This window comes from Cavia porcellus, unplaced genomic scaffold (assembly GCF_034190915.1).
Source record: "Cavia porcellus strain 051 isolate PalLab524CR breed Dunkin Hartley unplaced genomic scaffold, mCavPor4.1 scaffold_11, whole genome shotgun sequence".
In the NCBI taxonomy this organism is placed as follows: domain Eukaryota; kingdom Metazoa; phylum Chordata; class Mammalia; order Rodentia; family Caviidae; genus Cavia; species Cavia porcellus.
The window spans coordinates 74867100-75443815 of NW_026947494.1; the positions used below are offsets into that span (position 1 = coordinate 74867100).

General features: G+C 37.6%; 2 protein-coding genes and 1 long non-coding RNA gene across 5 annotated transcripts; all 3 read right to left on the reverse strand.

Annotated features, from left to right (window-relative positions):
• Nucleotides 1-41041: 41041 nt before the first annotated feature.
• On the reverse strand, nucleotides 41042-429561 carry Rp1 (RP1 axonemal microtubule associated). Of its 2 annotated transcripts, XM_063258495.1 has the most exons (30): nucleotides 429374-429561; nucleotides 423261-423881; nucleotides 422706-422877; nucleotides 395108-395271; nucleotides 378365-378451; nucleotides 377161-377293; nucleotides 359387-359538; nucleotides 355053-355131; nucleotides 322058-322133; nucleotides 321223-321299; nucleotides 321086-321117; nucleotides 320803-320932; nucleotides 307972-308075; nucleotides 305480-305656; nucleotides 296046-296258; nucleotides 250675-250852; nucleotides 228841-228972; nucleotides 196893-197092; nucleotides 189364-189450; nucleotides 171118-171250; nucleotides 170260-170411; nucleotides 158919-159073; nucleotides 144194-144252; nucleotides 143827-143871; nucleotides 126034-126197; nucleotides 75866-76085; nucleotides 65987-66141; nucleotides 62374-62452; nucleotides 48592-48673; nucleotides 41042-43969 (listed from the first exon to the last, which is right to left on the reverse strand). In XM_063258495.1, the coding sequence occupies exons 1-30, from the start codon at nucleotides 429467-429469 to the stop codon at nucleotides 43870-43872; spliced, it is 4254 nt and encodes a 1417-aa protein (XP_063114565.1). In that variant the 5' UTR covers nucleotides 429470-429561; the 3' UTR covers nucleotides 41042-43869. The 2 variants fall into 2 exon arrangements, with proteins under 2 accessions (XP_063114565.1, XP_023419212.2); XM_023563444.2 differs by lacking the exons at nucleotides 41042-43969; nucleotides 48592-48673; nucleotides 62374-62452; ... (22 more) ...; nucleotides 378365-378451; nucleotides 395108-395271 and adding an exon at nucleotides 412694-420268 and having other exon boundaries at nucleotides 429374-429523.
• Nucleotides 429562-525538: 95977 nt separating this feature from the next.
• LOC134478149 (uncharacterized) lies at nucleotides 525539-535995 on the reverse strand. 2 transcript variants are annotated; one of them, XR_010050613.1, is made up of 3 exons: nucleotides 535430-535995; nucleotides 530109-531170; nucleotides 525539-528661 (listed from the first exon to the last, which is right to left on the reverse strand). It is a non-coding gene; the product is annotated as an uncharacterized LOC134478149 (long non-coding RNA). The 2 variants fall into 2 exon arrangements; XR_010050612.1 differs by lacking the exon at nucleotides 535430-535995 and having other exon boundaries at nucleotides 530109-533153.
• Nucleotides 535996-552946: 16951 nt separating this feature from the next.
• Nucleotides 552947-555362, reverse strand: Sox17 (SRY-box transcription factor 17). Its single transcript, XM_005002007.4, has 2 exons — nucleotides 554868-555362; nucleotides 552947-554258 (listed from the first exon to the last, which is right to left on the reverse strand). The coding sequence occupies exons 1-2, from the start codon at nucleotides 555172-555174 to the stop codon at nucleotides 553324-553326; spliced, it is 1242 nt and encodes a 413-aa protein (XP_005002064.2). The 5' UTR covers nucleotides 555175-555362; the 3' UTR covers nucleotides 552947-553323.
• Between the last annotated feature and the right edge of the window lie 21354 nt (nucleotides 555363-576716).

The following is a 576716-nucleotide window of genomic DNA, read 5'->3' on the forward strand; positions in this document are numbered from 1 at the left end:
ACTTCTGGTTGATCCTTTAAATTAAGGAGCACAAACTGGACTCAAACTTGCAGTCCTTGTGCCTGCATATCCCAGATTACAGGGATTACAGGCATGTGCCTCCGCACCATTCTGATTTTATTAAATTTAATAGAATTAGTTTAATAGCCAAAAATAGTTGTCTTAAAATGAATGTTTTAAATTTCACCAAGAAAATGCAATGCCATCAAACCCTAAAACAATTTCCCCTTTCACAAAATGCATGGTTACTGATAGAACCCAGTTCTTTCTCATGACATCTTTTCTTCCTAGACACAATTCAAGAGGTAAACGAACTCTCTTTCGATTGTAAGATCCAATGTAATAGCTGTTGGTTTGGCAACTCAAGTTTTAACTACCTGCTAAGTAAGAGAGTTTTGTTGTTATGCCCTCTTTTATCTCAATTTCCTTTTTAAAAATTATTTACTTTTTTATTTCTATCTTTTTAATTAAGGGAAAAATAAAAATAGCAGGATACATTATAGTAACCCACTTTGATTTCCTATTAACTTGATTTGAAACCCTGTATAGCCTTACCATCTTGTTTTGACTGATTTTCCTCTATTCTGCTTTGCTTGATAGTACCAAGTTCGAAAGTACAGGCAAAACTGTGAAGACAATAAGATTCATTATGACGCCCATTCCGGTTGACTATTATCTTCTTTTAAAATCCTGTAATGTCTTCAATGTTTTGGTTTTATTCTTTACTGTATTGTTTGATTTTATTATGCCTGACAATATAGGCAATTCTTTTTAAGATAGCAAGAGGCAGTATGGTAACCATTGTTGATCAACTAGTATTTTGTTTTTACATTATCTATTATGTCCATCCTTTTGATTTGACTGACTCTGTTCTGTGATGGCACATTTGGTTTTAGTCTCTTCAAAAAAAAAAGTAATAAGAACTGTTGGAGTAGTAAAACCCGAAATGTGCAATTGTCACAAAAGAAAGTGCTCTAAAGAATATAACTGCATATATATTTAAGTGTATAAGATAGATAACCATATTACTGAGTTTTGTTGAATCATTGAACATAACTGTTTGCAGTCTCACTGTTTGAAAGTCCACTTTATATGCTTTAATTTTGTAACTTGAATAACTATTTCTAAGATAACAATATGTAATCTATTAACTAGTGATTTCCTACTGTTTATGTTTTCTGAAATTCTGTATAACTTGTACCCTTTTTCTATTTTTTCTCCCTAAATAAAAAAAAAAAGAAAATAAATTTTACTATGTAGTCCTGACAACTCTGAATGGGTTCAATTTCCCAAACACAGGGAGATGATTATTCTAAGGCGCTCTATAAGTTATGGAGAGGGGCTGTGATGGAACACAAGAGAAGTGAACGGGAGGCAGGAGCCCCAAAGTGGGTCCAGTCCCTCAGCGGGGACCAGGGAACTATAGTTGTTTCTTCAATAAAATAATATTAAGCCAGTAAGAAAGAGAAAGACAGACACAGAAATAAAGGGAGGTAGTAAAAGGAGGGAGGAAAGGAGGGGAAGGGAGGGAAAGAAGGGAAGAAAGAGAGAAAATTTCTCATCTTGAAGCAGTGTTATACTTCCCCGTAGGATGGTTATGAACACTAATTATGAAATAAATGTAACAAAGTTTTGCCTCACTTTTTAATTCAACTCAAATTCTGTTTCCTTGGTGGAGCTTTAAATTCTTTCACTCCAACCTACCTGTTTGTCACTTGTCTCCCTGAAGTGGATGTGTGTGCCAGGAGAGGAGGGAACACATTGGTGGCATCAATCTAACTCTCAGGTACAACACAGGACCAAGAAGGATGTGCTCTACTGAATGATTACCACTTTACACACACCGCTGCACACTAGTTCATTACTTTATTTAAGCCTCTCCTGAACACTGCAAGGTAGGATTATCATCTCTGTCTCACAGAGGAGGAAATTAAGAGAAGTGTATCCCTCACACAGCCAGTAAAAGGTGGAGTTGGGCTCCCAATTATCCATCCATCCATCCATCCACCCATGCATCCATCCATCCATCTATCCATCCATCCACATGAGGACGCTGATGAGTCTCCAGGCCACTGTGGAGAAGAAAGTATTTCCAGGACACTGGGAGCACTTTCCCAGGAGTTCCACATGGTGCCATTGAAGGTGTACAGTTCCTGAGGAGAGAAGGGGGAAAGGATGCTGGTCCCAAGAAAAACAGGAGGCAAGATGGCCTTTCATGCATACTGTAAACCCTGCCTGCAAAGATTAAGTATAGACACATGAGAAAAATTATTGTTCTAGGAGTCCCTATTCATTTTACTTGAGAGATTCATTTTCTTCTGTCTAAATTTCTCCTGGGACAGATTGTTAGGGCTTAGTTCTTGGGCAGCTTCTGTTCTAATGATTTAGATAGAGTCCCATGTGCCTAGAAGATGCTGGGTCTTGAGTATGCTATCCTTTTCGGTGGACTTATCCAATGAAGAGTTCAGTGACTGTGCTTTGAGAAGGAGCTGGTCAGAAGAGGTAAGTCACCAAGGGTGTGCACTGGAAGGGTACATCCCCCACCCCAGCTCCTTCCTTCATGACCACAGTGACATGAGCAACCTTCCTTGCAGTGGGCTATTCTACCAAACCCATCCTGCCTTGAAGCCAGCTGACTGTAGATGAAATCCTCTAAAAACTGAGAGTTACAATAAATCTGTCCTCCAGTAAATTGTGGGTGTCCAATATTGTGTCTCAATGACAAGAAAGTAAGATAAGGAGGTGTCCGCCCATGGAAAACTGGGGGCAGGATTGTTTGCTACGCATGGTGTAAACATTGTCTGCAAAGATTAAATGTAGAAACATGGGGAAGGGGAAAGGATCATTCTAGTTGTTCCTCCTCATTCTCTGATAGATCCTCGTAGCTCTGCCCAGCTGTTGGTGCTACAGATTTTCAGGGCTTAGACTCTTGGGCAGCTTCTGTTCTCCACTGCACTCAATTATTTAGTGGCTGTGATAGTTCATTTATTATGCCAAATTGGCTCAGCAAAATTCTGAGTGGAGAAGACCTCACGTAGGAAGGGATTGTTTCCAGAACTGTAGAAAAGGGAAACAAGAAAAGTTTGCTTCCATTTCCTGGAGGGACTCCAGGTTTTCCACCACCTTGGAAGTCATCTCCTCACGTCCAGAAAACTCTTCAGCCTTCTGGCACAGACCTTTTGGCCTCCTGATATGGGGACACTGCAGTGAGCTCCAGGCTTTGACCAGATCCTTCTTCACCATGCAAATAGACCTTCTGCACTCTTCCATATCCACCTCTGTGGGCAGCCATTGTAAGTCAATCTTGTAAATTCTTTCATATCTGTATTTTTGGATTAAATCTGTTTCTCTAGTAAGCATTGATTGATACAGTGTTCATACTGAACCTCTTGCCTTCTATAATGTCTATATGATAACTTGCAAATTTTCCTTTTAAGCCTGGACATCTCTCCTGAATTACTGATTTTTCTATTATCCACTCAATATTTGCACTTATATGCCTAGATCAAAATTATCTCAACTTTCACATTTCAGGTTGAAAGCAATCCTGTATATCTAGTTGTGCAAATAAATCTTGTCACCATTATTGATCTCTATCTCTTTGCTCCCACATATAATTAATAATTAATAAGTTTTATTGACTATTTTCAAAATATACTATACATTTAATCATTTGCTTCCAACTTCCTGCTATTTCTTGGTCTAAGTTACAAGTGCTTTTTGCTTAAAAAAACTACCAGTATCATTTTTTAATGTAAATAAAATTTTCCCATTTATCATGTGTAACGTTTGTTGCCTATTCCTTCTTTTTGGACAAAATGAAGGAGATCATGGAACTTACTTTGTTGTATTTGGGCAAGTGTCTTAATTCCTAGAACAATAACTGCAGATCCTTAATAAATATGCATTTGGTGCTCGAGATTAAATTTTAAAAGTATGAAGTCATCTGTAAGTCCCAAATCTGCTGAATTTACCATCTGAACAGTTTTAGGAAAAGAAGATAAAATGGATTCCAAAATTTTATGCTAAACAAGAAGGAAGCCATGAAAACAGACGGAATGAGAAAACTGAAAGTGGAAAGAGTAAATGAAAATCAGAGGCAGAAGGCAAAAGGAAAATTTAGAATCTGGAAGGAAAGATAGGAGAGTATGAATAAGAAGCTAGGAAAATATAAAAAGAAATCTTAAACGTAAAATAGGAAATAAAACCAGAAAATTAATGCCATTGACTTCATATTAAAAGTAGAGTTAAATAAAACTGTCCCAAGATATTCAGTGCTCAGCTGTTCAGTTCTCACTTTGGTGTTCAAATTCCTTTATATTACGAAAGAACCAATCTTTCTTTTTCACTACTCATAGTCATAAGAAAATAGTTCTTGAATTTATTCAACAGGAAGTTGTACACAGCGTTGAAACATGAGTAATTTTATGTTACCTTTTAAAAGCTGTTTGAGACCAAATATCACTATGTTTACTTACATATTTAGCAATTCTCACCCTTGCCATTTCTCTACATACATCTATTCCTATGTGTGAAGAATTTCCTTTAATCTTTCTTGTACTGGAAGTCTGCTGGTAGGGAATTATTTCAGCTTTTGTACATATGGAGAAGAACTTCACTTTCATCTTTAACATTCCTTTTATCAAAAGCAATTCTAGGTTGACTCCTATTTGCTTTCCTTTTATTCTTTCTTTCTTGTCTTCCTTTCTCCCTTCAGTTCATTCTCTTTCCTTTCTTTTTCTTTGTTTTTTTCTTATCTTTTCAATCAAGTTATAATTTATGTAGTGCTTTCTAAACTTGAAACGAATGTTCTAAAGTAATTAATTTATCATTTAAAAAATTGAAAGCTCAAGAACACAGACTCCTTGACAATCTTTAGTCAAAATAAATACAAAGACAACACTTCAGGTATAAAAAAAAATGCATCTTGAGGATAAAAGATATAAACTGAAAAGCCTTGAGTGGATTATCTCACTCAAAATATAGGAATAATTTTCTCCTGTTGAAGTAGTTTGTCACCATAATGACTGAAACACTATGTCTACTTGCGAAGTGTAGAAGTTTAATTAAATGACTCAGCAGGGAAACAGGGTCCTCACTTCGTAAACATCCTCATGCTGTGCAAGAGAAGAGAATGGGAGATGGCATGAGTGTCATACCCACCCTAGGAGCGGTAACCTTCTTACAGTAGAAGGGAGGAAAGGAGGCTTGCTCTCCCCTCTTTTGTTCTTACTGCTTTTGCTGTTTTCTGTTTCCTCGCAGTGTTGCTCCTGTGCCAGGGCACCCTGCCTTGAAGCCAGCTGATTATGGACTGTAATCTCCACAAATTATGAGCTAAATAAACATTTCCTTGCTTAAGTTTGGGTGTTGGCTATTTTGTCTCAAAGAGAGAAAAGTAACAAGACCGAATTTGGTACCAGAGAAGTAGGACTGTTGCTGTGATTACACCTGACTATGTGGTTCAACAGACTTTGGGTCTGGCTTGTGGGAAGAGTTTGGAAAAGTTTGGAGATGTCACCTAAAAAAGTAGCACTGGAACACCTTAGGCTGTTCTGTATGACTTGGCAGAAAGTTTGTCTGCATTTTGCTCCTGTCCAGAGACTTGGCCTGAGACTGAGATTAAGAGGGGTGGAGTAATTAATCTTGCAGAAGAAACTTCTAGGCAATTGAATTTGGAGGCTATGGAATGGCTACTGTTGGGGGTTTTAGCCAGATCTATGTTGAAAATCAAGAGCAAAGAGCTCAGCAGGATGGTTAAAACTGAGTTTGGCCAAAGTGGAAGCACCAGAAACCTGTGGACTAAAAGACAGAGCTGAGGAGCTCTTGATTGTTGAGAAGGAACAGAAGAATAGAAAAGATGGCCTACAGGCATCACAAAAAGCAGCAGGTCTCCACCCTTTGCAGCCTCAAAACTGCACAAGTAGAAGACTTTGCTTTGAGGAGAAAGTTGCAGAGAATCGTGTTCCAGAATGGTGGTAGCATAGAAAATTTGCTTGTCAGAATTGGACTTGGAGTGCTCAGTGATTCAGACACTCAACTCTTACAGCCAAGAAAGAGGAAAGCTGGCTTCGGCTCCAGCTGGCAGCAGACCTTGGCATTATCCCTGTGGTGTTGGTTTTGGATGCATGCAGAATGCAAGAGTTGTGGGGTTAAGAAGAATTCCATCCTGATTTCAGAAGCCCTGGGAGGCCAGGTAGTGTGCCCTGAGAGGGCAGTGTGTGAAGTTGTGAATGTGAAGTCTAAAGTGTAGGGCAGACATCAGAAGCCTGGCAAAATCCAAGAACATTGGAAAGCTACAAGGAAAGAGCACCGTGGGCCTAAGAGAGAAGCCATAGGAACTATAGCCACCACACGCACCATAGAGGTAGAGTCACTCAAGCCCTTTGGAACTCACAATTTGTCACAGAGTGCCTCAAATGGTACACATGAAACTACAAGATTTATTGTTTGCCCTGATGGATTCCAGACTTGCTTTGATCCCAATCTTTTATATTCCCCTGTTTGTAACTTTTGGAATGGTAATGTTTATCCTTCACCATTGTATTTTGGAAGTGTTTAACTTTGTTTTCATTTGTACAGGGTTTGATGCTAAGAGTTTGCCGGACATCCTGGAGGCGATCTGGGACTTGGACTTTTCAGAAATGCTGAAACTGTTAGGACTTTAGCAACTCTTGGAGATGGGCTAAATGCCTTTTGCATAAAGGGATGTACATGAGTCTTTGGGGAGCCAGGGGAAGAATGTTGATTCTAACATAATAGAATGTTGATAGACTTAATACTGGGCTCTTAAGGATTGCTAAACCTGTGTTATAATGTTCAAGTGGTGAAATGATAAGAATAAGCATATCTCTGCATCTGGAAACCTGTTTAAAGAAATATGTCTGGTTCTGAAGTTGACAAGGGGTAGATTGTAATAGTTGATATTCATGTCAACTTGAGAAGTTTAGAAGCTTAATGAAGTGACTCAGCAGGGGCCAGGGTCCTCACTTTGTAAACATCCTCAGCCTGTGCAAGAGGAGAGAATGGGAGATGGTGTGAGGGCTACACCTACCTTAGGGGGTGGTAACCTGTTTACCATATAGGGGAGGAAATGAGGCTTCTCTTCCCCTCTTCTGCTCTTGTTACTTTTGCTGTTTACTGCCCCTTGATGTATTGCCCCTGTGCCATGACACCTTGCCTTGAAGACAGGCAATTATGGACTGAAACTTCCACAAACTGTGAGCAAAATAAACCTTTTGTTGCTTAATTTTGGGTATTTTGTCTCAGCAATGAGTGAAAAGTAACTGAGACAGTCATACATGTCAATTCATATGCAGCTAAATTCAAAGGAGGCAGGAGGAGGCAAAAATATAGCAGCCCTAGAACATCCTAATATTTAACATTTTTAAATATAAGGACTAGTTTCAAAACGGTTTAAGATTCACAGAAAATTACAAAGAAAATACAATGTACTTTGCTCCTCCACACATATACAGCCTCCCCTTTCATCAACATCTCCACCAGAAAGTGCATTTATTACAACTAACGTATTATTGTCATGAGAATTTTATAGTTTACATTAGGGGTCAGTAATGTGTGGTTTAGACAGACATATAATCATATGTATTTACAATATCATAAAGAGAAGTGACACTATCATAATGTCACTCTGTGCTTATCTTTTCTTTATACATTAGCAATTATCCACACAGTATGAGACTGAAAGACCAGCATTACCACCTTCTTAAAACTATATTCTATAATTTTTCTTAGATTTCATAGGTATCAAAACTAAGCACTTTTAATGTATTTTATAAACAAAAATATGTAAAAGATTATATATACACACATTTGATATTAAAACAAGTCATAACTGGATTATACTAAATAATTGCCATACATCTCAACTCAAAGCATATAGTATTACACATGAAATTTTAGCAGTGGTTCATACTCTTGAGTAACAAATACTATCTTTTAAAATTATTTTACAGTGCTCACTTCAACAGCATATATGCTAAAATTATTTTGCGTCTTTTGCTTATTTTTAGGTCACAATGACAGCTGAAGGCTAAAATTGACCTTTTAAAAACTAAAAGATTCCTCTCCTATGGTTATTTTTAGTAATATTAATAGTAATTATCATAGTGTCGTAGTACCCGTAGCAATAAACTATTCTTTTACTTCTCATTCAGTAATTCTATGAATTCTATTATTTCTTAATTCATAAATAATAATTCTAAATATATATAATGTGCTATGATAACACAGTTGCACAGTGTGTAATGATCTATTCAGAGTAATTAGCTTTATCACTTCTTAAACATTTATCATTTCTTCCTATTTGGAAAGCTTTTAACTCTTTAGTTCTTTATTAAATACATCACAAAATTTTATGTTATAGTCATTCTACTGTGTTATAGGACATTAAAATTCCTCTCATCTATGTATTTTTGTTTTTACTGCATATTAGTGGTTAAAATATTGATATTTATTTAGAAATATTGGTATATGCATGTAAGATATTTTGATTATTTTCCACTTACTACTCTGCTTTCTTCCTCCCTACCCCAATCCCCTTTCATATCTCTAAATGTCCACCTTCTAGTTTTCTATTATCCCTGCATTCACTCATTCATTCATACATTCATTTTTTTAGATTTCTTATTTAAGTGGAAATGTGTTACTTAACTTTCTGGGTTTCAATTATTTTAGCTAACATGCTGCTTTATTGTCCATTTTCCTGCAAATGACGTGACTGCTTTCTTCTTTAGAGCTGAACAGTATTCATTGTGTATACATATACATACCATTTCTCTTAATCCATTTATCTGTTGATGGGCATCTCTGCTGTTTCCACAGCTTGGCTATTGTGCATTGTGCCTCTGTAAGTAAGGTGTGCAAGTATCATTGCTTTTCAGCTCTTTTGGAAATATTTGGAGTGGTATAGCTGACATTTCTTTTCAGGTTTTTAAAATCCATGATGGCTGTACTATTTTGCATTCCCACCAGCAGTATAAAGGTATTTTCCCCCACCACCTTGGCCAGCAGTCACTGTTTTTTATATTCTTGATAATAACCATCTGAATGTGATGAGATGGAATCTCAAGGCAGTTTTAATTTGCACTGCCCTGATGGCTAAACACATTATACAGGTTTTTTTGTGTACTTATTAGCCAGCTGTTCTTTTAGGGAGATACCTATTATCCACTCTCTTTTAGTCTCGTCTTTCCCCATCCTTTCTACCCTCTGGTGATAACTATTCTATTCTATTTCTATGAAATTAACATTTTAACCTCCCACATATGAGTGATAATATGCTGTATTTATTCTTTTGTATTTGACCTATTTTACTTAATATAGTATCTTTTAATAGATTATATGTGGGATTTTATACTCTTGGAATTATGGTAAATTGAACTTTGACCCATTATTTGAAAGCACCATATTTGTGTTGATAATGAAAACTTGTAACTATAAACAAATGTCAAGAAGGGGATAATAAAATGTAATGTTCCATTAACATCTCAAAACCAAATAGACTCCTGTCTTGGTTACTTTTCTCTCATTGTTAAGACATAATACTTGACATCCAAAATTACAGAAGAAAAGATTTATTTAGCTTACAGTTTTTGGAGGTTTCAGTCCATACTCAGCTGGCTCCAAGGCAGAGTGGTGTGGCTAAAGGGCAGACATTCTTGGCAGCTGCAGGTGACAAGACAGAAGAGGGCAAAAGGAGGAAGCATGCCTCCTCCCCTGCCTTATATTGAAAGCCGGACACCTGCCCCTGGGTGGGTACAGCACTCACACCAACAGTCCCAGCACTAGACAATGAAGCAATCACAAATGCTAGACTCTGTCACCCTAGGAAGGCCCATCCCCCATGACTGCATGAGGCTTTGGGGGACATTTATACAAACCACAACTCCTTTTCTGTCTTTGCTACTATTTTTGCCTGATAAAATGTTTTGATCTTTTCTGCAAAAACTGCTGTGACCGAGCTCCTGTTAAGAGAGAAATAGCAGCAATAGTCAAAGGTCACCTCATGTTTTGTATGTTCCTTTTTTTTACTTGAAAATCTTCAAATCCCAGACCTCAATGACCACTCAACCCTCACAGCTGATTTGAACCTTGTACACGTCTCCTACATCCAGGATGTAGTCTAGAATGGAATCAGAAAGTCATTACACCTAATTAGTAAAAAATATACTAATTGGGCTATATTAACAGCTATTAGTGGTTTTCTATAACTGGGGAGCACCACAGTATGTAACAGACACTGTTATAAGTAATGCTCATTAGGTCCTTAAAATAGTGCTGGGTCCTAGACCCTATTACGTCCATCTTATGCATAAACAAATTGGGGGTCAATCCTAAGTGGAATTAATATTTACACGCTGGTAATTCTAATTCCCATGCCAATCAGCCATCCAGTGAGCATGTAAGTCTATAACACCGTGTGTAAAGTTACGCTTCATTTTAGCAGTTGACTGCACACAAATGGAATTATTAAGAAAACATCATTAGTTTCTTTATTGATTTAATGATTGGTTGTATTAAAAACCTTTGTGAGACTAGCAGGTTCTGATAGCAAAGAAGGCTTAGTGTAGCATGTACTGTTGTCAGACTGCTCTGAAGGCGTGCTGCCTTGAAGTTGAGGGTGTCATAAAATATTTGTGAGGGAAATTCATTAATTAGCACCCTACTATTACCTATGATGAGATAACTGAAACTAATTGTCCTTGTAGGGAATTTAAGTTGAGTAATATTTGTGAAGCTAACTAAATGATGTTATTTTTGAAGAGCTGCTAAAATTCTACTAATTTTTTCATAAAATTAGAGCATTATAAAAGATGTCTCATGAAAAGTGTTTTATGTGCCCCAGAGCACAAGCAACTTAAAAAATAAAGTCATGAATCATTCAAGTCAAAGAGAATATTATTGCATTCAGTTTTCATGGAGTCATCTATCAAATTTGGTGTGAAGATGTTGCATTCCCACCCAGTGCAGACAGAGAAAAGAATTCAGTTAGTTCTTTCTTCTGTGCTTTTGCCCTTAACCACTACTAGTTTATGTGACATTAAAAGAAGTTGAGCAGAATACGGTTGTCATGTGCGATGCTGGTAGTTGTTTATACACAAATATTAGGAAATTTTTGAGAAATGTATGTATTTTATCAAACTAAGGATTTTTAAATTAAAGAATCTAAGGGAGCTAATTTGTTAGACATTAAGCAGTTCACAAGATTGAAGTTTCTCACGTCAAAAACCATCTGGACATTGCTTCTTACATTACTGGGGAGAAATTAAAGCAAGCTGAAGTGATAAGGAAGGCTCAGGTGTTCAGTCTCAGCCTGGACGCTGCGCTGAGGAGAAACTGCCTCAGTCATTGTCTCTCTTACAGGAATGCACGATGCATCACGCAACTGGAAAAACTGCAAAGCTGATGTGCGTAGATGACATCACAGTTTCCAGGAAGGCTCCGGATCTTGTAAGTGGTCCCATTATTCTGCAGCCACAGATGTCTCTGACCTATCATTATTCACCTGGCCTGTGGTTCAGCGTCAACATGTCTGCCGAGAAGACAAAGGACTCCTCGGGTAGCGATGGACCCATTAATTCCAGATGTCTCCTAAAAGATTTGGCAATGTGGCCAAAGACTTGGTAATTTTCAGTAGGAGTTAGCTCCACTACAGTGTTCTCTCTTTAATAAAACATTGCTAATATAAATGCAGAATCACAAATAAAACATACTCTAACACTCTCCTTCTAAACTCAGCAATGTCAAGATCAGAAATTTCAGTGGTGTTAAAGTTTCAATGACATTGCTTTTAGGGTCTCACTGCTCATTTTTGTCCAAAAAAATTTTTTTTAATACTGTGGAGTTATTTTGCATAATTTTATTGACTCATAACTTGAATAATTAACAAGCTATGCTTAATCATACCATTATGGTAACTTAAACATTTATGTGTACCACATACAATTAGATTTCTCATTTTTAGGCCATTATTAAAACAAGGAAATAAATAAAGGAAATGCTTGAACAACTCTAGGATGCATAGAGAGTATCACCACACCAACACCCTGCCCACAGTGTCCCTACAGAAGTCTTGGACCATTAGTCTGTAAAATTCTTTTTCAAAAATTACACCCTCCAATAAACAAACTAAATTTAGAGTATTCAGAGTGACACCCCTGTTCTGTGGTATTACAAAAGATTTTGCAATCTCGAGTGATGCTGAAAGCAAAGCGAATGCTGACAGACTGCACACAGAGGGGGACAGTTACTGAGGTTTTGGTGTCATCCAACACTGCAGTTAGCTTGCCCGAAAGGAGAAAAGCTGCTCTCAAAATAAGATTGCAAAGTTTAAAATTTGCAAGTGCTGTCGTTACCATTCTTATTAGTACGTTCTTACTCAGAAGCAGTTCTACACACATTATCTCAAGCCCAGAGACGTGGACATTGTTATTCACAACAGGGGAAATGTCATCTTTAGGGAGATGAAATGAACCATGTAAGGCCACCCGTCACAGCTCCCTACGATCTCTCTCTAAACCCTCTGCTCAGGCTGTGAAGAAGGTTGCAACTACCCCAGACTGAGAGAGGACTTGTGCAACACAAAAAGGGGAAAGACAATTTTAACTGGAGAGCAATTGCTTTTCTCTTCTTGCAGGTCATATGCTTTGTTAATAGAAATTCTGTCACTCAAAAACCTTGAAAGTGTGTTAGAAATTTAAGTGGGCGTTTCAAAAGCAATAAAATAGCTTTTATAGAACAAACTGCAAGTAGAAAAAAATGATTTGCAACCCCATATCTACACGCAGAGGGAATAGGACAGACTGGGGACATTTTCAAAGTGGTGCTCTACATTTCCTCCCCTGAATGTGACACTTCTTAGAAGCCAGTGTATAAAACATACTTACTCCCCCTGAGTTAATGAGATGGCTTCACCAGAACCCATGAAGCCCACATATTCTACTGTACTTAAATCCGGTCTCAACTTACAACACAAGGATCACACTGGATATTTAAAGAAAAAGTTATATTTGAAATCTCTTGGTTTAGGAAGACAGTAAATCTTGCAAGTTGACCCATTTACAATGGGATATAACCCACAACCTAAGAATCATGCACTGGGCTTCTGGTTCTTACTAACACAAGGGATTTTGAACATCAGTGTCTTCTAGGATATGTTTCTTTTCTTTCACAAAAGAACCCTGTCACCCATATATCATACAAACACTGAAAAGTACCTGAGAGCCATTTAGAAAGATGTTTTGTTATACTCAGTGGTTGAATCGTTGTCAAAATGGCTTTTTGTTTCTTTAACGTGGCTTTCTAAAGTTATGGTTTTCATTTGGTGTTTTTTCACTGCATGCCTTGCATGGCTGACATATATTTGCAAGCAAACATCCCTTTTTACTAATTTTAAAGTGTTCTTAGATCAACAGATACTTTAATGATTTTCTATTTTAATCGAATCCATCAGGAAGTTGACCTCAGCAATTTAACTACTTCAGTTCTGTGCCATAGTTTCCCTTCTTGCCGCTTCTGTGAATTCTGTAAACTTTCAGTATGTCAGTGAGCTTTGAAAACTGTATCTAAGTTACTTCTCATCTTTACTTTCTTAGGAATGCATTCAGTTTCACCATTCTAATGCTTTATTCTATGTGAGCTCACTCACTCTGTTTATCAAGATATGGTTATCACTCCAGTGTTTACAAACCATGCCGTGCTGTTTCCTTCAGATCTTAAAATCTTCTTTCCTTAATCTCGTAAAATTTTTACAAATGAAGGCATCAAAAACGCTAACAACATGTAGCATGCATTTTCATTTCTTAACCAGAATGCTTTCTGTGAAACATTCACGTCTTAATTCTATTATCCTGATTATTATATAGTACTTAAAATTGATACAACACCATGATTCATTAGGGAGAAGGACTTCAAATTTTAAAAAATTATCACTTCGATGATACTAATGTCCTAACAAGATGATATATAAACAAAGATGAATTGTATCTCTTTTCCTCGTAAATCTTGACCAATAGAAAGCATGGCAATATATTTCTGAGTACCAGCGAGATATTTGTCAAAGCACAAATGTAGAATAAGCACACCACCACAGAGCTAAGAGTGAACTGTCTCCCTGCAGTATGATTCAGTGATGCGGAACTGCAGTAATCATTTTTGATCAGAAAGCCAGTAGGGAAAATCTAATCATGTTTTCTAACCATTCTGTTTTATGCAATTCTTAGGCTGCATATTTTTTATATAGCAACAAGACAATGAAATAAGCTAGAGCCATTTGGTACAGCTTCAGCACCCTGGGGGTGGGAAGGGAGGGTAGACATCCTACTCCCAGTGGAGTTTGTGGGAGTGTGAGAACTGGACACGATTGGAAAAAGGGCATTTTGCAGTAACATCTGAATAAGAGAAGGTTCTGTGTGGCACATGGGTCTGGATCAAGGCCAGTTTAATGGAGAGGCCTTTCACTGTCATCCAGAGGAGGAAGGCACTTTATGGCCACAACCAAAGAGATCACTTCCGACACACAGGGCAGGCTCTGTGGTTTAGACTTGGTTTTGCTGTTTCAGCTAAGATTCATGATCAGCAGTGCTAAGTCTTCATACTAGGATTCCACACTGAACAGGACAGAATCACCATGTCTGTGGGGTCCACTCCATACTGAAGAGGAGAAACAGCAAACAAATATGCCAGTCTTAGAGGGCATGTTCTACAAAGAACGTAAAGGGCAGGGAAATGTGATAAGAAGTAACTGTCAGAAGGATTGGGGTAAGGAGGCAATTAAAAGTGGCCAGAGACACACATCATCTGCACAGGCATCTCTAGAGCTGATGAATGATAGTGCCATGGAAAGATCTACAGATGCATGGATGATTTGATGGATGATTCAATGATCCTAATGCAGAACCAAGTAAGTGCTTTGTAAAATTGCCCACTGATTGGGCTGAAAGTTAAAACATGTGCTTGAAATCTCAGGAAGCTTTCATTTTAAGATCTATAGAAGATGTGCAGATTTTCTGACTTTAATATCCCTTCTTGGGAACACTTTCTGTTGGCTATCTACAATAAAATACACAAAGTACATGTCTTAATAACTTACTAAGTGTTGATTCGTATAGCTTCAAGACAAACAGCTTGTTCTAGATTGGCAAGATTATGATGATGATGATGAAGATGATGATATGATTCCCTTGAACTATGAGTTCCCTGTTCTTCTCCATTCCTGTCCTCCTGTAGATTCTTCAATGGTCTTAACTTGCCTGATCTACCCACTTCTTGACAGGTACAAGACTAACATTTGTCATTACCAAGAGCTTTTGGGAATGACAAAGCTCTATCATTCTTCTGACCTAAGATTGCTTACAAAGTTAAAAAAAAAATAGAAGGAGTAAAACATCATGTCAGGATTTTAAATGGGTTGGGCTTCAGGTTAATTTTTAAATAAATGATGCAATTAGAAAACATCTAAAAATATTTTAAATTCTAATTATGAAAGACTGTTTAGAACTTGATTGATTGAAAAGCAGACGTAACTGTATTGTCAATGCTAGGCTATGCATTGCATACTAAGTAGAAAAGTTTAGTTTCTAAAGACCTTACAATCTAGTGGTGAGAATGTTTGTAAAAATAAACCTGCAAAATATCCTGGATAAAATTATCCCTACATTCAATATTTTTGGTTGCTTTTTGTGAAGGATACATTTTGGGAAGTAGCATAGACTAAGAATTGAAGAGAGAAAGGCTGAATGAAATAAGCTATTTTTACTCAAAGGCAGAATAAAGGAAACAGATATGATACAGATAAAAATTCTCTGAGGAAAATTTATCATATAGACATTTCCTCCCTTCTTCCTATATGAGCATATTTTAATCTTCCAGGGTCAAGCATGTAAGTTTCTGAAGCTCGAGTGTATCTGTACCCGGCAAGTGGTGAGCACTTGGTAAATATTTACAGAATGAACGGGAGTGAAGATGGGGCTCCATCAATAGCCTGCATTCGGGTATTTGATGCTGCCAGGAGCCTGTGACAGCCTACTCACCATGGGCTCCAAGACAAGAAAAAGGTGCAAGCAATAAGTGATGATCAATATATGAGCTGAGTGCTTGATGAAACTGAATGGAAAATACTTCCTATGCCTGAGTGGAATATAAATCACAAACTTGCCTGGGGAGAAACTGGGTCCCCAGTACAGACTCTCCTGAGCCAGCTGGGTGAATGGTCTCTCACTGTTGTCTCTCTTGCTGATCATGAGAATGGGAACCGTCAGAAGTGAACTAGGAAGGGAGATGACTGCCCACCTGGAAGCCCAAACTGTGTACCTGGAGCACAGCAGGTCACCTCTCCCCATGTTAACTGCCCCCTACCATAGATGACAGCAACTCTTCTCAGTGCAAGGATCTTGAAAGAGACCCTCAAGAAAGGAATATACACAAATGGCCTCAAGAACAAGCTAGGTCTGAGACTATGAAACCTCATATCTCCAACCACATTCCCAAAGATTCGTTTGTCTTGTATCCTCATTGAAAAACAAGAATGAGGCTGGGTGTGTGTGTGGGGGGGGGAGACTGTAATTTTAATGTCACCATGTTCCTGAAAGTAGACAGATAATAATCCTCTTCTTGACTAACATTTGAAAAATGAGAGTTATTTTAAAATGAATCTTAACTTAGTGAAAAAATGGGGATAATATTTTCACAGGCACACTATCAAAGAAGAGATAAATATGAAAAATAAACACCTAAAAAATGCTATGTTATCATTAGTCATCAGCGTAAAACAAATTAAATCTTAACAAAACCCTACTACATACACTAGACAGGCTAAAATTGAAAACTGACAATATTAAATGTCAGCAAAAAGGGGGAGGTAACTTGAATTCTCATATCAAGCTAGTTGCAAGGCAGAACGGGGCATTTGAAATCATTTATAGCCTCTTGCAAAGGTAAACATACACTTACAGTATCACCGAGAAACCCCACCCTTAGCAAAATACCTGAGAGGAAGGATGCATGTCCACACAAAGACTTGTGCACAAATGTTGATATCATTATTTCTAATTGGCTGATAAACAAATTGGGGTACAAGTATACAACAGACAGCAGTAATAAAAAATTGAGGTACAGCTATACAACAGACAACAGTAATAAAAAAAGGTCACTGATATGTGCACCAATGTAAATAAATCTCAAATGTCTTGTGTTAAGACATAAAGGCTTAATACCATGATTCCACTTGTAAGTCATCACAGAAAGGAAACTACAGAGATGGGTATAGACCAGTGGTGGTCAGGAGCTGTGAGTATTGGGAAAGACCCGCTCTAAATGGGCACAAAGGAAATTTGGAGGTGATGGGAATAGTCTGTGGTTGTAGTTAAATGACAAGTTAGAATTGTCAAAATTCAAATTATAAATCTAAAAGGGTGTATTTTGTATGTAAATTATACCTTAATAAATTTTTATGCTTTATTTTTAAAACAGAGGGTATTAAGTATCTCAGACAATACAGTTCAAACTAAATAAGCCATCCTCTAAAATAGAATAGAATTAGTTTACTACAAATAATACCTAATCCGTATCATGCATGAGAATAATTTATTCATTACAAGGACATAGAGCTGTTAATGCTGTCAAGTGGGAAGGCAAGTTTATCAAACAAGCAGACATTGCCAACCTGTATTTTGACTGTGAGATAAAACCAAAGGACTTTCTGTAATAAATTTATGGGCAGTATTCTGTATTTTACAAGTAATAATATAAGATAGAGTTGATAGATCTCTCAGTAGACTTTTCATGTGACATTTATTTCTTTTCTATTCTAAATCTCTATTTTTATTTTAAAATCAAATGTGACATTTAAAAATTATATTGAATTCTAAAATAATCTTTTGTTCTTAGTTTAATCTTGTGTGTTATTTTTTAATCACAGCCTTAGTGCCAACATATATGTACACATTTTGGATAGGCTATTGATATTTATACACTGTATTTGTTTGGAGCCATGCAGGATTACCTACCACACACACCTCCTACGCAGCCTAGTCTGCCAGGTCGGGGCTATTTCCAAGACTCCTCCATCTTCTGCTGCATTGTGGTGACTCCTTCCTACTTTATAGATGATGATCTTTTAGTGCTTAACTTTACTTACTCTTGTTCTTACTATCGATATACTACACATTATTACAGATTTTGTGTATAGATTTTGTCCATTACTTCACATTTTAATTCCTTATTATTTTCTGCGCAGATTTTCTGTATATAGTTCAAAATTTCTTGATCCTGCAAATACCCAGCAATCACTCAGCAGTAGGGCCGCAGTCTAAGTTTTGATAGCTGTGTTCTCTGGTGTTACAAAATGTAAGCTCTTGTTGTTAGAATTTACTCATAGAGCAAATTATAGGAATGTGGTTTGAATGAAAGGGCAAATGCTGAAAACAAGTATATTTGAGAATGTGAACAGGAAAGATGTTTCCTTATTCCAACATTCTTGTCTTTCAGTTAATTTCATGCCATTGTAATTAAAAAGGGGTGTACTTGGGAACACTGTGTAATTTGAAACATTTAAAGAAAAGACTATAATTTGATTACAGGTCTATTCTATAGAAGATCCATCCACAAATCATCTGTTTAGTCTCAGAAGTCACAGCGGTTCCTCTTTATTGAAATAGGATTCACTAACGGACCAGAATCAGCACTGTTGATGGGCTGTTTTCGTGATTCTGCTTTTCAGATGAATGTGGCACTGAGTTGTTGGGAATGAAAAGTAAAGAGCAGAGGTAGTTGAAAGTATTTCACAGAATTTAGGAAGAATACACACTTCTTAATTTGAAAACAGATTTTCTTCTACATGTTATAAAGCAGAGGAAATGATTAGAATAACATATTTTGGTTGCATCCTAGATTTGTGACATGCCTGGTCCAGGAGCCTGAGCAAGCTCATCCCAGTGTGGAATACACATTTGCTTTGGTCTCCTATCTTTCTGCTTGCAGTAAAGGTTCAGTATCAGCTAGAAACTAGATACTAAGCAGGCTGACTACAGTCAGGACTCCATGGTGAGAGCAGCAAACACCGTAGGCAGGAAAGGGTTTCCATGTCAGACCCACAGGGGTGCTCAGTTTGGCCAGGAGCTTCCTATTTGGGGGACAGGACAACTCTGTCTAAGGTGGTTTTGAGCCAGGGGTTTCAATCCATCATATATCATCTTTCTTTTCCTTGGGGATCTTGATGTACCCATCTGGATATTTTTATCGCCACTCTGGACTCTGAGCTATTCTGAGGGTTTTTCATGAGCCAATCTGGAATTCAAGGTTTTTAAATGGCCTGACAGGAAAGTTTAGGTTAAGAAACTAAAAACACTGGGGTATGCTGAGGGATCACTTGTGATTTACTAAGGAATAAAAGTGCTTCTGCTATTTCATAGCTCACTAGAGAAGTCTTTGTCACCTGTGTCTTAGACGGGGTGAATTTATTGTGACACAATATGACCCATATTATAAAAACACAGTCTGATTTCATGCAACTGTCCTTAAAAAGATTCTCTGGAGAATCTTTAGCAAGAACAAATTCATTGCTTGTTTCAGTGTCCTTTCGTGGATTAGTGGCAGAGTCCAAGCAAGAGCTTTCTGTCCCCAGTGACCATGCAGCTACCTGGATAATGGTGACGAGTTTCTCACTGGGGTTTAAATTTCTCCTCATCTTGGCTAACAATCTTTGGTTCATTTTAATGTTTTTTTTTTTCTTTTTTCAGAACAAACCAGAAGTTCTGTTTGCAGGAAACTGATTTCTGTCCCCTGCCACTTCCATTCCTCAACTAGAAAAATGGAGAAATTTGCCTACAAATGGTTGGCCTTGTGTTTTTCTCAGGGAAAATATTGTTTTTACACTTGTGGAGAGACCTTGCACAACAGTGCCAGGACAAGCTGTGTAAATTTCTGACCAGATGTGTCTAAATCTGAGCACGATAGGAAATGTCTTAAAACCTGGGCCAAGAGCTTTTGAAACTGACTACAATCTATCTAAAGCAAGGAGGAAAAAGATTCAGGAAATTCAAACTCGCATTAATTTGGCACCAGCCTTCTTTGAGATGTATATTTCTCACTTTGCTACAACCTAGAATTCTACCTTCAAACATGGCAATTCAGTATTAAGTATTGCTTATGACTGTAAAAAGGAAAATCATGCCACATGTTGTAACTTTTTAAAGCTTGTAAATGGTAACAATGTCTCTGTGCGTGTACTTGTGTCTGCATATCATTAAGACGGTACCAGGTTAATGTAAGAAGAGCACGGCAATTAAGAAAGCATAAACCCAAATGCCTTTAGTCCACATACTTATGCAAATGTTTAAAAGACAAAATAAAGGTGTTTTCAGAACTGTTAATGTGATTTTTGTCTGTGTTAGCCAGTGAGAATTATATTTGAGGTGTTTAACTTTCAAAAACACATTTTCAGCTGTGCAAAGCTTACAAGAAGGACTAAACAACATAAATGAAAATTAATTAAAATGTTTGAGCTTATTAGGACTTTAAAGACTTAAAAATCAGTAGGTCGAACTGATTAAAAATCAGTAGGTCGAGAAAATGTGGCACACATTAATACAGTGCTGGCTGGGCATTCTCTTATTTTAAAGTTTAAGTTTAGTCTCTCAAAAATGTTATGCACCAGTAGTTGGTGTGGAGACAGAGAGGTTCATCAGCCAGAGAGGTTCTAGGAGGCAGTATTTTGCTAGAAATTGGTTAAGAGTTGTGATTGATAGTAAAAATGGCTTTAAATGTCTGACTGTGAGGAAGGGAAGGATGCAAATCACACTTTTAATGAGTAGCAAATAAGGGCATGGATTTGCTTTGCTTTTTCCCTTCTTGTGGTCTCTGCCACATCAGTTTCAGATCGGCTTGTTCTGGAATGATCTCAAGACTGCTTTCTTGAGCAAGAGGGTTGAGAGACTAACAGCTTCCATTTGGCTATTCCATTCAGTAGAAGTTGAGCGGAGTAACAGACATCCCCCATGGCTCATTAATGTGAGAAGTGGGAGCAACTGAAAATTTTTGTTTATTAGATATTCCCTGATAGAAGGCCATCTGAGAGCTTCCTCTCTACGTCTGTGAGAATGAACAGACGGCTGTGTCTTGGGTATGGATTTACATCTGAGTAAACATGGCTCAGACTTGTTTCTTCCCAAATTCCTGCCAGAGTGATGAAGCCAGCAGGGGCTGACATGGAACAAGTACATCCCTCTGTGATACGCGCATCTTTCTAGAACTTCCGAGCTTTGCCATTTGGAATAACCAAGCCTAAGAAAGCCTCTTTTAAGTCTTGTAAGTGGAGTCACTTATCCAGGACAGTTTTCTTTTGTTGACATGAGAATTTGGTTAGAGAACAATTTATTGAAGTCAATATAAATATTCAAGTTCAAAAACCCTTAAAAGATTTTAAAATACATTTATTTGTAGCATATGTAGATGTAATTTCCAGATTTGTACAACACTTTTTCTCCATTTTAATCATAACATTACTTAATTTAATTTTATTTTTATTAAGTTTATTGGTAATATTTAGATATACATAATGATTACATGCATCATAGGAAATTTGTACCCATACGTAATACACTCTGATTCCTCCTTTTTTCCTGTTCCCCTCCCCTCCCTTCAACCCCTCTTCCCCTCCTTATTTACAAAAGCTTTGTTTCCATTTTATCATTCTTTCCTTACTTTTTGTCTTTTCTCTTCCTTCGTTTCTCCCTCCCCCCTCACTAGGTTCTCTTTGCCTTGAACAATTTTTTCCTACTTTACAGTATATATTATACATTTTGCTTCTCATTTACAATTCTGTTTCTGACACTAGAAAGACAAGATAATATTTATACGTGTCCAATTTATTTCACTTGAGGATGGTGTCAGTGTGCCTTCATTTAACTAGAAATGTCTCAAGTGTATCCTTCTTTATGGCTGAGTTGTTCTCCATTGTATTAAAAACCTACATCTTCTTTATCCATTCATCAGTTGATGGGCATTTGGATTGTTTCCATGATTTAGCTAGGTCTATCTGTGCTGCTATAAATATGGGAGTGCATATATCACTGTGATATGATGATTTTAATTCTTTTGAGAAGATACAAAGAAGTGACATAGATGGGTCAAATGGTAGTCTTGGTTTTGTTTTATTTTGTTTTTGTTTTTTCAGTACCAGAAATCGAATTCAGGACCTTGCACTTGCCAGGCAGGTAGTTGTCCCACTGAACTTTATTCCCACCCCAAGTCCTAGGTTTTTGAGGAATCTACTCACTGATTTCCACAGTGATTGCACCAGTCTACTCCCACAGTGGAAGAGAGTTCCTTTTCCCCCACATCCCCACTATCATTGGTTATTTGTTGTTTTCATTATAATAACCATTCTTTCTGGAGTGAGATGGAATCTCAGTGTTGTTTCAATGTTCATCTTTCAAATGACCAGTGGTTTGAATACTTTTTCATATATTTACTTACCATTTCTATTTCTTCACCTGATAAGTATATATTCATTTCAGATACCCATTTTTGGACTGGGTCTTTAAACTGATGTGTCCTGATTTTTTTCAGATCTTTGTAGTCAAATACATTCAATTGAAAGAAATATAACCTCTTTAATAAATGGTGCTGGAAAAACTGGCTTTCAACATGTTGAAGACTAAAACTAGACCCATGTCTATCACCATGCACCAAACTAAAATCAAGTGGATCAGAGATCTAAACATTGAAACAGAAAAACAAAGTCTTCTGGGAGATAAATTAGGTAGAATTCTCAAAGACATAAGAGTAGACAGAAACTTCTTAAACAAAACCCCAACTCCACAGGAAGTAGTACAAAGAATCAATAACCAGATGTCATATTACTAAAAAGCTTTTGCACAGCAAAATAAATCACTAATAGAGTGAAAATACAATCCACAAACTGGGAAAAAAATTTAGCTAATTGTTCCCTTGGTTACAACTTTTGAGGAAAACATTGGTTTGGGACATTAATTTACAAACAATAGCATATTTAGGTCATTAAATGCATTTCATACATTGTTGATATGCATGTATATGTTTAACACTGTCAGAAGTTATTTGATTACTTAACAAGTCTGAAGGTATTCTGGATGGACAGCAAGTATCTCAAAATGAAGACTTGCCAAACTTTGTAAATAAGTTTAAAATGAGCTTTAAATAATAATTTTAAAGTAATTGAAGTTTGCATTTGTCCATCATTTTAAGATCCCCTAAAGTTAAAATTTGTATAAATACAACTCATATAATTTCTTAAAACCAAGTGGTTTTAAGAAAAAAAGCATATTTTATAGTGAAGAGTTAATAGCTATGATTGCCAGTTCTGTTAATGTATTTTAATATGGCCTAATGCTTATTTAAGAAGGCTAACAGGACTTGTTGGCTTCTGAATAATAGATGAACTGCTGTTATTTTACAGACTAACTTTACTTAAATTAAGCACTTAAAAATGTGGTTCTTAAAAACCAGTTCGTCATTATAGAAAAGCCTTGCAGTTTTCAGAAACAAAGACATGGAGATTTTCCCATCCGAAATATGTTGTGTGCTCTATTCTAGATACATGGTGCTTACAGAAGCCATTCTTATATGTGATTTGCCTTTTCTTAAAGTAACTGTCCTGGTATAATGTAGTTGGCAATGGTTGTTGTCTTAACATCTGGTAAAAGTAATTAAATTATTTTCCTAAATTCCTCCCTTGTGTATTGCTTATAGTAATATGACTGGCAAAATCCTTGTTATTCTTGGTCAATCAGAAAGTCTTGCTCAAAAATTTGTTTTCTTGGTTGGTAAAATAAACATCAATTATTATACCCTGCATTATAAATTTTGCAATTCTGTTGTGTTTACCTAAAAAATTCTAAAGTTTTATGTTTCAGACCTCAAATGACCCTCCAATCCTTCCCTATCTGGTGACTGGATAATGAAGGCATCATAGCTGAACTACCGTGAGAGGTGGGATCTGTAGAAAGTGGCAGGGCCTTGAGGATATGACCCAGGAGGGTAAACCTCTCCTCCCAAGTCTTCCCTGGACTGTCTCAGCCTCCTGGCTGCCAGGATGCGGGCAACTCTTCTTCCACCAAGCCCCTCTGCAATGCTGTTCCTTCACAGAGGCTGGCCAACCCTGCATTGAACAGTAAGCCCAAATAAGTCTCTCCTCATAAAGCTTTGGGAGTTAGAGACTCTCAGTTACAAAGAAAGTAACTAAGACAGTTACTAAACTGTAATTCTTAGCCTTGGCATTAATAAATGATGTCCTTTTTCTTAAATAGCACAAGGAAAGAGGACTTTGAGTGTATCTTTAAGTATAACGTCTCTGCCAGAATTAACTTTGTTTCACACAAATACTGGCTTTCTTTAATTAACTCAGTCCCCAAATTTCTTCTATAGACAGTATTTATTTTGCTCTCATTGGCTTGTTCTACATCTGCTTGCAAGCTTTGTAACTAGTATTTGTCACAGTCCTAATGTTTAGGGTGCTGACTGTAGAACAGACAGGATTAGACCTGACAATGGACCCGAAAAACTCAGCCTAAGAGCCATTCTTTCAAAATCTCTAGTGTTACTCAAACTTTGCGAGAAGTGTTTTATGACAGATTCCAACCGTCTGTCTTATCCCCTCCAACATCGCACATGCTCTGACTGACCATCACCGCAGATAGCTAACTGGACACTGAGGAACAAGGTCATGGATGGTTAATGGCAGTGCCCTCAGGAAAGAAGAAAATGCATTCAGACAGCGGGGAGAGTTACCAGCATCAAAGAGTCACCTGTGTTTTTAACCCTCCTGAAAGAGCAAAGCGCACAGCCCTAAGGGGCGTCAATGCCTGAAAGCGAAAAACCCTTCCAGAGGATGTAACTGTTACACCTCACCTGATTTCTCCTTTCTTTTTCACTTCAGCTCGCGATCTTCAGTGATACCTTTCAGGCTCAAGCAGCAACTTGCTTTTTCTTATGCTGCAGCTACCTTTGATGGAATCTACCTGACAATCCAGCACAAGCTGAGTCAGACATCTGGCACCTCCAGGTCTCGGGACTGAGGCTCAACCAAAGGAAGGGGGAAATCGTCAGCAGCACAAAAATGGCACTTTAAAAGTTAGATTTTTTTTTTCCCTTTAGAGGCCAATGGCTTCAAGCTTCTTCCGGTTTACAACATAAAGAGCTACTCCTGTTTCTTTCAGTCCAGATGAATGGAAAAAAATATTCAGATGCTGACACCAATATGTTAAGTCCAATTTCATTTCCTTAGTAAGGGGAGGGATGGGTTCAGCTCAAACATCTATTGCTCCACTGTCCATTGCTATAGAAGACCCCAGACACCTTTACACAATGAGATGGCATTTTGAGACCAATGCCCCCTCCAGCTCCTTGGCACTAGATTTCAATAGATTCTTTTCTCTTTTTACCAAAATAAATTGTCTTCTTTGATAAGGTCAGTGACAAGCAACAAACTAGGGCATATGAACCTAAGTAGCTGACAATAATCTCACTTAGCTTGTTACAACAACAAAAATTTGAGAAATATATCACTTTAGAAAATATAGCCATCTGGTTTTACTCTTATGCTCTTACTAATGAAGTTAACTTTTGTAGGATAAAACTTTATAAATTCTTAAGACAAGTATTTAAAAATTCAGATAATTTCATTCTGTTGATTGTCCAATTTATTATAGTAAAAAAAAACCTGCCAAAAATCCCATGCATAATGTATTATCATGATAGTTACTTTTTATTATATGCTTAGGACATAGATGTGTTTATCCAGAACAATCAGGGTGATTATTATTTCCACTGTGCTGGTGAGGATATTGAGGGAGAGAGATAACAATTCACGATAACTTGAAAAAGAATTAAATACTTAGGAGTGGCTCTAACCAAGAAAGTGAAAGATACTATAGTGAAAACTGCCTTATTCTGAATAAAGAAAATCAGAGGACATTACAAAAAGGAAAGATATCCCTTGTTCTGGATAGCAGTACTGCTAAAATAGCCATGTTTTCACTACATTTAATACAACCTCAATAAAAATACTAAAAGCATTTCTCATAGAACTAGAAAAAAGCAATTCTAAAATTCATCCAGGACCAGAAGAAACTCAGAGTAGCAAAAGTTTTCCTGGATAGCAAGAGCAAAGCAGGAGGCATCACAACTCCAAACTTTCAGTTATATCACAAAACTATCATGATTTAAAACAGCATGGTATTGACACAAAACAGTCATCTGTATTGACAAAGCAAAATAGAAAATACAGAAACCCCAGACATATTTACCCTCCTGATCTTTGGCAAAGAGGCCAAAGCACACACTAGAGAAAGATCCTCTTTCTAACCAATAGTGTTATTGGCTCTTTACTCATAGAAGATTGACACTAGACTGATATCTCTCACCATGTACTAAACTAAAATCAAAATGGATAAAAAAATCTAAGCACAAACACTTAAGTTTCTAGAAAATAAAATAGGTAAGATGCTAGAAATCATAGATACAAAGAGGACTTTCTGAACAGAAAGCCAATTGCACAAAAAAATAACATCAAGAACCAACAAATGAGATTATATCAAATTAAACACCTCCTGGAAAGTAAAGGAAGCAACCAACAGAGTGAATAAATAACCTATAGAATGAGAAAATAGTTTTGCTAGCTATGCCTGAGGATTTGTATCTAGACTATAGAAAAATTAGAATCCTTCCCAAATTAGAACCAATTTAAAAAATGGGCCACATCTTGTCCTTAGGGAATTCAAATTAAAACACCACTGAGATTTGATCTTACTCAAGAAAAAATGGCAGTCATCAAGAAATTCCATAATATCTGATGCTGGTGGGGTTATGGGGAAAACTGAGCCACTCTGCATAGCCAGTAGAAATGTAAAGTAGTATAAACACTATGGCAAGAAGTACGGAGATTCCTCAAAAAGCTTAGAAATTCTCTTTGGTCCAGCATGGTAGCACATGCCTTCCAGCACTCAGGAGGAATTCTGTGAGTTCAAGACCAGCCTTGGCTACATAGTGAGTTCAAGGCCAGCCAGAACTTCATGGTGAAACCCTGTCTTAAAAAAAAAAAAAAAAGGAAAAGACAAGCATCCCAAAAGAGTTTAAGGTATCATATTATAGTGTACATACCTCCCAATGTTTATGATACCACAGTTCATACTGGATAAATCTCGCAGCAGCTTACATTTCTATCAACAGATGAATAAAGAAAATGTGATACTGATGCATGGTAGAGTACTGTTCTACTGTAAAGAAGAACAAATGAGTTATTTGTAGGGAAATAGATGCACTTTGACGCCATAATTTTAAGTGAAATAAATCAGACTCATCACCTTAAATACCATATACTGTTATATGAGAAACCCAAACTATTATTAGGTTAGAGGTCAAAATAAAAGATAGATAAAAGGAAATGGGAAAATAGATCTTTTTGCAAATAGGAAGGGGACTGAAACAAGGATAAAGAGAGGAGGAGGTAGAGGGGGAAATGGACCATAAAAGATGTGTCACATACATATACCAAATACAGTGAAAGTCAGCATTATGCATTGTAAACATTTATTAATAAAAAACAATAAAGTCTACTTACTAGCCACATAAATAAAATGTAGGAAAAACAAAAAAATTAGAAGTGAGAACAGAAATGAACTATGACTAAAGATGGTAATTTAAAAACTCAGAGAATCTTGACAAAATGTTTCATAAGTGAATTTTGAAATTTTTGGTACACAGGATTTGTTCATAAGTAAACTATCCAGTAATCAAAGAAAGAAGAGGAAACCTTTAATAACTTTGGAAAAATCTGAATAAGTCATCACTGGTCTTAAAAGGTTTCAGGACTCTATGCTTTTAAAGGCAAATTACTTTAAATTCTCAAGGAATGGATATGATGCTATTTAAAAATGGCAAATGGCAAATGGTTAGACTAACTTTATATCTGCATAATGAACTCTGTACAGTAATCAGATAAAAATGCAGAAGTTCTATATGTGACTATGGCATGATATTAAAAATACATTATTATTATTATTAATTTTTTTTAGTACCAGGAATCAAACTCACAACCTCACGTTTACCAGGCAGGCTCTGTGCCACTGAGCTATATTTCCTTCCAAAACATACTAATTTTTAAAAAGACAAAAGTACATGGCTTCTAAAGTAATTAATCAAAAGGAATCAGATTTTGTCAGATTAATAAACAAAATATAAGCCATAGAAGTAGGAATAGTTTCTTTACTCCATCAGTACATTAAAAATGCTGAGATAATTCAAATTGTAGAACCCAGCTAAGCTAAAGAGGGCTGGGGATACAACTCAACAACCTAAGTGCCTGCCTGGCAAGTGCAAGGTCTTGAGTTCAAGCCCCAGTATTTAATAATAATAATAATATTTTTAAAATGTAAAATCCTATGAGAAAAATACAACTTCAAAAACGTGCAAAGATTTTAGCAGATATGTTAAAAAGGAAATTCCCAAAATATCCTTTTTACTTGTAGAAGTACTTCATGTTATGCCTTTGGCAGCTTTAATAACTAGAAATAACATTTCTAGTTATTAAAATTAAATTTGTCAGGGCTGGGGAGTTAGCTCAGTGGCATATGTGCCTGCCTGAAAAGCATGAGGTCATGAGTCGATCCTGGTACCAAAATAAAAACAAATAAATAAAAAAAGAAATTCAGAATACCATATGATCCAGCTAACACATATGTAAGAAGCAAGGAGAGAAAGCATACAAAGTGATGGCTTGTGGGCCCCTGCTTATTGTGGCACCAGTTACAATATCCAAGGCATAGAATCAGTCTGGGTGCTCATCAAAGAGGAATAGATAAAAAATATGATGTACACAAACAATGAAGTATTAGTCATCATACAGAAGAATGGAATATTGTCCTTTGCAGGAAAATGGAATGAATTAGAAGACACCATGCTGTGTAAAATAAACCAGACTCAGAAAGAGAAGTGTAGCATTTTCCCCTCGCACCTCAAAATTTAGAAAGTAACTGAACAGTAGAAGAGGGTCTACAAGGGATGGAAGGCAGGTCAAGGGAAGAGGAGGCAGGAGAAGAGACTGAGCGTGATCAAGGATCTGCATACATGCATGTGGAAATGCCACAAGAAACCTATTCATTTGTGAAATTAATATCAACACATAATTATAATAATCAACAGAGCAAAAAGGAAGAATAAATCCCACCTTCAGATGGAAAGAAGACTGCCTAGCACAAAAAGAGGGATATAATACATTCAAAAAGGGCTACGAATTCAGTTTTCCCTCAGATAAAGTGAGTAGCAAATGAGCTGGAGATTGCCCAAGTGGGAGGTGGGACAAGAGCGCAGAGTGTGCGAAGAGAAGACTGAGCAGCCAGTCTGCACCTCACCAGAAGCTACTCCCTGCGGTGAAGTCACCCAGGCTCGGGCACTGGGAGCAAACAGCATGACTTCAAATCCTAGGTGTACAACAGTCCATTGCATGGAAAGTAATAAGCAAGTTACTTAAACTCAGTGTCCCTCAGTGTCCCTCTTTACTCTAAGCATGAGTTTGTGAATTGTGTGTTAAGTGAGCCATTTCTTCTAAATCTTTTAGATCAGAGCCTGGCATATAATAATCTAAATGCCAATAAGTGAGCGAATCTGCTCTCATTTATAATGAACATGTAACTATTTTCACACACTTTTCTGAATCAATGATTATTAACAAAGTCTTTGCAGCACACATCGGAGCTGAGGTTGATGGAGCACATGTCACACCGCGATTGAGAACCCTGTGCCATTACAGAAAGGACTCTTCAATCCTGACTGCCTTCTGCCATCCTAGGTGCAGGTTCATTAATGCAGAGTTTCCCAGAGGCATGGTGTGGCCTCCTCTCTGAGCCAGCATTGTGGTACCACGATGTGTGTCCCTACTACAACGCCCACACCCACACAACTGCTACTCTCTGAGCTCCCTGCAGCAGGACCATGTACACATGCCTGGTGTCCCAGGGTCCAGCCCAAGAGCAAGTTCACTGGGTACACTCTGTACTGTACATGGAACCAAATGAACACAGTCTGCCCCAGTCCATGTCTGTGTGTTCAGTAAACCACAGATTAAAAATGGAAGAAATTTAAAATGTGAAAAAATTTCTTCTGTACTGAATATATAGATTTTTGTCATTATTCCTTAAATAATATAACAACTATCTACATAGAATTTGATCTTATTAGGTATTATATATAACTAATCTAGAGATTATTTAACAATACTTTTTAAAGTTTGATTTCAGGTGATGGTTCATAATGTGAACTTTATAGAAAATATGTCTGTTTCTTCATTATAATCTACTTTGGGGTTTCTTTTTCATGACTCTGGAGATGGAACCTAGGGGCTCATTCAAGCTAAGCAAGCAATCCATCAGTAAGCCATGTCCCCAACAACTGTACTTTATGTGATTGAATCAAACAGTAACAGAACAAACCTGCAGCCTTATAAAGACTGAAGTGAGGAGGTACACAGGTTATATGTTATGAGCATGGCCTTTTTATGTAATGGATTTGAGTATTCATAAATTTTTCCATCTACAGGGATCCCGTAACAGTACTGAGTTGTACATGAAGTACAGTTGTACATGAAGCACCTCTAAGGGACAGTGGGTTGGCTGACCACCGAGGAGAGACTTTTGCTGACACCTCCCTTGGGAAGCACTGTGTTTGTAGCTGTCATGGGGCTGTGAGGTCCTCACAAAGGAGTCTACTGAATCCTCACACTGATTTCTGAAACCCTATCCAGGGAGAGGTTGCTGGCGAGTTCACACACTTGGTAGATGCATTTCTTTGTTGATGACAGTCCTCTGAAAGATGTGTACAGTCCAAGAGTGGCAGGCTTTGAGCTCCTCTGGGAGACCAACCCTGTACCAGGACAGAGTCCCAGCTGCTGAGATTGCTCACTGTGTGTGTGTGTGTGTGTGTGTGTGTGTGTGTGTGTGTGTGTGTGTGTTTGTGTGTGTGTGCTCATGTATTGTGTCAGGGCATCTGAAGGAAGTTCTAATTAACATTCAGATAGGAACAGCTCTGGGAGCAGTATGAGTTATTATCTGCAGCTTTTTCTGCCTGTCTTTTACACTATCCATCTTCAAAAGAACCTGGAGCAAACACTATTTAAGGCACTAGGGTTAAACCGTTAGAGAAACTACTTTCATTAAATAACTTTGAGATATTACCTGCATTTGTGCTTAGACACTCTGCAATTCTACTCTTTAAGAAATTCGGTAACATCGCTATGCTATGTTCTTTAGACTTCTTGGTTTAAGAAATTTGAAAAGATATTTAAGGACAAAAGTGACAGTAACATTCTTAACCTATGTGTTTTGCTTTAAACTGGTTCCCCTGTCAAATATAGTGAAAAAAACCATTTATATACAAAATAGACACATGAAACATAAACATGCTATATCTCACACACATTATACATCAGAAATTCCCCAGCACACACAGTTTCCAAACCCCCAAAATAACAAATATAAATTTGCATGTGCACACACTGCAGATGTGAACGGTGTCAGCCTCCTAATTCAGTGGTTACCAAATACCAGTTCAAGGCTCAGCACCTGCTAAACTGCATCAGAATCACTCAGGATGCCTCTTACACACACAGTGCTTTCCAAAAAGCATAGTATATCTGCCATGGGGCCTGTTTTAAATATCCTCGGATTGCTGTGATACATATGTACATTTGAGAAGAATATCTGTATCAGAATCCCACAAGAGGAAAACCTTGGCTACTTTTTCAGGCTCATTTTTAAATGTCTTCAGAAGCAGAAGACATGGATTCAAAATGTATTTAAAAATATTTTCTGGTGTATGCCTGGCATTTAGACATTACAAAGAATAATAAAAGATAAGCATCATTTATGAAAATGAAAAAGTACCATGCGATTAGAACTAGAAAAGCTGCTTTAAACCCATGATTGAGCAAAACTTTTATTTCTTAGCATTTTGTTTCCTTTGAATTAGAAATGGAATGAAAACTTCAGAAAATAAAAGCAAAGAAAATGGATCGTATATGTAATAAAACCTAACTCACATAACTCAAGTGCTAATTGAGACTGAAGAGACAAAAGGCAGACTGAATTCTCACCCAAAGCTACCAGTTCAGGAATCTCACACACAATCTGTGACAATGTCCCAAAAAGTCCAGAGGTGGACCGATAACCTCTAGTTTCCCTACATTTTGTCCCCACTCATAATTAAGATTATTGCATCCAGACCAGTCCCATAGCATGTCCCACATCGAGTGATTTTTTCTGGAATTTTCCCTGACCCAGAGCCTTCCTCTGTCTCCTCTACAAAGTTTACCTACTCCCCTGCCTGCCCTTCCGTGCATGCTGGGGCGTAGGCGAGCGGGGCCAACTACCTAGCTACAGCAAGCTCAGAGTAAACCGCGCTTTCTTTTCTTATTTGAGTAGTCTTTACTTCCATGTAGTCTTCAAAATAATAAAAAGAATAGCATGCAAAACCTATTATTCCTATTGTCCAACGATTTCAAAAGCTGGAGTTAAAGGAAGTAGTGGAGAAGGGAGAAGGGCAGGTCGGTAGTTAGAGTTGCCACCAGCAGAAAAGCTCACAGAGACGAAGACAAAGGAAGGAGCATTACAGTTGGCTCAGTAAAGTGCTTGGATGAATCAAAATTGCAGCAAAGAGTAACTGAACATCAGATATTCTAAGGAGTGCCAAGAAGACGTTGAAAGCAACAGCTCATAGGTGAGAAGCTGCCCTAGGTCACTGGGGAGCCCAGTTAGTTCACTTGAGCTCAGTGAACACATGGACTAAAGATGTGAGGAGACGTGAGGCTGTGTATTAGCCCATTTTGTAGCAACAAAATACTTAGTGCTGCGTACTTCGTGAAGAGATTTATTTATGTCACAGATTTGAAAGTTGAAATCTAAGACTGAGTGCCCATATCTGTTTGGCTTCTGATGAAGTCACATAATAGCTGGTATCAGAGTAATAGAGAGACATAAAAAGAAATCATGAGGCAAGACTGTCAGCCAGTGAGATTCGGGGGCCAGGCTGTCTCTGTGCAACCCTCTTTGGGAAGTCAGCATTAATTCCCTCTGAGGTCCGTTCCCCCATCACCTAACTGCTTTGTATGGGATGCCACCTCTCAAAGGTCCTACCACACTAACACCACTATGCTGGCACCAAGCCTCCAGCAGAGTTATATGGCTATACTCCAAACATGTCAAAACTTTAACATTCCAGAAAACCAACTTTTTTCTTGTTTTCTTTATCATTCAAGATTCAAAGTGAAAAACAAGATTCAAAGTGCAAGTATTAACTTTGGTTGGGCTCTAAGCTTTTTGGGGGGTGGTTTTTTGGGGGAGTACAAGGGATTGAATTCACAACCTCGCACTTGCCAGGCAGGTGCTTATGCTGCTGAGCTAAATCCCTGGCATATTAGTGTTTCTACTTTTTTTTTTTTTTTTTTTTTTTTTTTTTGGTACTGCGGACGGAACTCATGACTGCGTGCTTGCAAGGCAGGCGCTTATTCCACTGAGCTAAATGCCCGGCCCCTGGGCCCTAAGCTTTGAACCCCAGCTAAGAAAGGGCAGAGGCAAGGATTCAGTCCATTATGGAGAGCTTATCTCTTAAAAGGGACATGGAAAAAATTGGGTGCAACTGAAACACAGCACCAATAATAAACTCCTGAGTGTGCTGTATCACCCTTACCTAGGGGAAGGGTTTTTAAGTGCTTGAGAATCTTCTGAAATTTAAAATGCATATAAAATCTTCAACTGATTGTGTCATGCTTAAATTTGGCTTCCTTCCAACTATTATCAACTTTATTGTTGAAATTAAAATAAGAGAGTAAGTATCAGTTCCTACCAGGAGTCTAGCCCGGAGATTACTCCTGAAATAACACTGCAGAAAATCACATAAGTTATTACAGAGGAAAGACATTTGGAAAAAACACTTAAAGTGATTGGAAAGTTTTCAGAAAACCACCTGTGTTTTCTGTTTTTCTCTAGGGTCATCAATAGTAGTATCACTAATAAGTGCATAAATTGGAAGGAGTCTTGGAGCACTGTCATGGCTCTTGTGCTAGCCAGTTGTCTCGGATCAGATTCTCCACTGAGCTCCACTAACACCTTTTTATAGTTTCAGAGTAGTGTCAGTGCACTCCGACCCTCTGCTGCCAGGATTCTCACTTCATAATATATTTCCAACCTCCTAAGTCTTTCTGCAGATTGAGTTCCTTTTTATTAACTGAAGCAATACGCGGCTAAACAAAAGATTTCTCAAGTCTCTCTCCTAAGAATTTATCATGGGGTTAACAAAGAATCAGAAGAACTACTGGCATGGAAAGAAAGCAATGCCAATGTTTTCTGTAATTCTCTACAATAAATTTTCTAAAATGTTTCCATTTTCTCAACCTTTCTATGAATCCCTATGACTCACAAACGTGTTCCATTTCTATTAGCAAAACATGACGATACTGTGTGTCTGTCCTGACGACCCAGGTGCTCAGTTTGAGAACAGAGATGAAGGAGATGAACGTTAATGCTTCCAAGGAACTCACCGTCAACAGCAGCACTGTTGAGCTGTGAATACTGACCCAGTCGTCATTTGCTGTTTCTCTCTTCTGGTTTTTCAGGCAGGAAATCAGGAAAGACACAGCTCTGTCCCTATGGTCTTGTTAATGAGGAAGGTGGACACTTGCTGAAAACTTGTCCATTTCAAATATTGCTGATTACAGTACTTCCCATTCATTTCATTCTTTCATTCATATATTCATTAATTCCTTGCTTTTTAAGGAGGTGGTAAATTCAGTGTTTCAAAGCCATCAAACAGCATGGAAGGACGTGTTCCTACCCTTCTCTATCACTGTTCCTATTCTCGTCTTTTTGCTGCCACACATAAACGTTTTTTGTCTGTATTTTGACTGGTTTCTTGTATATCTTTCTGTAACTTTTCTGTTTTAGTACAACATTAAGAGTATGTAAAAAGTACATGGTAATAAAGTAAATGGAATCTAGCCATATAATGGCACACTGGCCTGAAATGAAATGAAATGCTGATACACGCTATAACACGAATGAAATTAAAAACTCTATGCTAATGAAAGAAGCCAGACACAAAAGACAAATACTGCATGATCCTCCCTAAACGCAGTGTCCAGAACACAGATTAATCAGATGAAAGTCGGTCAGAAGTTAGCAAGGGCAGGACGAAGGGAGCAGAAACTCTGTTGGGGACGGTGGAAAGTGCTGGGGTGGGTGGCGTGATGGCTCACGAGTGGAAATGTGCTGAACGCCACTGAATCGCACACCTAGAACTGTTAAGTTGGAAATTTCATGCTACGCATATTTCACCATAAAAACACACATGTAAATGTACATATGTAAAAGTTTATAAAATTAACACTCATGCAACTATTAAAAAAGGAAGCAAAAGTATTGTCAGGTGCCCGGCAGGTCCTCTGTGACAGTACCCAGGCCATAGCGTCTCTCTCAGGGAACACTATTTTCCTAATATTTGCACTAAAATTTTCCTGGCTTTTAAAAAACTGTTCAACCCATAAATACAATGAAATGCAAAAGAAAAATTTAACTAATTTCATATGACTATGTACATGCCATTACACACACACACACACACATATATATATATAGTTGTGTTTCTAGATTATTTTGCTTAACATTGTGTTTCTAAAATTTATTCATGTTATTAGTGTATCTGCATATTCAATGTTATTACTATTTTATGATTTAACACATACAATTTTTATGATAGTTTACGTAAATCTAAAAAGGTGTGCATTTGGCATTTGTTGAATACAGTGTTTTATATACGTGTAGATCTAATTACATATCTGTATACTGTATCTATTAGATCTTTGTTTTTTTTATTTAAGAGAAAAAAAGACACAGAGAAGAACTTTAATTTCATCCCTTAAATCTTTTGTATGCTGATTTTTCCCTACTTTTTCTCCCAACTACCAAGTCTTATTTTGTTGTTTTTTAATATGCTAGTTTAATTTTTATAGCTTTTTACTTTAGCAGATTCTTTTCTTTGTTTTGTTGTATATGTTCTTTTTTGATAGTAACTTTGCCATACTCAGTACTTACACCCCTTGTTTGGAGTTGGGACATATACATAACACATCCTAATTCTTCTTTACACCCCATTTCCCTTTGTTCTTCCCCCTCCTCCATCTCTTAATCCCCTTCCTACTCAAGAAAGATCTATATTCCCACTTCCTATTATCTTTTATTTTGCTCTTAGCAGATATTTTTAAATCTGTTGCTTTATCTTAGAGCAGTACTATTGATGTTTTTATAATCCGTCTTGACAACTCCAATATCCTAAGGCATTTGTTGTTCTGATCTGCTATTATTTTTGTAGATGTTTTTTAATCTCCCCATATTTTTATTTAGGGCTCTGTTTTGTTTTTTACTATTTACTATTCATTTTCATTGGTACATTTTTTTAAGAGCAGAAATATTTATTAAGAGAAAGAAAGCTTCTGTCTGACAGAGAGACAGAAGGGATCCCAAGTGGGTGGCCAAAGATTCCATCTTTCAAGGGATTTTTATAGAGTAAAATCATGAGGTAAGGCAAGGCAAGTTTAAGGTGGGAAAAACTGGGAACTCGAAAGGCAGATGGGCGTGAGATGGGACAGAGCTACGGTTGACCAGTAAGTTTAATTATTCAGGTAAAATTGACCACGTCAGGGACAAATGGCGAAGCAAGTTAAGTAGCAAGCAAGCATTCTTTAAGTATCAGTGACTTTTCCTGTAGGAGATGGAGATGGTGACTCCTGGCTTCCCAAAGTGATCTGCACCTAATCCCTAATGTTTATACTTAGAGTGTGGTTGCATTTGTTTGGCCTTCTGTTTTGAGATCTGGTCACAAGAAGAGGTGTGTGTCTCCTCCAAGGTCACCAGATATCTGGTCCTCTGTGCCGGCTTCCCTGAGGGCCCAGCCCTGTCTGACTGCCTATTTCTAACTAGCTCAGGTGCCTGTAACATTGCCCCCTCTGGAGAAGTATCCTGAACTGTCATGAGGGAGAAATGGGCGATGACAGATGTCTGGCTCCTTCCAGCTGAAAGGGGTTGTAGTTGTTGACTGGCAGTCAGATACTCTACAGAGCTTCTACCTAGTGGCCCTCAGTAGATACCAAGCACATTTGTCTTGGATGGACATACAGTTTTAAGTCTGAAGCAGACAAAGCCAAAGAAACAATTAAGTAGGCATGGGACAAATAATAGAATCAACAAGATTAATATGACTACAGTGAACAAAGAGTTCCACCAAGAGGAGCTAGTAATGGCTTCCCAGAAGGAAGATAAGGACAAGGTACACGAAAGTTTAGAAGCTGACATGTCATTGATTTGTCATCTAATATTCTGAACAGCTCTTGAGATATTAGCGGAAGGGTCAGGAATATAAATTATTTTTGAGGACTCTTTGAAGCATAATAAAAGGACATTCCCACCTCACCTCCCCTGTACAGGATCCTCCCTCATCCCAGCTCTGCTGTGCTTTCATCCGGCTCCATGCTGGTTCCTGCTCTAGTTGTATAAATAAAAAGCAGAGCTGTCCATCCCTGAGTCCCACGCACTTTGGAAGTGGCTCTCGGTGAGTACTTTCCTAACCCAGCACTGCTAGGTGCCCGCAAGCTTCTGTCTGTCACAGCACTGTCAGTAGCTGTGCCACACACTGAAGACTTCAGAAGTTCATCTTCATGATTTCCCTGAAATTGGAAACTAGGTCTTTTAATTTTCTTTATTAATTTGAGTAAAAAACAGAAGGGGAAAACCTCTTTTCTCTGCCATCATCATGTTCATATTGGAAACACATTCCAGTCTTCTAGAAAAGTTCAAATACATAAAAAAATGTGTGCTGGTTTCCTGGGAAGTAGGAGAAGAGAGGGTTTTGGAGAGCAACTGAATGAGGAAAAAGACTTTCACTTGCCAGAAAAGAGGGGCTCTCCATGGGGTACCACATCTGCTCCCCAGGTAAGGAGAGGCCCAGAGGGAATGCAGGCCTCCTAAGAGAGCAGCATGGCAGCCTAGATGGGAGGCCCTGAGCGCACACATGTCTGGCCCAGTCACAACTCTAGTACTTTGTAAGTGCCTGGGAGCACAGAGCACAGTGAGAATACACTTCAACAAGCACAGTGACAGACTGATGGTGGCATTTTTTCCCCTTCCCAACCAGAAGGTAAGCTTTTAGAATTTTGTTCCCCTTGGAAAGGGCAATATGCACACTACAACTGATAAGGCAGTTGCTACCAGCTTGTATGATGGATATTCGAACACCTGAATCAGACACCAAGTTGGTATAGAAAATGAACGAAGTAATTTTTCTGAGTTGTGAAGGAAGGTACACGTTCACTATGAAAATGGCCGTAACTGTAAGAGACAGAGGACAAATGACACAAAACCTAGAGAGCCTTAATTCTCACTAAGCTTGGTCTTGGGAAATGAATTTTCCCTGCAAGAAAGGAAGGACTTCCAAGCCAACAAAAGCATGGGGAAAGGCCTAGGGAATGGTGAACGTGCAAAGTTTCAATAGACCAACCAGGCTGAGTTTGAAAATAATAATATTGCCCTTAAATTATGTTATTGCCATTTTGATAAGCTCAGTTTTCAATTTAATTGCTTCTTCTTAGTCATCATCACAGAGGCATGCAGAGGTCCAAGGACGTTCACGTTGCATGTGTGTGAACTTGGATTCACTCTGGTAGAGAATCCAAATTAATTTCTGAATTTTGGTTTTTCCCTTTGGATGGTCTATGCTGCTGCCTGTAAGAATTAAAATCATCCTCCCATTTTTAAAACTGCAGCCTACCGTGCTGTGTGGCAAAGGGCTACTTTACAGAGCTTCTTTGCCATTAATGGTAACTGAAATTTGTCTATTCAAAAGTAATCATCGGTTTTGATTATTTAAAATAAGCCTAACTCTAACAGAGTCCCTAAAAAACCTCTCTCTGGGTTAAAGAACAATTAGTTTAGCCCTCCATGTCATTGTGTCACCTGGGACTATAAAGAAATTGCATCAGTCTTTGGTACAATAAGTCCCTTAAATCTGCTTGTGAAATTTGTAAGAAAACAATAGAATTTAAAGTCAGCCACATCATTACCGAGCATTACATATAACTTACTGGTTAACAGAGGATTTAGCCCATCAGATAAAATGCCCCTCACTTTGTCCGGCTCTTGCTCAGATATTAGCAAATCCCGAAGATAACCAGAAGGTGCTGGATGATTATAGGGTTCCCTAAAATGAGCCACTTTTCCTGCCTTTGTTAGTACACTTGTCTCTCAGTCCTCAGCCTCTTCCCACAAGAAAGGAAAAAACAAAAACAAACCCCTTCTTTCTACCCAACGTTTACTTTAAGCATATATTTACCATGTTTGGGCTATTTACTCTGTTCATAATATTTTACCATCTCTGAAGGCCTAGAAATGTATATTATAGCTTTTCTCTCCTTTTCTTGGTTTTTCTCAGGGAATGACCATTATATAAAGGATTAGACTGAGACAGTCTCAGAATCTAGACAAAGCCTGAAACAATGAGTGTTAACAAAATAATGCAAGCAAAAGTCAGCTGAAACTGGATCAAACCAGGGATTATACCTTCTCTCCCCTCAATAAAACAGATTGGAAATACATCACTGAATAGAACTGGAAAACATCCAACCTTTATCTTCATGGCAGGGGGGCAGGTTATGTTTCAAGTTACAATACATGGTTGTAGAACTGTTTGTTAGAGGCAGGGCTGGGGATATAACTCAGCAGCACAGTGCCTGCCTAGCAAGCTCAAGGTCATGAGTTTGATTCCTGGTACCTAAAAAATACAAAATAAAGGTATGGAGTGCAGTTATTTATGAGTACTTATTCTACATAAGCAAGAGCTGTACCTGATGTAATATAATGTGTATTCCCAATAAAAAGATGTATCTCGTAAGGCAGAGAAGATTCATATATTTAATAGACACAGAGCACTTCCTGTAAGATAGGCATTATGCCAAGAGCTAAATATTCAAAGTACAAGCATAACATAAAATAATCTGTCTCCACAGGCTTTGCCCTCTAGCAGAAAGCACTGCTCCTCCCTGTTGACCCATACGTTCTCCAAGCTGTCTCCACCTGGACATCAGCCCCATTAAGGGCAAGAAAATGCTGTTTGCCACTTTACCCTCAGTGCATGACTTTGTGCGTGTCATATGGAGAGCCTAAACAACTTCTGCTGGAAAAGTGAGTGTGTTTATTGTTGAGTGTCTGCTTTGTGCCAGGAATCATGAAATAAATGTTATCAATGTCTAGCGTTGATTTTCTGAGCCTTCCCACAGCTGGATGCAACAGTTACTATTTCCACCTTCAAAGTGATCTGCTTTGTGTTAGATTTCTGTTAGTCTGAGATAATCAGCTTAAAGTGAGATTTACTGTGGTTCACAGTTTCAGAGGACTCAGTTCATGATGGATTTGCCTATTGCTTTGTGTCTTTGGAGGGATATGATGGCCACAGCATGTAGTAAAGCAAAATCTGTAAGTGCAGGAGACAGAAAGAGAAAGGGGCCATGTCCCATGGTCCTGCTCAAGGACACAGCCCGAGACCTAAAGACCTCTCACTGGGCCTCACCCCTTACTGTTCCCACCATAGCCCCACAGCTCCACGATGGGGACCAAGCCTTTAACACACACATATTAGTACACTCTCGATCCAACTGCCACAGGCAGCGCCAAAGCTGTTTTTCATGTGGCTTCCCTGTTAGATGTCATACACACCATTTTTAAGGACTAGAGTAATACTTAGAATCATGTTAGTAAAAGGTAATGTTAGCTACCAAGACAATGGTGGCTTCTTCCATTAAACTGTCACTTACTGATCATTACAGCCTCAGAATGTATGTATATGTATATTCTCATTTTATATGCACCAGTTTTCCTGGTCACAAAATGTAAGACAACTAAATATTTGTAATTTTAGGTAGCATATAGGTTAATCTAGAATTTTGTTGAGTATAGATTCTTTTCTTTTTACTTTTTTTTATTTAAAAAAAGGAAAAAAACAGAAAAGGGTAGAAATAATACATAATTTCAAAAAAATGTTAAGAAATCACGAGTTGATAATTACATATTTCCTCTTACAAATAGTTGTTCAGGTTACAAAAGCGAAGCATACAAAGTGGACATTGAAACAGTGAGACTGCAAACAGTTCTGTTCAATTATCCAACGAAAACTTAGCAATATGGTTAACAATCTATACACTTAAACATACATGCAGTTATTCATATCTGCATGTATATTAAGATTAAACAAACCAAAGCAGACTAAAATCACTCTGAACAGAGAATAATAGTATTGCTGGATTTCACATCATGACATTACGAGATCAGCACTGGGTACTGTAGTGCCTTTTTCTTCAGAGTATTTGTTCATTTCACCATGCAGTATGTGATCAGTTCTCATAAACTGTTTATAGGTTCTATGCATGTGTGAGTCTCTACATGTATACCTATCCTTTCTGTATTAGAGGGAAAAACAAAACAAAGCAAAACAAAACGAAACATATTCCTGTGAAAACATGAAACATTAAAGTCATATAAAACTGCATTACAAGGTGTTCTACAATGGTTACTGTGTTGTCTCTTGTTCTCTTCAATAGAATTGTCTATATAATCAGGCATAGTATAATTGAACATAGCAGTACATAACATTGTAGACAATATAAAAATTCAAAAACAGGTAATAATCAAACCAGAATGGGTATCCTAGTAAATCTTGTCATCTTCTATGTAGTTGCCTATACTCTCAGACTTGATACTATCAATCATAACAGATTTGAATAAAATCTGTCAAAACCAAACAGCAATCTAACAAACCAGATTCAACTAAGATCAGTCATGGTAAAACACTATAAGTTATACAGGGCTTCAGATTAAGTTAATAGGAAATTAAGGATGGTTACTGTACTATATCCTGCTATTTTTGGGATAGCTGTCTGTGCCCTCAGATCTAGTGCAAATAGACAAACTGGGACAGAATAAAATCTATCTAAACAGAGCAGTGTGAGTAATGTGGGTTTTAAGTCCTGATACACTATTAACAATATCTTCTGCCATCTTTTTTTAGACTATTCCTCCTCTTTCACTCCCACAGGATGTATTGTACATTTTTGGGTCCCACCAACTCTCTCAGTTTTTAGATTGGCGGGGGGGAGGCAACCTGCTATTTATCTAAGTGGTTCCGAATCTTCTCACTCCTGGATTTGATCTCAAGTTGCATTCCTTTATCTACAAAACCTGGTCAAGTTGCCCCTATTATTCTCTGGTTCCCTATCACATAGAGCATTATTTTTTCATATTTTATTTGCAGTCTGTAAACCATTTTTTCAGGTTAATTATATTTCCTATATAGAGCATCTCAGTGGACCCTACCTCCTGATTTACTCAGCTTGTGTTTTTTTTTTTTTTTTTTTTTTTTTAGTGTACCAAGGCCATCTACATTAGATTATAGCCAACCTTCTCTGCTTCATTTCTGCTGTGATATTTCTCTTCCATTAGTTGTCTGCTTTTCTCCTTCATTCCACTTTCTGCTCCATTCATTGAGGGCTCTCCGCCACTGTTCCTGAAATCCTGGTACTTTTCTCTCTCTTTAGAATGTCCTGTAGTATTCTCTGTAGGATTGGATTGGTGGTCATGAATTCCCCCAGTTCCTCTTTGTCTTGGAAACATCTTGTTTCTCCATTAATTTCTAGAGACAGTTTTCAAGGGTACATCAGTCTGGGCTGGAGGTTATTTTCTTTCAGAGCTTGTAATACTTGGCTCCACGCTCTTCTTGATTTGATGGTAGATTCATTTTAATGTGTTTTAGAGAAAAATGTAATGCCACATTAAATCAGTGATTTCATGAATAATGCTACCGTGGTTTAGGATGAAGTTAGGCCGTCCTCCACTCCTAAATAATGATTTAAATACAGTTTAAAGAGTCAATGTTGTAAAAATACAAGTAGTACCCACATATGACAAAGTCATGACAGTGTTCTTTTCTTTGTGGAAATCACACAACTATCAGTTTATTGAACTACTAAAGTAGTTCAAAGAGGAGAAAAATAAGACGGAAACATTGAGCCATTCCCCATGAGTTCATAGGATACTGACAGTCAGTGGAGGAGGGGCAGAAGAGAACTGTGTATCTGTCCACAGACTGAAGCCACACCCCTAGGCTCAGATCCTCCCTCTCCTTTCATTTTCCTGCCTGAGTTTAGCCAATTGGTCTCCAAAGTCCAGGTTTTCTCATCTGCCAAATGTAGACAATGGTCACACCTACTTCTTGGTAACAGAGTTGAGAGTAAAATACAGAAATTTGTTTCCCTGTACATTTTCTTATTCATATTACTACACTAATAAAAGAAATCTACCATCATAAAGGCTCATTAAGGCTCCACTTTGAAAATAACATGTTGCATAAAAGTATTTTGCGTTAAGCAAATAAGTAGTACTCTTCAGTAACTTATTTATCAAGGAAAGCAATCTAAATATTTTGATAGTAGTTCAATAAACTGACAGTTGTGTGATTTCCACAAAGAAAAAAAGAAAGAATGAGGTAAAATAGGGGCAAGGAAAGAAGGGGAAGAGGAGAACAACAAGACATGAACCCCAGCACTGTAGGCTGAGCTTGACAAGTTGTTGGTTGATGGTTCTGAGGCATTTTCCCAACTTTGTCCCTTCTCAAAAGCAGAAAATATGTCCACCTACACTGACTGTGCTCTAGTTCAAACAAGGAGACAACAGATGGTCACAGTCAGGTTGATAGCCTCACGAAGCAGGGCAGAGCAACAGCTCCAAGTGGATCCTTTCAGGAGATGGCAGAGCCCGCTCCTGCACCAGCACCACTGTCACTCTCTGCCAGCAGTTCCCGCTCCGTCTTGCCATCATCCTGGTACTCATCTAGCCATCTGCAGTGGGAAGAGAGAAAACAATTAAGGCAGAGTATTAATAGAAAGCACATTACTTAGTGGGGGAAGTAAACCATGGAAAGGATTAAAAGGGACTTTAGGGAGAAGTTCAAACCTTTTCAAAACCATGTAAGACCTCAAACCACACCAAACTGTCTTTTCTGCAAACCTTTGAACTACATGTAAGTTGCCAAGTCATCCTGGTTGACTTCAAGACACTGATTTTTATTAAAACCCTCTGGTAACATTACAAATACTTACACTATCTGAAACTCTGTAAATATTTCTCATTTAGAGTACTCTTTGCGATAGTTTTTATTTCTCTACTGTCCTATGAGTAACTGGCAAGTACACAAAGTGGCCAAACTCTCATGTTCTATTACAGTACTAGAGAAATAAAACACTAACCGTATTTGTTAAAAACAAAAGAACAGAAAAAAGGTGGGATTAATTTTAATATTTTTTATTTTTGTAAGTTCAAAGATTATTTCAACAATCATAAAATGTGCTACATGATTTTCCATACTACATTTTTGGGATGAAGTGTGTGTCTTCCACAGCACGTCCACTTCAAATGAGCCACAGTTGGCAGTTCAGTGTATGCACATTGTTTCTGCCTCCCATGTGGGGCTGGGTGGCTCTGGAGTGGGACGGCCTTTTACCTGAATCCTGCCAGCATTAATTAGATTCGGGTAAGCAACTTCCCCTCTTTATGCCTCTGTTTCCTCGTCTGTGAAACAGGATATCTCAGAGCCCACCTACAGATTTGCTGGGAGGATGAGTTCTAGTGTGGAGTTCAGGGTATTCTACGAAGCCTTCTCCTAAGTGAGAGTTCCAAAACGCTGCTATGGACGTTGATTTTCCCTCCAGCAGCAGCAAAGACAGCTGTGTGAGCCTCACAACCCCCATGACAGAGGACCCCTCTGTTATTGTTTATCTCTACAATAAAGTTACACACAATTTCTTTCTCAGAGACCTTTCCTCTGCAGCGGTCATGAATTTTAAATAGCTCATAAACAATGTTGGAAAGACAGATTCTGAACTATCTAAAATCTGAGTAGAATATTCTGACAAAACAATTTTAAATCAAATACACCATTTTGTTCCAGCGTCTCTTCCTTGGAGGATAATTCACAAAAGCATAGCAATGTTATGGGAACAACAAATTAAAATTCTTCAGATCATGAATTAAAATTCTTCAGAAGGCCAAGGGACACAGAGACTCCTGCACTCTGGCTGACTTCTCTGAGTTTTGCATGTCATTCACATCTTAGGTTTCAGTGGTTTTTAGTTTAGTTTTTTTCTGTCAAATGAGGCACAAGACTAAATGTAATTTCCATTTTTACCCACCTTGCATGAAATACCAAGAAAACTTTCTCTTTCCATACTTATCTAACTGTGGGGCCTCAGAGAGAGGAGCAAGGAGCACTTAAATTGCTATCACTGCGTTAGTGATGGTAGCACAATGATATGCTGATGTGCAGGATTCAACATGACACTACTAACACAAAACACACTTTACACATCTTCATCTGCATCACTTATTTCCTTTAAGTTCGATTTTGTAAGGTTTTAATTGCTCTGAAATATAGGAATAAGTGAGCCCCATCTTGATTTTGTGTTTTGTCTTGCCAGCAAAATTAATTTTGGCTATGAAAAGAATATTACAATCATTCCCTGATTTGAATGATTCTTAATTTTGATAATGTGATGCATTTAGAAACAGAATCGCATTTCATTTCTTCCTTACATTGTTTCATAGTCTTCTTCATTTTGAAAATAAGAAAACTATATTGTATAACATTAAGCATAGTTTTATATGATACCAGGGAGCTGGATGGGACATAGAACCAAATGCCATGAGCACACTGGCCAATGGAGCCAGTAGACCATCTGTGTCTACTGAACACTCAAAATAGAGCTGGTACAACCAAGTAACTGCTTTACAGTCTGATTTTCCTTTAATTAATTTAAGTTTCATTAGCCATATGTGGCTAATGGCTACCATGTTGGATCTGTAGATACTAGATTTATTAAAAAACGTAAGTCAATTGGTTGGAGAATTCTAAATACTTAACATAAGATTTAGAAATAAAGGTGACTTTTCCCTTGTCATGTCCATGCACGGGCTTGTGCTTCAATATTTTTTTACTTCAAAATTGTTTCTATGACAATGACATTTACCACCCCAGAGCCCCTATCAGTTGCAAGGCATTTTTACCAGTAGTATATGGATGTCATTTGAAATCTTCAAACAGCCCTGCAAAACAGGTGTTACTACTACCATTTTACATAATAATAAATTGAAGTTTTGAGAGCTCCTCAGTAGTGAGTTGCAATTCAAACCTATTTCTGAAATGTGTCTTTGCTCTTGTCAACCCTCATTTATTAGTTAAAAAAAAGATGGTTCACTCTCAAACCTTAAAATTCATAAAATGGAAATATCTACATGGTACATCTGCATTTTATTTATTTTATATTTTAAAATGTTTATTAAGTTTCTTGGTATAATTTAGATGTACATATTCATCACAGAGAACTTGTACCTGTTCATAATATATCTGAATTGCTCTTTTTCCCCAATTCCCTCCCTTCTCTTCAATTCCTCTACCTCTCCTTATTTACAAAGCTTTATTTCTATTTTATCCTTCTTTTTCTTAAATGAATGAGCTTTGATGAATAAAAAACAAAGAGATCAGACTATGCTCATAAATTTTGTTTGCAGTGAATAGAATTTTGGTTGTCATTCATTAAATTTTACGAGAATGGATATTTCCTATAAACAAAAATTACGAAGTAAGATCCAGTAGATCAATCAGTGTGTCCCTCTGCAGGACTGCAAGAGTGTACATTACTGTCGGAAACAGCGATAGCAGCCACCTGAGAACCTCAGTGCACATCTGGCTTTCCAGTTTCACTGAGCAGCATCCCTCCTCCCTTGCATATCACCACATGGAAGCTCCTTGAAACCGGGAATCTTTTTTATGTCTATATATCTAGCAACTGGTAGAGTGCCTGACACCAAACAGACATGCAGTAGTTTTGCATGAATAAATAGACAAATTCATTAATATGCACAATGCAACACAAGTGCTTTCCGGTCTCAAAGAATATGCAGTCACATGGATGTAACAGCTTAACACATGGGACCTCACTACATATGGAAGTCTCTATCCTGGCCCTTAGGATGTTAACAGAGTGCTCATGAGGGAAACTGTGGGTAAGCTCAGAGAGTCACGGAAGGGCTTTATTGCTGAATTTCCATTGTGTATTGCATTTCTTTTCCACCAAGACTGAATGAGTTAGGTAGCATACTCTCCAGACTAATTTATAATGGATGAAAACTCATTTTATATTTTCTATTATTAGTGATTTTTTCATTTTATGGAAATAAAATTTCAAAACAAAATAATAGGAGAATAAAATCAGTTAATACATTGCATATTGTTATCTTCAAAGTACTTACTCAGAGTACAAGATACAGGCAGGAAAAATTGTCCACATGCTATTAGCACACACCTTTCTTTTCAATGAACTAGAGAAACTTGTAGTATAACTTTCTTAACTAGCTTGTATGCTTTTCACTTTCCCTTCTCTCCTTTCCCCTTCCTTCCTTTCTCCTTTTCCCCACCCCACTTCCTCTTTCCTTTTGAGGGGTTTCTTTCTATTTCACAGTATCTATTGTACATTTTGGACCTTATTTACTCTCTCAGTTTCCTATACCAGGAAGGTATACAATTCTGTACACACATGTGAGTCTGATTCATTTCACTTGTGAGTATAGCCTCAAGTTGCATTCATTTACTATGCAAGTTTCAAGTTTATCTTGCTTTATGGCTGAGTAGTACTCTATTACATAAAAATACCACATCTTTTTATCTGTTCCTTGGCTGATGGGAATTTGGGTTGTTCCCAAGATTTAGCTATTATAAATTGTGCTGCTATAAACATGGGTGCACATATATTGCTGTGGTTTAATATTATTAATGCTTCCAGGAATATAACTAAAAGAGGAACAGTTGATTGAACTGAACTTCTAATTCTAGTACTTGAGGACTCTTTATACTGATTTCCACAGTGGTTACAACAGTCTACACTCTCACCAATGGTGGAGAAGATTCCTTTTAGCCCAACTCCAGAATTTGTTATTGGTAGATTTTTTGATGATAGGCATTCTCTCTGGAGTGAGATGAACTTTAGAATTGTTTTAATTTTCATCTCTCAAATGACCAATGATGCTGCATATTTTTCATGTATTTATTTACTATTTGTATATCTTCATCTGAGAAGTGTGTATTCATGTGCCCATTTTCATAAGAAGCAGCTCAGGAAGTATTTGAAAAACTAGAAACCAGAGCTTGTTTTCTGTAAACCAGGTTAATTTCCATCTCAGCATGAATTTACAGAAGAGAAATTGTTGAATATTACTAATAGAGAACTACTAATGTTAGAAAAATAAAACAGCTTCCTAAGGAGACCAGGTCTTCAGCTCTGATTTTTAAGGCAAGGAATGATATAAGTGATTTAAAATCTTGGAGGAGGCAGCTAGGAGGACACAGTTGGGCTAAACTGGATCGAGGGTACACAACCCCATTTAGTTTTGCCCACTGATCACAGCTTACCTGTTGCAGGGAAACAGCACTCTTTGACTGCTATCTTCCTCCTCAGACTTAACAACAATATTCTCAATAAACCATCCATTACCTGTAAAAATCAACAAACACTAACTAACTAACTCTTTAGTTTAAAATATACTATTATTATGATTGGTTTACAGTCTCCAAATATGCAAAAAGCAAAGTACACTTGTCAAGTAATTTGAGTACAAAAATACACATCTAAGTTATACTAGTTGTCTTAGTTACTTTTCTCCTTGCTGAGACAAAATACATAATACTCAAAGTTAAAGGAAGAAATTTTTATTTCAGCCCACAGTTTGTAGAGGTTTCGGTACCTAATTGGCTGGCTCTGAGGCAGAGTGGCTTGGTAGACAGATATCACAGAAGACAAACAGTTCATACCAGGCAGAAAGCAGCAAAAGCCGTGCTCAGAAGCCGCAGCAAGGGCAGCCGGACTCTTCCTGTCTGTATATTCCATCCATGTTACAGGCCTTAAGGCAGGTAGCACTCACACCAGGGTGGGCCTCCCCATCACCCACATCAGAACTATGCCAAACCAATAGGTGGATTAATTCACCAATCACACACCCTGGATCCCAGCATCACACACTCTAGAATCAGCCACCTCTGCAAACTCCCACCTGTGGTACAAGAGGTGTGGGGATGACAGTTAGACCCAAGCCATAACATCAGTAGAGAAATGATAGTAAGGGTGAGTGGCCTAATCGCTTGGAGAAATAAAAGCAGAGCAAAAGAGGTTTCTTACTGGAGACAAAAATTCTCTATAAAGTTCTTTAAAACTTTAAAATCACACAAACAAAATTTAAAAAGTAAATTTATGCAAATTTATTTCAATTATATTAAGGTATAGAAGACTGATGTGTTTAAACAGTAACAGAAGACACAATCAATCATTCTTTTTAAAATATATTACACATTATTATCTTAGAAGTAGTTGCTGCAGTTACAAGATTTAGACATAAAAAATGATCAAGTAATGAAAGCACAAACTGTTCTATTTGGTGAACTAACAGATCAGTAGTATATATATATATTCCTATATGCATATAATCTTTTCCCTTCTTCTTTTTTTTCTTTCCTCTATCCCAGTTGTTCTTTCCTTTTGAGCACTTTCTTTCCCTTTCATTATTATAATATCTATTGTACATTTTGGATCTTATTACTCTTTTGGGCTTTTTTACCTTTTTGTTTGTTTATACTAGGGAGACAATACAAAATTTACAAATTGTGAGTTTGATTTATTCACCTTCCAGGTATTTTCCCAGAAAAACTGAAAACATCATGGCACAGCACTATATGTGTACCCATATTCATAGCAGCAGAGTTTCTAATAGCTAAATCTTGGAAACAAGCCAAATGTCCATCAAACGCAAAATAGATAAAAAAAGATGTGGTCTTTTTATACAATCGAGTATTACCCATCTACGAAGAAAGATAAACTTGAGGCTTTTATAGGTAAATGGAGGCAAGCTGGAGCAGTAAGTCACTCTTAATGGTGAAAATTTAGATTTTATCATTGATTACTGCAGTTGTCAGTGAAATTAAAGAACAATGAATTAAGAGAAAAAGAAGTGAAAGAGAAGAGGAAAGAAGAAGAAAAAAGGAATGAAGGAAAAAAGGGAAAGAAAAGTAATATATTGGAAAAGAGAACTTTCATCATTAGCACATGGTATCACTTAATAAATTAAAAACTCAAAGAAAATTACAGAAATTCGTATAGAGAAATGAGAAAATGGTTAGATAAATAATAAATATAAAAAGTACAGTGCTTTCCTATTGTCTAGAAAAGAGCAGTTAAAAAGTGTAATTGAAAGGCAATCACAATGTCTAAAGGCTTTGAAATTTAAGAATCAACGAGTAAACATAAAAATATGTAGTATAATTTGCAGAAAACGTATCTAAATGGCAGTGAGAAAGGCCTATGCAAACTGATCTCCAGCCCGTACCCAGGAATAGGAAGACACTGTAGAAACGTCAGGGTTCTCATCAGCTAACGTAAAACTTCACAGTGATTAAACTAAAAGCAGGGTGGGACCCTCTCTACCAGTTATTAAAATTTATTGTAAATCTACACACATAAAGGCAATGCAGAATTGGTTCTGCCATCCATAAGCTGACTCTGGACTCGGAGCTGGCCCCCAGGCCGACCCCAGCCACACGAACTGCACACGCGTAGGCTCTGCTGTGTGCGCGAGCAAGGAATGGGAAAGGATGGCAAGCACAGCCGTGCCAAGACGTCCTGGTAGTCAGTAGGCAAAACACACACATCCGATGACCTCCAAACATTCTTATCAAAACAGAAAACGTTTTTACTGTCAGTTAAAAATATGTACGAAAATGAAAAAATAGCAGTAATATTTACTACAGAATAACTAAATCACTAGATCTTAGGAACACCTCAGCAATCATTTGAACAGCCTCAGCCAGCTTTTCCTCTCACTCTTTCCTTCTCTATCTCTCTTTCTTGCTCACTTGCATGCTTCTCTTTCTTTCATTCGTACGTGTGCACATGTGTGTGCACGTGTGTATACTGTGCTGGGGACATTGGAAGGGGCTGAGGTCTAGCTCTCTCCTGGTGGCAACGCCTGCACATGGCACTGATTCACAGGAGGGCTTGCTTCTTGTTGGCTCCTTGTTTTCTTCTCCCACAGTCCTCTAATGGCACTGACTCAAGGGAACAGGCTAGGGTCTGGCTGCCCCCTGGAGGCAGTAGCCCATGCATGGCACTGGTTCACAGAGTGGGATTGCTTCTTGTCTTGTTCTGAGGTCCTGTATCATTTTCATTGTTTTGTTGGGCTGGGTTTTATTCTGTTTAGTTTTGTTTGATTTTGTTATATCTGATGGCTATTTCAAAGATACCAAGATATACGATGGTAGCCATTTTGGATTTACTGTTGTTTTGTTTTGAAGTCCTTTATTGCATTCATTGTTTTGTTTTTATTGGTTCTACTCTGCTCTGTTTTGTTTGATTTCTACTATATCTGAAGCTATCTACAATTGTTTTGAAGACAACAAGAGGCATTATGGTAGCCATTGTTGATTTCATATTGTTTTGAAATCCTGTGTCATTTACACTGGTTTGTTATGATTGGCTTTGTACTGTTTTATTTTGCTTGTTTTTATTCTCTTTAAAATAAAATTTTAAAAAATTTACAATATAGAGTAATCATTTGTTTTGTGCCTTAGCAAATCACCAAACTTTTCTGTTTTCATCAGTGCCCAGTACTTTATCCTTTATGTTTTCAATGTCATAAAATTCTGTAAAGGTACGTTTATTATAAAGGTTCAACCAACACTTTCATTCATTGGTCATAACCACTTTCTTCATTCACTTATTCACGGTGTTCAGCTCATTCTTTAGCTACTTCTGGCTGCCTAACTGTGGCACTGTCAACATTCTCCAGGTTGGAATTTCTCATACAACTTTATTTATTTTGAACTTCACTTCTTTTATTATCACTTTTTACTTTTTTGATGAACTTTCATCTTACAATTAAATATTAGTATAAACCATCCTATAGATTCATCACAAGTGATTAAAGAATTTGTGCTTTGCTGTCTGTACAGAACTTAATAGCTGCACAATGACCTATCACTAACAGCCAACCTTTGAAAGAAATATAATTTTTCACTGATCAGGAGTCATGCAATGACTTGTGAAATGAGAAGTTAGCAGCAAATCATCATAACTAAAATTTGTGCAAGCAGAAATCACGAAGAGCAAGGTCTATCAGCCTACAATTAAGATGTCTGAAGAACACTCCAGTAAAGAATAGTTGATTTAACAGTTTTTCCATATGGTACAACTGGTTATGGATATGAAAAGAAGAGGACAGTGGATTTCATCTTCATTTCATGTGTAAAAAATCAATTGCAGATGGAATAAATATTTAAATCTCAAAGATAAGATTTAAAATACATGTATGTGTATTGATAACTATATGCACCTATATGTGAATATCTATCTAGAATGTTCTAGAATAAAGAATATTTTCTTAAATAAGACGGAAAACATGTAGATAATTCATAAAAATCATACTATTAAATTCAACAACATTAAGAATAAGAATTTCAACCATCAGCATACCACAAGAGGAAAAGGTGCTGGGGAGGTTCTGACTGTGTACTTTCCCCCATCTGACATCTTTTCAGTACAACCACACCCATTTCCTGGAGGCATATCTGGAGCTGCCTGTGACCTGTGGAAGTTAATTCTTGGTAATGAAATGTGGCAGCAGTGTAGTTGCCATCTCACTTATTTAAAAGACATCATTTCCGGGGACTTTCCTCCTTTTCTGTGTGCTGCAGCCAGCTCTGACCACACAGAGGAGTTGAACGATCCTGAGTCTTCAATGACTGCTTAAACAGAGTTATCACAGCCATACACCTTGTGAGCCATCACAACTGCACACCTTTCATTAGAGGACTGCTAATTTTACCTTTTAAATAATAGTAAAGAACATGCTTTCCCAAAGAAAAATAAATTGAAAGATCAGTAAAAAGAGGGAAACATGTGCACTCTTCCTAGAAATCAGAGTAATACAATTTAATGCTACTATAAGATTCCATTTTACACCCATAAAAAAGGAAAAAATGAAATGTACAAGGTGCTGATGAGACTCAGACACAATATAAATTCCTGCGCATAGTATGTAAGAGGGAAGCTTAGTACAACCACTTTTGAAATAAGTGGATTTATCTTATAAAATTGAATATGTCCATGTTCCTCGATCTAATGTCTGACTTGGATGAACTAAGCCGAGGGCAGGTCTCTCAACCTCAGCACTATTGCTACGATAGCCTGGTAATTCTTTGTTAAGAGATTAGCCTGTGCATTGTAAGCAGGTCTCTACTCACTACTTGCTGGCGCACTTCCTACAAGTTGTGATGACCAAAAAGTATTCAAACATTGCCAGATGTCTCACGGTTTGCTAAAAGACTCACAAGTAGGAACCACCATCCTAAAAGAACTTATATTTCTAATAAACATGACAAGTTCATTTCAGTTTGTTTGTGACGGCAGATCTAGGAACAACACAACTACCCATTAACAAGAGAAGGGTAGATTCCGGCTGCACTTGGAGAACTGTGGAGTTTCCAGCAAGCAGGCGGGCACACACTATCCCCGGAGCCCAGCCTATTTGGGACTCCTGCACTGCACCATCTGGGTGCAGAGGAAGGGCTGGGCAGATCTGGGGCGCCTATCTCCGCCTCCCCGTATGTCTGAATGACTGTGGATATCTCAGCAAGCAGGCGAGCATCGCAGGTTCCAGATGCCCCGTGGCCTGCGGTAAGTGCTCAGTGCACTCTGCCCCAAGCCCAAACTGTGCCGGACCCTCCAGGCTTCCCGCCACAGTGAAGTAGATAAGTGGGTTTGAGGCATCTACATCCGCCTCCCCATTCCAGCTGCGCTTGGAGAACTGTGGAGTTTCCAGCAAGCAGGCGGGCACACACTATCCACGGAGCTCAGCCTATTTGGGACTCCTGCACCGTCTGGGTGCAGAGGAAGGGCTGGGTGGATCAGGGGTACCTGCATCCGCCTCCCCGTGTGTCTGGAGGATATCTCAGCAAGCAAGCAATCATCACCGGTCCCAGAGGCCCCGCGCCCTGCGGTAAGTGCTCAGTGCACTCTGCTCCAAGCCCAGACTGTTCATGACCCTCTAGGCTTCCTAGTGCAGTGAACTGCATAAGTGGGTTTGAGGCATCTATATCCACCTCCCCATTGTGGCTGCGCTTGGAGAACTGTGGAGCTTCCAGCAAGTAGATGGGCACACAGTGTCCCTGGAGCCCAGCTTATCTGGAACTACGGAGTTCTAAAAGGCAGAAGAGGGCCATTGGTTCTACAGGCCCAGTGGCTTGGGGGAACTGGGTGCCAGAGTCCCAGGAGCTGCAAACATAGAAGTAGATTTCCAACAGACCCTGAGGAAGCTTTCAAGTAACACTTGAAACACAGAAATATAGGAAAATGGCAAAACGAAAGACCAAATTACAGCCTCAAACCTCCAGCCCATCTCAAGAAACCCTAGGAGCGATGTATATAGAATAAAATACATGCCATTCACCTCAAATATCCGATATAATAGCTACTGAAATTAACAAGCAACTCCAGGAAGCTTTAAAGGATTTCAAACTTGAAATAATCTCCCAGGTAAAAGAAGAAATGATAAAAGAAATGAAAGAGATTCTGAATATATCTAAAGAAAGCACAGTTAAAAAATTGGAGGAACTAAACAAAAAGATAGAATCCCTAGATGAACAATGTAAGAAACAAACAGAATACATAATGCAGATGCACAGAGATATACAGGAAATAAAAACTCCACTGAAAGTTGTAAAAACTGCCTCAATGAAAGTGAAAATAGAATTTCAGACCTTAAGACAGGATTGCAGCTGGTGAACAGGAAAGGAAAGATCTTTTAAAAATAACAAGGAATCAGGAAATAACAATTCAACAACTGCAAGATGATGCAAAGAAAAATAACATAAGATTGATAGGGATTAATGAAAAAGAAGGGGACAACATAAAGGATGTCAAGAGGATATTTAGAGAAGTAATAGCTGAAAATTTCCCAAGCATGAGCTCAGAAACCAACATCAGATCAGTGAAGCATATAGAGCTCCAAATAGTCATAACCAAAATAAAACTACACCCAGACATATAATAATCACCATCCCAGAAATCCAGCACAAGAATAGATTATTAAAAGCTGTCAGAGAGAAAAGACAGATCACTTATAAAGGAAAACCTATCAGAATCACAGCAGACTTCTCAGCACAAACAATAAAGTCAAGAAGAGCATGGAGTGAAGTATTCCAGATCCTAAAGCGAAATGATTTCCAACCAAGACTGATGTATCCTGCAAAACTATCATTCAAAATTGATGGGGAAATATGATACTTCCATGACAAAGAACAGCTGAAGAACTTCATGAACAGCAAGCCAACCATGCAAAAATTATTGAAAGACAGTTTAGATACACAAAGGAAAAAACCACTAAGCAAAGCAGATAATTAAACAGAACAGAAAGATAAAGATGCAACATCAGAGAGATAACATGTCAACAATAAACCAGCATTTAACAGTTATAACCATTAATGTAAATGGTCGCAATGCACCAATCAAAAGAAACAGGCTACCAGAATGGATCAAGAAACAAAATCCAAACATATGCTATTTACAGGAAACCCATCTAACCCAGAAGGATACTGAAAGTTAAAGGATGGAAAACAATACTTCATGCGGCAGGAATCCAAAAACAAGCAGGAGTAGACATTCTGTTTGCAGACAATGTGAACTTTAAAACAAAAATGACCAAAAAGGACAAAGAAGGTCACTAAATACTCGTTAGGGGAAAACTCCAAGAGGTAGACATAATCATCTTAAATATATATGCACCAAACTCCAGAGCGCCCAGTTATATAAAACAACTATTAACAGAAATGAAAACTCAAATTATCAGTAACACAATTGTAACAGGAGACCTTAATAGTCCATTGACACCAAGGGACAGATCAACCAGACAGAAAATCAGCCAAGAAATAATAGAACTGAATCACACCTGTGAACAAATGAATTTGATAGACATATACAGAATGTTCCACCCAACAACATCAGAATACACATTCTTCTCAGCAGTACATGGATCATTCTCTAAAATAGACCATATATTAGCTCACAGAACATATTTAAACAAATGCAAAAGAGTTGAAATCATCCCTTGCATGTTATCGGATCATAGCGCTCTGAAATTAGAAATTAATGACAAAAAAAATACTGCAAAAATCCCACAAACACATGGAAACTGAATAACACACTCTTAAGTAATCAGTGGATCACAGAAGAAATTAAACAATACCTACAAGAAAATGAAAATGCAGATACAACTTACGGGAATCTGTGGGATGCAATGAAAGCCGTCCTCACAGGAAAATTTATTGCACTGAGTTCCCACATCAGGAAAATAGAACGAATATAAATAAATAACCTGATGCTACACCTCAAACAGCTAGAAAAAGAAGAGCAAGTCAAAGCCAAAAGAAGAGAGGAAATTATAAAAATCAGAGCAGAAATCAATGCAATAGACTAAGAAAACAATCCAACGAATCAAAGAGTTGGCTCTTCGAAAGAATAAATAAAATCGATAAGCCCCTAGCCAACTTTATTTTAAAAAGGGAAAAAAAAGCTCAAATTCATGCAATAAGACATGAAAAATGTGAAATCACTACAGAGTCTACATAAATACAGAAGATCATCTACACCTATTTCGAAAACCTCTACTCTCAAAGGTTTGATAACACAGAAGAAATACACAGATTCTTAGAAACATATGAAATACCAAAGCTAGATCAAGAGGATGTAAAACTGTTGAATAACCCAATCTCTGTTAATGAAATTGAAATTTTAATTAAGTCCTTACCTACAAAGAAGAGCCCAGGCCCAGGTGGATTCACTGCAGAATTCTACAAGAAATACAAAGAAGACCTAATGTCAACACTCCTCAAACTCTTCAATGAAATTGAAAGGGAAGCAATCCTTCCTAAGTCATTCCTGGAAGCAAATATTACTCTAGTACCAAAACCTGAGAAAAACCCAACTAAAAAAGAGAACTATAGACCAATCTCCCTAATGAACACAGATGCAAAAATCCTCAATAAAATATTGGCAAATAGGATGCAGCAAATCATCAATAAGATTATACACCATGAACAAGTGGGATTCATCCCAGGAATGCAGGTATGGTTCAACATATGTAAATCAATAAATGTAATCCACCATATCAATAAAGCCAAAAGTAAGAATCACATGATCATTTCTATAGATGCAGAAAAAGCCTTTGATAAGGTCCAACATTCATTCATGATAAGAACTTTACAGAAAATTGGAATAGATGGACTTTACCTCAATATAATAAAGGCCATTTATGACAAACCAACAGCCAGCATAATATTAAATGGCCAAAACTTGAAAGCCTTTACTTTAAAATCAGGCACAAGACAAGGATGTCCTTTATCACCACTGCTATTTAATATAGTACTTGAAGTACTAGCCAGAGCAATTAGACAAGAGAGAGAAATAAAAGGGGTAAAGATAGGAAAAGAAATTAAATTATCATTGTTTGCAGATGACATGATACTCCACATACAAGACCCCCTAAACTCCATTGAAAGACCCTTAGATATAATAAATAAATTCAGTAATGTAGCTGGATACAAAATCAATACTCAGAAATCAATAGCATTCCTATACACTAACAACAAAATCATAGAGAGGGAAATAAGAGAAACCACACTCTTCCCACTAGCAAGAAAATAATGAAATATTTAGGAATTACTCTTATGAAAGAAGTGAAAGACCTATACAGGGAAAATTATAATACACTGAAAAAAGAAATTGAAGACGACCTCAGAAAATGGAAAGACATCCCTTGCTCATGGATAGGAAGAACAAACATTGTGAAAATGGCCATTCCCCCAAAACTATTATACAGATTCAAGGCAATCCCAATAAAAATACCATTAACATACCTTAAGTCTAGAGAAATCACTCCTAAAATTCATCTGGAACCAGAAGAGACCTAGAATACCAAAGGCAATTCTAAGCAGCAAAGGCAAGGCAGGAGGCATCACAATCCCTGACTTGAAGTTATACTACAAAGCAACAGTAGTAAAATCAACATGGTATTGGAATCAAAACAGACCAGAGGATCAATGGAATAGATTAAAAGATACAACCACAACTACAAACACACTCAACCACTTTGACAAAGGAGCCAAGCAGGTTCACTGGAACAACGACAGTCTCTGTAATAAATGGTGCTGGAAAAACTGGCTCTCCATTCGCCAAAAACTAAAGTTAGACCCATGTCTATCACCATGTACTAAATTAAAATCTAAATGGGTCAAAGATCTGAATATTAAAACAGAAACACTAAATCTATTGGAAGACAAATTGGGTAGAAACCTTGAAGACATAGGAGTAGGTACAGAATTCATGAACAGGACTCAAACCGCACGGGAAATACTTCCCAGAATCAATAACTGGGACCACTTCTTATTAAAACGTTTCTGCATGTCAAAAGAAATCTGCAGCATAGTGAAAAGAAAACCCACAAACTGGGAATAGATTTTAGTGAACTCTCTCTCAGACAAGGGACTCTTCTCTAAAACATATAAAGAATTACAAAAACTCAAAAACCCCAAAATTCAAAGATCCAATCTAAAAATGGGCATCTGAGATGAATATGCACTTCTCAGACGAAGAAATACAAATGGCAAATAAATACATGAAAAAATGTTCATCATCATTGGGCACTAGAGAAATGCAAATTAAAACCACACTGAAATTCCATCTTACTCCTGAAAGAATGGCCAGGATCAAGAAAATCAACAACAAATACTGGAGAGGCTGTGGGGAAAAAGGAACTCTCCTACACTGTTGGTGGGAGTGTAGACTGATACAATCTTTGTGGAGGTCAGTCTGGAGATCTCTCAAAAAGCTGGGATTGGAAGTCCCATTTGTTCCAGCTATTCCACTTCTAGGCATATTCCCAGAAGAACTGAAAGCATCATACCACAGTGAGATATGTGCACCTATGTTTATAGCAGCACAATTTGTAATAGCCAGATCTTGGACTGAGGAATGGATAAAACTGAGGAATGGATAAAAAAGAGTGGTACTTCTATACAATGGAGTATTATTCAGATATAAAAAAGGATCACATTGAGATATTTATCAATAAATGGGCGCAGCTTGAGACCATACTCATAAGTGAAATAAATCAATCTCGCATGTGTGAATACCGAAAGGTTTCCCTAATGTAAGTAATGATTCAAATATATAAAAGTATGTGGTAATCATGATTCCCCATTATGTGGCCTGAAGCCTTATAAAGTTTTCACTTATTAATTGGAAAGGCTTCATTCTGGGCTTCTTGATATGGAAATATTTGAAGCTATAGTATATGAAGTTGTATTCAAATATGTCAAGGAAAAAGACAGACACTATGGTAACTACTATTAAGTCGGGTTATTTGGTAGTGAAGCACTAGGTTGCTGAAACAGTCATGCTTTGACCTGTATTGTTATGTTGTTATGTCTTCTTTTATCTCAATCTCTCCCTTATTCATTAAAAAATATTTAATTATTTTTAATGGTTTTTTTAATTAAGGGGATAAATTTTAAAAATTATCAGGATATATTATAGTAACTTTTTTTGAATTCCTATTAACTTGTTTTGAAGTCCTGTAATACTCCCACGATCTTGTTTTGACTGATTAGACTCTGTTCCATTCTGTATGATAGTATCAAGTTTGAGGGTATAGGCAACTACTCTGAAGGCAATAAGATTCACTAAGATGCCCATTCTGGTTTGACTATTGTCTCCTTTGGAAGTCCTGTAATGTTTACAATGCTTAAGTTTTATTGGTCTTGTTCTCTTTTATTTTGTTCAACTTTATAATATCTAATGAGATAGACATTCAAAGATGCCTACATTAGTAGTAAATCCTTTTTTAAAGCAAAGATTCTTAAAATTCAGAATGACTTGTAAAATTTCAGGATGAATTCCTTGAGGGAGAGGATAAGCAAAGAAAGAAAAACAGGAACAAATCACTGGTAGCAATAACTTTCTGGAGTTGAGTTGGGTGTTGGGCTACCAGACATTATACAGTACACAATTTGGAAAAAAAGTGGGAGAAATATAGGTTCAATAATCTATTATGCCAGTGTTTTCCTTGTAGTCAAATGTGTGAAAATACAGGGAGGGCAGTCTACCTAAAGAATTTTTAAATCATGTTACAGTATTTACTTTCAACTTTCTCTGTACTTTAAACAGCCTAATTCCATCACTGAGAGAAATTCATCAAAATTCCCAAGTAATCAGCCAATTCCTAGGTACTAACCCAGCCTGCCTATCAGGTTTCCCAGGCTTCTTTTCCTGAGGAAATTTTCATGTTCTTCTGAACTCAACAGATTCCATTATCAAATGGCATAATAGAACTCTGAGGATCATATTCAAAATATTTCTTATATGTTATCATAAAATTAAAAAGTTTCATACATTTCTGCCACCACTAGATCCTGCTGCAAGAACAGAGACCATCTGCATCTTTCTCTTTTGCAAGTCCAGCACCTGGCAAAGTTCCTGGCACAGTGGAGCTTTTGACCAAGAACTCATAAACTGAGAATTTGTCCAGAGACTTCCTAGATCAGAAACTCCAAAGGTACTTACATTAAAAATGCAGAAAAGTTTACATATTTCTGGTTATTCAATACCTCAGTCAGAATCTCTGGGGTTGAGTCCAGGAATCTATTTTCAGAACCTCAGATAATTGCTACTCTTAAATTTTGCACTTTGATGCAAATTTGAGGATTACTATTTTGCTTTTCACTAGATCCCATAGGCAAACTGTATTCATGTTAGAAGAACAATGGTTTATGTGACTTCTTTTTTTAAAATGAATAGAAAAAAAAAAAGCCTTGAGAATTTCATAGAATTCTTTTCCATATTTGCAACAGGTTTGTGTTAATAAGTGTTTCACTGAAAATAATATTTTAGAAGCTTATTGCCCTCTCCATCAAAGGCCTTTTCTGGATGAGTAATTTAGTTATATAAACATGTTTAAAATCACCATGCTCCTTTCGTTTCTCCTTCTGTCATTTTTATTTTTTATAGCACACCTCAAAATACATCCCTACCGTAACTTTTCCCTTAAACCAGAGGTAGTTGCCGGCCTGCTGTGGTTAGATTGTCTCAGCAGCCCTCAACCTTGCTCCATTAGGGTCTGGGGTAGACTTTCTACCCATCATCAAGAGGAAACTCTTAATAATTTTTACGAACTGGAGCACAGTTTCTACAAACTGCTCTGTTCTGATCCGTGCTGAAGTCACAGTCCTGACTCTGATAAGCAATTCTGCAAACTCATGCCCTGGGTGTGGGAAACAGCTTGTCAAAGAGCAGGAAATCATGATACAAATTTTCAGGACATCAGGAAAAGCATCTGAAACGCACAGCTCTCCACAGTGCCGTAGCTCTGCAGCAGACACACTCTACAGTGACAGCACTCTAACGTGACACACAATGACACAGTCACACCCCTCTGAGGTTAAGCACTGTACTAATTATACCCTGTCCAGGAGAAAACAGTTAAGTGATATACAACTCCAGGTTACAAAAATAAAAAATCTATCAAAAGAAATACGGAGTAGATAAGTACCCAACAAATGGTTTTGTTACCATAATATGCTTAAATATATAGTTACATTAAAGCTGCAAACGTTGTAGGGTCTGGAGTCAAACATTCCAAAGTTTGAATTTAATGCTACTAAAGAGATAGTGAGAAAAGACGTTAATGAAGCTGAATGACAGGGTTTAGTTAGCAGATAGGAGGCAAAGTTAAAGAGGATCCCTAAGGTGCTGGTGTGCTGAGAAGAGATGCAGAAATGTATTTGTGAGTCCAGTATATCCCAGAAGATTTGGAAATCTGTGTCTGTGAGTGTGTGTGTGTGTGTGAGTGCGAGCGCCCGTGTGTGTGTGACATGCAGCCACAGCTTCTGTGTTCATAATAAATTTCTTTCATAATAATATAAGTTTACCTTTGTAAGTCATGTAATAACCCTTATCTGACATCAGTTCACATAAGTACAATTTCTTCAAAGAAAATTTTTTTTTTAGCTTTATATGGTTATGTGTCTTTCTTTCACCTACCTTCACATTATTTTAACTAATTTTCAAAGTCAATGTCTAACAAAGAAATAAAATCTTACCTGGACCCTTCCCATCATGACTAATCAGAACTTTCTCCAATTTTCCAAGAGATACAGCCTTAATGGAAAAAATATCAATCTGTAAAATAAAGGGAAAAAAAAGTTACAAACCCATATTCAAGGAACACAACTATGTAATCTCTGGGGTCAGAGCACAGTACCTGAAAGAAGCACTGTGTCGTGCTGAATGCTTCGAACCAGAAAAGCAAGAGAGGACTCAGAGGACTTAGAGGCGAATTTTCTTGACCTTCTATTGCCCTCCAGTCTCCTGCTTCTCCTGCCCACTAAAGTAGCCATAGAAACCGGAATTCCTTCTCCACAAGATGCATCATGGAAACCTCCCAGTTTCCCCCAGTGCAACCCCCCCAGACCCCCCAGTGCAAACCATAAAATTTAGAAAATTACTTTCCCCTCCCTTTCTGTGTAGGCACTAACCATTAAGAAATATTCTGACCTATCTTATCTGATGTGGGTTAGAACCCCATTCCAGCAGTGGCCTGTCCCAAACTAGAGAGAAAGGAGGGCCACACACAGAGTTCAAGCAGCGCTGAAACACACAGGCTGTGCCGGCTTCTCTCTCCAGCACTGACCACAAGGCCAAACCCTTTTGACCGGTGATCTGTCTGTGCTGTGGACCATTTTTCATTGAATCTAAGAGTAAAACGTGATTTGCCTCAGCTCTTTGGGTCTTCAATTCCAAAAATTCCCATGTCACTTAAAACCTTAGTTAAATAAATGTTGTATTTTTCTCTTGTTAACCTATCTTTTGTTAAAGGGAGTGACGGCTGTGTTCCTTATGTTGGGGAAGGAAAGGGCTCACAACTCTCCATCCACAGAAGTAACAGAGTGTTATAATCTGCATCTCAGGCCTCCTCACACCCCTCCCATGCACCACTCCCAACATGGGATCCACGGTCCCATCTTTCAACAATTTCAATTACTTTTGCCTGGTTTGAACCATATGGAAACAGAATTGTACTGTATTTTCTTTTTCTGCCTGGCCTGTGTGACATTCATTCATGTTGTTTTACCTGATGGCATTTGTTCCTTTTCATTATTAAGTATTATTTCAAATTATCCATTCAACTTCTTATTGACAATACTAGTTTTAAGCTAAAGACCTCAAAATATTCTTGATCATGTCTTCTCATGATGTTTGTATTCATTTCTCTTGTAGAACAGTTGAGTTACATGGTCTTTAAACCGTATGTTTAGTTTTTCTGGATAATCTATTTGTAAAGTTCTTGTGCCAACAATATTCCATACGCACAATATAGAAAGTTTAAAGTACTCTAACGGCTAATCAATACTTCTTCTAGTTACAATTTTAAATTCAGATGTCTGATTATATAAAGCAAGACTGTACAGCAAGTTTTTATGGTATTTTCTTGATTAGTAGGGAGCAAGATATATTTTTTCATCATGATTGACAATTTGTATATCTTGTTCTACAAAGCACAGATAAGGCTCATTCTCATATTTTAACTAGTTTATCTGTCTCTCTTTTGTTAATATGTGGGTGCTCTGTTTATAATCTGGAAACCAGTCATTTGTCAATCATATTTTATATTCTTTTATCTTCCACTGCGTCTAGCCTTTTTTTCTCTTAATAATGTCTTGAGAAACAGAAGTACTTAACATTAAAATAGTGTTTATCTTTTTTCCTTATGCTTAGTATTTTCTCTTTTTCTCTTTAAAATATTAACCTTGGGGCTGGGGATTTAGCTCAGCGGCATAAGCGCCTGCCTTGCAAGCAGGCAGTCGTGAGTTTGATCCCTGGTACTGATAAAAAAAATGAAAAAGACCAAAAAATAAAACATATTAATCTATATTTGTCCACCACAACAATCAAATCTATGTTTGTTATCCACAACAACCAAAAAGGAGACGCAATCCAAGTGTCCACTGATAGACAAATGGATAATAAAACATATATACATACAATGGAGTATTATTCAAGCTTGAAACTGACAGAAATTCAGTCTCATGCTGCAACATAGGTGAAACTTGGGGAGATAATTCTAACTGAAATTAGTCATTTGTAAAAAAAAAGTACAAATATGCAATTTATATTATGTACATGATCAAATTTATGGAGACAGAAAGTAGAACAGATGACATAACTTATGTCATGTGCATTTTTCACAATTTAAAAACATTTAAGTACTAGTCTACCTTAAGATCATAAAGATTTTCTATTATTGCCTAAATATTTTGTTTCTGCTTTTTGGTGTTTGGTTATTTTTGCCTTTTACATTAAGACATAAATTTGTACTAAACTGGCTTTGAAGTTTGGTGTAAAATAAGGGTCTTTATTTCATTTTTACTGAAATGATACCCAGGATACATTAAACATTTAGTGGAAAGATGGTCTTCTCTAGGCTTCGCATCAGAATATATGTGCATCTATTTCTCGACTCAACTGTTTTTTGCTCTGTTTGCTTGGCATAAGCTGATAATCTCTTAATTACTTTGTAACTTTTTAATACCTGATATTGTAAGTACTCCAAACTTTTTCTAAGAGTATTTCAGTGCTTTTATCTCTTAACATTTCAACATACGTTTTAGAATTAGATTGCAATTTCTAAAATATCTTCCTATAATTTTGATAATCATTGCATTAAAACTATAGCTCAATTAGATAGAAATGAGGGACTTTACAATATCTAGTCTTTCAATACAGGGATATAGCATATCTTTCTTAATCTATACTTTTCAGATGTCTTAGTAGCATTGTTAAAATACTTTATAATTTTCCATGGAGAGGGCTTGCCTTCTCTGCCCCATGCCTGCTGTGCAGCAGAGTAGCCATGGCAGCAGACAGGGAGGCTGTCTGTGCTTGTACCCGGCCCTCAGCTCTCCCTGCTGCAGCCCCAGCCACCCAACTCTGGCGCCATGTGTGTGGACCGAGGTTCAGGGACCTAGACCCTGATCTAACAGCAGCAGCCTCTAGAATGCACATTTTATTATCCCTTCTTGCTCTTTCATTCTTTCAAGCCATCAAAGTGCTTTCTGTTACCCTCTCTTCCTCTGACAACCTACAGGACTTCCTCCAGCTCTGCTGTCCCTAGTTTTCAAGTGCAGGTTACTGCTGGGGAAGAATCCCAGCCCCTTGAGGTGGCCTAAACCCTGCACAGTATATCAGACGTCTCATTGATTGTCTGTGATTGGCTACTTGATTCTAAACTGCTCACAAGGTGCAGAAAGCTCAGCCAATAACAAGTCACCCTTTGCAATTCCTGTCTTCCTGATTGGGTCTCTGATACCATTAAAGCCACTTCCAAGGATGTTTAATCAAATGTTTCTAATCAGCTAGGCATATCTATAAGTAGAATCTTAGGGATTTGGGCGGTTTTGGTGTGTTTTTTGTTTTTGTTTGGTTTTTAGTGTTTTTAATAGACAAAATAAGAACTTGCTCATTGTTGCATTGTGACTAAATCGACATCTACTCAACTCTATAACAACCCATCATGTACAAAACCTGACCAAAATTCCCTTATTTATTATGACTGTCAAATGAATGTCATGGGAATTTTCTGCTTGTGTATCTTTTTAGCGAAAGCAATTAGAGGGAGGATGATAGGTAAACCCTTGATGAAGATCATTCCGTTACCTGTCCACGCTGAAAGCTGGTTTTGTTACTTTTGGATTGATGAAGCTTTCGTTTGCCCGAATCTCCTCTGGTGCCGATGAGGTTGATAAATACGTTAGACTCTGTTTCTGCCCCGGGCTTTGTGCCAGTGTGTATGTGAATTTCATAAACCACCACTGAAATGTCAGAAATATGATATTATCTTTCTCATTTTTATTTCATCCCTGCGAATGCCACTAGATACTCTGCGAGGGAATCAGAATGGTTTTTCATCGGTTAGTTTCTCTGTCCGTGGCTCCAGCCCTTTGTCTACGCATCCTCGTTCCAACATACTCTTGGCTACTTACCTCATTCATACAGACTCTCAGCTATTCCTGAACTACTGTTCTTAAATAATTAGTGTTAGCAATTATGTGCTTTCATTAACTACTACATTTTCCTAGTTATTAGGAGAAGTTGTATTTGGGGAAAAAAATCCTCTCTCTTAATTAGATAAAAGTGGCAATCTTTCCCCCTGAAGATTGGCTACTCTAATCACAGCTGGTCACTCATGCTCATATTTCTTGGAAACTACTATTCCAATAATGGAGATTTCTAATAGCTCTCTTGAGAGAGAAAAAAATACAAAGATCCTAGAGAGATACAAATTTAAATATAATTTTTAAAAAGATCTCAGTAAGCTCCTAGCAAATTATAATCTACTACATTGAACCTTAGAATTAAGACAATTTCTGAAACACTGCTAGAAGTTATTAATTAGGAAAAAAGATTTCTCTTGCTGATACTGCTATTATGAACATCTTGGATACAATGAGCACTTTGTATTTCAAGATCCTAGGACTTATAAGTCATATTCTGTGCAATTAAGCAGTTGCATTTATCGAAATTCACATGAACATTTTCCCAAAAATGCAGACATGAAAATCCAACAAGAAAACAAGGTAAGTGACAAACACTGCCTGTTTCTATGATATCTGACCTTTAAAAAGACAAATGTGGTATACTGGGAAAGGGTACAAGTGAAGAAGATAAATCAGTTTCTTTGTGCAGTCTTACATATTCTAAAATACCCCAGAGTGAAGCCCAGCAGAGTTTAAGACGAAAATTAGAACACTTCTCATGAATTTAGGACAACCAAAGAAATCGTTCCAACTATCCACAAAGAAGATGCAGTCAGTCTGACAACCTGTGCCTGCACAGAATTAAGTCAAAACTTCTTGCTGGAATTCCTCACAGAAACAAGTGTAAGGAGGGGCAGACATTGGTATCTTTACAGAGAAGACAGACTTCTGTTTCCTGAGATTTTTTTCTATTGCAGATAAAGAACATACTTGGCTACAACTCTTTAAAAGGAGAACATAAAAACAAAGTAAAATGATTAAAGAAATAGCTCAAAAAGTACATTTCAAAAAGTTACAGTTTTTAGGACACACACAGAACATTTACATCACCATGAACACACTCAGCCCTCTCTCCACCATTAAACACACCCTCTCAGGAAACTTCGCAGCGGGCTGCCAGCCTCTGTGCGGCCTCAGACGCTTCTCAACACAGCTCCCAGAAGCTGCTATAAATTCATTAGGGTGTGCAACTACACAAACCAAAAACTTAGCAAGTTATTTATCATCACTGAGCCCTAGATCTTATTCTCAGACCACACCACGAAACAGTGATTTAGTTAACCAGAAGAAGAGAGAAAACACAATCTCACTGAGAGATAGAGATATTTTGCTGGCATTTGTAATACTGACTCCTTTAATTCCACTCAGTAACATAATTTACTAAGTATCTTCTGTAGTTCTGCAATGAAAAACTGTAGATTCTTTTTAAATCCACTAAATACATACTAATAAATTCTAACTCCAGACTTTTTCATGACTTTAAAGCAATGTAAAATTCTTCTTCATTTAACTTAATTCAAAAAGAGAATGCTCTGTTAACATGTCACTAGAGAGTCCTAAAATATTACATGCTTTAAATGAGTCTTAGCAAGTAAAGATTGCTAAGAATTCTGTCTTCAATCCTTCTCCACAAGTTGTTGATTTAAAGGAAAAGCAAGATGTCCTAGCTAGCAGATATTCCTTCTGCTGTAAAAATATATAAGGGTTAATGAATTAGCTTTACTCCACAAGGAGGATATCCCACATAGAAGGAAATAAAATGTCAGAGGAGACCTTTTAGTTAATTCAAATATTTGAAAATTATAAGGGTGGGTTTTGAGGTGATGTTTTTCCAAATGGAACAAATATTTTTACCTGAACATATTTAAGAGCAAGTATTACTAATGCATCTTTCTGACTACAAATGAACACTCTTACAGCATAAATTCAAAAAAGTATTTATTAGCATAACTATTACCATCACTCAGCAGTCAGCGGAGGTGATCCTTGCAGAATTTTCAATAGCATGGGCTGCGGCACATGTGCTATGATTTCACCACCAACTGACTGAGGACCAACCAGTAAGCGTTACCTGGCTGGTTTAGATTTGCTCCCAAATGTCTAGTGCTCTTTCCTAGTGTTCTTTGCTCCCAAATTTCTAGTGTCATTGGTGATCTTAACTTTTTCCTTTGGATAAGCACTTGCTTTAGTTGCTTGGGAACCCATTTCTCACTCTCACAAAGTCCCCCAGAAGCACAGAGTCACATGGTCCTCCTGCTCCCAACAGCTGTCACCAGCCCAATAGCTACTATACGTGTTTGCATCAGTTTCCCCTCCCCTGTTTACAATGTCATTTCCAGCACTCTTATCTTTATATTTATCTATTATTTATTATCATTTTAACAATGCCCCTATGTCTTGAGGAATGTAGGTCACTGTCAAAATCAGCATTTTCCAAAAATACCTGCTTTCTTGAACTTATTTACTCTTTGGGCTTATAAATGTGTTACTATATTCTTGGTTCTTGTATTATTCTGTCTCTGCTAGCCATAGAAAACAGAGAGTTTGGAAAATAATTTATGCTGTACTTGTTCTTCACATAAAAGTAATTCCTTAGTCACACAAGAATCCATTCAAAATGCCACATGATTATCAGGGAGTGGGCTGCCTGATATCCCTAATATGACTTTTTCCTGGCATTTTAGAAGAAGATGCATGAAATGTTTGCCCAACAACAAGTTTAACTTTTCTTCCAATTCTGTTTGATTGCAATAAACAGATAAAGCTGCATAGGCCCCTTATTGGTTGCTGAACTAGATTTTAAAAACAAAACAAACAAACAAAGAACACTTTTCAGGGATCACATAGTGAAACTGGGGAAAAATGGGTGCACTTTGTGGAGAGTCACATGCTGGGTTTCCTGATTTACGCCTGCCTTCCTGGTCCTCTTGCCAACACCCATGAATGCTAATCTGACTGAGCCTCCTTCCAGTCTGTCCACTTGCTGTTCATTATTAAGCATCTCTAGAAATACAGTACTAGGAAATAAATGTTTTCTGTTTTTCACATCTCTTTTTTCTCTTTTGGAATGTTCACTGTAAGTCATCAACATTTTGTGTTCTTTGCTACAGTGTCACTTTACCCATGATCTAAGGTTTTTTCTATTTTCTTTTGAAACAGTTGTGTTATGTAAAATTCAGGTATTTTAGCTGTGAGTTGTATGCTATCCTAAAAAATACAGAAATCTCTGTCCAGAATGGAGAGAGAGAAGCCTTAACTAGACAACATGCTTGTCATCTGCAGCTGTGTTCCAGGGTATTTACACACCAGATGGGGACAGAAGAATGAGCAGGCTACACACAAAACAGGACCACAGTCCATTTCTCCTTCCTGCTCCTGCAAGCATCCCATCAGGAGCTGTCAGGTCCTGAAGAAGTGGATCAGAATGGGGTACTCTAGAATCCAGAGAGTCCATCGGCTTCAGGGGCTGTAGGGGGAAAGTGCAGAAGGGGGTGGAAAATGCCAAGACACGTGTATTCTACCTGCTTACTCCGAACTTCACCACACATAACATCCCCATTTTACTGCTAAGAGTATCTGCACCACTGAACATCTGAGCCCTCACTTATATGAATTGGAGGAAACAAAGGCCAAACTGAAACAGCAGGAAGAAAAGAAGGGAGAGGAAGGAGACATAGAAATCTTATGTGCTTTCATATTGTTGAAATTTTGTTTAAAACTAAGTGTAGATTCCATCAACAGAAAATGTATCTATTTTACCCAAGCTAGCAGTCACAGGCACAGTAGTAGAAGCAAGAGTAGATCAGCAGGGAAAAGAAGCGCCTACAGCTGCTGACCAAGAGCCAAACATGGTGCCAGATGAAAGGGCACAGCCTCAAACACTGCAGGTCATGCTCTGCCCCTAGAAGATGATCACACTCACACAAGTAGGTATGGTCAGGGCCCCGGGAAACAGGGGCAGCAGTGTCAAGCATGCAGAGGAGGGCCACAGCTGACAAGTGGCAGCAGCTAGAGAGGGCCACGGGCATGTGGGAGCCATTAGAAGGCAAATAAGGAGCAGAGGATCTCCAAAGAGTCTGGAATGGTCCATCACAATGCTCCACCGATTCTGTCAGCCATGACCTTTGCAGCCTTCTCTTGAAGGGCCAGGGGAAGAGACAAATCACCCAAAGGAAGGCAGTCAGAATAAAGGCCTGCTTTCTTCCTTCCAGGACTGGAATTCAATCTGCCCTACGAGTTTATTATCCACCGTAATTCTAACAACCATATCAGGACACTGTTGTGAGACTGTAACTAGACTTCTTTTATCTGCCCCTTCTAAAGACACTGGGGCCTCAGTGAAGTGATGTCATTGCTTGGGAGAAAGTAGTTATGGGCAAATCCTAGGACAAAAAGTCCATTGTTTTCTGAAATCGATTGAGTGGATTTTAGTAAAGACATTTCTTGTGAAAGATATGACTCTGAGCTTGAAGAATTTTTTAAAATGACTTGTAAGTGTTCAAAAAATAAGCTTCTTTTCTTTCCCTTTTAACTTCCTGCATCTCCTTGCCCTTCTTTCTTTCCACCATCTGCAATTTAGGCTGAAGGATGGGCTAGGTCTTTGACCCATCATCATCATCATACAACAAAAACAACACATACACACACACACACACACACACACACACACGCACACACACGCACACGCACACACGCACACACACACACGTACTCCACGCCTAAATGGTCTATGCCAGGAACAAACACCAGTACAGATCAGTGGAAACCAGGCACTTTACATGTTATATAGGTCACTAACTGGGAGTTTCTCCACTAAGATGCTTCCAAATACTTAGCTCTCGAATTTAGTTAGTGATATGGAAGCTTCTCTGGGCTAGCCAGCTTTCAAACGCTATTCAGTTGACAAATTACTATAGGCCATGACCCCTCAGGACTCTTTTCCCCATCTTTGAAGATAAGCTCAGGATAAATTTAAGGACCTACCAACCTTGGGTGACCTAACTAATAGTGGAAAAATCTAAGAAGACAAGATGGCCATCAATCTTTCATTTATGCCTCCATCTTTGCTGCATACAATATTTTAGGGAGGTTGTAAGGTATGTGTGTATATGTGCATTTTTTCTTTGTTTTCTTTTGTTTCTGAACACTTTCCTAATCAAAAAAAATAAAGAAATATAACTGTATTTGGAGGACTTTGGTATTCCCTTGTTTTTACTCGTAGTATTTAAAATGCACCTAGATGATACTGATGATTTTGCCCTATGAGTTCTTCATGTAAACCCACACCTCCCTGACGGGAGCCAGCCTCCTCCCTACATGAACTTGCTGAGCTGCTTTGCACATAGTAGATCATGAGCTACCACAGACACCTGAGTGGCAGGGCAGATGGGCACCAACCACTAGACAGCTCCACAGGCAACACCACTATACTTCCTGGAGACAAACCCTTGAGAAGAATCCTCCATTTGATTTAATTAATGGGCCGTTTTACTGCTTTCTCTTGGGTCTCTAAGAATTAAGCTTTTTCAGCACTCACTGTGGTGCAATCCTGTTGATATAAACAGCCCAAAGAAATCAGAGCTCTGAAACAGATGGCAAATGAGACTCAGCGTCAAACATGTAGACAGTTCAGTCCTAGTCTGAATTGAAGGTTTGTGGTCCAGGGCCATACCTGGTAGCAATTTTGGTCTGAATCCACATGTGCCTCTTTATTTAAGTATTAATCTTACTGATGAAAAAGAAGTTATCTCTGAGCTATAGAGAGAAAAAGAGGATCAAGGTGGGTAAAGGAGTAGATTTGCTGTTTTTTACAAGGTTGCCCACATGGCATAACTGGAAAATTCCCTTAGATTAGGGACCAGCCAAACATGAAAGGACTGGCCATGCAGACACTTGCAGGAGGACAGGTGGGACAGAAGTGTCAGAGTCTCCAGGGGACAGCATGCAGAGACAGTAGGGAGCTCTGAGGTTGGGAGAGGAGACCAGGTGGAGACAGAATAAAGCTTTGTGGAACTTCGTGAAGAATGTCACTGTCACTCTCAGTAGGTTAGGAAACCTTCGGAGGCTTGGTAAGCAAAGCAATGGCATAATCTGGTAGACTTCCTAAACTGGGCACTCTAGCTATCAATCTGAGAACATCCTGGATTAATTCAAAAGTGTTCTTTCTAATGCCAGAGTTCCCGTGATAGCAGTTAAATGCATGGAGGAAGGCAGAGGAGAAAGGTTAAGTGTAAAGAACAGGGGAGTTCCTCGGTATGCACCACCTGCTACGCCTCCTATGACACATGCACCTTATTCACAGCCTCTGTGCTCCGTGAGAACCTCACAGAATGACTGTGACTCAGGCCGAGATGGTCCCACTGCACATGTGTGGTCCTGGAATAATTACTCACCAAGCCCTTCCTTCTCATAAAAAATTCATGAGAAATTAAACAGTGATCACTTTAGTAATACGTACGACACACCCCATTTGCCTGTCTCATTTGCCCTAAGTCACAAACAGGATAGAGCCAGGATTTGAAGCCAAATTGTGCTTATCTGGACCGCAGGTTCTTGTGGATGAAAGGGCCTGTCTCACTTGGAAGGGCTATCTGCCACCCGGTCAAGGACGGGAACTGTGATAAAGGAAATGTCAGCGTGGAATCGGCTTTCTTTCTTCCTTTTTTTTTTTTTTTTTTTAATTTAGCTCAGTTGTTGATAACTTGCTGTAGGATGCCAGTAAGTGTCTCGCAAAGACGCCTTTTGTGTTTGAACACAAATATTTTGAAGTAGATACATATAATTTATGGACGCTCTTTCACATATTCTAGGGAAGTATTTCTTAAATCGAAATAACTCAGTACACCTCTTGCCCACAGATGTGGCCTCAGGCCTCACCCACTGCTAACACCATCTCTCTTGCAGAGTCTGGAGCCAGGATTTGCAAAGAGGCCTCTATGAGCTGAGTCAGCGTCGTTATCAGCCTGGCCACCCCTGTGAGGTCACTAACTAAAGATTCTTAAGGACAACAAAGCAAAGCATCAGTGGCTCCGTGGTGCCTTTCTCTGCCACCTTGGCAAACAGTGGGTAAATCAGAATAAGGTATGGGCTGAGCTCTACTGACAGAACCTGCCTCCGGAGGAGATTGCTCTGATCTCACCAGCAATCTAGCTCAGCTTCCAAAGGAATCCTCCATTTTTTGGTCAAATGATGTCCAAGACCCTTTTCTTTTGAAACCATTCCAGCAATTTTTTAAATAAAGGAGGTCAAGTCACAAAATTAATGAGCTCAAAGTACCAACTCACTGGAAAATCACTCTTTTGTGTAGCCCTCAAATGAGTTCCTGGGACTTTATCCACCTTGTCAATGCCAGGATAAGTATCAGTAACTTAATTGTTTTGTTTTAAATTTCTCATCATCATTCTTAGTGTCCTTCCCTGGGCCAGCTTCAAAAGGCTTTGACAGATGGACAGTCATAAAATATTGAAGACCAAGCCATATAACTCCTGCTCTCAAACTGAAACAAAAACAGTTCCAGTTTAAATGTGCTGTGGACTTGCTTTACTCAGAGGATGGTAAAGAAGCCCTGGGTAGCACAAGAATGATTTCCCGAAGGGTGGTGTTTAATACACTAAGATTAGCAGATTCATTTCGCTCCTTGCTCACTGGTATGTTTTGGCCTCTAATTAATTCCTGAATACCGAGCTGTCAACTTTTTTTCATTTTCTTATTCTAGTGGTTTATCCCTAAATGAGAAAATACTCAGTCTGGAAAAGAGGGTGCTGGATTGATTTGTCAGAGACTGAGAAAAATGAGAAGAGTGGATCAAATTGGTTCTATGCATCGTTATTTTATATTATTCTGTTAAAAAATATGCGTAGGCAGGTGTCCATCAAGAAATTACCCCTTGAAATGGCAAATGCTAATGGGTGAAGTTTCATTAGCGAGTTTGGGGAAAGCACAAGCAGATAGACACAGGGAGACACACTGAGCCTTCATTGCTTCTCAGGTTAAATGAGCCAAAATCAATAGTTCACTTAAAGTGCAAGGCAGTTTACTTTGTATTTTGGAACTCTGAAAAACTAATGCGACTGCCTTCTTCAGTTCTTTTGCATGCAACAAGTTATTCATATGCTGAATAAGAGGAAATTGGAAGGAATATAAAGTGTTGTCTTGTAGAGTTTAAATAAAGCTCATTTTAAAGTAATGAAATTTGTAAAACACTACAAATTGAGAAGTAAGAACATAGCAGGCCAATAAGAGCTCCTCTGTATCTTATCGGTATTGTGGACTTAAAAATTCTTCTACACGGTTTTTAAAACAGAGTGAATTCCTTCACAGGTGATAACAACTGGGTGAGCAGAACAGATCAGCCCCAGAATGTGCAGAGTAAGCACCAGGATTCTAAATTTCCTAGGAACCTCTCATACCTGCATCTCAGCATCTTCTGGATATTACAGGATGCATTTGTAACTGTAGGGCAGCTAGAATCAGCGGGATCTGGAGCCTTGCATATTAAATAAAGTTTGTGCAAGAAAATGGTTTTGTAAAATATCAAAGTATATGTAAATCTAAAGAACTAGTATTCTTTACAGACTTCTTCTATCACTAAGCTAGTCCTACCCCAGATCGTTCTGGCATATCTAAACTAAGCAGCATGTATTTTTCTGATGTCTGTGCTCTGTGCCATCCATCATTCTAACAAGAACTGAATCCCTGGGGCTAATCAGGATAAGGATGATGAAGAAAACCCAAACTCTCCTTGTAAACTTGGAGAACTCCAATATGAATGGAGGACCTATGAAGGTGTCTGTAGTTTAGGATATGGTGGACTCAAAGCACCTGTGAGCTGCTGAGCAAAGTCTGGAAAGATAAAAATGGAAATGAAAAGAGAAAAAATAAAGGCAATACGTGAACTTGCTCCTAAGCAACAACAACAAAAAGTACTCAATGAGGGAATTTAGGTTCTCCTAAACCCTTGACGGCTGACATGTACTAACAGAACAGCTAAGGAAAAAAAGTCACAGCTACATGGTGGTAAAGCCACTTACATAAAGATAAGTTGACCACACACATATATCCTTACATATACTTTTTCATGTTGGACAGAAATAAAGCGTTGGATTTGAAGCAGAAGTGGGCAAATGACAGCACTTCAGAGCCAAATCTGTCAGACACCTGTATTTGCACAGTCCAGGAGCTAAGAAGGCCCTTTATGTTTCTTATTGGTTTAAAGAAATCAAACACAAAGCATTGTTTGTTGACAAATGAAAATCACATGGAATTCTGATTTCAGTGTCCACAGACTAAGTTTCATTGGCACCCTGTCACACCTTGGGCTTGTATACTGCTGTAGCTGCTGCCTGGCTACCTGGCAAGTTGAACACTTTAGATTAGAGAACTCATGGCCATAAGATTCTTAGTGTCTGATCCTATATGAGAAAAGGAACCATCTCCTGTTTCAGGTCAGCTCATTTATTTAATTTTGAATACACGTCACAAAGAAAATGAAATTATATACCTGGCAATGGTGCCTTATTAGCAGCCACTATGGGCATTTCCTTCCATGTATCTCCATCATTTTCATCCTCAGCTATCCAGGAATCAACAGTTAAGCAAAACAGCTCAAATGTGGACATATTTTCAAGTCTAACTTCTTCCAGATACCACTTGGGGTCCTTCCCGCTGTTATCATGTCCAATGCGTATCTTATAGATTTCACCAATACCTTTAAGATTAATCTGAAACATAAAGGGAAAAGGAAAAATAGAAAGCTCTGCATTTCTGACTTGATTTTTAGGATTCCAAAACTGCCCTCAATTTTGAACTCTATATCTACTTTCTTATCACAAATATTTCTTACTGATTTTCTTTAGAACTAAGGGAACTTGTGGTATGATGAGATGGTATATATTCTATATAATAAAGCATCCACTGACCCCAGACTTACCAATATATTAAATATAGCAACCTTTTATTACATCTTATTCTAGCAGTTCACCATTACTATGTTGCAAAATAAATATTTTTTGCAATTATTGATACATGCTTTTGATTCAGTGGTGAGACATGAAAAATGAAACAATCTAATTATTTTGAGTTTTTAGTAGATTGGATTGTGAGTTCCTGAGGAACAGTCTCTGTTTTCCCAAATTTAAACCTATGCTAACCAGACACCCCTAAAATCGACTGAATTTGTGATGGAAAAACTTATTTTTGCAACACAGTTGACAATGAAATTATACCCTTTTGCATTTACCCATGCCCAAACCACTAATCAATTGCAAAAACAAATATTCTAGTATATTATTTACTACCTAGAATAAATAATAATTTTTCTCCTGGAAATTTTCACATGTAAAAGAAAAGAACTGATCAGTTATATACTTTACCAGGTTTTCATTTCTGCCGTTGCAAAGTAACCACAGACTTCACGACTTAAAAATCAGACCCAATATTGTTGGTCAATTCCAGGCAATGTGTCACTCACCTAAACCATTGCTTAGGGCCTCACAAGTCACAATCAAGGTGCTAGCTGAGCTGATCCCCTGTCCAGGGCTCCTGGAAAGATTCTGCTTCAAAGCTGGTTCAGATTGTGAACAGAATCTTGTTTTTTGTGCCTCAGGTTTGAAGTCCCGGTTTCCTTAACATGAGGTCCTCTCCAGGTCAACAAAGCTATATAAAACCTTCATGCTTAAAATCTCTGACCACTCTAAGTGCCCACCCACCAGGAGAACCATGTTTACTTCTGGAGTCTCATATAACACAGATTAGAACCTATGCATTAAGTAGGCTAATTTCCTTGTTTTAAGACCATCTGGTTTGCAATCTGCCTTTTTCCATGAAGCGTAGCATACCTATAGGAGTAATATCACGGCCAGAAATCATAAGGTCAAAATTCTTTTTTTTTTTTAACTTTTTATCGGTACCAGGGATCGAACTCATGAGCGCCTGCTTGCAAGCAGGTGCTTATGCCGTTGAGCTAAATCCCCAGCCAGCCCCCAAGGTCAAAATTCTTAATGCCACATACTATAACTAAAAACAGTTTGATTTACCTCCTGGTATTTTGTCCCACCATCACTACCACCACCTTAATTCACATTTTTCTCTCCTTTTGATGTTACCAAGACTTTATGTAGGTTTGCCACTTTTTTCTACTAAAATATTCATATTGGTAATTGCTATGGTTTGTGTGGACTTGCTTTACTCAAGCCTCAAGCAGTCATAGAGGCAGTTGGATCTAATATTTGTGATTGGATTGCTGTCTAGCACTGGGATTGGCAGTGTGAATGCTGCAACAGCCTAGGAAGGGAAAGGGGAGGAAGCACACTTTCCTCTTTACTCTGTTCACTGGTGCTGTTTGTGGCTGCTGTGAATAGTTTCCCCTCACCCAAGACACCCTGCCTTGGAGCCAACTAAGTATGGACTGAAACCTCCAAAAACTGTAAGCTAAATAAACCTTTCCTTGCTTCACTTTGGGCATCAGGTATTTTGTTTCAGCAATGAGAGAAAAGTAACCAACGCAGCAATATAATCTTGGGTTACTGTACTGGTGATAAATTTGCTGAATAATATCTGTCCAGTAGCAAAAGTGTCCTTGGTCAAAGTGCATAGAAATAGAATTCAACAGTCAAGCTACTGTTCTTATTTTTAGAACAATGTGGTTACAGAAATACTGTCATGCAGAGATATCTTAGTATGGGTGCTTTGTACAGGTAAGAAGACTCTTAAAATCCTTTCAAAAGTTACAGATGATAGGAAACATGACATTAAGCTGAACCATGCTCCAGAACACAACTAAAAGCAAAATAGTATGGGGGATAGAACTCATCTTTAATGCTTTTGCTTATACAAATTGCAACATGGTTCTTAACCTTTCTCAGCTTCAATGACCTCATCTGGACACAATAATGCAGACTGAGAATCTCTAATGCAAAAATCCAAAATCTGAGATCTTAAAAAATCCAAAACTTTTGAAATGCTGACATGACACTACAAATAAAAAATTTCTCACCATAGAACAGTTCATGTACAGAATTATTAAAGTATTGTATCAAACTACCTTCAGGCTCTAAGTTATTTTGTGTTTAGATTTGGATTTCATTCCCAAATATCTCATGTTTATGGAAAAATTGCAAATTCTGAAAAAAAATCCAAAATCTGAAACATTTCTGATCACAGGCCTTTCAGACAAAGGATACTGCCTTATAGTACCAGTCTTACAAAGTACCTCTTAATAAGCCTTAGAAGCTACTGTTGGTCAACCAGAATTTTGTGCTCATGGGAAGAAATAGGTCTAAATCTATGTAAAGACAGAACAAAAGATCAATGCAGTACCCACAGAAGGAAATAAAAATTGATCATTATCATAAGTAAAACTAAAGTAATAAATTGCCTAACATTGCTGTTAAATTTAAATATTTGTAAATGTAGTAACTGAATGATAAGAACTAAAACAACCATCCAGTGGCCTTGCTAATGCCACTGATTGTTGTCAAATTATTTAGCATATTGGAACTTTTAGTTCTGGTTTAATACAGTCAACCTGGGTCATTTAAGCTTCAATAAAATAAAAATATGTCAAAATGTATTATTCTTACACATAACTGTTTTTAGTTTCCACCTCTAATTTCCTACAGTTGAAAATAAGGACAATGATTCCAAAATGTAGGATACCTTTCATCATAAAGATGGACCACATTATGGCTCAGTTACTCTCCACAAAAAGAATTATGCTGAAGTAGGACACAGGCACAGGTTAAAATAAAACTGTTTTCAACGTAAGGACCAAAGGATCATATGGATTGAAAGACACAAGGTCACAAAGGAAGGGGCAGAGCAACCTGAAAATAGAGTTTATGCCCATTCTATTGCATATGGAAAACCTGAAACAGTCTGAATAAAGTCCCACTACATAACCAAAACATGAAGACCCCCCCAAAAAACATCATCACTGGAAAGTGATCCGAGTAGCTGAAATTCTAAAAAAATAAAAATAAAAAAAATAAAATAAAATAAATAGCTTGAATTTACACTAAATTTAAGAGAAGAAAACAAAACAATGTGTTTCTCTATCATATTTGGGATGGCTGTGCTTATTACATACACTACTCCAGGAACATTTGCAACATGGGGTAAGTAGCCCAAACCATTTAAACATATGACAAATTCTTATTACAAATAAGTACCTACCTAAGCAAGCATATAAAAAGGAAAAGTAGAGATGTCAGGATAGAGTTAGGGGCAACTAAAGAGATATATAAGCAAACCAAGTACAAGAAAATATGATGAGATAACTCATTACAAGAAACAAAGGGAGCAAGACATCTGAGCTCTGAGGAATAGCATTCCCCGGCAGCAGAGGAGCAGACAGGAAATGGCGCCGGCAGAACAAATGGGAATGAAAGTGGTCCTTGAATCTGACTTAACCGTTCCTGAAATTGTAAAGTTCTGAATTCAAAGCACTTTTTTCTGTTGAGTCTAGTACACTTCCATATATGAACAGGTGCTTAACAGGTGTAGGTGCCGCTGCCAGGAAACAAACATGTCACAGGTGTTGCTGCAGCTGGGAAGCATGCAGGTGTCTAGTGTATGTTGGACACAGGTTTGGGAGCAGTGGGGCCCCTGAGCAGGTTCAGGTGCTGGAACTTTGGGACACTGGGCTCTTGGGCAAGTTATTTTGTAGTTTTACATTTAGCTTCTTTGTGTGTGTAATGGGATAATTAAAAACCATGTTGTTGGGAGGCTGTGAGGATAAGGATACATTATATTAATTAGGGAAATTTTTTAAATGTACTTCCTCAACAGAGTAATAATCAGAGCTATGATTATTATTATTACCATTATTATTGTCACCATCACTAAAGGAGATCAGAAGGAAGTAGGCAACGAATACAGTGGGGAAAAATAAATCAAAGATTTCCTTTAATTCTATAGATGCTTTGTGGTTTTGATGCATTTGACCTCCCAGCTCTGCTCCAGGTGTTCAGGAGGGAGGGAGAGGCTGAGTAGACCAGGGCCTCTCCCCACACCTGTGCTGGCTTCCTGTGGCACACCAGGGTTCAGAAGAAGGTGTCCTACAGCATGGGAACCTAGGATGGGGCAGCCTAAGTGACTCGGAGCACAAGGCAACAGAGGAAAATTTGTCACTAGAAAATGTCGACAGAGGTGTGAGTCTCCACACCCCTCTTAGTTTCCCTGGACTTCAAGTTCCTGTTTGTGAAAAAAAAAAAAAAAAAAAGAGCTTTTTAAATGACCACATTAGATAATCTCGTGAAAAGTACTGTGTATTACACCTATGACTGTCTCCTGCAAGTATGAGAACAGAGCAGGATGGAGAGAAGAGAAAAGCCATGGGATGCACTCTGGCAGCTTGCATTCAGACCACCACAATCCTCCCGGAACTGATTTCCTTGAAATAGATGGGAAAATGAAATAGTAACCTGACGTCTACTCTAGAGAAAATTTGATTATCACAAGAAAAGACATTTACATTTGTTAACGAAAATGGAAGCTTTAAGGCAAAAAAATACTGGAAAAGATTCTCAAAATTTAAAAATTCCCTTGTCAAATTCCACAGAACAATGTACAGTCCGCATTTTCCAACATGGAGGCTGTTCTGCACAAAAATCTCCTAGCCTGTGAGAAGACGATCAGATACAGAAGGATGAAGGAACAACTGTGTTTCCAAAGCAAAGACTTAATTTGAATGCTGCCTATTCACTGTTCAGAGTGAGGGACTTCCTTTGACATCTACTCTTAGGTATAACTCTTAAGTCCAATATTTTCTATATGCATCAACTGCCCAGTTGGGATTTTCTAAGTCTCATACACTACATTTCTTCATGCAAATCTTCAACATTTTCTTGTAAGTGGTAATTTTTTTAAAAATTAAATTTGCTCGAAGGGGTGACACACAACTGTAACCCCGGCACTCTGAGATATTGAGGAAGGAGGACTGAGAATTTGAGCAAAGCCTGGGCAACTTAGTGATTTAGAAAACTATCTCAAAATAAAATGTAGGAAGGGTTGGAGGCATAATTCAGCACGAAGGCCCTGAATCTAATCCCCAATACTACAAGTAATTGATTAAATAAGTTTTAGAAAAAAATTTTGTGTTACAAAAAGCATGTATTTTACTATTTTGAAAAACCACAGTGAAACACAAACTAGCTTTGTGATCACTGGAATCCCATTTGAGGAGCTGTAATTGAATTCAATTAATCAATTCCCACAGGAGAGCACATTTTGCATGTTTATTGTCCTTACAGAAAATATGACTGCTTCTATGACAGCTTCTAACTCAGGACAGAAATGTGGACATACAGACAAGAAACTCAAGCTCAGTAAGTCAGAACCACTGAAAACGTAAATTTTACAAGGAAATGTGTGATGCCATGAAAAACAAACAACAAATCTTGTAGACAATGGGCAATTAATTGCATTATAAAACATGAAAATCTAAGATATGTTTCTATGCCCCGTTCTGAGTAAAAACGCTTGGTGTGCATCAGTCCTCTCACAGAGACAGGAAACGAGGACACTCTCTTTCCTTATAGGCTTTTCTTTTCCAGAGGTTCTGCCCCAGATTCTTTCTTGTTACCAACAATGGCATTCCTGGTGAGAGAACAGGAAAATATTCCTGTTCTCGCTTAGTGAGCAAATGACATTTTGGTTTCTTACAAAGGACACAAGGGCATTAACTCATAGAATATTTAAGCTCATCTCTAAATAGAGATCCTGTAAGGCCTGATTTTAATACACAAATGTAACTATATGCTATGAAACCCTGGGGAAAGCTCAGTGGAGGGTACATAAGGTATCTCTATGTTATTCTTACATACACACAGGAAAATAAAGATGAACTAGAGATCATCGTGTTAAATGAGATAACCTAGGTACAGTGCCACATGCCACCCATGTGGAATCTTAAAAAGTTGGTCTCATAGAAGTTAAGGCAGGGGAGAGTAGAGAGGAGGGATACAGACAAGATGACTGTGGTCACCTTATAGAAAGATCAGAGTAAGAAGTTCAAGTCTGCTGTCACACCACGAAGTATGATAGATGACAATAATGACGTGTACGTTTCAACCAAGATCCAGAAGAAGTGACTTTTAAAGCTTTCACCATAGAGTAACAATAAATAAGAAGATAAAATTAGCCTGTTTTAAACATTACGTACTATATTCACATATAGAAACACCACATAGTATGTGTGATTTTTTTTTATATAACAGCCAAAACAAATCCAAGCAAAAAGATTCTGAAAATAATAGAAAATAAATTAAAAGTAAAGTTTAAAAGGTGCTGATTAGCATTCTGTTAGCTTTAGCAGAGCCACCTGGAGGGCTCACCCTGGATGATGAGCAGCCACATCTGTAGCTGACTTCCCTCTGGTCACATGCTCATCACCATGCTGAATCCTCTCCTTAGCTGGCTACAGCGGTGCTCATGGTTTGAAGTTGGGGGTCCTCTGCCACCTCGGTATAATTCCTCCCTTTTTCTGGACTATTTGCGTTACTCACAATTCTCTGTATTTTCCCCTTCTTTCTCACACAAATAGAAACAAGCACATTTTTGTACTTATAAACAAACACATCACTAAAATAAGCAAAAGAATCATATTCAACATGCTCATAAAATAAATGTGCAGTTTGAATTTTAATACATTTGCATCTATAAGAGATATAAAAATTTGCAAAATGTAAGAGAGATGGAATTTACTCATCTTTTTTATAAATTTCTTTTTATACTCTAGGTTATAAAAGCTGTGCTATGCTGAATGACATCATTATTCAAAATCATGGTGGATACATTGAAAGATTCCTGCAATCAAACATGCTACTGTCTGGGTAAATTTTCTCTGTAACGCTTCGCAGATTCTTTACATCTTTTATAGGAGTGAATTTATTAAAATTTCAAGTAGCACAGGGCTTTAAAGGAATTCCACTTATTCGTGTTCCCTCATTAAAATCAATAAATAATTCAATATATATTATACAGACCCTTCTTTATACCGCAACTACATTTTGTACATTTTATATTCATTTTTTTTCTTTTGAGTATAATTACTAATCGATAACAGTTCACAGTCTCAATTTATTTCAGTTAACTATTGAGATTATTATCACCTTTACTACCCTAGTACTTTCTATTTAGCCAAGTTGGCTCATCTGTCCTTTGCCACTGTGCTCTCTGAAGTTATCACTGGCTCCAGAAACAAAAGGGTATTGCAGGCAAAACTTTTTTCTCTTGCACTTGAAAATATGGAAACAATTTCCCTTCAAAATGCCCTGGTTTTTTAAGGAATGTGTATTATTAAGGACAAAATGCAGGCACTTTATAATGCATGAAAGTTAGTGGTAAGTGAAAGATCTGTTGTCTTTGGGACAATTAATGACAACAGATTAGCAAATATTCATCTTTTCAAGGGTGTAAGTTTATATTAATTTTATCCTTTAACATATTAGGTTGCTTTCCTAGCATATGAGGAGTCATCAGCCATAGAAGCTGCGTGCACTGACAGTTGACGCTCATGGCCGACTTAGAGAGCGAATGTTGGTGCTCCTTTCCATAGAAGCGGCGTGCGGACCTTGGGAGGTTCATAGATGGCCTCTGGGTACAACAGAATGGAACATGTGGTCGAGTCTGTCATCCCGAGAGTCTTAGACTCGTAAGCTTACTGAAATGGGCATAGATGTGCTCATGTTAGTTCTTTGCATGGCATGGCAGGTCTATACTTTTGGATGGATACTTGTGGAATTATCCTTAGCATCCCAAAAATCTACCAAGGTCTCTTCTCCCTTGTATGAATTTCTAATTTATACCTGTGGTCCTTCTGTAACTATGGAAATTGAGTTTCATTGTCTTCTCATTTTTGTTACTGTGTATTTCCTTTGTCCTTCTTCCAAAATACTTGGTTGCTTTTTATTCTTGATGCTCTCCACTTGCCATCGGTCACTATTTTTCTCTCTCTTTTCACATCGGTAGATCATTTCTGGCATCTCCGTCTCACAGATCCCACAGCATCGGTCTGACTGAAATACCAATTTTCATTCTGCTTTGTGTTTTTCTTAGCCATCTGCAGCTACATCGCTCATCTTGCTGCTTCACCTCAAGATAGTCTCCCCTGACAGACCCACCTGTGGGCTTCTGGAGGCCAGACCATCTTTATCCTTTCTGAAAACACTAAGTGACCTCCTGAATGTGTCTAGGCCTAATAGGGTACCTTGCCTCCCTTCTCCTCTCCAGCAGGATCCTGGTGTGGCAAGCAGATAAAGCCATGTTCTTTTTTTTTTCAGTGTCTATTTTATATTAGTACATGTTTGAAGTGTACAATGATTACATCCTTCATGGCACGTTTGCACACATACATTATGCATCTTAATTCTTTTTCATTCCCTTCCCCCTCTCCTTCATCTCTTGGTCCGCTCCCCTTTTGAAGATCAATCTCCATTTCTTATCATCTAACTTTTATTTTGCTCTTTATTTATTCATTAATATTTATTTATTAAATAAAGATTTCTACTTTGTGTTTCTCATATAAAAACGTATGTGATATTTAAGCTGTGTGTCTGTCTTAGTTCATTTATCTTGAAACCTCAGATGTAAAGAGTCTCCAGCTACAAGGAAAAACAGAATAGAAAGTCATTTTTTCTAGCATAATTTGATAAAGATAAAGATAAGAAGCTGCCTTTTGCCCGTGGGCACAGACCCTCAAATTCTGAGGGCCACTGCACAGATACTCTGATAGCTTTCTCCTGCTTTTCCTTTGACAACTCTCTTAGTAGCTAGAGCCACGTCTAAAGCCCTAATTGAGTTCCATTCACTGGTCCTTTTGCATTAAGTGGTCTGTAATGAGTTTTTTATATTGGGATTTTGCACTATTTCTGAATCTTTATATGTTGGATGTGAGAATAGGGGATATTTTGGACAAAAATTCCCAACCTAAATAATTCTGATGAGTGTGTAAAATAGCATCTCTTGGGGCTCATGGAAGTGAGAAGACACAAAACTTCATCAAAACAGACCATTGTTAGCATAAGACTTGTTTCAGCTACAGTTTGCGGTTTCGCAGAGTCTTTATTGAATCCATTTCATAGTCGAGGAAATTGAGCTAACATAGCTCATTCCGGGTTGCATAGGAAACTTGAAAATGAAGAACGCAGTGAACAGCTAGTTCAGAACTGCCAGTCATTCAAGGAGCTGAAGATGACTTTAGCATTAAAATAAATGACCTACACAATTGTTATCAACAGATGACATCTTTGCAACATTACAAATGAGTGAAGATTTTCAGGGTTTTTTTTTTAGTTTTGTTCCTTTTTTTATTTTGTAGAGAAAGTCTAGTTATGAGTATTTAGTTTACATCAGGTATCATATGGGCAATACAAGCTCTGTAATGGAGATGACACTTACCAATCATGGCTGCTGTGATTCCATTGGAAAATAAAATAAATAAAATGAAAATAGATGCATATTAATTGTGGCCTTCTCTGTGGATTTTTATAATGCTGAAAACTAATTAAAATCAACTAAAATGAAGAGTGCACATCATACATATATAAACATCAATAGAATTTGCAATTGGAAAAATTAGGTGTTCTAGAGTTATCTAACAAAAACATTTCTTGTATTAGTAAGAAAACTGTTTGGAAAATTAATTGTGACTTGTGAGGAAGTGTGACATAATTCACTTTGCATTAAAGACATAGTTTTTGTTTGCACATAAAAATGTATACTCTATTTTTCACAAAAGTACCAAACAATTCTATCCAGTTTTCAAATGCTTTCCACCAATTCTTGATGCTACTGCTTCAGTCTCATTCCCCACGGTTATGGTTTGTATATCGAAGTCCCCCTAAAGCTTCATGTAGTCATGTAGGAAAGCTTCTAGAATTTGTGACTGACTCATGGTCCAATGCTGGGATTCTGTGTGTGAGTGCTACGCCCAGCCTTCAGTGGGTGGCCTACATACACTATAAGGGACAGAGGAAGTCTCTGCATGCTCCTCTCTTTTTGCTCTTGTTATTTTTTCTGTCTTCTGCAACATGAACTGTTGTCCTCTGCCATGAACCTGCCCTGGACCCAGCAGAAAACCTCCATGAACTGTGAGCTAAATAAACCTCTCCTTCCTTAATTTTGGGCATTGGATATTTTGTCTTAGCAGCAAGAGAAAAGTAAGCAACACATTGACCAATTTTGGCCTTTTATACTGGTTTATTCAACATCAGCTCCAAAGGCTGTGGACTTTCCCCATCAATATCTTCCCTAAAGTGATTAATTATGATCTTACAAAAATTATTGGCTATTAATCATTTGGTCAGTCAGTCATTCAACCAGGTGTAGTGCTATATACAAGTTCAAGTCAATCCTGAGAAAATTAAAAACCAATGACACAGTGTCTTAAAATTTAAAAAATAAAAAAGGACTAGGAATGTAACAGCACAACAAGCCTAGGTTCAATCACAAGTATTGCCAATAAATAAATAAATAAATAGTCCCGTATCATGAAAGCTTTTTGGGGGGAGTTTATCAGGGATTGAACTCATGAACTCATGCTTTCCAGGAAAGTGCTTGTGCCCCTGAGCTAAATCCCCAGCCCCTCATGAGAGATTATTATATACCAATCTGCCTGACAATAGTCTGGGCACTTGGAAAAGACAGCAGTGAATAACATAGGGTACCTGCCTTTGTGGAACATCCCTGTTAGTGGAGAGAGGAAGAGACAGACAGAGACAGAGAAAGAGAGAGGGAGAGAGAGAGTGAGAGACAGAGGATGGATATAAACAAGAAATATGACGTTGATACACTCCTTCCTCTACAGAAATTAGTGGGTGACCCTTCTAAATAGGACAAGAAGGCTATTCAGACTGAGATATGAATGACAAACAAGATACCCTGCTAGAAGATAACAGAGAAGAAAGCACTGCAAGCAGAGAGGGCCACTCGGAGTCATCCTAAAGCTCCTACAGGCAAGATGAGTTTGACACATTCAAGTTGAGATGAAAGGACAATTCCCTGGGCTATTCTGATCCACAAGGAGCAAAGAATAAACAGCAAGGTAAAAAGGTGCCATCCGGCAAGGATGGGCTCCTAGGGATTTTAAGCAAGAGATAATATAATTTGGTTTGTGATTTTAAAAATGTGTCCCATATGTTCTGTGAAAGAATTGCAAGAAAATAGAAGTAAAAGCAAGAGGACTATTGAAGAGACTTAGGCTTTTATCTGGGTGAGACAAGATGATGATCGCAATTGGAAGGTTAGAAGGGAAATGGAGACAGGGGAACGTCTCCCTATGCTAGAAGGTCACGCTGCATCATCTGTTTTACCCAGCACATCCTCCCTTTCCTGGACTGAACATTATCTATGTGCTTTTATTTTTCCCAGCGAGGGATTTTCACTGAATGTCTAGCCAGGGTTCTGAAATCTTACCTTTCTCCTGGCTTTGTTGACATTACTGTACCTCTTTGACCCAAACAGAGAACCATTCCTTTACCCGCTCTCTCTTTCTTTGCAGTGGCTCCTACAATTTCCCATATCTGTCACTGCAGAAGGCTATCACCTTGTGGAGACTTTCTTGAAAGATACTCCTATTCATTTTCATATGTTCTTAATTTTGAATTTTCATGCATTTTAGAACATAACTTTCAGAATTTTAGTGCACTGAAGAAATCTCTACATGGTCACAGTCACTTCATTAAATATTTTCCCCCATTCTCTCACCAGGATTATTTATAATTGAAGAGTCAGGGTTCTATTTTTAAGAATCTACCTACCTTCCTAGTCCCTTGAAGTTCCACATTTTAACATGTGAAAGAACCAAGTTAGGACTCAGCAGTCATCACAAAGCCAGCAGACAACAAGTCTGTAGCACTCTGGCGAAGTTATGATTGAGTTGGGAAAATCAAGATGCTACAGGTTCCCATTCAGGTTGTATTAAAATTTCTGAAGCAATAATGCCAGAAAAGCAAAGACAAAATGTCTGTGTCGAGATGTAAGTTAATCCCCTTTATAATAATGAGCAACAATTGAGCCCAATATGAGCTCTCCTTCTGAAAAATATTAACATTTGCCAACAGAACTTTAAGGAAGATATCTAATTTTTTTTTTGTCTTTTTCCTTTTTAGCAGTACCAGGGATCGATCTCACGACTGCTTGCTTAGAAGATATCTATTTTTAAAATCTAAAATATTAGACCAGTATTCACTTTGATTTTTCTCTGTTTCTGTCTAATGAGCACACACACACACACACACACACACACACACACACACACAATTTTTATTTTTATAAAAATACTCCAAAAATTAAAGAGCTGGAAAAAACTTCTGTCTGCTATTAAGTTTAAAACTGGGCCATCCCAGATCATACAGAAAATTCCAGACTTCCTCTGTAGTCTTCCTCAGTATTCACATATTTTTCAGACATGCAGTTATCAAGCTACATTGTCTGGAGTAAAATAAACCAACAGTGCTCCTATTCATAGGCGAGAACAGAAAACATGAACTCTTCCTGGAGTTTGTTGCAAATATAAAGTAATGGTAATAGGTTATCTCTGCATTCCACTTAAGAAACAAAAAAGGGTTTTTCTTTTCAACTTTAACACTTTTATTGAAGTATTATTAATGTACAAAATCTTTATATATTTAATATATACAATTTAGTGTGCTCAGACATCACATGCCCATCAAGGCATTACCACGTCAAAATGATAGACATATCATCTGCAAAAGAAGAAAGATTTAAGGCTTAATTTTAACTTGAAATTTTGAATAGTTTTTTCTGAGACTGAGTCATTCAACAAGAATGTCACTGAAATACTTTGAAAACAGTTCTGTCACAACCCACCCAACCTATGAAAGAACAACTAAATCACAAAGAATAGAATTCTATGCCAAGGGCCACAGTGGTGGAGTTGGGCTGGGGAAAGCCGTGGGTAAGTGTTGAGTCACTTAAACTACAAAAGAAATGCTAGACTGGCTGCCAAAATTCTTTTTAGGCATATTTGCCCCATTTTTGAATGGCCCATGCATGCTGTCATTTTGTGATCAGCAGCACAAAATAAAATAGGCAAAGCAATTTGGGCAGCATCAAATGTGAGCTTTACAAAGTTACTTGTCTGAAAGTGAAAGAGTTGGGGTACCAGCACACCTGAGAGTGGAAAATACAACAGTAAAGGCCATTAAGTGGAGGAAAAATTGAGAGACTATATTACAAATTCAGCACCTCCTCCAACATACAGCCCAGTCATATAACCTATTCACTACAGTTTCCTTGGTGAGTTCTAAATATTCTACCTTCTAATGATTTTCCGTCATGGAGTCTTGATGGACACAGAGACCACATCCACTCCAAGCTATATGGTACTTCTGTTAGTCAGCTTTCTAGCACTATAACAAAAGACCAGAAGTAATAACCTTATATACAGGAAAGGTTTCTTTTCTGTCCACATAGAGTTGAAGACATTTTGGTTCACATACAGTAGGCTCCAAGTGAGGCACATATAGGGCAGCACATATAGGAAAACATGGTGTATTGAAATTCCTCACTTCGTGGACAGAAAACAAATCCAAGAAAAAGAGAAAGGCTGAGGTCACCTACCCCTTTGAAACATACCACCAATGACCTAAGGCCTATTTCAGGGCTGCCATTTAAAGACTTTTATCACTCAGTGATGCCAACCTGGGACTGATCTTTTAACATTTGAGCCTTTGAACCATTCTAGACCCAAATTATAAAAAATTACAGCCTGAAACCCAGAGATGACATAGGTCTTGGGAGTTATTTTTAATTTTTCCCTTTTACTTACTGTTAAATTACTGGAGTGTTTCTTCATTCCTGGCTACTGTTATTATAAGGCTCATTCTTCACATTCCTTGAATATATTGGACACTTTCACAGGTCCACTCATTTTCAGAATTACAATGAGAAAATGCCTTAGATGTGTATCCAACACATCTACGAATTTTAGCTTTTCACTTAAAACTAACCCAGTCTCAAACCAAAACCAGATCGAGACACACGGTGTTTGTGTCCAGTTCCCTGGAAGCTCATCTGGAAGGATTCGGTGCTGCATAAGGTTGGCATGGTATCAGTGACAAGGGTAAATACAAGATACCACTTGTTGAGAAACACTTCATATAGGCCATTTTCAATTCTTACAAGAACCTATGTGATTTGTATAATTTCCTCTATTGTAAAATAGAGGAAACTCTGCTTCAGAGAGGTTATATCATTTTGCCAAAGCCCCACAGCCTGTAAGGTTCAGAGCGGGAACTTTAAATCAAGGTGGGATGTTCTACTGCAAACCATTTCCAACCCACAGCACATGAAAACATGCAGACAACTCTATCCCAGCTCTATCCTGCACCTGGTTCACCTAGGAAATAAAACCAAACAATAAGTGAACTTCACTTGTGTGTCATACGTGTGAATCAAATGGTTTGCTCCTCAATACACTCATCTGTCCCCTACACCTCCTACATGATCACTCTCAACTGTAACATAGCCTATGATCATCAAATGAATGTGTGGAAATTTGTGTGCAGGATATACATGTATGACCATACCTCAGAAGGCCAGCAAATATTCTAGGGTTTTCCAAGGAAATAGGTCATATTTTGTTTACAAGAGCAGATGATGCAAATGTTAAAGTTAATGAAATTTAAATGTTCTCTTTACTTATAGAGTAGGAAAGACTTTCACATTTTGTTTTGAGCTTCAGTAGGCTGATCATATGCATTCAATAGCTTCCCTGCTCCCAAGAAACAGCCGAGGTTAGCATTAGCCTGTATTCCAGTTTGCCTTCTGGGTGCCTTCCGGGTGAATATACATGCTGACGTTATATTATGGCACACTTTAAAGCACAGCCATGGTGGCACAAAATTAAACTGTGTATATGGAATAGAAACATTCTGAGTCAGAACCCCAGCTTGTCAAGGAGGTGAAGGCAGCAGAGGTCTACACAGCCGAGGGTACAGCAAAGCACTCATTAGGTACATGCTAGATGTCTGGGCATGCTGTCTATGCAATGCAGTTCCATAGCAGTGTGACAAACCCGAAGGCCAGGATTCTTTTTTTAGCATGCTTGTTGCTGTTGCTTAACAAGCGTCTGACTGCAGTTAAAGGAGGGTGAAAAGTATTCCACTGGAACCATGGAGATATTGCTTTGGTGGTCTACTGTTATCAGACCTAGGAAACTGTAGTTAGAGCCCAATGTCTGAGGTTTCCCTTTCATGCTGGAATGGTAACTCATCTGCCTTTTCTGTAAGCCACAAAAGTTGGACTGGATTTCCCCTGAACACCTCCTCACCATTCCTCACAATAAGCTTTCACAGAAAATGAGAGCAAAAGCTAAATTTTGACTTGTGACACATAAGTGTTAATACCAATAAAATCTGTTGACCAGATGGATTAGTGAGAATGAGTTACCACAGGCACTTAAGAAACCAAAATAACTACCACAGGAGCTGCTTAAGTCTTTGAAGGACTATTGAGAATATCACTCCTATTTCTTTGTATTCCAATTTGATAGACAGATAGATAGATAGATGTAGAATCATATAAAGGAGAAGTCTGCTCTTAACCTTAAGTCCTAGCAGAAGCTCAGAAAGATACAATTAACATGTGCTTATGAAGTAAAGGAAAACAGGATTGAAAGTAGACACTTAAATAACACTTTAGATCTTTCTAAGGTTGATTACTGAGAATCTTTCTGCATGTGGATGACATACTTGAATATGAATCTGTGTATTACCATAAGACTGAAACAAATACAGCTGACACACTATATGCACTTTAAAGCAACAACAGTCTGGGAAATGTACACATTTTTCACTGTATTGATGCCATCTGTAAGTTTTTCCGCATAGTGTTGAGATAAAGTTCACTCTGAATTGACTAGTTTTAGAGATGAGGATACAAACTGCTCTGGAAACCGAATTGACAAACGTTGTCCATTTATAAATTATTCTTATTTAATTATAGTTCAGTGGCCTCCAGAAGACTAGACAAGTTTTTGATGAGGAACGACCAGAAGCTGACATTTGCTGAATAGTATAAAGAAAAGGAGTAAGTTATGTGAGTTTTTAAATTTGAATTTAGCTATGTAACCCTGAGTTCAATGTTTGTAGTCAAAATGTCAAGCTATGAATTTGAATTTATTAAAACTTCAAAACCTTAAAGAATGTTTCCCACTCACAGTTTGTTTTTTAAATTTCTGGATTCCACAGAAAATGATTAGATATATCTAAATTTCAAAATATATCAGCAGGGTAGTATTCAACATGGATGAACAGAGAAAAAGCCATGTTAGAGTTACTCAGAGAAAACCATCTAAAAACACAGGTAACTGGAAGAAAAGGAGGGGCATACATGCCTGCTGAAATAAGACACTTGTAGGTCAGTCAAAATGCAAGTATAGGATTTTATAAAACACTGAGCAGCCCAAAGGACTGACTGTGGGAGCTCTGCCTGCATGTGAAGCAAGAACTTCCATTCTAGGAAGCTCCCAAAACACTGATGAACTCTAACAGCGTGACAAACTCAAGCCACACAGGTTAGATCTGGGACATCTTTTTTATATTTTAAAGAGAATAAAACAAACCAAAATAGAACAAAACAGATCAGAACAAAACAATGCAAGCAACACAGGATTTCAAAACAAGACAACAGGAAATCAACAGTGGTTACCACAATGTCTCTTATTTTCTTTGAAATAGTTGTCCATATTTTCACACACATTGAATTCAAATGAAACAAAATAGTATAAAACTGATCAAAACAAAATAATGAAAGCATTTTAGGCCTTCAAAACCAGACAACAGGAAAATCAACAATGATTACCACAGTGTCTCTTATTCTCTTCAAAATAGCTGTCTATAACTTCATCCATATTGAAATCAAATAATAGAAAAAAACTAAAATCAATCAAAGCAAAGAATAAAAGCATTATTATACTTCAAAACAAGATTATAGGAAATCACCAATGGCTACCATAATGTCTCATTTTCTTCTAAGTAGCTGTTGATACCATCACATGTAATAAAATCAATTCTTGTAAACTCTGTAGGAGAAGATCTAGGCATGTATCCCCCTCAAAACAGAGAATGTTGCAGCTTCACCAGCACACACAGGGGTGAGTAAACAGGAAGACAGTCCCTTCCTGATGGGCTGCCAGTGCTTTTTGGATGGTTGGTTTGGTAGTTTTTTTGTTTGCTTGTTTTGCTTTGGTTTTTGTCATATGCCATAGCAGCTAAGTGGAACCTCTAATGACAACAAAATTAGGGACCACAGTGGAGGCTGGGAAGATAGTGAGTAGAAGAGCACCACTCTCCTGTCTTATTCCTGGGGGTCTGAGAGTGAAGAGAAGTGCAAGTGGAGTGAAACAGCAGAGCTATGCAAGGACCAGGAGGGGCCAACTGTACTGGGAGCAGCCCAGAGCTGCTTCTGTCTGAGTGTGCCACAGCAACGGAGAGAGTGACAAAGGGACAAAAGGGGTAAGGAGACATGGGTGAGCCACCCAAAGACATTCAGAAAGTTGAAGACTCTGGCCTCAATCCCCACATCTGGAGGCCAAGATCAGTTCCACACACAACACTAATCCTACGTAAGACTTGTCAAGGTTACTTAGCACAGATTTGGGCTCTGATCTACAAAAAGAATTTAGGGCACTAGATGAATTTTATTGTTGGGTTGTTGTTTGATTGGTTTTGCTTTTTTTCTCCTTTTTTTCCTTTGGGTTGTTCAGTTTTTTACTCTTATTGTTTGATTTGTTCATCTTTTCCTCTTGTTCCTCAATTGTTTTTCAATATTTTTTGATATTTTCATCATGATTTTTTTTTTGTACTGGGGATTGAACTCACAGCCTCGCAAGGGCTAGTAAGGGCTTCAACTGCCAAAATAAATTGCCAGCCCTCATGTTGTGATATTTTTATGTGAGTGAACACTGTCTCTTTCGATTCACTTCAATATTCTTTTGCTTTCTCCTCCATTATTTCAATACTGTCCTCCTCTCCAGTTTCCTAAAACTTAGATGATAATCCTTTGTCCTTTGTCCTTTGTCCTTTGTCCTTCATCCTTAAGCCTTTCTTCTTCTGTATTTCTTTTCATTTATCTTGATATTCTTTCCTTTATCCCACTTAAGTCTTCTTGCTCAGAATAAAATTACTCTACTAATGGGAAATTCACAGCATACAAGTTCCTGGCTTATGTTGGAATTTGTTATATAACTACAGGTCTTGTCCCTATGATTAGAAGTACCAAATTAATAGTTATGAGAGTTTGCCAGCTTCCAGGTTGTACTTGATGCTGTTGTTATTGTTAATTGTACTATTTCAGCCAGGGTGCCATAGCTGTGGTATGTTCTCTCTTGTATGACAAAACTGATTGTGTGGGGTTATAATCATCACCATAGTATATTATCAAATGACTGGCTACTGAGCTAAATACAGAAAAATTTCTCATCCCTAATCAATTGTGAAGGTAAGATATTGGTCATTAACAAAATCCAAGAGCCTGATAAACCTAAAAGAAACCTCTGAAAAATGAATATTTTCTTGGCCTTCACACTAATAATAAAGCTACCTACCTTATAAGCAATTTATAAGCATCAATACAGAAAACAAATTAAAATTTAAAAGTAGAAAAGGACAAGATGTAGAAGCAAAACAAAATCGCATATCTTCAACCCATACAGCACAAGTCCAGGAAACAATGAGATATGAGAAATCAGAAATCACTCACCTGAATTTTCTAAAATGGTAGCAACAGAAGTGAAAAAACAGATGAATGAGGCCACAGAGAAAATCAGAAATAATCTCTCAGGTGAAAAAATAGATGATAATCAAAATGAATGACTTGCTAAGTGAATCTAGAGTACACACAAATAAAAAAAAATAGAGGCACTTAGGAAATGTGATGGAAACCATGAACGCCCAACATAGGAAAGAAATGGAACCCATGAAGCAGATTTGAACAGATATCTAGGAGATTAAAAATTCTGTTGAAAATATATTCACATAATGAACCAAGGTGAAGAGAGAATGTGGGTTAGCCATCACAAAAAAATTCTTAAAAATAGCAAGGAACCATGAAAAATCAATCCAGCATGTGTAAGATGATTAAAAGAACAACAACATAAGATTCATTGGAGTAAATTAAAAGTCAAAAGACAGTGAAAACCATATTTTTAAAAAACCTGTTCAGAGAAGTTATGACAGAAAAATTCCCAAGAATGGAAAAATAATTTGGCATACTGGTACATGAGGCATATAGAACTCTAAATAGCCATGACCTAAATAAATCCACACCAAAGCATATAATAATCAAGATTCCAGAAATTAATCAAAAAGCAGAATATTGAATCTGTTAGAGAAAAGAAATAAACCACGGGTAAAGGACAATTCCAGTAGACTTCTCAACACAAAACTATAAATCAAAGATAACTTGGAGTAAAATATTGAAAGTCCTAAAATAAAACAACCTTCAACCTATGCTGATATACTCTGTAAAACTATCTTTGAAAATCAATAGAGAAATAAGAACTTTCATGATAAAGAACAACTGAAATTCATAATCATCAAATTAGCTCTCCAAAATGTTCTGAAGGAAAGTTTAGAAAAAATAAACAAGAGTACAATACCAAGAACAAAAATGGAAAAAATATAACAAGCAAGGAAGAAATTAAACAAAAGTGAAAGAGAATCAACAACAAGGAAATAATATGGCAAGGATAAGTCAACACATACCAGTTATAACTATCAATGTAAAAAGTCTCAATTCACCAGTCAAAAGACACAGACTAAAAATTGATCAAGAAGCAAGATCCAACGATGTGCTGCATACAAGAAACACATTTAGCTCTGAAAGAAATTCATAAGCTACAAATCAAAGTATGCATAACCATGCTTCATGAAACAGGAACCCAGAAAAAAAATAAGAGTACCTATTCTATTTATAGAGAAAATGAACTTCAAGCCAAGACTGATGAAAAAAGACAAAGAAGATCACTACATACTTCTTAAGGGAAAACTCCTAGAGGAAGAGGTAATAATCATGAATCTATATGCATCGTATATCTGTATACCAACTGTGTAAAATAAATATTAATAGACATGGAAAATAAAATAAACACTAACACATTGTAATGGGAGACCTCAGTACCCCATGGTCACAAGTAGACAGATCAACAAGATGAAAAATCAACAAAGATACAGCAGTACTAAATCAAACATGTGAACAAATGGGCTAGGTAAATGTCTACAGACTGTTGCACCCCACAGCATCAGAATATACACTCTTTTCAGCAGCACACAGAACATTCTCCAAAATAGAACACATCCTAGCTCATAGAACATGTTTAAGTAGATGCAAAGGAACTGAGATTATCCCATAAATACTATCAGATTGTAGTGCAATGAAATTGGAAAACAATGGCAAAGAAACCACAAAAACTACACGAGCACATGGAAATTAAATAACACCCTCCTTAACAACCAGTGGGTAATTGATGAAATTAAAGAAAATTTAGATAATTTCTACAACTAAATGATAATACTGCTACAGTATACTGGCATTTATCAGACACAATGAAAGCACTCCTACAAGGGAAATTTATAGCAGTGAACAGTCACATCAGAAAAACACAGTGAGCTCAAATAAACAATCTAATGTTGAACTTCAAACTTCTAGAAAGATAAAAACAAGACAAGCCCAAATTTTGTATGAGGGAGGAAAATTATAAAGATTAGAACAGAAATAAATGCAATGGAGACTCAAAAATCAATACAAAGAATCAATGAATTGAAGAGTTGATTCTTCAAAACATTAAATAAAATGGATAGATCCTTAGCAAGGCTAATCATAAAAGGAAAGAAAAATTTAAATCTATGCAATTAAGAATGAAAAGGGTGATATCACATAGGGTCCTACAGAAATCTAGAAGATCATTAATACTTTAAGAAACTTTATTCTGATAAGATGAAAAATACAGAAGAAATGGACAGATTTATAGATATAGGCAAATTACCAAAGATGAATTTGAAAGATATAAAAATTCTAAATAACCCAGTATCCATCAGTGAAGTTGAACATATAATTAAGAACCTACTGAACAAGAAAAGCCCATGTGCTGATGGATTGATTGCTGAATTCTACAAGAAATTTAGACACTTAATGCCACTACTCTTCAAACTCCTTTAATGAAAATGAAAGAAAAGCAATACGCCAAACTCATTCCTGGGACCAAGTATTTTCTTTTTTTAAACTTTTGTTTTTAAATTTTATTTTAAATAAAACAAAGTAAAACAGAATAAAGCCAATCAAAACTGTGAAAGTGATACAAGACTTCAAAAAAAATGTAATAGGAAATAACCAGTGGCTACACTATAGCCTAAATTGTTTTCTTTTTCTTTTTTAAAAAATTTTATTTAAGGAGAAAAAGCAAATAAAACAGAAAAAGGTACAAGTTATGCAGAATTTCAAAAAATAAACAGTAGGAAATCACTAGTTAATAGATTACATGTTGTCATCTTAGAAATAGTTGTTCAAGTTACAAAATTAAAACATATAAAGTCAACATTCAAACAGTGAGACTGCAAACAGTTATGTTCAATGGTCCAAAAAAACTCAGTAATATGGTTATATGTCTTATATGCTTAAATATACATGCAGTTATATCCTTTAGAGCACTTTCTTTTCCTCTATTTTTTACAATGACAATTACACATTTTGGGTTTTATTACTCCCACAGTTCTTAATACTTATTTTTTGAAGAGAATAAAACCATATGTGACATAACAAAACAGAGTCAGTCAAATCAAAAGGATGGACATAGTACATAATGTAAAAACAGAATACAAAGTGATCAACAATGGTTACCATAATGCCTCTTGTTATCTTAAAAAGAATTGCCTATACCATCAGTTATAATAAAATTGAACAAAACAGTAAAGAACAAAACCAATAAAACCAAAACATTGGAGACATTACAGGACTTCGAAAGAAGATAATAGTCAAACCAGAATGGGAATCATAGTCAATCTTATTGTCTTCACAGATGTTGCTTATACTCTCAAACGTGGTACTATCAAGCAAAGCAGAATAGAATAAAATCAGTCAAAGCAAAATGGTGAGAGCAATACAGGGTTTCAAATCAAGTTAATAGGAAATCAAAGTGGGTTACTATAATATATCTTGCTATTTTTATTTATTTTTTCCCTTAATTAAAAAGATAAAAATAAAAAAGCAAATAATAAAAAAGGAGATTGAGATAAAAGAGGACATAACAACAAAACAGCACAGATCAGAACACAACCATTTAAGCAAAATAGTGTTTCACCACAAGATATCCCGACATAAAAGTAGTTACCATAGTGTCTCTTTCCTTGAAATCTTTGAGTATAACTTCGTATACTGTAGCATCAAACATATCAAGACAATGTAAAACCATTCAAGAGAATGAAAGAGCATTAAAGAGTATTTAGAGCCAACTAACATAAAATGAACAATGGTTTCTGTATTATCTCCTTGTCTATAAAAGTTTTTGTTTATATTATCACATATAATAAAATCCAATAAGATACAACATGTTAAGACCAATGGAGACAGAAGAACAAAAGCTTGATGGGACTTCAAAACAAGAGGATACTAAATCAGCACTACCTATTATGATGTCTTGTTTTCTCCAAAATAGCTGTTCATACCATCAAACCTGCTCTGCTTCATTTCTGTTGAGCTCTTTTTCTGTCAGTTTTCTGTCATTAGCTGTCAGTTTGTCTTCTTCATTTCACTTTCTGCTCCATTCATTGTGGGCTCTCTGCCACTGTTTCTGGAATCTTGGTATTTTTCTCTTTTAGAATGTCCTGCAGTATTCTCTGTAGAGTTGAATTGGTGGCTGCAAATTCCCCTAGTTCCTCTTTATCCTGGAAGCACTTTGTTTTTCCATCAATTTTTGGGACAGTTGTGCAGGATATATCAATCTTAGCTGGAGCTTATTGTCTTTCAAAGCTTCAATTATCTCATCCCATGCTTTTCATGATTTGATAGTTTGTGCCGAGAAGTCTGCTGTAATTCTGATGGGTGTTTCCTTGTAAGTGATATGTTTCTTGTCTCTGACAGCTTGTAATATTCTGTTCTTGTATTGGATTTCTGGAATTTTAATTATTATATGCCTGGGTGTTGTTCTGTTTCGGTTGTAGGTGGCTGGGGTCCTGTGTGCCTCATAGATCTGAGTATCTTTACCTTTTCCCATATTTGGGAAGTTCTCCTTGATTATTTGTGTGAATAGCCTTTGCAGTTCATTTGTTTGTATCCTTGCTTCTTCCTTTACATTTTTAATTCTTAAGGTCCTCTTATCATCTTCTAGCCTTTGTATTGTTACTGATGATAAGATCCTCTTATCATCTTCTAGCCTTTGTATTGTTACTGCTTGTTTCCTTGTTGTTTTTAAGAAGTTTTTCCTTTCATGCTCCCACATTACAAATATATCCTCCAGTTCAGATAATCTATCCTTAGTTTCTTTCAAGCTGTTATGCCAGCTTTCAATAGAGTTTTTAGTTTCCTAGTAATCTCTTTGAACCTGCTTCATGTATTCTACGTTTTCTCTATTTTCTCCATCAAACAATTCTCCCCCTTTTTCTGTTCTTCCATTCCACCATCTGCTTTTTCTTGGGAGTTGCTTAGCATTTCCTTAACTATTTTACTTATATTTTGCTTTACTTGGTTAAATACTTCACTTTTGAACTCTTCCATGAGATCCTGGAGATATCGCTTTATGTCTATTGGTGCTGTGCCTGATATTGCATGTTTTCTGTCCTCATTCTCCTTTGCATTTATCTTTCCTGGATCAGTGTTCTCAAGCTCGGGGACTGAGGACCCTTTCTTGTTGCTCCTTCTTCCCATACTTTTTGTTCCTCTCATACAAGCATATATAGGAGGCCCAGTTTCTTTCTTTATCGGTTACAGTTTGTTTGAATCATGCCGGCTAGGTGTTCTCACCCACTGCAGTGCACTAGGGAGACACACACTTGGGCAGTCTATGCTGGGCCCACCCCTCCAGGTCAGTCAACCTGCTCAAGGTTTCACTGCATTAGGGTGCACTGCCAGGTGCAGAGACCTGGTTTGGGCTAGCCTACTGAGTCTTAGTCTGTGGCATCACCCAAGTCAAGCGCTCCACACCAATCCTGCTTGAGAGGGGAACATGTGACTGAAGTCAGTGCAGTGTCCTGTTCTGGCTAATTTCCCTGGTCCCAGAAAGTCCTCTGTTGGAGCCTCCTAGTCTATGGAAGGATCCTCGTTCCTCTCACTCAACCGCAGGTCGATGCAGGGCTTCCCGCCAGCTCTGCTCTCAATTTGGTTTGCTGATTCCAGCTCTCAGAGCTTTCACATCTCTGTTCCTGCTGTGGGGATTCAGATGCAGCAGCAGCAGCAGGAAATTCAAGCCATGGTTTCCAGAGGCGCAGGTTCCAGCTTCAGCACTGAGACTTAACTGCTCCAGTCGTAGCACCAGGATTGCATTTCCACTTGGTTTCTCTCAGCTTAGTTCATTCCTGAGTCCCCACACCACACCATTCCTGGAATCTAAGCTGGCTATCTCAGAGAGCCTCCATAGCTGCTATTATCTATCTGTCATATTTTCCCGGAATCAAGTATTTTCCTGGTATCAAAATCAAAGATGAATCCAACCAAAAAGAGTGCTACAGCCAATCTTTCTAGTGAACATAGACTGAGCAATCATCAATAAGATGTTGGCAAACAGAATGCAGCAAACATAAAGAAGATTACATAACATAACAAACTAGGATTTGTCCCATGGCTGCAGGATGGTTCAATATATGCAAGTCAATAAATGTAATACACTGTATTGACAGAGCCAAGGGCAAAAACTACATGATCATCTCAATAGATGCAAAAAATGCATTTCACAAAGTCCAACACCCATTTATGTTTATCATGAATCCTGCAGAAAACTGGAATAAATGTCCTTTTCTGAATCTGATGAAAACCACTTGTGACAAATTCAACAGCCAACGTCATACATAATTGTCAAAAAATAAAAGCTTTCACTCTAAAATCAGGGAAAAGACAAGGACATTCACTATCATCTTTCCTATTCAGGATAGCTCTGGAAATATTAGACAAAACAATTACATAAGAGATTAAGGAATAAAAATAGCAAGAGGTTAAATTATCTTTATTTGCAGAAGAGATGATATTCTATTATAGAAAACTCCAGAAGCTGTACCAAAAGACTATATTTAATAAGCAAATTAAGTTGCATAGTTGGATACAAAGTCGACACCAATCACTAGCATTCTTGCTCACCAATAACAAACTCAGTGAGAGAAAAATTATAGGGACATTACATTTCACAACATCATTGAAAAAATGAATACCTTGGAATTATTCTAACAAAGCAAGTAAAAGATCTTTACAATGAAAACTATAGTACTCTGGAAAAGGAGATCAAAGAGGATATCAGAAAATGGAAGATATGACTTTCCAGTGAAAAAGTCCATACTTCCAAAATTGTTAGACAGATTTAATGTAAACCCAATTAAAATACAAATATCATACCTCACAGAAGTAGAGAAAACATTCCTAAAATTCATCTGGAACCAGAAGAGACCTACAATCGCAAAAAGAATTCTGGGCAACAAAGGCAAGGTGGAAGCACTACAAGCCCAGTTTTGAAATTATGCTACAGAACTGCTGTGATGAAAGCAGCACCTAGTATGGGGGAAAAATCACAAACCTGAGGGCCAGGGTGATAGATCAAAAGAGCCACAAACAACTCCAAACACTCAATCACCTTTTCCTTGGCAAAGGGGCCAAACATTTTCACCAGAAGCAAGATAGTTTGTTTTTAAATAGTGTTGAAAAGACTAGTTTTCCATATGCTGAAGACCAAAACTAGACCCATGTCTATCACCATGCACTAAAGTCAAAATGGATAAAAGATCTAAATATTAAAACAGAAACATTAAATCTGCTGGAAGATAATATAGGTTGCTTGAAGACATAGGTGTAGCCAAAAATTTTATGAAGAAAGCCCCAGTCACACAGGAACTATTACAAAGAATCTGCAACTGGGACCTCATCTTACAAAATAGCTACTGGTCAGCAAAAGAAATCACCAACATAGGGAAGAGACAACTCAGAGTGGGAAAAAATTTTGGCTGCTATTCCTCAGACAAAGGACTAATATCTAGAATATAAAAAGAACTCAAAAAACCAGACACCTCTCCCCCAAATTTAAAGACCCAATCCAAAAATAGACATGAGATGAATACATTCTTCTCAGATTAATAAGTAGAAACAGCAAAAAAACATGAAAGAGTGTTCAACATCAATAAATACAACTTCAAACAATACTGAGATTCTATCTCCAGAAAAAATGGCTATTATCAAGAAATCATCTGATAACAAATGCTGGCAATGGTGTGAGGAAAAGTGAATCCTTCTCTACTGTTGGTGAGAGAGTAGACTGTTGCATTCACTGTAGAAATCAGTATGTAATTTCCTCAGAAAACTAGAACTAGAGGTCCCTTTTGATCCAGCTATTGTCCTTCTTTTTAAGTGTCCCAAAACACTTAAAACCATCATGCTACAATGATGTATAAACTGCCCAGCTTATAGCAGCATAACCTGTAATAGTTAAATCTGGGAAAAAGTCCAAATATTTATCAATATAAATGGATAATTTTTATACAATGATTATTACTCAACCATAAAGAAAGATAAACTTGAGACATTTCTAAGTAAATAGATGAAATCTGAAATCATACTCAAGTGAAAGAGCCTATACAAAGATGTAAATATTGCATTGTCTCTCTGGTGTGAGAAAGTGAAAGTGTAAATGCATAACAGAAACCTTGCAATAGGAAGAAAATGTTCAAATGGGAAGGGCTACTATGGAGGAGGGAGGGGGAAAGGAAGGAAGGGAAACAATGAGAAAAGAAGAATAAAGTGGAAACAAAGCTTTTATAAACAAGGAGGAGAAGAGGAGTTGAAAGGAGGGGAAGAGAACAGGAGAAAAAGAAGAATCAAGATATATCATGCACAGGTATATTCCCTTTGATGAATGTGATGACCATATGTGTCTAAATTGTAGGTGTAGATAAATATTAATTTTAAAACTTAATTTTAAAAATGGTCTGACTCATATGGAAGTTCTATATTGAACACTTAAAATACTCCAAAGGTATTATTTGCATTCTATTTTTGGTGTGAGAATGTATTATACATTGATTTAGCACACTGTGAAATACACAAAATATAACCGAATGAGAAGCATCTTTCTTTCCTAGAGCAATTCTGAAGACCAAATCATTAAATACTACACAGTAGTAAGTGAAATTTTCCTTCTCTATGATAGACTTTTTTTATTCTCTTAAAATGAGGAGGAGAGGCACATTTCAAGAGTAACAGGAGACCTAACTCCATTCATCAAGGGTTTCTTATGCTCTTAATTCTTTGTGCAAAACTAGACTTCACAGCACACAAATATTACTGCCTTGGGTTTGGCCCACTGTGTGTATATCTCATCTTTTTTCATGTTTCTGCACAGATCTGGATCTCTTACGTTTGCAGTACCAACAGGAACCAAGATTTGGTCTGCGAACCTGTCCTGCCAGCGTATAGGTTGACACAGTTCGTTATGCCCTTTCCTAGAATCAACTGTGTCTCCTAGAATTAATTGTTCAGTGAGGAGCCTTCTTCATCACGATGACCAGATGAATTCCTTCTTTTCCAGAGCAGCACTCAACAGCACGTAGGCACAGTACTTGAGCAGGGATGTTCCACAGAACCAGTGGAGTATTGTCTCTTTCATTTTTTGACATTAGGTGCAGTTTATCTTTTGAGAATGGAGCACATAGATGTTTGAACCTACTTGAGAACAGTAGTTAGTCACTGATTTTCTACCAATAGTAGAAAAAATAATTTAGTATATGGTGAGTTTTTGAAAGCTGCATGCCCATGCAAAGGATTTGAATAATCTCTAAGGACAACACTTTAGCAATCAGAATCTGGGGACCTGGGGCTGCTGGAGGTGAGTTCGAGCAACCCAGCATGGGTTTAAACCCGGGAGAGTTTAAGTTCATCGCTCCCAGCAGTTAAGTGCCTGCCTAGATTCCAGCCTCACTAGACTAGGCTTGGGATGTTTTGCGGCCCCACTAGAACATACCTGGTGACCTTTTTCAATCGGGAGAGTTGAGGGCATGTGAAGTGAGCTCCAGAACATTGGTACTTGCCCAGGGAGAGCTTTGGACCATCATCCACAGTGGTTAGGAGCCCTCTCAACTCCCTGGAACACCAGAGGTAGCACGAGAGTTCCTGTGGGCCTGACTGTACCACACTCAGCAACCTCCTTTCAGTCCCAGGAGCCTAGGGAATAGGAGACGATTTCCAACACGCCCAGGGGAAGCTTTGGAACATCACTTGAAACACCAAAATACAGGAAAATGACAACCAGAAGACCAAAATGCAGTCTCAAACCTCCATCCAATCCCAAGAAAGCCCAGGAGCCATCTATATAGAAGAGAATATATGCCATACACCTGAAATACCTGAAATAATAGCAACTGAAATAAAGAAGCAACTCCAGAAGCTTTAAAGGAATTCAAATTAGAAATAATCTCCCAGGTGAAAGAAGAAATGATAAAAGTAATGAAAGAAATGCTGAACACATCTAAAGAAGATGCAGTTAAAAAATTAGAGGAAGAGTGCAAAAATATAGAATCCCTGGATGAACAATATAAGAAAAAACAGAATACAAGAAGCAGATTCAAAGAGATATATAGAAAATCAAAAATTCCATAGAAAGTTGTCAAAACCGCCTCAACGAAAGTGAAGACAGAATTTCAGACCTTGAAGACAAGATTGCAACTAGTGAACAGGAAAGGAAAGATCTTTTAAAAATAACGAGGAATGAGGAAATAAAAATCCAACAGCTGCAAGATGATGCAAAGAAAAACAACATAACATTGATAGGGATAAATGAAAAAGAAGGGACAACACAAATGATAACACTTTAACAATCAAATTAATGATTATAATAATAATTACAAAATGCAAAAGAAGACTGTGAGCTTTTCAAAATCGGTTGAAAAACTGATCACCTCTTTATATCCTATTGTCCAAACAATAGAATTAACTATTATTAATGTTCAGAAAAACTTTTATTAAAAGTCTTTATGCTGAGCTCAACACTATCACCTGAGTGCCCCCACCTGCTCTTGCAGACTGCCTTATGAAAGAAGGGTTCTCCCCTACACATATCATTTTAGAAGAACTGTCTAGTTCTTTTTTATTCCAAAATGATTACAGGTCCATGCTGATGTCAAATGTATATTGTATTTATTTTCCTCTGAAAATCATGGAGGGATGTTAACAGCATTCACTAGAACATGTTCAGGTGTATGCATGATTCTGAAAGGTTACTTAGATACGTGTCCCAAAGACCTGTGAACACTCCGTTCAGAGTGATGAGAGTGTTAATTGGCCCGAGATTTCATCAATCTATTTTACTTTCAGATGAGCTTGTACATTGAACTGTCAGCAATATTGACTTATTAAAATGCGACCACTTGCCAACTGGAATACTGTCAAATATTTTTCAGCTTTCTTTTTTGCATAGTAATTTGGAAGAAGATGCTCTCACTATCACACTCCATCACAAGTGACTTTCTTATCCCCGCCTTAAGTAATATAACTGAAGTTCCCACTTAATTTCAGCTCTGAGCTCACCACTGCAAATGCTCACACACAGAATCCTGTGTCAGGGTGTGCTGCATGCAGAGCTGTAGAAGAGAGTACTATTTTTTGCCTGGTAGAGCCACCAAATAGATTTTTATTTCTTTTGCAGTCCAATGGCTGTGAAAGAAACAGTCATCTTTATGTATATTGTCTTTCTGACATAAAACTGAAATAAACGCAGAGAATATGTTTGAATTGAAGGCTTCTATGAACACAATCCCCTACTTCTCACATTCTGCATAATTCTGACTCTTACAAAATTCAGACGCCTGCAGTAGACTCCAACTCTATCGCTAAATCCCTGTTGCTAATACTGTCTCACCAGGCTATTTTGTATCCTGTGATAATTAGGCCTCTTTTGGAAGTATATGCATAACTCCTACTGATACTCATCCAAGTCGTGCATGGAAGAACTAAGAAAGGAAATGCATAAGCAAGACCATAGCCTGTTTGTTTATTACAGAATAAGGAGTTCAAGGGCTGTATGCACACCTAAAGTTTAGAAACATCTGAAAGTTAAAAAAGCAAATTCAATCTTGGGCCAACTTTCTTTTCTAAGTAAAGGCATTGAAGGAAACAAATGTTATTGTCAAGATTGTAGAAATAAAGACAGAAAAATGGAGGTAAACTGTGATGGACAGAATGTTGAAGAGCTAAGTGAAATCATTTCCAGAAATACTAAAATTATTCAAATGTTTACTAAACTAGAGCTTCTAACGTCATGGCTAGCTAGTATTTCTCACTAAAATTACAAAGTTGTATTTTTATACTATATGGTTATAGCAGTTTTGGCAGCTATAAAGAGCACACAACTTTTAGTGGGCTCTCTGGAACTCACCTAGGAAGAATGAATGTGTCCATCTAGAGCTATGTAGTGTACATAGCCTGCTCCTCAGAGTCTATGAGGATATACTTAGGCTGAAGTACTATTTTTAAGATAAAAATGATAAAACAATGATCAAGTAAAAACAAAAGCTAGGAAAAAGTGCTATGTGCACATATTCTTGATTTATTGGAATTTTTTATTTTAAAGACATTAAAAGAAAACAGTAAATAAAAAATAATAAAATATAACATCATAGGACAAATACAGGTAATTTATTGGAATTTTAATGACAGAATTATTATATGCACCAAGTAGTTATTCCACTCTATAACACATAACTAAATGTTTATAGAATATTAGGGTGTCCTTTTGCATACTATATCTTAGCAGATGGGGAAAACACAATTACATGACACATGCAGAATACCTCAGAGAAACCTGGACATTTTCAGATGACTGTTAAATATTATTTTTCATATTCTGTGATGCAAACAAGAATTAAACATCACTGCCATCAAGAACTTACCTATTTTATCTAATTTCTGTTAAAAACTCTATTCTGTGAAAAATCAGACTTCAAACACAATTGCAACTTAAATTGATGCACTCTCTGCTTATTTTATGTTCAACATGGCTAGCATCTGGTGACCTTAACAACAGCATTGTCTCAGAGTAAAGAAAATTGCACATCTCCTCTCGAGGTACTAAATGTTCCTTCACAGCCATTACTGGTACAATTTGTTAAAAAGAAAGAATACTTTTCATAAAAATACAGAAAGAAATGGAAAATAACATACATTTCTATGATGGCCAATACTGTATCTTTGAAACAATCAGCAAATAAATTGTAAGCCTGATTATGTGTAAGGCATGTCTAGCCTGTGGCTGGCAGTTTAGACCTGTTTGAATTACCTAAAGACTATTTAAAAAATAGAGCAAGATTTGTTACTTATACACAGTAAAAAATGTTTCTTTCTGCAGTACTGGAGATTGGACCCAGGGAAAGCTAAACTACATCACAATGCTTTCTATATTTTTATTTTGAAAAAGAGTCTCACTCACTTGTCCAGGCTGGGATCAAATTTTGATCCTTCTATCTCAGCTTCCTGAGCAGCCAGGAGTACAGGTTTATATTATACATTTATCAGTGTTTCAGTACCATTTCTCTTCAGTATATACAGCCCATGCGAACCAGGCCTGTCCTGCTTGTTGGGCTGCAGTTTAGACACACCTGAAAGTCTTGTTCTGTTAGAATGTAGACCTCCAGTGTTCCCCAAACACCCTTGTGATAAAAGGCTGTTCCCCAGGATAGTGCTGTTGTGAGGTGGCAGAAACTGTGAGAGGTCTTTGATCACTTGGGATGGGCCCAAAAAAGAAACTCCAGGATCCTATCCCCTTCTTCTTTCTTTCTACTTCTTAGTCATGAGTTGAGTAGGTTTGTGCCATGACAGATTCCTGCCATGATATGCATTTTTGCCACAGGCCTAAAGCAAGGAAGCAAACTAGTCATGGAATAAAACATACAAAATTGAAATCCAAAACAAATTTTTCCTCCTTTTATCTTAGGTAATTCATTATAGTGATGGAAAGATGACTTACACAAGCTCTTAAGATATTTTCATATATTGCAAGCTTCGGGGAGGAGAACAAGAAGCCAGGCACTTCCTGTGACTCAGCGTCACACACGGACCATGGGGAGGAGAATAAGAAGCGAGCCACTTCCTGTAAATCTGTGTCATGCATGGGCCAAGGGGAGAACAGAATCCAGTCCCTTCCTGTGAGCCAGCACCATTCACAGGCCACAGTGGGGAGAACAAGAAACCAGTCACTTCTTGTGAGTCAATATCATTTACAGGCCATCAGTAGGAGAACCAGATGCCAGTGATTTCCAGCACGTGGACTGGGAGACAAGAAGTGTCAAGGTCCTCCCCTTTGCACATAAGCGACTGGCTCATCTGGAAAGAAGCAGGCTGAGAATACAGCTGTTACAACTTGATGCTTGTAGTGTTTAGTGTTTCATTGACTGCAGGCCTAAAGCCAAGAGTCTGATCATCTATTCAGAGGATAACAATGCACAATGAGCATCTATGGGGGATCTCCTTCAGAAGGTGGTAGACATTGTTAAGGCCTTATTATCTTGTTTTAAAGTCCTGTATCATTTTCATTGTTTTGTTTAGTTTGGCTTTATTCTATTTTGTTTTGTTAGATTTTATTATATTTGATAGTATGGGCAGCTATTTCAAAGACAACAAGATATATTAAGGTAGCCGTTTTAGATTTACTGTTTCTTGTTTTGTTATCTTGTATTACATTCATTGTTTTGTTTTTATTGGTTCTATTCTGTTCTGTTTTGTTTGAGTTTACTGTATCTGATGGCATGGGTAGCTATGTTGATGACAAGAAGAGGCATTATGGTAGCCATTGTTGATTTCCTAATATCTTGTTTTGAAATCCTGTATTTGCTTTGATTGCCTTTATTCTGTTTTACTTTGCTTGGTTTTATTATTTTTAAAAAAGGATGCTAATAGGAGCAGGAGTGATTAAGGGCCCTATTTATATTAGTCTGTTTTGTGCTGCTATTGCAAAATACCTGATGCTGAGTACTTTATCAGTAAATAAGTTTATGTAGCACACATTTCTAGTGGTTAAAACACCCAAACAGCATGATACTAGTGCCTTGTCAAGGATCCCCTGGCTGCACCACAACATCACAAAAAAGCTAAAAGGGAGCAAGACCATGTGCAAACAGGGTCAATCACATAGGGCAGCTCACTTTATAGCAACTTTCTGTAGTCAGAACTAATCCTCTCCTATCATACATGACTACATTAAAATCCCTTCCAAGGGCAGTGTCCCCAGTGACATAATTACCTTGCACGATGCCCCGCCTCTTAAAGCTTCTACCACTCAATACTACTACACTAGGGACCAAGCTTCCAGCACATGAACCTTTGGAAAATAAACTACGTCCAAACAATAGCATCACCCCACAGCTTGTACTGATTGCCCTGCTACTCAAGCCATTGAACCGTATTCAGACTTTTGAGTTACATGTCGGTATTAAACTAGTACCTGTGGCTAAAGATGTAGTTATTAGACTGTGGCATCCCTGGAGCTGGTGGCATGGTACATATGTAAAAATATGACTAAAGTTGATACCATTATGGCTTAAATAGTTAAGCCACTGTGAAGATGTAACTCAGGAGGAATTGTTATCTTTTCATGTTTTCTACTTTAAATCACTGCTCTCCATTTCATAAATGGTAAACAACCTCACCTTTAAGAGTATTAGAGACCATATTATTGTTCTTTCTCTCTAAACATGCTTGCTAGCCTTCTCTGATTCTTTCAGGGGTCCTTATCCTATAAGAAGAGGTGATAATAATGTCTGCATTCTTCAAACAGAGGAGATATTGTAAAAGACAGAAAACAAAATCATCCTAAATCAACCATAAAAAGAAGATATTTTCACATATACCAAAGCATATAAAATTATGTTCATAAAAAATGTCAGAATGAAGAAAAATGACTACTCTATGAGATTTCACATGTGAAAGCAGGGCCACACTGCTTACCACAAAGTAGTTTTGCTTCTTTGCTAAGATGTAGCTGGGGAAGCCTTGTAGGTTCTTTTAATCAGCTATGCCTAAGATAAATGCCCGAGTACACAGTGAAAGAATATCCATTTTTTAAGTGCTCCGATTCATTCTATGTTGAGGTCAAAAAACCAAAACAGTGTATTCATGACCTTCCTGTCTTGTGTTAGACACAAACATTCTAACAAATAATAAAGCGAACTCTGGTGAGAGAATCAGCACTTAATTCTCAGCACCTAACATATCCTGGATAATGCTGGGGAACACCCACTTGGTGCCGACCATCAGGAGCTGTCATCCACAAAGCTCAGGGATTTTTGAACCGGGTGACTTCTCTAATAACCGGAAAGTCACGGCAACATTTATTTGCCTTCTATGGCAATGGTGCACAATGAGAAAACAGAGACATGAAAAATCTTTCCTCTACGTGAGCATCAGCTGGTACCACGCCAAGATGCACTGACAAAACCCTCCAGGGTTCAGGCAGGCTGCTTAAATTTTCCAGCTGTATCACCTCAGCAACTTTTAAAACAAAGTCCGTTAACTTGACACAGCCTCAAAGAGTATAGCACATAACAGGTAATGGTGTTTAGGAGAACAGGATTCAGATAACAGGTAGAAAAGATGTCAAGTTTTATGTAATTACCTCTACTTTTGTGTAAAAATTGAGAGCACAAATTTTATTTATTGTGATGCTAACAAAGTTAGTAAAGGATGTCAATAATTGTGCCATAAGATAGATATTTCATCTGAAATATAGCTTAGAGTTAGAAATAAATCACCAGTCAGGCATAACTCATACATCACACACGGACACATTTATTGAAACAATATTCAAAAGACTGTTAAATGATCTTGGCAAAGCAAAGCAAATAACTCTAGGGTGATCTAAAACAATCTCAACATCAAACGTGTTCATTTCATCTTAAAAACTCAAGGGAGTAGCAATGTACTGTGTTGATTCTGTCTTGTTGACAGAATGTCAAATGTTGATGAAGATCAGAATAACTCGAGCAGCTTTTCAGAGCTTGGAATCATATGTTCCTAAGGTAAAACTGAAATATCTGTATCCAAATAGCTCTATAAATGTTCCTGCCACCAAGCACATTTTTTAATAATTTTTCATGAATTGAAAAGAGGAAACACTGTCCATTATCAAGATGTAGTTTTTAATAAAGAAAAGATCTACTGTACTTATTACAAAATTAGATGTTTTTAGTATAATCATGTACTTTGGCTCCACTTTACCTTCCTTGAAGTAAGAATCATGTACCAAATTATCTCATTATTACAATTTTTATCCAGATCCCTGTAGATTTTATCATAGTTTGTGATTGGTGGGTTTTCTGATGCATCGATACTACATTAAATATACTTTTTTCACACCACATATCTGTTTGGCTTCGATAGCTTTTGTAGTCAGGATTCTAACTCTTACTTTTTTGTCATGTCTTTTTGCCTGGTAAACTTTTATTCTCATCCTTTTGTTGTCAGCTTTTTGAAATCATTGAAAAATTATAAGTGGATCTCAATGACACAGAACAATTTGTGTGCTTTATCCCATATCACACACATAGCAGTCAGATTAAATGGATCAACATTATCAACCAAATGATTACTGCCTATTCTAATCAGATTATACAGTCAAATTCCCGAGTCTTAAACTTTAAAGTGCTTTGGAATAGGTCCTTGCTTTGTAGTAACATCATACGTATATGCAGTTCTTTTGTTTTATTTTTCTTTTACTTTCAAAGGTTACTTTCTAAAACTTAATTTTAAAATTATATTAGATATTTATGTTTCCAAATCAAAGGTATAAAAAAGTCTACTTTCTTTTCCTGACTCCTCTAATGTAGTCCATTTCCCACATATGAATGTACTTGTATGTTCTTCTAGTGTTTTTTTAATTAATAAAATATGTATGTGTGTACACATGTGTACATGTATATGTATACATATTCATGAAATACTCTGCATTAGTCAACTCTGTCACTGACAAAATCCCTGAGAAAATTAACTTTCAGGAGGAAGATTTATTTTAACTCACAATCTCGGAGGTTTCAGCCCGTAGTCCTTGATTCCATTATTTCTGAGTCTGAGGGGGGTTAGAACATCCTGGCAGGGAGTGTGGCAGGGAGTGAGGATGCTTAGCTGTGGTTGACAGGAAGTACAGAGAGCTGGAGAGGTGAAAAGGGCGGGTACAAGATGTAACCCACGCAGACCCACCCAAGGACACACTTGCTTCAATTAAGCCACGTGTCCTCAGTCTCCGCCATCCCACAATAGTCCATTACGAACCCATCAATGGGTCAGTGAGACCCTCTAAGATCCAGTCACTTCCAAAAGCCCCATCTCTGAACATTGCTGCCAACACTGATACTAAGCCTTCACCATATGAGGCGCGGTACCATACATACTCTCTCTACTTTTTTCACTAAATAATATGTCCTGTAAGTAATTCCTATTGTGTATGAATCCTGTTTGTTTATACCATAATCAATTTTTAAGGAAATTATTCAACAACCCTTTTCCCTGATAGCATTTAGAGGACAAAACTGCACTGCCATTATCTGTTACACACTTTTCTGGATCATTTCTTAGGTGAACATCATATGATACCAATTCTTTTAAGTGCTACAAGAATCAGGATGGTTTTCACAGTCTTAGACAACCTTTCATAACACAGAGTGTTAACCTTTATGATTTATTTCTCTGTGCTCAATTATGATCCTAATTGTCCTTAAGACAGCTCCAGAATTCTATCATGTCTCTCTCTACTCATCTCAATGAGATAAGGATATACATATTCTTATAGAATCTGTAACACACAAAGCCCGCCAAAACAGCTATGAAACCTAGTTTGAAAAATTAATTCTGATAGAACTGAAAAATGACACAAAATAAAAAGCGTTTTTTCCTAATAATGTTTTGTCATCTTGGTTGCCTGGCAAGTTTAAGAGGATGAAGGAAATAGCAAAAGGATAATTGTTGTGACATTTGGGGATTGAGCATTTTATGTGGGAAGCATAGAGAAAAACTGAACTATGATTCTAAAGAAAGCAGAAACTCTTTTCTCTTTTGCACTTACTAAGCTACCTTGCTTCAGTGGGATATACTTTCAGCACACCCTACCTCACTAGTCAACTACTACGGAAAGTTCTGCTAACCAACCTCAAGAGAGAAATGTACATTCTTTCTGATTCCCAGCTTTAGTTGTCACTGGGGCACTAACTCATAACATTTCTGGATCTCGCTAGTTTCATCTTGTATATCCTTTCTCATCAATGCAGCTGTTTCTTATTTTGTGACTCTGGACATTTCTCAGCAGTGTTGAATGTGTTGTGGGTATTATGTTTCCCTAGTAAGACTTGCTGAACTACGCTTAACTAAAGCTACTTTAGCTTTAAAAAAAAAAAAAAAATGTAACAAGGGGCTGGTGGCACAGCCTAGTGGCAGAGAGCATTCTTAATTCACAGCATCCTTCCTCACCAAAAAAGTACCAATTTAATCTTCCTAAAATGTTTTTTGGAAAGCTGTGTGAAACACTGTAGTTAGCATTTTGTATTATTTTAATTAAAGATTTTGAAAGAATCCTTCTGACCTACAAACTCAAAATTAACATTTAAATGTTTTCCTTCTTTTGTCTCATTTCTTTCCTTATTAAAAAGTCTATATGGTCAATGTTAAATATTGTATTTTGAACACGATGGTTACATAGTTTTTTACAGATTCATTATGTTAGTTAGAGGTTGGTTTCATTTAAATTAGCACATGCCCCAGTTGTTTAATTGTCCGAGAAAAAGAAACTATAACAAGTATTATTCTAAAAATATTCTGCTTTTATTATTTAGAAGATCTTCTTGAAAAATAATTTTAGTTACTCCTGTTAAGGGAGTATCGTTTTTTCCTCTTCTTGGAGAAAACGGAAATGGGTGGGTTTATGTTTTTGAATATCTTCTTCACTCAAGTGATTATAGAGTCTGTGTCCACTTAAGATTTTTTATGCATGTCTATAGCTCTTGGCTAGATACATTTTTATAAATATCTAATAAAAGAGAAAGATCTAAACCTACCTATACCTTTAAATGTTTATAGTTTGAGTTCAAAATGCAAAGTTGGAAAGAATGTCACTGTCAACTTCACAACAAAGAAAAGCTTGTACATGTGTGAAATTAATGACTTTTCATGAGAACTAGAGTAAAAATCTAATCCAAACTCCAGAGGAAAGCAGAAAGGAAGAAACCAGACCCACTAAACAGTCAAATTCTGATCCTGTGACTCGATTGTTAAGTGCATTGACCGCTAAATGAGGAAATGTACAGAGTAAGTACATCGCAATATTTAAAACAATGAAATGGTCAAAAGAAATTCCATCTTGATGACTTTGCTTTTATTTGCATAATTTACATGCAGTATTGTCGTGTACAGCAGAACATAAAACTACAGTACTGCCCTGTATAGTACAATAAGTAAAAAAAATAGTACTGTATAAACAAGATGTACTGTACCAAAAAAGACATCTGAAATTCCGTAGATGAGACATACAGAACTGAACAACAACAAAAAGCACAGGAGGGAAGTCTGAATAGTGAGCCTCGATAGTAAGTATGAAGAGCCAATAAGCAGGGAATATCTGTATTTGCTCACTGATAACAGATAACCACAAACATCATGTGAGCCAGTAATAGAATTTGCCTAGGAATTGTTAACAAATCGCCAAAGGCTGGATGTGAACCAGAACAAGGGGTACACTCTTACAGTTATTTCCTCCAGGACCCATCAGACACTGAGAGGGAAAAACGGGGTGAACATGGAGGAGGAGTCCTTCCTGCTGTACAATACAGTCACTTCTTCAATTCTTGAAATGTATGACCTCTATTCTCCCTTTGAAACAAAAGGTTTGATCTGTAGAGGCTATTGGGGGAAAATATGGTCACCTTACAGCGCTGGAAAGCCATTGCAACCTGGGCAGGACGAGGCTGCAGGGAGTGGCACCACTCATATGAGGCCCACCGCTTCTGCAGGAAGAGCAGCAACACTTGTAAAGCACATCCTCCAGACCCAGGTTCACAGAGCCTGGCAAAGACCACGGCTTGGTCAGGACCTGAAAGAAGACACCCTTTGTCACACCACAGGAAGAGTGTTGGATAAAAGCAGCAGTGGACTCAAGTGAGGGGAGCTGCCACACAGGGACTAAATCAACTGGGAAGCAAATATTGAGAAAAATTCTCATAAATAGGCTATACCATAAAAATAGTGTACCACTAAAGCAATGTGGAAACCATGGTACAATGAGGCAAGCCATAGCCCTGAATGAAAGAAACCATAGACCAATGAAAGAAGAGAGACGAGAACACAATGAAAGTGTATCCAAGCACAGTTTTACACATGTTAATGATTACTTAGTGTATAAACTCTACAATGAACATGGCCCGACACCCTGGAAAGATGCGGTGTTTGCTTGGGAAGGAGTGTGGCAGGAATTGTAGGTTGTGAGGTAATGTTAATGGAGGAAGGTTTACCTGGAGTTGGGAGGAAAATGTTAACAGCAGCTGTGCCTCAGTGCAGCCATGACACTTCCGGGAGCTAACCGATAACGAAGCATGTGCGCTGTGTAGTTTCTATTCTCCAGGTTGGGCTGCATGGAGTATTCACTATTCACTGAGTGTTTCTCATGGCTAAATTTGCAGATGCAAATGTGTGTGGAATTTCCATAGTGCTCAAACTGTACTTCAACATATCAATCCTTTTGGAACAAATTCACATTTTAAAAGCAAGTATTAGCCAAACTAATTCTATTCTGTTTCTACTTCAGTATCTGTTTTTACATTTATTTCTTACCCTAGTCTCAAAGATGATGAAGAAGCCAGATGTGGTGGTGCATGTGTGTAATCTCAGAACTTGGAGGCTGAGGCAGGAAGATTGCTGTGAGTGCAAGGTCAGCCAGGAATACGAAGTAGTCAAGACCAGCCTGGACTGCATAGTGAAACACCATCTCAAAAAGATTTAAAAAAAAAAAAGGACAAAGAGGTTCCTTCCTACTTTATAAAAATTATTCTTCTAACTACATTCTTGGCAAAGGTTAAGTCCATAGATCTCTGACTTTTGATAGATATGATGCTAACATTTATCTAAAAATCTTCCATACAAAAATGTCTCTCTGTGGCCACTGTTTCTTCCCATCACACATAGAGTTTTCCTTCTGTTTACCCCATGTGCTCTCACTTTACCACCTGTCATTCTACTTAGTAAACTGAAGGGTCAACTGATTCCATAAGTGGTCATCTTTTCTCTAGATATCACAGTAGATTCCTTAATCCTTTCTGCGCTCTCTCAGAAAGATCAGTACATAGGCACTTCCGAAAGGCACTAATAACCTCTTTATTGACAGATTCACCATGTTTTTTTCTATCTTTTTCCCCTATTAGTTAAGCATCTGACTCTTAATAATTGTATTAGTCTCCAGAGACCTAGCTAACAAAGTGCCATTAACCAGGGTCCTAAACAACAAAATTTATTTCTCCACCATTCTGAAAGCTGGAGTATGAAACCCAGAGGTCAGTGCACCCCTGCTCCCTCTGAGACTCCGGGTGGAACCCTCCCTCACCTCTTTCCCTCTGGTGATGACATTCTATGCATGGTGGTCCATGCTTGCCTCAGAATCACTCTAATGCCTGCATCTGTCACCTCTATGTGTCCCTTACCTTTCTAATAGGGTAGCAGCCTCATTGAGTCTAAGGCCTGTTTACTCCAGTATAACATCATGTTGGCTCACTCGCAATTAGATCTTTACAAGGAAGTTCTGAATCACAGGGAACAAGAGTTAGGATTTCAGCATATTTGGCGTGGAACAATTTAGTCTGTTGACGCTCATTTACACTTTCTTGAAATTCCTTTATCCTTTTGACTCCTAAACACAAAGTACTTTAAAATTTTGCCTCTTTACAAAGAATACAAAATACTAAAATTTTTCATTGATTTCATAGATCCATAATGATGACTATAGTTAATAATACATACTGTGTGCTATTCCATAAGTGGTCATCTTTTCTCTAGATATCACAGTAGATTCCTTAATCCTTTCTGTGCTCTCTCACATAGCACACAGTATGTATTATTAACTATAGTCATCATGGTGTACATTAGACCTCCAGAACTTACTCGTTGTAACTAAAAATTTATGACCTTTGGCCAACAAGTTCCCATTTCGCCCAGCTCCCAGGCCACTGGCAAATACCACTATACTCACTGTTCTATGCATTTGACTTTTTTAGCCTCCACATATAAATGTCCTCTGACTGACCTATTTCACAAAGCATAATGCCTTCAAGTGGTATCTGTATTGCTCCAAATGGCTCTATTTTCTTTGTTTTATAGTTGAAAATATGCCACCATGTATAGGAACCACAGTTCATTTATCCATTCATTGATAAACACTTAGATTGGTTCCGCATCTTAACTATTGTGCATTATGTTGCAATGAATAAGAGAGTGCACTACTGATTTCATTTCTTCACATACGTACCTAACAGTGGGATTGCTGGATCATACAGTTTTATTTTTAAATTGTTGGGGTCCTTTCATAATCTTTCCCATAATACCAATTTGTGCCAAGAGTATACAAAAATACAATCTTTTCCACATCCTCACCAGCACAGACCATCTTTTTTCTTTGATTTTTTTTAGTTATATTTTGTCCTGTTTTGGTTTTTTGAGACAAGGTCTCACTATACACTTTGGGCCAGCCTAGAATGCTGTATGCAGCCCAAGTTGGTCTCAGTTTCATGGCAGTCCTCTTGCCTTGGCCTCTCAAGTGATGGTATTACATGCATGTGCCATCAAGACCAACTCTGATCTTTTCTATAATATCATGCTCATAGGTATGGGGTAGTATTTCATTGTAGTTCATAATTGTATTTCTCTATAATTAGTGATGTTTTATACCTTTTCATGAATATTCTGTCAATTTTTACATGTTTGGAAAATTATCTATTGAAGTCCTTTGCTCATATTTAATTGGATTATTTGGACTTCTTGCCATGAAGCTGCATGAGTTCCTGGTATATTTATTTGGGGTATGAAACCCTTATCAGATATTAGCAAATATTTCCCTCATTCTGTAGGAAAATTAGAAGGTGTGATATAGCCAGCTTCATCTTTTTTCAAGATTGGCTTATCTATTCAGGGTCTTTGGTGATTGCAAAACTTTAGAATTTCATTATGTGAAAAATGTGATTGGAACCTTGATAAAGATTTCATTGAACTCATGGATTGCTTGGGTGATGTGGCCATTTTAACAAAATTAATTTTTCTGACCCATGAATATGAAATATCTTTCCATTTGTTGGTGTTTAATTTCTTTTATCAATAGCTCATCATTTTCCGTTAAAAAATCTTCTACTTCATTAGTTAAATGTATTTCTAAGTTTATTATTTTTGGTATTATCATAAATTGGAATTCAAAATTTTTTTCAGATAGTTGATTTTAGTGTGCACAAGTATTACTAATTTTACGTTGATTTTATATTCTGCAAATTCACTGATTTTAAATTAGTTCTAATGTTTTTGTGGTGGCCTCTTTAAGATTTTCTACATAGAAGATCATGTCATCTTCAAACAGAGTCAACTTTATTTCTTAATTTCCAATTCAGATGCATGGGGGCATGGAAAATTGTCCTATTTAGAACTCCCAGTACTATGCTGAATATCACTGGCAAAAGTAGTGGACACCGCTGTCTGTTTTAGATTTATCTTGTTTTCTCCTGCTGGAACAAAATACACAACACCCACAAGTTGAAAGATGAAAGGCTTGTTTTAGCTCACAATTTGTAGATGCTTTATTCCATGGTCAGCTGACTCCAAAGAAAGACAATATGGCAGAAGAGCATGGCAAAGGAAAAACATCCAAGGCATAGTTATCAAGAAGCAGCCAGCAGCAAGTCTTCCCTTTCCTTCTATTCCACTCAGACAACAAGCCTATTGATGAGGGACAGCCCCACAACATTGGACCTTATCCACTCCCACAACCAGGCTAACCCAAACAGTGAACCATGAACTAGTTACCATGTACATATAATATAGTATCACATACTCATAATCCAGCCACTCCCCAAAATCCCACCTGTGTGTGCACGAGGCTTTGGGGGGTGGTCATCTAGATACAAGCCATAACAGAATCTTAAAGAAAAGGTTTCTAGCTTTTTTTCCATTGAGTATATCATTAGTGTGGGCTTTTCCTATTTGATCTTTATTAGACTGAGATATATTTCTTTCATATGCAATGTATTGAGAGCTTTTATCATGAAAGAATATTGAATTTTGTAAAATGCTTTTTATGTATCTATTCAAATATTAATTCCATTTTTATCCTTCACTCGTTCAACGACATATAACATGTTTACTGACTTGTGAATATTGAACTATAGTGGTATCCCTGGAATGAATTCTACTGATCATATGTATTATCCTTTCCAACTTTCCTGGTTGAGTTTGGTTTCTAGTATTTCATTCAGGACTGTTACATCTAGTAAATGTTCATTAAGGATACTGAACTATAATTTTCTTTTCTTATAGTGTCTTTGACTGATACTGGGGTAATGCTGGTCTCATACAGCGAATGAGTTTGGAAGTGTTCCTTTAACTTCTATTTTCTCTATTTCAAGGTTTTGAAAAAGTCTGAGAAGAACTTGCATTAATCTTTTAAAAGTTTCACACAATACAGCACTGAAGACTTAAAGTTCTGGGTTTTCTTTGGTTCAGAATTTTTTAATTACTAATTCAATTTTACTCATTATTGGTCTGCTCACCTTTTAAAGTTTTCTGATTCAGTCTTGGTAAGTTGCATGTGTCTAAAAATTTATTCATTTCCTCTAACTTACCCAATTTGTTGATGTATAATTATTCAAAATGGTATTTTATGCTCTTTTCTGTGCTATCAATTGTAACGTCTCTTCTTTCTCTTATAACTTTATTTATTTGACTCTTCTTATTTTTTCCATTGGCTAGTCACTTGTGTCAACAGGGCACTGCTTAGAACTGCAGTTTCTAAACTGCTGAATGAAGTCCAAGTGAAATATGACCAAACTCCAAGTTTTAGCTTTAATAAAAGAATGAAAAGAGAAAAAGACAAGGAATAAGGAGGAAAGATATAAAGAGAAGAAATCAGAGAGCTATGCCAAAATCACAATGATATACTGACACCCGTTTAGCTAACGGCTAATAATTTATAGTTCCTCATGGACAGTTAACCTCTAAGCACTGAAAGGCCCAAGATAAATGTTCCGGGTATTACTTATACACTTGGTACTCACTGGATTGCTAGCCCCGCCAACCTAGTCTTGGCTCCCTCTGTTCCTTCCTCCTACCTCAGCCTCCCTTCATTTCTACACAGACCCCCATACCAGCAATAGCCACCTACTAACCATCTGCCAGCGCTGACTTGCTGCCTTCATTCATCTGAAAAATCATCTCATATCTCACCCCATCAGGAAGCCTACTCCAATTTGTGGGCAGGATCATAACAGTCTCAACGTTATAATGATAAGGGTGTTTTGTACTTTATATGAACTATTTTAGCATTTAACCCTCAATATTCACAATAATATAAAATATTAGTGTACCCATTTTACAAATGAAGAAATTAAAGCTTTGAAATGTTAAATGATGTATCCTTATTTCCTCAGATAGTAAAAGATAGAATGGGAGCTCAAATATAGGTCTTCTAATTGCTATTGATACAAATTGTTTTTAGAATGCTAGACTGTATTATTTAATCTACTCTAAGGAGTGTAGGAGATACTCAAATGATTATGCAACTGCCCTATGAGCTCATAATAAAAATTAAATCTATTTATCTACAAAGTTAATTAACTTCATATAATAATAAACTGGATGCAGGAAACTACCACTTGGAGTGAATGACATAGGATCTAACTTTCTCCCAAGAAACAGAGAGCACTAATTAGTTTTTCAGTCTGCAAAAATGCAAGGAAAAACACAGCTAAATTTCTAGGTAGGTTTATTAGTAAATGATAATCATGTAAGATATACAGGATATTTTTACGAGTCCCTCAAAGTAAGAATAATCATAAGGGGAACTCAACAAAGAATGTCCCCTAAAAAGCAGCAAATTTAAACAAATTTCAGCCAAATCACTGTCATTAAATTTTCAAGCTTTACCATATATTACTGAGTCCATGTCAGTCAATGGATAAAATTCAAAAGTTACCAAAAGTTAACAGAAAAGTTACCAAAAGTTACCAATCTCTTATCTCCAGATAGTCCTCTGTGCTTGCTTTGTCTAAACTTTCTGCCACAGGGGACCTTTTGGTCTTATGTTGTCTTGATTGTTTTTCTGACAGTGTGTCATTTCCTTCAGTCTGGGTGTCAGAGACATTCTGATTGAACCAGTGGGGCTGACTCTAAAGCCTTTACAAGATAGATACCAAAATTACTAGGTAATCATTAACACCAATTTTCAAATCCCTTTTGATGTTCAAAACGTCTTCTACTCTCTACCCAATCCTACAATCAAGTCCTTTTTCAAAAATTATGATTGGGTCAGGTTATAATTGCTCCACTTTGTAACATTCTACATGATGCAGATATATAGAAGGGTTTTTCACCACGTTAACAGTAAAGAGATTGTCATCATCTCAGCAACCACTGGGATGGTGCCTTTATGATTCAAGGATTTGGTCACAGGACATAATGTAGGACCAAAGTCAAGTTTACATGGGATCAATTCTTGTGAATCTTCTGCAAGTTAGAAAAATCATAGATGCAAATAGAAGCTTTAATATAAGAATCAAAATGTGAATTTAAAAGGAGCAAAATATGGTACAGATAAGAATAGGTAGAGCAGGCTTTCTGAAATAAAAAAAACTGAGGCTTATTGTAAGTGTGAATCTTCAAAAAAGCAATAATGAATATAACTGAAATAAAATTTCCCAGCACTCTGATAACAAACAAAAGTTTTGCAACAATTTTAGGAGCATTTGCTCAATGAAACTACAAACCTCGGTGGGAACAATAGTTCTTGCACTGTAACTTGATCTACTCTCTACACCTCTCCACAAATCCATAACATGCTTGAAAACCAGCAATCACACAATCGCAGTAGTGGTGAAAACCAACAGCAAGGTGATCCATACCTAGACATAACAACATAATGCAAGCCAAAAGCAAGGAGAATATCTTGTAAGCAATAAAAGATAAACAAACAAAGTATCTTCAATAGGTGGCACCTCATCAAAAACCATGAAATCTGAAAAGCAGTAACATGACATCCACAAAGGGCTGGAAGACTGCCATCTAACAACTCTATATGCAAATTAAGACATTCTCAGATAAAAACAGAATTCATTACTAGCAGATAAACCCTCTAAGAAATACTAAAGTAAATCCTTCAGGTTGATATGAAAGGACTTTACAAAGTAATTCAAATCCATAGCATCAATAAAATTAAGAGTGCACAAAATGAGAAAAAAATTGTAATTCATACATATAACATCATTATATCCTATATATGTAATATAGAAAACATTGTGATTCATTACTACAAAGATAAATAATGCAATTAAATGAGCAAAGGATGTCAACAGATATTCCTCCAACAAATATATGCAAATGCTCAATAAATACATGAAAAGACGCTCAAATCCATTAGTCATCAAAATTATTATGAGCCAGTATACTGGTGCATGTCTGTAATCTTAGCACTTGGAGGCCGAGGCAAGAGGATCTCAAGTTCAACCCAGCCTGGGCACATATAAACAGTGTGTCTCAAAATAAGAATTTTAAAAGCAGGTTAGAGAAGTAGCTCAGAATTGTCTGCGCTCAACCCTCAGTACTGCAAAATAAAACAACTAAAAACAATAACAAAATATACACACAGACATATCAAACAAAAAACACAATTAAGTACTACTTCACACTTCCTAGGGTAGCTTTATTAACAAAGATAAATAATAAATAATGGTGAGAATGTGGAAAAATATCAAACCTTGCACAGTACTGATAAAAAATGTAAAACCAAGGCAGCCAATTTGAAAATTTTTAGTTTCCAAATTCTTAACATACAGTTTCAATATGATCTAACAACTATAATTCTAGGTATATAATTAAATGAACTGGTAATTGTCTTAGTTATTTTCCTCATCACTGGGACAAAATTCCCAAGATATTCAATTTAGGGGAGAGCTTTACTTTGGCTATGATTTTTAGAAATTGTAGCACATAGTCTAATGAGTCAAACAAGACGCAGAGGGAGATTGCAGAAGAAAAGCAGCTCGACTCATGGTGTCCAGGAAGCAGAGAAAGACAAGAGGAATTAGGAAGGCAGATAAAGCTTAAGTGACCCACCTCTTCCAAGCAGGCCTTCCTCCTAATAGCAAGCCTGACATAAGCCCGTATAATCGAATCACCTTTCAAATCTAATCACATTTGCTTGCATGAGAATCTTGGGGGACATCCAGCTATAAGCTACAACAGTAACATGTCTGCACAAAAACTTGGGCACAGATATTCATAGAAGCATTTTTCATGATAGCTGAAGAGTAAAAATGACCTCAATGTCTATCCACTAGTGAATGGCTAACTGATGATGTATTATTATTTAGTGATAAAATAATGAAGTTCTGTTACATGCTACAAATGAATTAACCTTAAAAACATTATAATAATTAAAGTTAAATACAAAAGATCCTTTATTGCACTAAACTACGTATATAAAATGTCCAGAGCAGACACATTTATGAAGACAGAAAGTAGATTACTAGTTTCATAAAACTGGAAAATAAGTGGTTAGAAAATTAATGGTAATGGGTATGAACTATTTTGGAAGTAAAAATTTTCTAAAATTAGAAGGTAGCGATTGTTATACAAAAGTGTGATGGTACTAAACCCCACAAACTATATGCTTTAAATGTGTGAACATTATGGCATATGAACTATATCTCAATAAAAATCTTTTAACTACAACAAAAAATAAGAGCTCAAATAACTTCCATAGACTCAAACTCATGCACCATAACTTGCAGGAGATTTGAGAAACTTTAACCAGAAAGGATTAACTAACATGCGCAGCAGAAACCGATCATGATTTGCTGAGTATTGAAGACTAATAACTGCTCACTTTGCCAGTTGCTTACTGTGGCAAAAGTAGTACTGACAGGCAGTGTGATGTATAAAGCAAGAGGGATACTTTAAAGAATTCTCCAAATGGACAAAAAGTAAGCTTATTTCTTGGAATACATCAAAAGAAAACAAGATAACTTTGGTTTAAAAAGAAGAAAGTTAAAATTAAAAGTATGTTCATTGCAGTATTATTTATAATTATAAAAACCAAAAGCTATTCAACAATGCCCAAGTAGTCCATTTATCTATGGCATTTAATCAATGAAAGATATAATTACGACGTCTTAGTAGCAACTCTTTGAATCCTCACAGTAGCCCTTGGAAAGAAAGGCTCCTGAAGAAACCGAGGCACAGATGGGTTAAGGAACATGTCCAGATCTCCAAGCCTACAAATTCAGCATTTAAATACTGGTTATTTGATTACTTAGATCCCAGCTTTACCACAGACTGCATCTCCCGTCTACCTTAGCTTCACATTCATCACTTACGTGGTGATCTATAAACAAAATGTAATGGTGAACATTTAAAATTTAAAATTATTTACTGCCACAAAAGGCACATTACCATTAACCCCTCCTGAAGTACTCTCCCTAATTTCCAACAAACTTAGTCATTGTTTTCATTACTTGGTGAAGCAGTTCTAAAAGTCTTCTTTCATTAATGTGTTTAGCTATTCTGTGATGGCTGCTTCAATATCTTGACCCATTCTAAATGTTTACAACAATTTTTAATAAATAAAAGCACTCCAGTGTGTCTGTGTCTACCTTATCCCCTGCATTTGGGCACTGTGCAGTTCTTTTCTCTTCCCTAAAGTCAAAATGATCATAAAAGGTAAATATTTTAAATGGATTCGGGATATCGAGGCAGCTATAACAGTGCAACTAATTTACAAAAGGCGACTTCCAGAGCTGCTTCAGAAAGTGGCAAGAATGATTGGATAAACGTATTCAAAATAAGGAGGCGTATTCTGTGGAGAGTTAATGGTAATGTGTCTTTGACCATAATAATTTTTTTTTAAATGTTAACACTCACGTACACCTGGTGTTTCAGTAAAACATGTTTATGGGTTAAATTTGGGACTAGGAGACAGATTCAAATACAATACTCAAGACTTTCTTGTAAGAGTAGTAATACATTTTTGTGTGGTAATTTTTAACTTTTCTAAAATCTATATACATTTTTATCTTTATACAAATAAAATGGAGAAACCACATTCTTACATTCCTATCATTACCATTCTTTTCTATTTCCCTTAGGATAAAATATTTCATATATATCAAGAAAATTCAATGCAAATGCAATATTGAGGCAAAAGTCATCTTGAGTATATCTTGGGGAATGCATACTGTGATACACCATAGCAACCAATTTTACCTTGAATATATCTGCACTGTTGGGGCTAAACAGCTGGTGTTTCCCAGACCCCAAAATAATAGGACCTGAATATTGTACTTCTCCATAGACATACAGGAAAACTGTTGCCGTGGTGCCAGCATTTTCAAGATCCCCAGTGGCAACAGTCACCTTCCAGTCCCCATCTGCAAAGGAAAAAGACATGAATAGGGAGCAATGGAGGGAAGCCCTATTAACATTAGGAAAATGCAGAATTCTGCTTCGTCTACTTAGTTACAAATTGAATAGTTGGCACAATCAAAAAGTACTGAAGATAATTGCTCATTATAGACCTCCTTTTTGGTAATAACCATACAAAAAGTCTTGGAAACATTGTAGGATTTTAATTATAGAAAATAGCAGTAGGCTCTTCAGAACAATAGATATAATGAGCAAAACAGCTGAGCTGAAGGCATTTTGTGCTGTACATTTGGTTAAAAGGTTTAGGAGTTTGCTTAAGGTATCTCTTTCCAGTCTTTGATTAGGATGAATGGCAAATCTGTACTGACAGAAATTGTAATGTAAGGGTGTTACTGTATCGGTATGTAGGAATGTCCCTGCCATGCTGGGGTTAGTGATCCTAACCACATAGTGGGAGGATGTAAAAGGACTAAAAACAAAGAAAACAAACAAAAAAAAGCTATGATTTTTTTTTTCATGAAAAATTGCTGAGTCCCCAACAGTAGGAATGAACCAACAGTACAGGGGGAAATGCTGTACCAGAAAAATAGGACTTAGTGAAAGGAATTTGATTTGGAGGGGGACAGATAAAAACTGGACTGGAAACAGAGAAAGACAACACATCATGTAAGCTGAATAGATAATTGAGCTTCCTGCCAGTGAACCTGGAAGCACAGAAAGGCTGAGGCAAGCAACTTTAAAAATATCTTTGCATTGTTCTATGATTGGATTAGGTGGAAAGACAAATGGAAATAGTATTCATTTGAGCATTTCATGCACTGTGGGAAACTTCACCATGAGCCCCTTTGCAGGAGACATCCGGTTCCTCACCACATGGTCAAGCAAAAAAGGCACCGTGCCACCGGCCACAGTGCAGTACAGGGCATGCAACTCTGCTCACCATGCACTACTCATGGATTGAGGAGCAACTCAAAGACATCTTTGTTATTTTTATTTCTTTATTTTAAAGAGAGTGAAACTAAACATAACAAAACAGAACAAAGCAGATCAGAAGAAAACAATTAAGTAACACAGATTACAGAGCAAGACTACAGGAGACCATCACTGGCTATCATATTGTCTCTTGTTTTATTCTACATAGTTATCCATATCTTCACACACAGTGAATTCATACAAAACAAAACAGTATTAAACTGCTCAGAACAGAATGATGAAGGCATTGTAGGCCTTCTAAACCAGACAATAGGGAAATCAACAATGGCTGCCATAATGTCTCTCATTCTCTTCAAACTAGCTGTCCATTCTTCATGTATGTTGAAATTAAACAATACAAAACAGACTAAAATTATTCTGAACAAAGTATAGTAGTATTGCTGGATTTCACTGAATGATGGTATCCAGAATCAGCATTGGATACCATTGTGTCTCTTTTTCTTCAAAGTAGCTGTTCATGTCATCATGCATTATATAATCGATTCTCCTAAACTGTTTAGGAGAAGTTCCACACATGTATGAGTCTCTACATGTATACCTATCCTTTATGTATTAGAGGGAAAAACAAAAGAAAACAAAAAATTCCTAGAAAAACACGAAATAAAAAAGACAAATAAGTAACAATAGCAACGAGCCCCAAACACTGACAATATGGGCCTTCCAAACAGGTCGTAGGAACATCAGTGGGATTGTTATTTTACAGAATGATCTTCAAGAATTCCTCAGATCACCATACAATAATATGCACAATTGTTCCAATACTATGAATGCTAACTTTTTGTTCCAGGAATGTATGGAGTTTGTAGCACAATCATCTTAGCTATCCTAAGTGTTTTTATATAATTTTAGATATTTTTCTTTCCCTTCCTCTTTCCTTTTCTTCATTTTCCCTGAGATATTATTCTTACTCATTTCTTACACTAGGGAGACTATACAATATTTACACATGTGAGTCTGATTTATTTCATTTATGAGTATGATCTCCAGTTGTGTCCATTTACTTATAAAAATTTCAGTGTGATCATCTTTTATACCTGAGTGGTACTCCATTGTATAAAAATACCACAACTTTTTTATCCATTCCTCAATTGCTGGGCATTTAGGTTGTTCCCAAGATCTGGCTATTACAAATCGTGCTGCTATAAACATGGGTGCACATATATTACTGTGGTATGACGTTTTTGGTCCTTCTGGGAATATGCCTAAAAGTGGGATACCTGGGTCAAATGGTGCTTCCAATCCCAGCTTTTTGAGGAACCTCCAGACTGACCTCCACAATGGTTGTACCAGTCTACACTCCCACCAACAGTGCAGGAAAGTTCCTTTCTCCCCATTGCCTCTCCAGCATTTGTTTTGGTAGTTTTCTTGACCTGGCCATTCTTTCTGGAGTGAGTTGGAATCTCAGTGTGGTTTTAATTTGCATTTCTCCAGTGACCAATGATGCTGAATATTTTTATTTCATGTACTTATTTTCTATTCATATTTCTTCATCTGAGAACTTCTATTCATCTCAGGTGCCCATTTTTGGATTGAGTTTTTGAATTTCAAGGATCTGATCTTTTTAATTCTTTATATGTTCTAGACAGAAGTCCTTTGTCTGAAGGAGCGTTAAGATTTTTTCCAAATATGTGGGTTTTCTTTTGACTATGCTGGAAATTTATTTCAACATGCAAAAACTCTTGAATAAGACGTGATCTCAGTTATTGATTCTGTGAAGTATTTCTCACATAGTTTGATTCTTGTTCATGAATTCTCTACCTACCCTTATGTGTTCAAGCTTTCTACCTATTTGTCTTCCAACAGATTTATCCTGTTTTAATATTTACATCTTTGATCCATTTAGACTTTAGTTTAGTACATGGTGATAGGCATGGGTCTAGTTTTAGTTTTTGGCATACAGAGAGCCAATTTTTCCAGCACCACTTATTAAAGAGACTCTCTACCTCCCAGTGGATGTGTTTGGTCCCTTTATCAAAGATAAGGTGGCTTAGTGTATTTGTAATTGTTGTTGTACCTTCTAATCTATTCCATTGATCTTCAGGTCTTTTTTTATTCTAGTACCATGTTGATTTTATTACAGTAACTTTGTAGTATAACTTCAAGTCAGGGATTGTGATGACTCTGCCTTTGTTGTTTAGAATTGCTTTTGCTATTCTAGATTGCTTCTGGTTCCAGATGAATTTTTAGGAGCGATTTCCCTAGATCTGTGAGGTATGCTAGTGGTATTTTGATTAGGATTGCATTAAATATGTATAACAATTTTGGGAGAATGGCTATTTTCACAATGTTTATTCTTCCTATTCATGAACAAAGGATGTCTTTCCATTTTCTCAGATCTTCAATTTCTTTTTCAGGACATTATAATTTTCCCTGAATAGATCTTTTACTTCTTCTGATAGAGTGATTCCTAAATATTTCATATTTTTTGATACTATTGTGAAGGGTGTGGCTTCTCTTATTTCTCTTCCAGTGATTTTGTTGTTAGTGTATAGGAATACTATTGATTTTTGAGTGTTGTCTTTGTATCCAGCTACATTACTGAATTTATTTGTTATGCCTAGGAGTCTTTCAATTGAGTTTTGAGGGTATTCTATGGAGAGTATCATGTCATCTGCAAATAATGATAGTTTAACTTCTTCTCTTCCTATCTTTAGTCCTTTTATTTTTCTCTTTTCTAATTGCTCTGTCTAGTATTTTCAGCATTAAATTGAATAGGAGTGGTGACAATGGATATCCTTGTCTTGTTCCTGATTTTAGGGTAAAGGCTTACAGGTTTTGGCCATTTAATGTGATGCTGGCTGTTGGTTCATCATAGATGGCTTTTATCATATTGAGCTAAAGACCATCTATTCCAATTTTATGTAAGGTTATTATCATGAATAAGTGTTGGACATTATCAAAGCCTTTTTCTGCATCTATAGAAATAGATCGTGTGGTTCTTATTCTTAGCTCTCTTGATATGGTGGATTACATTTATTGATTTACATATGTTGAACCATCCCTGCACTCCTGGGATGAATTCCACTTGGTCATGGTGTATAATCTTCTTAATGACTTGCTGCATTCTATTTGCCAATATTTTATTGAGAATTTTTGCATCTATCTTCATTAGGAAGATTGGCCTGTAGTCCTCTGTTTTGGTTGGGTCTTTCTCAGGTTTTGGTATTAAGAGTACTACTTGCATCAGGAATGAGTTAGGAATAATTGCTTCCCTTTCAATTTCATTAAAGACTTTGAGGAGTGTCAGCATTAAATCTTGAATTTCTTATAGAATTCCACAGTGAATCCATCTGGACCTTGGCTTTTCTTTGTTGGTAAGGATATAATTACATTTTCAATTACATTAATAGAAATTGGGTTATTCAGCAGTTTTACATCTTCTTGATCCAGCTTTGGTAATTCATATGTTTCTAAGAATCTGTCCATTTCTTCTGTGTTATCAAACCTATGAGAGTAGGGGTTTTTTAAATAGGTATTGATGATCTTCTGTATTTCCACAGGATCTGTAGTGACTTCACCCTTTTCATTCCTTGTTACATGGATTTGAATTTTTCTTTCTTTTTTTTTAATAAGGCTGGCTAGAGCTTATCAATTTTATTTATTCTCTCAAAGAACCAACTCTTTGATTCATTGATTCTTTGGATTATTTTCTTAGTCTTTATTGCATTGATTTCTGCTCTAACCTTTATAATTTCCTCTCTTCTTTTGGCTTTGGGCTTGACTTGCTCTTCTTTTCCTAGATAGTTGATGTGTAGCATCAGGTTATTCACTTGTGCTCATTCTGCTTTCCTGATGTGGGAATTCACGCAATAAATTTTCCTCTGAGGACAGCTTTCATTGCATCCTACAGTTTCCTGTACCAGGTATTTGAATTTTCATTTGTTTGTAGATATTGTTTAATTTCTTTTTTAATTTTCTCTGTGAACCACTGATTACTCAAGTTTGTTATTCAATTTCCATGTGCTTGTGGGGTTTTTATAGTTTCTTTTGTCATTAATTTCTAGTTTCATGATGCTATGATCTGATAACCTGCATGGGATAATTTCAATTCTTTTCATTTACTTAAGCATGTTTTGTGGGCTAGTATATGGTTTAATTTAGCGAATGTCCCATGTGCTGCTGAGAAGAATTTATATTCTGATTTTGTTGGAGGGAACCCTCTGTATACATCCACCAAGTCCATTTGTTCACAAGTGTGATTCAGTTCTGTTATTTCTTTGCTGATTTTCTGTCTGGTAGATCTGTCCCTTGGTGTCAATGGTGTGTTAAGGTATCCTGTTATAATTGTGTTATTGCTTATTTGATTTTTAACTTCTGCTAATATTTGTTTTGTATAGCTGTGTGCTCCCAAATTTGGTGCATATATATTGGAGATTGTTATCTCTTCCTCTTAAAGTTTTCCCTTAACTAGTACATAGTGACTTTCTTTATCTCTTTGGATTGTTCTTGGTTTTGAAGTTCACATTGTCTGCAAACAGAATAGTTACCTCTGCTTTTTGGGCAGGGATCCTGTTGCATGGAGTATTGTTTTCCATCCTTTGACTTTGAGTCTATGAATTTCCTTTTAGGTTAGATGGGTTTCTGGTATACAGCATATTGTTGGACATTGTTTCTTAATTTGTTCTGCCAGTGTGTTTCTTTTTAATCAGTGATTTGAGGTCATTTACATAATGATTATAACCGATATATATTGGTTACTTTTGACATGTTACCTTTGTGCTATTGATTCTTTATCTTTCTCCTCTGTTTATTTGTTTGCCTTGCTTAGTGGCTTTTTCCTATATGCATCTAGAATGTCTTTCAGTTATCTTTGCAGGGTTGGTTTGGTGGTCATGAAGGTTTTAAGCTGTTCTTTGTCATGAAAATATCTTATTTCTCCATCCATTTTGAAGGAAAGTTTTGCAGGATACATCAGTCTTGGTTGGAAATTGTTTTCCTTTGGCATCTGAAATTCTTCACTCCATGCTCTTTTTTACTTCATTGTTTTGAGAAGTCTGCTGTGATTCTGATAGGCTTTGCTTTACAGGTCATCTGTCTCTTCTCTCTAGCAGCTTTTAATATTTTTGTCTTATGTTGGATTTCTGGGATGTTGATTATTACATGTTGGAGTGTAGTTTTATTTTGGTTATGGTTATCTGGAGTTTTGTATGCTTCAGTGATCTGTATGTCACTTTTCATTCTCATGTTTGGGAAATTTTCAGCTATTACTTCTGTAAACAGCCTCTTGATATCATTTGTGTTGTCCCCTTCTTTTTCATTTATCCCTATCAATCTTATGTTGTTTTTCTTTGCATCATCTTTCAGCTGTTGAATTGTTATTTCCTCATTCCTTGTTATTTTTAAAACATCTTTCCTTTCCTGTTCACTAGCTGCAATCTTGTCTTCAAGGTATGAAATTCTATCTTCATTTTTATTGTAATGGTTTTGCCAACTTTTGATGGAGTTTTTGATTTCCTGTATATCTCTTTGAATCTGCTTCAAGGTTTCCATATTTTTGCACTGTTCCTCTAATTTTTTAACTATGTCTTCTTTAGATGTGTTCAGCATTTCTTTCATTGCATTTATCATTTCTTCTTTTGCCTGAGAGATTATTTCTGATCTGTGTTCTTTTATAGCTTCCCAGTGATGTTTCTTTACTTCAGTTGTTATCACTTCAGTAATTTCCAGTGTAGAGCTTACTTTTTCTTTTGTGTCTATGTCCTAGGCTTGCTTAGGTTGGGCTGGAAGTTTGAGATTGCATTTTATTCTTTCATTTTGTCATTTTCTTGTATCTCTGGGTTTTGAGTGATGATCCAAAGCTTTCCCTATGCTCTGTGAATCACCTAGGCCACTTTTGGCTCCCAGGGCAGACTGCAGGCATCTGCTAGCCACTTGGAGGCCAAGTTTGGCCCGTGGGGACCTCCTGTGCTTCTTCAGATGATTTGTGATGCTGGGCATGGTCTTACCAGGTAGGAGGGATGCTCAAAAAGTTACCCATGTACTGAGGTTCAACTTGCACACATTTGGCTCCTAGGACTCTCTTTGTTGTTTTTAACAGCTCCATAAACATGTACTGCCTTATTGGTTAAAATTTAAATTTCCAAACAATGTTTAAAATCCATCACCATTCTGGATACTTCAGTTTTCAGTGACTTTTTCTCTAAGATGTTATCTTTCCTTTTGGATCATTAGTTCTACTCCCTCTCCAACCCATACATCCACAAACATCATTGAAGATCTCTAATCATTGTGATAAATCTTACATAAATAAATTGTATAATATTACATTTGATAACAAAGATAGAAATTTAGGCTCATTCCAGAATGCCAAAAGAGCAGTAGATTCCAAAGGGTTGAGCTTTACTGCTTCTATCCTATACCCAGTTATCATGGAAATTAACAAACTCATTGTGAAAAGCAGGAAACATGCAAATTTCAAACTATGATCTCATTGAGAATACTATAATGATACCAAATCTCACAGCAGCAAACTTCACACCTGCAATTTTAAAGACTCTCTTTCCCATTTTGGGTCTTCTTTTCTACTTTCTCCTTAGCTCCTTCTCTTCCCTAACTGGGCTTTACTGTAGAATTTTCATCTCATGGTTTCAGGGGGAGAGGAATAGGCATGAACTTATAATAGGCTTGGATACCTTGTTCACTAAAATACAGACACATGGGAAAGATCCCTGATTCATATAATATTTCCATGTTCCTTCATTTGGGATTAGCATATCACCAGGACATAAACCTTAGCAGTAGAATAAGGAATGAAACATTTCCTACAAGTTTTTGTTGTAGTTACTTAATATTCTTCTTGAAACCTGAAAAAAAATCTTTTTCATAATTTCTAAAGCAGACTTTAAAAATCTGATCCCTTAACCTCTCTAAGAATGTCTCACTATCCAAAATACAAAATAAGAATATTTGTACCAAAAAAATCCTTTTTTTAAACCAGGAATTGAACTTAGGACCTTGTGCCTGTCAGGAAGCTGCCGTGCCACTAGCTATACCCCCAGCCCAACATACAGAGACATTCTCACCATTATTTAAATTAAAGGTCCCACTATCCTGTAAAATAGTTTATTTATAACAGAGCTAAAAATAGGTTTATGGTTTTTCTATTTAAAAAACTATAGAAGAACTGTTACTTATGTGTCAAAATTACAAGGATTTTTTTTTGTGATTTTCCTAATACAAAATTTCTTCACCAAAAAAAAACCAAATTCAGATATTTTTTCCATACAAGCTTTTCTTTTTTCTTTTTTAATGCTGCTATCTGCTTAAGTCCAAGGATTTATACAAAGAATACTGTCATCCATTAATCTCTTTAGAAAATTACTTCTAACACTCTCAAAGGAAGAAAGAAAAGTCAGTGTAAATGAAATTTAAATGTTTATCTTACATTTATTGATGTTCTGGAAAGATTTTTAAAAGGTTGATTGCTTATGCAATGAACAACTGCTGACAATCTAACTGCCCTGTTTCATTCTTTTTCACTGTCTCTCGGGCTTAACTTGATACTAAACAGTAACTCCATTTGAAGAAATCCTGCTGTAGAGAAAAGAAAATTTTTTGGACATTACATTCTAAGAGGCTTATTTTTCTTTTGTGTCACAAATATTTTAAAGGTAGTTTAGATATATTCTATGATCTCAAAATATTCCATAATAAATATGAATTTCTCTTCAGTAATGAAGTAAAGTTTAATATTTCCACTTTTACAATAAAGTGTGTGCTCTGCCATGTCCTTTGTCATGTAGCTAAGCATAATCAATGCAGCTATAACTGAACTATAAAATCCTAAAATACACTGGACGTCAACAGGTAGAATTCCCCTAATAATTGTGCAAGTCCCCAATATTGCATATAAGTATTCTGCTGTACATTCAGGACATATTCTAAGGTATCATGTGAATCCCATGGTAAAGTGAGACTTGATGCACTTCATAGATCTCTAATATCAAGTTTACTATTTATTCAATAGCAGAGCCCAGGAAAAAGTTCTTTGATGATATCAAGGAAAACATGGCCCCTGGGTCAATTCTGTCATCTGTTTTGGTGAAGTTTCTATGAAACAAAGTTGTTTATATATTGTCTTGTGTCCTTTCACACTACAACAGCAAAGCTGAGAAGTTGCAACAATAGACTACATGGCTTACAAAGCCCAAAATTACATAATCTGGCCCTTTATCATAAAAAGGGATCGCTTCTACCCTTGGTCATCAATACATTCAAAAAAGGCTTCTTTAGCCTGCATTAAGATATGTGCTGATTCATACTTGATATGAAAGATTTAACCAATGGAAGCAGAGATACTAAATCTCCTTGGTTTTCCAGTGCATGCCCTAGTCTCCAGGCATACCCCATCAACTTGTAAATATTTGGTTTACTTTACAAGAGACGATCCAGGCAGACCAGGCATATGCTGAAGTGATATATCTCATTGTTCAAATGAGTGCTCACTGACACCTCCTAACCTACTTCCTCTCTTGAAAGGTGGATATTTTATCAGTCTAGCAAGAGGTGCAGTGTATTTTTCTTGGTTGAGTCCAGGCTACTTTGGGTCAATACAATGCAGAAGTGATATTCTTGACAGTTAAACTGAGTTGAGTCTGTCAGAATACTTTCTTGTGAGGCACAACCACTTGATCTTGGTAGCCAAGCTGTGGAAATTCAAGTTGCACAGAAAGTGCCCATGTAAACAGGCAACTGCCGTGGTGCTCCAGGACTTATGCCTATTCAGGCAGCATAGGCAAACCATCTCAGAAACACAGCTGTATCTTTCAAGATCTGCAAATATAGCACTACTGAACTGAAATCACATGAGAGGCTCCAAGCAAAAATCAGCTTGATGAGCCATGTCAGCCCACTGAAATGTGAACAGTAAGAATAGATATTGTTTTAAGCCACTCAATTGTGGGATGATTCCTTACACAGCAATAGGTAAATAGAACTGCTGCTGAAAGCATTTTACAGATAAAGGCTCCCCATTCTCTTTTAATAAGAGGTTTCTGTCAGGAGGCTGATTATTAGAACTGTATCCAAGGGGATCTGAATGAGGTACCCCTTCCATGTAGCCCAAGTAAAGAAAAAAAATAGATGGAAAGGCTGCCATTGACTGTTTCCTGCCTAATGTTATCAGTGGGCGGTTGATTTTCAGTATGTTCCTAGTGAGTTACTATACTTTGGTGAAAAGTCCCTATGCCTACTGAAGTCTGTAGCCCTTTCTTAGTTGTTAAAGTTCAATGTTTGCCTTGTTTTGTGGATTCTGCATCAGCGATACATGTATTTGACTTTACAGCTCAGAAAATTAACCCTGTTGTTGAATATAGAAACATCTGCGTCTAGACACATTTTCAGTTACTTGGCAACTACCCACTGAACACTCAGAGAAGTGCAGCAGGGATGCATGTAAATTAAGTTCTTACCATGTAATTGTTAGTTTGGCATACTGAGGGAAAAACCGACAACAGCTGTCTGTGTTAAGTCATCGCCACACTGAACAAACTATGGTACAGCCACGCTTCGCCGGACAGCACATCAGACAGAAAACATGGCTCTATGATCCTAAATGGAGCAGAGCCCAGAAAGCTGCCATGCAAGTGTGAAAGCCCCACAGGCCTCTACAGATTGCAACCTTCTACTCCTTGATTGCAATTAAGAGTGGGTTGAAACAGCCTAAAAACACCAGGATCGCTTTGTATGACATATTTGTTCATGTTTACCTGGGGGAGAAATTGAGTGTTGTGCTAGGGGAAGACGGAAAAATACAGGAAATTTAAGGGGTCAAAATCCTTTAATTAACCAACTACTTCCACAAGTCCCAGGAGTGTCCCACAGAAGTAAGATCAACTGACTATATGTTCTTTGCTCTGTAAATAGGGGTCAGGATAAATAAAACTTTCTCCATTGTTTTGTCCATGGCAGTGTTTTAGTATTACTTACAGATAAACATGCCTGTTAAATGTTTATTTTAGTTTTTCAAAAATAATACCAGTGTTCACTTCTCAAATATTTACAGCCTCTGGGCCCTTTACCACCTACTTCTCATACTGTGACCTCCCTGTGACAAGCTTCAGCTTTCTGAAAGGCTCCTTTCTACCTCCAGGACTTTGCCAAAATCCTTTTGCCAAAATGCATGCCTTCTCTTTCACCTCTCTTGCCCCTTTCATCTGATAAATACTTCATACATGCAGGCTCGGCTCAAGGTCACATACTCTGTCAGAGACATTTGCAGACATCTCTCCCTGTAACCGGAAAGAACCACTGTCCTCCCCTTCTGGCACCTACTGCCCCCCTGCATCCTTATCCTTCATCCATCCGATATGTGCCTCTACAGACCAGGACCCTCTCACCTTCTAACTCTGTCCACAAGTCTGCGGGCCCCTCAGATGAAGGTGATTTCCAGATGCAAGCATCTCTCATCTCCAGTGCCTAGAACAACAGGCACAGAACACCCATCCAAAAAATGAGTGAGCAATTTATAAGACGTTAAGGGACTTGTTAAATATTTTTGAAAAGCGAAGTCTACGTGTGTGAGAAAGAATATTCAAGGTATTATTAGGACTATTTTAGCACAACATATAACTTTCTCAACAAAGAGCAAATCCTTCAGCTAATGTGTCATTAGTGTCATTTTTTATACAAAGGACTAGGGCATCTAGGGCATCACTCTTTGCCTCATAATTGTTCTTATTAATAGCACGAGATAATGGAAACAATGTTGGCCTTGTATCACCCACACTTTGAAGGGCATGTAAATATATTGCAATGAGATTTATCACAGATATTGTAAACAAGACAGATTATTACTTTAATTTTTGATTATTTTATCTCTAAATAATTCTATGTATCTAAACTAAAAGTCCTTCAAAACACAGCCTTATAAGAGGATCATGCAATTTATTTTAATTTTTAAGTGCTTTACAAATATTTTATTCTTTCAAAAAACAAACATCATTAATCCTATTATACATGTAAAGCAACAGAGAAATTGTGTGCTGACTACCGTAGGAATTGGGATAAATTTGACATAGAAATAGATTACTATAAAATGGTTTCATACAATGCTTAATTTTCTCCACTTTAAACCCAGGAAAAATTATCAGAAAACAATCTGTTACACATTTTATTTTGACCTTGGGTTAGGGTGACTCTATTGTCATTGCTGGGATTAGGTTTATCATTTACAATCGTGTGATACCGTAAAGAACGCCTCACTTTATAGGGCTGGAGGAAGCCCAAGAAGAGTGCAAAGACAACCGAGAGGTGAGGCACTCCACATGCGCGTGCAGTGAGAGTACAGACCCTCTACAGGGGGAGATACACCTGACACGGTGAAAAATAAAGGCTCCTGGGGAAAAAACTGAGGCAAGAGGTGTAATCATTTCCTCAGATTATGTAGCAGCTAAGTGGTGTGGTTAACATTCAGAATTTGCACCGTTAACCAGAGCATTCAGGGGCTCCCCACACGTTAGAGTCTGCCACATATCGCTGCTAAGGCAGGACTACTCACTCCACTTCCGTGCAGTTCATGTCATCGCACTTGCCTGTCTGTCTGGCACACTCAACTCTTCACAGATCTTCACCTTTCCCAGGAAACTGAACGTGCCCATTTAGTACCACATTCTTGCCCAGTGAGCTACCTTGTCAGCAACTGTCCTCAATCTGGATTGTAGTTTCTCAGCAGTCGTACTTCTACCTTGCCATTATCCTAAACTTCCTTCACGTTTATCCTTGACACTTGAACCTCTCCCATGTCACATTGCTTCTTTGACAACCCAATTTTCTTGGCTTCATGGAACACAGGACTTGCCTTTCTTTTACTAACAACTTCACGTACTTTGTGCCTTAACCTCCTAAACAAGTGGCATTTGGAACTACGTTACAGTGTACTTGTCATTAGGATGGCAACTCATGGTCCTCACTATATTCAGGATCTATATCTTGACCTACGTATTCAGACCTATGAAATTACCCGATTCTGCTAAGATTATCTATTCCTGCATGACAAAACATCCTGTACCAAACACAACAATTTATTTTGCCAATGAATCTATAGTTTGGGTCAGGCTTAGTAAAGAAGGAGCACCTGCTTCAGCATCTCCTGGGGCACCTTAACTGAGGACAGGATCATCTGGTTCCATTACAGCTCTGTCATGTAACCAGGAAGTCGGAGTTGGCATCTAGCTGAAGTTTCAGTCAGGGCACTGTGCAATGGCCTTTGTGTGTCTTCACAGAAACCTCTTCATGGAGTACACTAGAAGACTGATAAGATTATATCCAAAAGATGAGAAGTATAAAACAAAAAAGGCCTTTATTCTGAGAACAGGGAGAAAGAAAACCAAAACCCCCAACCGCTGGAGTCTGGCTTTCTCTCAGGTGGACACTTGGCATGGGGGGTATGTAAGTAGCCTCGCTTTGGGGTGGAACCTAAAGGGGCATCAGGGATGCACAGGTAGCCCATTGGTCTTGGTTTGGCACCATAGGTAAATTCCTAAAGGGCAGGGAAGATGGAGTCACAGGTAAATTCCTAGGGGTGGGGGAGATAGGAGTTCCTTGGTTCCGCCTCTAAGGCTTCACTGACTACAGTGTCCTGACTGGGCCAAAACCCTTTCAGAGACAAGCTAAGCTCAAAAGCCTGCCATGAATGATTGCATCCTCTGATAGGGGACTAGCAAGGTTTTACAAAAGCACAGGGAACAGAAAGGGTAGTTTTAGTTGTAGACATTTTTAGCAAACACAATCTGCCCTATGTACCTTCTCAGATATGCCCATCTCAACATTTCTTAGCACCCTCTTCCAACAGAACTCTCTATGCTAGTAGTTACCATTTGAGAGCAAGTTTTCCCTTTAGGGGCATTCAATGATATTTGGAGACATTATTTTGAGATCACAACTGAGTGTATGTAATGGGTAGAAGCCAGGAGATGTTGTGTCTATAAGGGTTCCCCACAACACAGAATTATCCAGACAAAATGTCAAATCCCAAGGTTGAGAAACCTCTGATTCAGCCCAATTTAAGTAATTCTACTTCACCCAGACCATAGGATACTATCGGTGAATTATCTGGTGGACATGCCCTTTGTGGCAATGTTTTTGTAAATTGTATATTCTAAGGAAGCTGAAAGGTTTGTATTAGTGTTTCCATGTTAAAGCCGTTCATTCCATTGCATTGTTGAACACGTTTTCAGTGTGAGACAAGAAAAGGTGTTGACCAATGTTTTAGAATTGATGTGGCATAAACTAATACTCAAATGCAGCTATTTGACATCCAGAGAAAAGGAAGCTAAAGCCAAAAGAGAATCACATTGTCTTCTTGACTGCTCATTTAACTCTTCCTGGCATTCCTATTTCACAGGACCTAGGCACCAAAGACTAAGGCACAATAAACATTGGTCTCTGTCAGAAGAATTCCCCTGAGCACTCCATTTCCCCTTTAATTACAAACAAGTTCACACATTGGCCACTCTTTTCCCATTTAGCCCCACTGGAATTTGTTTCAGGCTCTGCGTGTTCATGTTGGAAAAGATCCTGGAATTCCAGAGGCGGTTCCTTGACATCTGACCTTGACATACTATAAACATTTACTTATCTGAATTGCAGACCCTTAGGTCTTCCTACCCTTGCCAGCACCCTCAAGGTTCCTTCATATGCAGGAAACAAAACTGAGTCAAGAGGCAGAAGGTCCCAGCAAAGGAGGCTGGCCATCATTGTCTACATCATCACAGATAATTGTGTTCCAAATTATTCAGAGTACTGGGCAATTCAAGCCATCTACATTTGATTTGAAATGCATGATAGTGGTTTAGGATACTGTAGGTTCTTAAGTATGTTTAGCTGAAACTAATCATTAAATTTAACAAGCTGTCTTTGGGCAGACACTGGCTGGTGAAGCCAACTAAGTACAGATGGACAAGTAGAATCAACAATATCTTTCACTTCTGGGCCACAGTTTTCTGGGATGGTATTTTTCACTATAAAACAACTAGAGTCTGGATAAAATGCAGAAAGAAATTCAAGTTTCTATCTCCAAGTTAAAAAAAAAAAATTCTCCAGCTGAGTCATGAGCATTCAGCAAACAAGAAGGATAGAGATTACACATGAAATAAATGCAAGGCTCCAGGCCGGGAGCATGGGAGGCTAAGGCACATACAAGAGTGGAACTGGCCCTGAGGGTTCTGGGTACAAGACAGAAGATTATAACCCTAGTCAAAAGTCAAGCTTCAAATAAATGTCAGCAAAGGAAGCTCAGCAAAAACCCCATCTACTTCCACAAAGGTTGTGAGTTTAAAAAAAAAAAAAAAAAAAAAAAGATTAATATGGAAAACAACAGTAAGAACAACAACTTCTGCTGACCTTTAAAAAACCATCTTTTCACGTGGGTCTATAATAAGCCTGAATGCTAAAAATCTATAAATCTGGCCTAACGAATTACAAAAATAACAAAATAAATCCAAAGACGTGGAAGATATATACACATTCGCACACCATTAGTGATTCCGTTAGTTAGAAACAGTTCCTTTATAAAGCAAAAATAGTTCAGACTCTGCAAACGATCTACTAACATTCAAATTTTAAATAAGCTATTTGCCACCTTTAGACAGGTTAAAAACCTGTGCCCTCTAGTTGTACCACCTATAAAGTGAAGTACTGATTCAGGTGCCTCATATGGTCACTGTGAAAATTAAATCATTCAATTTAGCTGATGAAATACTTAGACTGTACAGTAAGTACTCTATGTGTTCATCACTGATGTTGCCATTACTGCTTCAATTTCATACTGTACCAGGGACCTAGGAAGCACTTTAGGACAAGAAAAGATGTCATTTAATATATGATATGGCTGGCTTCACTGATCATTCAAAAATATCTCGAGAAAACATTAGAATAAACATTTAAATTTACTCTGAAATATAAATTTATTAGCATAAATTTATTATTACAGTTGTTTACCTTAAGGGCAAGATGTAAAGACAATATGCAAAAGACACGGTCAACAAGAATTCAATCTAGTGATGTATATCAAAAATATTGTCTCATAGTAAAGTTCAGTCCAACAGTAATGCAGCAGTACTTCTACGAAGAATGGTTTTTACCTCTGAGTTATAAATATTTAGAATTATAGGGTATCAGGATTAAGAACTATGTCTTAGATAATTGTAGGAATTAACTAAACAGAGCTAAGAGTAATGATATAAATTTGTATTCAATATTACTCATCTCAATATGAAATTAAAATGAATTCAATTCATTCACCCTTTTGTCTTTCCTTCCTTAAACTCAAATAGTAATTTGGTCTACTTTCTCCCCAATTACACAGAAAAACATGAATTCCCTCAACATGCTTCATACACAATCAGAATCTGCAATCCATGCTTGCTTTTCAGCACTCTTAGCCACAATGCAACCCAACCTCAACATTGCACCACTTAACCCCCTAAGTCCTTTCCACACTAGAGAATGTTTCACTGGCAAAAATATAAGAGTGCTAATGTATGTGCAGGATCATAGCTCAAGAAATATTAAAGATTACATTCTAAAGAATTTAAAACTTAAATGAAACAATCACTCATAAATTATGATAAAACTTTATGAATAAGACAACAAGAATAAGTAATTATAAGTAAACAAGTAATCATAGTTTATTTTAACCACAATTACACATGATAAAGCACAACTAAGCAGCCTTTTTATAAACAAGTACCTCTTCTATATAAGGCAATTTCATTATGTTCTATACATGGATGTTGATTATGTGACTTAGATTATTAACAAATAACTTTGGGCATTTTTGGTTTTAATTATAATATCGAGTTTAAAATTATCACATATGTCTCATCAAGTTCTGAAAGTAATGGATAATCTTTCTAATTAAGATGTCATTTTAAGCTTTATTAGTTAAAAGTTTAAGAACCAGACTGTTTGAGGCCTTTTAAAATTATTAAGAGATTCTGAAACATTAGTAAATTTATGCCCATACATACACAAACTTTTGCCTGTAAAATCAATAACAAAAATTTAAAATCAGCAGACATACAATCTCTAATATAAATAAATGCAGATGTGACTTTAAGTTAGTTGCCACAGAGGACATGAACTATTTGTATCTCTGTAGCCACTGTAATAAATGTAAGCACTTAAGAGTATAACAATATTAACATTAACCTTTGCCTACTTTCAAATTACTCAAAAAATACACATTTTTAAAACATGGTTGATCTGCATATATATAAATATATATATGTATTTGTCCATCTCATTCAGATAAGCATTAAAATGCATACATATTAATAACATAATTTTTGGATGAAGATGATTTAATAGAAAAAGCTAACTACAAAAGATTTTAAAAGAAAACTTAGAAACTAACATGCAAACCAACAAAAAGTACAACTAATAGAAGTTAATCACGTGGAAAATGGTTACTTCCGCCACATATTTAAATTAATTGAGGGAGGCATAAAGAGAAAAGCATTTGGGGCTAGATTTTATAAATCAAACTGCACTTTCATGCTTATTCTACTTCCATGTAAGGTTTTTTCATCAATAGTTTAAGTGCAATAAAAATGCGCTACAAAAGTGTGTGAGACAGGTGTTCAGGAAAAAGGAATACATCATTTAGAATATTAAAAGACGAAAAGTAGCAGTAACATTTACCGTTCGCTTCCTCTTGTATTTTAAGTTGATGATTTATTTGCATTTCTGCAAAAATAAAAGTGAAGTGTAGTTAATAATAGATCTGTCTGGTGACATTGGAAGTGGGGAAAGAAAGAAGTGTGAGCTTAACTCTTTAATAGTGACAAATCCTTAGGTTGATTTTTAACAAAGTAGAACATAAAACATTACCCAGACAACTCTTCACATACATTTGTATGCTCACTATGAGGAATAACTATAAATGTGATACAAAAAGGTAAAGTAGCAAAAAGTACTGATCTGAGGGTAACTGAGGAATCATCTTCCACGATGTCCAGATGTGACAAAATCATCTTGTACTTTCTTCTACTGACTCATTAATCCTCACCTTGAACATAAAGTTCAATTTCTGAAAAAATTATTCCTTGAGACATAAAGGGAATCCACCTGAAGAATAGGGAAAAATGAAAATAATTAATTTACTTTCTTTATTTTTTCCAATAAGCTTGATTCTGCATTAATTTTTCATATTGCTGGGTAACTATAAAAAAAGCTCTTGTACAGCCAAACACAACCCAGCTATTGAATACTCAATACTGTGCTAAAAATAATATCAGAGCTATGGCTAGAATTCTCAAATATGCTCTGCCCAGGTTCACCAGTCCTCAATCACTAGCACTTGTAAACACCGGTGGGCTGAACAAGGGCGAGAACATGTTTAAGATCTTGAGGCAGCCTGCAGGGTGTAACCTGCCCACTGACTTGTTACAGAAAATAATTCCATCATTGTAATCCTTCCTCTCTGAAAGTCTATCTTGCATTTACATGGCTTCCTCTAAAATTTTCCTCAGTACCTTCAAAAAGAATTGTATTACCTTAAAGTGTGGTGAGAATGCTACCACTGTGGAAACTATGTTCCAGGAAATAGCTCACAGCTACCTTCCCCTAAATCAGACAAACGTCTGAGTTAGAAGCTCCCTGTTGCAGGAAAAGTCAAGAGTGGATTCAACAAACCAGCTTTCCCATGCACTGTTTCTGTGACCCTACCTTCATAAAGCTTAGTTTTGCTGACTAAATTACCTGCTTCATAGAATTGCCAAGAAGCGTAAATAAATAAAAAGCCATGCAAAAGTCCTTTATAAGCTACTAAGAGCTTTATTGTACCACAAACCCCACAGCTATTGCGATCCTATATTGGACCATTTATTCTTCCATTTACTCACTCATCTGCCCTCTCAGGAAGCACAGGGAAAGTGCTTCTTGTGTGCCAGGTCCTTCGCTAGCGGCCGAAGGTGCTTCCAGAGTAAAGGAAGGGAACTGATGTGTAAAGATATAAATGCAACAAAATATTGTGAATGATGTAAGAAATACAGACAGAATAGGGGCAGGAAAGACAACGACTCTCACTAGCATAATGGGAAGGACAACGGAAGGAAGAAGAAGAAATTTCACTGACAAGGTAATATTTGAGGTGAAGTCTGCAACAAGTAGTTACTGACAGGCAAATGAGATCAGAAAGGGCACTGCAAGGTGAGAGCCAGAGAAGCACTGGAAAAGATAGAGGCAGGATGAGTGTCATCTCGCTAAGCACAGAAAGCTGCGGGACAAGACAGCTCTGCAGAGCAGGTGGCCAGGAGGATGCTGAGACCGGGTGGGGCTCACTTAAAGGGGAAGGGGCCACAGCATCTAAAGTGCCAAGAAGTACAGAGGCAGAAGTATAGAGCTAGCTCTACTGGCCTTGAAATCACCAGATGTAGACCAGATGTGGGGTGTGGAGGTGAACCAGGGCTCCCGCAGGCTTAGCCTGCATCGGGACATGCATCTGTCCACTTTTCAGAAGCTACAATAGATTCCGTCTCCTTCTGACCACTGCAGTTCACAGTGTGCCCTCTCTGCCTCCTTGGGAGTCCAGCATCCCACACTACAATGTATTTTCACACTGAGCCAGCCTATAGTCACACAAGCTTGTTTTGTGAGTTGAGCTTGGTTAATGCACCCAGCTTTCAGTCAGTCTGTCTCCAGGACGATTTTATCAACCAAGATGAAGGCAGTTGGTTTTATATTTAAGAGGCAGGTTCTGGCCTTGCATGGAAATGCAGACTTGTGATCCCAGCTGCTTGGAGGCTGAGACGGCAGCAGTCAAGTTTGAGCCCAGCCTGGGGAGCTCACTGAAACCCTGTGTCAAATAATACAGTAAAAATAGCTAGGATGCAACACAGAGTGTTTGCCTAGCATGCATGAGGCCCCAGTACCGCAAAACTCAAGAAGGGGAAGGGAGTGAGGAAGAGAAGGAGAGAGCAATGGAGGAGATGAACATGGTTCTGGGTGAGCAGCGAACTCATCCCAAACTTACTAATTGTATGGTCTTAGCCAATATCCTTCCTTGATCTTTCTAAACCTCAGTTTTCTCATTTTTTAAACTCTGGATAACAATATTAATACACAATAGGATTTAAATGTATATACTTATCATAGTATCTGACATATGACAAATGATTAATAAATATCAGTCAATACTGTACTTTTCTATTATATTTGGGGTGACTGGCAGTCAGTCAACAAACATCCTTTTTTTTTTTTAAGCTGTGCTGAAAAGAGGTGGGCCTTGGACACTAATTTTTTGCTCCAGAGGACATGCTGGCTGGAGAAGGAATTGATGCCTAACCTGTTTTCAGTCAAGATGTTCTCTCTTACTCTCTTGGCCTAAGGATACAGAACTGTGACCACAGGAGGCTCCACAATATCATTGAGGACAGTTGGTACCACTGAACCCAATGCTAGTCATAAACCAAAGACACCAGAGAAAGAATAGAGACTTCGGATGAAATCCTTAAAAGTCTCTCCTATGATTTTTTTCACTAGATAGTAGGTGCTATTAAAAACTATTCCTCAGCCAGGTGTGGTGGTGCATGCCCATAATCCTCCACTCAGGAGACTGAGAGGCAGGAGGATTGCTCCAAGTTTGAGGCCAGTCTAGGCTGCACATTGAGTTCAGGGTCAGCCTGAACTATACAGCAAGACCCTGTGTAAAAGGAAAAAAAAAAAAAAACATGAAAAAATTATTCCTTCTAGATTACTGTAGGCTTAGATTTCTTAAAAACTTACAGTCATCAAGACTGTTCACACACTCTCCTCCATGGGCCAGCACTTCTATGACATATGTTAAAAATAGTTTTATACCCCCATCAGATCTTTATTCTTAAAAAATTCTTTTAACTATTTTGAATGAAAACGGGAAAGTTTTCAGTTGCCCTAGATAAGACTTAGTTGCAGTGTGTTCCTATTATCTTCCACATATATTTCTACACCAAATGTGCTGCAATAAACCCTCAGAAATAAAAGCAAGCCAAAGAGAACTAGCAGAGTCTAGGAGTTAAAGACTGCAAATCGCATTTTGCATTAGAACAAGAAAGTCCCCCCCACACACACAGCAAACAGATGGGAGGCTGGCATGGAGCAGTATGGCTTGAGAGGAGCAGTGCCAGTATTAAAAGAGTGGAACAAAAGGCAGGCAAGGACATTTCCTGGTCCCCAAACACCATACTATTAGGGAGGCACCAGTGGAAAAAAAAAGCCTTGGTTCACAAAAGCCTCGTTTCACTTGTATGGTAAAAAAAAGAAAAAAATAAGTTCGTTGTCTTTTAAGATTAGAATAGACATGCCAAGGGATGTGTCTGGGAGCTTCTTCACTTAAACATGCTAGGAAAGAAGCATACAAAGGTACAATGCGGATTAGATTTTGTTCCTGACACATTCGAGACTGGGCTACTGCGATTCTCACTGGAAATGGGAGGAGACAAACTTGGAGGTTCCATCTGCACTGCACCCTGAAACATGAGCAGGGCTCCAGCCTGGGCTTCATCCTGCCAGCTTCCCACCCTCCCTGCTTGTCACCTCCGCAACAAGAAATGGCTCAGACTGACAAAGAAGAGCGCAGAAATCTGCAGCAGCACAAATATGGCCCAGAATAGCAAGAAACGATGAATAGTGGCCTCCTTGGGAAAAAAATGAGTAAAGTTACATGATTGCTCACTGTCTCATGGTAATTTTTATTATTCTCTCTCTATAAAAATAATATTTTATATTTCTGTACTTAGTCAAAATCTCTACATCATTTTTTACCTACATTATTAATCATTTTTCCCTACTATCTAGATAGGGAAAATACAACCATCTGTACATAGCCTAATTATTTTGACAGTAAATAAATTCATATTTTTTTAAAGAGACATCTGAGGATGTCAACTCAAAAATTAGGTGACATCAAGCTTTCTTCCAACATGGGATTTGATTATGTTTTTGATCACTTTCTTCTTTCCTTCCTTTTATCCTTCTCCCGTTTTTCTGTAAATGCTGGTGGAATCCTCTTTGGTATAAGAAACCCTGCCTGACAACAAAAAGAAATGTATAAAACTTTCCTTTAAGAAATGTATCACCTGGTACCTGAGACAAATACATTCACTCTGACAGTAACCAACACTATGTGGTAATCATTGCACAGAGATTTAAGTCAAGCCCTGAAGGAGTTTTTGAAAAGATAAAGAGGAACTCCTCCTTGGTTGAGCAAGTAGAGAAAGCTACATGGAATGAACAACAGTTTGTTTTGAAAGGTAAAGATTTCAATAAGAAAAGAAAAACAGATTTCAATAAGCAGAGAAAGCAAAAAATGAGCTAAGATGGGTGACGTGTGATTAGCCATGTGCCTGGAGAATGCCTAGGCGAGGAAACCAAACGCACTGTAGGAAGGAGAACTGGAAGAGACAAGGGGAAGGTCAGACTGAGAGGTGGGGAATCAGAACTCATTTTAAACCTCTCTGCACAAACTGACACCTTTACATGGCACGGCCCCCGTGTAAAGTGCCCTTTCTAACTGTCTCTATGCCAAAGAAGGGCGCTGTTTCCCTGGTTCAACAGGCTTCCCAGGCTCGCTTTCTGTTCCTCTCCACAAATGGTATGACCCAGTCCTCCTCTGCATAGGACTTGCTTTATAATTTACTCAAACTTGACCAACGTTCCATGTACCTCCTGAGCATCCGCTGTGCTCGGTTCTTCTTGTGGACAGTAAAGGTCTTTGCTTACAACCTCCTAAAGGCCTACAGGCATGATTTTCTTGGAATAACCACCAGAGATGACAAAGGCAATTGAGAGAGGAAAATACTGGCAAAAGGCAATTAAGTGAGCAGTAAGAATGGAACCATGGAAGGGTGACAGAGAGCCTTGAGAAGCTCAGGAACCTCTCACATTGAGATGTGCCCTGCCTGGACCCTGAGACCTCAGTAACAGAGAATGGAGAAAGTGCCCCTTCCTGTCAAGTAGCCAGGGCAGGGCTGTCATTGTATTAGGAGTCACCTCGCAACTTTATTTGTTCAAGAGTGAGGTACATCCTGAGACAAATAAACCATATTTCTTCTTAAAATTACATGCCTATGCTAATTCTAAGACTTACAATTAGGTTCTTTGTTATCATTAACCATTGAATTTGAGAATTTATTAATCATCTTGTTTATATGTGTCTTGGTAGATTGAGACAAAGTTAGACCTTTTAGACTTCAAGTTCTAATTCCAAACATACCATTGTACTATGACTTCCCTTTAGAGCTTATGTTGTCTTGATTAATACATGGCCTTTGGTTCAATTTATTACACATATAAATTTAACCTATTCAATTCCAAGAACCACAATAGTGAATGAAAGTCAAAGATATTGATCAGTCCAGCCTTGAATGAAAGTCCACTGAAGTAGGATAGATAGATAAGAGAGATAAACACAAACACATCTAAATCACTACAGGGAGCACTGAATAAACATCAGATATCTTGTGAAAGGTATATAGTAAAGTGACATTTACACAATCTGAGGCTTCAGAAAATACTTCCCAGTAACCACAGTACAGTTTATGTCAGTTCACTAGTAAATTCAGTGGCAAAAGTTTTCGGGGCTATTGGTACCACAGCAAGGCCAAGAGTTAGGTGAACTGGGTCAGGACAGCATCAGCACAGGACACACCGATGGCTGAGGAGAGCAGAGAAGATCTGTATCTGTAAGCTCTGGCATGGCTGTGGACCAGCTGTGTATCTAAGTCATTTCAGCTCAGATGATCCCCAAGAATACAGTACAACTCCAAGAATACAGTAAGGGGCTTCTTAGCTTCCCCTTCCCAGAGACTTGCCTCGTCTACCCACGAGGGGCCCAGTGTTTTAGTAGAAGAACAGACCCTTTTTCCAACAATTAGTAGGAAGACCTTGAGGATTGGGAAACTGTATGTGGACCTGGAATGCAGGCAGTATTCCATGTTCCCAAAGTACCCAGGACTTGCTGATGGCCAATTCTATCCATAGTGGAAATCTCCATAAGTCTTTATGTCTTCTACTTTGCCCAAAGGAAATCATCTTAACTGTTTTATAAAAAAACAACAAATACTGAAGAGAAATGAGGCAAGAACACTTTAAAGGTATTACAGCATCAACTCTCAGGAGCACCGTAGCAACTGCTCGTTAGTCTTTAGACTAATAGGCCTCAGAGTCACTTCACCTAAATCTAGTACTGAGAACACAAGGTTGGTCATGCCTCTGCCTTTACAAATTAAGTTTGGATTTTTTAAACAGTTATTTGCATTTAATTTTTTAATTCCTGCATCCATAAATTGTTCTATTTAGAATTGCCTTAGGCATGGTCTTTATTTCAAAATACTTGTTTCTGGGAGCTCCTATCAGTATCATGTTCCAAATCAGTTAAGACGAACGAGGTCAACACTGATGTCCCTGAAATTCCTCATGTACAGGAGAGAGTTGGCTGTAACTGCTTTAAAGTCTAGACCTTCCAAGGCCAAGAGGGTTGACAAATATATGTTGTAAATCACATTTGTTTCTGCATACATATACTGACATGCACAACATCCATATATAAAGCTATAAGTTTGATAATACAGAAAAGCAGCGGTCCCTAAGATAATCTATTCAAATAGTGTTCCTCTCTACTTAAAAGTTCAGAATGTGACTTTTTATGGAAACAATGACTTGTACCTATAATTAGGTAAGCTGAGGTCACACTGGACTACAGTGGTCATAGTCCAATGACTAGTATCTTAAAGGAGAGACACAATCAGAGGAAAGATAGCCACGTAACAGCAGAGGCAGATAATGGTCTGCCGCATCTATAAGTCATGGAGTAACCATGCAGGAGCTGGGCAAGGGAAGGAGGGATTGTTTCTAAGGCTCTGTAAAGGAAGAATGGTTTTGCCAACGACGGATTTCTGCCTACTTGCCTCTGAACTGGGAGAGAATAAATTTCTGTTGTTTAAAAACACCAAGTTTTGGCACACTATTCCCGGAGCCCAGCATATTTGGGACTCCTGCACTGCACCATCTGGGTGCAGAGGAAGGGCTGGGCAGATCTGGGGCGCCTGCATCCGCCTCCCTGTGTGTCTGAAGGACTGTGGATATCTCAGCAAGCAGGTGAGCATCGCAGGTTCCAGATGCCCCGTGGCCTGTGGTAAGTGCTCAATGCACTCTGCCCCAAGCCCAGACTGTTCGGGACCCTCCAGGCTTCTGGGTGAAGTGAAGTGCATAACTGAGTTTGAGGCATCTACATCCGCCCCCCATTCTGACTTCGCTCAGAGATCTGTGGAGCTTCCAGCAAGCAGGTGGGCGCACAGTGTCCCTGGAGCCCAGCTTATCTGGAACTCCAGAGTTCTAAACAGGCAGAAGAGGGCCATTGGTTCTACAGGCCCAGTGGCTGGGGGGAACTGGGTGACAGAGTCCCAGGAGCTGTGAACATAAAAGTGGATTTCCAACAGACTCTGAGGAAGCTTTCAAATAACACTTGAAACACAGAAATATAGGAAAATGGCAAAACGAAAGACCGAATTACAACCTCAAACCTCCAGCCCATCTCAAGAAACCCTAGGAGCGATGTATATAGAAGAAAATATATGCCATTCACCTCAGATATCAGACATAATAGCTACTGAAATTAACAAGCAACTCCAGGAAGCTTTAAAGGAATTCCAACTGGAAATAATCTCCCAGGTAAAAGATGAAATGATAAAAGAAATGAAAGAGATTCTGAATATATCTAAAGAAAACACAGTTAAAAAATTGGAGGAACTTAACAAAAAGATAGAAACCCTAGATGATCAATATAAAAAACAAACAGAATACATAATGCAGATGCACAGAGATATACAGGAAATAAAAAACTCCACTGAAAGTTGTAAAAACCGACTCAGTGAAGGTGAAGATAGAATTTCAGACATTGAAGACAATATTGCAGCCAGTGAACAGGAAAGGAAAGATCTTTTAAAAATAACAAGGAATCAGGAAATAACAATTCAACAACTGCAAGATGATGCAAAGAAAAATAAAATAAGATTAATAGGGATTAATGAGAAAGAAGGAGACAACATAAAGGATGTCAAGAGGATATTTAGAGAAGTAATAGCTGAAAATTTCCCAAGCATGAGATCAGAAACCAACATGAGGATCAGTGAAGCATATAGAACTCCAAATAGTCATAACCAAAATAAAACCACACCCAGACATACAATAATCACCATCCCAGAAATCCAACACAAGAATAGATTATTAAAAGCTGTCAGAGAGAAAAGACAGATCACTTATAAAGGAAAACCTTTATATAAAAGGAATCACAGGAGACTTCTCAGGACAAACAATAAAGTCAAGAAGAGCATGCAGTGAAGTATTCCAGATCCTAAAGCAAAATGATTTCCAACCTAGACTGCAGTACCCTGCAAAACTATCATTCAAAATTGATGGTGAAATACGATATTTCTATGACAAAGAACAGCTGAAGAACTTCATGAACACCAAGCCAACCCTGCAAAAAATATTGAAAGACAGTTTAGATACACAAAGGAAAAAACCACTAGGCAAAGCAGATAATTAAACAGAACAGAAAGATAAAGATGCAACAGCAGAGAGATAACATATCAACAATAAACCAGCATTTAACTCTTATAACCATTAATGTAAATGGTCTCAATGCACCAATCAAAAGAAACAGACTAGCACAATGGATCAAGAAACAAAATCCAACCTTATGCTATTTACAGGAAACCCATCTAACCCAGAAGGATACTCACGGACTGAAAGTCAAAGGACGGAAAACAATACTTCACACAACAGGAATCCAAAAAAAGCAGGAGTAGCCATTCTGTTTGCAGACAACATGAACTTTAAACCAACAATGACCATAAAGGGCAAAGAAGGTCACTACATACTCGTTAGGGGAAAACTCCAAGAGGAAAAGATAACTATCTTAAATATATATGCACCAAACTCCAGAGCACCAAGTTATATAAAACAACTATTGACAGAAATGAAAACTCAAATTATCAGTAACACAATTGTAATAGGAGACCTTAATATGCCATTGACACCAAGGGACAGATCAACCAGACAGAAAATCAGCAAAGAAATAACAGAACTGAATCACACCTGCAAACAAATGGATTTGATAGACATATACAGAACGTTCCACCCAACAACATCAGAATACACATTCTTCTCAGCAGTACATGGATCATTCTCTAAAATAGACCATATATTAGCTCACAGAACATATTTAAACAAATGCAAAAGACTTGAAATCATCCCTTGCATGTTATCAGATCATAGCGTTCTGAAATTAGAAATTAATGATAAAAGATACTGCAAAAATCCCGCAAACACATGGAAACTGAATAACACACTCTTGAGTAATCAGTGGGTCACAGAGGAAAATAAAGAAGAAATTAAAAAATACCTACAAGAAAATGAAAATGCAGATACAACTTACCAGAATTTGTGGGATGCAATGAAAGCCATCCTCACAGGAAAATTTATTGCACTGAGTTCCCACATCAGGAAAACACAGCTACACCTCAAACAGCTAGAAAAAGAAGAGCAAGTCAAGTCCAAAGCCAAAAGAAGAGAGGAAATTATAAAAATCAGAGCAGAAATCAATGCAATAGAGACTAAGAAAACAATCCAAAGAATCAACGAATCAAAGAGTTGGTTCTTCGAAAGAATAAATAAAATCGATAAGCCCCTAGCCAACCTTATTTTAAAAAGGGAAGAAAAAGCTCTAATTCATGCAATAAGAAATGAAAAAGGTGAAATCACTACAGACTCTACAGAAATACAGAAGATCATCAACACCTATTTTGAAAACCTCTACTTTCAAAGGTTTGATAACACAGAAGAAATAGACAGATTCTTAGAAACGTATGAAGTACCAAAGCTAGATCAGGAGGATGTAAAACTGCTGAATAACCCAATCTCTGTTAATGAAATTGAAAATGTAATTAAGCCCTTACCTACAAAGAAGTGACCAGGCCCAGATGAATTCACTGCAGAATTCTACAAGAAATACAAAGAAGACCTAAAGCCGACACTCCTCAAACTATTCAATGAAATTGAAAGGGAACCAATCCTTCCGAAGTCATTCCTGGAAGCAAGTATTACTCTAGTACCAAAACCTGAGAAAGACCCAACTAAAAAAGAGAACTATAGACCAATCTCCCTAATGAACACAGATGCAAAAATCCTCAATAAAATTATTGGCAAATAGGATGCAGCAAATCATCAAGAAGATTATACACCATGACCAAGTGGAATTCATCCCAGGGATGCGGGGATGGTTCAACACACGTAAAACAATAAATGTAATCCACCATATCAATAAAGTCAAAAGTAAGAATCACATGATCATTTCTATAGATGCAGAACAAGCCTTCAATAAGGCCCAACATTCATTCATGATAAGAACTTTACAGAAAATTGGAATAGATGGTCTTTACCTCAATGTAATAAAGACCATTTATGACAAACCAACAGCTAGCATCATACTAAATGGCCAAAAATTGAAAGCCTTTACTTTAAAATCAGGCACAAGACAAGGATGCCCTTTATCACCATTCCTATTTAATATAGTACTGGAAGTACTAGCTAGAGCAATTAGACAAGAGAGAGAAATAAAAGGGGTAAAGATAGGAAAAGAAGAAGTTAAATAATCATTGTTTGCAGATGACATGATACTCCACATACAAGACCCCCTAAACTCCATTGAAAGACTCTTAGATATGATAAATAAATTCAGTAATGTAGCTGGATACAAAATCAATACTCAGAAATCAATAGCATTCCTATACACGAACAACAAAATCACAGAGAGGGAAATAAAAGAAACTGCACTCTTCCCACTAGCAAGGAAAAAAAATGAAATATTTAGGAATTACTCTTACAAAAGAAGTAAAAGACCTATACAGGGAAAATTATAATACACTGAAAAAACAAATTGAAGATGACCTCAGAAAATGGAAAAACATCCCTTGCTCATTGATAGGAAGAACAAACATTGTGAAAATGGCCATTCTCCCAAATCTCTTACACAGATTCAATGCAATCCCAATAAAAATACCATCAACATACCTTATAAATCTAGAGAAATCACTCCTAAAATTCATCTCGAGTGAGAAGAGGCCTAGAATACCAAAGGCAATTCTAAGCAGCAAAGGCAAGGCAGGAGGCATCACAATCCCTGACTTGAAGTTATACTACAAAGCAACAGTAGTAAAATCAACATGGTACTGGAATCAAAACAGAGTCGAAGATCAATGGAACAGATTAGAAGATACAACCACAACTACAAACACACTCAACCACCTTATCTTTGATAAAGGAGCCAAGCAGGTTCACTGGAAGAACGACAGTCTCTTTAATAAATGGTGCTGGAAAAATTGGCTCTCCATTTGCCGAAAACTAAAGCTAGACCCATGCCTATCACCATGTACTAAATTAAAATCCAAATGGGTCAAAGATCTGAATATTAAAACAGAAACACTAAATCTATTGGAAGACAAATTGGGTAGAAACCTTGAAGACATAGGGGTAGGTAGAGAATTCATGAACAGGACTCAAACCGCATGGGAAATACTTCCCAGAATCAGTAACTGGGCCACTTCTTATTATAAAGTTTCTGCATGTCAAAAGAAATCTCCAGCATAGTGAAAAGAAAACCCACAAAGTGGGAAAAGATTTTAGTGAACTCCCTCTCAGACAAGGGACTCTTGTCTAAAACATATAAAGAATTAAAAAAACTGGGACCACCAAAATTCAAAGATCCAATCCAAAAATGGGCATCTGAGATGAATACCCACTTCTCAGATGAAGAAATACAAATGGCAAATAAATACATGAAAAAATGCTCATCATCGTTGGGCATTAGAGAAATGCAAATTAAAACCACACTGAGATTTCATCCCATTCCTGAAAGAATGGCCTGGATCAAGAAAACCAACAACAACAAATGCTGGAGAGGCTGTGAGGAAAAAGGAACTCTCCTACACTGTTGGTGGGAGTGTAGACTGGTGCAGCCTTTGTGGAGGTCAGTCTGGAGATTTCTCAAAAAGCTGGGATTGGAATACTTCTGCCTAGGCATTTATTCCCCCTGCATCCCAAATAAATTAGTCACATTTCTGGCTGCCCAGCCCCGTGGCCCCAGACTGCAAGGAGACTGCCTGGAGCAGCTCTGCATGCAGCTGCAAGCTCTTTTTTTACCACCTGGAGGCAGCCTTCCAGACTCCATCTGCCCTAGAGGGTGCTAAGGCTCTGGGTGCAAATAAGCCACTGTACATAGCTTCAGAGTAGCTCTTTGTGCTGTAAAAAGGCTGCTGCTATACTCTTATTCCACTCCTAGGGTTACATTCTTCTGTTTCTTTACAGATTAAGAAAGATCTATATACTCTATTTATCTCTACAGAATAGGAAGGAATGAGATTTTGTGACTATTTTCTTCATCAGAATATTAGACGAATGAGTACTGGTTACTATTTCTTCGGGACTCATCTCATGCAGGGCATCAAATATTAGCATTGTTCTAAATGGCCTATTATTCTTGGCCATTTAACATATTTTGTACACTTTATCAGATATAATTCATTGGCATTAATAAGGCTATCACTATGTCTCTTCCTTCCAGACAGGTCCATAATAAGAAATGAGATAGCAAAGTTAGGGGAGTGAAGGCTGTGGGATAATGGTGGTGGAGGATGTACTGATTGCATGGAATATATGTGCAGACATTAACAAGGGAACTGCAAAAGTCTAGACAGCCCTTCAACAGATTTCATATTTAAAAGAAACAAACTAAGTTTATGTGACAAAGGGCAGCAGAATGGAGAAGGCTCTGCCTGAAGCACTCTTTAGTGAACCCCGGATGTGGGGAGTAAAATACAGCTACCACTGAGCAGTTAGGCACCTGGGCACTGCGGGGGTGAGCAAGCTGGAAAAGGAGTCCAGGTCTTCGTCAGTGCTGTGCCCCTCCTTAGACAGGGAGGCTTGTGACCGTTTGTGGGCCTCAGGGAGGAGAACAAGAACCAGACACTTCCTGTAAGTCAGTGCCTTGCACAGTTCGCTGGAAGAACAAACAACCACCAGCCATTTGCAGGCCTCAGGGAGGAGAACAAGAAGACAGCCACTTCTTATGAGCTGGCACCATGCAGAGTCTGCAGGGAAGACAAGCAGACACCAGCACCTTCTGGTGATGGGCTGGGAGACAAGAAAAGCCAAGCCCCCACACCACACTGTGAGTGATCAGCTGATCTGGAGAAATACTGAGTAGCTGAGATGATAGCTACTGAAGGAATAAAACAACCTAGTGCTTGTAGTGTTCAGTGTTTCATTGACTTTGCAGGCCTGAAGTTTGATCATCTATTTGGAGGATGACAAGATGCAGTAGGGCATATATAGAGGATCTCTTTCTGAAGATAGTGGCCATTGTTAATTCTCAATTACCTTGTTTTAAAGTGTTGTATCATTTTCATGTTTGGTTTGGTTCAGTTTGGTTTGGTTTGGTTCTGTTTTGTTTGATTTTCCTATGTCTGATGGTATGGATAGCCATTTTGAAGACAAGAGGCATTGTGGTAGCCATTGTTGATTTCCTATGATCTTGTTTTGAAACCCTGTATCACTTGCAACATTTTGTTTTGATTGTGTTTATTCTGTTTTATTTTGCTTGGTTTTATTCTCTTTAAAATAAAATTAAAATTTAAGAAAATAGAGTTTGTGATAGTGGTCACTGTGGGAAAGAGAAATCATTTTTGGTTGGATTTCCTAATCCAGACCCTTTTATCTTCCAGTGCTTCTGTCTTGCCTGAGTTATTTTTTGCTTCATTTCCTATTGATAATTCATTTGGAAAAAATGCTGCAGGGCATCTCCCAACACTGGCAAATAGAGCCCAAGTTTTTCACCCCCATGTCCACAATAGATAAGGTTTCAGCAACTATTCATACCCAAACCATTCATGAGTCTAGGACCTGTCTTCTTCTCTGTACTTGGGACATTAAGCAAAAATAACAGTAAATACCAATACAGCCGAAGATGGTAGTTTTCTTGAGATAATAGAGCTCAGCAAAGAAACTAAAGAGCAAAGCCTCTGTTATGCAAATAAGTGCCACTGATCCAAGCAAGAAAGTATTGACTATCTGATGATGAAATTTCAGGAGAGGACAATCTGTGAGACCTGTGACCAGGTCTGTCAAGAATGGACAGTTTCTTCTGGAACTTACCTTTTAGGGCTCAGAGGAAAGCACAACTTGTCTAGATTGAAAGCTGCCTTCCAAAATTCTGTACTAAAGTTCTCTCTAAAATTCTTCACTCTAATCCCCTTATGAAATTGTTGTAACGCTGCAATTTTAGCAACTTAAAGAAGCCAAAATTTAAACAAATATTCTTTTTTTTTGTCTTTTTCTTTTTTATCAGTACTAGGGATTGAACTCACGACCACCTGCTTGCAAGGCAGGTGCTTACGCTGCTGAGCTAAATCCCCAGCCCCTTGAACAAACATTCTTATTAAAATTTGAAATATTAAACTTCTGATCTTTTATTACACTTAATAGGTTGGTAATAAGATATTACAAGATAAGACTTTCCTAAAATGCCTAGTAAATGATTATTTATTTAAACAACCAGTGACACATGACACTGTATAATGTACAATCCTATGTAAATGACACAAATCCATAACCTGCAATATACACCAAACACACACACATACACAGTGTTATTCACAATATGACACAACTTCTCTGACACACCACAGAGATCACCTTACCTTTCACATGTGAAGATGGACTCAGATGCTGCACTGGGTTCTCTGACTACAACCTTTTCACAGTACCAGTACTGTGATTCATCATTGGCCTCACAGCGCAACAGCACCTTCTGCAGTTTTCCAAGTGACACTGCTTCCACTTGAAATTTATCAATCTGGTGCAGGAGACAGAGAAACCTCATAGCAGTAGTTAAAGTCCAGCCAATAACAAATATTGGCAATAATAATAGCCCAAGCCTGCCAGAGCAGCACAATTTTTTAAAAGAGATAATGTAACTATAGTTAGCATCAAAGGGGCAATAAAGGAAGAAAAATAAGTAAATTATTTTTATTTATTAAAATAAGTTTTGGCTGTTTTTTCTCTCTTGCAATTTTGTTTTATTTTATTCTAGTATCTCCAGTGTGAAAAAAAAACAACACAGCTTAACACTAAAGCTTTCTGTCTGTTGCTTTCTTGTTACGGTTTGTGTCTAGAAGTCCCCCCAAAGCCTCATGCGGTCACAGGGGTCGGGCCTTTCCACCATTTGTAATTAGTTCAGTGTCTTGTGCTGGGATTGGTGGAGTGAGTGCTGCACCTGTGGTCAACATGAAATATAAAGAAGTGAAGGAGGCATGATTTTCCTCTTTTGCCCTTTTCACTCTTGCTGCTTTTGGAATCTGCTGCAGCCGCAATGAATAGCTGCCTCTCAGCCATGCCAGCCTGCCTTGGAACCAGCTGATTATGGGCTGTAAGCTAAAAATGATAAACTAAATAAACCTCTCCTTCCTTCTTTTTGGGTTTCAGGTATCTTGTCTCAGCAATGAGAGAAAAATAACCGAGACAGAATTTGCTACTAAAGGAGTGGAGTTGTGGCTGTGACTATACCTGATCATGTGGTTCAAGAGCTTTTGGGAACAGCTTGTGGGAAGAGTTTGGAAAGGTTCGGAAGTGTGACCTGGAAGCACAGAGTTGGAACAGCTTAGGTTGTTCTGGATGAGAGATTTTAGTCAGAGTTCAGAAGACCACAAAACAAGTAAAGACCAGGCTTGGGAGGTTTCTGCTGGGAAGGACTGCACTGAGTATTGGACTCCAGATGATGTGCATTATGGCTTGGCAGAAATGTCTGCATTTTGCTCATGTCCAGATATTTTGCCTGACAGTAAGATTAAATGTATCAGACTAATTAATCTGGCAAAAGAAATTTCAAAGCAGTCAAATGTTGAGGCCAGTGGCATGGTTATTGTTGGGACTTTTAACCAGATTTACACAGCAAATAAAGAGTAAAGAGCCCAGCAGGATGATGTAAAACATTGTGAGGAAAGAAGTTTCAGTAAAGCTGCGGACTGCAAAGATAGAACTGAGTTCTCTTATTATTCGAAGGAAGAAGAGAATATAAAAGATGGCCTTAGGGCATCACAAGCAGCTTCAAGTTTCCATGCTTTACAGCCTCAAAACTGCAAAAGTGATAGACTATGCTTTGAGGAGAAAGTCACTGAGTAGCATGCTCCATAGCGGTAGCAGTGGCTGTACCAGTTTCCAAAATGGCAGCAGCCACAACAGGTTCCGGAATGGCAGTGGCATAGAGAATCTGTTGCTCAGATCAGATTCAAAGTGCCAGCAATCCAGGTACTCAACCCTTACAACCAAGAGAAAACAAAGCTTGAATATTGCTCCAGCTGGCAGCTGACCTTGGCATCATCCTGTAGTGCTGGGTTTGGGTGCATAAAAAATGCAAGAGTTCTGAGATTAAATAGTTTTTCATCCCAGTTTAGAAGCCCTGGGAGGCCAAGCAGTGTGCCCCTAGAGGGCAATATGCAAAGCTGTGAGTGTAAAGTCAAAAATGCAAAGAAGAACCTGGATGCTTGGAAAAGCCAGGAGCATGGATTGTCTAATGAAACCTGCAAGGAGGAAGCAAAGCCAGCCTAAAAGAGAAGCTGAGGGAGCCATAACTGACAGAAATGCCATGGGGGTGGAGTCACTCAAGCCTTTTGGCACTTATAACCAGATTGCTTCAAATGCTGAACTTGGAACTCAAGGACTTATGTTTGCCCTGCTGGATTTTGTATTATTTTGGTCTCATTCCTTTGTATACTGATTTGTATCTTTTGGAACAGTAATATTTATCTTGTGCCATTGAATGTTGGAAGTGTTGAACTTTTTTTTCATTTGTACAGAAGTTACAGCTAAGAGTTTACCCAAGATCTCAGAAGAGACTTGGGACTTGAGATTTTCAATGATGCTGAAACTGTTAGTACTCTGCCAACTCTTTGAGATATACCGAATGTCTTTTGCATGAAAGATGAACATGAGTCTTTGCGGGGGCAGATGTGGAATGCTACGGTTTGTCTTTAAAAGTCCCCTTAAAGCCTCATGGGGTCATGGGTTTGGGCCTTTGAAAAGTAGCTGAGTCTGGCATTTGAGATTGGTTCATTGTCTAGCACTGGGACTGGCATTGTGAGTGCTGCGACTGCCCAGGGTGGATAGCTGGCATACAATAAAAAGGAGGGAAGGAGGCATGCTTTGCCCCTTTTGTCCCTTTTGTCCTTTTAGCTCTTGCCTCTTTTGAAATCTTCCACAGCTGCCATGAACGGCTACCCCTCAGCCATGCCACCCTGCCCTAGAACCAACTGATCATGGACTGAAACCTCCAAAAACTGTAAGCTAAAAACACCTTTCCTTCCTTCATTTTGGACATTGGGCATTTTGTCTCAGCAGTGAGAACTAACTGAGACATTTCCTCTAACTTCAACTCTTGGCCCTGAGAAGTAGTTCATTAAGATTTGAGGTTCACAACCACAAGACATAACGTAGAATATGTCCTTTCCACAAATACTGACATAGTCTGAATCATAAAAGACATTTTTTCTCATTTTACCTCCTCCCTTTCTTCCAGAAATCCTTTTCCTGAATTTTTCTCTAAGTATGAAAATAGAGCATGTTCTTCAATTGGCTGTGAAAAAGCATCCTCTAATTCTTATTCCAGTGCAATACAATAAAGGATATAAAAGCAATATCCTGTACCCTCAGCCATCGATTTTTTTGGTATAGGAGCTAAAAAATATAGCCTGGAGAAAAGACAGATTCTTGTCTTGGTTACTTTTCTCTCCTTGCTGAGACAAAATACCTGACAGCCAAAATTAGGGAAGAAAAGTTTTATTTGGCTTGCAGTTTTTGGAAGTTTCAGTCCATAATCAGCTGGTTCCAAGGCAGCATGGCAAGGCGCTTCAAGGCAGCAGCAAGAGCAAAAGGGGGAAAATAAGCCTCTTCCCCTCCCTTAGTGTACACAGGCCACCACCACTACCCACCCCCCAGGGTGGGTGTAGCACACCCAAAATCTTCTTACTCTGCTTTGCACAGGATGAGCATATTTACAAATAATTCTGGATCCCTGCTGAGTCTTTCAGTTAAACTTCTAAACTTCTCAAGTTGACACAATGTATCAACCGTAACAATCCCCATCCCTTGTCAACTTGGTAACCAGACATTTTTCTTTAAATCAGCCTCCAGATATTTTGGAACTTAACAATCCTTAGGAACCTGTATTAAGTCTACCAACATTATATTACATTAGAACCATAATATTTTGTCCTTGGATTCCCAAAGACTCATCACATCCCTTTATGCAAAAGGCATTTAGTCCATCTGCAAGAGTTGCCAAAGTCCTAACAATTTCAGCATTGCTGAAAAGTTCAAGTCCCAAGTCTGCTGAGATGGGAGGCAAACTGTTAACTGCATATCTCTGTACAAATGAAAATAAAGTTAAATATTTCCAACATGCAAAGGCACAAGATAGACATTCCCATTCCGATTCCAAAAGTTATAAACAGGAGGCTACAAAGGATTGGGACAAAAGGAAATAGAAAATCCAGCAGGGCAAACATTAAGTCCTGCAGTTCCATGTGCTCCATTTGAGACAATCCGTGGCAAACTGCCAGTTCCAAAGGGCTTTTGGTTTCACCTGCATGGCCAATAATAGTGGTTTTAGCCCCCAGGGCTTCTCTCTTGGGCTGTTTTGCTTCCTCATTGCAGGTTTCCTTAGCTGATCTACTTTCCTGGCTTTTCCAAACTTCTGAGTCTCCACTGCACCTTTGGCTTCACACTCACAGCTTCACACACTGTCCTCTCAGGGGGACACTGCTTGGCCTCCTAGATATTCTGAAGTTGGGGTAGAAGGCTTTTTAACCGCAGAACCTTTGCCTTCTGTATGCACCTAAAACCAGCACCACATGGACAATATCGAGGTCTGTGGCTAGGTGCAGCAGTAGCTAGACTTTCCTCTCTCTTGGCTGTAGGAGTTGAGTGCCTAGATCACTGGGCACTCTGAACCTGATTCTGAGGAACAGATTTTCTGTGCTGTCTCCATTCTGGAACCTGGTGCAGCCACTGTCATTCTGGAACATGGTGCTCTGAGGCTTTCTCTTCCAAGTAAAATCTTTCACTTTCACATTTTGGAGGCTGAAAAGCCATAACATACATTGACTGGAATCCAACAACCAATGCAGTTCTTCTTCCCAGCAGAAACCTCCTGAGCCTGGTCTTTACCTGAAGGCTTTCTATCAGTGAGAGCTCTCCTGAGCTCTGACCAGAATCTCCATAGAGAACAGACTAAAGTGTTTTAGTTCTATACATTCAGGGCACATCTCCAAACTTTTCCAAACTTCTCCCGCAAGCTATTCCCAAAGGCTCTTGAATCACATGGTCAGGTACAGTCACAGCAACAACCCCATTCCTCTGATACCAATTCTGTCTTAGTTACTTTTCTCTCCTTGCTGAGAACAAAATACCCAACACCCAAAATTAAGGAAGAAAAGATTTATTTGGATTACAGTTTTTGGAGGTCTTAGTCCATAATCATGGCTCCAAGTCAGGGCAGCATGGCACCGGGGCAACACTTCAAGGCAGCAGCCAGAGCAAAAGTGGGAAAACAAGCTTCTTCTTTATATTGCACACAGGCCACCCACTACCCCTTTCGGGGTAGGTGTAGCACTCACAAAATTTCCTTGTCCTGCTCTGCATAGGATGAGGATATTTACAAAGTAAGAAACCTGACCCCCTATTGAGTCTCTCAGTTAAACTCCTAAACTTCTCAAGTCTAAACTACACAATCTATCAATCATAACACCTCTTTAATAATTAGTGCCATAAAAACTGTCTATAAATATGAACAATACAACTAAACCCATATTTCTCATCTTGAATTGAAAAATCAAATCAAAATGAGCCAAAGACCCAGATATAGGACCAAAAACAAGATCTGCTTGAAGATAACAAAGGGAAAATACCTGAAGCCACAGGCATAGGCAAGGATTTCCTGAACAGAATGCCAATAGCATGACAAATAATACCAAGAACCAACAAGTGGGATTAAATTTAGTAGTAATAGCCAGAGTGAAGAAACAGCCTAAATGGTTAAAAAAAAAAAAAAACCTGTCAGCTACTCTTCTGACACAGAACTAGTATCTACTGTATACAAAGATATCAAATACTAAACTCCCTCAAAATAACCCAAACAAAAAATGGGCATATAAACTGAAAAAACACATCTTTAAAGAATTAAAAAGAGCTAAAGTACATGAAAAATGTTACCATCTTTAGCCTTTAGAAAAATACACATATCAAAACAACTCTGAGGTTCCATCTTATTCAGAATGGCTATAATCAAGAACACATTAAACCTACAAATGTCAGGAAGGATTAAACGGGAAAAAGAACCCTTCTACCTTGTTGATAAGAATGCTAATTAGTACAATTATGGAAATCAGCATCACTATTCCTCAAAATCTAAAAGTAGAAATTCCATTCAATCCATCTGTATCTCTGCTGTATTCCCAAAAAGAATTAAAGACTGTCGTAATGTAGTGAGACAAGCATACCCAAGTTTATAGCAGTACAATTCATATTAGCTAAGCTCTGAAAACAGATCTTTCATAAATTACTATTAATGGACAAATGGATAAAGAAAATGTTGTAAATCTAAGCCATGAAATTTTATTCATCCATTAAGAAGAATGAATTCATGTCTTTTGCAGGAAAATGAATGGATCTTGAGATTATAATATTAAATGTCAGACACATGAAGTTAAATTTTTCCATGATTTCTCTTACTTGAGAAACCCAAAATGTAAATTAATGAGTAAAATATAGACTTAAGAGATGAAGAAGGGGATGAAGAGAAGAGGATACCATGGGATGAGGAAGAGGCTTGAAAATGATAAAATTTTAGATAGATAGATAGATAGATAGATAGATAGATAGATAGAAATTGGCATAGACAGATAGCTCATCCTCAAAATGAAATTAAATATTATGTATGCAAACATATACAAACTTTTAGAATAAAATAAGCATAGAATTGGTTTTTCATGTCAAAAATGCACTAACATTGCCAGAGAGAGGTAGGGCCTAAAGGAAATGCTATGCTGATGGGAATAAAAAGAATTCCTTTATATACTATTTCTTCATGGATTGTTGTTATTTTGAATAACTATCTTAAAAGGAAAGGGTCATAAATCCAATTAAATCTGAAAATTTTCTAGATGTGGCAGTCGGCTATTAGTCACAGTTACTCTATTTCATGGTAAGTATTTACGAACTCAGTATTATTTGTATTACTCAAATGGAATGGGTTGTCTTAACTACTGCCTGCATTTTTACCATGCTAAATTTCCATTCAAGAGTTGCATACATAATAGATGAGTGTCAACTTTTGGTTCTTTGTTACCGATGGGAATCATCTCTTATTTAGGGCAGATGAAAACCAATGTTAGTCCAGAAACAATGCTTCTGTAACCAGAGAAGTACTGTTTGTGCACTTTACTGGATGTCTCTGGATAATCTCTTTTTCACTCTCCTGAGTTACCAGGCTGCCCTCAGAAGGGGACATTCCATGGGGCACATCACCAACTGTGGCACATATAAAGATGCTCTCTCCCACGTCGTCTTGACTGTTGGGTTCCTTTGCTACTGAGGTAGACAGGTTAAGCTACTTCCTACCTCAACGCCCTGTGCCTCATGCTTCTTTGCCTGAAGGCTTCACTTGTGGGACAATGCTGAGGGATTTTACAAAAATGTCTGTGAAGATCCTAAGCAAGAAGGTTTCCCAGCAATGAGCAGCTCACTATTAATCTTTACAGATATTTCTTATGTAACAGTCTACCTGCTTAACAACTGAGGCTCACTGTTCAGACTTTTAACTTGTCTTGTTTCTTGGTACACCTCTGTACATCTTGTTTACAGAGCTCCAATATCTTTTTTTTTTTGACAGTACACCTTGCTAACATAATATTGTGATTTTTACTGACTGTACTGCTTGGCAAAGTACTGTAGCTCCATGGTATGTTACACATTCCAGTACTGCCATAAGAGGCGAGTAAAAGTAAAGTCATCAAGTTGGAGTTTGCTTCAATAATTTTTTTTCTACATGTTGTAATATACATACTATATACAATTCCTCATTTAGCAACCAATTCACTTAACAACCTAGTTATAGGAACAGAACTCCTTCCTCATTCATTAAATGGGGAATGTGTATATTGGTTTCTCTCCCTTTCTCGCCTCAATGTCCCCATTCTTCACTTCTCAGGGGTTTAAGTAGATAATTTCCAGATAAACTACTTATACTCAAGTTTTTGTCTCATGCTTATCTTTGGGGCAAACCAAACTACTGTACAATACCTTTTTTGTATCTTAAATTAACTTTAAGTTTTAAGATAGAATTTAAATGGGGTCTGTTAGTAGCTGCTTTTAATTATACCACTAGACACTATGTAAAGAAAATAACACCAGCCCAATCAGTGATTCATGAGATAAATAGTAGCTGGTATGTAGTGCTTCTGATAATAAAATTCCACGGTTGTTGCCAGTTTTTCTACTATATACTTTTTCAGATTATATGACAATTCCATTAAATTCTACACACTCAGGAAAACAACAATGAAAACTTTAAATGAAATCATGCACTTTTATATTTCTAATTCTAAACTTTTAGATTGATACCACTAAATTCCTAATTCTAGCCTGTTTTATATACTCACTGCAACCATAGCTCCTACCCAATATTAATTTCAGTCTGCAGTATAGTATCTGATAAATGACATACGTAATGATGAACTGAAGGAAATCATCATCCCAGTAACTTCATATGATGCAACACTGCCACAAAATGCTGCACGATGACAAAACAAGTAGCAGCTAGAAGGGATTAAGCCTTCAGGATTTATCACAAAGTAGCAAGGGTGGAATCTGGCATTGATACAAAGTTAGTATTGTTCTTCAGAGAACAATGTTATTGATCTGTTACAATAGCATCAACGTGGTATCTAAGGTTTTGTTTCTGTTCTAGTAGGTTCTCTTGTTGTATCCCTCATTTTGTTGACATTAATACAAGATACCTGACACTCACAACTTAGAAGAGGAAAAGTTTATTTCAGGTCATGGTTCACAGAGGATTCAGTCTATGGTTAGTTGGATCCAAGGAGGAAATGCATGACATAAGGGCATGGCAGAGGAAAGGTACTGGATCCATGGAAGCCAAGAAGCAGAGACAGCAGGGAGAGTAGGGACAAGAATACACTCTTCTCGGTCACACCCCGGTAGCACAGCTCCTCACCTCCTAACAAGACATTCATGACTGACTTCACTGATGACTGTAGTGCCCTATGATCCAATCGCCACTGCAAACACATGAGATTTATGGGGAACATTCAAGGTATAAACCATAACATTCTTCCTCTGGCCCTAAAAAGGCTCACATCCAACACATGTAAAGTGTAGTTATTCTGTCTCTAAGAGCTGCCTGTTTTAACAGCTTCAGCAATTCTTTGGAAAAATTCACAATCTCTCTGAAACTCAAGACAAAGTTTTAGCTTGTAAGCCTCTATAAAGAAGTTAAATATTTCTAACATACAGTGGCATATAATAAACATTTCCATTCCAAAAAGGAGGAATAGGGCGATAAAAAGGAATCAGACTAAAACAAGACCAAAACCCAGCAGAGTAAACATTAAATTCATGTTTGACATCCAGGACACATAACCCTGACATGTGAGTTCCAGAAGCTAAGAGCAGCCCTGGTCCTTTAACCTTGCTGGTCGCAGCCCACATGACCTCTCTCTTGAACTGGTTATACTCATAGCCTATAGCTTTCTCTAGAAGAGAGAATCCACGTGCCTTGCAGCTTTGATTGCCTGGCATTTCCACTACACCTTATAGCTTTAGGCATCACCCTCTAACATGGCTTGGCTTCCGAGGCATTATTTTTAAATTGGAATAGAAGCCTTCACGACCCTACTACTTCTGCATTCTGCATGTCTGAAAAGTCAGCTTCACGTGCCAAAGTCGGCTCAATCAATAGCCTCGCCTTCTTGTTCCACAGCAGCAGTGGGTACTGAGTGCCTGCAAGGCTGAACTCAGGGGAACATTCCCCTAGGTGCCCTCAATAAGCAGGGCAACTGGAGTTCTATTCTAAAGCAATCTTTGAAGGATTTTATTCTTTTACACTCTGGCACCTGTGATGGGTGAGATCCTCCTTAATACTTAGACACTCTCAAGGCATCTTTATTCTTGTGTTTGTGCAAAGTAATGGCTCCTTTCTAATAAATAGTATGAGCCTTTTCAGCAGCCACATCTCTTCTGGCCCCACCTTTACATATAGTTATTCATGAGCCCAACTTGAAGTTTTTCAATTATTTCTTTCTTTTGCTCTTGATTCTCACTATAAATCTGGTTAAAAGTAACCAGCAGTACCCAGACCACAGCCTGAATGACTTGACCATTTTGCAATTTTCTCCACCTGATTAATTAATCCACTACTTTTATTCTCAATTGTGGCAAAGTTTCAGAACACAGGTAAAATGAGGACACATTCTCTGGCAGAGTACAACACGTGATGTCTGATACAGTTGCCGATGGAATTTTTGTCCCAAACTGAAGTCTCAGGAGCTTGACATTTACCACCCACATTTCTATCAGCATTTGGGCTTTCTGAATCCCAAACAGAATCACCCAACAATCTCCATGTATAGTCTTTTAGAGATCTACCTGGCATCTGCAAAACTTTCCAAATTCCTCCTCCAAACTGGTTACAAAGGCTTCTAAACCAGACAGTCAGCTATGGTCACAGAAATGGTCACACTTCTGTGATCCTAATCTGCGTTAGTCCCATAAGTGGGACAAAATATCTGATACCCATAACTTCCAGGAGGATAGGTTTATTTTGGCTCATGGGTTTTAGAGGATTCATTCCATGGTTGGTTGGCTCCAAGCATAGCGGCAAGGCAGTGCTGAGAATGGCAGCCCGGACAAGAAGAAGGGAAGAAAGAACCATGGGCAAAACACATCCTTCAAGGTCACATCATCAGTGATTCACCTTCAACCAGGCTCCACCTACTGACATCATGTTTAGCTATGAAACTCATCAGTGAATAAACCTACTGTTGAATACAGTGACCCTCTAATCCAGTCACCTTTCAGAAGTCCCACATCTGAACACATGGGACTTTGGGGAGACACTGACAATCTCAACCATAACACTTGTAAAAGCAAGCCCTAGGCATAATTTATTTTGTCTCATACAAAGCATAACTCTCTTTTTTATTCAAAGAATAGTCTTATCAAAACTTCTGTATAATCTATAGTGGTGAATAAAATGCCTATGTGATTTGTAGGGTATTTTGTTTCATAATATTTCACAAACTGTCCTAAAATATCTGAGACACAAATATTCTCAAACTAAAGAGTCTTCTTCCTTAAAACTTTATCTTTAAGCACCAACTCCCCAAGCCTTAATTTTAGATCTTCAAGTACTGTCTTCCTTCCATGTACACCAAAGTAACATTTAAAATTAACCTTGTAATGGGATATTGATCCCAAATAGCTAGTAAGAATCATATTTATATGAAAAAGATAAAAGAGAATAATAAGGAATTTTAAATGTAAATACAATGTAATTGGCTTTGAGATGTTTAAAAAAAATGGCCAAGATACTGTTATGAGAACTATAGTGCTCTTGTATGTTCTGACATTTTAGAATAATGCTTTGTAGTTTTCAGTCCTGACACAGCATGTTCATATATATTTTTACTGATGTCTTTTCAACACAGCTTGTTCTTTTCCTTACACTATCACTAATTTTTAATGTCTTTTTTGTTCTATTATTCATTATAGGTTTTAGCATATAATATTTTTCTTTTAAGAACAACTTCTAAAACAAAAAATATCATGCAGTCAAGTCAAGAACCTTAGGTTAAAGACATTTCAAAACTAGACTTGAAGAATGTCAAGCATCTTTTAGATATGAAATCACATGTGACCGTGATCAAATAGGTTGGCAAGAGCTTTAAAGAGTCCCTTGCCCAGACTCACTTGTCCTCTTCGGAATCTCACTGGCATGTTCGATTTGTGCAGCAGTCTAAGGCCGGAATCTCCCCTCTCCCCGAAGAGACAGAGAGAAACCGCTGCCTCCGTTTCGGCTTGCTTCAACTGTCCAGTGTAGACATCAACGTGATATCTTACAACTGGCGAAACAATGGGGAGACAAAGCAAGAAGAAATCTGTCACTTCACAGTTCACACAAGTAGAATGCAGATCCACGTGCTCTCAAACTACATTAAAAAACATGACGCTATATATTTCCTCAAATCTAGACTTTTTGCATATACTGAGACTTTTGACCCTTGAATTTTAACTATAACTGAGCACTTTTATGCTGCTAACAAATACACAATAGATAATAGCTTTACTTTTACAATAGTTAATAGCTTTACTCAAATAGCTTTACTCAATAAGATGCTTTGAAAGGCTCTTTTTGTACATATGACACAGGACATTTTATACTTAGTATTATAAAGAGGAGGGTGAAAATGTGATAATGCTTAAAGTTCAAAATGATGCAAGGTTTGATAAGGAAATAAACTCAAAGTGAGTAATGGTAGGAAGTGCCCAGCTAATCCCCAACAAAGCCAGATGAGACAAGATCTTGACATTTCTTATCTCTCACAGCCTCAGCCTCTACGTCAGTAGCTGGACTGTAAGAACCATTTTGAGAAATATTTAATCCCCAATCTGCCAATGATTCATGATGTGACAATAAAAAAGTCACTTGCAAATGGGTAAAATAAATCCTTTATTAGTAGGAAAAATGATTCCATAAGTGAGTATTTCAGAAATAAATTCAAGCAGCTATAAGAACAAATATGGTATTTATGTATATTAATAATATACCTGGAAAAACAGGTTGCCCTTCTTTGATTACAGGAAGCTCACAAACAAGGTCTCCATCTGCTTGTATCTGAGACATTCCTGCATTTGCTACAAAATCTAAAATCTTCTTGCTCTTTCTATGCTGCATAGTTACCTAGGATTAGAAGAAATAATTGTCAAGTTGTATGATTTCCAACTTCTCACAGAAGTCAGAATTCAAAATGCACCCCAGACTTGGTAAAATATAATCTGTGTACTCCTGTGTTGCTGGTGGTGGTGATTGTTAGCAGTAATAGCATTCTAGTGACTACTGTTTACTAGGCTGTTATTATTTGCCAACTATTATTCTATGTGATCTGTTTTAATCATCTTTTAATTATCACTGAATGCACTGATAAAATTCTTACATTATAGATAAGAAAATATTTTAAACATTTTCAAATTTCAAAATTTTAAATGCCCTCTGATCTGACTATTTCAGTTTTTCCTAAGAGAGTGACCAAAAAGGTGAACTACAGGAAAACTCCACATAAGAGTTCATGCCCATATTAGTCACCAAAGCAAGCTACACAGCAGAACCCTTTAAGATTTTAATGCTTTTTCAATTTATGTTTAATACCTGCAGGCCGCACACCACTGCCAGAGCCAAAGTGCCCACGAGCTCCCACGCACAGTGTCTTTTCCTGCCTGTCCAGAGGCTGTTCAGTGCACACCTCCCCACGGATTGCTCCTGGATAGCTATTTCACCCAAAAGCTGCCCTCTGTTATGTTCCCCTTCCTGTCTCAGGGGACCAGCAGAGGACTTTCCTTCCCTCCTATCAGAATGGACAACAGGCCTTTCTCCTTTTAACACATTAGTTAATCCTCTAACTAAGGTGTTGATCCCCTCTCCTTACTTTCCTCTGCCTTTTCTAGGGACAGGTGCTACCATATTTCAGGGGATTATTCTCAAACTTCATGACCATAACCCTCTGCCTGCCTTTCTTGCTGTTTCTCAACCCTGCTTTTAGGCAGTTCAAGTTAAAAATCTGACCATTTTATGCACTGCTCATGACTTTCTCAATAATCCTATGTACCATATATAAAATCCACAATCCTCAACACAACAAAGAGTTTATGACTGGGTCTAATCTTGCTGGATGTTTCTTTTTCATATCTAATATTCTAGTTCTGCTTATCTGTTCTTGGTTGCATGAGCTAGAAATGTCTTCTCTTAACAAGCCTCATACATACTCTCATCTGTTTATCTCTAATCTGTACATACTCTTAGCTTTTGTATTGATCGTGCCTGGCTTTCATTCTAAAAAGTCTTTTGTGAGCCCCTAGTCTGGTTAGACACCTTACTTTGTAAACTATGGAAAGCTACCCCTTTCATGACTTAACCCCTTCAACTGACTTTGAGAAAAAGGACTTAGTTTGACTGATGTTGGTATTTCCTCAAGACTTCACAAGGTAGTTTTAGGTTGTTTGCTGAACAAATGATTACATGAATAAGGAAGCAGGTATTTGTCAATATAAGTGATGAGATTACATGACAGATCTGACCATAAATGCTTGATTTCATCTGTATTTTATCCAGGTAAGAGACCATGAAAACACTTTTTTTATTAAATAATGACTATTTCACCAGATTACACAGAACAGATGCCATTATATATAAGAAATATGCAAAAGTTACATAAATCGTATAAATTCTTCTTGTTAACACTAGCCAAGTTTATATATAAATATAAAGGATGTTCACAAAATATATTCTCCTAAACTTGGAAATGCCCCCCTCCCCACACATGCCACAACATATGACACTTTACTTTTATGGGGATTACATAGAAAATTCAATACACAGAGAGAAAGAAACCAATCATAGGGTGCATATTCTTTTAAGTCCAAATCAGATGCAATATTGAAATACAATTTTCTGTGGCCCTGTGCCTACTCATGAGAAACATTAGTTGTTCTGATGTTCCAGAGACTAGTGAGATGGGAGGAGTGAGTGAATGAAAAGAGAGTGATCAGCACTCCACAGCTGAGGCTCTATTTATGGCTGTCTTTTTGCTAAAGTTTCAGCAGTGAGAGAGGGTGCTTAATCTTTTCATTTCTCTTCCTGGAGCCAATGAAATCTTTTACTTTGCTTTGTTTGGAACAGAAAGAGATGCTACTCCCTAAGCTAGGAATATACTGCTCAAGTGATTGAAAATTAAACAAGCAAATATATATATATATATATATATATATATATATATATATATATCCGAGAGTGAAGATAATTTCCCAGCCCTATTGCCTGGTGTGTGCATATACCTCTGTGAGTATAGCTTACCTTCATTACAGGCAAATTCCTTACAGGGATGTGTACAACACTACATTAGCGTGGAGGGGAACGAAGAAAAACTGTCCCTATCATCAAGATTTCATAGGTTATTCATAGAAACAAATTATTTAAATAATATGAGTCTATAATAATATTAACAAACATTAAATTCTATATAGGTTCTACTTAGGTTTCTAAATAGTGAGATAGTGAGAATTTCAGTTAGACTAAGATGTTTCATCATACAAGGTCAACGTAACTTTTAGATTCTAGACTTGAAGTCTTCCCAATGAAATAGAAAATATTTATGTTTATTCTATGTAAAATTCCACCAGTTTCTTCCTCTATGGTATACTCTCTGTAAAACTTGGCAATAAGTCTGGTTTCAGACGCACCATGTCTTCAACCTTTGAGGTACTCTTTTGAGAGTCTCACTGATTTTTCATAAGTACAATCCCATTATCTCCCTCCTGGAAAGCCTCTGAGGTATGGGCTCAAAGTGAACTCCAGTTACCTTCAAAGCCTCGATGTCTCAAAACAGAAAAAGAATCTAAATTAATGTAGTCTTTTTAAAGCAAAAAAGGAAAAATGCAGTCATTTTCAATCAGATGAGATTTTTGCCCCAGAAGACATACGATAATATCCGTAATCATTTTTGGTGTCACAATTTGATTATGAGGGGCAGGAGAAGGTACTGGGATGGGTCTGGGTACAGAGATCAGAGATGACGATAAACATTCTCCAATGCATGAGACAGCCTCCTGCAACAAAGCATTATCTAACTCTACCTGTCAGTAGTGCCAAAACTGAAAGATCTTTGGATATAAAAATAATTATTTAGTAAATAGTTCCATAATTAAAGAGTGATACAAGTAAATAGAGAGAGAGATACATAGATCTTATCTCAAGTTGTGTTTATGTTTTCATGCACAAAAAAAGTTTTTCAGTTGCTCAAGTCATAAAGGAGGGTAGAATTCCTGGAAGAACATAATAGATAAGCCTGATCAATAAAAAGCATGTGACAAGTGGAACAAAACATGGATTTGGATTAAGACCTGGTTTTACATCGCGACACTATTACTTACTAGGTGTATGGTCTTAGGTACAAGTTTCACAGGTAACCTGTGATCTTTAGGTCCTTGTTTGAAATGTTAGCATTGTAACTTGTTTCAAAAGACTGAAGATTGCTTTATGTTAAAAAAAAAAGCCAGAGAAAGAAAGAAACACCTTATGGAAAATAGTTTATAAAATACAGATGACTAGACATACGGCATTACTTCCCAAAGCAGAGGTTTCTCATGAGATGGTCAGTAACAGCCAGGAATCACATAAGAGAATGTTATCTCACAGCATCTCTGTCTGTTTCACTCATCCTACCCCAACAATAAAGTTGTTCACCTTTTTATTCTCCCAGATCCCAGGTTGTAGAATTCTTATGTGCTTTCCTTAAAATGGCTCCCAGTTTGGTCATTTGTAACTCAGTCAAGAACACAGAAGAAAAGAGGATCTGTTTTTGTCTAAACTGTAGGTGCTGGCACTAACTGAAGTATTCTTCCTGGTTTTACCCCTCCTGCTAATATTCTCCCCTTAGCTGATCTGCTAATTGTCCTTTGTGCCTAACCATAACAAGCACTGAAGTAAGTATAGAACTGGGCATATTCTAAGGATCAGATGGGAAAGAGCTGTCCAGGAAGCCAGAAAACCAGAGTCATGAGCACAGAGAGAATCGGCCACATGGGACTGGTTCCTCATCTTTCCTGCCCATTACATTTGAGAATAAATATAATTATCAACAACCAACAACAATCATATCTATATTTGTATTCTACTTTGCCGTATAAGACATCTTTCACATATTTTATTTAAGACTAAATTTTGTCTTGTCTTCAGTTAGAGGAGAAATGACAATCAAAATTTAAAAAAAAAAACACTTTCTGAGATCTACACAGCTTCAGTTTTATGCTCAACACTGACTGTACTATAAAAGAATGTATTAGGGTGAGAAATGTAGAGAAAAATCAGTTTTGTAAGTCTATCCCGAAGTGGCAGAAGTATCTTTTTTCCATGAAACAAAAAGTACATGTTATACTTTCACTCTCATTATACACTCAATGTATACAAAGCTTTCTTTAAAAAATAAAGATAAACACTCACCCACAGATTTGTTGGACATTGAAAATGTTTACGGTTCTTTACGAGATTTTGCTCCAGGGAGTGGACCATGAGTACCAAGGACAGTCATTAAAACTTTCTCTCTGGAGTCAGAAGTATGAAAATACAAAATTTCAATGTGTTCTCAGAGAACAAGTGTCCTTGCAAATCAGATGCAAAACCAACACTTGACTTTCAGCCTCCTTAGTTCTCCTCCGCGCCTCGTGCTAATGCCCTGTGTGTTACAAGGACTATGTGAAGGATCAACCATGATATTTACAACTGACAGAGTGGCTATCAGATGCAAGAATTTATCCTTGGTTCAGATAAGCTGGTACAGCTTTGAGGGTGTTTCTGTAAACTGCTGGACTCTTCTGAGATTAAACATTTGACTGGAGATTTTGTGAGAAGAAGCTTTTGCTTCCTGCTGCTCACTGAACTAGAAAATCCTCAAAAACAAACCATTTTTCTTACTGCATTTCAGAAATTGCTCTTCCCCTTTAATGCTTCTTTCCAGAACCCTGAAGTCAGAAACGCCCGAAAACTTCAAGCTAACCAAAGTCATCTCTTACCTACTTTAGCTAATCTTGAGACTGCCTGCAGCTCATACTAGGTAGGTTATCATACTCCAACAAGTAATAATAGTTTTTAAAATATTAACAAATTCATCAAAACCTATGACCTACTTCAAGGTGAAGACTCAGAAGAATTCAAATTTTACTTGAGTAAACTTCATGCAGGTAACATGCAGCAATCAACATGTGATGACAGCCCTGGGCCCAGTGTCAAAAGTGGCTCTGAACTTGTATTGTAACTCACCATGTAAATGTGTCAATGCTCTAGAACTCTCCAGACTGCATCTTCACCTAACCATGACACACACCAAGGCTAATCATGTAAGATTAGCCCAAATTCCCTAAACAAGCAGGTCTGTATGATTTTCCTTCGATTAATATTAATACTTTACAAAGTGTTTCACACGTATGTTAAATGTTTAAGTAGAAAAATATGTTTCATCAATTTATTTATTCTAAAAATATTTATTCAGTACCTACTACCTGATAGGCACTATTCTAAAACTTGGAATTATAACAAAGTTTCTGTTTTCCTGTTGCTTTCTAGCAGAGGTTAAACAATAAACAAAAACTTACAGATAAGAGGTATGTTATAAAGATTGTAAATGAAACTGAGAGGATCAAGAGCCCTCAGCTACTCTCTCAGGGTTTTAAGGCAAAGGCTACTCTGATTCAGGAGACCAGTGTGAACCATGGCAGAGGGGTGGGCAAGGGACAAATTAGAGCGGATACATGATCAGCCTGAAGTTCACAAAAGCTCACTCTGCCTGTTCCCTGAAGCCAGAAACTATAGAGTAAGAGAAAAGTTGAAGTGCTGTTAAACTTTTTCAGCAAGAGAAAAAAATGGTAAGTTGGACTAAAATGAAGTATTAAGATGGAGAAAAACAGATTAAATTGAGATGTTTTAGTAACAGCCTACAAGATTCCTGAGGGTTTAAATTTGAGAGCCAAAGAAATAGACAATCCGGGAAGACCCATAAGATTCTGGATTAAGTAGCTAAATAAACAGAAGATGGTGAGTAATGCTGAGGGAGAAGCAGTCTCAGGAGAGGAATCTAGAATCCTGATTGAGTTTAACTTTTTCAGTTAATATGCACAAATTGTGGGATACAGCAAGTATAGTTGAGTCCCATTTTACAATAGGAAAAATGAAGAAAAGTGATCAGCTGACTTTTGAGAAGCCATATACCTTTCAAGTCTTGATTTCAACCCTAAAGTTTATTAACTCAATTTGAAATAGTCAAGTAACCTGCATAAAAGAAAAAAATATGAAACCCATGATTCAAAAGCATATTAATCTGATCCTATAGTACCCACTAAAACACCTATTGAAAATAAATTGTTGTCTTACTATGTTCAATTGTAGCCATCTTATTCTGGGCTCAAGTTATCCAAAAGCTGAATTCAAATCAGTTCAGTGACTTAGATAATTCTTTATAAAGTATTTTGGGCACTAGATAGCACTATTGGCTAATGAATGTTAATATAGCTCAGAGAGTGAGTCAGATCTCCAAAATAGCCTCTAATGTATAATTAAGGAAAAAGAAAATTTTGAAACTGACTGATATCACAGATCTCCTACTAGATCACATCTCTAAACCACCAACCAGAGTGTATCAAAAACTGAGGCATCTGACCCTACTCAAACAAGCTATAGTCAAACAGGTGGAATGAATTCTCTGTAGACAGGAATTGTACCTTAGTCATGTTGGTATGTTCAAGCATCTAGAAGACCTTTTCTAAACAGTGGGTGCATTAGCGGTGCTTAATGAAATACAGTAATACCTGGGTATTACTGTAATATGATTGAGCCTTCTCAATTCTTCTAGAAAATACTTTCACTGTTCTCATTATTAACCTACTGCTATTCGCACTTGAACATTCCCTTGGGTCTCCCCTCTAATTTCAGTATCTGTGCTTTTCAATCTTGTTTCTGTACCCAAATTTTAAACAATAAAAGATCAATATTCATTCTAATTTTGTATCACTGTGATGGCTAAGGCCATATCTATGGTGAATTCATCACTTTATTTTATGTGTACCATCGTAATCTAATAATTCACCCACCTAGAAATTTCTGCAATAAATGATTCCTTGGAATCAATGTTGCTCTCACTTCTCCCAGAACTTTCAACAGTCTTGGGGAGTTCAAAAGAATACGAAGGTATATTAGCTAGTCATTTTCTAAATCATGTAGATTACAAATCCTTATGTAGTATTGACAATTATTAGTTTCATGCAAACATAAATTGTTTTTGCCAGTGAATAACTGTTACACAAATAACTCAAAGACTAAAGATGATCTCTATTATTGGCCACTATATTGTGTATTTCGTCATGAAGGCTAAAATCTGTTAGTAAAAAGCCCATGGCTACCAATCTCAAAGTTTTACAAATACAACAACTTAAAAACAGCTCAAATTTTTATCATAATAAAAATATATTCCCAAAACGCAAATCTTTGACCACTAAGAGACTGCTCTGCATGCCATGCAGAACCACTCAACCACTGTTCTATATCTGGAAGACAGGGTCTTGTCATACAAGGCCCTCACTGCTGCAGCAGGCCTTCAGAGCTTTCTGACACACAACTGCTCTCTGCCGCTGTGTGCACAGAGATGCCAAGTTCTCTTGCCTTCCTCCTCTCCTGAACGTCCTCTGCACTGAAGCCTCCGGACAGGCACCTGCCGGGAGGAACATACCCACATACAAACTTGCGCAAGTATCACCCATTAAAACTTCCATGTAGCACTGCCTCTGTCCCATGCTTGCATCTCTTAGCTAGCTTAGCCCCAAACACCTCAAGTGCTTATAAAAATGTGTGATATTCATTTCACAGGATGTTAGCAGATTGTACCTGAAAAATGTCTAGTGATATGTTTAGTGTTGGAAATGTTTTAAAGAGACATGTTTACTATGGGGCATCTGAGAGTCTTTACTATATTCCCAGAGAAGAATAAAAAGCTTGGTGTTTTAGACTCACTCCACCATGGAAACATTCATTGGGTGTATCTTGTGAAAGCAGATGGCATGGCCAAGTTATCACATCATACAACAAAGTGGTCTCTGGGCTGAGATGAGCAGAAAATAACACAGAGGGAAAAATAACTTCTCTGTATGTCTCAGGTAAACACTGGTTTCTTCTAATCACCAGTCTCCACTAAGAGAAATCACACTTTCTTGAAAAGTAGCTGATTCCAGGGTTGGGGAAAAGAAAGTATTGAAATATCTTTTCTCCTACATAACAAAGTAATAAATCCCTCATAGAATGAATAGTGACATGTACAGCATCTTAAACAAAGATGATTTAAGGATCGTAAGTCATAATACCATAGTAAACTTAACAAATAAAATAAGAATCTGTAAGTACATGCTTATATAGCTATCCACAAGGGACTGGTTCCAGATGCCCTTGGACAGCAGCATTCATGACACTAAACTTCCTTATATAAAATGGCAAAGTACGTACATCCTCCAAAAGAGTTTAAACTGTCTCCAGGAAACTTGTAATAACTGGAATAATGTAATGCTATCTAAGCAAGTTTTAATATATATTGCTTAGGGAATTCTGCACCTCTTGAGTATAGACACATTTTTTCTTGTTGTGAGCCATGATCTTGTTATGCAATTGAGGTTTGCTTTGCACTCACTATGTAGCCCAAGCTGGCCTCAAACTCATAGTGATTGTCCCGCCTCAGCATTCTCATTGCTAGGATTGCAGGCATATACAACATGCCTAGCTGAGAAACAATGTTTAAAAATATTTTCCATTTATTAGATCCACAGTGTGGAATCCAAATATACAGAAAATAAATGGTATTAACAACTAAATAAAATTTTTAAGCAAGAAGTAGAGAAAATTTCTACTTTCTAGTGGATTGACAAGATTGACAAGAAACAACAAGTAACAACAGAATCCAAAAATCATGATTCGGTAACCATGAGTACTAAGTAACTTAAGCATGAAATATCAATGGATACTAAATTTAATGCACAAAAATTTTATGATGAACAAGATATTACATGGCTAAAATATTATTGGGCTCCATGTCGGTAAATTTCTCAAATGACCAACACACACACACATACACACACATATACTTTAACAGAGAATAATGAGGCAAACGAGGTACAGGGTTAACAACAGGAGAATCCAGGTGAAATCAAAGTTCTTCAATTTTGTGGGTTTCTTAAATGAAAACATTTCAAAATAAAAACAAACTGAACTGTAGAAAATGTCCCTTTAACATTACTTAGTGCCCAGTTAACATTACTTAATCTAGTTGATCAATTCGTTTGTTAATTAATGTCCTATCCACTTTATTCTTCACACAAGCCTTTTATCACTAAGCAAAGGAATGGATAACATCTCCTTGCATTTACACCAGCAGAACCATGAACTAAAGAGATTTCTTTCCTTTAAACATTACTCCAGAGACAAGGAGATTTTGATTTGGTTTGGTTTTGGTTTTTTGTTTGTTTTTTTATTTTAGTGCCAGGGATCCAATTCAGGACCTTGTGCTTACGAGGCAGGCTCTTATGCCACTGAGCTAAATCTCTGGCCAGAGACAATTATTTTGTTATAGCAACAGAAACACTTCCCACTCAAAGGCCCTGAAGAAAAAATGTATTAGTAACTATTGACTATAGGCAGACTTAATTCCTCGATAAGTTTTTAAAAATGTTTATCTTTCCTAGCAACTCACAAGTAGAGAGACTGTAACTTTACTAACACTTTGGAGGTTCCATAATTTTTACACTTCTTAAAATGTCATTCTTTGTCTCACTTCTGAAATGTTTCAATGGTGCATGACTTTTTACCATTCTCTACAGCATTTAGCACAAACACAAGGCAAATATTAGGTGCTAAGAAACATCTCATGACTGACTACAGTGTGCTCATTGGTAGGAACAAGGATACAAGTCATTATATTGCATATGTGCACAAATGTTGCATATGTGTTAAAAGTGATTTTATTTGCTTTATTATACAACCAAAGATTCAATAATTAAATCATAGATATAATTGTAAAATACTTTATGAATCTATCATTTTAATATAAAATTTTAACCATCAATCATTTCAAAATAACATGTACTATAAAGAAATCAGCGAAAGAGACATAGATCTTGGAGCTAGAAAACAAAGATGCTTACTAATGCGAACTATGTCACCTTATTCCATTATAATCTACTGTTTCTACTGGGAAATCTTAAGACACCAAAGAGTTTAATTATCATCTATTTTTTAAATTTTATTTAAAAGGAAAAAGAGAAAAAACAAAACAAAACAAAGCAGTGTAAGGGTACAAGTAATACAGAACTACAAAAAAAAAAAAAAAACAGTACGAAATCACCGGTTAACACATTACATATCATCTTAGAGATAGTTGCTCAAATCACAGTATCAAAGCATACAAAGTGGACACTAAAAAAAGTGAGACTGCAAACAGTTGTGTTCAATGATCCTACCAAAAACATTAATGTAGTCAGCTATTTAACACCCCTAAAGACTCTTGCTGTTGTATCATTTAGAACTCTTTTTTTCTCCCTCTCTTTTTTACAACAAAATTTACACATTTTGGGTTTTATTATTCCTTAGTTCTTATTACTTTTTGGGGGGGGGAGAAAATAAAGTCAAATATGGCAAAACAAAGCTGTCAGTCAAACCAAGCATAGACATACCACATGATGTAAAACAGAGTACAAGGTTATCAACAATGGTTATCAACAATGTCTCTTGTTTCCTTAAAAAGAATTGTCTATCTCATTAGATATTATAAAGTTGAACAAAACAGTAGAGAACAAGACCAATAAAACTTAAGCATTGTAAACATTACAGGACTTCCAAAGGAGACAATACTCAAACCATAATGGGCATCTTAGTGAATCTTATTGCCTTCAAAGTAGTTGCCTAGCACATGGTGTAGAACAGAGTACAAGTTTATCAACAATGGTTATCAACGTTGTCCCTTGTTTCCTTAAAAAGAATTGTCTATCTTATTAGATATTATAAAGTTGGACAAAACAGTAGAGAACAAGACCAATAAAACTTAGGCATTGTAAACATTACAGGACTTCCAAAGAAGACAATAGTCAAACCAGAATGAGTATCTTAGTGAATCTTATTGTCTTCAAAGTAGTTGCCTATGTCTTCAAACTTGATACTATCATATAGAATGGAACAGAGTCTAATCAGTCAAAACAAGATCGTGGGAGTACTACAGGACTTCAAAACAAGTTAATAGGAAATCGAAAAGAGTTACTATTTATATATCCTAATTTTTTTGAATTTTTTCTTTAATTAAGACAAACATAAGAAGTGACTAAATAATTTTTTTGAAACAATAAGGGGGAGATTGAGATAAAACAGGACATAACAATATAACAATAGAGGTCACAGCATGACTGTTTCAACAACCTAGTACTTCACCTCCTTATAACCTGACTTAATAGTAGTTACCATAGTGTCTTTTTCCTTGAAATATTTGGATAAAACTTCATATACTCTAGCTTCAAATATTTTCATATCAAGAAGCCCAGAATAAAGCCTTTCTAATTAATAAGTGAAAATTTTATAAGGCTTTAAGGCCACATAATGGGGAATCATGATTATCATATACTTTTATATATTTGAATCATTACTTACATTAGGGAAACCTTTCGGTATTCACACATGCGAGATTGATTTATTTCACTTATGAGTATGGTCTCAAGCTGTGCCCATTTATTGATAAATATCTCAATGTGATCCTTCTTTATAGCTGAATAATACTCCATTGTATAGAAATACCACTCTTTTTTATCCATTCCTCAGTTTTATCCATTCCTCAGTCCAAGATCTGGCTATTACAAATTGTGCTGCTATAAACATAGGTGCACATATATCACTGTGGTATGATGCATTCAGTTCTTCTGGGAATATGCCTAGAAGTGGAATAGCTGGAACAAATGGGACTTCCAATCCCAGCTTTTTGAGAGATCTCCAGACTGACCTCCACAAAGGTTGTATCAGTCTACACTCCCACCAACAGTGTAGGAGAGTTCCTTTTTTCCCACAGCCTCTCCAGCATTTGTTGTTGATTTTCTTGATCCTGGCCATTCTTTCAGGAGTAAGATGGAATCTCAGTGTGGTTTTAATTTGCATTTCTCTAATGACCAATGATGATGAACATTTTTTCATGTATTTATTTGCCATTTGTATTTTTTCATCTGAGAAGTGCATAGTCATCTCAGATGCCCATTTTTAGATTGGATCTTTGAATTTTGGGGTTTTTGAGTTTTTGTAATTCTTTATATGTTTTAGAGAAGAGTCCCTTGTCTGAGAGAGAGTTCACTAAAATCTATTCCCAGTTTGTGGGTTTTCTTCTCACTATGCTGCAGATTTCTTTTGACATGCAGAAACTTTTTAATAAGAAGTGGTCCCAGTTATTGATTCTGGGAAGTATTTCCCATGCGGTTTGAGTCCTGTTCATGAATTCTGTACCTACTCCTATGTCTTCAAGGTTTCTACCCAATTTGTCTTCCAATAGATTTAGTGTTTCTGTTTTAATATTCAGATCTTTGACCCATTTAGATTTTAATTTAGTACATGGTGATAGGCACGGGTCTAGCTTTAGTTTTCAGCAAATGGAGAGCCAGTTTTTCCAGCACCATTTATTAAAGAGACTGTCGTTCTTCCAGTGAACCTGCTTGGCTCCTTTATCAAAGATAAGGTGGTTGAGTGTGTTTGTAGTTGTGGTTGTATCTTCTAATCTATTCCATTGATCTTCGGCTCTGTTTTGATTCCAGTACCATGTTGATTTTACTACTGTTGCTTTGTAGTATAACTTCAAGTCAGGGGTTGTGATGTTTCCTCCTTTGTCTTTGCTGCTTAGAATTGCCTTTGGTATTCTAGGTCTCTTCTGGTTCCAGATGAAATTTAGGAGTGATTTCCCTAGATCTATAAGGTATGTTGATGGTATTTTATTGGGATTGCATTGAGTCTGTATAAGAGTTTTGGGAGAATGGCCATTTTGACAATATTTGTTCTTCCTATCCATGAGCAAGGGACGTCTTTCCATTTTCTGAGATCATCTTCAATTTCTTTTTTCAGTGTATTATAATTTTCACTGTATAAATCTTTCACTTCTTTTGTAAGAGTACTTCCTAAATATTTCATTTTTTTGCTTCCTAATGTAAAGAGTATAGTTTCTCTTATTTCCCTCTCTGTGATTTTGTTGTTCGTGTATAGGAATGCTATTGATTTCTGAGTATTGATTTTGTATCCAGCCACATTACTGAATTCATTTATTGTATCTAAGAGTCTTTCAATGGAGTTTAGGGGGTCTTCTATGTAGAGTATCATGTCATCTGCAAACAATGATAATTTAACTTCTTCTTTTCCTATCTTTACCTCTTTTATTTCTCTCTCTTGTCTAATTGCTCTGGCTACTACTTCCAGTACTATATTAAATAGGAGTGGTGATAAAGGACATCCTTGTCTTGTGCCTGATTTTAAAGTAAAGGCTTTCAATTTTTGGCCATTTAGTATGATGCTGGCTGTTGGTTTGTCATAAATGGCCTTTATTATATTGAGGTAAAGACCATCTATTCCAATATTCTGTAACGTTCTTATCATGAATGAATGTTGGACCTTATCGAAGGCTTTTTCTGCATCTATAGAAATGATCATGTGATTCTTACTTTTGGCTTTATTGATATGGTGGATTACATTTATTGTTTTACGTGTGTTGAACCATCCCCGCATCCCTGGGATGAATTCCACTTGGTCATGGTGTATAATCTTCTTGATGATTTGCTGCATCCTATTTGCCAATATTTTATTGAGAATTTTTGCATCTGTGTTCATTAGGGAGATCAGTCTATAGTTCTCTTTTTTAGTTGGGTCTTTCCCAGGTTTTGGTACTAGAGTAATATTTGCTTCCAGGAATGACTTAGTAAGGATTGCTTCCCTGTCAATTTCATTGAATAGTTTGAGGAGTGTCAGCATTAGGTCTTCTTTGTATTTCTTGTAGAATTCTGCAGTGAATCCGTCTGGGCCTGGGCTCTTCTTTGTAGGTAAGGACTTAATTACATTTTCAATTTCATTAACAGAGATTGGGTTATTCAACAGTTTTACATCCTCCTGATCTAGCTTTGGTACTTCGTATGTTTCTAAGAATCTGTCTATTTCTTCTGTGTTATCAAACTTTTGAGAGTAGAGGTTTTCAAAATAGGTGTTAAAGATTTTCTGTATTTCTATTGGGTCTGTAGTGATTTCACCGTTTTCATTTCTTATTGCATGAATTTGAGCTTTTTCTTCCCTTTTTTTAATAAGGTTGTCTAGGGGTTTATCGATTTATTTATTCTTTCAAAGAACCAACTCTTTGATTCGTTGATTCTTTGGATTGCTTTCTTAGTCTTTATTGCATTGATTTCTGCTCTGATTTTTATAATTTCCTCTCTTCTTTTGGCTTTGGGCTTGACTTGCTCTTCTTTTTCTAGCTGTTTGAGGTGTAGCATCAAGTTATTTATTTGTATTCGTTCTGTTTTCCTGATGTGGGAACTCAGTGCAATAAATTTCCCTCTGAGGACGGCTTTCATTGCATCCCACAAATTCCGGTAAGTTGTATCTGCATTTTCATTTTCTTTTAGGTATTGTTTAATTTCTTCTTTAATTTCTTCTGTGACCCACTGATTACTCAAGAGTGTGTTATTCAGTTTCCATGTGTTTGCGAGATATTTGCAGTATCTTTTATCATTAATTTCTAATTTCAGAGCGCTATGATCTGATAACATGCAAGGGATGATTTCAACTCTTTTGCATTTGTTTAAATATTTTCTGTGAGCTAATATAAGGTCTATTTTAGAAAATGATCCATGTACTGCTGAGAAGAATGTGTATTCTGATGTTGTTGGGTGGAACATTCTGTATATGTCTATCAAATCCATTTGTTCACAGGTGTGATTCAGTTCTGTTATTTCTTTGCTCATTTTCTGTCTGATTGATCTGTCCTTGGTGTCAATGGCGTATTGAGGTCCCCTGTTACAATTGCGTTACTGATAATTTGAGTTTTCATTTCTGTTAATAGTTGTTTTATATAACTGGGTGCTCTGGAGTTTGGTACATATATATTTAAGATAGTTATCTCTTCCTCTTGGAGTTTCCCCCTTACGAGTATGTAGTGACCTTCTTTGTCCTTTATGGTCATTGTTGGTTTAAAGTTCACGTTGTCTGCAAACAAAATGGCTACTCCTGCCTTGTTTTGGATTCCTGCTGCATGAAGTATTGTTTTTCATCCTTTGATTTTCAGTCTGTGAGTATCCTTCTGGGTTAGATGGGTTTCCTGTAAACAGCATATGGTTGGATTTTGTTTCTTGATCCATTCTGCTAGTCTGTTTCTTTTGATTGGTGCATTGAGACCATTTACGTTAATGGTTATTACTGTTAAATGCTGGTTTATTGTTGACATGTTATCTCTCTGCTGTTGCATCTTTATCTTTCTGTTCTGTTTAATTATCTGCTTTGCTTAGTGGTTTTTTCCTTTGTGTATCTAAACTGTCTTTCAATATTTTTTACAGGGTTGGCTTGGTGTTCATGAAGGTCTTCAGCTGTTCTTTGTCATGGAAATATTGTATTTCCCCATCAATTTTGAATGATAGTTTTGCAGGATACATCAGTCTAGGTTGGAAATCATTTTGCTTTAGGATCTGGAATACTTCACTCCATGCTCTTCTTGACTTTATTGTTTGTGCTGAGAAGTCTGCTGTTATTCTGATAGGTTTTCCTTTATAAGTGATCTGTCTTTTCTCTCTGACAGCTTTTAATAATCTATTCTTGTGTTGGATTTCTGGGATGGTGATTATTATATGTCTGGGTGTAGTTTTATTTTGGTTATGAATATTTGGAGTTCTATGTGCTTCACTGATCCTGATGTCAGTTTCTGATCTCATGCTTGGGAAATTTTCAGCTATTACTTCTCTAAATATCCTCTTGACATCCTTTATGTTGTCTCCTTCTTTTTCATTAATCCCTATCATTCTTATGTTATTTTTCTTTGTATCATCTTGCAGATGTTGAATTGTTGTTTCCTGATTCCTTGTTATTTTTAAAAGATCTTTCCTTTCCTGTTCACTAGCTGCAATCCTGTCTTTAATGTCTGAAATTCTATCTTCACTTTCATTAAGGTGGTTTTTACAACTTTCAGTGGAGTTTTTTATTTCCTGTATATCTCTGTGCATCTGCATTATGTATTCTGTTTGTTTCTTATATTGCTCCTCTAGGGATTCTATCTTTTTGTTTAGTTCCTCCAATTTTTTATCTGTGTTTTCTTTAGATATATTCAGAATCTCTTTCATTACTTTTATCATTTCATCTTTTACCTGGGAGATTATTTCAAGTTTGAATTTCTTTAAAGCTTCCTGGAGTTGCTTGTTAATTTCAGTAGCTATTGTGTCCGATAGTTGAGGTGAATGGCATATATTTTCTTCTATATACATCGTTCCTAGGGTTTCTTGAGATGGGCTGGAGGTTTGAGGTTGTAATTTGGTCTTTCGTTTTGTCATTTTCCTATATTTCTGTGTTTCAAGTGTTATTTGAAAGCTTCCTCAGGCTCTGTTGGAAATCCCCTTCTATGTTTGCAGCTCCTGAGACTCTGGCACCCCGTTACCCCAAGCCTCTGGGCCTGCAGAACCAATGGCCCTCCTTAGTCTGTTCAGAACTCTGCAGTTCCAGATAAGCTGGGCCTCAGGGACACTGTGTGCCCACCTGCCTTTGGAAGCTCCACAGCTCTCCAAGCGCAGCTGGGATGTGGAGGCGGATGTAGCCTCCTCAAACCTGCCCCTCCACCTCACTGCACCCAGAAGCCTGGAGGGTCCCAAACAGTCTGGAATTTGGGCAGAGTGTGCTGAGCGCTCACCACTGGCCATGGTGCCTCTGGAACCTGCGATCCTCCCCTGCTTGCTGAGATATCCCCAGTCCTCCAGACACACGGGGAGGCTGATGCAGGCGCCCCAGATCTGTCCAGCCCCTCCTCTGCACACGGATGGTGAGGTGCGGGAGTCCCAAACAGGCTGGGCTCATGGGATAGCGTGCGCCAGCCTACTTGTTGGAAGCTCCACAGTTCTCCAAGTGCAGCCGGGATTGGGAGGCGGATGCAGAGGCCTCAAACCCACTTCTCCACCCCACTGCACCCGGAAGCCCGGAGGGTCCCAAACAGTCTGGAATTTGGGCAGAGTGCGCCGAGCACTCACCACTGGCCGCAGTGCCTCTGGAACCTATGATCCTCCCCTGCCTGCTGAGACATCCACAGTCCTCCAGACACATGGGGAGGCTGACGCAGGCGCCCCAGATCTGCCCAGCCCCCCCTCCGCACACTGATGGTGAGGTGCAGGAGTCCCAAACAGGCTGGGCTCAGGGGATAGCATGCGCCCGCCTACTTGTTGGAAGCTCCAGAGTTCTCCAAGTGCAGCCGGGATCAATTATCATCTATTTTTAAAACAAAATTTAGGGTCCCAGGGCAAGGCTTAAGATTTCAGTTTCTGGAGTACAACATATACAGTAAGACAATTTACTAAGTGCACTTAATAAAATTATATAACTTTGTTGAGCCTTAATAATCTTGGCCCTAAAACAAAGATATTAATATTACCTCAATCAAAGAGTTGCTATTAGATAAAATTACAGCTTTATTTGTGAGGCAACTGGCATATTGTAGGTACTCAACAAACACGTTATTGCCATGGCTAAACTAAAAAATTCAAAAAATAGAATCCAAAAGTGTATACATGGCAAGATTGAATTTCATGAAAAGGGCAAAATACACATATTTATATACAATGTATTTATGATAAATGCATTTTACATATCTTTAATTTTATTATACATATATACAAATGTAATTACAGAGAGAAAGTACACATGGCAGAGATTCATGAATAAAGATCTGAAGAAAAGGAACCATCAGAGTTACAATCTAAGCTCAGTAACAGCATATTTGTATTTTTACACTTCGCTTTATTCTTCAGGTTTTTTCCATGAAAAATAGCTACTTTTGCAAATATCACTGTAAAATGCTAGTTTAAAATACTTACAAGAATGAGCCATTTTTATGGTGTTTTGTCTATAAAAATCAGATTCACATTACTTACAGAATTTGCAATATATGCTGGAATTCCCATTGCTTTACATGGCTCGCTTGCTTCTTTTCATCACAGAATAACTATGAAGTGTAAAATAAACATGATTACCCTCTGCAAGCTCCACTCAGGTTGTCCACTAGTTCCATCATGTCCTATTCTTATCTTATATATCTCTCCAATGTTTCTTATTTCAACCTGAATAAGATGCAGAGGAGAAAAGTTATCAGATTTTAAATGTAATACATTAAATATTTTTCATTTTAAACACATTTTTTTGTTGTTATTGTTCATAATAGCTGAAAAGCTTTCTAGGGTGCTTTGAGAATCCAAAAACAAAGACCTCTCAAGAAGTTATTGGTAGCTAGATGTTGTGGAGCATGCCTGTAATCCCAGCACTTGGGAGGCTAAAGCAGGGGGGATCATTGTGAGTTTGAGACCAGCCTGGGCTACAAAGTGAGCTCAAAGTCAGCCTGAACTACATAATGAGACCTTGACTCAAAAAAAAAAAAAAACCTATCAGTGAATTTCACAAATGCAGAGTATGAAACAGAAATATCAAGCAATGACCAAAAATATACAGAAGGAATCAGATGAAATGATTGGATAAAGAACATTCTTATATTCAGTTGTCTATCATATTTTTCTCACTGGAAGCCAAAACTTTCCAAATTCCCATGTCAAAGAGATCGGTTCTTATATTAATATAAGGAAGGAAAAAATCAATATTAAACAAACAAAAGCTAAATATGTAGCAATTTCTACAAGTAAATGGAAAATACCTATGAGTCTAAAACTTTTTCTACTCTGAAAATTCTCTATCCTTTGAATTTTAGGCTAAAACATGAATGTCCTAAGTTTAAAGAAAAGAAACAAATTGGTCCACAGTGTATGCATACGTGGTAACTGTTTGTTAGGGTCCAAGAGTATTCATTAACCTAGGTAATACTGTAAAAAAGCAGCTTTACAATTATTTTGAACTAAACTGATTAAATGCCACCCATTGTTAACTGAGTAAAGTATGATGTTTTACATCTCTGAGCATCACTGTTTTATCTGAATGGATGTACTGCTACTGCATAAAATTTTTGGTTCAACTAGTAAATATTAATGTAGACACTATGCAAAGCCACAGATATTCAAAGATAAAAATGGTGATGCAGTTCCTGATTTGGAGAAATAGCCTATAGAGGGAGACAGAATAATAAGCAGGTATTTCCAGTGTAATATATTTAGAATACTCAATCAGAAGGATTTGTTTATTTTTTAAAAATTTATTTTAAAGAGAATAAAATCAAACAAAATGAAACAGAATAAAGCCAATCAAAACAAAACAATGAGAGCAATACAAGAGTTCAAAATAAGATAACAGGAAATCAACAATGGCTACCATAATACCTCAAGTGATCTACAAAATAGCTGCCCATACCATAAGACATAATAAAATCAAACCAAACACAACAGAATAAAACCAATCAAAACAAAAAAAATGAAAATGATATGGGACTTCAAAGCAAGATAATAAGAAATCAACAATGGTTTCAATAGTATATGTTGTTATTTTTAAAATAGCTGCCTGTACCATAAGACATGATAGCTTCTAACAAAACAAAACAGAGAAAAGCCAAACCAAATCAAACAATGAAAATGGTACAGACCTTCAAAACAAGATAATAGGAAATTAACAATGGCTATCACATTCCCTTTTTAGACATTTTAACTACTTTCACCTTCACAATATCTACAGTACATTTTGGATCTCACTAAATCCTTCAGTTTTTTATACTAGGGAGACAACACAATGTTCACCCATGTGAGTTCAAACCATTTCACTCATGAGCATGATCTCAATTTGCATTCATTTACCTACAAGAGCCTCAGAGTTATCCCTCTCTATAGCTGAGTAGCTTTCCATTGTATAAAAATACCATATTTGTTCCTATGCATTCCACAGTTGATGAGAAAGCTATCTCTGCTTTTTTCTGGATACCCATCACATATAGCATTGTCTTGTCTCCTCCAACCTTCAATCCATGAATTTTCTTTTGAGTTAAATGTGTTTCTTGTATGTATCATATTAATGGATCTTGTCTCCCAATCAACTCATCCCAAGTTTCTTTTTATTGGTGAGTTAAGGCCATCTTCATTACTGGTTATGATCAATATGACTGACTTATCTTCTCCAATGCTATCCTCCTGCTATTGATCCCTCACTATTCCCCACTGTTCAATTGCCTACCATGCTCAGCAATCCCTCTCTGCTACTGTTTCTGAAATAGGATCATCTTTATCTCTCTCTAGAATATCCTTCAGCATTCTCTATAGTGTTGGGTTGGTGGTCATGAATTCCTTCAGTTGTTCTTTATCCATGAAAGTATCTTATTTCTTCACTAATTATGAAAGACAGTTTTTCAGGGTACATCAATCTGGGTTGAAAATTTTTTCTTTCAGGACTTGAAACACTTCAAGCTCTTCTTGACTTAATGGCTTGTGGTGAGAAGTCTGTCGTGATTCTGGTGGGTATTCCTTTATAGGTGATCTGTTTCTTTTCTCTAACAGTCTTTCAGTCTTTCTTGTATTGAATTTCTGGGATCTTGATTATTACATGCCTGGGTGTAGATTTAGTTTGATGATGGCTTGTTGGAGTTCTATATGCCTCACTTATCTGTATGTCAGGTTCTTTACCCATGCTTGGGAAGTTTTCTGTGATTATATCTGTAAATATTGTTTTTATTTCATTTGTGTTTACCACAAGGTTTTTTTTTTTTTTTTTGCAGACAACTATCACCAAAGTTATTTTTCTTTATGCTGTCTTGCAGTCCTTGAATTGTTATTTCTAGGTTCCTTGTTACTTTATGAAATCTTTCCATTTACAACTTCTAGAAGCAATTCTGTTGGGTTTTTTTTTTTGAAGAAAATAAAACAAAAAGAAATAAAATGGAATAGAATCGATCAAAACAATGAACACTATACATGATTTTAAAGCAAACTACAAGGAAATCAATAATGGCTACCATAATGCCTCTTGTTATCTTCAGAAGAATTGCCCATATCAGTCATAAGAAAATCAAACAAAATAGTACAGAATAAAACCAATAAAATTAAAACAATGGAAATAGTACAGGACTTAAAACCAGATAACAGTAAAACCACAGTGGGTACCATAATGCATCTTGCTATCTTCAAAGTAGTTGCCACAGGCCAGTGCAGTCATGTATCCACCACTTCCCTCCACCACTGCAACTCGTTGCAGAGGTCTCTGGGTTCACAAGCCACCACTATCACCGTGACCATGTGTCCCCAGGTTCCAACGGCTTCTCTCGCACCGTGGGTCCGGCTCTGGGTGAAGGGACTGCCAGCTACTGCCGTCTTCTTTATTTAAGTTTTTCTATTTTGCTCTCTCTGTGAACTTCAGTTCTCACTTCAGAGTCTTCCTGGGATCAGGGAAACCACTGCCTTCCTTCCTGTCTTCCCTGTGACGCTATATTCCAGCACCTGGCTGGTTTCTCTCAGAGAGGCTGTTTACTCTGCTGCTTATGGTCCCGCCATCACCATGGAAGTCTCTGCAATTATGTCTTCAATGCCTGAAAGTCTGTCTTCTGTTTCTTTCAAGAAGCTTTTCCATCTTTCAGGGGATTTTTAATTTCCTAGACAACCTTTGAATCTGTTTCATGTATTGCAGTTCTTTCCTGTATTGTTCATTCAAGGTTTCCAGCAATATCCAGTGCTTCTCTATTTTATGTTTGTCTTCTTCAGATGTGCTCATTGTGCTTCATTATTTTTGCCATTTGTTCTTTTACCTGAGATATTATTTCTGATCTGATTCCTTGAAGTTGTTTCTTTACTTCAGTTGCTATCCTTTCTGAAATTTAAGGTGTGTGCCTTCCACTTTCTTCACTTTCTATGTCTGCTAGACTCATTCTGTGTGGGCTGAAGATCTGAGATTGCCTTTTGTCTTGATGTTTTCCTAGTTCCTTTGGACAAGCCAGTTGTGGGGCCCCATTCACTTCCTATGTTGCTGCCCATCTTCAGGGTAGGGGTTGGGTCAGGCCCCTGGGTTTCTCCCATTCTAGATTTCAGGGAGATGGTTGGGTGCAGGGCTGGCTTCTCCTGGCATGTGTAGCTACACTCAGGTTCCCTTGACAGCAGCAAGTACATAAAAGCTTGGCTGTCTGGTTCTTCCCACTGGTGCTGGCTATCAGTCCCTGATGACAGCTGGCAGGCTCATGGGGGCATGTATGTTCAGTTTCTTCTTCTGGTGTTTACAGTTTTGTGATAATGTCCGTGTTCCATTCTAGAGATGTGCTGAGGATGGATCTGATCTTGGCCTCTGGATGTAGGGACTGAGACTGGTCTTCTGTCAGTGTAGCTCTCCAGTATCTAACTGCTGCCTTCTTGCTGCTGCTTCAGATGCTTAAACGTTACTGACCTCATGGACCTCATGGACCTCATTTCACCCTACAGACTGTGTGTGAGTCTGTGCACCAGACTGTTGTCCTGGGTCATGAAGTTCACATCAGTCTTACACTCGTGCAGCTGGCCCACTCTCTAGGATGCAGTGGATGGGCCATATCACAAACTCACTGTCTTTCAGCTGGCCCACCCTCTGGGATGTAATGAGCACAGAGCACAGACTCACTCACTTCCAACCGGACCACCCTTTGGAATATAATGTGAACTATGCACATTTAAAATTGTACTGTATCACATTATTTAATGCCTTTACTAATAGCACCTATTATTATTATTATTTCTATTACAGGTAACAATCTATTGCTACAGTCCAAAGATATGAACAGGTAGGTACTTGTAGGTTATTAAGCTTGACTTATACCATTGCCTGCATATGGTCTAGATTGTGAAAGAGCTGAAACAGTCAAGCAGCCCACAGGCCACCTCAATTCCCTTTTCATACACATATTCCATGCACTTATTTTAAGTACCCATCACTTTTCCCCCATATTCTGTAACAGGTAGAACAGTTCTAGGCCTGTTACAGCACCAGGTCAACTAGAATTATGATGCCACCAAATAGAAGGAAGCAAAAGGATGTTAATACTTCACAACCAGTTTTCTCTCCTTGTTCACAGAGCTGGCTTCATAGGTAAAAAGTGAAGGCTAGTACTTCTCCACAGAGCAAGTAGGAAAGCTCCCACATTTTGGGCTGGTTTGACTCTGAAAGGTAAACCAACCTTTAACTATCCTTTTGTTGTCCCCAAAATCTATCAGCACTTCATGTAAACTTCTCCTTTTCCACATTCTAAATGAAAACAATAAGAGATATCCGAGCAGGCAAGTTACCAATCTTGGGTGACTTCATGCCTGTCTGGTCTTCTAGTCCAGGAGAATGAAACTACCACATACTGTCACAGGTCCTGTGCCATGCAGGACAAAGTGCATGACTGGCACTAGGGTACCAACCCTGGAAGACTAAGGCTTTTTAAAAAAGGTTTTTTTTGTTTGCTTGGCTTAGTTTGGTTGCTTGTTTTTTTGGACTGGGGATCGAACTCACCACCTTGCGCTTGTCAGGCAGGTGCTTATGCTGCTGAGATAAAGATTCTATTTGAAATGATAAAAAAATAAAAAAGATTAAGTACTCTGTCTAATGATACATAGCAGGATGTACAGTAAGCTCCAAGAGTAAAATGCGAACTCAACTTTGTTAGCACATTTACTGCACTCTCTTAAAACAGAAAGAGTACATATTTGCTTCAAAATGGAAAGGAAGCAAGAGACTAGCAGGCCCAGAAGTGGCAAATGATGCCGATGAAAATGAGCAAGTGAGAGGGTGGCCACAGGTGAGTGAGAGCAGCAACGAACCATCTAATCAGAATTTAGGGTCCTCAGACTATCACGTGGCCACAGTCTCCAACCTCATAACTCCTCAAACTGTGGTGCATGCACAATTACTAGGGAGCTTGTGCAGATGCAGTCTGTCCCAGTGGGTCTCAGGTGGGGCCTAAGATCCTGGCATCATCCCAGGTGACACTCATGTGGTTAGCCTGGAGTCCAAAAGACTCCACAAACCTCTCAGCAAGCCCTTACAATAAATATCACCATTTGACCTAAGAAGGAAACAGGATTTGTGAGGACAAAGAAAGGGGACCAGCGGCCGCTGATTTCAGTTTGGTGCACGCCTGTGACTCCAAAGCCTCTTCTCTGTGTTTCCTATTTGTCGGCAACCTTGTTTTTAAAGGTTTGTACATTTTCTCTTTTTGTCATCAGGTTATGCTAGACACCATTGCCTCCATTGTACATGTAAAGACAATGCTGACCTGTAGAAATTAAGTTACATATTCCAGGTCACAGCTAATATATAGGAAGGCAGAACTCCTATCCGGTTCACCTAATTTGCAGTCTGATGTTATAACTTGGATTCTCAATCTTAACTGCACTGCAGAATCATTTGCAGAACTTTTAAAAATATCAATGTCCAGGCTATTCCAGACAAAATAAACCAGTCTTCAAGGTAGAACCAGTCACAATGCTTCTTAAATCTCCCCAGATAGTTCCAAAGTACAAGCATGACAACCTATACTGTTCATTCTAAGAGTAAATCTTTAGTAAATTTTTCTATGAAAACACTGATTGGATTTACTAACATATATAATAACATAATATACCTTATGGTATATTATAAGAAATAATAGCCTTTTTTGAGACGGCTTAGGGATCTCACCATAATATATGCATTCTAAGTTCTAAACAATTGCCTTTAAATAACCTTTGAAATATACACATTATATGTACAAGATTTGATTGCTCGTCTACTGAGAAAAAGTATACCTTCACAACTTCACACAACTGCTTTTCTGCACTAAAAAAACAAAATGACAATCTCAGATACAAAGATTTAGACACCACTTCAGTTTTAATGAATCCCAGATACTGCAGTCCCAAAAAGCCTTGGCTTGCTGGTGACTTGGATTGGATTCAATCATTCTGCATCCTCTAGCCGGCCTTAGGATGCAAAAAAAAAAAAAAAAAAACACTCTCCAGGGAGAAGGACTGCTGGTTAGCAGTGCACCAAAAAACTACACAGCTTTCACGCTGCAGGGGGAGTGTGAATTCGTGAAGTAGAAAGTAATTGTCCTAATTGAAATTTAGCCAAGCTCTGAGGAACTAGACAAGGCAGCCAGCTGTATTTCAAACAAAGCAGCGGAGTTTTTTCTGACACTAAGAAATTGAGAGAGAGAAATTAGAATGGGCATGAGCAGAGCTTTAGAATGTGGCCTATAAAGACGCCAAGAAAATGATTTTGCATCCATACACCTCAGCTAAGAAACATCTAAAAGTACATGTAAGTGTACGAAAGAGGAGTTTTAATTATCAGAAAAGCCCTTATGGCTTATAATATGGGTATAATTTGAGTTGAAGTTGATGGCTTACAAGGTCACTTTCAAACCAATGGACTAAAACAAGTTATCTTTCAAAAAGCAACTTTTTTCTACAATTTTTATTGCTTTACAAGATTATGTGAGCAAAAAAAACTGGATTATAACTAGCCGGATTATAAAGCACTACAGATTTATTTTATACAGGATACACATAGATTCACCCACTCAAAAAAATCACACTCCTATTTTACAGAAATGTCTTTGTAGTGTTCAAAGGACAATGTTATGGTAGATTTTGTTTACCTGAAATTCGTCCTCCTGTCTTGGAAGGAAGAGCTTCTCGGGGCTGTACTTGCTGAGACTTACTGGTCCAGTGACTCCTTTATCCCCATACACCCAGAGTGTGACATTGGCCTGAGTGCCTGTATCCCCTGTCAGCACTCTCACCTTCCATTCATCTTCTGACAGAAGAGTTTCACTGCTTTGAGGATTTCTGATTTTCTCTATGGAAGAAAAAAAGCAAGTGGAAGACCAGATATAACATCAGGCCGACAGAACTCTTAGTCAGACCAGAACCCAAGGCTATCAAAACTGGGCAGAATGGGATGAGCTAAGGCAGGTAGGAACAGAGTTGCCAGGACTCCGGGGAGCTGATTTGTTCTTGTCTCCTCACAGCAAGGTTCTGGTCAACCAAAACTCAGCTACTGAAGTGAACTGAATTAAAACAATAAACACCTGAAGTGTCTAGCAATGTTTACTTGTCCTCAGTGCCACAGCATCGGAGGACTTGCTAGGGTTTGCAGTTCTACGCTTAAAGATTTTTCATAAAGATGCCTAACTGCCTTATGGATTTTATATATAAATACTAAGAAAGTATAGTTAAACATGGGTTCAAGTAAGACATAAAAATAGCAGATCCAAAAAAATTTCTGAAATATTTTTGAAAAAAATACCTATGTGGAGAGGGCAATGAAAGGACCTAAAAAGGAAATCAAACAGAATTTTCACATATGCAATTGGTCCTTGAGATGCTGAGTGCCTTTTCCCATGTGAGGAGGCACTGCATGGTATGACAGTGCACAGGGAAACCTCCCCTAAGTCCGAGGCATCCTTGATTTATAAGGAGTAGGAAGAAGTCCCTCGCTGGAATCGGTGTCTTCCTCCCACTCTCCTGGGCTGTTGCCTTGTCCAAGGAGATACTGAGGCCTTCACTGCTGAGAGAAAGTCCCAAGGTGTTCTGTACTGGTTGTCTGGAATTGCCCATATCAGTATTTTAATTCTTAACTGATGCTTTCACATAGAACTATTATATAATCAAGGTAAGGAAGTAAATTTCTTCATGTCAGATGTTACAAGGCAGTCAGAACTCTTCTCCTCTAACTCTGTGACCTGAAACGCTAGACAGCCCATATGCAGCACCCAGGGTTTTAGGCGTACAACACTAACAATGACAAACCCAACAAATGACTAGTTATTTTGCACTAACCCACAGAAAACTAATTTTAATACAATAAACACTATGCAAGAAAGTATAAATTGAAACAAATACTATGAAAGAACTAACACTGCCTTTTTAAAGATCCTTTGTTAATCTTTATCATTGTAACACTATGCATTTTTCCCTTCATTTATACTGTTATTTTGTGAATCACCATTTGTTAACCTCCTACAGTCTGCTGCTGGGCTCTGGGGTGAATGTGTCATTGCATATCTCTCACTCAATTTTCACTATACCCTGTAAGGTAAGTCAAACTATGAGGTTCACTTTAAGACACAAAAAATTTTTTAAAAGTAAGGAGTTAAGTAATAGTTTCAAGTCGGATAAATAAACCACAGAAGGTTTAATTCCAAACTTCTGCACTTAAACAAAACTTGGTAGGTATTCTGTGCTCACCTAAACACAGTTCACCAGGACACCACAGCAGCAGCGGCACGGCTTACCATTTCAGATTGTATGTTATGCTAAGCATTCTGAGTACTTTAATGTTCATTATCACATCAGTCTTACTCCATCTTCACACTCATTCTACAAGGCAGAGTCCCCTATTAAGCAGGTGATCAAATCGGGACTCAGGATAAGCAATTTGCCCAGGATTATATAGGCAGAAGCAATGGACTAAGCTTAAAAAGCAGGCAGAGAAAATGTCCATTCCAAGCCACTGTGGGTATAACACGAAGGTTGCTGACCTGCAAAAGTTGATCCAACAAAATCCTATTAAACGAGCTGAGTGTTGACTGCACGGTAAAGGGAGCTGCTGCTGCAGAACCTCCCCTTGGGGCGCTGCACTCAGCCCGCGTGCTCTCCTGAGACACCTGCTGCCGGGCACGTGCACCCCACGAATGGCCGGCCGCACAGACCTCGGGTGGAGAGGCGCTGCCTGCGGTAGGCACTGACCTGTGACGTCTGAGGCATGCACCCCTCGCTACCCCACCACTGGCTGGCGGGTTCCCCAAGCCGCCGCCATGTCCTCCTCTTCCTCCTCCCCCAGGGAGACATACTAGGAGGACCAGGAGTACGAGAGCCAGGCCAAGCACCTCTAAACCGAGGAGGGAGAGATCGACTGCTCTGCCAAAGAAATCGAGAACCGCAGGGAAGTAACGCCTCGGGATGTGGGCACAACGGCTGTGGCCTGAGCTTCACACAGCAGTGAAGCTTCAGAAGTTTGACTGATCCGGAGGGGAGGGGCCAGCACATGCTGTCCCTGTCTGCAACTCACTAGCACACAGCAGTGTGAAGGGTCATCTAGCCAGCACGTTTCAGAAGAATTGTAACCAACAAAGAAAAAAACCGGGGCCTCCTGGAAGAAGCAAAAAAGATGGGAAGAGAAAGCAACAACAAAAAGTCCCAGGTCCCAACCCTGAGACATTGACCCAGGACAGGTAAATACAAAGGAGATTAAGAACAGCAAACATGCAATATCAGACACAGTGCCAGTGGACATAGAGAGATAAATTCGGGACCTCATATATGAGTTCAAAAGTGAAATAGTCAAATAAAGCAAGATATAAGAAGATTAATAAAAGAGATACTAAGTACCCCTCAAGCAGAAACAGACAGAAGAAGGGAGGAACTCAAACAAAGGAGAGAACCATTTGGTGAAGAATATTTAAAAAAAATATAGAATACATGAAGCAGATTCAGAGAGATCACCAGGAAATTAAAATCTCTATGGCAAGATGGCAAATCAGCTTGAAAGAAACTAAGGATACATTATCCAAACTGGAGGACAATTTTGCAATGTGGTAATATGAAAGGGAAAACTTTAAAAATAATAAAGAAACAAGCAGTAACAATACCAAGGTTAGAAGATGACAAAAGAATCTATAACAAGAATAAAGAATGTGAATGAAGAAGCTGGGATACAAACAATGGAACTACAAAGGTTATTCACAGAAATAAGGAAAATTCTCAAACATAGGAAAGAAAATGACATTCTGATATATGAGGTATACAGAACTCCAGCCACCTACAACCAAAACAGAGCTATACCTAGGCATAAAATAATCAAGCTCCCAGAAATTCAATATAAAAAGAGAATAAGAAACAGATAACCTATAGAGGAGGGCTCATCAGAATAATGGCAGACTTCTCAACACAAACCATCAACTCAAGAAAAGCCTGGAGCGAAATATTCCAAGCCCTGAAAGAAAATAACCTCCAGCCCAGATTGATATACCCTACTAAACTGTCTCTAGAAATTATTGGAGAAACAAGATGCTTCCAAGACAAAGAGGAACTTGGGAAATTCACAACCACCAATCCAATTCTACAGAGAATTCTGTAGGGCATTCTATAGGGAGAGAAAAGTACTAGGATTCCAGGAACAGTGGCAGAGAGGCCTCAATGAATGGAGAACAAAACAGAATGAAGATGATAAGCAGAAAAAAGAGCATAACAGAAATGAGGTAGAGAAGATTTTATTCCAAACTGATATGATTGATAGTATCAAGTCTGAGAGTACATGCAACTATACTGAAGATGACACGACTCTACAAATCACATTCTGGTTTGATAACTGCTGGTGTTTGAAGTTCTATACTATAGACAAAGTTGGGTTTTTATTAATAATCTTATGTACTGATATATTCAACAATACTATCACTCTGATGATATAGCCAATTCTATTGGAGATAACAAGAGACAACACAGGAACCATGGTAGAACTCTTTGTACAACAGTCTTATATGTTTATTCCGTTTCCTGTGTTTATAGGAATATGTTTTGTTTTGCCTTGCTTTGTTTTGTTTCTCCTTCTAATATAGAAAGGATAAAAATACATGTTAAGACTCATGCATGTATAGAATCTATAAACAGTTTATGAGAACTGATCTTATGACACATGATGAAATGAACAAATACTTTGAAGAAAAAGAGACACTAATATACTCAGTGCCGACCCTGGAGTGTCATAATGTGAAATCCAGCAATAGTATTATTCTTTGTTCAGAGTGATATTAGCCTGCTTGGATTTATTCAATCTCAATGTAATTGAAGATATGGATAACTGCATGTATGTTTAAGTGTACAGGATTGATAACCATATTTCTAAGTTTTTGTTGGATAGTTGAACAGAACTGGTTGCTGTCTCACTGTTTGAATCCCCACTTTATATGCTCCACTTTAATATCTTGAATAACTATTTGTAAGAAATCTGTAATCATCAACTAGTGATTTCTTACTGTTTATTTTTTCTTTGAAATTATGTATTATTTCTACCCATTTTCTTTTTGTTTAATCTTTCTTTAAATCAAATAGATTAAAAAAGACACCACAGTACCCAGTGCTGATCATGGAGTGTCATGATGTGAAATCCAGCAAAACTATTATTCTTTGTTCAGAATGATTTTAACCTGCTTTAGTTTGTTCAACCTAAACATAAATGAAGATATGGATAACTGCTTGTATGTTTAAGTGTATAGGATTGACAACCATATTACTAAGTTTTTGTTGGACAGTTGAACAGAACTGTTTGCAGTATTGCTGTTTGAATTCCCACTTTATATGTTCCATTTTTGTATCTTGAACATCTATTTGTAAAATGACAATATGTAAACATCAACCAGTGATTTCTATTTTTTATTTTTTCTCTGAATTAATGTATTATTTCTACCTATTTTCTGTTTTTAGTCTTTCTTTAAATAAAATATTTTTTTAAAAATCATATTAAACAACCTAATTTTCAAAAGTAAAATGTTATGCATGAACTCCTTATTGCTATACCTGCCATTTGTACATTTCCTTAGGCCCCATGCAACAATTTAAACAGATCTATTCCAGACAAAATTCACATTAATGAATCAAACGAGTAATTAGTGACCCTTAGGGCAATACTGCACTCTTTAGGATGTTAATAATTTGTTTAGTAACTTACGAGAATCTTAGTGATGTGAAAGAATTGGATTTACTCAGCTCAAGAAAATTTTAATCATTATTTTCTGCTCATTGTGTTAGGTTTTTTGTGTATCTCATAATGGCACTCATGAAAAGTTTGAAAGACAAATAAGTCTCACTCTGGAGATACCTGCTTGTGGAGAAGACAGCTGCATAAATATTTATATTTAAAACATGCAAAAACATAGCAAACAAACATGCATTCTGAAGTTCAAATGTGACAGAGAACAAGGAATGATAACTATGGAGGACAAGCAGGAAGGGATTCTTAGGCAGAACTTCAATGGGGGCATAGAAATACAAAACTTAATTTTGTAAAACTATGGTCATGGGTGGGTAGCTTAGTGGTAGACCATCTGCCTAGCATGTACAAAGTTCTGTGTTCAGTCTACAGAACTCAAAAAGTCTACAAGAATTTACAAAATGGTTTCTAAACAAAGATAATAGCGTGCTCAGCATGGCTTGGGCATTGAGATGCTGAAAGAAGTTCGGGTGGCAGTGTAAAGCTGACATCACTTAAGATATAGTGTGTGAAGACAAACGTGAGATTGTTACAGGTTTGGGAAAGCTGGAAGAGAGCTGGCACAACACTGTACAGACAACAAGGAGTGATACTGAAGTACAGTGGTAATAAGATTTCACTATTAGAAAGAACAGTCTAAAACAAGGTGAACTGGGGCAGAAAGGAACTGAGGAAGAAAGTCAACTGAGCACTGAATGCTAAACAATAGACACACAAACCCTTACATGAGGTCAAGATAATCTGCTAATGTTAGACAGTTTTGGGGGATGTCTGTGCGTGTTTGGGGGGAGGTGTTTAGCTTGTTTCATATGATCCACAAATGAGCTAGTCTCCACAGTTACTTCTTCCTGTGTTAACATTTTATTACATCATTCATACAAGCACCACACATAAGGTGCACACATATTATACAAATGTATGATTGGATCATGGAACAGAACTCTTTGCAGTCTCACTGCTTGAACGTTCTCTTTGTATGCTTAAATTTTGTAACTTGAACAGCTATTTCTAAGATGACAGTATGCAATTTATCAAATAGTGATTTTTTAGTGTTTATTTTGGGAGGGAATTTTGTATTGTTGCTACCCTTTTTTCTGTTTTGCTTTTTTTCTCTTTAAATAAAATTTTTTTAAAATGTATGACTTAACATAGTATAAACTACTATATAGAATATTGTATTAAAGTTTGTGTTGCTATCCATTAAATATGAATAACATCTAATACCACCATAGTTTGGAAATGAACAAAGTGCATTAGCCTCAGGTTATAAATTTCTCTATCTTAGAACCATAAAAACATTGCTTTTGTTGACCCAAAGTTTAAAATGCTCCAAGCTCAGAGAATACATATCCCTTGGGGCATTAGCCTAATTTTGTCATGAAGGCTCAGAAAAATGAGTCTGTCAGACCCTCATTTATTCTTTAGAATAATTCTATTGATGAATTATTAATTTCAATTGTGTGAGTTTTATTACATTAAACAATAAGTGCTTAACAGTAAAAAAAATTACAAAAATAACATATTGAGTTTTTAATATTCATTGAGTGTTTATAAAAAGGCATCAAAATTTTCAACGTTCATACACAAAGTCCAAAAAAGGCTATCACAAATAAATTGTTATATGAATCACAAAGAAAATACCAATAGCACTCTACAAAAAACTTTACTTCAATTATCACACCTAAAGCAGTCAACACATGATAAGAGCACGTTCCATACACACGCATCACTTACACCAACAGCATGTGTCTTTTGTTTTCCTTGCCTTTTTGTAGGTCACACTTGACGTTTCAGTGGTCTTACTGCTTTTTAAGGAAGTTTTTATTATATTAAATAATCAGTAGTTAACAGGAATATAAAATAACAATAAAAAATTAATTTCTTAATATGTATTGTGCACTTAGAATAGATACCAACGTTTTCACATCAACTGTTTACAAAACCTGAAAGATAACATCAGAAATAAATTCCTATATGGATTACAATGAAAATGCCAATTGAACTCCACAGAATAAGTCAACTTTCATTACCAAGGCTGTCTTCACACATGACAACTGCACGTTCCATGCTCTTGTCTCACACTGAAACCACACATGCTTAGCTTTCCTTTCCTATGTGGCAGTCTTTCACCTCTCTTTTCTTCTTGTTTTGTCAGGATCTTCCTGCCATATTGTACAATATGCACTTAGCAGGGAAATTAATGTCAACAGGATAAAATATCAAATACGTAATGAGTGCTTAGAGTAGAAATCAACATTTTCACATCAGCTGTTTACTTGCTTACAAAACCTAAAAGAAATTGGAAGGCTTGTTTCCTACAAGCAGCCAGATCAGGCAGGAAGATACAACCACATGCACGTCTGAATGATGCTGCTGGCATTAGAAGACTTGCTTCCTGCAGACAGCCAATGTGGATAGAAGACACAGCCAGGTAAGCCCTATGTGCCTGCAAGCCACCACTGGAGACACTTGCTTCCTTTGGGCAGCCTGCACCCATCAGGAAAATCAGATAAACACACTCCTGAGTGGCTGCCACCAGTGGAGGAGCTCAGTGTAGACACACAGGCTGAGATGAGCAGCCCCACCACCACATATCCCTGGCCATCAGGGAAGCCTCAGTGTAACTGCATGGGTCTGGAGAAACCCATCCCAACCTGCTACCTCCCTGGGAACCAGGGTTTAGAATCCAGGTGTCTGTTCCATTTCCCTACACTGCAGAGGTGCAGCCAAAGTGGGAAGTACCTGGGACCCCACAACCAACTTATTGGGAGGAACTCAGGAAAATGTCAAGATGAAGGAACAAAAGGCAACCTCAGACTTTCAGCCCACACAGAACAAGTCTGGGAGATATGGAAGAAAATGAAATCCACACACCTGAAATCTCTAAAAGAATGATAACTGTAGAAAAAAAAAAAAACAACTTCATGAGAATGTGGAAATAATCAGATCAGAAATAATGGCTCAGGTAAGAAGAAACCACAAACATAATGAAAGAATTACAGAGCATGTCTAAAGAAGACACAGATAAAAAAGAGAACTTTAGGAAATGATGGGAACATTGAACAAACAACATAAGGAGGAATTACTGTGCATGAAAAAGACTCAAAGAGAGATCCAGGAAATTAAAAAGTCAATTGGAAGCTGGAAAAACTGCTTGAAAGAAACTGTAGATAGACTTTCAGACCTTGAAGACAAGACTGCAGCTAGCAATCATGAAAGGAATGATTTCTTGAAAATAATAAGGAACCAGGAAATAACAATTCAAAAGCTGCAAGACACTACAAATAAAAAATAATGTAAGAGTGATAAGTGTCTGCAAAAAAAAATCAGTGGTCAACACAAGTGAAATAAAAACAATATTTAGAGAAGTAATAGCAGAAAACTTCCCAAATATGGGAAAAAGGTCTGGCATACAGATAAGCAAGGTATACAGAACTCCAACCAGCCATCACCAAAATAAATGTACACCCAGACATGTATAATCAAGACCCTAGAAATTCAGCACAAAAGCAGAATATTGTGTTAGAGAAAAAAAATCGATCACCTATAAAGGTAACCCATCAGAATCATGGCAGGCTCTCAAGACAAACCATCAAGTCAAGAAGAGTTTGGAATGAAGTATTTCAAATCCTGAAATAAAACAACTTCCAACCCAGATTGAAGTATCCTGCAAAGCTACCTTTAAAAATTAATGGAAAAATAAGATACTTCTATGATAAATAACAACTGAAGGAATTCATAACTACCAACCTTATCCTACAAAGAGTGCTGAAAGATATTCTAGAGAGATAAACATGACCATGGTTCCAGGAACAGCAGTAGAGGAGGATCGCCAAACAGGAGAGGCAATTGCATGAAGGGGAAAAATAGACGGCCAACAGCAGGAGGATAACTTGGCAGAGACAAACCAATGATTGCGAGTTGTAAACATTAATGTAGATGGTCTCAATTCGCCAATACAAAGAAACACAGTGAGAGTGGATCAAGAAGCAAGATCCATCAACATACTATATACAAGAAACACATTTAACTTAAAAGGAAATTTATAGACTGAAAATCAAAGAAGAGAAAATAATTGTGCCATGTGACAGGAGACAAGCAAAACCCAAGGGTAACTTGCCCATCAACCACAGAATGTATAAGGAAGATATGATATTTTCATACAATGGAAAGCTACTCATCTATACAGCAGGATAATCTTGAGGCCCCTGTAAGTAAATGGATACAACTGTAGATCATGGTCATGAGTGAAATGATTTGGATTCATATGGATGAACACTTGAGTTATCTCCCTATTATAAAAAACAAGAGTTAGGGGAATATAAAATCACATCAGATATTATGAAAGTGATAGGGGAAAAAATGCCTAAAAAGGGAAAGTGGTATGCACTGTTAATTTCCTATTATCTTGTTTTGAATTCTTGCATCATTTCCATAATTAGGTTTGTTTTGATTCTATCTTGTTTTGTTAGAATTGTGTCTGATGTTATGGGCAGGCATTTTAAAGACAATAGGTTATATTATGGCAACCATTGTTGATTTCCTATTATCTTGTTTTGAAGTCCTATAATGCTTTCATTCTTTTGTTTTGATTGGATTTACTCTTTTGTATTATTTGATTTTATTATGTGTGATGGTATGAACAGCTGCTTTGAAAAAAACAAGACAGTATGGTAGCCATTGTTGATTTTCTATCATCTTGTTTTGAAGTCCAATAATGTTTTCATTTTTTGTTTTGACTGGTTTTATTCTGTTTTGCTTTATTTGATTTTATTATGTGTGGTCATATAGACAGCTATTTTGAAGTAAATAATAGACCCTAGAGTGGCCACTATTCATTTCCTATTATCTTGTTTTGAAGTCCAGTAATGTTTTCATTTTTTGTTTTGATTGGTTTTGATCTGTTTTGAATTGCTTGATTTTATTATGTGTGAAGATACAGATAATTACTTTGAAGAAAACAAGAGATATTTATGGTAGCCATTGTTGATTTCCTGTTGTCTTGTTTTGAAGTACTACATTGCGTTCATTGTTATGTCCTGATTTGCTTTATTCCATCTTGCTTTGTTTTCTTTTGTTTCATTCTCTTTAAATAAAATTTTAAAATCCAAAACCTAAAAGATAACATCAAAAAACCTATGTAAACTACAATGTAAACACAAACAGAAGTCTACCACAGAAAAAAGGTTGGCTTCAACTCACGCCAAAGACAGTCTTCACACATGACAACTGTTATGTTCTGAACAAAAGTATTGCCTACATTGATAGCGCATATGTTTTGTTTTCCTGTGCTTTCTTGTAAGGTACAGTTGTTGTCTGTTTGTTTTCCTGTTGTCACATTAGGTTTTTATGATCCTGTGCCTGCCTGTTCATCTGTCAGCTCACCACTGCGCCCTACAATTTTCTTGCATAGTTCATAGCAGAGAAACATTTTGTTTTTCTTCTGCTGTAAATGATCTCTTGTGTACCCAGTCCCAGTTGTCAAAGAAAATTTCTGTCATATTTTGTACTTATTATTTGATTTTTAAACTACCAATTTATTTATGTCACACACCTTTAGGACACAACTATTAACCAATGCTTTGCATTTCAAACAACACCATAGCTGCTATATAATTCATCAAAACTCTCTACTCCACTTTTGGTTCTGTTGCTAAAAGTTTCATCTTAGACTTCTGTTTTGTTGAGGTTTTCCTATCAATATTCCATCATGGTGAACTGTTGACATCAGCAGTACCAGTCTGCTTTTCTTTGTCATATAGAAGGCCAACGTTATAACTTTCTGAAATCCAGAGATTATACTATCCAATTCTCTGTTTTGAAACTTCAATATTTCATTTGGAATTTCTGCTTTGTTCTTGTTTCTGTTTGATCAACTGTTTCTGTGCTGGTCAACTTGTGCTCTGTAAGTAAATGTAACATCAGTTGGAAACCAGTGACCCAACTGTTCAAGGTCACATTCCAATTAGTCTGGGAGATGGGAGCAACAAGTCTGTTCAAAACATCATTCAGAGCACAATGACACAGGCCCGGGGAGAGTTCAAGATCATCATTCTCAGTGGTTAAGTGCCTGCCCAGCTTCCAACCGCACTAGACTATGCTCTGCAGTTTCACAGGGATAACTGGACCATCCCCAGTGCCCTTCCTTCAACCTTGGAACTGAGATCACATGAATTGAGTTCCAGCACATTGGTGGTAGCCCAGGGAGAACTTTGGACCATCATTCAGTGGTTAGGAGCCTGCCCAGCTCCCTGGAACACTGGAGGTGGCACAGGAAGTCCTGCGGGTCTGTGGACCACATTCAGCAACCTTTATTCAGACCCAGGAGCTGAGGGAATAATAGGCGATTTCAAATATGCCCAGGGGAAGCTTTGGAACATCACTTGAAACACAGAAATACAGGAAAATGACAAGATAAAAGACCAAAATGCAATCTCAAACTTCTAGCCCATCACAAGTAAGCCTAGGAGGCATGTACATAGAAGAAAATATATGCTGAATATATGACATACATAAGGAATACCTGAAATAATAGCAACTGAAATAAACAAGCAACTCTGGGAAGCTTTAAAGGAATTCAAATTAGAAATAATCTCCCAGGTAAAAGAAGAAATCATAAAAGTAACGAAAGAAATGCTGAACAAATCTAAATAAGACACAGTTTAAAAATTAGAGGAACAATGCAAAAACATAGGATCCCTTGATGAACAATACAAGAAACAAACAGAATACAAGAAGCAGATTCAAAGAGATATACAGGAAATCGAAAATTCCATTAAAAGTTGTCAAAACTGCCTCAACGAAAGTGAATATAGCATTTCAGACCTCAAAGACAAATTTGCAGCTAGTGAACAGGAAAGGAAAGATTTACAGAAGTAATAGCTGAAAATTTCCCAAACATGAGAATGAAAACTGACATACAGATTAGTGAAGTACATAAAACTCCAAATAGCCATAAACAAAATAAAACTACACCTGGACACATAATAATCACCATTCCAGAAATCCAACATAAGAATAGAATATTAAAAGCTGTTAGAGAGAAAAAAACAGATCACCTATAAAGGAAAACCTATTAAAATCACAGCAGACTTCTCAACACAGTGAACTCAAGAAGAGCATGGAGGGAAGTATTTCAGATCCTAAAGGAAAATGGCTTCCAAACTAGAATGAGGTACCCTACAAAACTATCCTTTCAAAATGGATGAACAAATAAGATACTTCCACGACAAAGAACACCTGAAGAACTTCATGATCAGCAAACTAATGTGCAAAGAATATTCAGAGACATTCTAGATACATATAGGAAAAAACCACTATGCAAGGCAGACAATTAAACAGAATGAAAAGATAAAGACACAGCAGCAGAAAGATAACATGTCAAAAATAAACCAGTATATAACAGTTATAACCATTAATGCAAATGGCTTCAATTCACCAATTAAAAGAAACAGATTGGCATGATGGATCAAGAAACAACATCCAACCATATGCTGTCTAAAAGAAACCAATCTAACCCAAAAGGAAACATAGACTGAAAATCAAAGGATGGAAAACAATACTTCATGCAACAAGAACTGAAAAAAAAGTGGAGATAGCTATTCTGTTTGCAGATAATGTGAACTTCAAACCAAGAATGATCCAAAGAGCTAAAGATGACAAATACAAAGCAAGTATTAACAGAAATGAAAAATCAAGTAAGCAATAACACAACTATAACACCATTAACACAAAGGGACACCACTGACACCATTGACACAAAGGGACAGTTAAACCTGACAAAAAATCAGCAAAGAAATAAAAGAACTGAATCACACCTGTTAACAAACGGACTTGATAGATGTATACAGTGTTCCATCCAACAACATCAGAATATACATTCTTCTCAGCAGTACATGGGACATTCTCTAAAATGTCCATATACTAACCCACAGAACATATTTAAGTAAATGCAAAAGAATTGAAATTATCCCATGCATGTTTTCGGATCATAACACCATGAAACTAGAAATTAATGATAAAAGAAACTGAAAAACACCACAAACACATGTAAATTGAATAATCACTCTTGAGCAATCAGTGGGTCACAGAGCAAATTCAATAAGAAATTAAACAATACCTATAAGAAAATGAAAATGCAAATACAACTTATCAGAATCTCTGGGATGCAATGAAATCAGTCCTCAGAGGAAAATTTATTGCACTGAGTTCCCATATCAGGAAAACAGAACAAAAACAAATAAACAACTTGATGCTGCATCTCAAACATCTAGAAAAAGAAGTGTCATGGTTTATGTCTGTGTCCCCCAGGCCTCATGAGTTTGCATTGTGCATTTGTGATTGGTTCATTGTCTTGTGCTTAAGTTGATGGTGTCAGTGTTACACACACATAGGGGTGGAGCCAGGATGTGATGCAATGGCAGGAAGAAGCTATGTCTTGCTCTTTGCTGGTTCCTGCTGCTTTTTGCAGCCACCATGAACTGTGGCCCAGCCATGCCCGCCTGCCTTGGAGCCAACTAAGTGTGGACTGAAACCTCCAAAAACTGTAAGAAATAAACCTTTCCTTCCCCAACTTTGGGCTTCAGGTATTTTGTCTCAGCAATGAGCAAAAAGTAACTAACACAAAAAGCAAGTCAAGCCCAAAGCCAAAAGAAGGGAGAAAATTATAAAAATCAGAGCAAAAATTAATGCAATAGAGACTAGGAAAACAATCCGAAGACTCAGTGAATCAAAGAGTTGGTTCTTTGAAAGAATAAATAAAATTGATAAGACCCTAGCCAACCTTATTAAAAAAGGAAAGAAAAAGCTCAAATTCATGCAATAAGAAATGAAAAAGGTAAAATCACTACAGACTTTGTGGATACAGAAGATCATCAACACCTATTTCACAAATCTATACTGGCATAGGTTCAATAACACAAAAGAAATGGACAGATAACTAGAAACATATGAAGTACCAAAACTGGATCAAGATGATGTAAAACTGCTGAATAACCCAATTTCTATTAATGAAATTGAAAATGTAATTAAGTCCTTACCTACAAAGAAGAGCTCAGGCCCAGATGGATTCACGGCAGAATTCTACAAGAAGTACAAAGAAGACTTAATGCTGACACTCCTCAAACTGTTCGATGAAATTGAAAGGGAAGCAATCCTTCCTAAATCATTCCTGGAAGCAAATATTACTCTAGAACCAAAACCTGAGAAAATAAAAAAGAGAATTACAGGCCAATCTCCTTAATGAACACAGAGATGCAAAAGTCCTCAATAAAATATTGGCAAATAGGATGCAGCAAATCATCAAGAAGATTATACACCATGACCAAGTGGAATTCATCCCAGGCATGCAGGGATGCTTCAACATACATGAATCAATAAATGTAATCCACCATATCAATAGAGCCAAAAGTAAGAATCACAAGATCATTTCTATAGATGCAGAAAAAGCTTTTGATAAGTTTCAACACTCATTTATGATAAGAACCTTACAGATAATTGGAATAGGTGGTATTTACCTCAATATGATAAAGGCCATCTATGAAAACCAACAGCCAGCATCATATTAAATGGCCAAAAGCTGAAAGCCTTTACCTTAAAATCAGGCACAAGACAAGGATGTCCCTTATCACTGCTCCTATTTAATATTGTATTGTAAATACTAGCCATAGCAATTAGACAAGAGAGAAATAAAAGGGATATAGATAGGAAAAGAAGAAATTATCATTATTTGCAGATGGCATGATACTCTACATAGAAGACCCCAAAACTCCATTGAAATACTCCTAGATATAACACATAAATTCAGCAATGTAGCTGGATACAAAGTCAATACTCAAAAATCAACAGCATTCCTATGCACTAACAACAAAATCACTGACAAAGGAATAAAAGAAACCACACCCTTCATACTAGCATCTAAAAAAAATGAAATACTTAGGAATTAATCTCATGAAAGAAGTAAAATATTTATACAGGGAAAATTCTAATACCCTGAAAAAGAAATCAAAGAAGATTTCAGAATATGGAAAGACATCCCTTGTTCATGGATAGGAAGAATAAATATTGTGAAAATGGCCATTCTCCCAAAGCTGTTATACAGATTTAATGCAATCCCAATGAAAATTCCATCAACATACCTCCTAGACCTAGAAAAATCACTCCTAAAATTCTTCTGGAACCAGAAGAAACCTAGAATAGCAAAGGCAATTCTAAGCAGCAAAGGCAAGGCAGGAGGCATCACAATGCCTGACTTAAAGTTATACTACAAAGAATCTGTAATAAAATCAACATGGTACTGGAATAAAAACAGAGCCAAAGATCAATGGAATAGATTAGAAGATACAACCACAACTACAAACACACTCAACCACCTTATCTTTGATAAAGGAGCCAAATATGTTTACTGGAAGAATGACAGTCTCTTTAATAAATGGTGCTGGAAAAACTGGCTCTCCATATGCCGAAAACTAAAACTAGACCCATGCCTCTCACCATGTACTAAACTAAAATCTAAATGGATCAAAGATCTGAATATTAAACCAGAAACACTAAATCTGTTGGAAGACAAAATAGGTAAAAATCTTGAAGACATAGGGGTATGGAGAGAATTCATGACAAGGAATCAAACCTCATAGGAAATACTTCCCAGAATCAATAACTGGGATCACATCTTATTAAAAAGTTTCTGCATGTCAAAAGAAATCTCCAGCACAATGAAAAGAAAACCCACAAACTGGGAAAAAATCTTAGTGAACTGTCCCTCAGACAAAGGATTTCTGTCTAAAGCGTATAAAGAATTTTAAAAAATCATACCCCTCAAATTCAAAGACTCAGTCCAAAAATGGGCATCTTAGATGAATACACAGTTCTCAGGTGAAGAAATACAAATGGCAAATAAACACATGAAAAAATGTTCAGCATCATAAGTCATTAGAGAAATGCAATTAAAACAACACTAGGATTCCATCTCACTCTTAAAAGAATGGCCAGGATCAAGAAAACCAAAAACAACAAATGCTGGCAAGGCTGTGGGGAAAAAGGAACTTTTCTGCATTGTTGGTAGGAGTGTAGATTGTTGCAACCATTGTGGAGGTCAGTCTGGAGGTTCCTCAAAAAGCTGTGATTGGAAGTCCCATTTGATCCAGCTATTCCACTTCTAGTCATATTTCCAGAAGAGCTGAAAACATCATACCAAAGTGATATATGTGCACCTATGTTTATAGCAGCACAATTTGTAATAGCCAGATCTTGGAAACAACCTAAGTGTCCATCAACTGAGGAATGGATAAAAAAGTTGTGGTACTTTTATACAATGGAGTACTACTCAGCTATAAATAATGATCACATTGAGATATTTATAAATACATGGACGCAACTTGTGACCATACTCACAAGCAAAATATGGAACTCACATGGATAATTACCATATAGTCTTCCTACTGTAAGAAATGGGAAGAGTACATAAGAGTTTATGGTAATCAGGATTCCCCTTACATTATTTTGAAGCCTTATAACATTTTCATTCATTAGTTGGATTGGTTTTATTCTGTTTTGTTTGATTTTATTATGTGTGGTGGTATGAATAGCTACTTTGAAGAAAAGAAGACATTGTGGCAGCCATTGCTGATTTAATATCATCTTGCTTTGAAGTCCTATCATGCTTTTGTTCTTCTGTTTCCGTTGGTTCTATCATGTTGTGTCTCATTGGATTTTAATATGTGTGATAGTATAAACAATTTTTTATAGAAAATGAGATAATATAGTAGGCATTGTTCATTTTCTGTTATTTGGTTCTGAATGTCCTTTAATACTTTCATTCTCTTGAATGGTGTTATACTATTTTGTTATGTTTGATACTATTGTATATGAAGGTATGCTCAACTATTTCAAAAAAAGAGACATTATGGTAGCTACTGTTAATATCCAGTTATCTTATTGGAAGTGCTGTGTTGCTTACATTGTTCTGTTCTGATCTGCTTTGTTCTGTCCTCTTTTGTCTTAATGTCTTTAAAATAAAATTCAAAATTTTTAGAAAACATCATTCAGTTTATTACTTTATAAAAACATACTTGATGCCTGATTTCCAGCATAAATGTCTACACTGAAAGCATAGTAAGTCTTCACATCTACAAGGGCATAAATTTATATGTCATATTTTGACCTATCACTTTCCTATGTCTTTTACATTCCTGTAAACACCATAAGGAATCTGTACTAAGTACAGCACACTTATGAATCCTTTCAGTGTAACTAGTGAATTGTCATAATAAATACATTTTAATATGGCTATTGATGCATAAAAGAAGGTTTTACTTGCATCTTAGCCTGTATGAAGTAACAATTGAAAACAATTGTACTTTACCACTTGATGACACAATATCAGAAAAGGAATCACATTTAAATCAATTTCAAAAACAAGTAAAATCATGTAAAAATGTAAGAAGCTAATGAAATCTTCCCATAGATATCTTGCAGTGGAAAAATATCTACTTCTAAAAAATTAAAGGAAAAAGTCATTAAGAGAGAATTCATCAGTTTCTCAATTTAAGGAATAGAAGTCACATATACAAAACACAAGATGTACAAAGCTGGTAGGAAAAACTAATAAACAGAAAACAAATTCAAATAATCAAAGATAACCCTACAGGTGTGAATGCTGACATCAATATTGATCCCTCACTCACACCTCAAATCAGTATCAAGATAAACATCTACCTCTTAATAAAAAAAACACATCATTTATATATTTTGCATTGATATGGTATTACACATAAAACATCTTCATGATTACAGTATCTACCAAGAATGCAATAAAGACAAGTCAAGGCTCATTAGCTGATGTATCAGGACCAAATTAAAGAAATGTCACTATTCCGAACTGCTCAGAGAGATAGATTTGCAGATTAAGACTTCAAAAGAAACAGCCATAAAAGTAAAGCCTATAAACTGTATTTTCTGAAAAAGTTTTAAAACAGAAAGAAGCTATAGTGGTGACTTGTTTTGTGAACTTGATCCTTTCCATAATTTTGGTCACAAACCAAGTTGAATGAACCAAATCAAAATCAGTGGTTAGGTTCATGAGTAAATGTTTTGGTCCACAGTTCAGTTCATGACCAGAATCATGGAAAGCATTGTGCTTGTGAACTAAGGCACCACTAAAATGAAACACTAAGAATCCACTTTTGTGTGTATGAAAAATCCAGTAAGAAAAAATCAGATTGTACTAAGAAAAAACAAGAGTTGTTCTATACTGTACTTATATTTATATTGAATTTTTATAGAATTCATAAAGAATTTATGAGTAGGCTTTCTATTCAAAACAGAGACGTACATTCCAGTGATTAAAATTGGCTGAAATATATGGTTTATTCCTGAACTTTTCATGTAAACTTGTTCATTTACTTGATCAAATGAAAGATTCCTTCAAATTTTCAATGAACAAATGAAAAGTGATATAAAAATAAGTGAAAGCTGACACTACTTTCACATTTTAATTTAACACAAAAGAACCAGTATTAAAAAAACCCATACTTCATTCTTAATTGTTTTTTATATTAAAAAGGGCATACTAATAAGAATTAGTGTAATCTAAAAAATAGTAACCCAGTTCTAGAAATTATTCTTAAGAATAATATAGCCAGGTGAGGTCCATGATCCCAGCACTTGAAAGGCTGAGGCAAAGGATCAGAAATTTAAGGTGCTCAAGGGCTACATAGCAAGTTCAAGGTTGGTCTAGACTATATAGAGGCACCCTGTGTCAAATAATTAAGTAAACAAATGACTACAAATAATATAAAATACAGGTAAGTGTCCATTGTGGGTTATTGCAGACAGGTAGGTAAATATGTTATGTTTGCAAATAGATTATGTATTTATCAAATTATTTTATAAAAGAATATTACAAAAATGATATTAACTGATTACAAAATTGAATACCCAACATAATATGTATATATATATATATATGTGTGTGTGTGTGTGTGTGTGTGTGTGTGTGTGTGTGTATCTATATACAAACATAAATAATTTAAAGTGTTCTTTGAGGGCAATATAACGATATTTTAATATTTGTATACATTTTACATTTTTTCAAAATAATCACTGACAGCTACTTCTAAAAAAAACTGGATAATAGATTTCTCTCTTTTTTGGCCCATATATTATTGCATTTTACAGTTCTGGCACCTAATTGGTTTAAGAAAAGAATATGCAATGGATGAGACTTCAGCACAGATTAAGTCTGGTTCAGCAACACTTCTGGATACCATCACAAACAGACAAAGAACAGGATGACTGCCGTACTGCCCTAGTCAAATGCCTGCACACAGACACAAGTAGCTAGATGTGGGACTCAAATCATGGTCACTTACTGGACTTTAATTTTCTCATATGTAAAACTAAGAGGAAATATTGAAGATTTCTACTATGGTTTTAGTTCAGAACATCAAATCATGTCTTCTCTTTCGGTATCTGGTTTAACATGTTTAGATACAATGTTTCTAAACTAAAATGTATGCAGCAATAATATATACTCTCACTTAAATAATTTTCAAAATATGAGCCTCCAAAGTATTTACTAAGGAAATGATACTGTCTCAGATTTATTTTAAAATAATCTAAAATAAATTGTGTTATATAGTATAACTATAAGAGAAATAAAACAAAGCTGGGTATATGTTGATAATTGTTGAAGGTGGGCCATAGATTAAGGGGATTCCTTATTTCATTTTCTCTACATTTGTGGAAGCTTGATGTTCAACATAAAAAAGGTTTTCTTTAAAAAAAAAAAAAAAAAACTTCTTCCTCACTTCCTCCATTATAACAAGGCTAGTATTAGAATTCAATTTTAACCTAAAGGAAAACACTACAAACATAATGGTAATGCTCTCCTGTTTAGTACTATAACATAACTATTACTACTTATGCTCCCCTGATATAAATGAGAAAACATTTCAACTTCCTTTTTCATAAATAAGCATTTTTTTTTTTTTTATTTAAGAGGAAAAAGAGAAAAACACAAAACAAACCAAAGCGGTGTAAGGGTACACGTAATACAGAACTACAAAACAAAACAAAACAAAACAAAACAAAAACAAAGCAAACAAACAAACAAACAAAAAAAAACATAACAGTAAGAAATCACCTGTTAGTATATTACATATTATCATCTTGAAAATAGTTCCTCAAATCACAGCATCAAAGAATACAAGGTGGACATTCAAACAGGTAGACTGCAAACAGCTGTGTTCAATGATCCACAAACATTGATACAGTCAGCTATTTATCACCCCTAAACACACTTGCTGTTATATCCGTTAGAGCTCTTTTTTTTTTCTTCCCCTCTCTTTTTTACAACAAAATTCACACACTTTGGATTTCATTACTCCTTAGTGCTTATTACTTTTGGGGAGGGGGGGGGAGAATACAGTCAAATATGGCAAAACAAAGCTGTCAGTCAATACCAAGGATAGACATGGCACATGGTGTAGAACACAGTACAAGTTTATCAACTATGGTTATCAACGTTGTCCCTTGTTTCCTTAAAAAGAATTGTCTATCTCATTAGATATTATAAAGTTGGACAAAACAGTAGAGAACAAGACCAATACAACTTAGGCATTGTAAACATTACAGGACTTCCAAAGAAGACAATAGTCAAACCAGAATGGGTATCTTAGTGAATCTTATTGTCTTCAAAGTAGTTGCCTATGTCTTCAAACTTGATACTACCATATAGAATGGAACAGAGTCTAATCAGTCAAAACAAGATCGTGGGAGTACTACAGGACTTCAAAACAAGTTAATAGGAAATCAAAAAGAGTTATTATTTATATATCCTAATTATTTGAATTTTTTCTTTAATTAAGACAAACATAAGAAATGACTAATTTTTTTAAAACAATAAGGGGGAGATTGAGATAAAACAGGACATAACAATATAACAATAGAGGTCACAGCATGACTGTTTCAACAACCTAGTACTTCACCACCATATAACCTGACTTAATAGTAGTTACCATAGTGTCTTTTTCCTTGAAATATTTGGATAAAACTTCATATACTCTAGCTTCAAATATTTTTCAAATCAAGAAGCCCAGAATAAAGCCTTTCTAATTAATGAGTGAAAACTTTATAAGGCTCCAAGGCCACCTAATGGGGAATCATGATTACCACATATTTTTATATATTTGAATCATTACTTACATTAGGGAAACTATTCGGTATTCACACATGCGAGATTGATTTATTTCACTTATGAGTATGGTCTCAAGCTGCGCCCATTTATTGATAAATATCTCAATGTGATCCTTCTTTATAGCTGAATAATACTCCATTGTATAGAAATACCACAACTTTTTTATCCATTCCTCAGTTGATGGACACTTGGGTTGTTTCCATGATCTGGCGATTACAAATTGTGCTGCTATAAACATAGGTGCACATATATCACTGTGGTGTGATGCTTTCAGTTCTTCTGGGAATATGCCTAGAAGTGGAATAGCTGGAATAAATGGGACTTCCAGTCCCAACTTTTTGAGAAATCTCCAGACAGATCTCCACAAAGGCTGTACCAGTCTACACTCCCACCAGCAGTGCAGGAGAGTTCCCTTTTCCCCACAGCCTCTCCAGCATTTGTTGCCGGTTTTCTTGATCCTGGCCATTCTTTCAGGAGTGAGATGGTATCTCAGTGTGGTTTTAATTTGCATTTCTCTAATGACCAATGATGATGAGCATTTTTTCATGTATTTATTTGCCATTTGCATTTCTTCATCTGAGAATTGGGTATTCATCTCAGATGCCCATTTTTGGATTGGATCTTTGAATTTTGGAGGTCTGAGTTTCTTTAATTCTTTATATGTTTTAGACAAGAGGCCCTTGTCTGAGAGAGAGTTCACTAAAATCTTTTCCCAGTTTGTGGGTTTTCTTTTCACTATGCTGCAGATTTCTTTTGACATGCAGAAACTTTTTAATAAGAAGTGGTCCCAGTTATTGATTCTGGGAAGTATTTCCCGTGCAGTTTGAGTCCTGTTCATGAATTCTTTACCTACTCCTATGTCTCCAAGGTTTCTACCTAATTTGTCTTCCAATAGATTTAGTGTTTCTGTTTTAATATTCAGATCTTTGACCCATTTAGATTTTAATTTAGTACATGGTGATAGACATGGGTCTAGCTTTAGTTTTCGGCAAATGGAGAGCCAGTTTTTCCAGCACCATTTATTAAAGAGACTGTCGTTCTTCCAGTGAACCTGCTTGGCTCCTTTATCAAAGATAAGGTGGTTGAGTGTGTTCGTAGTTGTGGTTGTATCTTCTAATCTATTCCACTGATCTTCGGCTCTGTTTTGATTCCAATACCATGTTGATTTTACTACTGTTGCTTTGTAGTATAACTTCAAGTCAGGGATTGTGATGCCTCCTGCTTTGTCTTTGCTGCTTAGAATTGCCTTTGCGATTCTGGGTCTCTTCTGGTTCCAGATGAAATTTAGGAGTGATTTCTCTAGATCTATAAGGTATGTTGATGGAATTTCTATTGGGATTGCATTGAATCTGTATAACAGTTTTGGGAGAATGGCCATTTTCACAATGTTTGTTCTTCCTATCCATGAGCAAGGGATGTCTTTCCATTTTCTGAGATCATCTTCAATTTCCTTTTTCAGTGTATTATAATTTTCACTGTATAAGTCTTTCACTTCTTTCGTAAGAGTAATTCCTAAATATTTCATTTTTTTGCTTGCTAATGTGAATAGTCCAGTTTCTCTTATTTCCCTCTCTGTAATTTTGTTGTTTGTGTATAGGAATGCTATTGATTTCTGAGTATTGATTTTGTATCCAGCCACATTACTGAATTTATTTATTGTATCTAAGAGTATTTCAATGGAGTTTAGGGGGTCTTCTATGTAGAGTATCATGTCATCTGCAAACAATGATAATTTAACTTCTTCTTTTCCTATCTTTACCCCTTTTATTTCTCTTTCTTGCCTAATTGCTCTGGCTAGTACTTCCAGTACTATATTAAATAGGAGTGGTGATAAAGGACATCCTTGTCTTGTGCCCGATTTTAAAGTAAAGGCTTTCAATTTTTGGCCATTTAGTATGATGCTGGCTGTTGGTTTGTCATATATGGCCTTTATTATATTGAGGTAAAGACCATTTATTCCAATTTTCTGTAAAGTTCTTATCATGAATAAGTGTTGGACCTTATCGAAGGCTTTTTCTGCATCTATAGAAATGATCATGTGATTCTTATTTTTGGCTTTATTGATATGGTGGATTACATTTATTGATTTGCGTATGTTGAACCATCCTTGCATTCCTGGGATGAATCCCACTTGGTCATGGTGTATAATCTTCTTGATGATTTGCTGGATCCTATTTGCCAATATTTTATTGAGGATTTTTGCATCTGTGTTCATTAGGGAGATCGGTCTATAGTTCTCTTTTATAGTTGGGTCTTTCTCAGGTTTTGGTACTAGAGTAATGTTTGCTTCCAGGAATGACTTAGGAAGGATTGCTTCCCTTTCAATTTCATTGAATAGTTTGAGGAGTGTCGGCATTAGGTCTTCTTTATATTTCTTGTAGAATTCTGCAGTGAATCCATCTGGGCCTGGGCTTTTCTTGGTGGGTAAGGCCTTAATTACATTTTCAAGTTCATTAGCAGAGATTGGGTTATTCAACAGTTTTATATCCTCTTGATCTAGCTTTGGTACTTCATATGCTTCTAAGAATCTGTCTATTTCTTCTGTGTTATCAAACTTTTGAGAGTAGAGGTTTTCGAAATAGGTGTTGATGATCCTCTGTATTTCTATTGGGTCTGTAGTGATTTCTCCTTTTTCATTTCTTATTGCATGAATTTGAGCTTTTTCTTCCCTTTTTTAAATAAGGTTGGCTAGGGGCTTATCAATTTTATTTATTCTTTCAAAGAACCAACTCTTTGATTCGTTGATTCTTTGGATTGTTTTCTTAGTCTCTATTGCATTGATTTCTGCTCTGATTTTTATAATTTCCTCTCTTCTTTTGGCTTTGGGCTTGACTTGCTCTTCTTTTTCTAGCTGTTTGAGGTGTAGCATCAAGTTATTTATTTGTATTCGTTCTGTTTTCCTGATGTGGGAACTCAGTGCAATAAATTTTCCTCTCAGAACGGCTTTCATTGCATCCCACAGATTCCGGTAAGTTGTATCTGCATTTTCATTTTCTTTTAGGTATTGTTTAATTTCTTCTTTAATTTCTTCTGTGACCCACTGATTACTCAAGAGTGTGTTACTTAGTTTCCATGTGTTTGTGGAATTTTTGCAGTATCTTTTGTCATTAATTTCTAATTTCAGAGCGCTATGATCTGATAATATGCAAGGGATGATTTCAACTTTTTTGCATTTGCTTAAATATGTTCTGTGAGCTAATATATGGTCTATTTTAGAAAATGATCCATGTACTGCTGAGAAGAATGTGTATTCTGATGTTGTTGGGTGGAACATTCTGTATATGTCTATCAAACCCATTTGTTCACAGGTGTGATTCAGTTCTGTTATTTCTTTGCTCATTTTCTGTCTGGTTGATCTGTCCCTTGGTGTCAGTGGTGTATTAAGGTCTCCTGTTACAATTGTGTTACTGATAATTTGAGTTTTCATTTCTGTTAATAATTGTTTTATATAACTGGGTGCTCTGGAGTTTGGTGCATATATATTTAAGATAGTTATCTCTTCCTCTTGGAGTTTTCCCCTTACGAGTATGTAGTGACCTTCTTTGTCCTTTATGGTCATTGTTGGTTTAAAGTTCACGTTGTCTGCAAACAGAATGGCTACTCCTGCCTTTTTTTGGATTCCTGCTGCATGGAGAATTGTTTTCCATCCTTTGACTTTCAGTCTGTGAGTATCCTTCTGGGTTAGATGGGTTTCCTGTAAACAGCATATGGTTGGATTTTGTTTCTTGATCCATTCTGCTAGTCTGTTTCTTTTAATTGGTGCATTGAGACCATTTACATTAATGGTTATTACTGTTAAATGCTGGTTAATTGTAGGAATGTTATCTCTCTGCTGTTGCATCTTTATCTTTCTGTTCTGTTTAATTATTTGCTTTGCTTAGTGGTTTTTTCCTTTGTATATCTAAACTGTCTTTCAATATTTTTTGCAGGATTGGTTTGGTGTTCATGAAGTTCTTCAGCTGTTCTTTGTCATGGAAGTATCGTATTGCACCATCTATTTTGAATGATAGTTTTGCAGGATATATCAGTCTCGGTTGGAAATCGTTTTGCTTTAGGATCTGGAATACTTCACTCCATGCTCTTCTTGACTTTATTGTTTGTGCTGAGAAGTCTGCTGTGATTCTGATAGGTTTTCCTTTATAAGTGATCTGTCTTTTCTCTCTGACAGCTTTTAATAATCTATTCTTGTGTTGGATTTCTGGGATGGTGATTATTATATGTCTGGGTGTAGTTTTATTTTGGTTATGACTGTTTGGAGTTCTATATGCTTCACTGATTCTGATGTCAGTTTCTGATCTCATGCTTGGGAAATTTTCAGCTATTACTTCTCTAAATATCCTCCTGACATCTTTCATGTTGTCTCCCTCTCTTTCATTAATCCCTATCATTCTTATGTTATTCTTCTTTGCATCGTCCTGCAGTTGTTGAATTGTTGTTTCCTGATTCCTTGTTATTTTCAAAAGATCTTTCCTTTCCTGTTCACTAGCTGCAATCCTGTCTTCAAGGTCTGAAATTCTATCTTCACTTTCATTAAGGCGGTTTTTACAACTTTCAGTGGAGTTTTTTATTTCCTGTATATCTCTGTGCATCTGCATTATGTATTCTGTTTGTTTCTTATATTGCTCGTCTAGGGATTCTATCTTTTTGTTTAGTTCCTCCAATTTTTTATCTGTGTTTTCTTTAGATATATTTAGAATCTCTTTCATTTCTTTTATCATTTCTTCTTTTATCTGGGAGATTATTTCGAGTTTGAATTTCTTTAAAGCTTCCTGGAGTTGCTTGTCAATTTCAGTGGCTATTGTGTCCGATATATGAGGTGGATGGGATATATTTTCTTCTATATACATCGCTCCTAGGGTTTCTTGAGATGGGCTGGAGGTTTGAGGTTGTAATTTAGTCTTTCGTTTTGTCATTTTCCTATATTTCTGTGTTTCAAGTGTTATTTGAAAGCTTCCTCAGGATCTGTTGAAAATCCCCTTCTATGTTTGGAGCTACTGAGACTCTGGCACCACGCTACCCCAAGCCTTTGGGCCTACAGAACTAGTGGCTCTCCTCTGCCTGCTCAGAACTCCGCAGTTCCAGACAAGCTGGGCCTCAGGGACACTGTGCGCCCACCTGCCCCTTGGAAGCTCCACAGTTCTTCAATCGCAGCCGGGTTAGGGTACTCACCACAGGCCGTAGTGCTTCAGGAACCTGTGGACCCTCCCTGGTTGCAGAGATATCCAGAGTCCTCCAGACACGCAGAGAGGCCGGTGAGGGCACCCCAGATCTGCCCAGCTCCTCCTCTGCAGACCTATGTCCAGGCGCGGCAGCTAAACAGGCTGGGCTAGGCTGATAGTGTGGGCCCGCCCATCCGTCGGCAGCTCAGCAGGTCTCCAAGTGGAGCCGGAATGGGGAGGCTGATGTGATAGCCTCAAACCCACCTCGCCCCTTTACTGCACCTGGAAGCCTGGGGGAACTCCAGCAGTCTGGGCGGAGATATCCAGAGTCCTCCAGACACGCAGAGAGGCCGGTGAGGGCACCCCAGATCTGCCCAGCTCCTCCTCTGCAGACCTATGTCCAGGCGCGGCAGCTAAACAGGCTGGGCTAGGCTGATATTGTGGGCCCGCCCATCCGTTGGCAGCTCAGCAGGTCTCCAAGTGGAGCCGGAATGGGGAGGCTGATGTGATAGCCTCAAACCCGCCTCGCCCCTTTACTGCACCTGGAAGCCTGGGGGAACTCCAGCAGTCTGGGCGGAGATATCCAGAGTCCTCCAGACACGCAGAGAGGCCGGTGAGGGCACCCCAGATCTGCCCAGCTCCTCCTCTGCAGACCTATGTCCAGGCGCGGCAGCTAAACAGGCTGGGCTAGGCTGATAGTGTGGGCCCGCCCATCCGTTGGCAGCTCAGCAGGTCTCCAAGTGGAGCCGGAATGGGGAGGCTGATGTGATAGCCTCAAACCCACCTCGCCCCTTTACTGCACCTGGAAGCCTGGGGGAACTCCAGCAGTCTGGGCGGAGATATCCAGAGTCCTCCAGACACGCAGAGAGGCCGGTGAGGGCACCCCAGATCTGCCCAGCTCCTCCTCTGCAGACCTATGTCCAGGCGCGGCAGCTAAACAGGCTGGGCTAGGCTGATATTGTGGGCCCGCCCATCCGTTGGCAGCTCAGCAGGTCTCCAAGTGGAGCCGGAATGGGGAGGCTGATGTGATAGCCTCAAACCCGCCTCGCCCCTTTACTGCACCTGGAAGCCTGGGGGAACTCCAGCAGTCTGGGCGGAGATATCCAGAGTCCTCCAGACACGCAGAGAGGCCGGTGAGGGCACCCCAGATCTGCCCAGCTCCTCCTCTGCAGACCTATGTCCAGGCGCGGCAGCTAAACAGGCTGGGCTAGGCTGATAGTGTGGGCCCGCCCATCCGTTGGCAGCTCAGCAGGTCTCCAAGTGGAGCCGGAATGGGGAGGCTGATGTGATAGCCTCAAACCCACCTCGCCCCTTTACTGCACCTGGAAGCCTGGGGGAACTCCAGCAGTCTGGGCGGAGATATCCAGAGTCCTCCAGACACGCAGAGAGGCCGGTGAGGGCACCCCAGATCTGCCCAGCTCCTCCTCTGCAGACCTATGTCCAGGCGCGGCAGCTAAACAGGCTGGGCTAGGCTGATATTGTGGGCCCGCCCATCCGTTGGCAGCTCAGCAGGTCTCCAAGTGGAGCCGGAATGGGGAGGCTGATGTGATAGCCTCAAACCCGCCTCGCCCCTTTACTGCACCTGGAAGCCTGGGGGAACTCCAGCAGTCTGGGCGGAGATATCCAGAGTCCTCCAGACACGCAGAGAGGCCGGTGAGGGCACCCCAGATCTGCCCAGCTCCTCCTCTGCAGACCTATGTCCAGGCGCGGCAGCTAAACAGGCTGGGCTAGGCTGATAGTGTGGGCCCGCCCATCCGTTGGCAGCTCAGCAGGTCTCCAAGTGGAGCCGGAATGGGGAGGCTGATGTGATAGCCTCAAACCCACCTCGCCCCTTTACTGCACCTGGAAGCCTGGGGGAACTCCAGCAGTCTGGGCGGAGATATCCAGAGTCCTCCAGACACGCAGAGAGGCCGGTGAGGGCACCCCAGATCTGCCCAGCTCCTCCTCTCCATAAATAAGCATTTTGAATAAAAAGAGGATGTTTACTTTGTCTACAGTTCCTAATCTCTAAAGAGATATGATAGATATCTGAAAGTGTTCGAAAAGTGGAGATAATAGTTGCTTTTGCATGCCTTTACAAAGATATTTTCTTAAATATTTTTAACACATTTTCATATGAATAGCTAATATAACCCAAATTTATCTAGCATAATAGCTAAACTATAAAACCAAAAACATATTTTTTGCATAAAACACCTTTTAGCTACTGAAATTGTTTAGCAGGAGTTTAAAAAGACAAAGGGATTCACTATCTAACTAGTCAGTAATAAATGAAAGCCTTCTAGGTAACTGTTATCACTTACGTTGTTTCTAGATGTCCCCCAAAGCCCCGTGGTCATAGATGGAGAGTTTCATAGATAGCAGGAATAGGGTGTATGATACTGGGATTAAGGGTGCCATACTTTTTGTATGGCTGGCACCACCCAAAAGTCAGGTGGCCTGGATGGAAATAAGTGATAGAAAGAAGCTCCTGCTACTTTGCTACCTTCTGTTTGTCCTCCTTTCCCTTGAACTATTTCTCCTCTGTGATGCCTTCTGCCATCCCACCCTGCCTTGCAGTTAGCTGACTATGGAGTGAAACCTCTACAAACTGTGAGCTAAGTAAACCTTCCCTCCTTTAACTTTGGGTGTTGGCTATTTTGTCTCAGCAATGAAAAAAAAAAAAGAGACAGTGTAATTACATAAGAAGGTATTTTGTTTCCCAATGAAACCCCTGGATGTTTATAGCATCATTTCCACTGCAAACAAAAAAAGGTAAAATTTAAACAAATTATGAACTTTTTGTAGATGGCATTTGAGGAGGTGTTAGAGGAGCTTTGTCATCTAGAGTCCTAAGATTTCACATTCAAGCCTAAAGTTTTTGATATGTCAGTGTTTTAAATAGCTCATGAATAAAGTTTAAGTTTACAGTCCCTTTTCTCAGTCTTTGACTCATCCTACTTTCAATTGTATTTCCATTAACTACAAAAATCTTTTATGTTAAATTAATGGCTCAAATTTTATGTTGTACCTAGAACACTCTAGATTTTTTTCTTCATCTCAAATATCCACTTTTACCCTATATTTTGTGTGGTTTAATGTTTATCTGACCTAATGACTTATAAACTTCAAGAGAGCTGACCAAGTTCATTTTGCTCATCAATTTCTTTGCGCCTGACATTTACTGAGGCACACAATGCATATTTAGTGATTGGTTAAATAAAAGAATGATCTTATAAGTTCTATATTTATCACTAGGCCTAAGTTTATCATTTTTGGAAGTATTTAGTGCTATGCTTTGAATGAGGGTTGTGCCTGATAAAGATCTTCATGTTAATGGTGTGGTGTCCCCATGGTGACACATTGGTAAGTGATGGAAACTTTGGGAGGGAGGACCCTTTAGGAGATCACAGGGTCATAAACTTACAGGGGCTGTGTGACTCGAGTCTCTCTCTTTCCTCCTCCTCTTTCTTTTCCTTCTTTTGCTTTTCCCTCTCTCCTTCCCTACTCCCTTGCTCCATTCCTCCTTACCCATTTCTATTTATGGTTGGTGTCAGATGTCACCCCAAAGGTCATGCATTCATAGGCACTGCTTACGCAGATAGCTGGATCTAAGGTGTATGAGGATGGGATCGAGGATGTGAGGCTGGAATTGATTCGGGTGTGATGCTAGGTTAAGGGTGCAGTGCCGTCCTCCTCAGGGCAGGCAGCCTGTTAAAACATAGGGGACTGAAAGAGAGCTAGTGTCATCCTTTGTCACCTGATCCTTGCTGCCTTCTGCCTGCCCTGCTTAGCCAGGGACTGTCCTCCTCTCCAATGCCCCTCTGTCATGCTGCTTTGCCTTGAAGTCAGCCAGCTACAAATGGAAATTCTACAATCTGTGAGCTAAATAACCCTTTCCTCTTTTTACTCTGTGTCAAGCACTTGGTTTCAGAAATGAGAAGTAACTAAGATGCCCTAACATGTAACCACTTAGTTGAGATATACTTAAATCTGGGAAGCAATCACTTGCCCTAATGTATGCTGCCTCTTTTACCACCCGCAGTACCCACACGTGATGATAAAACCAAGGGCCATCATCAACAAGCTTGCACTTGTTTGGACTTCTAACCCTAAGATTATGAGCTAAATTATTTTCTGTGAGTTAGCTGCCTTAGATGTTTTGTTGTAATAAAGTGAAATTGTCTAATACTGTTAGCCATCTTTAATTTAAAAAATTTATGTTTTCCATGCCTTAAAATGTTAAAATGATAACATTTTAAAAAGATTTCAAAAGGAAAAATATTCCAAAACCATGCAGAGGGTTTTCTCTCAAGCATTTGTCACTCACTGAAATAAAAGGTACCTAGTCCTAGGAATTTTAGCTAGCATGCTGCTCTCATCTAAGGCAAATCTTGTTTGAGGTGGCCATGTGTAATGTAGGTGCCACTGTTTTCTGAGAAAAAAATGGATTCTTCTGTGAAAAATTTAAGCACGTGCTTCTCATGCAGTGTAATTCTTCACACTGTTCCATCGATTCATGATTTAACACTGAAACAGGTCCAAAGAAGCAACAGTTAAAATATTAATATCCCCATGGTTGATGTGATAATACTATAGGCTAGTCAATGAGACATCAGCATTCTCCTATTATCGAAAAAAACCAAAAACTGATTTCCAAAACATGCTTTTTAAATGGAAACATTTTAATTTTTCTATTTCCCAAAATATGTTTCAAAGACAGCATGGTCTACTATTTCATTGATTAGATTCTGATGCACAGAACCCGTCAGATAATTACATATTATACTGCCCAGTCAGACTAATGCAATAATTTATACTACATTTAGAAACAAGAAAAAATATCAGACTAGGCATTTAAATCTTTTAACCTAAAGCAGTTTTGTTTTCCTCTTCTTTCTCTCTGTCTCTCTGTCTCTGTCTCTGTCTCTGTCTCTGTCTCTCTCTCTCTCTCTCTCTCTCTCTCTCTCTCTCTCTCTCTCTGTGTGTGTGTGTGTGTGTGTGTGATTCTGGGGTTGAATTCAGAACCTCATGTACATAGAAAAGTGCTTTGCCACTGAGCTACACTGCCACCCCCCCCCCCAGAGTAATTTAACCACACCTCAGTTTCTATGGCAAAAAGATGAAGGTTCTTTTTGTTGCTCCTTACTGTTTGGTGAGAATTTGTATTTTGTTCATAAAATATATTCATAAAATATCTTATGGGTGACAATAAAATATACTAATATCTTCTTTTGAAGCTATTGTTTTGGAGTGAATATTAAATTTAAAACAAAGAAATAAACACATTTTTACATAAACATAATTTTTATAATACAAAACTAAAATGTAAAAAATAAAAGATGACAGTTTAAAAAGCAATTCATATGGTATAACAACACATTGTAAAAATAATATAACATTCCTCCTCAGGTAGCCACAGGAAAAAGCAATGCAGACAAGCCAAAGAAATGAAAGTAAGATAAGAAAAAAGTAAAATAAAATAGAAAAGCCCTGTTGCTCACGTGTGGCTGCAGAGCATATGAGATTGTCGGCCTCATATTCTGCTGGTGATTCTTTAGGGTCTTTTGACTCCTGGATCTTCTTCTCCCCTTGGTTTGGTGTTGCAGACATTCCCATTGGGTTTTCTCTGCCAACTGAAATTAAGATTTTAAAAGACATCATCCTTCCACAATCACTTATTTCTTCTCAAAGTACCCACTATCTGTTCAATTACGCAACATTAAGGTTTCCCACTGTTTCCATTTCAATACCTAGTCAAATTATTTTACTCTGCATTGCACAGTTACCAGGAAATGATTTTTATTCTTTTTTTTATTATTTAACTTTTTAATGGTACCGGGGATCGAACTCACGACCGCCTGCTTGCAAGGCAGGCGCTTATGCCGCTGAGCTAAAACCCCAGCCCCATGATTTTTATTCTTATAAGAAAGCTTTACATGGGTGGTCTTCCAGCAAAACCTTTTCACTGCTTTGTAAATCCAAGCAAGTTTCACATCACAATATAAATCAAATAACTTATTACAGTGTTCTCATAAATTCTAAATGAAAACTCCTTTGATAATTTAATACTCTACTTTGATCAAAAAAAAGAAACTGACTAAAGTATCATTCAAATGAAACACACGATTTTAACTAGAATATGAAAAGAAAAGAAATATATGTGTATTCATAAATGAAGAAAAATATTAACTATTTTTGTGGTCTTTTACAGAGAAGCAAGTTTTATTTTGGGTCTTGTCCAAAAATAGCTATCTCAAACTTAGTTGACTGAAGACTTCATTTTATAGTTTATATTCAAGTACTATTTATATTTAGGACTGCAAAGTTTAAGTTGTCAGTGTTTATTCTCTAGGATCAGGGATAGGATAGGCATTTACTTTTTAAATGACATTAATTCACACTACAAGTGTTAAGTTTTAAAGATCTTGACAGTAACCAAAATTATAAATATAAATAGTAGATATAATTCTGTATGAGTAATAACAACTACTTCCTAATACCACAATTGCATAATAGATGCTCAGAAATAAAACTCACGAAGACCTTGGGAACATGGCTGAGGGTTACTTATTCTCACGGACTGATGCCACAGAGTATACAGTCTTGGTATATGAAAAACTTCCCGTGACCACCCTGCTGCTTACAGCCCTCGAGTGTTATGAAAATAAGTTCAGATAATAATAAGCTTTTAAATACTAAATGCTATAAAACACTGGATTATTCCATATGGCTTATTTACAATACAATGCAGAAATACTAGAGATGTATGATAATAAAAAAATTTTAAATCAGTGAAGGAAAAATCAGAAATAATTAGAAATATGTTCTCTGAGAGCACATGAACACTTGAAGAGAAAAAACAAAGATTCCTAAATATAATTTAGGCTCCATTTGCCTAGAAAGAAATAATATAGAAATCCAGGATTTATAAGGGAATATAAATTTTCAACTTACTGCCATTGCTTTAGGAATACATCAGTGCATAAGCTATGGATTTGGGCATCGACGAGGTGACACCCAAGAGGGGACACATAAACAAAGACCTGTGATATATGAGTGAGTGCTGGAACAGACTCATGCACAAAGTGCAAGGCAGCATCGAAGAGAAAATATGTGCAAGTCCAGAAGTGAAAAACAAACTCAGGAAACTACACAATAGGGTCAGTGTAGCAAAACTGAAGTGAGAGTGAGTATCTCCTACCACTCTGCCTTTCCTACACTGGCCTTCTGAGATTCTGCCTTGAGTTCTTCAAAACCAATACTCCTTATACAACACAGTAATAGAAATTTAGGTCATGGAAGGTGTTTTCTGGAATGTTAGCCAGGATGTTCTATCCCTCTGTACAAAGAGCTGCACATTTCTTCAGTCAGGCAGGTCATACAAGGTGATCCCAAATGCAAGTACTCAAGTGGCCCGCCTGGCCAAAAATACTGTAACTGAATCAGCTGCTACCACTGTATTCTCTTTGTCTAACTTTCACTGTTTAAAAGGAAAAATGTATCAATAGAAATGGAATACAACATTGGAGAAGAAAGTGAATGAACTAGAATTGCTTAGTTGGAAATATTAACAGAAAAAATATAAATTACACATTTACTAGATTGAGATGATTATTTTCTTCAAACAACATTTCATTATCCACTATTTAAATCTTATCGTATCTATCAGACTGATAACAGAAGTCTGAGTGAACCAGGTGAGACAGGAGAAGACCCCTTACCAGCCTTCCACCATGCGAGAGCATTGGTGGGAGGAGGAACCCGATTACTTGACTTGTTTCTTTAAACCCGGGAGCAGGCCGGGGTTTACCTCAACAGGCATAAGCAACTGCCTGGCAAGTGTGAGCTCGTGAGTTTGATCCCCAGTACCAAAAAATTAAATTAAAATAAAATAAAATATTAATTTGGGAGCTGGCAGCCAGTATGGGAAGTGCCAGGCACTCAGCAACTGGCTTCCCCAGAGGAACTCAGGAAAATGACCAGACAGAGGAGCGAACTGCAATCTCAGACTACCAGCCCCAGCAAAACAAGTCCAAGAGACAAAGACATAAAAGAATTTGGAAATCACACATCTAAAATTTTTGAAATGATAACAACTGTGGTAAACTAACACTTCCAAGAGGTTGTAAAGGAAATCAAATTAGAAATACTCTCTCACATAAAAAAAAATAATACAGCCACAATAAAAGAATTGGTAAGCATATCTGCAGGAGACACAGATTTAAAAAAAAAATAGAGGAATAGAGGAAAATGATGGAAACCTTGAATGAACAATATAGGAAAGCATTAGAATGTATGAAACAGATTCAGAGAAATATTCCAGAAAAACCACATGAATGAAACTGAAGACAGAATTTCAGAACTTGAAGACAGGAATGCAGTTAGCAATCATGAGAAGAAAGATCTCAAAAATAACAAGGAGCCAGGAAATAATAATTCAGCCTAATGTAATATAAACAAAAATAATATATATTGATAGGTGTTAGCAAAAAAGCAGGAGGCACCTTTGTAACATAAAAACAATATTTGAAAAGTAACGGCAGAAAATTTCCCCAAGCATGAGAAAGACATATAGAACCCCATTTACCCATAACCAAAATAAATCTACACTAACACATAGTAATCAAGATTCCAGAAATTCAGCACAAAAACAAAATATTAAAGCTGTTAGATTTTAATTGGTTTTATACTATTTTGTTTTGTCTGAATTCATTGTGTGTGAAGATATGGACAACTACTTGAAAGAAAACAAGAGGCATTATTGTAGCCACTGTTGATTTCCTGTTGTCTTGCTTTGAACTCCTGTGCTGCTTACGTTTTGCTCTGATCTTCTTTGGTCTGTTTTGTTTTATTCTCTTTAAAATAAAAAAAAAATTTAAAAACTATTAGAGCAAACAAATAGATCACCTATAAAGGAAAGCCCATTAGAATCATGGATCAACACAAACTATCAAGTCAAGAAGAGCTTGAGGTATTTCAAGTCCTGAAAGAAAGCAACTTCCTACCCAGATTGCTGTATCCTGAAAAACTACCTTACAAAATTAATGGAGAAACAAGACAGTTCCATGACAAAGAACAATTGAAGAAATTCATTACCACCAAACCAACTCTACAAAACGTGCTGAAGATATTCTAGAAAGAGAGAAAAATGACCAACATTCCATGAGTAACACTGAAAAGAAAGCATCAAACATGGCAAGCAATTAAACAGAGAGGAAAAGTATAAAACCAACAGAGGAAAATAACATGACAAAGATAACCAATACATATCAGTCATAACCAATGTTAATAGCCTCAATACACCATGAAAAGAAACAGATTGGCAGAGTGGATCAAGAAACAATATGCTGTATGCAAGAAACACATTTAACTCAAAAGGCAATGGTACAGAATAGAAGATGCAGACACAACTACAAGCACATTCAACCTCTGACAAAGGGGCATGTTCACTGGAAGAAGGACACCCTCTTTGATAAAAGGTGCTGGAAAATCTGGCTTTCCACATGCTGAAGGCTTAAAGTAGACTTATCTATTACATGCACTAAGTTAAAATCAAAATGGATCAAAATTCTATATATCAAAATAGGAATACTAACTCTTTTGGGAGACAAAGTACGTAGGAATCTTGAAGACAAAAGGATAGGCAGAAAATTTACGAACAGACTTCTGGGAAGATGGTGGAGCAAAAAGCAACAGAGAAAACAGCCTCTCTGCGAGTCACTATCCAGACCCTGGAATGTAGCATTCTGAGGAAGACAAGAAGGAAGTAGTTCCCCTGGATCCAGGAAGAATCTGCAGTGTGAACTGAAGCCCACAGAGAGTAAAAGAAAAACTTCAGTGAAGAAAAAAGCAGTAGTGGCTGTGCCTTCATCTGGAGCTTGTCTCACTGTGTGAGAGGAGCTGTTGGAACCTGGGGACACGTGGTCATGGAGACAGTGGTGGCTGGTGACCCCCAAGGCCTCTTCAAAGAGACGTGGCAGTTCAAGGGAATGGTGGATGTGGAGGACTGCACTGGCTGGCCTTGAGGTGCAGAGAACTCGGTCCTTCCATGGGAGAGAGTGACCGGCCAGGAGCAATTTTGGAGTCAAAACCTCTGCCAGCTTCCCCCAGCAGCTCCTAGCTGGGTACAGACCCATGGAACTGCTTGGAGTGCGGCGATCCCAATGAGCCTGGTCTCAGGGCAGGCCTGCTGAGCTTCTCTACTACTCCACCATAATACCATGGCATGATTCAAGACTGTCTCCACAGACTGTCCACTGGTGAATCCAGAGAGAATCTTATAAGTGGACTATGTGGGTTGTTTTTCTTGTTTGTTTGTTTTGTTCAGCTTATTTTTTATTTCTCTTTCTGATTCATTTTTTTTTTTTATGTGACAGTGGTTCCTAACCTCTTTGTGGATGTGGTTCTGTTCTGTTCTACCTTTTATCTCTTCTACCTCTCTTTTTCTTTAGTCTTCTACAGCATTTCCCCTAAATTGGTGGGATCCATCTTTGTCCTCCAACTTTACTTGTAATCTCTTTCTCTTTTCCCATTTCTCTATTTTCTCTTTAATCCATTTTGAATTTTAATCCTTTGAGGGCAAAATTGGCACTTTACAATCTTACATGTTGCATATAATTATCTGGTTTGTTTTACATTTTGTTATATAATCACAAAGCTAGTTTATATGGTTAAGAGTTGAAAATTAATGGTTAACTCAGATTGTTGTTTTATAAGCTACATTTGATGCTATTGGTACCACTACAGCAACAATTGACATAAATGTTCTAAACAGCTGTGGGCCCTGATAATCCATGACTGAGATTAACTAAGGATCACAGAAAACACAGTGACACAGTGCCAAAGAACTAGGGACTAGGCCAAATGAGCAACAACTTCTCATTTCCAACAAACTAAAGAGGTAAGATCCTCCAACAAACTCAAAATCCAAAAATCAGCTATAACCGGAAGACACTTCAGAGAAGTAGTCACCACCTAAGTGTTCTAAATACCACAGATAAAGCAACCCACCATCCCCTCAAGCATCACCTCAGGAATTAAATTAAAAAAGAAAAGAAATAAGAAGACACATAAACAAGATGCAACCCCAGGTGTCCAGTTAACCAAAAGCAAACCCAGGGGGCAATGAGGTGTGACAATCCCAAAAACCTCCACCAGGTCTCTCCAAAGTGGTAACAACAAAGCAACTGAATGAGGTTCTGGAAAAAATGAAATCAGAAATAATCTCTCAAATAACTACAGAGATTACCAAAATACACACCATGCTTAGTGACATTAGAGTAGACACAGACAAAAAAAAAAGATGAGCTTGAGCAAATTATGGAAGCACAGTATAGGAAACAAAAGGAAATTAAAAGCAGATTCAAGCAGATATCCAAGAGAATAAAAACTCCACTGAAAGTATTCAAAGCAGATTAGGCCTATGTGAGCCCAGGATCTCAGCTATTGAAGACAGGCTTGCAATCAGCAATCAAGAAAATAAAGATTTCTCAAAACTAGCAAGGGACCATGAGAAATCAATCCAGCAGCTGCTAGATAAGAAGAATAATTTAAGATTAATTGGAGTCAATGAACAAGTAGAAGAAGATACCACAAATGACATTAAAAACATGCTCAGAGACATCATGACAGAAAACTTTCCTGGTAGAGTAAAAGAATTTCACATACAAATAAATGAGGCATATAGAACTCCAATTAGGGGCTGGGGATTTAGGTCACTGGCATAAGCGCCTGCCTTGCAAGCAGGCAGTCCTGACTTCGATCCCCGGTACCGATTAAAAAAAAAGGAAAAAAGACAAAAAAAAAAAAAAATAGAACTCCAATTAGCAATGATCAAACAAAATCTATATCCAGGCATATCATAGTCAAAATTCCAGAAAATCAACACAAGAATAGAATCTTAAAAGCTATTAGAGAAAAGAAACAAACCACTTATAAAGGAAATCCCGTAAGAATCACAGCTAACTTCTCAGTACAAACTCTCAAGTCAAGAAGAGCTTGGAGTGAAGTGTTCCAAGTTCTAAAGGAAAACAACCTTCAACCCAGATTTATGTATCCTGAAAAACTATTTTTTAAAATTGCTGGAGAAATAAGATACTTTCATGACAAAGAACATCTGAGGAAATTTATGACAACAAGCCAGCACTCCACAATGTTCTACAGGACATTCTAGAAAGAAATAGGAATTCCTATCATTAAAAAAAAAAAAAAAACAACATTCTTCACAGAATTACAAAACACAATGCCAAAATTTATGTGAAAGCAGAAGTAATTCAAAATATTCAAAACAATCCTGAGCAAAATGAGCAAAGCAGGAGATTACAATCCAGGATTTCAAATTATACTACAAATCCATAGTAACAAAAACAGCCACAGTACTGGCACAAAGTGAACAGGTATATTAAAGCATATAGAATAGAAGATATCAAAATAACTCCAAGTATCTCTACCAATCTAGTCTTTGGCAAAGGGGTTAAAAACACATCCTGGAGAAAAGAAAGGCCCTCTTTAGCAAATGATTTTGGGAAAACAGGCTATACGTGTGCAAGAGAATAACACTAGACGCATATCTCTCATGCTGCACTAAAATTAAAGCAAAAACAGATCAAAGACCCACAAGTTAAAAATAGAGTTGAAAATATTGGAAGGTAAAAAAAAAAAAAAAAAAATCTGATGCCATAGGAATAGGCAAGGACTTCCTGAACAGAATTCTAATAGCACAAGAAATAATACCGAGAGTTAATAAGTAGGATTCTATTAAATTGAGGCACACAGCAAAATAAATAATCAACAAAATAAAGAGACACTGGATGGCAGTGATGGTGAACCTTTTAGAGATTCATGCCCAGACTGCAACCCAAAACCCACTGATTTATCACAAAGTGCCAGCACAGCAATTAAATCTGAATATGGAAGTTTTCTTAGAAAAAACATCTCATACATTAACTTCTTTCATCTTAAAAGAAAACAGCATGCATATCATAGGTTTGTCATCACTGTATTATACAATAAGGAAAAAATTACCAGCTACTTTTGTGATAGAGAAGATATATCTAGAATGTGTAAAGAATTCAAAAAATGTAAATCTCAAAAAACAATGCAATCAAAAATTAGGGAAATGAAATAATACTTCTCAAAAGAAGTACAAATGACCCATAAGTTCACGAAAAAAAAAATGTTCATTATCTTTAACCATTAGGAAAACACAAATCAAAACAACTCTTTGAGATTTTGTCATACTCCAATCAGGTGATTATCACCAAGAACATGGAAAACAACAGTAGCTAACAAGGTTGTGGGAGAAAAGTAACCCTTCTACATCACTGATAGAACAGCCATTACGAAAATCAGTATGAATGTTCCCTCAAAATTTAAAGGAAATTTCATTTGACTCAGCCATGCATCTCTGAGATATTTTCCTCAAAGTGTTAGAAATTATACTATAGTGATATGTGCATTTTTTGTTTACAGTAGTGTAATTCAAAACAGGTAAATTATGGAAACAGCCTAGATACCCATCAACAGACAAATGGAAAAAGAAAATATGGTACACAGACATAGTGGAGTATTATTCTGCCACAAAGGAAGATAAACTCAAATCCTTTGAAGAAAAATGCATGAGACCATGAGACTGTAAGATTAACTGAAGTCAGTCAGATACAGCTTACATCTTTCAATGGTTTCTCATGCAAGAAAATCAAAATATAAATAAGAATAAAAGACTGATCCCTGGCAAATATCTATAGTCAAGTTGCGAACAAAAAAGAAAAATCAACAATAAATAATAAAAACTTTCCAGAAACTTAAAAATATCTAAAATGAATTCATGAATTCAAACCTAAAGGAGAGATGATAGGAAATAGAGAATCAGGTTTTTTTTCAGATGGAAAAAAAGATCAAAATAATTAAGAATATATATTCTTAATAATTAAGAATATTATGTGGAATATATACATAGTCCCCCAAAATGATTGCAATTATTATGTATCACAAATATATGCCAATTAAAAACATAATATATGACCCATAGCTTTAGTTCTGTATCTTTTCAGGTTACAAATAGTTCAAATCCCATGATTATAGACAGAAAGCGGCTCATATCATAAAACTGTGCTGAAATCAGAACTACAAGAGGAAAACTTTTGTGCATAAGTAACTTCATGTCCAAATACCTATAAAAATTTGAAAATGTTTATTCTTACTGCAGTATTCTAGAAAAGTGACAGTAAAATTCACGAACATTTACAAGTCATACTGATTCAAAGTTCTTTTAACAATACCCTGCAATGAGGTCTTATCATATGAAATTATAAATGTTGGCTTATTATATATAGAGACAGGAATGAATAATTCTATATATTCCACATATCCAGGTAATCAGGGAGAATCTTCTCGATAGGCTCAGCATAACAGCTTCAAGAGATTAGCTCTTTTTATACTTTCTCCTGCATAAGGTTCCTAGTAATGAAAACATAAATTCATGAAAGAGAATATGAAGAGGCTTTGCTGTACTGCTAAATGAAAGTGGGATGAGTGACTTTTATTATAAATTCTTAATAATTAGAGCAAATCTAAATGAAGTTATACAAGCAGCAGCCATGCAGACTCTGTAACGAGAAGCAAGAAGCCAATTTGCCCTTCCCATGAGCCAGTGACAGCCATAAAGGACAGAGGAGGAGAAACAAAAAGCCAGTTTTCCCTTCTCATGGGTGAGCCTGTACATGGGAGATAAAAACCACCACCACCCCCAAGCAAACAACTGATTTGGAGGAATACAGGCTGAATTAATAGCAGTTGAGGTACAAAAACAGCTTAATGCTTGTATTGTTTGATTGAGTTTGCAGGCTTAAAACCAGAAGTCTGAGCATCTATTTAGAGCACAACAATATGCAATAGAGCAACTTTGGGGAATTCCTTTCCTCTTGTTTCTGAAATCCAACATTGTTTCCACTGTTTTCTTTTGTTCCACTTTATTGTTTAGTTTTATTCAATGTTCTGTTTTGATTGGTTTTATTCTGTTCTGTTTTACTTGATTATATTATGTCTGATGGTCTGGGCTACAATTTTGAAGATAACAAGACACATTATGTTAGCTATTGTTGATTTTCTATTATCCTGTTTTGAAATCCTGTATCACTTTCATTGTTTTGTTGTGTCCTTATTCTGTTTTATTTTGCTTGGTTTTATTCTCTTTAAAATAAATTTTTAAATAATAAATAAATAAAATTATGCACAAAGAAATAAAAAGAATTCAGAGAGAAGTGATGCACCCATAGTGATTAAGAGAGGTGATGAGACAGCATTCTTGCCTTCTAGGAATCTATCAGCTCCATTCCCATTGTAAAAGACACACCAGGAGAGATGCTCTTCCTTTCTTTAATAATTGTAACAGCCAATATTTGCACAGCACTTACTGAGTACCAGACACTCTTCTGAACATCTTGTATACGTTAACTTATGTAATTCTCTTACCACCAGTCTTGGTCCTCTATTTACAAGACCTAGGGCTTCTTCTGTGATCCTTGGGCTTTAAGAGGTTACAACTGGCAAGAGGCCAAACCAGGGACTGGTCACTGACAATTTGTTCCTTGGAATCTGTATACTACACCCTTGTCCCTTTAGCTAGCCATATTTCTTGGCTTCTCATTCACTGTTTGGTGAGTGACCTATTCTACTAGTCTGCCCTGTTATAGGCAAGACACTACAGTGATCCTTCTGTTGATCATGAGCAAGTCCAGACAGTGTACAGTGCTTTGATGAGATACTTCTAAAAAATCCAAGGCTACTCATTAGGATGTGAGCTTGGGGACAACATATACCCTCTGCACAGGAAGGCCTCCAATAGTCTCCTGAAGTCCACAATTACTGTTTTTCCTACCACTGTCTCTTCCTTTATCCAAGTGCCCTTGTTGCTCAATGCACCTCACAACTTCTACTCCATTTCTCAAAAACTATGAGGAAAAGTTTATGATTTAAAAAAGCCACAGAGTTGAACCTCTCCTCCATTGATCCTATATTCAAATACAAATAATTCAAACCTTACAATAATTTTAAGGAAAATTTTTATCAAGCAAATTCAGTCTATTATAATAGTCTTATTAAAAAAGACTCTAAAATGATAAAATGACTTGAACAATGACATTCATTCTTAAACAATCATGTTTCACAAAACTCTATACAACAGAGTTTCAGTCACTGATTCTTTTGAAATATTGAAAGCTGGTCATGCACTTTCTCCCATGTCAAACGAAAACTGTATACTATTTACTCAAAACATGTTTACTTACAATTTCAAAAGATTCAAGATTTCTGGCAAGGACAGAACAACAAGACTTTAGAATGCTTCAATAAAAATTGTAAAGCAATGTCTTCTGTATTGTAGCCCTTGCTAAAACAATATTTTTTCTAATAAATAGGGAAGAAAATACAAACTATTCACATTCTTAGTAATAGAAGTAAATAGAAGTAAATTTAGAGTTTGTGAAGAATGACTTTATTTCTACTGGTTGTAGGCTGACAAATGAGGCCTCTTATTATCTCTTGTGCCTTTTCTTCTCATTATCACATTTTAAAATTACTGCTGTCTCATTATCTTTTCTTCTCTGCTCCCTCTTTATAATTGATCCCTTCTTCCTGTGCTTTTCCAGCACTCCCCTGTCTTCTGCTACCTATTTCTCACCACTCTTCTTTTACTTCACCCTGCATACTTCTGGGAGCATTCAAGCCATCTGCCTCCCTTCAAAGTTCCAAAGGCAGATGGCATACCCATTTTGTTGAGTGGGATGCCACTGTGAGCCAGCCTGTGGGAAAACAGAGCAAGGAGACTGGTGGTATAGGTGGCAATAAAAATACTGCCCTGCTAAGTAAAGCTTATTATGTTCTAGATTTAACTGCATGTATATTATATACACATATAAATTCATGTAGACTCTGATAAGAAAGCAGAAAGAGTCAAAGAAAATTTTGTTAAAGCCAAAACTCATGAAATAGCATAAATCAAAAATAAGACAATAAACTAAACTCTGAGATCATTTAATAACACAACAGTGCTACCTCATTAACATTCTGTTCAAGCAAGAATATTTTAAGCTTACATTGTTTAAATAAATTCTTCATACTTCAATTTGTTAGATAACTTGAAGTTATATATGAGAGAAATGAGTTTCAAAATATGAATATTTCTTTCTATCTTTTGACTTATTTTTTAGTTTTCAATTTCTTAGTGCCTAAAAGCAAAGAAAATTGACTGGAGGACACAGAGATAATTTACTTTAGTTGGCTGTTTTTATCCTTTTCAGTTTCCCCGTATCTCTTTCCATTTAATTCATTCAAGCCCAAAGATCTAATTTCACTGATCAGTAACATCATTTCAGAAATACATTGCCCTACTTTGTAGGATATTTACAGGTAAATGAAGAATGGGCTGTTGAAAAGCACAAAATTTATGTTATTTAAGTCAACAACGAAGTACAGTCACCCTGTGCCCCAACTCTGAGAATTTTCATTATTGTATAAAACTATTGTGCTTGAAGCTTGAAATAAAAGTTGTGATTCTGTGTTCTGCCACATGTACAGGAATTTCTTTACAGAATAATTTGCATCTGAAGGACATACATCTGAGCACCAAGTGGAGAAAGTACCCAAATCCCAATAAGAATCAATATAAGGGAAAGTTTTCGTTTATTATCTCACATTATTATAGTAATTCACAAGCAGGCAGACTAATGAGTAACATAAACAAGTTTTCTGTTCTAAGCAATGATATATCAACATGGAATATCCAGATCCAAAATTCTGTCCTAGTAAAAGTTAACTTCAATGGCATAACAATTTTATTGGACTTGAAGAATATTTCTCTAACCAATGCTTTCTAAAGTTGTAAGATTACTTGAAGAAAAGTGTTTTATGAAAGATTAAGAAAACTTTGTTTAAGCCAAAGTTCATGAAACCATCAGCAACTTATCTTTCTATTCTGTTTAATTATCTGCTTTGCTTAGTGGTTTTTTTCCTTTGTGTATCTAATCTGTCTTTCAATATTTTTTGCAGGGTTGGCTTGGTGATCTTGAAGTTCTTCAGCTGTTCTTTGTAATGTAAGTATCTCATTTCACCATCAATATTGAATGATAGTTTTGCAGGGTACATCAGTCTAGGTTGGAAATCATTTTCCTTTAGGATCTGGAATACTTCACTGCATGCTCTTCTGACTTTATTGTTTGTGCTGAGAAGTCCACTGTGATTCTGATAGGTTTTCCTTTGTAAGTGATCTGTCTTTTCTCTCTGACAGCTTTTAATAATCTGTTCTTGTGCTGAATTTCTGGGATGGTGATTATTATATGTCTGGGTGTAGTTTTATTTTGGTTATGAGTATTTGGAGTTCTACATGCTTCACTGAACCTGATGTCAGTTTCTGATCTCATGTTTGGGAAATTTTCAGCTATTATTTCTTTAAATATCCTCTTGATGTCCTTTATGTTGTCCCCTTCTTTTTCATTAATCCTTATCAATCTTATGTTGTTTTTCTTTGTGTCATCTTGCAGTTGTTGAATTGTTATTTCCTGATTCCTTGTCATTTTTAAAAGAGCCTTCCTTTCCTGTTCACTAGCTGAAATCTTGTTTTCAAGGTCTGAAATTCTATTTTCACTTTCATTGAGGTGGTTATTACAGCTTTCAGTGGAATTTTTGATTTCCTGTATATCTCTGTCCATCTGCTTTATGTATTCTGTTTGTTTCTTATATTGCTCATCTAGGGATTCTATCTTTTTGTTTAGTTCCTCCAGTTTTTTAACTGTGTTTTCTTTAGATATGTTCAGCATCTCTTTCATTTCTTTTATCATTTCTTCTTTTACCTGGGATATTATTTCAAGTTTGAATTCCTTTAAAGCTTCCCAGAGTTGTTTGTTTATTTCATAGCTATTAAGTCCGATATTTGAGGTGTATGGCATATATTCTCTTCTATACACATCGCTCCTAGGATTTCTTGTGATGGGCTGTAGGTTTGAGGTTGTAATTTGGTCTTTCGTTTTGTCATTTTCCTATATTTCTGTGTTTCAAGTGTTATTCTAAGGCTTCCTCAGGGTCTGTTGGAAATCCACTTCTATGTTCACAGCTCCTGGGACTCTGGCACCCAGTTCCCGCAGGCCGCTGGGCCTCTGGAACCAATGGCACTCGCCTCTTTGCCTAGACTCCGAAGTCCCAAACAAGCTGGGCTCCAGGATAGGGGGCACCCACCTGCTTGCTTAGAACTCCACAGTTCTCCAAGCGCAGCCAGAACATGGAGGCAAACACAGGCGCCCCAGGCCCACCCAGCCATTCCACTGCACCCAGATGGTGCAAGGGTCCCACACAGGCTGGGCTCTGGGGACAGTGTGAGCCTGCCTGCTTGCTTGGAACTCCATAGTTCTCTGAGCACAGCAGGAGCAGGGAGGTGGATGTAGGCACTTCTGACCCGCCTACTTGTTTCACTGCACCCAGAAGGCTCCAGGGTCCCGAACAAGCTGGGCTAGGGAAGAGTGTGGGGCACTTACCCCAGGATGCAGGGCCTCTGGAACTGGTGATGCTCGCCTGCTTGCTTAGAAATCCACAGTCCTCCAGACACATGGGAAGCAGATGCAGGTGCCCCGAACCTGCCCAGCCGTTCCACTGTAACCAGACGGTGCGAGGGTCCCAAACAGGCTGGGCTCCAGGGACAGTGTGTGCCCCTTTCACATAACTCTTTACAGATCTTTTCAAAAAATCTCTTTCACTGGCATCATCTACTAGAACAGTTTCTTCTACCAAGTGTCTTGGAGAGCGATAAATGACACTATCAACAGTTCGAAGAAATGTGCTCCAACCTCATTATGGAAAACAGTCACCAACATTTCTTTCATTCTCTTGATCCTCTTTAAAAATGATGGCTGGTCTCCCTATTTCTCCAGGACCTGCATGAGGATTTGGACTGGCTCTAGACCATCCCCAGCAGGAAGTCTTCACTTCTGTTCTCTTAACATCTGTTGCATTCACTGAAGTAAAGCAGCAGGAACACACCCAAGAGTACCCAAATCAAGGAGGTGGCTAGGACCACCTTGCAGTATGCAAATTTTCTCATGGCACTTTAAGTCAAATGAAAAAATACACACACACACACACACACACACACACACACACACACACACACACACAAAGATCATGAAAATTATCCCAATCCAACTTCATCAGAAATCACATTAATAACCTCACTGCGCACGGCTCCCCAGGCAGGCGGGCAGGCTTACCTTGTTGCGCAGACCCAGTTTCTGTGCCAGCTGGGTGCACCAGTCTGGGCTTCCCTGTTTGCTGTGCCTCTTTGAAGTGCTCGTGGTGGGCCTGGGCCAGGGCCAGGGCCACCCACACACTGGAGAGGGGTATTATTTGAGACACACTTCAAGGTTCCTGGGGTCACTCTGTTACTGTGGCTGGGTCAAATATGGTCAAAAACACTGTTGTGGAAGAGAAGGTCTAGTTTATGAGAACTTTATGAGAGTTTGAGAACTTTAAGGAATATTGAGTTCAAGCTGTGGAAAGCTCAGGCCCTAAAGAACAGTAGTCCTGCCCTCTGTTAGACAGGCATACGGTTTTGAAGAAATTAGATATAAACATGCCAGGATCAAGCCCAGTGAGTTACTGGTTCCCTTTGCTCTTCTTCCAGGTCAGAACTCAGTGGTGTGGTTGGTTTCTCCACCTGCGTTTGCAAGCATCAATCTGACACTCAGGATCAGGAGGCAGATTTATTCTATGTCTACAGGCACTGACCAGGCTGATTCCCAAAGTATCAGGCCCAGATTCTTGGTGGTCCAGGGTTCAAATGGAATAAGCAAGCAGGAAGCACAGAGGCAGAAGGGCTAATCAACTGGAAATTGGTTCTTACAACATGCATCACTGTGAGCAGCCATTTCTGGGACACAGAAGCAACCAGAACAACAACAAGAACTGCTACCTGGGCAACTAAGAAACTTAAGTGTCCTGGCTGGGGATCATTTGCTGTTACACACTCACTTACATGATGAGGGAGGTGCTCCTGCTTAGATATCTGCCTATCCCTCAGTGTACAGACTGAGGGGCCTCTGGAGCAAGCAGGGCATTCCACCAGCTTCAATCCCCAGGCTGCAAAGCTACTTGAGCATACCAGTGGCTCAGAGCACACAAAAGGAAAACAAACACTCAAAGCCTCTAGCAAGAATACAGGTCCATGCTGGACAACACACTAACTACACCCTTCCAGCAGAAAGGTGAAGCAGGATTCAAGGTTCACACAAAGGTAACAAAGAGTGTAGAACCATAATAGGCCCCAATAGTTGTAACTCATTATCTGTTACGATTTGTGCCTAGATGTCCCCTAAACCTCATTCAGTTTTAGTCTGACCTTCTTTGGATGTGGCTGAACCTAGCATGTGTGATTGATAGGTGCTACAGTGCTGGGATTAAGAGTGGTGATTGATGGATCAATCCACTGATTAGACTGGCACCAACCCAATCCACCAGCCTGGATGGAGTATAAAAAGGGGAAGAAAGACACTATTAAGGTTCAGTTGTTGATTTTTCTGCCTTCTGTTGCCAAGAACTGTTGCCCTTATGCCATGGGCTACCCTGCCTTGGACCCAGTCAATTATGGACTGAAATGTCCACAAGTTTTGAGCTAAATAAGTTTTCCCCTCTAACTTTGAGTGTCTGGTATTTTGTCTCAGCAATAAGAAAAGTAAGCAAGACACTATTCCTCCTCCACTCTAGTGATTCTGTTGTCACAGGCTCTGGAAAGAAACTATACACACAAACACCTCAGGTAGAGGAAATTTTTGGATTCATATCCTTTTGTTTGTTTTGCAGGTTTATTTTGGTTTTTTCTGTTTCCTTTTCTTTTAGTTTTGTTATTATTTTTGTGTACCTAGTGATTTACCTAGTTCTGTTTATTTTACCTGTTATACGGATTTTTATCTTCTTTTACCCTTCTTATCTTCCCTATACTTTTCTCATTTTTCTTTTTCTTCAACCCATCAAATTTTTATTATCCTTCTTATTCTTTATTAAATTTTATCCCTTTCTCTTCAGTATTATTACCAATTTCTATTTTTCATAATAGTACAATTGTTTTTAATTGGTTTTTACTACGTGTCACTGTCTAGCTTGTCTCTATGTCACTGTCATTAGTGTAAATCACTTTATAGTCCCTCACTGGGTACTGAGAAGCCCTCAAAAGAAAATTGGACACAAAGAAGATCCTCAAATTAAAGGGAAAGAGATCCATTCCAACAGATGCATCAATTGCAATATAGAAATACAAGTGTGAAAAAACTAACATTATCCAACAACCCACAACAGATCAGTAATGAAATATAAACAATTTAAATGATCAATTTTTAAAATTATTAATGATTTCAAGTAGGATACACATAAATAGTTGAATTAATTTTAAAAGACAATGCAGGACATAAAGGAGCATTTCTACAAAAAAGTTAGAAATTTTGAAAGAGAACAAAGGAAAAATCTTGGCAATTAAAAGCAAAACAAGTCCAATCAAAAACTCAGTACAAACCCTCACCAGTAGATATGATCTAATGGATTATAGAATTTCAGCCTGGAAGATAAGACTGAGGAATTATTACACACATGTGGTCTTAGTTACTTTTCTCTCATTGCTTAGGCAAAATACCCAACACCCAAAATCAAGGAAGCAAAGGTTTATTCAGCTCACAGTTTATGGAGGTTTCAGTCCTTAATCAATGGCTCCAAGGAAAAGTGGCATGCTGAAGGGCAGTGGAAGACAGCAAAAGCCACAAGAGACAAAAAAAAGTGTGGGTTTCAGAGAATGAGCTTCTTTTCCTCCCTTTTATTACTCAAGCAGGGTAGCCCTCACACCATCTCCACACCTTTCTCTTACACAGGTTTAGATGTTTGCAAAGGAAGGATCCTAACCCCCTGATGAGTGGCTGAATTAAACTTCTAAACTTTTCAAGTCGATATAGTGTGTCAACCATTACACTCACTAATAAAGAAAATATCCAAAATTATGAGCAAACATTCAAGAAATCTGAGACACAATAAAACACCACATTTATGAAACTTTAGGGTAGAAAAGGTGCCAAGGTTCAGGATAAAGGCACAGAAAATCTATTTAATGAAAAACTCACAGATAATTTCCACAGTCTTAAAAAAATTGTAGACATTCAGATACAGAAAACATTTAGAACCTCACACAGGCACAACCAGGAAAGAACTCCCTCATGTCACACTGTACTTAAAATGTCAACAGCACAGAACAAGGGTAGAATATGGAAAGCAAAAAAGAAATACTAAGTCATTTATAGAGACAAATCTATCAGAAAACTTTCAGACTTTTCTGCAGAAACCATTAAAGCCAGAAGAGCATGAAATGATGTACTTGAAACCTTGAAAAAAATCTGCTAATCTAAATTATTATAACAAGTAAAATTATCATTCAAGATTGATAGAGAAATAAAGACTTAAAAGATGAGCATAAACTAAAGAGACTCATGACCACTAAGGAAGCATTGTAGAAAATACATATTGAAGAGGAAGAGTAGATAATCCATTGAGAATTTGGGGTAAGGGGGTTAAAAATTGAAAATGCAACTAAATAATAAGAATTAGTATGTACCTTTCTATAGTAACTGAGAGTACATTGGTCTTAATTCTCCAATTACAAGACACAGGTTGGCTGACTGAATTTTTAAAAAGGTCTCACTCAGAGGAGCAAAGATGGTGGATAGATAACAACTGGCTACAGAAGCTCCCTGAGATAGTTAACCTAGAATTCAACATAATACAGAGTGGGGAGCCCCAAACAGAGGGAGATGAATTCCCTTGCCCCAAGAAGAAATTAAGGTGACTTGCTGACCATCTGAGGTCCCACCACAACTTCCTGATGTCCCGCCACAACTTGCTGAGTGGGCCAAGGTCCAGTGGCTTCTACTCACTGGAGGCGCAATTACATTGAGTTCAGGGGTCAGTAAACTGAATGGACAGCTGAGTTGGCAGGGTGCCTACATCGACCTGTGGTGAATGATGGGAGTGGAGCCATTCCATAAATAGGGGGGCTCCAGTGGATGACATTCTGGGACCGGGAAGGACTGGCAAGTACAAGGGGCAGCAGTGACTTCAGTCAATTTTTCCCTTCCCAAATGGGATTGATGGAGTGAGCTAGACCTGGGTCATGTGACCTGGCTGAGACCCAATAGGTATCCGAGGTCAAGTCCCTGCAGCAGTGGCCCACACTAACCACACTAACCCAGTGAAGCCTCAGAAGTTTGACTGACATTTCAGGCCAAGGCAGCTGATTGATTCGGAGGGGAGAGGCCATCGTACGCTGCCCTTGTTTGCAACTCACTAGTACACAGAAGTGGGAAGGGTCATCTAACCAGCACGCTTCAGAAGAATTGTAATCAACAAAGAAAGAAACTGGGGCCTCCTGGAAGAAGCAAAAAGGATGGGAAGAGGAAGCAACAACAAAAAGTCCCCAGGTTCCAACCCTGAGAAAATTGACCCAGGACAAGTAAATATAAAGGAGAATGAGAACAGCAAACATGCAATATCATACACAGCACCAGTGGACATAAAGAGATAAATTCGGGACCTCATATATGAGTTCAAAAGTGAAATAGTCAAATAAAGCAAGATATAAGAAGATTAATAAAAGAGATACAAAGCACCCCTCAAGCAGACACAGACAGAAGGGAGGAACTCAAAGGAAAGAACCATTTGATGAAGAATATGAAAAAATATAGAATACATGAAGCAGATTCAAAGAGATCACCAGAAAATTTAAAACTCTATGGAAAGATGGCAAATCAGCTTGAAAGAAACTAAAGATAGATTATCCAAACTGGAGGACAATTTTGCAATGTGGGAGTATGAAAAGGAAAACTTTTTAAAAATAACAAGGAAACAAGCAGTAACAATACAAAGGCTAGAAAACAACAAAAGGATCTATAACTTGAGAACAAAGAATGTGAATGAAGAAACTGGGATACAAACAAAGAAACTACAAACATTATTCACAGAAATAATTAAGGAAAGCTTCCCAAACATAGGAAAGGGAAACGATATTCGGATATATGAGGCATACAAAACTCCAGTCATCTACAACCAAACCAGAGCTACACTCAGGAATACAATAATCAAGATCCCAGAAATTCAATATAAGAACAGAATATTAAAAGCTGTCAGAGACAAGAAATGGATCACCTATAGAGGAAGGCCAGTCAGAATAATGGCAGACTTCTTGACACAAACCATCAAGTCAAGAAAAGCCTGGAGTGAAACATTCCAAGCCCTGAAAGAAAATAACCTTCATCCCAGATTAATATACCCTGGTAAACTGTCTCTAGAAATTAATGGAGAAACAAGATGCTTCCATGACAAAGAGCAACTTGGGAAATTCACAACCACCAATCCAACTCTGCAGAAAATACTGCAGGGCATTTGAGAGAGAGAGAAAAGTACTAAGATTCCAGGAACAGTGGCAGAGAGGCCTCAATGAATGGAGCAGAAACAGAATAAAGAAGATAAGCAGACACCTGATTGCAAAAAAGGTCATAACAGAAGTGATACAGAGATAATTTAATTCAAAACTGATATGATTGATAATATCAAGTCTGAGAGTATAGGAAACTACACTGAAGATGACAAGACTCTATGATATACATTCTGGTTTGATAACTGCCAGTTTTTGAAGTTCTATACTATATAAAATGTTGTGTTTTTGTTAATACGGTTATGTACTTATATATTCAATTATACTATGTCTGATTATATAGCCAATTCTATTGGAGATAACAAGAGACAACACAGGAACCATGGTAGAACTCTTTGTATAACGGTCTTATATGTTTATTCCGTTTCCTGTGTTTGTAGGAATATGTTTTATTTTGCCTTGCTTTGCTTTGTTTCTCCTAATATAGAAAGGATAGAAATACATGTTAAGACTCATGCATGTATAGAATCTATAAACAGTTTATGAGAACTGGTCTTATGACACATAATGAAATGAACAGATACTTTGAAGAAAAAGAGACACTAAAATACCCAGTGCTGACCTTGGAGTGTCATAATGTGAAACCCAGAAATAGTGTTATTCTTTGTTCAGAGTGATATTAGCCTGCTTGGATTTATTCAATCTCAACATAATTGAAAAGATGGGTAGCTGCATGTATGTTTAAGTGTATAGGATTGATAACCATATTTCTAAGTTTTTGTTGGACAGTTGAACAGAACTGGTTACTATCTCACTGTTTGAATCCACACTTTATATGATCTACTTTAGTATCTTGAATAACTATTTGCAAGAAGACAATCTGTAATCATCAACTAGTGATTTCTTCCTGTTTATTTTTTCTTTGAAATTATGTATTATTTCTACCTGTTTTCTGTTTTGTTTAGTCTTTCTTCAAATTAAATTTTTAAAAAACATTACAGTACCCAGTGCTGATCCCAGAGTGTCATGATGTAAAATTCAGCAACACTATTATTCTTTGTTCAGAATGATTTTAACCTGCTTAATTTGTTTAATCTAAACATAAGTGAAGATATGGATAACTGCATGTATGTTTAAGTGTATAAGATTGACAACCATGTTACTAAGTTTTTGTCGGACAGTTGAACAGAACTGTTTGTAGTCTCGCTGTTTGCATTCCCACTTTATATGCTCCATTTTTGTATCTTGAACAACTATTTGTAAAATAACAATATGTAAACATCAGCTAGTGATTTCTTACTGTTTATTTTCTCTCTGAATGTATGTATTATTTCTATTTTCTGTTTTGCTTAGTCTTTCTTTAAATAAAATTTTAAAAAAGATCCAACTCCTTGCTGCCTGTGAGAAACACACATGGCAAAGACATACACAGGCTGACATACTCCATACACTCCATATAAATAGAACACAAAAGTATTCAAGGTAAGTACATATGCTCATAACTGAGAAAGCCGACTTGTAGACAAAATTAGTTAGATGAGACAAAGAAAGGTACTACATATTGGTAAAGGGAACAATCCACCAGGAAGGTACCACATATTTGTAAAGAGAAAAATCCACCAAGAAGGCATAACAATTTATATATATGAAAATATCCTTAAAGAACAAGATTCATATAGACACACATGCAAATGCTCTGTTTTAAAAATTATAAAGGAAGTCAAGCCAAGTGGTCTTCATCAAGCTTTTCTTCTACTACTTCTAAAATTATTGCAAACAAAAAGGCTAACAGAGATTTTTCTTAGTAAAAAAAAAAAGTGACAAAATTATCCATCAGTACACAAACCATCAGAAAGCAGGAAAAATTCAAATAATTTCGGAATAAACATACACTTAATGACTTGTGGGTAGAAGCAAACATTCTCATCCTTGGTGAAAATGACTGGCTTTGCCTGTCCATCTGGTTGAAGTCCAACAAACAACCCAGGGCTCTTCACTGATTCCAGGCTTACAGATGCATTTTCCAAGTTCTTCCTAATTTTAAAATGACAGTCAGCATCTCCGGTTCCCTAAAATCAATTAAACATTATTTCATAAATGAGAGCAAACACTGAAGGACAAAATTAAAACCCCTAGGTTCACTAGAAAATAAATTTTACTTCATTTTCAAACCATGTTGGTATACCCAAAATACTTTTGCAAAAACTGCATCCTATTCCATAATGTGAAAGCCAGAGATCATGGCATGAGCTGAGTCTAGGGCATTGTCTTTGAACAAAGTGTTCTGAATCACAGAGGAGCTTCGATTAAAAACTATGAGCATGCTTTATTTTCTTTCAGTGTTTCTCAGCTCAATAAGTGAACTTGTGGCATTAAAGTGAGAAATGTTCCTTTGAGAAATACAGTCATACATTGCATGATGATGGGAATATGCATTTGAATAATGACTATTCTGTCATTATTCAAACATCACAGAATGGATTTTCACAAACCTAAATGTAGCACACAGAGTATAACTGTTTTCAAAATTAGATGAATCCCTTTCACAAAGACTGCTTCATTCTGGATATGGTTTCTGTGCTTGGTTCAGTGAAATAATATTCGTGTGTAACATTTCATGTAATGTTAGAAATAAACATTATTAGATTTCTAACCCAAAAAACCCCATATGTATAGTATACTGCACACCCAGGATGTGTATGTGGGGAGGGGGTTGGGCTTGGGGGTGTGTGGCCTATCCCTACTGCTCCTAGGACCATGATGAACAAAACAACATAAAATTAAATCAAGTACAAGAAAAAAGGGATGCAATCAAAAGACATAGTAAATGTGAGATTGTATAATACCTCATTCTGATTCATAGTAAGTATTTGAAAGTCAGAGTACCTCTAAAACAACAATAAAAAGTATAGTAAGTACAAAAACACAGTCTTACAGTATCATCCTAACATATGCAGTCTGACATTGACCAAAATGCCACTGTGTGACACATAACTCTACTCAAAAATTATAGGAAAAGGAGCAGTTTTATTACAAGCCTATTTATACTTAAATGTAAATATAAAATTTTTTCTATATTTTTCTTCACTTTACTGATTGAATTTTCATAAAGAAAAATATAGGTAAATTAGTCAATGAATGTGTAGCAAAACATTCAGGAATAGAGGCCTAAAGGAATCTCTACAACCTCCAGATCATTATAACCATGTTTCCCTTTCTTAAAGCATTTGCTGTTTAACATTAGGAAACATTTCACTATTTATTGCTTTGAAAATTGTCTCATAGTATTTCAAAGATTTACAAAATGAATTTTCTAAGAATTAAAATTTTCTTTAGCAAGCATTATTTGTAATAGAAAACTGTACTTGATCCTCAGGTCCAACATGAGTTTGTTATAAGAATTATGTGCCTGTCTTCTCTCGCTTCTCTTTCATTTTATAAATATGAATACCCCTGTCTTCTGTTCTTGTTACAGGTACAGTTAAGATTCTGGCCTTGAATTTGCTCATGGTTAACAGAATAACACAAATACACATACACATATATATATACATGTAATAAACATACAAGTGAAATAAGATCTCAGAATTTGGAGAGCATAAAAACAAAGGCACCAAATTTAAGAAAATGAGAAAGGGTTTCCAGACGAAGTGTTTAACAATAAACTGAATGGAGGAAGACAGACTGAGAGTGCAGGAAAGAAATTTCAAGCAGCAGAACGTATGAATAAAAAAGAGAGACACCAGGCAGCCTGGTTGTCTTGGTCTATATTTTAATGTCATCCCAGACCCTCGTGCACTCATAGGCAAGGATCTGGAAGGTGACAGAATTCTGTGGGTTTATAGCTGAGGGGCCGGTAGGCGGTGGGATCTGGTGGGAAGACCTAGGTTCCTGGGGGCATGGCCTGGAAGGGTTTGGCCCCTTCTTACTCCTCCCCTGATGCACTCTGCTTCTCCTCAGTCACCAAGGCCCTCCACTGTGTCCTCCATCCCTGAAGCCGTAAGACTGTAGACTGAAACCTATAGTGACTGTGGGACAAAGTTAACTTTGATCTTCAAGTTATGAGTGTCAAGATACTTTGTCTCACTGAGAAAGAAGGTAACTAAGATGCTGATGCGCAATAAACAAGTTTCCTGAAGTCGCTGAAGACCAAGAGAGGGAAGAGAGCACGAACAGCAGGCTTAGTTTGTGCGCAACACCGGGAGTGGCTGATTCACAGGCCATGGGAGACGACAGAAGGACTTCGTGGACACAGCGCAAATATCCTCATGAATACTACTTAAATCCTCCTCCGCTACCTCTCCAAAAAACTTACCATTTGTCCAGTTTTCTAACAACTACAAAGGGGAGCATCACCTCAACTCTCCCATTTCTCAAGCATATAGTCTCAGAGCTCCCGTTCTGATTTGAGTTTTTAAAAGTTTTGGACTTTTAGAGGAAACTGAGAAGATGGTACAGAGGGTTTATATAACCACACCCACCTTCTTCATCTATTAATATCTCACATTACTGTAATATACTTGCTACAATCAATAAACCAGTTAATACACTATTATTAACTAATATTCGATTCACACATCCTTATTTTTTTAACCTGGTGTTCTTTTTCTTTTTTAACTAGTGTTCCCATCCCTGATGCCACATTATGGTACCGATCCTGTCTCTCTGGCTGCTCTCACCTATGAAGGTTTCTCAGACGCTCCCTTTTTATTCTTTTTCTCTTATGACCATAGCAGTTTTCAAAAGTAAGAGCAAACAACAACCTTGAGTATCCCAATCCACGAACATGGTGCACTTACTTAAATTTTCTTTCATTTCTTTAGCTAGTTTTATAGTTTTCTGTATATTTATTCTATTTCGTTTTAGATTTTTATCTTTTTGTACTAATGTAACCGGCTTTTTTTTCCACTTCAAGGCAGTTATTTTATTAACAAAGGCTTTCAGTACACAAAATTTATATTACATGCACATAACTCATCTTAATTCATTTTATCATCCTCTTCTCATCTCCTTCCTCCCCAATCTCTCGACCCCTTCCCATTTGAGAAAGATCTCATGTCTCCACTTCCTATTATCTATCTTTTATTTTGTTCTTTTGTTATATCTGGGGATTCTAATATAAGAGAAACCATACAGTATTTAAGCTTGTATGTTTTTTTTTATTTTGCCTGTGTTTTCAACTAGAAATGCCAATTACTCATTGTTCTACAGAAATATTTTTGTTTGTTTGTTTTGTACTGGGGATTGCTCACAACCTTGCGCTTGCCAGGCAGGTGCTTTATGCGACTGAGCTAAATCCCTGGCCCTGTTCTATAGAAAAAGCAACTGGGGGCTGGGGATTTAGCTCAGTGGCATAAGCGCCTGCCCTGCAAGCAGGCAGTCGTGAGTTCGATCCCTGGTACCGATGAAAAGCAAAAAGACCAAAAAAAAAAAAAAAATTAAAAAGAAAAAGCAACTGAATTTGTACATTAATCTGTGCATTGTAGCCAGCCTTGCTAGAGTCACTGATTAGTTCTACATTTTTCTGTTGACTCAGATTTTCTACATACTCAGACTTGTCATATGTCAACACAAACCTGCCAGGCACAGTAGTCCATCTAATCCCCTCAGAGGCTGAGGCAGGATGATCACCAAGAATTTCAGGTTAGTTTGGGTTTCATAGTGAGTTTAAGGCCAGTCTGTACCATACTGTGAGACCTTGTCTTTAAAAAAATCTACATTTCTCTTCCAATCTGTATATAATTTATTTCTTTTGCCTATCTTGCTGTATTGTCTGGGCCTTCTACTACAATGTTGAATAGTAGTTAATGGAACATCCTCGCTTTTTTCATGACCTTAGGTGAAAAGCACTAATTTTCCACAACTGAGCACGCCATTAGCTGTAAGACTTTTGTAGATATTATTTGTCAAGTCGAGAAAACCTTCCCTTATTTGGATAAAAGTTTGTCTCTTCACTATCAATATTCAACCGCCCATTAAAACACAACAAGATCCATCAAATCTGACTAAACCTCTTCAGTTTCATTATTACTTCCCAGACACCAGGTCTAATCACCTCATGCCTGGATCCCTATACTCATTGGTGAAGGAAAGATAGTATTTTTGACTGTTATATTAATGTATTTTCATGGTTTAGTTCTCCAAGGCTTTCTTACCTACCAGATCACTAATATTCACTAGGATATAATTAAATATGATCCAATCTTGAACAAAGAAATCCTTGTTGAGTTTTGAGATTTCAAGTACTGGCTTTTAAATTTTTCTTTAGCAAAAAAAGAATCAAAAGGAAACTGTTTTTCATTTTCAGAAATGAAATGCTTTACTGAGAAAGAAATTGCCTCCCAAAATGAATTACAAAATTGGGTTTAAAATACCTAGAACCAAACCTGGAAGATGGGAAATCATCGAGTTAAAATGCTGAAGCCACTGAAAAAGAAGATAACATATTATGACATAGATGAGATTTTGATACCACAAGAAGAGAAGCCTGTGTGGGAGTGACCAGGAATAAATGGGCTAAAAGGCAGATATAAATGTCCCTTTTCAGCTGCACCTGGAACTGATCTGTCATGTACAAAAGACATAAATGACAGGAGAAACATTCACATATTTGAGGGGAGAATCTCCAGAGCTGAGGGATTCCTCCAGAAAATTCACAAATTTCCCTGAGAACACACTAGTGCTTAGCAAGTACCAGAGCAACAAGAGTCACCCAGAGATGGATTAGAAATGTCTGAAGAGTGAAGTTGAGATGGTGACACCGATATAGAGTCCCTATAACTCAGGTGAATACATTAGGGGGTCCAAAGTCATGCTGTGTTTCACTGTCAGATTCAAATCCTGAGAGACCTAGTGACGTGGACTTACTATAAGTTGGCCAGAGAGCTGAAAATCTTGAGGACAGAGACAATCCTGGCATCTCAAAATTCCCTTGTGGCCCAAAATGTTAAAACTACAATATCGGGGCTGGGGATTTAGCTCAGCGGCATAAGCGCCTGCCTTGCAAGCAGGCAGTCGTGAGTTCGATCCCCGGTACCAATAAAAAGGAAAAAGACAAAAAAAAAAAAAAAAAACTACAATATCAATATCATTTGAAATGACACACTACTACGAGTTGATACTGCTGGGTGTAAACTCCAATGTTTCACGTGTTAGAAGCTTGATCTCCAGTGTGACTGCAAAGTTTTAAAAGTCAGGGACCAGTGAGAGAGTCTTAGATCAATTTGTGAGTGTACCCTCAAAAGAGACCTTGAGACCCCTGAATGCCCTGAGGAGTGAGCAGTTAGCAGAGTGAACCTGACCACTCCGTCTCTTGCTAGCTTCCTATTGATCTCTCTTCTTAACACGTGCTCTCATTCACCATAGGGCTTTGGCAAGGGCCCCAAGGTGTATCTCACTGCAATATTTCATTGTTGTATTCATGTAGCGTTTGGTTGTAGCAAGAAAAACAGACTGACACACACAGAATTGCCATGTCTACAGATAGATAAATCAGAGACACTGTGGAAGACTGTTGTGGTCTGAAGAGTGGTGTATGTCCAGTGGTCTTTTCCATGACATTTTTAAAAAGTCTTTATAGCCAGATAACTTTTTTTCCAGAAAAAAAGCAAAAGAGAAATAAATAAATAGATCCCATTCCTGACTTAATTGTTGACCTATAAATAACTAATCTTTAAACTAGATAGAAACCAACATACTGTATACAATCAAGTTAAGCATACTACAGCTTGATGGAAACACAGTATTAGTGTACTTTATGCATACTGAGCTTTGACTCAAATTGGTTTTTGTTATAGAAATTTCATTGTTATTCTTACAAACTTTAGGTTCTCCATAAATTAGCCTACCTTCTGCAGAGACCAGATTTATAGACCTATTACAATATCATTCTCAGTCCATCATCTTCTCAAACTTAGAATTAAGTATCTTATTGAAAATTGGTGTCACTTTGCCTTAAAAATTTTAAGCAACTGTCCATGACTCACACAGCTAAAACCCTTTTCCTAGCACATCTCATCCCTTACTGTCACCGAGCTAGATACTTTTGTGTCATTATATTTTCACAGTGTAGTGTAATTGTTTATATTCTTATTTCCCCCTTTAGATAGCAAGTTTCCTAAGGGGTCATATCTTACTACTATAGTGCTAATAACACAGTTTCTGCCTTTCAGTAAAAACTCAATAAATGGTTAGCTCTAAAAATAAGAGCATCACTGCTTTGATATTGCCTAAGCTCATAATCTGTACATGGAATGTTGTTCCCTGTGTTTTTCTAAATGTAATATGGGATTATGCCTGTAAAATTTTCTTTTTTTTTTTTTATTTTTTATTTTTTTTATTTAAGAGGAAAAAGAGAAAAACACAAAACAAACCAAAGTGGCGTAAGGGTACACGCAATACAGAACTACAAAACAAAACAAAACAAAACAAAAAACCATAACAGTAAGAAATTACCTGCTAGTAGATTACACACTATTTTCTTGAAAATAGTTCCTCAAATCACAGTATCAAAGAACACAAGGTGGACATTCAAACAGGGAGACTGCAAACAGCTGTGTTCAATGTTCCAAAAACATTGATAAAGTCAGCTATTTAACACCCCCAAACACACTTGCTGTTATATCCGTTAGAGCTCCTTTTCTTTTTTTTTTTTTCCCTCTCTTTTTTACAACAAAATTTACACATCTTGGATTTTATTACTCCTTAGTGCTTATTACTTTCTTTGGGGGGGGGGGAGAATACAGTCAAATATGGCAAAACAAAGCTGTCAGTCAATACCAAGGATAGACGTAGCACATGGTGTAGAACAGAGTACAAGTTTATCAACAATGGTTATCAACGTTGTCCCTTGTTTCCTTAAAAAGAATTGTCTATCTTATTAGATATTATAAAGTTGGACAAAACAGTAGAGAACAAGACCAATAAAACTTAGGCATTGTAAACATTACAGGACTTCCAAAGAAGACAATAGTCAAACCAGAATGAGTATCTTAGTGAATCTTATTGTCTTCAAAGTAGTTGCCTATGTCTTCAAACTTGCTACTATCATATAGAATGGAACAGAGTCTAATCAGTCAAAACAAGATCGTGGGAGTACTACAGGACTTCAAAACAAGTTAATAGGAAATCGAAAAGAGTTACTATTTATATATCCTAATTTTTTTGAATTTTTTCTTTAATTAAGACAAACATAAGATACCGAATAGTTTCCCTAATGTAAGTAATGATTCAAATATATAAAAATATGTGGTAATCATGATTCCCCATTAGGTGGCCTTGAAGCCTTATAAAGTTTTCACTCATTAATTAGAAAGGCTTTATTCTGGGCTTCTTGATATGAAAATATTTGAAGCTAGAGTATATGAAGTTTTACCCAAATATTTCAAGGAAAAAGACACTATGGTAACTACTATTAAGTCAGGTTATAAGGTGGTGAAGTACTAGGTTATTGAAACAGTCATGCTGTGACCTCTATTGTTATATTGTTATGTCCTGTTTTATCTCAATCTCCCCCTTATTGTTTCAAAAAAAAAATTTTTTCTATTCGAGGAAACTTCTCTTAACTTGTTCACTCTGCTCAAATCAATCTACCTCTCCTGAACTTTCCCACAAGAAGTTGAACCATAACTTGAGTGCAATTTCTGATAGCTCTAATGTGTACATATTTAATACTTTCAATAGTACTTCAAGAAAATGGTATTTTTAACTTTCATTAAGTGTAATTAGTGAAAATAATGAAAATAAAATTTTATACAACTTTTAAAACACTAAACATTTAGGGTTTCCTTCTTTCCTTAATCTTTCATTTAAAATCTCTGTTTTACCCTCACCCAGATAAAACCAATAAAGAAAATATTGATGGGAAGTTTAAAAAAGCAAATTGCTTGTGAACATAAAATTATCTGTGCCCTCTTACACTTTAGTAACAAATACCAATTGGACAGTCACTTTAGTATGTTTGATGCCTGCTCACACCATGGCAAGCTAACGCAGTGTGTAGTGCCATTTCCCGGTGTTCAAGTCCTTTACAGAAGGACAGGTCCTATTTACCATCACTCAAGTGGTATTTTAACTTTTCTTTCATTTACTATTTGTAGAACACCTAACCAATGTCAGGTCATACTGTAAAGTTTGTGATATTTTAATAAAGCAAACAAGAGTCTTTCATCCCAGTAATATGTATTCCATATCATATTTGAGTATTATTTATGCTACCATCAACCTTCTCTTACCCAAAATGTATCACTTAATGATTTATCCTTTTAAAAGCATATTTGTTCCTGAAAGGCAGCAATTTTTGTTGCTATCTTCACCGCCAGATACATATTCTCACAATTTTGTCATGCTTTAAATATCAAAACTAATGCACAGACTTTAGTCAACAATAACAATGAAATGTGGGATCATTTTATAGGAAACTAAACAAAATTATCTTACATGTAGACATGTATACAGATATAGTTTATTAAAATCAATTTCTCTAAAAATGTTTCAGACCTGTAGCCAACCTTTATTTGGTCTCATTTTTAAATATTGTAAACAAATATTTTTCAAAAAAAATAAAATTTACTACTTTTATATATATTATATATATAATTTATATGGAGCCCATGACTGTTTACTTTTAAAAATTGGAAAAAGTAACCCCCAAAAAACTCAAAAAGCCCAGAAGGCTGCTGTTTAGACACACCTGGAAATAAAACCTGATTTACATAAAGCTAAATAAAGTCTGCACTGAATTTTATACTTTTCAGCCCACTAGTCTAGTATTGTGTATTCCTAACCCACTAATAAGAGGAAACAGAATTGTGAGATGTCCTACATTTAATTACAAGTGTAGAAAGTAGAGAGTTGGAAAAGGTGAATCAATTAACATCTAATGGTCAAATGATCAAAAGGTCATTTTGCATTTCTGAATATATGTAAAAATTTTAAATTATCCCACCACAAGATTTTACTACACCCTCCCTGCAACACCAACCAATCTAGAAGCAAAAATTCTCTACCCTTGCAACAGGGACATGGAAGGAAAAGCATGATGAAGCTTGGCATCTCAGCCTCTATGTTTTTTCTCCTTTATCTTGTTACTGTGGGTCATTGCTCAGCTCTATACACAGGCATGTTAATCACTTAATGTTAATATGTAATACAAACTTTATCAGCTTTAAATTTATTTTGTCTGCCCTATCCTCTTTCAAGACTAAGGACACAAAGATAAGAGAAATTTTCAGGGTTTCCAGGTATATCCAAATACCAGTTTAAACAATGTCCAGTTCTAAATCCCCTCAGACTATGCCTACAAGTCTCCAGATACTGTTCTAAGCCTGTTCTAAGTCACCTTGAATTTCAGAAAAAGTAGAGCCTCCCAGATCACCCCATATGAGGTCGCACCCCATTACAGGAGCAATCACACCACATCCACTGTTCCAGCATGAACAACCATCTCTTGGGAAATCAATTATGCCTTATCCCTAAAAAAAAAAAAAAAAATGAAGATGGAGATGACTGACCAGATCCCAGTCTCCCCCAGCACCCCATAAAACTGGTCCCCTTTCTTTATTAATGGGCCGGTCTGATCTTTAACACATCTGTTCTCCCTCCAGTTCTTCACACTGAAGTCTTTCCTTACTTTTCTTACTTTACTTTGTTAAGGGGCCAGCCTAATTTTTGTCAGAACTATGTCCCTGCTGTCTTTCACTTCTTCAAGCTAAAATCCTTTACCACCCTCTCTCACTTTTCATTTAAAACTTTTGTCTGTAAAATTCATGGCAACTGCTACACTTTTGAGTTCCATTCTTACTGAAGCAAGGGCCTTCACTAACTGGTGACACCTTAATGAACTGTTCTGTCCCAAAACTTTTCCTGGTTCATCTTATGCTGTCCCTTTTAGCTAAAACCGCTGTAGGTTTGAGGCAGACAGGGCTCCCTTTTCATGGGGGCAAAAAAACAGAAGGATTCTTAAGACTGAATTACCCAAGGAAGATGGAAGATGAAGATACGTCTCTTCTCTATCCTCTCCTGCCAATATCACACTGCTTCCCTACTCTCTTTGCAAGCATCAGGTGCACTGTACCAAGCAGGGTAGTACCACAACGTCTCCAAGCACAAGACAGCCTCTGATCAATATCTTACACATGGAAGGAACCCCTTAAAACATCAAGAAGAGGTTTCTAAAAACATCCATACTTATGATCCAATGAAAAGTTGCCACACACTAGCCTACCCCCAAAACCCCATAAAAGCTGGCCCCTTCTGTTGTTAACAGGCCCAGTGTGATCATTTTCTGCCGGTGGTGCCACCTATCTACTCTCTTCTTCCTAAGATTCCATCAAAACTTCTGCCTGATTTTGTACTCTTGACTTGTTTTAATTTGTTACCAATGAGACAAAAGTTTCCCTGTATCTGATGTCAGATTCAGTGTAAACAACTTATGCTTTCCTTCCACAAATTTTTGTAATAAAATACACTTAGTTGTAATTCCACCAGATATTTTTCTAACTGCTATAGAGCTTTGTTGCCGGAACTAGTGCCAGGTCTGTCTTTTCTGGTCGGCATCCGTAAGTTCGATAATTCCTTTTACTGCAGAGATCCCTGGTCTCAAAAGTTTAATATGCATATATGCTCTTGAGTTTCAATTTCTTTCACATATGAGCTACCTTTAATTTTTAACTAGTTGCATGCATATTTGAAAGAAGAGGAAAAATTAGATAAATCTGCAATGAGAGAAACTATTCTGATTTCTTCAAACTAAACTATCGTTCATGAACAAGTACCTTAATAGTGTAAAATGATTCTGTGTGTTTATCTCTGGTGTGCTGATCCCTTGGGTTGCTGAGCTTGTTTTTCCTAAAACTCCAACATCTTTCATTACTTTGTACTCATGTTTAGCAAGCTCCACCCATGCTGTTCTGAGCCTTGTTTTTCTTCTTAAATTAACAACCTTACAATTGTCCTTAGTGAACTGCATGCTGTTCGCTGCTAACTTGGATCTCTACTACATCAAAATCTATTAAAGTGATTTACTCCAACAGGATAAAAATTTTATGGCAACAGAAATAGAAACGTTTGTTATAGGATCACTATTACTCAACATAAAATGTTTCACTATTAAAAATGTTTTCAAATGTACAATGGCAATCAGGTCAGAACTAGTAATGCTTTTATTCAATTCTATTATGTTTTTAGACAACTTGATTATTTTTTACTGACACTATGTAAAATGATAAATTCAAATTTTCTGGAGATCTTAAAATGGATGATTTCAAAAACAACTTGTAAGATTAGCCTTTAACAAATAATATTATTATGGCCCATTTTTCTGGGAATTGCTACACTTTTTAGTAAAAAATTTTCTATCTTCATTGTAGTATTTTCACCTGCATGGTAGTTCATGGTTTTTATTACTCTTAGTAACCAAGGCCAAGGCACTGTTAAGTTTTTAAGTTACAGTGACACAGCTGCATAGCCATTTTACTTTGAATACATCTTAAATCCCTTTGGAGACTCTAACTATATGTAAATTAGAGAAACATTACCATTCTGTTTTCAAGAGCAATATCATTCCCAAACCTAGTGAGTCCTAGTCAGATACATTGAAAGTGGAAAATGATGTTCTTCAATGTTATGCATCCAATTGTACCTTAACAGCAATAAAGCATGTATTTTGAGTAAAAATATTTGTCACTACTAAAATTTTAAATAGGGAATTTTGAAGTCAGACAACTAAATTGATGAATCATTAAACATATTACAACACAAAGAAAACACTATAATAGAAGTAGCAGAATTAAAATATAAATGACAAGTTTCCAGTGAAGGTTCTTTTATAAAAGTACTAAAAAAAAATTTTTTTTTAAATCAGTGTGATCTGGCCATGTTGGGATCTATTTTGGAGAAAGTTCTACGTGCTGCATAGAAGAATGTATCCTGTGTTGTTACAGCGAAGAACACTTTGCAGGTACCTGTTAAATCCATATGTTCAAGGGTATAGTTCAATTCAGATATTTCTTTATGAATATTTGATACAGTTGATTTATCTGTTTCCATAAGTGGGGCATTGAGATACACTAGTATGACTGTGTTAGTATTTATTTGATTGTTTATGTCCAGCATTATGAAAATAGGTGCCCCAGTATTTGGTGCAAATTATATGTTACCACTTTGTGTTGAATTAATCGCTTTAACTAGTAGTTAGTATCCTTTTTGTCTCTTATGATCAGTTTTAGCATGAAGTTTAGTTTGTTAGATATTAAAATAGCTATTCATTCTTGTTTTTAGGATCTCAGTCCATGAAATAGTTTTCCATCCATTCAGGTTTCGTCTACACTGATTTTTTTTTTTTTATTCCATGAATTTCTGGAGTGCAACAACCTGTTAGATTCTGGTTTTTGATCCAGTCTGACAACTTCTGTATTTAATTGGGGAGTTGAGCCCATTAACATTAACATACATTACTTGGCCACTAATTCCTAACATTGTGCCCTTACGTGTTATTCTTTGTCTTTTGCACATTCTTTCAATGACCACATACGTGAATTTTCTTTTCAAAGTTTTTTATTAGGAACTCACAAGCCAGACAGGCATGAGGTGGCACAGAGTTATGGTCAACCAGTAAGTTTAATTGTTAAGGTAAAATTGATCAAATCAAGGACAAATGGAGAAGCAAGTCAAGGAGCAAGCAAGCATTCTTTAAGGATCTGTGACTCCTCCTGTAGTGGGCTGGAATGGTGACTCCTGGCTTCTCAACATTTTCCCCACTTTACACCTGCCTCATCTCATGGTTTTTCTCTATAAAACTCCCAAGAAAAAACAAAGTCTTTGGGAACCCACTTGGGACCTCTTCTGTCTCTGTCTCTGTCAGAAGCTTTCTTTCTCTCAATATTTCTGCTGTTAACCTCTGCTATTCCTAAAATTCATTCTTCAGTTTTAGAGAACACGAACTCATTTCAGCCATACAGTAGTTCGGGAGTTTTGTTCTCCTGTATCAATCACATTGGTGTTAGTCTATATTTCTTATTATTTGTGCAAATGAAATAAACATACTTTCTTGTTATTATACAAAAACTAGATAATTCATAAAATATTATTTTCTAAGGCCAAATTTAAATCTAAATGAAAAGACAATTTCACTTGAATTCATATAAATGCATAAGGGAGCTCCAAAAACTCAACTTTTTAATTTTTAGCTCAACTTTTAATTTTTTCTCCATGAACATTCTGCTCCTCATGGTGAGCACCTAAAAGCCCTACTTTAACATCACTGTCATCATAAAATAGTAGCCGGCATGCGTTTGGCAACATATTCGGTCAGTTCAGTTACTTGTATTCCTAAGTAAAGCGTGGTTTATCTTCAGGCTTCACATCTTTCTCTGGTCAGCAAGCTGACGGGTTCTGGCTGGGCGGGTCTGTGACATCACTTGGCTCCACCGTTCCGCCGGGCTCAGTTCCCATGGTGCTGCTGTTCTGTGAGCCTCACTAGCGAAGCATCGCTGTGCAGGGAGAAAGGCAGCTCTCAGTCCTGGCATGAACCCGCTGGGACACAGCCTGAAGACGCCTGGCAAGGACTGCGGAAAGAGGAGGGAGCCTCCTGGAAGGGCAGACCTCTGCGGGGCGCACCTTTTGAAGGCTGGCTGCCTTCCCCAGGTGAACACTCTGAAAGCTGGCAATCTTCTCCGACAGAGTTCACAAGTGAGTGGCAAGGGCCACACGCCCAAGGGGAACCCTTTGCGATTTGGAGACCCCAGGAACATGCGGAGGGCCGTCATGATCAACTGGGTGGAAGAGAGGAGGAACAAGCTTTATGTGGAAAAACTGCAGAAGGATTTAAATAGGCGGCTGAGGGAGATCGAAAGTCAAAAGGCAGCCACAGATAGGTTTTTGGCAAAGCTTTATCACACAACCGGTTACTTTCCTGATACAAAGTTCTAGTGGGACTGATGCCACTGCGCGGTCTTGCTATCAAGCTCAAGGGCATTGAAGTGGACTCGAGCCATCCTCCTGCCTCGGCTTCCCAGCATCCTGAAAGGACAGACGCACACCACCAAGTCTCTTGCAGGACTTTTTATGTTGTTTCCACGCATTGGTCAGAAAGCCTGGAAGTGGACTTCCAAGCCCTGCTCCTGCTATTAGTCTTAACTTGCATTCTATTCTTCATTGCTGTTTATTTTAGAGGCGTGTTGCTTATTTTTCAGATATAAAGGAATTTATGTTATGTTCTTACTGGTTGGTAGCTTAATTACATTAAATACAAATTTATGTTCTTACTCGTTTGTAGCTAGATCACATTATGTTATGTTTTTGCTGGTTTGTAGCTTTATTACAATAAAAATGTACTCCATAAAAATTATTTTGAAAAAGTTTTTTATTGGTACGTATTGCTCATTTATACACAGTGCTCATTCATCGCGGAGAATTTGCACCCGCCTATATATAATATATCATGATTCTTTTTCCCTATTTCCCTTCCCTCCTTTCAACCACTGTGCCTCTCCCCATTTACAGAAGCCGTTTCCATTCTTTTCTTTCCAGTCTTTGCTTCTTTAATCTCCTTTCCCTTCCTTCATTCACTTTCCCTCTACCCTTGGTCCCCTTCTCATGTGAACGTGTTCTTCCTGCTTCCCAAGATCCTCCATTTTGCTCCTTGTTTGCCCTTAGGGTTTCTATACAAGAGAAACAATGAAATCTTTAAATGTGTGTCTTTCTTATTTTACTTAAAATTAGTTCTCTAGGCACATTCACTTACCCACAAGTGATTCAAGATTATTCTTTATGGCACTGTAGTACTCCATTGTATACAAATACCACATTTTCTCTATCCATTTTTCTGTTGATGGGCATTTACACGGTCTCTAGCATTTCACTATCATAAATTGTGCTGTTACAAAAACACAGGTATGCATACATATATCACTGTAATATGGTGTTGTTATCTTGTTCAGAAAGAGGCCAAGAAGGGGAGTATATGGGTCAAATGGAAGACTTACTTCTACTTTTTGAGGAAACTTCACACAGATTTCCATAGTGATTAACCCAGTCTAAACTCCCACCAAGTGGAAAAGGGTTCCTTTTTCTTCAAATCTTACCAGTATTTATTTTTTTTTATTTTAAAGAGGGTAAAATTAAACATAACAAAACAGAACAAAGCAGATCAGAAGAAAACAATCTAAGTGACACAGATTTCAAAGCAAGATAGCAAGATATCTACTATGGCTACCATGTCTTTTGATTTCTTCCAAGTAGTTTTCCATATCTTCACACACAATGAATTCATACAAAACAGAATAGTATTAAAATGATCAGAACAGAATGATAAAGACATTATTGGCCCTCAGAACCAGACAATAAGAAAAATGGCTGCTATAGTGTCTCTTGTTCTCATTCAAACTAGCTCTCCATACCTTGATGTATGTTGAAATTAAACAATATAAAACAGACTAAAACCACTCTGAACAAGGAATAATAGCATTTCTGGGTTTCACAGCATGACAATACAATATCAGCAATTGATAGCATAATGTCTTTTTTTCTTCAAAGCAGTTATTCATTTCATTAAGCATAATATAATCAATTCTCATAAACTGTTTAGGGGAAGTTCTATGCATGTACAAGCCTCTACATGTATGCTTATCTTTTCTGTATTACAGGAAAAAACAAAACAAATTCCTAGAAAAAACAGGAAATGAAAAAGACAAGTAACAATAGCAAAGAGCCGAAAACAATGACAATATAGGTCTTCAAAACAAGGTATTAGGAACATAACTAGGGTTGTTATTTTACATAATGATCTTCAAGAGTTCCTCAGATCACTAGGCACTAACATGCAAAATTGGTCCAATCTGATGAATGTCAACTGTTTTGTCCCAAAAACTTGTGGAATTTGTAGCATAATCATCTTAGCTATATAAGTATATTTTTACAATTTTAGATATTCTTTTCCCTTCCTCTTTCTTTTTACTCATTTTCCCTGAGATATTATTTTTCCCACTCAAGCATATTCTTGTCCTTTCACTGTGTTTATTGAGTTTTTTGTATCTTATGTACTCTTACCATTTTTTACACTAGGAAGACTACACGGTATTTATATATGTGAGTTTGATGTATTTCACTTAGGAGTATGGTCTCAAGTTGCCTCCATTTATTTATAAATATCTCAATGTGATCATTTTTTTTTATTTAAGAGGAAAAAGAGAAAAACACAAAACAAACCAAAGCGGTGTAAGGGTACACATAATACAGAACTACAAAAAAACAAAACAAAAAAAACAAACAAACAAAAAAAAAATAACAGTAAGAAATCACCTGTTATTAGATTACATATTATCATCTTGAAAATAGTTCCTCAAATCACAGTATCAAAGAATACAAGGTGGACATTCAAACAGGTAGACTGCAAACAGCTGTGTTCAATGATCCAAAAACATTGATATAGTCAGCTATTTAACACCCCTAAACACACTTGCTGTTATATCCGTTAGAGCTCTTTTTCTTTTTTTTTTCCCCTCTCTTTTTTACAACAAAATTTACACATTTTGGATTTTATTACTCCTTAGTGCTTATTACTTTTTTGGGGGGGGGGGGAGAATACAGTCAAATATGGCAAAACAAAGCTGTCAGTCAATACCAAGGATAGACATAGCACATGGTGTAGAACAGAGTACAAGTTTATCAACAATGGTTATCAACGTTGTCCCTTGTTTCCTTAAAAAGAATTGTCTATCTCATTAGATATTATAAAGTTGGACAAAACAGTAGAGAACAAGACCAATAAAACTTAGGCATTGTAAACATTACAGGACTTCCAAAGAAGACAATAGTCAAACCAGAATGGGTATCTTAGTGAATCTTATTGTCTTCAAAGTAGTTGCCTATGTCTTCAAACTTGATACTACCATATAGAATGGAACAGAGTCTAATCAGTCAAAACAAGATCGTGGGAGTACTACAGGACTTCAAAACAAGTTAATAGGAAATCAAAAAGAGTTACTATTTATATATCCTAATTTTTTGAATTTTTTCTTTAAGACAAACATAAGAAATGACTAAATAATTTTTTTTAAAACAATAAGGGGGAGATTGAGATAAAACAGGACATAACAATATAACAATAGAGGTCACAGCATGACTGTTTCAACAACCTAGTACTTCACCACCATATAACCTGACTTAATAGTAGTTACCATAGTGTCTTTTTCCTTGAAATATTTGGATAAAACTTCATATACTCTAGCTTCAAATATTTTCAAATCAAGAAGCCCAGAATAAAGCCTTTCTAATTAATGAGTGAAAACTTTATAAGGCTCCAAGGCCACCTAATGGGGAATCATGATTACCAATGTGATCATTCTTTATAGCTGATTACTACTCCATTATCTTATTGGATTTTATTATGTACGATAGTATAAGCAAAAACCTTTTAAAGACAAGGAGATTATACAGAAACCATTGTTCATTTTCTGTTAGTCGATTCTAAATACTCTGTAATGCTGTCATTCTCTTAAATGGTTTTACATTGTTTTGATATACTTAATGCTACAGTATACGAAGTTGTACTCAAGGACTTCAAGGAAAGAGTCAATATGGTAACTACTTTTGGGTCGGAATTATCTGGTGGTGAAACACTATTCTGCTTAAATGGTTATGCTTTGATCTGCGCTGTTTTGCTGTTATGCCCTCTTTTTTCTCAATCTCCACTCCATTATTTACTTTTTTATTTTTATCCGTTTAATTAAAGGGAAAAAAATAGCAGGATATAATATAGTAACCCACTTTGACTTTCTATTATCTCGATTTGAAGCCCTGTATTACTCTCACCATCTTGTTTTTGACTGATGTTCCCCTATTCTGTTTTGCTGGATAGTATCGGGTTCGAAAGTTTAGGCATCAGCTGTGAAGATAATGAGATTCATTATAACGCCCATTCTCGTTGACTTTTATCTACTTTTGAAGACCTACAATGTCTCCAATGTTTTGGTTTTGTCCATTTTGTTCTTTACTGTTTTGTTCAATTGTATTATAACTAATGATATAGGCAATTCTATTAGAGATAGCGGGAGGCATTATGGTAACCATTGTTGATCACCTTGTATTATGTTTTTATATTATCTATTATGTCCACCCTTTTGACTTGACCGATTCTGTTCTGTTATGTCTCATTTGGTTTTACTCTCTTCCAAAAAAGCAATAAGAACCGTGGGAGCAATGAAACCCAAAATGTGTAATAGTCATTGTACAAAAGAGAGGAAAAGAAAGTGCTCTAAACTATATAACTGCATGTACATTTAAGTGTATAAGATAGAAAATGATATCACAGAGTTTTATTGGATCATTGAACAGAACTGTTTGCAGTGTCATTGTTGGAATGTCCACTCTACAAGCTTTAATTTTGTGACTTAAACAATTATTTCTAAGATGGCAATATGTAATCCATTAACTAATGATTTCCTACTGTTCATTTTTTTCTTCTGTAAATCTGTATAACTTGTACCCTTTCACTGTTTTTTTTTTCTTTTCTCCTTAAATTAAAAAAAAAAAAAACACATCTTTTTTAGCCATTCCTCAGTTGATAGGCATTTAGGCTATTACCAAAATCTGTCTATTACAAATTGTGCTGCTATAAACATGGGTGCAAATATATCACTGTGATCTGAGGTTTTCAGTTCTTCTGGGGCCTAGAAGTAGAATAGCTGGGTCAAATGGGACATCCAATCCTGGTTTTTTGAGGAAACTCCAGACTGACCGCCACAGTGGTTGTACCAGTCTCCACTCCCACCAACATGGCAAAAGAGTTCCTTTTTCCCCACAGCCTCTCCAGCATTTGTTGTTGGTATCTTTCTTTATCCTGGCCAATCTTTCAGAAGTGAGATAGAATCTCAGTGTTGTTTTAATTTGCATTTCTCTAATGACCAATGATGTTGAACATTTTTTGTGTATTCATTTGCCTTTTGTATTTCTCCATCTGAGAACTCTGTATTCATCCGAGATGCCCATTTTTGGATGGGGTCTTTGAATTTGAGGGGTCTGATTTTTTTAAAATTCTTTTATGCTCTAGACAGAAACTCTTTGTCTGAAGGACAGCTAAGATTTTTTTTCCCAATTTGTGAGTTTTCTTTTCTCTGTGCTGGAGATTTCTTTCAATACACAAAAACTCTGTAATAAGATATGTTCCTAGTTGTTGATTCTGGGAAGTATTTCCTGTGCAGTTTGATTCTTGTTCATGAATTCTCTACCTACTCCTATGTCTTCAAGATTTCTACCTACTTTGTCTTCCAACAGATGTAGTGTTTCTGTTTTAACATTTACATCATTGATCCATTTAGACTTTAGTTTGGTACATAGTAATAGGCATGTGTCTAGTTTTTGTTTTGGTCATATGGAGAGCCAATTTTTCCAGCACCATTTATTAAAGAAACTTTTTTCCAGTGGACATGTTTGGCCCCTTATCAAAGGTGGCTGAGGTTGTTTGTAGTTGTGCTTGTATCTTCTAATCTAGTCCACTGATCTTTAGGTCTGTTTTTATTCCAGTACCATGTTGATTTTATTACAGTAGCTTTGTAGTATAACTTCAAATCAGGGATTGTGATGCCTCTTGCCTTGCCTTTGTTACTTAGAATTGCCTTTGCTCTTCTAGGTCTCTTCTGGTTTCATATGAATTTTAGGAATGATTTCTCTAGTAGCATTTATTATTGATTGATTTCTTGATGACAGCCATACTTTCTGGAGTGAGATAGACTTTCAGTATTGTTTTAACTTGCATCTCTAACAACTATTGGTGTTGAACATTTTTCATATATTTATTAGTCTTTGTACTTCTTCATCTGAGAAGTGTCTGTTCACTTCAGATGCACATTTTTGGACTGCATCTTTCAATTTAGGTGGAGTCTGGTTTTCTTGAGTTCTTTGTATATTTTAGATATTAGTCCTTGGAGGAATAACTCAAAAAATGTTTTTCTCATTCTGTGGGTTGTCTCTACACTCTCCTAGTAGCTTCTTTTGCTATGCAAAAGCTTTCTAATTTGATGTGATCCCAAATTTTGATGCTTTGTTGTATTTCTTATGCAATTTGGGTTTTGTTCATAAAATCCTTATCTACACTTACGAATTTTACCTATATGTCTTCCAGCAGATTTTTTTGGCTTGCATATTTATATCTTTGACCCATTTCTGTTTTAGTTTAGTATGTAGTAAGAGATATATATTTAGGTTCAATCTTCAGTATGTGAAAAGTCAGTTCTCCCAACACCATTTACTAACGAGGGCATTTTTCTTCCAGTGAAGGTATTTGGCCCTTTGTCAAAGATAATGTAGCTGATGGTGCTTGGAGTTATATCTTCATCTTGTGATCTAATGATATTGAGTCTGGTTTATTGTTTATTTTGGGTTTTTTTGTTTTTTCTTTCTTTTTTGTTTTTTGTTTTTGTTTTTGTTGTTGTTGTTGCCAGTATCATGCTGTTTTTCTCATAGCAGCTTTGTAGTATAACTTCAAATTGCGGATTGTTATGTTCTCTGCTTTGCCCTTGTTGTTTAGAATTGCTTTTGTTACTCTGGGTCTCTCCTCCTTCCATGTTAATTTCAGGATTGATTTCTGTAGTTCTATGAATTATGCTATGGCATTCTGATTCAGATTGCATTGTCTTCATAATGGCTTGGGAAAATACCATTTTCACTATAATGATTTTGCTATCCAGAAATGTGGGAGATTTTTCCATTTTCTGATACCCTCTTCGATCTGCTTTTTCACAATACAGTAGTTTCCCTTGTAAAGGGTTTTTACTTCCTTGGTTAGGTTCATTCCTAATTATTTCATTTTTTTTGCTGCTACCTAAAAGGTGCTTCCCTAATTTCTCGCTCAATGAATCTTTATTTCTGTATAGATAGGAATGACATTAATATTTCAGTGTTGACTTTGTGTTTTGTTTTTTTGGGTTTTGTTTTGTTTTGTCTTTTTGAGACAGGGTCTTGCAGTTTTTTCTGGCCTTCAACACACTTTGTAGCTCAGGCTGGTCTCAAACTGCGGTTACAGGCATGCTACACATCCAGCTATAATTTTTGGAGGGGGGCCAATACCGGGGATTGAACTCATGACCTCGCACTTGTCAAGCAGGTGCTTGTGCCACTGAGCTAAATCCCTGGCCCCAAGTGTTGACTTTGTACCCTGCTATGCTACTGAATTTGGTTATTAATTCTAGAACTCAAGCTGGAGATATGGCTCAGTGATATAATTGCCTGCCTGGCAAGCACAAGGCCCTGAGTTTGATTGCCAGTACATCATCATCATCATCATCATCATCATCATCGGACTCTTTTGGTGGCACTTTGGTGGTTTTCTATGTAGAGTTTCATGTTAACAGCAAATAATAATTTAACTTCTTCTTTTTCCTGTCCTTATTCCTTTTATTTCTTTCTCTTCTCCAATTACTCTGGCTAATGTTTCCAAAACTATATTAAAAAGGAATAATAATATTGAGCACCTTTTTATTGTTCCTGATTTTAGAGCTGAAAACTTAAAAGCTTTTGACTATTTAGCATGATGGTGGATATTGGTTTGTCATAAGTGGATTTTATCAGATTGAGAAAATTTTCTGTAGAGTTTTTAATCATGACTGTATTTTGACATTATCAATGAATTTCCTGCATCTATAGGGATGACGATGTAATTTTTGTCCCAGATTCTGTCAGTGTGGTGTATTACATTTATTGACTTACATATGTTGAACCATTCTTGCATCCCAGTGATGAATCCCACTTGGTCATGGTCTATAATCCTCTTGTATAATTTGCTGCATTTTGTTTGCCAGTATCTTACTGGTGATTTTTGCACATACAGTTCTCTTTTTTGGTTGGATCCTCCTTTGGCTTTGGTATCTAAAATGCTTGCTTCCAGGAATGATTTAGGGAGTAATGTTTCCTTTTCAATTTCATTAAACAGTTTGAGAAGTAGTGGCATTAGATTTCACTAAAATTTTTGTATAATTCAGCAGTGAATCCATCAGGAATATGGGTTTTCTTTGTTGGTAGTTTTTGTTTTGTTTGTAGTTTTGTTTTGTTTTAATCAATTTCATAAACTGGCTGGGGACATAGCTCAGCCGCACAGTGTCTGCCTGTCAAGTGTGAGGTTGTAAATTCAATTCCCAGTTTAAAACAAAATCTCAGCAACTGATACTGCATTATTTAGGATTTTTATATATTCTTGATCCTGCTTCAATATGTCCACACTGTGACTTCATTCATTCCTGGTAACATGGATTTTGGTCTTTTCTTCTTTTGATAAGATTGGGTAAGGGTTTCTTGATTTTATTTCATCTCTTGAAGGACTAACTCTTCAATTCACTGATTCTTTGTATTGTTTTCTTGGCCTTGGTTGCATTAATTTCTGATCTAATCTTTATAATTTCCTTTCTCATATGAGATTTAGATTTAATTTACTCTTTTTTCTAAAACCTTGAGATTCAACATTATTTATTTGAACTTACTCCATTTTTCTGATATAAGAATCACTATAAATTTCCTTCACAGGACTGCTTTCATTGTATCTTATAAGTTCCAGTATGTCATAGTGGCATAATCATTTAATTGTAAAAACTGTCCATCTTATTTCATTTCTTCTGTAACCCATTGGTTTTTCAAGAGGATAATATTTAACTTCCACGTGTTTATGTAGTTTTAGTGATTTCTTTTTTTTCAAAGGTTGAGTTCAGCTCTGATATTTCTTTGTTAATTTTTTTGCCCAGTTGATTTGTCTATTTGTGAAAATGGAGTATTGAGATCCCACATTACAACTGTGCTAGTGTTTAACTGATTTTTCATATCCATTAGTGTTTATTTTATATATTTATATGTACCAGTATTTGTTGCATATATGTTTAGGATTGTTATCTCGTCCTCTTGGATTGTTCCTTAACAAGTAAGTCATGACCTTCTTTGTCTCTTGTAATCAGTCTTGGCTTGAAATCTAGTTTATCTCCAAATAGAATAGCTACCCCCTGTTTTTTTTCAGTTTCCTGCTACATGAAGCATTGTTTTCCTCCTTTCACTTTCATTCTATTCATTTCTTTTTAGTAAAATGTGTTTCTTTTATGCAGCATATGGTTTGATCTTATTTCCTTATCTTTGCATAGTCTAGCAGATATAGGATTAATTTTATTGTGATCCCCTGCCTTTTTAAGGAATTCTTTCATTATATGATTGCAAACTCCAACCCTGTCTTTCTAGACCTGATATTCTATCTTCACATTGACTCTACTGCATATACTTTCAATAGAATTTTTAATCTCCTAAAAATCTGTTTAAATCTGTTTTTTATGGAATCATGTTCTTTCCTATGTTAGGTAGTCATCGTTTCCATCACTTTCTTAATCTCCTGTATTTTTTTTTTTAAGTTTTACTCTAGACTTCCGGGAGAACATGTCAGACAAATAACAGCAGCCACGGAGGCTCTCTGAGATTACCAGTTTAGAATCCAGGAGCGGTGCCGTGTGAGGAGTCCTACGCAAGGGGAGATGTACCCTGTCGACCCAGGAATGAAGTAAGCTGAGAGAAACCAACTGGAAATGCAATTCTGATGCTATAACAGGAACAGATAAAATTTCAGGGTGGAAGCTGGATCCCCCACCATTGGAAGCCGCGATTTGAATTTCCTGCTGCTGATACTGCATTCCAATCCACACAGCAGGGAGAGAGATGCACGAAAGCTCTGAGAGCTGGAATTGGCGAACCAAACGGCATTGAGAGCGGGACTGGCAGGGAGCCCTGCATCAACCTGTGGTGAGTGAGAGAAATGGGGACCCTTTCATAGACTAGGAGGCTAAAACAGAGGACATTCTGGAATGAGCAGACTAGCCGGAACAGGACCCTGCAGTGACTTTAGTCACATATTCCCCTCTCAAGGGGGAGTGGGGGGGAGCACTTGGCCTGATGACGCAGTGGACTAAGATCCTGTAGGCTAGCCCAAATCAGGTCCCTGCACCTGGCAGTGTACTCTAGCAGTGAAACACTCAGTAGGTTGACCTGGAGGGGCGGGCCCAGCAGAGGCTGCCCAGGTCTGTGTCTCCCTAGTACACTGCAGTGAGCGGGAACACCTAGCCAGCGGATTCAAACAAACTGCAACAGACAAAGAGAAAAAAACAAAAACAAAAACAAACAAACAAAAAAAAAAAAAAAACAGGGCCTCCTACATACGCTTGTATACAAGGAACAAAAAGTATGGGAAAAGGGAGCAACAAGAAAGGGTCCTCAGTCCCCAGTCCTGAGAACACTGATCCAGGAAAGGTAAATGCCAAAGAGAATGAAGACAGAAAACATGCAATATCAGACACGGCACCGATAGATATAAAGCGGTATCTCCGGAGCCTCAAAGACAAGTTCAAAAATGAAGTATTTAATGAAATAAAGCAAGAAATTAGTAGAATAGTTAGAGAAATGCTAAGCACCACCCAAGAAAAAAAAGATGGTGGAATGGAAGAACAGAAAAAAAGGGGAGAATTGTTTGATGGAGAAAATAGAGAAAACATAGAATACGTGAAGCAGGTTCACAGAGATTACCAGGAAACTAAAAACTCTATTGAAAGCTGGCATAACAGCTTGAAAGAAACTAAGGATGGATTATCAGAACTGGAGGACAGATTTGTAAGGTGGGAGCATGAAGTGAAAAACTTCTTAAAAATAACAAGAAAACAAACAGCAATAATACAAAGACTAGAAGATGATAAGAGATCTATAACTTAAGAATTAAGAACATAAAAGAAGAAGTAGGGACTCAAAAAATGAACTACAAAAGCTATTCACAGAAATAATCAAGGAGAATTTCCCTAATTTAGCAAAGGATAAAGATACTCAGATGTATGAGGCATACAGGACCCCAGCCACTTACAACCCAAACAGAGCTACACCCAGACATATAATAATCAAAATTCCAGAAATCCAATATAAGAACAGAATATTAAAAGCCATCAAAGACAAGAAACAGATCACTTACAAGGGAACACCCATCAGAATTATAGCAGACTTCTCAGCACAAACCATCAAATCACGAAGAGCGTGGGGGGAAATAATTCAAGCTTTGAAAGATAATAATCTCCAGCCAAGATTGATATATCCTGCACAACTGTCCCTAGAAATTGATGGAAAAACAAGGTGCTTCCAGGATAAAGAGGAACTAGGTGAATTTGCAACCACCAGTTCAACTCTACAGAGATTACTGCAGGATATTGTAGAAATGAAAAATACAAAGATTCCAGAAACAGTGGCAGAGCAGCCACAATGAATGGAGCAGAAAGTGAAATGAAGAGGACAAACTGACAACTAATGACAGAAAAAGAGCTCAACAGAAACGAGGTCGAGAAGGTTGGATGGTGGGAACAGCCATTTTGGAGAAAACAAGACATCATAATAGGTAGTGCTGATTTAATATCCTCTTGTTTTGAAGTCCCATCAAGCTTTTGTTCGTGTCTCCATCGGTTTTAACGTGTTGTATCTTATTGGATTTTATTACATGTGATAATATAAACAAAAACTTTTATAGACAAGGAGATTATACAGAAACCATTGTTCATTTTCTGTTAGTTGATTATAAATACCCTGTAATACTGTCATTCTCTTGAATGGTTTTACATTGTCTTGATACGTTTGATGCTACAGTACACCAAGTTATACCCAAAGATTTTAAGGGAAGAAACACTATGGTAACTACTATTATGTCGAGATTATCTTGTGGTGAAACACTATTTTGCTTAAATGGCTATGTTTGGACCTGCACTGTTTTGTTGTTATGCCCTCTTTTTTTTTATCTCAATCTCCTTTTTATTATCTACTTTTTCATTTTTATCCTTTTAATTAAGGGAAAAATAAATAAAAAATAGCAGGATATATTATAGTAACCCACTTTGATTTCCTATTAACTTGATTTGAGACTGTATTGCTCTCACCATCTTGTTTTGACTGATTTTCCTCTATTCTGTTATGCTAGATAGTACCAAGCTTGAAAGTATAGGCAACAACTATGAAGACAATAAGATTCATTGTGACACCCAATCTGGTTGACTATTATCTTCTTTTGAAGTCCTCTAATATCTCCAATGTTTTGGTTTTATTGGTCTTATTCTTTACTGTTTTGTTCTATTTTATTATAACTGATGATATAGGCACTTTTTAAGATAACAAGAGGCATTATGGTAACCATTGTTGATCACCTTGTATTTTGTTTTTACATTATGTATTATGTCCATACTTTTCTTTTGATTTGACTGACTCTGTCCTGGTATGTCACATTTGGTTTTACTTTCTTCAAAAAAAAGTAATAAGAGATTCATTATAACGCCCATTCTCGTTGACTTTTATCTACTTTTGAAGACCTACAATGTCTCCAATGTTTTGGTTTTGTCCGTTTTGTTCTTTACTGTTTTGTTCAATTGTATGATAACTAATGATATAGGCAATTCTATTAGAGATAGCGGGAGGCATTATGGTAACCATTGTTGATCACCTTGTATTATGTTTTTATATTATCTATTATGTCCACCCTTTTGACTTGACCAATTCTGTTCTGTTATGTCTCATTTGGTTTTACTCTCTTCCAAAAAAGCAATAAGAACCATGTGAGCAATGAAACCCAAAATGTGTAATAGTCATTGTACAAAAGAGAGGAAAAGAAAGTGCTCTAAACTATATAACTGCATGTACATTTGAGTGTATAAAATAGTAAATGATATCACAGAGTTTTATTGGATCATTGAACAGAACTGTTTGCATTATCATTGTTGGAATGTCCACTTTACAAGCTTTAATTTTGTGACTTGAACAATTATTTCTAATATGACAATATGTAATCCATTAACTAGTGATTTCCTACTGTTCATTTTTTTTTCTGTAAATCTGTATAACTGAACCCTTTCTCTTTTTTTTTCTTTTCTCCTTAAATAAAATTTTAAAAAAAGTAATAAGAACTGTGGGAGTAATAAAACCCAAAATGTGTAATTGTCATTGTACAAAAGAAAGGAAAAGTGCTCTAAAGGATATAACTGCATATATATTTAAGTGTATAAAATAGATAACCATATTACTGAGTTTGTTGGATCATTGAACAAAACTGTTTGCAGTCTCACTGTTTAAAAGTCCCCTCTATATGCTTTAATTTTGTAACTTCAACAACTATTTCTAAGATGACAATATGTAATTAACTAGTGATTTCCTGTTTATTTTTTCTGAAATTCTGTATAACTTGTACCCCTTTTCTGTTTTTTTTCTCCGTAAATAAAATTTTAAAAAAAAGTTTTACTCTTGATTCACTAATCATGTCCTTTATAATCATCATCTCTTTAATTATATGTGTAATTATTTGTTTTATTTTGTTTTGAAGAGACTCATTAATCTGTTTTCTTACTTCTGCTGGTATTTCAGATAGTTCAGCTGAGTGGCGTTTTTTTCTTCCATTCCAATATCCCCTGGATCTGCCTTGCAGAAGCTGGTTGTCTGGAGCTGCATCCAGCTTCCATGTTTTCTCATTTTCTTTTTTGTTTGTTTGTTTGTTTGTTTGTTTGTTTTCTGCATTGATGCTTGTAATTGCTTTTGATAGGTAGCTTTATTATAATATTGACATCTCTTTAGGAAATAACTGCTCTTCAGAGATGTCTTCTAAGAACAGCTGGCTTTTCCCTTTGAGTCTGTCCAAACATCCTACCTCTTCTGCTTATTAAGAATGAGAGTTTCAGGGCTGGGGATTTAGCTCAGCGGCATAAGTGCCTGCCTTGTAAGCAGGCAGTCGTGAGTTCAATCCCTGGTACCGATAAAAACAAAAAAGACAAAAAAAAAAAAAAAAAAAAAAAAAAAAAAAAAAAAAAGAATGAGAGTTTCCAGCCTGTTTTACAGAGCACTCAGTTCTTTTGTACAGGACTGTAGTATTGTTTATGTCCCTCAAACATATCCTTAAGTATTGGCATACAAAAAAGATCAATTAATCACAACAACTATGTCACTTGGCTAAAGTAGTACAATTATCAATAAAAATAGCATCAAACACAGTCTGGAAAATGACAATGTGATAACTAATAATTTGCCACTTTTAATCATATGTGCAAGATTTACAGTTGTATAACAAATCTAGAACAAGTGAAAATTATATATAGTAAACACCCACAGAGTAGAGTAATTTTACCTTAAGAAGAGAATTAAAATATAAAAGAGAGAGGCTTCTCCGCTGACCCAGAATGCATATCCATTTTAAATACTAAAATGCTCCCACACTGAATGGTGAATATCTGTAAACTGACTGCCCTCTCGTCTCCCTGAAGTTTTTGCTGCCCAGTATGGGAAAGCTTCTGGAAGCAACTTGCCAGAGTAGAAAGCAGGGGCCAGATCCCAGCAGGGAAAATGGGACAGCCAACCAATGCTTCACCCTTATCCTAGACCCCCAAAGTTCCTTGCTCTTGCCCAAAGTTGTAGTCTAGCAGTTGCAATGTAGTGAACTAGTTATTAAATGTAGTATTTTGAATATCACCTGGAGATATATTCTGGATTGCACTTTTACATAGTCCCCCTACCAAACTCTTTTCTATTCAGAACCAGTTTCAGATATGTGTTGCCTTTGCATATTTTAGAGTAATGATATAACTCCTGTCAAAGCACATGAAGCAAACGTGATGTTTTCATCCAAAAATCTAGACACTCTCTGTCTTATACCTGCAATCCTTATTTAAAAACATATATGCCCTATCCCAGGGAAGCAAAATATTTGTTCTTTGACCTTTATCAATAGATCTTATGGGGTTCTCCACTTTGGCTATCTTCACCCAACAGCAGAGAAAGCTTCTGCTATTTTTAATTGTAAAATAACTTTTTATAAAGTTTTATTTAAAGAAAAAAAACACAAAACAGAAATAATACATAATTTCAAAAAATAACCAATAAGAAATCACTGGTTGATAAATTACATATTGTCCTCTTAGAAATAGCTGTTCAAGTTATAAACTTAAAGCATATAAACTGGAAATTCAAAGACTGACACTGCAAACAGTTCAGTTCAATGATCCAACAAAAACTTAGTAATACTTAGTAATCAATCTTACACACTTAAACATACACACAGTTATATCCTTTAGAGCATTTTCTTTTCCTCTCTTTTACAATAGCAATTACACATTTTGGGTTTTATTGCTCCTACAGTTCTTATTTCTTTTCACACTAGAGACACAAGGTGATATTTGTAAATATGATTCTTATTTATTTTACTTATGAAGATAGTTTCAAGCTGTCTCCATTTACCTATGAAGGCCTCAAGATCATACTTTTTATAGCTTAGTAATATTCCATTGTATAAAAATACCACATCTTTTTCATCCACTCTGCAGGTGATGGGCATCTTTTTTGTTTCCAAGATTTAGCTATTACAAATTGTGCTGCTGTGAACACTGGTGCACATATATAACTGTGATATGACATTTTCAGTTTTGGGGGGAAAATACCCAGGAGGGGAATAGCTACATTGAATGGAACTTCCAATCTTAGTCTTCTGAGAATTCTCCATACTGATTTCCACAGTGGTTGCACCAGTCTACACTCCCACCAACAGTTGAGAAGTGTTCCTTTTTCCCTGCAGCCTCGTTCAACATTTGTTATCAGCTGATTTCTTGATGGCAGCCATTCTTTCCAGAGTGAGATAAAATTTTAATGCTGTTTTAATTTCATTTCTTGAATGACCAGTGATGGTGAACATTTCTTCATATATTTATTTGCCATTTGTATATTTTTATCTGAGAACTGTGAGTTCATCTCAGATGCCCATTTTTAGAGAGGATCTTTGAATTTGGGAGGCTTTATGCATTTCAATTCTTTATATGTTCTGGATATAAGTCCTTTCTCTGAGAGGTTACTGGCTAAAATTCTTCCCCATTCTGTGAGTTTTCTTTTCACTTTGTTGGGGATTTCTTTTGAATTGCAGAAACTTCAGTAATATGAGATCCCAGGTGTTGATTCTTTGAAGTGTTTCCAGTGCAATTTGCATATTGTTCATGAATTCTCTGCCTACCCGTGTCTCCAAGGCCACTACCTAGGTTGTCTTGCAGTAGATTTAGTCTTTCTGTTTTAATATTTAGGTATTTGATCCATTTAGACTTTAGTTTTGTACATGGTGATAGGCATGGATCTAGTTTCAGTCTTCAGCATGTGGAGAGCCAATTTTTCCAATACAATTTATTAAAGAGGCTATCCTTCTTCCAGTGAACATGTTTAGTCTACTTTGTCAAATATCAAGTGGGTGAGTTTCTTAGTACTTGTGCTTGCATCTTTTAATCTATTCCATTGATCCTGAGGTCTGTTGTTTTGTTTTGTTTTGTTTTGTTTTGTTTTGGGCCAGTACCACTCTGATTTTTATCACTGTGGCTTTGTAATATAGTTTCAAGTCACGAATTGAGATGCCTCCTGCGTTGCCTTTGTTGCCCAGAATCACCTTTGCTATTGTAGGTTTCTTCTGTTTCCAAATGAATTTTAGGAGTGTTTTCTCTAGATCTGTTAGGTATGTTAATGGTAGTTTGATTGGGATTGCATTAAATCTGTATAACAGTTTTGTAAGTATGGCCATTTTCACAATGTTGGGTCTTCCTACCCAAGAGCAAGGAATATCCTTCCATTTTCTAATATCCTCTTCAATCTCCTTTTTTAGTGTAGCATAATTTTCAGCATATAGGTCTTTTACATTCTTAGGCTGATTCTATTGGGTAGGTGATATTTCCATAATTTCTCTCTCAGTGAGTTTTTTGTTTGTGTACAGGAATGCTATTGATTTTTGAGCACTAATTTTGTATCCAGCTATACTGCTGAAGTTGTTTATTACCTCTAGTAGTCTTTTAATGGAGTTTTTTGGGTCTTCTATATAGAGTATCGTGTCATTTGCAAATAATGCAATTTAACTTCTTCCTTTCCTATCTTTATTCTTTTTATTTCTCCCTCTTGTCTGATTGCTCTGGTTAGTGTTTCCAGAACTATATTGGATAGGAGTTATGATAGTGGACAACCTTGTCTTGCTCCTGATTTTAAAGTAAAAGCTTTCAGTTTTTGTCCATTTAGTATAATGTTGGCTGTTGGTGTGTCATAGATGGCCTTCATAAGATTGAGGTAGACACTGTGTATTCTGAGTTTCGGAAGGGTTTTTATCATGTGTTGGACCTTATTGAAAATTTTTTCTGCATCTATTGAGATGACCATGTGGACTCTGGATTTCTGCGCCCAGACTGCTGGAGTTCCCTCAGGCTTCCAGGTGCAGTGAAGGAGAGAGGTGGGTTTGAGGCTTCCACATCAGCCTCCCCATTCCCGGCTTCATTTGGAGACCTGCTGAGCTCCCGATAGGTGGGCTGGCCCACACTACCAGCCTAGCCCAGCCTGTTTAGCTGCCGCGCCTGGCCATAGGTCTGCAGAGGAGGAGCTGGGCAGATCTGGGGTGCCCTCACCGGCCTCTCTGCGTGTCTGGAGGACTGTGGATATCTCTGCAACCAGGGAGGGTCCACAGGTTCCTGAAGCACTGCGGCCTGTGGTGAGTACCCTAACCCGGCTGCGATTGAAGAACTGTGGAGCTTCCAAGGGGCAGGTGGGCGCACAGTGTCCCTGAGGCCCAGCTTGTCTGGAACTGCGGAGTTCTGAGCAGGCAGAGGAGGGCCACTGGTTCTGTAGGCCTAATGGCTTGGAGTAGCGCGGCGCCAGAGTCCCAGTAGCTCCAAACATAGAAGGGGATTTTCAACAGATCCTGAGGAAGCTTTCAAATAACACTTGAAACACAGAAATATAGGAAAATGACAAAACGAAAGACCAAATTACAACCTCAAACCTCCAGCCCATCTCAAGAAACCCTAGGAGCGATGTATATAGAAGAAAATATATCCCATCCACCTCATATATCGGACACAATAGCCACTGAAATTGACAAGCAACTCCAGGAAGCTTTAAAGAAATTCAAACTCGAAATAATCTCCCAGATAAAAGAAGAAATGATAAAAGAAATGAAAGAGATTCTAAATATATCTAAAGAAAACACAGATAAAAAATTGGAGGAACTAAACAAAAAGATAGAATCCCTAGAGGAGCAATATAAGAAACAAACAGAATACATAATGCAGATGCACAGAGATATACAGGAAATAAAAAACTCCACTGAAAGTTGTAAAAACCGCCTTAATGAAAGTGAAGATAGAATTTCAGACCTTGAAGACAGGATTGCAGCTAGTGAACAGGAAAGGAAAGATCTTTTGAAAATAACAAGGAACCAGGAAACAACAATTCAACAACTGCAAGACGATGCAAAGAAGAATAACATAAGAATGATAGGGATTAATGAAAGAGAGGGAGACAACATGAAGGATGTCAGGAGGATATTTAGAGAAGTAATAGCTGAAAATTTCCCAAGCATGAGATCAGAAACTGACATCAGGATCAGTGAAGCATATAGAACTCCAAACAGTCATAACCAAAATAAAACTACACCCAGACATATAATAGTCACCATCCCAGAAATCCAACACAAGAATAGATTATTAAAAGCTGTCAGAGAGAAAAGACAAATCACTTATAAAGGAAAACCTATCAGAATCACAGCAGACTTCTCAGCACAAACGATAAAGTCAAGAAGAGCATGGAGTGAAGTATTCCAGATCCTAAAGCAAAATGATTTCCAACCAAGACTGATATATCCTGCAAAACTATCATTCAAAATAGATGGTGCAATACGATACTTCCATGACAAAGAACAGCTGAAGAACTTCATGAACACCAAACCAACCCTGCAAAAAATATTGAAAGACAGTTTAGATACACAAAGGAAAAAACCACTAAGCAAAGCAAATAATTAAACAGAACCGAAAGATAAAGATGCAACAGCAGAGAGATAACATTCCTACAATTAACCAGCACTTAACAGTAATAACCATTAATGTAAATGGTCTCAATGCACCAATCAAAAGAAACAGACTAGCAGAATGGATCAAGAAACAAAATCCAACCATATGCTGTTTACAGGAAACCCATCTAACCCAGAAAGATACTCACAGACTGAAAGTCAAAGGATGGAAAACAATCCTTCATGCAGCAGGAATCCAAAAAAAGGCAGGAGTAGCCATTCTGTTTGCAGACAACGTGAACTTTAAACCAACAATGACCATAAAGGACAAAGAAGGTCACTACATACTCGTAAGGGGAAAACTCCAAGAGGAAGAGATAACTATCTTAAATATATACGCACCAAACTCCAGAGCACCCAGTTATATAAAACAATTATTAACAGAAATGAAAACTCAAATTATCAGTAACACAATTGTAACAGGAGACCTTAATACACCACTGACACCAAGGGACAGATCAACCAGACAGAAAATGAGCAAAGAAATAACAGAACTGAATCACACCTGTGAACAAATGGGTTTGATAGACATATACAGAATGTTCCACCCAACAACATCAGAATACACATTCTTCTCAGCAGTACATGGATCATTTTCTAAAATAGACCATATATTAGCTCACAGAACATATTTAAGCAAATGCAAAAGAGTTGAAATCATCCCTTGCATATTATCGGATCATAGCGCTCTGAAATTAGAAATTAATGACAAAGAATACTGCAAAAATTCCGCAAACACATGGAAACTAAATAACACACTCTTGAGTAATCAGTGGGTCACAGAAGAAATTAAAGAAGAAATTAAACAATACCTAAAAGAAAATGAAAATGCAGATACAACTTACCGGAATCTGTGGGATGCAATGAAAGCCGTTCTGAGAGGAAAATTTATTGCACTGAGTTCCCACATCAGGAAAACAGAACGAATACAAATAAATAACTTGATGCTACACCTCAAACAGCTAGAAAAAGAAGAGCAAGTCAAGCCCAAAGCCAAAAGAAGAGAGGAAATTATAAAAATCAGAGCAGAAATCAATGCAATAGAGACTAAGAAAACAATCCAAAGAATCAACGAATCAAAGAGTTTGTTCTTTGAAAGAATAAATAAAATCGATAAGCCCCTAGCCAACCTTATTAAAAAAAGGAAAGAAAAAGCTCAAATTCATGCAATAAGAAATGAAAAAGGAGAAATCACTACAGACCCAATAGAAATAGAGAGGATCATCAACACCTATTTCGAAAACCTCTACTCTCAAAAGTTTGATAACACAGAAGAAATAGACAGATTCTTAGAAGCATATGAAGTACCAAAGCTAGATCAAGAGGATATAAAACTGTTGAATAACCCAATCTCTGCTAATGAAATTGAGAATGTAATTGGGTCCTTGCCCACCAAGAAGAGCCCAGGCCCAGATGGATTCACTGCAGAATTCTACAAGAAATATAAAGAAGACCTAATGCCGACACTCCTCAAACTATTCAATGAAATTGAAAGGGAAGCAATCCTTCCTAAGTCATTCCTGGAAGCAAATATTACTCTAGTACCAAAACCTGAGAAAGACCCAACTATAAAAGAGAACTATAGACCGATCTCCCTAATGAACACAGATGCAAAAATCCTCAATAAAATATTGGCAAATAGGATCCAGAAAATCATCAAGAAGATTATACACCATGACCAAGTGGGATTCATCCCAGGAATGCAAGGATGGTTCAACATACGCAAATCAATAAATGTAATCCACCATATCAATAAAGCCAAAAATAAGAATCACATGATCATCTCTATAGATGCAGAAAAAGCCTTCGATAAGGTCCAACACTTATTCATGATAAGAACTTTACAGAAAATTGGAATAAATGGTCTTTACCTCAATATAATAAAGGCCATTTATGACAAACCAACAGCCAGCATCATACTAAATGGCCAAAAATTGAAAGCCTTTACTTTAAAATCGGGTACAAGACAAGGATGTCCTTTATCACCACTCCTATTTAATATAGTACTGGAAGTACTAGCCAGAGCAATTAGGCAAGAAAGAGAAATAAAAGGGGTAAAGATAGGAAAAGAAGAAGTTAAATTATCATTGTTTGCAGATGACATGATACTCTACATAGAAGACCCCCTAAAATCCATTGAAATACTCTTAGATACAATAAATAAATTCAGTAATGTGGCTAGATACAAAATCAATACTCAGAAATCAATAGCATTCCTATACACGAACAACAAAATTACAGAGAGGGAAATAAGAGAAACTGGACTATTCACATTAGCAAGCAAAAAAATGAAATATTTAGGAATTACTCTTACGAAAGAAGTGAAAGACAGGGGCTGGGGATTTAGCTCAGCGGCATAAGCGCCTGCCTTGAAAGCAGGCAGTCGTGAGTTCGATCCCCGGTACCGATAAAAAGGAAAAAGACAAAAAAAAAAAAAAAAAAGAAAGAAGTGAAAGACTTATACAGTGAAAATTATAATACACTGAAAAAGGAAATTGAAGATGATCTCAGAAAATGGAAAGATATCCCTTGCTCATGGATAGGAAGAACAAACATTGTGAAAATGGCCATTCTCCCAAAACTGTTATACAGATTCAATGCAATCCCAATAGAAATACCATCAACATACCTTATAGATCTAGAGCAATCACTCCTAAATTTCATCTGGAACCAGAAGAGACCTAGAATCGCAAAGGCAATTCTAAGCAGCAAAGACAAAGCAGGAGGCATCACAATCCCTGACTTGAAGTTATACTACAAAGCAACAGTAGTAAAATCAACATGGTATTGGAATCAAAACAGAGCTGAAGATCAGTGGAATAGATTAGAAGATACAACCACAACTACGAACACACTCAATCACCTTATTTTTGATAAAGGAGCCAAGCAGGTTCACTGGAAGAACGACAGTCTCTTTAATAAATGGTGCTGGAAAAACTGGCTCTCCATTTGCCGAAAACTAAAGCTAGACCCATGTCTATCACCATGTACTAAATTAAAATCTAAATGGGTCAAAGATCTGAATATTAAAACAGAAACACTAAATCTATTGGAAGACAAAATAGGTAGAAACCTTGGAGACATAGGAGTAGGTAAAGAATTCATGAACAGGACTCAAACCGCACGAGAAATACTTCCCAGAATCAATAACTGGGACCACTTCTTATTAAAAAGTTTCTGCATGTCAAAAGAAATCTCCAGCATAGTGAAAAGAAAACCCACAAACTGGGAAAAGGTTTCAGTGAACTCTCTCTCAGACAAGGGCCTCTTGTCTAAAACATACAAAGAATTAAAGAAACTCAGACCTCCGAAATTCAAAGATCCAATCCAAAAATGGGCATCTGAGATGAATATGCAATTCTCAGATGAAGAAATGCAAATGGCAAATAAATACATGAAAAAATGCTCATCATCATTGGTCATTAGAGAAATGCAAATTAAAACCACACTGAGATACCATCTCACTCCTGAAAGAATGGCCAGGATCAAGAAAACCGACAACAAATGCTGGAGAGGCTGTGGGGAAAAAGGAACTCTCCTGCACTGCTGGTGGGAGTGTAGACTGGTACAGCCTTTGTGGAGATCTGTCTGGAGATTTCTCAAAAAGTTGGGACTGGAAATCCCATTTATTCCAGCTATTCCACTTCTAGGCATATTCCCAGAAGAACTGAAAGCATCATACCACAGTGATATATGTGCACCTATGTTTATAGCAGCACAATTTGTAATCGCCAGATCTTGGAAACAACCCAAGTGCCCATCAACTGAGGAATGGATAAAAAAGTTGTGGTATTTCTATACAATGGAGTATTATTCAGCTATAAAGAAGGATCACATTGAGATATTTATCAATAAATGGGCGCAGCTTGAGACCATACTCATAAGTGAAATAAATCAATCTCGCATGTGTGAATACCGAATAGTTTCCCTAATGTAAGTAATGATTCAAATATATAAAAATATGTGGTAATCATGATTCCCCATTAGGTGGCCTTGAAGCCTTATAAAGTTTTCACTCATTAATTAGAAAGGCTTTATTCTGGGCTTCTTGATATGAAAATATTTGAAGCTAGAGTATATGAAGTTTTACCCAAATATTTCAAGGAAAAAGACACTATGGTAACTACTATTAAGTCAGGTTATAAGGTGGTGAAGTACTAGGTTATTGAAACAGTCATGCTGTGACCTCTATTGTTATATTGTTATGTCCTGTTTTATCTCAATCTCCCCCTTATTGTTTCAAAAAAAATTATTTAGTCATTTCTTATGTTTGTCTTAATTAAAGAAAAAATTCAAAAAAATTAGGATATATAAATAGTAACTCTTTTCGATTACCTATTAACTTGTTTTGAAGTCCTGTAGTACTCCCACGATCTTGTTTTGACTGATTAGACTCTGTTCCATTCTATATGATAGTATCAAGTTTGAAGACATAGGCAACTACTTTGAAGACAATAAGATTCACTAAGATACCCATTCAGGTTTGACTATTGTCTTCTTTGGAAGTCCTGTAATGTTTACAATGCCTAAGTTTTATTGGTCTTGTTCTCTACTGTTTTGTCCAACTTTATAATATCTAATAAGATAGACAATTCTTTTTAAGGAAACAAGGGACAACGTTGATAACCATTGTTGATAAACTTGTACTCTGTTCTACACCATGTGCTATGTCTATCCTTGGTATTGACTGACAGCTTTGTTTTGCCATATTTGACTGTATTCTTCCCTCGCCCCCCGCCAAAGAAAGTAATAAGCACTAAGGAGTAATAAAATCCAAGATGTGTAAATTTTGTTGTAAAAAAGAGAGGGAAAAAAAAAAGAAAAAGAGCTCTAATGGATATAACAGCAAGTGTGTTTGGGGGTGTTAAATAGCTGACTTTATCAATGTTTTTGGAACATTGAACACAGCTGTTTGCAGTCTCCCTGTTTGAATGTCCACCTTGTGTTCTTTGATACTGTGATTTGAGGAACTATTTTCAAGAAAATAGTGTGTAATCTACTAGCAGGTAATTTCTTACTGTTATGGTTTTTTGCTTTGTTTTGTTTTGTTTTGTTTTGTAGTTCTGTATTGCGTGTACCCTTACGCCGCTTTGGTTTGTTTTGTGTTTTTCTCTTTTTCCTCTTAAATAAAAAAAAAAAAAAGAGATGACCATGTGGTTTTTGTTCTTGGCTCTGTTGATGTGGTGTATTACATTTATTGATTTGCATATGTTAAAACATCCCTGTAATCCTGGAATAAATCCCATTTGGTCATGATGTATATTCTTGATGATTTGCTGCATTCTATTAGCCAGTATTTTATTGAGAATCTTTGCTTCAATGTTCATTAGTGAGATTGGTCTATAGTTCTCCTTTTGGTTGGGTCTTTCTCTGGTTTTGGTATCAGAATAATACTTGCCTCCAGGAAAGATCTAGGGATGATAGCTTCCTTTTGAATTTCATTGAAGAATTTAAGGGGTATTGACATAAAATGTTCTCTAAATTTCTTGTAAAATTCAGCCTGAATCCATCAGGACCTGGGCTTTTCTTTGTTGGTAAGTTTTTAAGTACATTTTCAATTTTAATAGCTGATATTAGGTTATTCAAAATTGCTATATCTTCTTGATTGAGCTTTGGTTGTTCATATTTCTAGAAATCTGTCCATCTCCTCTGTGTTTTCTCTACTCACTATGTGAGTAGAGATTTTCAAAGTAGGCACTCATCTACTACTCATGTACTACTCAAGCACTCATGTACTCCTCATCTCTACTCACTATGTGAGTAGAGATTTTCAAAGTAGGCACTCATGATCTTTTGAATTTCCATAGATCTGTAGTAATTTCCCTCTTTTCAGTCCTTATTGCATGGATTTGGGTGTTTTCTTTCTGTTGAGAAGGTTAGCTACAGGTTTGTCAATTTTGTTTATTCTCTCAAAAAACCAGCTTTCTGATGCATTAATTCTTTGTATTGTTTCTTTAGTTTCAATTGCATTGATTTCTGCTCTAATCTCTACAATTTCCTTTCTTCTATGAGCTTTGAGTTTAACTTGCTCTTCTTTTTCTAGAAGCTTGAGCTAAAGCACTAGGTTGTTTATTTGTACTCTGTTTTCTTGATATAATAATTTGTTGCTATATATTTCTTGCTTAAGAACACTTCCATTGAGTTCCACAGATTACAGTATATTGTTTATGCATTTTCATTGAATTGTAGGTATTGCTTTATTACTTCTTTAATTTCATCTGTAGCCCACTGGTTGTTCAGAAGGTTGTTATTTAATGTCCATGTATTTGTGCAGATTTTGTGATTTCTTTTGCCATTAATTTCCAATCTCAGTGTGTTATGGTCAGATATTACACATGGGATAATTTCAATACTTTTGCAGTTACTTAAGAATGTTATATGGGATAATATATGGTCTATTTTGGAAAATGTCCCACACACAGCTGAGAAGAATGTGTATTCTGATGTGGTTGGGTAGAACATTCTGTAAATATCCAGTAAGTCAAATTGCTTGCAGATATTATTCAGTTCTATTATTTCTTTGCTGACTTTTTGTCTAGTTGATCTATTTCTTTGTGACAATGGAGTGTTAAGGTCCCCTATTACAACTGTGTTCTTGTGCATTTGGTTTTTCATGTCCATTAGTATTTGTCTTATATAGTTGGTGCTCCTGTATTTGGTGCATATATAATTGTTAGTTCTTCCTCTTGAATTTTGCCACTAACGAGTAGGTAGTGACCTTCTTTATCTCTTTTAATCATTTTAGGTTTGAAGTTCACATTGTCTACAAGTAGAATAGTTGCCCCTGCTTTTTTCTGGATTCCTATTGCACAGAGTACTGTTTTCCATCCTTTGACTTTTAATCTATGAGATTCCTTTTGAGCCATATATGTTTCTTGTATACAGCATATTGTGGGATCATGTTTCTTGATCAATTCTGTCAAACTATTTCTTTTGATAGGAGAATTGAAGCCATTTACATTTATGAATATCACTGATATGTACTGGCTCAACTTTGCCATTTTATGTTCCAGTTGTTTGCTTTCTGCTTTTCCCCTTGTTTAAATTGCTGGTCCTACCTAGTGGTTTCTTTCTATTGCCGTTATGGAGATTATGGTCATTTTTATCTCTATCTAGTATGTCTTTCAATACTCTTTCTAGGGTTGCTTTGGTGGACATGAATTCCTTCAGTTGTTCTTTGTCGTAGAAGTATTTCTCCATTAAGTTTAAATGAAAGTTTTTCTGGGTACATCAGTCTGGGTTGAAAGTTGTTTTCTCTCAGGGTTTGAAATACCTCACTCCAAGCTCATCTTGACTTAAGGGTTTGTGCTGAAAAGTCTGCTATGATTCCTTGATAGGTGAGTTTTCCTATAGGTGAGTTATGTCTTTTCTCTAACAGTTTTAACATTCTGTTTTTATGCTGTATGTCTGAGATCTAAATTATTATATGTCTGGGTGTAGATTTATGTTGGTTGTGACTGTTTGGCATTCTATATGCCTCACTTATTTGCATATCACATTTTCCTCATGTTTGGGAAATTTTCTGCTATTACTTCTGTGAATATTTTAGTTATGTCATTTACATTGGTTCCTGCATCTTCACTGATGCCTATTAATCTTATATTGTTTCTCTTGGCATCATCTTGAAGCTGCTGGATTGTCACTTCATGCTACTTTGTTATTTTTTAAAGTTCTATGCTTTCATCATAACTAATTGTGATCCTGTCCTCAAGGTCTGAAATCCTATCCTCAGCTTCATTGCTGAGGTATTGGTTTTGTCAGCTTTCAATAAAATTTTTTGTTTCTTGGATGTCTCTTTGAGTTTCTTTCATGAATTCTGCTTGTTTTCTATATTGTTAATTCAAGGTTTCAATCAGTTTCCCATGCTTTTGTACTTTTTTCTCTATTTCTTCTTTAGCTGTGCTCAGCAACTCCTTTGCAAAGGTTGTTATTTCGGTCTTTACATGGGAGAGTACTTCTAATCTGATTTCCTCTATAGCCTCATGGAGTTGTTTTTTTTTTTTTTTTTTATTTCACTCACTATCTTTTCAGAGATTTCCAGTATGTTAATTTTGAAGTCCTCTATTTCAATGTCTCCTGTACTTGCCCCTGGTGGACTAGATGTTTGAGATCGCATTTTGCTTTTTAATTTTGCTATTTTCTCCTTTCAAGTTAATATTTGGTCCTTCAGTCCCACTACTGTCAACTGTTGGTAGAGTGTGTCTTGAGGTCCTACTGTAAGGTTGATGTTTGTCCAATTTCTGGGTCCCACAATGAAGAGTTGGGCCAGTCCCACCTGACTTCCCCCTGCAGGGCCTATTGGGTAAGTCCTACATTCTTCCTGAGCTGACAAGCCTAGTAGTATTGAGGTAGGTCAACTATTAGTTCCTGCCATTACTTTATCTTCAGGTTATTCCAGGTCGCCAAATATCCCTATCTATAGTGTTTGTGTCAGGTCAGGCCCTACTGTGTCCCTATTGTGTGCCTGTGTGTCTCATAAGACCTTTTGACTTTCTCCAAGTTTGAGGAGTCCTTATTGGCACACTCCTGTCTGATGTTCTCTGTGTACAGGAAGGAGTCACCCACACTCTTGCCAGACTCATCAAGGTCTTACAGTTAGTTGGAGGAAGCTTTATAACTGGCCTATTTACACACTGTATACCTCTATTTAGGGACATACTCACCACACTGACTGGAGCCTGCTGATCTTCTGTTTGGGTGAGGCAGTTACTGAACCTCCCTTCAAGCCAGTACAGTTAATCCATTGTAGCCCAAGGTTCTGGGAGAAAGGTTGCAAGCTGAAGATCAAGAGCAGTATTAGGTCCAGGAGGTAGGGAGTGTCCTCGAGGGGCCAACAGGTATCTTGGGTCTGTGCATCCGCTCAGCATGTGGGAAGTGCAGTGCAGCAGTGTAGGTGATCCTGGGCCATGGGGTGGGCCAGTGGCATCAGTCAGGTGTCTGCAGGGCACTGTGGCATACACGGTCCTAGGCTAAGGAGTGGGCCAGTGGCATCAGCCCAAGCATCCATGGGGCACATGGGAAACACAATGCAGTGGTGTATGTGGTTCTGGGCTGAAGGGCAGGCCAGTGACATCAGTCCACGTGTCCTCAGAATGCTATCTTGTTTTGAAGTCCTGTATCACTTTCATGGTTTTGTTCTGAGTGGGTTCATTCTATTTCGTCCTGTTTGGCTCTATTCTACTTAGTGAAGTTGTAACTTCACCAAGTTGTTGAAGTTGTAGAACAAATACCAGGAGCAGCACAAGAGCCTAGTGATTGTAGCATGCTGAAGTCTTCTGTTTGGGTGAGATGTCACTGAGTCTCCCTTTAACTCAACACAGTTAATCCACTGCAGTTTAAGGTTCTGGGAGGAGGAATGGGAGCTAAAGATCAAGTACTTGGTCTAGGAGATGGGGAAGGTCACCGAGGCCAGCAGCCATTGGCACGGCGTTCCTCCAGGCCAGCAGGAGTCGCGCAGAAAGCGTGCAGCAGCTCGGGCCAAGTTCTAAGGGCCATGCGCATACCTCAGGGCCAGTGGGAGTCACGTAGGAAGCACGTGGCAGCACAGGCCAACATCCAAGGGCAGAGTGGCATTCCTCAGTGCCAGCAAGAGTTGTACAAGAAGCACATGAAGTCACAGGCCTAGGTCAAGGGCAGCATGTGTTTCTCAGGGACAGTAGGAGTCACTGTATAATAACTTTTAAGAGAAAGGTGATACTTAGTTTGAAACTCCAAGGCACAATTGCCTGTCTCCAGCTCCAAAAAGTCCAGTAAATCCTGAACCAGCATTTCATCATGAGACCATCAGGGAAAGGAAAGACAAAAGGGTTCTCAGCACTGAAAAACTACAACATAGACTGGAATGGACAGAGCATTCTCCCACTTACTTATTTCAGAACCAGTTTTTTACCTAATATGCTGCCAAGGCTGATTCTTAGTATACTGCTAAAGGAAAAAACTGTATTTTTATTTGGAATTACTCTCATATATTTTCATCCTGATCTTCTCATAGAAATCAACTCAGTTTCTCCATCCTATTATCCTCAGTCCTCCAAAACAAAAGCTTATGGAGTAAGCCAGCATAGAAAAAATCTCAGCTCTGACACCAGTTGGGAAATCTTGGCAAGTTATTTAATAAACCTCACACTCAGCTACTACATGTGAAGAATGACTGTGTCAATGGTTCTTCTGTAACATAAAAAAATTCTTCACTTTCCATCCACCTTCCCATGCTCACCAACTTCTTTCAATTGAACACAAAGGAATTTTTCCATTTTCTTACTCTAATTAGATAATGCTGACTCATGGCTAAAAAGTGGAGGAAGAACAGATAGCAACAATATGAGTTTTCAGTATAGAATAAAGGTTTCTGCTATAAACTTACAGAGGAAGTTTAAGAAACAAGACGGAGGGAAAAAAAGACAGGAGGGGCAGAGAGATTTACAAGGGAGGAGTCAGAGAACAAAGAAAGTCATCATCTGTGATAGTTAGTTTTTATTGTCAACTTGACTGTCTTAAGAGTTGCCAAGAAATTTTGTAAAGCATATTTCTGGGTATGTCTATGAGAGTTTTCTTCAGGGAAGACCGACTGTGATCAGCAAACAGAGTGGGTAAGACTCACTGTGAATGCTGAAGGCACCATCTGATAAACTGAGGGACTGGATGTACCAAAAAAGCTGGAGCATGGTGAGGTTTATAATCATGCGCAACACCTTTCTCAAGTGTGTATGGTTTCTCTTCTGGCATTATCTGTTGACGTAAGACTTGGAATACTTCAGCATTTGAACATGGAATGGAAAGCCAGCAGCTCTCCACATGGCTTCCAGAACTCTCTGGAGGCTTCTGGCTACTGGTTCCCCTGACTCACTGGCCTGTAGGCAGTTCAGGCTCTGAGTGTGTAAACCAATCCAGTAAGTCTCCTTTTATAACTGTATTTGTATTCTACTGGTTCTGTTTCCCTGAAAAACCCCAATGTATCATGAAACTTGAGAATGAAGTAGCTAATGGAAAATGAATAATCATGATCTGTCCCTTTGGTTGCCATCCAGAAAAACTACAAATTTCCAATTACCCATACCCCACTTGGAAGCTATACTCACTTATATCACCAGAAATACTCAAAAAAGTATGTGTCATACAGCAGTGCACTATTTCAAGGAAAAAAAAAAGGTTTGCACTGAAAGGATGATAATATGAAGGGAAAGCTACTGCCTGAAGCTCCTTCAGTGGGATGTCTGAGCATCAGAGGAAATCATATTGTTACCTGCTTTTAATTCCAATTATTATACTTACCAGTTTAAAGACTGTTAAAGACACTTTGTCTCTGAAGCTAGGATTCTTCTGTGAAATGATGATGCAACATTATTATGCACTTGTAAGTCAGTAAGGGATGATATCTAAGCATGTATGTGCCTGTTGTAGTTCATGACTAGATGCCCCCCTCATACCGTTCACAAAGCCTCATGCAGTCATGGAAGGGTTGAGCTTTTCAAAAGTGGCTGAATCTAGAGTTTGTTACTGACTCATGATCCAGTGCTGGGATTAAAGGTTCAAGGGATACACCTGCCCTCGGGTAGGTAGCCAGAATACCATACAAGGGATAGAAAAAGACTTGTCTGCTCTCTCCCTCTTGCTACTTTTGCTATCATGAACTGTTGCCCTCTGCCATGTGCTACCTTGCCTTGGACCCAGCCAATTATGGACTGAAACCTCTACAAACTGTGAGCTAAATAAACCTTTCCTTCCTTAACCTTGGGTGTTGGGTATTCTCTCTCAGAAACAAGTACAGTAACTGAGACAGGGCTCATGCACTTTTTCTACTTTCCGTTATTAACATTAGTGTTCACTAAACGGACACCTCAATCCACAACAAGATCAAGAACTCAGAGGTCCAAGAAAGATTTAAGCTTTTCCTCTCCCTACTACCACAAACCTGTACATTGTTGAGAGAAAAGGGAAAATCTCTGCTATTATTTAAAAAATACATTTTACACTGTTTTAAACAAGAATACATAGAAAATCACTAATATAAAGGTAAAATTTTATATATAAGCATTTAAACATTAGCCTACAGAATTATAAGTATGTAAAAGATGTTACCTTAGTTGACTTTCACATATCCTAACTATGCTCAGGATTTTAAAGGACTCCTAATGTATAGAATTTTAAATTATTTCCATAGTCAGGGTATACTGTTCAGAAGTCCCCTTTTAGAGGGTCAGGGTATCTTGCTTCTCATAACAGCTATGTGGTGCATTCCCCACTTACAAAAAAACCACCAATTATGGGAAATTACCACATGTAACATCAAGTTCCAAAATGTTTGTAGGTAAAACTGAAAACTGAAACACTGATAAAAGTATCTTTTCCATGTCTGTTACTAACAAATACCTTAAGAAATAAAATCATATGCTTACTGCTCCATCACACCGGCCATCCTGAATCCTTAGAAACATTCGTACATTTTTCACACTTTCAAACATGCAAATCCCAGAGCTGATCTTGTGCACTTTCCAGTAAGATCTTTCAGACTGGCTTCCGGCTCCAGTGCAGTTTCCATCAGGCTGGAGACACAGGGCCTGACACAGGCTCGTGGCAAGCAGAACCACAGCACTGTTGCAGAACACTCCCTTCAAAGTAAGGAATAACAAAAAGGTGATAAGTGACTAAGCACACATTCTGTTAGGGAGAGACAGCTGGAGAATCAGTCCTCCTACAGGCTCACAGTTAGCTGAATCTTATTAGGAGATTGGTAACTGAAAATGAGCAAAACAAATAATATATACATAGCTAAATAAAATTAATAGGTTTACGCCAGTAACTATTGAGAGTGTAGGGTCAGCATCTGATGCTATGTAGGTTTTTTTTTTTTTTTAAGATACATTTGCCAGTTAATCCTGATTATCAGTTTGACTGGATTCAGAGACTTCTGAGAAGTGCCTCGACTGTGAGAGCACTAGCCTCACAATGAGTGAGTTCACAGCTGAACGGGTGATTAGGAAGAGGATTTAACTGAAGGAATATAAACAAACCTTTGCCCCTTTAAACTGCAAATGGCAGGTATGTTGTACCAGTAATGGGAAAGCTGACTGGTACCACATACAACACAAAACATTTCTCCTAAGGAACTAATAATCACTAAAAGCAAATAATATTTATATTAATAAAAGGCAAAGTAAAAACTTTTTTATACAAGTACTCAAATTATGGAATGCAATCAGTGGACATGAATTAAATGTATGCACACAAGAATTAATGAAAAAAGCAAACAAGATACATTGCAGTAAATCCATGCAATCATTAAGAGAACAATATAAAAAGTTCTTGAAAATCAACTAAAAATATATATTCACACTGTAAAGTAGTGGATAAAAGGCTAACATACCATCATGAAAGGTATAAATTCAATTAATGTGTAAGCATAAGAAAAGGTAATTCATACCAGCAGTGAATAAAAGCTTAACTTAGGTGTTTATTCTTCTAAGTAGTTATCTAAAAGCTCCTGTTTCAGACCACATTCAACACTGAGGTTAGTGAGATGCTCCAAGGTGTGGGGAATAAAGAACTTAACCTTACCCAGAGAAGTCTGGTCTTTGCTTCACCTTCAGAGAGATAATCTTTAAGGCCCTGGAGTCGACACGTCTGATGGGAGTGTGTTTGTGCTCCTAGTGCCCCGGCCGGAGAGTAATAATATGACTTAGAGTAGGACACTTTGGGTCGTAACATATCAACTAAGCCCCTAAGAGGCTGGAGACTGAAATCACCCACAAAAACAATGTGTTGGAACTGCAGTATAGACTCCTGATACCAAGCTTGGGGGAACTTCCCTACTTGACATAACCTCCTCTGTATCACGCCACATTAGTGATGAGAAAGGAACATTAGTATCTGGACTGCACAGGGAGAAGACGACTAGATGTTCCACATCTGCTGCTTTTCCTAGGCTCTGCCCTATGTGTCTGTCAAGTAGCACATTCTGATCTGTATTCTTTCTGTGTAATAAGCCTATGAGCATAATGCCTTTCAACGACTTTTTGAGTCCTTCTACTGAAATGCCAAGCCTAGACAGTGTTTTAGGAACCCCTAACTCTACAGTTGATGCCAGACATGAAATGGTAGAACAGACTTTTGCCTCTAACTTCATGATTGTCAAAGAAATACAAATTGATACATTCTGGAAAAAATTCGATATTGTTTCTAGAGTATTAAAAGTTTCATATTGCAAACCTTAAACTCAATTTGTAATATTTTAAGCTAAAAAAATACAGCCAAAGGTTAATGTTAAAGTATATATTACAGTACCATGTGCACAAGATCTAAAATTAAAACAGAAAAATGTTTCATACTTTTTCTTATTTTAAAGAGAAAAAATACAAAACTTCAAAATAAGATAATAAGGGTAACATTGGTTAATATATTACACATTATTATCTTTAAATTAGTTATTCATAGGACAACATAATGGCATTTAGTTGTCCAGACAATACTAGCATGAATCTTTCTCTTCAGTGAACTAACAGAAAATAGTAGTATAACTATCTTATCTGATTGTATATATATATATATATATATATATATATATATATATATATATAATTTACTTTTACCCTTCTTCTTTTCTGAATCCCTTGTTGCAGTTTTTATTTCCTTTTGAAGCTTCTTGCTTATGTACAATGTGTTGTACATTTTGGATCTTAATTACTTCTCATGCTAGAGAGACAAGACAATGTTTAACACATATGCATCTGGTTTATTTCACTTATGAGTATGTTCTTGAGTTGCATTCATTTATCTATAAAATTTTCCAGTTTATTCTTCTTTATAGCTGAGTATTACTCCATTGTATAAAAAGATTATCCTTTTTTATCCATTCCATGGGTGATGGGAATTTGGGTTGTTTCCAAGATCCAGCTATTACAAATTGTGCAACTATAAACATGGGTGCATATGTAACACTGTGGTATGAGGTTTTAATTATCCTGGGAAGATACTCAGAAGGGGAATAGTTGGATGAAATGGGACCTATAGTCCTAATTTTTGAAGAATCTCCACAATGATTCCCGTATCAGTTGTACCAGTCTACACTCCCACCAACAGGGGAGAAGGGACTCTTTCCCCACAGCTCCTCCAGAATTCATTATTGCTTAATTTTTTGACCTAGGCCATTCTTTCTTGGGTGAGATGGAATCTCAGTTCTTTTAATTTGCATCCCTTGAGTGACCAGGGATCTTGAACTTTTTTTCATATATTTATTTGCTGTTTGTATTCTTCATCTGAGAAGTGTCTATTCATTTGATGCCCATTTTTGGACTGGGTCTTTAAATTTAGGAGGTCAACAAAGATCCTAAAGGGCTGGAGATATTTTATTTTTTGGAGTTCTTTATATGTTTTCAATAGTAATCTTTTGTTGAACAACAACTGGAAAATATATTTTCCCACATTGTGGATTGTATCTTCACTCTGTTGAGGGTTTTTTCTAACTGTGCAATAGCTTTTTAATCAGACGAGATCCTACTTGTTGATTCTTCATGATAGTTCCTGTCTTATCAGTTTTATTCATGAAGTCTTTGCCCACACTAGTGTCTTCAAAAGTTTTACTTACTCTACCTTCCAGCAGATTTAATTTTTCTGTTCTAATATTTATATCTTCAATCCATTTCAAATTTAATTTAGTACACAGTGAAAACTATGGGTCCAATTTTAATCTTTGGCATACATATCCAGTTTATCCAGCACATTTATTAAAGAGGTTATGTTTCGTCTAGTGAATGTGTTTAGCACCTTTGTCAAACATAAGGTGGTTTAGTGTGTCTGGAGTTGTTTATGCATCTTCGAATCTGTTTCACTGATCTTCAAGTCTGTGTTTTTCTAATATCATGCTGTTTTTATCACAATAGCTTTATAGTATCGTATTGTGATGCGCCCTGCCTTGCCTTTGCTGCCCAAAATTGTCTTTGTATTCTAAGTCCCTTCTGGTTCCAAATAAATTTTAGGATTGGTTTCCCTAATTCCATGAGACACACTACTGGAAACTCTGATCAGAATTGAATTAAGTCTGTATAAGTTTTAGAAGCGTGGCCATTTTCAGTATATTGATTCTTCCTATCCAAGACCAAGTAATTCAAGAAGTCTTTGCCCACACCCGTGTCTTCAAAAGTTTTACTTATTCTACCTTCCGGCAGATTTAATTTTTCTGTTTTAATATTTAGATATCCTCTTCAATCTCCTTTTTCAATGCAGTTTTCAACATAGAAGTCTTTTACATCTTTCCTTAGATTGATTGCTAGGTGTTTCATCTTTGGGGGATACTTCTATTAAAGGTGTTATTTCCCTAATATCTTAGCAAGTTTATTATACACGTACAGGAAGAATACTGATTTTTGAGTGTTGATTTTGTATCTAGTTATGCTACTGAATTTGCTTATTAAATCTACCAGTTTTTAATGCAGTTTTTGGGGTCTTCTATGTAGAGTATCATGTCATCTCAAATAATGGTAATTTAACTTCTTACTTTCCTATTGCTATTCCTTTTATTTATTTCTCTTGTATAATTGCTCTGACTAAAGTTTCCAGGACTCGAATAAGAGTGGAGACAGTGGACATGCTTGTGTTGCTCCTGATTTTAGAAAGAAAGTTTTCATTTAGTATGGTGTTGGCTGTTGGCTTGTCATAAATGGTTTTTATCAGATTGAGACAAAGACCATCTATTCCAGTTTTCTGTAGTGTTTTAATCCTGAATGGGTACTGGACTTTGTCAAAAGGTTTTTCTACATCTATTGAGATGATTATATGATTTTTGTCCTTGGCTCTGCTAATATGCTGTATTACATTTATTGATTTATGTATGTTGAACTATACCCACATCTCTGGGATGAATCCCACTTGGTCATGGTGTACAATCTTCTTGACAACTTGCTGCATTTTGTTTGTCAGTACTTTATTGAGGATTTTTGCATTAATGTTCATCAGGGAGATTGGCCCATAATTCTCTTTCTTACTTGGGTCCTTCTGTGGTTTTCATATCATGGTAATGCTTGTTTCCAGGAATTAATCTGGAAGTACCACTTCCCTTTCAATTTCATTAAAGAGATTGAGAAGTAGTGGTGTTAGGCCTTCTCTAAATTTCTTATAGAATTCAGCAATGAATCCACCATGGGCTTGGCTTTTCTTTGTTTGTGGGTTTTAATTACATCTTTGATTTCACTGATTGATATTGACTTATTTAGGATATTTCCATACTCTTGATTCAGCTTTGGTAATTCATTTGTATCTAGGAATATGTCCATTATTTTCTGTATTTTCCATCTTATTACAATACAAGTTATCAAAATAGGTGTACGTGATCTTCTGAATTTCTGCAGGGTTCTTTGTGATTTCCCTCATTTATCCCTAATTGCATGGATTTGAGTCTTTTCTCTCCTTTTTAAAATAAGGTTGGATAAGGGTTTGTCGATTTCATTTAATCTTTCAAAGAACCCACTCGATTCATTGATTCTTTGTACTGATTTTAGCTTCCAGTATGTTAATTTCTGCTCTGATCTTTATAATTTCTTCCACTATATGAATTTTTGGCTTAGCCTGATCTTCTTTTTCTAGAAATTTGAGGTTCACTATTAAGCTGTTTATTGTATCTGCTCTGTTTTTCTGATATGGGTATTTACTGTTATAAATTTCCCTCTTAGGATTGTTTTATTATGTCCCATAAGTTCCAGTAAGTTGTGCAGTCATTAGCATTCAATTGTTAAAGCTGTCTAATTTCTTAATTTTGATTGTTATTCATTGGTTGTTCAGGTTGTTCTTTAATTTCCACATGTTTATGAAGTTCCTGTGGTTTTTTTTTCCACAGTGAATATCCAATTTCACTGCATTATGGTCTGATCATATGCATGGGATAATTTCAGTTCCCTTGCATTTACTTACGCATGTTCTATGAGCTAGTATGAGGTCTATTTTGGAGAGCATCCTGTGTATAGCTGAAAAGAATATGTATTCTGATGTTGTGGAGTGGAACACTCATAGACATCTATTAAGTTGATTTGTTCAAAAGTCTGGTTCAGCTCTAATATTTCATTGTTGATTTCTGTCTAGTTTATCTGTCTTTTTGTGACAGTGGGGGATAGAGATCCCCAGTATGATTGTATTAGTGCTTATTTGATTTTTCATGCCTGTTCACATTTGTTTTATACTGTCAGGTGCACTGGTACTTGCTGCATATTTTTACAATTGTTATCTCTTCCTCTTGCAGACTTCCCTTTACAAGGATTCAGTGACCTTCTTTATCTTTTTTAATCAGTCTTGGCTTGAAATTCACTTTGCTAATAGGATAGCTACTCCTGCTTTTTTCTGGGTTCCTGTCACATAGAATATTGTTTTCCATTCTTTCACTTTCAATCTGTGGATTTCTTTTTGGATTTAGTGTTTCTTTATGCAACATATTGTTTGATCTTGCTTCTTGATCCATTCTGCCAGTCCGTGTCTTTTGATTGGTGAACTGATACCATTAACATTGTTGGTTATAACCGATGGTATTAACATCCTCATCATATTATTTTTCTTGTTGCTGGCTGCCCTTCTTTTTCCCCCTCCCTTTGTTTAATTATTTGCCTTGCCTGGTATATTTCTTCTGTTGGGGTTCATGGAGTTGTAGATCTTGCTATCTCTTTTTAGACTGTCCTTCAAAACATGTTGAAATGCTGGTTTGTTGTCATAAATTTCCTCAGATGTCTGTCATGAAAGTATCTTATATCTCCACCAATTTTGAAAGATAGTTTTGTAAGGCACATAAATCTGGATTGAAGGTTTTTTCCTTTAGAACTTAAAATATTCCAAGGTCTTCTTGACTTGAGGGTTTGTGCTGAGAAGTCAGCTGTAATTCTGGTGGGCTTTTCTTTATAGGTGATTTGTTTCTTTTCCCTAACAGCTTATAGGATTCTATCTTTCAGTTGAATTTCTGGAATCTTGACTATGATATGCCTGACTATAGATTTTTTTTAACTTTGGCTAATTGGAGTTCTATATGCCTCACTTATTTGTATGTCAAATAAATTTCTCGACAAGGGAAATTTTCTGCCACAATGTCTGTAAATAGGTTTTCCATGTCATTTGTCCTATTTCCTGCTTTCTCATTGACTCCAATAAATTTTAAGTTATTCCTATTTGCCTCACCTAGAAGTTAGTGGATTTATGTCTCATAGTCCCTAGCTATTTTTAACAAATCTTTTTTTTTTTCATGATGGCTAACTGCAAGCCTTCTGTATCTGAAATCACATAATCCTACTAGCTTAATGTGCTATGAAAACTTTCAGTAAAATTTTTATTATCCTAGATATCTGCTTGAATCTGCCTTGTGAATTCCATTTATTTCTTAAACTAAATATTCATCATTTCTATAATTTTCTTAAGCTCATGTTTTTGGTCTCTATCTGCTCTACAGTCACTAAGCATGATCTTCACTGTAGACACCATCTCAGCAATTATTTGATAAATTATTTCTGATTTCATTTCTTCCAGAAGCTCATTCAATTTCTTTGTTGTTACCACTTCAGAGAGTCTTGGTGGCAGACTTTCACATTATTCCACCTCGTTGCCCTCTGAGTTTGCCTTTAATGACCTGGATACCTGGGATTGCATCTTGTTTAAGTGTCTTCTAGTTTTCTTTCCTTTCCTGTGGTGATGCTTGTAAATTGCCTATGTTGGGTTGCTTCATTGCTAGCATTTGGAACTCTTAGGTAACGATTATTTCTCCAAGGTATCTCCCATGTGAAGTTGAGCTAACCATTAACTTACCACTTTTAACCATATGAATTAGATTTGTGGTCATATAACAAAATCTCAAACAAACCAGAAAAAAATTATATGCAGTACACAAGTTCTTAATATGTCAATTTTGCCCTCAGAAGTTAAAATTTAAAATGGGTTAATGAAAAAATAGAGAAGTGGAAGAAGAAGAAGAGATTAGAACAAAGAGGATCAAGCTACCCTTGGGAAACTGGTGCATAAGACTGGAGGGAAAGAGAGAAGGAAGAGATAAAAAGAACAGAGTACAACCACAAAGAGCCCAAAAACCATATTCACACTCATACAAAAACAAGATCAAACGAGGGAGAAAAAACAAAAAGCAAAAAATGAAAACAAAACCACAACAGCAAAAATAAGAGAGAGAGAAAGAAAACAAAAAAGAAGTCCACTTCTGGGTTTGTCTCTGCTATCACTGGTAGACATGTGGAGACAGAGCACCATTGGAGCCAATCTATCCCAGCTAACCAACAGGAGCTGTGGGGCAGGGTAAATGAATAACCTCAGCAAGCCTGCACTTCCTGACCAAGACTAGACTCTTTCAGGCTGCAGCCCATCCGTGCCCCTTATGTGGGTCTGAGCCCAGCTGGGAACTGCTGGATAGAGCCGGCAGCCGCTCTGAGTTCTTTATTCAGTCAGCTCCTTTCCTGAACCACTTTCTTCAGTGACAGGACTGAGTCCTCATGCTCATCACCAACCAGTGCAGTCCTTCCTGTGCAGCACTCCCCTGCACTGCTTAACCTCTCTATGAGGCCGCTGGGGTTGTCAGCTGTCACAGTGTGTCCACAGGTTTGAATCACTCCTCATCACTCATGCAGCGAGTCCCTTCTCTGGCACTGAAGTTTCTCCCTTCACTCTCTCCATGGGCTTCAATTCACACTTCAGATTCTTACTGGGTCCAAGAGACCCACTTCCCCACTCCTTGTCTGCCTCACAATGCTATATTCCAGCATCTGGACAGCAACTCTCAGAGGGGCTCTTTCTCTGCTGCTTACTGCTCTACTGTCTTGGTGCTCCCAAGCAGTAATTTATAAATATATATATATACCATACGAAATCCTCTTTGAATATTAAATAATGTGTTATGAGTTAAATTTTTATTGTTTGAAAAGGAATAATGTTAGGAAGTATTTATTATATGAAAGTATAATCAGCTTTAAAAAGACAGGAGTTTGGTTTGAAACATTATCTACCACTTAGTAACTACACTACACTGGCTGGGGATTTAGCTCAGCGGCATAAGCACCTGCCTGGCAAGTGTGAGGTCATAAATTTGATCCCTGGTACGAAAAAAATTCACATATTTATATTCTCTTTCTCTCTCTCCTCACAGAACATTGAATCTAGGGCCTTTGCACAAAGTTCCATCACCAGTCCACTTTTTATTAACTTTTATTTTGACAGAGTCTAAATCATTAAATTGTCCAGGTCAGGCTCAAACTTATGATTCTCCTGCCTCAGCCTCACAGAGTGCTCAGATTACAGACATGTGCTGCCATATCCAGCTCACTTAGATCCTTAATATCACTGAAAATCCTTCCTTTGCCTTTAAAATGTAGGTATTTGTCAGTGCTTTGCTGATGATTTAGTCTTATATGTGATAAAAATCTCAGTAAAATGTCTATAAATTGCCAATCTCATAAATTGTAGCTATTATAATAAAAATATTTTTAATACAAATCCATAAATACATACCATAAACAAAGAGACTAAAGCATGCTCAATAATCACAGGACACAAACCTCAGTCGCTAGAAAAGTTCAATATGCTCACTTGTTTAAGATACTCTAACTTTTTAGTTAAGAATCTCCATGTGTAAAGTTTTTATGTGTAGCTTCAGGCAGATGCAGGGCATTATTCCATTCGCATTACATTGCTGCTAAAGCTGTGATCTCTACTGCTTTTGAGAGTCCGGGGAAACAATAGTAATAGGCCTCAGTGCCACCTAGTGGAAGCAGACCTGATTACTACAGTGTGATTCAATCCAAAATTTTCCTCAATCAGGCAAAAGAAACTTATTTAGCAGTATAAACTTTGACGATGAAACTCCATTTACCTTGACAAAAACGACAAATTCTCCTGAGAGGTCTGCATAGCCTGCTGGTGACTCATCAGCTGTTCGGCCACGGCGGTTAAAACTCACTGTGTGGCCAGGAAGCAGTGCTGACTCCAGAAGCACAGAGCGGCTGGGCTGGTGCAGCACCCGCAGCTCAGTAGGAGCTCTACCACCAGCCTAAAAGAGTTAGAAAAGAAAATAAAAGAAGTCCAACTCTGAATCAACAAGAGGAAAAATAAGATTGAAAATGTTCTGATATTATGTGCATAATGGATGCAGGTCTACTCCACACTGTATAGACTTTGAACCACTTCCATAGTCTCTTGTTTTTGTAATTCAACTGCTTTTATTCCTCAGTCTTATTGTCAGTGTACTGCTCCAAGGATTTTCTTTTCTTGATTTCTTAAAACCCATGGCAAAGCATTGCATAACAAAAATAACTACAGCTGCAAGATAATTTAATGAAATGTTAATGTGTATTTTATTGTTGTTCTCACTTAACCACTGTAATCCTTCTAATACTAGAGAGTATTTGAACATTTTAAAGGCAAAGGAAGGATTTTCAGTATTTGAACTAAAAACTGAAATTAACAAAAGTCCAGGTTTGTTTTCAAAAGATTAAATGAAATCGTGGAGGTTATGCTACAGGGAGACATTTCCAGTTCAGGTCAGTGTTGGGAGTCCTAGCCCATTTCTCATCAGTGTCCAGGTGGGCCACAGGTACTCCCTGACTGGCCGAACTCATGAGCCTAGGACTACCAGTGTCAGCAAAGTTCAACCTCTCAAGGATGCATGGGAAGTGACAGATCTCTTTACTTTTAGGAAAACTTACTATGCTTCATGATTCCATCACAATGGCCAGTGTGGACCAAAACTATAAAGGGTGACCCTATATTTGAGAACTCATACCAGGTGAAATTTGCGTGAAATACAGTAAATCTCTCAATAATTAAGATGGAATCCCCCAACAACACAGTGGGATAGATGATTTGTCTTAACTTGATTTCAGAAAAATATATATGGTAATTGGACATTGCTTTGACTCAATTTAGTATGTTTCCTATCAACTAAATTCAAATTATTTAGCATTTCTATATCCTCTCTTATGGCCTAATAAGTATATGATGTAGCACATAAGCCCAGAGCACAGGAAAAATGATTTCATGGAGAACATTTCATTGATTAATCCCTTAACCTAAATAATAGGTATAAAAATTACTATGGCATTTCTTATGTTGTATTAAGTACAATGTAAAATAAAAGTGCAGAGCAAAGGAGAAATGACTTCACAGAGAACATTTGATTCATTAATCCCTTAGCTGAATATTAAGTATAAAAGCAAATAAGTATTTTTCAATAGTTGCTATTTTGCCTAAAGTTAAATAACACGAGCTAGAATTATTATGTAACATTACATAACATTATGTGAGGAAGCTGTACCATAAGTCAGATTGCTTTTGTTCAATTCTTGCCTCTATATTTACTACTTTGTGGCCAACTCAATCCTCTATACACTTCATATTCTTCTTATGCTAAACAGATTTGTAATGGATTATCTTATAGAACACATTTAAAGATCAAATACTGTAAGATATACCAAAAAAAAGGCTTGTTAGATGTCTCCACAAAGCCTCATATCATAGGTGGGGCTTTTCTGAGTTGGCTGAATCTAGGGTATGTGATGCTGGATCAACAATATGAAGATGAGATTTATTCACGGTGCAATGCTAGGATAAAAGGTGACTGCCCTGCCCTGGGTGAGAGTGCTGTCAGCCCTACGGTGGGTACCTAGATAGGATGTCAAGTACAGAAAAAGGCCTGCTGCTATCACTGGGGGTGCTGCTTGCCGCTTGCTGCTTTTGCTGCCTTCTACCTGCCATGAACTGTTTCTCCTCTGTCCTTCCCCTCTGCTCTGCCACCCTGCCTTGAAGCCAATGGACTATGAACTGAAACCTCTGCAAACACTAAGGTACAATAAACCTTTCCTCCTTTAACCTTAGGTGTCATGTATTTTGTCTTAGCAATGAGAAGAATCATTAAGACATATACTAAGACAATTATTCTACATGATCCCAATTTTCAAAGTCAACAACATGTATATGTTTTAAAGACATACTTTTACATATTAAAAGCTATTTTTCAAGCCTAAGCTAGGCAACACAACACATTATCAAGCAAAGTCACTGGAAGTTTTTTCCACCATAAATATGGTCTCTAAAGGGGCCACAAGAAATTCCCATAATCTCTTCTGAAAGTTCTTTAAAATTTTTAATGTTATCAAAGAAATGTTCTAAATTTAAGTTGCTGGAATCCAGAGCAATTTATGTCTCAGAATCTCAAAAATTAGTGTAACAGAAAAATGTAACAAATATAGATATAAGGCAAAGAAAAATGTAAGTGCATAATCTTATAAAAGTATATTATATAAAAAAATATACCTTATAAAGACATTGTATTACTGATGTGTGGCAAACAGAGAATTTACTACTCACCATTCCAGTGACAGAGCCATTATCAAGGGCGAGACAAAGATGCCTCAGCTCATGACTTTGAAAAATGCATATATTTCCTTTGCTGAAAATGACATCAAAGAGACCTAGAAAATATATTTTAAGTATTAACAAGTCATGCTTTAAAAAGTTTTTCTCTTATTCACTAAGACATCTAAATCTCCTGATACTTTATGTTTCAATTAAATCTTGCAATTAGTCAAAAGGTAAAATGCATTATCTATACTATATTCAGCTCATAAAAATTCATAATACACTGCACTTTTTCTCCAGAGGTACATTAGGATAAAACGATATTTTAAACTGGTGATTGTTTTGAACCATGATTTACTTCCTAATGAACTGTTTAAGGCTGTCTCTGTGGGTTGTACTATATGTGTATACATACACACTGTATTTATACACACATACAATAAACCTGTGATAAATGCATAAAGAATGATACAAAATATATAATGCACATTGTATGTCTATGTAATGATTTCATCATAAAAATCAGTTTTTCTAAAATGAACTCATCCCTCTTTTCTTACCACTGTCAACATAGCCCATGTTATATTAACTCAGAACTCTAAGCCTAATCAATCTATATCAAATGAAGGATTATTCATGTTATTAAGTTAATTTAGGTTATAGAATCCCAATTTTTAAGCAAGTATTGCACACTAACTGATTGTATCACTGAAGCTGTTAAAACTCCAATTTTCACTATGGAATTATGCATATATTTGCTTTTAATTGTTGACCTTATCATATAGGTATTTTCATCTACCATTAAGAAATACAGTTTCACATTTCTATTCCAATTAACTACACAAGCAAATACTTTTAATAAATAACAAGGTCTAATGTAGAGTATAATTACAGACCTCCAAATATAAAAAGATTTCGCTATATATTTTCATGATTTTATATTCATTTAAAGTCATTTCCAAAGTGAAAAATATGAAGATCATTTCAAAAGATCACTCCAAACGAAAAGCTTTCTGCCTCATTAACTTCTAATTTGTCTGCCCAATAAAATGCATTTTTATGGTTAAGAATTAAGGGCCTTCATAAAATCAAACTATGTTTAAGAGTAGTAAGTAACTACAGATAATCCTGAGAGTTGCAGTGTTATTGAAATTCTGAAAAAACTAAAAGGCAGAAATTTGGACTTTGAGTCTCATACTGACTCGTTCGGGAAGCTTGGACAAATCATACAGTAGTCGTTTCAATTTTTTCCATCGAATAAGTATAGGAATTCCCAAAACAATGTTGTTCAGATGATGAACTCATCATGTGAACTAATGAGTTAAATGATGAAAGAGTCTAAAAACTAAGGGACTTTTACTGCAAATGTGCAAATAACTGTCATGATTTAATTGAAAGTCTTCCACTTGAGCTCATGAATTCATAAATGCCATAATCTAAATGCATAAAATTATCAAGGGATTGTATTTGTTTTCATTTTTTTAAATTATTGTAAGGATTTTGTTCCCCAACTTTTGTGTTAAAATAGCTTTATTGAGATGTAATTCATGTACAAGTCACCCACTGAAAGTATACAACCCAATGTTTTTAGTACGTTCACAAAATTGAACCCTGTTAATTACACTCACTTTCAGAACATTTTTATCACCTGGAAAGAAATTCTATCATTGTTATGGTTTGTATCTAGATACCCCACAAAGCCGCATGTGCTCAGAGGTGCATCTTTTTGGAGCTGGCTGGATCTAGGATATGTTACACTAGAATTAATAATGTGGTGATAAATTAGTCAACTGGTTGGAAATAGCATATTCTGGGTGGATAATGGAAGCTCCAACCTGGGTGGAGGTGGCACCTATCAATAGGCTTATAGCCTGGACAGAATATAAAGAAAGAAAAGGTAGGCTAGCTGCTGCTGCTGCTGCTGCTGCCTCCCCAGTCCTATGCCATGCTGCCCTCCCTTAGTGCCAGCTAACTATGGACTGAAACCTCTAACTGGGAACTAAGATAAATCTTCCTCCTTTAATCTTAGGTATCAGGTATTTCGTCTTAACAAGAAGAAAAGTATGTAAGACAATCATCATTAGCAGTAATTCCTAATTTTAGTTTTCCCCTCCTATTTTGAACAACTCTGCTACAAAGTCATATCTCCATGTAATCACTTAATGTCTATATATTTGCCTATTGTACACGTTTTTTCCTTTCTAATATGTTTATTTATCTTTTGACCAACATCTCCCTATCTTCCACTCTCCTCTAACCACTGAAGCATCAGCTAGCACCATTCTACTCTGTCCTTCTATGAAATCAACTTTTCTGGATTCCATATGATTCTTTCTATGCCAAGATTATTTCACTTAACACTATGTTCTCTAGGTTCTCTTCTTAGTATTTTGAGGAACCACTGAAATTTGCACAATAGCTGCAGTAATTTGCAATCCTACAAATTGTAGAACTTCCCTTTTCTACACGTCTTCATTCATGCTTGTTACCTTTTGTCTTTGTTATAATAACCATTCCAACAGTTGTGAGGTGATATCTTATTTGATTTGCATTTCTTTGATGATTGGTGATTTTTAACGTATTTTTCACATACTTCTTGGTCATTTGCAAGTTTTCTTTAAAGACATATCCATTCAGACCTGTTACATATATATTTATAGGGGATTTTTCTTATTATTGCATTTCTTGAATATTTTGGTTATCAACTCTATCAGACTACAGCTATTTATAAGTATTTTCTTCCATTCTGTACATTGTCTTTATTGTTTTCTGTGTAAGAGCCTTAGAGTTTGTTGCACTTATCTCTTCTTGATTCTCTTGCTTTTGCTTCTGAGGTCATATTCCAAAATTCACAGAGCTTTTCAGGAACATTTTTAACTTCTATGTATTTAAAGTTTTTGAAATGCCTCCTGCTAATGGGTTCTAGATTTATACTACATGGTCAGAAAAGATACCTGAAATAACTCTTGTATTCATAAATTTTAAGACTTCTTTTATGGCCTAACACAGAGAATATCCTGTAGATTGAATAGACTGTTCTATGAATGTCTGTTAAGCCCATTTATTCTAGAATGCAGTTAAATGTGATGTTTCTTTGTTGATTTTCTGTCTGGATAATCTAAACATTGCCGAACATTGAAGCACCCTATTATTACTGTATTGCAAGCTATTTCTCCCTTTAGAACAATATTTAATTGGCATATTTTGGTCCTTCAGTGTCAAATTTACTCATGGGATCATGTGTCAACCACACAGAAATATTCTGAAAATGTGTCAGTAGACAAAGCCTTCACAGATCAAACATCACGGGGTACCCTTACACAAACTGCTCAGTGTGACCTCTTGATGCAATCAAGAGCTATAGTAAATACAACATGGATAAGGCTGCTATCAGCATGACACAGCATACAGTTTTTAATTTTAATAAATGGAAGGATTATACTCTAAAATAATAAAAATTTAATAAACTAGTAAGGTAGTTTATTAACAAATATATAGCACACATAATTCAATTACTGTACTTTTATAAGAATGGCAGTGTAACAGGTTTATTTAGAACAGCATATTGTAGTCAGAGTTTGCAAGGGAAACAATTCAATACAGGGCACATAATTTATTGGAGTATTTTATAGTAATAACCCACAGTGAAATACAAAAAGTACATGAAACCTGTCTACACACTAGACACCCAAGAAATGCAACTAAGGGCTTGGACCTCATGGCAATGTCCTGCATGAGTCCAGCTGAAGACCCACAGCCTATGACAATGCTCCCCAAGAGTCCAGCTGGAGGCCTAGAGCCCATCACAATGTCTCCTGCAAGTCTGTTTTGCAGATCTGTGCTGGGACGGCCCAAAGGTCAGGAGTAAAAGCTAGAAAGTCTGTGCCAGTGGGATGAAGGATCTGCACCAGCAGACTGAAGGATCTGCACTGGAGCCAGGAAGTGATGCTCAAAGCACCAGAGCTCTCTGCAAAAGTACCACAGCCATCTGCAGCAAGAGCAAGGTTCCAGGCTTCTTCAATGATGAGAACAGCCAAGTTCATATCCAGAAAGCCAGCATGACAAGCCTCTCCAGGAGACTAGCAGCACACCATCTTCCCCTCTGAAGCCAAGAAAGTGATGCTCAAAGTAAAGACTAGAGTTCCCACAAAGTGAACTGCAGCCATTCTTAGTGACAAGGTCCCAAGCTCCTCTAATGATGAGAACAGTTGAGTTCATAACAGGAAAGTCAGCAAGATAAGCTCCTCCAGAACCAACAGCATCACCTCTTCCTGTCCAGCTCTCCTTTTTATGTTGTTAGCAGCAATCCTCAGGTGGGTCATCCACATCCAGCACCAAACTGATTCAGTTCAGCTGCGTATTACAAGGTGACCTTCAGCTATCAACCCACCATAAAGCATCACTACAAACACGCGAGTAATGCATTATGCTAAGGAGGTACTACTGTTAAAATAACTACAAAGCCATCAGATCAGAATTTCTATTATAATTTATAGGATCACTGTTTTATATGTGGCTTATCACTGATCAAAACATTATGCAGCACACCTGTACTTACAATTTTTATATCCTCTCTACCATTATGCAATGACTTCACCTCTTTGGTTTGTTATTTAAAGTGTGTTTCATTAAATGTAACTATTGCTGCACACTTTCTGTGTGTCCTTTCAGGTGAAATCAGTCTCCTCTAGGAAACATATAGTTGAGTGTTGTTTTTCTTTTGCATCCAGTCATTTTAAAACTTTTAATTGGAAATTTTAATCCATTTATATTCAAGGTTTTTTCAATGGGTAAAAATTTTACTTGATCTATTTTTGAAAATTCCTTTCTGGTTGTTTTATAAACTTTGTTCCTTTCTCTCTTGTTTATCTTTATGATTTGATAATTTTCTGTAATGTAATGTGAGACTGATTCCTTCTTCTTTATCTGTATATCTTCTGTAACTTTTTTCTGCACTGTTTAAAGATAACAATTCAATATTCATCCCCCTATAATTTATATTTTGTTCCCTTAATTTACATCTCTTTATATTGTATGTTCCTTAACTTATAGTAGTTATACTGGTAGTTAGTGCTATTTTGTCTTTTAACTTTCATATTAGAGAGATGAAAGATTTGCCTACCATCATTATCATAGTGCAATATTCTGAACCTGATTCATGAGTTACCTCTGTTGGTGATTCATATGTATTCACTATTATTTTATCAGTTCATTTGACAAAGACACAATATATAAAATCATAATTTTTTAGATATTTTAGTATAAAAATTTCTTTTAAAAGTTTAACAAGATATAAAATACAAGTTGACGAATGGATGTTTATTTATCTGCTTGTTCAGTGCTATTTGTCCTCTCCTATGGACTGTCTAGTACATAGTAAACATTTTATAAATATTTGTTAATACATGAATTCTCACTGCTGAGAAAAAAATTTAAGTGCCCTATTCTGAGAAATTTAACACAATTAATAATGAGTATGAATGTAAAAGCTTACTATAGTGATTTTTTGTTTAAAATATATATATATATATATATATATATATATATATATATATATATATTAGGAACAGAACCTTTTCCAGTAAAATTATAATTAAGTCAATGTGATAAATGATACACTCAGGAGTTTAAATCTTTCTGATAAAATACACTGTTTCTGAGTGACTCAACAATACTTTCATGGGCCTGTGAAGTTCTTATTCTTTTTGTTTGTCCGCTTGTCTGCCTTTTTGAGACAGGATTTTGCTATCCATTTCAGGGTGGCCTTGAACTCACTTTGTAGCCCTGGCTGACCTCAAACTCACAGAGATCTTCTTGCGTCAGGCTCCTGCGTGCTGGGATTACAAGCATGTACCACCACACCCGGTTGGGTCTCTGAGGTTGTATAAGACACAATTTGAAAGAAAACTGATAATGGAAACAGCAGAATTAGCTGGCTCAGGGAACCCCACAGGAGATTTTCACATGTCTTGCTGATGTGCAAGACATCAGCAACAATAGCAGGCGGCATGGGGCAGAGCAGAGAGCCAGGATGCAAGACAGGCACTTGCACCTCTATTGTACAATTCTTATACAGGTTGTCATCTCATGTTTACAGTCTTACAAAGTGCTGAAACCAGTGCATGCATGTTTACCTGTGCTGTCATGGATACATAACTGCATCCCTACTGTGTGCCTGCACTAGACAAGCCTTCACTAGACCAGGTCACATCCTTAGGTGTCCTTACATGCCCTTGAGCTTTGAAACAGTTCCCCACATCCCATTCCCTGAAAGCTCAGAGATGTATAAATAGAACATTTTATATATAAATGGGCACAAGCACCTCTTTGTATTATAGTTAACAAATCAAGAATCGCGTGGTGTTACAAAACCAGTTCTTTATGTGAACAGTTTTATTCATAAGCAACACCGAAGTCTGGGGTACAATATTTAAGGCCTGGGCCATATGTTGAACAAGGGCTTTAACTTGGAGGGCTAAGTCTATGGGCCTTGCCTCCCTGGTCAGATGTTGTTGCTAGCAGCATCAGCAGGCAATGTGTTTAGTCAGACGTTATTCCTAGCAGTCAGCCACTGCAATGCCTGCTCAAGGCATCTGTTACGTCATTTCCCAGGAAAGGAGAAGCTTATATCCTAAACCACGATATCCTACATGGTCAGCTTGATGGCCACATATTCATACATCTCGTCCTAGTTTAGCACCCCACAAGAGACAGTGCCCTATCTGTCATTCCTGAGAGCATCAGTCTTCTCAAGATAGCTCAAGTGTCCATGAACATATGTAAGGGTCTTTTTTATGTGGCAATCACACTATCCACAACTCTGCCCATTGATTTAACCCTCTTATTTTGGTTCCAAACAACAGTGCTTTCCTACTGGGTTGGACAGTAACTCCTGTCCACTGTGGAGTTGGGTCACAGGAAGACCCATCAATCTCCAATACAAAACAAAAAAACAAGATCATTGTTCTACCAAATATAAGACAAATATCTTCTGTACAGTGAAACATGCATTAATCCCTTCCCCAAAAATCTCAGCAATTCCAATATTTTTCAAAAGTTCATGTCAAAGTCTTCCTTGAAATACAAAGGGAACTCTTAGCTATGAACAGGCATAGAAATAAAAAATAAATTACAAAACTCACAGTATAATGGCATGGGGTAAATAGTCCCTTTCCAAAGCGAGGAGTACAGAGAAAACAATGGGACCAAAGCAAGACTGGAACCCAGCAGGACAAACATGAAGTGCTAAAGCCCCTTGACTGGCACCCAGGACAAGTGGCAAGATGTGAGTTTCAAGAGGCATGGCCCACCCCATTTTATGGCTTTTCAGCTGCAGCCCACATGACCTCTCTTTTAGGATGGATCCTCTCATAGCCTACAGCTTTCCTCTACTGTCATTTCCAACTTCCCGGGGTTTCCCTTGCATCCTCACCTTCATTCCCACAGCTTCACACACCCCTCTCTCTGGGGCAAAATACCAAAAAGAACTTGCAGAGAAATTAACATTCTAACTTTATAAATATTAAAATAGCTACAACCCCAACAGAATTAATTACTACATAGAAAGTTTGGCTTATGGCAAGAAAAACAATATTGCTTTGAGAAGTAAAAATTATAAGCCCAGTACAAGATATAGCTTAGCAGCACAGCTCCTGCCTGGCAGATGCAAGTTTCCAGTTCAGCTCCCAGTACAAAAAAAAAAAATTTAAGGCCATATATCTCAGAGATATATACTTAAAATATTTGCATGAAAAGATGTCCACAGGTCAATATTCACTACATTTCCCAGGCATGTGAAAACTGATTTAGTAGTGTGAATTTATGGGACGCTAAGCATGCATATCAGGAAATAACACCATAAGTAATAAAAGACTTCATGTTACCAAAAAAAAAAAAAAAAGGGAAAAAATTGTCACTGAGAAAAAATACACATAGCCTTTATGGGGGCTATTCATTATGCACTATGTATTGCAGGAGTAATGTATTAAGATTCCAGAAGCAAGGGTAAAAAACTTCACTGTTTTCATCATATACCAATTTTTTTCTACACAGAGACTGGGGTACTGGCTGTGGTCAGGAACTCAGCTGCGGCTGTCAGAGACTGAGCTGTTTCTGGGGCAAATGGTTCTTGGGTTTCTTCACAGTAGGAAGGTTGATTCCAAAAAAGATTAATTCAAGGAGCAAAGACAAAAAATGCAGATTTTGCAAATTAAAGTGTTGTTCCAGCTGCATTCCCTTAATCAAAACTTAATGCAGCAATGGCAAGGTTCCTTAAAAACCAGCCTTCAGAGTCTCATGGAAGATGGCAGAATAGTAAGCAGCAGAGTAAACAACCTCTCTAGGAGAAACAGCCCAGATGCTGGAGATAGCATTTTGGAGAAGACAAAAAGGAAAAAAAATGAGACACCAAGACCCAGGAAGAACCTAGAATGATAACTAAAGCTAACAGAAAGAATAAAAAGATGAAAAAATCTATACAGAAGAAAGTGGTAGCTGGTGGTACTTTCACCCAGAGCCGGAACCACTGTGCAAGAAGCGCTGTCAGAACCTGGAGACACATGGTCACAGTGAAGCTGGTGGCTGGCAAGCCCAAAGGCCTCTCTGGGGAGATGCAGTGGCAGGGAGGAGCAGCAGACCAGAGAACTGCACTGACTGGCAGTGAGTGTGGGGGACTCAGTCCTCCCACAGTAGTGGGTGGTTGGCCAGAGGCCATTTTGGAGTCAGGCAAGATAAGCCCAGAGCCAGAATTACAGTCAGTTTTATTCAGCCACTCCTAGCTCAGTGAAGACTGGTGGAAACTGCTTGGACTAAGTTCCACCCTTGTGCACAATCCAACAGCCACCACCGAGGTTTCCCTAAAGCTATCCCCAACCAGCTCCGTCTGCCCCATGCATACTAACATGTTGAGGGCTCCCCACAATTAACCAGTTCTAAAGGAAGGCGCCAGCCTGTCCCACCCTTGCTTGCTCTCCACCAGCCTCCAATAGCCCTACATCAGCACACTCAATGGTCGCCATCAGATGTCCCTAGCCAGCACACCTCAGAGAAATTATAGCCAACACAGGAAGTGCCAGGGACCCCACTACCCACTTGTCCAGAAGAAACCAGGAAAATTACAAGAGGAAGAAGCAAATGGCAGTCTCTGGCCTCCAACCCAAGCAGTACTGGTCCAAGAGATGTAAACACAGAAGAGATCTGGAGTTGCACACCTGAAGTTTCTGAAGCAACAGCAACTGAAATAAAGAAACAACATAAGAGGCTACAAAAGAACTTAAAACAGAAATATTATTGCAGATAAAAGAAATAAGAAACATAAAAAAAATTGCTAAGCACCTCTAAAGAAGACACAGACGGAAGAATAGAGGAGCATAGAAAAATAAGAGAAACCCTGAATGAAGAGTATAAAAAAGATTTAGAATACATAAAACAGATTCAAAGAGATTATCCATTGAAAGCTAGCAAAACTGCTTGAAAGAAACTAAAGATAAATTATCAAATCTTGAAGACAGGCTTGCAACTTTTGATCATGAAAGGAAAGATCTCTTAAAAATAACAAGGAACCAGGAAGTAACAATACAAAGGCTAGAAGATGACAAGAGGAACTATAACTTAAGAATAAAAAATGTGTGTGAAGAAACAGGGTAAACACAAATGATACACAAAAGCTATTTTACAAAAATAATTAAAGAAAACTTCCCAAGTATAGGAAATATACTGATATATTAGCCATACAAAATTCCAGTGAGCTATAACCAAAATAGGTATACACCCAGACATATAATAATCAAGATCCCAGAAATTCAACATGAGAACAGAATATTAAAAGCTTTCAGAGAAAAGAAACAGATCACCTATAAAGGAAAACCCATCAGAATCATGACAGACTTCTCAACACAAACCATCAAATCAAGAAGAGCTTGGAGTAAAGTATTCCAACTCCTGAAATAAAATAACCTCCAACCCAGACTGACGAACCCTGAAATACTATCATTCAAAATTAAAAGAGAAACAAGATGCTTCCATGACAAAGAGGACCTGGGGGCATCCATGACCACCAAATCAACCCTACAAAAAATACTGAAGGATATTCTAGAGAGAGAGTAAAAAGATCATGGTTTCAGGAACAGTGGCAGAGGGGGCTCAATGCATGGGGCAGACAGTGGAATGAAGGGGAAAAGTAGACAACCAACAGTAGAAAAATACCATGGCAGAGATGAGGCAGAGAAGGGTGACCATAACCACTAATATAGATGGCCTCGATTCACCAATAAAAAGAAACATAGGCATAGTGGATCAGGAGATAGGGCCCATCAATATGCTTCATGTAAGAAATACATTTAACGCAAAAGGGGGTTTATAGACTGAAAGTCAAAGACGAGAAAACAATGTTGTATGTGACAGGGAACCAGAAAAAAATAGGGGTAGCTCGTCCTTCATCTACAGACTGATTAGAAAGCCATGATATTTTTATACAATGGAAAACTACTCAGCTATAAAGAAAGAAACCTTGAGGCTCTTGTAGGTGAATGGATACAGCTCAAGGTCATGCCCAGGGGTAAAAAGGTTCAGAGTCACTTAGGTGAATAGCAGGTTGCCTCCCTAATATAAAAACTATAGGAGGTAGTGGGATCCAAAATGTAGAATACATCCCACGAAAATGAAAGGGGAGGAATAGTCTAAAAAGGGAAAGCAGTGGCCATTGTTAATCTATTATCATAGTTTGAAACCCATATTGTTTTCATTGTTCTGTTTAGTTTGGTTTTATTCTGTTTCAATTTGTCTACTTGTATTAGATTTGATGGCATGGACAGCTATTCCAAAGACAGCCGGATATATTATGATAACCATTTTTATTTCCTATTAGCTTGATTTGAAGCTCTGTATTGATTTCACTGTTTTGTTTTGACTTATTTTACTCTATTCTGTTTTGTTTGATAGTATCAAGTCTGATGGTACAGGCAACTACTTTAAAGACAGTAAGATACACTACAATACTCATTCTGGTTTGACTATTACTTTCTTTTGAAATCCTACAATGTCTCCAACTTTTTATTGGTTTTATTCTGTACTGTTTTGTTCAATTTTATTATACCTGATGATATGGGCAATTCTTTTGAAGATACCAAAAGGCATTATAGTAGCCATTATTGATCTCCTTGTATTTTGTTTGTAAGTCATGTACTATGTCCACCCTTTTGTTTTGACTGACCCCATTTTGTTTTTTCTCATTTGGTTTTATTCTCTTCAAAATAAAAAAAAACTATCCTGCAGAAAGGGTGCTAGAAGAAAATTATTCTTCATATTTCTGCATGGTCCAGCACCTCTGAGAGGACACAAAATATTTTTTGGAGAGATAGTGCAGCATTGAAGACATCCTGTTCTCTCAATATGTCCCAGAGGTATAAGGTAAACACTTTTTATGCATCTTAGAGATTTCTTTATATTTTAGAATAAAAATACATCCATTGCCCCACTCCATATAAGTGTGTGCTTACATGTCCCTATATCTTTGTGTTATTCTCTGGAAGGAAGAATGGGCAACCCTATATGAGATCAGAGCTTCCTAATTTAGGAATTTATCTCCCTTAACATAACCAATGCATGTGCCAATACCATCAGAACCTTGTAGCAGGATATTGTGGGTCTAAGATTTAGGAAACTGAAGGAACTGACACAGATACATATTGCCCTGGTTGCTACATTTAATGTAAGAAATAGTTTTGAACTCTTAACCCAATGGCCTCATGTTTCCCACAAGTCAAGTAAAATTTAGATCCTGCTCAGTTTCTGATCTAACAAGGAGAAGTATATTTGTGCTATAGTTGCAAACACACTCTACCATACTCATAAAGAAAGAGGCACTGGCAAGAGGGAATAGGATATGAAGGGCTATTCTGAGTAATCTAAATGGATAAGTAATCCCAGGTGGGAGCCAATAATTACAGAAAATATCTAAGGACTAGTTAATTTTGGAAGCAGAAATTATTCAGAAGTATTCTTAGAAGATTATATATTTTCACAGAACAGAAAATTGGTTTACTCCCTAGGATCTCTAATGTGAGATGGAGGAGGAAACATTTTCAGATATGCCATGGATTAGTGTTGCTAACACATTCCAGAGGCTGCATGAAGAGCACAGTTTCTTTAAAAAAGAGTAGCAAAGTTATATTCATAGATAGCATATGAAATTTTTACTTAAAATAGTGAAGTTCCAAATTTTGAAGAAGTGAAAGTTTGGATTTATTAAAAAAAAATCAGTTTATCCCTTTGTTCATTTTTATGGCTGCACCTATGCTGATATTAAACATAAAATCAGGTTTTTCTTTGCCTGGTTATTCCTATGTGCCCTATTAAGATATTAACTATAACCATTGTTAGAATTACTGAATTTATTATCTGTCTTCTTTGTTAGATTATGAATCTGAAATTCAGGGCAATATTGTCATTATTTCTATGGGTCTCAAACTACTCTGAGGACAACAGGCACTCAGTATTTGGAAGAACTGACTTAATTCCTTAAACAGCCACTATTCAGGAGCCACACTGCTGCATTCACTGAAATACTTTAATTGCCTACATTTTATTCTTTAAATACTACCAAATACAAATTTTTTCATGGGACACCATTCTACATACTGACATCTATGAGTATTTAAGCCTCGTGCCCACTGATGCTTGATTATTGAGCATTAAGGAAGATGACGATTATGTGAATGACCTAATTCAATTGTCAAGCCAGATAGCAAAGGAGAAAAACCATAAATTAGGCTGTTCCTAGACATGTGCCTTCCTGCAGCTCCCAACCTTCATGGCACCACACACACTGCTGACTGGCTTTACCATATTTATCCGTCTTTTCTCCATTAGCATCAACTGTGCCATCCGGATGCAGACGAACAAATCCCCTACTCAGCTTGCTATAGAACTGAAGAGTATTTCCTTTCAAAAATTTCCAGCTCTCTGCAACCCACTAAAACAAAAAAAAAAGTGTTGTGTGAGAACACAGAGGAAAAATTAATAAAAAAACATGCATTATGAAACATTATAAACTGTTTTAACATGTCAAATAGCTATTTGAATATTATTTATTTTAAACAATTTACAACCCAAAGAAAAATCTTACTGTTTTTTTTCTCTGAAATTCTAGCTTCTGCCCTGAGAAGATAAAGCATAGAGAAAACCATTACTTTCAACAATGTCATGCATTCTTAGGTCATCATAAAACATAACTTCTCAAGAAATGTGTGTCATGACACTCACTTGCAGAGAAGATATTGTTATCCCTGGCATGCAGTTCTCTGACAATTTTGCCATCATCTTGCCCTTGATCCAGCCATCTGTGGAATGAAAAATGTATCAATTCTTTTCAGGTTTTATATTTACTCAAACTTTTGGCAATTATCTATCAACTCAGAATAGACTGGAAAAAACAACTATAGACACTCATTTATATTTTAAAAATAGTACAGAATAGAAAATGGAATCCAAAAATGACTGTAAGTGTGCAAGGGTGGTGGAAAGAGGAAGAAGCTGTTACATGCTAAAACTCAAATGTTTTCACCAATCTACACGTGAGTTACTCAATCTATCAGCCTGCTAACTGAAAAGGTCATAGCTTTTACCACCATTGGACCAATATTTTAACTCACCAGTTCAAACCCCAGTTCAATCCCCATTTCATAAATGGTTAGCATTGGTTCCGTAAGAAAAGAGGCAAAAAAGTGAAATAGACAGCAATCCTACTACCATTACTGGAAAAATAACTTGAAAATCAAGGTCTGCTGACAGTAGGTCATCAATGTCATAGTTACTTAAGAAGTTATATACAACAGTTATCATTCCCATTTATTATTTTTAAATCTAATTTGGAACCTTAATTTACCAATGAATATTAAATTTATATCAGGAATATGATAAAAATAATGAATTTATTTCTCCACAGAAGGAGCAGCCCCTAAGATTAATGGTCATAAAAGTTATATAATAAATCATCAATTACCAGGAATAACTGAATAAGCTATCCAGTTTACAAAGATACATTAATTTGAAGATAATATGAAATTAATTTGCTCAATGTAAAAGCACACCTACAAACCTGTGACAGAAGAAGACATACTCATTACTTGTTGTAAGATCCTTGACCACAACATCATCAAGAAACCACCCATTTCCTAGATAAAATCAAAGAAATAAAAATGTGATATAAATATATATGGTCCAGGAGTTACTTTCAGTTTTAAGATAGAGGTTCTTACTTCTAAATATACATGCAACTTTCTAAGAAATCAAATTTTAACATTAACAGTAAGAAATATTTAAACACTTCTTATGCATGTAACAAAAGAACAGCATTACTATAAAGCTTCACATTTTGCAATATGATTTCATTATATTTGCTCAACAAATGAAGATAGAATAATTCTGTAGTTGCTCTTAATTTCATAAATGGTATTGATAATCCTGAACTTAAAAGCTCCAAAGAATATATACCTGATGAGTTAGTAACACTTTCTATTTCTACAAAAATATTCAAATTCATATTTGGGTGATGAGTTCATACATTATATATATATATATATATATATATATATATATATATACTCATTGACTAAAAATGAATAATTAATTCAGAAATCTCGTAACTCCACAGAAGTTAAAAGATAATAACCCTGAAGACAGTGATTTCTTTTGAAATATTTATTTTTATATAAATTTACAAATTGGGTTTAGTTAAAATACAATTTTATCTCATTTTTTGATAAAATGGGATGTCTTAGTCACTTTTCCCACTGCCCAAACAAAATACAAGATATCCACAACTTAAAGGTGGTGAAGTTTATTTTGGCTCCTATTTTCACCTCTGCTTGACTGGATTAAAGGCAGAAACTGCGTGGTAAAAGAGTCTGGTAGAGAAAAGATGCTCATACCATGATAGCAAGGAAGAAGAGGAAGAACACAACATCCAGATAGGAAAAACAGAATTCTAGGTCATATAACCAGACTCTACCTACCTAAAGCATGTTCTGCCGTGAACTCTGAAATGGATTAATCCACTGATGGTAGAGTACCCCCATGATCCAATCTCCTTCCTGAAGGCACAACATTTTAGATCTAAACCATAATATAGGGTATTTTAATCTTAATCGTGCTGTTTATACAAAGATATATCTCACAAAATAATATATTCTACCTCAGTTGAAATCCTTGAGTTGTTCATTTCACACTATTCAGTTTTAGAATTCAACTTTTAACAAAGAAACAATAGGCACCCAGACGACCTTAACAGCCAAGGAGAGCCTCAGCCAACAGGATCATCAACCATCCTTCTCCCCACATCTGGGCAATCTCAACAACTGAGGGAAGGCTCGACTGCCCTTCCCTGCACCTGAAACACCTCAGCAGCCAACGGAATAATCATTCATCCTTCCTCACACCCAAAAGACCTCAGCAGCCCACAGAGTGCCAGCAACCCCTTCCACCACCTGCAGTACCTTGGTGGGTTGGTGGGAGCCTCAGCAACCCCTGCCTGCATACAGAGGACCTTGGTGGGCCGGCTATAGAGTGATTAGTTTCCTCCTCATGTAGAGGACCTCAGTGGGTCAACAGCAACCTCCGCAAACCCTCCCCCCAGGTGTAGACCTTGGCAAGCCAGCAAAAGTGTAGGTGACTCTTTCTTCCATACAGAAAACCCTGGGTGGTTGGCGAGAGCACTGAAGAGGCCTCTCTCCACCCACGGGAACTGAAAGGGCCTATGAGACCCCCTATAATACAGTACAGTCACAGATGGGTGTACACTATAAACAGGTGGATCTGGAAGCCTGGAACAGCCTGAAGCCACAATAACAACAGGACCTAAGGGATGGCTTCCATCAACTCTTCTAGGCTAGTCAGCATAGGAAAAATTTAAGATTCACCCAGCAAGCTTTACAGGAGAAATTCAAATGACTGGCCCCCTCCCCTACATTGTAAGAGCCAGCAACTAGGTGAACATCAGCCACACAGTAGGACTCTTACAACATACACAACAGACAGTTGAGAGTAGTGGGATTGAAAAGAACCAAATATTAACCCAAGAGGTGAAAATGACAAAATAAAAAAGCAAAATGCAATTTCAAATGCCCAGTTCATCAGGAATAAGTAAAAGAGACATCAAAATAGAGGACACTGGCAGGCATGTGCATGAAATTTGTGAAAAGATAGCAAGTGAAATATATCCATGAAGCTATAGAGGAAATCTGGTTAGAAATAATCTCCCAGGTAAATAAAGTAACGACAAACTTAATAAAGGATTTGCTCAGCATAGCTAAGAGAAGACAGATTTTAAAAAGCACAGAAAGATGGAACAGTGATGGAAACTTTGAATGAACTATATAGGAAAGAAATAGAATACATAAATCAAATCTAACAAGATATCCAGGAAATTAAAAATTCCACCGAAAGCTGGAAAAACCACTTAAATGAAACTGAAGACAGACTTTCAGACTTTGAAGATAGGATAGTAGCTAGCGACATGAAAAGAAAGAGCTTTTAAAAATAACAAGGGAGGACCAGGGATTTAGCTCAGTGGCATAAGTGCCTGCCTAGCAAGTATGAGGTCATGAGTTCAATCCCTGGTAACAAAAAATTTAAAAAATTTTTAAAAATCAAGAGATTATGAAATAATTCAGCAGCTTCAAGATGATGCCATAAAAACAATATAAGACTGACAGGCAGCAGAAGTCAGTGCATATGACATAAAAACTATTCACAGAAACGATAACAGAAAATTTCCCAAACAGGGGGAAATAATCTCATATACAAATAAGTGAGGCATATAGAACTCCAAACAGTCATAACCAAACATATAATAAACAAGATAAGAGGAAATTCAGCATAAAAACAGAATACTAAAAGCTGTTACGGAAAAGACACAAGTCACTATCAAGGAACCCTCATTAGAATCACTGCAGACTTCTCAACACATACCCTCAAGTCAAGATGAGCTTGGAGTGAAGTATTTCAAGCCCTGAAAGAAAACAACTTTCAATCCAGATTGATGTACCCTGAAAATTTTTCCTTGAAAATTAATGGAGAAATAAGATACTTCCATGACAAAGAACAAATGAATAAATTTGTGTCCACTACACCAGCCCTAGAAACAGTACTGAAAGACATAGAAGACAGAGATAAAAATAACTACAATTCACAGAACAACAACAGGAATAAACCACCAGGAAGGGCAAGAAATTAAACAAAAGAGAAAATAAGGGGAACCAAAAACAGGAAAAGAACATGACAAACTTAAGCCAATATGTATCAGTTATTTCCATTTACGTAAAGGGCCTCAATTCACCAATTAAAAGAAATAGATTGATAGAATGGATCAAGAAACAGGATCCAACAATATTCTGTATACAAGAAAAATATCTCACTTGAACGGAAACTCAGACTGAAAGTCAAAGGATGGAAAACAATATTCCATGCAACAGGAACCCAGAAAAAAAGCAAGGGTAGCTACTCTGTGGACTTCAAACCAAAAATGATTGAAAGAGATAAAGAAGGTCACTACACAATTATGAGGGGAAAAAATCAAGAGGAAGAGCTAACAATCATAAATGTATGGAGCACCCAATTATATAGGAACATCCAACTATATAAGACAAATGCTATGCACATGAAAAACCAAATAAACAATAACAGAATTGTAACAGGAGACCTCAATACTCCACTGTCACAAAGCGAGAGATCAATTAGACAAAAAATCAGCAAAGAAATAACAGAGCTGAATCAAACTTGTGAACAAATGGACTTACTAGATGTTTATATTTTCACCTGGCAACATGAAAGTGCATATTCTTCTCAGCTGCATATGGGTTATTCTCTAAAATAGAACATATCCAAGCTCATAGAACATGCAAAAGAATTTAAATTATTACATACATATTATCTCACCATAGTGCTATGAAATTGGAAATTAATGGCAAAAGAAACTGCAAAAATGCATTAATATATGGAAATTTAAAAATACCCTCCTGAAAAACCAATAGGTCACAGATGAAATTACAAAAAAAAATTGAACAATATCTACAATCAAATGAAAATGCAAACACAGCATACTGAACCTGTGGAATTCAGTGAAAGCAGTGATAAGAGGAAAAAAGTATGACAATGGAATCTCTCTTCAGGCAAACAGAGAGAGCACAAATGAACAATCTCATGCTACACCAGAAGTTTCTAGAAAAAGAAGAGCAAGTCAAGACCAAAACTCATAAGCAGAAGGAAATTATAAAGATCAGAGCAGAAATTAGCTCAATTGAGACTAAGGAAACAATACAATGAATTAATGAATTGAAGAGTTGGTTCTTTGAAAGAATAAACAAAATTGATAAAGCTCTACTCAAACCTCATCAAAAAAGGAAAGAAAAAACAAATCCATGCATTGAGGAATGAAAAGGGTGAAATTACCACAGATCCTATAGAAATTCAGATCATCAATACCTACTTAGAAAATCTATAACTGCATAGATGAAATGGACACACTGCTACAAAATTATGAATTACTAAAACTGAATCAAGAAGATACAAAAATTCTGAATAACCAAATATCAGTTATAAAATTGAAAATGTAATTAAAGAAATTACCAACAAAGAAAATCACAGGTTCTGATGGATTCACAGCTGAATTCTATAAAAATTTAGAGAAGATTTAATGCCAATACTTCTCAAATTCATCAACAAAATTGAAAAGGAAGCAATTCTCTGTAACTCAATCCTGGAGGAAAGCATTAACTCTAGTACCAAAACCAGAGAAAGACCCAACCAAAAAGGAGAACAATAAGCCAATCTCCCTAATGAACATAGATGCAAAAATTCTCAGTAAAATACTAGCAAATACAATGCAGCAAATGATTAAGAAAAATATAAATCATCACTAAGTGGGACTTATTCGAGGATTTCAGGGATGGTTCAACATATGCAAATCAATAAATGTAATATACCACATCAACAGAGCCAAAGACAAAAATCACATGATCATCTCAATAGATGCAGAAAAAGCTTTTGATAAATTCCAATAAGTTCATTATTTTAAAAAGACCTACAGAAACTCAGAATAGATGGTATATATCTCAATCTGATAAAAGCTATCTATGGCCAACCAACAGCCAACATTACACTAAATGGACAAAAACTGAAAACTTTCATTTTAAAATCAGGAATAAGACAAAGATGTCTAATATCTCCACTCCTATTCAATATAATTCTGGAAACATTAGCCAGAGCAGTGAGACAAGAGACAGACAAAAAAAGGTAAGGAAGGAGAGGAAGAAGTTAAATTATCACTATTTGCACATGACATGATACTCTTACATAAGGACCCCAAAAACTAGAGTTAATATGAAAATTCAGTAGAGTACTTGGATACAAAGTCAACACTCAAAAATCAATAGCATTCCTGTACACAAACAACAAACTCACTGAGAGGGAAATTGTGAAAATGACACCTTTCACAATAGCATCAAAAAAATGAAATACTTAGGAATCAACCTAACAAAAGAAGTAAAAGACCTATACACTGAAAACTACAGTACTCTAAAAAAGAAGATTGAAGAGAATGTCAGAAAATGGAAAGATATTCCTTGATCTTGGTTAGGAAGAACCAACATAGTAAAAATGACCATACTCCCAAAACTGTTACACAGATTTAATGCAATTCTGATCCAAATAGCATTAAGATAACTCACAGATCTAGAAAAAAAGGTTTCTAACATTCATTTGGAAACAGAAGAAACCTAGAATAGCAGAGGCAGTTCTGGGCAACAAAGGCAAGGCAAGGGGCACCACAATCTCTGACTTGAAATTATACTACAAAGCTACTGTGATAAAATCGGCATGGTACTGGCAAAAAAAAAAAAACAGACCTGAGGATCAAAGGAACAGATTAGAAGATACACACACAACTACAAATACACTCAGCCACCTTATCTTTGACAAAAGGGCTAAATGTGTTCATTGGAAGAAAGATACACTCTTTAATCAATAGTGCTTGAAAAACTTATTTTCCACTTGTCAAACACGGAAACTAGACCCATGTCTATCACTATGCACTAAAGTAAGGTTAAAATGAATCAAAGGCCTGCATATTAAAATAGAAACACTACATCTACTGGAAGACAAGGTAGGTAAAAACCTGGAAGAATGGGATAGGCAAAGAGTTCATGAACAAAACATAAACTGCATGTAAAATATTTCAAAAAATCAACAACAAGGACCTGTACTTATTAAAAATTTTTGAACTTCAAAATAAATCAACAACAGAGTGAAAAGAAAACCCACAGAATAGAAATGAATTCTAGCCAGCTGTCTCTCAGACAAAAGACTTGTATTATAAAGACTTGTAATTATAAAGAATTAAAAAACACCAAGCCCACTAAATTCAGACTCGGCTCCCACTCCAAAAATCAACATCTGAGATGAACTGAGAGATGAAAAAATACAAATGGAAAATCACTGGTCATTCAAGAAATGCAGCTTAAAGCAATACTAGAATTCATTTCACTCCAGAAAAAATGACACCCATCAAGAAATCAACCAATAACAAATGTTGGTAGGGCAATGGGAAAAAGGAACCCCTCTTTACCATTGAGGGGAGTGCAGACTGGTACAACCACAGTGGAAATCAGTGTGGAGATTCCTCAAAAAACTAGAATTAGAAATCCCATTCAATCTAGCTATTCCCCTCGAGCATTTCCCCAGAAGAATTGAAAACATCATACCACAGTGATATATGTGCACCCATGTTTATAGCAGCACAATTTGTAATAGTCAGATCTTGGAAACAACTTAAATGCCCAGAAACTGAGGAAAGGATAAAAAAAAAAAGGTGGTATTTTTATACAACAGAGTACTACTCAGCTATAAAGAATGACCACATTGACATATTTATAAGTAAATGTATGCAACCCAAGACCATACTCAAAAGTGAAATAAACCAAACTCATACATGTAAATAACATATGGTCTCCCTATTGAAAGAAATAGTAACAGTATATAAGATACAAAATATTCAATACAATGATGGGATAAGAATCTGTTTAAAAGGGGAAAAATAATATCTCAGGTAAAATCAGGAAAAAGAAAAAGGGAAAAGAAAAAATATCTAGAATTGTATAAACACATTTAGAATAGCTAAGATGATTGTGCTACAAATTTCACAAGTTCTTGGAACAAAACAGCTAACATTCATAGGACTGAAACAATTGTTCGTGTCAGTGCATAGTGATCTGAGGAACTCTTGAAGATAATTATGTAAAATAACAACCCTAGTTATACTCCTGCTACCTTGTTTGGATGGCCTATAACATCATTGTTTTGGGTTCTTTGCTATTGTTACTTATTTGGCTTTTTTGTTTCGTATTTTTCTAGGAATTGTTTGGTTTGGTTTGGTTTGGTTTGGTTTTCCCCTCTAACACAGAAAGGATAGGTGTACATGTAGAGGCTTATACATGCATAGAACTTTCCCTAAACAGTTTATGAGAATCAATTATATTACGCGTGATGAAATGAATAGATACTTCGAAGAAAAAGAGACGTTATGGTATCCATTGCTGATATCATATTGTCATGCTGTGAAATCCAGTAATGATATTCTTTGTTCAGAGTGGCTTTAGCCTGTTTGTATTGTTTAATTTCAACATATATGAAGGTATGCACAGCTAATTTGAACAAGAGACATTATAGCAGCCATTGTTGATTTTCCTATTGTCTGAATTTGAAGGCATATAATGCCTTCATCATTCTGTTCTGATCGGTTTAATACTATTCTGTTTTGTATGAATTCATTGTATGTGAAGATATGAACATCTGTTTGGAAGAAAACAGAAGACATTATGGTAGCCATGGTAGATATCTTGTTACCTTTCTTTGAAATCTGCGCCACTTACATTGTTTTCTTCTGATCTACTTTGTTGTGTTTTTTTATGCTTAGTTTTGCCCTCTTAAAATAATAAAATAATAATAAATTCGGGTGAAGCTTTGGAGAAAAAGGAACCCTCTTCCACTTGGTGGGAGTGTAGATTGGTAAAAGCACTATGGAAATCAGTACGAAGTTTCCTCAAAAAGTAGAAGTCAGTCTTCCATTTGACCCAGATACTCCCCTTCTTGGCCTCTTTCTGAACAAGATAACAACACCATATCACAGTGATATATGTATGCATACCTGTGTTTTTGTAACAGCACAATTTCTGATAGCGAAATGCTAGAGACCGTGTAAATGCCCATCAACAGAAAAATGGATAGAGAAAATGTGGTATTTGTACACAATGGAGTACTACACTGCCATAAAGAATAATCTTGAATCACTTGTGGGTAAGTAAATGTGCCTAGAGAACTAATTTTAAGTAAGATAAGAAAGACACACATTTAAAGATTTCATTGTTTCTCTTGTATAGAAACCCTAAGGGCAAACAAGGAGCAAAATGGAGGATCTTGGGAAGCAGGAAGTACACGTTCACATGAGAAGGGGACCAGGGTAGAGGGAAAGTGAATGAAGGAAGGGAAAGGAGATTAAAGAAGCAAAGACTGGAAAGAAAAGAATGGAAACAGCTTCTGTAAATGGGGAGAGGCACAGTGGTTGAAAGGAGGGAAGGGAAATAGGGAAAAAGAATCATGATATATTATATATAGGTGGGTGCAAATTCTCCGCGATGAATGAGCACTGTGTATAAATGAGCAATATGTACCAATAAAAAACTTTTTCAAAATAATTTTTATGGAGTACATTTTTATTGTAATAAAGCTACAAACCAGCAAAAACATAACATAATGTGATCTAGCTACAAACGAGTAAGAACATAAATTTGTATTTAATGTAATTAAGCTACCAACCAGTAAGAACATAACATAAATTCCTTTATATCTGAAAAATAAGAAACACGCCTCTAAAATAAACAGCAATGAAGAATAGAATGCAAGTTAAGACTAATAGCAGGAGCAGGGCTTGGAAGTCCACTTCCAGGCTTTCTGACCGATGCGTGGAAACAACATAAAAAGTCCTGCAGGAGACTTGTGGTGTGCGTCTGTCCTTTCAGGATGCTGGGAAGCCGAGGCAGGAGGATGGCTCGAGTCCACTTCAATGCCCTTGAGCTTGATAGCAAGACCGTGCAGTGGCATCAGTCCCACTAGAACTTTGTATCAGGAAAGTAACCGGTTGTGTGATAAAGCTTTGCCAAAAACCTATCTGTGGCTGCCTTTTGACTCTCGATCTCCCTCAGCCGCCTATTTAAATCCTTCTGCAGTTTTTCCACATAAAGCTTGTTCCTCCTCTCCTCCACCCAGTTGATCATGACGGCCCTCCGCATGTTCCTGGGGTCTCCAAATCGCAAAGGGTTCCCCTTGGGCGTGTGGCCCTTGCCACTCACTTGTGAACTCTGTTGGAGAAGATTGCCAGCTTTCAGAGTGTTCACCTGGGGAAGGCAGCCAGCCTTCAAAAGGTGCGCCCCGCAGAGGTCTGCCCTTCCAGGAGGCTCCCTCCTCTTTCCGCAGTCCTTGCCAGGCGTCTTCAGGCTGTGTCCCAGCGGGTTCATGCCAGGACTGAGAGCTGCCTTTCTCCCTGCACAGCGATGCTTCGCTAGTGAGGCTCACAGAACAGCAGCACCATGGGAACTGAGCCCGGCGGAACGGTGGAGCCAAGTGATGTCACAGACCCGCCCAGCCAGAACCCTTCAACTTGCTGACCAGAGAAAGATGTGAAGCTTGAAGATAAACCACGCTTTACTTAGGAATACAAGTAACTCAACTGACCGAATGTGTTGCCTAACGCATGCCGGCTACTATTTTATGATGACAGTGATGTTAAAGTAGGGCTTTTAGGTGCTCACCATGAGGAGCAGAATGTTCATGGAGAAAAAATTAAAAGTTGAGCTAAAAATTAAAAAGTTGAGTTTTTGGAGCTCCTTTACGCATTTATATGAATTCAAGTGAAACTGTCTTTTCATTTAGATTTAAATTTGGCCTTAGAAAATAATATTTTATGAATTATCTAGTTTTTGTATAATAACAAGAAAGTATGTTTATTTCATTTGCACAAATAATAAGAAATATAGACTAACACCAATGTGATTGATGCAGGAGAACAAAACTCCCGAACTACTGTATGGCTGAAATGAGTTCGTGTTCTCTAAAACTGAAGAATGAATTTTAGGAATAGCAGAGGTTAACAGCAGAAATATTGAGAGAAAGAAAGCTTCTGACAGAGACAGAGACAGAAGAGGTCCCAAGTGGGTTCCCAAAGACTTTGTTTTTTCTTGGGAGTTTTATAGAGAAAAACCATGAGATGAGGCAGGTGTAAAGTGGGGAGAATGTTGAAAAGCCAGGAGTCACCATCCCAATCCCCTATAGGGGATTGATCCATGAGGAACGCTCCCTTGCCACATGACTCACATCCCAATTGGTCCCTGATTTGGTTAATTTTACCTGAAGAGTTAAACTGATTGTTTGACCAAATCTCTATGCCACTTCATGCCCATCTACCTGGTGAGTTCCTAATTAAAAAAAAAAAAACTTTGACAATAAAATTTAATGTGCTATCATTAAAATAATGTGCAAAAGTAAAGAGCATCATATAAGTTCATAATGTTAGAAATTAGCCGCTGAGCAATGTAGATATAAAAAATAAATTCAGTAATGTAGCTGGACAAAAAGTAAACACTCAGAAATCAATAGCATTCCTATACACAAACAAAAATCACTGAGAGAGAAATAAGAGAAGCCACATCTTCACAATAGCATCCAAATAAATGGAATACTTAGGAGTGTTCACATAGTATGGAATCAATCTAACAAAAGAGGTAAAAGAGCTATTCAGGGAAAATTATAAAACCTTGAAAAATGAAATTGAAGAAGACCTCAGAAAATGAAAAGACATTCCTTGTTCATGGATAGGAAAAATTAATATTGTGAAAATAGCCATTCTCCCAAAATTGTTATACAGATTTAATGCAATCCTAATCAAAATAACACTAGCATACTTCACAGATCCAGAGAATTCATTCCTAAAATTCATCTGGAACAAGAAGAGACCTAGAATAGCAAAGGCAATTGTAGGTAACAAAGGCAAGGAGGGGGCATCACAATCCCTGACTTAAAGTTATACTACAAAGCTACTGTAACAAAATCAACATGGTACTGGAATAGAAACAGACCTGAAGATCAATGGAATAGATTAACAAACATAACTATAACTACAAACACACTGAGCCACCTTATCTTTGATAAAGGGGCCAAACATGCTCACTGAAAGAAAGATAGCATCTTTAATAACTGGTGCTGGAAAAATTGGCTCTCCATATACTGAAAACTAAAACTAGACCCATGCCTATCATCATGTACTAAAGTCTAAATGGGTCAACAACCTAAATATTAAGACAGAAACACTAAATTTGTTGGAAGACAAAGTAGGTAAAAATCTTGAAGACATAGGGGTACGTAGAGAATTCATGAACAACAGTCAAACCACATGTGAAATACTTCATAGAATCAATAACTGGAATCACATCCTATTAAAGAGGTTTGCATGTTCAAACAAATTTATTTATAAATATTTCAATGTGATCATCCATTATAGCTGAGTAGTACTTCTTGTATAAAAATACCACATCTTTTTTATCCATTCCTCAGTTGATAGACATATAGGTTGTTTCCAAGATCTGGCTATTACAAATCATGCTGCTATAAACAAGGGTGCACATAGGTCACTGTGGTATGATGTTTTCAGTTCTTCTGGGAATGTACCCAGAAGTGGAATAGCTGTGTCAAATGGAACTTCCAATCCCAGCTTTTGAGGAATCTCCAGACTCAACTCCACAGTGGTTGCATCAGTCTACACTCCTACCAACAGTGCAGGAGAGTTCCTTTTTCCCCACAATCCCCCACCACCACCCCATCATTTGTTGTTGATATTTTTCTTGATCATGGCCATTCTTTCTGGAATGAGATAGAATTTCAGCATTGTTTTAATTTGCATTTCTTTAATGACCAATGATGCTGAACATATTTTCATGTATTTATTTGCCATTTGTATTTCTTCATCTGAGAACTGTGTGGTCATCTCAGATGCCCATTTTTGGAATGAGGCTTTGAATTGTGGGGGTCTGATTTTTAAAAATTCTTTATACTCTCCAGACAGAAGTCCTTTGTCTGAGGGACAGTTCACTAAGATTTTTCACACTTTGTGGGTTTTATTTCCACTAGACTGGAGATTTCTTTTGACAGGCAGAAACTCTTTAATAGGACATGATCCCATTTAGTGATTCTGGCAAGTATTTCCCATGTGGTTTGATTGTTGTTCATGAATTCTCTACGTACCCTTATGTCTTCAAGACTTTTACCTAATTGTCTTCCAAGAGATTTGAATCAGGAAATAACAATTCAATAGCTGCAAGATGATTCAAAGAAAAACAACATAACATTGATAGGGATAAATGAAAAGGGGACAACACAATGATACCAAGAGGTTATTTACAGAAGTAATAGCTGAAAATTTCTCAAATAAGAGAATGGAAACTGACATACAGATTACTGAAACATATAGAACTCCAAATAGCCATAACCAAAACAAAACTACACCCGGGTGTATAATAATCACCATCCCAGGAATCCAACATAAGAATAAAATATTAAAAAGCTGTTAGAAAAGACAGATCACCTATAAAGGAAAACTTATCAGAATCACAGCAGACTTCTCAACAAAAACAAGGAAGTCAAGAGAGCATGGAGCAGTTTTTCAGATCCTAAAGGAAAATGATTTCCAACCTAGACTGATCTTTCCTTTCCTATTCACTAGCGGCAATCTTGTCTTCAAGGTCTGAAATTCTATCTTCACTTTTGTTGAGGTGGTTTTGACAACTTTCAGTGGAATTTTTGATTTCCTGTATATCTGTTTGAATCTGCTTCATGTATTTGGTTTGTTTCTTATATTGTTCATCCAGGGATTCTATCTTTTTGCTTTGTTCCTCTAATTTTTTAACTGTGTCTTCTTTAGATGTGTTCAGCATTTCTTTCATTACTTTTGTCATTTCTTCTTTTACCTGGGAGATTATTTCTAATTTGAATTCCTTTAAAGCTTCCCAGAGTGATTCTTTATTTCAGTTGCTATTATTTCAGGTATTTCAGGTGTATAGCATATATTTTCTTCTATGTACATGGCTTCTAGGCTCTCTTGGAATGGGCTGGAGGTTTGAGATTGCATTTTGCTCTTCCATTTTGTCATTTTCCTGTATTTCCAGTTTTGAACAATGCTTCAAATCTTCCTGTGGGCATGCTAGAAATCACCTCGTGTGTCCACACTCCCCAGGACTGACTGGAGATCACTGGGCTTGGCCCCGTCTAGCCCGCCGGCACCTCCCATGCATCCTCTGGTGGTCTAGGAATGTGGGCAGAGTGCTAACCACTGGGAGCAATGGTCCAAAGCTCTTTCTGAGCACAAGTATGCAGGAACTCATGTGGCACACCATCAGCTCCCAAGGTTCAATGGAGGTAGCTAGGCATGGCCTATTCAGGCCCACAGGATCTCCTGTGCATCCTACCTTTGTTCATAAAGCTAGGTGGGATCCTAGCCACTGGAGGCGATGGTTCAAAGCTCTCCCCAAGTGAGCACAAGCATACTGGAACTTACTTCTCATGCCCTCAGCTCCAGGGGCTCAAATATGCCATATATTAACTAGTGTTAATTTCCTACTATTTTGTTTGAAATTCTGTATCATTTCTATCCTTTTCCTGTATTGCTTTTTAAAATAAAAAGCAAAGCAACAATGGTCTTCATCACCTTATCTCTGCTTACTCAGCAGCTTTCTTCCTTTGTCACACACTCCCATCACTGAGCAGTGCTGGACTCCCCGCAGTTCCATAAATCAGCTGTTCTCAAACTTCAGCCTGCATCTGAACCACCAGGTAAGAGTTTCTGATTCAGTAAGACTGGGATAACAGCCTGTGATTATCAATTGCCCTAATTTGCAAAGAAAAAATTTCCAGTGTGTGGTATTAGAATAGACACAGGCAGGCAAACCAGGGTGGTTAGTCATCCTGCACTGGGTCCTAGGAACTTAATTTTTAACACGTTCTCAGATCACGATGATGGTCCAGAAATTACACCTTGAAAATCAGTGCCACAAATGATTTACACTCACAAAAATATACCTTTACACATGCTATTTCCTCGGTGTTAGAATGTCATCCTTTGAAATATTTTTATTTAATTTCATATTATGTATTACCAAAACACATTACTTATATTATTTAAGGTAAATAAAATTTTGTCTGAAATGGGTTTGAAAAGCACACAAACTCTACTAGGAATTTGATTTTTTTGAAAGCAATAATTTAGTTACTAAGATAGTACAAAACTATATACATATCTTTTCTTGAAGTCCAATGATGCTTTTATTCTCTGTTTTGATTGGTTTTAGTCTGTTTTCTATTATTTGACTTCAATGTATATGAAGGTGTGGACAGCTATTTTGAACAGAACAGGAGACATCATTATAGTAGCAATTGTTGATTTTCCTTTTGTCTGGTTTTGAAGGCCAGTAATGCTTTTATTCTTTCATTTTGATCAGTTTTATACTGTTTTGTTTTGTTTGAATTCAATGTGTGTGAAAATATGGACAACTATTTCAGAGAGAACAGGAGACACTGTTGATTTCCTGTTGCCTTGTCTTAAAATCCTGTGTTGCTTGCATTGCTTTGTTCTGATCTCCTTTGTTTTGTTTTGTTTTATTCTTTTTAAAAGAAAAAAGAAAATTATATAAAACATACTATCTACATTTTCAGCATGCTTCTCTCCTAAGTGAGAAATACTCAGCTCTGAAATTAGAGCTAGAAAAAAATTCATAAAATATGTAATCAAATTGGATCCTACTATGCAAATGGTTGGTACCTTACTATGGTAGATTTGTGCTCATCATACTGCTTCTTGCTATACCAAAAAAACTACACTTCTAAGCCTCCTCTGAAACTAGCGAGAGCATTGTATGACCTTCCTTTACAGTGGAATGGAAACAAAAATGATCTAAGTCACCTGTAGGTCTTAAATATATCCTGCCAAGAGTTTCTGGTTACCTCTATCTTCCATGGTGACCTTAGAAGCTAGGTAGCACCTGAAGCAGCCACACACTAGCCATAGCCTGATCCCTGATTAACTGCTTGAACAGCTGCCCAGGCTACTTTTCAACTTGTGTTACACTGCTGTGTGAATAACAAATCAATATGAACTGTGTGAAGCCTCTCAGATTTGGGGGTAATTTATTACAGCATTAATAGCCCAAAACATGTATCTACTCTGTGCACTTAACACTTGTATTTGAGTATTGTACTTCTACATTTTTTTCTAAATATTAATATGATTTTTCAAGTTTTATAATAACTCTATATATTGATGTACTACATAAAGTACATTTCTTGTTACAAGTTAGGGAATTTTTGTATTATGCATAATGCAGTCACAATTTTGAATGTACATTTTACTTACATTTCTCAATTATTTTGGATAACTTTCTGGAAGTAGAATTATTCAGTGAAATTACATGTTATTTTGAAATAACACTAAGCAACAGTTTTGTGCAATTTTTATTAATAAATGCTTACAAATATAATACATTCACTCTGGGGAATTGGTACATATACATACTATATCTTAATCCTTTTTAATTCTCCTTCCCCTAAATAACACTAAAGATGAGTAACAGAATACTTCATTAAATACTCACAGTGCTTTCTCTCCCAACCCACCCAACATCACATAATTTGGTCTTGGCTATTTGATCTGATTTATTCATCAGAACTCAAAACTGGCAGCAATCCGGATGACCTTAAATTGGTAAATGATTAAACTGAGAGAAATCCATACCACAGAGCATGATAAAAAGAATCAACTATTGACAAGCAATTTAAATAAACCTCTAGGAAATTATGCAAAGAGAAAGATCAATCCCAACATGTGATTCCACTGATATAACGCTTAAAATGAGGAATTTTACAAATATAATATAGATCAGTAGGTTCCAGAAGTTAAGCACAAGGGACTAGAGCACCAAGAGGGGAAGAGGTTCAGAAGTGGCTATAAAATACAACAGGAGGGAATACAGTCATGATGGTATATGCTCGTATGCTAACTGTATCAATACTGTACTGTAGGTTTGCAAGATGTTACCACTGAGGAAAAGAATAGAGAATCTCTCTGCATTGCTTCATACAATTTTATTTGAATATATAATTATCTCAAAATTAGAAGATTAATTAAAATATAGCTTAGAGTTGATAAAATTTTAAGTATTCCTTCAACTTGTACAAAATTATTTTCACTCACTTGGAATAGATTTTTAACATTCACTACTTATATTTTCATTACATCCACTTACAACCTGGTTCAGACCTTATTCTGCATCATTTACTTAATTGTCTGCCTATCACTATGATTTTTCACCAAACTATATATCTTAGTTATTTTTCTATTGTTGCTGATGCAACACCTACAAGTTAAGGGAGGAAAGTTTTACTTAGTTCACAGTTTCTAAAGGTTTTCAGACCATAATTGGCTGACTCCAAGACAGGGTGGCACAGGGAAGAGGGCAACAGTTGATAGCAGCAGAAGACAACAAAAGTAGTAAGAGCAAAAGAAGACAGCCCCTTTGTGTCTCATATTGTATACAGTTACTGAAGTAAGGGTGGTGCCAATCCAATCCATGAACTGGTCCAACAATCACCCATCCCTAATCCTAGCTCCCTTAATCCAAGTGTTGCATTATGAATCACTCACACACTGTTATGATTTATATTCAGATGGCCACCCCCCCCAAGCTTCATACAATTATGAACATGGCCAAATCTAGCATTTGTGATTGGATTGGTACCTGACTGGTGGTATGAGTATTTCATCCACCCTGGGGTGGAGCCAGCATACAATGTAATGGCAGGAAAAAGGTGTGTGTTTGCACTTGCACTGTTCACTCTTGCCATTTTGTGGGGGCCATGAATAGTGGTCCCGCTATGCCACTCTGCCACTTGGAGCCAACTGAGTATGGACTGAAACCTCCAACCTGTAAGAAATAAACCTTCCTTTTCCTAACTTTGGGTGTCAGGTATTTTGCCTCAATGAGAGATAAAAGTAACTAATACATACTCTAATTCAGCCATCTCTGAAGAAAATACCCTATAACTACATTAGGCTTTGGGGGAACAGCTAGACACAAACCATAATAAATTCTGTCCCTGTCCCCCAAAGACTCATGTAAATCCCTTTATGCAAACTGCATTTAGTCTGTCTGCAAGAGATGCCAAGTCCTAACTATTTAAGCACTGTTGAAAAATCCAAGTCCAAAGTATCCTCTGAGAGAAGGCTCAACAGCTATATTAAACTCTTAGCTGTGAGCTTCTGCACAAATGAAAAAAGAAGTTTAACACTTCTATCAAAAAAAATTAATACAAACAGTTAAGACAGTTATACTACTGATTTCTCTGAGTTCGCTGAAGAGAAAGATTTACATTGATATTGCTTAGACAACTGAATGCAGATGTCTTGTGCTCTGGATGAATGATGAACAATATATGTATCATTGTTACCCCCACAATTGACATGCTTAAAAAAAAAACCACTTCCATCATTCAATGGTATGAGATAGGTATTTCCATTCCCAAAGTTACAAATGGGGGTACAAAGGAATGCTATCCAAGCAATTCCAAAATTAAGTAGGTCAAACATTAAGTCCTTATAGTTTCATGTACAGCATCGGAGGCAATCTGGGGCAAGACACAAACTCCAGAGAGCTTGAGTGGCTCAGTCCCTATGACATCTTCAGTGGTTGCACCTCCTGTGGCTTCTTTCTTGGGCCCACTCTGATCCCTCCTTGCAACTTTCCTCAGAAGATGCACATATCTGGCTTCTCCAAACGTCTGCAGTCTCCACTGCACCTTCAGCTTCATATTCACAGTTTCAAACACTATGCTCTCACAGGCATACTCTTCCACTCTGCATGGACATAAAACCAGCACTACATGGATGATGCCAAGGTCTGCAGCCAGCTAGAGCAGAATCCAGGCTTCCCTCTCTCTTTGCTGTTGGTCAAGTGCTTGGATCTCTGGGCACTTTGAATCCAACTCTAAGGAACAAATTCACTAGGCTTTTTACCATTCCAGAACATGGTGGGCCATTACTATTCTGTAACATGGTGCTGTGGAAGACCAAATTCTTTCTTGTCAAAGCAAAGTCTTTCACTTTTACCACCTTGAGGCTACAAAGAGAGAAGTCCTGCCACTTCTTGTGATACATTTAGGCCATCTTTTCTGTTCTATTCCTTCTCAACAATCAGTATTTCCTCTGTTCTATCTTTGCATTCCATAGCCTTCCTAGAGCTTCCTTTCTGGCCAAACTCAAAACATTTTAAACATTCCACTGGCCTCTTTGCTCCTGATTTCAACATCTGGCTAAAAGCTCCCAATACCAATCATACCACAGCGTCAATATTAGATTGTCTTGAAATTTCTCCTACAAGATTAATGAGTCTACTGTCCTTAATCTTAGACTTAGGCAGTTTCCTAGACATGAGCAAAATGCAAACAAACTTTCTGCCAGGCCATAACACACATCATCTGGAATCCAACAGTCAGTGCAATCTTCCTTCCCAGAAAACACCTCCCCAGCCTGGTTTTTACCAACAGGATTTCTATCAGCCTTCTGGGCTTCTGAGCTCTGACCAGAATCTCCAAAACAGAACTGCCTAAGCCATTCCAGCTCTACTTTTTCAGCTAGTATCTCCAAACCTTTCCAAACTCTTCCCACAAACCATTCCCAAAGGTTCCTGAACCACATAGTCAGATACAGTTCTGGCAATGACCCCACTTCTCTGGTACCAAATTCTGTATCAGTCAGTATTTACTAGAAATACATGCAACACACAATATAAAAATGTAACAGAAATTACAAGGTTGGCTTATGAAGGTCAGCCACAGAGCTGGATGAGGAGGTATGCAGAGAGTATCTACACAATGTAGACTGAAGGTTTCAGTCCAAGGTCTGGAGTTCACTACAGTGTGCTGGGCAAGTCTGTATAGGGAGTCTGCTATGCAAACTCAAAGATTCTAAGATGGAAAGTTGAAGAGTCTACACCAGAAGGTAAAGAAGTAGAGCTCCTCCAAGGAACAGAAGCAAATGCATCCTTCCTCATTTCCCCTTACTACTATCCGTGGGATGAGCCTCCCTAGGGAGGATCCTCTACAGTGCAGATGAGCCACTGAGAATTGCTGAGCCCACTCAGTTAAGCTTCCAAACTTCTCAAGTTGACACAATCAACCATTACAATCCACCCCTTGTCAACTTGGCAGCCAAACATATTTCTAAACCAGTCTCCGGATACAAATGCATGCTTATAATTATGCCTAGCATGTTTAACTATCCTGAACATAAACAGAAAAACTCTAATTCCCTTGGCAAAATACAAGGTAAGTTTTCTTTGAGTGATGATTACTCTGATCATTTTATAATTTGATTATAACATAAGTTTACCAATCCTTATGAATCAGTATTAAGTCTATCAACATTATATTCTATTAGAAACTTATTAAGAGAAACAGAAAAATTAAGGTCTTCTTTTTTGTAGCTGATCATAAGTTCATAACTGGTATTTACAACTACCTTCTTCCACTATATAATTCTTTGCAATATCCCATTCTTTTGGCCATCAACAAGCACCTCAGGAGGTCTTGGTTCTTCCCCTGGTAAGATGACACATACCTTCTTTATCCCTGAAGGCTCTTCACCGTTTGTCATTCTGCTTGGATTAGGTTGTTGTAGCTTCCCATTTATTTTAATAACAAGGCGTGGTGATACTAGTAAGTGCCCTAAGGGATGTCCTGCTCTCCAAGTACATTCTTCCTTTCCTCCATTGCAGAGTAGTAGCCCAATTTCCCCTTAATACTTCGGTTCAATCATCCCTGACAACACTATGACTTCCGTTTTAACTTCAGAAGCATGACCCTTAATCCCAGCATTGCACTATGAATCAGTCACACACTCTAATTCAGCCACTTCTGAAAAAAAAAAACCCTATGACCACATGAGGCTTTGAGGGGACACCTAGACACAATCATAACACTATAGTTAAAAATTGTCACCTTTAGTGCATTTTAACATGAGAATTTTCCTTGTGAATCTTTTTCAAAACGCTATTGGTTATTATATCCTTTGGATTTTTCCAGATAAATAGAATCATTTGAACATTTTTAGTGAGAAATAATTTAAACACCATAAAGTTTATCTATTTAAATCAATTTAATGGTCTACAAAATCTTTAAAAAGCAGTCATCACTCTACCCAAATTCAGTACACATTTCATCATCCCAAAAAGAAATTCTGTACCTGCTGTAATCTCTCTCGACTTCCCTCTCCCAGGCATACAGAAGCACTAACACGCTTTCAGACTTTAATGAGCTTTCCATTCCAAGACATTTCATATAGATGGAATCATGTATTATATGTTCTTTTGTGACTATCTTACTCAGGGATAGGAAAAGAAAATCAGTTATCCATGTCAAGACTCATCTTTTGGGTGAGTTCCATTGCTCTAAAGTTCAGATTATCTTCTCCTCAATAAAAGCTATCATGTATAACTTTACATTAATGTCACTGCCTCATTAAAATTCTCATATTTTCCCCTTCTGATGCTCCAAATTGACTTTGATGCAATCAAGCATCCTTCTGTTAAAAAAAAAAAAAAGTGCAGCAGTCCCTTCTTATTAGAGTCTAGGATCTTACACAAAATGAATGCACTAACAGATTATTTTTGTCAAAAGCACAGATCTGGATACAATTTTGTTTACCAAATTTCTGAAGTCCTCTTACTGCACATGCACCACAGAAATAAGCAGCCAGGGGTTGAATATGTGCCAGCATAAAACCTTCACCTCTCTCAAACAAACAATGCCTCTGAGCACCAACACAGGTGGAATTACAGATCCCAGACATTATCACCAGCAAATAAACTGCTACAGAACAAACAGGGGCACTTAATCCTGAAGGACACTAGGACCTGTAAGTCAGACTTACTTGGCTAGCATCCCTAGTACTTTTCAATACGGCTTTCGGACAAAGCCCTTTCTAATAATACAAATGGGCTTCCATTTTATTACTGTTAACATAATTCTTTTTTTTCTTTATTTTTCTTTTTTTATTTAAGGAGAAAAAGAAAAAAAAACATAAAAAGGGTACAAGTAATACAAAATTTTAAAAATAAACAGTAAAAAATAACTAGTTAATAGATTACATATTCTCATCTTAGAAACAGTTGTTCAAGTTACAAAATTGAAGCTGTAAAGTGGACTTTCAAACAGTGAGAGTGCAAACAGTTTTGTTCAATGATCAAAAAAAACTCAGTAATATGGTTTTCTATCTTATACACTTAAACATATAATGCAGTTTTAACCTTTAGAGCACTTTCTTTTCTTTTGTACAATGACAATTACACATTATGGGTTTTTTTAATTACTTTGTTAATATTAAGAAGAAAAGGTAAAACAAATTTTCACAAAAAATAATGAAAAAGTAACAATTATTGATAAATTACACATCATTATCTTTACTCACTCAAGTACAAAATATGGGCATAAAAATTTCTTCAATCAATATTAGCACAACCTTTCCTATTCAGTGAACTAAGTGACACTAATGGTATAACTAACTTGTTTTCTTTTCCCTTCTATCCTTTCTCTTTTCCCCTATCTTAGTTTCTTCTTTTTATTGAACAGTTTCCTCCCATTTCACAGTGACTATTGTATATTTTGAACCTTATGGTTTCACATATGTCATTGTGGTGTGATGTTTTTCAATCCTTCTGGGAAGATACACAGAAGGGGAATAGCTGGGTTGAATGGGACCTCTAATCCTAATTTTTTGAGGAATCTCCACACTGATTTCCACAGTGTTTGTACTAGTCCACTCTCTAACCAACAGTTGTAAAGGGTTTCTTTTTCCCTACAGATCCAGCAGCATTTTTTATTGGTTGATATTTTTTTTAAATTAAATATTTTTTTAGTGAATAAGGGAGAGGATGAGATAAAAGGGGGCATAACAACATAAAAATACAGGTTAAAGCATGACACTTTCAGCAACCTAGTGCTTCACCACCAAATAACCCGACTTAATAGTAGTTACCATAGTGTCTTTTTCTTTGAAATATTTGAATATAACTTCATATGCTATAGCACCAAACATATCAAGACTGTGTAACACCATTCAAGTGGATGAAAGCATTGTAGAGTATTTAGAACCAGCTAACAGAAAAAATGATCAATGGTTTCTATATTATCTCTTTGCCTATAACAATTTTTGTTTATACTACCACATACGATAAAATCCAGCAAGTTACAATATGATAAAATCAATGGAACAGAAGAACCATAGTTTGGTGCGGCATTAAGACAAGATGTTATTAAATCGTCACTAGCTGTTATTATGTCTTATTTTCTTCAAAGTAGCTGTTCATTGCATCACCGGCCATAATATCAAACAGCCCAGAATAAAGCCATTCCAATTAATGAGTGAAAATTTTATAAGGCTTCAAGTCCATATAATGAGGAATCATGGTTATCACATACTTTTATATATTTGATTCAATTCCTACACTAGGGAAACTATTCGGAGTTCACAGATGCGAGTTTGGTTTAGTTCACTTATGAGTATGGTTTCAAGCTGCGCCCATTTATTGATAAATACCTCAATGTGATCCTTCTTTATAGCTGAATAGTACTCCATTGTATAGAAGTACCACAGCTTTTTTATCCATTCCTCGGTTGATGGACATTTGGGTTGTTTCCATGATCTGGCAATTACAAATTGTGCTGCTATAAACATATGTGCGCATATATCACTTTGGTATGATGCTTTCTGTTCTTCTGGGAAGATGCCTAGTAGTGGAATAGCTGGAACAAATGGGACTTCCAATCCCAGTTTTTTGAGAAATCCCCAGACTGACTTCCACAAAGGTTGTACCAGTCTACACTCCCACCTACAGTGTAGGAGAGTTCTTTTTCCCCACAGCCCCTCCAGCACTTGTTGTTGTTGGATTTCTTAATCCTGGCCATCCTTTCAGGAGTGAGATGGAATCTCAGTGTGGTTTTAATTTGCATTTCCCTAATAACCAGTGATGATGAACATTGTTTCATGTATTTATTTGCCATTTGTATTTCTTCCTCTGAGAAGTGTGTATTCATCTCAGATGCCCATTTTTGGATTGGGTCTTTGAATTTTGGGAGTCTCATTTTTTTTAATTCTTTATATATTTTAGACAAAAGTCCTTTGTCTGAGGGGGAATTCACTAAGATCTTTTCCCAATTTGTGGGTTTTCTTTTCACTATGCTGGAGATTTTTTTTGACTTACAGAAACTTTTTAATAAGAGGTAGTCCCAGTTATTGATTCTGGGAAGTATTTCCCGTGCAGTTTGAGTCCTGTTCATGAATTCTCTACCTACCCCTATGTCTTTAAGGTTTCTACCTAATTTGTCTTCCAATAGATTTAGTGTTTCTGTTTTAATATTCAGATCTTTAATCCATTTAGATTTTAATTTAGTACATGGTGATAGGCTTGGGTCGAGTTTTAGTTTTCGGCAAATGTAGAGCCAGTTTTTCCAACACGATTTATTAAAAAGACTGTCATTCTTCCAGTGAAACTGCTTGGCTCCTTTATCGAACATAAGGTGGTTGAGTGTGTTTGTAGTTGTGGTTGTATCTTCTAATCTATTCCATTGATCCTCTGCTCTGTTTTGATTCCAGTACCATGTTGATTTTACTACTGTTGCTTTGTAGTAAAACTTCAAGTCAGGGATTGTGATAACTCCTGCCTTGCCTTTGTTGCTTAAAATTGCCTTTGATATTTAGGTCTCTTCTGGTTCCAGATGAACCTTAGGAGTGATTTCTCTAGATCTATAAGGTATGTTGATGGTATTTTTATTGGGATTGCATTGAATCTGTATAACAGTTTTAGGAGAATGGCCATTTTCACAATGTTTATTCTTCCTATCCATGAACATGGGATGTCTTTCTATTTTCTTAGATCATCTTCAATTTTTTCCTTCAGTGTATTATAATTTTCCTTGTATAGGTCTTTCACTTCTTTCGTAAGAGTAATTCCTAAATATTTCATTTTTTTTGGTTGCTAGTGTGAAGAGTGTGGCTTCTCTTATTTCTCTCTCTGTGATTTTGTTGTTAGTGTATAAGAATGCTATTGATTTCTGAGTATTGATTTTGTACCCAAATACATTACTGAATTTATTTATTATATCTAAGAGTCTTTCAAAGGTGTTTAGGGGGTCTTCTATGTAGAGTATCATGTCATCTGCAAATAATGACAATTTAACTTCTTCGTTTCCTATCTTTACCCCTTTTATTTTTCTCTCTTGTCTAATTGCTCTGGCTAGTACTTCCAGTACTATATTAAATAGGAGAGGTGATAAAGGACATCCTTGTCTTGTGCCTGATTTTAAAGTAAAGGCTTTCAATTTTTGGCCATTTAGTATGATGCTGGCTGTTGGTTTGTCATAAATGGCCTTTATTATATTGAGGTAAAGACCATCTATTCCAATTTTCTGTAGAGTTCTTATCATGAATGAATGTTGGACCTTATCAAAGGCTTTTTCTACATCTATGGAAATGATCATGTGATTCTTACTTTTGGCTTTATTGATATGGTGGATTACATTTATTGATTTACATATGTTGAACCATCCCTGCATGCCTGGGATGAATCCCACTTGGTCATGGTGTATAATCTTCTTGATGATTTGCTGCATCCTGTTTGTCAATATTTTATTGAGGATTTTGCATCTGTGTTCATTAGGGAGATTGGTCTGTAGTTCTCCTTTTCAGTTGGGTCTTTCCCGGGTTTTGGTACTAGAGTAATATTTGCTTCCAGGAATGACTAGGGAAGAATTGCTTCCCTTTCAATTTCATTGAAGAGTTTGAGGAGTGTCGGTATTAGATCTTGTTTGTATTTCTTGAAGAATTCTGCAGTAAATCTGTCTGGGCCTGGGCTCTTCTTTGTAGGTAAGGAATTAATTACATGTTCAATTTCATTGATACAGATTGGGTTATTCAGCAGTTTTACATCCTCTTGATCTAGCTTTGGTACTTCATATGTTTCTAAGAATCTGTCTATTTCTTCTGTGTTATCAAAACTTTGAGAGTAGAGGTTTTCGAAATAGGTGTTGATGATCTTCTGTATTTCTACTGAGTCTGTAGTGACTTCACCTTTTTCATTTCGTATTGCATGGATTTGAGCTCTTTCTTCCCTTCTTCTAATAAGGTTGACTAGAGGCTTATCGATTTTATTTATTCTTTCAAAGAACCAACTCTTTGATTCGTTGATTCTTTGGATTGTTTTCTTAGTCTCTATTGCGTTGATTTCTGCTCTGATTTTTATAATTTCCTCTCTTCTTTTGGCTTTGGGCTTGACTTGCTCTTCTTTTTCTAGCTCTTTGATGTGTAGCATCATGCTATTTATTTGTATTCGTTCTGTTTTCCTGATGTGGGAGCTCAGTGCAATGAATTTTCCTCTGAGAACAGCTTTCATTGCATCCCATAGATTCCGGTAAGTTGTATCTGTATTTTCGTTTGTTTGTAAGTACTGCTTAATTTCTTTTTTAATTTCCTCTGTGACCCACTGATTACTCAGGAGTGTGTTATTCAGTTTCCATGTGTTTGTGGGATTTTTTCGATATCTTTTATCGTTGATTACTAATTTCGTGGCACTATGGTCTGATAGCATGCAAGGGATAATTTCAACCCTTTTGCATTTATTTAAATATGTTCTGTGAATTAATATATGGTCTATTTTAGAGAATGACCCATGTACTGCTGAGAAGAATGTGTATTCTGTTGTTGTTGGATGGAATACTTTGTATATATCTATTAAGTCCATTTGTTCACAGGTGCAATTCAGTTCTTTTATTTCTTTGTTGATTTTCTTTTTGGTTGATCTGTCCATTGGTGCCAATGGTGTGTTAAGATCTCCTGTCAGAATTGTATTACTACTGGTTTGGTTTTTCATTTCTGTTAGTACTTGTTTTATATAACTGGGTGCTCTGGAGTTTGGTGCATATATATTTAAGATAGTTATATCTTCCTCTTGGAGTTTTCCCCTAACCAGTATGTAGTGGCCTTCTTTACCCTTTCTAATCATTATTGGCTTGAAATTGACTTTGTCTGCAAACAGAATAGCTACCCCAGCTTTTTGGGGGGTTCCTGTTGCTTGGAATGTTGTTTTCCATCCTTTGACTTTGAGTCTGTGAGTACCCTTTTGAGTTAAGTGGGTTTCTTGTAAACAGCATATGGTTGGATTTTGTTTTTTGATCCATTCTGCCAGTCTGTTTCTTTTTTTTTTTTATTTTATTTAAGGAGAAAAAGAAAAAAAAGCAGAGAAAGGGTACAAGTTATACAGATTTACAGAAAAAAACAGTAGGAAATCACTAGTTAATGGATTACATATTGTCATCTTAGAAATAATTGTTCAAGTTACAAAATTAAAGCTTATAAAGTGGACATTCCAACAGAGAGACTGCAAACAGTTCTGTTCAATGATCCAACAAAACTCAGTAATATCATTATCTATCTTGTACACTTAAATATACATGCAGTTATATCATTTAGAGCACTTTCTTTTCCTCTCTTTTGTACAATGACAATTATACATTTTGGGTTTTGTTGCTCCCACAGTTCTTATTACTTTTTTGGAAGAGAGTAGAACCAAATGTGACATAACAGGTCAGTCAAATCAAAAGGGTGGATATAATAGATAATGTAAAAGCATAATACTAGGTGATCAACAATGGTTACCATAATGCCTCCCACTATCTCTAATAGAATTGCCTATATCATTAGTTATAATAAAATTGAACAAAACAGTAAAGAACAAAACCAACAAAACCAAAACATTGGAGACATTATAGGTCTTCAAAAGTAGATAATAGTCAACTAGAATGGGCGTCATAATGAATCCCACTATCTTCACAGCTGTTGCCTAAACTTTCGAACCTGGTACTATCAAGCAAAACAGAATAGAGGAACATCAGTCAAAACAAGATGGTGAGAGCAATACAGGGCTTTAAATCAAGATAATGGAAAGTCAAAGTGGGTTACTATAATATACCCTGCTATTTTTTTATTTATTTTTCCCTTAATTAAAAGGATAAAAATAAAAAAGTAAATAATAAAATGGAGATTGAGATAAAAGAGGGCATAACAGCAAAACAGCACAGATCAAAACATAACCATTTAAGCAAAATAGTGTTTCACCACAAGGTAATCCCAGCATAAAAGTAGTTACCATATTGTCTCTTTCCTTGAAATCAAAATGACGTCTTAAGAGGTAATACTGATTTAGTATCATCTTGTTTTGAAGTCTCATCAAGCTTTTGTTCTTCTGTCTCCATTGGTCTAAACAGGTTGTATCTTACTGCATTTTATTATATATGATAGTATAAGCATAAACTTTTATAGACAAGGAGATTATACAGAAACCATTGTTCATTTTTTGTTAGTTGATTCTAAATACCCTGTAATACTGTCATTCTCTTAAATGGTTTTACATTGTTTTGATATATTTGATGCTACAGTATACGAAGTTATACTCAAAGATTTCAGTCTGTTTCTTTTAATTGGTGCATTGAGACCATTTACATTGATAGTAAGAACTGTTATAAATTGGTTTATTGTTGACATGTTATCTTTCTGGCATTGCATGTTTATCTTTCTGCTCTTTTCAACTGTCTGCTTTGTTTAGTGGTTTTTTCCTAAATGTAACTAGGCTGTCTTTCAGTATTCTTTGCATGGTTGGCTTGCAGATCATGAAGTTTTTCAGCTGATCTTTGTCATGGAAGTATCGTATTTCTCCATCAAATTTAAAGGACAATTTTGCAGGGTACATCAGCCTAGGTTGAAAATCATTTTCCTTTAGGATCTGAAATACATCACTCCATGCTCTTCTTGACTTTATTGTTTGTGCTGAGAAGTCTGCTGTAATTCTGATAGGTTTTCCTTTACAGGTGATCTGTCTTTTCTCTCTGACAGCCTTTAATATTCTATTCTTTTGTTCAATTTCTGAGATGGTCATTATTATATGTCTGGGTGTAGATTTATTTTGGTTGTGACTATTTGGAGGTCTATATGCTTCATTGATCTTGATATCAGTTTCCAATCTCATGTTTGGGAAATTTTCAGCTATTACTTCTCTAAATATGCTCTTGACATCCTTTATGTTGTCCCCTTCTTTTTCATTTATCCCTATCAATCTTATGTTGTTTCTCTTTGGGTCATCCTGTAGGTGTTGAATTGTTATTTCCTGATTTCTTGTTATTTTTAAAAGATCTTTTCTTTCCTGTTCACTTGCTGCAATCTTGTCTTCGAGGTCTGAGATTCTATCTGTACATTCATTGAGGTGGTTTTTACAACCTTCAATGGAGTTTTTCATTTCCTGTGTATCTCTTTGCATCTGTTTTATGTATTCTGTTTGCTTCCTATACTGTTCATCCAGGGATTCTATCCTTCCGTTTAGTTCCTCTAATTTTTTAACTGCCTCTTCTTTAGCTATGTTTAGTATCTGCTTCATTTCTTTTATCAATTCTTCTTTCATCTGAGAGAATATTTCTAGCTTGAATTCCTTCAAGGCTTCCCATACTTGCTTTTTTATTTCAGTTACCATTATTTCAGGTATTTCAGTCATGTGGCATGTATTTTCTTCTATGCACATGGCTCCTGGACTTTCTTGGGATAGGCTGGATGTTTGAGATTGCATTTTAGACTTTCGTTTTGTCATTTTCCTGTATTTGGAAGCTTTCAAGTATTGTTCCAGGTGTGGGAGAGAGAGCCACCAGCCTGGGATGGGGTACCCTACTATGGCCCCATTCATTGGACCCAGCAGGGAACTATGGCCTGCTCCTCAGGCCAGGAAAAGTGTCTTCTCAGGCTTGGCGGAGCTCCCAGCTGCCACTGCCACAGTCTCTGATCTGGCCTGGTCTCTGGGTCTGGTGGAGAACTGGCCTAGGTCCCCAGGTCAGGGCGAAAGTTCCCACATGCTGGGCGGAGCTCCCAGCTGCGCTGTTACTCTTACCCTTCTGGCCTAGTCTCTGGTCCGGTGGAGAGCCGGTCTGGTCCCCCAAGTCAGGGAGAAAGTTCCTGCACGCTGGGAGGAGCTCCCAGCCCCAGCTGCTACAGTCTCTGAACTGGCCTGGTCCCTGGGTCCCTTAGGAAACCGGCTTGGGTCCCGAGGTCAAGGGGAAAGTTCCCGCAGGCTGGACGGAGCTCCCAGCCGCAGATGTTACTCTCACCCTTCAGGTCTGGTCTCTGGTCCAGTGGGGAGCCGGTCTGGTCCCCCAAGTCAGGGAGAAAATTCTCACAGGCAGTGGTGCAAGTGCCTCCGTCACTGCTTTCGTTCACCGCCCGGATCTCGCTGGAGTTTTATTCTCTCTGCCACGTAACACACCGCGTCACTCGCCAACACTCCACTTCTCCCAGCCACCCGGACCACAGGCAGCAGCAGCCGCCATGTGTCTCAGACTTTAGTTGATGGCAACCAGCAGGGGGGGTTGATGTTCAAGTACAGAGATTATTGTCTCTTGATTGTTAGTACTAAGGTGTGCATATATTTTAATTAATGTCTGAAATCTATAGATGACACAAATCGTCAATTTACACCATAGTGTCTTCTGAAACTTGCAAAAACTTAATTACAGGAGCTAACAAGTAGCAAAAGAGACTGAATCCATTTTGGGTTTTATTACTCCCACAGTTCTTATTACTTTTTTTGAAGAGAGTAAAACCAAATGCGACATAGCAGAACAGAGTCAGTCAAATCAAAAGGATGGACATAACAGATAACGTAAAAACAAAATATAAGCTGATCAACAATGGCTACCATACTGCCTCTTGCTATTTTAAGAAGAATTGCCAGTTATAATAAAATTGAACAAAACAGTAAAGAATAAAACCAAAGCATTGAAGACATTACAGGACTTTAAAAGAAGATAATAGTCAACCGGAATGGGCGTCATAATGAATCTTATTGTCTTCACAGTTTTGCCTGTACTTTCGAACTTGGTACTATCAAGCAAAGCAGAATAGGGGAAAATCAGTCAAAACAAGATGGTGAGGGCAATACAGGATTTCAAATCAAGTTAATAGGAAATCAAAGTAGGTTACTATTGTTAACATAATTCTTATACTACAAAGCTACTCTAAGATGTTTACCCTATATTTTCTATCAAATATTCTAATACGTAAAGTACGCTCCAGTTTTTATATAGTGACTTACATCTAATCACTAATTCTCATTTCTTTTATTCACTTTTAGTTGTATATAGTAGTCTCAAAAGTTTCTTTCTCCTATATATTTGTAGTGATATTCAATTTTTCAATCCAATGTTGGGCATTTATTTTCTTTTTCTTTTTCATTAAACATTTCAATATCCAACTGAAAGTGTGTAACCATTTTCCCTCTAAGAACACATTCTTAATTTTGTTCTTCAATTTTTTATCTTTGATTTCTATTTTCTTTTCTTATACACGTTTTTCTCTGTATTTCCTTGTCTCTTAAATATGGTAGATTTTTGAATGTTTATTTCATTTATTTTATTCTAGCTTTTTATTACTACTTATGGTATTATGATTCATAATAAGAAATATATACTTTAGTCTTCTTCCTTATTTCTTGACACACAGTTCCAAGAACTCTAGGAATCTTTAAAATTCTGTCTTTGTGTATGCTAAAGAGAAGACTGGTGGCAGGAGGTTCTGGGATGGGGACTAGCCCACGGAACTCACCTTTGAACTTTCAGGGAAAGGGAATGAAGTGACCAATAATTTACTTTATCATGCATATGTAATCAACTCTTCATAACAACCCAAGAAAACAAAGTACAGTGAGTTTCCAGGCTGAGGAACACAAAGTTTCTGAGAAGGATGCAGAATTCCCATACTTTCTGATTTTCATTTTGGTCGAAAATTATAGAGACTGAACTGTGTTACTAAGACTTTTCTTTACTGAAATCACTTTTTATTAAATTTTGGAATCATTGAACTATTAAAAAAAAACATGGCCTTTTTGAGCAATTTTTTTTTTCTCTCTCTTTCCTAACTCAGATAAAGATTTATGTAGCTCACAGTTGTAAAGACTGAATGTCCAAATACCATGGTTTTGAATGACTCTTACCTAACAGGCTCCTACTTAAGAGACCCTTGGATGGACGCACCAAGATTTACTTTCCAACTTAATGTATTATAAACATGTTTCATGAAGTTTTAGAATGAAAGTGATTTTCTATTTGCACAGCACAAATGTATTACAAAAGTAACTGAAGTCCCTGACTAACTTGCAAAATCTGGAATATATGATAAAACTGTATTCTCTCTTCTTTTCACCTCTTTTTGTCTGAGGATCATCTTTTGGTTGTAATGTCCTTTATTGAATAACTGAATAACTCATTGCACTCTTTGTGAATCATAAGTGCTACTGAATACCTTCCTGTGCCTCTTACCCTCCTGCACCTCCTTTTTTCTTTTGTACCGGAAGTTGATCTCAGAAACTTGCTTGCATTTAGCAAGCAGTCGCAGTGCCACCAAGCTATATCCCCAGCCCTCACCTGTATCTCATTTCTTTGACTTTTACTGTGTCTTATGATAAGATCAAAACTAAAATATTTTGCTTTTTATCTATATATACCCTCATATATCATTAAATTTTTAATATTACTGAGTCATTTATTTTAAATATGACTCTACCCAGAATATGTAATTGGAAATGGAGATTTTTCAGGCTGAGAATTTTTGTCTTGTTTAGGAAATTAACAAAAACTCAGAAATAAAGCAAACAATGAATTCATATAATTTCAGCATAGTACCACGGGACACTAGCTAAAAAGCTTGCCTCAGAGTTCTCTGCCTCCTGATCTAGCACTTGACTTCAATATCTATCATTAGCTTTATTTGACTTAATATTTACTATGAATTTGAGCCTAGATTTTACAAAATTAACGAACAACTGAAAAAATAAGATGTAAATGACTTGTGTCCAGCCAAAATATGAATGAATTTTGGCTATAAGGAGAAGATAAATTCAAATGTATATGTACCTTTTCTGTCTAGAGAACATAACTCGATTTTTTACTTTGTCAGTTTTATTCATTATTCTTTTCATTTGCACTGATTGTATGTATATATTTTTCAATTTCTTAAGCCACCTCTAAACAAGCTTTGTCAAATTGCTAAGTTTTGTTATTGTTATTCCAATACATGTTCACTTTTTGAGAAGACTTTTTTTTTTTTTTTTTTTTTTGGTACTGGGGATCAGACTCACGACCTCACGCTTGCTTAATGCCGCTGAGCTCAATCCTCAGGCCCCACCTGTTCACATTTTTTAAAATAACTTTGTGCTTAACATGAAAAGTGCACTTTGACACTTTTTAGTAAGAAATTTCATCATCTTATTTTGTAATATTTGATTTTCATACTCTTTTTGCTATGTGCTCTTTAGTATTCTGTCTTTTGTCAAATGGAGTTGGTTTATTATATGGCTGTTTCATATAGTATCAGAAAATGAATTTATTAGGAAGACATGAGTCATCGCACAGGTAGGAAAAATAGGAACCCACAAAGAAGCATAAACAAAACCATGGCAGGAGCCCAGCTGAGACCCTGCCGCCAAGGCAGTATCTGTGGCACACCACCACTGGGATGGTCACCAGCCTCCAAAGAGCATCACAAGGAAGCATTACTGCTGCCTCCACCATGAGCATGTGAGAGTGCTGGCACCTGTCACAACACACAAACCCAAACTCCTCCCATTTTCCCAAGTTACTCTCTAGATTGCAATATTTACTTGGCCAGTCATTTTGAAGACAAATTCATCCAGTTACAATTTTTTAAATATTTAGGTAAAATATTCCTATTTCAGATAATCAATGCTTGAGTATCGAGTGCTTACAAGTTTTTCATATTATTTTCTAGACTTATACATAAATTCACACAAATACACAGAATTAGGGTTAGGGTTAAGGTGAGCTTTATTAGTTCTACGGAAAGGCTTTACCTGGGCCAAGGCCATCATGTCCTATAACAATTTTGCACAGATCTCCAAGGTGCACAGCTTCAAGGAAGAAGGTATCAGTCTATAACCAAACAAAAAACACAATTAGATCTAGACAATAACTCTGATTTCCACCAAGAGCGTAAGTTAAGTTGTAGTAAAAACTGACTGTGAAAAGTTCATTAAGCAAATCTGTCTATATTAAGAACTTATGATCAAAATAATAATGTTAATTTATAGTATACAAAGTAAGTTTTCAAATTTATCCTTTCTTTTATTGTAAGTCTTTAGTTATGAAAGCATACATTTGGGGACCTTCTGTAAGTATATATTTAAAATAATCATACTATAATTGTAATTGGTATAAAATATTCTAAAAGTTTATATTCCTTTTGATGTAAACAACTCTAGTCTATCATAAGATAGTAATTTTTATGGGCCATATGAAAAATAATGCTTCTAATGTAATATTAAGATATTAATATAAAAAAGTATTACACTTTTGTCTAGAGTCCTAAATATGCTGCCAGAACAAAATGAACCATGGTTGTGCTGCAGTGGCTTATATTCTCAGAATAAGGATAACATAAGGAACACATAATCCTTCTGATAAAAGTCTAAGATAATGCTATACATTTCAATGCATAAAAAATATATATAGCATTATGTATTGAAAAATTATCAAGAAACAAACCGTTGCGTTACATAATGTCCCATTCCTTTTAAAACATTTCCACATAAGTTTTATTTTATCCTCAAAAACTGCTTGGTAAGAAAAAAACATTTTTCTATAGAATAGAAAGGTCAGACACAGATCCAGGATTAGAACTCATCTCATTTGACATGTAACAAGACAATTTTCCTTTAGAGGCACTCTGCATCAGTTTAAAAAGAAATGTTGCATGCATGCCTCAATATACCCAAATAAATCTCATTATTCTGTATTGCTAACATGCAACATGTTAGAATAGTGCATATTTCTATGCAATAACAGAATATATTACCAAAGAATCTTATTAGTATACTATTTATAATGATACCATAGTTAGCTTTAAAGGAAAAGAGAAAACATACAATAAAAATATCCTGGAATTACCACAACCTATTTAGTACTTTTAATATTCTCACAGATGTATGAAATAAACAATTACAAAAGATCAATTCCCTTGAAGAAAAATCCCAAAACTTGGTAAGAACCTAAGAAAATAGTGTCCACATTGAAATAGGTAAGAAAAGTGGAGACATACTCATGTTACATGTCATACACGGGAGACAGTGCTGAACGATCAGGAGGGATCCCCAACTCCCAGCTTTTCCCTTAGGACCACAACTTTGATGCCCTACCTTTAATGATTGCCATCTAAGGGACTGGGCTCTAAATCAGCTACCTCTGAGAGTAGATGGAACTTGCCATTTACAAATCCTGAGACCACAGAGAACATCATAGCTGTCTTTCTGAACTCAGTGCAGTATGCAGGGGAAAAGACTTAGTATCTAGTTTTTCCCTGAAACAATTTGATTGCACACTTTCCCAAATTCTGCCTGAAAGCCAAAGGAGCTGGTAATCAGTAAACTTCTGGAAACCTGAGTAAGCATGGAGATTCTTCCCTTGATTCTGCTTTTATTTTTATTCTTCACTCCAGCAATAAAACCAGGTTTCCCACTTCTCCCAGAAAATACATTGTCCGCACATCCATTACTCAAACTTGGGACAACTCCCAACCAAGAGATTCACTGCTAAATCTTCTAGCTCTAGAAGCAGATGGCACCAAGCATTTGTTAGTACCCTGGAAACACAGAGAACAAATAAGTGGTTGTTAATAGGCAACTGAAGCATTTTCATTGGCTAGCTCCCCTTGCTCAGTGCAGAGCAAGGAAAAGAAAAAAGAAAAAAAAAAAACAGCTCCCAGTTTCTCACAAAACACCTAATATCCTAGCTTTCCTGGTTGTTGTCAAGCTTTAGATTGCATACGGGAGTTGACAGAAAAAACCAGTCAGTAGTCAATTAAGTACCTATATGGGAATGTGGATATTGATGCCCTTCTTTCCCCTGACTTGCTCCGGAAATAGCATCAAGACTCTCACTAACTTCACCTGCCACTCAGAACTAATGGGACCAGACAACTGGGAGTAACGAATAAGTTGACAAGCAATAAGTTGACAATGTGGTCTTTACAGTCCAGCTATTTACCACAGAGCCTCTCCTGGACTTAGTGCAGAGAGGGTGAGAGAAAAACTCCAGCTCCCAGGTTCTCCCTGTGCAGAGGAGAAACCAGACCACACATTCAGCATCCATCTCTCAAGGGACTGGATTCTATCCTACATGTTCCAAAGCACTGAAGGACTTAGCATAACCTAATTCCTTAAGACCTACTCAAAACAAAGACAGCAGTTTGAACAAACCCGAAAGCTTAAGAGACACATTGATCTGTGACCAGGCTTCTTGTTGAGGTTCACTTCCTACACAAAGCAGTTTGACAATATTAGCAGTCGTACTACTAATGCATAGATACCAATACAGAAAGTAAAGGAAAAATAAAGAAACAGGAATATATTCCATACAAAATGCCATGATAAATCAAGAATCAACCTTAAGTAAATAAAAGAAAGAGATTTAATCAACACGAAATTCAAAGTCATAAAGATGTAAGATCAGAATCAATGAATGGGCAAAATAAGAGCTTCAACAAAGAGCTATAATCCGGCATAGTGGCACACTCCTGTAATCCCAGCACTCAAGAGGGCTGAGGCAGGAGGATCATTGCAAATTCAAGACCAGCCTGGGCTACACAGTGAGCCCAAGGCCAGCCTGAACTGCATAGCAAGACCCTGTCTCAAAAAAGACAAAAAGAGAGACAATCAGACAGATAGAGACATACACGGAGAGACACACACACACAATGAAAGGGAAAGAGAGACAGACACAGACACAGACACAGACACAGACACAGACACAGACACAGAGAGACACATACATACACTGAGGGGAAGAGAGAGAGAGAGAGAGAGAGAGCTATCAATGTCCAGAGAAAAAGGAAGTCAGGGAAACAACTGATGAGCCAAGTAAGAATTTCAATAGAAGAGATTCAAAGTATAAAGTTTTATGATTCAAAATATATAAAGATCATCTACAACCCAACAATTAACAAAAAGAACAAATAATCCAGTTTAAAGGACAAATAATTTTAATTTTAAAGGCAAAGTGTTTGAATAAGCATGTCTCTTAAGATAATCAATAAGCAAACAGCCAAAAAGTATATTAAAACATGCTCAACATCACTAATTACTAGAGAAATGCAAACCAAACCTACTTATACCATTATTTCAAAAAAATTGGCAAGGATGTAAAGAAAATAGAACACTGTATATTATTAGTGAGACCATAAAATTGTGCACTTGAAAAAATACAGTAGTTTTTCAAAACAACAAACTATCATATGACCTAGCAATCCCATTTCTGGATGTATATCCAAAACTACTGAAAGAATGATTTCTAAGAGCTATCACCAGCAAGAGAGGAAGCAATTTACATATTCACTAATGGATGAACTGATCAACAGAATATATGTACACAATAAAATATTACTCTTAAAAAGAAAAGAAAATCCTGTCACATAGAACATGGATGAATCTTGAGGATACTATGCTAGGTTAAAAAAAAAGACCACAGAAAGACAATTTCTGCATCATTCCACTTATGTAAGGTACCTAAGGTGGCCAAATTCACAGAAACAGAAGGTAGAGACTGCAGAAGGATGGAAACAGAAATTGTACAAAGCTATTATTGAATTGAGTAGATGCCAGTTTTGGAAGAGGAAAAGTCCTGAAAATCTGTTGCACAACAACTCACAACATAATGGGTTATATCCCACTATCTATTGTAAGTTTAAAGTACTGTCCATTAAAAACACACTTAATCTTACCTCACCTACTGAACATCATATCTGAGCAAAACAGTATCCTGGAGCCAAGTTGCTGTTTATTCTCATAACCACTTGGCTGACTGGGAGCTGAGCTACATGCTGGGAGCAGCTCCATGCTATTGCTTAGCAATGTGAAGGAGTATCATACTGCATATCTCTAGCTCAGAATAGCAAAATTCAAACTTCATGGCATACTTCTACCCAAAGCATACTGCTTTTTACATGCTTTTCTCCTAAAGTTGAAAAGGTATAATTTAAACCATAAGTCAAGTACCATCTGTATACTTAACACTATAAACAATACACTTAAAATTCTACTTAATATGCAGTTTAAAATGGTTTGTATGAGAAGTTTATGTGTTTGTACCACAATTAAAATATTTTTAAAACCACACAAATGATTTGTTTACTTACTTGTCCCCTTAAAAAATTACAGGAACTCTTTGATCGAAATAGCAGTCTGGATCCTGTGTCTCCCTTTTCCCCACAGATAGAAATGTAGACATTTGCTACTGTTCCAGCATTCCATAGCTCACCCGTTGCCACATATACTTCATATATTGTCACTGGCAACAAAAGAAAATTATTCCTGAGGTGCCAAACATTACACATGTGATATAAAATTAAATGCATAAATCTAGGAAAGTGTTCCAGTTCCAGGTAAGATATAGCAGCACACACCACATAGTCGTTCCCACTGAATATACCTATAAAACCTAACAGAATGCCTGGAACAGTTAGATGAAGACTCTGAAAAGAACAGTAGTGGGAAGATTATGGAAGGATGATCAGAATTTAAAGTAACAGCAAACTTCAGTAATTTTACCATTTTTCTTCAGTGATCCCTGAGCCTGGACTCAATGCACGAAAAACTTGCAATCATGCATTAGAACTAAAACACAGAAGGCTCGAAAAAAGCCCTCTAGTTCTGTCCAGGATGCAATAAAGTCCTAACACATACAGAAGGTAAGGGTATTCTGCCTCCTCCTGCCACATGTATCTATTTTCTTACATCTCAGTCACTGGAAACAAGAGTACCCAGGAACCAACACTGATTGTGAGAAAGCTTTAGCTCCAACAGAGTGGAGCCAATCTCTACTGCTTCTTTTAGTTTCTCTGTCCTATAACTTAGCACTAGACAAAAGAGGACTAGAGAAGCACAATAGAATAATTAAAACTCTCATTTTTTATCTAGAAGATTTAAAAAAGGATTCAGGGAGCTGTAAAGGCTTTAAAAAGCATACAGAATACAAATTAAAATTTGTAACCTAAAACTTATGAGTAGCCAAGAGCAATGCTAAAACAGAAATACAAAAATTCTCTAATAGGCTTTAAATCAAAACTAGTGTACCACATACTAATATGTAAAATACCCAGGATGTAATCTGAAATTACTCAGAGTATTAAGAACCAAGAAAATTTCAACTCATACAGGAAAAAAGAACAAAGAGACATGACTATCAAGATCACACTAGTATTGGTATGCCAGTGATGATGCTGAGATGACACAAGTACTCTGTGATAAAGCATTTGTGTGAATACATTTCTTCTCAGTGAGCTCCTTTTTTTTTCTCTTCCATAAGAATCAATTTCTTATCTTTCAAGGTTTTTCCATGTTACAAGTCAGTCACATCTTTAGGATTGCTTGGAATTCTAATTATCTTATTTCTATCATATTCCCACCTACTTCCTTTACTGATATCTTGATCCCCTCAAAGTTATCCATGAGAGTTAAAATTAACTTCTTCTAAATGCTTGTTAATTGTTAATACTTTTAGCTCCTTACAGAATCACAAATGTCTTTAGTGGTAGTTGAAATGATAAACTACTTCTAGAAGGTTTTCAATCACTTCATCCGGATTCATCAGAGGTATTATTATCCATGGCAGCTACAGGCTTGGGAAATGTACTTCTTAAATAGCAAAAAGCAAAAGTCAAAATTACTCCTTGATCCAAGGGCTGCAGAATGGATATTGTGTCCGACAAGAAAACGGTATTAATTTCATTGCAGATCTCTATTGGAGCTCTTGCTTCCAATGTGCATGGTCAACAAGAACATTTTGAAAGTAATCTTTTTTCAGAACAACAGGTCTAAACAGCAGGCTTTAAATATTCAGTAATTTAGGTTGGAAACAGACGTATTGCCGTTTAGGCTTTACAGACACAGGCAGAGTAGACTTAATATCACTAGTGGGAAGCTTAGGGTGTTCAGAACAGTAACTGAACCTAGCCTGACTTCAACTTAACGTCACCAACTGTCACAAGAGTCACCCTGTAGTATAGGCAACTACTTTGAAGGCAATAAGATTCACTAAGATGCCCATTCTGGTTTGACTATTGTCTCCTTGGAAGTCCTGTAATGTTTACAATGCCTAAGTTTTATTGGTCTTGTTCTCTACTGTTTTGTTCAACTTTATAATATCTAATGAGATGGACAATTCTTTTTAAGGAAACAAGAGACATCGTTGATAACCATTGTTGATAACCTTGTACTCTGTTTTACATCATGTGCTATGTCTATCCTTGGTTTTGACTGACAGCTTTGTTTTGCCATATTTGTCTTTATTCTCTCCCCCAAAAAAAGTAATAAGAACTAAGGAGTAATAAAACCCAAAATGTGTAAATTTTGTTGTAAAAAAGAGAGAAAAAAAGAGCTCTAAAGGATACAACAGCAAGTGTGTTTAGGGGTGTTAAATAGCTGACCATATTAATGTTTTTGGTTGGATCATTGAACACAACTGTTTGCAGTCTCACTGCTTGAATGTCCACTTTGTATTCTTTGATACTGTGATTTGAGCAACTATTTCTAAGATGATAATATGTAATCTATTAACTGGTGATTTCTTACTGTCTTTTTTTTTTTTTTTGTAGTTCTGTATTACGTGTACCCTTACACCACTTTGTTTTTCTCTTTTTCCTTTTAAATAAAATTAAAAAAAAAAAGTCACCCTATCCTTTAGAGCTCTGAAGCCAGGCACTGACTTCTCTCTATCTATGAAAGATCTAGGTGGCATTTTCTTTCTTCTTCCAAGGCTGTTTCATCTACATTGAAAATCTCCAATTAAATCTTCATCATAGGGCTGGGATGCAGCTCAGTGGCACAGCACCTACCTGACAAGTGCAAGGTCCTGAGTTCAATTCCTCATACCAAAAAAAAAAAAAAACAAAAAAAAAACCTCCTAATGAAATCTTCATCATAATGATCTTAGCTAGATCTTCTAAATAACGGGCCTGCTTCTATGTCAGCACTTTCTGCTTAACCTTGCACTCTTCTATTACGGAGAAGACTTCTTTCATTAAACCTCAAGAACAAACTTCTGCTAGATTGAAATTTTTTTTTGAGCTTCCACACTTGATTTTACAGAATGTAAGACAGTTAGGTCCCTGCTCTCAAGCAGGCTCTGGCTTAAGAAAATGTTGTAGCTGGTCTGATCTTCAATCCTCGCCACTGAAACTCTTTCATATCAGCAGTAAGGGTATTTCAGTGTGTGTGCTGAGTAACTCTCCTGATTTCTTCCAAGAACTTTTCCTCAGTATTCTTCCTTTGGCTCAGTAGTACAAGAAGATTTAGTCAATTGTGGCTCTCAACATATTTTCTTCACTAACCATACTCATTTTTAGCTTTTGAAGTAAAGTGAAAAAAGACATATAAGTCTTTCTTAACTCCAACCCTTAGAGACTATTGTAGCATTAGCATTATGAATTGACCAAATTTTAATATTTCTGAACCTTAGAAAATAGGCTCAGACAAAAAGAGAGATATGGAGAAATCGCTGGTTGGTAAAGTAAGCAGAACATACATATTGAAGTTATTGTATAGAAGCATGGTTAGTGGTGCCCCAAAGCAATTACAAAAGTAACGTCAAAGATCACAGACTACTATAACAAATATAATAACAATGAAAAAAATTTAAATAATACAATAATTACCAAGACATGTCAGACACAGAATTACACGCTATTGGGAAAGGGTACCCGTAGATGTGCTCAACACAGTATTGTCATAAACTATGAGTTTGTAAAAAAAAGAAAAAAACCTCAATAATGCATTAAAATGCTTGTATTTTTCTACCCAATATTTCATTCTTTCTATTTTTTAGGCTAAATATCTAATATCACAAAAAATCAGGGGGGGAAAATGAGCAAGAGAGAACAGAGTAATAGTGGTCTATCACTTTCATGTTATTAATCATAGGAACTTTTATTTTTCCATTTAACAATTTACAATGCAAATATACAATATAAATGTACTTCACTCTTCCCAATTAACTGATAAATTCATTCAGGGGTCAACTATATAAACTGAAACACAAAGAAGTTTTTTAAGAACTTTCATAGAACATCACCAAGATAGTATAAATCCACATTCTCCTGAGAGACACTATCATAAAACAATAGCTGAAAAAAACTTTTTTCAGAACAACAGATGTCAGGTAAAAGAGGTTTGGTTTTTATAAATGTTCTGGATGTGGTTTGGAGTATTTTTGTGGGATTTTTGGTTTTGTTGGTTGATTTTGTTGGTTTTTGGTTTATGTTCAGGCTTTTGTGCCTATTTTTTGTTTGTTTTTTAATGTTTATTTTGAGACATGGTCTCACTAGGCTAGTATTGCAATTATAAACCTTCTGCCTCAATCTCACAGAACTCTGGGATTACAGATATGCACCAGCATCCCCAAACGAGTAAAAGGTTTTTGCAAACCAAAAGGTTCTTTTACAAAAGCAAGAAGAACCTTGTTGAAACCAACAGAAAAATTGACAGCATTTAACATGCCTACATGCCTCCCTAACTCTAGTATATATACCATAAGCAGGTTGGTGTACACATCATTACAGTTAGAGACAAACATCATATCCTTCATCCAAAAACAAAAAACTCAAAAACAGAACAAAACTACTTCAACATTATAAAGGATATATATAAAACACCTTCAGCTAACATAACATTCAATGGTGAAAGCCTGAAAGCTTTTCCTCTAAGATGAGAAAAAAGAAAAGAATATCTGTTCTAGATACATTAATTCAATATGGTAGTAGAAGTTATAATGAAAGTAGTGAAACAAGATAATTTTTAAAGAAGACATTTAAGTCAGAAGAAGTAAAATCATCTGTTTGCAAATGACATGTAGAAAACCCCAAGGATTCATACACACAAAAAAAATCTTAAAATAACAAAACCAACAGTACACAAGATTGCATCATTTTACACTAACACTAAACCATCCAAAAAGGAAATTAAGAAAATAAGCATACTAACAATATCCTGGAAAAGGTAAAGTACTATACTTAAAACTAAATTTAACCAAGTCAATAATTAAATACTTGTACATTTTAAAGTTAAAAATATTGTTAAACACATTAAAGATAACATAATTTAAAAAATCTTTTTACTTATCAACTATACTGTCAAAATGTCCGTAATACTCAATGATCTACAGATTCAATATAATTTTATCATAATCCCAACAACATTTTTAACAGAAATTTTCTTAAAACTGTTCTAATATACATATGGAATGCCAAAATAATCTTGAAAAAAACCAGTGGTATTAGCATGAACACATATAGACCAGTAGAATATTCTATTCTATTCTATTCTATTCTATTCTATTCTATTCTATTCTATTCTACTGGGTCAAAACCACACAATGAAGAACACAAAGTTTCTTCAACAAATCGTGTTGGGAAAATTGTATGTCCACCTGTAAAAAAATCATCTTATAAGGTATGATCAACATATGGTGAATGTTCAAATTTTAAAAACATATTACCGTAAAAGACACCTTGCTATTAATTCTTCCCAAATACTCGCCCTCACTTCTAGTGCTCTCTGCTATTTTCTGAGCCAGCCCTGGAAGTCGTTTTTTGAATAACTTTATAAGATATGATGAAAACTATGTTGGAAGCTGCTACCTACTGCCATCCAATGACAAGGAAGGCTTGTAAAAACATATAATGTGTCCCCACCCATCTTATTTATCAGATCTGGTACTTCAAAACTTCTGGTTTTCTCCCAAGTCAAAAATGACCATGAAAAGTTAATGTTTTGAATCAATTCTGTCATGATAGTAAGACTTCCAGAACTGCTTCAGGAAGTGGCCAGAATGATGTTTAAAGGGACAGGAATTAGTGGCAATGTATCTTTTACTGTAATAATTTTTTAGCTATTCACTCTGTGTTTAAATCATATCTTATACATTATTACAAAGAGCCTTCCCACTCTTTGTTGAGGTCTGGGGAGTTTAAATTTGTAGTCTCATGGAAAAGCTATTGGAATGCTAGCAAGTTAATTCCAATCTACCACTTGCAGTGCAACCCATGGCAAGAATAAAGACATCAAGTCATATTTACAGCACTGGGGAATCTAGGGGTTCCTAAGTCCAGCTAGTATGATAGCTAATTGGAACAAGGCCTCCACTCAGGGCCAAACCCAAGTTTCATTAATTCATGAACAGGGCTTGGGGACAGATGACTATGATAAGAGTGGGAAGTACAGCACATGAGGGCTGTGAGCTGGGCTAGGCAGAAGGCCTGAAATCATCTCTGCCAACAGGAAGAGAGAAGGAAATACAGAAAGACTAATCTGCATAACACCATTCAAGGTAGCATCTAATGCTATGGGGCTGGTGCTTCAGCTCTAATGTGTAATTTTTTATGCACTGGGAAGTCACAGCCTCATCTCAAGGCTCAACCCCAGCTGACAGCTTGGAGAGTGGCTCTCCCTTCTATCCAGCTCAGAAATGCTTCTTGGGAGCTACAGGGTGGAGCAACACTAATCCTTTGTCTTACTTCAAAGACTACACATCAGCACCTTAGCTAGACTGATTTGCTTTGCTTAAAGCCAGTTGAAGGAAAAAGGAAAAGTCCTAACCAGCTCTGTATATATCAATACATAGAAATATGCCCAAGTTTAGCCAAAATAGAGATAACTGCTCTTCTTTCAAGGAGAGTCATCCAGGTGGTCTTCCATATATCATAAACAGATATTAACTCAAAATGGATTAAAGACCAAAATTTAAGAAATAAAATCACACAAAATTCAAAGCAAAAACATAGAAAGCAAGTTTCAGGATATCAAATTTAGCAATGATTTCTTGGGTCTGGCTGAAAAATCAGAGATATCAAAAGCAAAAATATATAAATGGAAGTTATACTAAACTTAAACTCTATACAGAAAAGAAAACAATCAATAATATGAACAACCAAGCAGTGAAAGTACAGCAATGTTTCCAAAGTATCTGTCACAAAGTTAATATCTAGAAAATAAAAGTGATCTGCAAGTCAACACACACACATACACACACACACTAATTAGAAAAATGGGTTGAAGACTTGAACACAGATAACTCCCCAAAGAAAACACAAGTAGCTAGCAATCATTTAAACACTCAACATCATTCATTATTATAGAAACACATATAAAAACTACAATAAAAAAAACAATAGAAATGCTGTTGCCAAGAGCTGGGTGCTGAGGAAGATGGATTACCATGTACAGATTGCAAAGTTTCAGCTTTCAAAGATGCAAACGTTCTAGATAACTTTTGTAGAACAATGTAAACACATGTAAATGTGTTTAACACCACTGAATAGTATGGTTAAAAAATGTTTAAGATGGTAAATTTAATGTTTGTGTTAGTCACCACAATAAAAACTAAAAATTGAAAAGAATAGCTCACAAAAATTAGGAGAGGCCACTTTTGCTGTTTTTAGCAACTCTTCTCCTCTTTAGGAATAAAGGTCCATAATTACCAAGAATTTTTTTCAGGTACACACAGTAGTATATTGATACAACAGTGTAATACTTAGAATTCCTCGTGCCTTACATGACTAATACTCTCCATGAACTGAAAAACAAACAGTTAATGTAGTTTTTCTTCTTTATACACTCAGACTGCCTCTAATATCTATTTCTAGGGAAGGCTTTTGCTTGACTATAATGACATCATTTCAGACACAAAATCAATCATTACTACATTGAAAAATATGGCTAGAGTTAGTTATCATTTACTGGATCTACCACTGACCTAACTATTCAGCCTTATCAAGTTTATAGACAGCACATGACAGTTTACAATAAACACTACCAAGCCATGTAGGAAGACTGAAAAGAGAAACTTTTAATAATAAGTACCAAGCACTACAGACATGGCAAAGAAAACCAGTATGCGTTTGTAGAACAGGTTTCTTTTGATAAAAATGTAATTAAAATGGGGAAAGAAAAAACCAAAAATGGCCTCTGTGTCATTACTAACAGTGAGTAGGAATAGGGCAAGTGGAGAATTCCTGTCGTCAGACAATGCGTGAGAGCATTATGAGAGGGAATTATACGAACAATGCTTTTAAGTAATGAGAAAAGAGTGTAAATGGTAAGAACAATGCTCATTAAAGCATCACTGTGTGGTAAGTAGGGCTATTCATGTCTTTTGAAAGATATCGTAACTCAGAACCTTAAGAATTATTAATATTCCTTATTTTAAAAATACAAAGGAATTATGAGCCAGTGAAAACGTTTCAGCAAATTATGTTCCTTCAAAAATTATACAAATTGATATATACCTAGCATAATGTTAGACTTTATGATACTGTGGAGGTCTCTATTTTTTTTAATTTTATTTAAAAGGAAAAAGAGAAAAAACAAAACAAAACAAAGCGGTATAAGGATATAAGTAATACAGAACTATAAAAAAAAAACAGTAAGAAATCACCAGTTAATAGGTTACACATTATCATCTTACAGATAGTTGCTCAAGTCACAGTATCAAAGCATATACAAAGTGGACATTCAAACAGTGAGACTGCAAACAGTTGTGTTCAATGATTCAACCAAAAACATTAATATGGTCAGCTATTTAACACCCCTAAACACACTTGCAGTTGTATCCTTTACAGCACTTTTTTCCCTCTCTTTTTTTATAACACAATTTACACATTTTGGGGTTTATTACTCCTTTTTTTTTTTTTATTTAAGAGGAAAAAGAGAAAAACACAAAACAAACCAAAGCGGCGTAAGGGTACACGCAATACAGAACTACAAAACAAAACAAAACAAAAAACCATAACAGTAAGAAATTACCTGCTAGTAGATTACACACTATTTTCTTGAAAATAGTTCCTCAAATCACAGTATCAAAGAACACAAGGTGGACATTCAAACAGGGAGACTGCAAACAGCTGTGTTCAATGTTCCAAAAACATTGATAAAGTCAGCTATTTAACACCCCCAAACACACTTGCTGTTATATCCGTTAGAGCTCTTTTTCTTTTTTTTTTTTCCCTCTCTTTTTTACAACAAAATTTACACATCTTGGATTTTATTACTCCTAGTGCTTATTACTTTCTTTGGGGGGGGGAGAATACAGTCAAATATGGCAAAACAAAGCTGTCAGTCAATACCAAGGATAGACATAGCACATGGTGTAGAACAGAGTACTAGTTTATCAACAATGATTATCAACGTTGTCCCTTGTTTCCTTAAAAAGAATTGTCTATCTCATTAGATATTATAAAGTTGGACAAAACAGTAGAGAACAAGACCAATAAAACTTAGGCATTGTAAACATTACAGGACTTCCAAAGAAGACAATAGTCAAACCAGAATGGGTATCTTAGTGAATCTTATTGTCTTCAAAGTAGTTGCCTATGTCTTCAAACTTGATACTATCATATAGAATGGAACAGAGTCTAATCAGTCAAAACAAGATCGTGGGAGTACTACAGGACTTCAAAACAAGTTAACAGGAAATCGAAAAGAGTTACTATTTATATATCCTAATTTTTTTGAATTTTTTCTTTAATTAAGACAAACATAAGAAATGACTAAATATTTTTTTTTGAAACAATAAGGGGGAGATTGAGATAAAACAGGACATAACAATATAACAATAGAGGTCACATCATGACTGTTTCAATAACCTAGTACTTCACCACCTTATAACCTGACTTAATAGTAGTTACCATAGTGTCTTTTTCCTTGAAATATTTGGGTAAAACTTCATATACTCTAGCTTCAAATATTTTCATGTCAAGAAGCCCAGAATAAAGCCTTTCTAATTAATGAGTGAAAACTTTATAAGGCTTCAAGGCCACCTAATGGGGAATCATGATTACCACATATTTTTATATATTTGAATCATTACTTACATTAGGGAAACTATTCGGTATTCACACATGCGAGATTGATTTATTTCACTTATGAGTATGGTCTCAAGCTGTGCCCATTTATTGATAAATATCTCAATGTGATCCTTCTTTATAGCTGAATAATACTCCATTGTATAGAAATACCACAACTTTTTTATCCATTCCTCAGTTGATGGGCACTTGGGTTGTTTCCAAGATCTGGCGATTACAAATTGTGCTGCTATAAACATAGGTGCACATATATCACTGTGGTATGATGCTTTCAGTTCTTCTGGGAATATGCCTAGAAGTGGAATAGCTGGAATAAATGGGATTTCCAGTCCCAACTTTTTGAGAAATCTCCAGACAGATCTCCACAAAGGCTGTACCAGTCTACACTCCCACCAGCAGTGCAGGAGAGTTCCTTTTTCCCCACAGCCTCTCCAGCATTTGTTGTCGGTTTTCTTGATCCTGGCCATTCTTTCAGGAGTGAGATGGTATCTCAGTGTGGTTTTAATTTGCATTTCTCTAATGACCAATGATGATGAGCATTTTTTCATGTATTTATTTGCCATTTGCATTTCTTCATCCGAGAATTGCATATTCATCTCAGATGCCCATTTTTGGATTGGATCTTTGAATTTTGGAGGTCTGAGTTTCTTTAATTCTTTGTATGTTTTAGACAAGAGGCCCTTGTCTGAGAGAGAGTTCACTAAAATCTTTTCCCAGTTTGTGGGTTTTCTTTTCACTATGCTGGAGATTTCTTTTGACATGCAGAAACTTTTTAATAAGAAGTGGTCCCAGTTATTGATTCTGGGAAGTACTTCCCGTGCGGTTTGAGTCCTGTTCATGAATTCTTTACCTACTCCTATGTCTCCAAGGTTTCTACCTATTTTGTCTTCCAATAGATTTAGTGTTTCTGTTTTAATATTCAGATCTTTGACCCATTTACATTTTAATTTAGTACATGGTGATAGACATGGGTCTAGCTTTAGTTTTCGGCAAATGGAGAGCCAGTTTTTCCAGCACCATTTATTAAAGAGACTGTCGTTCTTCCAGTGAACCTGCTTGGCTCCTTTATCAAAAATAAGGTGGTTGAGTGTGTTCGTAGTTGTGGTTGTATCTTCTAATCTATTCCACTGATCTTCAGCTCTGTTTTGATTCCAATACCATGTTGATTTTACTACTGTTGCTTTGTAGTATAACTTCAAGTCAGGGATTGTGATGCCTCCTGCTTTGTCTTTGCTGCTTAGAATTGCCTTTGCGATTCTAGGTCTCTTCTGGTTCCAGATGAAATTTAGGAGTGATTTCTCTAGATCTATAAGGTATGTTGATGGTATTTCTATTGGGATTGCATTGAATCTGTATAACAGTTTTGGGAGAATGGCCATTTTCACAATGTTTGTTCTTCCTATCCATGAGCAAGGGATGTCTTTCTATTTTCTGAGATCATCTTCAATTTCCTTTTTCAGTGTATTATAATTTTCACTGTATAAGTCTTTCACTTCTTTTGTAAGAGTACTTCCTAAATATTTCATTTTTTTGCTTGCTAATGTGAATAGTCCAGTTTCTCTTATTTCCCTCTCTGTAATTTTGTTGTTCGTGTATAGGAATGCTATTGATTTCTGAGTATTGATTTTGTATCCAGCCACATTACTGAATTTATTTATTGTATCTAAGAGTATTTCAATGGAGTTTAGGGGGTCTTCTATGTAGAGTATCATGTCATCTGCAAACAATGATAATTTAACTTCTTCTTTTCCTATCTTTACCCCTTTTATTTCTCTTTCTTGCCTAATTGCTCTGGCTAGTACTTCCAGTACTATATTAAATAGGAGTGGTGATAAAGGACATCCTTGTCTTGTACCCGATTTTAAAGTAAAGGCTTTCAATTTTTGGCCATTTAGTATGATGCTGGCTGTTGGTTTGTCATAAATGGCCTTTATTATATTGAGGTAAAGACCATTTATTCCAATTTTCTGTAAAGTTCTTATCATGAATAAGTGTTGGACCTTATCGAAGGCTTTTTCTGCATCTATAGAGATGATCATGTGATTCTTATTTTTGGCTTTATTGATATGGTGGATTACATTTATTGATTTGCGTATGTTGAACCATCCTTGCATTCCTGGGATGAATCCCACCTGGTCATGGTGTATAATCTTCTTGATGATTTGCTGGATCCTATTTGCCAATATTTTATTGAGGATTTTTGCATCTGTGTTCATTAGGGAGATCGGTCTATAGTTCTCTTTTATAGTTGGGTCTTTCTCAGGTTTTGGTACTAGAGTAATATTTGCTTCCAGGAATGACTTAGGAAGGATTGCTTCCCTTTCAATTTCATTGAATAGTTTGAGGAGTGTCGGCATTAGGTCTTCTTTATATTTCTTGTAGAATTCTGCAGTGAATCCATCTGGGCCTGGGCTCTTCTTGGTGGGCAAGGACCCAATTACATTCTCAATTTCATTAGCAGAGATTGGGTTATTCAACAGTTTTATATCCTCTTGATCTAGCTTTGGTACTTCATATGCTTCTAAGAATCTGTCTATTTCTTCTGTGTTATCAAACTTTTGAGAGTAGAGGTTTTCGAAATAGGTGTTGATGATCCTCTCTATTTCTATTGGGTCTGTAGTGATTTCTCCTTTTTCATTTCTTATTGCATGAATTTGAGCTTTTTCTTTCCTTTTTTTAATAAGGTTGGCTAGGGGCTTATCGATTTTATTTATTCTTTCAAAGAACAAACTCTTTGATTCGTTGATTCTTTGGATTGTTTTCTTAGTCTCTATTGCATTGATTTCTGCTCTGATTCTTATAATTTCCTCTCTTCTTTTGGCTTTGGGCTTGACTTGCTCTTCTTTTTCTAGCTGTTTGAGGTGTAGCATCAAGATATTTACTTGTATTCGTTCTGTTTTCCTGATGTGGGAACTCAGTGCAATAAATTTTCCTCTCAGAACGGCTTTCATTGCATCCCACAGATTCCGGTAAGTTGTATCTGCATTTTTATTTTCTTTTAGGTATTGTTTAATTTCTTCTTTAATTTCTTCTGTGACCCACTGATTACTCAAGAGTGTGTTATTTAGTTTCCATGTGTTTGCGGAATTTTTGCAGTATCCTTTGTCATTAATTTCTAATTTCAGAGCGCTATGATCCGATAATATGCAAGGGATGATTTCAACTCTTTTGCATTTGCTTAAATATGTTCTGTGAGCTAATATATGGTCTATTTTAGAAAATGATCCATGTACTGCTGAGAAGAATGTGTATTCTGATGTTGTTGGGTGGAACATTCTGTATATGTCTATCAAACCCATTTGTTCACAGGTGTGATTCAGTTCTGTTATTTCTTTGCTCATTTTCTGTCTGGTTGATCTGTCCCTTGGTGTCAGTGGTGTATTAAGGTCTCCTGTTACAATTGTGTTGCTGATAATTTGAGTTTTCATTTCTGTTAATAATTGTTTTATATAACTGGGTGCTCTGGAGTTTGGTGCGTATATATTTAAGATAGTTATCTCTTCCTCTTGGAGTTTTCCCCTTACGAGTATGTAGTGACCTTCTTTGTCCTTTATGGTCATTGTTGGTTTAAAGTTCACGTTGTCTGCAAACAGAATGGCTACTCCTGCCTTTTTTTGGATTCCTGCTGCATGAAGAATTGTTTTCCATCCTTTGACTTTCAGTCTGTGAGTATCTTTCTGGGTTAGATGGGTTTCCTGTAAACAGCATATGGTTGGATTTTGTTTCTTGATCCATTCTGCTAGTCTGTTTCTTTTGATTGGTGCATTGAGACCATTTACATTAATGGTTATTACTGTTAAATGCTGGTTAATTGTAGGAATGTTATCTCTCTGCTGTTGCATCTTTATCTTTCGGTTCTGTTTAATTATTTGCTTTGCTTAGTGGTTTTTTCCTTTGTGTATCTAAACTGTCTTTCAATATTTTTTGCAGGGTTGGTTTGGTGTTCATGAAGTTCTTCAGCTGTTCTTTGTCATGGAAGTATCGTATTGCACCATCTATTTTGAATGATAGTTTTGCAGGATACATCAGTCTTGGTTGGAAATCATTTTGCTTTAGGATCTGGAATACTTCACTCCATGCTCTTCTTGACTTTATCGTTTGTGCTGAGAAGTCTGCTGTGATTCTGATAGGTTTTCCTTTATAAGTGATTTGTCTTTTCTCTCTGACAGCTTTTAATAATCTATTCTTGTGTTGGATTTCTGGGATGGTGACTATTATATGTCTGGGTGTAGTTTTATTTTGGTTATGACTGTTTGGAGTTCTATATGCTTCACTGATCCTGATGTCAGTTTCTGATCTCATGCTTGGGAAATTTTCAGCTATTACTTCTCTAAATATCCTCCTGACATCCTTCATGTTGTCTCCCTCTCTTTCATTAATCCCTATCATTCTTATGTTATTCTTCTTTGCATCGTCTTGCAGTTGTTGAATTGTTGTTTCCTGGTTCCTTGTTATTTTCAAAAGATCTTTCCTTTCCTGTTCACTAGCTGCAATCCTGTCTTCAAGGTCTGAAATTCTATCTTCACTTTCATTAAGGCGGTTTTTACAACTTTCAGTGGAGTTTTTTATTTCCTGTATATCTCTGTGCATCTGCATTATGTATTCTGTTTGTTTCTTATATTGCTCGTCTAGGGATTCTATCTTTTTGTTTAGTTCCTCCAATTTTTTATCTGTGTTTTCTTTAGATATATTTAGAATCTCTTTCATTTCTTTTATCATTTCTTCTTTTATCTGGGAGATTATTTCGAGTTTGAATTTCTTTAAAGCTTCCTGGAGTTGCTTGTCAATTTCAGTGGCTATTGTGTCCGATATATGAGGTGGATGGGATATATTTTCTTCTATATACATCGCTCCTAGGGTTTCTTGAGATGGGCTGGAGGTTTGAGGTTGTAATTTGGTCTTTCATTTTGTCATTTTCCTATATTTCTGTGTTTCAAGTATTACTTGAAAGCTTCCTCAGGATCTGTTGAAAATCCCCTTCTATGTTTGGAGCTACTGGGACTCTGGCGCCACGCTACTCCAAGCCATTAGGCCTACAGAACCAGTGGCCCTCCTCTGCCTGCTCAGAACTCCGCAGTTCCAGACAAGCTGGGCCTCAGGGACACTGTGCGCCCACCTGCCCCTTGGAAGCTCCACAGTTCTTCAATTGCAGCCGGGTTAGGGTACTCACCACAGGCCGCAGTGCTTCAGGAACCTGTGGACCCTCCCTGGTTGCAGAGATATCCACAGTCCTCCAGACACGCAGAGAGGCCAGTGAGGGCACCCCAGATCTGCCCAGCTCCTCCTCTGCAGACCTGTGGCCAGGCGCGGCAGCTAAACAGGCTGGGCTAGGCTGGTAGTGTGGGCCAGCCCACCTATCTGGAGCTCAGCAGGTCTCCAAATGAAGCCGGGAATGGGGAGGCTGATGTGGAAGCCTTAAACCCACCTCTCTCCTTCACTGCACCTGGAAGCCTGAGGGAACTCCAGCAATCTGGGCGCAGAAATCCAGAGTCCTCCAGACACGCAGAGAGGCCAGTGAGGGCACCCCAGATCTGCCCAGCTCCTCCTCTGCAGACCTATGGCCAGGCGCGGCTGCTAAACAGGCTGGGCTAGGCTGGTTGTGTGGGCCAGCCCACCTATCGGGAGCTCAGCAGGTCTCCAAATGAAGCCTGGAATGGGGAGGCTGATGTGGAAGCCTCAAACCCACCTCTCGCCTTCACTGCACCTGGAAGCCTGAGGGAACTCCAGCAGTCTGGGCGCAGAAATCCAGAGTCCTCCAGACACGCAGAGAGGCCAGTGAGGGCACCCCAGATCTGCCCAGCTCCTCCTCTGCAGACCTGTGGCCAGGCGCAGCAGCTAAATAGGCTGGGCTAGGCTGGTAGTGTGGGCCAGCCCACCTATTGGGAGCTCAGCAGGTCTCCAAATGAAGCCGGGAATGGGGAGGCTGATGTGGAAGCCTTAAACCCACCTCTCTCCTTCACTGCACCTGGAAGCCTGAGGGAACTCCAGCAATCTGGGCGCAGAAATCCAGAGTCCTCCAGACACGCAGAGAGGCCAGTGAGGGCACCCCAGATCTGCCCAGCTCCTCCTCTGCAGACCTGTGGCCAGGCCGGTTTATTACTCCTTAGTTCTTACTACTTTTTTTTTTGGAAGAGAATAAAGTCAAATATGGCAAAACAAAGCTGTCAGTCAAAACCAAGGATAGACATAGCACATGATGTAAAAACAGAGTACGAGGCTATCAACAATGGTTACCATAATGCCTCTTGCTTCCTTAAAAAGAATTGTCTATCTCATTAGGTATTATAAAGTTGAACAAAACAGTAGAGAACAAGACCAATAAAACCTAAACTTTGTAAACATTACAGGACTTCCAAAGAAGATAATAGTCAAACCAGAATGGGCATCATAGTGAATCTTATTGCCTTCAAAGTAGTTGCTTATACCCTCAAACTTGATACTATCATACAGAACGGAACAGAGTCTAATCAGTCAAAACAAGATAGTGAGAGTATTACAGGACTTCAAATCAAGTTAATAGGAAATCAAAAAAGTTACTATAATATATCCTGCTAATTTTTTATTTTTCCCCTTAATTAAAAAAAATCATAAATAATTTTAATGAATAAGGGAGAGATTGAGATAAAAGAGAACATAACAACATAACAATACAGGTCAAAGCATGACAGTTTCAGCAACCTAGTGCTTCACCACCAAATATCCCAACTTAATAGTAGTTACCATTGTGTCTTTTTCTTTGAAATATTTGAATATAACTTCATATACTATAGCTTCAAATATATCAAGTCAGTGTAAAACCATTCAAGTGGATAAAAGCATTGTAGGGTATTTAGAACCAGCTAACAGAAAATGAACAATGATTTCTATATTATCTCTTTGCCTATAACAATTTTTGTTTATACTATCACATATAACAAAATCCAGCAAGATACATCATGATAAAACCAATGGAGACAGAAGAGTCATAGTTTGGTGGGGCTTCAAAACAAGATGATAGTAAATCAGCACTAGCTATTATGATGACTTATTTTCGGTATTTCTATACAATGGAGTATTACTCAGCTATAAAGAAGAATCACATCGAGATATTTATAAATAAATGGGCGCAGCTTGAGACCATACTCCTAAGTGAAATAAATCAATCTCGCATGTGTGAATACCGAATAGTTTCCCTAATGTAAGTAATGATTCAAATATATAAAAGTATGTGGTAATCATGATTCCCCATTATGTGGCCTTGAAGCCTTATAAAGTTTTCACTTATTAATTGAAATGGCTTTATTCTGGGCTGCTTGATATTATTGCCTGTGATGAAATGAACAGCTATTTTGGAGATCTCTATTTTCAGACAGTATCTTTATTATTTTTTCTTAGAAAACTAATATATCACATTATGGTAAAACACAGCCTAGATGGATAAAAAATTATTTTTACCAGTTACTCATTTAATAATTCTCATATGGCTTTTTCCCATTGCCTTCCAAATTAGAGATTAGTAGACTCAAGAGCCACAGCTGCTATACACAAGTTCACTAAGTTCATATGGTGGTGAATAGTCACCATCCAACCCTGCGTAAATCAGCAGCCTAGTGTGTCAGCGACATCTACCATAAGACTTGAACACTCTCTGCTCCTGGCCCCAAGTTTAGAAAGTGACTGAACAGTTGGGTTTTCAGTTCACCATCAAAGAGATACATTTTCAAAACTAAGGAAGAACCTGGCAGGAAAAGTACACACTAACTTGCATTTCTTAGCCTTCACTTAATTTAACATTCAATTTTCTCCTGACCGTCAAAGAACTAATTTATGGTTTTGATTGAGAAGCATTTCAGTTGATCCTCCTACAGGACTGTGATAAGAACATATTCCTAAGATCAGCATAAGAAATGATTGGAAAACATTTAGATGCAGCTACTAAACCACTGGAAATAACTGAAAAAAAGTAGAAGTCCTTTATCACTCATTCACTTATTTAGCATGCACTGATCTAGTTGCCTATCATACAGCATTTAGGAAGACCAGTTTCGTTTGTACTGCCCATAGCTGGCTCTTCCTACCTGGAAGGATGGGTCCTCCTTTATTTAAAAGAGGAAATTCGCGGCAGATCTCCCCATCCTCTTGATCTCGTGCCAACCATCGCTGAACAGGTATATAAAACCCTTTTCCAGAATTCACGTTCTGTAACTGTATCTACAAAGAAACACCACTTGCAAAAAAATTTTTATCAGACAGTTGAATAAATTTTATCCAAGTCTGCCTCTTAGCTCAGAACATTTTACTTATTTAATATGAGAAATTGCTGATTACTAGTTTAAATTCTTTTACTTTTCTCTCCTCTACTTTGAAATTTTTTTGTTAATTTCCCTATACTAAAATGTTTAAATCAAACATGCTAATAACTTCCAAATTTTTGTCATTAATAATCTTCTGTTTAGGAATAAATTTTAGTCTTTAGAAATCAATCATTTCTCGGTTTCAACAATTTAAAATAAATTTTAAGTTTACTGTTAAATTGTAATACTATTATACTATTATCGTAAGGCTAAATTTCATATATTACAGATGTAAACTAACACACATCTCAGATCCTTAATTAGCAAACAATAATTATTTATTTGGAAAACTATTATATCAATTATATTTAATCCATTTACCCTGGAGTTAAATAAATGTTACCAAATTCTAGTGGGAACTTTAAAATATCAAAAACTGCTTAAAAGTAAAATGATGTTTCATAAGAAAGTACTATAACTTCTTTTAAAAACGTCAATGAGGTATTATTTTATCCATCAAATTAACTTTAATTTTGTTATGTTCTAAATCAGAGATTTTCAACTTTAATGTGTTTAAGAAATTACATTGTTAAAATGTGTATTTCCATAGTGACACCTACTAACGTGTATATGAGTGTATTTATAACCAGTTTTAAGCATATTCTCCAGAGCTAGTCATTTTTCATCAATAGTGCAAGTATATCAAGAAGCTATGTGAATTTGCTCAGAGTCCCAAGAAATTCTTTTCTTTGCAAAGAAGTGAAAGGATGCCTTAGCTGAGGTGCTTTCTCAATCAATTAGGGATCAATTAATTGAAAGGGGCATATGATGATGCTTCTATGAGAAATGCAGGGATTTAAAAGAATCAGGTGTGACTCCATCAACTCACTATAGGCATGATATACTTTCCCTGAGAGTTGAGTTCTTACTGAAATTTTCATAAAACTTTGTACACACATACAAAAAGGAAGTGTTGCTATATCTTTACCTCCTTACAGTGCCAGGAAGGGGACAGGCCAGAGTTGGTATGTCCAATACGCATTTTAAGGGGTGTTCCAATGTCTCCAACAGTGATCTATGAAAGAATCAAAGAAACACCTTTCAATGTAATTTCATGAAATCCATTTACAAAAAGCTCAGATTAGGACATTACATCTTGATAAGAGTCAATTCATCAAGAAAGCATTACAGCAGTAAAGATGTGCACAACAGAGCAACAGAGTGCCCAAATATGTGAAGCAATTCTGTGAATGTGTGTGGTGGGAACTGAACCCAGGACCTCACAAATGCGAAGTACATCCCTAAGCCACACAAAATTTAATAGAACTGAATAATCAAAAAGACAGTCCACTATAGTACTTAGAGATTTCAAAATCTGACTGTGAATAAATGATAAACAACTTGAGAGAAGGAGAGAGAAACAAAGGACTTGAACATCACATATGAACTAGATCTAACATCCATAGAACATTTCATTCAACAATCACAAAATCCAGTCTTCTGAAGGATTCACAGAATATTTCCCAGGGTAGACTCTGTTATGTAGCAAAGCAAATCTTCAACATTTAAAATGATTAAAATCATTTCAGAACATGTTGTCATAACTTGATGGATTTAAAATAAATATCAGTACTACAAGGAAAACCAAAATATTCAAAAACACATGTAAATTTAAACAACGTATCCCTAAACAATTAACATCAAAGAAAAAATGCAAATAAATTAAAAACTAGTTTTACATTAAAGAAAATAGAAATAACAACATGCAGTAACCTATGGAATATAGTGCAAATAGAGCTCAGAAAAAAATTATAGCCATTAGCATAAAATTAAAAAGGAAGAGGGCCAGGGATACAGCTCAGTAGCTCAGTGCCCACCTGGCAAGTGTGAGGGCATGTTTGATTGCCAGCTTAAAAATTGGAAGAAAAAAACAGCCTAATTTAATTTAATTTTATATATGGCATAATTAGAAAATAAGAAGTAAACTAACCCTTAAACTTGCAGAAGAAAGGTGATGCTAAAAAGAGAGTAATGACAAACAACAGAAAAAACTCAAAACTGACAGATTTTAACCAGTAAAAAGAGAAGATTCAAATTCAAATTGCTAAAACTAGAAATGTAAGTGGAGACATTGTTAGTGACTTTATGAAACTAAAAAGGTTTAAAAAAAAATACTGCGCAATTCCATGCCAATAAATAAAATGAGCAAATTTCTAGAAACACTTAAACCAATAAATATGACTCAAGAAAATAATTGTAGGCCTACAACAAGGATCTAGATCAGTATTCAAAAACTGTCAACAAAGAGAAACCTATGATCAAATTGTTTACTGGTAATTTCTACCAAATATTTAAAGACATGTTAAGCCTGGTATTGTGGCACAATCCTGTGGTTCCAGTTACTAGTAAGCTGAGGGAGGAGAACCATGAGCTCAACACCAGCCTGGATGACAGAGGCAACACAAGTAGAGCCTGCTTCGAATACTAAATAAAACAAAGAAGAATTATATCAAATTATTTCAAACTCTTTTTTTATGAAGGAAAAAAGAAAAAAAACAGAAATAGGGTATAAGTTATACAGAATTTCAGAAAAAAATAAATAGGAAATCACTAGTTAATAGATTACATATGGCTATCTTAGAAATAGTTGTTCAAGTTACAAAATTAAAGCATATAAAGTGGACTTTCAAACAGTGAGACTGGATATAGTATTGTTCAATGATCCAATAAAACTCAGTAATATGGTCATCTATCTTATACACTTAAATATATATGCGGTTATGTCCTTTAGAGCACTTTCTTTTCCTTTCTTTTGTACAATGACAATTACACATTTTGGGTTTTATTACTCCCACAGTTCTTATTACTTTTTTTTTGAAGAGAGTAAAACCAAACGTGACATAACAGAACAGAGTCAGTCAAATCAAAAGGATGAACATAATAGATAATGTAAAAACAAAATACTAGGTGATCAACAGTGGTTACCATACTGCCTCTTGCTATCTTAAAAAGAATTGCCTATATCATCAGTTATAATAAAATTGAACAAAACAGTAAAGAATAAAACCAAAACATTGGAGACATTACAGGGCTTTAAAAGAAGATAACAGTCAACCAGAATGGGCATCATAATAAATCTTATTGCCTTTATAGTTGTTGCCTATACTTTCGAACTTGGTACTATCAAGCAAAGCAGAATAGAGGAAAATCAGTCAAAGCAAGATGGTGAGGGCTATACAGGTTTTCAAATCAAGTTAATAGAAGATATTAATTCCTAATTCATTCTGTAACAGAATTATGCTAATAATCAAGCCAGATGGAATGATACAAGAAAACTATAGACCAATACTATTATACAATACAACAATACAAAATCAGAAATATGCAACAGAACTAGCAAAGTAAATGCAGAAGCACACTAAAAGGACTGTAACACAGCAGGCAACAATTTAATACAGATTCCAGCAAAGTGCCCACCATAAACCTGGAGAGATTACAGAGCTGAGCACCATTCCAGGAAAGGATTGAGTGAATCTGGGAATGAAAACGGCCACAGGGCAGCTTCACATCAGGGTTCTCAACATTATCTTTCCACAGTGACTGGGTGAAAGACCACCACAAGACAGCTAGAAAGAGGTCCCATGAGAGATTTGAGCCCAAAATGGGAAAGGCAACTCCCCTTCCATATACCTACAGCCAGAGGTCAGTCCTGGTTTTGAGTTGCTCAGGGTATGCAAGTATCAGACTGAGTACTCCAAACCGCATCCTACCACCTGTAGCTGGTACAGATTTGGGTTCTAATTGCCTCTTTCCTTATCTACCAGATGAGCAGCAATATATTTGGGCTCAGACATTACAACAGTCTGGGTAAATAAAGGAGGGCCTCTGGAGTGGGGAAAGGGGCACATCTTGAAAAACCACAGGCAGAGAAAAACATGGTTAAACAGAGAAAGAGTAGACCGAGAACTGCTAAACTCTGAAACTGTGAATTCCAGAAAAGAAAAACAAAACAAAAAAACTTGTTCACTTCCCACAGAGAAACTGGGGGAGGAGGACTCTATTTTTTTTCCTTTCCTTTTTCTTCTTCAATGATTTATTGGAGTTTGGGGAATTCTCCTTTGTCCCTTTTCATTGTTTTCTTTTTCTTTTTTCCCTCTTTTTTCATTTTTCCATTCAATTTTTTTCTTATTTTTCTCTATTATATTTTGTCATCATTATAGTCTCAAAGTACATCCATTTTCCTACAAATTCCTTGTTTATCTTTACTCATATTTTTAATAATGTAAGCACTAAGCTTTATTAATTTTAGATAGTATAACTACTGTTGTATTCTTTTCTACCATTATTGAAGGTACAGCTGTCACATTTGGAACATATTTGCTATGTGTGATTATCTCATTTGTCTTAGTGTTCTTTTCTATGGTTAAGGGTAGTATATTATGGGTTCTTATAGCATATCAATATTCAATTTGTCTTCCACAGTACTACTGTTGCTTATTTATTTGATATTGCCAGAGTTGCATAATTGTCATCAATGGGTTTTCTCTCTATGCCACCACTCAAAGCACCTTTGTGACATTAACAACACTGTAGTACAGTTCCAGAGAAATGGGTATGGAGCAAACTGCCCTGAATCCGTCACAACCAAATTAACAGAAGTGGTCAGATAAGGCAGGAACAAAGGACTATCGTTAGCCAGACCCAAAGTGCATCACTGAAAAGCACACGAAAAGATCTCCACACTAGCACAAAGCCTTTAAACTGTAAGTGCTCACAAACCTCTGCACAAAGAAAAAAGTAATAATAATACAAATAAAACTGAAATAGGAGGAGGCAATGAAATACCTCCCAAAACTCCCAGTTACCCTAAAGCTGATCCAGTGGACAAAAAGGGGAAGAACAGCAAAAGCCACACCCAAATTATTCAAATGGATAACAGACAAAATTAAAAAACAAATCAAGAGGTACTTGGCAGGATCACGGAACATATAGCTAAACAGATAAGATTTGATTAGAGAGCCTATAAAACACTAATAAAAACCTAGTTAAGCTAAATAAAACAATACAAACATGAATAATCAGATTAGCAAAGAATTAGAGTCCATGAAAAGCCTTCAAATAGAAATCCATTAGATAAAAAGTTATATTCCAGTAGGACCAGCAAAATTAGGCCAGGCCCCAGTGGGGGTCCACACAGGCCCAGAAGGGACCAGCAAACCTCTGACGTAGCAATAAGGAGCCTTCAGTCAGCAAGTTGGGTGAACTGTCATTGTGCTCCCAGACACAAACACACAGAGTAGAAGTAGGCGGGCGGGCTCAAAGGGCTCTGGAGAACTTCAGCAAAAGGCCAGTCCTCGTGCCCACATCCAGCAGCCAAAATCAGGCCCACACCCAGCACAAATTCCCATGGCAAACCTGACTGAAGTACACAGCACATTTCTGGGATCAGATGACACCACCACACAGCTATGAAGACCAGAAGAATTTTAGTACTTTTGTTTTTCTTTGTTTGTCTTATTGGTTATCCTTTTTCTGTCTGGATGGGTGTGTTGCTTTGTTTTGTGTGGTTTTGAGGTTTTTTTCTCTTTGTTTTATTCACTATGTAGGATTCTTGCCTTTCTTTTTGTTTTACTCATCTTCTCTCAACTACCTCTTGATTTCATGATATTCATGTAAGTAAATACTGTCTCTTCTCTTTCTGATTCTATACTCCTTTGCTTTCTCTTTTGTTCTTTCTTTCCTGTGTCCCCAATTTCCCATAACTTGGGTGATCATCCTTTACCCTCCAATCTTACTTGTACTGTGTTTTACCTCATTCATTTCTATCTTATCCCCTATCACTCTTAGGACTCGCCCCCCAACCACAGAGTAAAAATCACTTCACTAAGGGGAAAATCATTGCAAATGAATTCCTGACACATGTGTGATTTTGTTATTTAACTGTAGAATTTGCTCCTATGGTTAAAGGTATCAGATTAACAGTTACAATGATTTGTCAGTAGCTAAACTGTCATTGTTATTGCTAATTGTCCTACTTCAGCCAGGATGTTGTCTATGTTATAATCTCTTTTTCTCCCTCATACAGTAATACTACGATTGTATGACATCATAATTGTCACTGTAGTCCAGTATTAAAGGACTGGGTACTGAGCCAAAGAGCAACTTTTCATCCTTAGCAAATTGGGTAGGGAGCTTGGGATAGGCATAAAGAACCACATGTATCTAGAAGACATTTCTGAAGAACGGGCATCTCCTAGGGAAGCTTCAATACTAGTGCTAAAGCTACCATAAGACATTGACAAGCATCAGCACAGAAAACAAAATAAAATGAAAAATAGCAAATGGTAAGATACAGAACTAAAACGCAACCCTAGACCCGGCCCACCCAGGACAAGCCCAGAGCACAGTGAGACAGAGGAAATCAGAGTCAAGTGCTGAAGTCTTCTGAAATAACGGCAAGAGAAGTGAGAAAATAAATGAAAAAGGCTATAGAAAAAATAATCTCTCAGGTACACAAAGAAATGACAATCAAAATGAAAGCTATCAGAGCAGACACAGATAACAATTACTGAAAGTAAGGGCAGAAAAAGCAACCAAAGTGAGGGCAGATCATCAGAATTAGAAGATAGGGATGCTTTCAGAGACACTCCAACTCAAAGATATCTTATAAGCAATGAGAAATCATGAAAAACAGATCTAATCACTGCTAGATGGTACAAAAAAGACTAATCTAAGATTAATTAGAAGTGAAAATTCAGAAGACAGCACAAATGTACTTTTAAAAACCTGTTTACAAAAACAGTAGCAGAAAATACACCAACTATATGAAAAGAAATAAATGTACAGATAAGTGAGGTATATGAACTCCAAAAAGTCATGGTCAAAGGAGAAGCTCGCCACATTACCTTACAGGCAACAGAAGTCCAACTCAGGGACAAGATCTTAAAAGGTGTTGTTTTAGTTACTTTTTACTCATTGCTGAGACAAAAATACCTGAAGTCCAAGTTGGGAAAGGAAAGGTTTATTTCTTACAGTTTTTGGAGGTTTCAGTTCACATTCAGTTGGCTCCAAGGCAGTCGGGCATGGCTGGGCTGCAGTTCATGGTGGCTGCAAACAGCAAACCAGAACCAGCAAAGAGCAAGACACGCCTTTTTCCTGCCATTACATCACATCCTGGCTCCACCCCTATGTGGGTGTAGCACTGACACCATCAATCCAAGAACTAGACAATGAACCAATCACAAATGCACAATGCAAACTCATGAGGCCTGGGGGACACAGACATAAACCATGACAGGGGTTATGGTAAACTTTCCTATTACAGTAAAATAAAGGGAAACCTATTAAAAGTACAGAAGACTTCTCAACACAAACCTTAGAGTTCAAGAGGGCTTGTAGTGTTTCAAACCCTAAAAGATAACTTCCAATAAAGATTTACATATTCTGCAAAACTTTCCTTCAAAACTAATAGAGATATAGGCCTTCAAAACAGGTTGCTGTGGGCTCATTGCTATTGTTATTTACTTGTCTTTTTTGTTTCTTATTTTTCTAGTAACTTGTTTTGTTTTTTGTTCTTCCCTTTAATGAAGAAAGGATAGGTGTACATGTAGAAGCTTATACATGCCTAGAACTTATCCTAAACTTATCCTAAACAGTTTATGAGAATCGATCATCTTATGCATAATGAAATGAACAGCTACCTTGAAGAACAAGAGACATTATGTGGTATCCACTGATGATTTCTTATCATCATGCTGTGAAACCCAATAATGCTTCTATTCTGCATTCAGAGTTTAGTCTGTTTTTTTATTATTTAATTTCAACATACATGAATTTATGGACAGCTATTTTGAACAGAACAGACATTACAGTAGTCATTGTTGATTTTCCTATTGTCTGGTTTTGAAGGCCTGTAATGCTTTCATTATTGTTTTGATCAGTTTTATACTATTTTGTTTTCACATGAATTCATTGTTTGTGAAGATATAGAAACTATTTAGAAGAAAGCTAGAGACATGCTAGCCACTATAGATCTCTTGTCTTGTTTTGAAATCTGTGTCATATTGTTTTCTTCTGATCTGCTTTGTTCTGTTTTTTATGTTTTATTTTACCCTCTTTAAAATAAAATTTTAAAAAACTAATAGAGAAACAGGATATTTACATAACAAAGAGAAGCTCAAGAAATTCATGGCCACCAAACTAGCAATGCAAATATTTTAAAGATATGCTAGAAAAAAAAACAATGAAGCCAATAATGTCAATAAGTTAAAAAGAATGACTATACCTGGCAAAATAAACAGTTAAGCAAAAAGGAAAAACTTGGGAAATCAGCAACAAAACAATAATGCAATGGCAGAAGTAATTCAATAACCTTTCATTAATAACTCTCAGTGTGAATGGTCTCGATTCCCCAAAGAAAAGACACACATTCCCCAAAGAAAAGACCAGAAAAATGGATCAAGAAACAAAATCCAACAGTATGCTATATACAAGAACCATGTTTAATTCAAAATGAAATTTACATACAAATAAAAGGGGAGAAACAATATTCTATGAAATTGGGACCACCCCCCCAAAAAAGCAGGCGTACGTATCCTAATTCCACACAAAATGAATCCAAGCCAAAATATCATCAGAAAAAAAAAGTCCATTATATATTGGTTAAGGGAATAATTCAACAAGAAGAGATAAGATAAACACACACATCCCAAACACCAGTATGTGCAACCTCATAAAACAAAGATTACCAGACCTAAAACATTAGATAAACACCAACACAATTCTGAGGGGCCTCAATACTCCACTTGTGAAAAACAGATCAACAGACAAAAGAAAATCCACAAACAGCAGGATAAAAATTGCCATCAAACAGAAGAATTTAATAAACATCTACAGCATTCCACCCAACAACAATAGCAGAAGAGAACGTCTCCAAAACAGATCACATGCTAGCATATAAAGCATGCTTAAGTAAATGCAAAAGAACTGAAATTGTCCCATGCATATCAACACATCATAGAGCAATGAGACTAGAAAACAATGGCAAAAGAAAATACAGAAATTAAGCAAACACATGAAAATTAACAAATAGCATGTTGAATAATCAATGGGTCACCAAAAAAAAAAAAAAAATCAAAGAAGAAAATAGTACCTAGAATCAAATGATAATGCCACTGTGACACTCAGGAACCTATAACACACCATGAAAGCAGTCTAAAGGCAGAGGTTTATAGCTATGAATGCCCACATCAGCAAAACAGAGTAAGCCCAAATAAATAATCTAATGCACCTCAATGTCCAAAGGGAAAAAAAAAAAAAGAACCTGATGAAATCCTGAAATCCTGATCATTGAAAACTACCTTGAGAACACTTACTCGTGAATTCAGAACAAATAAATAAAATTCCTAGATACACATGAACAAAGCTGAACTAAGAAGATATAAAAATTCTGAGTAATACAATATCACACAGTGAAATTGAAGAATAAATTTTTTTAAAAAACCTATCAGGGCTGGGGATTTAGCTCAGCGGCACAAGTGCCTACCTTGCAAGCACACAGTCATGAGTTAAATCCCCAGAACCAAAAAAACTACCAACTAAGAAAAGCACAGATTCTGATGATCCTGATGGACTCATTCCCAAATTCTAAAGAACTCTTTTAAAGATCTAATGCCAATACTTTTAACACTGTCTAATGAAATTGAAAGAAGAGGAGTACTCCCAAAGTCATTCCTGGAAGCTAGCATTACCCTGTTTCAAAAAAAAAAAAAAACAAAAAAGAGAACTACAGACCAACCTCCTCAATAAAAATAGACACAAAAATCCTCCATAAAACATGGCAAACATTGCAACAAATCAACAATAAAGTCATACATTTTACCAAGTAGGATTTTTTCTAGTGATGCAGGGATAGTTCAAAAATTACAAATCAATAAATATAGTATACCACATAAACAAAAACAAGGAAAAGCATCACATGACCATCTCATGGATACAGAAAAAGCTTTGATCAAATTCAAAATCCATTTAGGATTAAAAAAACTGAAGAAAATAGAAGGACCTTATCTGAAGCTGGTAAAAGGCATTTATGACAAACAAATGGGCAATATCAGATTAAACTGGGGGAAGCAGAAAGTTTTCCTTCTAAAATCAGGAACAAGTATTTCCAATTTGCCACTACTGTTCAATATAGTTCCTGAAACATAGGCCGGGTCAATCAGGCAAGAGAAAGAAATAAAAGGGATATGTATAAGAAAAGAAGAAGTGAGAAGAAACTTAGAATAGCAAAGGCAATTCTGGGCAACAAAGGCAAAACAGGAGGCATCTCAATTCCTGACTTGAAACTATACTACAAAGCCACAGTAATAAAATCAGCAAGGCATTGGTAAAGAAATAGACCTGAGGATCAATGGAACAGATTAGAAGATACAAACACTACTACAAAGACACTCAGCCACCTGATATTTGACAAAGGGGCCAAACATGTTCACTGGAAAGAAGATAGCCTCTTTAATAAATGGGTGTTGGAAAAAGTGGCTTTCCACATGCTGAAGACTAAAAATAGACCCATGCCTATCACCATACACTAAATTAAAGTCAAAATGGATCAAGGATCTAAATATTAAAACAGAAACACTAAATCTACTGGAAGACAAATAGGAAAAAATCTTGGAGACATAGGGGTAGGGAAAGAAGACATGAATAAAACACAAACCATACAGGAAATACTTCAAGGAATCAACAACTAGGATCTCATATTATTAAAAAGTTTTTGCACTTCAAAAGAAATGACCAAAGTGAAAAGAAAACCCACTGAAGGGAAAGAATTTTAGGCAAAAATCCCTCAGACAAAGGACTTATATCCAGAACATATAAAGAATTTTTTAAAAAATCAAGACCCCAAATTGAAAGATCCTCTCCAAAAATGGGCATCTAAGATGAACACATAGTTCTCAGATGAAAATATACAAATGACAAATAAATACATGAAGAAATGTTCACCATCACTGGTCGTTCGAGAAATGCAAATTAAAACAGCACTAAGATTTCATCTCACTCTGGAAAGAATGGCTGCCATCAAAAAAGCAAGTGATAACAAATGTTAGCAAGGGTGCAGGAGAAAGAAACACTGCTCCACTATTGGTGCGAGTGTAGACTGGTGCAGCCACTATGGTAATCAGTATGGAGAATTCTCAGAAGACTAGGATTGGAAGTTCCATTAAGTCCAGCTATTCTCCTCCTGGGTATTTTCCCAGAAAAAAATGAAAAGGTACAACAGAATACTATTCAACTATAAAAAAGGATGATCTTGAGGCCTGTCCCAGCCTGCGGGTAAGTCCATGGAGACCCTAGAGGAGGAGTTGGGATGAAAAGGAAACAAGAGACACAAAGAACAGAGACAAGATGAAGAATTCCAATCAAGTCTCATTTATTCAAGGAAGGAGTATCAAATATATAGGGTATTGAGGAGGAGGGAGTTGGGTTCTGAGACATCAGCAGGTAACTTAGCAACAGTGGCAAGGCCGAGGGTTATAGGTCAATTCATTTCCCGCGCACAGGCTCATAAGGCGGGCTGATTAGCATAATTCCTGCAGAGGCCAAACAAGCTAGGTAGGCAAGGTGCTGCTTAACTACCAAACTTAACTCCTAGAGGCAGTTAAGGTGGTGCAGCCTGCAGGTATAAGGTGGCAGCCAATAATAGGGCTTCCCACAGAGGCCTTTATAAGTAAATGGAGGCAACTTGAGAATATCCTCATAAGTGAAATAAACAAGACTCAGATTAGTGAATATCACATTGTCTCTCTAGTACAAAAATAATAAGAACTGACAGAATAACAGGATCCAAAAAGTATAATAGATATTGTAAAAGTGAAAGGGAAGGAAAGTGCTCTAAAAAATACAACGGTATGTACAGTGTGTAAGTTAGATGCCATATTACTAAATTTCTATTAGATCACTGAACAGAAGACATTGCACTGTCAATGTTTGAGTGCCTAGCCACTTTTTAGGCTTTGATTTTGTAACTTTGACAACTACTGTTAAGATGACAATATGTAATGTATCAACTAACAATTTTATGTTAATTTTTTAAATTTTGTGTTCTATTTTTTTCTTGTTTTTTCTATTTTGTTTTTTAATTTTCTCTTCTTTCTTTAGATAAAATTTAAAAAGAATGTTAAAAAAAGAAAAGAAGAAGTTGAATTATCATATGCATATGATAAGATGCTCTACACAGTTGCAAAAAAATCCGACCAAAAAACTGCTAGGACTAATAGTCACATTCAATAGCATTGCAAGATACATAGTCAACACAGAGAAATTAATAATGTCTGTATATACCAGTAATAAATTCACTAAGAAATTAGGAAAACAGTAGCTTTCACAAAAGCATCAAGAAAAATTAAATACTCAGGAATTAATCTAACTAGGGAAGTTAAGACCTCGACAATGAAAACCATGGTATTCTGAAAAAGGAGATTAAGATCAACATTAGAAAATGGAAAGACAGGATTCCGGGAGAACATGGCAGACGGATAGCAGCAGCTAAGGAGGTTCTCTGTGAGACCCAGCTTAGAACCCAGGAATGGTGCGGAGTGAGGAATCCTAAGCAAGAGGAAATATACCCTGCTAACCCAAGAACAAACTGGGCTGAGAGAAACCAACTGGGAATGCAATCCTGGTGCTATAACAGGAACAGATAAAGCCTCAGTGTGGAAGCTGAAGCCCCGCACCATTGGAAGCTGTGAATTGGGTTTCCTGCCGCCACCACTGTAGGGAGAGAGACGTGCAAAAGCTCTGAGAATGGGAATCGGTGACTTCAGTCACATATTTCCCTCTCAAGTGGGATTGGTGAGCAGTGCCTAGCCTACATGACGCTGCTGGCTGAGACCCAGTAGGATAGCACAACCCAGATCCCAGCGCCTAGAGGTACACCCTAGCAGTAAAGCCTTAGGTAGGTTGACCTGGAGGGGTGGGCCCCCCATAGGCTGCCTGATCCGTAACTCCCTGGTGCACCGTGGTGGGCGGGAATACCTAGCTGGTGCAATTCAATCAGACTGTGGCCGACAGGGAAGGAAGCTGGGCCTCCTATATACGCTTGCATATACAAGGAACAAAGAATATGGGAAGAGGGAGCAACAAGAAAGGCTCCTCGGCCCCCAATCCTAAGAAACAGGCAATAGCAGACACAGCACCAACAGACATAAAGCACTATCTCCGGAGCCTCATAGACGAGTTCAGGAATGAAGTTATTAATGACCTGAAGCAAGATGTAAGCAGAATAGTTAGAGAAATGCTAAGCAACACCCAAGAAAAAGCAGATGGTGGAATGGAAGAACAGAAAAAGAGGGGAGAATTGTTTGATGGAGAAAATAGAGAAAACATAGAATACGTAAAGCAGGTTCAAAGAGATTACCAGGAAACTAAAAACTCTATTGAAAACTGGCATAACAGCTTGAAAGAAACTAAGGATAGATTATCTGAACTGGAGGGCAGATTTGTAAGATGGGAGCATGAAATGAAAAACTTCTTAAAAATAACAAAGAAACAAACAGCAATAATACAAAGACTAGAAGATGATAAGAGGATCTATAACTTAAGAATTAAGAACATAAAAGAAGAGGTAGGGACACAAACAAATGAACTACAAAAGCTACTCACAGAAATAATCCAGGAGAATTTTCCTAATTTAGCAAAAGTTAAAGATACTCAGATGTATGAAGCATACAGGACCCCAGCCACGTACAACCCAAACAGAGCTACACCCAGACATATAATAATCAAAATACCAGAAATCCAATATAAGAACAGAATATTAAAAGCTGTCAGAGACAAGAAACAGATCACTTTAACACCCATCAGAATTACAGCAGACTTCTCAGAACAAACCATCAAATCACAAAGAGCATGGGGGGAAATAATTCAAGCTTTGAAAGATAATAACCTCCAGCCAAGATTGATATATCCTGCACAACTATCCCTGGAAATTGATGAAAAAACAAGGTGCTTTCAGGATAAAGAGGAACTAGGGAAATTACAACCACCAATTCAACTCTACAGAGAATACTGCAGGATATTCTAAAAAAAGAAAAATACGAAGAATCCAGAAATAGTAGCAGAAAGGCCACAATGAATGGAGCAGAAAACAAAATGAAGAAGACAAACTGACAACTAATGACAGAAAAAGAGCTCAACAGAAATGAGGCAGAGAAGATTGGATGATCGGAACAGCTATTTTGGAGAAAATGACATCATAATTGGTAATGCTGATTTAGTATCATCTTGTTTTGAAGTCTCATCAAGCTTTTGTTCTTCTGTCTCCATAGGTCTTAACATGTTGTATCTTATTGGATTTTATTATATGTGATAGTATAAACAAAAACTTTTATAGACAAGGAGATTATACAGAAACCGTTGTTCATTTTCTGTTAGTTGATTCTAAATACCCTGTAATACTTTCATTCTCTTGAATGGTTTTACATTTTTTTGATATATTTGATGCTACAGTATAAGAAGTTAAACTCAACAATTTCAAGGAAAGAGACAATATGGTAACACTTTTATGTCGGGATTATCTTGTAGTGAAACACTATTTTGCTTAAATGGTTATGTTTTGATCTGCGCTGTTTTGTTGTTATGCCCTCTTTTATCTCAATCTCCATTTTATTATTTACTTTTTTATTTTTATCCTTTTAATTAAGGGAAAAATAAAAATAGCAGGATATATTATAGTAACCCACTTTGGCTTTCTATTAACTTGATTTGAAGCCCTGTATTGCTCTCACCATCTTGTTTTGACTGATGTTCCTCTATTCTGTTTTGCTTGATAGTACCAGGTTTGAAAGTTTAGGCAACAGCTGTGAAGATAGTGGGATTCATTATGACATCCATGACTATTATCTACTTTTGAAGACCTGTAATGTCTCCAATGTTTTGGTTTTGTTGGTTTCATTCTTTACTGTTTTGTTCAATTTTATTATAACTGATGATATAGGCAATTCTATTTGAGATAGCGAGAGGCATTATGGTAACCATTGTTGATCACCTTGTATTATGTTTTTACATTATCTATTATGTCCACCCTTTTGATTTGACTGACTCTGTTCTGTTATGTCACATTTGGTTTTACTCTCTTCCAAAAAGTAATAAGAACTGTGGGAGTAATAAAACCCAAAATGTGTAATAGTCATTGTACAAAAGAGAGGAAAAGAAAGTGCTCTAAACAATATAACTGCATGTATATTTAAGTGTATAAGATAGATGACCATATTACTGAGTTTTATTGGATCATTGAACAATACTATATCCAGTCTCACTGTTTGAAAGTCCACTTTATATGCTTTAATTTTGTAACTTGAACAAATATTTCTAAGATGACAATATGTAATCCATTAACTAATGATTTCCTACTGTTTATTTTTTTCTGAAATTCTGTATAACTTGTACCCTTTTTCTGCTTTTTTTTTTCTTTTTCTCCTTAAAGAAAATTAAAAACAAAAAGAAAATGGAAAGATATTCTCATTGCTGGATAGACAGAACCACTATAGTCAAAATGGCCATACTTCCAAAACTGATACACACTTTTAACACAATCCAAAATACCAATAGTATTCCTCGTAGAAATGGAGAAAACAATCCTAAAATTCACAAGGAACTGACCCAGAGTATCACAAACAATCCTGGCCAAAGAAAGCAAAGCGGGAGGCATCACAATTTCAGACTTTAAGTTACGCTACAAAGCTACAGTGATAAATATAGCAAGATACTGGCAAATAAAACAGACATATGGGTCAATGGAACAAAACAGTGCAAAAACAACTATAGGCACACTCATCTGCCTGATCTTTGACAAGGACCAAAAGCTTTCACTGGAGGAAAATGTCTTTTTAACAAATGGTGCTGAAAAGAACTGATTATCCACATGTGGAAGATTAAACCCAGACCTATATCTGTCAACATGTACTAAAATAAAATCAAAATTGATCAAAGATCAAAATAGTAACATAAAAACACTTAACCTGCTCAAAGATAAACTAGGTAAAACTCTTGAAACATAGGCACAGGCAAACACTTTTGAACAGAATCTCAATATCATAAGAAATAATACAAACAGTCAACAAATTAAAACACTTCTGTACAGCAAAAGAAACAACAGAGTGAAGACACAATCTAAGGAAAGTGAAGAAAGTTTGGCTAGCAATTTGTCAGATGGAATCTATAAAGAACCCAAAAAAGTTAACGCAAATTAAAAGACCCAATCAAAAAATGAGTACCTGAAATGAACAGGCACTTCTAAGAAGAAGTACAAATGCCCAATATATACGTGAAAAATGGTCAACAACACTGGCCACTCAAGAAATGCACACAACAAATGCTGGCAAGGCTGCTGGGGAAAAGAGACTCTCATTTGTTGTTACGAGTGTAAACTAGTGCAAGCACTATGGAAATTAATATGATGACTCCTCAAAAAACTAAAGCTAGAAATACTATGGTTATTTGACCCAGCTATTCACCTTTAGGTGTCTTCCCAAAAGAGTTAAAGATATTGTTTTATAGTGATACATGCATAACCATGTTTATAGCAGCACAAGTCACAATAGCTAAAGCTTGGATGTGGCCTATATGGCCATCAACAGATGAACGGATAAAGAAAATGCATTTATACAAATTGGAGCACTACTGTATCATAAAAAGATAAGCTCCAGTCATTTGTAGGAAAATATATGTTATGTGATATATAACAATATTCCACAATATAAGTGAAATAAATCTAGACACACAAACTTAAATATCACATGGCTTCTCTTAACAAAAACAAGTCAGACTGCTGTATTTTTGGTTTAGTCACTTCTAAAATTATTTCTTACACATGAAAAATAATGATAAACTCTTTCCTTTTTACTTTTACTTATCCTGACCACCAAGGAAAGTGTTTTCTGACTCGTATGAAAATTATGGAAAGAGCAGTTTACACTAATATAACAGAAAAGACAGCTCTAGTGGTTCACCTCTCCTGTGACATGTGTGGAGCAAGTACACAGGTTGCTGGAAACCACACACCCAGGCTGACGTGGATGTGGATGTCCCGAAGGGGCTTATTAACATCCATTTCTGATTTATGATGTCATTCTCTCCATCAAGGGCAAAACACTCCTTCTATGTACCCACTTATTCACCTGACACTTAAGAAGAATCTGTATACTACTAAATGTCTGACGTGTTTTGCCACTGATTGCTAATATTTCTAACCTTAGTTTAACAACATGGAACTAGTCTTCTTTGCTTCACCCTTACTGCCTGTTTCTTTCTGGATCCTAATCTCAGTTTTCCAACAATGGACAACTACAACAACTTGATAACAAGTAGTGACTAACAGCAACTAATAACTACTTGTTATTACTTGATGACAGCATTTGCTCTCGTTTCTAATTTTATTTGTTCCTTTTGACACTGCGAGTGAACCTTATCTGCAGAACCAGAAATCCATTAGCTTCTGCTCCTGAAAGCCACCTATACAAAAATAGCATGTGGAATATCGAGTACTTCTCTTCCCATGTGGTAGATTTGTTTAAGTTGACCTGAAAAGAAACTGCCACGAATTTCTTCAGATTGAATTCTATGGGGCACGTGATATTATAATGGAAAGGGCCTAATCTGATAACCACACTCATTTAAAAGTACTTACTAGCTGTATCACTTCTGCTAATAGGACTCACTCAGTTTTATTACTTACAGTAAAGATGTCTTCCTGGCCCTCCTGAAATCGAGTCCCATCTGTTCCATAAAGATATATAGGGACAGAACTTCTATGTTGTCCATATATTATAATATAAATCTGTGAGCTGGTCCCTGCATTTGGCAAGTCACTGGTGATTATGGAAACTTTCCAGTTACCACCTGCAGAAGCACAAATGACATGGATTGTGACAATTTATAGAAATAAAAGACTCAAAACAACCAGTCATCATAAAACTATGAAAGGCTGGAACAAACAGAGGTCAACTCAGGAAAAGTACCATAAGAAACACTGAAAACTTGTTTTTAAACTACTGAAAAACTTACTATAGTGTGACTTTGAAAACATTCCCAAAAGATCTTTACTAATAAAGCTAGACAGAGACCATTATCCAATTATAACTGGTCATCCTTGGACTCTCAGAGAATCACTACAGAAGCTCCCAGTATTTTGACAAATATGTAAATATGTGTATTCAGAATTATACTCTTATATTTTTTGAGCATTCATATGTTCTGAAACAAAAGCATGATTAGAATCAGATCAGTTAGAAAATATTTGAAAATCATCCAGTACAATTTTTAACAAACAGTAAGTAAATTTGTATCATTCAGCAACAAGTAAAAACATTGCTAAAAATATATGGTTCACTGTGAGTATAATTGAGAATGATTAAACATTATAACAGATCAGTAGTGGTATGATACAACCTCATAAAGTATTTCTATTCAGTTTTGCAGTTTTATTTAGGGCAAATATCAGAAAGTTAACCTCTAAGAAAAGTAAAATAATGAGAATTAGGAAATTAAGATTACAAGAGTATTAATACAGAGCAACAGAATTGAGAACTAGGGATTAAATGACATTCTATCCATCTGACTGTAATTTCTTCTCCCTTAAGTATATTTTCAATTTTGATCACTAAAATAAGTAATCAGATTCTAGGTTTACAGAAGAGATAATACATACATGCTAAAGTAACATACAAATATAAACTTTTGTTTTATAAAAAAAACTGTATTTGTTCTAAACAAGGTAAAATGCAATGTTAGTCTATCAAGAATTCTTGTTAAACAATCCTTTAAGTAAAACTATAATTTTTAAAAATTAGTGGAAAAATGACTATCTTTACTAACACATGAGGCAGTTAAATTGCAATTATAAACTCAGAGATGGGAAATTTGAGCTGTTTTATGTATAATACCTGGCATGTTGGTGCTTATTTAAATAAAATGAAGTGAAACTCTTCAGATTCTGCTGCATTAGAAAAGCAGCAAAAAAGGTCAGGGTAGAATCAATACTTGCTAAATGTGCAAGAACCAAATCAATAGAAAAAGAAATTGCATTTCCCAACAACTGAGATGGAAAATGATAAAAAGCATGAATAGGAATAAAAATAATGAAACATGATGTCTGTTTTGATAAGTTTCTGTACCTCTTTAAATTACTAATTCATTAAAGCCTTATCCTTGCAAAAGAATAATGTAAAAACTGGAGTGGAACCTGAAGAAGTTCACTGTCTTGGGGGCAGTGGATGGAAAGCTAAGATGATGTCTTTGCATTCCACTATATTATGGATACGAGGTCAGCACAGTAAAAATATATGTCCAAATCCTAGTTCCTGAAATCCATAGAAGTGACTTTATTTGGAAATAGGGTTACTGCAAATGTAACAAAAATATAAATTAAGGTCATAGGGAAGTAGCATAGGCCAATCCTTCATCCAGGATATATTTAATGTAAGATTTTGATGAAGCAAGGTCAAAGCAAAGAATAATTAAGAAAATGAATAGGAACAATTAAAAGAAAAAAAAAAACAAAGAAGCCAGAAGTATACATCATTATAAATTAAACTAAAAAGATACAAAGCATGCCAAGGTTTTTGCAAAGGTATAAGCTAAAAAGAGAATATAGTAAAAGATTTCAAAGCTTTTCAGGGAACCTCACCTAGCTTTCTCAGAAATATAAGTGGGGGGGTTAAAAATCTAAAAACTTTAACACTTGTATCCCTGTTAATCCCCAAGTTGAACAGGAGTACACTGAAGAAGTTAGTACACTAGAAAACGGAATGCAGATAGTAACAAATAGTTTAATAAGAGATTGTAAAGACCACAGCATACACAAAATAAAAAACCTGAATAATCCTTTATCTTCTAAAAATAATAATAACTTATAGTTTAAATCTTGTTGTAAAGAACTTCAGGACCATATGGCTTTACTACTGAGTGCAAATAGATACACAGATAGATATAAATATATAGATACTACTGAGTGCAAATAGATACACAGGTAGATATAAATATATAGATATACACACACGTATATATATATATATATATATTTCAGCTCTATACAAATCTTTTCTATACAAATACTTAGCTTATTATATGAGGGGAACATTACTCTGACATCAACCCAGAAAAAGATATTATTTGAAAATTACAGAACAATAACCCTCATAAACATAAAAATATTCTTAAAATTGCATGCTTTTATTAATTTTTATAAGATAAAATTACAGGAAATTTAAAAATGGCAATTTTATAAAATGTGTTAAATATGAGAATCAACTGGTTGAAATGACACCTGCCTGAGCACCACTCAGGACAGTACACAAACAAATGCGCTGCTCCAGTGGTGCTCAGGGAAATCCGTTAAACGTTAATTTGGTCTTGTGGTTGCTCTCTAAAGGGGTCACAAGCTCTAGCCCTTCTCTGATGAGGCACATAAGGAATTCTGTCAAGGATGTCTACACTGTGTCTTTCAAGAGATGCTTCATCTTGGTAGACAACCGACAGACTATGTGTCCATCCCATGGCCAGGTGTCCTCTCACAGGAAAATTGGTATTATGGGCAGACATTTTTGTGGCTCGTTTAACCTGTGTTCAGTTTGACCTTGTAAAAATAACCACTAAGACAGCCCTGACTGGAAGGACAAATGAAGTTTAGGCTTAGTGTGTGTCAGGTGACAGGATAAAAAATGTAAAACCAAGGGGCCAGGGATATAGCTCAGCAGCACAGCACATGTCTGGTGAGCACATAGTTGTCCTGAGTTCAATTTCCAGTACCTGACCCCCAAAAAGGGAAACCAAAGTGCATGAAAGAGAATCAATGTATTACTCAATAATTCCCAGGGAGGTAGAGTTGCCAATAGGAAAACAAAAGAATTACAGAGGAAGGAGCGAAGTGGGTAAGAGGATCTGAGCCTGTATTAATGTCCATGTTCTATCCCTTAAGTCTTCTCTTGGAGGTTGTAGACTTGCTAACTAAAAGAAGTTCCCCGCTTCACTCCTAAAGGGTGAGTGCATTTCAATGCCTCTGATGTTGCCCATTAATTTCTATCACAGTCATTAGCAATGAGTCATGCCAGGGTTTGTGTCAGTGAGACAAGGAATAAGCAGGCTACTTAGCAATCACACATGGAGAGAGAAGGTTTGAAGAAGGCCCATGGTGAAAGGATAGGAGTAAGTTTCGAAAAAATTATGTCAGATAAATACATGACCAGGTTTATACATGCAAATGAATATTCTTTTCTGAGCATAATACTGTATTTCATGTCATCCATTTGTCATTAACCACTTTTAGTGTTAACAATGAATTCCTGTAATATGTAAGTCATGTTTTTCATGAATCTAGCATTCCATTTTAATTTAGTTGATTTTATTGATTTACCTGAACTTCAAGTAGTTCTACTAGATAGCAGTCTGTGACCCCAGCCATTCATCAACATTGGTGTTACAAAAGACAAGAACTATTCTCAAAAGGAAAAACACTAAGGTAATTTTTACTCCATTGATCTTTTTGTAGTGCTGCTTTTATTATTATGATAATATCTGTTCATGAATCAGAAAATAAATATTGATAAGATATTGAAATGCATATGTATAGAGAAAAGGGTGATGTACATCCTTTAGGAAAACTCTGTTCAAAATCAGTTGCTGTATACTGCACAACTTTAAATGCAGATGTTCAAAATGGATATCTGAAATGGACACTACTCAGATAAGGAAATATAATTGGTCAATATGGGCCGCGGACTTAGCTCAGTGGCATAAGCACCTGCCCAGCAAGTACGAGGTCATGAGTTCAGTCTCCAGCACACACACACACACACACACACACACACGCACACACAAATCAGTTAATAGGCAAAATAAAAAAATGTTCAATATCGCCAACCATTCCATAAATGCAAATTAAAACATTAAGATTCCATCTCACCCCAGGCAGAATGGGGATCAAGAAATCAAGTGATAACAAATGCTTGTGAGAATGTGTAGAGAGTGGCACGACAGCCCCATTGCTGCCTCCCCGCCTCTCTCCTATGGGCATATGATGCACCTGCCTACATTAACCATAATCCTCTCCTGCTTACATCACATACCCAGACGTGACAATGACCCATCAGAAACCACCCCGTAGCCTCTTCCTGTCCCACCAACCTGCCCTTGGCCTATAAAGGATGCGATCACTTCCTGAATAAACACGGCTTCATCGGATTCTCTCGACTTGCTTCAATCTCTCTTTGTCTCCCCCCTGTTCTACTAATCCCCATTTCCCCTCCAGGTACACCCCATGGATTGATCCACGGGCCGGATCAAGACTGTGGGGATAAAGGAATCCTTCTTAATTGCTGCTGGGAGTATAAACTGATACAAACACTGTGGAAATCAGTATAGAATTCCTCCAAATGCTGCAAGTAGAAATTGCCCTCGGCCCAGTTTCTCTCCATGTAAGTAACTTCTCAGAACAGTTAAAAACAGTAGGAAACATAAACTTGCAGCATTTGTAGTAAAATAGATATACCTTGAGCCCATCATGTTCAGTGAAGTAACTGACACACACAAGCTTAAACATTGCCTGGTTTCCCTTACATGAAAAAAGTTAATGGAAAAAAAAGTCACTGTATTCTAAGCATGGATCTGTTGTTTGGTATCCAGGTTCACTGAAAGATGGTAGTAGAAATCACTCTGCAGGATTTCCACTTCTTTGGATATGCTAAGCTCCTTATTGTTGCATGGTCTATTTTGAATTTTAAAAGTCTCAGAACAGGAAAATCTATACAAAGTAGCTCAGTGGTTGCCAAGATTTAGCAGGAAGGGACTGGGAAATGATAGCTTCTGGGTAGTGTTTTATTTTGGTATAACAAAAATGATCAAAATTTCATTATAGTCACAGTTGTACAACTTCATCAATGTACTAAAATCTGCTGAATCTTAAACTTTAAGTCTGTAAATGTAAGCAAATTTCAGTTCAATAATGCTGTTCTTTCAAAATAAAGTCTATTTCAGTACTATTTACTGTTTTTAAAAAGCACATATATAAGCTTAACTATAAAATAAGCCAAGGCTTGTCCCTATTTGAAGATTTGCTTTGTTATTTAACCTTAAGAAATTTTCTTATTTCTGCTTTTTGAGTTTGTTTTGGTTTGGGCTTTTTATTTTTTGTTTTTCAGTATTGGAAATATAACTCAGGGATACTGTACCAATTGGACTCCAGCTCTAGTTCTTTTTATTATTTTGAGATACATTCTTGCTAAGTTGCACTGGAGGGACTCAAACTTGCAATCTTCCTGCCTCAGTCTCTCAGAATTCTGGAATTACAGGCATGCACAGTGGAAAGCTTTTTCAGTCATATATTGCTATGGCATGGGAATGTCCCTTTTACAACTTAGTACTGAGGTCATGGAAGGATACAATCTTTGTGAGGAAAATTGTGAAGTATCTTGAAATGGACAAGAATGGTTCTTTGTCATGGATCCTCTTATGGGTTATCTGTGCTTTTCACTATCTTTAAATTATCTTACAATTTAAGTTGTTTTTAAAAATGGATAATAATGCAAATTATTCTTTTACATAGAAATATAAATTGGGGCCAGTCTGGCACCGCCATGTCACCCTCAGACCTTGTGCCTGGGCACATGTTTCCTGTGCACCCCACTAGCCCAGGACTGCCACACCTCTGGCCCAATGCCCTTGGTGACCATCCCTATCTCCTGGATCAAGTACTGCGGTTGATGGTCTCCTCCCACTCCCACTCCACTCCCTCTCCCAGGAACTTGAACTACAGTGGATTCTGTGGTGGGTTGATGGGAGACTCAGTAACCCCTCACCCTAACAGAAGACCTCAGCAGGCTCAAGTCAGTGTGGTGAGTTTGCCCCTAAAATAGAGGTCTTCAGAGGATAAATAGGAGCAGTAGCAAAGCTCCCTCCAGCTTTAAGACCTTGGAGAGCTTGGCAAAGGTGTAGGTGACTCCTTCTCCCCACAAAGAGAGTTGAGGAGTGTGCCAATAAGGGCTCCTCCAACTAGGAGAAAATTAAAAGGACTTCTAAGACACCCAGTGACAAAGTAGGGTCTTGGCTGAGACAAACACCATAGGCAGGAAGATCTTGTGACCTGTAATAACCTGAAGACATAGCAACAGCAGGAACTAAGGGTGGATTTACATCAATACTCCTAGGCTAGTCAGCAAGAAGAATATAGGAGTCACCCAACAGGACCCCCAGGAGAAATTCAAGTGACTGGCTCTCCTCTTCATTGTGGTAATTAATAATCAGACAAACATCAACCACACAAAAGGACTGTAAGATTCACACTACCAACAGTTGTCACTATTGGGATTGAAAAACCAAGTATTAGCCCAAAAGATGAAAAACCAAAATGCAATCTCAAACATCTAGTCTATCAGGAACAAGAACAGGTGACAGTGAAATAGAAAACTTTAAAGATCATACACCAGAAATCTCTGAAAAGATAGCAAATGAAATCAAGAAACACATCCATGAGGCTATAGAGGAAATCAAATTACAAATAATTTCCCACATAAAGACAGAAATAACAACCTTAGTAAACAAGTTGCTCAGTATAGCTGGCAAAGAAATGGATTTTAAAAAATACAGGAGCATGGAAAATTGATTGAAACCTTGAATGAATAATATAGAAAACAAGCAGAATCCATGAAACAAATTTAAAGAGATATCCAAGAAACAAAAAAATTCTACTGAAAGCTGGCAAAGCCATTTAAATAAAGCTGAGGATAGAATTTCAGACATTGAGGACAGGATGGCAGATAGCAATCACGAAAGGGTAGAACTTCTAAAAAACCACAAAGTAGCATGAAATGACAATTCTGCAGCTTCAAGATGACACCAAGGGAAACAATATAAGACTAAAAGGCATTAATGAAGATTCAGAAGCCAACACGAATGAAATCAGTAAACTAGTCACAGAAGCAATAGCAGAAAATTTCCCAAACATGGGGGGAAGAATATAATATACAGATAAGAGAGGCATATAGAATGCCAAACAGTCACAACCAACATAAATCTACACCCAGACATATAATCATTAAGATACAAGACATACAGCATAAAAACAGATTATTAAAAGATATTAGAGAAAAACACAGCTCACCTATCAAGGAAAGCCTATTAGAATCATGGCACACTTTTCAGCACAAACCTTCAAGTTAAGACGAGCTTGGAGTGAAGTATTTCAAGCCCTAAAAGAAAACAACTCTCACCCCAGACTGATGTACCCAGAAAAACTTCCCTTCAAATTTAATGGAGATACTTGCATGACAAAGAACAACTGAAAGAATTCATGTCCACCAAACCAACCTTAGAAAGAGTCCTGAAAGACATACTAGATAGAGATAAAAATGACCAGAATCTCCAGAACAACAGAAAGAAACCAACAGGCAGGGCAAGAAATTAAACAAGGGAGAAAAGCAGGAAACCAACAATAGGAACACAACATGGCAAAGTCAAGCCAGTACATATCAGTGATATCCATAAATGTAAATGGCTTCAATTCACCTATCAAAAGAAACAGGTTGACAGAATGGATCAAGCAATAGGATCCCACAAATATGCTGTATACAAGAAACACATCTGACTCAAAAACAAACTCATAGATTAAAAGTCAAAAAATGGAAAACAGTATTCCATACAATAGGAATCCAGAAAAGAACAGAGGTAGCTATTATGTTTGCAAAGTGAATTTTAAGCCTTAAAGGATCAAAAGAGATAAAGAAGCCCATTACATACTTGTTAGTGGAAAACTTCAAGAGGAAGATCTAACAATTATAAATATATATGTACCAAATTCAGGCGCATTCAGTTATGTAAGACAAATCCTAATGGGTATGAAAAACCAGATGATACACAAGAACACTATTGTAATAGGGGACCTTAACATCCCACTGTCACAAAGAGATAGATCAACTAGACAAAAAATCAGCAATGAAATAACAGAACTGAATCATACCTATGAGAAAATGGACTTAGTGGATGTTTACAGTGTTCCAACAAACCACATCAGAATATACATTCTTCTCAGCTGAACATGGGACATTCTCTAAAACAGATCATACATTAACCCATAAAACATTCTTAAGTAAATGCAAAGGGACTGAAATTATCCCATGCATAGTATCTGACCACAAGTGCACTGAAATTGGAAATCAATGGCAAAAGAATTTGCAAAACCTGCATAAATACATGAAAATTAAATAATAATCTTCTGAACAACCAGTGGGTTACAGGTGAAATTAAAGAATAAAACAATACATACAATTCAATGAAAATGCATATACAACTGTCATGGTTTATGTTGGTGGCCCCCAGGCCTCCTGTATTTGCATTGTGCACTTGTGATTGGTTTATTGTCTAGCGCTTGGATTGGAGGTGTGAGTGCTTACACTGGCCTAGGAGTAAAGCCAGGATCTAATGTAATGGCAGGAAGAAGGTGTGTCTTGCTCTCTTTTCCTTGTTTCCTCCTTGCTGTTTGCAGCCACCATAAACTGTGGTCCAGCCATGCCACCCTGCCTTAGAGCCAACTGAGTATGGACTAAAACCTCCAAAAACTGTAAGAAATAAACCTTTCCTTTCCCAACTTTGTGCATCAGGCATTTTGTCTCAGCAATAAGTAAAAAGTAACTAAGACAAACATAGTGTGACCTATGGGACTCAATGAAAGCAGTCCTGAGAAGGAAATATATAGCAATAACTTGTCACATCAAAAAATGGAACAAGCACAAATAAGCAACCTAATGCTACATCCCAAGCTTCTAGAAAAGGAACAGGAAGCCAAACCCAAAGAAGAGAGGAAATTTTAAAGATCAGAGCAGAAATTAATGCGATTGAAACTAAAAGAACAATGCAAAGAATTAATGCATCAAAGAGTTGGTTTTTTGAACGAATAAACAAAACTGAAAACTTCTAGCCAATCTTATCAAGAAAAAGAAAGGAAAATACTCAAATTCACACAATAAGGACTGAAAATGGGAAAATTACTACAGATCCCATGGAAACTCAAAAGATTATGAACACCTACTTTGAAAATTTCTACTCACATAGGGTGGAAAACAGAGGAAATGGACAGATTTCTAGAAACATGAACTACCAAAGCTCAATCAAGAAGATACAACAAATTTGAATAACCCAATAACTGCTACTAAAACTAAAAACATGATTAAAAAGCCCAGGTCCTGATGGATTCACAGCAGAATTCTATAGGAAATTTGGAGAAGATTTGATGTCAATATTTATTAAACTCTTCAATGAAATTCAAAGAGAAGCAATCCTCTCTAACTCATTCCCAGAGGCAAGCATTACATGGATACCAAAATCAGAGAAAGGTCCAACCAAAAAGGAGAACTATAGGTCAATCTCAACTCTCAATAGAATATTGGCAAATAGAATGCAGCAAATCATCAAGATTATAATACATCGTGAACAAGTGATGTATATTCCAGGAAAGGAGGGATGGTTTAACATATGCCAATCAATAAACGTAACATACCACATGAACAAAGCAAAAACAAAAATCACATGATCATCTCAATAGTTGAAGAAATAAAGTTTCAATAAAGTCCAACACCTGTTCATGGTAAAAACTAGTATTATGTACGATAGTATAAGCAAAAACCTTTTAAAGACAAGGAGATTATACAGAAACCATTGTTCATTTTCTGTTAGTCGATTCTAAATATTCTGTAATGCTGTCATTCTCTTAAATGGTTTTACATTGTTTTGATATACTTAATGCTACAGTATACGAAGTTGTACTCAAGGACTTCAAGGAAAGAGTCAATATGGTAACTACCTTTGGGTCGGAATTATCTGGTGGTGAAACACTATTCTGCTTAAATGGTTATGTTTTGATCTGCGCTGTTTTGCTGTTATGCCCTCTTTTTTCTCAATCTCCACTCCATTATTTACTTTTTTATTTTTATCTGTTTAATTAAAGGGAAAAAATAGCAGGATATAATATAGTAACCCACTTTGACTTTCTATTATCTCGATTTGAAGCCCTGTATTACTCTCACCATCTTGTTTTGACTGATGTTCCCCTATTCTGTTTTGCTGGATAGTTCAGGTTCGAAAGTTTAGGCATCAGCTGTGAAGATAATGAGATTCATTATAACGCCCATTCTCATTGACTTTTATCTACTTTTGAAGACCTACAATGTCTCCAATGTTTTGGTTTTGTCTGTTTTGTTCAATTGTATTATAACTAATGATATAGGCAATTCTATTAGAGATAGCGGGAGGCATTATGGTAACCATTGTTGATCACCTTGTATTATGTTTTTACATTATCTGTTATGTCCACCCTTTTGACTTGACCAATTCTGTTCTGCTATGTCACATTTGGTTTTACTCTCTTCCAAAAAAGCAATAAGAACCGTGGGAGCAATGAAACCCAAAATGTGTAATAGTCATTGTACAAAAGAGAGGAAAAGAAAGTGCTCTAAACTATATAACTGTGTGTATATTTAAGTGTATAAGATAGAAAATGATATCACAGAGTTTTATTGATCATTAAACAGAACTGTTTGCAGTATCATTGTTGGAATGTCCACTCTACAAGCTTTAATTTTGTGACTTGAACAATTATTTCTAAGATGACAATATGTAATCCATTAACTAGTGATTTCCTACTGTTCATTTTTATCTTCTGTAAATCTGTATAACTTGTACCCTTTCACTGTTTTTTTTTTCTTTTCTCCTTAAATTAAAAAAAAAAAAAAGAAAGTCGAAATACCTGTTATATAACTCAATCTCTTAAAGGTCATTTACGACAAACCAACAGCCTACATTATACTAAATGCACAAAAACTGAAAGCTTTCACTCTAAAATCAGGAACAAGACAAGGATGTCCACTATCACCACTCCTATTCAGTATAGTTCTGGAAATATTACCCAGAGCACTCAGACAATAAAAAGAAGTAAAAGGAATAAAGATAAGAAAAGAAGTTAGGGCTGGGGATTTAGTTAAGTGGTTTCAGCACCTTTCTTGAAAGTGGTCATAAATTCAATCCCCAGTAACAAAAAAAAAGCAAAAACAGGAAGTTAAATTATCATTTGCAGATGACATGATACTTTACATAGAAGACACAAAAAATTCCATTAAAAGACTACTAGAAGTATAAACAAACTCAGCAGCTTTGGATACAAAGTCAATGCTAAAAAATAAATAGTATTCCTGTACACAGACAAAAACTCCATGAGAGAGAAATTATGGAAATATCACCTTTCACAACAGCATCTAAAATAATGAAATACTTAGGAATCAACCTAGCCAAGAATGTAAGAGACCTAATATGCTGAAAATTATCCTATTCTAAAAAAGGAGTTTGAAGAGGATATTAGAAAATGGAAGGATATTCCTTGCTCTTGGTTAAGAAGAACCAACATTGTGAAAATAGCCATACTCCAAAAACTGTTGTATAGATTTAATGCAATCCCAATCAAAATACCATTAACATACCTTACAGAGCTAGAGAAAACATTCTTAAAATTCATTTGGAAACAGAAGAAACCTATAATAGCAAAAGTGATTCTGGGCAACAAAGGTAAGACAGGAGGCATCTCAATTCCTGACTTGAAACTATACTACAAAGCCATAGCAATAAAATCAGCATGGCGCTGGCCAAGAAATAGACTTGAGGATCAATGGAACGGATTAGAAGATACAAACACAACTACAGAGACACTCAGCTACCTTATATTTGACAAAGGGGCTAAACATGTTCACTGGCAAAAAGATAGCCTCTGTAATAAATGGTGTTGGGAAAGTTGGCTTTCTGCATGTTGAAGACTAAAATTAGAATCATGCCTGTTACTATGCACTAAAGTCAAAATGGATCAAAGACCTAAATATTAAAATGGAAACACTAAATGTACTGGAAGACAAGGTAGGTAGAATTTTTGGAAACATAGGGGTAGGCAAAGAATTCATCAATAAAACACAAACTGCACAGGAAATACTTCAAAGAATCAACAACTGGGATCTGCACTTTCAAAAGACATTACCAAGAGAGGAAAAGAAAGTGCTCTAGGGGCTGGAGGTTTAGCTCAGTGGCATAAGCACCTGCCTTGCAAGCAGGCAGTCGTGAGTTCGATCCCCGGTACCGATAAAAATGAAAAAGACAAAAAAAAAAAAAAAAAAAAGAAAGTGCTCTAAAGGATATAACTGCAATTATATTTAAGTGTGTAAGATAGAAAACCATATTACTAAGCTTTTGTTGGATCATTGAACACAACTGTTTGCAGTCTCACTGTTTGAATGTCCGCTTTGTATGCTTTAATTTTGTAACTTGAACAACTATTTCTAAGATGACCAATATGCAATCTCTTAACTAGTGATTTCTTAATTTTTTTAAATGCTGTATTACTTGTATCTTTTTACTGATTTTTTTTCTCTTTAAATAAATTTAAAAAAAAGAAATCACCAACAGAGTGAAAAGAAAACCCACAAAATGGGAAAGAAGTTTAGCTAAAAATCCCTCAGACAAAGGACTTATATCCAGAACATATAAAGAATTTAAAAAACATCAAGACCGCAAATTCAAAGACCCTTTCCAGAAATAACACACAGATGAACACACAGTTCTCAGATGAAGATATACAAATGTCAAATAAATACATGAAGAAATGTTCACCATCACTGGTAATTTGAGAAATGCAAATTAAAACAGCATTAAGATTTCATCTCACCCTAGAAAGAATGGCTGCCATCAGGAAATCAACTGATAACAAATGTTGGTGAGCTGCAGGGAGAAAGGACACTTCTCCACTGTTGGTTGGTGGCAGTGTAGACTGGTGCAACCACTATGGAAATCAATATGGAGATTTCTCAGCAAACTAAGATTGGAAGTTCCACTCAATCCAACTATTACCCTCCTGGGTATTTTCCCAGAAAAATTGAGATTATGTCACAGTGATTTGCACCCATGTTAATACAGCACAATTTGTGATAGCTAAATCTTGGAAACCAAAATGCCCATCAACCACAGAGTGGATGAAAAGACACGATATTTTTATACAATGGAATATTACTCAGCTATAAAAAGGATGATCTTGAGGTCTATTTAGGTAAATGGTAAATTTCACTTATGAGGATAAGTGAAATAAAAAGACTCACATTAGTAAATACCACATTGTCTCTCTAGTGTAAAAAATAATATAAACTGAAAGAGTAATAAGATCCAAAATATATAATAGATATTGTAAAAATGAAAGAGAAAGAAAGTGCTCTAAAGGATATAACTGTATGTATAAGTGTGAAAGACAGATGACCATATTACTAAACTTTTGTTGGATCATTTAACAGAATGGTTTGCACTGTCAATGTATGAGTGTCTATCCACTTTCTATGCTTTGATCTTGTAACCTGAGCAACTATTTCTAAGATGACAATACATAATGTATCAACTAGCAATTTCTTAGTGTTAACTTTTTCTTGAATTCTGTATTATTCCACCTTTTTTGTATTTTGTTTTTTTCTTTCTTTCTTTAAACAAAATTAAGAAAAGAAATACAAATTGGTGGTGTTCCAATCAGTGGTCTGTTGTGATTTAGATCTAAAATCTCCCCTAAAATCCCATGTTGAAGATGACTGGGCCATGGACTGGCGTTTAGTAGTGGAAGGAGCTGTCAGGAGGTGGATTTCTGCAAGGGATATCTTCTCTCCCCTTCACTCTCCCTGCACCTTGGCTGCCACAAGTTAAGCACCTTTTCCTCTGCTGTGCCCTCTGTCATCCTGTTTCTACTTTGGATCCAGTCAACCATGAACCAAAACCTCGGGCCGAAGCAGACTCTTCTTTAAATTGAGGGCATCAAGTATTATTTCCAAATACAGGAAAGGAGCTACAGCATTGTCCTATGTCCACATCATTTCAGTGTGCCTTAACCACCTATTTTTGGTGATACTAAACTCTCCTTTGAACCAATTTTAATGTATTGACAGTTCCTTCATTTATAAGTTAAATAAAATTCTTGGCATACATTCATGTTATACAGAATTCATATTTGCTTTAAAATTTATCTTTTAACCAGTTAATCCCTTCTGGGTATCTTTCCAGAAGAATCAAAAATATATCACAGTGATACATGTGCACTCATGTTTCTAGCAGCACAATTTTTAATAGCTAAATCTTAGAAATAATTCATATCCTCTTCAACCGAAGAATGGATAAAGATGTGATATTTTTATATAATGGAATACTACTCAGGCATAAGCAGAATAAACCCCAGACGTTCATAGATAATTGGATGCAACTTGAGACAATACTCATAAGTGAAATAAGTTAGACTCATGTAAACATCATATTGTCTTTCTGGTGTGAGACACTGAAAAAGTAAATATGGTCTAGAATGTACAACAGACATTGTGAAATGGGAAGTAATTGTTTAAAAGGAAAAAAGAGACAGGATTAAAGAAATAAGGGAAAATGGAGAAAAATCCAAGTTAGCTATATTACTGGTATCTTTTAGTTAACTGAAAAGAAAGGTTCATGTGGATGGATTAAAGTTTTATGCCCATATCTTGCACTCTGAGTAACTGCTTTGAAGATGACAAAATGTGATGTATTCACTATTGTTATTCTCCCATTATTTTCTTATGAAATTATACTTTACCTTTTTTCAATAAAATTTTTTAAATTTTGCTTTAATATCTCAATAAACAAACCAATATAGTAAGGGGAAAGTACTTCATATTACAATAACTTTGACTTACTATGGTACTCTGAGGAGTTACAGGATCCCTCTTAGCCTCAACCAACAAAAATAATAATAATTTCATATTTTAAGGGTAGATCTATATACATAAGATCAAACCACAAAACTCAGGACTATTTATGAGGTCCAAACACAGTTATGAACTTAAAAGTGCTTCTTTACAGATTCTGTTTGCAAGCTCTGGTCCCCTCTGACCACAATAAAGACACTATTCCCATGTGAGATTTATTGTGAGAATTGCTGAGACTGTATATAGAAAGAGCTCAGAACAATATCTGGCACCAAACAGGACTCAAAATGTTAATCACTTTTACTTTATAAAAGTAAAAATGTCATATGAATACATGCTGATTATACTGTATTCTACAAATTTTACCACCCACCAGAGCTCGGTCCTTCATTAGAGCACTAACTTTTGAAAAGTATAGCAAAGGTGTTAACACTAACAGATTTTTTTCAAATAAGTAAAATGTGTTCCACAATGCATGCCAGGGCTGTGTGAAGAATCTTACCAGCATTCTCTATAGTGATTTTCTCATAATAACATTATAAGGTACCTCTTAGTAAGAACTTTATAGTGTCCCCATTTTATAAACAAAGAGATTCACAAAAAGGGTGCCACAAACATGAGGTAAGGCTTTAGTACTTAAACTTTAACCTTTTAATTAAGGAACATACTTTGCATCACTGAAAGAAGTAAACTATGAAAATGTTATAAAATAATTTCTACCCACTGAGACAATGACTCACTAAAATTCCATTTGTTTTGGATTATTAATGGCTTTTATCCTTCTGAAATAAGGCTTTAGTTCATAAAAACTGATAATTCTTTATAGTTGCCACTTTATCTTTTAATCCTCCACTTCTGAACTTCAATTTCTTGCCACTGACAGTGTTTCCTTTCATTCTGAAAGCTACATCTTCTTTATTTAGTATTTGGGGGATGCCTACATAGTGAGGCATTAGCCTTCTTCCAAGCAGAAGCAGGATGCCCAGAGACCCTCACAATGCTTAGGTGATCACTTTGGCCATGCAAGCTCCTTGTGAGGGCACCTGAGCATCCGACAGTGCATTGCACAGCTGCCATCTGGTGGACTCAAAGAGAAGTTCAGCATTCCACTTGCACATGCGAGATCCTGAATTCAAGTAATAGTTACTCAGGCATCCTCTGGCACCCTCAGGAAATTGGCTCATTAAGATGTAATTCCCAGTATAAGATGAAGAGCACCTGGAGTTATAAGAAGCCACACTCCTGTCTTTCAAGGATGTCATCTCTGAACAAAAAATGTCTATATAGCATTCTTAAGTTTGTTATGAAGTTTCATTTCTCCTAAATTGCAGTGTTACATGATGTGGGTTGGGGGGGGGGGCTTTTGTTTGTTTGTTTTTTTTGTCTGGTACTGGGGATCAAACTCATGACTTTGCCCTTGCCAAGCAGGCACTTGTGCTGCTGGGCTAAATCCCTGGCCCGCATGATGCTTTTAATACAAGTCTTATGAAAATAAAAAATTCTTTCAATGTTTAAAAGAAAAATTCATATTGTTAAAGATGATTGAAATACTGCTTTATAAAATACAAGAAACAGTACTATCCCTCAGCATATTTGTATATCCTTCAATATATACACAACAAAAGTTAATTAAGAAAGAGTAAATGCCTTAAAAGTACTATTCATCCACGCAATATACATTTCTAGATGTTCAGTAGGCCCCAACAATACTCCAGTTTTGGTATGTAACATGAATAAGATGTGATCAGACTCAGAGGTCAGAATTAAATATATCAACGTGTTCACATAAGCAAGATGTAATACGTCATGTATTACAAACTCAAGATTGCAATTTCAATTTCTCTTGCCCAGTATTACCTGAACTGTCCCAGGACATTGTTTGATATTGTATCACTGCCAAAAAGCATATACTACGTCCTTATATTTCTAAATCTCTCGGTTGTTGTGGCTTCCCTAATTTCCTGAGTACAATTAAATATCATACTTTTTTCCAAATTAAAAAGAATTTCCTTGTCTCTGCAGCAAGGAATAAGGTCTAATTTTTAAAAACCCTTTACCTTTCTTCATGAGAAAAAACGAAGATACAGGAAAGAGTATTGATTTTCTTGCACAAAAGACTAGGTTTAAATCTTGACATAACATCCACCAGACATCAGATTAAAGTCATGTATCTACCTAAGTTCTTACATTAAAAAAGGAGTAATAACACCAAGCACATTGCCTTTATGAGAAAGTATTTCATATAATAAATCTGTAATCTAGCACAGTCCTAGTATACAACACGCACAAAATTAATGTTAATTCTTCTCTATTATTTCTCCAAAACGAATACTCTTTTATTTCATTATAGTTTCTCAATGCTCACTAAAGAAGCTTACACAATGATACACCTCCTGTATTTTGATTAGAAGAGGGCATTGTTTAATGTAGTAAAAGCATGTTCTGTATATTCTTTACCTGGTAATGTAGCAATTCATAAATTTTATGGGTTTATGAGTCATGCCAAACTAAATCCAAAGTTATTCTTTTTCTTTTGCATCTCATTAACTTTTTTTAAATTTTATTTAAAAGAAAAAACGAAATAAAACAAGACAAAACAATGTAAGGGTACAGGTAATACAGGACTACAAAAAAAAAACAGTAAGAAATCACCAGTTAATAGATTACACATTGTCATCTTAGAAATAGTTGCTCGAGTCACAGGATCAAAGCATACAAAGTGAACATTCAAACAGTGAGACTGCAAACAGTTGTGTTCAATGATCCAACATAAACTCTGTAATATGGTCATCTATCCTAAAACACCTAAACACACTTGCAGTTGTATCCCTTTTTTTTCCTCTCTTTTTTTTACAACAAAATTTACACATTTTGGGTTTTATTACTCTCATAGTTCTAATTACTTTTTTTGGAAGAAAATAAAACCAAATATGACAAAACAAAGCTGTCAGTCAAAACCAAGGATAGACATAGTACATAATGTAAAAACAGAGTACAAGGTTATTAACAATGCCAATACCATAATGCCACTTGCTTCCTTAAAAAGAATTGCCTATATCATTAGGTATAATGAAGTTGAACAGAACAGTAGAGAACAAGACCAATAAAACCTAAACATTGTAAACATTACAGGACTTCAAAAGAAGATAATAGTCAGACCAGAATGGGCATCATAGTGAATCTTATTGCCTTCAAAGTAGTTGTCTGTACCCTCAAACTTGATACTATCAAACAGAGCGGAACAGAGTCTAATCAGTCAAAACAAGATAGTGGGAGTAATACAGGACTTCAAATCAAGTTAACAGGAACCAAAGTTATTTGTTATGTATTTAATTACATTAATTCTTCAATGTTCAAGTTATGTTATTTTGGCCCCTTCATGTACTGCTCCAAGAACATTAAATACAGTATTCTACTTTGAGTCAGTCTAGACAATAGACTAGATTTCCAAGTTTTATAAGACTGATTTCTACACTATCATATAGTGATGCAATGGAAGGTATCTTAAAATGTTTCCTAGTTAACACCAGCAATATACAATTATGCAATAATTTATGAGTCACAGTTTAGTCAAATGTATGCTTTCAGATAATTACATGCTTTTATTTATATTTAAGTATTGTTTTAAAGCAACTAAAGATCCAAAGAAATCTGTCAACTTCTTCATAGCAATTCCTTTAGTTTCAAGAGAATTTTACAGTCACCAGTTTTTCCTTTCCAGATTAAATTATTCCATGTCCTTTAATTTTTCCTTCACAGAAATTCTTTGACTTGTTCCTGATGTCTTCAGATTTCCTGAAATTTTACTAATACTTAAAAAACAAAAACTTCTCAAAAAAGTACTGCAGAAGCAACTCAGTAGTGAAGCATCTTTCTCATGGAAAAATGGCAACTCCTGCCCCATGGAAATACTTGTGACTTAATTAGATAGGTGTCCTGAGGGAACTTAACACATTTGGCACATTTTACAATGATCTATTTTATCAAATCAGTACTTAAAACTATAAATACAATACTTTAAGGCTATATCTATTCCATTTATTCACCATTATGTTCAATATACATTTTACACAAAGCTGACAAAATAAAAAGATATCCAAGATATACTTTTGATGCCCTGGGCAAAAAAAATCATAAACACAAAAAACATAAGTTCATGATCAATTCAAATAAAGAGGAATTACTGGAAAAATAAAGAACAGAGGAATTGGGGCTGGGGGTTTAGCTCAGTGGCATAAGCGCCTGCCTTGAAAGCAGGCAGTCGTGAGTTCGATCCCCGGTACCGATAAAAAAAGACAAAAAAAAAATTATAAAAAAAAAGAACAGAGGAATGACGAATGTCAAATTGTTTATGCAGTGGTATGCTTTCTAGGGTAAGCTCATTTTAAAAGAGCAGGAAATTCTTGGAAGTTATCTAATGAATATGTCTATCCCAAGTGCTTCACATTATTATGAAAAAATATATTAACAGAGAAAGACTTGCTAATACTGAAATTATAAGTCATCTTGCTCATTATTGCTTTCAAGATCAGTAAAATGTAATTGGTTTTCCTCTTCCCAAATAATACTTTCACTCTCAAAAATATAATGTATTTCTAACGTATTTCTTTTGTAAACATGTAAGGATATTCCAACTTGGCAAAAATCTAATAGGCAAGTTTGACCAAGTATTTTAAAAAAGAAATGACAAGTGATGTTTTCTCTTACTATATGCTTGAGATTTGTTCTTAAATTCTGGAATCTGTTATTTAATAAGTCGTTAGCCTCACCAACTGTTTTAAAGATATCACCTGTCCAACTGGTAGGGTTTTTTGTATTTGAATTCATATCACCCACAACAAATAAAAGTATGTACAATAAATTCACACAAAGCCTTTGCTTTAAATATAACTGAAGTTTCTTTAACATACTTTCTTTCTCTAAGTCTAAGAAATTAGTTATTTTGGGTATCTCTCTCTTATCTGTTAAGCCAACCACATTACTGAAATAAAGTTGATCAAGTGAATCACCAATGGCATGGTCAGTATATTCTTTTTTCTTACTTGCTTTATTATTCTTATCCCTGTACATGTTTTTATCTGACAGTAGCAAATGTGGGTATATCTTCATCCATAAACGGAAACCTAAGACATTTTCAATATCCGAATCTTTGCGATAAGCAAATCCTCGGTTTTCTTCATTCACAGGTTGGGTAATAACAGTTAGTATTGGGCAATGTTGACCACAAAAAGCATAGAGTTTATCCAGAGAGTCACCTTCTCGAAGTGCACCATGTGTCATACTGCTGCCAGGTAATGGTTGGGTTTTAATAGTACCATCAGAGACAGGGTGGATTTTGTTTGCAGAAGATGTAAAGGCATGAGTGACAGATGTGCATACTCTTTCTGACTGATTATTCTTCCCCTCCGTGTGGTGATGTGGTATTTTCTCCTTGGCACAGGTTTTATTCTGAACATCTAGAAAACCCTCAGAAAAAGGCTCAGAGTCACTACCATGAGGCAAGTTAAAGTAGTTGCATTTCAACTCAAGGGGTTGAGTCAGCTCCTCCAGTTCTGAAGAAGATAATTCAGCCATAGTTGGGCCTGGCGCCAAATTCCCAAAATGTGAATATGGTGCCTCATTACTGTTATTGTCAAGTAGGGTATCCACGGATGTGGTGTCTGCATGGGCATACATGCCAGGATTTTCAGATGACACTCTTAGCAAATGATTTTCTCTCAGTAGCCATTTGCCTTTGTCAATCAGTTCTCCTTCCTCTTTATCTCCAAGGATCCTATTATGATTACTTTGTTTTATACCATGCTCTACAATTTCACTTCTATGGTAATTGTCCCTCACACTACTAACAGCACCTTTTCCTTGTTTATCCTCCTGGAATTCTTGCAACATAGGTGACATACTAGATACCTGTTCATAAGACCCAAATGACTGATCTTCAGAATCAAAAAAACTTGCTTTTCTAGGACACTGAAATCCCACAGAATTGCAAGGACAAACTTGAGTTCTGTGTATAGATCCAGGGAAAAAAGATGGTTTAACAATCTCTCCTTTGCCATAAAGCTTTTCTATTGCCCTTTTAACAAATCCTTTATTATATTCTTTCTCTTGGGCAATATCGTCACCATCACTGTGGTCAGCACTGGATGTTTTACATGGTTGCTCACTCTCACTGTCTGGTCTATAATCTGACCAGTCAGATGTCGCTGGACTTTTCAAACATTTTTTGAAGTCATGTGAAGACTCTGAACAACTTGCTATTTCCATGTTTTTCACCATCATTTTAACTCTCACCTTACTTTCCCCTGAACTGATCACATTTTCAGTATTTTGATTAGAATCATAACAAAAAACTAAAGATGGTGGTGTCACCTGCTGCCTAGTGATTGTCTCAGAAACTTTACCATTCTTTCTGTCTTCATCTAAAACATTCTTACTAGATCTGCCTATCAATTTCAAATTTCTAATAGTCTCCAGTTCTTTTGTGACTGATCCTTCAGTAACTTGCTCACCTGCACTTACCTCTGTATTACAGGTATCATTGTCTTGATTTTCTAATTCTTCAAAAGATTCCAATTCTGAAAGGTTGTTTCCTTCACTTGATGTAATGCTGTTGGTTATTGACCCTGGTTCTTCAGAAGTCCTTGATTCTTCTTTATCAATAGATGAGTATGTATTTTTATCCTGAAATCTTACTGGATCATTTTTAAACTGCTCTAGAGAGTAGTGTTTCACATCAAATTCCAGATCACTTTTACTTTGGAAAATATCACCAGGGCTTACATCATTGACATTTTGTGGTAACACTGATGTGTTAAAGTCATTTTTACACTCAGGATCTGCCAAAACATTTAAGTCTTTCTGAGTTTCATCAATGCTTTTGAACTCCTCAGTCAATTCCAAGTTATCAATACATTTGTTTTCTCTGGAATTTAAAAAGTCAGTGGTATCAGAGACTCTCATGGGAATGTGGGTCTCATCAGTTGGGCAAGCCACCTCATAACTATGATTCTCCTTCTGAGCACAATCCTCATGGGAAGACACAGCTTCAGTAAATGAACAGACTTCTCCCAGTAAACAACTCTTATTCATAGAGGTCTTATCTATGACACAATCAATATTAGGGGAAAAAGCATTCCTGGGGTTACATAAATCTTCTGATGAGTAAGTCTTATTCACAGTGAACATCTCACATGGAGAACAAATCTCTGAAACACAAATTTCCGAACCGCAAGCCTCATTGGCAGAGTTGCCCCTATCCAAAGTGATTTTCTGTATTCTTTCATTTGTATTGCAATCTGGAGTTCTCTGAATCCTGACTGTTGCAGAAAGACTTACTGGAGCTATATCACATTCTTTTTCACTGGGTTCAATCCAATTTGTGGTGGACTCCACTAAACTGGCAATAGCAGCCTTCAGGTCATCAGCTTTCTCGGTAATAGCAACATGCTTTAGCACCTCCAATAATGAAAGTGTTTCAGAAGAACTGTTGGTAATTTTACAAGCACCACCTTGACACAAGTTACTCATACTTCCCTTGAGATTTAGCACCAAGAGCCAAGCAAGAAGGAGATTGGTGGATGAATTACATATTGCAGAAGAGAAGGGAACATCTACAAGTGACTCTGGCATTTGAACAACTCCATTCTGAGTCTTGTGGTTGCTGGAAACTGAAGCTTGCAGTTGTTGAAGCAACAAAAATGGTAAAAGGTCTTTGGAAATATTCTCTTCCACAGGATCTACTTGAATGGCAGCCTCTACACTTTGCCCTTTTGTAGCTAGGTTTATTTCATGGTAAACAAGGCCCATCTCTGGTCCTGAATTATCAGAGGATATATGACTTTCAGTATTGTGATCACTAGTAGCTGACTGTGACACAGTACAGTACTCTTGCAAGGAAACTAAGTAAGCATCATTCAGAGATCCAACTTGGTTCTCATAGAGCTCTTTGTCAAATTCTTCACCATTAAAAAATTCGCCACCTCCTTTAAATAGGTTATTTCCTGTCAAACTGGCACTTTTAGTTATGTGCTTCTTACTTTTTATGACAAAATTATTTTCTTTTACAGAACTTCTATGGACATCATTTCCTAGAAAACCACTGTCATAATTTGCCATACTCTTTTTATTTTTGCGTATTGGAGCTAACTTTCTAGGTTCTAAAATTGGATATGGATTTATGTTCTGTAACCATCTGTGTACATAATTTTCTGAATGATGGGCCGTATCTGCAGAAAAATCAGTTTTCAAAGAAGCTAAGGAATTCTCCCTGGTTTTAGCGTATTGTTTACTTACAACAGTGCTTAATTTCAATTTATTCCCTTTTTGTTTTTTCTGGCTTTTTAAAGTTATATGTGAATCGTTAAATTTAGGAACCAAGCTCATTTTTGCCATTCCTCTCAAATTCCTAAACACCATGTCTGCTTGAGATTGTGGTCCAGAAAAAGCTTTTGGCTTTTGCTCAGGGTAGTTAAGTATATGAAATAAAGTTTGATTTTCTGATGTGCTTTTGTAGTATGTAGATCCATAATGGGGAAATACTTTATCTCTTTGACTAATTTCTCTTTTTTTAGGAGCCCCTAAGCTAATTTTCTTTAGTGGTCTGGATTTTCTTTTGCCCAAAAGTCCCTGAACCTTAAAATTCTGAGTATCATTTAATTTATGTCTACGGAAATTCTTGGAAACCATAGGATTGAGATTACTTTTGGTACTAAAATGATTTGATTCAACTACCATACCAATTGTATGCAGGTCTTCCTCATGAAGTACCCTTCCTTTAAGAGAACAGTCTGAATCTTGCAGTATGGTTTCCTGTGCCATTGTACCTCCTGTGTTTATTCTCTTATTCTTCTTAGAGATTCTTTTGGTTATTGTCTCCCCTGCCTGATACATGGAGATCATTTGCTGCTGTGATTTCTTCTTCTTTTTGCTGGCAACAGATGACAAGATCTGCTTTCCATTCTCTAGAGGTTCTGTTAAACCACACTGTGCAAGTTCATTAATTAGTCTGTCAATCCCTGTGGTTAAAACAGAGGATTCTACTGAAGCTGGAGCCTCAGAAATACTTTTGTCAGTTCCAGAGTTGTTACTTGAAGAATGACTTGCCTCTGCTAGAACAGGACTGAACCTAGCATTTGTATTATCATAAGTTACAAAGTTCTTTATATCAGTCTTATTGTCTGATATTACACTGTCAACTATACCATTCTCCACAATTGAGTTCTCTGATATAGCCGATGGCAAGCCATTACTATGGGACATCTTTAACATCTTCTGACTTGTAATTTCTATCACACCAGCACTTACTGCACTTGACCTGAGGAGTTTGCTCTCCTTTACTCTTTCTAAAGGTGACTCTGTCTGCTCATTGTTATTGCCCTGAACAAGAACAGGTTTGTTAGATAGTGATGACATTTTACTACAAGAATGTGTGAACATGTGATACTCTGATTTGTTTTCCCCACCCTCCCTTTTTTCACTATAGGAAAACTGCTTCTCTTGCACTTCGGTTTCAGATACTAAGGTCATGCTCCCTATCACAGATTTCTTTTCTCTCAGTCTCCTTGGTCCAGGTGTAGGGGGCCTATAAAAATGATGCTTCACTTGAGCCTGAGTTTCCTGAATGACAGCTGTGTCCAGAGCAGCATTCTCCCAACCAGCAGAACTGCACGTTTCAGCATCTTGATCTATCATTTGAGTTTTGACTTTCTCTGCCAAACTGCCCTCTTGATTACTGCCTGTGACAACCTCAGGCAATGAACATGCTGCAAGCTTTAAACTAGATGATCCATCATCTGTCCTTCTCAGACAGCTGCTTATGTCATTCTCTGCATCATTATTTAATAGACCTGCTCTGTTGATGGTGGTTGTCCACTTTACAGTTTCCGTTTCTTTTATTTTGAATCGAACTTTCATCTCAACTGTCATAGTACCATCTTGATTAAAAATAACTGCTTTCTCAATATCTTCAGAAGGATATATTGATAAATTCTGAGATTCATGTTTTTCTAAGCTCAGGTAATTTCCAGGAGCAAAAGAACAGTCTGAGTAGCAATCATGTATTTTATCAGAAGAAACAGAATAAATCTGGGATCTTGGAGTTAAGGGTCTATGTGTGCTCACTTTCAAGGTTTTAAGAGTATAAGATGTCCACATCAAAATATAAGAGGAAGATGGAGAAGTTGTAAATATCCAATTAAAGAGGCAGCAAAGAAAGAAGAAAAGAAAAGAATTAGTGCAAAAATACCACACTATATTTCACAACATATTATTGATAATTTTCTAAACTCTATATATTCAATGGCTATGTGAGAAAACTTATCATAATTCCTTACATGATTCTTTGAACCTCTCTTAAAAGAAACCTACAATTTCATTTCAGTGATTTACAGAATTTTAACTATTTTAATAAGAAACACAGAAAATGAAAATTGCTAAAAATTCTACTGATAAAAAGGGTTTTTGCAGGCTTTTTTAGTTTCCTTACTAGTATACCAGTACTAAAACAAATCTAAACAAGTATCGTTTACCCATTTAAACAAAGCAAGTAACAGTATGTGTTGGCATTGTATCTGTATACATAAAAGAAAAACATTTATAATTTTATGACAGTAGAAACATCGTGAATATTTAGGATTGAATTAATCAAATAATACTTAATTTAGAATCATTTTATCTAATCAATGTAATTGACTAACTATATGACACAAAAAGAACATAGATCTAGATATTAATTTTAATGTGTATCCTTATCATTAAAGTTGACACTCCTTTCTTAAATTTAGTCAAGTGCTAATCATTAGTCATCTTCAAAGATTTGCTCGTGCCACTAAGTAAATATCTTTGATGTTTCGGAATATACATCTAAAAATATTTTTGTTACTTTTAGTACACTTTTATCAAAATTATAAATCCAAATTCTTCACTCATAACTTTTATAAGTAAAATTTAACAAGCCCTCAGATTTCCTGAAATCATCAAAAATCTATCAGATACAAAATAATAAAATTACTTTAATAAATAACAAAGGTGAAATATAGTGCCAGCCTATGCATAATGCACTCATATACTCATATATTTGACAGCCTAACACAGCACAGGAGCATTATGCATAGCCATGAAATAATTTAATGACAAATATGAGTGTTATCTACATTAGAGATAAGCAGAGAGAGTAGCACTTTTTAAAAGGCAAATTATTCCATGTCTAAAAATTCAACTATATAATCAGTATATTAGCAAAAAAAAAAAAAAAAAAGTAAGGCCTTCTTCCCTGGAAATACTGAGCACAATCAGAAGACCCCTACTGTTACAGCTGATACATTGCACAACTTGAGCAGTTTAGAAGTTTAACTGAGAGACTCAGCAGGGAGCTCGGTTCTTACTTTGTAAATACTCTCATCCTGTGCAAAGGAGGGCAAGGAGATTTTGTGAGTGCTGTATCTGTCCTGAAGGGGGCAGAGGTGGCCTATGTACAGTATAAACCAGGAGAAGAGGCTTGTTTACTGCCCTTTTGCTCTTGATGCTGCCTTGAAGTGTGGCCCGAGTGCCATGCCACCCTGCCTTGGAGCCAGCTGATTATGGACTGAAACCTCAACAACAGTGAGCTAAATAAACCTTTTCATCCTTCATTTTGAGTGTCAGGTAATTTGTCCCAGCAACAAGAAAAAAAGTAACCAAGACACCTACTCTTGGGCCCAAAGGCTCTCTTCTTTCCCTAACCAAAGGACAAAGCCAAACTGCTTACCAAATCCCAAGGAAATGACAACCTAGATCAACAATGGTAAACTTATGGCACACCTGCTGCACCAGGTATGCAGAGCCTTCTACATCTACACGCATGCAAGTCAGCCCAGTATCACCCAGTAGTGAAGCACTCAGGTTTAACTGCAGTGTAGTCACTCTGTAACAAGTAAGTAGGTTCTGGGTTGCAATTTGGGTACTCAGTCTCTAAAAGATTTGCCATCACTGACCTAGATTATTGTTAATGGTTTTAATCTTTTTTTTATTTTTCTTTTTGAGACAGGGTCTAAATTTCCCTAGCAAGACTCGAACTGGTTTTCTCCTCTTAAAGCACTAGGATTACCGGCATGCACCACCATGCCTGACTCCAAATCTCTAATAAATAAAATTGTGAGTCTAAGGACCCATGATGTTTACATAGGTAGGAAATACAGGTAGATTCCAAAAACTATAGTCACTACACTAACTCACTGACCTCAGCAAATACTAGAAAAAATTTTGCAACTACTAACCTCCATAAAATTCCTCTCTAAAGCATTTTGATTTAACTAAATATGCAAACACAGAAAGACCAACAAAGACAGTGTAACTCATCAATTTAAACAGTTACATCATTCAGTGATTTGGAAAAATTTTTAGAAATTATTAGATAATCTCTATGACTCTTTCCAACTACAACTAATTTCATTTTAGAATACTTTAATCCTCTATATTTTCTGTTAATGAAAACGGTCATTTAAGCACAAACTTTTTGCTGTTGAGATGAAAATAATATCAGAACTAAAAATAAAACCTGTATGTTTATAAATGACTTACTCTTTCTACTTTCTGATTTAGCATTTCCCCTCCGGTGTACACGATGAGAGATTCCTGGTAATCTAGCTGGAAGCAAGTACTTTTGGATGTCATAGTTTCCTGGTTTAAATGGCTCCCTTCCTGCTGCCACCACTGCTCCGGAGCTCAGGATGACTGCCTGGAGACTGGGAACCTAGAAGAAACCAAAGAACCAAGGTCTTACGTGAGTAAGGTTTGTTCTTTCCATGTGTTTTTTTTTATCATTTTGACTGAATCAATTTAATAACCTCCGGGCTTAAAAAAGATCACTACCAAGCATTTTCTCGGGCACTGATGTACACCCAATAACTGGACATACAAACTATGCATTATGCCTATATATGGCTAAAGAAGGATCAGCTGTTCTTCTGGTATAACTAAAGACCTATCTGAAAGTATGTAACATTCCTCACTGGAGTCCACAGCTGCGGCTGAGCCCCTACCCATGATCACTGGGTAAACGCTCCTAAAGACATATCCAGGCCAGGAAGGTGACCTCAACAGAGCTCTGACTAGGGGGGACCCCAGAATGCTCACCTTCCTTCCATCTGTGGCGTACAGTTTGGCCACCGGGTACTGCATGACCACCGTCAAGTGCCGCAGAAAGGCCTCAAAGCTCTGGGTGACTTTCCTGCTGAGAAGCACCACGCGCCGCACCTTGGGGTCGCCATTTCTGAAGACCATGAGCCTCCGCGGCACGCGGGGCACGCCGGGAGCAGCAGCGGGAGCACGGGGCTCACGTATGCTGAGCGCCCGGCTACTGAGCCAGGGCCGCGGACGCCGGCGCGCCTTGTCCAGGTCCACTGGCTGCACCTTTTTAGTATGGGAGCACAGGTACGACTCGCCATCCTCCAGGTCCTCGAGCCTCGTGATGCTGTGCCGTCCTCGAGGGGTGCTGATGTTCCGCACCCCAAAAGGCAGGGGCACCTTCCTGGACAAATTGTCCAGCAAAGCATCAAAGGTCTTAAAAGAGCGAGGGTTGACCACGACCCTGACTCCGCTGAATTGGGGGTCCCCACTCTTGTAAAAGCTGATCCGTTTGGCCACGACAGGATGAGTGACTCTTAAATGGCGAGGAAAAGAATCTTGACCTTCAGAAGAAGTCGGGTGAATCATGGAAAAGCTCGTAGAAGGCGTCTCACTCATTTTGCTGGAAATCTGGACAGTGAAGAAGATTGTTTAGGTCACAAATAGCAACATCACAGAGAACACAGGATGTTGCTAACGTATGATGATTATAATTAAGGCATCCAGAATATTTTCTAAGATTTCATTCCTTTGTCAATTTTTAAAGCCAATTTTGAGGAAGTACAATAAAAATATATAAACAATAAAATGAGAACATTTATAATTTTAAAATTAAAAATAAACAGTAGACACTAATAAGGGTCAATGTAAATAATGATTATACTCCCATGCAGTGGAAAACTATTCAATCCTTGATCATTGCTGTATTTTTTTTTGCAAGATCTTGACTTATAGCTAAGTGAAAAAGCAATCTTTAAAACACATGGGCTATAATATTGTTTTTTTTAATAAACATTACTTAAGTTGGAAAAAGTTCAGAAATACCCTATTGTAGATGGTAGTTACCATAGGATGAAAACGCTATTAAAAATATTTATGACTTTTGCTTTTTATGATATTTTGTTTTATTTTTGTTGTTATTTGCAGCACTAGGGTCAAACCCAGGCACTCATACATGCTAGACAAGCACTTCACCACCCAGCTATGTCGTCGACCTTGTTTGTGTTGTTTTTCTAAATTGCTAAACTTTATGAATCTTTAAACTTCAAAAAAGTTATCCTACAATTTTTAAAATGGCAAAAAAAGAACAGATAGCAAATAATTAAAAATCATCCAAAGAGAAAAGTAAGAGTTTTGTTGTTATTGTTTGGGTTTTTTGTGGTTGTTTGTCTGTTTGTTTGTTTGTTTGTTTGTTTTTGTGTCAGAGATTGAACTCAGTATCTCTCACTTACATGTTTGTGCTGCTGAGCTAAATCCCCGGCCAAAATAAGAGATTTTTGCAATTCATTAATTTAGTCTTGCATGTCTGAGCAGTCAGGAAAAAGAAAAGACTAGGAAAACCTTTCTAAATTTGAAATTATCAATTAAATGGAGCCAAATAAGTTTATTTGGAGGACTATGTATCTAACACTGAGTTCTAAGAGAAATGTGCTACACTGATCTTTTAATAAGAGCCATTCTAAGATAATATCATGTTTCCACTACAGATTGGCAAAAATGCAGTCATCTGACACAGCACTGATCCTACTTTGAGAAATAATTAATAAATGTTCTTTGACAGCATTGCTCCAGGCTGCTACAAATACCACAGTCTGGATACTGCTGGCATTAGTGGTTCTTTTTTTTATTTTTTTGTCTTTTTGAGAAAGGGTCTCCCTATACAGTTCAGGCTGCCCTTGGGCTCACTTTGTAGCCCAGGCTAATCTCAGACTTGCAAGGATCCTCCTGCCTCAGCCTCCTGAGTGCTAGGATTGCAGGAGTGCACCACCATGCCTGGCTCGGCATTAGTGATTCTTAAATGAAAACTTTAGAAAAAATTCAAAAAGAGTCACTTTCAGCCAACTACAAACTTTTTCCTTTACCATTTATCAGGAAAGCTAGAATCTGGCTGGCAAAAAAATGAGCAGCTTGTGGAAAGATTTCTCTGGTTCTGAACTTGTTTTTCATTTATAGTATTTTGTAGCTCTCTGCTACTGTTTTAAATCAATGTAATTATTAGTGTCTTCTGACAGAATAAGAAAAGCCTAAAGCCTTGAAGACAAATTGAACTAAATAAATGTAATTGATACTCCAAAGCTAGGAAAAAAAAAATTTGAACTATAAATCTGGCCCAAATCACCTACTTAAATTGTTTGTAAGCTGTTAATTACAATTCTTCTATCTCCAAATTGGTTTGCAAATCTTACTTATATGTTATTTAGGACAAAGCATTTGAAGATCATCTGGGAAATTAGAGGTCGCCCCTCTCCCTTCTCCAGAGGTTTAAAATGATTATAATTCTTAAGACAAGAAAGGCCACAGTATAGGCATGTGCTTCAGAAGCTCCAGAATCCAGTTTTGCAGTGCAGTCAGCAAAACTGTGAGCTCTTCTCATCCTCATCTGTTAAACTGTGGCCTGACCTTGGGAGGCTATTTAATCTCCTTGCCCTCACCTGCGATAAGAAGATGAGAAGCTAATTAATAGGGACAGGAGTGCAGTTAGATAGAAGAAATAATTTTAATTTTCTGTGTCCAACTAGGATCTGTGACTGCTAATTAGTTGGCTGTTTCAAAATAGCTAGTAGAGAGGATTTTAAATCTACCCAATATAAGGAAATGATAATTACCTAGGGCAGTAGATCTGCCATTCACCCTGATCTGACCATTATGCATCCTGCGTATGTATTGAGGCGTCTTACATTGCTACATGCCAATTAAAGTAAAAATGTATTTTAAAAAGATGAATTCCTTCAGTATTTAAAAAGAAGGCTTCAGAATTCTTTGCCTCTGGTACTTTTTAAATGAGTTCACTACATGTTTATTTGAAAATATTTTACATGAATAGTATGATATACATTTTTATCTCCTTTTGAAAAATGGTATTTATAAGATGATCAAGAAATACGGAAAGCTTTTAAAAATGTATTATAATAAAGTCTCAAGAGTAGTTGTGCTGTTATGACTGCCTGTATGTCCTCAATCGATTGAAAACACTTACCTTTCATGGGCATTTTGACTCTGGAACAGCCAGAATTCCCCGCTGTGCCAGGCCTGGCACATAAGATGGGGAGGACACCACTGCAAGGCCTTGGCAAGCCTGCCTTTGGCATCTGGCAGCAGTATTCATCATACTTTTTATCAACCTCTTGTAAACACACTCACAAAGCAGAATTGCAGAAATGCTTCAGGAAGTGTCAAGAGAATCGAAGGTGCATTTTCCAGTGCCTCCCGAGCCTGTCATAAGATAACTGATTCTGTCCTAAGGTGAATGGGGTGGAAGTAATGTCATAGTTACTATGACTACTTGGGGTAGAAAAAGTCTGGAAACTCACTAGGCTTCCACGTTGACCTTTGACTTCCAATTTGTCTTAATCTGTAATAAAAATTATGTTTGACCTCAAAAAAAGTGGCAAAAAAATACAAAGTGGTTTTGGTTTTTGTGGTATTTTGAGATAAATATATTCAAAGCAAGGAGCATTTTGAGGGGGATTAATGGAATGTGTCTTTTACTGCAATATGTTTTTAAACATACTGCTGGTTGAGATCAGCTTTTGTGTATGCAAATGCATTGTGAGACGTTAAGGTTGCTAATTTCTGTCTGGACCTCACTACTTGGAGAGCTATTAACCTTGTGACCATTTTGGGAACACATCTGTATAAGTTGATATGCTAAGGTTTTTGAGGAATGTTTGTGTTCATTTAATTTTTGGCTACAGTGAAGTAAAGAAAATTTTGTGCCAGGACCACAAAAAAGAACCTGGAAGATAAGGACACTAGAAGGAAAAAGGCAAACCCCATTGTCCCTATTTCACTACACCCAGTCCTGAACACTAATTTTCAAGTTCAAAGGTCAGAAGCTGAAGGTACCATTTCCTGGAAGATGCCACATGGCCAGAAGGGAGAAAAACTACCTAAAACAAAGCAATTGCCAGGCAACTTGATAAGAAGATGATAGCGAAAACAAAACAAAAATACAAATCTACATGATCCTCATGACAAGTAAGAGAATCTCCAGAAATTCCTAGAAGTCTCTAGGGGACACTATAGGTAGTGCTGACATTTTCACACCTGCGAGGCTTAAAAACCCACAGTAGCTTGGGCCTTGCATATGAAACAGAACATGACAAAGATTTGATGTGATCTCTGACTAAAAGGATCCATGTTCATTCAGTGTGCAGTGTCATCGGTGGGCCAGAAGCCACATAAAATTGCTTTCCAGGGGAGTGGTTCAGCCTTTCCTGACATAACTATGTGCATCTCCTAGACTGCGTGAGAAATTCAGAGAGTAATTCAAAGGCACAATTGAGGACAGGTCAGAGTAACAAGAGAATATTTGAGGAGGGATCCTAACCTAGCTGAGGGACTAAGGAACACAGTGGGAGGAAGCAGCAATTTCCAGAAAAAAAGCAATGCGAGGCTGAGGTGCCAGAGCACCAAGTGTGGGACAAAGTCCAGGAAGATGGGAAATAGTGCAGCATCTCACCAATGCACACGAGTGAGTCCTGCAAAGAAGTCACTCCAATCTGGATGGTAGACTGTCGCCTTTTATGCAACTGAGCTGCCAGCCCTCCACGACTTTAAATTATTGTGCATTAATTATGCTCCTTATTTAAAAAGAAAACTAACCAAAACTTGAATGGAAATTAAGCACTGTGTCTTTGCAAGTATTTTTAATAATCGGATATATTCTATCCCTCTAAAATGCGTTATGCACTAAAGGAACTACCTATCCTTAGCAACAAGCGAATATGCAAAGAGTCTAAACTGGTTGAATTCTTCTCACAGAAATTCAGACTGAAAGAGATATGGAGGTGTAAAGAGGTACAAGGGGAGACAGGAAGCCTGAGGTCCTCTGCTTTCCTCACTAGTAGCTTCTCTAGAAAAAGCAAGGGAGCTAATCACAAATATTCCTTTGCTTTCAGCCCAGTTCACATTTTGTGTTCATTTAGGTTTTGGCTAAAATAAGATAAAGGAGATTTTGTGCCAACATCACAAAAAGAAAGTAGTAGATAAGGAAGGACAACAGGAGGGAAGGGGCAAACCTTTAAACTCTTAGTGAAGGGACAGCTCGCTTCTACTATCGTCTCCTCTTCCCTACAGAGCCCCTTCACTGCTTCACATTGGAACATGGGGCTATCGTCACTGTATTCATCACTTGCTAGAATGAAGCAGATTTTTAAAAATACCTTTGGGTCCACTAAGTTAAATGATGCTTGTGTTTGTGCCTTCCTGGGTCTCGGTCAATGGCGCACTTAACTCTATGCTGCTAAGAGCTTCTAGCAGGGCTTGCAGCAGGGCTATGCCTTTGTTCCCCACTAACCTGACAAAACAAACCACAGATCTACAAGATGCACCTGTCATTTCACTAGTTATATTTTAAATTAAATTTTCTATTATGTAACAGTAATTCAGGCAACTCAGAAACAATCAAGTAGAAAACAAAAACTTCAGGACGTTGATCAATTCAGAATGTTCATTCTTATGACAATTTAGAAATGATATTGTAAGAAAAATTAGTTCATTTCACAAATTTTAATAATTCTTTTGGGGATAGTTGATGAAAGGGAGACTCAGAAAGGAAACACACCACTTATGTCATATTTCCAGTAGCTTCGTTTTTTCTTTAATATATTATCCCACAGGTTTCTATAGTGAGTATCTAATGCTTTTATAATCAAAAAAATAAACTTTACTCATTTTTAATAATGAATCATGATTTCCTAATACTGAATTTATTTGCTATTTCAATAACAGCATATTACAAATGTTGCTGACATATTTAAGCAAAAGACAATAATTACTAGTAACGTTTATTGCTTTCCCAGTATTTGAAGATACAAAATAGATACATAATCTACACATAAAATAAAACTAGCAAAACAGACTACTTTCAGGACAAAGATTTTAAATAGTTATGCACTTACCAAACTAAAACCTTCCTTCCAAGGAAAGAAAAAGATATTTAAATTGTTTGAATAGTTCACGTAAATATCACTGGGTATGTAACCTGCTCGTTTCATGCGAAGAACCTGAAGCCTTTGATTTATTCTTAGCGTGTCCACCAAGGGATTGAGTGTAGCCAATTAATCTAATCCACGGTGATACTAATCGCCAGGCGGGCCTCATTTTAAGCAGACCACAACCCGAAACAAAGCAGCCCCTTGCATGCTATGCAGTTGTGAAGTCTTTCTGACTAGAATCTCTATTACATCACCTCCCTTGCCTCGTGTGATTCTCTGGAGAAAATACTTCGTCAGTTTACAGCACCTCTCTCCCACTCAGTCCTAAATTATCACTTATTTATGTATCAGGGGAAAGTTATCATATTGCCAAAAATGAAGCAGTCTTACATTTTATCACTCCTGGCTAAGCCATTCTGAGATACTATATGCTCATGATATCATTTAAGAAAAAGGACTTAGGCTTTTTTAATTGTTGTTTACTTAGACACTGCTACTTCTCGCCACACGGCTGTAACTGCAATGACCATGGCTGTTTCCAGGGTAGCAGAGGCATGAATGGTTGCTTACAGTTAAAGTACAAATTCTAAAAGTTTGAGGATAGGTATAAAATGATCTTAAATAGCTAGGGATTATTATAAAATTTCTGTTCATTCTACCATGAATCCTATAATCTAGGTCTGATAAACAGTTCATGTCCATTAGTTCTAGTTCAACACTGAAGGAAATTCATCTAAAGAGAATGGGACACTTTCAGGAAAAATAAAACTTCTTACATGTAACACACAAGAATGGAGCTCTCCTCTCCCAAATACACACTACACTCCCATACCTGCAGTCAGGGAAAGATACCAAATATGCTTCTGCCCATCAGTAATGAAGTTCTTCTCCCCGCTGGCCCCCAAAGCAGTGTGGGTAACTGGACTTCCATCCATGCCCAGCAGTAACAAGACAGGGCTTCCTGTCCTTAACCCGCATAGTGTTCCAGGAAGCATGTTAACAAGCAAGTTTTAAATAGGATACAAAATTGCATAACACAATACCCAAAATGTCAAATTTTTTTACAAAAATTACACACCGAGAACTTCAATGACAAAAGACAGAAAATGCCAGCCTGAGCGTAACACAGAGGTTTGAATTATCTGACAAGGACTCTAAGCACCCACCATAAAACTCTTTAAAAAAAAAAAACTGAAACACATTTTAAACCAATTAAAAATAACTCCAACAAAGAAATAGAAGGTAAAAGAAGAACCAAGTAAAAATCTCAGTGTGAAAAAATACAATAACCACAATTTAAGTATGCAGTGGAAGGGCTCAGCAGCCTAATGGAGAAGATAGAAAATAATCAGTGAATTTATACTTGATCTGAACAACACAAACAAAAAAAAAGATTTTAAAAATTGAACAGCAATATGAGACAGATAAGTAACATTTATTCAATGAAACAAACTAGAAATTATAGATTAACAACCCTTATATGCATGGGACATCTAATGGGAAAGATAATTTAGGCTATTTGAAGCAGCAAACAGATGCTTAAATCACAGTTGTCCTCAAAACATATAACCAAGTTAGGTTAAGAGGTAATTCTTAAGCCACGAAATAGTTTCTAAATACAGCAGAACAATAAAGCAAAAATCCTATCTAGAGTCATCATGTAAGTAAAACTTACACTCAAACTTCCCTCTCAATAATTAGTCCCTGTGATTTCAAATAAAGTATTGGATGCAACCAATAGAAAGATAAATGTTCTCTGTTTATTCACAACACACTGCCACATTTAGGTGCTAGATGACTCCAACTTCCTACAAACAGATAACACTAGAAAATCTCATTCTGTCTAAGCAATTTAGTTGTTAGTTTAAAATGTTTAAAAGGATCCTTCTTGCTTAGAAGAGACATGTTCTACAGTAAAATCACAGTATAGAGAAGGAATCATTTATTCTAAAATTACTAAAGACAAAAGCTTAAAATTAATGTAGACTGGCTTGGCATTTTGGCATTAAAAGAATGAAGGAATATTCTCTCCAAAATAAGTTTTATTCTAAACCTTATCACTAAATGCTGTTATCAAGTATTCTCCTTATGTGTTGAAAGACTACTTCTTAAAACTTCACACACAGTCTCTTAAATTGATCTTAAAAATGAAAATTTCCAAATTCTGGTTTCAAATCCTAGTATATGTCTCTCTAATGGATAACTCCTATAATAATAACCATGCTTTCAGTGGCTCTTTACTGGTCTTAAAATTTGTTTCTCAAGTCTTTCCACCTAAAAACCTCTCACAAATGAAAAGAATGAATATATAATCATAGACTAGAGTTTTAATCAGTGTTTGAAATTTTACATCTTAATCTTCCCTGAAAAAAACAGAATGCTAGGTTTATCTATATCTATATTGGTTTTGATTTTGTTGCTGTTTTTTTTTTAATTTGGTTTGGTTTTCTTGAGAAAGGATCTCACTGTGCAGTTCAAGATGGCCTTGAAATAACTACGCAGTCTAGGCTTATTTTGAACTCGGGTGATCCTCCTGCCTCAGCTTCCTGAGTACTAGCATTACAGATGTGTGCTACCACATCTGGCCATGCTGTTTTGATGTTTAAAAAATATAAATTTAAACTATTTTTTCATCAACCAAATGACAATACATTTTCCCCATGGATTTTCAAAATCTCCTATTAGGCAAAACAGCAAAGAACAGATTACTAACAAAAATCAGAAACCTTTTAAAGGCAGAGAAATGAAGGCAAGCAGAAGACAGGTCAACCAGTCACTCACTGGTGATCCTGATCCAACACAAGATGGCTGCCAATGGTGAGTTCCTGGAGAGTGACTCGGCTTCCTAGCCTCAGATCAACTAGAGCCAAGGGGTGAATGTCCAAGCCCCAAGCTCTCCTAGCATTTAGAAACACTTGGTTTCTGCTGGACAGAGCAGAGGGCACTTGGACACAAACATCTCCCTGACTTCAGCCTTCACTGTAAGCTCTGCCCTCAACACCAGCCTATGATGAAGTCTTCATCCTGGCTAATGCTCCATTTCACCTTCAGGATGGCAAGGCTGCTTGGGTTTTTAGGCTGAACTAGTCCAGACAAGCTTGAATCCAGTCAGACCCTTTATCTGGCATGAGTTCTACCAATGAAGCTACAGACTCAACTCAAGTTCAGTGCGTAGTGTTTGGAATCTATCCTTTTCAACAGAGCAGCCAGCTGCTCCTCACTGAAAGGTCACCCCTATTTAGGTCTCGATTATTCCCTTTCCACTGCTGCCTGCTGCCTTGTTCCAGAAAATCTGTCTTCCTTCATACGTTGGATGCAGCAGTGTGCACCAGATGGCCTCAAGATTAGCTGGACTTAGGAGTGATTACCAAGTAAATTGCTAATGTGAGGGAGGTGACGTGCCTGCTAATGCAAGGAGCCAGATTCCAGGCTGAGAGATGGATTTATCGCAGCAGAGCGATAGGTCAAACAGAGTTTTGAGGAGGAGAATGACAAGATGAAAACTGAATTCAAGGCAGTCCACTGGAAACATAATGTAAGCAAGGCAGAGGATGGAAAAGACTAGTAAAAGAAATCGAAAGAAAATTTATCTTTAATAATGTCATATGGCATGAAATACCAAAATACTGGTAGTATTTTGTAATGTAAGTAAGAAACAACATATCTTGAAAAAAGAATCTCCAGAGATTGATAGAGGATTAATGATCAGCCAGCAGTCAGTGCATTTTGAAATCACATATTTTCAAATCATTATTCTTGGTCCTAAAGAAACAGTGTTCAGTAAGCACAGCCTGCTCCCAGGATACATCATCCTAAAGGTGGGAACCAATAATATGTTAGGCATCATTCGTCACCCACCTTGCTGTACTCTCAGGCTTTCCCCTTCCAACTTTCACTATGATGTTCTAGACCCAAGTACTCAGCAAGGCATGGTGGCACACACCTGTAATCCCAGCATTCTAGGAAGCTGAGGCAAGAGGATCACAAGTTGCAGTCCAATATGGGCAATATAGTGACTCAGCAAGACCTTGTCTCAAAGCAATTTTTAAATAGGGTGAGGGCTGGGATTGTATCTCAATGTGAAGGCTCTTGGTTCAATCCACCATGCCAACTGGAGAGACCTGAGTACTCACTTGGCAATCACTTAGATACGTGAGGGTACCAGCCGAGCCACTTAGGCCAAGACTGCAAGGTGCAGTCTATGGGGGCACTTCTTAGAATCGTTTGCTTTCTTGATAAAAAGAGCAGATACAGTTCTCCACTCCCCTGAACTCCTGCAGCCTGCCTGGAACATAAAAGTACAGTAACACCTGTAGCTACCAAGAGGCAGCAAGCACAGTGGTAGAAAGCTAACACACTAAATCTCTCCGACTAGGAAGCTCAAAGTAGAGTCCTTGATTACTGTGTGCGCAGCTGCACTCATCCAGCAACCACCTAACTCCACTTGTTCTGGGAAAAAATTAACTCATCTTGGTACTAATTGCTGAAAGCAGAGCTCTTCATCACAAACAACGAAATCTGATTCTAGGGATTATACAGAAAAGGAGTTTATTAGAAGACTGCTGAGAGGATTATTCGGAGAACTAAAAATAAAGTTCAAACTTAATATTTTAGGTAGGACCCACGTAAAATCTTTTATAAGTGATCTAATGAAATCACAAGCACCTTACTGTGGAGTCCATAGCTGCTGTGGCTTACACTCCTTCTACTTTCCTGTCAGAAATGTAATTAATGGCACAAGAACAACCTGCCACAGTCATCTCTGCTGCATTCCTAAGCTGGAAGTCTTTCCCACAGGGCAAGCTGCTTTCCTACCTTTCCTTTTTTTTTTTTTTGTTGGCACCAGGGATCAAACTCACAACCACATGCTTGCCAGGCAGGCACTTATGCCGCTGAGCTAAATCCCCAGCCCTATTTTCTTACCTTTCTCACTTCCAAACTGTGGAAGAATTTGTGTCCTTAATGGAAAGAAATGATAAGAAAGTATGGAGCCCATTGAGCACCCAAGAAGATACACTCTGCCCTACAAAGATTCCCGAAGTAATTTTACAAGCGCAAAGGGAGATAGATTCAAGCACTAAGAATCCAAAATAAATTGCAAATATGGACCATTGTAGTGAGTTGGTTGCAAAAGTGATTGCAGTTGTTCTCTCCCTGAGTCAGGAGGGTCCCTGTGAGTTGGAGGCCAACCTGGGCTACAAAGTAAGTTCAAGCCAACCTGAAACCCTGTCTCAAAGACAAAAAAAAATCAGTGGTCCCTTGCAAAGTCATCTGTAGCTTCCTTTATTAAACAAAAGAGTTAATGTCATTGCTTTGACTCCACTGTGTCAATGGGACAGAATAAACATTGTGCAAATCTCAAGAGAAATGGTTAATGTGACTTTTCCCAAAAATCCTGTCACCCACCATGTGAATAAGCCTGAGCTGACCTGCTAGTTGCAAAAAGAAACTTTGTCCCAAAATCACAGTCAACCAACTTCCGGAAGCATAGGCACCCACCTGACCTCAATCATGTGGGCAAGCCCAGCTAAGCCATTCATTTAAGCCCTATTCTGTTAGCTTGTCACCCCAAAATGCTCAGTAAACACTTGATTTTCCAAGCTTGGGGTGCAATTTATGGCATAAAAGCTAGCTAACAGAATTACAGACAGTGCAAAAACCAAATTAGCAAAAAAAGATAATTTCAGGTGCAAAAGTGATATGAAAACGATAAAATGGTAATTTTGTAGACAGTGGTGCAGGCCACTAAATGTGTTAGGAAAGTCCCCTCTGAGAAGGCGACATGTAAAGTGAAGCTTAAATTTGAAGAAGAGAAAATTTTTTTAAAATGTAGAAGAAATGTATTACAAACAACAGGAACAGCATGTGCAAAGGCCCTAAGATAGGAAAAGGGATATTTGAAAGACTGAATGACCAGTAGGGCTGGAGAATGTGAGCAAGGTAGAGAATATACAAAGATATTATCACAGAAATATAAAGAGATCAGATTGTTTACAGCAACCAGGGCCATGATCAGCTTTAGTCTCTTTTCTGTTGAGGTAGACTTATCTACATTTTTGGAGTGGTTACTCTGGTTTCTATGAGGAAGAAAGAGGTAGGTACGTGAATAGAATTCAGAACGTTGTCAGGTAGTCACTGAAGTTTTGCAGCAAAAATTTTGCTGGCTTTAGAAAAGCTCTAAAGCCAAAGAATGAAAGGAAATGAACTATACTGAGACATGTCTATGGAACTGTTGGGACTTGTAGATTATAAGATAAAGAGGGTCTGAGTTTGACCTCTGGGGTAAACCTGGTGGGCAGTAAAACTATTTACTGATATGGCCAGGACTGAGAATGCACAGAGCTGCCATCTAGAACTATAATACTTGGGTTATATCGTGTTAGAGAGACTGCTGGATTTCAGAATAGAGGTACAAAGCAGGTCACTGGCTATCTGTGTCTGGAGGTGAGGCTACCAGCCACAGATGAAGATGTTACTAAGAGGAACAACTTTATAAATGTTTTTAATTTTGTTTTAAAGAGTAAAACTAAACAATAAAACAGAACAAAGCAGATAGGAAGAAAACAATGTAAGTGACACATTTCACAGCAAGACAATAGGAAATCATCACTGACTACCGTAATGTCTCTTGTTTTCTTCCAAATAATTGTCCATATCTTTGCACACAATGATCTCATACAAAACAAAATAGTATTAAACCGAGCAGAACAAAATGATGAAGGCATTATAGGCCTTCAAAACCAGACAATAGGGGAATCAACAATGGCTGCCATAATGTCTCTCGTTCTCTTCAAACAGCTGTCCATACCTTCATGTATGTTCAAATTAAACAATACAAAACAGACTAAAGCCACTCTGAACAAAGAATAATAGTATTGCTGGATTTCGCAGCATGATGCTATGGAATCAGCACTGGATACCATAGAGTCTCTTTTTCTTCAAAGTAGTTGTTCATTGTATCATGCATTATATAATCGATTCTCATAAACTGTTTAGGGGAAATTCTACACATTTATGTGTCTCTACATGTATACCTATCCTTTCTGTATTGGAGGGAAAAACAAAATAAATTCCTAGAAAACACAAAACATAAAAGACAAATAAATAACAATAGCAAAGAACCCAAAACCCTGACAATATAGGCCTTCCAAACAGGTGGTAGGAACATCAGTGGTGGTGTTATTTTACATAGTATCATCAAGAGTTCCTCAGATCACCATACAATAGTATACACAATTGTTCCAATCCTATGAATGTTAACTTTTTGTTCCAAGAACTTACGAAACTTGTAGAACAATCGTCTTAGCTATCCTAAGTGTGTTTACACAATTTTAGATAGTTTTTCTTTCCTGTCCTTTTTCTTTTTCCTCATTTTGCCTGAGATATTATTTTTTCCCTTTACAGAGATTCTTATCCCTTCACTGTATTTATTGAGTATTTTGTATCTTATGTACTCTTACCGTTTCTTACACTAGGGAGACTAATACGGTATTTACACAGGTGAGATTGATTCATTCATTTATGAGTATAGTCTCAAGTTGCATCCACTTACTTATAAATATCTCAATGTGATCACTCTTTATAGCTGAGTAGTACTCCATTGTATAAAAATACCACATCTTTTTATCCATTCCTAAATTGATGGGCATTTAGGCTGTTTCCAAGATCTGGCTATTACAAATTGTGCTGCTATAAACATGGGTGCACATAAATCACTGTGGTGTGATGTTTTCAGTTCTTCTGGAAATATGCTCAGAAGTGGAATAGGTGGGTCAAATGGGACTTACAATACCAGCTTTTTGAAAAATCTCCAGACTGACCTCCACAGTGGTTACACCAGTCTACACTCCCACCAAAAGTACAGAAGTGTTCCATTTTACCCGCAGCTTCTCTAGCATGTGTTGTTGGTAGTTTTCTTTATCCTGACCATTCTTCCTGGAGTGAAATGGAATCTCAGTGTGGTTTTAATTTGCATTTCTCTAATGTGTAATGATTCTTAACTTTTTTTTTCATGTATTTATTTGCCATTTGTATTGTTGTTCATCTGAGAACTGTGTATTCATCTCAGGTGCCCATTTTTGGATTGGGTCTTTTAATTTTGGAGGTCTGATTTTTTTTAATTCTTTATATGTTCTAGACAAAAGTCCTTTGTCTGAGGGACTGTACTATTCTAGGTCTCTTCTGATTCCAGAGGAATTTTAGGAGTTATTTCTCTAAATCTGTGAGGTATGCTAGTAGTATTTTGTTTGGGATTGCATTAAATCTGTATAATAATTTTTGGAGAATGGCCATTTGCACAATGTTTGTTCTTCCTATCCATAAACAATGGATGTCTTTCCATTTTCTGAGGTCCTGGTCTATTTCTTTTTCAGGATATTATAATTTTCCACGGGTAGATCTTTCACTTCTTTTGTAAGAGAAATTTCCTAAATATTTCATTTTTTTGGTTGCTAGTGTGAAGGGTGTGGCTTCTCTCATTTCTCTCTCCATGATTTTGTTGTTAGTGTATCGGAATGCTTTCAATTTTTGAGTGTTGACTTTGTATCCAGCTACATTACTGAATTTATTTAATATACCTACAAGCCTTTCAATGGAGTTTTAGGGGTCTTCTGTGGAGAGTATCATGTCATCTGCAAATAATGATAATGTAACTTTTTTCCTATACTTACTCCTTTTATTTCTCTCTCTTGTCTAATTGCTCTGCTAGTATTTACAGTACTATATTGAATAGAAGTGGTGATAATGGAAATCATTGTCTTATGCCTGATTTTAGGGTACAGGCTTTCAGCTTTTGACCATTTAATATGATGCTGGCTGGTGATTTGTCATTGATGGCCTTTATCATATTGAGGTAAGGACCATCTATTCCAATTATCTGTAAGGTTCTTCTCATGAATAAGTGTTGGACCTTATCAAAACCTTTTTCTGCCTCTATAGAAATGATCATGTGATTCTTATTTTTGGCTCTATTGATATGGTGGATTACATTTATTGATTTGTGTATGTTGAACCATTCTTGCATCCCTGAGATGGTCATGATGTATAACTTTCTTCATTGCTACATTCTATTTGTCAATATTTATTGATAATTTTTGCATCTATGTTCATTAGGGAGATTGGCATGTGGTTCTCTTTTTTGATTGGGTCTTTCTCAGGCTTTGGTATTAGAGTAATATTTGCTTCCAGGAATGAGTTAGCGAGAATTGCTTCCCTTTCAATTTCATTGAAGAGTTTAAGGAGTGTCTTAGTTAAATTTACTCATTGCTAAGACAAAATACTGATTGTCAAAGTTGGGAAAGAAAGGGTTTATTTCTTACAGTTTTTGGAGGTTTCAGTTCATACCGAGTTGGCCCCAAGGCTGGGTGGCATGGCGGGGCCGCAGTTCATGGTGGCTACAAACAGCAAGGCAAAAATTGGCAAGAGAGAGAGAGAGAGAGAGAGAGAGAGAGAGAGAGAGAGACATGCCTTCTTTCAGTAATTATATTGTATGCTGGCTCTCCCATAGGCAAGTGTAGCCTGAAAGCATCAATCCAAGCACTAGAAAATAAACCAATCACAAGTGCACAATGTAAACACATGAGGCCTGGGGGCCACTGGCATAAACCATGACAAGGAATGTCCACATTAAATCTTCTTTGAATTTCTTGTAGAATTCTGTAGTGAATCTGTCTGGACCTGGGCTTTTCTTTGTTGGTAAGGATTTAATTACATTTTCAATTTCATTCATTGAAACTGGATTATTCAGCAGTTTTACATCTTCTTGACCCAGTTCTGGTAATTCATATGTTTCTAGGAATCTGTCTATTTCTTCTATGTTATCAAGCCTATGACAGTAAAGGTTTTCAAGATAGGTATTGATGATCTTCTGTATTTCCACAGGGTCTGTAGTGATTTCACCCTTTTCATTCCTTATTGCGTGAATTTAAGTTTTTTTCTTCCCTTTTTTAAATAAGGTTGGCTAGGGGCTTATCAATTTTACTTATTTTTTTCAAAAAACCAACTCTTTCATTCATTGATTCTTTATATTGTTTTCTTAGTCTCTATCGCATTGATTTCCGCTCTGCTCTTTGTAATTTCTTCTCTTCTTTTGGCTTTGAGCTTGACTTGCTCTTCTTTTTCTAGATGTTTGAGGTTGTTTATTTGTGTTTGTTCTGTTTTCCTGATGTTGGAATTCACTGCAATAAATTTTCCTCTGAGGACTGCTTTCATTGCATCCCACAGCTTCCAGTAAGATGTATTTGTATTTTCATTTGCTTGTAGATATTGTTTAATTTCTTCTTTAATTTTCCCTGTGACCTACTGACTGCTCAGGAGTTCATTATTCAATTTCCATGTGTTTGTGGGGATTTTGCAGTTTCTTTTGTCATTAATTTCTAGTTTCACAGAACTATGATCCAATAACATGCATGGGATAATTTCAATTCTTCACATTTACTTAAGCATATTCTGTGGGCTAGAATATGGTCTATTTTAGAGAACTTTCCATGTACTGGTGAGAAGAATGTATATTTTGATGTTGTTGGGCAGAACACTCTTTATATGTCCACCAAGTCCATTTGTTCACAGGTGTGATTCAATTCTGTTATTTCTTCGCTGATTTTCTATCTGGTTGATCTGTCCTTTTGTGGCAATGGCATGTTAAGGTCTCCTGTTATAATTGTGTTATTGCTAATTTGATTTTTCATTTCTGTTAACATTTGTTTCATATAGCTGAGTGCTCCCAAATTTGGTGCAAATATACTTAAAATTTTTATCTCTTGGGATTGGGGATTTAGCTCAGCGGCATAAGCACCTGCTTTTGAAGCAGGTGGTCTGAGTTCAATTCCCAGTACCGATAAAAAAAGGAAAAAAAAATTTATCTCTTCTTTTTGAAGTTTTCCCCTAACTAGTATGTAGTGACCTTCTTTATCTCTTTGAATCATACTTGGTTTGAAGTTCACATTGTCTGCAGACAGAATAGCTACCCCTGCTTTTTGGGGGAATCCTGTTGCATGGAGTATTGTTTTCCATCCTTTGACTTTCAATGTATGAGTTTCCTTTTGGGTTAGGTGGGTTTTTTGTACACAGCATTCAGCTGGATGTTGTTTCTTGATCCATTCTGTCAGTCTGTTTCTTTTGATGAGTGACTTGAGGCCATTTACATTAATGTTATAACTGATATATATTAGTTTATTGTTGACATGTTATCTTTCTGTTGTTGATTCTTTTTTTCTTTTTCTTTTTTTATTATTTGCCTTGCTTAGTTGCTTTTTTCTATTTCTTTCTAGAGTGTCTTTCAGTATTTTTTGAAGTGTTGGTTTGGTGATCATGAAGTTCTTCTGCTGTTCTTGGTTATGGAAGTATCTTATTTCTCATCCATTTTGAAGGACAGTTTTTCAGGGTACATCAGTCTGGGTTGGAAGTCATTTTCCTTTAGGATTTGAAATACTTCACTTCATGCTCTTCTCAAATTCATTGTGTGGGAAAATCTGCTGTGATTCTCATAGGCTTTCCTTTCTAGGTGATCTGTCTCTTCTCTCTAACAGCTTTTAATATTCTGTTCTTGTGTTGGATTTCTGGAATATTGATTATTATATGTCGGGGTATAGTTTTATTGTGGTTATGGTTATTTGGAGTTCTATATGCTTCACTGATCTATATGTCAGTTTCCATTCTCATGTTTGGGAAATTTCCACTATTACTTATCTAAACAGCCTCTTGATATCATTTGTGTTATCCCCTTCTTTTTCATTTATCCCTATCAATCTTATGTTGTTTTTCTTTGCATCTTGCAGCTGTTGAATTTCTATTTTCTGATTCCTTGATATTTTTAAAAGATCTTTCCTTTCCTGTTCACTAGCTGCAATCCTGTCTTCAAGGTCTGAAATTCTATCTTCACTTTCATTGAGATTGTTTTGCCAACTTTCATTGGAATTTTTGATTTCCTGTATATCTCTTTGAAACTGCTTCATGTATTCTGTTTGTTTCTTATATTGTTCATTACAGGTTTCTATATTTTTCCATTGTTCCTCTAATTTTTAAACTATGTCTTCTTTAGATGCATTCAGTATTTCTTTCATTACATTTATAATTTCTTTTTTACCTGGGAGATTATTTTTTATCTGAGTTTTTTCATAGCTTCTCAGAGTTGTTTCTTTACTTCAGCTGTTATCATTTCAGGAATTGTAGGTATAGCTTATATTTTTTTCTTTTGTCCATGTCTCTTAGGCGTTCCAGGATTGTGCTGGAAGTTTGAGATTGCATTTTGCTCTTTTGTTTTGTCATTTTCCTATATTTCCAGTTTCAAGTGATGTTCCAAAACTTCTACCATGTGCTGGGAATCAACTCATGCATTTTTGGCTCCCAGGACTGGATTCAGGCCCTTGTTAGACACTTGAAGATCGCTGGGCATGGCCCAGTTAGGCCTTCAGGAACCTCCCATGGGTCCTCTGGTGATTTGAGATGCTGGGAGTGGTCTTACCAGCTGGGATTGGTCTTACCAGCTGGTAGTGATGTGCCAAAGCTTTCCCCATGCACTGGGAATTAACTCACACATGTTCAGTTCCTGGGGCTGTATTCAGGCCCCTACTAAGCTGCTTGGAGGTCACTGGGCATCACTATAAATGTTTTTAAACTGTATAACTGTGATTAGGAACAGACTACAGAATCAGAAAGAATTTCCTAGAAATAGAGTTTGAACATGAAAGAGAAGAGTACATTACCTATTTAATGTCCTATGGAGAAGTAGAGTTTCCATAGAAAATTAAGTAGCTGTAACCAGTAAGCTAGGAGAAAAATCAAGTGGAGTAGATAAGAAAGCCTTCAGCAGGGGATGCTCTAAGGAAGGGATTGAGTCAAGTGAGCACCTCTGACGGGATAACTGCTATGACAAGAAGGTCACTCATCACCTTACTAATTCCTGTTATAGTGTAGGGGAAAAGACCAGTTGAGGGTAAAGGATGAAAGAGAAACTGAGGGATGAAAAGTGAACGTATTTCTCATGGTGTATTTCTGAGAAGGGGAACAGAATAGTGTCCCATACCAAATGAAGAATATGATATCAAAGGAAAATTTTCTTTAAAATAAGTGATATCAAGCTGTATTTGTATGCTATTATAGTAGGGATTTGCAAGGGAAACAATTTAATACGGGACACCTAAATTGTAGGATTTTTCATAGTAATTATCCAAAGAATCAAATACAAAAGAGTGAAGGAAATTTGCCCATACATTAGAGATTCAAAGAATCCATTTGAGGGCCTGGATCCTATAGCAATGTACTGCAAGAGTCCAACTGAAGACTTAGATCCCACAACTATAACTCATGGAAGTCTGTGTCATGCATCTGCACTGGGAAGGCCCAAAGGTCAGTGGAAGCTAGAAAGTCTGTGCCAGCATGGTGAAGTATCTGTGCCAGCAGGCTGAAGGATCTACACTGGAGCCAGGAAATGGTATTCAGGTTAAGGACCAGCGCTCCTCCAAAGGTAACTGCAGCCATCCTCAGCTGCAACAAGGTCTCAAGCTCCTCTGACAATAAGAACAGCCAAGTTCATATTGAGAAGGAAACTCAAGAAGCTCCTCCAGGTGAACCAACAAAACAACGTCTTCCACTCCAGTTCTCCTTCAATATTGTTGGCAACAATCTTCAAGTGGACCATCAACATCCAACGCCACACTGATTCAGTTCAGCTGGATAATACAAGCTTATCACCAATTGTCAATCCACCACATATGCTTAACAAAATAATTAAATAGAAAGAAATAGATGATCTAAAGAGAGAAACAAGAACACTAAAGGGAAGTCATTAAGATGGTGAGAGGATAGTACCCTGAAGACAATGAAGATGTTAGCTCGAGGTAGAAGCAGAACTCTTCCTTTCTAGTAGCAATAGGAGGCACAGAACACGGATCCTGATACAAGTACACTAGATTGGGTGAGTTATCAAGAAAACAGAAAAAGAGGGAAGAAACCATCTCTTAGAAGAGGCAGTGAATTGACCAGGAAACTGTATATGACTTTAGAGTCATGTTGGGGCCCATCTGAAACTTGATATCACTCATTTTAAGCAAGACAAACCAAATGACAATGTAAACTAGAGGACTAAAAGAGCATTAGAATGCAAAAACTGAGAAAAGATATTTAGTGAGGAAATAATGGAAGAGAAATGATAAAGATGTCAAATTTTCACCTCTGAAATTCCAGTTAAAGATGTCTTGTAGACATCTAAATCTACACAGCTCAATAATAGGCAAGAGGGAGAGAAAAGAACAGAAAATAGGGGAAAGCTGGCCAGTGTACATATTTAAAACCTGCTTGATCAAGAGTTAGAGACTGAGCCCTTGGCCAGGAACTCCTGGGATGTCCCCAGCATGACCTAGCCACCTGGGACTGTTGCCACTGTGCCTGCACCTCTGCAGGAACACCTGGGCCACCCCAGCAGGCCTGGGTCACCTAGGGCTATCAATGCTGGGCCCACCCCTAGGGCAGGAATACCTCGGACATCCCAGCATGACCTAGCCTCCTCAGATGGCTGCCACTGGGCCCACCCCTCCACAGGAACACCTGGGACACCTGTGGCACAACTGAGCTGCCTCAGACAGCCACCAGAGGCCCATCCCCTGGGGAACCTACCCATCATCTGGACCTAGTACTCACTTGATCTTTGGATCCAACCCCTTCTCCCAGAACCTTGGACTATCGTGAATTACAGTGCTGGCTGGATGGGAGACTCAGGGACCCCTCACCCAAACAGAAGACCTCAACAGGCTCCAGTCAGTGTGGTGAGTTTGCCCCTAAAATAGAGGTCTGCAGTGGGTAAATAGGAGCTAAAGTGAAATTCACTCCAACTGTAAGACCTTGATGAACCTGGCAAGAGAGTGGGTAATCCCCTCCTTCACACAGAGAACATCAGACAGGTTAAGGAGTGCACCAATAAGGCCTCCGCCAACTTGGAGAAAATTAAAAGAGCTTATGAGACTCCCCAGTGACATAGTAGGGCCTCAGCTGACACAAACACTATAGATAGGGAGATCTGGTGACTGCAACAACCTGAAGACATAGCAGCAGCAGGAACTAAGAGCTGACCTACATCAATACTTGTAAAGCCAGTTAGACCAGAAAGAATATAGACTTACCCAACAGGCTGTGTAGGAGGAATTCAGGTGACTGGATCTCCTCTTCATTGTGGTACCCAGCAATTGAACAAACTTCAACCACACAGTAGGACCCTAAAACTCACACTACAGACAGTTGAGACTGTTGGGATTAAAAGACCAAATATTTACCCAAAAGGTGAAAATGACAAAATAAAAAGGCAAAATGCAATCTCAAACATCTAGTCTATCATGAGCAAGTACAGATGACACTGAAATAGAGGACTTTAAAAGTCATATACCGGATATCTCTGAAAAGATATCAAATCAAGTAAAGAAACAAATCCATGAGGCTATAGAGGAAATCAAATTACAAATAACGTTTTACAAAAAGGTAGAAATAACAACCTTAGTAAATAAGTTGCTCAACATAGCTAGAGAAGAAATAGATAAAAAAAAAATAGGAGTATAGGAAATTGATTGAAATTTTGAATGAACAATGCAGAAAACAAGCAGAATTCATGAAACAAATTAAGAGATACCCAATATACAAAAAACTCTATTGAAAGCTGGCAAAATTGATTAAGTGAAGCTGAGGATAGAATTTCAGACCTTGAAGACAGGATCACAGATAGCAATCATGAAAGGGTAGAGCTTATAAAAACAACAAAGTGGCATGAACTGACAATACAGCCGCTTCAAGATAATACCAAAAGAAACAATATAAGACCAATAGCCATCAGTGAAGATGCAGGAGTCAATGCAAATATCATAACTAAACTATTCATAGAAGTAATAGCAGAAAATTGCCCACACATAGGGAAAAAAATCTGATATACAAATAAGTGAGGCATACAGAATACCAAATAGTCACAACCAACATAAATCTACACCCAGACATATAATAATTAAGATCCCAGACATGCAGCATAAAAAATAGAATACTAAAAGTTGTTAGAGAAAAGACACAGCTCACCTATCAAGGAAAGCCTATATAAAATCATGGCACACTTTTCAGCACAAACCTTTAAGGTAAGATGGGAGCTTGGAGTGAAGTGTTTCAAGCCCTAAAAGAAAACAACTTTCAACCCAGATTGATGTACCCAGAAAAACTGTCCTTCAAATTTAATGGAGAAACAAGATACTTTCATGACAAAGAACAACTGAAAGAATTCATATTCACCAAACCAACTGAAAGACATACTAGGTAGAGATAAAAATGACCATGATCTCCAGAACAACAACAGAAAGAAACCACCAAGCTGGACAAGAAATTAAACAAGGGATAAAAGCAAGAAACCAGCAATAGTAACACAACATGGCAAAGTCAAGCCAGTACATATCAGTTATATCCATAAATGTAAATGGCCTCAATTCACCTATCAAAAGGAACAGGTTGACATAATGGATCAAGAAATAAGATCCCACAATATGCTGTATACAAAAAAGACTTCTGACTCAAAAACAAACTCATAGATTAAAAAGTTAAAGGGTAGGGGCTGGGGATTTAGCTCAGTGGCATAAGCACCTGCCTTGTAAGCAGGTGGTCATGAGTTCAATCTCTGGTACCGATTTAAAAAAAAAAAAAGTCAAAGGGTGGAAAACAGTATTACATTCAACAGGAACCCAGAAAAAAGCAGAGGAAGGTATTCTGTTTGCAGACAAAGTGAACTTCAAACCTAAAAGGATTAAAAGAGATAAAGAAGGCCAGTACCTACGTGTTAGTGGAAAAATTCATGAGGAAGAACTAACAATTATAAATATTTATGCAGCAAATACAGGAGCACCCAACTATATAAGACAAATACTAATGGACATGACAAATAAAATACACAAGAACACAATTGTAACGGGAGACCGTAACACCCCACTGTTACAAAGAGATGGATCAACTGGACAAAAAAATTAGCAAAGAAATAACCGAACTGAATCATACCTGTGAATGAATGGACTTGGTGGATGTTTACAGAGTGTTCCACCAAACCACATCAGAATATACATTCTTCTGAGCTGCACATGGGACATTCTCCAAAGTAGAACATATATTAACCCATGAGGCATTCTCAACTAAATGCAAAGGGAACAAAATTATTTCATGCATAATATCTGATCATAGAGCACTAAAATTGGAAATCAATGACCAAAAAAACCCTAAAAAACCTGCATAAATACATTAAAATCAAATAACAACCTTCTGAATAACCAGTGGGTTACAGATGAAATTAAAGAAGAAATAAAACAATACCTACAATACAATGAAAATGCAGATACAACATAACGTAACCTATGGGATGCAAAGAAAGCAGTCTAAGAGGGAAACATATAGCAATAAATAGTCACATAAAGAAAATGGAATGAACACAAATAAATAACCTAATGCTACATCCCAAGCTTCTAGTAAAGGAAGAGCAAGTCAAACCCAAAGCTCATAGAAGAGAGACAATTGAAAAGATTAGAGCAGAAATTAATGCAATTGAAACTAAAAGAACAATGGAAAGAATTAATGAATCAAAGAGCTGGTTTTTTGAGACAATAAGCAAAATTGACAAACCCCTGGGCAAACTTATCAAGAAAAAGAAAAAAAACTCAAATCCACACAATGAGGACTGAAAAGATGGAAATTACTACAAATCCCATGGAAATTCTAAAGATCATGAACACCTACTTTGAAAATCTCTACTCAACATAGGGTGGAAACACAGAGGAAATGGACAGGTTTTTAGGAAGATATGATGACCAAAGCTCAATCAGAAGATATAGCAATTTTGAATAACCCAATATCAGCTACTGAAATAAAAATGTGATTAAAATCTTACCAACAAAGAAAAGTCCAGGTCCTGATGGATTCATGGATGAATTCTATAAGAAATTTAGAAAAGATTTAATGCCAATACTCCTTAAATTCTTCAATGAAATTGAAAGAGAAGCAGTCCTCCCTAACTCATTGTTAGAGACAAGTGTCACTCTGATACCAAAACCAAAGAAAGACCCAACCAAAAAGGAGAACTATAGACCAGTCTCACTAATGACATTGATGCAAAGATTCTCAATAAAATATTGCCAAATAGAATGCAGCAAACCATCAAGAAGATTATACACCACAACCAAAAGGGATTTATTCCAGGAATTCAGGGATGGTTCAACATATGCAAATCAATAAATATAATATACCACATAAACAGAGCCAAAAATAAAAATCACAGGATCATCTCAATAGATGCAGAAAAAGCTTTCAATAAAGTCCAACAACTTTTCATAATAAAACCCCTACAGAAACTCTGAATAGACGGTCTCATAAAAGCCATCTATGACAAACCAACAGCCAACATTATACTAAACAGACATAAACTGAAAGCCTTCATTCTAAAATCAGGAACAAGACAAGGATGCCACTATCACTACCCCTATTCTGTATAGTTCTGGAAATATTATCCAGAGCAATCAGACAAGAGGGAGAAATAAAAGGAATAAAAATAGGAAAAGAAGTTAAATTATAATTATTTGCAGACAACATGATACTCTATATAGAAGATACCAAAAACTCCATTAAAAGACTGCTGGTGATAATAATTAAATTCAGCAGCATAGCTGGATTCAAAGTCAACACTCAGAAATCAATAACATTCCTGTACACAAAAAACTCCATGAGAGATAAATTATGGAAATATCGCTTTTCATAATAGCATCTAAAAAAATGAAATACCTAGGAATCAACCTAGCCAAGAATGTAAAAGATCTATGTGCTGAAAATCATACTACTCTAAAAAAGGAGATTGAAGAGGATATTAGAAAATAGAAGGATATTCCTTGCTCTTGTTTAGGAAGAACCAACATTGTGAAAACAGCCATACTCCCAAAACTGTTATACAGATTCAATGCACTCCCCAACAAAACACCATTAACATACCACTACAGATCTAGAGAAAATATTTCTAAAATTCATCTGGAAACAGCAGAAACCTAGAATAGCAGTGGTGATTCTGGGCAACAAAGGCAAGGCAGGAGGCATCTCAATTCCTGACTTGAAACTATACTACAAAGCCACAGTGATAAAATCAGCATGATACTGGCAAAGAAACAGACCTGAGGATCAATAGAACAGACTAGAAGATGCAAACACAACTACAAAAGCACTCAGCCACCTGATATTTGACAAAGGGGCTAAATATGTTCACTGGAAGGATAGCCTCTTTAATAAATTGTGTTGGAAAAATTGGCTTTCTAAATGCCCACGACTAAAAATAGACCCATTCCTATCACCATACACTGAACTAAAGTCAAAATGGATTGAGGATCTAAATACTAAAACAGAAACAATAAATCTACTGAAGGACAAGCTAGGTAAAAATCTTGGAGACATCGGGTAGGGGGAGAATTCATGAATAAAACGCAAACTGCATGGGAAATACTTCAAAGAATCAACAGCTGGGATCTCCTATTACTAAAAAGTTTCTGCACTTCAAAAGAAATCACCAACAAAGTGAAAAGAAAACCCACAGAATAGGAAAGAATTTTATCCCACAATGCCTCAGACAAAGGACTTATGTCCAGAACATATAAAGAATTTAGAAAAATCAAGTCCCCCAAATTCAAAGACCTTTTCCAAAAATGGGCATCAGAGATGAACACACAGTTCTCAGATGAAGATATACAAATGGCAAATAAATACATGAAGAAATGTTCACCATCACTGGTCATTCCAGAAATGCAAATTAAAACAGCATTAAGATTTCATCTCACTCCAGAAAGAATGGCTGCCATCAGGAAATCAACTGATAACAAATGTTGGCGAGGATGTGGGGAAAAAGAAACACTGCTCCACTGTTGGTGGGAGTGTAGACTGGTGCAACCACTGTGGAAATCAGTATGGAAAGTCGTCAAAAAACTAGGATTGGAAGTTTCATTCAATCCAACAATTCCCCTCCTGGGTATTTTCTCAGAAAAATTGAAAAGATCATGTCACAGTGATATATGTGCACCTATGTTCATAGCATCACAATTTGTGATACCTAAATCTTAGAAACAACCAAAATGCCCATCAACCACAGAGTGGATGAAAACAATGTGGTATTTGTTACAATGGAATATTATTCAACTATAAAAAAGATGACCTTGAGGCCTTTATAGGTAAATGGAGGCAACTTGAGAATATCTTCATAAGTGAAATAAACAAGACTCACATTAGTAAATATCACATTGTCTCTCTAGTATAAAAATAATAAGAACAGAATAATAAGAGCCAAAAAGTATAATAGATATTGTAAAAGTGAAAGAGAAGGAAAGTGCTCTAAAGGATATAATGGTATGTACAGTGTGTAAGTTAGATAACCGTATTACTAAATTTCTATTAGATCACTGAACAGAAGAGATTGCACTGTCAATATCTGAGTGTCTAGCCACTTTTTGTTCTTTGATATTGTAACTTTAACAACTTTTGCTAAGATGACAATATGTAATATATCAATTAGTGATTTTATGATGCTAATTTTTTAAATTTTGTGTTATATTTTTTCTATTTTGTTTTTTAAATTTTCTTTCTTTCTTTAAATAAAATTTAAAAAATGAAAAAGAAAATTAAATACTGAAGGATGCAGAGGAAGGGAAAGAGAAATGTACAGAATGAAAATATGCCGTGTACAGGAACCTAATCAACTCAAGGAATGTGAACACTATATATCAGAAACAGGAGATAAGATTAATGATATCAGCAAGAATCAAAACAGGGGAAGGGGATTCAGAGAGAAAGGGAGAGGGGGGAAGGGTTAAAAAAAAGAAACAGTATGTTATGTACATGTACCCTTTCCCCGAAATGACTATAAATGACATGTACTAATAAAAAAGGGGAGAGCCAGAGACAGAGAGAGAGAAAAGAAAGAACCTAGCAGCAAAGAGCAGACAACCATAGCACAGGAAACTGCATCAGGTGGGTGGCCCTATGTTAACATCATGCCTGAGGAGCTAGCTCATGAGTTTTGAGTTACAGTCTTTTTTTATATTTCCTACACTCTTAAAAAAAATTAGACCATCTCTTTATTTCATGTATGTTTTTGAGACAGAGTCTCACTGTGTACTTTAGGCTGGCTTTGAATTTACTATACAGCTCAGGTTGAACTCACAGCAATCCTCCTGCCTCAACCTCCCAAGTGCTGGAATCACAGGTATGTGCCACCACACCCTTCATTAATTTCTTAAAATGAATTATATCTTGAGAGCCCGAGATATATTAACTTCTCCTTCTAAAAATAATCAAAATTTCTAAATTTAGGATATGATTCTGCTTCATGAAAAGAAAAATATGCAGGTGATGTTATAATCTGATGGCATAGCTCTGCAGTCAACTGAGACACTTCTTAAAAATAAATTAATTGATTTTCAAGAGGCTAGTAGGGAAGAATAAAAACAGAGAGAATGAGAGAATGAAGAAATCAGGCATGGAGAGGAAAAAGTCAACAGCCTAATTTCCTGAAAGCCTGCTAACCGCCAGGCCCAGTTCCTATAGTCCAGACTTTGACATCTGAAGAGCAGCCATGGCAGAGAGGGGAAGAGGAGGAGCTTTGGAATCCCACTGCCCTGAAAACGAATGCACGGGTGCAGTAGGGTGAGGGCTGAACCTATTATGTTTCCCATTTCTTTGGCAGGTACATTTCAATAGTAGATATTCTAGAAAATTCATTTAATTCCCTTTCTCTTTAATTCCAAAGTAGAAGATCCAGCATCCAAGTAAAGGCTGAAAGTCAAAAATAAAGGCCAGCTCCTGTCAAGTGGTAAAGTCAGCAACTGTCTCCCTTGCCATACGTAAGTCTCTCTCCCTAGTATTTTTCTTCTGTGTTCTTCCTGACCTACACTCGTACCTCCCAGCTGCAGCCCCCAGCACTGCTGCTGACCTAACCTGCCAGTTACCTCGTGCCAGGGCTTAAGTGAAATGGTGACTTAATGTCCACAGCCTTTCCTGCTACCAAAGCTATAATTGGCTGGTGAGTTCTGGGTTCTTCTTCCAATAGTGGTGAGAGCCTAACACCACAAATAGCTCCCTAAAACTTCACTTATTCTAAATAACACTACTAAATTCTTAGGGCTTGTGTCTTGCATCACTCCCAGCCCACAGCCCCCCTGCAAACCTCAAAGCCATGATTAATCTTCTCTGTGTCTTTCTCAATTCCATGCTGGTCTCTCCTACTAGAAAGATCTTGCCCTTGTTCTTTTGCACTCAATTCCCTTCTACATATTCACAGCATTTTGCAGTCTTCCTGACATTGCATCCTGAAAATGTCCATCATAGAGCATGTTTCTGTAAGATTTCTACTTTAATCTTTCTAGCATAAAGTTTTCCTTCTGCATTTGAATCCGCTTTGTATTCCAGGAAATAACAACATGAAAGATGCTCTATAATTTTCAGCTATATTCACAACACAAAGTCACCAATTGATCTGCCACTAGATATTAAATTCTTTATCAAAAGTGGTTTAACTCTGCTATATATCTAATTTAGAAATAGCAACACACACAAGGCAACATTAACGGAACAACTGCATTATAAGAGGAAGAATTTGCAAGATAGGATTTAAAGTGGACTAAATGTAGTAAGATATGAAATGGTACTTTCATTATCATTTTAAGTATTTTCAGCAGAACGTATAATATCTGAGGGGGAAATGCCTACAAGGACAAAGAAAAACTACATTTGAAAATATGGAGAAGTAGATCTTTCCATAGACACCCAGAAATTAGAAATGAAAAGGTCCTGAGGTCACTTCGCTCACTTCCCTGCTAGCACACCCAAGTGCTTGTTCAATCTAATTTTAGAGTCCTGCCTTTACACCCGTCATTTAGAAAGCTCTTCTTCTGAGTGTCTAGTGAACCTTCAAAAGTTGTCAGTCCTTCTCAGTGGTTCCAAAGGTTTCCTGGAACTTCCCTGGCTACAACTCCAGATACAGACCTTGAGGGAGAACTTTCATTCATTGTCAGATCTATCTTTAAAAATACTTAAGAAAAGTGAGCCTCCATCAAAGCCTGGTAAATATTCTCTAAAGATTACTGGGGCTGATAAAAGAGAACTCAGATCCTGATTTCATTGCTTCCAATCTTACCAACTGCCAGGCTGACAAAGGTTGAGGACTGTCTATACTACAGTTTTGCATCCCAGTGTTCCAATAGTTCATTGAAAGATGTGTTTATTTGCATGCCAGGCATTACACAAGTGCTTTAAACACATGGACTCTGACTTACAGCAACTCTGCACCACAGTTAGTCACTTCGTAGATGGGAAAACCAAGGCTTACAGGAGAACAAAGCTAGTTGGATATTGAATGTTGGAGTCAATATTTCAGTCCCCTCCACCTGAAAAAGCTTTTCTTTGCCTGCTATCTTGTGCCATCACTACAACACTTATGGCAGGTGATGTTGGGACCTGCTCTAGGCCTCTGCAAGAATAAAAAGAACAGTCTCTCCTGGTCCAGAAAGAATGTAAGGGTGAGTATGGGAGAGAGCACTCTACTTTCTATCCCTACAAACAGAAGAGCCAGAAAAAAGTATGGAGAGAAGTGAGAAGTGTCACTGCTCTGACAAGCAGGTGAAATTTGAGGGAGAGACTGATGCCTGGGGTTAACTCAAAAGACCAGGAAACAGTCTTAGAATCTAGGGAAATAAAGAGATATGGCCTGGGGTACAAGGGCCCCTGATCCCCTATATATGAGCAGGACAAAGGAACAGCAGTTCCCAAAACACAGTGACTTTTAGACTGTAGACCATTTTATAGTTGCCTCAAGGATTCTGAGCCCACTCAAAGCTTTGCATCAAAATCAGGACACACTTATAAGATCAGGTGTCACAGAGAACATGACCCACAATTGCTCCCTAATGCAGGCTGTGAGAGGACATTAGGAAACATTTCTGGTCATCTCAAACAATCCTAAATGCCCCAGACTAGTCACATGTGTGCAATGCCACAAGATAGCAAAGTTTTCCTTAACCAAAATAACAGGGAACAAAAGCTCTGCGCAGGAAGCCGAGCCTTCAAAACCTTCCGGCTATTTGATGTTCAGAATTGGTCTTGCATTCCAATTTCTTGCATCTTTATAGATGAAAAATGTGCTGCCTGGGCTCAAGTTTGCTGAGGTTTTGCTCTCATTGGGGCGAATGTTGAGAGACATTGACTGAGGCTGTCTGTGGTTTTTGATCCGCAGCTGTGTGTCTGCTGCAGTAACACAAAGTGGAAACGTGGACACGTCGGCTGTTGAGGTCGTTTCCTAGACAAAGGTTATGGTGATTCGCAAAAACACAGCTTTCCAAACTTTGCCGATTTTGAGTTAGACCTTGTATTAACTATATCTAACCTTAAAAATGAAACAAGAAAACTGGAAACTAAAAGATCTTGCTTATGTGGAGCAATGGTTTGATTTCCTTCACTTTTCGGTGTATAATAAATCTATCTCTAAAATGTGAAACATGGGTTGAAATTTCAACGATATAACCTACAATATATGGATTCTAAAGCATTTAAGCGTTTACCACCCCTAAGACTTTCCTCAACTGAAAAACAAACGGTGCCACTAATTCCCAACTCAGTGTTTGTGAGGATTAAATGAAATAATTTACTTGGTTCAGTGTTTTTTGCTTAACAAATGCTAATGACTTTCTTTGCTTAACTGTACAAAAATATAAAAGATGATTTGTAGTGAGATGATATAGAATATTTTTATTTGAAAAATACCATATGATCTTGGAATTCTCTCTAGACTTTTAAAAATATTTCACCTCCATGAAACTAGAGAAATAAAATACAATGTAAGATGCAGAGCTGCTTTTGTAAAATTTTTGATAGTAATGTTCTTTAAAAATTAACTGATTCCTCTGAATCTCCAGTGAAGCACTCTGCTTAAAAGCATGGCTGGGCGACAGGCACATCTGAAGTTGAGCCTATTAAATTGATACATTTGGTCTAATTCTGTTTTCATTCTGGTGAAAAATTTGACCCACAGCTGCTTTTGTACCAGAGAAACTATAACCTCATGTAGTGAGCAAACTAACTTGAGTGCATTATGTAACAGGCAGCTGAGTCTCAGGCAATCACAGCAGTAGTGCTTGAGCCAATTACAGGCTCCCACTCTTAAACCATGGCTATATAATAAAATGTCTCATCACTTCATGCCCATAGAAGGCAAATACTGTGATTACAACCAATCAGGCTGTTTCTATATGTCTCTTGTTTTCTCTAGATTAGGGCATTCTATGTCACTTTCAGTCTGAAAAGCTGCCTAGTTTTAGAATCTTTTTCTTGTTCAAATAAACTGCCAAAGTTAATGCATCTCAGTTATTTAAAAACTCCTCCTGTACACTTTTCAGCTCTGTGACAAAATAGTCAGACAATCTAAGCCCCTATTTTAATCTACATATAAGGACGTCCCCAAACTATATAGCATAAGGTATTATTTTGAAGATTAAACCTACCAAAAAATTATTTTCACCATCATTATTAATAAATAATTTATAAAACTTCATTGGCAGGGCAACTGCTTCCTAATATGCAACTTTACAAGGAAACATGAATTTGATGACTTATTATTCTAAAAATTCCAAAGAAAAGTATATATGCAAATAAAGAAAACCACATATATTATTTTTAGCATTTATCTATTTATACAATGACCATGAAATTTTCCTTCTAAGATGTAAATCACATATACATGACTGACAGTTTTTAACCCAAAAATAGGTTTAAAAGAATTGTTTGCTATCTATTCAGATAGTTTTCCTTTATGCAATGAACCATTTCATTTCATTTTTACAGTTTTAGAATGTTCGAACAACTACAAAGAAAAGCACTTCAAAGAAACCTAAAATGTAACCTCATTAATCAATTTAAATAAGCCAGGTTTTCAGAAATGTCTATATACTTAACCTTGGACTTAACAAGGCATGCTTTTATTAAATTACCAGATATCCAATCCCCCACAAAAAACAGAAAGTAGCCAGGGAAGAACAAAAATCATATGTAAAGGTAAACAATTAAATCACAGCAAACTTCTTAACACAAACCTTAAAGGCTAGAAGAGCTCAGAGAGAAGTATTTGAAGCCCTTAAGAGCAAATAACTTGCAACCCAGATTAACATACCCAGCAAAGCTAACCTTCAAAACAGATGGACAAATAAGGTATTTCCATGAAAAAGATCAGCTCAGATGACATGTAAGTGTTAAGCCAGCTCAAAACAAGATACTTAAGAATATTCTCCATAGAAACAAATTGGACACAGCTTAAAACACAGAGGAACCTAGAGAGATCAACAGACAAACAGCAACAAAAAACATCAGGAGAAAAATAAGGTAACATCAACAGACAAAGATAATGACAGTAAATAACTAACGCATTGCAGTAAGATATCTCAATGTTAACAGTCTCAACTTTCTAATTAAAAGACACAGATTGCCAGACTAGATCAAAACAAAACCAGAATCCATCAGTCTGTTGCACTCAAGAAACTCACAAAATCCAAAAAGATAGTAGGGGTAGCAATTCAGACATGGTAAACTTCAGTTAAAACTGATTAGAAAAGACAAACATAGTCACTACATTCTATTTAAGAGAATAATTCAATGTGAAGAGATAATGTTAATAAATACCAGAGGATTTATCTTCATAAAACAAAAACTGCTGAAAGTAAAAGATCAAGTAAATAACAATCATAGTAAGGGATTTTAACATCCCACTTTTGCAAGGAGATAGATAAACTAAAAAAAAAAAAAAAAAAAAAAACAAGAAAGAAATTTCAAAGCTGAAACACATCCTTGAACATACGGACTTCAAGCATATATATGGATATACACAAAGTATTCTAGCCCTTTCTAACACAGTATGCATTCTTTTCAGCAGCACAGCCAAAGTAGATCACATACTAGTCTGCAAAGCCTACTTTAGTAAATACAAAAAAATAGAACTTATCTCATGCATACTAACAACTACTGCGCAATTAAAATGGGCATCAACAACAGATTTTGGAAAAGGGAAAAGCTTCTAAAAAACTAACAATACACTCTTAAACAACCAATGAGTCACAGAACAAATTAAGGAAGAAATTTTTTAAATTCTGGAGGTTAATGATAATGATGATACAACTGATTGAAACCTCTGGGATACTATGAAACCAGCTTTAAGAGGAAAATTCATCACAATAAATGTTCATATTAGGAAACAGAGCAATATAATAATAATAATATTAGGAAAACAATAGTAATCTGAAAAGAAGATTAAAGAGGATATCAGAAAATGAAAAGTTATCCCTTCCTCCTAGATAGCAGAATCAATATTGTCAACATAGTCACCTTTGCAAAGTTGTACAGATTCAGGGCAGCCCCAATCAAAATACCAACAGCATATTTTACAAATCTAGAAAAAAAAATCCCAAAACTCATATGGAACCAGAAGGTACCCAGAAAGGCAAAAGCAATTTTGACAACGAGGACTTCAAGTTACACTACAAAGCAATGATGCTAACAATGACCTAGTGCTGGAACAAAAACAGTCGTGTGGATCAATGGAACATAACCGAGGATACAGAAACTTTGCAGGACATATTCAGTTATTTGATCTTCAACACATGGTGGAGGAAAGATAATATATTCAAAAAGAGGTACTGGAAAAACTGCTTAACTGTGAGAAAAGATTGAAACTAGATCCTTGGCCACAATGAATGGAGCAGAAAGCGAAATAAAGAGGACAAACTGACAACTAATGACAGAAAAAGAGCTCAACAGAAACGAGGTCGAGAAGGTTGGATGGTGGGAACAGCCATTTTGAAGAAAACGACGTCGTAATAGGTAGTGCTGTTTTAATATCCTCTTGTTTTGAAGTCCCATCAAGCTTTTGTTCTTCTGTCACCATCGGTTTTAACCTGTTGTATCTTATTGAATTTTATTATATGTGATAGTATAAACAAAAACTTTTATAGACAAGGAGATTATACAGAAACCATTGTTCATTATCTGTTAGTTGATTCTAAATACCCTGTAATACTGTCATTCTCTTGAACGGTTTTACATTGTCTTGATATGTTTGGTGCTACAGTATACGAAGTTATACCCAAAGATTTTAAGGGAACAGACACTATGGTAATTACTATTATGTCGAGATTATCTTGTGGTGAAACACTATTTTGCTTAAATAGCTATGTTTTGACCTGCCTTGTTTTGTTGTTATGCCCTCTTTTTTATCTCAATCTCCTTTTTATTATCTACTTTTTCATTTTTATCCTTTTAATTAAGGAAAAAATAAATAAAAATAGCAGGATATATTATAGTAACCCACTTTGATTTCCTACTAACTTGATTTGAAACTCTGTATTGCTCTCACCATCTTTTTTTGACTGATTTTCCTCTATTGTGTTATGCTTGATAGTACCAAATTTGAAAGTATAGGCAACAACTATGAAGACAATAAGATTCATTGTGACGCCCATTCTGGTTGACTATTATCTTCTTTTGAAGTCCTCTAATGTCTCCAATGTTTTGGTTTTATTGGTCTTATTCTTTACTGTTTTGTTCAATTTTATTATAACTGATGATTTAGGCAATTACTCTTAAGATAGCAAGAGGCAGTATGGTAACCATTGTTGATCACCTTGTATTTTGTTTTTACATTATGTATTATGTCCACCCTTTTGATTTGACTGACTCTGTCCTGATATGTCACATTTGGTTTTACTTGCTTAAAAAAAAAAAAAGGTAATAAGAACTGTGGGAGTAATAAAACCCAAAATGTGTAATTGTCATTGTACAAAAGAAAGGACAAGAAATTTCTCTAAAAGATATAACTTCATATATATTTAAGTGTATAAGATAGATAACCATATTACTGAGTTTTGTTGGATCATTGAACAAAACTGTTTGCAGTCTCACTGTTTGAAAGTCCCCTCTATATGCTTTAATTTTGTAACTTCAACAACTATTTCTAAGATGACAATATGTAATTAACTAGTGATTTCCTACTGTTTATTTTTTCTGAAAGTCTGTATAACTTGTACCCTTTTTCTGTTTTTTTTTTCTTTTTTCTCCTTAAGTAAAATTTTAAAAAAAGAAACTAGATCCTTATCTCTCACTGTATGCTAAATTAAAATTAGAGATCTAAACATTAAAACAAAACATTATGCCTATTGGAAGAATAAATAGGTAAAACACTTGAAGACATACATGCAAGAAACAATTTTCTAAGCAGAAACTCAATTTCATAAGACTTAAGAGCAAGAATCAACAAATGGGATTATATCAGACTAAAAAGGTTCTGTACAGCAAAAGATCTATCAGCAGAGTGAAAAGACCACCTACAAATGGTGGGGGGGGGATTTCCAGCTACCCCTCAGACATAGGGCTAATAGCTAGTTTATACCGAGAACTGAAAAAAAATTAAAGACCCAGTCAAAAAATCGGCAAGAGAGATGAACAAACACTTCACAGAGGAAGAAATACTAATGGTCAACATTGTTCTGCCATTAAAGAAATGCAAATTAAAATATTTCTAAGATACCAGTGTACAGTAGAAAGAATGGCAGTCATTAAGAAATCAAATACTAACAAATTTTGGCATAGGTGTGTAGAAAAAAGAACTCTCCTTCATTGTTGGTGTGAATGAAAACCAGTACACCATCATGGTAGTCAGCATCATGTTTTCTCAAAGAACAGAAATGAGAAATCCCACATGACCTAGTGATCCCCCCACTAGGTATCTTCTTCATAGGGCTTAAGACATCATACTACAGCCATACATCCATACCAGTGTTTAGAGCAGGACAGCTCAAAATAGCAAAGTCCTGGAAGCAGCTGGATCAAGAAAATGTGGTATTTATACATACTGGAATAGTATTCAGCTCTAAAGAAGGAAAACAGAGACATTTGTAGGAAACTGGATGCGCTTGAAAAATACAATGCTGAGTGAAATGAACCACACACAGAAGATTAAACCTGTATGGTATCTCTCATTTCAGGGAGGCAAAGTACAAAGAGAATAACAGTGATAGGTAGAAGGGAACAAGGAGATGGCTGTATTGGAATAGGGAAGTGACCCAAAGGAAAAAAAATGCAAAGGATGAGGAGGAGGGGAAGGGGGGAGAAGCAGAACATGATATGCCCATACAGAAGAACATAACGACCTCACTCCATGCGAACACTGTATGCCATAACATGAGTTAAGATTAATAACATTAACAAGGGTGAAAAATAGGAGAGGGGAATTGGAGGAGGGAGGGAGATGGAGGGAAAGGGGATCAAAAAAGAGGAAGACACAAGCTATGGAACGTGCATTAACTACTCCCCAAGAGGACTGAAATGCAAACATGTACTAATAAAATTAAAAATTAAAAATAAAAAAGAAACAGTGGAACTTTTAGGGAAATGCTCATAAAACAAGTAATTGTTTAAATAAATAGTGTCAGCGAAGTATAAAGATATAATCAGTTTTCTTTACTGTGGTTCTTTGTTACAAAAAACAAAATGTGAAGGATACTACTTTTAAAAAAAAAGAAAAGCTTAAGCTTGGGCTATCGATAGCACTGTCCACAGCTAAAATTGACTCAGTATGACTTCCCCATGTGTCAGCACTATGGAATACTCTCCAAGATACAAAACCCGTGAATTTTCAGATCCAAAATGAAAAGCAATTAACTCTTGCCCTGAAGATAAATCAATTTTCCCAGTTTTCACTTCCAGATTTTTAACATTTTCCCTTTCAATGTGCCTGAGACCTGATCTGTTCCATGTCTGTAACAAGGATAATTAATTATACAATGAACCCAAATTAAAATGGGAAAGTGTAGGTTAGAATGTCTTCATTGAAACCTGTGACATGATTTTTTTTAACATGGCTGGAAATGTCTGTAGAGCAAGGAAGTCCCATTGTAAATTTGGCTGACATTAAGTAATGCAAAAGAAGTTAAAAAAAAAAAAAGCATACTTTCACAGCTGCTAATTAAGTTGTTAAGCCAACAGCTGTTGCCAGGCTGATTACCAACACTAATCAGTGGTAACAGTCTAACGTATTCATTCTTTCTTTTGCTCCCTAGAATACAAAAAAAATTACACAATCTAGAAACTATTCTACAGCAGCAATCTAAAGACTGACTGAGAATGTGGGACCTGTTCACTGGTTTGCATTCTTGGGTGAGAAAGAACTCTCTCTCCATGAATACTTTCCAGGTTTCCAGCTTCAAAGGACACTGTGTTTCCAGGAACTCACTGGTTTTTCTGCATCTCAGTAACTTCAATATACTAGAAAGCAAGTACATCTGTGTATTTTGCTTCTGAATCATCATAGGACCACCCTGTACTGCAAGAGTCTGGGAATAAAGCTTTGCCTTTGCAAAATCCCCGAGTCACAGCTTTTCATCTTCTATTCAAATCCATCTAATAATAATGGGTCTGTTGGCTTAGGACCAAGCTTATAGTTGAATCCTTGTAACTATAAGAATGTTATGATTCAGGCTGAGTCAGGGCTAACCTCTGAGTTGTCCATGCATTTGTATAATTCTGTTCTTGACAGCAGTGGTAGTTGCAGTATGAATTATGGGAATATCCCCAAATACGGCCTTTGATGAGACCTCTGGATAGGGCTGGATGTAATTCTCACCACGGAGTTAGGCACTGTACATGGAGGGGACCTGAGAACAGGTGGCTAGGCCAAAAACAGCAGGCTAAAGAGCTAGCACAAATTTCTGAGTCCTTTCTGAGCCAACCCTGATTGCAGAATTATGAAAAATAGGAAATTGGTTGCTGTTTTGAGTTACTGAATGTTTACATTGTCTCTGGAGTGGTTTTTAATGCAACAAACACAACTGAAACATGCACATATATTCAAAATGTCAAAGAAAACTTCATAGACTAACTGAAGCCTATTTCTAGGCTTCTTAGAGACCTATGAGACCAACTTTGAAATCCCCAGGACAACAAGTCCTCCAGCTGCAAACTTACAAACTCAGCACTGCATTTCCCAATATCTGTCTGAAGCAGTGTGCTTTCCAGAAATAGTTTCCACTTTTCTGCTTAAATGTGCAGTCCTCCTGAGTGAAGGCTTACAGGCATGCACCTTCATGCCTGCCTTAAACATTCTTAAATTTAAAGGCACGGATATGGTAATGGGACTCCATCTCACTAGCTTCAAGTGTATGCTTGTGCTTTTCTCAAACATCACACACAGTTGAGCTCATTCATCAGTTCATTCTCTTTATTCAAGGTTGTTATTTTTGGCCTCAAGATTGCAGACTAAATGCTGACAGTTTCTTTTCTTTTCACAGTAACGATGATCACATCCTTCAAACTAAATATCCACATGTCAGATGCAGTATAGTTAAAAAACTTGGCCGCCTCGCTTCTGTTTGCTTTGGAAAGACTGCATGGAAAGTAGTCTGAGCCTCAGTGACACTATCATTCCTCATTCTTCCTGGGGGAAAAAATAAAGGTGATGACTGATTTAGTCAAACCGGGTTAAGATATCTCGTCTATTTTATGCCCTCCCACAACAAAGGGTCACAGTTTTATGGCAAAAATACAAAAAGAATTATGATATAATGAGCATTGTAATAGGCACTATAATAGAAGGAGAGGACATCTAAAAACCCCTATTTATAGTCAAGATTCTATTATTAGAAGGCTTTTTTAATGCCAAGATTATAAAGAATGAGCATTATATCCTGAAGGCTTTATTGTACAAATGACCAGTAACTAACACTTTGGTTTCCTTCTCAATATATTATCAGATACAGAAATAGCTCTTCAGACCTAGAGATAGAGTCACTGGTAAGTGCCTGCCTAGTACACATGAGGTGTTTGGTTCTGTGTTACACTATAAGAAACATCTTTTTATTTTTTATAAAAATTGGTTGTTTTGGGACTGGGAATTTAGCTCACTGGCATAAGCGCCTGTCTGGCAAGTACAAGGTTGTGAGTTTGATTCCCGATACTTCCTCCTCCAAAAACTGACTATTTTGAAGAAGAAACCCATGCACATTTTGAAGAAGAAACCCATGTACAATCCCCGTGGAAGCCCCATCAGAAGAGGCAGATATCCTGCGTGCTGGGGATAGACTTACAGTACACAGAAGTAGATCAGGGAAGGAAACCAATTTCTCTCTTTTTTCCAAAGATACAACTACCTACTATCTACTGAGGCTTACAGGGAAGAAAAGCACTTCAAAAATTAACTTATGTTTATATTGCAAAACCCAAATCCTTAGAGAACCTTTCTGCTTTTAACACCCAAAGAACCACGTTACCTAAATAAAGTGCTAGCCAAAACAGTCCTAGAGGTTACTGAATCCAGTTACAGAACTGTGCGATAGTGCAGTGATATCCAGACCCACAGATTACTTGACCACGGCCACACCACTATTTGGCAAAACTTCAATTTCTTCTAATTTCAAAGGTTGAATAACCTTAAATCGTTGATGAAGCCACTTTCTCTCAAGAATTGTTTATTGATCCATGAAAATAAATGAACTCTATTAGAGAACACCATGGGAAGACTAAAATTATGCTGTCCTAAGCCAAAGAACTCAAAGATTACCAAGAAACCACCCAAAGCTAGCAGAGAGACGTAGGGTAGACCCTTCCTCCAGCCCTCAAAAGGAACTAATCCGATGACAGTTGAAGACTGAGAAGGGAAATGTTTTATACCAACCCTCTACCCACCAGAAGATGTCACCTACAGGTGTCTTACCAGAATCCAGCTCTTCCGCCCACCTCATGCTGTTTTGAAATTCTTCATTACAGATTTCCTCACCTACTCTTTGTCCTGCTAAACTGTAGTCTCCACATGATGGGAACTGTGTCCCTCTGGTTCATCAGTGTATCCCTGGTACCTAACACGGTGCCTAGGAAATGTGTGGGAACAGCTTCCTGTGATAATTCTTGATGTAAAAGATTCTGAAAAAAATGTCCCAGAAGAAGTTCCAGCACATGGTAGGCAAACAATGGGAATTTTATCATTTTTCAGGGATATTCACACTAATCAGCCTGACATATTATACACCATTATGATATGAATTCATTCATCCACACATAACATTGCACCTAACCCAAAGCAATATGACGTATGCATTCTTCCCCTGCATAGAAACACAAGACAAACTACAGTGCAATCAAATGTTCTGTAGTGAACCAAGAATCAAAGTCAAATGCAAAGAGCCACTTCTATCCATGATTAAGAGAGCTTGGACATGGGGATTCAGGGATGCAGTCCAGTGCATTCAGCTTGTCTCTGTGTTGGGATAGCAGCAGGCAGACAGCATGGCCTTCATTCTGTGCCCTTCCTCAGATCAGCACCTTCCCGCACCAAGTTTTGGTTAATGTGCTCTTCCAATCATAACATTGATCTTCCAGTCAGGATTTATTCCTACCTACAAGCATAACTTTGAGCATTTTCATTCTGCTCTGTCATGAATACTAACAACTAATATTTTTGAATGTTTAGTATGTGTTAGGCACTGAACAAATCTCTTCATATGAATTTTTTAAAATTCACATTACAACCCAGGAAAGTTGGAACCTTTATTATCCTCATTTTTTCAAATCAGGAAACTAAGCCTCAGCAAGGCTAAACAACTTCATGGACATATGGAAATGGAATGGTGGGATCATTTACACTGTCAATGATTTTGAAATTCATACAGAAGCTAGAATCTTCCTCAGATGTCATCTCCAGTATAGAACATACAGAGAGGTGCAGAGAGGTGCCCTATGGCTCTTATTCATATTCAGAGCACTAAATTTTCACCTCGTGGAACCTAAAGTGTTTCTCTCACACCCCACTTAACTAAGAATAAAAGAACTCAAGGGTTTAAAGTCCCAGCCTAGAGAAAGTCAGGTCAACCTGGATGCACTCTTGACCAGTCTTTTCTCTAAAGTCTGTGCTAATCACACCAAGCAGTAGAGAAACCTGCCCAGTTTTTCATGGGAGAAGATCCCCAGTTGATGGAACTGGGAGAGACATCACCAATTTTGACTTGTTGATCCAATTCAATCTAACAATTACATTTTGATGAGTACAATGAGGATTTCCAGCTAGCTAGCTCTAAAAACCTATTTTTCCTTGTCTTTAAAAAGTTGTAATTCTTCTTCAAACTGAGCACATCTCTTACCAGCAGCCACTTGCTATCATGCCAGTGATAATTACTAAGCTAGAAGTAGCAGCATTATGTGGTAGTGCAAATAAGAATCCTGAACAGGGAGGGATACTCTTCTTTCCTCTCTGCTTTCTTTCTCAAAATGCAGCTGACAAGCTAGAGCTCTAGAAACTGTCATGGGCCACAAGGCACGCTTACAGGTCCACGTGTAAGACCCAGACTGTACAGCCACACTTCTTTTTTAAGTGCACATTAGTATTGTATGATGATCCAGTTTATTTTGGGAAGTTGGTATATGCATTCAACTTATCTTAGTATCAATCCCCTTGGCCTCTTCTCCCCTATTGTCACATTCTTTAATGGAAAGAAATATGTTTAAATTTATCTTCCATGTTTCTGTGATTCATAACCAAAACTATCCAAAAGAAGCTCCTACTGTATGCCGGGCATTAGGCTACAGGCAAACCCTTCCTCTACCTCTTCACTCTGAACATACACACAGACATAAAAGTAAATAGTGTGGATATTTGGGCAAAGGTTGATCCAATGAAGTCGGGTCAAATCAACCACCTACATTGCTCCCAAACATTTCACAAGGAAATCCCTAAAAGAACCTCAAAATTTTGTTGAAAAGTCTTTATAATAGAACACTTCCAACACAACAAAAGAGTAAACCCCCTCCCCCTCCCATCTACAGAATGAAGTCCAGTTTCCTGTTCCCATTGCATTCAAAGTCCAACACATGAAAAATAGCTTAACTCCAAACTGATGAAGGTATATTTCCTTCTCTCTGTTAAAAGTAAAGTTATAGGCCAGGGATTTAGCTCAGTGGCATAAGCGCCTGCCTGGCAAGCATGAGGTTGTGAGTTTGATCCCCAGTACCAAAAAAAAAAAAAAAAAAAAAAAAAAAAAAAAAAAAAAAAAAGTAAAGTTATAGAAATCTGCATACCTACATTTTTACTTTTTCTCAGGAAGCTTCATAATGATATGTGAAATGCCTGTGACCCTGATAAACTTGAAATTATGCTATAGAAATAAATCCTTTTGTAGGATCCTGACAGGTAAATGAACCTGACATTGAAAAATAAAGCAAAATTTAAAAAAGAAAATGGATATTAATGCTTGTATTAATATAAAAGCAGGAGTCAGAGAAATGCTTCTACTGGACCCATGTCTATCACCATGTACTAAATTAAAATCTAAATGGGTCAAAGATCTGAATATTAAAACAGAAACACTAAATCTATTGGAAGACAAATTGGGTAGAAACCTTGTTAAATAGCTTAGGAGTAGGTAGAGAATTCATGAACAGGACTCAAACCGCACAGGAAATACTTCCCAGAATCAATAGCTGGGACCACTTCTTATTAAAAAGTTTCTGCATGTCAAAACAAATCTCCAGCATGGTAAAAAGAAAACCCACAAACTGGGAAAATATTTTAGTGAACTCTCTCTCAGACAAGGGACTCTTGTCTAAAACATATAAAGAATTAAAAAAACTCAGACCCCAAAATTCAAAGATCCAATCCAAAAATGGGCATCTGAGATGAATACGCAATTCTCAGATGAAGAAATGCAAATGGCAAATAAATATATGAAAAAATGTTCATCATCATTAGTCATTAGAGAAATGCAAATTAAAACCACACTGAGATACCATCTCACTCCTGAAAGAATGACCAGGATCAAGAAAACCAACAACAACAAATGCTGGAGAGGCTGTGGGGAAAAAGGAACTCTCCTACACTGTTGGTGGGAGTGTAGACTGGTGCAGCCTTTGTGGAGGTCAGTCTGGAGATTTCTCAAAAAGCTGGGATTGGAAGTCCCATTTATTCCAGCTATTCCACTTCTAGGCATATTCCCAGAAGAACTGAAAGCATCATACCACAGTGATATATGTGCACCTATGTTTATAGCAGCACAATTTGTAATCGCCAGATCTTGGAAGTGATGGACCCAAGTGTCCATCAACTGAGGAATGGATAAAAAAGTTGTGGTATTTCTATACAATGGAGTATTATTCAGCTATAAAGAAGGATCACATTGAGATATTTATCAATAAATGGGCGCAGCTTGAGACCATACTCATAAGTGAAATAAATCAATCTCACATGTATGAATACCAAATAGTTTCCCTAATGTAAGTAATGATTCAAATATATAAAAATATGTGGTAATCATGATTCCCTTTTATGTGGCCTTGAAGCCTTATAAAGTTTTCACTCATTAATTGGAAAGGCTTTATTCTGGGCTTCTTGATATGGAAATATTTGAAGCTATAGTATATGAAGTTTTATTCAAATATTTCAAGGAAAAAGACAGACACTATGGTAACTACCATTAAGTTGGGTTATTTGGTGGTGAACCACTAGGTTGCTGAAATAGTCATGCTTTGACCTCTATTGTTATATTGTTATGTCCTTTTTTATCTCAATCTCTGCCTTATTCATTAAAAAATTATGTAGTTATTTTTTATGTTTTTTTTAATTAAGGGGAAAAATTTTTTAAATTAGCAGGGTATATAATAGTAACTTTTTTGATTTCCTATTAACTTGTTTTGAATTCCTGTAATACTCCCACTATCTTGTTTTGACTGATTAGACTCTGTTCCATTCTGTATGATAGTATCAAGTTTGAGGGTATAGGCAACTACTTTGAAGGCAATAAGATTCACTAAGATGCCCATTCTGGTTTGACTATTGTCTCCTTTGGAAGTCTTGTAATGTTTACAATGCTTAAGTTTTATTGGTCTTGTTCTCTACTGTTTTGTTCAACTTTATAATATCTAATGAGATAGACAATTCTTTTTAAGGAAACAAGAGACCTTGTTGATAACCATTGTTGATAACCTTGTACTCTGTTTTACATCATGTGTTATGTCTATCCTTGGTTTGACTGTTGTTGGGAGCCGCGTCTGTGATAGCTCGCCATGCACGGCGGACGAGCGGCCTGTGGTAAAGAGCAAAGCCTGAGGTAGATTACCCCTCCCATCGAGTGTGTTAGTTTCCTGCTTACCGCGTAAACAACCCGCTCAACAATATAGTCTGCCTGGCAACTGATGATGTTAGCCAATCAGCTTGCCTTGCTTACTTTAACATGATTGGACACTGTATCCGTATATATACCGGTGCCACCCCTGGGGGGAAGTAGAAGCCCGGTAGAAGCCCGGAAGTAGAAGCCCAAAAGGAGCCGCGGAGAGCGGACCGGTAGAGGCTTCGGAGTGAAGCCCGGAAGGAGCCGCGGGGAGCGGACCAGAGGAGGCTTCAGCTGGGAGCGGTCCCAGGGCAGGCTGTACGGAGAAGAAAAATAAAAGAAAAGGTTGTCCACTGCCAGACTTTGTCGTGTGTCCTTCCTGCCGGCCAGAAGCGACATCGACAGACTGTCAGCTTTGTTTTGCCATATTTGACTTTATTCTCCCCCCCCCCAAAAAAAGTAATAAGAACTAAGGAGTAATAAAACCCAAAATGTGTAAATTTTGTTGTAAAAAAGAGAGGGAAAAAAAAGAGTTCTAAATGATACAACAGCAAGAGTGTTTAGGGGTGTTAAATAGCTGACCATATTAATGTTTTTGGTTGGATCATTGAACACAACTGTTTGCAGTCTCACTGTTTGAGTGTCCACTTCGTATGCTTTGATACTGTGATTTGAGCAACTATCTCTAAGATGATAATATGTCTACTAACCGGTGATTTCTTACTGTTTTTTTTTTTTTTTGTAGTTCTGTATTACTTGTACCCTTACACTTGTTTTGTTTTGTTTTTTCTCTTTTTCCTTTTAAATAAAATTTAAAAAAAAAAAAAAGAAAGAAAATAAATGCTTCTACTGGCCGAGAAATACCACAGTCCACCAGCAAACTACCTGAGGTCAGAGAGAGACATGACCAGATTCTCCTTCTAGCCCTCAGAAGAAATGTCCTATCTACATCTTCCTCTGACTTCCACATGCAGACTGGTAGACCATCAATTTCTGTTGAAGACACACAGAGCAGAGTGTGGTACTTGGTTATAGCAACCCAGGATGACTAGGATGGATGACCTAAAATAGACCAGACCCTGACTGAACCAGAGCAGTCAGGCTTGCTGGAACCCAAAGCCCTCAAGCCACCTTCAAAGAGTAAAAATGAAAGCTGTATTTCTCCCAAACTCTTAGACAATGTTCTCCTGTTGATGATGGACTTTGTAAATTACTTCTCTTTGTACTCCTAAGTGGAATATTCAGGCAACCTTGATGCATGGACGGATCCCAGGAGCTAAAGGGTCAGTATGTTGAGCTAGGGTCTGATAAGATTTTGACAGCGTACAGTCAACTCCACCTATTGGACACACTGCAGTGTGTGGACCACACACACAGAACAGATCGCAGTAAATCCTCTTCCTCTTGTCATGATTTATGTCAGTTGGCCCCCAGGCCTCATGCATTTTCATTATGCATTTGTGATTGGTTCACTGTCTAGCATTTGGATTGATGGTGTCAGTGTACACCCACATAGGGGTGGAGCCAGCATACAATGTAATGGTAGGAAGAAGGTATGTCTCTCTCTCTTGCCAGTTTCTGCCTTGCTGTTTGCACCCACCATGAACTGCAGCCCTCGCCATGCTACCCTGCATTGGAGCCAACTGAGTATGGATTGAACCTCCAAAAACTGTAAAACATAAACCTTTCCTTTCCCAACTTTGAGCATCAAGTATTTTGTCTCAGTGACAAGTAAAATGTAATTAAGACACTTCTCAAAAACAACTGTACATTTCCCACATAAAATCTCTGCCATTTGTAAATTCCACCGCATGGACATTCTCAAGTGTATTTCGACTTTCATCAGGAAGAGCCTAGACTCCTACATCTACAGATACGTTCCATGCATTAATGAAATCACTGGAAACTCAACTGGCTTCTCAGAGCAATTCTCATCTGCAAAAATGTGTTTGAGGCCCACCAAGTCTGCCTCATCAATTTAATTTGAAATAGCTCTTCCTGGAAAAGTTATGCATATTGCCAATAAATTAGCCAATATTTCTGCTTATAGAGTAGCCCTTCCTGTTATTTTCATCTTTTAGACAACTACATTGAGCTCTTCGCCAAAATGTGAAGATTTAGGTTGGAGGAGGGGATAAAACAAAAACAAAAATCCGGAAATAATAGCTAGTATGTGTAAGGCATTCAAAGTGTACTGGCCTCTTTAATAACAAAGGACCCTATAAAGGAGGTGTTTTATTTACCTCAAGTCTCAGAAAATAAAGGCCTGGGAGGTAAAGAGGGTTGGAGCTGAGACCCACACCATGCCAGGGCCTCCTTCCCGGAGGGAGATCACTTGACAAGCATGTGCCCTACCAAGAAAGGCTCTGAGGTTTTTCTGGAGTGACTGAGAGGACAACAAGCACCCAAATCTCCTCCCTCTTGGCCATTACCAATCTCACTTTGCCTCGGGAGCCACAGAACAGCCAGAGAGGAGCCCAAGGTGAACTAACCCCAGGACTGACTCTTCTGCTCTAAGCTATGAAGGAAAACTTTTCTTCTTTCTTTAGAGTCTGCTGAGGTTTAAAAGCAATACAGAGGATGCAGACACAGATCACTACTGGAGCTTGATAAAGGGCAATGCCTGCATGCCTAGCAACTGCCTTCCTCATTCAGGACGGTCTGTAAGAAGCAAAGGTTCTCACACCACTCCATGTTCTGCACACAGAACCCCCTCAGGAACTGACAGTGATCTTTGCAAAACTTGAGGAAGATGCCATCTGTTTAGCAACTACTGTGAAAATGCTATTTTGATCAATTTTAACATTAAAATTGCATATGACAAAAACATAGTAATATTTCATTAACCCTAATATTACTGAAATTTCTTTACTTATTCCAGAGAATGACTTATATGTCATAGACAAATACTATCACATCTTCAAGAATGTGTTTTCTGAAATGTCAGGTAACTTCAGATATGAATCATGCAATCATCGGTCAGTCTTCATGTTGTTAATAAAATATGTTAAACCTACATTCACCAAGTTGTCATGTCAACATAATGATAACAAATCTGAAATTCTGAGTTCTGATCATTTGAGGTATAAATTATTTAATACTAACTGTCAGGATCTCTTTCCCTAGGTACAGAGAGGTAAGTTATAGAACCATCCATTCATTCAACAACTAATTTCTTTCTTCTTTGAGGGGGGTACATGTGGGGATGGTGATGGAGAATGACCCTAGTACTTTGTCATTGAGTAAAATATTCGGCCCACTTTTTAAATTTTTGAGACAGGGTCTTGCTAAGTTACTTTCTTATATCTGCTGTCACTGCAGTACTTTGCCATAGTAACACTGACAATAATGTCCCTGAAATGTTCTAAAATTTTGAATTACCATTTCAAAGAGAAATAAAACTATTTTCATTTGTATTTTACTATGTTTCCATTGAGCATAGGTATTGTACATCTGGTGTCATTTATTCTTTGGTATATTATGAGGATATATAATCATCTGAAATATAGCATTCACTAACCGTGCTACAAAGCAGTTTGCTTGTAGATTGTTCTGGAAATGATATTTGTTATTGATTCTTCTTCTATTTGGCACTTACTAAAATTCATCTTAGGCTGAGTCAACCTGAAATAAAACAATCCAATTGAAAAATTTATATCCTCTGCCAGTTCATCACCTGAAAAACCACAACTTCCAGATCTGTAATGGCTCACTTTCTGGAAGACTTGACCAGTTACTCCCTCCTGTCAAACCTTTCTGGCATTTCCTTGTATGAAGGAGCCCTTCTGTAGTACTAATATCTAGATCTCCATTACATTTACAAGTTTCTAAGGGTGCTGTTTTGCTTTTGTGTTACGTTGCTACTAAATGAAGCTAAGATACTAAATAAATATAAACAGAAACTAAATACCTATTGCTATGGTGTTGATGCTAAGTAATTACTTTGTTTACTGACAACCTGGGTTGCAATTTTTAAATTATATAGAAACTGGCCCAAAAGAAGTAATTTCATGGTTATGCTATTAATCACAACTTCAGCAAATGAAATAACTTTAGACCTTCACTCAAAGACTTTAGCTGTGGAAGCTTTTCATTAAACTGATTTTTCAGTCTGTGGGGTCATACAGAACACTCTTGGGAGCAGCCATGTCTCCAGGTCCTGTGGCTCATCGAGAGCCACCAACAGCAGCCTCTGTAACATTCAGATCCTGTGCCACTCCTGAAGCCACAGAGTGATGCCTGTCTCCAGTGTCAAACAGAGGACAAGAGCCAACTCTGACCCACACCCCCATCTGGCGATTCTAGTTCTAGGCCCTACCTTAGGGCACTGAGCACCATTGAAATGGCACCAATATGCTCCAAGCGACATGCATCTCCCTCCTTGCATAGCACCAACATGTCAGGCCTGAAACAGACCTGTTTGTTTTATACTGAATGCTCACCCCGAGCTAAGAACTGAATGTTTAGTGTTCCATGGCCACGCTGGAAGCAATAACTAGGGAAGTGAAGTAAGATCCACAGGGTAAGTATCTTAGAGCGAATATGCTGAACCACTAGGTAATGCTACCTGGCATGCAAAAACTTCAGGACCACAGAATCTAACAATATGAGACACTGAGCTCAGCAGTCGGCAGCTCGTTGGTCAACCCTGACCACCAGGTAAGGTGGGTTTGCAGGAGGCTGCACTTTCCTGACATCTATATCAGTAGTTTGTGTTTCTCCAGTTTTAACTCCGAGACTACATGTGGGCACTGGGTCCCCATTTATGTCCTTGTTTGTTTCTTCTGTGAAAGCACAAAATAGACACAGCTTCTCTTAGGCCCTTTCCTACCATTTGTTCATTGTACCCCTTTGAGGAAGTCCCTGGCTATAAATGAAGCAAGTAGACCCAGTGGATCCGTAATGCCCTTTTCAGCTCCAACCTTCTCAGAGGTGTGTGTGTGTAAAAGCCTACACTGCAGTAAATCAGCTAGGAACTTAACTAAATGAAAACAAACTTCCATTTGATCCTATAAGAAAAAGAAATCTAAAACAATAACTGGAATTCAGCTCCTCTCACCCAGCTCCTCCATCCCCAACAATGCGGGGACGTGGAAGTTCTAACCCTCCCTGTTTGAAGAACTTGATGAGTTACAGTCCCGTGCCCGGAAGAGGATCTTACAGACACAGCCCAAGCCTTCCATACCTGTTACTGCTGTGATGCCCAGAAGCTTCTCCTCTGAACTACATTTTGCAGATTGGAATTATATTTGTGCCTTGACTATTACTAATTAAATATGAAAAACTGAAATCTCAACAATATAAGAAATTGATACCACTCAAGTTAGAAATCACGGAGTCATGTAAAACTTCTCCCAGAGTCCCTGACTGTATCTCTGCTCCTTCCCATGCTCTGTATTCTTTTCACATCTTGGGGGCCTATCCCTTTCTCAAACTTAGTAATCACCCCAAATCAGAATGTCTCAGTGGCCTCCTACCTGGTCTTCACACATCCATCTGGTGCTACTCCATTGTGAGCTGCTCTGGTATTTGCCTCTATAATTAATAAATGTCAGGTTTCCTTTGGAAACCTAAGGCTGATCATATTACTTCATTGTTTATCATTCTCCAGCCGTAACCTAGACTCCAAAGGACCAAGCCTCAAACACCAGGCTCTTGATCTCGAGGACATTTGTTTAAACTCTCTCAAAGTTAGAATACCTTAGAAATACCTGAAAATGCCTCAGAAGAAAAATAGTTAACTCATCTTCCTTACAGCAATCCAGATGAAAGTTGCTTAGCTCAGGCTTTTCCTGCTTTCTTTGCCATCTCTGGCAGATTTTCCACACCATTAAACAACCCTCCACATTTAAATAAAAGTTATAAGGTATCTTCCTTTCTTGAAACCTAACTATGCAACTTAACATTTTAGCCATCAGTCCATACATAAAAAGGCAAGGAGAAAAAATAGGTAGATATTTTACCTGCAATTTCTAAAACTTATGGAGAAATTCCTCCATTGTATCAAGAGAGCTAGAGTTTGGAAGATTCAGAGCAAAGGACTGACCTTGCTGTGAGATTTGTTTGGCTACTGTTGAGAAGTGAAGCTGAGTTTTGTTTGTCGTGGTCAAAGGGACCTGTGATGTTTGCATGGTTGCAGTATTACCTGTAGCAACAGCAAACACCTCACACAACTTCTAAGCCACACACTGGTAAAGAACAGCCCTGGCCTGTCATTCAAGATTGTTATTATGCATCAGGCAGCAGAGCTCTCTCATTCTGATAATGTTCAGGCTACTGCTCACAAGTTAGATGACACCAAAATAATGCATTTGGTTCTTTTTCAAATAAATCAGTCTTTCATAGTACAGAAGGAGGCATAGATACATGAAAATCTTTTACACTGTTTTGAAGTAGATATTTTCAAAAGTTGTCTTGTGAAATATATTACAGTTTAGTTGGACAGCATAAAATGATGGTCATAGCTCACAACAAGCAAACCAATTCATTTCAACAGACCTGTGCTCAGTGGCTGCTCCCTTTAAAATATGGACTAGCTGCCACGCATTGGGAAGAATGCCTGTGACCCAGAACCTGAAAGACTGAGGGGGCTGATTGCTGCAGGTTGAAGGCTAACCTGGGCTACATACTGAGCGGAAGGTCAGCCGGAACCACATAGTAAAATCTTGTTGAAAAACAAAACAAAACAAAATACGCTGGCAGAAAACAAAATTGTGTCTTCCAAGAGTTCACAAACCAGTTATCTTTTATAGGGAAGCAATTATCAATATAGAAAAAGACCACATTCCTTCCCTCTGCTCTTCATTTATTCTTTCAGTAACGATTTAAGTATCATTTCAGGCCAGGCATAGCTGGCCCCCGAGGTAGCCCAGAGATGTGGAAGGTCTCAGAAGAGGATAATATATCGAATCACTCAATATCATCATTGCTTTGATTTTCCTCACCAAAATCACTAGATCAAAGTTTCATTTCTAGGGTGAGCACAGCTCCTAGGAGATATACTCTCTCAAAGAATTTCAAACACACAACACCTTGTTGTAAACTATAGGCACTGTACAGTAGATCACTGGACTTAATTCGTCTCCATACTGAAACTTTCAATGATATCTCCCATGTCATGTCTCCACCATTCTGCCCTGGGAACCACCATTCTCCCCTCTGCTTCTGCAACTTGACTTCTCTAGAACCCTACATAACAAAACCACGCAGTTTTTGTCCTTTTGTACCTGGCTGGTTTCACTTGGTATAATGTCTTCCAGGTTTGCTCATGTTGTTGCAAATGGCAGGCCTTTCTTCCTTTATAAGGTTGAACAGTATCTCATTAGATGCAGAGACAGAGACAGAGACAGAGAGACAGACTTTCTTATTCATTCAGCCAGTAATGGACCCTTAAAGAATTTCCATTTCTTAGGAGACACTACAGTACCCAGTGCTGATCCCAGAATGTCATGATGTGAAACCCAGCAACACTATTATTCTTTGTTCAAAGTGATTTTAGCCTGCTATGGTTTGTTCAATCTCAACATAAATGAAGATATGGATAACTGTATGAATGTTTAACTGTATAGGATTGACAACCATATTACTAATTTTTGTTGGATAGTTCAACAGAACTGTTTGCAGTCTTGCTGTTTGAATCCCCACTTTGTATGTTTCACTTTTGTATCTTGAACAACTATTTGTAAGAGGACAGTATGCAAACATCAACTAGTGATTTCTTACTGTTTATTTTTTTCTTTGAAAGTATGTATTATTTCTAAAAAAGAATTTCCATTTCTTAGCTCTTGTAAATAAAGGTGAAATGAACATCAAAAATGCTGTTATCTTTTCCAGACCCAGATTTTAGTTCTTTTATATATATAACCAGAAGTGAAATTCTGGGTCATATGCTAATTCTATTCTTAATTTTTTGAGGAATCGCTACACTATTTTCCACAGCTGCTGTGCCATTTTGCATTCTCATTAATGGTGTGCAAAGATTCTAATTTCCCAATATCTTTTCCAACACTTGTCAACTTTTATTTCTTTAAAATAAATATTTCATTGTGGTTTTGCATCTTGCAATGATTGCATCTTTTAAGGCACCTGCTATTTCTTCTTTGGAGAAATGTCTGGTCAAATCCTGTGTCCATTTTTTTTTTTTTTTTTTTGGTTCTAGAAATCAAATTCATGACCTTGCACTTGCCAGACAGGTGCTGTGCTGCTGACCTATATCCCGGGCCCCTTTGTCCAATTTTAAATTTAGTAATTTGGCTGTTAGCTATTGAGTTTCTTGTGTCTTGCGTTGGTTTGAATGCTTAGAATAAAGGCAGAATCTCTTTGGTTGTTCCCTCAATGTAGAAAATGTCCTTTTTGTGAAATGGAATTCACAAAAAACAAAGTGTGACCTTGCTTCACATGTAACCTTTGAAAACCAATTGCGGAGAGGAAGAAACTCTCTGGAAGAACATATGCCTTTTGAAACATGATTTCTTGACAAGTTGAGTAGCAGCAGGCAGGATGGTGCAGTGATGGGAAATGGACGAATGGCCAATCAGAAACCTGAGCGGTCCAGTCCTCCTGCAACCCCTTTCACCTCCACTGAGCCTTGATCAATTTGCCTGCAAAGTGAGGACCTGCGTCAGATCCATGTATTATTTTCCTTTCAGTCAACACTTATTGCAGTACGGGGTGCAGCTCAGTGGTAAGGTGCTTGCCTGAGCATGCCCGACACCCTGGCTTTGCTCACCAATACTGCAAATAATAATAATAGCAATAATGTCCTTGCATATCTGCTGTGTGCAGACTGGGTTGGATACTAAACAATACATTAACTTGTTAAGTGTACTGAAACAGCCACCAAAAACAAATACACTAATTATGTGCTAAAAGTTATACTCAATCTGAGGTGTCAAGAAATTATGAACAAATAAACAAGGCATCCAGTACCACAGTAGTTTTGACACCTCTAAAGCAATCGCTTTGATTCTCAAATATGACCAAGTCTCCAGGTTTAACATTCAGTGATAGTTGCTGAAATAGCAATATCTGTATATTTTAATCATTTCAACCTCCAGGGACATAGCTTTAATTTTGAAGTGCTCATCGTTCACTATCATTGGATAATAGAACGGGAATAGGGGAAGTAGAATAAGGGAGAGTAATGGAGAGATGAACGTGACCAAAATATGTTACGTGCATGTAGAAAACATGAACTCCAGTATTTTTTAAAAAATTAATATGCACCACTAAAAATAAAGAGAAGCATGAATCTTTTTTTCCAATCAGTACCGAATTTTTATTTTTCCACTTTATTTTAGTGGCCCCATTTTGCTCTCAGGCTTTCCCAATTTAATAATCTGTGAGGGTTGCTTCACTCTTCTGTCTTAAATTAAATAAGCTCCAGTCAGAACTGCTGTTGCTTGCACAAATAAAGGGCCCTCCCCAGTAATCACATTTATGTCAACCTCGATTGGCGCAGTCATCTTTGCCAGAGGGATTCCAGGTGTCATTGTGCACCCCTACACACATCCCCTGCCAGTCTAGATCGACTGCTCACGCCTTTCACTGCCTCCTTCCCTGACTGGCAGTGCTGGGAAGGGAGGAAAACCCCTTGCTCGGTAAGTGCTTCCTACCGGCTCAGAGTAGCAGAACAGGGGGTTCCCACAGGGCCAAGTGGAGAAGTCTGCATTCCAAGGCGGAGCTGTTACCACCCTTCCAATCCCTTTGAAGTTAGGCAGTCGTCCTGCCAACAAACACCAAGCTGGGAGCTCCTGCACTCACCCTGGGTGGAGCCCTTTCCTGCCTGCTTCTCACAGCCTCTCACATGAGAGAAGTGCTAACCTTACAGTAGCTTTTGCAAGATTTTTACTTTAGACATCAAAAATCTAAAAATTCAGTTGAGATCAGCTTTATGTTAGATAACATATCAAACGGGTCAAGCCTGTTCACTCCTGAAAGATAATTCTACTAATTTAGCAACCAACTGTCACAATATACTTAATTTTAAAAACTATTAAGGAATTCTTTATCTTTTAAATTAGATTAAATTTATATTTTTGGCTTCTTAAATAACTTCAGACCCTTCCCCACTTGCTGTCTTTTTCAGAATATGTCCCAGGTTGTTAATTTCCCTTAAAATGTCATCTAAGTGGGAACTCAAGGTTCCTAGTGGAAGTTAAAGTGAGTGTTTAACGCCACATTCCCAGGTTTTCACGTATTACCCTAGGCTGACCATTTTATTTTTTATTATGTGAACTGCTCCAAGTTCAGATCATCTCCTGCGGGCTAAAAGGACTGAGGGCGAAGATTGTTTGGGGGTTGTGTTTTTGTTTTCTAAGAAAATCACAGCACTTTGGAACAAAAGAGTCTATAGAAATTGTTGGTATAAGTTGAACATCCCTAATATAAAAATTTAAAATCTAAAATGGTCCAAAATCAGAAATTCTTGAGGGCCACAAGGGAAAATTCCACACCTGATCTCATGTGATAGATCACACTTAAAACACAGATGTACCAAAAATCTTCATAAAGTTTTCTTCAGGCTATCTATATAAGTTACACATGAAACAAATTAGTTTTGTGTTTAATCTTAGATTCTAAAATATCTTACTATGTGTATGCAAATTTTACAAAAAATTAAACCTCCAAATACTTCTGGTCCCAAGCAAGTCAGATAAGGAATACTCAGTTTGTACTTTTCGGATTATGAGTTGGAGACCGTTTCTTGGCCATGAAATCAGTTTTGAGACTACAGTATGGATGGAATATTTGTGTTCCTTCTTCCCTAATTCATGTATTGATATCCTGAACTCCATTGTAAGGACTCTAAGTGGTAGGCTTTAGAGAGGTGATTAGATCCTGAAGGTGAGTCTCGTGAATGGATTTAGTGCTCTTAAAGAAGAGATAGAGGAGGGCTTCCCTGTCCTTTCTGCTTAGTGAGAGTGGTGAGGAAAAAGTGCCATCTTTAAGCCACAAATGGTGGCACACACTTGTAACTTCCAACAGTTTGGGAAGTTGAGGCAGGAGATTCTCAAATTCTAACCTAGCCTGGGCAACTTAACAATTCAGAGACACCTTACCTCAAAAGAAGAAAAAGGGAGTAGGAGCCTTAGAATATAGCTCAGTGCCAAGGACCTAGGTTCAATCCCCAGTACCACAAAACAAACAAACAGGAAAGAACTATCTTTGAACCAAGAAATGCATCTTCACCAGATACCAAATTGCTGGTGCCTTGACCTTAAGCTTCAGAACTGAGAGAAATTAATGTCCCAACCTCCAGAATTATGAGAAACAAATACCTTTTAAAATACCTAATGTACCATGCTTTTGTTATAGCTGCACAAATGGACTAAAATAGTCACCACTAACTCTAAAAAAATATGAATAAAACAGAATGGACGCTATCACACTGCATTGGATATGCATATGAAAGGTGAATGTTACACATTTGTACACACGAGTGTTTATGCACAATTATGTGTTTACAAATTACAACTATAATTGTGTTTCAGGGGAAAAAAGGAAAGAAATTTAAAGGACACTGATTTAATCCAACGAGGAAATAGTATGCTATCATGAATAAGTGTGTATTTGAAATTCATAATCAGAAAATCCCCAATTTACAGTCTTGAATTTTAAGGATTGTGTGGCCTTATTTAGCTTTGTTGAAACTCAAGCACTAGGACTTTCTTCGGAGCTACTAGAGAAGCGCACTGATACTCACTGCCTCACACGCAGCATGTGACCATGTACCATGAAGCATATTCTTCACTGCTGTTTCTTACCTGTGACAGCCCTTGATTCCATCATCCATTGGATAAGGACAGGAGGCAGCGTGGTCCTGACGAATGTCCTTGACTGTGACTCCACACCGCTTTGAGCGCACTGTGTCTCCATACAACTGTGATGATGTGGCTGAAGTCCTAACACGATTAACCACTTAGTACCAACACAGAGAATCCCTGAGATTTTAACAGCACTCACGGGGCAGGGTGTCCACGAGATGGGGAGCTCATGAAGGAGTATAAATTGATGCCCCGCTTTCTTCACTGAGAAGCTTGTGCTTGGGCAGCTCACGGGAATATATTCCACGACTTCCAGAAGGCACCTGAACCCTTGGATAGGATGGGAAATATACCATTTATATGCACCATATATACGGACAGCACTGGACCGAGCATAGCACCCTTCCCCGTGGCCCTCAGAACAGTGCCTCGTTTAAAACCCAAGGAATCGTTCCTTCTGAAATTTTCCTTTCACACTTTTTTAAATGCAGTTGATGGTGGGTGACTAAAGTCACAAGCAGAAAAACTACAGATGAGGTGGGAAAGGAGGAACTACAAAAAACAGTGAATTTTGTGAAGTTCTCTAATGCTCTAGCTGGAGCTCCTCCCCTGCTCAGGAGGGAGCAACAAGCAGTTTTCGTGCAAACTGTCACTGTTATCAGGATCATCGCTGCACTGCCTGGAACACATGTCCAGATCTCTTGCACCATCTGCAGCTCCTTTTACTACTCCACTGATCATAATCCCGTGCATTAGGATCTTTAAGCAAGTCCACAAATGCAACAAGGGTCCTTGCTGGCTTTGTGTCAGCAGCACACTGGCGAGCATGTGTCTTTCGTGCCTGCGCGGAAAACACAGCAGTTTAGTCGGGAGAAAGTCAAGGACAGGTCTGTTTCCCTAAGCACAACCACTAGTAGGATCCTGCGCCTCTCTAGTGTTTCCTTCTCTCTGACACTTTCCCAGGAGCTGAGAGAGAACCGCTTGCAAGGCTCCACCTTGTGGCGCACTGGCCTCGGTGCATCAGAGTGAGGGACAGGGAGGAGGGGGGAGAGCCAGGACCAAGCCCGAAGGACACTTAGGCCCAGAGAGGTTTGCATAACTCTTGATCAGCTAAGCGAATCTTTTTTTTTTTTTTTTTTTTTTGGTCCATCCGTTACTAAGTAAAGTAAAATCAGACCGGCCTTATTACTTTTGTTATCTCTGAGGATAGATAAATGTAACCATTGATCAATGGCCTAAAAAAAAAAATTTAATAAGCTACATGAGTACAAGAAATTTTAAAAATGTGTTTTCGCCTTCCACATTGCTAAATCTGAAAAGAAAATTCTCTTTTCTTCTGCTCTGCAGGCCTGGAGGTGGCCTTTAGCAATTCAGTAAAAACTGTAAGTGAATTTTCTTAGCTTGCATAGAATCTGATAACACCTGCCCCCACGTAGCAAAAGCTGGGGGCCCGTTCTTCCCCGCACTCACCTGTTTCCAAAGGTTTCTCATGACCTCAGCTCTCCAGCGGATAAGGAGAAGCCAGAAGGTTGCTGTGTGTTCTGCTCTTTCTTGTCGTAAGGAGTTGGGGTGACACCTTCCCGCTTCTAGTGCCTGTCTTTCCATGCTGCATCTGCAAATCCAATGCATCTGTTTTTCAAATCCTACACTTACTATGAAGATGAGATTCTACAATTTTAAAAGGTTCTTTTTCTTGTCTTGGCAGTGCTGCAAAGCAGAGGCATGACTTCATTCCTGCCAGGCAAGTTCTCTACCTCTGTTTTCTTTAAATATTCCACCATCTTCTTGAGCAACTAAAACAGGAGTAAATTTTATTTTTATTTCATAGTTTCCATTTCTAGTCTTTTTTATTGCTTTGTGTAGATTTGACCTACATCGTATTCTTTCTACTGAAAAACTTCCCGCAGCTTTTCTGATGGAATTGGGTCTGATTGTTTTCAGGATGCTCCAAACATACAGGTCCGTGTGCTGACTGAATTAATTAGGATGCCATGTTGATAGCTCATGAAAAAATAAAATGTCTGACAACAGTACAAACGGTGGTAGAGAACAGGTAAGACTATGCTGTTTTAAATTGCTTACACAGCATGTGAGTAGCCTGCTGTTATCTGAGAGTTATTTTAGAATTATATGTGGACTCTTAAGGAGAAAAGCAACAAAACACTCATGCAGTACTAGAGATGAACCCAGCACCTCTTTACTGAGCTACACTCCAGCCCTTTTTTTAGCTAAAAAAAAAATAATAATAATAAAGACAAGGCTTTTGGGGGGGTTATTTGTTTTTTGTTTGGGAGACCAAGGATTGAACCTACAAGTTTAGTACTGATCTGCAGCTCAGGTTTTTCAAGTTTCTTGAGACAAGGTTTTGGGTGGTTTGTTTTTGGTGCTGGAGTGTGAACCCAGAGCCTTTGGACTGGGCAACATCCTGAACTTTTTTCTGCTTGTTTGTTTTGTTTTGTTTTAACTTTTGAAACAGGATTTCACTAAATCAATGAGTTACCCAAACTGGGCTCAAGTTTGTGGTCATCCTTCCTTAGCCGCCCAGTGTTGGGATTATTGGTGTGAAACACCAGGCCCTGTTTAAAAAAAAAAATGGGTCTTAATAAGATCCAAACTATAAAATAGGCATTGTGAAAATGAAAGGGAAAGAAAGTGCTCAAAAGAAAAGAACAACTGGGACAGGGGGAAGAAAAAAAGGGAAAAGGAAAAAGATTATATGTATATAGGTATACATATATGTGTGTGCATATATATGATATTTATATCTATAAGATCAATAACTACGCTACTAACCTCTGTAAGTTCATCAAAAAGAACAGTTTGTGCTCTCATTATTTGATTGCTTGATCCTTTTTATGTTTAAATCTTGTAACCTGAACAACTACTTCTAAGATAACAATATGCAATATATTAACGTTAATTTCCTATGCTTTTTAAATTCGGTATAATTTCTATCTCTTGTTTTGTTTTGTTTTCAAAATGAAAAAAGAAAAATTTTAAGTAGATACTAATATCATCATTTAAAAAGTTAAAATGGGACTCAGTATAGGAGTGCACACCTGTAATCCCAACACAGAGACTTTGACAAGAACAGTGCCTCAATTTGTGGTAGACTTGAGCTACACAGTGAGTCCAGGGGCATGGTGAACTACATAGAGAAACTGTTTCAAAAGTCAAAAAAGAAGTTAAAATGAAACAATAAAAATGCTTGGAGGAGGCATTTTTAAAAAGGAAAATACAAGGCCAGGAATTTAGCTCAGTGGCACAAGAGCCTGCTTGCCAAGAGCAAGGTTGTGAGTTCAATCTCAGGTACCAAAATTAAAAAATAAAAAGGAAAATACATACAAAGAATAAATAGAGCAAAGAGATAAAAGAGAGCAAGGTGATAAATGATAGATTTTAATCCAACCTTATTAATTACTTTAAATTTAACTAATCCAAAAAATCCAATTTAAAGAAAAAATATTGTACTGCACAAAAAAAATCAAGATCCAACTATATGTTGTTTATAAGAAACCTACTTTAAGAAAGAAATTGGGAGCAAAACGTGAAAAAGATTTCTACCTTGCAATGCCACCCAAAAGAAAGCAGTCAAGCTGATTTCAGCAAAGTATACTGCAAAATGAACTATATTATCAAAACAAGTGGGAAATTAACTAATTATAAAGATATCAATTTTCCAAGCAAGTTTCTAAATAGAATAATAATCCTAAAGGTGTACCCAAGAACATCCATGGGTACAATCCATGTACCCAAGAACAGACCTTCAAAATTAATTAAGTAAAATCTGAGAAGTTTGAAAAGAGAAAAAGACAAATCCAAAATAAAGTCAGAGAAGTCAAGATCACTTTTTCAGTAACTGATTAAAAAAAAAAAAAGAAAAATCACTGAATATGTAGAAATGTCCTAATAACTCAACTTACCAACAAAAGAATATACATTTTCCTCAGTAGCATGTGAAGCCGTCATCATGATGGGCAAATGTGAACCATAAAATCAACCCTGGCACATGTAAAGGTAAAAGAATAAAAATTATATAAAGTATGTTCTTTAGAGCTAACAGAATTACACTAAAAATTGGTGAGAAAAGAAACTTGGGGAAACTTCCAAATATTTAAAAACTAAACAGTATAATTCTAAATAACACATAGGCCCAAGAGAAAGTCTTAAGTGAAATGAGAAAATATTTTGAAATAAATGAGATCAAAACACAACACATCAAAATTTGCACCAAAACAATGATTTGAAGAAATTCACATCATTAAATTCTTACGTTAGAAGTAAAGGCCTCACATCAGGTACCCAAAATTTCTACCTTAGAAATTAGATGAAGTAAATAGGATGCAAAGCAATCACCTGGGAGGATAAGGCAATAAAGACATGAATTGGTAAACAGGAAACTCAAAGCTGATTCTTTCAAAAAGTAATAATAAAACTGGTTCATCTCTCACCAGAAAAAAGTACAGAAAAGACACAAATAGGCATACCAGAAAGGAAAGAGGCCTTCACTCTTGGCATCACTGAGATCAAAAAGATTATAGAAGAAAGGGTCAACACCCACATACCACGAAATTAACATTCAGATGAAGTAAGTCATCCTTGAAATATAGAAGCTATCAAACTCACTAAAAAGTAACAGGGAATCCGAACAGTCTCTCTCAACAGAATCAAAACTGCAGGGCCAGACGGTTACCTTGGTGAATCTTACTAACGTGTAGGGAAGATCTGCACAATCTCCTCCAGAAAAATGCAAGAATAGGAAACATGTCAAGTCATTGTAGAAAGCAGAGATTAATCTACCATGAAAAACTGGCAAATAATTAAATTTTTGACAAATAACAAAAGTTAATATTGTAAAGCAATATTATCTGTGATGATAAATACAAAGTTCTTCAACAAAATACCAGTAAAATGGATTTAGTACTATATAAAAAGGAATATATATATATATATATATATATATATATATATATATCACCAAGTGATATTATTCATCTCAGGAATACAAGGCTGGTTCAACATTTGAAAATCAGTTAACTGGTCATGGTGAACATATCTGTAATCCCAGCACTCAGGAGGCTGAGGCAGGAGGATCACAGTGAGTTCAAGGTCATTTAGAAAGAGTCTGTCTCAAAAACAATAACAATAAAAATCAATTAACATAACTCACTAAAAGACTAATAAACAAAAATTTTCCAATCATCTCAATAGATTCTGAAAGCAGCATCTGACAAAATTTAGCATTTGTTCATGATTTTTAGAAGACTCAGCAAATTAAGAATGGGAACTTCTTCAATCTTAGTTATCTTAGCATTTATATAGCTATATAAAACCTACAGCTACCCTACTGTCCTAGTTCACTTTCCTCCTCACTGAGACACAATACCCAATGCCCATACCTTAAAGGAGAAGTTCACTTTGGCTAACTGGTTCAGTCCATCCATGGTAGGCTGTCTCCAGCGGAGAAACAGGAGAGGAGAGGCTGAGGAGAAAGGGCTCAACCCAGCAGCCATGAAGTAAAGAGAACTGAGAACAAGAATGCACCCCACCACGCCTCACTCCCAGGGACCACCTCCAGCCAAGGCCTACTTCCTAAGAGCACCCTCAACCACCAATAGATGACCCCACTAAAGAGTACTGCACCGCCATGATCCAAGCATCTTCCAAAGCCCTGAGCTTTGGGGACATTTTAGATCTAAACCATAGCATCTTGACAGTGAAAACCTGTTATTTTCCCTCAGGATGGGAATAAGAAGGGGATCTCTTCTCTCATCACACCAGCTCAGTATCATAAAGAACTAAAATCATACAAATAAGAAATGAAATGAAATGAAATTGTCTCTATTCTCAGATGACATGATTATCTATTAAAAAAATCCCAAAGAACCCAAAAATCTCTCTTAGAACGAAAACAGCCTAACTTTTTGCAGAATTACATGGCCAATAAATAAAATCAATGCACTACCATATAAAAATAAACAATTAGAATTTGATACTTTTAAATCATTCACAATAGCACCAAGAATAAGTACTTATACATAAATTTAGCAAAATATGTGCAAGGTTTGAATGCAAATATTACAAAACACAAAAGAAAGTAAAATTAGATATATCAGGAGATATGCCACATTTATGAACTGAAAGAATCAATATTGTTAAGATATGCGTTATCTTCAAATAATATATATACTTGGTACATTCAAACCAAAATTTCAGCAGTTTTGGAGATATAGCCAAACCAATTCTGAAATTTATATCAGAAGGTAGAAGGATGTTAGAAAGCTAAACAAGTCTGTAAAAGAACAAAATTCAAAGATTCACTCTGATTTCAAACTCCATTGTAAAGCTACAATTATCTATATCAAAGGATGCTGGCCAGAAGGCGTATGCAAATAAATAAAATAGAATAAAGAGGCCAGAAATAGAGCCATAAAAATACAGCGAATTGATTTTTGGCAAAGGTACAAAGGCAGTTCAGTGGAGAAAGTTTTATCTTTTCAACAAATAACATTGAAACGATTGAGCAGCCATGTGCGAAGCAGGACCCTGACACATATCTCACACTCTGTATAAAGCTCAGCATAGATCATTGACCTAATTCTAAATTTAAAACCTTAAAACTTCATAAGGAATGGAGAAAAAAATCTGTGAGGCTTTCGTTCTGATTGGTAAGTTTTTAAATATTCTGAAAACATGAACAGTAATGAAAAATTGATAAACTGGACCTTAAAACATTAAAAACTTGGGGCTGGGGATTTAGCTCAGCAGCACAAGCATCTGCTTGGCAAGCGTGAGGTTGCGAGTTTGATCTCTGGTATAAAAATAATAATAAGGTGGTACAAAGCCAAAGGAAGTGTGTGACACAGTGTCCATTCCCTCCCACAAAAGCAGCAACAAGAAGCCATCTCAAAAGCAGACACCAGGACCCCACCAGACAGTAATGTTGCCACTGTCTTAATCTTGGACTTCTCAGTCTCCAGAAATATGAGAAATAAATTTCTAGTGCTCATAAATAACTGAGCCTATGATATTTGGTTATACAAAGAGACCAAGACAAATACCTAAAGACCTCCTAAAAGAGAGAAAAATTTTCCTTTAAAAATGAGCAAAATATCTGAGAAGATGTTCAGCATCAATAATCACTAAGAAAGACAAATTACAAGCACAAGAAATTGTCACCACATACCTAAAATGTGAACATTAACAATATCAGAACTGGCAGGAATACAGAGTAACAGAGACCTTGTGTTTTGGTGGGAATACAAATGATTTAGACATTTTGAGAAATAGATTAGTAATTTCCTACAAAATTAAACATATGTTTCCCAGTGACCTAGAAATTCTACTCATAGGTATTCCTACGTGATTTGGAAACATATTCACCTGACAACCTTTGTGAAAACGTTGATAACTGGTTTATCCATAAAATGCCCCCAAACTGAAAACAACAAACACAAGCTTCAGGGGTAACAAATTAGACAATTAATGTTACATTTGCATAACTGAATACTTAGCAATAAAAATGGGGGAAACTATTGATTCATACAGCTACTTCCATGGGTAAATCCCAATTGTATTTCACTAGGTAGAAAAAAGAGACCCCAAAACCTTTGCACTTTATAATTCCATTTATATTGCCTGTTACCTGACTGTAACAAAATACCTGAGATAACCAACTTTGTTTAAAAAATAAAAAAGAAAGGTTCATTGTTGCTGAGTTTCAGAGGTTTCACTCCTTGGTTAGCTGACTCCAATGCATTTGCATGGGTTGTGAGGCAGAACATCCTAATGGGCGATAGAGCACACTGTACCTCCTGGTGCCTGGGAAGCAAAGAGTAAGAGGAAGGTGCCAGGTTCCTGCTGTTTCTTTCAAGGCCACACCCGAAGTGGTCTAGCTTCCTTCCCCTGGGCCCCACCCCTTAAAGCTTCCACCCTCCCAAGAGCACCATCCAGGGGACCAAACCTTCAGCACACAGGGTGACAAGGGGACTGTCAGAGCCCAAGCTACAGCAGTAGCACTGGGAAAAAACAACACCCTGCAGACAGTAAGCACACTGATGGATTCCAGGAATTGAGAAAGAAGTAATTGACTCAAAAGGGGCTTCCCAAGAGAGTGTTAAGGTAGGACACAAATACAGCTTTGCAGAAAAGGATTGATCAGGATGACAGCCTACCTGTAAAACAGATTTTTCCCATTTACAGACTTACTCTAAAGGAAGTATAAATACAAACATAACACTTCACAAATAAAATAAACCTGAGAACATTTTAGAGTTTCCAGAGTAAAATCTGTTCACAACACTTGCTTCCAGTCTGATTTTCTCTGCCTCCTCCACATGGACGTCCCTAAAGGAGGACACACAGGCAGCAGGGTGCCACAAGGACTCGGGATCTAGGCTCAGGTGTAACTCCAGCCACTACTGTGCAGATATGAGTTGGCTGCTATCGTGTGAATATGGTATGTTTCCTCCAAAACTCATCTTGAAATGTGAGTGCCATACTGATGGCGACGAGACGTAGGGCTTTAAGGAGTGATTAGGTCATTAAGGTCCTTAAGTCTCTTAAGGAGAAAATTTTCACTTCTGTGGGATTGGGTTATCATGAGAACAGGATTTTTAAAGTGTTTTTTTCATTTGATGCACATACTTAGTTGTGTTTCTGCTTTCCACTAAGCTAGGAAATAATTCAAGTCCCTCACCAGAGGCTAAGCAAATAGCATCACCATACTCTTGGATTTCGAAAGCTATGAGCCAAGATAAACTTCTATTCTTTATAAATATAAATGCAACCTCAGGCATTCAGTTATAGAAAAAAAAACAGACTAAGATAGTAACATTCTATGGAACCATGAATACAGAACTGTCACTGTAATACTAACTGCATCCTAAAATTGATTTGTTCCATTTTCTCTTTACAAAATAAAATACATTAAACTTATCACTGTTTATAAATTTTATTTTATTTTTAGGGAAATTATTTCAATACCTTTTTTTAGACAGGATCTCACTATGTAGCTCAGACTGGCCTCAAAATGGTGGCAGTCCTCCTGCTTCAGCTTCCCAAGCACTGAGATTACAGATGTGTACCACCATGCTCCACCTTAATATCTTTTTTGATTTAGATTTTTATTAGTACGTGTTTACAGGACATAATGATTACTTTCATCAAAGGGATTGATACATGAGTGTAACACATCTGAATTCTTTGAATGTCCCCTTCTTTATCTCTCTCTCCTCTCCCTCCCTCTCTTGCAAAAGATCTATCTCCATTTCTACTATCTATCTTTTCTTTTGCTCTTTAGATTATTCATGTTTGGGGTTTCTCATACACAAGAAACCATGCAATATTTGATCTTATGTCTGATTTATTTCACTTGACATTTTAGTCTCAATGTGCAACTGTCAGACTTTTAGAAACAAAATCTTGAGGTTGGACCTACTGCTCATGAATACTATCTTACTTACCATGACTTTCATTCTTTAGATACCACAAGTGATTATACAAAATTCTGCACCTCAAATTCCTCAAAAAAGGAGAACATGATACTTACGGCATACCTAATGACTTTTAGCCTAACCTGACTTGGTAAAATACAGACCCGTTACACTTCAGAGATTTTGACAGCACACATTTCTTTTAAAATCCTAATCATCCATAGACATTTTCTTAAAATTCTTCAAATATTTCCATAAACAGCATGTCTACCAAACGACTCATGAAAAATGTCATTCTAAAACCCATTAAAACCATTTTCACTGCTTCCCCTAACACAGAAAGTATAGTAAGGAATCCTAAATACAAAACATAGATGTTGAACAATTCCATGTCATGATTTCTTAAACTAGAAAACATGACATGTCATGATTTCTTAAACTAGAAACATGATTTTCTTAATAATGCTAAAATTTGGAATGTATTTTCATGTTTTAAATGCACAAGAAAATTTGAGGAAAAGGTGCAGCATTATAACTGCGTGTAATTTTTTAAATTAAATTAAAAATTTAACAATTCCAGCTGAGTGAAGTTGAAGGGGAAAACGCTTGAGCTCTCCCTCACATGTTAATGTCTGACGTGTAATAGAACAAGAGGCACTAGTGTTTGATGAGCGTGGGAAGCTCATATAATGAAACAAAACAGGAAGGGGAGAGTTTTCTTGTCACTTTTGTTTGTTCCTTTGGCTCCAACCTTTCACAAACACAGACACCCCCATGACATCGGATGTTAGCACTGGCTCTTGGGAATGGAGGGGCCACCGAGTAGGAGGGTCTTCACCCCCCTCCACCAAGGAGTGACCGCCTGCTCCGGCTCCCACGCTGCACGCTCCATTGTGCTGTTATCAGTGCAATGCCCGTCTCAAAGCCTTGCGCTTTTTCACGTCTGAATTCCATTTACAACATATATCATTTATTTCTCCATCTCTATTGTGTCCACCAAACATGCACTACAAATGCGGAACTTGTAAAGATAAAATTTGCTCTTTGAAAAAGAGAAAACTTCCTTTTCTTCCTTATCCAACTTCAGCTGCCACCTCATTTCTTGGCTCCCACCACAGCAGTTTCTTGAGAGACACGTGCACAGTTATTAGCCCTCTACTTACTCCTGTCCTCCCATCTTTCCACGCCTCTCGGTCTCTGCTTGTCCACTGAGATTTCCCTCTGTCACCTATACTGCCATCATCCATTTCTGCATAGTGACCCCAAAACTCAGTGGCATCACATCACAGTTTACTCTGTTCCCTCCGTTCTGTGGGTCCACAGAGCCCCACTAGGGGAAGGAATGCTACATAGAGAGGCCGGGACTCTGGAGGGACTGCTTCTGGCTTCCCCACATACTGTCATACCCTTTTGTCTAGTCATGTTTCTGCATAGCTGTCCATCTTACCGAGTCAGGCACATAAAAATGGACAGATTTCCCTGGGCCTTCAAGTCTTCATTTTTGTACCTTCCCTGTGTTACATAAAGCTCTGATTAAGTAAATGAGCTATTCTTTTCTTTTGTTAACTTGTCCTTTTCTAGAGGTGTATGGGCTGTGACACTTGCCGCGGGAGAGGAAAAGGTGTAACATCTTTCCGTTCCTCAGGGACAATCTTTTTTCAGTTTGAATTTTTCTGTTAGTGTGTTTGCTTGCATAGTGATTATATTCCTTGCAGGAAGTTTAGACTTGCACAGAGCACATTTTAATTCTTCGTTACATTCCCTTTCCCTCCTCTCTCTCCCTCCTCCATCTCTTCAACCCTTTCCCATGTGAACAAATTCTATCTCACGACTTTCCGTCATCTGTATTTTATTTTGCTCTTTCTTTATATTTTGGACTTCTCATATGAGAGAAACTACGCAGTGTTCAAGCTTGTGGGTTTCATTTATTTCATGTAACATCATGATCTCAAGGTGCATCCATTTCCCTGCAGAGGACCCAAGTTTATCCTCGGGGACAATCTTGGAAGACTATCAACCATGTGACCATTTCACGATTCCTACTTTAGTTGACTTCCTAGCAGCAAAAGACGGTAACCAAACTCTTTCTTGAAATCTGTTTTTTCTTTGTCTTCTTTGACAACCCACTTGAATTCCCTGCCTCCTTGTTTGGCACCTCCACTGTAGTGCACCTTGGGCCACATCCTCTAAGATGTTCTACACGTCTCTTGAGGACTTTGTTATTTTCCGAGCATCCACACACTCAGCAGATGACTTCATCTTGCCCTACCATTTTCAATGCTTGCTATGGGCCAATGGCTCCTGTACTGCAGCCCCGATGCCTCCCTGCAACCTAAGTGTGTCTCAAATTGCATGCCAGAAGCCCCACAGGTGGTCTAATGGGCATTCCAAACCTGGCATGGCCTCTTTATTCAAGCCTTTTATCAAGTCTCATCTCTAGCTCCTCCCTGACCATTATATGTTAAAATAGCCTTTACACACACCATCAGTTTCTATACTATGAATTATTTCTACTTCTAAGCATTTATCATCAACTGTTATATTGTTAATTCCATTACAGAATTATCTATGTCTTCTAACTGTATTAACAATGTATCCCCAGCATGTAGAACAGTGCTTAATACATACATTTCAAGCTTTTAAGAGTTAAAACACTATCCCAAGGATTTAGAAAATGCATTTAATACTTACCTTTCTTCCCTACCCTTAACTGCAAATGAAATTCCTGTATTCCATTGATTTGAACATGGCTTATGATTCTGCTGGTGCATAACCTCATGCTCTAATTTTATTCCTCAGATAGGAATAAAAATGATTTTTTAAGGCCTTTGCTTTACAGTTCTTTTTCAAGGCCAGCCCAGCGAATTTAGGAAGACCCTGTCTCATAAAAAATTATTTTTTTAAATAGATGTAAGGCTCTGGGTTCACAAGGGATCATCCAGAAAACTTCTTCCAAGTATAAAAATGATAGTTCAGATTTAGAATTAATCTCAAACCGAAGAGAGAGCTTTAAAGCCTGGTTACTGGACCAGAGGCTGGGATGGGATGGAAGCTCTCTGGTCCTGTTTGTAGCTATCGAGATGAGAACAGATTATTCAACTCCTCTCCCCTGTGCAGCCCTCCTCGGTACCATTCTCTGCCTTCTCAAAAGAAGAAGCAATGTCCTATAGTTGGTCTTAAATATTCCAATGCACACATTTGAGGTTTTTTCCTTTATAGTACAAATATATATCATTATAAGTGACATATGGTAGCATTTTGCATATTTTACACTAAAATTATCAGACACTTTTAAGGCTTCTTACCATTTTGTCCTATAACACTTTTGACATTTGCATTAACACAGCTCCAATGTTCTTACTTTCATAAAAATATACAATATTCCAGTATGTAAAAAAAAACCCTGAATTTATCAAGTCTGCTATTGACCGACACTCTGTACATTTCAACTTTTCACTTGTGGAAAAAATGCTGCAAAATCATCTCTGTGCATGTGTCACCCACCTAAGAATAAACAGGTGTCCTAAATTTGGGGGTATTTTTAACTTTAACATTGCCAACTTGTTCATCAAATAGTCCTAATTTATATCTCCACCAACAAACAGCAAGTGTTCTTTCTGCCTTACAATTCCAGCACTTCACTGAGCTGTAAAATTTTATTCATCTAGTAGATAAGAAGTAGTATACATTGAAGATTCAGCTCACGGGTTTGCCTGCAAACTGGGGAGCGGAAGCATTTTGTTTTGTTTTTCTTTTTGAGACAGAGTCTCGCTATGCTGCTAAGGCTGGCCTTGAGCTCACTTTGTAACCCAGGCTGGTCTCAAATTCGCAATGATCCCCCTACATCAGCCTCCCATGTGCTGGTATTACAGGCATATGCCTCCATGCCTGGTTGCAATTTATATTTTTTGCCCATTCCTTTTTTTTTTTTTTTTCTGTTGCTTGCTTGTTTATATATTTTGCCTATTTTCCCTTGTGTTCTTTCCTTTCTCTAAGTGAGTTTTAGGAGTTTATTGCATATTTTCTGCACTAAAGTTATATTGATTTTCTGCCACGCAAATATTTTCTTCTAATCTTTGTCTTTTGATTTTGGTGGTAATCCCTTTTGATGTACTAAAATTTTAATTTCTAATTAACTTGAATTCATCAATATTATTTGTGCTTTTATTTGCATTTTTCTAGAAATCATTCTTTGCCTTGATATAAAATTTTCTTATTTTTCCCAAAACTTTCAAAACATGACTTTTTAAAATGAAATTTCAAAGAACATTAAAGCTGGTATCTGTAAGGGTGTGAAATGGCTTTAACTTCCCCCCACATTCATTCATCTTCCCTTTCCTCGACCTTTAAGCTCCAGTAGATAGTATCAGAACTGACAGCTGAAGAAAAATACAGTTGATAGACCCAAGATCCTATAGCTTCTCGGTGGCCAGGAAAATCAAAGTATCTCCACCTAAATGATCCCAGGCCTGCTGAGTTCATCACTGTCTGGATATGCTGTCTTGCCCTTCCTCTCATTTACCTCCCACCCACACCGCTTCCCTCTGTGTCTCCAGATACACTCTAGGATTCTGCCACCCCACCAGGCTGTGGCTTCCAACCTATCCTGGCTGCACATCAGAATTCTAGAAAGCTGCTTGGGTACCTGCCCAACCCCCAACTGGAGATTAGAACATAATCGGTCTGGGTAAGGCCAGACATTCACAGTTCCTAGAACATCCTGGATGACTCTAGCACAGCGCCTTCCCACCCCTGCGGAAGGCTCAGAGAAATTTTAATGGTGCCCCTGGAGGAGTGCTACCATCCTCCTATGGTCAGAGATCAAGGGTGCTGCTAAGTATCCAACCATGCACAGACTGATCCCTATAACAAAGAATTATGAAAGAAAGAGACTCTCCTAGCTCAAGTTGAGAGACCTGATCTAAGAGTATACCACCCTCATGGCCAAAATGCAGACCAATGCCAGCAGTATCCCTTCACCATCAGTGGAGAGCTTGCAGTTACTGTGAGATATCTCTGGCTTTTCCCACAACTCCAGTCAAAATCTACATTTGAATGGGAGACCCAGTAGTTCTTATGCACATCAAAGCTTGAATGCATTGCCCTGGGCTTGCCCTCATGCTACCTGTATCCAATCAATCATGTAACACAGTCTCTTCTCTTTATCCTCTTGGTGTGTGTGTGTGTGTGTGTGCGTGTGTGTGTGTGTGTATGTGCGTGCGTGCGTGCGCGCACACATGTGTGTCTGTGAGAAGCCCCATATGACATATAAGTCCGAAAGGGTATCTTTCATCTTTGCAGTCTCAGGGCTTGGCACAAACAGATGCTCATTAAATGTCCTAGTAAATTTAAGGAACAATAGAGCTAGCATTCTTCCCACTCTAACCCATTACTTTCCCATTTAGGTGTTAGTATCTTGGTAGTTTTCCCTAAATAAAAGTGTGATCCTTTAAGTCTCAATCCGAGTGCAGTGATCTGGGTAGTCACCATGTTATTCTTTATATTTTTCGTATTCCTGTAGTAATCCTGATAAATGACTGCATGACTAGGAATCCCTCTCTCCCTCACTAATACCTCCAGAAAATTGTCCCCAGCCGACCTCCCCCAGTTGTAATTCTTTGCTTTCTCACCTGACCACAGAGGTGAGAATATCCACATGAGAAAGCTCATCAAGGACAAAGGAAGCAGTTCTTGAATTAGGATGAGAAAAAAATTTCAGAGCCACTAATTTTATCATGGAAACTATTTGATTATCTTTGGAAAGATGATGACCTGGAGTATTCTGCTTATTTTGGGGGGATAAGAGCTTCACTCACACTGAGTGACCACTTTTTACCAGAATTTACATATCATCATCCAGAGAAATACTGGGAAAATTAATTTATAAAAACGGGACATAATCATTAATAAAATGTTTTCCAAACAACTTTAAAGTATTTTGAGCAGCAATGTTTTATGTCTTCAACATTTTTTGCCATTACAGTCACTTATTTCTTTCTGCTCTCTAATTCAAACAAACAAAAAATGTCCTTTGCTTTTAAAATGTCACCTCTTTTTTACTTTGATTTAGTGCCCTTTGGCCACAAGCCCACTGGCCCCAAGCCAAGTGGTCAGACTCCTCTGCACAGCCTTGGCAAAGGAGGGGACAGAATCACAAGTCAGGAAGCCTGCAGGGGCCAGCTGTCCTCCAAAATGCCCTCTACGTGTCAGCAGCCTCCTCTTGGCTCTCCCTCCTTAGACAGGGCGGTCCTCGGGATGCCCCTGCCCTTTCCTGAAGACAAAGGCTCTGTCTGCAGTGCACCCCCATCCTCCCACCCCCAAAGAGGGTTCAGGGCGGATCCTTCTGGGGGACCAACTTAGAGGAAACAGCCTGCACATTTAAAACTGTTGACAAGGTCCTAACTGGGGAAAACAACAACTAACAAAACAAAAACAATCCTTTTCTCCTCAAACCTTCAAACTCTGGAATCGCTTCCTCACTGTCTACGGGAGTCGCAGCTGTGCTGAACCAGCTCTTAAGACTGGCAAGATCACAGAAGAGAGCCACAGACAATAACTCTAGCCAAACAGCGAAGGGCGCTCTGCCTGTGTTTGGAGTATCCATGTGTCTCCTTCCAGATCAGCTTTTCCACTCTGGCTCTGTTCTAGAAACTCCCTGAGCATGAATTCCCTCTCCTGTGAGCCAAGAATGGGGATAAACACAACACTGACCTCACAATAGCCTCTTAATTAGGCTCTTTAACTTCTTTTAACAAATTTTGCTTGACCTATCAGAGTAAGGAACAAGGAAAGTTGTAACTGACACCAAATTATCTGGGAGGAAAGTGCTCTAGACTATTGTTTTCCCAGATTGAAACCAGAAGTGAGAACCAATTAATGATATGAAATATAAGGAAGATTGATTTCCGCCTCTTTTGGCTCTATGTTCTTTTCACAAGCATTTCTCAATTTTACATATACATAATGGAGCTCTTTTCTAAGATGATAGAAGGCAAATTCATTTCATTTTGGAATATCTGTCCAATTGCACATTAAATTTATTTGAAACAATTATAGTGCAAAATTGCTTGTATATACGTATACATGCAGGTACACATACACATGTATGTATGGCAGCACATGTATTAGGAGGCAAACTAAGGTATTTCTCTTTCCTGTGTTACAGTCTTTCAACTATTTCATCATTCAGCATGATAGGTGCTCTATCTCTTCACCAGGTAGGTAAGCCAGTGGACTGCACAAAACAATTCATGGTACATAGTTCAGTTGCAGTCCATAACGCATTCAGTACAGGAGTAACACTTAAGAAGTGTAAAAACCTTTGCAACCCAGGATCCAGTCCTGTCTCCAGCTCTGAGGTCAATTATTCTCTTCCATTAAACAACTTCCTGTTTTTCCCTATGGTATCCTTTATCATGCTGGACCCTGACTGCACTATTTTTGTTTGGTTTTTTTTCAACTAGCTAGATCTTTGCACCTGAACAAGAAACCGATTTTTTAAAAATAAGTCTCCTCCCAGAATCAGTGACACAAGAAGATTGTTTGTTTTCAGTCCTGACTTTTATCCTCCTGGATCTATTTTTGAAACATATTTTATTTTGGGATGTCCTGACTGGGATGATACTAAATTGGAAAGCCTGGTGCAAATTTTATTGACCTCCACTTCCGACTATAAAGGATGTCCCCCACTAATCTGTCATCCACAGGGCAGACAAAGGCCAGAGGCAGGGAAGCCACACCAGATGGTGTGTGCAAGAGGCCCCAACCAGATGCTTTATGTTTTGTTGGTTGTGTTTTTAAATAGTAGACTAGCAGGAGGAAAAAACACATGGGCATCCTTATTATGGGCCAAGTTAAATAAATGTTAACTGTAATGTGCACTGCAAACACAATGTCAGGGAACAGGTACTTAATCAGTGTTTACTGGACATCAGAATGAGTGGACAGAAGGAGGAATGGATGGCTGAGTAAATAAACAAATGGCTGGATACTAAATAAATACTGTCACTGGTTTGTTAAACAATCCAAAAACACAGCAAGATAAATACTATCACTTAGGAAACTATGTTACAAAATAAATGTTCCCCCTTCATCTACTTTTCAGAGACAATGATTATGATAATCAATGAGCACAATTGTGTCACATTTTTGTTGTATTTTATTATCTATCTCATAAATTTCTTTCAAAATTATCCCATTGTCCATCAAGATCTATGTCTCTTCTTTCCACTTGTATATCAAGGATCCCTGTTCATGTCAGTGTATAGAGATTCATGTTTCCCCTTAAGGACTGCATGGTTTTCTGTCGTATGGACATCTCATGAGAAATTTGGTCAGAGTCCTATTGAAAAGTATAACCTGGGCCCAGATGTGGTGGTGCACTCCTGTATTCCCAGCACTTGGGAGGCTGAGGTAGGAGAATCATTTGCAATTTCGAGACCAGCCTGGGCTACAAAGTGAGCCCGAGGCCATCCTGAACTACATAGCAAGACTCTGTCTCGAAAGAAAGAAAGAAAGAAAGAAAGAAAGAAAGAAAGAAAGAAAGAAAGAAAGAAAGAAAGAAAAAGAAAGAGAAGAAAAGAAAAGAAAAGAGAAAAGAAAAGAAGTTGGTCTAGTTTAATTTCTATTCCATGCACACAATTCTGTTATACACCTCCTTGAACATGTGTTACTAACCATCCGTACTTTTAATTGTAAAATTCTTTGCTGTTTGCTTGCCTGGTTTGTCATGCATTCTTTATAAGAATTCTGCACAGGGGGCTGGGGATTTAGCTCAGTGGCATAAGCACCTGCCTTGCAAGCATGTGGTCGTGAGTTCAATCCCTGGTACCGATAAAAATTAAAAAGACAAAAAAAAAAAAAGAATTCTGCACAGTAAGATTTATTACTTTTATCATTTATATGTATGGCAAATAGCTTCTTTCTCTCAAGTTGTGACTTGCCTTTTAACTTTGTCTTTGACATCTTTCACTAATTAGTGCCGTTTCTGTATTCCAACTAATTTTCTCTTTATTGCTTTTTATTTTCTAGACCATCCAAAGAAATCCTCCCAAACCCTAAATTTATAAAAATATGTATTGATATTTGATAACTGTACTTTAATTAGATGTCTAAAGTCTGATGGACTCTCCATTTTCCAGTTTCTTTCCCCACCCATTTGGTACCAGGAATTGAATTGAAGGCCTTTACACTAAGCTATATCCTTTCTCCTTCTTTATTTCCTGTTTTTATATTCTGTAAGTTACACAGGCTGAGCTCCAACTTGGTACCCTCCTGCCTTGGGCTCCAGCTAAGACAGCCCTTTTAGAACTGCATTCCGAGTATGTGACTCATTCTAGTCAACTGGATGTGCAGAGAATCGAGGCACACAGGTTGATGATGTCATACGCACTCCTGACCATAAAGACCTTCGTGGAACCTTCTGTCTCTCTCTTCCCCTTCTTCTCACAGCTCAAAATCAAATATTGTGTATTGCATAGGAGCAAGACGGAAACAACCTTGATCACTGAATCTCCTCCTGGAACAGAGCTGTCTGGAACAGTATCAAGACCAGAGACGGCGAACCTTTTAGAAATTCAGATGATACAAACAGCTTGCCGGGGCATGCAGGCCATCTGCTCACCACCACCGCGCTACCCTGTCTTCAGACGTGGCCTAATCAAGAAGCGTTCCTGTGATTCTAAGCTATTTTTGATATTGCAACATAATCAACATAGCAATATAGTTTTTCCCTATATTGTAGATGTTCAACCCATCTACAATTTTTATATACGGAACAGTGTACAATATGGAAGTTTATTGTTTTAAAACATCTTCATTATCATAGCATTACACCCACATATTTCAATATGTGTGTCTCTGTATTCATTCTCTGCTATGTATCACTGATCTATTTATCTACTTCTGTACCATTACCCAACTGTTTTTGTCTTACAAATGAAAGAGCAAATTCTCTTTCATGATTCTTTTTTTTTAAGGCCTATCTTTATGCTTCCAAAGCTATTTCCCAAAGCAATTCATTGGGTTTTAGTCATAATTGTATATTGACTTGTGAATGAGCAGCATCTGGATACAATTTCATCTTCCAGTAAGGGATTGTGTTATGTTTCTCTATCTTAGTACAATTTTATATCCTCTAACAAAGAGATGACACTATTTTAAGCAACTCTCTAGTATTCTGCAGACTAATTTGACAATATCTTAAATATGATTTCTATAATCAATAGTATTACAGATTTTTAGTGATGACTTACCACATATTTCTTTCCTAAATCTTACCTAATTGTACTTTTTTTAAAAAAAAGTACTGGGGCCGGCTGTGGTGGCTCATGCCTGTAATCCCAGCACTCGGGAAGCTGAGGTGGGAGGATCCTGGCGAGTTCGAGACCAGCCTGGGCTACAAAGTGAGCTCAAGGCCAGCCTGAACTGCATAGCAAGACCTCCTCTCAAAAAAAAAAGAATAAAGTTGAAAATCTAAAAAAAAAAGTACTGGGGATAGAAGCTAGAGCCTTACGCATGCTAGGCAAATGTCTACCACTGAGCTATATTCTTAGTCCGGTGATGTATTTAATTTTTAATTAAATTGGGATCAAAACTTAATCCTGAAAACTGAAGAAACAGTCTACTAGTCAACAACTGAAGAATGTTTAATAAATTTATGAGATAACATGAAATATTTTTATACTCACTTTAAAAAAGACATCATAAAAATAAAGTGCATGCCTGTCCTAGCTGGTTTGGGTTGCTATGAAAGAATACTGTGGCCTGGGAGGCATCCAACCCACAGAAGTGCTCTCATCACAAGTCTAGGATCAAGTCTCCCTCCAGCAGGGTCTGTATCTGGTGGGAGCTCTTTTCCCTGGTTCATTAATATCGCTTTCTTGCTTTTTCCTCATTGAGCAAAAAGGGAAAAGAGAACTCCTCAGGGCCTGTGTTATAAAAATACTTTGCTCATGACCCAAGCACCTCCTAAAGGACTGACCTCCACTATTGTCATACTAACTAGGTTTAACAAACCAATTCTGAGGGACACAAATATTATCTAATGTACCTACTGCTAAGTTGAAATTTTAAAATGCTTTCTTATATTTAATGACCTATGTTACCTTAGAACTCAACAGTAATAAGGGAAATTTGTCGCTTTAAATACAAACAATGCTGCTGCTCACAAAGAGCACAGTTTCTTCCCAAGGAATCAAACCACAACCTACCAGGTCACTTGGAAGAGTGATTCTGTTTCATGTTAGAAGTTTAGTGTTATAACTAATTCTTTCAACGCTCATATTATGCAAAGCCACAATCTGTCATTTGATAGTTGGATGAGCTGTATATTTCCTTGAGTTGTTTATCAGTGCATTATATATAATACTTGTTTCCTCCCACATTGTACTTTTAACTGTATATTTGAGTCTCATTATTCCTCATCCTATTATGATTATGAGCCTATTTCAGGAATGAAGCCACTGAAGTTATCCTTCCTTGCTAAGAGCTTGTTTGAAGATATCTGTGAATTATTTATTACTACTTTTTAAGTCGGAAGTGTATCCGATTGCTACAATGTTTTCATCGGGATCCAGGCTCCATCTGAAGTGTGGTGCAGGTAATTAATAATGAGTGGAAACCAAACAGTCACCATCTCTAGAGCCTGTCCTGCATGCTGCATGCAGGGAAGGTGAGATCCTTCACCACATACCTTCATTAATCCTCACCCCACCATCTGTGAGGATGACAAGTCCAGTCCTTTCAGAAGTGCTGCTTTCCAGTCACCTACCACTAAGCTATGCACTTTCACAAGAATTTTAGAAGCACCCTCTCAGAAGATTCTTCTGCTATTTGACTTCAAAGAGCACACTCAATCCACTTTCCATATTTCCCACGGATGACCCTTAGTTAGTGATGCTAGCGATACAGAGCAACTCAAAGTGCAAATTTGCACTATGTGGACCTCACTGCTGTAGTCAGAGGGTCAACAGGGTACTCAGGAGGCAGCACCAAACTGAATTTCAGAACTCCAACCAGAAAACAGAAACGGCTAGATCTGCTTTTCCCCATGTCTGCTCTAAATTTCAGAACATTCTTAAAACTGACCCTGTGGAAGCAAAACAGGATCCCTAACTTGGAACAAACCACCACCTAAAACTCACAAAGATTTCAAATATAGATACAAGTTTTCAGTTTCTCTTCATAAATTGAAAGAGTCTAAACACAGTGGACATTGCTGCAGGTACCAGAGCCATGACATAAGTGCCCCTAGAGAGAGGTTTGCCCTGCTCTGGCCACACAGTGCCATGTTGCCTGCATTCCACGCTAGTTTCTTCTTGAGCCCTATAGGATTATGATGGACCCACCCTCTAAAGCAGGTTACCCCAATACGGACTCGATAAGAAGCACAACAGGAATTATGTTGCCAGAAGTGAGTACAAATAAGACTTGAGCAGAAGAAACTCAAGTTTCCACTGGTAGATGAATAGATAAACAAAAGGTAATGCAACTGACCCTCTGTGCCTGCAGGTTCTGGATTCAAGCAACCAAAGATTGAATCTTTAAAAATTACATCCATACTGAAACATCCAATGTTGTATCCATATTGAAGAATTTTTTTCTTATAATTACTCACTAAACAATGCAATATAACAACTATTTACAGGGTCTTTATAGTGTTTGGGTATGATAAGGAACCTAGAGATGATTTAAAGAATAGTGTATAGGTTATATTATACAGTACCATTTTATATAAGCGATTTGAGTGTCCACCGACTGGCATCTGAGAGCCAATTATTTAGGATCTCTTAGTTCATTAAAAAGGAAAGTTTGTGCTAAAATTTATTGGAGGAATTTTTATGCCCATATTCTGTACTCTGAGCAACTACTTTAAAGACAACAACATGAAATGTATTAACTATTGTTATTCTCTTATTATTTTATTGTGGTATTTTTGTTTTACCTTTTTTCCACAAAATAAAATTTTAAAAACTATTATTCCACTTAAAAAGGAGGAATATTCTGATACATGCTACAATACAAGTGAAACCTGAGGAGTGTCAAGTGAAATTAGCCAGTCACAAGACAAATACTAGGTGATTCCGGTTATGTGCAATATCTTGTCATCAAATTCATGGAGACAAAAAGTGGTTCCTGGAGTTCAGGGAATAGGAAGTTAGTGTTTAAAGAGTAGAGAGTTTCATTTTCCAAGATAAGAACTTCTGGAGAGAGACTGTGTAATGATGTAAATATGCTTATCATTACCGTACACTGCACTTAAAAATGGCTAAAGGATGGGAATACTCAGCAGCACAGGGCCTGCCTGGCAAGCACAAAGTCCTGAGTTCGATTCCCAAGACCAGAAAAAAAAAAAGAGGCTAAGATGGTAAATTTTATGCTATGTATATCTCTCCACAATTTTAAAATGTTCTAAGAGCAAAAACCCTGGGAACTGGATCTCAGAAGAAAACTAGAAACTTAGTTATAAAATCTTAGATAAAAAGTGGAAGTGATCAGACAACATAGCAAAAGCAGTACGTAACTGTCTCCTGCAGACTTCAGAACTGGTCCTGGAGACCAGAGCAAGCCGAGCCTCCCTGAGCATCTCATGAAGGCCACTGCCCAACAGGACTTGAGACCAGTGGCGAGCAGGATACGGAACTGCAAATGTATTTACAGCTTGGCTAGACAGAAAACACGGAGATGACGGAAAGCTGTCAAACAGTTTCTGGCTGGCTGTTTTAATTCCACATTTTGGGCTGGGAATATAGCTCAGAGAGGGGCACAGTGCCTGCCCAGCAAGCATGAGGCCAAGAGTTTGATTCTTGGTACCAAAAAAAAAATTACACCTTTGACCATTCTGAATCATATATAATTTTATTATCCATAAAACATCCACAGCATTTATAACAAAAATGCTTTGAATGTTTATCATTTTGCATATTAACGGAATACAAACATAGACCTCAATCTAAAACTTCAACTCATAAAATTTCTCAGCACAAATATTAACATTCAATCTCATAAGAGTAGTGATTGTGTTATTCCCTTAAGCGACTCAGCAGAAGCTTTTCTTCTCCATCAAAAGGACGTTCTTGTTGGTTGGTCGGGGCCACCTACCTGCATTAGAGAAGGATCCAAGGTCAAGACCAAATGCACAGAAAAGGAGATGAATTAGTGACAGACATGAGATAAGAGGGTGATGGTGCTGTGGTAAACCAGGACACCCCCTCCTTCTCACAGAAGCATGCTAGCATGTCCTGGGGCGGGAACAGTAATGCGGGGACCTCTCCACTGCTGCCAGTTTTGTTGCTAACCCAATTATCAATCTGCTGCATCAGAAATTCCCCTTGTACTAGATTGCCAGTTGTCTGAAGCCAAACATTTTAATCTCTGTGTCCCACCAGCTAGTTCAGCAACCAGCACTAAAAAATATTTGTTGACAAAACTAATATCTTAGAAAAATAAATCAGACCACTTTGACTATTTGGCTCGTTTTTGTTCCTAGACTCTCAGAAATCCCGTTTACTCATCTGTGTTTGGCTAACCACCACAGCAGAGATACAGAAAGGGTACTTTGGAACAAAGATTCTCCTCATTCCCCTTTATATTTAATCCACTCTATTGTCCATAACTTGTGGCAACCATCAATCTGTTTTCCATCTTGGCTTTGTCATTTCAATAATGGTACTGGTAGAGTTTGGAATGTCCCCCTAGGTCCCATGTGCTAAGGACTTGGTCCCTAGTTTGTAGGCTTTTGGATACGCTTCAGAGACTTTTACAAGTGAGGCCTACTTGAAGGTCTTCAAATTATTAGAAACATGACCTGGAGAGAGGCTGTGGAACTCTGGTCTCCTCCTCTTTTTTCTTGTTTCTGGGCCATGAGGTGAGCTGTTTTGCTCCTCCACACACTCCTCACTATGTGCTTGCCAGTCCCAAAAGCAGTGATGCCAACTGGTTTTGGTCTAAAGTTTTTGAAATCACCTGTGGTAGTCAGGGTTTGCAAGGGAAATAATCAAATACAGGAAACATAATTTGTAGAATTATTTCATAGTCGTTATCCTGAGCGTCAACTACAAAAGAGTTCAGGAAATCTGTCCACACACTAGAAATTCAAAGAATCCAGCTGAGGACCTGGATACCAGTGTCCTGGATGAGTCCAGCTGAAGACCAAGAGCCCATGGCAATGTCCCCACAAATCCACCTGGAGGCCGAGAGCCCACGACAATGACTCATGCAAGTCTGTTTCATTGGATCTGTCCTAGAAAGGCCCAAAGGTCAGTGGTGGAAGCTAGAAAGTCTGTGCCAGCAGAATGAAGGATCTGTGCCAGCAGGCTGAGGGATCTGCATTGGAGCCAGGAAATGATGCTCAAGCTAAGGACCAGCCCCTCCCCCCCCCCCATGAGAACAGCCGAGTTCTATCTGGAAAGCCAATGTGACACGCTTCTTCAGGAGAACCAACATCACCTCCTCTTCCTCTTCAGTCCTCCTTTTTATTTTGTTGGCAACAATCTTCAGGTGGGTCCCCCACACCCAGGATCGGGCTGATTCAGTTTAGCTGGCTATTACAAGTTGACCACCAGTTGTCAATCCACCATAATTCACCCATGGTCAACTTGATAACCAGATACATTTCCTTAAACCATAGTCTCCAGTGGCAATCCATGAAAAGTTCACATGTCTTATCTATTCAGATTTATATTAACACAACAACTACATACATACAATTCTTATTGCACTCAGTCCCATACCAAAAACAAAACCCTCAAAGAGTGATCAAAAGTCAAGGTTTAAACCACAATACTTTGGAATAATTAACCTGATCACAAACATATATCTAAAAACATTAAAATCAAATTAAAAGAACTATTACAATCACAGTCCTTGCTTCCCGTTAACTTTTAACGACATGGCATAGCAAGACTAAAAATAGGGATCTCCTGCAATTCAGACACACTCTTGCCTGCAAATCAAAGTCTTCAGTTCATTTTTCCACTGGCCCTTCTAAACAACCATGTTCTCCTTTGTGTCATCCTTTCAGTCCACAGCTGCCCTGAGCCACCCCATCTGGCCAAATGCTTCAAATCACTTTGCTGGCTCTTTGCTCTTATATTTTAAACATAGATCAGGCCAAAAACTCTCAATAATAACCATGCCACCATCATAACAGTAGTCTATATTGAAACTTCTTTGCTACCCAGACAGTATCTCAAGACACAAGCAAAATGCTGAACAACTTCCTGCCAGAACACAATACACTATCTGGGATCCAGCAACTAATGCAGTCTTTCTCAGTAGAAGTTTCTGAGCTTCATCTTAACTAGCAATGTATTGTGGTTTTAGCCATTAATAAATAAATAAATAAAAATAAAAAATACTTAAATAAAGGGCTAGGGGAATTAACTCAGTGGTAGGGTACTTGCTTAGCATGCACAAGACCTTGGGCTCAATCCCTAGTAATGTACTTCACTGCAAAGATATGCAAATAAATAAATGCTTAGGGAGAAATGTAGCAAAATATCTATTACTAAAGAATGTGTATCTTACTTTCACATGATGAATACTATGTAGTCACTAAAAATGAAATATGACTTTATGTATAAAAAGCTAGAATATATCTTGAAGTAAAAACAATGCACAATATTTACATTTTTTCTGCTTTTCTATTTTGAATTTTTTAAAAAAACTTTAAAAATAAAAAATTTATGCTTGAGCCAAAGAAAGGAAAATATTTTAGTTTTCTAACAGTCATATTCTGGGGATTATTTCATACTGCATATTTATTGGATATTAACAATTTAGTTAAAGAAAGCATTCTTCTGAGTTAATTCCTCACCCAACAGTTTCTAGATACCACACCATTTATTATAAATTTTGTATTTCCAGATGCAATTGCATTTTAGGGCCATCTGTCTGAAAAGAACTGTAATCCAGCCTAGAATATAAAATGAACAAATGTGACACTGCATAGAGAACTAAAACTTGCAAACTTCGGCTGGATAAGTCCTCACAATTCATTTTCAGCAAACAGGTGTTTCTCCTTCTCCATCTACTCTGCATGCACAACAGAAAAACAGCCTTAAAGCTTGCAGTCACAATGAGGTGTATGACATACGACTTTTCTACTTCAAAGGATTCTAATAATAGCACATGCATAGGAATAGCGCTCTCTGTGCAGGGTAAACAAACACGTCTCTCTCCCAAGAGAGATCAGATGAGCTTACTTATGTCAGATCTCTCCCAGAATTCCATTGTTGTCTCTCCAAACAAGCTTTAAGGAAAACCACTGCATCTGAGGTCGGAGCTTGTCTGAAACGTGTTTCCTTTAAAAACATGGGGAAACAGGATTTTTGGCCCCGGGAGGTCAAGGTCAGCAATCTAACAGAATTGGTCCTTTTGAACTTCCTTTCTAAGAAACACATTATGTTATCTGATGAAAGTTCTTGCATTGAAAATTCTGTTATCACTCAGGCCATGATCAATTTTGTTCATCACACAATAAATGATTTTAGGAAGCACACGTATGAAAATCCACAAGTCAATGTAATGATACAAAAGTGTACATTTCTAATATGAGCGGTGTAACTTTTATAAGGATGAAAATAGCATGGGTTTTTTATATGTTTTTATATGTTTGTGCCCTACAAAGAACAATATAGTTCTCCCACACAGGAAGTAATTAATACTTATTTAATGATTTGGTGTATTTTAACAATTAAAGAAAAAAGTTATGAAAAACACATCTAAGAATGCAAAAACAATGTATCTGTATAGAATACAAATACAACACTCAGACTGGACTCCTTGGAGATGATATTGCTTCCAGATACCTAAATTTTTTTTTTAATTTTTTTTTTTTTTGTCTTTTTCCTTTTTATCGGTACCAGGGATCGAACTCACGACCACCTGCTTGCAAGGCAGGCGCTTATGCCGCTGAGCTAAATCCCCAGCCCCCAGATACCTAAATTTATATGGCATCATTTGCAAATGTGGGCATTCTTACCAAACAAAATAGAAATGTATTTTTCACTGGGATTTTTTTAATGCCACTGGCCTACATTTGCACAATACTTTTTGAGGATATTCTAAAATTTAATGTTACAGAATTTTCTGTGTAATTGATATAGAAGAACTATAACACTTGATCTGTTAGATGTTAAGTGTGCTGAGTTTGTTGTCCCACATTGCAGAATGAAGTCACCAACCAAAGGAACAAGACAGGAGAGTTTTATTGGAAATAAGGAGAGAAAAATAGCTCTTTGATTTGCAGAAGGGTTCCAAATGGGTTGATCCTTTGTCAAAGGATACTTACACAGCGAAGTCATAGTGTAAGTACGTAGATCAAATTACAATCAACCTCTGAGTTCAATCCCTGATACTAAAAAAAAAAAAACCCTACAATCAACCTACAGGATCATAAGTATAAATACAGCCATTTAGCTAATACTGACCCAGTAGGGAAACAAGTTGTGCACCAAGGGTACAAAGGCACTGATGGAAAGGGAAGGACGCAGATGTTCTGGTCACCTCAGCAACTGATGTCTGTCTGGACATACTGGACTAGGCAGTGCTAACTGCAGTACAATCTTAAGTTATTGTTTATTCCTTAAGGAGACAGGTAGGTCTGGCTATTGATTCACCTTGAGGCCTGGCCCTCTTTAGATGCACCTCCAGCCACAGTTCTGATGTCTTTATTTTTGTGCTGACTTCCTTGAGCACAGTCCATCCCTGATTGTGTGCTAATTTCCATCTAACTTAGCTGCCTATAATATTATTTTCATTATAAAGATAAGAAAATTAAACTGCAATTTGCTTAAAGGTTCGTGATGAACCAGCGACAAAGTTGGCCTGGGACTTAGCTTTTGCCTGTAGAGGTGGGGCCATCCCTCTAAGGGAGAAAGTCCTGCAAGCTCCCAGCCCATTAGAAACAGCTGGAACTGGCTGCTTGCAACTGTAGTATGACCCACTTTCAGCCTGAAATGTTGTTGAACTTTGGTTTAGGCACTAACTTAGAAACACCCAAAGAAAGGAAAACACATCAAGTTGGGGACATAGATATTTTTTCACTGTGAGCTTTTCTTCCATGTCTTCAGCTGACATTGTCTCTTCCTGCCCAGAAGAATGCTCAAGGAAAGTGACTGAAACACATTTCCTCCAGCTTTAAATCAAGCCATTGGAACTCATAAAGATTTCTCATCTACATGAGAAAATAAAAATTCTTGGGTACTGTTGCAATTCTGAGCCAGGGACTAAGAAACATCATAGTTTTGCTTACATGAACTACTACAGCATCATTGTTTGTCACTTAGCCCAAAACCTAAACTGGCACATTTTGTCACTTTCTTTTTTAACTTTCCTTCTGTTTACTTGAAATAAACAGAAGAGTGAAACAGAGCCACAGGTGGGCTTACTCAAAGTGTCTTTGTGAAGCGCACAGAGCGCCAATCAGTGATGAAACCAGGTGCCCTGAAACACAAAGAGCCTGTGTTCCAGGCAGACAGACACACAGGAAAGCAGGTGCCATGAGACTGTGACAGATGCACAGTCAGGGACAGGAAGATGTTTGAGGTTTACACTATGGTTGCTTCCAGACTTTTACTTCTAAACTCTCCAGACCACTGTGCTTGGGGTTTGAGAATTCATCCTGTGGCTCAGCTCAGGTGTCTCCCGCCTCTTCTTTCTCTGGTACGAGGAGGAACCCAGAGTCTGGCATGTTCTCACTGCCCCGCGCCACATCATTAGCTCTCCCTGGCCACAGTTAATGGTCCTGTCTTCATGTTGCCCAGCGTACTGCTTGTGGAGCCATGCAACACTGCTCTGAAGGCTGGAACCTTGAGTCTCTTTAGCCAAGTCCCAGGCAGGATGCCTAGCACACACCACACCTTGAAGTAAAGAACAGGCACACACAGCGTGCCATTTCCCCATGTGGGACCCAGTCTCAGCCCCTGTTTAGATTATTTTATGGGGTTTGGTGACAGGAACAATACTGGCTATATCATGTATGATATCATCAAAGGAAGAGAGTATTTTTGAAATATCACTTAAAAACATTTTCCCATCACCAAAAACAACATGAGCTGGCTGAAGGTTTATTTGGAGACAGTCAACTGGCTTTGATAGGCACGACCCAAGCGATAGGGATCTCTGCAGGAGGAGGCTGGCTCTGCAAAGCCCTCTGCTTTGCTCAGTGACAAGTGTGTGCTGTACTTATTCTTTAGTTTGTCACCATTCTTGTCAGAGCCTTTTTCTAGGACATTACAGGTCTGGAGATGTAGCACAGAGGTACAGTGCTTATTTAAGAAGTACAAGACCTACCCCCAGTACCCTAGTACAAGTTCTACCCCCAGATCTGGATGAAGGAAAGAGAGAGAGGGAAGGAGGGAGAAAGGGAGGAAGGGAGGAAGGGAGAAAGAGAGAGAGAGACAGAGACAGAGAGACAGAGACAGAGAGAGAGAGAAAGAAAGAAAGAAAAAGAAAGAAAGAAAGAAAGAAAGAAAGAAAGAAAGAAAGAAAGAAAGAAAGAAAGAAAAGAAAAAGAGAGAGAAAGGAAGGAAGAAGGGAGGGGAGAAGAAGAGAGAGAACACAGAAAAAACACTGTAATATTTTAGATAATATTTAATATTTCAGGATTTTCAAGTTCTTAGTAAAACATAGGGGAAATAGCAATTAATTTCAAATTTGAAAAAATCACCGTTACTAATTCTAGAGCAAAAATCAAATTGTCTTACAAACTGAACTAAGACAATCTAAGAATCTAGCAGAGATGTCTCATTTATAACAACTCAAACAATATACTGGAATGAATGTCCAGAAACTATACAAGGTATAGTTTAGATAGTATTCTGGGAAATAAAAAAAGATTCAAACAAGTAGGAAAAATGCATTATCTTTGGAATGGAAATTTTATCTTAAAAATTTTCAAGCAGCTTCTTTAAATAATAATGGCCATACAGTTAAATGCACATATTTAAATTGTACCACTTGGTGTGTCTGAAATATAGCACACTCTTCTGAAATCATCACCATTATCCAGACGACAATATTATCCACACAACACAAACACTTCCATGTGCCTTTCCCCTTCCATTTCACTGTTCCTTTTATCCCCAAGAAACCACTGATCTGCTCTCTGTCACCACAGATTAGTGTAGCATCTTATACAATCAGAATCATGTATTATATACTACTCTGGTCCCACTTATTGACATTTCATACAGACAGTTGTATTTATCAGTATTATGTTACTTTTTAATACCACTATATAAAAACTGTAAGCGAGAACACGCAGTGTTGGTCTTTCTGTGCCTGGTTCATTTCACTATTAATACAATGATTTCTATTTCTATCCACGCTGTTGAAAGTGACAGAATTCTTCCTCCCTCGCTTCCTCTCTATTCTCCGCTGTTCCTCCCTCCTCTCCACTCTCCTTTTTTCCTCCCTCTTTCACTCTGTCCCTCTCTTTTTCTTCCTTCCTTCCCCCCCCCCCTTTCTTCCTGTTTTCTTTTGCTGTACTGGGGCTGGAACTCAGGAGTACTCCACCGCTGGTCTACATCCCTGTTTATTTTTTATTTTGAGGTAGATTCTAAGTTGCCAAAATTGACCTTCAACTTGTGATCCTCATGTCTTAGCCTCCCAACTAGCTGGGATTACAAGGTAAGCACTACCACCTCTGCAGAATTTCTTTTTTTAATACGGGTGAGTAACGTTCCACTGTCTGTATACCCCACGTGGTCTTTATTCACTCATCTGTTGATAGACACTTAGACGAACTGTACATCTTGAATACTGTGAATATTCATGAGCATGAGAGAGCAGGCATCTCTTCACACACTGACTTCAAATCTTTCTTGTAAATACTCAGAAGTAGAATTAGTGAATTATATGGTAATCTTCTTTTGGGGTCTTTGAGAAACAGCCACACAGTTTCCTATAATAGTGACACCAATTTACATTCTCATCAATCATTATGTTTTAGTTTGCCTTTTTCTAGAGACTAATAACATTGAATATCTTTCAGTGTGATTATTTGCCATCTGTGTTTCCTTTGGCTAACCAAATTTTTGCTCATTTCGAAAACACTGATTTTGTTGACTAATGAGAGCTCTTTATATCGTCTCTACAAGTTCTTTATCAGCTATACATGTTGCAAAGATTGTCTCCTAGTGTGCAGATTTTCGTTGCTGTTGTTGTTATTGGGGATTGAACTCCCAACCTTCTCTTGCCAGGCAGGCGCTTACACCACTGAGCTAAATCCTCCACCCATTTTTGCAACAGTGTCTTTTGAAAAACAAAACTGTTAAGGAAGTGAATCTATGAGCTTTTTAAAAAGTGGATTGTATTATTGGGATTGTGTCTAAAAAGATCTTCGATTCAAATCCCACAGATTTTTCCACATCTCCTCTAGAAGTTTTCTGGTTTTAAGTGTTATGTTTAGGCATATGATCCCCTTCGTGTTAACTATTTTATGTAGGATGTGAAATAAAATCAACTTCATTTCTTTGCATATGGCCATCAAATTGTTGTAGCATCATTAGTTGAAAAACTTCCTTTGTTCATTTATCAAAAAATCAGATATATGTCAGAAATATATACAGGTATACAGATATATGTGTCATTATTCCTAGATTTGCATTTCAGCTCCATCGATCAATTTGTCTGTCTTTACAGCAATATCATGCTGTTTTTGATTAATGAAACGTTGTAATATGTCTTGGAATCAAAGAAGGCTAACCTTCCAAATTCATTCTTTATCAGTGATAGATCCTCTATTTTTCCATATGAATTTTACAATAAACTTGTAAATTTCTACAAAAATACCGCCAGGGCTTTTTATTGGGATTACATCAAACACATAGAACAATTTGTAACATTAGAGCAACAGTAACAGCAATGAAGCTTTCAGCCCATAAATAAGGTGTGTCCCCCCCCATTAATTTAGTTCTTTTGTTTCAGCAAAATTTTGTAGTGTTCAGGACAAAGATCTTTCATACATTTTATTAGATTTGCTCTCAACTATGTCACGTTTTTTCTGCTATTGTAAATGATGTTTTTAAAACTTTTAACCAGATATGGTGCTGTAATCCTGGCACTCAGGAGACTGAGGCAGGAAGATCTTTGTGAATTCAAGACCCAGCCTGAGCTAAAAGTGAACTCAAGGCCAGCCTGAACTGGACAGTGGGACCCTGTCTCAAAAGATCAGAAAAAAGAATGCAAGTTTTTGGTTTTTCTTTTCCAGCATGTAGAAATACAATAGGCTTTTAAAATATAGATTTCATTACCTGAAAAGCTATCACTTACTAGCTTTCTATAACTATGATAGATTTTCTGCATAGATGATTGTGTAGTTCATGAATAATAGTTGTACTTTTTCATTCAAGTGGATGATTTTTATTTCTTTTTACTTTCTTTCCTTTTTTTCCTAGATTGCAACTGACTATAATTATAAGTAAAATATTGAAGGGAGGTAATAAGAACAACCATTTTTCCACTTTTAAGGTAAAAACATTCATTACTAATGTCATGTTCATTGTAGAATTGGTTTTTTGGGGGTGGGGGGAGGTTGGTACCGAAGATCAAACTCACAACCTCATGCTTACAAGGCAGGTGCTTTTGCCGCTGAGCTAAATCCCCAGCCCTAGAATTTTTATAAATTCCTTTTGCAAGAAAAGATGACACATCCTTTGGAATGTCTGATGCACATTGTTAAAATTTTTTTGGTGCCCACATAACCAAACTGTTTTTCTTTTTAAATTTTATAATATCATAAATTATATTGAATTTTAAATTGTGATATTCCTGTTTACGTGAAAAAAACATCATTACTCATGAAGCTATTTAATATCCTGCTAGATTCAGTTTTCTGGAAATTTGTGTTAAATATTTGTAACACCTATCAGGGATGAATATTGATTAGTAGTTTTGCATTTTTGTAATGTCTTTTTCTAATATGAGAATCAAGATAATGCTGCAGGAGTTTGCATAGAATTTATAATAAATCTGCATAAATTTTTGGCAGAATTCCCCAATGCAGACATTTGCTTCTGTAGGGGATTTTTTGGCAGGGGAGTTCAACTAAAAGTTCTATTTCTAGTATGCAAGGCTTTTTAGGCACTGTTTCTTGTCGAATAAGTTTCAGTGCTTTGTGCTTTTCTAGAACTTTATCAAATTAAGTTATCAAACATTAAGATTATGCACAGTATTTCCTTATCATCGCTTTGGTAGAATCCATAGTAATAATACCTCTCTCACTTCTAATATTACAATGTGTATTTTGTTCTATGTGAGGTTTTTTTTTAATCAGTCCTGCTACAGTTTATCAATTTGAGTGATTTTTTTTTTTTTTTTTTGTCTTTTTCCTTTTTATCAGTACCGGAGATCGAACTCACGACTGCCTGCTTGCAAGGCAGGAGCTTATGCCACTGAGCTAAATCTCCAGCCCCAACTTGAGTGATCTTAAAGAACATGTTTTTAGTTTCCTTGCTGTATTCTCCCTCTTTTGTCTTCCTATTTTTTACTGATAGTCAGTTGTTTTTATTTTAAATTATTTCATTTCTTCTGCTTGCTTTAAGTTCAATTTCCTCTTCATTTTCTATTGTCTTAAGGTAAAATCTGAATTGATTTGAGAACTTTCTTCTTTTCTCCATAAAATGTTTGGTAGTATTCATCAGTGAATTAATGCCATTGAGTTCTTTTTAGTTGTGACCTTTTGACAAGTCTTAAAATAATGTGTCCTGTTTTTATTCCATTAAAAATACTTCTAAATTTCCATTTTGATTTCTGTTTTGATATGGGCTATTCAAAAATGTTTATTATAAGATTCCAATGCTTAGAAAAAATTTCCATGAAACTTTCTATTGCTGAGAGGAGGATATTAGAATGTCTAACTAAAACTGTGGATTTATATATTTTTCCTTGCTGTTATATCAGGTTTTGATTCATGTATTTTGAAGTATTCTGTTCATTGGTATATACAAATTATGGATTCTTATTTTTCCTTGTGAAATAGTCTCCTTTAAATTATAAAATAATATTGTTTAGCCCTGATAAGTTTTTTCTGAGGTATATTTTAATCTATTCATACAGCCTCTCCATGTTTCTTTTAATTAATATTAGTGTGATATGTATTTTTCATCATTTAATTCTTAACACACTTGTGACTCTACATTTGCTTTTTTGTTGTTGTTGTTTGTTTGGGCTTTTTTGGTGCTGCATATGGAAACTGGGCCTCAAGTGCTCTATCACTGATCTGCAGCCCCAACCCCTCATTTCTAAACTTACCAGTAATTAGAATAAGTATAAATGATATAAACACATTTTTAAAATGCAGAGGCTATCAGATTTGAATACATATGCAGGGGTGGACCTCAGGCTGCCGGTAAGAACACTTTTCATCTTGTTTTTTATTTGTCGTCTTTATTTTTTTTTAATTTTATTTAAGGAGAAAAAGAAAAAAAGCAGAAAAGGGGTACAAGTTATACAGAATTTCAGAAAAAAACAGTAGGAAATCACTAGTTAATGGATTACATATTGTCATCCTAGAAATATTTGTTCAAGTTACAAAATTAAAGCATATAAAGTGGACATTCAAACAGTGAGACTGCAAACTGTTCTGTTCAATGATGCAACAAAACTCAGTAATATCATTGTCTGTCTTATACACTTAAAAATACATGCAGTTATATCATTTAGAGCACTTTCTTTTCCTCTCCTTTGTACAATGACTATTACACATTTTGGGTTTTATTACTCCCACAGTTCTTATTACTTTTTTGGAAGAGAGTAAAACCAAATGTGACATAACAGAACAGAGTCAGTCAAATCAAAAGGGTGGACATAATAGATAATGTAAAAACATAATACAAGGTGATCAACAATGGTTACCATAATGCCTCCTGCTATCTCAAATAGAATTGCCTATATCATCAGTTATAATAAAATTGAACAAAACAGTAAAGAATGAAACCAACAAAACCAAAACATTGGAGACATTACAGGTCTTCAAAAATAGATAGTCAACCAGAATGGGCGTCATAATGAATCCCATTATCTTCACAGCTGTTGCCTAAACTTTCGAACCTGGTATATATTGTCTCTTTCCTTGAAATCTTTGAGTATAACTTCGTATACTGTAGCATCAAATATATCAAAACAATGGATTCTTCGTATTTTTCTTTTTTAGAATATCCTGCAGTATTCTCTGTAGAGTTGAATTGGTGGTTGCATATTCCCCTAGTTCCTCTTTATCCTGGAAGTACCTTGTTTTTCTATCAATTTCCAGGGACAGTTGTGCAGGATATCTCAATCTTGGCTGGAAGTTATTATCTTTCAAAGCTTGAATTATTTCCCCCCATGCTCTTCGTGATTTGATGGTTTGTGCCTAGAAGTCTGCTGTAATTCTGATCGGTGTTCCCTTGTAAATGATCTGTTTCTTGTCTCTGATGGCTTTTAATATTCTGTTCTTATATTGGATTTCTGGTATTTTGATTGTTATATGCCTGGATGTAGCTCTGTTTGGGTTGTAGGTGGCTGGGGTCCTGTATGCTTCATACATCTGAGTATCTTTACCTTTTGCTAAATTAGGAAAATTCTCCTGGATTATTTCTGTGAGTAGCTTTTGTAGTTCATTTGTTTGTGTCCCTACCTCTTCTTTTGTGTTCTTAATTCTTAAGTCATAGATCCTCTTATCATCTTCTAGTCTTTGTATTATTGCTGTTTGTTTCTTTGTTATTTTTAAGAAGTTTTTCATTTCATGCTCCCATATTACAAATCTGCCCTCCAGTTCAGATAATCTATCCTTAGTTTCTTTTACGCTGTTATGCCAGTTTTTGATAGAATTTTTAGTTTCCTGGTAATCTCTTTGAATCTGCTTTACGTATTCTATGTTTTCTCTATTTTCTCCATCAAACAATTCTCCCCTTTTTTTATGTTCTTCTATTCCACCATCTGTTTTTTCTTGGGCAGTGCTTAGCATTTCTCTAACTATTCTGCTTATGTCTTGCTTCAGGTCATTAATAACTTCATTCCTGAACTCGTCTATGAGGCTCATAAAGATAGCGCTTTATGTCTGTTGTTACCATGTGTGCTATTGCCTGTTTCTCAGGATTGGGAGCCAAGGAGCCTTTTTTGTTGCTCCCTCTTCCCATATTCTTTGTTCCTTATATACAAGCGTATAAAAGAGGCCCAACTTCCTTCCCTGTCAGCCACAGTCTGTTTGAATTGTGCCAGCTAGGTGTTCCCACCCATCACAGCACACCAGGGAGTTACGGACCAGGTGACCTATGCGGGGCCCGACCCTCCAGGTCAACCTACCGAAGGCTTCACCGCTAGGGTGCACCTCCAGGCGCTGGGACCTGGGTTGTGCTAGCCTACTGGGTCTCAACCAGCAGCGTCATGTAGGCTAGGTACTGCTCACCAATCCTGCTTGAGAGGGGGATATGTGACTGAAGTCACTACAGCGCCCTGTTCCAGCAAGTCAGCCCAGTCCCAGAATGTCCTCTGTTGGAGCCTCCTAGACCATGGAAGAGTCCCAGTTTCCCTCACTGCAAGTCGATGCACGGCTCCCCGCCTGTCCCGCTCTCAACTCCGTTCACCGATTCCTGTTCTCAGAGCTTTCGCGCATCTCTCTCCCTGCCGAGCCAATTCAGATGCAGCGGTGGCGGCAGGAAACCCAAACTGTGCCTTCCGATGGGGTGGACTCCAACTTCCACGATGAGGCTTTATCTGTTCCTGTTATAGCACCAGGATTGCATTCCCAGTTCCCTCAGCCCAGTTCGTTCTTGGGTCAGCAGGGTATATCTCCTCTTGCTTAAGATTCCTCACTCCGCACCATTCCTGGATTCTAAGCTGGGTCTCTCAAAGAGCCTCCATAGCTGCTGCTATCTGTCCGCCATGTTCTGTGGTCTTTATTTTTACATAATTAGCATAGTGATCTTAAAGTCTCCAATTGAGAAATTCTTTTGGATAGTTTTTGTTACTTTCTTTGTCAGATTATTTTTTATTATGTGCATAAACCTGTGCTATATTTGCAAATTATGCTTATTTTTTTCTTTAAAACAATTTTTGTTTATCTTCCAATTTTCTTTATAAAACTAGAACTTTGTAACTATTTTAATTACTATTAAAATTACTATTTTAATTACTTTGTAACTATTTTAATTATTGTCAAGCAGTAAGGTGATTTGAAACTGCACTCCCTCATTACCTACAAGACCTCCAGTTTTCACCCATTCTGGAGAGTGACTCCTTTGAGTCAAGCACAAGGCATGGTGGGTATGAGGAATGATCACTGGGTCCTAATCAGGTCTGCATTCTGAGACCATGCAACATTGCAGTTCAACTCAGCTCTGAAGCTTCTCAGTCTCTCTCTCTCTCTCTCTCTCTCTCTCTCTCTCTCTGTCTCTTTCTCTCCCTCCCCTCCCCCTCCCTCCTTCTTTCCCTCCCTCTCTCATTGGAAGCTTTCTCTATGAAACAATAGTGCAGTAAGAAGGATCAAGGCACTCTTAACGATTTGGTTTATTTTATATCAGAGATACCTAAGACACATGAAGGCAAAAGAACTATAAAGCAGAAAATATTCAACAAGCAATAGCAGAGGGAGAAGCCTCAGGCACCTGTTCAGAAGACACAATTGATGGATGGAAATTGCCTGAAAAACTGCATGTGAGATCACTTCTGGAGTCCTAAGATTCCATGTACAAGCATGGTGGGGCTAGGAAAATATGAAACTCACTTTCTCATCTATAAAACAAACATTCCCCATTTTGCAGAGCTGTTTGTGGATAAACTATGTTCCACAGGAAACCTAGCAGTCAAGTCCACGGTTGCATGAGGCTTGAGGGGCCAACCGAACACAAACCGTAACAGTGTCTCAAATCTCCATCTGATCATGTTCATGCATGTGAGAGTTCTTATAGTAAGAAGAGAGGAAAGGTATACAGTGACACCACAGACAAAGAATGTTCTGAGCAGTTTCATCCCCAATCTCCCTCCTTCTTCTTGCCTTCTTTGTGGAAATAAAAACCACTAGACCCCAACGTCTTTGTCACAAAGTCACCCTCTCCCATCATGTGCAATGAAGGAAGAGATATCTCAAGCTGACACTCACTATTCCCCCACAGAGATAGGGTTTTGCACAGAAAACAGCTAGGTGATCAAAACACCACCACTGGAGATGGGAACCACAACTGTACAGAAACGCCACACTTCTGCATGATGTGGGCTTATGAGATCGTAAACCTGCCTCACTGACACTAAGAATAGTTATACCTCACTCCAGTTATAAATTCTGCTTGTTGCATGTTGACAGCAGTGGAACAATAAATCCAATAAAGTATGTATTTGCAATTGAACAAAGATGGATTCTGATCATGGGTCCATTATTTAATGGATGCTACATTCTTCATCTGTGTGAGTCAGACAGTAACACCTATCTTGTGTATCTCAGTACCTAATACAAGGATTGTAATGTGCCAGATGTCAAGCTATTTTACTTACCACATAACATTATTAAACACTTATAGTATCCCAAACACTGTATTAGATACTTTGCACACATTCTTTCTATTCCTTAGCACTCTTTGGGGAAGGCAACATAGTGTTTAAGACCACCAGAAGTGGAATAGAATAGATTTCCAATCCCAGCTAAATTATACCCATGTGAATTTTAAACTGTATTATGAAAAGTTCACTATTCACTGAAGATAGGAATCAGCACTTGCCTGACATACTCAAGACCATGGGTTTGAACCACAGCACTACTCAAGAAAAGTAAAAATGTCATTACTAAGCATACTATTCAAATTTCACTATTTTAAACTTTATCATCAAAACTTAATCTCTCTTAGAAATGGTCCTCTTTAAGTAAATGCCTGCTGTGTTTTTGTTTATTTTGTATGCCTCCCATTCACTCTTCTTCTAGTGATTATTCCTGATTTCTCTCTAGCTTCTTCCCCAATTACTGCTCTACATCCCCCTCCTTAGGTCTCTGATCTAATCAGAGAAATCATTCCTCTGATCACAGTTTGGTTTGAAGAGAGTCCATAAAACGTGTGAGAATCCCACTAAAACCTTTAGGAAAAAGTCAGTTCCCTTGGATGTGAGTCTCATGCCACATAGATAAGAGAACCAGTTCAGTAACCTTTATTCCAGTTGGAATCTAAAAGTGAGTCCACCTCCAAGGAAGCAGAGCCAATAAAAGAAAGAGAGAGTGAGAGAAATTTGGTCCTGGGAATAGTGTGTAGTCCCTAGAACCAATCATGTCCAAAACCAGTTTTATTTATGTGAGTTAATATGATCACTATTGTTTAAGCAAATTTTAGGTTGGATTTTCTGTTACACAGAATTAAAAGTTTCACTGAAAGTATTATAATCTTTAAATATTATAGAAGACCAAAGCTTGGGGTTAGGTGGTGAGACAGATAGAGAAGAGGGAAGAAGAAAACAAAGTCAGTGAGAGCCCAGGGGGTGAGCATGATTGGCAGCAGGACTGTGAGGGAGACCTCACTTGTCAGCAAAGAGTGTCAGACTTTTTGCTTGAAAAAGTAACCACAGACATTTAATGATAGGTCCTACAGGTAGCTTCAAAACAGCAGGTGACACAAATCTGACTGATGGTTAAAGGAAACTTAGGTGGGACACATAACATTTTCCTTAAGATCATGGTTGATACAAAAACAGCTGAGCTTCAAAGCTTGTGTATAATCAGAACCTTCATGGTACCCATTTTTGATCACCTGATATTCTATTTGTGCATCATGTACTATGCCCATCCTTCTGTTCTAATCTACTCTGTTTTGTTTAGTCATGTTAGGTTTTATTCTTTTCAAAAAAAGTAATAAGAACTGTGGGAGTAAAAAACCCAAAAAGTGTAATTGTTATTAAAAAGAGAAGAAAGGAAGGTGGTCTAAGGGATATAACTGCATGTATGTTTCAGTGTGTAGGATGGAAATCCATATTACTGAGCTTTTGTTGGATCATTAAACGGCACTGTCTGCAATCTCATTGTATGAATGTACATTTTATATGCTTTAATTTTATAATTTGGACAACTGTTTCTAAGACGACACTATTAACTAGTGATATCTTACTGTATTTTTTTCTTGAAATTCTGTATTATTTGTATCCTTTTATTGCTATGTTTCTTTATTTCCTTTCTTTTTTCTCTTTAAATAAAAAAAAAGAACATGAAGATCAGAACCTTCTCTAGCAACCAATTAGTGGATGTGATGAGCAGCGAAGGCAGAGACACAGGCACAGAAAGACCTGTCTAAGAAGGGAAGAGGCAGAGGTGGCACCATGTCCAGGAGGAGGTCTCCAAAAGCACCAGGAGAAATCCTTAAGGGCAAGTGAAAGAAGTCATTCATAGGTGAGGTCCTTTGTTCAAGTCAAGAAATATCCCAGTCTTCAGCACAAGGACTGGGGCTTTGCTCTTGATTATTGAAGAAAGGGAAAGATATAAAAAGGAAGCGCTCAGCACACATGAGAGGACCATAGTTAGGACCATTCAGTAAACTCCTGGAGTGGGCTGGCAGTGTAGCTCAATGGTAGGTAACAGGCATGAGGCCCTGGGTTTGATCCTCATCCTCGAAAAAACAAAAACAACTCCATGAGATTCCCAGCAAGATATTCCTAAGATTTTTGCTTTTCATCAGTGTTAACCATTAGCTAAACCCATCTTCAGAGCACGCATGTACAAACTGCACATTTTTCAGTGACACTATACCCGAAAGGCTGCTGTCTGTTCCACAACTATGCAATAAAGATGAAACTATAAAGATGTGGAATATTATCAGGTTCCCAGAGCCCTACACACAGTGCAGAGCCTCCTAAAAATAATACAGACTGAGTATCTCTTATCTGAAATGCTCAGGACCAAAGGTTACAGGATTTCAGACTGACTCATATTTTGGAATATTTACATACTCACAATGAGCTGTCTTAGAGATGGAACCTAACTCTAAACGTGAACTTCATGTATGCTTCCTGTGTATCTTGCACACAATGCCTGAATTAACTCTTTACTACATTTTTATTTTGCCTATGATTTGACTATGACCCATCAAATGGGGTCAGGTGTGGAATTCTCAACTGTGGCTTCAGGTCATTACTCAAAATCCTTGAGAGTTTGGAGAATTTGAGAGTTTTTCTTTAATATTTGGATTAAATATGCTTAAACTCAAGGCCAAAATTAGTGGCAAATGCCTATATCTCCACACACTTAGGAGGCTGAAGTGATCCCAGAACTTTAAGACCAGCCTGGACAATACAGCAAGATGTCAGCTAGAAAAGAGGGAGACACAGAGAGTGAGCAAGTGCGGAAGAGAGAGAGACAGAGACAGAGACAGAGAGACAGAGTCAACCTGTCTAAACTTTGAAATAATATCATGATACTGTGCATTAAAATGTGAACTTTTAGAGAAGAGAAGAGAGTGAAGAACGTGAAGAACTGGAGGAGGAGAAATGGGCAAAGGAAAAAGAAAAAAGAATTTTTTTCCTTCCATATTTGTTAGAACTGCAACCCTGATTAAATCATTCAAGATGTAACGAAATTACAGTTTTAAATGTACATTTGACTTGTGCCTCTTTTGGCCATCAGCCTGATCATTAAAAGCACCCCAGGCCATTTTCTTCTAATACCAAGTTGCAACCATTGCTATAAAATGCCCATTCGTGCATTCTTTATCTCTGCCTAACAGGAGAAAATTCTGTGTTAAACAGGATGTGTGCAGCATAAATTTTGTTTTTTAAACTGCAATAACAAGAAGCTTTAAAGTAAATCAGACACTGTAAAGCAAGTTTACAATGCCTTGGAAAAAGCCCAAGACTGTGGGTTCTTAAATAGGTTCTCCCTGGTAAATGGAGCTGCCACCCTTCTCAGGAACAATAAGTCTATTCCCTTGATAACTCCAAGAAGTAGCCATGAGCCTGGGGTTTAATCTGATAAGGAAAAGTATGGAAATTTTTCCTGATCATTGCTTGTTTTTAACTCACTGTAGGAAAGTTCTTAATAAGTGTTCTTTGAGTCTCGCACACCCAGCTTCTCTGATGCTGTGGTCTTCAGATCCACTCCACCCCAAAAGGTTATTGGACTGGTCATTCCAGTCTACCTACTTGAGATGTTTTGAACCCACATTATTATCCATTCCTGTGAGGACGATGCAGAGCCCTTGCCTGTACACAGGTACAGTTCACTTTACATGTCCATGGTTTCTTTATTAAAACATGTAATGATTCCACTTTGAATTCTTCCAGACCTGAATAATTCTATTAGACAAGGTTCCTCATCGATGAAACAATTATCCTTTCCACCAACCTCCCCTCTACCCTTAAATTTGCTTCCCAAAGAGACATGATTTGCCCCAGAGAAGTTTTAGGGATGCTCTCTGATCGTTATGATCATTTCCTCTGACAAATACTTCAATCTAATTCTCAAAAGTCTCTATAATCTGACCTCAACTACTCATGCCATAAATAGAAATCCTTGGAGTTCAAGTAGTTTCCATTTATTCAATATCATGGAATTAAATTAAAACCGATTTGAATCTGCAAATACCTCACTGGCAGGAAGTACATTTTCACATATCCTTTTTTTTTTTTTTTTCTTTTTTGGACCATTTAAGAACGTTAGAGATTACACAGTTCACACAGAGATCTTTCTAACATCGTCTTTCAAGTGGCTCCAAGGCTCTCAAATCTCTCAAATGCCACTGACAGTTTACCTCTGCTCTGCCACCCTGGATGCCTCTGGATGCTGTCTTCCCGTTCTTCAGGCTAGGGGCTGGCTTGCCCCAAATCCCACCAGGATGGCAAGCACTTCGAAATTTAGACATTGTTCCCGCGTGACTCCAGCACCTCGAAGTCACACTTGATAGACCTTCCCACTGTACTGACCATGTTGCAGCCCATCCCTGCATGGCCAACGCTCATCCCCCATGGGTTCTCCACAGAAACTCAGTCAACAAGGGTGCATTCCCAGAAGCATCACCATAGGTATCAAGTCATTCACTTCTTCTGCCCCCAAACCACCTAATTTCTTCTGTCCTCTATTTAAGCAAAGGCGGTCTGAGAACTTCTAAAGGTGAAGTGGAAAGGAGAAGGATCCCACAAATGTGTATTTGCCCTCTTGGAAATGGCTTGCCCATGAGTTGTGTCACAAGAAAAGGAAGGAAAACTCTCGTGTTTCTCCTTTTCAACACTACAAAGAGCCCTAGTCCACACAAATAACACAGGACAAAAAAATAAAAGGCTTAAAATTGCAAAATGGGGCCGGGGATATAGCTCAGCAGCACAGCGCCTGCCTGGCATGCATGAGACTCTGAGTTCCATTCCCAGTATCAAAAAAAAGTTTTTTGAAATGATAAACATTGCAAAAAAAAAAAAAAAAAAAAAAAAAAAAAAAAAAAAAAAAAAAACTACTAGGACAGTAAATGAGCTAGCAAAGCTACAAGATCATTTTTAAAGTACTTGTTTTTTCAAACAGTTGAAAATTGAAATTTTATGGGTCAAGGATGTAGCTCAGGGGTGCAGCATCCTGAGTTCAATTCTGGATACCAAAAAGAAAAGAAAAGAAAATAGAAAAAAAAAAACCCTTTAAAAAGAAAACTGAATTTGCGAAGCCAGTGGCTTTGTATGGGGAGGGTGAGGTGACCCCGGCCCAATACAGAGCCACCACTCCAGCAAAGGTCTTTCAAACATGGATGCCCACAGTGGGGACCATACGCCCTCCCCAGCAACCAGGGACAGGCATAATACAGGCGCTGTCACACCTCCTCCGTGAATTGCTGACAGCTCTTGCACTAGTCATATGATGCCCCAGCGGCTGGACTAAGGTCTCTTGGTGACAGCAACGCCTCACTTTGAGGTCACCTTTATCCACCTATCAGTGACGAACTACCTCATATTACACCTGCTGCAGACAGGGCTTGCCAGCTGCATGACATTGCGAATATGCTAGGAACCACTGAATTGTACCCTCGAGTTTAGAGGCAGGGTCTCACCATGTAAAGTACAGGCTGGCCTTGAACTCACCATGTGGCCCAGGCTGGCTTTCCATCTGGTCTGGAACATGTAGCAATCCTTCTGCCTCAGCCTCAGAGTGCTGAGATTGCAGGGATGTACCAGCAGCTCTGCCGGATTTTTTTTTTTTTTTATGAACCTTTTGTTCTGATTACTTGTAGAGAACCTTTCTTGGTGCTGCAATTTACAAGGAGTACTGGATCTGAAAAGCTAGACAGTAACAGAAGGCAGAAAAGAGGACTGAAAGCTGTCTTGATTTACGCTTTCTTTCGCTTTTGAAGCATGTGTAGTGTTTTATCCTGTCAACACATGGCTGACCCAGGAGGCTGAGAAACCCTACAGGAAGAATCCATCTGCCTATGAAAATGACAAATAAGCAGCTCAGCTATGTGAAGTTCCTCCTTCTCTGAAAGACCCTTCTTTGGGAGAGAAAGCTGCATTGTAGTCTCTTGAGGACACAGTAAACTTTCTATGGGCTGTGCATTGTAACTTTGCATTTTTGCGAGCAAAATACTTGGTGTGATTGTTAATATTCACATGTTCATGCAGTCTTCCCTCCTCCGCCTGAGCCCTGAGGAGTTCTGTGGGGTTTTGGTGAAAAAATACATCTTACCCTATACTTACAAGAAATACCTGCAACTACTGCTGCTGCTTTGGGTGCGATGGTCTGTGGGGTGTGCTGATTCTCAACTCTCTGCTCCCATTATGAGCAAAACGCCCAGTAACCATAGAGTAATTACTGTGTGTCAGGTACCGTCTAAGCCGTACGAATGAAGTTCTAAGCTTAACAAAAAAGAAAAAGAAAGAATGAATGAAAGAGAAAACAAAACTGAAATTTCAAAAGTACCACTTAGAGTAAGAAACATATTAAAATATAAATCTAACAAAATATGAGCAACATGTTAAGTATTGAAAAATAAAAAATACTGATAAGGGGAACCAAAGAAGTCTTAAATACATGGAGATACATACTCACAGATTATGGCATGTCGTATTCCAGAATGTTAGTATTGTTGGAATGCTAATTCTTCTCAAATGGATTTATAGACTGAACATATTTTAATGTTAATCCCTGTAGAGCTGTTTTTAAATTGATAAACTGATGATACAATTTATGTGGAAAAAGTGAAAGACTTACTCTTTCCAGTATAATTTTGATAAAGAAAAACAAATTGGAAAGTTCAGAATATCAAAATTTAACATTTATTGTAATTCTATAGTATTCAGTGTTAAACTTAGTAGATCACTTACACTTCAATGCAATGTAAAGTCCAGAAATAGACCCAGACATGTATTTTCAGTTGATAATATGGCAAGCATGCCAGGAAAATTAAAAGGAGAAACAAGGGTCCTTTAAACAAAAAGGGCTGAAGCCACTGAACATCCATGTGCAAAACAGTAGACCTTGATGCACACACCAGAATTAACTCAAAATTGATTATAGAACAAAAGTAAAACCTAAAATTGTAAAATTTCTAAAAAGAAATTTTAAAAACTTCTGAGCTTTGATTAAACAAAGATTTCTTAAGAAATAAAAATCTGAACTACAAAGACATTCAAATTGAACACTACAAGAATTTAAAATTTGTTGTCAATAAATCTCATTAAGAAATAAAAAGATGAGTGACAGAGTCATAGAAAAGATTTACCATACAAAGGTTTGATAGAACCTTTGTATTCAAAATACACTAAAAACTCTTTCAGCTCTATAATTAGAATAAAATGAACAAGTTACCTGAAAAGGTGTTAAGAAGAAATTTGCCTAACATAAAAAAAAAATCCACGAATGGCAAATGATCACATGAAAAATAGTCTCTTTAATCACTAGAGAAATACAAATTACAAGTAAAGAATTACAAAAAGAGTACCACTACCTGCCTTTTGAAGGCTAAACTTATGAAGGTATGGTGGGACAGTCAAGAGGCTAAGGCAGAAAGACTGCCGGGAATTCGAGAAAGGATAAACACTACTAAACTACTGACAAGGAACTGAAGCAACTCTATCATTTATTGGTAGTGGAAATGTATAATCACACAAATATTTTAGAAGATGTAGAGTCACACTAATATTTTAGAGAATGCATAGTCCTACTATGGGACTATAGGGAATATCTTGGCAGTTTCCTAAAGCGTTGAACATACACTTACCATGAAATTCATATAAATATCTTTCTTAGAATAGTTTGTCTAAGAGAGATAAATGCATATGTTCACATGATTCTTTTATTAATATTCATAGCAGGAGTCTTCATACTTCTTGTCAAATTTGCAAGTCCTAATTCCCATTGCCTGATGATTGAAAAAGCAAACTTTGGTGAATCTATGTACTGAACTGTTGCTTAGCATTAAAATGAGAACAACTGATACACATGTTAATGTGGTTGAATCTCTAGAAGATTATGTTGAGCAAAAGAAGCCAGACATAAAAGGACAAGTTTAATATTATTCAATGTATATAAAATACTAGAGAAATCCTTATGTCTATATAACATACAGACAGATCAGACATTGCCTGGGCACAGTACTAAAGAGTTAACTGTGAGGGACATAGGAAATCTTTTGGTGTGACAGATACATTGATAGATGGTGGTGATATTGATATATATGCACACGCATATATATTTGAGTTACTTTTTACATTGCTGGAAAAAAAATACCCTACACCTATACATTGAAGAAGGAAAATTTTGTTGTAGCACACCATTTATAGGAATTTCTGCCCACAGGTGGCTAGCTCCCAGGCAGGATGGCATAACAGAAGGGTATAGCAGAGAAAAACAGTCCATGGCAGGGTAGGCAGGAGACAGGAAGAAGCAAGCCTGCCTTTTTTTCTGTCCATTTGTATTCCATCTAGGATAAAAGCCTATTAGCTGATGCCATCCCATCTAGGGTCAGCCTTCCATCATTCACACGCAGAACTTGGCTAGGCCAATTTAGTTATTGTATTCCCTTACTCCAATATAATGCACCCTGGAGCCAACCAGTTACCAAAAGCCTCACCTGTGCCTACATGAGACTTTGTAGAGTCTTCTAGATACAAGCCATAGCAATGTTGCTCAAAATTCTGCAAAGTATAAACAAAGTAGATGCTCACTGTATATAAATTAATTTATCAATAAAGTTGAAAATTTCAGTGTGTTTGCAATTTGACAAACCTATTCCAAAATTTATTAAAATTTTTAAGATATATAAAATTTATAACAAAATTTTTTAAAGGGACTGTCATGGTTTATATCAGTGGCCCCAAGCCCTCATGCATTTACATTATGCATCTGTGATTGGTTCATTGTCTAGAGCTTGGATTGATGGTATCAGTGCTACACCCCCATAGGGGTGGAGCTAGGATGTGATGTAATGGCAGGAAGAAGGTGTGTCTTTCTCTCTTGCCAGTTTCCCCTTGCTGTTTGCAGCTGCCATGAACTGCGGCCCCACCATGCCACCTGCCTTGGAGCCAACTGAGTATGGACTGAAACCTGCAAAAACTGTAAGAAATAAACTTTTCCTTTCCCAACTTGGTGCATCAGGCAGGTATTTTGTCTCAGCAATGAGTAAAAAGTAACTAAGATGGGCCAAAATAACCAAAATAATTTTGAAAAAGAGCACAGTGGGTCCTGGAAAACCTATAAAATGAGTGTGGCTCATCTAGAAGTAACACAGAAAATATTGCTGTTATTTTTGATGAAGGAAATTTTGTATAGTTTATTCCAATCTTAATAAAATGTAAAATTTTTAAAAAGAACACAATGAGAGAAACTACTGACCAGAAGTCAAGGGTTACTGGAAAAGGAGACAATTTAGGACCATGTGGTAATGGTAGGCACAACATTAAGCAAATGGATCAGCAAGAGGAGAACACAGATCATGAAAAGACCCCCATTAACAAAGACACTCATGTGAAAAGTGTCAGCAATCCAAAAATAAAATGAAAAAGTGACAGACTATGTGTAGGTCAGTGTTCCATTGCTGTGACCAAACATCTAAGTCAAATAACTATAAGAAGAAAAAGGTTATTTGTCTCACAGTGTTGTAGTCAGGGGTTGGACAGAGGACAATTAGAATCAGGACATGGAGTTTATAATGTTATTTATGATGATCACCAGAGTTTAACACAAAAAAGTGCAGGAAATCTATCCATGACACTAAAGACTTAGACTATTCAACCAAGCTATAACCAAGCCATCAACCACAGTAATGCCCTGCATGAGTCCAGATGAAGACCCAGAGCTCATGACAGTGCCTCCCACAAGTCCAACTAGAGGTCTAGAGCCCACAAGAAGGATTCTTGCTAGTCTGTTTTGTGGATCCGTGCTGGGAAGGCCCAAAGGTCAGCAGTGGAAGCTAGGAAGTCTATGCCAGCGGGGAGAAGGAACTGTGCTGGTAGGTTGAGGATTCTACGCTGGAGCTGAGAAGTCACACTCATAATGAAGACCAGGGCTGTCCTGAAAAGCACCACAGCCATTCTCAGTGACACAAAGGTCCTGAGCTCCTCCGACGACAAGCACAGTCGAGTACATGCCAGGAAGCCAGCGTGACGAGTTCATCCTGGAGACCAAGTGGCACACATCTTCCTCTCCGGAGCCAGGAAACAGTGCTTGATGTGAGGACCAGAGCTTCTCCAGGAGAACCAATGGTTCAAACAGCAACACATAGGAAACCCCACAATACCCCAATGCCTCAATGCCTCCTTTCTCCTTCTCCATGTCTCTGTTTATGCTGGCAACTTTCCTCAGGTGGAGCACCTATGCTCAGCACCATGGTGATTTAATTCTGCTGGTGTTAAGTTGACCACCAGTTCTTAACCCATCACACAGAGTTTGAGAGCTTTCAGTCTCTGGCTTCTTGGCTTAGTTGCTTTGGGCCTGTGGCAGCGCAGTAGATCACAGTGGGGTGTGTGATAGAGGAAGCTGCTCACTCATAGTAGCTGGAAAGTCAAAGCAAGGAAGTGACAAGTTTTCCAATGTCCCTCAAGGGCCCACCCTGAGTGACCTAACTTCCTTCCTCTGGGTCCCACCTTGGCCAATGGCTGTGGATCAAGACTTTCGATCCTTAAGCTCCAAACCATAATAGGCAATTTACACAAGTAGTTCTAGGACAACGAGCTTTCCATAGAAGTGAAACTAAGAAACTATCCACACTGAGATATCAGATATACAGTAAAATATATTAATGTGGAGCTCAGAAAAGAAATCTAAATTAAATATTTAGAGTGCTGTGCCTATATTTTATATTTTAAACCATGGTATTTAAATAGTAGGGAGTTGCAGAAATTGCTACTAGAAAGACTTGGGTAAAGAAGTAAACAAAAGGGGCTAAGGATTTAGTTCAGCGGCATAAGCACCTGCCTTGCAAGCAGGCGGTCGTGAGTTCAATCCCTGGTACCGATAAAAATGAAAAAATAAATAAAATAAAAATTTAAAAAGTAGTAAACAAAAAGACTCTGATGGAAATTCATACTTCAAAGCTATTTCTTAGACTAGAAAATAATGTGAGGTTTGAAGTACATCTCTGTAGAACTAGAAAAACCTCGGTATAAGGACCTTGTACAATTTCAGATGAACTCTCTTCTGTTTTCTAGGTCATTTTTGAACTACATGAGAACATAAAATACTCACCTGTCATAGCTCAGGAAAGATGTACAGATTTCAGAAATGTTAAGGTTAAACTGAAGAATTAACAATGTTAATCCCATCCTTTTCAGCAACATAAATGAGATGAAAGATCATTATGTTAAGTGAAATAAGCCAGGCACAGACAGGCAAGTATTCCATGTCCTTACTCATATGTGGAAACTAAAAAAGTTGACTTCACAGAAAAAGCGAGTAAAATAACAGTCACTAGAGAATGGAAAGGATAGTGATGAGTTAGCAGGCATAAAAATGCAATTAGATAAAATAAATAATGCTCGTAACAGTAAAATTACTACATAACAAGAATTTAGTATATATTTCATAATAGAAGAAGCAATCCTTGAATATTCCTGACACAAAGAAATAAATGTGGTAAACAGGTCAATTACACTGTCCTGGTAATTACATGTATAATGCACAATTAGTTATTCATGTATAATATCATCTTTACACATTGTATACATGTATCAAAGTATATATATCCCATCATTATGTATAAATGTTGTGTCAATTAAAATTAAAATAATAAAATAAAATGTTTGGACAGAGTGGCTAATACCTAAAAAGAACAAAAGGAAATATCATGGAAATGTTGAAAACATAATGGGCCAGAAAAAATAAGCTGGAATGAGGCATAAATATGTGATGAGCCCAGGGAAAAAACCTAATCCAAGAACAGAATAAAATTCCCTTCAGCAGTATTATAATTAAATCATTTAGCAAATGTGTATAGACACTTACCTTGTGGTACATATTATGTTGGTAATAAGGTATTGCAGTTCCTTTTCTCATTGTTGAAACAAAATACCTCACACCCAAAGTTATGGAGGAAAGGTTTATTTGGCTAATGGTTTGTAGAGGTCTCAATCCATAGCTGGCTGGCTCCAAGTCAAGGTAACAAGGGAGAGGAGCAATGCAGAGGAGAAAGAATTCATGGCAGGCAAAGGCAACAAGCTGCAGAAGCAAGTGACAAGCAAGCAGACAGAAACCACTTTCTGTCTCTTCTATTTATCCAGTAGCATGGGTAGCACTCAATCCTTAATCCTAGCATCACACCATGAGTGTTGATTTTAGGTGCTTGGGTAGCTGCAGCCTTATGGCACTGGCAGTGAATATACTCCCAGGGTTCCTCTCTTGGGGTAGCTCTGCTCCCTCCTTCCAATTTGCCTCAGATGGTCTACATTCCTGGGTTTTCCAAACTTCTTGGATGTTCATTGTACCTCTGGCTTCATACTCAGTCTTTGACAAACAGTCTTCTTAGGGCAACATTGGCTGGCTTCCTCAGCTTTATATGAAATATGGTGGAAGCCTTCCTGATCCCACAATGCTTGCATTCTACATGCACCTAAAATCAACACCACGTGGATGATGCCACAGTCTGTCAACAGCTGGAGCAAGAGCCCGGCTTCCTTCTCTCTTGACTGTAGCAGTCAAGTTCCTATGAACCTAATCCCAAGGAGCAACTTCCTTAGGATGCCACCATCCTAGAACACAGTGCTCTGAGGCTTTCTTCTAAAGCAAAGCCTTTTATTTTTGCAATTTTGAGGCTGTAAAAGGTGGCGTTCTGCTGATTGTTGTGAAATCCTGAGGTCATCTTTTCTACTATCCTCTTCTGAACTACTTGACTTTTTCTTCATAGACTTTACAATGATCAGTTTCTCCATTGTTCCATCTCTGTAACTTGCAACTGTACCATGGCTTCCTTTCTGACCAAACTCAAAATGTTTAAATCATTCTGTTGAGGGGCTGGGGATTTAGCTCAGCGGCATAAGTGCTTGCCTTGTGCAGTCTTGATTTCGATCCCTGGTACCAATAAAAAAAATAAATCATTCTGTTGGCTCTTTGCTCTTGATTCTCAATATAAATCTAGCTAAAAGACCCCAACAGTAGCCATGCCATGGCCTCAACATTAAAGTGCCTTGAAATTTCTTCTACCAGATTACCTAGCCCTTAATTTCAGTCTCAGGCAAAGTCTCTGGACATGAATAAAATGCAAACATTCTCTAAAGGAGTAACTCTTTATCTGGAGTCTAAGAGTCAATAGGGTCCTTCTCAACAAAGACCCCTCCAGATCCTGATCTTTACCAGCAACATTTCTTTCTTTATCAGCACTCTGATCTTCCGAGCTTTGACCAAAATCTCCCATCAAGTACACCTTAAGACATTCCGAGGTGCTTGTTCAGCTGGCATCTCCAAACCTCTCCAAACTCTTCCCATAAGCCAGATCCAAAGGCTTCTGAACCACATGGTCAGGTACAGTCACAGCAACAACTCCACTACTATAGTCCCAAACTCTGAAAATAATCCTCCATAGGGTGGATTCCACATCCAGAATTATGTTTGACTTTGTTCTCAAATTGACACAGTCAATCAACTGTCACACAAAGATACAACAGTGAATTAAAAAAACAGCACGGATTCTGAAATTAAACTTCCTGGTTTTGAATCCCAGCTCTGTTTCTTCCCTGAGATCCTGAGAGTTGTGTCACTTTTCTTTCCCACTGTTTGTGTATCAGAATACAGCTATCTTCAAAGAGTTGTATGTGGAGACTAAATATTACATACTTGCACATAGAAAGAACCACACTAGTATCACTTACTCTTTTTATTGTTATCATTATACATCTTTATATTGTTAGATCATTCACTGAAAAAAAGGTTGATCATATAACAAGATGATTAAAATAAATTTAAGTCAAGGACTTGTACTTTCAGAATGCTGGACTATCGTTTCCCTATTCTTTTCCCTAAGCAAAAATTAAAAACATATGATTTACACAAAGCAAATATAAAATTCTCACAGGTGAAAAGAAATTGGAAGGCTGGCAAGAGAAGTTGAGAGCCAGGAAATGACAAGGTGGGGAGTTCCTTGGGTCTTCTTTTTACCTCTCTTATCCCAGACCTCTAGTCGAAGGGAGCAACAATGTGGAAATGTCAACAAGCTTAGGACAAACCACAAGTTTATTCTCTCTAGACCAGAGACCAAAACACAGCAGCACAGCAAGACAGAAAATTCTTAGACAGTAATGGATCTACTCCAGGCAAAAATCCCAGATACACAACTGGGCAAACCCTTTTCTACAAGGCAAGCCCAACTGGATAGTCTGGACTCCCGCCCAGTATCTAATCAGTAAGGAAGTATGTCAACACTCTTCTGGAGTCAAAAAAGCCAAGTGCAGAATGGGGAGAAAAAAAAGCCAAGTGCAAAGGTAAAATTTTCATCGTTACTCAGAAGTAACAACCTCAACCGTCCCCATAGTAGAGCCTGGACTTCCTTCCCCACCAGCATTAGCCATGCGCTTCTCTCACACACGCTTGCAGTCAAAGGAGGTCAGGTGAGAGACTGTCACCATTACCTGGATGAAACAAAACCATCTTCCCCCACCTTGGGGAAACCACCAACAGAATCCACATCAGGCACCTGACCGCTAACCCTACCCAGCGGTAGTAGGGCATCCCCACCCAAGGTCAGTGCAGCCCCAGTGTAGAACCTGGTCTTATTCTTCCACCTGGAATCAGTAAGAAGGTACTGTCTTCTATCACTTCAGAGCAAATCTAAGAAAGCAAATTGAAGCAGAAGTTTAAACTCCAGAGGTTCATGATATAAGGTGCACATGTCCGTGATTCAGCTGAAAGTCATGGTACCAAAATCTGGGAAGATCTAAAACTGATCAGATAAAGACAATGAACAGATGCGAAGACAATGAAGGAAGAGATGTTAGAATGATCTAAGTTTTCAAAACCTCAAAAATATTTCAACGAATAATTGCAAACATGCCTGAAACAAATGTAGATATATAAAGTCTGAGAATAATTTAACATTTGCAAAAAGGAGAAGCAGAAAGGGGGGAAAGGGAAAAGGGAGACAGAAGAAGAAACATAGAAGAATCAAAAGGGAAATTTGATTTGCTTTATTATGTACATTCCACGCAACCCAGAACTCCTGGGCTCAAGCAATTCTCCTGTCTCAGCCTCCTGATTGCTAGCACTACAAGAATACACCTTTATATTCAGCCAAAGAGAAAGCTGGACCTGAAAAAGACAACAGAACCCACTGAATAAACTTAAGAGTAGATGGAAATACCAGAGAAAATATTAGTGAAGTAGAAAACAGAACAATCAAAATTATTCAATCTAAACATCAGAGAAAATAGACTTAAAAATAAATAAAATGAGCAGTCTACAGGACCCAAAAGACTGTAAAGATGAGCTAATGTTTGTGCAAGCAAAGTCCCATGAGGAGAAGAGAAAGAAGGCTGCAAAATTACACATTACCTGTGGAGGAAATGTAAGGGATCAGTGACAGTGGCACCATAAAATCCATAGAGGTAATCAGTGAAGCAAAGAGTTGGTTCTTTGGAAAGAGCAATGAAATGTGCAAGCTGCTAGCATGATGGACAATATAAAATTTACAACAAGAATGAAATGGAGGATATCATTATAGACCTTGAAAACATCAAAATGATAATCCAAGAACAACTTAAACAAATTTGACTCCTTAAATAAAGTGGGGCGTTTTTTTGAAAACTGCAGCCATTAAATATGAAATACGTTGCCTGAATAGTCTGTACCTATAAAAGAAAGTGTGTAAGTTTATAATGTCCCAACAACGTTACTGGGAGTATGAGAGAGAAAGCACTGTTTTACATGACTGGTAAAAGTGTGGCTAGATAACAGCTTGGCAATACCTGTCAAATTTTTCAACATGTGTATCAGCTGACAGCAGTTTCACTTCAGGAATTTATTTTATTTAAAAATTACATGCTCAGGGGCTGGAGATTTAGCTCAGCGGCATAAGCGCCTGCCTTGTAAGCAGGCAGTCGTGAGTTCGATCCCTGGTACCGATAAAAAGGAAAAAGACAAAAAAAAAAAAAACTACATGCTCACAAAAATAAAGGGGGAGTACTGAGCAATCAAAAGGAACAATCTTATCGCCTCCAGGGATATGTCAATTGATCTGGAGCAAATGGGACACTATGGAAAGTGGACAGACCTTGGTCACCTCACCGAAGCACCAGGAAGAAAACCTCCTTCATGTGAGGCACCTCAGCTCAGAGACTGTGGGATCCCTACCATGGCAGGAGTCTGAAGAGACAGTCACCACTGCCAGTCTCCCATGTCACAGAAGGAGCACTGTGATAGGCTCCTAGTACCCTCCCAACACTTGAATATGGCCCGGAGAGAGCTAGGCCTTGCCACAAAGGGGATTTGGAGAGAATTTCAAAGCAATCTGGTAAGTGCTGTTGCTTCACTCTCTTTCCTCCACACTCCCACACCGAGCATACTCAAGCAGGAGCCTACCTTAACAAGACAGAGATGAATCATATCTATCCTGCTTCCTGGTGACCAGAAGATAGGCCCTCACTGAAGTCCTAAGTAAGGGGACCAGAACAGATAAGATGTAAACTAAGAATGAGACTTTACTGTGAATTCTTTGACTTCTTAGTTTTACAAAACAGTTAGGTTTTAACAAGTAAAAGGAACTACAAAATAATAAAACCTTCCTGAGACATCTTTACAGCAAGAAAGGCCAATGTAAGAGAACACAGTCAGATCCACACTTGCAGATCCACAGAACCATTTCTTGTTTATGTTCTGGTGAATTAAGTGCAGGAACCAGTTACTTACCAGTTTTCTTAGCTACAGAGCTGGGCTGTTAGTCCTGCTCTGCCCTCTCCGGACCAGCTGCTCCTGGTGGAAATACCAACTAAAAGACACAGACACAGCTATCTCCTCACACCTTCTCACATGTGGACACTGTGCAAATACTTCTGGTCCTTACAGTGACAACTGGTGATATCACCCACATTTTACAGATGCAGAAAGTTCTACATGATTGGGGGAATGACACAAGGTCAGAGCGCCAGCTCCTGCCTCCCTGGAATGCAACCCTGATCTATGGCCCTGCCCTGCCCAAGTACAATACAGGACAGTGTACATGGGCAGTCTTAACTCTCACCTGTGTCCTCAGAATTCCTCTGGGAAATGCCTGCTGCTCTCTGCACTGCACCCAGAACACCAAGAACTGCCTCTTTCCCTACACTGGAGGGCCCTTTGCCCACCTGCACCGATGGATTTTCCAAATTCTGTCTTTTCCAGGTGTCTTCCCGAGGTTCACACTCACACTGGTATTTCTGCTTTCAAGTCTCCAATATCCTGGACCCTAAGTCCAGCATGTTTGATGTGATCATGGAGGGGCAGTGGAAACTGTTCTCCAGGAACCCCTGAAGCTAACAAACAGCCTCCAGTTCTGAGGAAGTGGGGTGGATCAGCCAGAAAGGATGTTGACCCCTAGGGTCAGCCAGAGGAGGAGCCCCGTGGTCAGAGGGAAGTAAAAACAGGGAGTGTCTGGAAGAGATTGTTCATGCTTTCAACTGAGGCCAAACTCTGAGTAAGGCAGAGAGGAGAGGGGAGCGGGTGTGCTGGGCTTCGCTATTAATAGCTGCACCCGAAGCCTCCCTCATACCTGGCAGGGGCCTCCTGCACTTTGAAAGTCTTGGGGTCTAGTTTTTGGCAGTGGCCTCAGGGACACAGCTCACTAAGGAAGGCTAAAAGCCTGCTTTTCCCCTTTTCCCATTTCCCTGCGTGGCATTAGTTGGGCAAGATGCAGAGTCCACTTGGGCAGAGGAAGGTCTGGCTTCTGTCTCTATGGGTAGACTCGGAAGGACTCTTCACAGCCCAGGGACCCTTGTCCCCACAAGTCTTTGGGTGACACCTCCTCTGCAAGTGGTGAACAGGTCTTGTAGGGCCTCTGCTGCCCTTTGGAGATCCCTGGAGTCTGCCTGTCCCCACTTCCCCAGGAAAATTCTAGAGTCACAGTGTAGCTGAGTCGGACAGTGATTCTTCTGACATATGGTGTTGACCTTGTGCTCATCCCATAAACAGCTTGGTCATGTTGCTTAACAGAAGAGAGGCTCTGAGGTCTGGGGGAGGGGACGGGAGAAAAAAGTCAAGAGTGAGAGCCAGCAGCTTTCTAGCTAAGTGGGTTTCGCCTCAATGTTGAGCTGACTGGGGGCGGGGGATTCTAATTTCACTCCTGGAGATTGAAGCCTGGCAGCGCTAGCTGCTTCCCTTGCACTTTTAAAAAAGAATATATATTTTTTAATTTTGAGAAAGAACCTCTGTAATTCATCCTAACAGGAAGTTCTCAAAAGCAATGCATTGCTAATGACGCTCATCTGCAAATGCTACCCTGATTACAAAACTGATAAGCAACCCCTTTATGCTTAGCCCCGGGCTGCCAGGGAGCTCCAGATCTTTTACCCCTAAGCTAAAAAAATCCCTCTCTAGGCTTCCAAAGGAATATGTAAGGCTTCCTTTTATCACTGGGAATTTCTGAGTCTTTCCTACCTTAATCTCTCTCTTTCTGAGTGGAGTTTCCTGTTTCCCTATTCCCCTGTTTTACATTTCAACGGCATGCACCTTGAATTCTCTGCTTCCTGCCTCTTTCTACATCCTGAATAGATAGGTTCAGGTCAGCTCCTCCATATCACCTTTACTTGTGCAGTGGACCAATGGACAGAGTCCACTCACCGTGCAGTGAGGATCACTGTCTTCCTTTTTCTCTTTCCTCCTACCGTGATGAACCCAGCCCACATCCTGAAGTTCTACTTTTTCTGAGACTTTGAGCTCCTTCCCCTTAGGGATCCCCACCCTGGCCACATTTTTTGGTACCTTTAATCTACTCTCCTGATAGATTCTCCTGCCATCCCAGGATTTCCCAAGCCCCAGCTCCCTTCAGGTCTCTTCCAACTCTATTTAACTTGTGCATGTGTGTTTTGCTGGTGACCCGTTACAGAGCCCCACACATGCTGCTTAGGTAGTGCTCTGCCAGGCCCTGCAGTGAGCTCCTGAGCCACAACCTTGGCAGAGCATCTGGGTTTCTTGTCTGCCTCTGCTGCTGCTGCTGCTGCTGGCAGCACAGCTTTGAGTGAGTCCTTCGGTCTCATTTCTCTCTGCACCAGAGCTCTTGCACACACACACCTGAACATGAGTGCCAATCTGTGAAAGCCCATGTGGACCACGTGGTTTACAGCTCTTCTGAAGTCCACCCATGCTCCTTCCTTCCTTCCCTACCATCTCCATTCGGGTCATGACTCCATCCTGATTTTGCAAAAAAACACAAGAAACCTCTGTTTGCTTCTTTGCCTCTGACTCCCTGTCCCCCAAACATACTCAGAAATCCCCCTTACTGCATCTCCCCCCCACCTTCTCCACTGACTTCTCTCACCTTCAAGTCAAGCAAATCAGGATCAGTACTTGCCTGGAGTCTTCTTGTTCCACTGTTAACTGCTCAGTAAATAGCAGCCATTGTTAATTTTATCCCATACCCCCTCACTTGATATCCACTCTTAGACCTTCTAAAACCATACCCTTCCCTGGGGCTGCAGCTTTAGCTCAGAGGCATAAGCACCTGCCTTGCAAGCAGGCAGTCTTGAGTTTGATCCCCGGTGCCCATAAATAAATAAAACCATACCCTTCCCACATCAAGTTACTGCACTGAACACACCATTATAACTTACCTGTGCCTACCTCTTCCCCACCACCCTGTAAAACCACAAGCTCCGTGAGGGCAAAGAAATGTGCCTTTTCCCTTAAATACAGGTACAGTGTTCAGCATGTACAGTATTAGGTACTCAATGTGTGATGAAATAAACCTAAGTAAAAACTGACTTATCAGAGACCTTTGTGATACTGATATATTAATGTTTAATGAACACAATTAAAATCACTTTAAGAAATTTTAAAATCCAAATGCCCTGACTGCAAGCTACTTCAATTAGGTCAGAACTTCAGAGAAACTAAACCTCAGTCTTTTTTTCGTTTCCATGGAGGCTGTGGATGTAGCTCAGCAGCATAGCACCTGCCTAGCAAGACAAGGCCCTGAGTTCGATTCCCACTACCAAAGAAAGAAAGTTTCCATAGATTCCAGTGTGCAGCCTTTTGAAAAGGCAGGTTTATACAAGGTAGTGAGACTTAGTGTCTAATTCTAATATGTCATCTTAAAGGAAAAGCCTTGCTTTCATATAGTGAGACAAATAAGAAATAAATGAATGAATGTTAAACAGTAACAATATGAGTGGTGAGGTCAGCGGAAATATAAGGCAGGGATGGGTGCTAGCATAGTGTAGCTGTGATTGGCTCCTTCGGTCCAGTGCTGTATTTTGAAAGATGACTGCCAGGTCAGGAAGGCAGGCTCTATGGAAGTGATGAGTAGGACTCACCTAACCTGCAGGAAAGAAATCAGCAAAAGCTGCTGTCTGTTCTTTTCTGAAATGACTCTCCAGTGTCTGTTCCAGAACTTGCCATGTTTGCGGTTAAAAATTATCCCTAAGAAGTCATTCTAGATCGCAGCTCTCAGGCCTGTCCTCTAAGTACAGCCTATCAACCTCACCTGGGAACTTGTTAGGAATGTACAATTTACATGCCTGTAACTCATCCACTCCATAGGCTGAGGTGGGAGCTCCCTGGGCGATGTAACATGACCATGTCTCAAAATAAATAAGTAAACAAATAAAGTGAATACAAAGGGCTGGAGCTGGGAGTGGCAACCCAAGCCTGTAATTGCAGCACACAGAAGGATGTCACAGAAGGATTGCCTGGAGTTTGAGGCCAGCCTGGGCTACACAGGAAGTCCAGGCCACCTTGAACTACATAGTGAGATGCTGTCTCCAACAAATAACAACACAAAAATGGTTGGAGATATGGCTCAGTGGTGCAGTATTTATTAGCATATATAAAGTTCAATTTTCAGTAGTACACACATACAAATAAAAATTTTACTTTACACAGTCAGAATTGGCATTTAGCAAGAGCTGCATGAATTATTCAAATTTGAGAAAACCTGTCCAAATGTAGAACCAGCCCAGCATTCTGCCAGTCTCTTGGGCAATGCAATGCTGCTTGCTTATCCAGGTCTTTGCATAAGTATTTCCTTCCGCCAATCTGAGAAATTAGCAATCACATCTCCAGCCCACACTATCTCCTGGCCTTTGATGCATCCCTTTGTTTCAGATAAGAGGAAAACCAACATTAAAGGGCCTAAATGGTACATGAATTGCACTTTTTTGCATAAAAACTGAAGCAGAGATAGGGCTCACATAATGGAGATCTGAACTTCAGAGTTCAGATCCGGTTCCTCAGGATCCAGGTCCTAGAATGTCCCTGTTCTCCCTCCCACCACACTGGCTTTATTCCCACCCTCTGTGGGTGACCTCCAGGATCTCTGAGCAAAATGGCTGTGGTGGTCATAACCCATCACTCCACTGTGTCCAAACACTGTGTCCAGCCTCTCCAGTCCCTCCCCTCACCTGGGTCACATGCCCATCTCTTCCACTTGATAAAACACCTGAGGGTGACCACCCAGACCTCAACCCTGAGGTCAAAAGGGCAAGTTCCTAGAGGGAAAACCACGCTACCATTGAGTGTGGAAGTAAAAGGGGCTGAGGAGATGCCATCACATCCCATCTGGAGGATTGAAAGGGAGCTCTGTTCCAGTTCTTAAAGCACAATACAGTGGTCATCATAAGTGTTCAAGTGTTTCACTGTGAAATATATTCCACTGAAATCCAGATGGCTGCATCACAAACGTGCTTCCTAAAGAACCAGTTTCAGGAAATCCTGTACAAAAACCCTGTACACTCACCCAACATCCACACACCAGCATTAGAGAGAGCACCCAAAATGTCACAGAGCTTTTTTGAAAAACACAACTGATTTTTAGTCTGGAAGTTCATGCAAACTCTTTAAGTAGCAAGATAGTAAATAATAAAATGTGAACTCTGCATTCAACCTGGAAAGTGGCATTAACTAATCAAGATTATTTTAATGTGCTCACCAAGTACTAATATGAGGCCAACTTTGAAAAATCCTCCTAGAAGTCTGGCATTTCCAACTGGTGACATCTGCGGGGAGGGGTGGAGAATGAGCTCCACTCAGCTTTCTAGGAAGTGATGTCAGCCAGAGAAAGCGGGAGAGGAACCTTCTTCCTGAGTATGTTGTGTTGTTACTCATCTTTTCCTGTGTCCATAAACTAGGCCATCATCTTCATGAGAATAAAGAACAGTGATTCAGACTCCTCCTTGCTTGGCATTCCGTTTCACACACATAGTGTGGCAGTCAATTCATTCCAAAGTGCTGTGCCACAGCCTAGACCCTTTCAGGAGACACACTGTTCCCTTCTTCTGTGTACTTACTGTACCCCTCTTCAGTATCCGCATTCATAGACCTCCAGCCCTCTGGGTTGGTGGTTAGGTTTGATCATAAACCAGGAGGGCAACAGAATGTCCCCCAGGACTGGTTTCCAGTCCTCCTCTTAGAGATCACAGTTATTGCTTCATAGGAGTAATCGCCTCTCCTGCTGAGAGGTCCTAAGTAGCACTTTGCTTTTCTGGCGTCTTATGGAGCTTCCAAATTCTCTACGTGGATTTGCGCATTACAAGCTGTTCAATGTTTATTGGTTACAGTATTAGGGACTGCCCAGCCTTCCACCGAGCGTCATTCCCCAACTATTTATTTATTTATTTGCTTATTTTTGAGGGAGACCTCAATACCAACTGTGTCACCTGCGTCCTGTGGGACCTTGGTTTACACACACTGCATTCGACTCTGCAGGATATAAAATATATACATGCACAGATTTTTCTTAAAACCTTTATTTTCATTTACAAAGATGTCAATTTAGAACTTCGGGAATAATTTAAAATGTAAAACTCAATAAATATCAGGAAAATCTCAAACTGGTTGGAGATGACATTTCAAGGGAAAAAGTGCTTCCATTACAGCCCGTTAATCTTCCCCTTTCAGCAAAACAGTCCAAATGTAATGCCAAAACCTATGTAAATAGAAAACATAAGAACTATGTGTGCTTAAGCAAACCACGGGATTTTTGCCCTGCCTCTTTTGAAATCTTTTTTTTTTTTTTTTTTTTTTTGTCTTTTTCATTTTTATCGGTACCAGGGATTGAACTCATGACCGCCTGCTTGCAAGGCAGGTGCTTATGCCACTGAGCTAAATCCCCAGCCCCTCTTTTGAAATCTTAACCATGTTAAACATCGCCGGTACTGAGAAGTTCACTTTGAGGAAGAAACGGTTCCCATATTCGGACAGCTGTAACTCTTCCGTGGTAACCTGGCCTCAGCGCTCAGAGGACGGAGCACAGGCGTGTGAGCTGTGGGCCCTAAGGGACAGTTGCAAGCCGGTTGGAGCCTGTACCGTCCCGGCAGGGGTGCGTTTGAGGAGGGGTCGCGGCCAGCCCAGCCGTCGGGTCTGCCGGGCTGGAGAGAACAGAGAGGGCGCTGGAGGGGAGCACCCGCGGCTGCACCGAAGGGCCGCGCCCTCCGCACCGCAATGCGCGCCCTGGGCGCTGGGGGGCGCCGGGAGGCCCCGCAGAGCGAAGCCTGCACTGTCCTCTCGGTAGTACTGCTGCGGGCAACCGACTGGAGAACCGGGCCAGATCCAGTTCCGTGAAGCTGGGACGTGCTGAGCCCAGGCAGCTGGCAGCAGTCGGACGGGCCGCGCGTAGGCACGGGGGGTTGTGGTAGGGACGCCTCCTAGCGGGGCCATCAATGGTGGGCCAGAGAGGGCGAACCCAGACCACCCCGGCCAGGCCGCAGGAGAGGAGTCCTGATCGCAGGTCTGCTCCCGCGCTCTCCCCTCGCAGTGCTGCTAAGCCCGAGCTCACTTTGCCGCACAGTCGCTCATCTGGCAGAGTGCAGACATCTAATCTCTCAAACCCTCAGGAGGCCCTCTAACGCGTTTCCGGGCACACTTGATCACATGAATGAAAACTGTGTGATAGGCAGCTGACATCAGTAACTACTAGGCCAGATACCAGAGACCCCATCCCTGCGCTCGCTCGCTGGGGCAGATCACACCACATCAGCCTGTAGGGTGAGCATCCTGGAAACGTCAACAAGCCATCCTACAAGCCAACCCCTACCCTGCTGGGGCAGGCAAACGCGGGGTGGGTGCACTCTCCAGGAGGCTGTCTCTCCCCGAAGATATCCCAGCGCTACTCAAAGAAAACACCCAGGAGATCCGGTAGAAAAAGAATCTGCCTTGGAAAAGTACGCACTTGCACAATTTCCACCCCCTTGTTCTTCTGGTATTAAATGTGCTCCCCACTGTATCGTCTGTATTCAAATAGAGGTACTGTATTGTGCACAAATTTGTTTTGTACAGGGGAGTGGGGGTGGGGAGTTAGGACTCCTCTAACTGCTTGAAAGACTAAGTCACAGATACAAACTTCAGTCGGGGGAGGGGGGAAAGAAACTTAAGTTGGCCTGAAGACAGACAAGTGCAAGAGTGAGCACAGATCCACTGTGTAAGATGCTAACGCCAAATACACCGGTACTGAAAAGGGAAGTTTCAGAATAGGAGAAAAGCGTGATCCCAGCGCAGTGCAGATGGTAAGAAAGGGTCCAAGAGACCGCAGGAGGGATGCAATGAGCCTGAGATCAGCACGGGAGCAGAGTGACTTTGCTGCTTCTTCGAGTGCTGTTTCAATTGATATGAAAATGCTTACAATGCACAGAATACCGATGATTTTACACGGGTGGGTGAAATGAAGTTTGAAAGTTTTATTTCTTCCCTAACAGAACAAACAAACAAAATCTATCCGCCTAACTCAGAAGATCCTGGAAGGTCACGCTGCTCACCGAACTAGAGGCAACCCTCTCGGAACAATCAGCAAAAGAGAAAAACCTCTCCAAACTACTCGGGCAAGCGTGAAATTCTAAAGCTCCCAGTGTTTCTCTGAAAGGCGATGTGGAATCTGTATCTGGCTCCATTGATGAACATCGGTTTACCTGCAATAAATCAGTACTCTTTCACTTCCTCATCTGAAAAATAAAAAAGAACAAATGCGACTGTAAACCCAAAAATAAGTTTTTAAAAACTTTAAATAATGGGGTCCAATTTTTTTGGAGGACCCTGATTTTAAGGTTTTAAGACACCTTAAAACCTTTCCCCAGATCGCAAAATCCTCTGCTCTTTATTGTTTACTTAGGTTTACGATTTGGTTCCGAATCTTTTAATTTAACTTCACCAAGGCGACTGTGCCACATCAACTACTGTTCCCCAAAAGATAAAACCTCAGTACATGGGAGAGTTCTCAAGGACAGGCATGGGGCCACTAGCGCAGACACCCACGCTTTCCAGTCTCCTGGTTCCAGGCGCCTCCGCTCGGGAGCTTCCTCCTTGGCCAGGGACAGGCCCGACTTCAGACACACCTCAAACCTTGAACTCGCTCAACTCCAGACTCGCCCTTGGTTCGGCCTGCCATTCGCCGTTCCTCCGGTGGCCAAGTCGCCGCCACCTCGCCCTTCACCTTCACGTCCCCAAGGGGTCCAGGACGCTAGGCCGTCACAGCCGGCAGTGCGCTCCGGGGCTGGCTCTGGTCGTCCCAAGCATATCGCGCATCCAGGCTGCTCATGGGCTCCAGCCCTGCCCGAGCCCCTACCCTCCGCCGGACACGCCGCCTCCCCCGCCCCGGGAGCAGGGTGAGAGGCTGCGGATGGCCTAAGGGCTGCGCTGGTCTCAGACCTGAATTTGCCACTGAAGCTCCGGGGGCCAGGCGCAGCCCACTGTGCGGTCAACGTACCCGGTCCGGGCAGGGACAGCGCCACCGTCCCCTGGCCTCGGAGCCTTTTCTGCTGCGACGCGGCAGGATAGAACCTGCGCGGGTCTCCAAGTGCGCGCCAGGCTCGGGGCACCGCCGTGGGCAGCTACCGTGGGCGCCCACCAAAGGACACCGACAGCCACTGGGTTTGGGTCTCCCCACCCCTTCTCAACCGAAAAGAACTTGCAGAGCGCCAAGCCTTCTTCCCTTCTCAAAGGAAGGTCAATCCCGGATGTCCCGTTTGGACCTCTGGAGTGCCGGCGCAGCGGGACGACCCCCTCACCTAGAAGCCCAGTCGTAACCTTGGCGCTGGGTTCTTTCCCCTCCGAGCTCAGGAGCGCTCTTTCCAACGTGACCGGGCTCGGGACGCCGGCTGTGGCCCGCCAGGTCCCTGGAAGCCTGCGGGAGACGTCGTGGTCCTTCTCATCCTGGCCCCCTTGGAGCGCGATCCGCCCTGGGCCTGATGGCTTGACCCACACACCTTATCCCGCCAATGCACCTATGATCCTTTACCTTCTCGGTTATTGTCAATCCAGTGTCAATCCTGGTGAATAGCGCGAGCGAGGATTCCGGACTGGAGAGCGTGGCACCCGCGGCTCCAGCGCCTCTAGCGCACCACGCTGCGGGAGGCGGTCGCTGCAGCCCGCCCGGCTTCCAAAGGCAGGAAGGTGGGGGGACCCTGGGCGAGCCCAGGTCTTGCCCCTTTTTACATTATTGTTTTCTATGAGGAAAACTTTGGGGAAACTGCTTAGCCTTTCTAGTGGAGTTTATGAAGTGTGAAGGTGAAATTACAGCCAGGAAGATGAGAGGTCCTGATTTTCTGAGATTGACTGAGATGCTGTAAATAGTATTTTTTTTAGCGGAGCTTGGTGGTGCCTGTCTATAATTCAGCACAATGGGAAGCTGAGGAAGAAGAATTAGGAGTTTGAGCCCAGCCTTCACAATTTAGTGACTTAACGAGTCCCATCCTCTATTTTATAAAAAAAAGAATATTTTTTATTTAAAAGATTGGATATGTAGGTCAGTTCGAAGACCTTGGGTTCATTCCCCAATATCCCCTCAAAAAGTTTTCCATACAATGCATGAATTCAGTGTTCCATCTGCTGCCCTGGTCCCTTCCCCAAAATGTATTTTTAAAATGCCCACCTTTGTGGAAGAAGGAAAGATGGGAGGCAACAATCCCCCAAGTGGGATCTGAAGCCTTCCTTCCTGTGCAGTGGCACTAGAAAAGAGGTGTGCGGTTTTAATGCTTTGACAAGCAATGTTAATCCACAGAAGAAATAGCAATAAAATAGAGTCACGTTCGCAGGATACAAGAGGGTAGGAATTTGTTAGTTATCATAGCAGGAAGTATCTTAAACTGATAAACCTAGAGTTAGCCTATTATTAACTGCCTGATGAGCAGAATTATTACTATAGGTGACATCCAATAGGTTAAAAAAAAATAAAGGAAGTCCTGGGGATTTAGCTCAACGGCACAAGCGCTTGGCTGGCAAGCGCAAGGTTGTGAGTTTGATTTCTGATACCAAAAAAATAAATAAAGGCACTGATTCTGAGGTAGAACTTTCTACCTATTTGTAAAGGAGCTTGAAGTTTTCAAGCATGTGTATCATCTAAAATGAGTAGAAAGACCATCTTCTCCATACCCACAATCTCTTTATTGAAACTGCAAATCTGAATTTTTACTTTCTATTGCTTCACCCTCAGTGAGTCTTCTCAGGGTAAAGAATGCCTGTGCACCTGAATTCCCCACCTACCATTGTATTCAAATGCGCAAACACATCTGAGTTTTAAAAAGCAAGGAAGAATTTACTATGAAAGTAACAACAGTAAAACTGTTTCCTGGTTTTTTCCAGTGTCTCTCAATTTTCTTCTCATCAGCCCATCCATATTGCCCTGGAGCAACAACTTCTGAGTACTTTAGGGTTTAAAAACTGAATATCAGGTTTCAGCATTACTTAGAACTGCTGGAAGTCAGAAACTATTTCTTAATTTGTTGCTCTCCCTCACTTCACTCTGCTTATTGGCTCACGCTGATTCTGAATGCTCAGTTTTTAAATAGCAAATAACCTAGAACTACCATTCACGACTTTAGAAACCATGACTCCAGGGCAGAGGGCCTGGCAGCAAAACAGATGCTGGCAGTGCCTATCACATTTGGTGGTCCCTTCTAGCTGCTCACCTTGGGATTTTCATTCAAAATGCAAGTTTATAGATCTTTAGAAGTCCTACACAAATTCCTCAGTGACAATTATTTTTATTCTCATTCTATAATCAGAGAGACCAAGCTGTCCAAAGTTCAAGGTAACTCTTGGATGATCTGTGTCCAGCAAATATAGACAGACTTACAAGGCTGTAAAATCCTCATTCCAATAAGCAGAACATCCACTGGAGGTCAGTTTTTCTTTTCTCAATTGTAGAATGAAATTAAATTCCTCCTAGCTGGCCTCCATAGGTAGAGAGATACATGAAATCGCAAGACAGAGAAGGAGAGACAGAAAGAGACACTTCATGTGCATGAGTGCATTCTCTCTCCCGTAATCACTCTGGATCCCTGCAACAATCCAGTCAGCTTTTATCATTATCCAAAGAATCTTTGCCATTATCACTTCTTTTTTCAACCCATGAGCTGGTCACAGTTCACAAAAGGTTAGTGACTTCTCCTAAGTCACGAAACTAAGTTGCCGCTGAAACTAAGTTGTGGAGTAAGGAGAATCTCTAGTTAAAAACGCAGAAATTAGGGGCTGGGGATTTAGCTCAGCCGCATAAGCGCCTGCCTTGCAAGCAGGCAGTCGTGAGTTCAACCCCTAGTACGGATAAAAAAAAAAAAAGAAAAGAAAAACGAAAAACCGCAGAAATTTTTCTTCTTTTAGGACGCTGCCACTCCTGGCAGTTCACTAGCCATTCTTTTGCTCCTTGTCCAGTAACTTATTATCTTACTGTCTTGGGTTGTTAATTTTTTATGTCCCAACATTATTTGACAGAAATTATAGCAATGGGGTGATTGCTTATAAACAAAAGATTGACAAAGCAGGACCCTGAATTCTCCAGGTCTCCCCAGTGGAAAGCTGAGGTACCAGCAATGAGATAGGTTGTTTGATCAGTTTTCTGAGCACTTCACTAGGTGCCAGCTCGGGGATGCACAATGTAAATGTGAAATTCCCTGCCCAGAGCCCTCCTAGTAGCCAATGAGATTGGACAGGCTGACCTTCCTCTACCAACTATCAAGTTTATGAGAAGGCCCAGCCTCCAGGAGAAATTGACAGCCACACCCATCTACTGGCGTTTCTTCATTCTTATCTGAATCTCCACACAGAGAATAACTTCACAAAATAATCTTTATGAGCAATATCAATTTCGATGGGGGAGTATTTGGTATAAAATAAACTTTGGCAAAATGTTTAAGGTTTTAAAGTAGAAATAACAATCCTTAAAGTTAGTTCAGCAAAAATGATAGAATTTTAAACTTTTTCCTTTATTGAGTCAAGTTTCTTAGAGATACAGAGAACTTTCTATTTGTTCTTTTATTATTTTTATCAGTACATGTTTGTAGTACCTGATGATTATATTCATCCTGAGGAGGTGGTAAGAGTTTTTTACATTAGGGAATATAATTATCACAAGAATATATTTAGCCCTCACTGTATACTAGGCACTGGAGCCCAATATTTTAATTTCTAGTATTTTGAACAAAATTGAGAGAATGCCATTGGTGAGGATTCTGTGTTTGTATCCTGGCGATGGTACAAACAAAACTATTTAATCCCATAAAAGTGCTTATTAATTGAGAATCAGGGCATACCTTCACAATAGAGAGAGTAGACAGCTGAGTTAGGCCAGTGGGGGCAATATCTGTAATCCCAGCTCTCTGGGAGGCTGTCTCCTGAGGCAGGAGGGTCACAAGTTTGAGGTCAACCTTAAGGAAATCCTATCCAAAATTTTAAAGCATTCTACAAGGCCTGGGATATAGTTTAAGGCTAAGGCCTTAAGTTCAGTTCTCAGTACCACAGTGAAAAGGAAGGAAGGACGGAAGGAAGGAAGGAAGGAAGGAAGGAAGAAAGGAGGGAGGGAAATCCTATCTCAAAAAATTTTAAAAGGGCTGGGATATACTTCAGTGCTAAGGCCCCAAATTCTGTCCCCAGTACCACAGGAAGAAAGGAGGAAGGAAGGCAGAAAGAAATTTAGTTAGTTTTATAGTGAAAAAATAAAGAGGAAATACAGCCGGATCCCAAGCCAGAAGACCCAACACTGAAATACAGCATTCAATGGTCCACAGCTCATCCTTTGGGAAGGAATTTGAACCCAAGGAGCAGTCTTCAGCCTGCTCCAGATGGGGACTGGCAAGGACATAAATACTGCTTTTCTTCTGATGAATATTGTGGAGCAAGAAGGAAACACCTTGTCAAGCAGGAAGAATAAATCTGTGCTGAAATACTCGTGTAGAATACCTCTCCCGATCCACCGCTGTCAGAACAAATCAAAGAAGAACGGGGTAGGAATGGAATGGTGAATATCCATGATGTGGCAGGCACAGTTCTGCATATTAAAGACAAAATGAAACAAGCCCTAGAAAAACGTGAGGCTGTGCCCTCTCTCAGAATGTGCAGATGTCCTGTGCAGCGAGTCAAACCAGAAGAATATTCTGATCTCGTGGTGGTGAGTCTCAAAGATGTGATGGTTGCTCATCTCTGACCTAAGACATAATAATCGTCTGAGATAAGGATAATAAGTAAAATGTTCCTGGTGATATCATCCCTTAGCCACTTGTGAAATTTACAGAGTTATCTCTAGTGTATCAGACCCACGCAGCAGCTTTAGCAGACATTTGTCAGTGTCTCTTGGGGAAGACAACCCTTTTCCTTACTGCTATCACAAGTGTGTAGATTCCTTATGGGCCTGCCTGGGTCCCTCAGCCCAGGAAAGAGCTGAATTCTTACTTCCTGACACACTTCTAAAGTAGTTCCAAAGTAGTGGTGGAGGAAGAACAATGTATTCTTTAAGTATTTGTTTCTGAAATAAAACAATGAGAATTTGAAACAAACAATACTTTTTTAAATCACTAGCTAGGGGGTGGGGGTGTTGTTAAGGGGTACAGTACACACACATAGCATGAATATGTCCTAGGTTAGATCCTCACTAGCTAGTAGGTACTGGGACATTTCTGAGTCCACTTGCAAAAAACAAAAGTGATCTCATCTATTTTGAGATAATCATTGAGTCTTCCAACCTAGGTCCAAGTTTTACACTCTGTCCTTCTTAACAGTGATATTTGTGATGGCCCTAAAGCTTTTTCCCTGGTTTTATCCTCCCCCACCCTCCCCCATTTCTATACTAAAAATGAGAAAGGTTTTAAGGATAACAACTGTTGCAGTAAGCCATTGTCACATAATAAAATACCACCAAATACCACAACTTTCTCACCACCCTCACCCCATTTTTTTTAAAGAAAAGCTTTCCCACCCGTGGATTGCCTAGGCATTCTGGGGATTTTTATTTTGGTGCTGCTAGGGATTGAACCTCGGGCTTTGAGCTTCCTAGGCCAGCACTTTGCCCTGAGGTACATCCTTAGCCCCTTTCTGGGTGCATTTCTTGTGTTCCAAACAGGTAGTAACAGACAGGTGTGAGCCTGTGAGCCAGAGGGGAGGCAGGGACTCCGCTGGGCTGTCCTCTTCATCTTTACGCAGCCTCAGCCCTTTAGTAACGGATAACTGGATATTGCTGTGTGAGACACAGGGTCAGGGATGTAGCTCAGTGGCACAGCGCCTGCCTGGCAAGTGTGAGGTGGTCCTGAATTAGATCTCCAGTGCCCAAACAAAACAAAACAAAAAAATACAAGACACAAAGTCCACCAAGCCTTCCTACAAGTTGGTCCAGGAACTGGCAGAGCCTCATTTCTGTTCTCTTCTATTGGCAGATTAAATGTGGGAAGGGATTATACAAGGATACATATTCTTAAGTAGGGTTCACTGGGGTCAATCTTGGAGACTAGCTGGCCCTGCTCCATACACAAGGGAAAAATCAATTTTCATCCTGGAAGCACAGTATGATTTATTTTACAATTGAAAGAACATCCTATTCTCCATGTCTTTTAAATTATATGCCACAAGAATTCAATATAAACAAATTGCTTGTGCCATTTTTTTATTTTCAAACGTAGAAAACTACCTTTTTGCTTTGATCTTAGATGTCATCCATTCCAACAAACTGCCTTTGTCAGGGCTTTGGATTCTCTTAAATGGAATAAATATATTCCTTAAATGGTGATAAATGGTCACAAATGAAGAGTTCTAGTATAGACATAAGGGATCATATAAAAATATTAAGTGATGTGCATGTGCACATGTTTTTGAGGACTCCTTTTATTCAGACTGTTGGTTTAAGGTGAGTTTAAATATGCAAGACATCTCATAATGCTTAGAATTCATCAAAATAAGCAGGAATCTAGAATTCCAGGTACTTGGGAGGTCAAGGGTGGAGGCTCACAAGTTCAAGGCCAGCCTGACAATGTAGCAAGACTTTGGAAATGAAAATTAAGAAAGGTTGGGGCTATAGCTCAATGGGGAGTGCCCCTGGGTTCAGCCTTGAGTATTTAAATGTCCTAGATTACTACCTCTAAAACATACTAACTCAGAAGTTAGGGTTAGGAAAAAGCAATTTATCCTTTATATACTTGGTTCCAAAGTAAAAAATGGAGATATTTTTTGAAACTTACAATGACTAGCTAGTACTTGTCACTTTCAAAGCACAGGAGGAAACAGAAGGAATTGACCTGATTCCCCTACTCTGGCCCCATCCCCAAGAACTATCCCTGAGCTTAGACCCACTAACCAGATACATGCATTGAGGTTACCTTGACTGCTTAGCTTCTATTATTATGCCACTTGTACTTGATGCATAGTTAAATAACTTCAAGGTCCTGCGTAGCAGTGCACACATGTAATCCCAGCACTCAGGAGACTAAGGAAGGAGGTTCACTGATTTTTCAGACCATCCTAGGCTACACAGTGAGCTCAAAGCCAGCCGGCACTGTGTGGCCTCTCAAATCCCTGCACCCCAAATGTAACTTCAGCTGGGGATACTGCCTTAGCATGCGGGGGTTTGATACCAAACCAAATGCAGTGGCACAGGCCTGTCATCCCAGCACCTAAAAGGCTGAAGCAGGAAGATCACTGTGAATTCGAGGTCAGCATGGGTTAGCTAGTGAGCTCGAGGATACCCTGAACTACATAGTGGACAGTCTCAAAAAAACCAAAAGACTTGATCCCAGCACAAAAAATTTTTAAAAAATTAACTAGACAGGACTTTGCATTCTTCCTTCCAGTCTTACTTATTCCTCTCCTCCTTTCCCTATTTCTTTTCTTAAGTGTTAAGAGATAACCCAAGGTACAACTTGGGTTTCCCTGAACACATGCACTAAAATGCCTACAAAAGCATGTGAGCTGTACATGCGGCCTTGAGCAGGGTAAGGTAATGCTTCTCACTCAGTTAACCCACTGGCAGCACATCTGGGTGAAAGAACTATCCAGGATCTCTCTGGGAATAGAAGAAAAAACAAAATGCACAGCAATAATCCTGGATTAGGTGATAATCCTTGGGTGACCTTCGTATTTTAAAACTAAAGTTAGCCTCTACTGTGTCTCTTAAAACATTTTTGACTGTCACTGAAAAATCACATTCCTAGGGTCCAGGAATCTGTTCCAGAAAAGTTGCCTCCCATTTCTCAAAACAATCCTGAGGAACCTTTCGGCTCTGAATTCTCCCACAGGTACGTACTGAAGGGCTGCTCCTTCAGTCCTGTTTTTCCACAGCCAGATTGGAGAATTAAGAAATTTCTCGGGGCTGGGGGTTTAGCTCAGCGGTAGGCGGTCGTGAGTTCGATCCCCGGTACCGATAAAAATGAAAAAAAGACAAAAAAAAAAAAAAAAAAAAAAGAAATTTCTCACCATCCAAAGTGACCAATTCTCTCACACTCACAGATGTAAGCTGGCACAAAGTAAACAGTGAACAAATACTTTGCGGAAGAACTTGTGTGGAGGTTAGAGGTGGGTTTCAGAGATATAGCAGCTTCCTCGGGCCCTAGTTTCAATCGCAGGTGCCACAACCTGGAGGAAAGAATTTGTACTGCTCCCCATTTCTGTGTGCCAGGACTGGAAGGGTCTGATGTCTCCTATCACTTGTAACACGGGACAAACAGCGCAGGAGTCTGTAGTCTTGTTGGGGCAGAACCTCTGCAGAATGGCAGTGAGGAAACACCTGGCACAGGAAATGCTCAATACAAGTCATCCGCTCTGTAAAGTGTGTGAATAATCTACTTACAACCCCTGTAACTTAGTGCCTTCCCTGTAAGGGCGTGATGGTGGAGTGGCAGGGTTGTAGTTTCAGTAACATTTGCACAGCACACTATTCTTAAATCACGTAAGATTCCCAGGTGCCAGGAAATGCCATCTTTACTACATACAGCAAAATATACAATTGAAATTGCATATTGAGGCTGAAGTTCACTAACAAGTTACAGCACAAATTTTCATGAGGGTATAAAGATGTGAGACTTACAGGCAAGCTGTACTGAATGAGTTTGAAGACTGATGAAATTGAAACAAAACAAAAAAACATGAAATAAAGACTCCAAGTATACTGAGGTTGATTTAACAACTAGAATTAATGTCTGGAAAACCAAACTACTCAGAACATCTTTGTTAAGATGATAAACTAGAATTAGAAACAGTATTAACTATATGCTTTTGAAGACCAAGATGAGTTAGGTTAGGATCGTCCCAGGAACTTTTTTTGTAGAAAAACAATTACATCAAACTTGCACTCTCTGGTGTTTCTCTTTAGGATTTCTTAAAAGTACTAAGTTTTATTGTAAGAAAATGCAAAGCTTAGTTTTACATGCTTCTAATTGTAATGCTGACCTTAAAATCGGTGTCTGATAAAACTAGTGAGACACAGGCAAGGCTGGAGTGAAAAACAGACTTCCAGATTTATTTCTAAAAATACTTTTAAAAAAACACACCCAGGAAACAATTTCTTTGATCAGTAAAATTTCAAGAAATGGAGCAAGAAATTTAAAGAAATGAACACATGAAAACTGGCTGGATTGAATTTGAAAACAGGGTTTTGACAATGTTATGGGGAATAAGTCCCTGCATATTTTAAACAAGGTTCACACACACCCCAACTGTTCAAGTGGTAGACAAAATAAATTACCATAAATTATGTGCTAAGGCGACTTAAAAACAAAACCAAACAGGAGGATAAGGATTTCCTTAGCTTTTCCAGGAAGTGTGCTAACACTGTGCTGCCGGCCTGCGGGCTGGGGCGGATTGGGAGCCGTCAGACGTCAGGGTAGTTGCAGTAATATACCGCGGAGCTGGCATCGGACACCACGGAGGAGATGGCCCCGTGGCTGTCCGCGAGATTCACGCCGGAGTCGTGTCCCTGGTAGGGGAGGCCCATCTCGGGTTTGCACACGAAATGCAGGTACTGTTCGAATTCCGTGCGGTCCACCTCCCCGAGGAGCTCGGCAGCAGGCTGTCCGGGGTCCGTGCCGTCCCGGCAGGGCAGCGCCTCGGGAGGGGGCGAAGGCTGGCCGGGGCCCGGGGGCGCGTGCGGCGGCGGCGGCGGCTGCTGCTGCTGCAGGTGGAAGCCGCGCGCGCCGCCCGCCGCCGGGGAGCCCATGGCGCCGTAGTACATGTGCAGGGCGCTGGGGGGCGCCAGGAGCCCCGGCACGGCGGGGCCCGCCGCCTCGGGCCCCAGGCGCGGGTGCAAGGGCCCGGCGGGCGGTTCCGGGGCCACCGCGTAGTCCGAGACTTGCGCGTAGCTGTAGCCGCTGGGCGCCGGGCAGTCCCCGGGCAGCGGCGCGGCGAAGAAGGCCGGGTCCGGCTCCACGCTGTCCAGCGGGGACGTGTCGGGCGTGGGCAGCGGGTAGCCGTCCAGCGGGGGCGCGCCCAGGCCCTGGCAGTCCCGGTAGTGGCCGCCCATGTGCGGGGGCAGCAGCGGCGGCCCCGCGGGGAAGCCCTGCTCCGGGAAGGCCAGGCCCAGGCCGTCCATGGCCACGTGGCCGCCCTCGGGGCCCAGCGCGGCGGCCTGCGGCTCGGCGAGGCCGTGCAGGAAGCCTCCCTCCACCCGCTTCAGCCGTTTCACCTGCTTGCGCCGCCGCGGCCGGTACTTGTAGTTGGGGTGATCCTGCATGTGCTGCACGCGCAGCCGCTCGGCCTCCTCCACGAAGGGCCGCTTCTCCGCCAGCGTCAGCGCCTTCCACGACTTGCCTGCAAGGGGGTGGGGAGGGCAGAGGAGTGCACGGCTTACCGGCTGCGCTGCTGGGGGACCGGGCATCACCTGGCTTCACCTTCCAACCCCGTCTAGAAAGTGCACAACCCAAGGGCTACCCCGGTCAAGTTAGCCTGCAGGTCTAGGACTCCTTCAAATCCAGCTCTTTGAAAGACGCCTCCAAAGATGCCAGGTTCTCCTGGAAACAGCTCCCCCCACCCCAGTCACCCAGTTGTTGGAAAAACGGATAATGCACAGTAGGCTGGAAAAGGATCGGGACAGGCGCAGTCCGTTTTCTGGCCTGGGACTGCTCTCCACACCTCTGAGACCCGCCAGGAACCCGCCTCCCCGAAACCTTTGGGTTTGCGCCCAAGCTCCCGGATTATCCGCGCGCTCGGACCATCAAGGGCGAAAGCCTGTTTAGAGACTCCCGAGACTGACAAGCGGGAAAGGAAGGAAAGGAGGGGCGCCCAAGGGAAGAGGTACCACTAAACCCAGGGCCCAGGCTTGGCTCCAAAGAAAAAAAAGCCCCACCCTTTTTGGCTGAGGTAGTGGCTCGGAGACCCGCACCCGCGCGCCTGGAGCCCTAGGTACGCGGCCACACTCACCGAGCATCTTGCTCAACTCCGCGTTGTGCAGATCCGGGTTCTGCTGCGCCAGTCGCTTGCGCTCGTCCTTAGCCCACACCATGAAAGCGTTCATCGGCCGCCGGATGCGAGACTCGCCCTTGGCCCGGCCCGCGGTGCCCCCCGGCACTCCGCTGCTCGCTGCCACCTCGCCCTTCACCTTCATGTCCCCGAGGGGGCTCAGCGACTCTGCCCAGGGGCACGGGCCCAGCCCTGCCATCACCGTGGGCAGCGCGCTCCGGGGCTGGCTCTGGTCGTCACTGGCGTACCCCGCATCCGGGCTGCTCATGGCGCTCCAGCCCTGCCCCGCGCCCCGCTACCCTCCGCCGGACACGCCGCCTCTCCCGACGCGGGAGGGACGAGCGAGGGTGGAGATGCACCGAGGGCTGCGCTAAACTGGTCCTGCTGACCCGAGCCTGGCCGCAGAGTTCCCGGCCACTGCCAAAGCCCCGCCTGCCCAGTGACAGTGCGGGCGTCCGGCACCGCGGGGCCTTTTCTGCACAAAGGTGGCCAATGGAGCGGAGGGGGCGGGCCGGGAACCAGGGGTCGGGACCACGCCCCGCCCTCGCGCGGAGTCCCAAGTCCCAGCTCGACCCCACCCGCCCCTCTCCCCTCCCTTGGCCTGCGCTCTGACCTGCACCGGCCCCCGGAAAAACTGGCTGGAGCCGGGCGCTGGCGCCACGTCCTCCTACCCGGGAGAAGAGCGCGACACAACTTTGAGCGGGTGCAGACTGCACCCACCAGAGAGGGGTTTGCCCAAGGTATTAAGCGTTAACATACCAGGCATCACGCTGTTCTCTTTTGAAATAACATCTTTATTGTAGGAGCCAATAGCACTTCAGGGATAGATGATCTACCACTGCATGGGTGTCGCCTTCAGATGTATTTTCTGAAAGTAGATACTGAATAGATTCTCTCCCCCAAGGGCTCATCTTGCTTGTGTTAAAAATGTATGTTCCCAATTTAAATTCTTACTTTAAAAAATAAGATGATGGAAGGGCGTTCTGTCTCTTAATATTCCAAAATGCAGAATTTTAAACTTTCTTATGATATGTATGCACATAAAAAAGGAGAAATGATAGGAAACCCGAAGGTATTTGGAGATAGGGGAATGGAAAAAAGAAAGGGAGGAAAAGAGCAGGTAAGGAGATTCTGTGTTATAAATATGCACTAATTAAAAACCTTTACACACAGGGGCTGGGGATTTAGCTCAGCGGCATAAGCGCCTGCCTTGCAAGCAGGCAGTCGTGAGTTCGATCCCTGGTACCTATAAAAAGGAAAAAGGGGGAAAAAAAAAGAAAGAAAGAAAGAAAGAAAAAAACCCTGAAAAAACCTTTACACAAAATATGTAGAATAAAAACAACAAAACAATTTCACATGTGTGTTTGGTAAAAAGGGCAAGCTTTAGTGCTGATTTCGAAAATGACCAATGAGAACCAGGGTTTAATTCCTAGCGGCACAAAACAATAAAAACAAAATGTAAGCTGAGTGCCATGGCACATGCCCATAGTTTTCAGCACTTTGGAATACTGAGATAGGATTGAAAATTTGAACCCAGTGTGGGCAATTTAGTGATTTAAGAAGCCCCTGGCTTCAGTTTGCAAAAGGAATGGGAATGTAGTGAGTGCAAAGGCCCAGGGTTCAGTCGAGGGAAGAGAAAGGAAATCAGTAGTTTGTCTGCACACTCAAGTTTATTAGCAGAAAGAGCACCCATCTGACAAGCAAAGTAACTGTATCTCATAGAATCAGTAGAGATGATTACCCGGGTAGATAATTAGGACATTTCATTTCTTTAGATGGAAAAGAAAATAAGTCTTTTAAACTTGTGTTAAGACATAAAAAAGCTTTTCGGTGGGATTTATATGAGACACAGTATGCCATTCCAATTTCCTAGCACTGCCAACCCTTAAAGAATCAGTTTATCCTCCAACCCTAGAAGTTGGACAATATTCTAGCTTACAGATGAGGACACAGGCACAGGCTAACCAATTTGCCAGGGATCAAAGCATTGGGAGGGTACAATTTATACCCAGCAGTCTGCCTTCAGACCAGGAGCTCTTAATCACCTAGCTGGGTTATTATATTTGTGTATTTGCATCATTTTCAAAGCTATCACAACCATCCCTACAGTAGAGAATAATCAATACATAATAATCTGTCTCCAGAACAGATCTGAACAGATCTTGGTTGCTTATTACCCAGAGGTAATGAAAAAGCAGTACTGCTGGGGTCTGAGGGCTAAATGCCACGGGTTTGTATGTGCAAAGTCACTCATCACAACAGCTTTTTATTAATTAAAACATGAAGCTTTTTGCTAACACCTGGCCTTTGGTTTTGGTGGCATTGCTTTTTCTCGGTGGAACTCTTTGAAGTCAATCTGCCTTGAAGTCCTCTTCAAGGATCTGCACAGAGCAGGCTGTGGGTCTCCTCTTCAGCTGGCAGTCTTCTCCAGGGTCACCTTAAGGCAGTGGTTCTAGTCGCTGGATCTATTAGGCTCAGGCAAGAAAATATTAAATCTGCTTAAAGTACAGTAGAGGAATGTGCTTTTTAATGGATGGTTTTAAAGTAATTGAACTTATTTTAACTAGTGATGTGTTTTCAAGCTTTATTTTTTCCTGAAAAAAAAACCCTTCTGACTTGAAAACAAAGCAAAGTACACTGAAAATGGTTATATAAGTAAAGAAGTTATAATAGAGATAACATAATTACAAATTAATCCAGCACATTCTACCTTGCTGTATTTTGTTTATTTTTCGAGATTTTTTTCACCAATCATTTTAAAGTTTTCTTATTTTGAGACTGGGTCTCACTCAGCTCAAACTTTTGACCCTCCAACCTCAGCCTCTCAAAACTTTCTAACTTTTCTAGATAATAATAAATATATTTAAAAAGATCTCAAAGCAGAAATTTCTCTTAGTATAAAATCTTTTATGAACTAACAGGGTTATTTAGAATGAAAATTGAAAACCAAACAAAAACAATGCCTCTTCAAGAATCCATTTTCTGTATGTAAAGTTATCCATCTGACTAATTTCTTCACAGATAAGATGAAGTGCAGGAAATACAATCCAGGTGTGGATCCAGAAAACGATGTGCACAGTTTTACCCTCTTTCTTCCTTCCGTGCTTCCGGGCTCAGTCCAGTCTGGGCAAAGTGCGTCCTGGAGTCAACAAGGCCGAGCAACTGATGGAGAAGAAAACCTGGAGGTTCCTCAACTTATTTTTAAATTTTTATTTATTTTTATTTACTTGTTGCTGCACTGGTTCCTGGCGTCCAGCTACTGATCTTGGTCAGATATAAGGGTACCGAAAAAATCGGGTGAAAGCACACATTCCTAGGATGGAGTTGGAGCTCCAGATGTCTTAACACAGCCTCCGTTGGAGTCGCACTGCCTGAGTTCACCTCGCAAATTAACCACACAGGAACAGTGGTGTCTTTCCTGGACAGGTCTCATTTCTTCTGGGCACTCTCTTGACATGGAGGTGGGGAGGGGGGCTGCAGGTAGTGCCAAGACCTGAGGATGCGGGCACTCGTGTTTCAGTCTTCCTACCAAACGCGGTGCTGGAGCTCCTGACGTTATCAGAGCCAGCCACAAATGCCACATGTAAAGAAGCAAACATCCGGAGTGGCTTCCTGCAAGCCTTGCTTTTCTCAACACGAGAGATTTACGCGGTGGGGGGGGGGGGAGCGGTAGTCGGAGCCTAGTACAAGTACTTTTGTAGCCTGCGGTGCGCATCGCGGTGCACAGTGCCAGAGTTCTAGGCTCCTGCTTTACTGTTTGCGCCCACATTTCAGGGTGCCCCAAGACTCCAAAGACTGAGTGAAGAAGCGACTAACGTAGCAAGAAGCTCTTACCCCGTTGCCACTTGGGGTCCTCTGGCCAGCGGGTGCAGAAATGACCCTGGTAGGTGTCAAACGGTGGTGGCTCAGATCTCGAGTCAGAGCCACGCTTTTCTGTGGGCCTCTGACCGGGCCGGGTGATTTCTGGCCGGTTTTAGTTTTTTCGATGCTTTAAAAGAGGCAGTGGACGAGACTCTCCGTTATCAAGAAGGCTCCGGGTGCTCCCAGGCGGATACGGTGGGCTCTGGAGAGCGAGTTCTTTGGGCGGGGACAGGGGTCTGTGCCACAAGCACAGGGGAAAGTCAGGGGCACTCTGGGGTGGCAGACAATGGTATCCCTAGGGTAAAGGACAGCAGTATGGCCTGGGCCTTTGTAAGTCGTGCAGCGGGGCGGCAGCTCAGGGACCCAGAGGAAGGCGGCGCGCGGCGTCCCTCAGGTAGGACCCACAGCCCACCGCCCGCGCTGGCACCCCGCGCCCCGGCGCCGCCTGGGCGCCATCTGCACCTTTTGCGTCTCCTCCCTGTCCCCGGCCAATCCCCCTAGGGTCCGGAATAGAGGTCGAAGGTTGTGGGCGGGAGGGGAGAGGTGGAAAGGAGTGGCCCGCCCGGAAGATAGCGGTCACCTGCGCCTTAGCCGGCGCTGCGCTCGCGGGGTCCGAAGTCTGCGCCAGACTCGGCGGTCCCGCGCCTCCCACGAGACCAAAAGCGGGCGAGGGCGAGCGTGCACCCCAAAGAAGAGGTGCGAGCTCTGTCTGCCTCACGCCCTCTCCCAGCCCCTTCGCCAGCAACCCGCTACGGTACCACCCTGGCGGAGGGCGACTGCTGGGCTGCTCAGCCACCGCCAGGTTCCCTCTCCAAGAGCCCGGCGTTCACACCGGCGAAGCAGGAAATGCACTGTTCCCGGTCCGCTTCCCCTGCGCAGAAACCGACCGCACTGTTTCGTAGGTCCCTCCCCGCATCTGTGGTCCCTGGTGAGATGTAAGCTCCTTTCTTTTATTGCCTGTTGTTTGAGATCCCTGGTGGTCATGAGGTGGATCTGAGGGTGAGGCAGAGAGCTCAGCTCCTAACCCAGGTCCCCTTAAATACACACAATCGCCTCGTGGTTTCCGTGTCTGCACAGCGCTTTAAAGGGAATTGCACATGCATTTTGGTGTCTATGCAGCCTGCTGCTTCCGCTGATCTCCTGGCTTCTTCCGCTTCACCCGCACCCTGGAAGAGGCCAGGGCTTCCTTAGCGAGTTGCGTCCCCACCTGACCAGACAGCCTTATCAGCTGCAGATCCGCTGTGAGCAGGGCCCCTCCTTTCCCACCCAGAGGTGCGCAGACACGGCCCCTGCCTCGGAGGAATGCGCAGGCAGTGTCAGTAGTCTTCTTCCTTGATTTATGAACGTCCAGCTGGGTGTTGTAGGTCTCTGCTCCTATAATAATTTGTTCCTGGTATGTGGAGGTAACGCTGACTTTAGCAAGTCAAGGGCTTGGAAGGTTTTTTTTTTTTTTTTTTTTTTTTTTTTTTTTTTTTTTTTTTTTTTTTCCTGGTAGAGGTAATTGGTTGCCTTTCTATCCTGAAAACTCTGCCAAGTTTCCCCAGGAAGCGAGACTGGCTTGTGCCAGATGGTTGGTTAGGGCAAGGTGTGCATTCTGTGGTCTTGGAAGTGATCAAAGTTAAACAGGTCATAGGACAGGCCATTCCTGACAGTACTCCTCACCTGCTCTTCTGTGTAACTTTAGCCACAAACACATCAGAGTTTTGAATTAGGACCTGAGTTAGCTTCCAGAGTTTCTAAATAAGAAGGAAAATATAGCGCACTTCACAAATTTTCGTGTCAGCCTTGCATGGGGGCCGTGCTAGTCTTCCAAAGAATATCTGTGCTGCCAAAGCAAGCACTAGGAAGTAAAATGATAGCGCCCTTGCTGGAGGCGTTGCAGCCAGTTTTCAGTTGATCAGTTACCTAACGTTTCTCCACAGTCCATTTGTTGTCTTTGGTGCATTCAAGCAGCAACACAGGGTCTTTGGTCCATTTCATCTTTGTGTCTCTGGAGCACACACAATGCATCAGTCTTTAATAAATATTTGCAGATGGTGTACTGGCTGTCCACTTGGAGCGAGTCCTGGGGCTGTCTTTCTCATGGCAGCCTCTGAGGATGACCTCTGTAGCCCTCAGCAAATCCTCTGTTCTGACTGCAGACACGTTTGTGTAGGCTCGTGGTTATGACTTCACACCAGCAAGGTTTTCTCTCACCCTCTCCTTCACCAGGAGTTCAGTCTCTAGACATTAGATGTCTTCTGAGCATTAACTCACATTCTATGGCTTTTTTTTTTTTTTAAACTCATTTGACTCGAAGTCCAGGCCAAGAATATACGTGGCTTATTAGACCTTTGGATACAATGTCAAAGCCAATGTCTGTCTTTAGGAAATTTTTCAAAACTAATTTTTAATATTAGTTTTTTATTCTTACACAATACAGTTTACAAAGTTGTTTCCTTAACTCATCTGACCCTTCCAAATCTTTGAGGTGGGCAGGGAAACCTATGCTTTTTAATTACCCTATCCTGACAACACCTACTCTTTTTTTTTTTGTTTTCATATCAGGGATCTAACTCACAACCTGGAGCTTGCAGCTGAGCTAAGTCAGTCTCAGGCCTTTTGCCTGCACTTGTCCAAAAGTCTCCTTTCTCCTCTCATGCTGTTTTTTTTCCTTAATTGGGAATTGAACTCAGGACCTCATGCCTGCCAGCAGACACTGCGCCACTGAGCTATATCCCCAGTCCTACTATCTTTTTTCTTTTCTTTACATTGCACGTGTTAGGGAAAGTATGGATACTTAGCTTTCTAAATCTGGCTATTTTGTGCTTCATGATAACCTGCATTTCCATTCATTTTCCTACAAATGACACAAGCTTGTTCTTCTTTGTGGCTGCACCATGATCTATTATGGATGCAACCACATTTCCTTTATTTGCTCATCTGCTGATGTAGCGCTGTGTTTTTGAGAATGAGACTAAAAGAAGATCAGTGACTCAAGGTCACATGACAGAAGGGCTTGGTGCTTCTAACCCTTGCTTACTAACAATACTGGGTCTTGTTTTGAAATTCTTTCCACACTTTCCTTATATATAGCTAGGGAAGGCCCTACTGAAATTTGCAGGGACTAATGACGATAGATAAAATAACAGGGATAGATTAAGGATTCCTGAGAAAGCAGTTCACAGTGCTGCCCTGTGACTAAGTCATGACAACTTGTTTTTTGTATCAGAGACCAGCGCTCGAAAGAAGAAAGCATTTTCATTTAGAATATCTGTAATTAGATCTTAAAGGTTACATCGTCTAAGCCTTATGAAATCTTATTTATTGTGATCATTCTTTCAAATAAACAGATTCTAATCCACCTCAAAAATGGGGTTCAAATAAGTCAAAATACAAGAAGTTGAAGTCTTCAGAATCTTTGTCCTTATGTCTCACTCTTTCAGACTGTAGGAGAGTTAATTATCTGAAATTTTATGGTCTTGCTCCTCACTTTAAGCTATTACCTACTTCAGTACCTGTTTATGGACTCAATCCTAAAATCATAAAAATGGCTAGCAGCTAGGGAAAGGAAATTCCACTCTTAACTGTTGTTAGGGAGAGAAATGGATGACAAATGTAAAATAGCATGTTTTACAAAATAGAAAAGTGAGGCACAGAACAGTTTGGTAATTTGGCAAATGCTTCCATGTCATCCTAAGCAACAAGATAATAATCTATTCATTTAATAGGCAAAAAGTTACCTAGCCCCTGCAGATACAGGGCTTAGCACAGCATGGCACATTGGGAATGGGTGTAAGTGTGGGAATCCGAGCTGCCTAGGATCACAGCCCAGCTTTATAGTTTCCCTGTTGGGTGTCTCTGGCTATGTTACTGAAGCTCTGGCATTGCATCTGTAAACTGGAGGATAAGAGTAGGGTTTTTTTTTTTTTCTTTTTAAAAAGTGTAGATTTTCATTAGTGTGTGCTTGTAGCACATAATGCTTATATTAATCACAGGAAATTGAAACACATCTTGGTTCTTTTTACCTTTCCTCTCCTCATCCTTTCCCCCCTTTCTCCACCTCTTGGTCCTCTTCCTATTTGCAGAAGATCTATCTTCTTGTTTCTTATTAACTGTTTTTTGTTCTATAAATTATTTACATTTTGAATTTCTCATATAAAAGAAGCCATGTGAGACTTAACTTGTAATGATCTCAGAGAGTTCAGAGGATTAAATGGGTTACTTGTTCATGAACTGCTTAAAATAGCACATAGTAAGTGCTATGTGGGTTTTTAATAAATAGAATAAATTTTGAACTAATGCTTAAACTAATTAATTAAACTAATACCATAGGATCAAGAGTAAATGCATGACAATAACTAAACAATTTCAAAATGTGCAAACATCTTCGATAGTAATAACTAGCTAGCATGGTCATACTTTGTCATTCACCATTATTTTAGAAAAGTCTGTAAAATATTGTGTATTTTCTGATTATATTTGAATGTGAGCATTTTTACTCTGATGGTAAATATATCTTTTTGTATATCAACCTTCTACAATCCTAAAAAGGCAAGGGAAAATGTGCAGAATTATTAAACATTCTATTTGAAAATTTTGAAATAGAAAGAAACAATTGGCAAATCAGCACTTACCTGGATAGGCTTAGATTCCTTTTTGAAAGACATAGAAACAAAGTTAAACTTAGATAACCATGCTTGGAACATGTGTATTTCAAAGAAAGAATAATTCACAAATGTCTTAACCTAGCTAGACATTTGTGTGTTATAAGTGAAAAAATCATGAATTCTAAGCTCAGTTCTTGAATAACTTGCTTCTATATAAACTACGAATTATTTAAATTGCCCAGTACTTAATCTACTCCCAAAAAAGTGGAAAAGGGTATTTTATCAACTTTCTAACTTTGTCAGATAAAGAAGTGAACAAACAGTCTCCAAGATTTTTGCAGAGTAAAAATGCTGAGAGTGAACAGTGCTAGTGTCTGCGTGTGCGCGTGTGTGTGGATGTATGTGTATGCACACACCTATGTCTGGTCGTGGATATTCAGGGATGTGTGAACTTAGAGAAGATTCATTCTACAAAAAGAAAACAGCAAACAGACATAAAATTGAAATCAGGGATTTGAAGAAAAGCTTATGGCTTTAGGTTATAACAAAATGCTATTGTGTTGAGGAAAAAGATTTTAACATTTATTTTTAATTAATTACTGCCCTGAAGGTCTCACCTTTGATGTAGGAGAAAGCAAATTCTCCTTTTGTGAACTAAGTCTGTGCTGTACCATTTTGTAAGTAAAGCTAGTGGATTGTTTCCGTGGTTATGCAAAAGTAGAATCTCAGTACAGAACTGACAAGTTTCTTCTTGACATTTTTTCTTTTTTGTTTGTCTTGGAAAAGGGTCACTTGTAGTTCTGAAACCATAACATTGCACCATGAATAGCCAGTAAGTATTTCCTGGGCTTTCACTCATGGCTAAAGCAAAACTGGATATTGGCTTGACCGCGTAAGATTTTTTTCCCTCAAAACTTCAAGGAAAGGCTGGGAATGTAGCTCAGTAGCAGAGTATTTTTGCCTAGCTTTTACAAGGGCTTGAGTTCAATCCCTAGCATCACATTTAAAAAAAACTCATAAGAGAGAAAAAGGAATAGCGTTAAATAAGATTTTCCAGATGTGTTCATAGACTTTGTGGCATCTTTGAGGAAATACTTTGAAAATATATTGCCTCTCCCCACTGTTAGTCCTGCCCTCCCCTCACCGTACACACATTTCTCTCTGTGATCTTAAAGGAAGAAAATAATATGTGACAAGGCGGATTTCTTGACTTACCCCAAGTTCAGAGGTTGGCCAATCTAATTCATACCACTTCTATGCATGATTGAATTCCCGTGAGTCATTACCATCTTCAGTGTAAGAGAAAGTTCAGCACAGAGCTGTAACATGCAGACCAACCACTGTGTCTCCAGACAGGCTCGGTCCCCCTCTGAAGTCCGCACCCACCCTGGGGTGCTTTCTCCTAGCAGAGCTCAAGAGCTGTGTTTGTGTGCAGCCACAGCCAGGACAACTTGACAGCAAATGGGGAGAGGTACAACCACAGCGAAGGACCCACCACACACACACACACACACACACACACACACACACACACGCACACACATGCACACACACACACACACACACACTCATTTCTTCTGCACAAATCTTTCCCTCAGACAAGGAGAATTACGTGTAGCAACTCAGCTGTAGGTGGCTGCTCAAATTGAAGCTTTAATTTTTGGTGGTTCAAGTCTTCCCTAGTTGGCAGTATTTATTCTATTTTATTTAACAAATAAATTACGACAGCTTCTTTATAAAAGTGATGAGTGCAAAAACTTTTTAACAGTTTCACCGAGGATTTCATTTTGTACTTTTTTTCTTGGTGCTGGTCATCAAACTGAGGGCCTTGAAAACGCCAGACAAGTACTTTCCCTGAGCCACGTCCTCAGCCCAATCTGAGCATGGACACGAGAGACTGGCCCCTGTGTTATCCAGTGCACGTGTGTAACACTGCAATCAGCAGTCCCGGTTCAGCCCCTCCTACATGTCCACCCACAGCGGCACCTCATGGCCCCATGAGAACTGGTCCTTTCTTTGTACTTGGCTACCTTGGGAAGCTCTGTCCCCATCGCTAAATCCTAGTCAGCTGGCCTCTGACTTTTCTAGAACTTGTCAAGCTTCTTCCTCAAAGCCTGTGTCCCTTCATGTGAAGTGAAGTCTCCAATATTTTTATAACACAGTCCTTGGCTCACTTGTGAAAGAATGTTCTAAATAGCCAAAGTTCCCTTTCTTTTTCTCAAACTGTGACACATTTTCTTATTTGCTTTGTAATTTCATAAAGCACATTATTATTATTATTATTATTATTATTATTATTATTTTGTCTTTTTGAGACAGGGTCTTGCAGTGAAGTTCAGTCTGGGCTTGAACTCACTGTGTAGCCCAGGCTGGTATCAAACTCACAGCAATCCTCCTGCCTCAGCCTCTCAAGGGCTGGGATTACAGGTGTGCACCCCCACACCTGGCCAAGCACTTATTATTGAGCAGCATATTTATTTATTCCATGTGACCCGCTAAAGTGTTACCTGTGTTGTCCATGGTTGTACAAGCACCTTGTGTCCACACTTATGCCAAATGGCCACTGCAGCAACTCTGCAAAAGTTGTTGATTGAATAAGGGATCAATGAGATTGAGCACAATTAAAGATTTCTCATGGATCCTCAGTTGAACCAAAGTGGGGGATATGTTGACTACATATTTTCTTTCTTTATCTTTATTTTTATTGGTTTATTTTTTTTGTACTGGGACTCGAACTCACTGTGGAGCTATATTCTTGCACCCTTGACTATACATGTTCATGACTCAAATTTTTTGTAAAAAAGGTTCTTATAGGTTTTATTGACACCTCATCTTGTCACTTTAAGAGGAGGAATGTCTCCAAAGGGGATACCCCTAGGGACATGTATTTCATTAACAGACTGTTGTCTCATGGAGTAACTGGGAACTTTCCAAAGAAGGGTGCTGCTTATAAGAACCTCCAAATAATTTTGACTGATTAGGTATCTTAATCCTGTTGCCAGTTAATTGTGTTTGTTCATGATTAAGAATATGATTTTCACCTACTCCCCCTCCACAATCTCTCTGTGTTTGGAGAAAGCCAGCTTCATATCTGCAGCTCACTCTTTGAAGGTGTTTGCAGAGAGGATGAGGCCTCGGCTGGCTATCACCTGGAGCCAGGAGCTGGGAAGAAAGAATCCCCACCAAGCCACCTGCATTTTGGCTAAGAAAGATTCCTGTGCCCACAGCAAACAAGGAGATCTGAGGACAGGCGTTCCCTCCCCACCCCTCTCTCTTTGGAGGTCACTTTTTCTAGGAAGAAATGACTCAGCCCTTGAAATGCCCATCACAGCATGTTCTTTAAAGCAAGGCTTCTCAGAGACTACTTGGGGAGCAGGATGATGTTTACCCTCATTTTTTTGGTCTGTCAGACAGCATTGCTTTTAAAATTCATTAAAAATGCAGTGCATCCTAGAAAAAGAAACTGAAGACATACAAATGCAATACAGGCTCACATTCTCTATATTGTTTTTCCAGTTACATCAGGTGACTCTCAAATCGGGCCTAGTGTTTCTGCCCATTTCCTACATGTCTCGTACATGTTTCCTGCAGAGTTTGAGGTTCTGTTTGGGAAATACTGATGATCTTTTTTTCACCCGGGGTGGAGGGGTCCTGGGGATCAAACTCAGGAACTGCTGCTTACCAGGCAGGCACTTACCACTGAGCCACATCTCCCATCCTGACGCTGACTGTCCTGCAATAGCAGCATCGGGCTTTTTTGTTGTTGTTGCAATTTTAATTTACCAATCCTTATTTTAAAAAATGAACAGAACATATCAAACTGATTTTTTAAAAGACCTAGAGGCTGGAGATTTAGCTCAGTGGCCTGAGTGGCTGCCTGGCTGACAGGACTGACTGAGGCACAACTAGCTCTCTGCTTGGAGAGTCAGGTGCACTGGACGTGGTCAGCTTCTTTGCTGGAATTTGGTCTTGGTGTGGATGGAGCAGAGAGGCTGAACAGCAAGCAAACTGTGGTAAAGAGGGACCCAGAGCTTCAGGTTAACCTAACCTTCCGTGACCTGCCTCTCAACCACAGGTTTGAATTCTTTCTTCTGCTGCCAAATATGTAGCCCTACTTTAGTAACCACAGCTACATGACAAATAGTTCTCTTTCTGTTCTACTGATGAAGAAGCTGGAGAGCGTTTCCAGTAGCTCCTCAGGAGGTCCGCTGAGGGAATCTGGTAGCAGAAGTGACAGCTAAAGCTTTGAATCCTTTACATGCAGGTTTTTGCAATGACTATTGCAAACTCGTTTCTGCGCTTCTCAGCCTGATACCCACACTGGGGAAGGCTGCTTGTGGGAATAATGGGCTCAAGCTTTTTGACCAGAACTCTCCTTTGCTGGAAGTTTCTAGACATATCTTCTGTCTCCTCCTCTAAGGACACTTGCAATGCTGGCTATGAAAAGTCCTTGGATTCTCATTTTTCAAAATTTCATTTCTACCACAAATAGCTAACAATAGTTGCAGATTTCCATACGTGAAAAATTACCATGTGTAACTTACTGATTTTTTATACTGCTTATTACCATACTAAAACCTTTGCTCAAAAAGTTTTAAGCTGTTACTGTATTTTTAAGGCAAATGCTTCTGTCTACAATTCCTGTAGACAATTCTTGTAGATAACATTTTTAATTATAACCAGCTATGTTCTCAAAGATGGTATACACCTTCCATTTAAAATACCCTTTTCTGTTTTGTTTTTTTGGTTTGCTTTGTTTTGTTTTTGAGGCAAGATCTTGCTGTGTAGTTCAGGCTGCACTTGAATTTACTATGTAGCCCAGGCTAGCCTCCAACTCAAACAGATCTCCTGCCTCAGCCTCCTGAGTGCTGGGATTACAGACACGCACCACCATGCCCAGCTAAAATTTCTTTATAAATAAACTGGACATGGTGGAACATACCTATAATCCAAGTACTTGGGCACCTGAGGCAAGATGATCACAAATTCAAGCTCAGCCTGGGTGATTTAATGAAACCCTGTCAAAAGAAAGAAAGAAAAAAGGAAAAGGACTGAGAAATGTAGCTCAGTCCCAAAGCCATGGATTCAACCCCTAGTACTGCAAAAAAGAGAGGAGCAGGAATCTTTGTAAATAGCTTTCCTAAATTAAATGACCTGCAATTTGTATTATTTAGCTATTTTACATATTTGTACATTTTCTCTAAATCAGACATCCACAGTATTTTAGAGTGAAAGCTTCTTATAAGGAAGAAGAATAAAACTGTGACACTGTTAAAGTTGCCATAACATGGAGGAATACACAAAGGAAATATACGGGGGCTTTTGTAGAATTATTTTTAGATATAATGGACTTGCAAAATATGTTTAAGATGATACATTGTGTTGTTAAAAGAAATTGTCACAGTAGTTAATATTTTTTAAAGGATGTGAATTTGGAAAATTTACTTATTATTATGCAAAATGTAATGATATTTTGTATTTTTATATACATGCTTTTGTTTACTCTTAACATGACCTTACCAGTTCAATAGTTTTACTACTTCCATTTTTTCTTTTTTTGCAAAAAGAAATAGAGTGCAGACATGAAATTATTCCTGAGAATCAAAACCAACAATTTCTCAGCTCTTTTCCACAATCTGTGCTCTCTTTGTGTTGTGCAGAGTTAACATGGCTTACAAATGTGAAAAGGACATTCTGCCACCTTCCTGTGATGCACATGCTGGTTTTCTACTGCTTGAAGGACTCTGGTTCATTTAAATCACCAAGGACACTTGGATCTGGTTTGGTGGCATGGTGCAATATATTTTTATAGGATATTTTTGCAGCGATTCTTTATATGTTCATAGACGAAGCATCAGCAATGAAATCTGGTAATCCAAAGTGCCCAAACTTTAGCTTGTAGACTCTGAAGGAAACGAGTTTTTAGTATGTTTCCCAATTCCTCCCGACAGAGTCCTCTCAGTAGATCTCAGAGGCCTGGGAATCTGTATTCTAAGCACTTGAGACTTCTGCTCCCTGGCAAAGGAGTGACACAGTAACTTAAAATCGTGCACCCAACAGCTAACAGTGTAGCTCAGAGGTAGGGGCCTCGCTGAGAGGGTGCAAAGCCGTGACTTTGATCTCTAGCATCACCACCATCCCCCCAAAAGTATTAAACCGTTAGTGATACCCCATAAAATTTTGCAACATAGTTGAAAACTGTAGTGCATGCTAAGTTTAAACTCTAGGTACCTTGAGTATCATTATTTCTAAACAAACAAACAAACAAAAAACTACCTTAGGGCTGGGAATTAGGTCGATGGTAGAGTGTTTTTCTACCATGTACAAAGTCTTGAGTCTGATCCTCAGTACCACCAAAAGGAGACAGAAAGCTACCCTAAGTTCTTACATTCATGATTATCTTAAAATAAAACTGGGGAAAGAATCTAACTTCATGTTTTCACTTTTTCCATAAAACAGATATACTCTGGGCCATCTTTTATGCCTTTTGCCAAAGGGCATGGGAAAAGAAGGGGAAATAGGTGATCCACAGCTTTTTTAAGATACATTGTCTTTCTTTAATTTTTTAGTTTTTTTGAATTTTTTTTTATTTTTTATTAAAAACAAAAGACAGAGTGAAACAAAAAATGAATAGAAGAAAACAATAAAGATCAGAAGACACAATCCCTTATCAAACTGTCAGCACTGTTTTTCATATAGCTTAACATTTTTATTCTTACATTTCTGTAAAAATAGAAAAGACTCAGAGTGATCTGAGCAACTTTGACAAAGGAACAAATCAACCTTCCCCAGTTTCACGACTTATCACCAAGTTACACCAATCATGACAAAATGGCATTGATAGCAAGACAGACAAACCACCAAAGTACCAATATAAAGTCCCAAAACAGATACCTGCATGACATTTAATTCCTGGCAAAGATGCAAAAGCAATTAGATGGAGAAAGGATTGTACCCTCAATAAATATACTGGAAAAACTGGATATCCACATGCAAAAAATCCAAACCTTATAGCACACCCAAAATTTCTTTAAACATCCAAAAGTCACCTCAAAATGGCTCACAGTGGGTTAGTTACAGTGCAGGCAGGTGTGGCCTGAGCCACTGCTTGGCTGAAGTTATTCTCCCTGGAACAAAACACGTCTTTTCCTTACCATACTAATGAAACAATGTGATGATTATGCATGTGTGACATTTATTTCACTAATAAGTATATTTTCAAGGTGCATCCATTTACTTATAAAAATGCCCAGTTTATCATTCTTTATGGCTGAATAGTATTCTGTGATATAGAAATACCACATCTTTTTATCCATTTCTCACATTGCCTTTTGTTTTCCAGTAGTGTTTTCCTCCCAGAAAGAATTATGTATATCTTCTGATGCAATCTGCCACAATTTTCATAGCAGAATTCAAGCCACATGGTTATTTTTGTAAAAACTTGATCACTTTGACTTGTTCCTCTTTATATCACATTTCCACACAAAATAGGTGCGTAGTAAGTACTGTAACTCCAACTGAAGGTGATGGGAAAAGACACAGATGGTAAATTTCGTTTAAAATTGGAAACAGGTTGACTGAGCAGTCCCTGCTGATAACACCCATAAGGATCTCCCTCCCTCTGCACCACCCCTACCTCTGCCCATTTCCTGCTACCAGTAAGTGATTGTCTTCGCTCTTAGCGTATTTAATAGACAAGAGCTCTGGCACATACAACTTTAAACTAGTAGAGAAAATTTTACTCTTTGTCTACTACTTTATGTCTAATTTGCCGCCTGAATTCATAGATATCTCTAAAGGAGCTTTTGCCTAAGGCATCCTGGGAATCTATTTCAGGATTCTAAAGGAGACGCCTTTCTCTTCCTATCTTCCTGCCTAGGGTGGATAAAAGGAATTTTGACTCTCTTATTCTCTTTCTCTGTCTTATTAAGGTCAAAGGGCAATCAAGGATTGTGCAGAAATTCTGATGAACTGACAAAAACAAAAAGAAAGTTAACTTTACCTTAGATTAATCGAGATAAAAATAGTAATTGCAGGAATAAAAAACAATCTACTTAACATGCACTTCTGAAGGGTATCTGTTAGTGTGTTTTTATCAAGCATTCTCATTCTCTCTGTTTTTCATTTTGGGACTTAATGAAATCTTCCAGAAGAATCTAGCTTAATTTTATGTAAGAACTGGGTTTAGATGAACCTGAAAAATATTTGCATAGAAAATTCTCAGCAGTAGTCAGTATTTTGCCTTTTCCCATAGAAATGAATCAATTTTACAAATGCACTTAAAGGCACATGACTGTGCTCCAAGTGGAAAACACTTTCTTGAGTGCCTGGGAAGTTTTTCTGTCCATGCTGATCTCTGTACTAACCAGGATGTTTTCATTTAAGCTTGAGTGTCTGCAGCAATGTAACAAAACCTGGACAGAGGTGTGGGGAGTGCAGTTCTGTTATAGAACAGGTACAGCCTGCCTAACATGCTGAGCTCAACTCACCAGCACTGCAAGACAAACACACACACATACAAAAGCGTGGTAATCACCAGAGAGTCCCACTGGAGTGTCACTGCATTGTAAACCAAGGTGTCACAGGGACAGGGATGTGGCTTTCATTCAACCACTCTGTGGCTCAGCAAATGATTTCACTAGCTGTTGTTTAAATATTTTATTGTCCTTCTTGCCTCAGAGAGAAATGTTTTTTAAAAATTGATTGCAATAATTTTTCGGAAGAGAAAACAAGAGTTGAGTGGTAAACTGTTCTGTTTTAAAATCTGTATGTTGTTTTTCCTAAACCAAACAAGTAGTATATTGTACTCAACATGAATAACTTTTACTCATTTTTGATTCTCTTAGCACCCTGGAATTTAGAGAGCGAAGTCATTTTTACTTTGGAAAAAAGGAAAGAGCAGAGCCTTAGCACAGTATCAGATTTTTTGACAGCCAAGTGCATGCTTTATATTAACCTACTTTAAACTATTTTTCTGAAATAAAAGTAAAAAATGGAATTCTCTACTTCCATTGAACCGGATAATTCCTAAGATAAATAGAAAAACATCATGAATAAAATTTAAGATCCCCAAACACTTGCTTTCTACAGCTTCCTAACATGCCCCACCTCCCACCCCAACAATATCCACAGTGAAAACTCTGAGTGGAAAGCTGTGTCTGTGCTATTTATATGCACTTTTTACACACAGGGACTCTTTATTTCTGATTTCAGAAAGTTAATTGGTAGAAAAGGGCTTAATAATTGTTATTCACTATATTATTCCCATTCATATTCCTTAAAAGTTTGCAAAACTTCAGAAAGCATCACCTTGTTTGATGACATTTAATTCAAACTGGTTAGGTCTGTTCAGTAGAAGAGAAATTAATTCGACAACACAGACTACTCTAATACTTCCATGTTCTCATTTATAGCCACATTTTGAATTTTAATTCATTGAATAGAATTTTGTAGAACAGTCAAGCCATTCAGTATTACTTAGAATGGGTTATGAACTTGGGGACATTTATTCACTCCACAAATTGACCTCAGTATGTTAGTAGAAATTACTACTTCAGGATATCTAACAAAATATTTTACCTCACATATATGACCATTATTGTACTCGACATAAATGCCATTTCTTTCAGTTAAAAAGAAAACCCTGAATTTTAGGATATAACCATGCTGGCATACTTTTTATCCTGGAATTACATTATTAAGTTAGATCAAACACAGGCTCCCTGCCTAAACTAAGTGGACATGCTATGTTGGCTCCAGAGTTGATTTGTGGAACTCATTATGGACTTCACAAAGTGTTCAAGGTTACTTTTCAATTTGTTTCAGCCAGAATCAATAAATTTCTCACCTGTCTTCTTTACTGTACGCATTGTGCTGGTTAATCATGTATACACACAGTGTAGCATGTTAGATTCAGAGAAAGAGCTTTCTGATGGGAGCCAATTTTTAACTTCCATTCTGTTGAAAACTGAAAACAAAAGAAAATTGCCTCTGTTTATTATTAAGGTGTGATGTGAACTAAGAGCCATAAATAATCCTGCTGGCCAATCTCCAGGACCAGAAGCAGTAAGGGAAGACAGAGGGGCCAGGGGGAAAAAATGACCTAAAGGTTGTTTTGCTGAGGAATCACAACATTTAGAAAATCCTTAACATAGGGAGATATGGTGCCCAACAAGAAAAAAGGTGAATGGTTAACTCTACAAATCCAAAGGCAACCTTTCATCTTTACATCCATACATTTCAATGCTTCCTAAAAGACTGCTATTAAAGATTTATGTGGATACATAGAAAAAAGCTATGGCAGAGGAATTCTTTTAAAAATTATCTGTACAGGAACCCCCTTCTGCTGCTACCTCATTTTTCTGTTTTTCTGGATTATGCTATTTACATTTAGAAATAAAGTGTGGGTTTTCTGTAATGGTGCATGGATGAGGCATGTATTTCGATGATGTCCAGTGCACCTCATTCTGCCCAGATTCCTGGGAGGATGCTACTCTGGGTGTCAGAACACCTGTGCCCCCTCTTACCCAGCCCCGTGTTCTCGCACACCGTTTTCACTCCGTGTGACGCTGTCTGCACAGCTCCTGCCCAGTCACCTTGCTGCTTTTTTCTGTAACAGTGGGGTTTACGGTAAATGATCTTTCCGTGCCTTTCAGCTTCTGCATTCTAGACCATTGTACTCTACACAGCAAAGAGACTTCAAAACCCTCATCTTTTTATTAATGGAACATTTCCCACATTCTAGTGTGTCTGAAAGTCATCCTGAGGATAAGATAGGCTTGAAGTGACTTTCCTGAATCAAATTCTTATTTAGTATGCAAAGAATTCTCACCCAAAGGACTCATAAGGTTAGAGTTAGTGTAGACAGCTCTGGGCTTTTCATGCAAAGGCAGGAGTACAAATCATGAACACTTATTTTTATTTTTTAATTTGTTTTTTATTTCTTGCAGTGCTGGGCATTGACTCCAGGACCTTGTATGACAGGCAAGACCTCTACACTTGAGTCATGCCCCACGCTAAGATTTTCACATGAGTTTAAATAGAGGTATCTTTAACATTATGAATGAAGACAGCTTTTGCATTTAGGAAATTCACAAACATAAAAAGGCAATTCTAGAAAGAGTGATAGTTTGGAAACAATTTCTAGAACTAAGTCACTAGAAAATAAGAGTATAGGAAACAGACTGTACAATATTTCTACCTTTATTTAATTTTTATGGAAATTATTTACTGTAGGTAATAAATACTTGGATTATTAAGCACTATAATAACCTCCCTCATTGTCTAAACAAAAATGTTATGTGTCATAATACTCTTGAAGATGTTTAGTGTTTCTATTTTTTAATCTTGCCTAGTCAAAAGCTGTTTTTTAATCAGTGTCACAAGTTAATGATGGCAAATCTAATGACTTTCACTTTTTTATAACAGTTCTTTTTGAGATTTAATTCACATATACAGTTCATTCTTTTAGCACCTAAAATTCAGTTTTTAGTATATTTACAGCTCTCTACAACTATCAGCACTCTGTGGGTTTTTTTTGGTTTGGTGTTTTGGTACTGGGGATTGAACTCATGACTGTGGCTTGCCAGGCAGGCACTTATGCAGCTGAGCTAAATCCCCAGCCCTGAGCACTTTGTGGTTTTAAGTATTTATCATCCTCAAAAGAAAACTTGAACAGTCACTCTAATTTCTCCCAAGTGAGGCCCTAGGAAAACACTAGCCTGTTTTCTGTCTCTATAGTGTTTTTTTTAAACATTTCATATAAATGGAATTATACAATGTGTGACCTGTTGTTAATGAATTCTCCTAGTGGAGTATATTAAAGGCTCATTCACATTGTAGCCTGCATCAATATTTCCTTTCCTTCTGTAGGTGAATGTTATTCTTCATGTACTTGTGTCACATTTTATTATTCATATACCAATTACCAGATACCTGGGTTATTTCTACCTTTAAGGCTATTATGAATAATGCTACAATGAGCATTTGTAAACCAATTTTTGTGTAGTCTTACGATTTCAGTTCCTTTAAGATAGAACCGTTGGGCCATGTAATCACTCTTGTATAACTATTTGAGGAGCTGCTCGAATGCTTTTCCAATTTGCTGTACCATTCAGAAATCGTAGGAGCAGTGTATTGGTTTCAGTGTCTCCACATCCTCTCTGGTACTTCATATTGTCTTTCTGATTAGCTGACCTGCTAGGTCTGGAATGGTATCTCCTTGTGGTTTTAATTTGCATTTCCTTAATGACTAATGATACTGAGGACCTTTTCAAATGCTTATTAGCCATTTGTGTCTTTTCTGGAGAAATATCTATTCGGGTTCTTTGCCTGTTTTAAATTGGATCATATTTTTATTTTATTACATTGTAAATTCCTTTTATATTCTACACAAAATTCCCTTAAGGGATATGTGACTTGCAAATGTTTTCTCTCTGGTGGTTTTTAAAATTCTTTTAATGATGTCTTTGGAAGTAGAAAAATATTAATTTTGATGAATTTTATTTTGTCTGTTTTTCCTTTGGTCGTTTCTGTTTGTGTGTCAGATGGAAGAAGCCATTACCAAAGATGACCAAGAGTTATGCTTATGTTTTCTTCTAGTAATTTTAAAATTTTAGCTCTTAAGTTTCGGTGTTTGATCTATCTTTTGAACTTTTTTTAGTTGGGCAAAATACACGTAACACAAAATTTTACTGCCTTAACCAAGTATTCAGTAGTGTTAATTATATTTATGTTGCTGCACAACCAGCCCCACCGTCCAATTCTAGAATCAGTTTATCTTCCTCAGTGAAACTTTGTAACCATAAACTTCCTCTCCCAATTGCTCCCTCTTTGGAGCCCTGCAGCCACAATTCTGCTTTTGTCTTTGTGAATTTTACTACCTCACAAAAAGGAACTCATCAAGGACAAATGCTTCACTGACTTGCTAATTTCACTTAGCATAATGACCCCAAGGTCCAGCATGGTGTAGTGTATATCACAATTTCCTTCATGTTAAGGCTAAGATTCCTTTGTATGGATGAATCACATTTTGTTTAGATAAGGATCTATTTTGAGTTAAGTGTCATTTATGTGCAAGGTAGGAGTCCAACCTTACTCTTTGGCCTGTGGAAATCCAGTTGTCTTAGTATCATTTGTAGCACAGATAAATAAATTTAAATTATTATTTGAGAACTGGACGCAGTGATGGCTATCCATAATCCCAGCACTTGGGAGGCGGAAGCAGGAAGATCACTGTGAATTCTGGGACTGCCTGGACTAAAGTGAGTTCAAGGCCAGCCTGAACTACACAGTGAGACCTTGTCTCAAATATACATGCGCGTGCGCGCGCACACACACACACACACACACACACACACAC

Excerpts from the sequence above, each read along its gene's own strand:
- Sox17 (XM_005002007.4), bottom strand. The coding sequence starts at position 555,174 with ATGAGCAGCCCGGATGCGGGGTACGCCAGTGACGACCAGAGCCAGCCC. Across the intron at positions 554,259-554,867 it reads GGAGTTGAGCAAGATGCTCG|GCAAGTCGTGGAAGGCGCTG; the intron begins GTGAGTGTGGCC and ends ACCCCCTTGCAG.
- Rp1 (XM_023563444.2), bottom strand. The coding sequence starts at position 429,469 with ATGAAACGAGCAGGTTACATACCCAGTGATATTTACGTGAACTATTCA. Across the intron at positions 423,882-429,373 it reads GGAAGGAAGGTTTTAGTTTG|ATTTCCAGCAAAATGAGTGA; the intron begins GTAAGTGCATAA and ends TTCACTGTCCAG. Across the intron at positions 420,269-422,705 it reads TAAATCAGAAAGTAGAAAGA|TGAGCACACATAGACCCTTA; the intron begins GTAAGTCATTTA and ends AAACCTTGAAAG.